At 38.2% G+C, this 576,716-nt stretch overlaps 6 protein-coding genes, 1 long non-coding RNA gene, 1 other non-coding gene and 2 pseudogenes across 12 annotated transcripts; 5 read left to right on the top strand and 5 right to left on the bottom strand.

The window, feature by feature from the left end:
* Positions 1 to 4,407: 4,407 nt before the first annotated feature.
* On the bottom strand, positions 4,408 to 87,125 carry TBC1D15 (TBC1 domain family member 15). Of its 2 annotated transcripts, XM_028110908.2 has the most exons (18): positions 87,042 to 87,091; positions 85,177 to 85,283; positions 59,778 to 59,876; positions 59,178 to 59,252; positions 55,052 to 55,190; positions 49,385 to 49,595; positions 41,483 to 41,585; positions 39,965 to 40,162; positions 38,783 to 38,911; positions 38,136 to 38,239; positions 36,788 to 36,882; positions 20,924 to 21,040; positions 15,556 to 15,656; positions 11,400 to 11,499; positions 10,700 to 10,797; positions 7,830 to 7,946; positions 7,227 to 7,313; positions 4,408 to 6,033 (listed from the first exon to the last, which is right to left on the bottom strand). In XM_028110908.2, the coding sequence occupies exons 2-18, from the start codon at positions 85,270 to 85,272 to the stop codon at positions 5,812 to 5,814; spliced, it is 2,091 nt and encodes a 696-aa protein (XP_027966709.1). In that variant the 5' UTR covers positions 85,273 to 85,283; positions 87,042 to 87,091; the 3' UTR covers positions 4,408 to 5,811. The 2 variants fall into 2 exon arrangements, with proteins under 2 accessions (XP_027966709.1, XP_027966710.1); XM_028110909.2 differs by lacking the exon at positions 85,177 to 85,283 and having other exon boundaries at positions 87,042 to 87,125.
* On the top strand, positions 50,354 to 50,456 carry LOC114215112 (U6 spliceosomal RNA). The gene has a single exon (XR_003610538.1). It is a non-coding gene; the product is annotated as a U6 spliceosomal RNA (small nuclear RNA).
* On the top strand, positions 70,380 to 70,927 carry LOC114215012 (prorelaxin pseudogene; annotated as a pseudogene).
* LOC148163789 (U6 spliceosomal RNA) lies at positions 71,245 to 71,337 on the top strand (annotated as a pseudogene).
* A 174-nt stretch (positions 87,126 to 87,299) lies between the features above and the next one.
* Positions 87,300 to 98,965, top strand: LOC114214996 (uncharacterized). The gene is made up of 4 exons (XR_003610524.2): positions 87,300 to 87,448; positions 91,804 to 91,916; positions 97,905 to 97,981; positions 98,704 to 98,965. It is a non-coding gene; the product is annotated as an uncharacterized LOC114214996 (long non-coding RNA).
* A 21,381-nt stretch (positions 98,966 to 120,346) lies between these two features.
* Positions 120,347 to 158,241, bottom strand: RAB21 (RAB21, member RAS oncogene family). The gene is made up of 7 exons (XM_028110881.2): positions 157,814 to 158,241; positions 146,374 to 146,433; positions 145,290 to 145,397; positions 141,731 to 141,794; positions 134,998 to 135,052; positions 134,428 to 134,516; positions 120,347 to 125,112 (listed from the first exon to the last, which is right to left on the bottom strand). The coding sequence occupies exons 1-7, from the start codon at positions 157,964 to 157,966 to the stop codon at positions 124,970 to 124,972; spliced, it is 672 nt and encodes a 223-aa protein (XP_027966682.1). The 5' UTR covers positions 157,967 to 158,241; the 3' UTR covers positions 120,347 to 124,969.
* Positions 158,242 to 191,906: 33,665 nt separating this feature from the next.
* On the bottom strand, positions 191,907 to 215,684 carry TMEM19 (transmembrane protein 19). The gene is made up of 6 exons (XM_028110950.2): positions 214,944 to 215,684; positions 213,174 to 213,287; positions 198,614 to 198,751; positions 197,997 to 198,251; positions 196,600 to 196,809; positions 191,907 to 195,184 (listed from the first exon to the last, which is right to left on the bottom strand). The coding sequence occupies exons 1-6, from the start codon at positions 215,071 to 215,073 to the stop codon at positions 195,021 to 195,023; spliced, it is 1,011 nt and encodes a 336-aa protein (XP_027966751.1). The 5' UTR covers positions 215,074 to 215,684; the 3' UTR covers positions 191,907 to 195,020.
* Positions 215,685 to 221,758: 6,074 nt separating this feature from the next.
* On the bottom strand, positions 221,759 to 231,792 carry THAP2 (THAP domain containing 2). Its single transcript, XM_028110790.2, has 3 exons — positions 230,245 to 231,792; positions 224,288 to 224,483; positions 221,759 to 222,580 (listed from the first exon to the last, which is right to left on the bottom strand). The coding sequence occupies exons 1-3, from the start codon at positions 230,313 to 230,315 to the stop codon at positions 222,191 to 222,193; spliced, it is 657 nt and encodes a 218-aa protein (XP_027966591.1). The 5' UTR covers positions 230,316 to 231,792; the 3' UTR covers positions 221,759 to 222,190.
* ZFC3H1 (zinc finger C3H1-type containing) lies at positions 230,947 to 296,063 on the top strand. Of its 2 annotated transcripts, XR_003610513.2 has the most exons (36): positions 230,947 to 231,794; positions 236,411 to 236,827; positions 244,352 to 244,416; positions 247,402 to 247,600; positions 247,846 to 248,069; positions 249,406 to 249,529; positions 251,422 to 251,519; positions 252,877 to 253,086; positions 253,276 to 253,440; positions 254,564 to 254,701; positions 255,299 to 255,420; positions 255,999 to 256,148; positions 259,205 to 259,379; positions 259,631 to 259,762; positions 260,134 to 260,676; positions 260,762 to 260,871; positions 262,077 to 262,208; positions 262,315 to 262,436; positions 263,423 to 263,524; positions 264,038 to 264,157; positions 264,969 to 265,152; positions 266,702 to 266,888; positions 268,326 to 268,514; positions 269,142 to 269,379; positions 271,591 to 271,696; positions 271,781 to 271,979; positions 272,738 to 272,832; positions 276,655 to 276,765; positions 277,050 to 277,154; positions 277,287 to 277,452; positions 278,529 to 278,629; positions 280,462 to 280,563; positions 281,192 to 281,231; positions 281,478 to 281,540; positions 281,670 to 282,051; positions 295,925 to 296,063. XR_003610513.2 is itself a non-coding variant. In XM_028110789.2 (35 exons), exons 1-35 carry the CDS (start codon positions 231,197 to 231,199, stop codon positions 281,805 to 281,807), a joined length of 5,970 nt encoding a protein of 1,989 aa, XP_027966590.1. In that variant the 5' UTR covers positions 230,947 to 231,196; the 3' UTR covers positions 281,808 to 282,550. The 2 variants fall into 2 exon arrangements, 1 of the variants encoding a protein (XP_027966590.1); XM_028110789.2 differs by lacking the exon at positions 295,925 to 296,063 and having other exon boundaries at positions 281,670 to 282,550.
* A 7,015-nt stretch (positions 296,064 to 303,078) lies between these two features.
* LGR5 (leucine rich repeat containing G protein-coupled receptor 5) lies at positions 303,079 to 426,884 on the bottom strand. 3 transcript variants are annotated; one of them, XM_028111034.2, is made up of 18 exons: positions 426,673 to 426,884; positions 371,063 to 371,134; positions 351,949 to 352,020; positions 344,530 to 344,601; positions 329,077 to 329,292; positions 326,993 to 327,064; positions 324,113 to 324,181; positions 322,669 to 322,740; positions 319,021 to 319,092; positions 318,802 to 318,870; positions 318,589 to 318,660; positions 315,159 to 315,224; positions 313,933 to 314,004; positions 310,123 to 310,194; positions 309,254 to 309,379; positions 308,149 to 308,294; positions 306,512 to 306,595; positions 303,079 to 305,333 (listed from the first exon to the last, which is right to left on the bottom strand). In XM_028111034.2, exons 1-18 carry the CDS (start codon positions 426,882 to 426,884, stop codon positions 304,246 to 304,248), a joined length of 2,724 nt encoding a protein of 907 aa, XP_027966835.1. In that variant the 3' UTR covers positions 303,079 to 304,245. The 3 variants fall into 3 exon arrangements, with proteins under 3 accessions (XP_027966835.1, XP_087881764.1, XP_087881766.1); XM_088025638.1 differs by lacking the exon at positions 322,669 to 322,740; XM_088025640.1 differs by lacking the exon at positions 329,077 to 329,292.
* Positions 426,885 to 576,716: the final 149,832 nt, after the last annotated feature.

Genomic DNA, 576,716 nt, shown 5'->3' with positions numbered 1-576,716 from the left:
ACTGGGAATTTACCCAAAAAATACAAAAACACTAATTTAAAAGGATACATGCACCCCTACATTTATTGCAGCATTATTTACAATAGCCAAAATATGGAAGCAGCCCAAGTGTCCATCAACTGATGAATGAATAAGAAGATACGGTATAGGGGCGCCTGGGTGGCTCAGTTAGTTAAGCACGTCCAACTCTTGATTTTGGCTCAGGTTATGATTTTGTCATCCTGGGATCCTGCCCTGCATCTGGCTTCCCACTCTTCGAGGAGTCTGCTTTGCACTCGCTTGCTCTCTCTAAAATAAATAAATCAATCTTTAAAAGAGAAGACATGGCATATATAGTCAATGGAATATTACTCAGCCATAAAAAGAATGAAATCTTACCATTTACAACAACATGGATGGAGCTAGAGCATAATGCTAAGGAAAATAAGTCAGAGAAAGACAAATACCGTATGATCTTACTCGTATGTGGAATTTAAGAAACAAAACAAAATGGAATACTAGTCAGCCATCAAAAAAATGAAATCCTGCCATTTGCAACAACGTGGATGGAACTAGAGGGTATTATGCTGAGCGAAATAAGTCTATCAGAGAAAGACAATTATCATATGATCTCACTCATATGTGGAATTTAAGAAACAAAAAACAGAGGATCATAGGAGAAGGGAGGAAAAAATAAAACAAGATGAAACCAGAGAGGGAGACAAACCATAAGAGACTCTCTTAATCTTAGGAAACAAACTGAGGGTTGCTGGAGAGGAGGGAGCTGGGGGGGATGGGGTCACTGGGTGATGGACATTAAGGAGGGCACGTCATGTAATGAGCACTGGGTTTTATAGAAGACTGATGAATCACTGACCTCTACCTCTGAAACCAATAATACAGTATATGTTAATTGAATTTAAATTTTTAAAAATGAAAAGAAAAAAAAAGGAGCAAAGGTTAAAAAAGAGAGAGGCAAACCAAAACAGACTCTTAACTACAGAGAATAAACTGATGGTTACCAGAGGGGAGGTGGAGGGGAGATGGGGGAAATAAGTGTTGGGGATTAAAGAGTACACTCATCATGATGAAATAAAGTAATTTAAAAAGTAAATAAAATAAAATGAACTTTAAAAAAACAACTCCTTTTCCACAAGTTCTTTAAAAAGAGAAGGGGACTAGGTTCTCACGTCTGGTATGAGTCCATTGTAGACCTGTTAGGACCAAGGGATTAGGGAAAGGATCCTACTGAGACTGTGATGGCCCCAAGATCCCATCACCTGCATTCAATCTGTTGGCCATCAGCTCAGGCATTTCTTAAGATGCGCCTATGCCAAGGCTAACCGACCATTCTGTAAGTTGTAGTTTATGAAGCTAGGGTTTCTTTTGTCATCCTCCTTAGGTATGAAATGTCTAGGAAAAGGATTCTGTTCCCCTCTAGCCTCACCCGACATTAAAACTTTGGCACGAGTCATACTAAACACAAAGTTTAAAGGCTAGTTTGGAAAACCAGGTAACAGGACGTGAAGGAAGCTAGAGAGAACCATTAAGACTGGGTTTCCCCTCCTTTGGGAAGTCCATTAACCTTTACATAGAATCCTTAACAGCTCTGTAAATGAAAAGAGAATATGGATTTGTCCCAGAGTTATTCAGAAGTTGAATTTAAATTGAGCAATTTAACAAAATTCAGTTTTTAGACTTAACTTCTTTACACCCTGATAGGTGCAAAAGAATGTATCTCCAATTTTTTCCTTTTTTTGTGAGGGAGAGTGTATAGGAGCATCCATGGGTTTATAATAGCAAGTCTTAATATTAACAGTATAAAGTAAAAGTACTTTAACAATTTCACTCAGAAAACTTAACAATTTGGTTTTTACATTGTCTATTTGGGTTAGATGCTGTTAACTGCTAATGACTTTCTAGTCAGCAAATACTCCATTTGGCTCATTTAACACTTGACTCAGCTAACAAAAAGCATGTGGCCCAAATTTCCTTTGGGTGCATCCTGCATAGTTGTGCCCAACAGTGACAGCAGCACGCAGTGTAATTGCTAAGCACCCAGAAGTACCTTGATGGCTTCTCCACTGGAGAGCAATTTGCTTTACAAAGTGAGCCTGTGACACTCATGCAAGAGATTCTAGTCCCTTGTACAATCAGGCCATACAACATCTAAAGCAATCTACAAACAGCCCTATTTGTGTTTTTAAAGCAGTCTACTAACCCACTGGGTCTTATACCCCCAATCAGACTAGTGCGGTGTCGGAAACATCTATTTATTGACTGTCACAGCAAAAGCCCATCTCTGAGGCTAATAAGTCTTCTTAATTAAAAAAAGCTGAACCACAAATGGACTGCTCATTGATCACAGCTAAGCTTATTGGAATGTTCTTTTCATTGTCTTCTTTTGCACATAGATATATAAGAAGCAATATACCATACAGATATTTGAGAAGGAATAATAGCTGGCTCCCTATTATTCTAACATTCCAATTCTTAATTTAGGCAAATACGGTATTTCTGATTCCTGGTAGTTGTTAGAAAAAGAAATTCTGATTATAATCAACTTTTCTTTACAGTGAATTTGTAAACAGTGTAATATTTCCCATGGGCTAAAAGTGCTTTGGATATCTAAAACGAGTTATTGAAGTATGTCCAGTCTAATTGCCCCACACCACCCACCTTTGCCTCTAAGAGCAACACAATGTTTTTCCCTATGGCAGGATGGATAACCTAAAAAACAGGGCTCTATTTATAAGACAGTGAGAAAAATATCTGTAATCAGAACAATACTCAAAAATCTACAAGTTAAAATCCCCATATTATAAGAACCCAAAAGGAGACGAGGCCACATACATTGTATTATTCAAATGGCAATGTATTCACATTAAACGTACAGGTAAGTACACATGTTCGGTATCAGGTAATGACACTAGATTCTGATGGAAACCTTTCAGATTCATTTTAAATTTAATCCTGTTTCATGTTTAGAAATAAAGTAACACTGGAAGTTTATCTTCAAAATGTACAATAGAGAAGGAAGTCTACATAAAATAGGCCATGACAACTGTCATCACTTTATACTAAAAATGGTGGCCCAAATAGGGCAAATCACCTTAGAAAATTAAGAAACTGCTTTTTTAAAACTCAGGGACTTGTCTACCTGACCATAAGTCAAAATGTTACCCTATGAAATACAATATATAATGGCGGTTCTCTAACTTCAGGGAGGCTCAGGAACCACCTGGATGCTTGGAGAAAATTAGAGAAACTATGTGACCTGTCCCCAAAAACACGCACACAAAACTTCAAATATAGTAAGAGGTTCATACATCTTCTGAAAGTAAAGAAATCCAAGCTAGATGGACGTTACCTGGTTACACAGTGACACACAAGTCAGGTAAAGTTCTAAGTTCTTCAATAAACATTTTAGGTTACTTTATACAAACTACCTTTAATGATGGACATAATTATATGAATTTCCCATAAGAATTAGTCGGCATCCATAAAAATCCTTGGAAAGGTCAGGTTCAGCAAGAATAACTAAGTATCCCAAAATGCTCTTTTCCTAACTCAAAAAAGCTCTAGTCACCACCAAGACTAAAGTTCCTAACATACAAAGAGATGAAGAATCCTAGGCATATGAGACATTCAAAATAGGGATGTTCTTAAATGCGAAAAGGCTTCCCACAGACTCTTATATCAGAAATGAAAATACTTTTTACAGTTAAATTAGGAATTACTTAAATTTTTAACATTAAATATCACATAATATAGCACATAATATTTTACATGTCATCAGGGTACAAACAACATCTTGTGAAAACTGAAATAAACAAATCTTTAAGAAGTTAAGACTAGCCAATTTACCTGAACTATCTATTTTAGCAATCTCAATAGCTCAAGTTTATATAGCATTTGCTAACTGGATCTTGTAGACTCTCGTTAAGACTTTATCTAGCACTATGCTGTATTGTTACTTCCCCATCAAAAATAAACTAGATAGAAATTCAGACTCTTCAGTATGTTTTAACAAGTAGTTTTATAATAAAACTTGACAAAAGTTCAAGATACTAAATGTGTTAAGATTTTTTTAAACTCTGAAGTAGATATGGTATTACATAGTGGGAGAAAAAAACTCCCCCAAAGCCCCTGTCCAGGAAGAACAAGAAGGACATCAAGATGTTCTAAGCAATTTCCTGAACAGCAGGAAATGAAAGGCTGGAGATGCCCAGTGTCTGATCAGTTTACTTTTTTTTGTCTAAATAGGCTTACTCATTATTAACTGATTAAAGATAACACACATATGATATTAAAAACTAAAATCTAATGGTTCTACTGTCATGATTGTCAGTTAATACTCAAGTAGGAAGAAAGTTCATTTAGTTCCCTAGTTTTCTGGAGGGAAAAAAAAATCTACCTCCTGGACCATTTCAGAACTGCATAGCTTTTATTTTACATTATTAACATCAATTGTAGAAGTTGCTTTCCCAAGTCAGACAATTATATCCTCCAAGACAACACTATGCCCAAGTCCGTGCTGATGAAAATTTATTTTCGGTTATAAAAGGTCACGTTTCTTTCTCATGTCCATAACTCATTCCAATGATTGTTTCAATCACATTAAATAGAAAATGTGCTGGGGGCCATCTTGGATTTTTTCTTCCAATGAAGAACTAGCAGACTATGTCTAAGTGTAATTTAACTAAAAACACTACTTCAACTTCAAATTTATTTTAATGATATGTACAGGAGTTAACAAATTACAGTTAAAACGGAATCAGTTATGTTAATTCCACATAACTTAAAATCATGCAACACTGCATGGTAAAAACAGCTTCATTCATATACAAAAAAGTACTATTTTGAGACTCGTAATAGTATATTGAAATTTTTGACATGAGCTTTTTGCAAAGAGCATTTTATAAAAATTTAAAGACCTGATTAATCAGTTAATGCATTATTAGGAAAGATAATAAACACATTATTAGTAAAGTGAGATTACAAGCAATTAATTTTAAAATTACACCAGGTACAGGGTTGAATGTAGTCCCATGAAATAAATGTTTGGTTAAGAAAATAGTTTTGAAAAAGATCTCATACTGAAGCTATGTATTACTTTTGTCAAATCAGGTTATATAAATCAATAGTCAAGTTTATTCAGTTAAAGAAAATATGCCTATCCTTTCTTATACTCATAAATAAGTACTTATATAGTTTTTATATACAAGTGAAGAAAGTTTCAATGTAAAAAATATGCTGCCAATCCACTTATTATGGTTGAAATAGCTCTTTCTATCTACACATTAAATTGCATTGATGAAATCCCAATTTAAATCACATTCAGCCAGCATAAATATTTAAGCTGAGTATTATTGTAAACAATAGAGAAAAAACAAATTTTTTATCTCATCACTTGGGTACACAATCTACTTCTCAGCTTAGCATGCTATAGAAAGGCCCAACATTTAATTTAATCAAATCCAAAACCCACTAAACGTAGAGTAAACAAAGTGAATGTTTTTCAAAGTGCATAATTTCCAACTCTTCCACTTGTAATATTTATCCAATTCCAGTTCATCAGCAAGAAAATAAAATGTACTTGGCTATAAAAATACTAAGGAATGTTATTGAAAAGGAAAGGCTATTTGGTAGAAGTAACTACAAAAATAATTAGTTTAAATCTTTGTAAAGCTTTAATGCAAGAACATCAGTACACTTTCTTTCCATAAACCTTAAAGCATGATCAATACCAAGATTTTAAATTTCCACCTTTCAAGTACTTGAAAAAGGTTGCAACAAAGTGTCTCTTCAAAAATTAAGCAAGAAGAATGATCATGCAGGTGTTAATCTGCTAACATTTGGGGACACTGATATCTGTGTTGGGTCGTCATCTCTGGCTCCACTGGTAGCAAGTACAGGCAAGGAGTCACTCTGAAATGTAGATGTAGGACAACTAGTCATGCCAACATTTTCATCTTCACCGGTGTCTGAATCTGGTGTTGTAACTTCACTGTCCTGAAGTCCCAGGATCTCACAAACTGCTTGTGGCAATTCCTGAATATGCAAAATTAAACACACAACCATCCTTCACTATACAGGAAAAGTAATCCAAAGTAACACTTCTACTTAAGACTACATTGATTCCAGAATCTGAACATTTACTCTAACAGTGTGATTGTTATGTATCTTCTCACACCTTCCTTCTCCACTCCAAATAAAATCCTAACCACTTTTTTCATAAGCGGTTCCATGATCTTCTATTCTAAATTAGTCACTCTCCACCCCACCCTACCACTCCCACAAACGTAAGTTTTCTTTCTTTCTTTTTTAAGATTTAATTTATTTGACAGAGATAGACACAGCGAGAGACAGAACACAAGCAGGGGGAGTGGGAGAGGGAAAACAGGCTTCCCGCTGAGCAGGGAGCCCGATGCAGGGCTCAATCCCAGGACCCTGGGATCATGACCTGAACTGAAGGCAGACGCTTAACTGTCTGAGCCACCCAGGCACCCCAAACATACGTTTTCTAATATTTAGCATTTATTTCATTCTACCTGTTACTACAGAATCTTAGGTATTAAATGAGATCTTATTTACACCATCTTTCTCCCTTAATGCACACGGTTCCTTTAAGAAAGAAGTGTCTGACATATTTTGAACAGAAGAGCTATCAAATAAATGTTTGTAGAAGTGAACCAAAATAAGTACTTGGAACCATGAACAAATGACACAAAGACCAAATAGGAACTCTCATAAAATACATCAGAAGAATGATTTGGTTGGAATTCAGATAATACATTAAATTTGCCTTGTTTTTAGAAAGAACTAAGAGCCTGACTGATAGAGTTGTAAAGACACAGACTAAATACTATTCATTTAATTATTTCTGATTAGCATCTGTGTTTGGGGATACCACATTTAACATAAGATCCTAGGCTCTATTCAGACTGGATAATACATCAATACTTAAATTCTACAGCCTCTTTAGTTGTTGCAGAAACGTTTTCATTATTTTTGCCATTTTGCTGTCCTACGTTTCTTATCTAGCATAATTAATTGACTGTTTTCAATTAAGTGCTATAAAATCCATAATGGTAAACAAAATCCTAGCTAATGCTTGGTGCCTGCCTTCAACTTGCTAAAATTGCTATTTATCTTACTTCTACAAAGAAAAATTCTTTCTTGACCTCAATCCACCCAATTGCATACAAATAAAAAATCTTACAATTATTTAAAACACTGTATACCTTGCATTTTACCATCTGTAGAGAAATTGCTTCTGCCTTGCATAGTACATCTTCCACATCAATTTTCATGGACAATTCATTGATATGCTAAAATGAATCCATAAAATAAAATAATTGAAACTAAAAGCACTATTATATTCTACTATATAAACAATTTATTACCAGTTATATTTCACTGTGGATAAAATCCTTAAAATAAAAGTATTCACATACTACAAATAAGCAGGAAATTCAATATATCTTTCAGTTTTAAAGTTAAAGAATAACTAATAAGTTTATGGAACATTAAATCCAGCATCTGTCCCAAGTCTATTATCTGAAAGTTATAAGCAAAAGACAATTATTTTTTTTAGAAAACTAAACTACATAAAAGAGCATTTGCTGAATTTCCTTTTCTTCCTAATTAGCCAGGTAAAAATAACTGGCCAGTATGTACTCATTGAACTGTCATTCTCAGAGTCAGTTTAGTATTAAGTGTTATTGATATAATTTAAGTTTTACTCAAGGGATTCAATAAAGCTCTAAGGAAATGTTTTGTGTATTGGTACCACCAAACAAAGGAAAGAGCCAAAATATTAAAATCTAAATTAAAGGAATAACTACCTTTAGTATTTCATTAAAGCCATAATGCTTTTCCATTATTTGCTGCTTTTCTGATTCCAGAATAGCACAACAGAGAAGAAGATGGAAATTTTTACATGGCAGTTCAGTCCACATTACCTATAAAAAATAGAACTATTTAGTAAACTGTATCAATTCTAAAATATTTTCCTCACAGAAACAATGCTGAACTCTGAATGACTTTTATGCAAAGCAGAAGTTGTCTAGATGGGGTAGACCACTGTTTTTCTAGTTAGGAAATGAGGAGTGGAGAAGTCTTACCTTTACCTACATAGTAACTAACATCAAGTTTACATTATGCGAATATGATGAATTCCAAATGTGGCCCTTTAGGTAACTACTAAGCAAATCACTGAGCCTAATTTATATGATAAATGATATTAATTAAGAAGCTTACATCCATGAGTTTAAGGTATAAGGTTAGAGGCATTTTCAGTATTTTCCTGACCCTTCAGTTTCTCACTTTTAAATCACCTTCAATCTCTGGAGAAATAAAAAAAAAAAAGCTAAATCATGGATATAAAAGAAAAAAAATTCAGTTAATAGTGCATGGGATCAAAACTACCCAGAGATAGCTCTTCACTATATTACATAACACAGAGTATCCCTGATTGTGACAAAAACTGAATCAACTACCCAAAATTTATATCCAAATGTATAAAACATCTGATCAATAGCTGCACTTCTTAAATAAAGATAATGACCTCAAATAATAACGTACATAACAATATCTTATCTGGAAAGTGAAAAAGACCCACATAAATAATACTATTAAAGCACACCTGAAATGTTTTTACTTCTTTCATCAAGAGTAAATCAAACTGAATAATTTTCAGACTAAGTCCAATTTTTAATTACAATGCAATTAAGCTCAAAATTTTCATTAGAAGTTCAATTTATTTGGTAAACAGATTGAGGATTATTCTAGCTATACAGTAATAATATTCTCAGTTCACTCTTTAAAAAAGAAGTTGAGATACTTACTCAACCAAACTGATAAAAACTTTAAACTGTGATTCCATACAGAGAACAAAATGGTGGTTGTCAAAGGGAGAAGGGAGATGGGAATGTGGGCAAAACTGAAGGGGATTAAGAGGTACAAAATCCCAGTTATAAAATAAACAAGTCATGGGCATGTAAAATACAACACAGGGAATGTGGTCAATAGTATTGTCATAACTTTGTATGGTGACAGATGGTAACTACATGGAGAGCATTTCATGATGTATATAAATGCTGAATCACTATGTTGTACATCAAACTAATAATACTATATGTCAACTATACTCCAATTTATAAATAAATAAATTCTTTTAAAAAAATACAATGTTGTCAGCAACATATTTACTAGAAAATCAGGATGTGATAATTATTGTTTTTTTGCTTATTAAACCACTAAGATTAAATTTCATAATGACCCCAAAAAATAAATTAATTACATTAAATGAAATAGGATTCCAGCTCAAGAACATATGAGTTTTACTTCTAATTTCAAACAGAAGAAATCATCCCACAGAAAGCAATGATCCTTCAATTAGCACATCACCTTCTCTAATGGTAGCATGGTTGCCAGAAGCGTAGGAACCAATTTCCAGCTGTAAAAGCTTCAAAGGACACATGGGTTCCACTATGTGTGTCTATTTATTATCCAAATGGATTATTCCCCCCATTCCTTCCTTGGGAGAATTTCTGTAACCCCTTTCCTTTATAAAGATAAGGTAGCAATCAGCAATTACACCAACATTCTCTTTTAAAAGAATACTGATCTGTTAACAATTAACATATTTCAGAAGAAAATAATAATTTTCTGCTTTAATCAAGTTACCCTGGGTCCAAAATGAATAAAAGGATATACATTCATGAATATCCTCTAGAGTTGGGGACAGGGAAATGGGACTTGGGGTGGAGATTAAAGAAGATGTTAGCTACATCTTTAATTCTTTTTCTTGGAAAAGAGAAAAACTAGAAGTAAATATTTACCTATGTTAAATATGGATGGTGGGATGTTTGTTTTTTAAATCCACAATTATGTTCCATCTCCTCAACCCCAAGTAATTAGCTAAGGTAATCAGGTCAGAGTCCAAGCTGACTACAAGTGATTAAATGTGGCCTTTCCTACCTTTGGTGTGCCCATTCTGAAAAATAATCATCTCTCACCTCTTCTTGGGAGTAATTTGGCAAAATCTATCAACACACTTAAAAAGTGACTAGTCTTTGATTCAGAGATATCTAGAAATTTATTCTAAGAACATATTCAGAGGTATACATGAAAATTGGAATATTAAGATACTTGCCTTAGTGTTAAATATGACGTTCATTTCAACATTGTTGGTGCAAATAAGCAAAATATCAGATAGAAACTAATTAAATGGTTATATATTCACAAGATGTTTGCTGTATTATTCTTAGTCTTTTTCTCTACCTCAAAGTTCTTTAAAAAAGCAAAACACAAATCAGCTCCCTCCCAATACTTCAGACTACAAAGTGCCATCTCAACTGACTGTGTGTCAAAACTTCCTTGAACTCTATACAAATCTATACCAGAATGTGGAAGAGCCTCACATAAAGTCAAGCCTCCCAAGGAAAGAAAACAATTATGAATCATCTAGAGAAGTGGTTCTAGGAAACCTAGTGGCCCCAAATCTCATGAGGATTGAGATTTATAAAAAATGCTCCAAAGACCAAATATTCAATTCAAGATCATTAAGGAAAGACCATAAAACCATCAGAATTTCATAACATACATGCTTTAGAAATTTCAGTTAGGCTATTATAATCCATTTATACTCTACACAATAAAGTGTTTCTTTCCATAATAAATATTACATTTGTATAATAATTTAAGAACTTACCTCCCATAACCGAAGAATATCTAGAAAACTAAATTCCCTTTTAAATCTAATTAAAAGCCATCTGAAGCAAAAATAAAGGTATCCAGAGTCCTGAGATTCTATACAAAAAGGAAAAAAAAAAAATATATATGGCTTACTCTTATGCTAATTATCTCAGAATACAGTAACCTATTTCAAACTCAAATTTTTCCATGCAGCTTAAGCTATTAGAAGTCCTAGAAATTTAATTGCCTTCTACTAATTCAAGGAAACAATTCAAATTTGTTTAAAAGAAAACCATAAAAAAAACAACAAATAATTCATTTTATGAATAAACTGTTTTAAGGCATTATACAAAGAAAGTTTGGTCCCACACTTTGATTCCTCAAAGGAATTCAGGCAACAATGATAGGGTATATGTATCTTTAAGACAGTTCTTTACATTTTTTCTCTTTGTATATATTACCCTACAATTTGTTGGGTATATAATTTTTTTTTTTTAAAGATTTTATTTATTTGACAGAGAGAGAGATAGCAAGAGCAGGAACACAAGCAGGGGGAGTGGGAGAGGGAAAAGCAGGCTTCCCGCTGAGCAGGAAGCCCCGATGTGGGGCTCGATCCCAGGACCCCGGGATCCTGACCTGAGCCGAAGGCAGACGCTCAACGACTGAGCCACCCAGGCGCCCAATCAAATCAATATAATTTGATTCACTAAACTTACCTAAGTAACTGCAAAATCCACTATCCAACAATCGAAGTAAGGTACTTAGTTGAATTAGCTGGGTCTTCATGCCTTGCATTTGTTCTTCAAAATTTTGATGCTTTAAAGGGAAATAAATGTCACCACATAAATAATACTTAATAAATATTTTACATTACAAAATCACTGATAACTAAACCATGAGTTTAAGGACAAATGCTGGACTTATACCACACTGGTTATATTCTTAAAAATCACAACAAATTAAAAAGCTAAAGCAACATTAAAAAGGAGGGAAAAGAGAATCCTTGGTCTCAAACTAAGGATTATTTTTTTCCTCTATTCATTTCACTTAAAGAAGGATGCAGAGCTATAGACTGATATACTGATTTCTTACATGAAATAAGAAAGTTGGTGAAAGAAACACACATCTGGGCAATAAACTTTTATTAAATCACTTCCATTGTTAAATATTTCTTCAAATTGTCATATAAAATAAATTTTAGCTGTAACATAATCTTATTTTGAAGAACTAATTTTAATTATTTCTTAAATTTGATGACATTAGGGAATCTATGAAGTCAAAACCATTTTCATGACAATTCTAAAATACTATATGCATTCTGCACTTTAAACTCTCCCACAAGGGTAAAGGCTGAATGAGGAGTGCTACTGCAGTAGACTGAATACAGGGGCAGATATGAAAATCCAGCTGTCTTCCATTAAACTAGACATCAAAGAAAATGGAAAATGGAAAACAATCCCTCTTCTCAGTAAATTGTTTCTGTTTTGGAAAAGTTACTTTTCATTAAAATATAGTATTATGTATGTTAAAGTATAAAAGGTTTATTGTTATTTTTTAAATAATAAATGTTTATACACTTCTCAGTATTAATTTTTCATATACATAAACATCAAAAGATATAACCTACATAAACAAATGTTCTCAGAGTCCTCAATAGTATCTAAGAGTGTGAAGGGGTCCTGAGATCACAAAGTATGACAACTGCTATGGTTTATATAATTTGAAATATTCTGCAAAGTTGAGTAGACTCCCTACCAAAACTTTAGTCAAGGGTTGTGAGATGGGTGGGGAGACCAAAATAATTTAAAGTCTCCTTAGATCATTCCAATCCCTTTTATCCATGTGCCCCAACCCCTCTATGGTAACCTACTGTCCTAATGCTTATAAAAAGCCTAAAGACAACATCTCTTCCCTCAAACTTCTATTTAAGTTTTGGAGACAAAGCATCATTCTTGGTAAAAATAAAGTAAAGTAACATTTTTAAAGCTAGTGATTGTCAAATAACTGATTTCTTGGGGTGCCTGGGTGGCTTAGTCGGTTAAGCGTCTGACTCTTGATTTTGGCTCAGGTCATGGTCTCAGGGTCATGGGATCCAGCCCTGCATAGCGGGGCATATGCTTGAGATTTGCTTTCCCTCTCCCTCTGCCCCTCCCCCTGCACACTCTCTCTCTAAAATAAATAAACAAATCTTTTTAAAAAACCTGATTTCTCCTTTATGCCTTAAAGAACTAGTTTACTAGATTGACACAAGCCTTTGGGATATTGTTTCTTCACATTTACCACATAGACCTGTAAGGGAAAGACAGAATCAACTCTTCGATTAACACCATCATTTTTATTATGACAGCCAAAGGTTAAAGTTGGTTTGGCAGTACCAACATGGCATGATCTGCTATAAAAAGAAGCACTCCCAAAATGACAGCTACTTTGGAAAAGTAGCTACTCTGGGAGAAGGGAAAATGAGATCAACAATGGATATACAAATGGCTTCAACTGTATTTGTAAAATAAATACATGTGTGCATACAAATACATACGTATGTGTGCATGTACACAGATACATGTATATATATATACATTTATGTGTATATGTGTATATATGTATATATATATACACACATATATATGGGGGAGGGAGGTGAGGAGAAGGAAGGGAAGAACTAAATTACATGGCGAAATAAATAGTGGGTATAAGAAAGTTCATTAGATCATTTTGCTAATCGTTCTATAATATTTCTATAATAGACACATAGCCTATGCCTACACCTACATTAGATACGAGTAAATATAAAAAAAGTAAATCTATGGACATTAGATTCAGTCATCACAAAAGAAATAAAAACTTACATGAAATAAAGCTGTGAAACAAAAAGGAGTCAAATAGCAGTGTAGATTTAAGGACACCAAGCCAATAGCAATGCAGTAAAAAATAATCATGCAGATTATTTTGATTGCAAAATACTGCCCTTTTATTCAAATCGAAAAAAAATGTTAGTAGACAATATATTGAGATTTTTTTAGAATAAAGACTAGAAAAATCCCCAGACTGTCCTCAATGGAAAAGGCAAACACAGAACATTTACGAAGAAAAAGAAGAAAGAATTTGAACCTTCATACACAAAAATGACAAACAGACCGTAAAGTATATATTACAGATGTTCAGAAAAGTCTTTACATTTGAGACCTAAATACATGCACAAGTATGTATGTACATATGCATGTAGGTGTACATATATGGCATCACAAGCCAATTTTTTGAACATGCCAATACTGGCTCAATTTTATGAAAATTATTATTGTAAAAATCTAAATGCAGCATGTTCATGTTAATTTTTTTGGAATACTTACTATAAGTAAAGGTCTAAACTAAGCACTGGGGAAATATTCATGTGTTTATTCTACAAAAATCTGTTGCACAAAAACCTCATGTTGGCATTAGGAAAATTCTGGAAGCATACCGGAAAACTAGTTAAACAAAGACATGACCTATCAAGGAACATACTAGCTCTAGTGAAAAGAGGATAAACAACAAAAACACAAGAAAGGCAGACAACAGTTTTTATACAATTAGTATCAGTTGTACAGACCTTTATAACAAATGCCTCAGGTTTCTAGAGCACTTGGGAATAATTGGAACTAAGAAGGCAGGTAAAATCAATCAATCAAAAAGGTAAGGAAGACAAACTATGATATTAGCAGATTACTGCAATTAATAATCTTTCCAAATAATCTAAAACATTAATTCATGTTCAGGACTATGTACTCTGAATACTTATTAATAGTAAAAGATATTTTCAAACTTATCAAATCTTATCAAATATGCATTTGGAAAAGAAGTAGGAGAAGTGAGGATGAGTTGGTACCATGGATATGACAGACTTGAAGAAATAGATAAAAGTGGGAAAAACTAGGAGGGAAAAGAAAAATTGGAAAGCAAGAGGGGAAGAACAGAAGTATGGAAAAAAGAGAAAGGTACTTCTTCTAAACTCCACATTTATATCCCAGAAAATGAATTAAACCCTGTATTACAGGGAAACGTTGCATATGATTACATATTCAAAATCTTTATCCCCTTGCAATGAATACCCAACATCAAAGTCCAGCATCAAGTGTATTAGTTTTTCTCTCAAACAGTACTGTGACCTATGTATTCAGGTCTTTGGATTTCATATGCTTTTATCTACTCTTAGTCCTCTGCTGTTTTTTTCTTTCTAACAGATTACTTGAGAAGACTATTCTATTTTGTTTCCCTGTTAATACTCTGTGCTATTGTCCCAGAATTCTGTCTCCAAGCTATTATCAATAGATAAAATGTTCTTTGTAATAATATGTATATATAAACATAGTTCAACTCTAATAATCACACGCTCCTGAGAAAATAACAATGAATTACTAAGAAAGTGTCACTGTTACAAATAGTTCAAACAGATTTAGAAGAAAAATCAGTTACTATAATGACAAAATCCAAAATGTTCACAAAAAGTAAGGATATTACTTGGCATGACTAAGCTTTATCTCCAAAGAAGATATGAAAGTTCAACTACTTCATAAGCACTGAATTCATCTATTCCATCAATATTCTATGACTCACAGCTCTTCTGCAGAACACAAGCATTTACTGAACACAAGCATTTACTGATATTAAATCCTGATTATTCCTGTGCTACAGGCACTTACTATCTACATTTTGTATTAAAAATGATGTCCATATTTTCAAGCCCCTTGAAAAGGCTATTTTAAAAAGAAACAAACAACATGGAGCAATTTTAAATTCCAGCATAACTGTCTAAATATAAATACCAATATATAATAAGATTATACAACTAAAATTTTCAAAATTAGTTTGATTAAAGGAAGGAGCCCCTGTTCTTACCATTTGGTCCATATAGGAGGCAAAGCACCAAAAGGCATCCACTTCATTTTCCATCACATATAAAAGAGGGGAAAGTAAGTCACTCATTCCCTGAACATACCCTAAGAATAGAAAAAAAAAAAAAAACATGTCTCTGAAAACCTAAGCTTTATGTATCCTTCTGTGCATATCACCATGGTTTCACTTAAAATTTCATCTTTTGTTTGCTTTCAGAAACTGGTAGATAATGACGTTTACCAAGAAAAGAGAATAAACAAGGAGGAAGTCTAGCAATCAGTAAGAAAAATGAATTGTTTTAGACTGAAATGTCAAGCAGATAGCTGCTATTATGTGTCTTAGTGTAGATATCATTACCAAGAGAGGATAATATTACTAAAAAATAATATGCAAAATTTTTATGATAAAGAGGAGGGGTAAAGAGAAAACCCAGAGGAACATCAAAGGTAAGAGTATATACTCAAAGGACATTTGAGAAGGAGTAGTCAGAAGTAAGGAGGGGGGGAAAATCAAGGGAGAAAATTGTTATAAAAGTCAAGGGGAAAAAAAATTTCAGGACCCAAGCAGCCAACAGCACCTAACTGCCATGAACAAGCCAAATAAAGTAAGAATGAAAAAGGGTCCAACTGCTTTAGCCTGCGGCTATAATTTCTCAGTCATGACAATTATAGCCTATGATTAAAAAGAAAAACTGGAAAGTTAAAGAATCAGGCCCCTCACTTAAACAAAAAGTCTTGGTTTTGCTTTCCACCTGAATATGTCAAGCTTCTTATTTTTTAGTTCTACTTTTTGAAACTCTCAATTTTCTTAACTGTTCAACAATTGATTTCAGATTTAAGACAAACATTCTTGAACCAAAAAAGGGGCAAAAGTTCAAACTATGCCTTCTTGCATACATATTATCATTCAACTTTGGTAACTTTTATACATGTGTTAAAGTTACACAGAGGTTTTGTTTTTTTTTCCCAAGGTAGCTTGAAGTCATGGAAAATACAGTCTTTCATGTGTAAGTCCAAAGCTTACATTCTTATCATTCACAAAAATCAATGTGCACTGAAGCCATTAAGAGTATATATTTTAAAGGGGAAGAGGATATTTCTGCTAGAAATGATACACAATTCCACATCTCTCTTCCTATTTTGGAATAAAGCTACATACAGGAAGCATGTAGGCCAGAGTCTCTTGAGAAACCTCAGATTAGAGGTATAACACAGAGACAATTCAGATCACCTCAGGATCTCCCTACAAATAAAAGTTCATCTCTATCTGTTCTGAGCCTCTGCCCCATCATCTACTGCTGTGTTCCTATCAACCTATGTCTACATGACACCCTGTGGAAAAGTATGGCTCTACTCATATTAACACGGAAGAACACGTGGGTTGCCATGGTGGGTATCCAATTATTACAGTACCAGGAATAACATTTGGAGACAAGTGCCAGAAAAAAATGGCATATGACATGATATCTAAATGTAATATTTCTACAAATTTATCACAGACGTTTTTTAAAACCATGCACACTTGTGATGATTAATTTGTCAACTTGAGTAGGCCTCAGGATGCTCAAAGCCTGATTAAGCATTCTTTCTGTGAGTGCCCTGAAGGTGTTTCTAGAAGAGATTAGCATTTGAATTGAACTGATGAAAGTAGATGGCCCTCCCCAATGTGGTGGGCACCACCCAGTCCATGGAGGGCTTGAACAGAATAAAAAGATGGAGGAAGGTTGAATGATGTGCTCTCTGCCTGGCTTTCTGAACCGGGACATTGATCTTCTTCTGCCTTTAGAGCTCATGATTCTCATGCCTCCAGATCTGAACTGGCGTCTACACCACTGGCTCTCCTGCTCTCAGGCTTTCCTGGGTCTCCAACTTGGAGACAACAGATTGTGAGACTTCTCATTCTCAGTCTCCATAATCGTGTGAGCCAACCAACACCTTAAAAGAATCTTTTTCTTTCTCTGTGTATCCATGTTAAAATATATAAAATATATATATATATATAAACAAATAAAAATATATAACCATACATAACCTTAATGGTTCTGTTCCCCTGGAGAACGCTAATAAACACTTTTTAAAAAAAGAATAGGGGCGCCTGGGTGGCTCAGTCAGTTAAGTGTCTGCCTTCCGCTCAGGTCATGATCCCAGGGTCCTAGGATGGAGACCTACATTGGGGTCCCTGCTCAGCAGGGAGTTGGCTTCTCCCTCGCCCTCTGTGATCTGTCTCACTCTCTCTCTCTCTCAAATATATAAATAAAATCCTTAAAAAAAGAATAAATAGGTTGGAAGGAAGACTAAATTGTTATCAGCACTTTTCTACATGACACTGACACAGTGAAAGCAATGACAAATATAAAGCATGAAAGAAATTTGATCTGAATTCAACAAAGTGCAAAAGATTACTACTTTACTGGGTCTGACTGCATATAGTCTATAACAAAAGTATTTCATAGTGTGCTATTCAAAAGATTTACAAAGCACCTTTCGTCTGGAAAAAAAGTGCTTTATTATAAAGTTATAATGAATAAAAATTTCTAAGAAACTAATTTAATCATTTAAGTCTTCAGCTTTCACTTAGGATCACTACCACATTTCTTATACAAGTCTTAGCTGAAGTAAGTAGTCAAATTAATCTTCATACTCTAGTTGCTTTTTAATCTTATTTTATACATGATGTTCTTTGGGGTATGTCATGAGTTGTGGGGGTGGAATTAATGTACAAATTCCTTTTAATTAAAGAAAGATTAAAGCTGTTTAAATTAGCATTCAGTGACACTAAGATCCTGCAGCAGTGCTGACTGATGCACATCTTAATCAGCACTACTACAATTTCTCAAGTAGTTCCCTAAAATTATTTTCATAGCAAATTTCTTTCAAGGGGGAGGTATGAGAAATGAACTCCTTATCATCCTAGTGTACACGTTCTTCCATTGAAAAGAAAAATTTCACCTACATCTAGGTCAATTTCCAGGTTAACTGAAGCTTAACCCTTAGAGTATCAAATAAAAAATAGTAATCTTAGGAGTTGGAAATCAATTTTTTTTAAATTAGACACTGCCTTCTTACATAATTTTCAGTATGATTTAATGTTTTATTGGTTATTTAGGATCATTATTATGTACATACACCACTTAAAAAGATTACCTCCCATAGAAACATCCTAAGTGTAAAGTCTTTTCACTAACTAAAAATTATTCTTCCTGGAGTTCTTCTTTCTGCTTTTGGTAATTTCTGTCTCCTTCCTCACTATTAATGAGATTGTATTAAATGTAAATATACCTATACCTCATCTATATGGGCTATGAGGCCAAACAACTCAATATGATATAGAATTACCTACAGGAGTAAATTTACAGGCCAGGTTACTTTGCCATGGTTAAAGACAAGAAATTTGGTGCACTGCTTTAGGAAAAATACCTTGGCTCCTCACAAGGCCAGAGTTCAGGAACCTTGGCTATGTTTCAGATAACTTAAGTATTTGACTAGAAAGAATGAGGGATTAATACGGACAAATGAAGATAGCAATTTACCCAGTTAGCTGGTCTGGGACTATGCCCTGAAAAAACTGAGCATTTAGGAACTCCAAAAAATATGCATGAATTCCTATCTCAAAATTATCACCTGAGAGTACAAGACAATGCCTCTTGTTCCCTAAGACAAGGGTCCTAGTCCCTGTAGTAAAATGGCAATGGGTCAGCGTGGTGGATGTGTAGAGGTAAAAATGCCAGCCTAAAATAAAGACCTGGGTCTCTACCCCAGTCCAATATTTACTACTTGTGCAACCTTGAGTCACTCTCTAAAACAATAAAACCTTACTCATAAAATTGGGATTTCCCCACTTCTTCAAAAGGCTGCTATTAGTAATGAGTCAAAATCAAGTATGACAGTGCTTTAACCTGTTTTCTTTTTTTTTTTTAAGATTTTATTTATTTATTTGACAGAGAAAGAGACTGCGAGAGAGGGAACACAAGCAGGGGGAGCGGGAGAGGGAGAAGCAGGCTTCCCGCGGGGCAGGGAGCCCAATGCGGGGCTCAATCCCAGGACCCTGGGATCATGACCTGAGCCGAAGGCAGACGCTTAACGACTGAGCCACCCAGGCACCCCTAACCTATTTTCAATGATCCAATCTGAGGTGTGATAGATAGGACTGGCTAAATTTTACATTTTAAAGAGAGATGTGTGGTTTTCAATTTACTGTCACCAAAGAGGCTGATGACTCAAGATCCACAAAAGAGTTTATATCTTCCCCCTAACATACAAAAGAGGAATTCACAAAGATACAAACGGTGAGGAAAATGTACCATAATTCAAGGTTCAATTAGGTTTAATATGCTAAATATCCCGTTACCTTCTCCAAAAGCTGTCTCAAGCTTTATTAAAATAATCTGGAAAAGATCTATTTCCATTATTCTCTACTTGGGAATCACTCACGTGGTAGATAACTCAGAAACTTTTCCATTCCTTACACTTACTTAAAGGCTGATGCATAGAGAATTTCCTTTAAAGAAACAGCTCAAGTTCCCTTATCCCTTAAAATATTAATTCCTTATATTTTCTACCCCTTAAATCTTCCTCATGCAATCCACTACTGCCCCTACCAGCCCACCCCGTCTTCCTATCCCATTTTGGTAGGAAGCACACTTACCAAGAAAAGAGAGTAAAATTCTACATGGCCTAGATAATATCTATCTGCATGGCTTGTCCAAGATATCACCACATCAGTATCTTCCTTCACAAGGGAGGAAAGCATTTAAAACAAAGTTTCTCAAACTTTCTCAGTTCAGACTCCATAATGTCTTAGTAATTTTTTCTAAGGCACCCCTAGGCTCAAAGAAATAAACTAACAGTTCCATTTATTAAGTACTTAGATACAAACAATTTAACAACAATTTATGTTCTATGAACTTAGCACATGTTGGGCACTGCACTACTTCTCAAACCTTGGAATCCAACTGGATGCCACCAGCCTCATTTCCTGTCCTTCATCTATTTTCACACAGTACTTGCTTATCACGACAAAGCCAAAAGCCCTGCTTTGCAAAACTATAAATTCATCAGGAGGAATTTGGAGATCTAATGTTGAAACTCTGAACTACTTCAGCGAGGACTCAGAGCAGTATCCTTACAGATGTCACTATCTTTCTCAAAAATTTAAAATATCCCACATTGCCCCATAAGTATGCTGTGGCAACCCAGTGCTCTTCAGTGCACAATCTGGGAATCACAGCCTTCCAAGTTTCCTGTCCAACAGAAAAATACCTATAGAAACTAGCCCAGAGAGCTGCTACATATGCCTAACAGGTTAATAAATTTAAATTCTAAAATAAATATATATAAATCTTATAAAATTAGGATATTAGAATAGAACTTACCTAAGTCAAAATCATACATACAATAGGTCATCAAAATGTCATGAAGCAAGATCAACCCTGGATTATCTTGGCCTTCATAAAACTTGTTTGTTCGATCTGTTCTGTTAACATCTTTTTCTGAGGAGGAAAATCATCATATATTTGAAAACTTTTCAAAAAAATTCATCAAGTTCCATTTCAGATATGCAATAAAGTCAGATTTTAGAATATTTTTCAAAAATCAGTCCACTTCTTCATGGGTATATTTTCAAATATTTTTCAATTCTTATCTAAACATAGAAATTTTTCAATAGTAGAAAACACTTTTAATTAAAAGCAATGCCAATAATTCACATTAGTTAGCAATAAAAATGCTAGTCATGAATGCATGTGATAGGCAGTATTACTTGAAAATAGTAGTAAAAAAAAGCTACTACGCAATCAAGTGTAATCAATGAGATTTGTTTCAATCTCATTTGCTTCATTCATTATCAACTTCTTTGTCATGTCCACAATCATATTCAGGACAAATTACTTCCTTATTCTCATACATAAATTATTCAGTTTACATATCAGCATAAATAATTTATTTTAATTTTGAAAAAATGAAAACCCACACTGTGCTAGAAATGATTTCATGATATTAAAAACAGGTTTGGAAACATCACCATGAGTGTATCCCAAGTTGTACTGACAATTCAATTCACAAATACTAATACCTATTAAATGCAGCAATTTATTGTGGAAGTCTTTACAACTAAAAAGGTATTCCCCAAACGAATCCCTCAGTAAATGAGGAAGAAATAATTTAAAGAAACTCAAAACTGTTTAATCAACTCTATAATCAGTTCTGTTTAAAAAAGTTATAACTGACCTCTCCCTCCACTTCACCTCATTAAAATGAATAAATTGAAAACATTCTCAATACAGGTACTCCCGCTTTTCAAAAGTTTGCATTACACCACTTTATCTTTACAAAAGACCTATATTAGAACCTGTTTTCATTAACCAAAAGAAATCCAAAGATTTTCACTTTTACAAAAAAAAGACAAAAAGTGAAAAGAGCATTCAGGGTTTGTTTTGCACTGAATGGTTACAGAGGCAGCACTAGTCCTGGGCAGCTAAAGGTGCCCCACCACGCTCCTTCCTCAGGACCTACACTCAACACCTCAGCATCAAGCCACCACAGCTTCGAACTGTGTCTGTGGGCATCTGTGCTGTATTTTGATTGATTTTGTGTATCTGTTAGCAAAAAGCCTAAAAGAGGTTATTTTTTGGGTCTGGGAATGCTTAAAAAATCTTCCATATAACAGTAATTATTTCTTTGCTTAACGCCATTCAGACTTATGAAAGGTCTCATAGGAATATCTACTTTCAGATAGCAGGGTAAGCCTGTACTTGTGAACAGATGGGGAGGTATTTTACAACAGAGGAGAATCTAACAATAGAAAATGACATGAGTTTAGATTCTGTAAGGGCATTTAAAAGAAAATATGAGGACAATATTACAGCTTTCTATTAAAATACACTATATTGGAGGAGCAAGATGGCGGAGGAGTAGGAGACCTAGATTTCGTCTGGGCCCAGGAATTCAGCTAGATATGGATCAAACCATTCTGAACACCTACAAACTCAACAGGAGCTCAAAGAAAAGAATAGCAGCAACTCTCTGAACAGAAAAGCGACCACTTTCTGGAAGGTAGGACGTGCGAAGAAGTGAATCCGAGGTGATGATATTCGGGAAGATAGATGGCAGGGAAGGGGGACTCCGTCAGCCGCTACCGGCAAGTGACAGAGCAGCAGAGCACAAAATCGGGACCTTGCAGAAGTCTGCTCCACTGAGGGATGTCGCTCCAATGGCTAAGTGGAGGGTGGAACCCTCGCTGGGACAGTGTGATCTCAGGACCCTCGGGGTCACAGAAAGACTGGGGGTGCCTGAGTGCGGCAGAGCTCCCAGGTATCAGAGCGGGGAAGCCCGCTGCAGAGATGGAGCCGAGGAGCGGGCTCTCAGCTCGGGGTTGCCATAAACCGTGATCTGCGGCACAGTCGGGCCACTGCTCTTCCAGCAGGGATCCAACAAGCAGCAGATCCAGGGAGACTCCCCTTCCTCTCCCTGGGAGGAGTGGCGCGGGAGTGCACCCCAGGACTCTGCTGAGTTTGGAGACTCCACATGGGGTCAGGGGCCAGAGATAGAAACGCTTGGTCACAGGCCAGGTGAGCACGGAGTGCGGCTGAAGACCGGGGAGACGGAAGTGATTGACTGCTTTTCTCTGGGGGCTCACTGAGCAGTGGGGCCCCAGTTCTCGGTTGGGGGGGGTAGGGGGTAGAGACTGGGAGGCCGCCATTTTCACTCTCGTCCTCCAAAGCTGTACAGAAAGCTTGCAGGGAACAAAAGCTACCAAGAGCAAACCGGATTAGATTACTTAGCCGGACCGGCAAGCACGGAGCAATTCTGCCCCCGGCAAAGACATTTGGGAATCACCGCAACAGGCCCCTCCCCCAGAAAATCAGCAAGAATAGCCAGCCAAGACCAAGTTTACCCATCGATGAGAACAGAACTCCAGCACTAGGGGAATACAGCACATAGAACTCATGGCTTTTTTCCCCCTGATTCTTTAGTCTTTAAAGTTAATTTTTTAAATTTACTTTTTTTTCTTCTTTTTTCTTTTGAATTTTTCTTTTTCCCTTTTTCAACCAATATCTTATCAATCCCTTTAAAAATCTTTTATTTTTCATTTTTAGAGTCATATTCTATCCCTTCATAGTAGTTAACCTTATTTTTGGTATATATATATAAGCTGTTCTCTCTTTAAAATTTTGGGATGCAGTGTCTTCTAACAGACCAAAATATACCCTTAATCTCTAGTGTATGGCTTTGTTCTAGTCTCCTGTCTGATCACATTCTCCCCCTTTTTCTTCCTCTTCTTTTTTTCAACCAACTTCTTATCAATTCTTTTTATAAAATCTTTTATAATTTTCATCTTTATAGTCATATTCCATCCCTTCATTGTATCAACCCTTATTTTTGTACATATATTAAGTTTTTCTTTAAAATTTTGGGAGGCACTTTCTTCTAACAGACCAAAATACACCCAAAATCTAGTGTGTGGCACTGATCTATGCACCAGCCTGATCATATTTGATCATATTCTTTTTTTTTTAAATATTTTTTTTCTTTCTTTTCCCCCAGTTTCAGGTCTCTTCTGAGTTGTTTAGTGTATATTTTCATGTCTCTTCTGAGTTGTTTAGTGTATATTTACCCCATTAGCATTTTGTTCTCTCATTCATCTATTGTCCTCTGGACAAAATGACAAGACAGAAAAAAAATCACCTCAAAAAACAGAACAAGAGGCAGTACCAACTACCAGGGACCTAATCAATACGGACATTGTTAGTAAGATGTTGGAACTAGAGTTCATAAGGACGATTTCAAAGATACTAGCTGGGCTTGAAAAAAGCATGGAAGATATCAGAGAAACCCTCTCTAGAGAAATAAAAGAACTAAAATCTAACCAAGTCGAAATCAAAAAGGCTCTTAATGAGGTGCAATCAAAAATGGAGGCTCTAACTGCTCAGATAAATGAGGCAGAAGAGAGACTTAGTGATATAGAAGACCAAATGATGGAAAATAAAGAAGCTGAGAAAAACAGATAAACAACTACTGGATCATGAGGGCAGAATTCGAGAGATACGTGATACCAAAAGATGAAACAATATTAGAATAATTGGGATCCCAGAAGAAGAAGAAAGAGAGGGGCAGAAGGTATACTGGAGCAAATTATAGCAGAGAACTTCCCTAATGTGGGGAAGGAAACAGGCATCAAAATCCAGGAGGCACAGAGAACCCCTCTCAAAATCAATAAAAATAGGTCAACACCCCAACATCTAATAGTAAAACTTACGAGTCTCAGAGAAAAAGAGAAAATCCTGAAAGCAGCTCGGGACAAGATCTGTAACCTACAATGGTAGAAACATTAGATTGGTAACAGACCTATTCACAGAGACCTGGCAGGCCAGAAAGGACTGGCATGATATATTCAGAGCACTACATGAGAAAAATATGCAGCCAAGAATACTATATCCAGCTAGGCTGTCATTGAAAATAGAAGGAGAGATAAAAAGCTTCCAGGACAAACAAAAACTAAAGGAATTTGCAAACACAAAACCAGCCCTACCAGAAATACTGAAAGGGGTCCTCTAAGCAAAGAGAGAGCCTAAAAGTAACATACACCAGAAAGGAACAGAGACAGTACACAGTAAGAGTCACCTTACAGGCAATACAATGGCACTAAATTCATATCTTTCAATAGTTACCCTGAATGTAAATGGGCTAAATGCCCCAATCAAAAGACATAGGCTATCAGATTGGATTAAAAAACAAGACCCACTGATATGCTGTCTGCAAGAGACTCATTTTAGACCCAGAGATACCTCCAGATTGAAAGTGAGGGGGTGGAAAACCATTTACCATGCTAACGGACACCAAAAGAAAGCTGGGGTGGCAATCCTTTTATCAGACAAATTAGATTTTAAACCAAAGACTATAATAAGAGATGAGGAAGGACACTATATCCTCCTTAAAGGGTCTATCCAACAAGAAGATCTAACAATTGTAAATATCTATGCCCCGAACATGGGAGCAGCCAATTATATAAGGCAATTAATAACAAAAGCAAAGAAACACATTGACAACAATACAATAATAGTGGGGGACTTTAACACCCCCCTGACTGAAATGGACAGATCATCTAAGCAAAAGATCAACGAGGAAATAAAGACTTTAAATGACACACTGGACCAAATGGACTTCACAGACATATTCAGAACATTCCATCCCAAAGCAACGGAATACACATTCTTCTCTAGTGCCCATGGAACATTCTCCAGAATTGATCACATCCTAGGTCACAAATCAGGTCTCAATCGGTACCAAAAGATTGGGATCATTCCCTGCATATTTTCAGACCACAATGCTTTGAAACTAGAACTCAACCACAAGAGGAAAGTCGGAAAGAACTCAAATACATGGAGGCTAAAGAGCATCCTACTAAAGAATGAATGGGTCAACCAAGAAATTAAAGAAGAATTAAAAAAATTCATGGAAACCAATGAAAATGAAAACACAACTGTTCAAAATCTTTGGGATACAGCAAAGGCAGTCCTGAGAGGAAAGTATATAGCAATACAAGCCTTTCTCAAGAAACAAGAAAGGTCTCAAATACACAACCTAACCCTACACCTAAAGGAGCTGGAGAAAGAACAGCAAAGAAAGCCTAAACCCAGCAGGAGAAGAGAAATCATAAAGATCAGAGCAGAAATCAATGAACTAGAAACCAAAAGAACAGTAGAACAGATCAACGAAACTAGGAGCTGGTTCTTTGAAAGAATTAACAAGATTGATAAACCCCTGGCCAGACTGATCAAAAAGAAAAGAGAAATGACCCAAATCAACAAAATCATGAATGAAAGAGGAGAGATCACAAGCAACACCAAAGAAATACAAACAATTATAAGAACATATTATGAGCAACTCTATGCCAGCAAATTAGATAACCTGGAAGAAATGGGTGCATTCCTAGAGATGTATCAACTACCAAAATTGAACCAGGAAGAAATAGAAAACCTGAACAGACCTAGAACCACTAAGGAAATTGAAGCAGTCATCTAAAATCTCCCAACAAACAAGAGCCCAGGGCCAGATGGCTTCCCAGGGGAATTCTATCAGACATTTCAAGAAGAATTAATACCTATTCTCCTGAAACTGTTCCAAAAAATAGAAATGGAAGGAAAACTTCCAAACTCATTTTATGAGGCCAGCATTACCTTGATCCCAAAACCAGACAAAGACCCCATCAAAAAAGAGAATTACAGACCAATATCCTTGATGAACATGGATGCAAAAATTCTCACCAAAATACTAGCCAATAGGATCCAACAGTACATTAAAAGGATTGTTCACCACGACCAAGTGGGATTTATTCCTGGGCTGCAAGGCTGGTTCAACATCCGCAAATCAATCAACGTGATACAATACATTAACAAAAGAAAGAACAAGAATCATATGATCCTCTCAATAGATGCAGAAAAAGCATTTGACAAAGTACAACATCCTTTCTTGATCAAAACTCTTCAGAGTATAGGGATAGAGGGTACATACCTCAATATCATAAAAGCCATCTATGAAAAACCTACAGCGAATATCATTCTCAATGGGGAAAGGCTGAGAGCTTTTCCCCTAAGGTCAGGAACGCGGCAGGGATGTCCACTCTCACCACTGCTATTCAACATAGTATTAGAAGTCCTAGCCACAGCAATCAGACAACAAAAAGAAATCAAAGGCATCCAAATCGGCAAAGAGGAAGTCAAACTCTCACTCTTTGCAGATGATATGATACTTTATGTGGAAAACCCAAAAGACTCCACCCCAAAACTGCTAGAACTCATACAGGAATTCAGTAAAGTAGCAGGATATAAAATCAATGCACAGAAATCAGTGGCATTCCTATACACCAACAACAAGACAGAAGAGAGACAAATCAAGGAGTCTATCCCATTTACAATTGCACCCAAAACCATAAGATACCTAGGAATAAATCTAACCAAAGAGGCAAAGGATCTGTACTCAGAAAACTATAAAATACTCAGGAAAGAAATTGAAGACGACACAAAGAAATGGAAAAACGTTCCATGCTCATGGATTGGGAGAATCAACATTGTGAAGATGTCAATGCTACCTAGAGCAATCTACACATTCAATGCAATCCCCATCAAAATACCATCCACTTTTTTCAAAGAAATGGAACAAATAATCCTAAAATTTGTATGGAACCAGAAGAGACCCAGAATAGCCAGAGGAATACTGAAAAAGAAAAGCAAAGCTGGCGGCATCACAATTCCGGACTTCCAGCTCTATTACAAAGCTGTCATCATCAAGACAGTATGGTACTGGCACAAAAACAGACACATAGATCAATGGAACAGAATTGAGAGCCCAGAAATGGACCCTCAACTCTATGGTCAACTTATTTTTGACAAAGCAGGAAAGAATGTCCAATGGCAAAAAGACAGTCTCTTCAACAAATGGTGTTGGGAAAATTGGACAGCCACATGCAGAAGAATGAAACTGGACCATTTCCTTACACCACACACAAAAATAGACTCCAAATGGTTGAAAGACCTAAACGTGAGACAGGAGTCCATCCAAATCCTAAAGGAGAACACAGGTAGCAACCTTTTCGACCTTAGCCGCAGCAACTTCTTCCTAGAAACATCGCCAAAGGCACGGGAAGCCAGGGCAAAAATGAACTATTGGGATTTCATCAAGATAAAAAGCTTCTGCACAGCAAAAGAAACAGTCCACAAAACCAAAAGACAACCGACAGAATGGGAGAAAATATTTGCAAATGACATATCAGATAAAGGGCTAGTATCCAAAATCTATAAAGAACTTATCAAACTCAACACCCAAAGAACAAATAATCCAATCAAGAAATGGGCAGAAGACATGAACAGACATTTCTCCAAAGAAGACATCCAAATGGCCAACAGGCACATGAAAAAGTGCTCAACATCGCTTGGCATCAGGGAAATCCAAATCAAAACCTCAATGAGATACCACCTCACACCCGTCAGAATGGCTAAAATTAACAAGTCAGGGAACGACAGATGTTGGCGGGGATGTGGAGAAAGGGGAACCCTCCTACACTGTTGGTGGGAATGCAAGCTGGTGCAACCCCTCTGGAAAACAGTATGGAGGTTCCTCAAACAGTTGAAATTAGAGCTACCGTTCGATCCAGCAATTGCACTACTGGGTATTGACCACAAAGATACAAATGTAGGGACCCGAAGGGGTACGTGTACCCCAATGTTTATAGCAGCAATGTCCACCATAGCCAAACTGTGGAAAGAGCCAAGATGCCCATCGACAGATGAATGGATAAAGAAGATGTGGTATGTATACACAATGGAATATTATGCAGCCATCAAAAGGAATGAGATCTTGCCATTTGCAACGACGTGGATGGAACTGGAGGGTGTTATGCTGAGTGAAATAAGTCAATCAGAGAAAGACATGTATCACATGACCTCACTGATATGAGGAATTCTTAATCTCAGGAAAGAAACTGAGTGTTACTGGAGTGGTTGGGGGTGGGAGGGATGGGGTGGCTGGGTGATAGATATTGGGGAGGGTATGTGCTACGGTGAGCGCTGTGAATTGTGCAAGACTGTTGAATCACAGATCTGTACTTCTGAAACAAATAATGCAACATATTTTAAGAAAAAAGAAAAAGAAGAAGATAACAGGAGAGGAAGAAAAGGGGAGTATGTCAGAGGGGGAGACGAACCATGAGAGATGATGGACTCTGAAAAACAAACTGAGGGTTCTAGAGGGGAGGGGGGTAGAGGGATGGGTTAGCCTGGTGATGGGTATTGAGGAGGGCACGTTCTGCATGGAGCACTGGGTGTTATGAACAAACAATGAATCATGGAACACTGCACCAAAAACTAATGATGTAATATATGGTGATTAACATAACAATAAAAAATTAAAAAAAAAAAAAAAGAAATGGGCAGAAGACATGAATAGACATTTTTCCAAAGAGGACATCCAAATGGCCGACACATGAAAAAGTGCTCAACATCACTCGGCCTCAGGGAAATCCAAATCAAAACCTCAATGAGATACCACCTCACACCAGTCAGAATGGCTAAAATTAGCAAGGCAGGAAATGACAGATGTCGGCGGGGATGTGGAGAAAGGGGAACCCTCCTACACTGTTAGTGGGAATGCAAGCTGGTGCAGCCACTCTGGAAAACAGTATGGAGGTTCCTCAAAAAGTTGAAAATAGAGCTACCCTATGACCCAGCAATTGCACTACTGGGTATTTACCCCAAAGATACAAATGTAGGGACCCGAAGGGGTATGTGCACCCCGATGTTTATAGCAGCAATGTCCACAATAGCCAAACTATGGAAAGAGCCCAGATGTCCATCGACAGATGAATGGATAAAGAAGATGTGGTATATATATACAATGGAATATTATGTAGCCATCAAAAGGAATGAAATGTTTCCATTTGCAACGACGTGGATAGAACTGGAGAGTACTATGCTGAGTGAAATAAGTCAATCAGAGAAAGACATGTATCATATGATCTCACTGATATGAAGAATTCTTAATCTCAGGAAACAAACTGAGGGTTGCTGGAGTGGTGGGAGGTGGGAGGGATGGGGTGGCTGGGTGATAGACACTGGGGAGCGTATGTGCTATGGTGAGTGCTGTGAATTGTGTAAGACTGTTGAATGACAGACCTGTACCTCTGAAACAAATAATACATTATATGTTAAAAGAAAAAAAAGAAGATAGCAGGAGGGGAAGAATGAAGGTGGGGAATCGGAGGGGGAGACGAACCATGAGAGACCATGGACTCCGAGAAACAAACTGAGGGTTCTAGAGGGGAGGGGTGTGGGGAGATGGGTTAGCCTGGTGATGGGTATTAAAGAGGGCACGTATTGAATCGAACACTGGGTGTTATATGCAAACAGTGAATCATGGAACACTACATCAAAAACTAATGATGTAATGTATGGTGATTAACATGATAAAATAAAATAAAATAAATAATAAAATAAAAATAAATAAAATACACTATATTAGGTTTAATAAAAGCAAGTATATATCTATAAAATTGTGGATATGTTTTTCAAAGAAATAAAGAAAAACTTTATCAAAAAAACTATAATAAATGTAAAATTTAAAAAACAGCATTTAAAAACATCAAAACATCAAAACCTGGGTGGCTCAGGTAATTAATCATCTGCCTTCAGCTCAGGTCATGATTTTAGGGTCCTAGGATAGAGCCCTGCGTTGGGCTCCCTGCTCAGTGGGGAGTCTGCTTCTCCCTCTCCCTCTGCCCCTTCCCCCCTTGCTCGTGCTCTCTCTCAAATAAGATATTTAAAACATAAAAACAAAAAAAATAAAAAACATGAGACTGTTTCATTCTCAAATTAGTCTTGATAGGCGGGTACATAAGTTTATTTTTTTAATTAACTCAAGCACAATTTACATAGTCATAGTGAAATATAGAATATCTGCCTTAACAGGGGATTTAAACATGGTAAAAATTATTTTTACCTCATGAACTATCTGCATTTCTTTCCTCTTATATATTTAGAAGTGATGCCAGGCAGAAAACAAAAATGATATATAAAAATATTTTATAAGGAAAGTACTTCTAGAAACTATTTCTAGAAAGAAAATTAGTACTTAAGTTTAGAAAACAAAAAGCCCTCATTAAATCCAACTCTCCATCTAACTTGATATAGCTAAAGATGGAAGAAAACACAACCATGCTAACAGACCCCATTTTATTTACGCCATCACTAACCTCAAGTGGGCCCCTAATGTCTGGCAATCATGCTTTATTTTGTTCATCCATTCCTTTTCCCCATTCATATAACTATTTTATATCTTTTCCTTTGTCCTCAAGCCTCCAACATGTTATCTCCTCCCAACTCTAGCTCTCAGATGAGGACCTTGCTTCCTATTTCTGAGTAAACGGAAGTTATCCAAAGAGAACTTCCACAGGATCCTGCTATTTTAACCACATAACCACACTGGTATTCACACAGTCTCCTTCTGTCCTATCACTCTAAAGGAACTTCCATGATGGTGGTTAAGTCTAACCCCTCCTCTAGCGCATGAAATCCACAAAGGATACTGCCCTACTTAATTCTTGTCTCCCTCTCTACTTTCATGAGTTTTTCTTCCTACTCGATCCATTCTCACCTAGCTTTCAACCATACTGTTGTTTCTCTCATCTTCATAAAAATCTTACTTAACCTCTTTCCCAAATAACAGCAGCCCATTTTGTCTCCATCTGTTTAGAGTAAAACTTCAGAAAAGAGCCGTATATATTGTCTCCAAGTCCTCTCCTCCTGCTTCCCTCCTGAACTCACTCCAATCAGGTTGTCACTTCCACCACTCTACCAAAACGCCTCTCTAATCAAAATCTCCAGTGATCTCCTTATTACCTTGTGCAATGGTGAATCCAAGACCTCGGCTCACCTGACATCCTAGTCACTCCTTGAAATACTTTCTTCACTCGACTTCCAGGACAAACTCTCAGGATTTCCTCTTTTTTTCTCTGGCTCTCTTCTGAGTCTCTTTTGTGGATTTCTCCTAATTGTTCCTACTTATAAGTTAAAAGTACCTCAGGGCTCAATTCTTGGACCCATACTTTTCTAAATAGATCACTCCTTTGGAAATGTCATCTAGTCTCCCACCATCTATATGCTTAAGACCTCTAAATTTCATCTCCAGCCCCTATCTCTCCCCTGAATTCCAGTCCTATATACCTACCTCCTACTGTACATATTAATATAAGGACATCCATTAGGCATTCTCACACTTAAACATGTCCAAAACCAAGTTCCAAATATTCCCTTCCAAACTTGCTTCTCAGTTTTCCATGTCTTAATAAAAAACCCACAACTCCATTCCTCCAGTTACTCACCTTAAAAACTCTGGGAGTCACTCTTGAGTCTTTGCTTCTCTTGTCTGACACTGATACACACACACACACAGGTTAAACTTTCAAAATACATATAGAAACCAACACCGAACTCTCCCAATCATTCACTCCATGCCCCACCCCTCCCATTCACTTGACTCTAGCCACACGTCTCCTCCTTGCTCTTCTTCAAACATACGGAGGCCATGAGGCAGAAACAAGTCTAGACCATGCTGTTTCCCTCTGCTCAGAATGTCCTTCGTCCAGATAGCTGCATGGCATACACTGTTTCTTCAAGTTTCTATTCAAATCTCATCCACTCAACTGCTAGCTCTCTGTATCAAGCAACCATCATCTCTCGCCTGAATCTCACAATAACCTTACATGATCTTTATATTTCCTCCCTTGCCCCCCACAGCTATTCCCCAGACAGGAGCCAGAGTGATTTGTTTAAAAGTCAGATTATATCACTCTCCTGCTGAAAACCCTCCAGTGGCTTCCCATCACACTCAGAGGAGAAGCTCAAGTCTTTATAACGAATTACAAGGCTCTATGTGATCTGTACCTATTCCTTCACTGTTTCTTTGACCTCATTAGTTTCTATATTCTACTCTCTAACCATATTTACCTCCCTGCTATACTTCAAACATGCAGAGACCCTGGGGTGAAAACAAGTCTAACATATGCTATTCCTTTCTACTTGGAATGCCCTTCACCTAGATATCAGCACAGCTCACCCTTCCCCCTTCAAGTTTCTACTCGAATATCATCTTTTCAGTAAAAGCCTTCTCGGGTCACCCAAGTTAAAACTACAACATCACATAAACTTCCTAACCATCTTGGCTGCCTTATTTTTCTATTTAGTACTTATCACTAACCTACTACATATGTTACTTATCTTGTTTACTGTCTGTTCTTCCCTACAAGAATATAAGCTTCTTGAGGGTACTTTGTCTGTTTTGTTCACTAATAAATTGCCGGAGCCTAGGGGAGAGCCTAGTACATAAGAGGCACTAAGTAAATATTTATTGAATGAATGCATGAATGTTTAAAATAATGAACATGATTTTCAAAAAGATTCCTGGTGATTCTAGCATACAGCCAAAGTTAGGAACCACTGCTCTAAAGACTGCGATTCCTGGGCCTTCTTATCTGCCTCTTATTCCCCCCAGGTGACATTATCTATTCCTGTGGATATTTATACTGATAATACCCAAATTTATATCTCCTAACTAGACTGCTCCAGATTATTCAACTAGCCAATGGACTTTCCATTTGTAGGTCTCACCTTAAGGAATATATAAGTAACACCTAATTCAATTTCACCATACCCCATTCTCCTCCTCTTCATAAGTGGAACCACCAATTGGCCAATTTCTCAAGGCAAGAAACATAGTCCCATCCTAAATTCTCTCTTTCCTCTTCATATCCTACATTCCATACATCAGAAAGTCTTATCAATTCTATCACCAAAATATAAGTTGAATGCATTTATTTCTCTACATCTCCACTACTACCATCTGTTGCTTATAGTTGTTCCCACTTATTGGTCTCCTTGTTCCTACTTTACCTTGATTCAACACATTTTCCATACAGCAGAAATACTGATTTTAAAATATAAATAAAACGGTCTTACTTAAAATGCTTGAATAGTTTCTTTTCACAAAATCCAACTTCTTGGCACTAACAGCAAGATCTACAGTCTACCTGTGTATTTTCTAATAAAGCAAATTTATATCAAAGAAAACAAAAAAAAAAGCTTTTGGTAATCTTTCCAAAAAAATACTTCTGAGAAAAACTACTATAGAAAAAGAATGCTTTAAAACCAACTTATTATATATACTTCTACTGGTAGACAGCATGGTACAGTTGAAAGGCTACTGAATTAGGAATTAGACCTGATTATGAATGAGTCTGGGCTGACTAAAGACAATTTACTAACCTTTTCTGGGCTTCAATTTTGTTATCTGCTAAAAATGAAAAAAAAAAATGGACTAAAGTATGGCTCAATTCAAATTATATTATGGTGATTTAAAACATCTACATTTTTCCTCCAAATTCCTGGCAAAGTGAGAATAGGACACAAGACAGATTGAGAATATCAGAGCCATTATCACTGCTGCCTGATAAAAAAGGGAAGATGATATGGCATGTGGAAAGAAAAGGCTTGAGGGATGCCAGGCTGGCTCAGTCAGGCGGAGCATGCAATTTTTGATCTCCGGGTCATGAGTTTGAGCCCCACATTGGGTGTAGAGATTACTTAAATGAATAAATAAAACAAAAAAAAGAAAAGGCTTAAAATACTGAATTACTTAATCTGTAAGATCCCTTCCAGTTCAAATATTTTATATCCAAGCAGGAAAAAACAGTCCATTACCATTTTCCCTACCGAAAGTGAAAACAGCAGGAGACTTCCAACTGGAAACCTCATTTAACCACATGCCTCAAGATTCCCAACGTTTTGCTTTAACCTGAGGAAAGACACAGTTTATTCTGGTATAATTTATTTTTCAGAAAAAAAAAAAAAGGTTCTTTTACAGTCAAAAGTACAGGGGCACCTGGAAGGCTCAGTCAGAGGACCATCCAACTCTTGATCTTAAGATTATGAGTTCAAGCCTCACACTGGGTATAGAGATTACTTACATGAATAAATAAAAACTTTATAATCAAAAGTACTATCACCAAAAAGATCGCATTGGGAGGGAAAAAAAACAAGACAACATCGGAGAGGGAGACAAACCATCAGAGACTCTTATTAATCATAGGAAACAAACTGAGGGTTGCTGGAGGGGAGGCAGTCCGGGGGATGGGGTAACTGGTTGATGGGCATTAAGGAGGGCAAGAGCACTGGGTGTTATATAAGACTAATGAATCACTGAACTCTACCTCTGAAACTAATATACTGTATGTTAATGAACTGAATTGAAATTAAAAAAAAAACTCATCATTTGTCTTTATGTCTACAAATGCTACCAAATTGGGGCACCTGGGTGACTTAGGGGGTTAAGCAGCTGACTCTCTGATTTTGGCTCAGGTCATGATCTCAGGGTCCTGGGATCAAGCCCCACAATGGCCCTGAGCTCAGCAGGGAGTCTGCTTCAGGATTCTCTCTCTCCCCCCTGCCCCTCCCCTCACTTGCTCACGCTCTCTCTAAAATAATCTTTTAAAAGGGGCAGGGGCACCTGGGTGGCTCAGTTGGTTAAGTGTCTGCCTTCAGCTCAGGTCCTGATCCCAGGGTCCTGGGATGGAGCCCCTCACTGGGCTCCCTGCTCAGTGGGGAGTCTGCTTCTCCCTATCCCTCTGCCTCCTCCCCACCCCCCCACTTGTGCTCTTTCTCTCAAATAAATAAAATCTTTTAAAAAAGAAAAAAAAAAAGCTACCAAACTGGTTATGTTGCACTTTCTAACTATAATTTAGAGATTTTCTTCTTCCATGGGAAGGTAGTATTGACCATGGTGGTAAAAACATCCCCCATCTTTATTTATGAAGCTATAGATAAATCCAAAAGCAATTATCAGAATTTTAAAAATAAGTTCCACTACTATCCAAAGCTATCCTAAAATTATATAGAGGCTAACTAACAAGATAGTTAAGAGTATTAAAACTGGGTACTGCCCTTAACCATGTGATCTTGGACAAGTCATTTATGCTTTCAATGGTTCAGTTTTCTTTTGTAAAATGGAGATTATCAACAAAAACTTAGAGACATGTACAGCAGTAAATATGCATTCTCTCAATAACTTATACCAACCTGGCCTTTATCATAAGAGCTAGATAACCCAGTACTCACTCTTTGGAAATAAGTCTAATTCTTTTAATGTAAAATTTTGTCAAGCATCTCTTTATGAAATAGTTATTCCTAGATAATAGTTATTCAATTCTCAAACACTGACAAAAATTTATTATCTGAAGTCATTTATTAAAAAAATGAAATTATGCACATTTAGAGACGGTCTGGAGGGATATAAACCAACATCTATTAACTATAGTTATCTCTGGATGAAAGAAACAAAACTAAACTTTATTTTCTTCTTTTTGCTGATCTACAGTTCCTAATTTTTCTATTAATAAACAAATTTTTTGTAATAGGGAGACAATAATTTTTTAATGAAATTAATTCCATAAGCAAATAAACCTTTTTTAAATTCACATTTTGGAACTGGAAATGAAATACATCTGTACTTATACTGACTGACCTCATATTCCTATTGGAAAAGGAACAACCAAGAACATCAAACACACATTCTAATGTACTCTCCAATTCTGATTTCTCTTTTGAGCCCTATCTCTGCATATATCTTCACTTCTTAAATCTTATCAAGACTTCATTGTAGACCCCTCTCACGCATTTCCAAAATTAGGAAAAAATTACCAATAAGACTTCTATAATCTCTTAACCTCGAATTTCTCTTCTCTTGTTCTTCGCTGACAGATTTCCACTGTAGTTTCATCCTGAAGTATTCGTCACTACAGAAAACAATTTTATACCAAAAAAAGCTATGAACACGGTATTTTTAAAAATTCTGATTGGGTTTTCCTATTAACAATGTATCAAAGCATTTATGATGCCAGTGAAATGTGAGGTTATAAATATGATAGTGAAATGTTTAAAGTTACGATTCATAAGTGAAAATAAAGGAAAAATTAAATAACCTTATACATACCATAAACTTTGCTTAAACAAGTAATGTAGGTATGATTTTAAGAAAACATTCACCTCAATCCTTAATATACCTAAAATTATTCTAGTTATTAAATATTTTAACTACTAAAGTTTCTGAATAATTATAAATACAAAGCTACAAATTGCTGTTTGTTTTTTTTTAATGTGACATAAGACTTCCATTTTCTAGCCAGTTTTTTCACAAACTTGTTAATGTGAAATGTCTTAGAAGAACTGGCAATTGGGGCACCTGGGTGGCTCAGTTAAGCGTCTGCCTTAGGCTCAGGTCATGTTCCCAGGGTCCTGGGATCGAGCCCCGCATCGTGCTCCCTGCTCAGCGGGGAGTCTGCTTCTCCCTCTGCCTCTACCCTCTGGCTTGTGCTCTCTCTCTCTCGCTCACTCTCTGTCTCTCAAATAAATAAATAAAATAAAATAAAAAAGAACTGGCAAATGTGTTGAAAGAGAAAGGACTGTCTGAACGTTTAAATATGCACATAATGATTCAGACTGAATTTAAATCATAGGCTAGACTGATGAACTGGGAATAAGAAGGGTACCTGGAAAATTGGTCTAAGTTTTCAAGTCTGAGAAATTACTTAAAAATAGAACCAGTCTTCCAAAAAAAAAATGAAAGACTAGTTTATGTTACAAGAGCACCAGGAAAATAATTTAAAGGTAATTAACTTAAATAGTAAATATACTTCTTATGGGACATTTTTATAATTTCATAATTACAAAAACAAATAAATATGAAAGATATATTTAAAAATCCCTATCTAATTAGTTATTTTTCAAGTATGGAAAATGTTTTTACAAGGGAAGTGGAATTTTTTTTTTCCATCTTTCTATATATATTCACCAACACAACTGCAGTGAGTGTTTGAAATGTCTAGTTTGAGTAAGTACAGAGCTCATGATTTTTCAATTAAAAAGATAAAAATAAAATTATTTTCCCATACTCTCATCTATTTAAAATAATCATCTAGAAGCTCTATACTAATCTGTATGGGTGAGTTATCTGAATTTCTTTAATGAACACACAAAAGATCTTACTTACGTTTTTTGTTTTTGTAATTGAGTTCTTTCCTCCTTGGTACTGTCCCAAGGAAAATAACCCAAAAGAAATTTCCATGCTTGCTTTCTCAACACATGACTAAGTCCCTAAAGAAAATATGCATATTAAACATTAAACACATTTGTAAAAAAGAATGCAATACTTTAAGTTCATAAAACTTGCATATAGATACACAGGGAAACTAATATTTAAGAGATAGTTTTATACATAAAATAGCTCAATTCAGTGAATACTAACTTGTTTTTTTACCTCTAGACTCTGAAAATGCCAGAAAGCTTAAACAATGCAGAGTATACAGATTTATAGAAGGCAGCAGGACTGATTAGTCTTTCTAAGTCCAATCCTTCTTAGATAAGGCAACTACCACTGGGGTACATACATGCCTCCTTCACATTACCCACAGAACTTTAGGTAAGGAAGACTATTCTTCCCTAGGCTTAATGGTATTCAGTCCCCACCTCCCCAACGAACCTAATGGGACATCACAAGGATCTCACACTGTCCTACAGGGATTTTAAGGCATCATTCATCAAAAAGGAGTACATTCCATGACTACCTCCACACCTCCCATAAAAAAAGAAAATTTAAATATCAGCAGTTTCAAATATCCTCCATATTAAGGTATTTACCCCTCTAAATATCATCTGCTTCATATTATCTACATTTAAAATTCTTCCTTCAGAATCAATGTTCTTAGTCCATTCTTCCAGTGATACTGGCTCTCTCCTTTGAACGATAGGTCGTTCTCCCAAATCAATCTAAAAGAAGATAAGCAATAAGGAGTACACTTTTAACCAGTGAAATTAAATCAAGGTACATGGAAACCATAACTAAAATACTATGTATTACTCAGGCACGAGTTCTAACATTTCTAATATCTTCCCTTATTTTCCAATGTTTAGTTTATGAACTTGAACAGCATTCCATACATTTTCCTTCCTACTAAACATACAAATAACAGGGTTACAAATTCAGAGACAGGAATACATTTGCTATTTTGAGTTTCAATTACGTCAGTACAAAACATTCGACATGTAAATTACATAAAAGACCCTTCAAATTAAATGGTATGCTGTATTTAAAAAGACAGTATTACTCCACTAATCATATTCTAAAATTAGCTTTTCTTCCAAACTACAATTTGTAGCTCTCAGAATTGATTCATGATCCACTAGCTCCACTTGGTATTTTCTACAGTTTTTTATTCAATTAACAGATGTTGGTAATTTAAAATGCCATTTGTAAGATAAACCCTTTAAATATTACAATTCAGATATTTATAATGTTCTATGTACAGCTTAGAATTGCAGCAAATTCAAAAGTCTTGCTGAGCACATACAAAGATTTGCCATAATTCAGGGCCAAGATCCATCTTACTTAAAAAAGAAAAGACTCACATGAGCATAAAAGCCCTAGAGTAGTGTCCTGACTAGCTGCCTCTGGTCCTTACTGAGAAAACATATAAATTAGGAACAGAACTAAGAACAATATGTAAGGTTCACTATTTACTGACTGCTGTGCACTCAATGAAACAAACAACCTGCTCATTATTATCAAAAAGTAATCAAAGAAAAGAGATCCAACTTATTAAACAGAAAGTATAAGTAGTAATCGATGAAGAACAACCCAAGAATTTTGTGGCAGAACAAGTATTAGTTGTTAGATATATTAGTTAGTAAAAAAGTTATAAGGATTATAAGAGGCAGATATAACCAAAATTGAGTTTCTATTTCCATAGCATTCAGTACATGTTTAAAAAGCATTTCTCCTGTTAAAATATAAAAGATATATTAATATAAATCTTCACTCACTCTTGTGATGACTTCAAATCCTGGTTCTTCTTGTTGATTTATCTTTAAACCTGGAATAGCATCACTAAGAAAATCTGCCATTTCTGAAGGCGGTCGTTGATGTGTAGAGGTATCACTGCCTCTCAAACTATCAAAAATGTAGTTTGTGACTTTGGAAAATCCTACCATGGTTGCTGTATAAGGATCCTTTTTAATTTTCTATGTAGTAAGAAGAAAAATATTAGCATTATTAATTCAAATGAAGAATAAAAATACCTTATGATGGGCAAAAGGGCCACGTTTTTTAAAGGGGGGAAATCAGAACTAAAACAGAGTGTTCTAAGATTATTTTAAAATTTTATTTTTTTTCTGGGCAGAAAAATTTATATTTTCTAAGCCAATCTTTTCATTTGGTTAAAACAGAATATTACACAGCAAGGTAATGCTACTGATTGAATTGCAGATAAACCAATGATTCGCAGGCTTTATTCAATCTGCATACATCACAAATATATGCAGTGCTTACTTTCCATTGATGAATGGCCCACAACAGCTTTCTTCTGTCTAGCAGTCCTGCCTTTATGAAAAAAATATTTCTTGAAGTGTTCAGAACCACACTAGTCTAACAGAAAATATTCAAAGGCTAAGCTTTAAAGCTCACAATATTTAAATATTAGCTGACATTTTAATCTATATGATTAATAAATCATGCCAATGAATGTAATTTGTTCTGGATGGTGCTACCCTGGAAAAAGGTTTTTCTATTGCTAGGGTTACTTCTAAATCCCCAACTGCCTACTTATTCATATTTAGCAAAAACAGTTACTTTTTAAAGGTCTTTTAATGATTATTTTCACAATAAAAACTGCTGTCTAATTTTTTACTTTAATCAGTATCTAGCTATCTTGTCCTGCTTCCTCAAAAGTTCCCCTTTTATCTTGTTATCTTCAGAACCAAGAAGAGGATACTTGGAACAGAGTAAGCACTCAAACATTTGTTGAGTGAATAAGTGAATCAATAAACAACGATTTCGTTACTTTACATAAACATTTGAGTGAAAAATAACTTAATTTCTGCCTGTGTTAAGTGCATATTTTTAGCCAAATATAAGAATATACTCGAATACTTTAGGGGGAATTAGATTATCACGCCCCAAATGAACCTACTTAAAATGGAAAATAAAAATTCAAACATTTTTGACTAAGTTTATCATTAATAAATTCAAAGTGGCTTACCCAGTGACCTTGCAACTAATCAGTAAAAGCTATGATAAAAATCTACTAATGTCCAATTTCAGTATTACAATAAAGGGAAACATTGCTTTAAGAGTAACTAAGAACCAAGGAAGCTTCTGAGTCTTACAAATAATATGAAACACATTATTTCTAAAAAATTAGAGAATTACAGTCCCATAAACTTTACAGAGACACTTGCCTTATTCTGTATAATCTCTGAGAAAGTGAGAGAGAGGTAGGAGGTGTATGAAATAATGGTGTCAGATTAATAACAGATAAATACAAAATGGACTAAGAAACATACTTGTATTAAACCATATGCAGGTTCATCAAGAAGATTTTCAAAAGACTGTGAAAGACTCTTATTCTGACAATTCACAAGAAGTGTTCTTTTATCCTGTGGAGATCTGTAATAAAAGAAAGGATCCGTAGAAAATAACTAGCACACTGCATCAATTATTACCTGAACAATTACTAATGCCTACTTTTCCTTAACAACAATAACAATGAAAATCCCAAAACTCAAATGTCCAGTTCTAGAACTGTTTCCCCTTAATACAATATTAGCAAGTACTTAGTAACTATCTTAAAGGAGCTCCAAAACTACATGAAACATGAAATACTAAATTGACAAATATAAAAGGGTTGAAGAATATTTTTACTCTAGGTAAAGCCAAGAGGACTAAATTGTAATTAACCAAGTTTTTGTTTATAATTATAGTAGAAAAACCTTACAAATGTATCTGTCTTTATCATCATAAAAATTAAAGAAAGTTAAAGCACACTTTGGATTCATCAGTATATATAATATGTACAATACAGGAAAATGTCCTATTTTGAAAGAGTTTCCAACTTCATTCCATAGCTTGGTAGTATTGCAATATAAGATATTAAAAACACAAGATAAAATAGATTATTTGTTAAAGATCATAATTATGCTAACCATAATTATAAACACACATACATGAATATATTTAACAAGGTTATAATATACCATTAAGGTAACAGTATGTTTTTAGTTCTTGCTTATTAAGCTCTAGAAGCAAGTTTTTCTTTACATTTCTTAATAACTGCAGAATAAATGCTTTCCAAATGGACATTTAATTTCAAATAATCAGATAAATTATCCAGTCTTTTTTCTATTCAATAAGTTCTATAACTTAGTAAGTTCGCTATAATAAATCCACAACTTTTCTGTGTTTAAAATAAAACTTAAATGTGTTATGTTGTGGCTATCTACTTCTAGTTTATTATAAATGTTTGAGATAAGAACTTTAATAACAGTTATCTCTTCTCAATTCTAACATAACAGGATGCAACAGCAATGCTGGAGGGGATATGAACTCCAAAGCAGGATCTTATTTTTACACATTCAGAAACAACGCTTGATCTTCAGAGACAACAGTAACTTAATAAGCCCCTTGGCTTTTTAAAAGATGAGGTTGAGTCATTTGAGGTAAGAAAAACATTATGACTTTTAAAAACGTTCAATTTTCATTAAATGTCATTTTTCTGAACACTTACTGGGGTTATGCTTAATATGAAGACTTATATGGTCCCACAAGGCATTTTTAATAAGTCTTTTAAATATAGCACCAGAAAAAGTAACTAATATAGCAATATACACTGTCCTAGCACAGTAGAGCTGGCACTGTGGTTATTATTTGATTTCTAACAAATTAAGTCAAATTATTTATTTAAAATCCAAATAAAGGGGCGCCTGGGTGGCTCAGTCATTAAGCATCTGCCTTCGGGCTCAGGTCATGGTCCCAGGGTCCTGGGATCGAGCCCCGCATCGGGCTCCCTGCTCTGCGGGAAGCCTGCTTCTCCCTCTCCCACTCCCCCTGCTTGTGTTCCTGCTCTCGCTGTGTCTCTCTCTGTCAAATAAATAAATAAAATCTTAAAAAAAAAATAAATAAAATCCAAATAAAAATTGGTCATCAAAGTCAAAACACTGGTTATGCATGTAGAAAGGGAATAAATTTGTAACCTTTAGCTATCTGAGCTCAGATAATTATTATGGCTCCAGATTTAAAACTGTAGTCAATAAACTAGCAATGGGAAGAAGAAATGACTGCCCAACCAGTAAGCAACCACGGATATTCTTTTAAGAAGAAAGGATTTAGGGGCGCCTGGGTGGCTCAGTTGATTAAGTGTCCAACTTCAGCTCAGGTCATGGTCCCAGGGTCCTGGGATCGAGCCCCGCATCGGGCTCCGTGCTTAGTTGGAGGCTGTTTGTCCTTCTCCCCCATTTCCTTCTGTCCCTCCCCTGCTCATGCTCTGTCTCTCAAAAATAAAAAATATCTTTTCAAAAATAAAAATTTTTTTAAGGATTTCACTTTTTATATCCAATGCTCTGTGATGAGGAGCTGGGGAAAGCTCTAGGAGAAAGAGAGATATAAGAAATTTAAGACTTGGGGCACCTGGGTGGCTCAGTCGTTAAGTGTCTGCCTTCGGCTCAGGTCATGGTCCCAGAGTCCTGGGATCGAGTCCCGCATCGGGCTCCCTGCTCCGCGGGAAGCCTGCTTCTCCCTCTCCCACTCCCCCTGCTTGTGTTCCCTCTCTAGCTGTGTCTCTCTCTGTCAAATAAATAAATAAAATCTTAATAAATAAATAAATAAAATCTTTAAAAAAAATTTGAGACTTAGTTGCCCTTAGCTAAGGAAATCAACAAAAACATTTTTAAAAGGTTTATGAATCAAAGGACAAGTTGTGTATTTCTAGGTAACTGCAGAGCTCATCAAAAGGAGGGTGGGAATTCCAGAATATTGTTACATTTCCACCTGCCAGGTTATCACAATGATTTAATTTGGAAAGATGAAATATTATGGATTTATATGTATATATTCTGGAAATAAAATGGATTTTGGAAGTTGATCCCCTATAACAACATTATTCAAGACTTTCAAAGCAGCAAGACAGAACTTTTAATGATGTAACATCAGCAATTCTATTAGAGCCTAATGAAGGGCTTAAAGAAAACTACTGTCTAATATCACAACTATACAAGTATATCTACTGAAAAATCAGAAGTATTTCCCAGGCTTTGGAGTAAGCCTCTCCCAAAACCTCAGAATAAATTCAGAAATGATAACAGTTGAAGAATGTTTTGTGTGCTGAGATGTAGTGGTAACTATTTTCCATTGCTACTGAGAAGGACCAATATGGAAAGCTAAAGAAATAAAAATATCACTGCAAAGGCTATATCAAAAAAGGTTGATAAAATAAAAAAGTACAAAATATTCACAAAACTATATATATAATATATTATTTTATACATATAACTCAAAGGGAATGAGGGTTTATAACCTAATCTTATAAATGGTGTTATATAATACGAAATATCTTACTGCTTATTTATATATTAATGTAAAAATGGCCCAATATACAAAATAATTTTAATGGAACCTTTCTATCACAACCTTCATTCATATCCTAGCAACCAACTTGGTTCCAGAAAGGTGACATAAATGCATTTGTGATTCATTCTTTACCCAAGTATCATGTTTTAAATGGTGATAAATCAAAGAACACTAACAAACATGAATGAAAAGGACAATTTGTTTTTCCCAGAAGATAATAAAACCATTTGAGAAATAACAAGTCTCAAGAAGCTAGCCTATTTTGCACTGCCTGATCCAGCTGGTGAGAATGAAAGACGGAACTGTGTGTGCACAGCTGGCCCAGCCTCATTCTGAGTCTTATAAGGCTGCACATCCCCAGGACATTCATGATTTCTGTTCATCTGTACGGTAAGGCCTTTAATTCGTTAGGGCAGTATTAGGAAGAGAAGATGGCCACAAACACAAGCCACATCATTCAATTTAAGTTAATCAGAAAAAAAAGAGAATGTGGTCTCTCTCTGTTGGTTCTGAATTGAAAAGAAGAAGGGTGACGCTGGCATAGACTGCCTGGCACCCCAGTGAGGCTGCAGAAACCATGGTTTTCTGGAACTATTCTTCTTCCTTCTAGTCTCTACAACAATCTCTGACCAAAGGAACATGACTCTGGAAACATCATTTTGCTTAAGATAACTGCTCTGAGGACAGGAAATGAGATTGCCATGGCTGACATCTAGTAGACTGAAAAACCAAGAATATTTGGTAATTTTCATTTCTTTGGAGTTCAAATTGAGAATTCCATTTATTTAGATCATAACTAATGAAATAAGGAACAAGGATCTTTACTATCTCCCTAAGAATCTGAAAGAGATGGCTTATACAAATATGGAATTTCTTTAATGTCAGTGACAGTTTCTTTGGAGTATCTATATTCTACCACTGAGGCTCAACATATAATCTCTAGTGAGCTCTATAGTGCAATATAACTGGGTATAATTTATGATGTAAAGAGAACAGGAAGTGTTTATTTTCAGCTTAGGGTACACAGGGGCCTTGGAGATAAAAAATCTGATGTATTATTCTTACATATTTCAGACCATCTAGGGGGCAAAGATTAAATCAGCCCCCAGTATCACAGAAGAACACACAGTGGAGAAGTGGCTGGTATTAGCAGTGGTTTTTGAAGGACTCACTTTAGGCTATCTCTCCCTACCACCACCTTCCCCGCCTCCCCCCCAGAATGGCCACATCCCTGGTTGACCATAAATTGAAAGATAAAGCCCAAAAGGAAGAGAGGAAAGTATAGGGAGGGAGGTCAGTCCCTCTGTTAGGTTCTTCTCTTTGACCAGGTCATTAAAGGTTGCAATTAATCACTGATGCTCATATCACGTCCCATTTTATCCTCCCCTTAATTTCATTCTCTCTCAGAGCTAAAATTACTGACACACAAAAAACTTAAAAAATATCCTATTATATGCTGTGACAGTGCTACACATCTCTTATCTGGAGTACTTATTACAGCTAAATGCTACATTTATTTGTATAAATAATGTTTGTTTCTCCCACAATAGTACAAACTTCATGAAGGCAGGGCCCATATCTTTTCTGATTATTGCTTTTTCCAGCAAGTTAGCACAGAGTGTCTAGGACATAAGTGGCCCTCAAAAATAAACTTGTTGAATGAAAAATTAAAAAAAAATATATATATATATGGAGGAACACCATTCCCATGGCTTCGTGTTTTAAAATGGAAATTTGCACTTCTATTAAACTCTCCTTCACTAGGACGTATCTGATTACTGAGATCAGGAAAGAGTTAAGGTGCATGTTTGGCATAAATAACCCCTTCCAGGCTCGCTCGCTCTCTCTCTCGGATTTGCCTATCAACCCATAGAAGGGGCTTTCTAGTCTGCTTTCATTCACATTGTAAATAGTCTGTCCTCAATAGGAAGACCTGTGGTTGTTCGAAAATAATAACTGGGTGACTTCAAAACTACTTTGGGGTGAATTATGATGCTGCTGCACATCTAAGCCTCACTAATAATATTTTTACCATCATCTGATTCCTATATTTACTCCTTACTCTGTTACCTTTTCTGTATTTGTAAAGAGGTTTCATTTACAACCTCATTAAAACATCACCAACACACATTCAAGGTACACATACTCTTATAAGCACCTAAGTGATTGTTGAGTCTATCCTTGAACCCACCCAAGATAGAAAATTCTACAACCCTTTTCTTCTAATTGCTCTTTGGAGCCATACAAAACAAATCTATGATATATTTCTTATAACAACTCTTTCAAAATTATTTGTAGAACTGGTTAAGTACTATGCCATTTATTCATTCAACTGAAATTTATTGTACAAATACAGTGCCAGGCATTGTGCTTAGGAACTTAAGTGAAAATGTAAACAAAATAGATGCAATCTCTGCTTTTGTGTGCATATATTCTAGAGTAGAATATTAAAAAAGTAAAGAGATAACATTATTCTATTAAGAGTTGTGAAGGAAGCAAACAAGGGAATGAGACAATGAAAAAGAATGGGGGTGGGAACCTACATTACTTGGGAGAGGGGGCATCCAGAAAAGCCACTCTGAGGAAGTGACATTAAACTGAGACGTTAGGGCGCCTGGGTGGCTCAGTCGTTAAGCGTCTGCCCTCGGCTCAGGTCATGATCCCAGGGTCCTGGGATCGAGCCCCACATCGGGCTCCCTGCTCGGCGGGAAGCTTGCTTCTCCCTCTCCCACTCCCCCTGCTTGTGTTCCCTCTCTCGCTGTCTCTCTCTCTCTGTCAAATAAATAAAATCTTAAAAAAAAATAAAATAAAATAAACTGAGACGTTAGGATCAGAAAGGGAGAAGAATATTCCAGGCAAAAGAAACGGCATACATATAGGACTCTAACTCAAGAGTCTGGGGCATTTCAGGAACTGAAAGAAAACTATACAGCTAGAATATAAAAGAGAATGGCATGAGGCAAGGCTTAAGAGATAAACAATTAATAAGGCAATGCAGGACTTCAATGACCATAGTAAGTTTGGATTTTATTTAATGTTGCACCAAAACTCCTCTTCAAGTTAAATCCCTATACCCTTCTAATGCTTTTCATGATACCACTCTGATCTCTCTCATTACACTGGTCATCTTTTCTATGTAGTATAGTTTAGCACATTTAAAATGCAATGTTTAACACCAACCCTAGTTCTCCAAAGTAAAGACCAGTAAAGGGTAGAGAGGAACTACCACTTCATCCTAAATACTATGCTTTAATCAGTGGTCTCAAATTGAATGAACTCTTTTCTGACAGTTACATCACAACACTGACAGATACAGAACTTGCTATGATACTAAAACCCCCAAGTCTTTAACACCTGCTATTCAACAGCCAAAACTTTTGCTCTAATCATGCCCCTCCTGAAATCTTCTTAAACCCCCTACCCCCACCCCCGGGAGGTAACCTATTCAAAGCTTCCACTTCAAGATCCAAGACCCACATACTGCCAATGAGGCCTGACTTTCTCATGGATATTGATACTGATTTATGCCTAGTGCCAGCCAGAGATGGTCAACATGGTAGGAAGGAGAATTTCATATCAGAAAACACAGCCAAAATTTTCCAACTTTTGGATCACTACTAGATTTATATAATCTAAATTCAGATATTATGTTACTCTATTATAAAGTGACATTATTAACAAGGTTAACACTCATCCCTACAGCTCCCCAAACTAAAAATCTCAACTTCTCCCTTCTTCTCACCTCCACATACCCACTCAATCACAAAATCAAACCCTAAATATTTTTCTCCAATACTCTCTCTTTCCTGTCACTCTCCTAATTCATGCCACTATAATCTCATCTACATGACTGGAACAAACAGCTAAAACGATTTACAAGATCCTCATGCTCTGGCATTTACTCAGCTCTCTGGCCTCATCTTTAAATTTGGTACCCTCTGTCTCCCAGTATGCAGACCTCTGATATTCAACTACTCTGTTCTGTGATTTCATCATGTTTTATATTCTTCCCTCTATCTAAAACATCTCTCCCTCAAATATGTCCTTCTCTTTCATGCTAATGTTCACTCATTTGTCAAGTTTAACACACATACTACTTCCTCCAGAAAGTCTTCCCTGAACCCTAACCAACCCCTAGTCTGAATGAGGGACCCTTCTTCCCTTCCTGGGATCTCTCAAAGCACCTTGTGCTTCATTTTAGTTCTTGAGTTTTATTGCCATTTACTGGTTGGCACCCTTCACAAGAACTCTCAGATACCCAGGAATAGCCTGTTGTGTTCACTACTTATCAAGCAACTAGCACAATGCTCAGAACTCTGATACCCAAAGTATATTTGTAGGGAGTGAAAGCAAGGAAGAGTATGTGTGTTCAAATGCACATAGGTGAATAAATATAAGACACCAGATTTTTGGAACGTGAGAAAGCCCTGTCTTCCACACCTATAATAATTTTATCAAGGCCTTGGATTTGCTGGGTTTAAATATGCAAGAGTACAAATAAAATTCTATCTTTAACAGACAATATGTAATTAAAGGTCAATTACATAAATATATAATCCGTAAGTTACTGATGTATCATCATTCATTTAAATGTGTATAAAAAATATTGGACCACTCTTTTCTTTAGAACAGTAATAAGGTGGTAAGTTGCAGATCCAAAGTACTAAAATGGAAAATTTTATTCAATCATTCATCCAAAGCAGTCAATATCCTAGAAAGAACAAAGTTGCTTGCACCCTCATCTGCACACAGGTCACTGATGCCCAATGACAAGTAAAAATTGTTTGCCTTGGGACCAATACAATAATCCAGTTTCAGTAAGTAGAAAATAATTTGATACTTACTCACACAATACCACATATTTTTCAAGAGAGTCAATCAGTAGTTTGCTATCTCCTTGATGAAAGTGCAGAGCAGGGAGAACGACGTCATCCTTTAGACAGAATACCAAATACGACCAGCCCATACCCTCTTTGTTTTGCTTGATTGATTTCAGGTCTGTCAAACTGAACAGGAATGACCATTTGCTTTTCCCATTTCTATGACTTGGAGCATCTTAAAAACAAGAAAGTGGGGCAAAATATTTTTGTTCACCTTTTTAAAAGGTACTGATAGTGCTCTTCATGACTGCCTAATACTTGTTGAACCTAGGGAATGACTATAGCATTCATATTACTATGGTTTCTACCTATATTAGAGATGGCAACATGCATTTTCTTAAAAGAACAGTTTTGAAAATAATCATCTTACTGCATACAGAGTGAAAAAATATTACCCCAATTTCAAATAAAAGCTTGCCCAAAAATGACTATGGCTTTGGAAGCAGGCAGGCTGGATTCAAATTACAGCATCACCATCTTACTAAGTGAATGATCTAGGGCAAATAACTGAATCTCTCTGAGCCTTGGTTTCTTCATCTGTAAAAATGGAGATAATTATACTTACCTCCCAATGTTATTCTAAGAATTAAGAGATAATACTTGTCACCTAACTAGTATAGTGTCAATTATATAGCAAATACTCAAAAAATGTTAATCTTTTCCACTGCCCACTCCCCACCCCCGCCAAATACGGATGGCATGATGCTCTTGGAGAGTCATTAAAAATAAAACAAAAAACCTTTACTTCCTCACTTCCTTTTGCAATTATTTTTACTAGACTATACTGAGTGAAGGTAAATAACACTGGTATAAAAAATTAACACCGGAGTAAATATACCAACAGACATTTTATTTACAAAAACCCAGAGAGCAGTGAGGAGTTGCGGATGAAAATATAACAAAGTTGTGAGTGCTTCAAAGAGAATGAATACAGTGCTTGCTTCAGCAGCACATACACAAAATTGGAATGATACAGAGATTAGCCTGGCTCCTGTGCAAGGGTGACACGCGCATTTGTCAAGAGGTCTGTGTTTTTTTAAAAACAGAATGAATACATTCAATCTTCCTACTAAATCCATCTACTAAAGTAAGACCTCAGTTCAACCCAAACTACAGTAACATAAAATAAAGTATTTTCTGAGGTTGTGGTCTATTTATGTAAGCTTAAAAATCCTAGGCTTGTAAACAATATCATACCTGATAACAAGCAGCTTAAAAAATATATTAAAAAAATGTAAAGAACAAAGGGAAAAATGTTACTTTCCCACTACTACTTACAATTTCTACCCAAAAATGCCATTTTGACCTGTTTTAACTTGGGACATAAGCATGTCATGTCTCTGAAATTTTAAAAATCCATTTCTCTAATGTTATTTCCTAAGAAGTATTGCACTATTCTATTATTCAAGATCTCGGTTCCATTCCACGCTATCAACTCCACAAACATAAACTGCATAGAAGATATGTGCTTATAGAACTTGATCAAAGAGGAGATTAGTGTTGACCTGCATATATGTCACCTTCCTATATAGTCAGGAAACCATAGCTCCATCAGCTCCAACAAGATCTCCTAAATTGACACAAAGAAATCTACAGCTTACAGAACTTCTACCTACAAGGAATACAGGCACCATCTACTATTTCATGGACACTTAAGTATCATTTGAAAGAAGTCCAGAAAGGCTAAAAAGTAATTTATCTCTACAGTGACCTGCCTAGGTTCCACACCAGTTCAGATGGTGAACTCATACCTAAGGCTGATCCTAGATTAAGCGCCATGTGCCAACTTGACTACCATACATCAAATTTCACTAGAATTTATATCATAGAGCTCATAACACCACTACAAGCTAATATCAAAATGAAAACAATTCTAGAATTTCAATGTCTTCCTGAATCATTTACATATTAATGTATTTAGGACTACTAGATCATTTGCAAAGACCAAAAATATTTTCAAAGCAACGAAAAACTAGATATAGACTATTTTTAAAATTAAATTCTTAAATTACATAGAAAGACAATTTAAATTAATGCATGAAAATCATATGGAGAATATAAATACATGCAAGCTATATGAATTTTCAGGAGTTTGTACACATTCAAAAGTAAAATTTTTACACAGATTTTCCCATGTTAATGGAAGAAACACATCACATATGGAATAGAAAATGCCTTACACATTTCCTCACTTGAAGCTCTGATAAACAATGAAAGAAACATTACAAGTCAATTCTGGAAGCCCCTTTACTTGAATATAGTAAGCTTCATGAGAACAAGAACTTTATTTTGTTCATAATTATATCCCCAATGTCTAGAAGAGTAAATAACACATAGTAGGTACTCAAAGTTGCATTGAATAAATGAATAACCTAATACCAAGTCAACATAAAAGAAATCTGCAATTTAGTCTACCACCGATAGCCAACCAGAAATAGAAAGGCTTACACAAAGGAAACCTAATGAATCCAAGAGTTAACTCAGAATTTCCTTTTCTCTCTTAAAGAAAGGTAAATAAAACTAACTAGTTCTGGGACGCCTGGGTGGCTCAGTCGGTTGAGCATCTGCCTTTGGCTCAGGTCATAATCCCAGGGTCCTGGGATCAAGCCCCACATCAGGCTCCCTGCTTAGTGGGAAGTCTGCTTCTCCCTCTCATTCTCCCTCTGTGCCCACACGCTCTCTTGCTCTCTCTCTCTCTCAAATAAAAATCTTAAAAACAAAACAAAAACACATTAGTTTTGATGAATGATGTTACCAAACACACGTAAGACGTATCCCCAACACAATGACATGGGAAAACTAACCATAATAGCGTAAGAGTAAAACTAAAACAGTTCAGTAAGTCCCTGTATGTCTTGAATAGAATTAACACCGAGGACATGACATTTTATTTGGATGGGTGTACAGAACATGATGGGAGTCTATTGTTCTGGTAAGAAACATTTTCAAAACATTTGATCTGCTATATAAAAACAAAGACTTCATAATAGAAACTCTTAAAAAGTATAAAGAAAGTTAAGTCTTTGATAGTCAATTTTTTAAGTTTTGTCCCAATTTCCTTTGTCACACAAAAAAGTAAGAAGTAGGGGCGCCTGGGTGGCTCAGTCGTTAAGCATCTGCCTTCGGCTCAGGTCATGATCCCAAGGGTCCTGGGATTGAGCCCCACATCGGACTCCCTGCTCCGCGGGAAGCCTGCTTCTCCCTCTCCCACTCCCCCTGCCTGTGTTCCCTCTCTCACTCTCTGTCAAAAAAAAAAAAAAGTAAAAGGTATAAAATGTGAGAACTATAAAATGAATAAAACTAGAAAAAAATACTTTTTAAATATATAAAAATGTTTCATAATGGCATAAATTTGAGTTTTGAAACATCAAGCTTAGAAAGTGTCCCCCTTGGATAAAGAAGATGTGGTATATATACACAATGGAATATTATGCAGCCATAAAAAGGAATGAGATCTTGCCATTTGCAACGACGTCTGGAGACGACATCTGGAGGGTGTTATGCTGAGTGAAATAAGTCAATCAGAAAAAGACATGTATCATATGACCTCACTGATATGAGGAATTCTTAATCTCAGGAAACAAACTGAGGGTTGCTGGAATGGTGGGGGGTGGGAGGGATAGGGTGGCTGGGTGACAGATATTGGGGAGGGTATCTGCTATGGTGAGCACTGTGAATTGTGCAAGACTGTTGAATCACAGATCTGTACTTCTGAAACTGAAACAAATAATGCAACATATGTTAAGAAAAAAGAAAAAGAAGAAGATAGCAGGAGGGGAAGAATGAAGGGGAGTAAGTCGGAGGGGGAGACGAACCATGAGAGATGATGGACTCTGAAAAACAAACTGAGGGTTCTAGAGGGGAGGGGGGTGGGGGGATGGGTTAGCCTGGTGATGGGTATTAAAGAGGGCACATTCTGCGTGGAGCACTGGATGTTATGCAAACAATGAATCATGGAACACTACATCAAAAACTAATGATGTAATGTATGGTGATTAACATAACAATAAAAAATTAAAAAAAAAAAGTGTCCCCTTTAGGAAGAATTTTTGATGAAATGTAATTGGATGAGACAGTCTGGGAGAAGAAGGGATGGGATGAGGTGGAATGGAATGCACTACACTTCATAACTCCTGTTCTGTCAAATATGTGCATGTGTATGCATACTAGGCCATACTATGTTCAATATTGTTTTCTACTGCTATACATTCATAAAATTTTTTAAATACAGAGAAAAAAAGAAAATGTCTTTTTTTTTTTTTTTAAAGATTTTATTTATTTGACAGAGAGAGAGACAGCAAGAGAGGGAACACAAGCAGGGGGAGTGGGAGAGGGAGAAGCAGGCTTCCCGCTGAGCAGGAAGCCTGATGTAGGGCTCAAGCCCAGGACCCTGAGATCATGACCTGAGCCGAAGGCAGATGCTTAACGACTGAGCCACCCAGGCACCCCAAGAAAATGTCTCGTTAACTTTCAATAATTGCTAAATAAAGACTCTATAAGTCACAGCGCATGGCCAAGTCATATAAGCAGTATTTACATCTGTGGTTTTTTGCTAAACTACACAGCTACACACAGGTCCTCAGTTCTGTACATTAAAATCAACAGGACAGCATTTAAAAAACACAAATATCCAGTTTCCATCCCCAGAGTCTGATTTAATTCATTGGGATGAAACACAGGCATTAGTATTTTTTAAAAAGCCTAACCTACCCAGGTTATTTCAATGTGCAGCCAAAGTTGAAAACCACTAATCTAAGAAGACGTTTATTGTCAGATTATGCTCTTCTCATACACGTAATGCTTCTTTCTTTTATGAAATTCTGAAAATTCATTCCTTTGTTCTTTCCTATAGCCTGTCACTTTCATTTTCAAGGATTCAGTGATATTAGGCAACAACAAACAAAAAACATATTCCAGCCAATTGTGGCCAGCTTTTCTGAATCTGGGAAATGAGGATAAATCATAAACTGAGACTAGAATGAGTAAGACATTAAATGTCTTTTTAGTTATAAAACACTAATCAATAAGGAAAAAAATTTTAACTCTGTACAAGTATTTATTATTTTTAAAAGAATCACAAATAACACATCATTAGTATATGTGTTCTTTCAGGCTGTTAGCTTGGCTCTTTTTTGTATCTACATGTAGATAATCATCACACAGAAACACAGATTTAAATATATACATGTAGTATATAAAGGAGAACAGTCACTGAATATATATTGTAATGAGCTGTGAAGATATCAGTAAGCACTGAAATTAGAACAGTATGGTTTAGTGGTATACTCCATCTCCCCCTGGTGCTTTAGGACGAAACAACATTTTTTTTTTTTAATGCTAGAAGAATGTGCATGAGAGACATCTAAAGCAATTTTTTAAAGTGTTTCTATTTTCTGCCATGAATAACTACAAAACAGAACACGTATTTTTAAAACCTTTTTTTTTAAATAAAGTCACAACCAACAAAACAAAAAGAGAGACGAAGAGGGAATATAACTAAAATATGAGTTCTATGTATTAAAGCACCAAATCATCCTTGTGACAGAGAAACACTAAAGAATTTTATTTGCACTTTTATTTTTATTATATTGTAGCATATCAGTTTAAGATTTCAAAAGATTTAATTCATACCTCCATTGGTATGTGGCTTCTTTTTAGACGGAACTGTATTGACCATGTCCCACTCTGCTTCATAATTGTTCAGATGTTCCGATCCCCGATGACCTCTTTCCTTTGGGGCCTGCGTCCACTCTACAACTGAACTGGAGTCCTAAAAAAAGTGTAACATATGAAATATTTAGGGACTAAAACTAGAATTTAATTTCAATTAACAATATATTCTCAACTTCTACATAAATTAAGTTTGGAGATTGTGACAGACATCACTGGTGGAAAAACCAACCACTATTTCCTATCCTTTACTTTCTTGTTTATCTTTACCTGCCACCCACCCCATCCCTGCCCCCACTTCTCCACCTACCCCCACATGCTCCCCTCCACAAAAAAAAAAGAAAAAAAGAAAAGCCTGCCCAGATTCCCTTGCAGTTAGGGTTGCCAATGAAATAAAAGCAGAGGTCAACTGCAGGGCTTTTGGAAATGCTTTTGCTTTCCTAATAAAAAAGCCTCATCCCTTTCCCCTTTCTGCTGCTTTGAGTGTAGCTATGACACCTAAAAATACGGCAGCCATGTTATGACTGTAAGAGAAAAAACAGGAGAATCACTCCAAACCTGTAGATTTGTAGTTATTTGAGGAAAATAACCAATGGTGGCTATTTTATTTAAGCCACCACTGGTTGCATATTTCTCAGTCAAAATTAGCTAAGAGCTACAAATAACATATCTACATGTATAATTCTAAAGAACTTAATATTTTAAAAGAGAATAAAACCAAATGTCTAAAATTCAATATTAATAATTTAAATCAAAATATTAAATTCCTATACTATAAAAAGTAGCACACCTAAGTTAAAGAGAAGCAAGACTGGATGAAAGTGTTTTCAAAATATATGGCAGACAAAAGAAACATCCAGAATACAAAAACAACACCTACCAAATTATTTAGAAACTGGCAAATATCAAAACAGAAAAACAAGCAAATGGTATGCACAAGCAAGTCAAAGAAGAAATATGAAGCAACAAACATAGGAAGATGTCCAACTTCAGAAACAATCAAAGAAAAGTAAGTTAAGGGGCACCTGGGTGGCTTAGTTGGTTGTGTCTGACTCTTTGTTTTGGCTCAGATCAGGATCTCAGGATCCTGAGGTCGAGCCCCACATTGGGCTCACACTCAGCATGGAGTCTGTCCAAGATTCTCTCTCTCCTTCTCCCTTCTCCTTCCTCCTCTGCCACTCCCCTTGCACATGCATGCTCTCTTTCTCTCAAATAAAATCTTCAAAAAAAAAAAAAAGGAGGCATGCCTGTGTGGCTCAGTTGGTTAAGCATCTGCCTTCGGCTCAGGAGGTGATCCCAGGGTCCTGGGACTGAGCCCTGCAACAGGCTCTCTGCTTGGCAGGGAGTCTGCTTCTCCTTTTCCCTCTGCCCCTTCCCCCCGCTCATTCTCTCTCTCAAATAAATAAAATCTTAAAAAAAAAAGAAGAAGAAGAAGAAGAAGAAAAGGCAGTTAAGATGAATTTCAATTTTTTGACCCATTCAAGTAAAACATAAAATAGGAAAGACAGTGTAAAGACATAGTATCTCACGCTACTGATGACAGTGCTAATTACTACTGACTCCAAAATGTCAATATAGCCATTACTTATTAAAATTCAAACTATGGGGGTGCTTGGGTGGCTCAGTTGGTTAAGTGTCTGCCTTTGGCTCAGTCATGATCCCAGGGTCCTGGGATCAAGACCCGCATCGGGTTCCCTGCTCAGAAGGAAGCCTGCCTCTCCCTCTGCCTGCCACTCCCCCTGCTTGATCTCTCTCTCTCTCTCTCTCTCTGTCAAATAAATAAAATCTTAAAAAAAAAGATTCAAGCTATACATGTGTGTCATTACAATAATTCTCTTTATATTATCCACTCTAGAGAAATACTCACACATGTACACAAAGAGGCATATGTAACAATTTTCATTGCAACACTGTAAAAATGAAAAACTGAAAATATCTTAATACCCATCAGTGAAGGAATGAATAAACAAACTAGAAGGTAGCCAAGGAAATACTAAGCCATAGTTCAAAAACTGATATATGTTAATATTTATTTACTCTTAAATAATAGTAAATTAAACAAAGAAGCTGCAAAACAATGTTTGCAGTATAACCACAGGTAGCATATGCAATTACAAACAGAGGAAAAAACTAGGTCTAGATAGATCGATAATAAAATATGTACAGATTAAAGTCTGGAAAGATACAAACTAAACAGGGACAGTTAAAGGACAAGATTCTAGTCAAGCAAGACTTCAATTTCTATTGTTTCTATTATTTGAATATTTTTACAAGAATGTATTCATATATTGCTACTGTAATTCTTTTTAAAAATGGAAAAAGGAAAATTTGTAGGAACAGAAACATATTATAAAGGCACAAGAAAAATTAAGAAATAGAAACAGACTGAAAAATAGAGAGGAAAACTGAATGAATGAAATCAATGTGGAGAGCTAAGCAGCATCTACAGAGCCCCACCAGCACAAAGGCTTGGAACTGGTTGATCAAATACTTCTGGAAATTAGAATAGAGGTCAAGCTAAAAAGAAGAGTACTAACAAAAGTCCAGAAGGGTGGAGGGTTATTCATTAGAAAAAATAAAACAGATTATTTCTGGATTAGGAGAAACCAAGCACAGTGAACAAAGGGATAACACATTGAAAACAAGAATTAATTAAAAGTTCATCTACAGGGGCGCCTGGGTGGCTCAGTCGGTTAAGCATCTGCCTTTGGCTCGGGTCATGATCTCAGGGTCCTGGGACTAAGTCCCACATTGGGCTCCATGCTCAGCGGGGAGCCTGCTTCTCCCTCTGCCTGCAGCTCCCCCTGCTTGTGCTCTTTCTCTCTCTGACAAATAAATACATAAAATCTTTTAAAAAATAAATAGATGATAGAAAGATAGACATAGATATTTTGAGAAGAAATGTAGAGAACTGAGTCTGAGTTTCAGGGTGAATTAGAGATAAAAAAGAAATCTCTACCTTCCATAGTGAGTCAACACACAATACAAATGGCAAATACATAGTTATCATCCCAATCATCATCCACAATCCCACTCTTGGGTTTTTAAGAGAAAAATATATATCCACACAGAAACTTGTGTATGAATGTTCATGTCAGCATTATTTATATTAACCTAAAAATGAAAACAACCCAAATGTCCACCAACTGATGAATAAACAAAATGTGGTACAGTAGTTCCCCCACCCCTGACTCCATATCCATGGTTTTTCTCTTCCACAGTGTGTTACCCAAAGTCTGTTACCCTCAGTCAACAATGGTCCATCCAGAAGCAGATGATCCATCTTCTGACAGTACTTACATACAGTTAGTAGCCTAATATTACTTCACAATGCCTACGTCATTCAACTGCCTAATTTATAAATTAAACTTTATCATAAGTACGTATAGGAAAAAACATAGTATGTATAGGATTCAATAGTATCTGTGGTTTCAGGCATCCACTGGGGGTTGGTCTTAGAATGCATCCCCCATGCACAGGGAGAGACTACTGTATTTCCATAAATGCAATGTTGTTCAGCAGGCAGGCAAGAAGAAAGGCAAGAAAGAAAGCAAGAGAGAGAGAGAGAAAAAGAAAAGAAAGAAAGAAAAAGAAAAGAAAAAGGAGAAAGAAAGAAAAAGGACAAACGAACTGAGAGGTGTTATAACATGGATAAACCCTGGAAACAACAGGCTAAGAGAAAGAAGCCAGTCATGAAAGATCACATATTGTATGATTCCATTTAGATGAAATGACCACAAGGCAAATTCTCAGAGATGAAAAGTAAATTAGTGGTTGCAAGAAGCTGAAGTTAAGTGGGAATGAGGGGTGTACTACGAAGAGGTAGTTTCTTTTTTAGGAGTAATGAAAATGTTCTAAAATTAGATATTGGTGATGGTTACACAACTCAATATACTAACACCACTGAATTTATACACTTTAAAAGAGTAAATTTTATGGCATATGAATTATAGCTCAAAGATGTTGCTTTAAAAATGCCATTCCTTACACTGGAATGAATAAATGAATACAAGAATGATGAATGAACAACAAAAACAAAAAAATAAAAATGGCATTCCTTTAACCACACCCTTTCTTTCTTAAGTACCTTTCCAGCATAGAGAATACTAGAAGAATCTAAAGCATCATCCAATGGTCTCCAGTCCACTATTACTTCAGCATCCTAGAGAAAGAAATTATGGACTATATTTACTAGTCAGCAATATCTTACATTCTTAGTTACCTATTTTTAATTCCCTGAATGCAAAATGAAATTTTTAAACCCTTAAATATTAGCATTTTAAATGTGCAGTATCACAAGTAAACCACCATTTGACAATAAATGTTACGTACATTTTTAAATTCTGCTTATTTTTCATGACAAAAAATTTGTAATACTGAAACTTTTACATAAGTTTTTAATATTCCATGCCATTTTATGGGCTTATCTAAAGTATTTTTTTCCTGGGGTGCCTGGCTGGCTCAGTCACTGGAGTATGGGACTCTTGATATCAAGCTTGTGAGTTTGAGGCCCATACTGAGTGTAGAGATTACATATTTTTCAACATCATTTTCATGTTAAATTTATAACCACTGTTCAATTACATAATTTCACCTTACACATGAAATTCAAACTTACTGATAATGCCCCAAAGATAAACCACTGCCATAAACAATTATTAAATAAAATCACTTACTAAAAACATACCTTTTCTAACACACGTAATATTCCTGAAATCAAGCTGTCTTGATCATTGGTCTTTCCACAAGATGAGTGAATATAGACCCCTTCCTGTTCATATATAATCTGGAACAACAAAAAAAGAATCACAGCATTATTATTCAGTTAGATTTCAACATTTGTTAAAAAAATTATGTATTTTCATATAATGCCTGAACCACATTTCTGATTATTTCATATATAAACGTATTATTTTAAAAATACCATTTAGGCTTAAGAGCACTTCAAATTAAGATAAACTGGAAGGTAGTTTGCTGTATGGAAGTTTGCTGGTTTAGTGATAATCACAATCTTGATCTTCTCTATAAACAAAGACGTCACACTAATTGCTAATGTGTCTCAAGTGAATTCCACTTAAAATACATTTTTAACAAACGTTAAGCAAAATACTGGATTCAAACTGAAAAAGGCCACGAAAACATTCAATAAGAACAGATGAAATACAATAAGGAATCAATGCTAACTATTCCTAGAACAGCACATGTTTTACAGTAAGATCATTTCAGTGTGTTTTTGTAGCACAGCAGCACAGAAATTCAGGGAATAATATGGGAATTTTAAGGAGTAATGATAAGGACTTCTAGGAACGATTAAAGTAGTTCATGCACACAAATATTTACTGAGTGCTTCTATATGTAAAAGCATGCAAAAGACTATAGTTAAATAGATATGATTAAGACATTGTCCTGAAAAATATCCTGTGGGAATATAAGGGAGACTGAATCTAATTCCTGAGTAAACTGAACCATGTAAAGTCTTATCTTCTATTAGCATAATGTTATAAATTTAAGATTCCATTCCTGGGGCCCATTTCAAACAATTAATTTTTTTTTTCATTATGAAAATAAGAGAAATAAAATAATCACTTTGAGACCTAAGTACTTTTCACATACAGAAGTTTGGAATAGAGTGTAAGTTTCTATTTATGTAGACCTCTTTTTTTTTTAACTCCAGGATAATTAACAGTTAATTCAACAATTAACATAGTGATTCAACAATTCTATACATTACTCAGTGCTCATCATAAGTGTACTTTTTTCTTTTTTAATTTAAATTCAATTAATTAACATATGATCTATTATTTGTTTCAGGGGTACAGGTCTGTGATTCATCAGTCGTATATAATACCCAGTGCTCATTACAACACATACCCTCTTTTAACCGTCTTCCCCTCTTTCACCCACCCCTCACCCACTGGTTCTCTGGTACTCACCAGTTTGTTCTCTATATTTAAGAGCCTTGTTTCTTTGTCTCTTTTTCTTTGTTCATTTGTTTTGTTTCTTAAATTCCACATATAAGTGAAATCATATGGTGTCTTTCTCTGACTGGCTTATTTCACTTAGCATTACACCCTCTAGATCCATCCATGTTGTTGCAAATGCCAAAACTTCATCTTTTTATAGCTCAGTAATATTGCATTGTGTGTGTGGGAGGGTGTATATCACATTTTTTTAAAGATTTATTTATTTATTTATTTGACAGAGAGAGACAGAGCAAGAGCATAAACAGGGGGAGCAGCAGACGGAGAGGGAGAAGTAGGCTCTCTGCTGAGCAGGGAGCCCAATGTGTGGCTCAATCCCAGGACCCTGGGATCATGATCTGAGCCAAAGGCAGACGCTTAACCGCTGAGCCACCCAGGTGCCCCCACATCATCTTTATCCATTCATCTATCAATGGATACTTGGGATGCTTCCATATTTTAGCTATTGTAAATAATGCTGCTATAAACATGGGGATGCATGTATCCCTTTGAATTAGTGTTTTCATATTCTTTGGGCAAATACCCAGTAGTGGAATTACTGGATCTTATGGTAATTCTATTAATGTTTTGAGGAATCTCCATACTGTTTTCTACAGTGGCTGCACTAGTTTGCATTCCCACCAACAGTGCACAAGGGATCCTTTTTCTCCACATCCTCGCAAACACTTGTTGTTTCTTGTGTTGTTGATTTTAGCCATTCTGACAGGCGTGAGATGCTATCTCATTGTGATTTTGATTTACATTTCCCTGATACGTGATGATGAGCATCTTTTCATGTGTCTCCTGGCCATCTGTATGTCTTCTGGAGAAATGTCTATTTGTGTCTTCTGCCCATTTAACTGGATTATTTGGTTTCTTTGGTGTTGAGCTGCATAAGTTCTTTATATATTTTGGATACTAAGCCTTTATCAGATATGTCATTTGCAAATATCTTCTCCCATTCCATAGGCTGCCTTTAAGTTTTACTGATTGTTTCCTTTGCTGTGCAGAGCTTTTTATCTTGAGGTAGCCCCAACAGTTTATTTTTGCTTTTGTTTTCCTTGCCTGAGGAGACATGTCTAGAAAAATGTTTTTACAAATGATGTCTAAGAAATTACTACTATGTTTTCTTCTAGGATTTATATGGTTTTAGGTCTCATATTTAGATCTTTAATCCATTTTGGTTTTATTTTTGTGTAGATTTTAAGAAAATGTGTCCAGTTTCATTCTTTTACATGTTGCTGTTCAGTTTTCCCAACACCACTTGTTGAAGACACTGCCTTTTTCCCAATGCATATTCTTGCCTCCTCTGGTGAAGCTTAATTGACATGGGTTTATTGCTGGGCTTTCTGTTCTGTTCCACCCAACTGTGTGTCTATTTCTGTACTAGTACCATCCTGTTTTGATTACAACAGCTTTGCAGTATATCTTGAAATCTGAGACTGTGCTATCTCCAATTTTGTTCTTTTTCAAGACTGCTTTGGCTATTCGGGGTCTTCTGCGGTTCCATACAAATTTTAGGATTATTTACTTTAGTTTTATGAAAAATGCTGTTGGTATTTTGATAGGGATTGCATTAAATCCGTAGACTGCTTTGAGTAGTACGGACATTTTATATTTACCATCTCACTATTCAGAATATCATGGGGACCAACATGCAAGAGAAGCACCTTCACAACCCATCACCATCATACCCTAGTTACGAATGTAAATGGGTATGCATCTTCCTGTTTTTAACTAACATTTATGGAATACTTATGCACCAGGAACTCCACATGTTATAGCTTAATCCCCCTAACCCTAGACCACAGGCTCTATAACTGTATCCTACTACATCATTAGAATGGAAAGTCCATTTGTGTTAATGAGAAAACTGAAAGAGAGATTAAATAACTTGCCTAAGATCGTTGATGCAAATAGTAAGGGATGGTTAAGAAGCAGTGTGGAGATTAAAATCCAGGGAGTCTGATACCAGAGAACTGTGCTCTTGGCTACTATGTTATAAAGTACATTACTTGTACTGTTATTCCCGTGTTACGTTAGTCACTAGTGATATGAAGTTATATGTCAGGAAAAGAGTCCTTCTAGTAATCAAGATCACCAGAGAAATTCTGATCTCAAAAACCCAAGATGGCCTTCATTGAAATAGTCGTTAAGCACCAGACCAGCATTAAGCAGAAGGCAAAGACTCGGGACAGCACAAGTTGGGGAGCAGTAGAAGACAATTCTATATTGTTTGCATAAAGATAAAAACTTTTAAAGTACACAGATTTATTCACACATGTGCATAAAGATATACTTAAGACTATTCACAGCACTGTTATTTATAACATCAGGTGGGGTAAGGGACGAAGGAAAAAAGGAAAGGGAAGTTATGAATCTAGATATCCACACAGGGGAAATGATCAAATACCTCCTGGGATAGTCATTCTATGGGGAATACTATTCAGGAATTAAGAAAGGATGTGATAGATTAAATGAACAAACAAACATGGAAAAAACTGCCAATTATATGTAGTATGATGACATTTATATATTTTTTTTAAAGCTTCTATAAATTGCTGTAAAATACCCAGAACAAGTTCTGGAAGGACACACTTTACGCTGTTAACAGAGGTTACTTGTGAAAGAGAATGGGATATGGAAAGGCTGAAAGAAAACTGTAACTGTCTATGTTGATGCCTCTAACGTACTCGAATATTTCAAAGCTAAAATACAGTTACACATTGCTTAGTAATAAAAAATAATTTTAATAAGTAAAAAAGGAAACTGCAGAAGTATAAACTATAACCTTTCCAGACTTCAATTTATCAATTTTCAAAACAAGGGGTTAAACTAGATAATTGTATCTGGGGCCACAATACAAAGTACTGAAAGGTTAAGGGAAAGAAATCCGTTAAAATCTCAAGCTTTAGTGAAAGAGAGATCAGAGACATGTCTGGAAACTACATGTTAGCATACTTTCACCTAAGTCTCAGCTAAAACAATAATCAAGAGCTTCATAGTTCTCCCATCACCTGGGTGGCTCAGTTGGTTAAGTCTCCAATTCTTGGTTTCAGCTCAGATCATGATCTCATGGATCAAGGATCAAGCCCCACATCAGGCTCCCTGCTCAGTAGGGAGTCTGCTTGAAATTCTCTCCCTCTGCCCCTCCCCCCAATAGAAAAAAAAGAGCCCCATAGTTCTTATAGTAGAAAAAAGGACACTCATTTGCCCAGAAAAGTTTCGTATCATTAACAATGCAATCTAAAATTCTGTGATACTATTAACACTAAACAGACTCTGGAACCTTAATAAAGTAAGTGAATCCTAAAGAACCAAATAAAACACTTTACCTAACTGAAGCACATAAGAAGAGTTCCTTAGTCTTTCTTACCCATGCATATATTGGTCAAATGTTGCCTATTCTCTTTTTCATTTAAGAAAAAGTTGGGTTTCCTAAGTAATTTCACTGAGAAAATATTTAAAAAGCATTAAAGTACCAGGCACCTTACAAAAAAATCCAAGCTGCATTCATTCTGGGTTCTGTCCTGAACTCTTTAGCACTTTTTGAGGAACAAATTACACGTCCAAAAATCCACAACTCCAAACCCAGACTTGTACTGTCTTTAGAAAGCAGTCATGTTCAGCTTTCTAATTTGAAAGGTGTGATGTTAACCAATACAAATTACTAATCCTGCCAGAAATAGAATGAAATTAATAAACTTACCTTCCCTGAGCTCCTAAACCTTATGAAGTCTTATGAGACTTAAAGGGACTAAACTAGTTGCATCAGTACATAATTTACTTCAAACAGTAAACAACTAAATGATAAGTTTTAACTATTTATTGTTTTCAAAGCACTCCGATCTTATTTAATTCTTAGAGCCAAATTGAATGTCTCAGAAACAGACTTTATTTCCATCTCCATCTTACAGAAGAATAAACTGAGACACAAAGCTGTTCAGTGACTTTACTCAAGACCACATGCACACCAAAGAAAGGAGTGGATTTCAGATTTCCCAATACCTTCATCCATTAAATTCCAACTGTTACTGCCTGAAGAAACTACCAGAAAAATTTCACATGCCTTCCCTAGAGGAAAGCAGTTTCTGAAATTGCTTAGATGTAGAAAATAATGCTGCTTAGGACTAAAAACAATTTTTAAATGTCTTTCATTTATAAATCAATGCAGCAGCTAACTACTTAATAATGTGGCCTTTAAACAAAAATCTTTGGTTTTCACCCATCTGTAATTCTAAATATTATACACAAAAAGCTAGTACTCTCTTTTATATCATCTTGGTTTGAATCATTCATTTTAATATAGTCCTTCACTCTATTTTTGCGGGAATGATTTTACTTATTTTTTTATTTACAGCATATGTCAGTTCATCACTCCAGCTTCTGAGTACACGTGCCTAATAAAATACAACTTTACAGGTATCAACTACCTTCAATAGCTCAAAACACAGAAATAAAAGTCCAACTAAAATTCTGATCTTACACAATATAAAAATGGTATTTCTTCTTCATTAGACTCTATAAGTGAATTGATTCCTGAAGAGTATCTTTCTGCCATAGGACGTTTTGCTTCCTATCTTCATCAATAGTAATAATTAGAATTTGAAAAGCTATCTCCAAGCTTGTTTGATATGAAAAATTATTTCGCTACAGGGAATAATTATATCAGGAATTTCATCTGAGGCAATACATTTAGTAAAACAAGTTTCCAATTTCTTTACTCTGGTGTTGTTCATAATTTCTAACGCAAAATAAAAAGAAAACTTAAATGTTATTATCAGCATGTAATATTCTATTACGCATTACTTTACACGGCATTTGTATGTTATCACATTTGATCCTCATAACACAATTACATATGTGTTATCATTCCCGCTTTGTAACTGAGAAAAAATGCAAGGGAAGTTAAGTGATTTGATCAAGGTTGGGGTTGAGATCCAGAAATCTGCTCTGACAAGTGTTATTTGTCCAAAGGGTACACAATGACAAGCCAATCAACATAAGGTACAGTATATAAAAATACTAGCAAAACTATTCCAGTATACTATAGCCCATGTTCCAATCTGAAGAAGTCAGCAATTACCAATGCTGTGAACATGAGTAGGTCCTCTGTGCTACAGGAAGGAAAGAAAGGACACCAGCAATGCCTCTCTTTCTACTACCTGAGATTTGAGACAAGATGAGTTCATATGCATAATAGGAAAAAAATGTAAGGCAGAAAGAAAAACAAGAAAAAATCATATTCCAATGAGGTAAAGGGGAATGAAAACTAATGTCAGGAAATTGGCAAATGGTATATTTGCTGCTGAAGCAAGCACAGGAAGCTGGGAATGTAAAGCTAGGAGAAGAAAAAGACTGGGACAAAAGTCTGCACTACTAGAGATGGACAGCATGTTCGAGACTCTTGAGTTATCCACACCAAGCATCCCAAATAGGAACACAATGTACAGGCAGTAAACACATCCCATGACTGCTACCCTAAGGACACAGGCACTGACTGTAAAAATTTAACAGCCTAATCATTTCTCTAGCATGCATATCTGAGATACTGTAAAAAGTCTATGTCAGATTCTCCAAGCCTAATAACTTACAAATTTGATATTCTACAACAGAACAAATTATATGGCAAAAACACATCTGTGATACATCTCTAATGAAGATACAAATGGTGCTTTCACTTCATCTTCCAGTTTATTTGGCAGGGAAAATAAAGTATGAAAACTGTACACAACAGGATATACAGTTGTCAAAATCAGGATTTGGGTGGTTTGGGGTAGTTTTGGGTTTTGGTTTTGGGACCATGACTCCTGTATGGTTCAATTTCTCAAAATCAAGAAATACCGTGTTTGCTGAGGAATTTAAAATGAAACAGGAGAATAAACAAACTATCTAAGGAAAAATAAATATCAAATACCATAAAAGACAAAAGGTGCAAGACTGAGGAAAAAAAAGAACTGAAAGAAGTATCCAGTAAAACTAAGTAGAGAACATAAAAGAAGAATTTAAATACAAACAAAAAAAGACAGGACAGCAGTGTTTAAAAAATGCTAGTACCAATAACGAAATGCAAGAAAGTACTACAAAAGTTAGGACAGTGGTTACTTGGGGGAAAAGGGTACATGGAAGATCTTCTGGAGTGGCTGTAAAGGTCCATTTCTTGACTGAAGTGGTGGTTACAAGGATGTCTGCCTTATGAAGTTATAGAAGTAACATTTCTCTGTAAATAAGTTTTGTTTTACAACCAAAATGCTAAAAATCACTGGTAAAAAAAGCAAAATGTGCAGTTTTACAAACAATTTAAACCAAATCTCATAGGTAGTGGAGGAATACTGTCAGACGGAAATCATGACATGAATTCAACAATGAAATGACATACACTGAGAAAACTAAACAGAAGGACACATCAAGCAGATCTGAGGGAATAGCACCACCTATCACTACACATACCAACAAAATAAAAGGAAGAGGAGGAGAAAGAATGTTATCTTTACAGAAATTATACACAGACTACCAATGAAATGGGGAAAAAAGATACTTTAATATCAATTACAAACTGGCATAAACCCACTCTAGAGGTGATGATGACCTTCAGCTACCCAAATATCTACTGACATTCTCTAAACACTTAGCACCTGATAAAATTCTTGAATGTCTTGTTGACAACATCACCTCTCAGAAAACACAGAGCAAAAGAAAACCAATACGGATAACAAGAATGAAATGGTTATTACAAAAATGCTGGAAGAGGGGCATCTGGGTGGCTCAGTCAGTTAAGTGTCTGCCTTCGGCTTGGGTCATGATCTCAGGGTCCTGGGATAAAGCCCCACGTCGGGCTCCCTGCTCAGAAAGGAGTCTGCTTCTCCCTCTTCCTCTGCCCCTCTCCGCTGCTCATGTGTGCGCATGTGTGCACATGAGCTCTCTCTCTCTCTCTCTAAGTCTTTAAAACAAAACAAAAACAAACAAAAAAAAACCTCTGGAAGAAAAAGATCATCTCAGAGTTCCTAACAACCAAGGAAACAAATTTGGAACACAGTCAAATACTCAGCCTGAGCTTGAGAAAAAAAGATATATAGCAAAAGTAAATATTAATCCCACCAAAAACAGAGGGGAAAAAACCCTATATTATACATGCAGCCAAGACAGAGCGAAAGAGACTGGATTTACCCTCTCACCAGAAAACAAAAACAAAAACAAAAAAGCAAGCAAGCCAACCAAACCTTTGAAACAGTGTTTTTTTTTGTTTTTGTTTTTTTTGTTTTTTTTAATCAGGTAATGAAAGACAGTGATTGCTCAAAGGAAACAAATGAGGTGAGCCATACAACTGCGGGAGCTTACTGTCTTGAGAGAGTTTCTAGCTGGCAAAGGGAGAGAAAACCCAGACAATACCTAGTAGTCTCCTGGAGTTGAGGACACAGAGCTGGGAATTGGGGGAGGCCAAGACAGAGAGTTCACAGGACAGAGTCCCAGGGAAGAGAGAAGGGCACAGAGAACTCAAAAGAGATCTGCAGAGGTCCCTCCTTGAGTAGTCAGCAGAGTACTGGTCAGTGCAGGTGTATCAGTAATTTACATTAAATTAACTAAACCTAGGGGGGAAAGTCACTTGAAATTATTAGAAGAAACAGTATGCAAGCTCACACAGAACTATTTCCACCAGAGTGGGAAACCTCGTAATTCCCAGGGCACTGGATAAAGTACTCAGAACAGCCTAGCCTCAGCAGGGGGAAAAATTAGTTCCACATTAAATGCTGTGCTGTACCCATCTAACAAAGTTTAAAAACAAGACTCAAAAGTGTTGGTTTCCACATAACAGGGTAATACATAAATACATAAATATCTACAACCAACAAGATAAAATTCACAAGAGCTAACATCTAGTAAAAAAAATTTACCAGGCACACTAACAGGAAAATTTGATCCTAATGAGCTGGAAAATCAACGAATTAAATATGCCCCCAAATGACACAAATAATAGAACTAGTAGAGAAGAATATTAAAGCATTATTATAACTGAATTGGATATAGTCAAGATTCTAGAAAAAGTTAGACATCACTAAGAAGACATCAAAAATATAAAAAACACCCAGTGAACTTCTAGAGATGAAAACTTCAATGTAAGATGAAAAATACACTAAAGGGATAATGGCAGAGTAGACATCGCAGAAGAATAATGAACCTCAAGTTACAGCAATAGAAACTATACACACACACACAGGAAAAAAAGACTGAGAAAAGGTGAAGAGAGCATCAATGAGCTGCAGGAAAACTTCAAGTGGTCTAATATACATATAATTGAAGTACTTGAAGATGATGAAAGGGAGAAACAGAAAAAGATCTCTTTTGAAAAAATAACTGCAGACATTTCTCCAAATTTGATGAAGACTATAAACCCACAGATCTAAACAGCCCAATGAACTCAAAATTGCAAGAATCACAACAAAGAGAACTATATATAGATACATAATAATCAAATTGTACAAAATCAGTAATATACAGAAAATCTTAAAATCAGCCAGAGGAAAAAAAACGTTAAATATAACGAGTTCAGATTTCTTTTTAGAAACAAGACTAGAAGACAATGAAGAAACACTTTTTTCTTTTTAACCATGTTACTAAGATATGATTGACATGAATTTAATGTATACGATTTTTTTTAAAAAGATCTAATTTATTTATTTGACAGAGAGAGAGTATAAGCAGGGGGAGTGGCATGGAGAGAGAGAAGGAGGCTCCCGCTGAGCAGAGAGCCCGATGTGGGGCTCAGTCCCAGAACGCTGGGATCATGGCCTGAGCCGAAGGCAGACACTTAGCCAACTGAGCCACCCAGGCACCTCTAATGTGTATGATATTTAAAAAGATTTTATTTATTTGAGATAGAGAAAGAGCACACGCACACACACACATGCAGGAGGAGGGATGGGGTGGAGGGAGAGGGAGAAACAGACTCCCTGGGAGCATGGACGTGGGGCTCAGTCCCAGGACCCTGAGATCATGACCAGAGCCGAAGGCAGATGTTTAACACTGAGCCACCCAGGCGCCCCTTTAATGTGTATGATTTGGTAATATGTCTGGGGATAAGTATACACCCATGAAACCATCATCATCAAGTCATAAACATATCCATCACCTCTTGATGTTTCTTCCTATCTCCTTGGAACATCTTTAAAAGTATTGAAAGGAAAACATTGTTAACCTATAATTCTACATGCAGAGAAAATATCTTTCAAAAAAAGAAGATAAGACGATTGGAACACAGGCAGAGACCGGTGGGCGACAGCGGCTGCAGTCCTAGAGGAAAAACACCCAGAGCAGAAGCGATGTGGTCCAAGATGCCACTCCTGTACTTGTCCCACCTGCTAAGGTTATGGCTGCTACTGAGCCAACTTCCCAGAGAGATCCCCGCTCAGAATGACAACGACATAATTAAGGCATGCAGACGCGAGTTAGTCCGCCTATGTATCTGGATCTGCGGCTCGGTCTCCTGGGGAGGAAAGGCTCTCCAGAAAGGTCGGGAACCTCGGCAGGCATCTGAACCACTTGCAGAAGTCGAGCCATCCTCCATCAATACAAAAACCTTAAATACAGTGTTGGAATATATTCCTAATTTGTCACAGGAGCTGAAGGCAACGCTGTCTGCGAGGCAGCCATCATTACAAGAGCTACAACTTGCACTGGAAAGTTCAAATCTTAACTTGGAAGAATTGAAGAAAATTGTTTTTAGTGGACAATATGAAGCTGAAGACAAAAGTCTTTCAGAATTAGAAACCTCAGGCTTAGATAAATAAACATTCCTGAAAAAAGACAGGCCTATGTAAACTTAAGTGATAAGTGTTGTAATGTAGGTTGTACCAGAAAAGAGCTTGCTATACTATGCTGAAAGTATTGTGTATTCCATCTACTGTTCACATGATTCTTGATGACACATTCACTGATGGCTCTGTCACCCCACTGATTATTAAAATATGAGAAATCATCAAAAAAAGAAGATAAAATAGTTTTCAGACATATAAAAGCTAAAAAGAATTCCCTCACCATCAGATCCATTACAAAAAATGTTAAAGGAAGTCTTTCAGGCAGAACAAATTATACTAGAAGGAAATCTGAATCTACACACAGAAATGAAAGCCACCCAAAATGGTTAACTATGTGGATAAACACATTTTATTCCTTGTTAATCAAATCTCTTTGTTTAAAGCGTAAGTAGAATGAAGCACATAAACTAAAATTGGAACAATACACAGAGAAGAATAGCATGACATGGAAATTCGTGAAGTGTTCCATATTTTTTCACTATATTGTACACCTGAAACTAATATAACACTTTATGTTAACCATACCACAATTTTTTTTCTTTTTTTTATGTTCAGTTAGCCGATATATAGTATATCTTTACTTTTTGATGTAGTGTTCAATGATTCATTATTTGCGTATAACACCCAGTGCTAATTACAACATGTGCCCTCCTCAATACCCATCACCCAATTACTCCATTCTGCCCCACTCCCCTCCTTTCTGTAACCCTCAGTTTGGTTCCCGGAGTCCAGAGTCTCTCATGGTTCGTCTCCCTCCCTGATTTCTTCCCGTTCACTTTTCCCTCCCTTCCCCTGTGGCCCTCTGCACTATTCCTTATGTTCCACGTATAAGTGAAACCATATGATAATTGTCTTTCTCTGACTGACTTATTTCACTTAGCAAAATACTCTCCAGTTCCATCCACGTCGATGCAAATGGTAGGTATTCATCCTTTCTGATGGCTGAGTAATATTCCATAACCACACCAGAATTTAAAATAAAAGAGAAAAAAAGAAAGCACAACTAGATAAATGTATGTATATCTTTGTTTTGTGGGTTTGTAACACACGCAAAGTAAAATAAAAATAACACAAAGGTCAGGAGAAGAGAAATGGAAGTATATTATTCTAAGTTCTTATACTTTACGCCAAGTAGTATAACTCTCGGAGATAAATGTTAAATGTTAAAAATGTAGAAGTTAAGGTAAGTTAAAGTAAAGTAGTAAAGATGTATACTATAAGCCCTAAAGCAATCTCTAAAACAAGAGATACAGCTAATAAGTCAACAAAGGAAGTAAACATGGAATAATTAAAACTACTCTGTTAATCACAAAGAAGGCAGAAATAGAAAATGAAACAAAGAAAAAATGGGACAAATAGACAACAAATAGCAAAATGACAGATTTAAATTTAACCACATCAGTAATTGCATTAAATGTAAATCATCTAAAGACTCCAACTAAAAAGAGGCTGTCAGACTGGATAGTCTGACAAACCAAACTCTATGCTACCTAAAAATATTTTAAATATAGAGACAAACAGGTTTAAAAAAAAAAAGGAAGATATATCACACTAACAAAATCAAAAGAAAGCTAGAATGGCTATATTAGTATCAGACAAAAGTAAATTTCATAGCAAAAGAAACATTAGCAGGTACAAGGATAATTTCAAAATGATAAAGTAGTCAATACATCAATACAATCTAACAACCCTAAATGTTGATGCACCTACTAAAAGAATTCCAAAAATTTTAAACATAAACTGATAGAACTGCACAAATAAACAAATCCACAGTTAGGAGTCAGATTTCAATACACCTCTTTCAGTAACTCCTAAAACAGCTGACAAAATATCAGTCACAATGTAACAATTTGACCTGACTGCCACTTATAGAACACTCTACCCAACAACAGAATACACTTTCTTTTCAACTGTATACAAAACACCTACCAAGACAGATCATATTTTGGACCATAAAATAAATCTCAATATATTTAAGAGTTCAAATATATTATGTGACAACAATAGAATTAAATTATAAATCAGTGAATGAAATATCTTCAGAACATCCCCACATACTAGAAATTAGTAACATACTTCTAAATAATCCAAGGGTCAAAGAAAAAATCAAAAGGGAAATTAGGAAAAATGTGAACTGAATGAAAACACAAACACAGGGGTACCTGGGTGGCTCAGCTGGTTAGGCGTCTGCCTTTGGCTCAGGTCATGATCTCAGGGTTCTGGGATGGAGCCCATGTCAGGCTCCCTGCTTAGTGGGGAGCCTATTTCTTCCTCTCCCACTGTGCCTCCCTCTCCCTCTGTGCCTCCCCCCACCTTGTGCCTCCCCCCCCCACTCACGCTCTCTCTACCTCAAAAAAATAAAAGCTTAAAAAAAAAATGCAAACACATATCAAAATTTATGCAGTGTCAGGATACCTGGGTGGCTCAGTTGATTGGGCGTCTGTCTTCAACTCAGGTCATGATCTCAGGGTCCTGGGATCGAGCCCCGCATCGGGCACCCTGCTCAGCAGGGAGTCTGCTTCTCCCTCTTTCCCCTGCCCCCCACCCCGCTCATGCTCTCTCTCTCCCAAATAAATAAATGAATCATCTTTAAAAAAAAAAATTTGCGCAGTGTCACTAAGCAGTGCATAGTGAGTGGGAAATAGATAGTACTACATGCCTTTATTAGAAAAGAAAAAAGGCCTCAAATTAATGACCTCAGCCTCTACCTTAAGATACTAGAAAAAGAATTGCAAATGAAACCCAAAGCAAGCAGAAAGAAAGAAAGATCAGAGTAGAAATCAATAAAAAGAGAAAAAAGAGAAATGGGGGAGGGGGAAATCAATGAAACCAAATACTACTTCTTTAAGAATAAAACTGGTAAAACTCTAGCCAGACTGATAAGGAAAAAACAAAAGACAAACTAACCAATATTAAGAATTAGAGCATTAACATCACTACAGATTTACACACAGAAAAAAGATACTAAGGAAAAAAGGGAAAAAAGATACTAAGAAATTTCTTGACCTTAGATTAATAAATTTGACATCTCAGACAAAACAGATAAATTCCTTAAGAGACAAAGCTATCAAAGCTCACTCAAGATGAAACAGATAACCTGAGTAGCCCAGTATCAATAAAGGAAATTGAATTTGTAGTTAAAAACCTTAAGACAAAGAAAATTCCAGGCCCAGATGCTTCTACTGATGAGTTTTGCCAAATATTTAAGAATACCAACCCAACACAAACTCTTTCAGGAAATTGAAGAGTAACTTCCCAACCATTCTATGAGGCCAGAATTATTACCCTGACACCAAAATGAAACTAAAACATTACAAGAATATAAAACTATAGGCCAATATATCTCATGAACTTAGATGTAAAAATTCTAAACAAAATTTAGCAAATTGAATCCAACAATATGCAAAAATGAAAATACTTCATGACCAAGTGGGGTTTATCTCACTTGCAGTTGGTTTAATATTCAAAACTCAATCCCTGTAAATTCGCCATAGTGAAAAAAATTTTAAAGAATAACCATATGATCTTGGGGCGCCTGGGTGGCTCAGATGGTTAAGCATCTGCCTTCGGCTCGGGTCACAATCCCAGGGTCCTGGGATCGAGCCCCATGTCCGGCTCCTGGCTCAGTGGGGAGCCTGCTTCTCCCTCTGCCTCTCCCCCTGCTCGTGCTCTCTCTCTATCTCTGTCTCGAATGAATAAATAAAACCTTTTTTTTTGAAAAAATAAAATCTTAAAAAAAATTTTAAAAAAAGAATAACCATATGATCTTAAAAGGTGCAGAAAAAGCATTCAACAAAATCCAACATCCATTTCTGACAAAAACTCAGCAAATTAAGAATAGAAGGAAGCTTTCTCAGTCTGATAAAGGGCACCTATGAAACACTACAGCTGATACCATATATCATATAAAGACTGAATGTTTTTTTCCTAAGATCAAGAACAAGATAAGGGTGTCCAGTCTTACTACTCTGTTCAACACTGTACTTGAGGTTTTAAATATCACAATAAAGAAAAAAATAAAAGACATCTATATTGGAACAAAGAAGTAATACAACTTATTTGCAGATGACATGATTGTCTATGTAGAAAATCCAGTAGAATCTACAAAAAAGCTACTAAAACTAAGTGAATTTATTTTTTTTTTTAAAGATTTTATTTATTTGACAGAGAGAGAGACACAGCGAGAGAGGGAACACAAGCAGGGGGAGTGGGAGAGAGAGAAGCAGGCTTCCCACCGAGCAGAGAACCCGATGCGGGGTTCGATCCCAGGACCCTGGGATCATGACCTGAGCCGAAGGCAGAAGCTTAATGACTGAGCCACCCAGGCGCCCCCTAAGTGAATTTATTTACAAGAATCCAGGACTCAAGATCAATATACAAAAATCAACTATATATTAATATATATATAAATAAATATATATTAAATACAGCATTTACAATAACATCAAAAACTATCAAGTACTCAGATATAAATCTTTTTATTTAAATACAATTAGCCAACATATACTACATCATTAGTTTCAGATGTAGTATTCAATAATTTATCAGTTTCATAAACACCCAGTGCTCATCACATCACATGCCCTCCTTAATGCCTTGATATCATCCAATTACCCCAACCCCCCACCTACCTCCCCTCCAGCAACCCTGTTTGTTTCCTATGTTTCCTCATGGTTTGTCTCCCTCTCTGATTTCTTTCCATTCCATTTTCCCTCCCTTCCCCTATGATCCTCTACGCTGTTTCTTATACTCCACATATAAGTGAAACCATATGACAACTATCTTTCTCTGCTCAGTTGTAAGTCTAATAGATGTGTAAGACTCCTAAACTGAAGATTATATTTGAGAGAAATGAAAGAGGACCTAAATTAAATACAAAATACACCATGTTCATGGCTCAGGAGAATCAAATTGCTAAGATGTCCATTCTCCCCCAGACTGACCTCTAGATTGATTGCAATGCCAGTCAAAATCCCAGCAGGCTCTTTTGGAGATATTAACAAGCTGATTCTAAGTTTGGTGGAAATTCAAAGGACCTAGAATAATCAAATCAGCCTTGAAAGAGAATAAAGGTGGAGCACTGACATACCTCACTATAAGACTCAATATAAATCTATAGTAATGTATTATTGATGTAAAGAGAAATAAACAGACTGACAGTACAGAATAAAGAGTTCAAAAATCAACATATATATATATATATATATGGTAAATTTATTTTTGACAAAAGTACAAAAGCAATTCAGCAAAGAATAGTCTTTTCAATAGCACTTGAAAAACTGCTCATCCGTGTGCAATAAATAAACTTCAATCCATACACTGCACCACATACACAAATTAAATTGAAATGGGTCACAGATTTAAATGTAAAAAGTAAATCTACAAGAGCTTTTGGGTAGCACAGTCAGTTAAGCATCTGACTCTTGGTTTAGGCTCGGGTCGTGATCTCAAGCTCCATGTCGGGCACCACACTCAGCAGGAGTCTGCTTCAGATTCTCTCTCTCCCTCTGCCCCTTCCAAAACTGTGCTGGTGTGCATGTGGTCTCTCAAATAAATAAAATAAAAAAACAAAACAAAAACTACAAAATTGAGGAAGAAAACATAGGAGATAATCTTATGGCCTTGGTTCAGCAAAAATTTTTTAGAAATGACACCAAAAGCATAAAAGAAAAAAACTGACACATCAACAAAATTGAATACTTCTGCTCTTTAAAAGACATTATCAAGCAAATGAAAAGCCAAGGCTCAGGCAGGGAAAAGACATTTGCAAATCACATAACATATCTAATAAAGGACCTATATCCAGAACATAAGAACTCTCAAAACTCAGTAACAAGAAAATGAGTAACACAGTTTAAAATAAAATGGGGAAAAGATATGAACAGACACTTCACCAAGGAAGATATAGGGATGGCATATAACCATATGAAAAGATGCTCAACATTATTAATCATTAGGGAAATGCAAATTGAAACCATAATGAAATACTGCACATCTATTACAATGGCTATAATTAAAAAGACTAACATGCCAAATGTTGACAAGATGTGGAACAGTTGGGACTTTCATACACCACAGTGAGAATGTAAAAATGGTACATCTACTTGGGAAAACAGCTTTGCAGTTTCTTAAAATGCTAAGCGTGCAACTAACATGATCCAGCCATTCTACTCCGTGGTATTTGCCCAAGAAAACAGAAAGCATCTGTTCATACAAAGACTATACCAATTTTCGTAGCAGCTCTATTTGTAACAGCCAAAAGTAGAAAAAAATCCAAATGTCTATCAACAGGTTAATGAATGAACAAATCTTGGTATACCCATACAATAGAATACTATTTGGCAATAAAAATTAATAAACTAATGATACATGCAATTATTAATGAATCTCAAAATAATTACGCTGAATTTATATAAAATTCTAGAAAATGTGAACTAATCTATAGTGATAAAAAGAAGCTCAGTGGTTGCCTATGGACAAGGTAAAAGTAGTGATAGATTACTGTGAGTCAAGAGGAAACTTTGGCAGAAATATCATCATCTTGATTGTGTTGATGGGTTCACAGTATGTACATGCATCATAAGTTATCAAATTACACACCGTATGTGTAACTTATGACAGTAAGTTGTAACTTATTGTCAATTGTACCTCAAACTGTATGAAAAATAAGTTACATGAAAGGTCTATTGTTTTAAACTGTAAAACCCCATATAAAGGTAAATATGTAAATAGACACAGTTCCCTTAAAAAAAAAAAAGAAAGAAAGAAAAGGGAAGTTGATCCTGCCTCAAAAAAAAAAAAAAATTAGATTACACCCTGTTTTCATTGCAGATTAGATGTCCATAGGGAGCAAACGACTATCAACAAAGACTTGCCACTTAGTGGTATTGAGCTAATTATATAAAATTGATTCAAATTGAAACTATTATTAGGCACTTATTACATGCCAGACATCATGAAGAACAGAAAAATAAACAAGATAAAGTTCCTTGCATGTACCTGGCAATGTTATAAAAAAGGTAAAATCTTTACACAAGCTAGAATATTCTAAGTGCTACCCACCCTCTTGGGACAGGGAGAAAAAGAACAATATATTAAAGTACTAAAAAAAGGAGAAAAGTTGTTCATTTGGAATAAAACTGCCTCATGCCCTCCAGGATCTTATCTATTCTTAAATATCTGCTAAGATGCCTAAGCAGGTAAGTATATTTATAAAACTCTCAGTGATGATGGCCTGCTGATGGCAAAACAAACTGCAGATTTTTTTCCTTTAGCAAAGGAACTCCGCCAGATAGAACTTATTAAAAGAACTCTAGACAACAGCAAATGTTTTAGAATCAACTTGATGACCTCTAATTTAGCAAAAGTTAAAATTAAAAGGCAAAAATGAGGCAGGCAAACAGATAAATTCAACTTTCTAGATAAACAGGAATGTACTTGGCATTATCCAACTCAAGACCATGCTACTTTCCTACAAAAAAAGCTGGAAAAGATAAGTTGCACAACACAGCAGCAAGTAATTTTTTATATTGTTCCTACACCTGAGTGGGATGGGACTGGATTTTTATTTGTATTATGATTATCATAATCTTTATTTTCAAAATTTTACAATTCAACCCAGCTTTTTCAAATTTACTATTAAGCTTAGGGGTAAAATTCTTGCCCTAAGTATCTGTTTAAACATGTTAATCCAACACCTACTATGCATAACATACATTCTTGAACTGTAGTAGCTATGTTAATTTTATAAGCTAAATTTAATAACAAAAAAAGTTTTAAAAATTCAGTTTCTTTAAAACCATTAAGCAGGGGGTGCCTGGGTGGCTCGGTCGTTAAGCGTCTGCCTTCGGCTCAGGTCATGGTCCCAGGGTCCTGGGATCGAGCACCACATCGGGCTCCCTGCTCAGCGGGAAGCCTGCTTCTCCCTCTCCCACTCCCCCTGCTTGTGTTCCCTCTCTCGCTGTGTCTCTCTCTGTCAGATAAATAAAAAAATCTTTAAAACCATTAAGCATATTGAAAACTTAAACTTTGGTTAGAGAAGGTTATCCCCACAAAATACCAGAGTGAACCTAGAAATTCTAATGAACTCCACACCCAAATATCTAAGCACCTACTTGATATTTCATTTGAATAACCACAGGCATCTTAAGCTCAGTATGTTTTACCCTAAATCTGCTCTCCTGATATCCCCAGCTGTCAAAGACATCCCATCCACCCCGTTAAACCTTTTTCTCATCATCCCCATCCTATCTCCTAAATCCCTCAAACCTTCACCTCTGACTTTGACCCCTCATCATTTCTATCCTGAGTTGCCAAAATAACATTCTGGTCTCTCTTCTCCCAATCTAGTCACCTTTCAATAATTTGTGTAAAGTGAGTAACGTGTAAACCACTGCCAAAATTGATCTTTATAAAATGTACATGACTATGCCATGCCTGAGCTTAAAAATCCTTCTGACTGCACCCTCTATATTTTACCTCCGCAGCTAATCAACACCTGACACTCCCCAATACATACCAACTTCCTGCCTTGGGCCACTTTGAACTCACCTGTTCCCTCAAAGCGTTGTGCCTTTTTATGTGTGCACTCTTATTCTCTCTTCATTACACATTCTCTCTGCAGATAACTTCTAAATCCCTCAAAAGACCAATAGCCCATCCAAACTCTTCCCACTGCCCCCACTCCACCTAATCTGATTCAGAAGTTTCTTTACTCATACACTCAACACGTTTATGAAGCTTCAACGAAATGCTGGGAATAAAAGATTTTGGTGGAAAAACACACACCAAAAAAAAATTATCTGCCTAAACCAGTAATGTCATGTAAACCAGTAAATAAACTGTCATAGCAGAGTGTGACGGAAGTATGCACTGGCTCCTGAATGAGATGTCATTTTCAGCTATTTCTCCAAAAAATAAAAATGAATGCATACAATGTGCCAGGCACAGAGCATGTTTCTAGGTATAAATACGTAAGAGTCAGTCACTGCCTTCATAGCATTTACAATCTAAGAGGGGATTAGGACAAGAAAACAGCATGAATAGGATACCACAGTAGGAGCTACTAAATGATACCTAATCTAGACCTAAGGACTCGGCAGGACGAGAAATCAGAAAGACTTAATTAGAGGGATATGGAAACTGAGACCTGGAGAATGACAATTTTAACTACAAAAGGGCTTATGCTCTTGGCAAAAAGTTTGTTTTACACAGGAAGCCGGAGTTCAGTGCATGGCCGCAATCCAGACCAGACAGTAGAGGTAAAAGAGTTCAGAGACAAGAGTAGAGGCCATATCAGATCACAAAAGAGTTATACAAACCATGCTCAAGAATTTGGGAGTTTGGAATTTGTCCTGAAGAAAACTCTTTGCCACTAGAAAGCCATTAAAAAGTTCTAGCAGGGGAATGCCATGGTCAGACTTGCCTTTTCTAAGCACACACACCGGCTGCAGAGCCAAGAATGAACAGCTGCAGTAATCCAGGGAGGGAGAGATTCATGGTGGCTTGAAGTACAGCAGTGGCGGTGGGGATGAAGAAAGGCAGATGGCTTAGAAATATAATTAGAAGGTCGAAATGATAGGAAGGACTTCATGACTGATTAGATGTGGGAGAGGAAGAGAAGAGAAATCAGGGACAAAACTGAGTGGATGAGGTTATTCATGGAGATAGGGAATACAGAAGGAAAAAAGTAAACAGTGAGTTTTTATTTGGGACAAGTTAATCAGTAATGACTGTGGAACAAAAGAAATGTAGCACATAAACGGTTTTAAGAATAACAAGTCACAGAAATTCTGGGAGTGAAGATATAGAGATGTTGAGATATTAAGGATGTTACAATTCTCAAATGGCAGGCAGCAGAACCATTATTGCTTCTTAAGGGCAACAGTGTGCCAAACGATGTCAGACAGGAGGACAGGAATAATTTAGCAGTCTGGGGAGGTACAATGAGGACTAAATGAATGACTTCTCTTATACCAAGGACTACAAATACATTACAGTATTCCACATTAAGAGACAGTAAATAGATTTCATAAGGATTTCCTTCCACCAAAAAGTAAAAATAAAAAAGTTGGGTTATTTTTCATTTAGTCCCAGCAGCTATGTCCCATCAAAGACCTAACATTTTAATTCTTTCCCCCCAAAAGCCATGTTTTTATTAACTCATAAACTAACTTGTTAAATTTGCAAACTACTGTACTGTATCAAAAATAAAGTCTATGTTTAACCACTCAGCATCCAAAGAACTCAACATACAAAAGGTACTAAAATGTTTGCTAAAGAATGCCAGAAAAAGGGATGCCTGGGTGGCTCAGTCAGTTAAGCGTCTGCCTTTGGCTCAGGTCATGATCCCAGAGCCCTGGGAGCAACTCCTGCATCAGGCTCCTTGCTATGTGGGGAGCCTGCTTCTCCCTCTGCCTGCAGCTGTCCACTTGTGCACTCTCTCCCTCTCTAACAAATAAATAAAATCTTAAAAAAAAATAATAAAGAATACCAGGAAAAAAAAAAGACATATTGTATTTTACACCAGGAAGGTATTACCATAAGATCCAGTCTAGGCAAAGAAAAGTTCTCCAGGAAAATCTAGATACTAGAATATTCTTTCCATTTCTTACGCACAAGGGTTTTACAGGACTATAAGCATATCTAAAGGGAATTAGAAGGGGCCAATTTCAAGTTACATGAATTCCTACTAAGAGTGCCATCAAAGCAAACTCTTAAAAAATAACAGCTGATTTCCCAATTGTTTCGTGTTTTTTTCCAATAGAACTAAATTCTAAAACAATCAGGGTAAAAACAGAGTGAAACCCAAGTGTACTAAAATAGAACTTTTTAACTCCAAAACAAGAGGACTCAGTGATTCCATCTCTCCCCACTCATTTTCTCTATCTTCTTGCTCATTCCTAATCACTGAATACCTACTATGTGCCAGAATCTTGGCTAGATGCAGGTGAAACACTTCAGGCCCTGCCCTCATAATGAGTCAGTTTACTGGTCTTCAGAATACAAACATTCACTAAAAACAGCACCTACTTCAAGGACGTGAAATTTATTTTGCATATTTAGACAAGACAAAGAGGTGGGTGTTACTGAGTATTTTCCCTCTAAAGAACTTAAGTCTTTAAGATAGAAGGTAAGGGGCTATCTGATACACACCCAATGCCTAATATAGTGCTTGGAACAAATCAGATGCTTAATATTTGTTGGATAAATGAATGAAAGTAAACTAACAATCAGAGCAGTGGGTCTAAGGCCAAAACCTATTTCAGGCTATCTCCTTTCTCCTGCCTTTTCTGTGATAGGTAAATTCAACTCATTCCATTAATTCAATTCTGTCCACCAGTTATTGAAGACACAAGATGGTCTTTACAGGCAGTGTCCCTATTTCTCCCCTCAATATTCACAAGAGAACGTCACTTTCTGTTTGGCTGACTGTTAAAACATATTGTTCTACAGACAGACAGTTAAAAAAAAAAAAAAAGCTGAACTCTAAGAACTAATCAGGGTTTCTAATCAAACTCAAACCTATTTTCAAAAGCTCAGCTAAAAATTACATTCATGCAAAATTGAATTCATCCGCATGCTGACAAAAACCTACGCTTGATTTAGTCAAATCATCAGAGACCTGAAGATGTCAAATTGGTACCCTGTATTTAGTAACTACTGAACTACCCACTGGCATAAAACTATCAGCATCCTAGAGGCATTACAGGGTCCTTTTTAATTACCAAAAAGATACAGAGGCACCTGATGGTGCAGTCGGTTGAGTGTCCGACTTTTGGTTTTGGCTCAGGTCATGATTTCAGGGGTCATGGGATGGAGCCCCACATCAGGCTCCACATTCAGTGTAGAGTCCGCTTGAGTTTCTCTCTCCCTCTGCCCCTCCCCCCACAGACTCTCACACTATCCTCCTCCCTCACATAATCTCTAAAAAAAAAAAAAAAAAAAAAGATGCAATACACCATATAAGTACATACATTATATTACATAGTACAAAAAGCTACAGGAGACTTTATTCTCTGGTCTACCCTTCAGAAACTTGTTTTTTGGGGTTTTGCTTTTGGTTTTATTTGACTGTGGATCCTATCATCCTTATAATGGATCAGGTTCCCCTCTTTACTTTAGCTGCTAAAAAACTTGAGAGCTAAACTGTGGCCCACTAAAGCATACAGTTTATTTAATAAATATACTTCCAGTACCATTTACCTTTTTTACCCTTACTTTCCTTTTACCTTTTTTTCTAATGTATTTTACATAACTATATTGCTTTTATATTTGTGAGCAGCTTAAATCTTTGTGGAAAATGGCAGCAAAAATAAATATTCAACTATTTCCTAACCAATAATAATTTTATAATGTTTAAGAAATCTGAAAGATTTTCCTTAACAATAGTAGCAGCTAACATTTATTGAGCACTTACTTGACACCAGGCACTGTTCTGAATGCTTTGCAAATATTAACTCATTTAATCCTCTTTACAATTCCATGATGGAAATATAATTATTCCTCATTTACAAATGGGAACACTGGGCACAAGGAAGTTAAGAAATTTGCCCAAAGTATAGAGCCATAAAGCAGTGGAGCCAGAGTCTGAACCCAGACAATCAAGCTCCATCTCCTTAACCACTGCCCAACTGGGATGATTTTTCATTCATCAAAACTACATGATTTCTAAAACAAGGTATTTTTCAATTCCTAAAGTAAAAATGAGAATTAGAGGTAGAGCTAACTTCAAAAATGAAGTTTATACCCATACCAAAACCATATTGTAAATCTTTAAAATTCTGCTATACCCAATGACTTACAGAGAAATTGAGATTACGAATTAACACCTACACAGCATCTACCACGTGCTAGGATTTGTTCTAATATATTTACTTATTGATTCTCTTCACCGCCCCATAAAGTAGGTACTATATCATCCCCATATTACAAACGAGGAGACTGAAGCACAGAAAGGTTATGTAATTTGACTGACGTCCCTAGTAAGTGTGAAGTTAGTTTTTTGAAACTGGTTTGGATCCAGAATCCAAACTCTTAACTGTTATCTTACACTGCTTCTCCATATGACAGAGATTAACTTCCTTGATTACTTCCTACACTCAAAGTTCAAAGCAAGCAAAACTGTTAGAAAAATTACTCTACATCCTAGATCTCAACACTGATTCTATCCACCAGCATCTATATTTTTGAAAAGTACCACATGTGGTTCTTGTGAGCCTTGATTAATATCCACTGCCCTAGGTTTCTAAGCTAGATAGGTCTTAGCTGAGCCTTTGGGTGGGAGGGGTATGGGGATAAAGAAATACACATATATACACATATACACACTCACTCTCTCACATCTATATATATATATATATATGTATGTATATATATAAGAACAAAGCCCTTGTTCCCAAAGGAACAAGACTGGAAAGGAGGGAAGCATAAGATAAAGCCAGAAAGGGAACACGGCTTTTTATACCATGTTAAGCAGCCTTTAGTATTATTTTAATGGTGACAGTAACAAAATAAAGATTTTTTTTTTAAGATTTTATTTATTTTGAGGGAGAGGAGAAAACGTGTATGTGCATGCCTGCGCACAGGCTGGGTAGGGGCAGAGGGAAAAAAAGAATCTCAAGCAGACTGCGTGCTGAGTGCAGAGCTGATGCAGGGCTCCATGTCATGACCCTGAGATCACCACCGGAGCCAAAATTAAGAATCAGATGCTTAATGGACCAAGCTACTCAGGCACCCCAGATTTTGTTTTTTTAAAGCAAGAGACAATCAGATTTGTACATTACCAAAAAAAACACAAAAAACAAAAAACCTTCCAGTGGTGGTGTAGAGAGGGGACTGTGGGCAAAGAAACTGCAACAAGGAGAAAAATCAGCTAAGAACTCGAGACTAGAGGCGGACTAAATGGACTAAAAACAGAGAATGAAGAGTATGCAGAAATTTAAGAAACTTCTTTAAGGTAAACTGGTAGGACTTGGTTCTTGATAAATTTTTATTGAAATGGACGTCTCCAAGTTTGTTTTACATGCAACCACTGAATGATGATACCATTAAACTAGATCTGAACTTACTGAGGGAAGAATAACTGGGTTTTGCTCGTCATGATGGTATTATTTGGGAGAGGAGGAGCTTTTGGCACAGAAACGTAATTTAGGTGGTATGATGGTAATGGGTGTCAAATTATGAGTAAGAATAAATGAGATGATGAAGCACAGTTATGACATAAAAGACTAATTTTAAGAAATCAGATTATGGGGGCACCTGGGTGGCTCAGTCAGCTGAGTGCACAACTCTTGATTCCAGCTCAGGTCCTTACCTCTGAGTCATGGCATTGAGCCCTATGTGGGGGCTCCATGCTCAGCTGGGAGTCTGCTTGAGATTCTCTCTCTTCCTCTGCCCCTGCCCCGCTCATGCTCTCTCTCTCTAAAATAAATAAATAAATAAAATCTTTATAAAAATGTCAGATTATGGGGCGCCTGGGTGGCTCAGTTGGTTGAGCGACTGCCTTCGGCTCAGGTCATGGTCCTGGAGTCCTGGGATTGAGTCCTGCATCCGGGACTGCTTCTCCCTCTGACCTTCCCCTTTCTTGTGCTCATTCTCTCTCTCTCATTCTCTCTCTCAAATAAATAAAATCTTAAAAAAAAAAGGTCAGATTATGAAAGAGAGTGACTGGAAGGAAAGGATGAAAAAAGTCTTATATTTCACAACTGGGCTTCATCATCTCAAGGATTCTCTCAAAAACAATCCATGCCTGAAAGAGGGAAGCAGAGTTCAAATGGAAAGGATCCCTTCTTGGAAAGACCTAAATTGAATCGGTCCAGACAGAAAATCAAGCAGGATAACTTTGAAGTATGTAATGAGTCAAATAGAAAATCAGCATCTGCTATGAAGACTTAAAAACTAACAAGACAATCAAAGAGCATGAATAATCAAAAAAAACTATGACCAATCTATCATTTAAAATAGCCAATATGTAGAAGTATGAAATCTTTCTTAATGTTTTTATTATTTCACGTAATCCCAACAACTCCAATACAAATAACAATTGGCACCACCACTATTCTGGAGAAAAAATTTACGAAGGACAGAAAAGTCACACTTGCTCAGTTTCCCAAGGTCACACTTCAAAGTAACAGCAAAACCAAGACCATATGTGTTATTCTGCGGCCAAGTCTAGTGGTCCATACACCAAACCACAAAAGTTGTCAAATAATTCAAAATGGGATAAGGAGAGCAGCATAGAGAAAATGACTCAAACTCGATGACCAGAGGAAGCTATCGGTGACAAGTAAATACGTAGTCATTAGTTTTCCATGAGTCATCACCAGACCCAACTGTTTACGAAATACTCCCGCAATAGGAAATACTGCCTGTGGCATGTCATGACAGTCCTAAATAACAGGCATTAAGATGTGCCCTCGGAACGTATATAGGCAATATACAACGAAATCTCCTCCGCACTAATTCTAGCTCCTAACGAACTAGGAGGGAGTTAAGACAGGATTACAGATACTCCCCACGAGAACATCATAGAGACCTCTAAGAAATACAGTAACTAACGCCTTCCTAGACAAGAGTGAGATGGTGTAAATCTCCTGCTCCCTGAGTGGAAACATGCCCTGCTGCTCACAAGCACCAGCCAACTCGGCAGTCTGGTAAAATGAATCCAATACACTCTTTTCTTCTCAGTGCACAGCTGCACAACACCTGTTTTCAGCTCCTCCCCATGGGGGCAAAGACGCCTTCACCGGAGTGAAGCAGAGAAAGACGGGAAAGTTAGATTAACGCCGCAAAGGAAAAGAAAAAAAAGACGCTGGAGTCAGAAGAGTAGATCTAAAGAACTAGAGTCAGGAAAAAGTGAACCACAAAAGAAAGGAACTAGGCAACTACCTGTCTCTTAGAAAAAGCAATACAAATTAAAGCCCCCTGCTGCGGGGCAGTGCAGAGCGGAACAGCGCCCGAGGCCTAGCTGGCCTTGAAGCAGGAGCCGGTCTCTAATTCCCGGACTGAGCCGGCAATCTCGAGAAAACAGCTGACACGACCAAGTCCTCTTCTCTTACATCCGCCACAAGCTGTTCCTGATACAGAATGGCCTTCACGTCCCTCCCCGACCGGCCTCCAAACAACAAAAGCACATCGTCCCAGAGAAAAGTAGGGACTTTCGCCGGGGCCGTTACTTACCTTCCCGCTCACAACACCCGCCGCCGCCATGTTTCCTTCGCGTGCCTGTGATGACGTAGCAGCGCCTCACGTGTCTCTCGGATTCACAACATCCGTCAAAACTAGGCTGATATCCGGGCGGGAAAGGGGCGGGGAGTGGAGGGAACAGCACAGAGCGAAGGGGCGGGTAGAAGAAAAGCCTGGCGCATGCGTACTCAGTGGATCACGGGCCGCTAGGGTGGGGTCTCTGGTGCATACTGCGCATGCGCCAATTTTCCCCCAAGGAGGGAAGCTAATTTAAAGTGTGTTTGGCTTTTCGTTTTCTTGGGGACGAGACTTTGAGCCACTCACAGGCCATTTCTGTTTGGTATGATGGCAAGAACATATATTAGGAGCCAGTAAACGTGGTCCTGGCTTTGTGGCCATAGGTAAGTCACACCTTCAGCCTCTGTTTCTCATCTGAAAATCGGGATAGTAAGACTGTGGCGAAGATTAAAGGAATCCCAGCCCTCTATCCGAGCACCCACACAGAGACTTTCCCCTTCTGTTTGTGAAGTTTCTGAATTTGAGTCTGATTACTGCAACTCACACATGACCTTGAGTAAGGTATTTTGATAGGAATGCGATAATACCACGCCCTCGTTGCTCCGGAGTCCAGAGCACATAGCTCATAGCTCCTACACAGTTACTTAATAGCTGTGTGACTTGAAACAAGTTTCTGAATTCATCCAAGCTTCAGTATGTAAAATGATTACCCATGGAGTGGTTGTAGGGATCTCATGGGTCAGTGCATGTGTGTCAAGATGATTTGTTGAGATATTAAGATACTGTTTTGTTCTCAGGGCTGCAAAAGAATGCGGGGGGTGGGGGGGTAGAGAGGAGTAGAATGCCAGAGGGTGACCCCAAAGATCTGGGACTTTCCTTGCCCCAGGGCGGAATAAATGGCCCCTTTGTGTCAAAACATCTGTACCCACTGAGGTGATTTTCTCTCCGAACAATGGCGAGAGGCTGGAGACTTTACAGGTTGGTTAAGTGGCAACCAAAGGGAGTAACAAAAAAGGAGGATTGAAAGTTCTGTGAATATCAGGAACCAAATGTGTAAGGGAAGTGGCAAGACCTTCCAAGGGAATAGATTTGTAGTATCCATTAGGGAGGCTGCACACTAGGCATCAGAGATTCCAATCACGGCCAAGACCCCATGTCCAAGCTTGGCATTGAATTAGCAAAGCAAGTCACCATCAAAGGATAAATGAGCTGGGGAAGTGAGCGTATTAGTTACCAGCCCTGAGTGAAGACGAGGCCTTCCCAAAAGAACTGGATTGAGTAAGACCCCTAGAACCTTCATACAATCCTAGGTATGGTGTGTAGATCCTTAATAGTGACCCACATTAAACTTTCCACCAGCTCAAAGTAATTGGGTGTGGTTAGAGGAATTTTTTAACAGACATTTCTTACACCCTGTGTTTTGGAGAAAAGTTGAAGCCCTAGTACACTGCCTGGAATAGAACACTCAATAAATGGCAGCTATTATTTATATAATAAGTTTGGGAACTAAAGCTTTCTCACTGTAAACTTGGCATCCTAGTTTCACCTGCTGCCTCCATGTTTTAAAGCCTCATCCTTCAGATGCCCCTTAAATGCTGGCATTGACTACCCATGGGCTATCCTTGGGCTTCTTTTACTTTTTTCCAAGCACATTCCTAGACCATTATCTTTATATATTCTGACATCATCACCTCCTATGTGCTAATGACTGAAATATCTCCAGCCCAAGTCTCTCCTAAAATTTAGGGCCTACACCTGTTGCCTGCTGGACCTTTTTACTTGAATGACCCATCACACCTCAAAAAATCCTAAATCTTTGCTCCTCAAAATATAGTCTGCAGACCAGCAGCATCTGGAAGCTTGTTAGAAATGCAGAATCTCACATTGGGGAGGGTATGTGTTGTAATGAGCACTGGGTATTATAAACGATTAATGAATCACAGACCTGTACCCCTGAAACAAATAATACATTATATGTTAATTAATTTAAAAAGAGATAAAAAAAGAAATGCAGAATCTCAGGTCCCACCCCAGAACTACTGAATCAAAAGTTGCATTTTAACAAGATCTCCAGGTGATTTTTGTGCATGTTAAACTTTGAGAAGCAGTCTTAAATTTTGCTTTTGTTCTCTGAAATTTACTACCATTTGCTGAATTAGAGATGCAGACAGAGCACAATTTCTCCAGGAAAGTGTTGCTATCATGTTACCCAGTTCTGGGTAACTCATGGCATGAGTTTTCTGGAGAACTCATGGCAAACATCCCCACTGTGTCTCTCCTTCCTATCCCTACTACCACTCTTACAGTTGAGGTCTCTGGTTACCCCTGGTTTGCATCTTAATTCATTCCCTTGCTTTCTGCTTCATCTTCCCCCTAATAATTCATAACCCCACCAAATTTGTCTTCCCAAAGCATAAATGTGATCATGTGAACTCCCTGCTTAAAATCCCTTAATGGCTTTACATCTCTTCAAGGAAAGAGTCCAAATTCTCCAGCATAACATATAAGGCCCTTCATAAACTGTTCTTGCCTATTATTTTAGCTTTATCTCCCAACCTTACCCACTCAGACCCAAGTTGCCAACCATAGCCAAATACCTGCTGTTCCCTGAATATACCATGCTGTGTCCCAAGATCCCTTGAACTGCAGCAGATTGGCTTGGCTTGGATCCCTAAACCAATCACTGTGTCCCAAAATATATAGATGTTCTAATTGGCCAGATTTGACTCATATGCCTACAGCTCCAGTCAAGTACAGAGAATGACAGGAAGGGTAATTCCCAGAGAAAAATCAGGAACCATTCTAGAAAAAAGGGGAGTGGTTGCTGGGCAGGCCAAAGCAGACATTAATTACAGAGGATCCATCTTTGCACTCCCATGGTATCACACTGTAAAATACCTGGTTTACTGACCTGCCTTCCTTTCCCTGCTAGGTTGTGAACTAATGGAAGGTAGGAACTACACTTTTCATTGCTATGATCATCACTCTTGGCACAAATGCCTGACCCATAGCAGATACTAAATAAAGGTTTGTTTAACAAATTAAATCAGTTCTTTACAAATGGCACAGTTAGGCTTTACATTCAAAAGGAAAGAGACCATTTTCCTTTTTCAGTGATATCCTCTATATGCAAAGGGAAGAAACAAGGTCAGGATTTCAGTGTAGTTTGTTTCATGTTTTAGTTTTTTACTATATTAGAAGAGAAAATCATAGTACACTTACACGAAACAAATGGACAGGTTTTTAAAAGCATGCATATAAATGTAAATAAAGTAATGGGGCTCCCTGTAACTTAAAATAATTACTGTTTTCATGGGAGTAAGTAATTTTATAGTTCCTGAGTTCACTCCTGTGAACTATATAGTCATTCGCTAATTATAACTTATCACTCAAAAAGTTACCTGATGTAAAAGAATCTGAGTATCCTAAAGCAACTTTAGACCTGGGCAGAACTTTAGCATTCGTCTCCCCATGTTTTTCATTTGAAGAAATTGAGTCTCTTAAGAGATTAATGATTTGCCAAATCACAAGCTGCTTTATAGCTGAATTAGACTTCATTACTGATACATGTCTTAGTCAGCTGTGCCACACTATCAGCTGAAAGTGATTACTCCCCTCTGTGAACTACATTTAATTACCCATTCAGTTTGATTCCCTCTCACCTCAGTTTCTGACCAAACTATTTGTCTTTCAGAGCTTATCCCATGTCACACATCATCTGTTAAGTTAAGACTTCTCAACTTTGCCACTACTTATTGACCTCTACGTTTCCTGAATTCTTAGAACAGTCAGACTAAAGAGGCGCCTGGGTGGCTCAGTTGGTTAAGCGACTACCTCCGGCTCAGGTCCTAGGATCGAACCCCACATCGGGCTCCCCCTGCTCTGCGGGGAGCCTGCTTCTCCCTCTGCCTCTGCCTGCCACTCCCCCTGCTTGTGCTCTCTCTGTCAAATAAGTAAATAAAATCTTTAAAAATAAATAAATAAATACCACTGAATTGTACACTTAAACAGTGGCTGAAATGGTAAATTTTATCGCAATTTTTAAATAATTGGAAAAAATAGAGGAAAATATTCAGAATGTAGGGTTAGGCAGAATTCTTAGACTTGACATCAAAATCATAATCCATAAAGGAAAAGTGGATAGATAAGACTTTATCAAAGTTAAAAACTTTTGCTCTCCAGGTTGAAAAGGATGAAAAAAACAAGCTATAGACTAGGGTAAAACATTTGCAAACCACAAACCCAACAAAGGACTAGTACCTAACTTTTATAAGCAACTCCCAAAACTCAACATTTAAAAAATCCAATTAGAAAATGGGTAAAAGAAATTGCATTAATTTTCCATTGCTTTTTTTTTTTTAAGATTTTATTTATTTACTCATGAAAGACAGAGAGAGAGAGAGAGAGAGAGAGGCAGAGGGAGACGCAGGTTCCCAAGGAGCAGGGAGCCCGACGCGGGACTTGATCCCAGGACCCCGGGATCATGACCCGAGCCGAAGGCAGACACCCAACCATCTGAGCCACCCAGGCGCCCCATTGCTGCTCTAAAAAATTATTAGAGATTTAGTTCCTGGAAAAAACACATCAGATGTCAACCACAGGTCTCACTGGCTTAAGATCAGGGTGTCAACAGGACTGTATTCCTTTCTAGAGGCTTTAGAGGAGATTCTATTTCTATGGTGTAAACCCTGACAGTTGGGTTGTTTTTTCTTTTCTCTTTCTTCTTTTTGTAATGCAGGTGCTTGACTTAAGCTTTGACTGCAGAGGCATCCACTGCAAAGAAACATCCTCTTCAGTGATGACTATTTCAAAGAAACACATTGCCAGCCACAGGACTAGATGAAGACCCAGGTTACCTCCCTGCACTGAGTTTCCTTTGTTTTAGAGATCTTGGTTGATTTTAATAAGTGACCATTTGGGCCACTTGGTTTTTTTTTTGTCTTCCTGCACTTTAAATTCCTACTGTTACGTTTTATTTATTTATTTTTAATATTTATTTGACAGAGAAACACAGCGAGAGAGGGAACACAAGCAGGGGGAGCGGGAGAGGGAGAGGGAGAAGCAGGCTTCCCGCCCAGCAGGGAGCCCGATGTGGGGCTTGATCCCAGGACCCTGGGATCATGACCTGAGCCGAAAGGCAGACGCTTAACGACTCAGCCACCCAGGTGCCCCATACTGTTATGTTTTAAATTTACTACTAAGGAGTGTGCCTGGAAAACCCTAGACCCTCACCCTTGATACCAGGGTATCAAAGACCAAACTTCTTGCCATATTTCTGCTCTTTCATTTGCAGAATGTTGTCTTTTGTCTTAAAAATTTTCACTCAGTCTCAGGATGGCTACAGCAGCCCCGTTAATACATCCTTCTACAAAAACATGCAAAGGCCAGAAGAGATAAATTTCCTTTCATGGGTTCCTTTTGTAAGACTAATGAAAAGTCCTCAGGATTCATTTTCTCAAATCTTATTGGCCAAAATTGCATCTCATTCTCATTCCTAAATTAGTATGGCTCTGGGAATGTAGTAGGGCCCTGAAGTATATTTACTCAATACTAGAGAGCAGTTAGCAAAGAAGAAGGGAAAGATGCTTATCGGGTAGACAGCCTCTATGTATGCAACACCATTGTAGAGTTGGAATTGGAAAAGTTTGTTTCATCCTTAATGCAATTGAAAAGTAATAGCTTTAGTTATCTTTAAGGCTACTATCATTTGCCCATGAATGACTATACCAACTTCCTTGTACTTCCTGCCTAAAGTATTGTTCTCTTCTAGTCATTTCTTCACAGTGAAGCACAGTGATATCTTTTTCTTTTCCAAATAACAATGTAATTATCCCATTAAAATCATTCACTAATTTTTCATCCACATCGATGAGGTGAAAGCCAGGCCCCTTCCTTAACTCCTCAGCCTATTTTCTATCACTTCCTGCAGAACTTTATACTCTAATGACCCCAAACTATGGTTCTCTGAACTCCTTGCTATTTCTTCCTTTGCTTATGAAGCCCTTGTAGCCTGGCATGCCCTTGCTTTCCATTTCCAAACCTACCCATTTCAACCAGGAAATGTCTCCTCATCCTTTTAAGAATCAGCCAGGACATCAAATCTGGAAGACTTCTCCACGATTCTTCATAGTAGTGATAGTCAGGAGTCTCTATGAATAGAATTATAGGAGTGAGGTTGAAAAGCAAAGAGCTACTGAAACACAAACAAAAACTCCAAATCTGAGGCATGGCTATATGGAGAGAGTTTTTGAATAATCGTCAATTGTTTGTATCTCAGTGACAGCCTATTTATACCATATTTCTTCTCTGGTGCTATGATGCTTTGGAAATGAAAGATTTACTAGGCAAATAATAACAAATAGCTTCCCAAACTGCTGATCATTCATAAAATGTTACCATTTATCTCTGAATCATAACAGAGCTAACTATTGAAATGCAGTTATTGTTGAAGCCTGAGGAAGTATTCTTGTTTTCTTCTATCAAGGCACATATTACCCAATATCAAGTATTTCCTTCTCAGTTTCATTGCTTACCCAGTCACATTTTTCTCTACTTTAGTATGTCATGAAACTATGTTAAATGCTTTTTTTTTTTTTTTTTACTATTTATAAAATGAAGAAAGAAAACAGGAAATTTATAAGCTACTTGGGAAGAAAAAGGATTATCAATGTAACAATCATTTAAAATTATATTAGCATGAATCTGCAACATTTCTCTTTCATACTCTGATAAGGCTAATGGAAAACAAAACTAGCAAATTCAAATATTTGCATAAACTGAAAACTTGAAAATAACAGTTGTTGCCATCTAACTACTCCATCCAAAATTTGAGAGGTATGTTTCTGTATAAAAGCTATTTAAGCATCGTATGTGAACATTTCCTACATAACAGCATATGCATGTATAGTAAGTGCACTTTCCCTTACTTCATGCCCCCAACCTTGAGTCAGTATTAAATATTAAGACATATGGTATACATGGGACCTAATTCAGTTAGCCAATAGATTCAAGAATCATACCTTCTAATCCTGTTACTAAAATTTAAGAATGTTTTGGAGTGAATTTTTTTTTTTTAATTTGACAGAGAGAGAGACAGCGAGAGAGGGAACACAAGCAGAGGAGAGTGGGAGAGGGAGAAGCAGGCTTCCCGCTGAGCAGGGAGCCTAATACGGGGCTCCATCCCAGGACCCCGGGGTCATGACTTGAGCTGAAGGCAGAAGTTTAACGACTGAGCCACCCAGGCGCCCCTGGAGTGAATGTTTTAAGTGAACTATTTGATTTCCTTATTTGTAAGGGCATAAAGAATACAAGAGAAAAAACAAAAAGCCCTAAGGATCTACAGTATAGATTCTACACTAAATGCCAATGTCCTAAGACTGTATAAAGAATTCCATTCTCTACATTGGGCAATTTGTACTGTCTGAAATTTTATATTGCTTTTCTTCCCTCTTGCTAGAAACGTTTTTACTGAAATTGGATTCCCTTTTGGCAATGGAGGGTGGTAAAGAATATGGTATCTGGAGACAGTTTTGGGTCAATCCTTACCCACAATACGACAGGGCAAGTGGTTTAATCTGAAATTTGTTTCCTCAACCCGTCAGTGGTTTAATCTTTAAATGTTATGGCATACAAGTTCCTGAACTTGTGTTCCTATGGGTCAGAAGCTTGGCAACTTAACTGGGAGAGCCACCAGACACCACACAAACCAGCAGGAAGTCCAAACTAGAAATCTGTATGAATTGCTGGAGGCCAACCATAGACCAACTCCAGAGTATGAAGCTCCTAAGGCTATAGCCCTGGGGCCAGGGAATAGGGGGAGTTCCTACCTTCCACTGAATTTTCCCCCTGGAAACCCTGCCAGATTGCCATAATGTCAGATGATGAGAAGAATCCAGAGAAAGCACCCCCTCTCCACAACACTAGCTCTATATCACTTTCAAAATCATCAAATAATCAGAATATATATATATTTTTATAATCAGAATATTTTAAAGAGGCATCTGGGTGGCTCAGTTGGTTAAGCGTCTGCCTTTGGCTCGGGTCATGATCCCAGCATCCTGGGATGCAGCTCACTTTGGGCTCCCTGATCAGCAGAGAGTCCGCTTCTCCCCCGACCCTGCTCTCCCCGCCCCTCTCCCTGCTAGTGTTGTCTCTCTCTCTCTCAAGTAAATAAAACCTTTTTTTAAAAAACAATATTTTAAAGACATGCCTGGTAATTCTGTCTAATCTTTTATGAGGAAAATCAAGAAATTCAAGCCACAAACCTTTACTCCATTTATTCTATACAAATAAAGATAAATATTTTACTTGAAGGGTGGGATATCAGTAAGAATTTTTAAATTGACTTTGTTCTCTTCCTTTAAAATGTAGATATTCAAAATGTAGATCATTTGGTTAAGCATCTGCCTTCGGCTCAGGTCATGATCCCAGGGTCCTGGGATCGAGTCCCTCATCAGGCTCCTTGCTCAGCAGGGAGCCTGCTTCTCTCTCTCCCTCTGCCTGTCGCTCCCACGCTTGTGCTCTCACTCTCGCTCTCTCTCTGAAAAATAAATAAATGAAATCTTTAAAAAAATGTAGATATTCACTAATTCTACATTTTCAAGATTTTATTTTTATTTGAGAGCGAGAATGAGCAAAAGAGAGAGAGCATGAGCGGGGAGGAGGAGAGGGAGGGGGAGAAGTAGACTCCCTGCTGAGCAGGGAGCCTGGTACTGGACTCCAGGATCATGATCTGAGCCAAAGGCAGATGCTTAATCAACTGAACCACCCAGGCGCCCCTCACTAATTCTACATTTTCTTAGTGCTTACTGTGTCAGTACACTGTACTAAGAACTATGGGAATCAAGAACACATGGGAGAAGCTCTAAAGAGGAACATCTAGGAATGGACTCAAGAAAAGTTCTACCACGTAACTGTTGTTTAACCGTTGACAAATCAACCAATCTCTAAATTAGGGATTTCAGTAAAATCCAGGGATGGAGGTAAATGATTTCTCCATCATTGTGGTAGATTGCAAAAATGGCCACACTTATCCATCCCTTCCTATATGCCTACCTCTTTGCAAGGTGATTTTATATTTCCTTAAATCAAGAGGTGAAATAAAGTTCCTTACCCCTTGGACCTGAGCTATCCTTGTGGCTTTGGCAAAGAATGAAGAGCACCATAATTTTTTTGTATATAGAGAGAGACTTTTTAAAAAGAAGGAATTAGGGGTGCCTGGGTGGCTCAGTCCTTAAGTGTCTGCCTTCGGCTCAGGTCATGATCCCAGGGTCCTGGGATCCAGCCCCACATCGGGCTCCCTGCTTTGCAGGAAGCCTGCTTCTCCCTCTCCCACTCTCCCCGCCCCTTGCTTGTGTTCCCTCTCTTGCTGTCTCTCTGTCAAATAAATAAAATCTTTAAAAAAAATTAAAAATTAAAATAAAAAGAAGGAATTAATCCTTCTGAACGCCCCAAAACATCACAGACCTGTTACTAAAGCAAAGCTATTAATTAGAAGTTATTTCAGTAAGAGATGAATGGATAAATAAGATGTGGTACACACACACACACACACACACACACACACACACACACACACACACACACACACACACACACACTGGAATATTATGCAGCCATCAAAAAAACCAAAATCTTGCCATTTGCAACGATGTGGATGGAACTAGAAGGTATTATGCTAACTGAAATAAGTCAATCAGAGAAAGACAAGTATCATACGATCTCACTGATATGAGGAATTTGAGAAACAAGACAGACGAGCATAGGGGAAAGGAGGGAAAAATTAAACAAGATGAAACCAGAGAGGGAGACAAACCATAAGAGACTCTTCATCTCAGGAAACAGGGTTGCTGCAGTGGTGGGGGGAGGGAGGGATGGGGTGGCTGGGTGAAGGACATTGGGGAGGGTGTGTGCTATGGTGAGTGCTGTGAATTATGTAAGACTGATGAATCACAGACCTGTACCCCTGAAACAAATAATACATTATATGTTAATAAAAAAGTAAACAACAACAAAAAAGATGTTATTTCAGTAAGAGAGAACACTACCTGGCTGAATCTTAGCAATGTATCAGAAAGGGGAAGTCAGAAATGGAATACTGATTGAGTTTTGGATTCTGAGTTCAAGTGGTTTAAGATGGGTCTTTCAAGGCAAGGAGATGACTGGGATCAGGCAAATATGTGTTATAATTATTTAAAATTTGGTGACAAAGAAAGAGGATCTTGAAGTGACTTTTGTTGTCATTTGTTGCAAGTGTAAATTGTTGTGGATACCTGCAAGCTAATTATGGAAGTGAATAGTCTACTGTCTCAGATAAATCGATCTGTGGGAATTTTCTAAAGAACTGAAATTAATTACTGTTTATAGTAACATCCATTCCAGGCAAAATTTCCGTGAACAACCATCTAAGTCAAGTTGACCTAGGTGGTCTACAGTCTTACCTAAATCATATTGTCACACATATTCTCAATTTTTAGTGCATTTCAATTTTATGGGCATAAAATTATTGATAATATTTTTCTTTCAATTTTATGGGCATAAAATTATTGATAATATTTTTCTTATCTTTTACATTTCTAATGTAACTATAGTTATGCTTTCTTTCTCATTCATGATATTGCTTAGGTGTGCTTTCCTCTTGAAAATTTTTCACATGTTTTCTATTTTAAGATTTTCATAGAATCAATTTCTGAACTTATTTTTTTCTCTTTATTGTATCTTAGCTTTCTCTTTCATTGAATTCTGCTCTTATTATTTCCTTCCTTCTGCCTTCTGTTTTCTTGGAATTTTATTCTATTGTTCCTTTTCTAATTTAAGTGAAATCTTTATCTTATTTTTCAGCCTTCCTTCTTCTCTAATACAAACTTTAAATGTATAAAATGCCAAAAGGACCACTTCTCTGCATCCCACAGGTTTTGGTATGTAGCATTTTCACTTATCATTCAATTCTAAGTATTTTTTAGTTTTCAATATGATTTCTTCTTTGACCCATAAGCTATTTTACATGTGTTTTTAAGTGTTTTATATTCTTGGGGGTTTTATTTATATTTTTACTTCCTTCTAGCATTAGTGACATATAATTGACATATAACATTGTGTATGTTTAAGATGTACAACATACTGATTTGATACAATATATATTGCAAAATGATTACCGCAGTAGCATTAGATAATACTTCCATCACCTCACAGAATTACCATTTCTATTTGTAGTGAGAACATTCAAGATCTACCCTCTTAGCCACCTTTTTAAGTATATAACATTGTATTATTAACTATAACTACCATGTTATACATTAGATTCACAGAACTTACTCATTATAAGTCATAATTGGAAGTTTGTACCCTTTGACCAACATCCCATTTCCCCCAACATCCAGTCCTTGGCAACCACCGTCCATCTACAGGTTAATGGATAAATAAAATGTAGCATATACGTATATTTACATATGTAACACACACACAATATAAAATTGTTCAGCCATGATAAAGAAGGAAATGTTGCCATTTGTGATAACATGGATGGAACTTGAGGACATTATGCTAAGTGAAATAAGCCAGAGAAAGACAAATACTGTATGATTATCACTTATATGTGGAATCTAGCTGAACTCTTAGAGACATTTTTTTTTTTTTACAGTAATAGAAGAAAATTCTAAAATTCATATGGAAGCACAGAAGACCACATGTAACCAAATCAATCTTGAGAAAGAACAACAAAACTGGAGGCTTGGGGCACCTGGGTGGCTCAGTAGGTTAAGCATCTGCCCTCGGCTCAGGCCATGATCCCAGGGTCCTGGGATGGAGCCCCACGTTGGGCTCCCTGTTCAGCGGGAGAGTCTGCTTCTCCCCTTCCTTCTGCCCCTTACCCCCATTCATACTTTCTCTCTCTCTCTCTTGCTCACTGTCTCAAATAAATAAAATTAAAAAAAAAAACTGGAGGCTTTATACTCTGATTTCAAAATATATTATAAAGCTACAGTAATCAAAACAGTATAGTACTATTAACATAAAGATAGTCATATAGACCAGTAGAACAGAATAGAGAGTTCAGAAACAAATCACCACATATAAGGTCAACTCATCTTCAACAAGGGCCCCCAAGAAAACACAATTGAGAAAGTGTAGTTTCTTAAACATACAGTGATGGAAAACTGGATATCCACATGCAAAAGAATGACATTGGACTCTTACCTTACACCATACACAAAAATCAATTCAAAATGAATTAAAGACTTTAGATGTAAGACCCCAAACTAAAATTTCTAGAAGAACACATAGGGGAAGAGCTTCATGGCATTGATCTTGGCAATGGCTTTTATGGATATGACATCAAAAGCATAGGCAATATAAACAAAAATAAGTGGGACTACATCAAAGTAAAAGGCTTGTGAACAGCAATAGCAATAACAGAGTGAAAAGGCAGCCTATGAAATGGAAGAAAATATTTGCAAGTCATATATCTGAAAAGGGGTTAATCTCCAAAATCTCCAAGGAAGTACTAGAACGCAATAGTGAAAGAACTATTAACTATTAATTAAAAATGGTCTAAGAACTTGACCACAACTATATGGCCAATTAATCTTAGACAAGGCAGGAAAGAATATCCAATGGGAAAAAGACAGTCTCTTCAACATATGGTGTTGGGAAAACTAGACCACTTTCTTACACCATATACAAAAATCAATTCAAAATGGATTAAAGACCTAAATATGAAACCTAAAACCATAAAAATCTTAGAAGAGAACACAGGCAGTAACCTCTTTGATATCAGCCATAGCAGCTTTTTTCTAGATATGTCTCTTGAGGCAAGGAAAACAAAAGCAAAACTAAACTATTGAGACTACGTCAAAATAAAAAGCTTCTGCACAGCAAAGGAAACAATCAACAAAACTAAAAGGCAACCTATGGAATGGGAGAAGATATTTTCAAATGACATATCTGATAAAGGGTTAATATTCAAAATATATAAAGAACTTATGCAACACCAAAAAAAATTAAATAAACCAATTAAAAAATGGACAGAAGGCATGAACAGACATTTCTCCAAAGAAGACATTGAGATGGCCAACAGACACAAAAAATGCTCATCATCACCTAGACCATCAGGGAAATGCAAATCAAAACTACAATGAGATATCACCTCACACCTGTTAGAATGGCTAAAATCAACAACACAAGAAACAAGTGTTTGGGGTAGATGTGGAGAAAAAGGAATCCTATGTACTACTGGTGGAAATGGAAATAGGTGCAGCCACTGTAGAAAACAGTGTGGGGGTTCCTAAAGAAGTTAAAAAGATCTACACTATGATCCAGCAAATGCATTACTGGGTATTTACCCAAAGAATATAAAAACACTAATTCAAAGGGATACATGCATCCCTATGTTTATAGCAACATTATTTACAATAGCCAAGATATAGAAGCAGCCTAAGTGTCCATCTATTGATGAGTGGATAAAGAAGATGTGGGGGGTGTGTGTGTGTGTGTGTGTGTGTGTGTGTGTGTGTGTGTGTGTGTGTGTGTGTGTGTGTGTGTGTGTGTGTGTGTGTGTGTGTATGCGCAATGGAATATTATTCAGCCATAAAAAATGAAATCTTGCCATTTGCAACAACATGAATGGAGCTAGAGAGGATAATGCTAAGTGAAATAAGTCAAAGACGAATACTATGATTTCACTCATATATGGAATTTAAGAAATCAAAAGAGTAGAAGGAAAAGAGAGAAAGTGAGAAATCAAGAAACAGACCCTATCATAGAGAACAAAATGATGGTTACCAGAGGGGAAGTGGGTGGGGGAATGGGTTAAATAAGTGATAGGGACTAAGGAGTACACTTGTCATGATCAGTGATGTATAGAATTGTTGAATCACTATATTGTACAACTGAAACTAATATAAGACTATGTTAATTGGAATAAAAGTAAAAACCTAAAAAGCCAAAAAAAATGGGATAAGAACTGGAATAGACATTTTTCCAAAGAAAACATACAAAAGGCTAACAGGCATATGAAAAAATGCTCATTGTTACTAATCATCAGGGAAATGCAAATCAAAACTATAATGAGTTATCACCTCATACCTGTCAGGATGGCTATTATCAGAAAGACAAAACACAACAAACAAAGGTTGGCGAGGTTGTGGAGAAACGAACTCTTGCACAGTGTTGGTGGGAATGCAAACGATGCATGGGAAACTATATGGAGATCCCTCAAAATACTAAAAATAGAACTATCATATGATCCAACAATCCTACTCTGGGAATTTATCCAAAGAAATTCAATCAGAATCTTATGTAGGTATTAGCACTCTTATGTTCACTGCAGCATTAGTCACAATAACCAAGATGTGGAAACAAGCTAAATATACATTGATAGATAAAGAATGTGTGGCATATACATATAAGAATACTATTCAGCCTTAAAAAAGAAGGAAATCTGAAACGTGACAACATGGGTGAACCTTTAAGAACAGAGAAATAAGTGAAGTGAAGCTAAGTGAAATAAGCTAGTCACAGAAAAATTCTACATGATTCTACTCATATGAGGTATCTAAAATAGTCAAACTCATAGAATCAAAGAGTGAAACAGTGGTTACCAGGGAATGGGAGGAAGGGTAAATGGGGAGTTGCTAATCAACATACATATTCAGCTGAACAAGATGAATAAGCTCTAGAGATCTGGTTGTACAATATTGTACTTCTAGTCAATAATAATGTGTACTTAAAAATTTGTCAAGGAGCACCTGGGTGGCACAGTCAGTTAAGCGTCTGACTCTTGGTTTTGGCTCAGGTAGAGATCTCAGGGTTGTGAGATCAAGCCCCAAGTCAGGCTCCGCGCTCAGTGCGGAGTGCGCTTAAGATTCTCTCTCCCTCTACTCAGTGTTATATGCAACTGATGAATCACTAAATTCTACCCCTGAAACTGATAATACACTACATGTTAAGTAAATTGAATTTATTTATTTTTATTTTTTATTGTTAATCACCATGTTACATCATTAGTTTTTGGTGTAGTGTTCCATGATTCATTGTTTACGTATAACACCCAGTGCTCCATGCAGTACATGCCCTTTTTAATACCCATCACCAGGTTAACGCATCCCCCCACCCCTCTCCCCTCTAGAACCCTGTTTGTTTCTCAGAGTCCATAGTCTCTCATGGTTCATCTCCCCCCTCCAATTTTCCCCCTTCATTCTTCCCTTCCTGCTATCATCATCTTCCTCTTTCTTTTTTTTTTTAACATATAATGTATTATTTGTTTCAGAGGTACAGGTCTCTGATTCAACAGTCTTAAACAATTCACAGCACTCACCATAGCACATACCCTCCCCAATGTCTATCATCGAGCCACCCCACCCCTTCCACCCCCACCCCTCCCACCCCCCACCACTTTAAATTCAATTTAAATTAAAAATTTTTTTAAAGAGAGAGGGGAAAAAAAGATTCTCTCGCCCTCTCAAATAAATAAAACTTTTTTAAAAAATTGTCAAGAGAGTAGATCTCATGTTAAGTGTTGTTACCAGAATTTTAAAAAGATTTTATGTATGTATGTATGTTAAAGAGAGTGTGACTGGGGGGAAGGGGCAGAGGGGGAGGGAGAGAGAATCTCAAGCAGACTCCCCGCTAGTCCAACAAGGGACTTGATCTCACGACCCTGAGGTTATGACCTTTGCTAAAATCAAGAGTTGGATGCTTAATCGACTGAACCACCCAGGCACCCCTTACCAGAAATTTTTTTAAGTGAAATAGAAGATAGGCATACTCTGCAACCCAGAGATCCCACTACTAAATATATTCCCTAGTGAATCTTCCCCATGTTATGAAGAGTCATATATAAGAATGTTCACTGCAGCATTATTTGTAAATAGTAAAAACAATGTGAATGATCACCAAGGAAAGAATGTTGTATATGCTGTGGAATACTATACGCCAATTCAAATCAATAAACTAATTAGTATGGGTAGATTTCAAAACTTTTAAAAATATTTTTGTAATGTGTAGATTAAAAGTGTTTTTCAAAAAATCTATGGCTCACTTATTTTTATGCACTGCTAGAAAATTGAAGTCTTTTTGTGTCTTTTTCATCCTTAAATGAATTCTCTTTACTGTCTTACCATCTCCTTCTCTTTTCATTTGTTAAGAAATAATTTTCTAGCTGTTCTAATAGGAAGAACAATACTTGTTTCCTGGCTTGTTACAAGATTGTATTTCCATTTGCAAATTCGTCATGGTATATTAAAACACAAATGAGGTAGCTATAATCAATGGCAGTGGAACTCTAAAATACAATTACAGTGCTTCACAATTTGACTGGAAATGACAGATTGTAATTTGGATTACAGCATATTACAATTAATGCTAAATTGCCAATAGCGAATACATTTAACCCTCCTTCACACTTGTAATCAGTCAAGCATGAGATAAAGCATATCAGAGAACACAAATCATTACAGAATAAAAAGTACTGGCACTTGTGGAAGAAATAATGCAATATCCATTTCTGTTAAAGTCAACATTTTTAATGCTTTTGTTTTGGAATTTAAAAGGCAATTCTCGTGGTAAACCATCTCATCCAGTTCACTCAAAAGAACCTGTTAATTTGAAAGGAAAAAAAGTCCAATATATTTCATGAAAATATTCTTTACAAAGAACTGGATTATAACATGTCCTTCTTTACATGGAAAGTTCTTCTACTATTGAAATGTGTTTTCATAAAGAGGATAATAAAAACAAGGCACCTGTGACCAATATTATGTAACCTTTGATTAATAATACTTATCTGCTAATAAATCAAATGTGGTTGTTAGAATGCCTCAGGTAGTTCATTAGGATATGTTTATCCTGAGTCTATACTGAATCACAGAATATTGGAAATTTCCCTTGAGAGTAATAATACTACGCCATTAAACTCATATACCCTCTTTCTAAGATGGTAAATTTCACTTTATGAATTTGAAATTGCATTCCAAGAATGAATTTTTCTCTGTATTGGATTGTGCCTGTTATAAAGGTTATCATTCTACATGCAATTACCCAGAATTGTTCAATGTGCAAGCTCAAAACAAGGATTAAGTTAGCCTCTTCATGGTGACAAATGAACAACAGAGTACCATTTAATAAGAAGAATTAATCTATGGTAATACCACAATCTCCTAATAGAATTCATGCTCCTCTCTCTAATTCACTTTCAGAAAGTAATTTAAGGGTTGAAAGAACTGGTTGATAATTAACCTTTTAGAAAGCTTCAAGGAAGAAGGATGGCTTTTTTGATTTTTTAGTTCTTATTAGTGTCCCATAAAATAACCATTAAGTACTTACTTGGTTTTGCTCTTATGTTCCTTCGAGTGTCTGGATCCAATTACTAGTCATGCCTATAAAATACCAGTAACAGGGACTGTCAATGGCCCAGTATTACTAAAGAGGACTTTAAGCAACCACTGGGGACATTTTGCCTCTCTCAACAGACTAACCTTCATCTTCCCTTATAGCCTTGCCCCATTTCTCAAGGGTGACCTATTCCATTGGTTCTCAAACCTGGCTGTTAATTAGAACCACCTGAAGAATTTTTAAACTGTCTATGCTCAATCCTTAGCCCTAATTAACATTTCTGGGAACGGGGCCCAGGTATCAGTATGGAAATTCCCCAAGTGATTGGAATCTGCACTCAGTGTTCTATGTCCTCTGTTCTTTCTTTATACTTTCTTCCTTCCTCTTTTTTTTTTTGCTTTTTTTTAGAGAGAGAGAGAGAGCGGGGGTAGGGGCAGAGGGAGAGGGAGAGAGAATCTTAAGCAGGCTCCATGCTCAATATGGAGCTGGTTGTGGGGCTCCATCTTACGACCCTGAGATCATGACCCAAGTGGAAATCAAGAGTTGGAAGCCCAACTGACTGAGCCACCCAGGTGCCCCTCCTTCCTCTGTCTTTCGTTTAAACTTATCATTTTCAAACTTACTTTAGCAGGAGAACTATTTTTTTTTATTAGTTAATATACAATGTTATATTAGTTTCAGGTATACCACATAGTGATTCAACAGTTCCATGTAATACTCTGTGCTCATCATAGTAAGTGCACTCTTAATCCCTTCACCTATCTCACCCATTCCTCCCACCCACCTCTCCTCTGGTAACCATCTGTTTGTTCTCTATAGCGTCAGGGTTTTGGTTTGTGTCCTCCAGCTTGTGAGCCTTCTCAGTTTCTATAATCACATGAGCCAATTCCTCTTAATAAATCTACTGATAGATGGATATTGGTCCTGTTTTTTTGGAGACCACTGACTAATACAGTTTCTTTCTTTTTTTTTTAAGATTTTATTTATTTATTTGACAGAGAGAGACATAGCGAGAGCAGGAACACAAGCAGGGGGAGTGGGAGAGGGAGAAGCAGGCTTCCCGCAGAGCAGGGAGCCCAATGTGGGACTTGATCCCAGGATCCTGGGATCATGACCCGAGCCGAAGGCAGATGCTTAACAACTGAGCCACCCAGGCGCCCACTAATACAGTTTCTTTAGGCAACTTAAATCTCCATTGTTTGCAAAATCATACTAGCTCATTGGAGCTCTAGGACTGCAGAATAGAATTTAAAATCTGCTTTCTCAGGCCTTGGAGTATCTCCAGAAGCATTTGCCGAAAATACAGGAACCATAGTGACTCCCCATGAACCCATGATATTCACACTCCCATTTGGGCCAGGCTCTGAGCTAACAGGGCTAGTAAAGAGATAGGAGGAACAGTTCCAGTCTTCAAAGTAGCTCCTGGTCTAAAATAGAAGACAGAAAAATAAATAATCACAATTCAGTGTTCATTCATTCAATGCATATTTAGTGAGTGCCTATGATGTTCCAGCATTTTTTTTAGGTGATCAGGATATAGCAATAAACAAAGGAGACAAATTCCTGTTCTCCCTGATTTTACATTCTAACCAGGGAAAACAGATATAAACAAAATAAATAAGTAAAAATTATACTATGTTAGAGGGGATATGAAGTGTTGAAAAAGTTATGATTTTAAGGTAGTCAAGAGGCTTTGGGATACAATGGAAAAACATAGGAGAGGCATTTTGAAAACAGTTGAACTTGGTAAAAACAATTTTGTGACATGATGTGGTCAAGTAGAAGATTGCGATAGTTTGAGGAATGAAGGGAAAATAGAAGAACATGGAGGTTCCAGTGTGGACTTTTAAAAAATTTGATTATAAAATAAGAAAGAAAAAGAGATGCTCACAATAAGGGTAGATTTTAAGTGGGAGGTTCTTGATCATGTTTATAATTCTAGAAGAAGGGCCAGTAGAGAGAATGCTGTTCAATATGCTGGTGGGAAAAATGAGATCATCTATTAAAAGATCACCAGATGGAAGGAGGTGGGATAGAGTTGGTGGGAAATATTAGCCTTGGGTGAAATGACACAAGCAAAATCTGCTGCTAATAGTAATAACTGCTAATATTTATTAAGAATTTACCATCGTGGGGGTGTTCTAAGCACTTTATATGTAATAACTCATTTAATATTCTCAGCAACCTTGTAAGGTACATACTAGTATTATCTCTATTCTATAAATGAAAAAGCTCGGCCAAGAAAGTTAAGTAAATTGCCCAAGTCTCACCAGGAAATGCAACATAAACTTTCTAATCCAGGCATCTGGCTTCAGTCTTCAGTCTTCAATCTCAATCCTTATCCTATACTGATAAGTGTAAAAAGAAAGGAGGAGGGAGGGTCAAGCAGTTTGAGTGATGACTTGAATTGTTACAGAGATGGACATGTCTAAGGATGGACAAAGGGTTAGGTGTGTTTAGAGAGTGTCAGACTAAATACATAGCCAGAATTTTGAAACAAAGGGGACCATGGAGGTTGTGCACTCTGTTGAGGCCCAGAGGTGCACTAGACTAAGCTCTATCAGAATAGGGATCATGTCCATGCAATACCTAGCACTGGACCCGGTGAATAGCAGGCACTTATTAAAATTTCTGTTAGCTTAAATAAGATAATTGGAGTTAAATATGTGCCTTAGTTAGGTTGGTACTGGGTTGAATGTTACAAAATTACCATTTATATTAGTCTTAATTCTTCTGCAAAGCATTTACCTCTTCCTTATTTCTTCTACCAGGCCCAGTGCCCCCCACTACCCCCAGTCAAGTCAATTTGTTTGCTAAAATTTGCCACTTCCCATTTTCATGTCATTGCATATATCTTCCTCTTAAAATGTCTATTTCACCCTCTTTCAAAGTCCACTATTAATATTATCTACTCTCAAGTATTCTTTTTTTTAATTTTTTTTAAAGATTTTATTTATTTATTTGAGAGAGAAAGAATGAGAGATAGAGAGCACGAGAGGGGGAGGGTCAGAGGGAGAAGCAGACCCCCTGCTGAGCAAGGATGCGGGACTCCATCCCAGGACTCCAGGATCATGACCTGAGCCGAAGGCAGTTGCTTAACCAACTGAGCCACCCAGGCGCCCTACTCTCAAGTATTCTTAAATGATTAAATCTACCTGTTAATTTTTAACTTTGTGATCCCTTGTGTCATTCTTAAGATGTTTCTTTGCAAAAATGTTCAGTTTTTTAGCAAATTCTCTGTTTATACACTACATTTTTCTTTCTTAAGCTTTATTTATTTTCTGGAATAGGCAATATATTTGCATGGCTCCTACTTAAATAAAATACACAAAAAGGTATCCAGTAAGAAGTATGCTTCTCAGGGGTGCCTGGGTGGCTCAGTCAGTTAAGCACCTGCCTTTAACTCAGGTCATGATCCCAGGGTCCTGGGATGGAGCCCCGCATCAGGCTCCCAGCTCCCTGCTCTTAAAATAAAAAGAAAAAGTATGCTGCTCATCCTTTTTCCAATCCAACCCAATTTCTCTCTTCAGAGACAACCAATATTGTTAGTTTCATATGTATCTTTTTGGAGATATTCAAGGTCTATGGAGACAAATATGCATATGGTTACTCTTTTTTTCTTTATCTTTTTCTTTAAAGATTTTATCCATTTATTTGACAGAGAGAGAGAGCACAAGCAGGGGGAGCAGCAGAAGCAGACTCCCCGCCGAGCAGGGAGCCCAATACAGGGCTCAATCCCAGGACCCCCAGGTATCATGACCTGAGCCGAAGGCAGACGCTTAACTGACTGAGCCACCCAGGCGCCCCTCTTTTTTTTCTTTTCAACAACAAAAAAGATCAAGAACAAGGCAAGGATGTCAATTCTAACCACTTCTATTCAACATTGTACTGGGGGTTATAGCCAGTGCAGGAAGGCAAGAAAAAGAAAAACACATGCAAATTAGAAAGAAAGAAATCTCTTTGTCTTTACTGACTGATGACATAATAATGTAAAAAAAATATGTCGGGGCACCTGGATGGTTCAGTAGTTAAGCGTCTGCCTTCGGCTCAGGTCATGATCCCAGGGTCCTGGGATCAAGCCCCACATTGGGCTCCCTGCTTGGCAGGAAGCCTGCTTCTCCCTCCCCCACTCCCCCTGCTTGTGTTCCTGCTCTCACTATCTCTTTCTGTCAAATAAATAAAATCTTTAAAAAAAAAAGTCATCTACAAAGAAGTTATTAGAACTAATAAGTGAGTTCAGCAAAGTTATAGGATGCAAGATCAAGAGACAAATAATTTATTTCTATATGCTAGCAATAAATAATTAGAAATTGAAATTTAAAATACCATTTACGATAACATCAAAACCCATGAAATACTTAGAAGAACATCTGGCAAAAGACCTGTACACTAAACACTAAAACATTGCTGAAAGAAAGAAGACCTAAGTAAATGGACAGCTATACTATCTTTATTGGTTGAAAGATTCAATAGTTTGGTCAACTCTTCCCAAATTGATCTATAGATTCAATGCAATTGCAATCAGCATTCTAGCAAGGTTTTTAAAAATTATTTTTATAGACATTAACAAGCTGATTCTAAAATTCATATACAAATGAGTCTAAAATAGCCAAAAACAATTTTGGAAAAAAACAGAGGTGAAGGACCAGTACAACATCAAGACCAACTATGAAGCTGCACTAATCGGTACAGTGTGTTATTGGCATCAGGGTAGACAAATCAATGGAATAGAATGATGTTCAGAAATAGAACCACTCATCTGAGCCTCCTGGGTGGCTCAGTCGGTTAAGCATCTGTCTTCGGCTCAGGTCATGATCCCAGGGTCCTGGGATTGAGCCACATGTTGGGCTCCCTGCTCAGCGGAGAGCCTGCTTCTCCCTCTCCCTCTGCTCCCCTGCTCCTGCTCTCTCGCTATCTCAAATAAATAAAATCTTAAAAAAAAAAACAGAAAGAAATAGAACCACTTATCTGTGGACAACTGACCTTCAACAAAGACGCAAACACAAAGCAATAAAGGAAGTCTTTTCAACAAATAGTGCTGCAGCAAAAAAAAAATAAAATAAATAATTTCAGTATTTACCTTGTATCATATTTAAAAAAATAACTCCAAATGAGTCATGGACCTAAAACTATAAAACTTTTAGTAGAATGCATAGGAGAAAATTGTTGTGACCATGAGCTAAGCAAAGAGCTCTTAGAAACAACAGCAAAACACAATCCATAAAGGAAAAGTTGTCAGATTTCATCAGAATTTAACATTTCTCTTTGAAAGACATTAGAGAATGAAAAGATAAGTCAGACCAGGAGGAAATATTTCCAAATCGTATATCTGATAAAGAACCGGTATCCAAAATATATAAAGAAGTCTCAAAACTAAGTAACAACAACAACAAAAAATCAACAAATATGGGCAAATGATTTAAACACAAAAGTTATACAAAAGTCAAATAAGCACATGAAAAATGCTCAACATCATTTGTCATTAAGGAAATGCAAATTAAAACCACAATGATAAATACATCTATTAGAACGGTTATAACTTTAAAAAATGCCCGTATCAAATGTTGGCCAGAATGTGGAAGAACTGAAACTCTCATACTACTGGTGGGAATATAAAATGGTACAACTAGTTTGGAAAACACCTTGGCAGTTTCTTAAAAAGTTAAACATACACCTACCAAATAATCCAACCATTTTACTCCTAGGTAGTTTATCTAATGGGGGAGAAATAAAAGCATCTGTCTTTACAAAAACTTATATACAAATGTTTCCAAAAGCTTTATTTGTTTATTTGTTTTTAAAGATTTTATTTTTAGGGGCGCCTGGGTGGCTCAGTCGTTAAGCATCTGCCTTCAGCTCAGGTCATGGTCCCAGGGTCCTGGGATCGAGCCCCACATCGGGCTCCCTGCTCCGCGGGAAGCCTGCTTCTCCCTCTCCCACTCCCCCTGCTTGTGTTCCTTCACTCACTGTGTCTCTCTGTCAAATAAATAAATAAAATATTTAAAAAAAAGATTTTTAAGTAATCCCCACACCCAACGTGAGGCTCAAACTCACAACCCTAAGTTCAAGAGTCGCACACTCCACCTACTGAATCAGTCAGCCACCCTTATAGAAGCTTTATTTGTAATAGCCACAAAGGGAAAACAACCCAAATGTCTACCAACAAGTGAATGAATAAACAAAAAGAAGTATATCCATACAAAGGGATAGCAATAAAAAGGAATGAGCTATTAATAAACACAACAACGTGGATGAATCTTAACATAATTATGTAGAGTGAAAGAAGTCAGAGTCAAAAGTATACACACTCTGATTCCATTTATATAAAATTCTAGAAAATTCAAAGTACTATAAAGGGGGGATAGGAGGAAGGGATTACAAAGAAGCATAAGAAGACTTTTTTGGGGTGATGGATATATTCATTATTTTGACTGTGATGATGGTTTCATGGGTCAAACTTGTCAAACTGCACACTTTAAATATGTGTGCTTTATTTTATGTCTGTTATACTTCAACAAAGCTAATTAATTTCTTTTAAAGCAGTATATACAGTTCTGCTCCCTGGCCTTTTTTTTTTTTTAAACTTAATATGCCTTTTAATTGTTTCTTTTAAATATACAAAGCTTTCTCATTCTTTTTTATCTACCTAGGATTCTATTATATACATGCACTATATTTGATTTTATGATTCTACTGATGTCAGTTGACAATACATTGAAAAACCTTGTACAAACTCATTACTTTCAGATACAAGCATATCTATAGAATATATTCTTCGAAGTAAAACTGAGAGGTCAAAAGAAAATACATTTACAGTTCTGATTGCCATTGCCAAATTGATCAGTTTTCAATTCAGGAAACAGAAGCCATTCTAGAGATCTTAAACAGGAAGGTACTTGTTATAGGGACTCTGGAACTTAAAAGGTCATTGAAAGGGCTGAAAGAGCAGAGTTTAGGAATATAGGTTGAGCCTCCCAGAATGAATCCCACCATGATACAGAACTGAGCTACTGGGGTCTACGACCTCTGGAGTCATGGAGCCATGCTAGAAGCCAGAGACCACCACCACCTTCCCTCACTGCTGGGAAACTGGAGAAAGAAGATCTGATTCCACAATCCAGGGATTAAAATGTCATTTTAAGAAGCTGGTGCCACCATCACTACTTCTCCATATTCAGGAAGTCGGAGGATAGACCTTTGATCACTGCTGCATGGAAACATGTTTCCCACAATCTTGCAACATTCAAGAACCTCAAAAAGATGGCCTCTGCCTCATTTCTCTTTTCAAATCATGCAGGGAACAAATAATTGGGAAAATCTAATCAGCTTCCAGAACAGTAGCTGCACAAACAAATCTGGGAAATGTATGTATTTTCCAACCTCTCTGACTAGGAAGAAAACTTGGTGGTTGAAAGAATAAATCTAGAATAGATAGCACACCATTTTTAGTGGTTGTTCTAATTTACACCTCTACAAGCAAAAATACTTGTTCCCCAATTCTTATCAATATCTAGGATTTAACACAATGTCTTACAAAATTTAAAAAAATTCTCCTTGATCAAAAAAAAATAGGTTAAAAACTTGTATTTCAGTATAGTTTTTATTTTGTACTTCTCTTAACAGTGAAGCTGAACTTTTACTTTCAATTCGTGTCATTTATATCCTTTTTTGTGAAAACTTTATAGTTTTGGATCTTTTTCCTTTTGGATTAAATTTTTTCCTTATTAAATTCTAGGACTTCTTCATATATTAAGCAATGCATGATGTGATTTGCAAAATTTTTTTCCAAATCTGTAATTTCTCTTTGCTCCTGGTGCTTTCTGAGATGAAGAATTTATATTATCATTATATATTATACATCATTATAAATTTATACTGAATACCTTTTTTATTGTTTCTGGATTTTATACCACATTTAGAAAAGTCTTCACCACACTAAAATCTTTTAAGGTTCTCCTATGATTTCTTTAAGTACTTTAAACATTTCAGTTTAAAACTGGATTTTATTTTGGTATGAGGTATGACTCCAACTTTTATTTTTTCCTGCAAATAGCTACCCAGGTGTCCTAATACCTTTCAATGAACAAGTCATATTTTCCTCACTGAATTAAATGTCATCTTTATCTTGTGCTAAATTCCCATATTTGAGTCTATTTTAGACCTATTTTATTCTAATGATCTGTCTAGTCATATGCCAGTACCAAAGTGTTTTAGTTTCTGCAGTTTTCTATTTTTAAAATTTTGTAAGACTAGTCTGTCCTCACTGCTTTTTTAAGAGCTTTCCTAGCTAGTCTTATTTCTTTTTCATTGGAACTTTGGAGTCAGCTTTCTAGTTTTAGAAAATCCTGATATTTTCGGAGGGGGAGATGAACCATGAGAGACGATGGACTCTGAAAAACAAACTGAGGGTTCTAGAGGGGAGGGGGGTGGGGGATGGGTTAGCCTGGTGATGGGTATTAAAGAGGGCACGTTCTGCATGGAGCACTGAGTGTTATATGCAAACAATGAATCATGGAATACTACATCAAAAACTAATGATGTAATGTATGGTGATTAACATAATAAAAATATGAAAAAAAAGAAAATCCTGATATTTTTATTGAGATTGCATGAAATTTATAGATTAACTTACAAAGAACTGGCATGTAGATATTGGTAAGTCTTCCTATCCAAGAATATGATATACCTCTCCATGTGTTTGTGCTTTCTTTTCAGGAGAAACAAAGCTTTCTTTCTGTGGTCTTGCATACTGTTTATTCCTAGTTATTCTTTTCTCCTTTGTTCTTTATTTTTTTTAAAGATCTTATTTATTTATTTTATTTGAGAGCGAGAAAGGAGAGAGCAAGCAGGGGGAGGGGCAGAGGGAGAGAGAATCTCAAAAGGGCTCTGCACAGAGCCTGGAGCCCCATGCTGGGCTTGATCCCATGACCCTGATTATCACCGACCTGAGCTGAAACCAAGAGTGGACGCTTAACCACCTAAGCCACCCAGGTGCCCCTCCTTTGTTCTTACTTTATTTTTTTTAAAGATTTTATTTATTTATTTGTCAGAAAGATCACAAACAGGGGGAGCGGCAGATGGAGAAGCAGGCTCCCCAGTAAGCAAGGAGCTCGATATGGGACTCCATCCCAGAACCCTGAGATCATGACCTGAGCTGAAAGCAGACTCTTAACCGACTGAGCCATCCAGGTGTCCCCTTTGTTCTTACTTTAAAAGGAGCTTTTTCTTCCATTATATCTTCTAATTGACTGTTGTTTATATAAATAAAAGCTTTTAATTTCTATGACTAATTTTGTACCCAGTGACTTTATTAATTTTAAGATACATTCAGTTGACTCTTAAGCTTTGCACTATCTTCTACAAATACTAACTTTACTTCCTCCATTTTTAATGTCTCTAAATTCTCTTGCATCTGTTAGATAATTCTCCCCTAGGTTTTTAAGTTCCTTGAGGACATGAATTATAGTAGTACATTTTGTATATCTTTCAGAGACCAGTAAGATGCTCTACATAGAATGTTAGGAAAACAGAAACACAAAGTGCCTGCTAAATTCCGAATCTGCTTATTTATTCATATCCTTTTGTCAAGTCCCCACTCATAAAAGAACCCAAAACTGAAAACCTTTTGAAGTGTCACATATATATTTTGCAACAAAGTAGGCCTTTTGGCTACAAGTTTTTTCTTGGATTTACATATGAAATCGCAGGCAAAATCTAAAATTTTTAGGTTCAGTTTTGCTTAAACATTATTGGTGAAATTCATACATTGTCTATAGCACTTTTCCTAAACCCATGTATAATTTCACTTAAAAACTACATATATTAGGGGCGCTTGGGTGGCTCAGTTGGTTAAGCATCCCACTCTTGGTTTCGACTCAGATCGTCTCAGGGTGGTGGGATCAAGCCCTATATGGACTCCATGCTCAGTGGGAGTTTGCTTGAGATTCTCTCCCTCTTCCTCCTCCCTGCCCCTCCCCCTGCTCCCACTCTCAATCTCTCTAAAATTAATAAAGAAATAAAATCTTAAAAAAAAAACTACATATGTTAGGTGAAATGTGAGGGGGGGGATAGAATGGCCATTAAGGCTTAAAATCAAATGCATGAAACAGAAGACTGAATTCTATACACTATACAAGAAAATCAGTCTTCAGGTGCCTGGGTGGCTCAGTCAGTAAAGCAGCTGACTCTTGGCTTAGGGTCAGGTCATGATCTCAGGGTTCTGAGATCAAGCCCTGCATTGGGCTCCATACTCAGCACAGAGCCTGCTTGTCCATCTCCCTCTGCTCCTCACCACGGTCTCTGTCTCTGTCTCTGTCTCTCTCTCTCTCGAATAAATAATCTTAAAAAAAGAAAAATCAGTCTTCTTACTTCATAGGTAAGAATCTTATGTTAAAATATTTCCAAACCATACCAGTTACCCACATAGAAAGGATCAATCAGTCATGTGTGTATCTTAAAAATACTACATCAGAACCGAAGTTCCTGAGGCTCCTGAGTGGCTCAGTTGGTTAAGCACCCAACCCTAGATTTTGGCTCAGGTTGTGATCTCAGGGGCGTGAGATTGAGCCCTGCATCGGGCTATGACCTCAGTGTGGAGTCTACTTGTCCCTCTCCCTCTGCTCCTCACCCTGCTCTCTCTCTCTCTGTCAAATAAATAAATAAATAAAATCTTTAAAAAGTAAAAAAAAAGAACAGAAATTCCACTTGATAAAGCAAATGTTTCTTCCCCAGGCCATTTTCAAGTGTGGTAAAAAGAATTCTAAGTTCTAAATTAAACTATTATAAGGTGCAGAAAACAACAGTGTGATACAGTGAAATAAGATAAAAATTCAGGAAGTACAGATAAATAGCAGCTCTTAAAACTGCCCAGCCAAATGGATAAATATTTGTAGACTTTCCTCACAGAGCCATGATACACTCTCCCCCAGCCTAACTCTAAAGCTTTTCTCAAACATCATAAGGTTCTTTCTCTAATAACTAAATCTTCCTTGTACCTTATATTGGACCTCATATCCCTTGGATCTTATATTGACTGTATCCGCCACACCCCAATTTTCAAAAACTGAGGCATAAATTTTCAAATGTGCTAGTTTTTAAGATTACCATTACCATCAAAGACCATCAAAGGCAGATACAGAGATTAAAGATCTAACCAATGACTTTGTAACACCAGCACGTGAATCTTAACCATAATACTTACGTAAGTGCAATTAGTTTAATTATTTATTATTCAGATAAATAAATGTCTACCTACAAGGCTAATCAGTCTCAGTGACAACCTGAGATCATGACTCAAGGTTAGTTTACATTTTGTCTCTTTTCCTGTCCATTCACTGCTTAGTTCTCACCTGGGGTGCCCCATTAAGCACATGCAGAGGCTCCATTTAGCATTTCTTGGTGAGTATATACCTAAAGATGGCATAAAAATTCATGTGAGTTAATATGGTAAGTGTAATGATTTGCTTTGAATATCCCATCAAATGTATTGAATTAATAAGTAAACTGGCACATGCGATTTTTAATTGCAAAGTAGCCAGAAAACAAAAACAGCCAAAATCATCTTGAAAAACTGAAGCTAAAAACTTAATATATATATATTTAAAAATTTCTATTAGAGGTTATGAATTTGGGGACACTAACTTATATTGTTTTCAACACTAAGGCAAAAAGGGTGGTGAACAGCTCAAGTTTTCTAGTTCAAGTTTTTCCAAAAGATAACAGGCAGTGCCCGAGTCAGCTTCAAAAAAACAGAGCAAAGATGGTAAGGGAATTCAAGAACAGCTTTAGCAAAAATTGTGGCATATGAAAAATTTAGAATTCACCATACAAATGCCAAGTATCTGGGAGATTCTGTGTAATTTACTAATCACAAAGAAAGGCAGAATTTAGGGTGAGGGCTACTGACTGAAAAAGATATTAGTTAAACTTAGTGAATACAGGTTGTACAACCTATCTATCTCAATCTTCCCTAGTGATGTTAAAACCGACCTTAAATACCAATATCGTATGTCAAGTACGTTCAATTAAAAATGAATTGATTTTAAAAAACCCTGACTTAAAATAATGTCAGCATAAATCATTATTAGGCTAAGGATATCCCCAAATTTCCCTATAATCATTAAATACATTTTTTTTAAAGCCATGCTTAGCTTAAAGCTTTTTTCCTTCCTTCCTCACTTCCTTTCCTCCTTCCTTCCTTCTTTTTAAGCACCACTACAGATACTGTGTTCCTTTGACAATATATATTTTCTAGAATATCTTTTGAAAAGATTATTTATCTGAGAGATGGGGGGCAGAGGGAGAGAGAGAATCTCAAGCAGACTCCATGCTGAGTACAGAGCCCCACACGTCCTTGATCCCACACCCTGAGATCAAAAATCAAGTCAGATGCTCAACTGGCTGAGCCACCCAGGCGCCCCCCGACAATATGTTTTTAAAAGGCTGTTTTTGGATTCTTGGCTTTTAATATTCTGAATCACAAATCTTGCCAATTTTTCTTTCTCTAATTAAAGCCACCCATATCCCTATGATTCACTGTCGATAAAAAGGGACAAATAATTTACTTACCAGATTGAATGAAGCTCTCAATCAACACCACTCTTAAGATTTAGCTTTTCATTCTGCATTTAAGGAAATGCCTAAGTTTTTAGAATCATATCCTTGGCAAACATTCCATAGATGAGAATTTCTTATACATGGTGATTATTTTGCAAATCATTCTATATCCAGTTAATAATCTTTTAAATGTTTGATTGGAAGAGGCAGCAGCACAGCTTTGGTTCTGGCAAGGCAGTGGACTAATTGTTGGGGAATTAGGACTGCCAAATGTCAGCCTCAAAGCGACACACCAAAGAGAAATAATCAGTAAGTTAACAGTGCCCCATCTGACCATCTTCAATAAAGTTCCTCCAAAATTAAGTCCTTCATAAATAAATTCCCTGTGCCACTAATGTTGGCCTTAAAATCTTTGAAGGGGAGAAACTACCACGCCAATTCTTCTTAAACATTTTCAGGTTTTAAAATACTAATATGGGATTAGGTTGTGGCAGGGGGGAGCTATTATTGGAAAGCTTTGAACAAGATGAATAATTTTGTCACCCAGGAAATAGCAAAAAGTCCTCAAAGTATCTTGTCCTTGCTATACAGTTTTTCTTTCACAGGGCTTTACATTTTGAGGAACTGTCACTAGATCATTAAAATTGTTCACCTTTTGGGGCACCTGGGTGGCTCAGTCATTAAGCACCTGTCTTCAGTTCAGGTCATGTTCCCAGGGTCCTGGAATTGTCTCCCGCATCAGAATTCTTGCTCAGAAGGGAACCTGCTGCTCCCCCTGCTTCTGCTGACAAATGAATAAATAAAATCTTAAAAAAAAAAGAATTCACCTTTTGTGAATGAGCGCAGATGAATTAATACAGATGAATGTTGGGGCGCCTGGCTGGCTCAGTTGGTTAAGCGACTGCCTTCGGCTCAGGTCATGATCCTGGAGTCCCGGGATCGAGTCCCGCATCGGGCTCCCTGCTCAGCAGGGAGTCTGCTTCTCCCTCTGACCCTCTTCCCTCTCGTGCTGTCTCTCATTCTCTCTCTCTCAAATAAATAAACTCTTAAAAAAAAAATACAGATGAATGTTACTTTTTTTTTATTTGAGAGAGAGAGTGACAGAGAACATGAGAGTGGGGAGGGTCAGAGGGAGAAACAGGCTCCCCGCTGAGCAGAGAGCCTGATGCAGAACTTGACCCCGGGCCTCTGGGATCATGACCTGAGCCGAACGCAGTCGCTTAACCAACTGAGCCACTCAGGCGCCCCCTGAATGTTACTTCTTGACAACTGGTTTATGAAATAGTTATTTAAAAACTGATTTCACTCTATTTTCTCCCAAAAAGGGCCCTGATAATTTGAGTTAACAATATACTGTAATATCAAAAATATCCTTAAAGTGCATTGGAAAGTAATCAGAAAATTCAGATATTCATTAAGCTTTCTGGCTTAATCTTTCTGGTCAATGTCTTCAATTTCAGGTAGGAAAAAGAGGACTCACTTCCCATTTGAAAAGTGTATTTAGAAATACATAAATTAGGGACCCTGGCTGGCCCAGTTGGTAGAACATGTGACTCTTGATCCTAGAGTTGAGTTCAAGCCCCATGTAGAGCCTACATAAAAAAAAAAATTAACTATACAAATTATACTATGATACACTCTCCAAATGGGCCTACTATGATTTAGGAATGGATTGTATCCTGGGTTATTATCTGATGACAAGACATCTGTCAAAAACAAAGAAAATAATACCATTGCTTTTTAAAATGTATTTTTTTCCTAGGTTAAAAAAAGCAGCTAAGCAAAAAGCATGTTTCTTCACTGCTACTACAAAAATCTGGAGAAGCAATTTGGCTTAAGGATCACTTAATTGTCCCCTTGAAGCTAGAAAACAAGTTATTCTATTTTAACTTGGTTTGAAAATGTATTATTTGCAAGACTCAAAATCATTCTGTCCGGCTTTACCTCAAATTCATGATCAGTTCCAACTACTGTCATTCTAATTACCTCACCTCAAAAATTTACGTGTATATATTTGATCAAATATACAATGTGAACACCTGTGCTCAGTCAACCTCATATATACAGATAAACTACTTACATCCTGGACTATAGGCAACGGTCATCTGTTCCCCATCTCTAAGCTCTAACTACAAAGGAAGCTGGTTCCCCTGCTGTATGTGCACTGGGCACAGAGCAGGTACTCAATAAATGAGTGAAACAGATAAATAGTCATGATGAGCAGAATGTTTTAAATTTCTTAAAAGACCACCCAGAAACAATTAACAAAATCATGTAAACTTGTGCTTAACTTCCCCTCTGAATTATTTTCATTAAAAGTCAAATATGAACAAATTTGTTGTTCTGGGGCATGCACAGCTAACTTTGTGTCAAGGCACTCACATGCTAAGCTATAGCCTTAACAGTGAGAAATATCTATAAAGTAACTGTGGGGGACAACTGCAATGTAGAAGTAGATGAGGCCACTCAGAATTATGTCACAGGTAGTAGAGCACACTACCCTATTTCCATATGGTATAGAAACCAATGATTTGACTTTCCCAGAATGCTAGTTACTCTTTAAGCTTAATTTATGATAAACATAAAACATATTAAGAATCAAGTAATTTCCAGTTCAAGAACTGTCACCACTGATATAACTTTCTTTAAAGAAGTATGATTCTGGTTTGTTCTTGGTAAATTGGTCAGTTGACTGAAGATGGAATCTGAATAGGGTTGAAGTTGATTTCAGGGAACTGAAAATTCATAAAGGACAAATATAAATAAAAACATTTATATATGAGAGATACAGACACACACCATTAACAATGGTTATACCTTAAGAAGGATAGGGATGTGGGATGTTGGGGGACGGGAAACCTGAAAAGGGACTTTTTATTTTTTCATTAAAGGCACCGACCAACTACAAGTTTTAATTTTTGGCAACATGAAATCCTGTTATGTAACGACTCCGGAATTGTATAAAGACTTTAGTTTACCCTGTATACTTTCCCTATCAGCTATTCCTCCCCTTTTTCCTTCTCCCCTCAAATAAAAACCTATTCTGAATAAAGAATCTGCTAAATTCTTGAATTGTATATATTAATCAGTCAATAGTAGGCCAAAAGTAATGTACTTCAAATGAATTATAAGCAGATGTCTTTCTAATATCCTGATTTACATGCTTAAGGGAGACCCTGATTCTTTCTAAGCACTGGCTTGCACTTAAATTCTATGATTCTAATGAAATCCACCTAAATGACAAGATTCCTTTTGGGAAGGTTTCATGGAGAGTCAGAAGTTATTTTGAAAGGCAACCACCCCAAAGAGATGTGGGAGAAAATAAAAAAGAAAGTCTGCATATACTGACATAACAGTTTCCTAGACATGATGGTAAGAGAAAAAAGCAGTTGCAAAACATATGCATAGTAAGACAGAATTTATGTATATAAAAATTTAAAACCCATAAAACTATGTATTTCTATAGGTAAATATATGTATATAAATGCACAGCAAAAAGGTAATTGAAGAGTATATACTACAGAGCAATATTTTCCATCTGGGAGGGGAGTACTTTTTATTCTTTTTCCTAGAATATATTCTCAGATAATTAAATACAAAGTGAAGAACTTTTACATTTCTAGGAAGTACTACATATGATGATTCCTTAAAATAGTTTGCTACCGAAGATTCAGTTTAGCAAATACCACTGTTGCCTATATTTCAACATTACCATATTTTATCCCTGCTGTCCCTCACCTTTCTCTCATTGGTCTACACAGGCTCAAATTTAAGAAAGTCATTTTAGCTTTTTCTTGAGTATTTGATAATGAAGAGCTGATAACAGTTGTCAGAAGTATCAAAATCAAGGTGAGAACTGATACAATGGGAATGAAGGTAGGCAGGTTCATCTTTTGGCTTTAATGTGATGCATTTGGTATGAGCAGGCCTCTGAAGAGGAGAAGATGCTTTAAGAGTACAATTCTTACTGGGTGTGCTGTGTAACATCAACTTGCCATGTTCATTTATGTACTGCAGAGAAAAAGTTGTGGCAGCAAGGTTAACATATCAAAGCACACTCAGCTTCTCAGAAGAGAGATGGTATCTAAGTCCCAGAGAGCACAAGCAGTGCTAAAAGTCTATCAAATTAAAGTGATATTTGTTTAGAAGCAAAGCATTGTTGCTTGAAATTGGAAACTCTTAAGAGTATTCTAAATTGTTTTCATTACATATGATTAATGCTGAAATACTTGCATTTAGAAAAATTTGCTCAGAATTCTAATTTGTTTCCTTTGAAAAGGGAAAAGCCATCAAAGTCAAACATTTGTATAACATAAACTTTGGTCCACAACACCAAATATATTATTGTTTTTGTTAACTGAAAATTACAGAACAGCAACATACTAGAATCAATGCCTATTATGAAATCAAGTAAATGTATGTATTCAATGAATCCCAGCTTTTAGTTATTAAAATCTAGGTAACACATTTTGTAATTTAGAAAAGAAAAAAGATCTACTTAGTCTCTGTATCTCCAGACATTATTATAAGGCTCCTGCTGGTTGCAACCATCTATACCCTTTCATAGAACTCAACATCTTCAATAGTCACAGTATGTAGTCCCTCTCTGCCAAACTGCATCTATAAAGAAAACTATAATGGCAAACAGAAGTCAAAAGATGAAGTTCAAAAGTTAAAGGCACAGATCAAACCACTTCTGGAGATAATGTAAGTGGTAATTATAAGGGTAAATTCTATTTGGAGATAACATCAATGATCTAGACTCCTTGTAGCATTTATAATATAGAAAATTGCAAATTACATTAAAAGACATAGTATCACAATTCATTTTTTATATGTTGCAAATATTTGGCACAATGCATAAATTGCCTTATTTAGAAATGATTTGATAATGTATTTTCAAAACAATTATAAAAATGTCAGGTTGTAGAGTTTCATAACTACCTGATTTCCATTCCCTCCTCACTAGCCTCCTTTCACGTGTCCCAAATTTTATCTTTTCTTACTGAAAACCTGTATCATTATTTCTTAATTTAATGCCAAATAAAAAGTAATCACTAATAATATACGGCTAGTACTAAACAAACAAACAAACAAAACAAACAAACCCCATCAATTTAGCTGTAACAGCCATAGCTTTAGGGTATTTTCAGGAGCTATCCCCAGAACAAAACAAGTTCAAACACTCATATTTCATACAATAACGTGATGCTTTTTTTCAGACTGCTGTTTACCCCAAAACTGTTGCAATATACATTTTTAAAAACAGTATTTTCCTCTATAATCACAAAGCAAAACAAGATGCAGAATACCCATCACCATTACAGAAACAATGATTGTGTACTTTTAACATAATATTCAGGTATTTTTAATGACTATCTTATACCAATTTTTAATTATATAGACTAAACGTATACACTTACTAGTTGAAAAATATATTGGTTCTACCTACCTACTACTTTTAATACACAATACAGTAACTTGTGTCTTCCTCCTAATAGCACAATTTATAAGGACAGGAACACAAAAGATATGTTAGAGAGGTGAAGAAAGTATCAGAGAAGTTTCCTCAGCCTTAGTTTACCCCCTCTTGACCTCTCCTTTATGCACATACGGCAACTGGCTGGTCCTCTTTCATTCCTCTTTTATCCTATTCCTACCTAAAGGCCTCTCAGGCCTCAGGACAAGGACAAATATGCTATTTTATTTATTGTTGCTAATGAATTAGCTTAAATTATAGGTCAAAAAAAGAAGAAATGCTTGAGGTTAGGAAAGATACACAGAAACCAAGGGAGAGTAAAGGAAAAAATGTATGGAGAGTGGTTTTATCCCATCAATAATTACCTGGCGACTCCGGAGCAGAGGTTCCTGTCTGGACTTAGTATCACTAATATAGGGTCAAAAATCAAGAGTACAACTCTCCAATTATCAGGCTTTAAGACTTCACTTTTTGGAATAAAGCTCAATTTCATCTCTAATTAGTATAAAAAATATTTCACTCCAAAGAACAGCTTATTTCCCATGTGCATGTATACTAGTAGAAATGGCAAGGCTTTCTTTACTACGTGTTAGAACCAAGGGGACAGAAACAATCTTTCCTGTATTTGTAACTCATGATTCCCCTTGTCTCCCCTGCTGCCCTGCATAAACACAAACTTCACAGGACACTGAGAGATTATACAGATTAAAAACAAAACAAAACAATTTTAGCTTATCTCCCTGATTTTTCCCACCCTACCCTCCCCAAACACACACAACGGAGATCAGTGCGTTGAGTTTAGCAAGGAGAGTAACTAAAGAAGGTAAAGTGAGGGCTCACAGAACACTTAATACTAAAAGTTAAAATTCTAGCATCGTAACATCTAGGTGTCAATTCAACTTTAAACCCATTTGGGAAAGTTTAAGCTATTAACTTAAAAATATGGTAGTACTTCTTTAGTAACTGTAACCTCTTTATATCCTCTTAATTGCTCATGCTAACAACTTTATTGCATACTACTGCCTCTTATAAGAAGTAAATCCAGGGACCATTCCATTTTATCTTAGACATAACATTTACTAGTTTTCCAAGCATGACAGAAATGGAAAAATATATATATATTAGAACAAGAACAATTTATGTTAATCTCCACAATTTGTGATCCTTCTGTGAGCAGTGTCTGATTCTATTAAAATTAACAAATTTAAGTTCAGTCCTATGCTTAAGGAAAAAAAAACCCTCTAATGAGACTAATTTACAAAGTATACAAGAATAAAATTTTATAATAAATCTTTCCAGTGTTCGCTATAACCACATTACATGAAATGTTTCCCTTCACAGAAACTCAGAAGGACAACTCATAAAATGGAACAAACTTTTCTGTGTTCGTCTCCGGCAAGCAATGAACAAATACAATTTGCTCACAAAGGGTTTAACAGTGCTGCCCCAGGAGAATAAACTACCTACTAACATGCTGTATGAATGAGTCTTGGCGAGTGGCAACTCTCTGGGACCTCCTCCTCTCTTCTCATGCCAGTGAACCCACCTTACATAAAGTCTGAGAGAAAACTAAAACCATTGCAGAAGTGAAACTCAGCATGCTCCACTCAAATACTTCTAAGGTAACCACTCCAAAGCAAAATCAGCAGAATTCATCTCTTTTACCCAAAAAAATCCCCCCCAAACAACAAAAAAACAAAAAAAACCCCAACAAACCAAAAGGCAAATGCTGTTGTTCAATCATCAGAAAGACTTACAGAGGCAAAAAATATGACAACAGCAATAATTCAAGTAAAGTATATGTGAAAATTTAAACACGCCACTTTCAAGTTAAGACAAAAGTGAAGGGGAGCTATGATCTTTATATCAGAGTCAAAAAGCTTAGGCATTATCACCAAATGTTAATTCACTTTACAGTCATCAATGAGACTATTGTATATATTTTTGCACCTTGCGCTTGTAAAAGCAGATAAAATATTTAATATGTAATTTTACAATGTATTTTACCAGCTCAGCATACAGGTTGTATATAGATTATATCAAAGTAGTAGACAGTTAAGGGGCCTGTGCAAACCCTGCAAAAATAGTACTTCAGGTATCTGCTAATGAAGAAAAAAAGAAACAAAAACAGTTTGCTATTTTCTGGAAGTGATACAATTCAAACTACCACAAAATACAAAGGGCTGCAAAAATGTATACCATTCCAACAACATATATAAGTTATTAAATAAAGATCTGATTTAAAAGAATATAAATGAAGCCTTTAAGTAGGTCTTTTCTACATGCATATTATTCCCTATTAAAGAAAAAAAATATGTAAAAAGGCCATTGGTAATTGCTTTGTTAACATTTGTAGAAAAATGCCAATTCTCTGGTCACAAACTCCACTAAGTTTAGCACTTAAGGTCTCTGCAGTGTTATAAACATAATTTAAAATACTGTTAATTCTATAATTCCATTGGTAAAATAATGTGACTTGGAATATGGCAGTCTTCATGTTGAGGGCAATGATCCACAGTTTGTTTAACTTCTTAAGTGTGAACAATTATCCAGAAGAACAGCACCCTCCACCACCGCTCTGGGCTTGAGGTTCATCATCAATAATCTGTACACCTCGCCTTGCAGATCCTGGTTGACTGGAGCCATTGCCTTTTGCTCTCTCATCCACTTGTGCTGTTTCTATCATCCCTAAGAGAGGGAGAAAACAGAAATTATTTAGGACTACAACCTATGAATTTTCTCTATAATTTCAGTATACCACCATGATAGCCATTTCTGACTTTCAACAAATAAGTTAACAAAATATAATAAACATTTTGTCAGCTAAGTAGCTTTTCCTGCAAGTTATAAATAGTTAATAGCAACTGTATTTGTCCAGTTGCATCATGGCCACAGTGACATCAACAGAGAAAAAAGTTTTTGCTTTGAACGAATGACTGTATACAGGTATAATCCTTAAGATTTTCCAAATATACTTAGCAACATGTCAAAGAAGTTCAAATTACTCCATGTGCAACTAATATTTAGGGAATAAGATTTATTCTACAATAGTAATGTAATACTTTTAAGCAAATACTATTTGAAAGATTGAAAGAGTTTAAGATGAGGGAGGAAGAACAAAGCTGGAGGACTCATGCTATTTGACTTAAAGATACAGCAGAAAGTCACTCCAATAAAGAGTGAGATACTGGTGAAAGGAGAGCTCTAAAGATCAATGAAAGTAATAATACACAATATATGTTAATTAATTGAATTTAAATAAAAAATAAAGATCAATGGAACATTGTCCAGAAACAGACCCCCCATATATGGTCACTTGATTTTTGATGTATGCACCAAGATTATTTAATGAAAAAAGAATAACCTTTTCAAGAAACACTATTAGAACTGGACATTTACATGTAAAAAATAAACCTTGATCTATCTATATCTCTCACCATATATAAAAATTAAAAAATGAATTATGGACCTAACCAGAAATTTCTAGAAGAAAACATAGGAGGAAATCTCTGTAGGAAAAAAATCTTTGTGACTCTGAATTAGGCAAAGATTTCTCATATAAGACACAAAAAATGAATCATAAAGAAAAACTGACAAAATCAGACCTTATTAAAATTTAGAACTTCTGCTCTGAAAGACACAGTTAAAAAATGAAAATAGAAGACACAGATTAGGAGTAAATAGTCACAAAATACATATCTAAAAAGATGAAGAAAGAAAAGAGGGAGTCCTTAGAACAATAATTTCTTAAACTTGGGTTCAGAGACCCAATGAACAATGGTTTCCAAATTTAGGTGTACAGGAAAATCCAGTATAAGAAAACACCACAAATTCTAATTTCTACTTATTGTTCCTTAATCTTTCAAAATGTCTAGTTTTTCATGTTTTATAAAAATGTACAAAATATATTAGTATTTGTATATGTTCTATACTTTTTAAATATACATGGGAAATACTCAAATTATTTTCTATAAAGATGTGAGATTTAGGGGCATCTGGGTGGCTTAGTCAGTTAAGTGTCCCCTTCTTGATTTTGGCTAAGGTCATGATCTCAGGGCTGTAAGACTGAGCCCTGTATTGGGCTCCATGCTCAGTGCAGAGTCTGCTTGGGATTCTCTCTCCCCCTCTCCCTTCGCCCCTCCCCACCGCTCGTGGGTTCATGCACCCTCTCTCTCGCTCTCTCTCCAGTAATAAATAAAATCTTAAAAAAAAAAAGTGAGATTTATAACATTTCTAAGCTACAGATCTAGAACCTTGGTACTCAAAGTATGGTCTGAGGACCAGAAGTATCACCACATGGGTGCCTGTTAGAAATGAAAAGCTGAGGCCCACACCAGACCCACTCTATCAAATATACATTTTAACAAGATCTCCAAGTGACTGATAGGTATGTACAAGCAGTGAAAATAGAAATAAATTCTCAAATTTCAGTGTGCATCACAATCATATGGAAGGACTGTTAAAACAGATTCTAGGCACTACCTCCAGAGGTTTTGATTCAGTTGGTTTGGGTTGGGCACAAGAATCTGCATTTCTAATACATTCTCAAGTGATGCTGATGCTGCTGATCAGGGGACCTCACTTGGAGAATTAAAGCTCTACAAGAATTATGAATGATCTTCAGGTTTTTGTAAAACTGAAATTTACTCCAAAGTTTGTGTATATGTACATTTTCCTAGAGACAAAATACACAGTTTCATCAAATTCTCAGAAGAGTGTGAGGTCCATAAATTCAAGGAATATAATTTGACAAAATCGTTTCAATCTATTATTCCATAGACTAGGGTTTTCCTAAGTATGGTATACATTCTATTGGTGATAAACATTTTCCTCTCTTTTAAAAAACTTTCTACTATGAAAAACTTCAAATATATATAAAAGTAGAAAAAACAGCATAATGAAAATCCATTATGTCCATCACACAATTTCATCTATACTAAGCAAGCATCCTTAGCATTATTTTGAATCAAATTCTAGACATATATGATCTCAAAAATATAAGGACTTTTTTTAAAAAATAAGAACTTTTTTTACAAAAGTATAGCCACAACACCATAATCATACCTTAAAAAATTTACAATTTTTAAAATGAAGAATAATTCAATTTATTTAAACTAAAAAACAAAACATTTCAACCATTTTTCCCACCCCCAAATCCCTTCCTCTGGCAACCACCAATCTGTTCTGTTATCTATGAGATTGGTTTTATTTATTCATTTTTAGATTTCACATATAAGAGGGATCATATGTTATTTATCTTTCTCTGATTTATTTCACTTAGGATAATGCCCTCAGGGGCACCTGGGTGGCTCAGTCGTTAAGCGTCTGCCTTCAGCTCAGGTCATGATCCTAGGGTCCTGGGATTAAGCTCCGCATTGGGCTCCCTGCTCGGCGAGAAGTCTGCTTCTCCCTCTCTCACTCCCCCTGCTTGTGTTCCCTCTCTTGCTGTGTCTCTGTCAAATAAATAAATAAAATCTTAAAAAAAAAAAAAGGATAATGCCCTCAAGGTCCATCCATGTTGTCACAAATGGCAAAATCTTATGTTTTTTTGGCTGCATAGTTTGATGTAGTCCACTTGTTTATTTTTGCTTTTGTTGCTTTTGCTCTCACTGTCAGATTAAAAAAATCATGGCTAAGACCTATGTCAAGGAGCTTATTGCCTATATTTTCTTTTAGGAGTTTTATGGTTTCAGGTCTTAGGTTCAAGTTTTCGATCCATTTAATTTTTGTGTATGGTGTAAGATAGTGATCCAGGTTCATTCTTTTGCATGTGGCTGTCCAATTTCCCCAACACCATTTATGGAAGAGACTGTCCTTTCCCCGTTGTATATTCTTGACTTCTTTGTCATAAGTTAATTCACCATATATGCATGGGTTTATTTCTGGGCTCTGTATTCTGTTCCATTGATCTGTGTCCCTGTTTTTATGCCAATACCATACTGTTTCACTATAGCTCTGTAATATAGTTTGAAATCAGGGAATGTGATGCCTCTAGGTTTGTTCTTCATCTCAACATTGTTTTGGCTATTCAGGGTCTTTTATGGTTCTATACAAATTTTAGGATTCTGTTCTCTTTCTGTGAAAAATGCCACTGGAATTTTTTTAAAAAGATTTTATTTATTTGACAGAGAGAGACACAGAGAGAGAGGGAACACAGCAGGGGGAGTAGGAGAGGGAGGGGGAGAAGCAGGCTTCCCGCTGAGCAGGGACCCTGATGTGGGGGATCATGACCTGACCTGAAGGCAGACGTTTAACAACTGAGCCACCCAGGCATCCCTGCCACTGGAATTCTGATAAGGACTATGCTGAATCTGCTTTGGGTAGTATGGACATTTTAACAATACTGATTCTCCCAATATATGAGCATGGATTATCTTTCCATTTATTTGTATCTTCTTCAGTTTCTTTCTTGAATTGTCTTATAGTTTTCAATACACAGGTCTTTCACCTCTTTTTCTTGAAATTCATTCATAGGTACTTTATCATTTTTGATGTAAATGTAAATGGGACTGTTTTCCTAATTTATCTTTCATTATTAGTGCATGATTTTGCATGTTGATTTCCTATATCCTTCAATGAACCAATTTTATTTATTAGTTCTAACAAGTTCTTCTGATGGGAGTCTTTAGGATTTTCTTTGGGGTTCTGACATATAACGTCATCTGCAAGTACTGACAGTTTTGCTTCTTCCTTTCTAATTTGTATGCCTTTTGTTTCTTTTCCTTGCCTAATTGCTCTGACTAGGACTTCCAATACTATGTTGAATAAAAATGGCAAGAGTGAGCCTCCTTGTCTTATTCCTGATCTTAAAGGAAAAGCTTTCAGCTTTTCTCCATTGAATATGATGCTAGCTATGGGCTTTCTGTATATAGCCTTTATGTTGAGGTACATTCCCTCTATATCCACTTGGTTGAGAGTTTTTGTCATAAATGGATGTTGAATTCTGTCAAATGCTTTTTCAGTATCTATTGAGATGATCAGATGATTTTATCCTTCATTTTGTCAACATGGTGTATCACAATGATGATGTGATTTTGAATCATCCTTGCATCCCTGGAATAAATCCCACTTGATCTTGGTGTCTTTTTGATGTATTCTTGAGTTCAGTTTGCTAATATTTTGTTGAGAATTTTTGCCTCTATGTTCATCAAGGATACCAGCCTGTAATTATTTTTCTTGTGGTGTCCTTGTCTGGCATTGGTATCAGGGTCATGCTAGTCTTGTAAAATGAGTTTGGGAGAGTTCCCTCTTCTACTTTTTGGAAGCGTTTGAGAAGGACTGGTATTTTAATTCTTCTTTGAATGTTTAGCAGAATTCACTGGTGAAGCCAGCTGGTCCTGAATTTCTGTTTGCTGGGAAGTTTTTGATTACTGATTCAATCATCTTATTAGTAATCAGTCTGTTCAGAGTTTGTATTTGATTATGATTATTAGTAGGTTATATATTTCTAGGAATTTATCCATTTCTTCTAGGTTGTCTAATTTGTTGGTGTATAATTGTTCACAGTAGTGTCTTATGATCCTTTGTATTTCTGTGGTATTAGTTGTATCCCATAAATGTTGGTATGTTGTATTTACATTTTTGTTTGTCTCAAGGTATATTTTGATTTCTCTTTTGATTTCTTCTTTGACTTGTTGTTCAGTAACATGTTATTTAATTTCCACATATTTGTGAAATTCTCAGTTTTGTGTAATTTCTAGTTTTATGCCATTGTGGTTGGAAAGGATGCTTGATATGATTTGAATCCTCCTGAATTATTAAGACTTGTTTTGTGGCTTAACATATAACCTTGGAAAATGTTTCATGTGCACTTGGGAAAAATGTGTATTCTGTTGTTTTTGGATAGAAATGTTCTGTAAATATCTGTTAAGTCCATCTGATTTAACACATCATTTAAAGCCAATGTTTCTTTACTGAAGAAAAATTTCTGCATAATCCATCCATTAAGTAGGGTATTAAAGTCCCCTACCGTTATTTGTATTGCTATTTCTTCCTTTAGGTCTGTTAATATTGCTTCATATCTTTAGGTGCTCCTGTGTTGGGTGCACAAGTACTACAAATATCTTCTTGTTGGCTTGACCCCTTTATTATTATGTAATACAGTTGTTTGTTATTACAATCTATGTTTTAAAGTCTATTTTTGTCTGATATAAGAATAGCTACTCCAACTTTCTTTTGGTTTCCATTTGCATGGAATTATCTTCTTCCTTCCCTTCACTTTCAGTCTCTATGTGTCCTTACATCTAACCTGAGTCTCTTATAGGCATATAAATAGGTCTTGTTTTTTTATTCATTCAGTCACTCTTTCTTTTGGAGAATTTAGTCCACTTATACCTAAAGTAATTATAGGTATGTGTTTATTGCCATTTTGTTTTCTAGCTGCTTTTGTAATTCCTTTCAGTTTTCTTCTCTTGCTCTCTTCCTTTGAAGTTTGATGATTTACTTCACTGGTATGCTTATATTCCTTTCTCTTTATCTTTTGCATATTTACTACACGTTTTTGCTTTGTAGTTACAATGAGGCTTACATATATCAACTTACAACATCTTAAGTTGATCCCATTGTAAAGTTCAACATTATTACTCCCCCACCAATGTTTTATGTTTTTGATGTCACATTTTACATCTTTTCATCTTATGTATCCCTCAACTAATTATTGTAATTATGGTTATTTTTACTACTTTTGTCTTTTAACTTTCATACTAGCTTTATAATCAATAATATACTACCTTTACTAAATATTTACTTTCCAGTGAGATTTCTTCTCTCAAGTGTGTTCTTGTTACCAATTAGCACCCTTTCTTTTCAGGTAAAAGAAGTCCCTTTAACATATCTTTAGGGCAAGTTTGGTGATGGTGAACTTTAGCTTTTCCTTGTCTGGAAAATTCTTTATTTTTTTTCTTCCCTTCTGAATGATAATTTTGCCAAGTACAGAATTCTTGGTTCGAAGTTTTTTTCTTTCAGCACTTTGAATATATCTTGCTATTCCCTCTGGTCTGCAAAACTGCTGCTGAAAGATCTGCTGATAATCATAAGGCGGGGGGGGGAGGGAGAATCCCTTGTATGTAACAAGATGTTTTTCGCTTGCTGCTTTTAATATTCTCTCCTTATCTTTCACTTTTGACATTTTGCTTATAATGTATCTTTGGTGTGGATCTCTTTAGGTTCCTCTTATTTGGAACTCTCTAGGCTTCCTGGACTTGGATGTCTGTTTCCTTACCCAGGCTGGGGAAGTTTTTAGCCATTATTTCTTCAAATAAGATTTCTCCCTCTTTTTCTCTCTCTTCTCCTTCTGGAATTCCTCAGATGCAAATGTTAGGCTATCTGATGTTGTCTTCTAAGTCCCTTAAACGATCTTCAATTTTTTCACTTTCTTTCTTTTTGCTTTATCCCTTTCACTTTTTCCTTTTTGCTGCTCTGATTGGGTGAGTGCCACTGCCTTGTCTTTGAGTTGACTGATCATTTCTTCTGATTCATCTAGTGTGATGTTGAATATCACCAGTGTATTTTTCAGTTCATTTATTGTTTTCTTCAGCTTTGTGATTTCTACCTGGTACTTTCTTGTATTTTCCATCTCCTGCTAGAAGTTCTCACTGTGTTCATCTGTTCTTCTCCCCAATTCAGTGATCATCTTTATAACCATTACCTTGAACTCCTTATCAGGTAAATTACTTATCTGTTTCATTAAGGTTTTTTCCCGAGGTTTTATCCTGTTCTTTCATTTGGAACATACTCCTGTTTCTTCATTTTGTGTGACTCTCCTTGTTGTTTTCTATACAGTAAATGGAACAAACAGCCTATTATATTTTTAATAGCTCCCAATAGTTGAGGATGTCCCAAGACCTATCAGTTCCCAAAGGGGAGGATCTCAGCACCTAGATTCAGTGACTGGAAGCCCAATCTTTAGGCATCAGCTTTTAAAAGTATGCAGATATAGGGATGCCTGGGTGGCGCAGTTGGATGAGCCTCCAACTCCCGGTTTCAGCTCAGGTTGTGATCTCAAGATCTTGGGATCAAGCCTTGTGTGGGGCTCCATGCTCAGGGGCAGAGTCTGCTTGGGATTCTCTCTCCTTTCCCTCTGCTCCCTCCTTTCTCCTGCTTGTGCTTTCCCTCTCAAATCTTAAAAAAACAAAACAGAACAAAAAAATCCAAAAGTATGCAAATATATAGTCCTATAGGACTGCAATCATAAGCCCCACTGGCCACCAGGGCTAAGTGATCTGGAGGTATCCCCTGGACAGCAGTCACAAAAATTAGGGCTCCACACAAATGGATAAGCTCTTCCTATGAGCAAGCTAGAACAAGGTAGAAGAAGAGCACCAAGATGGTGCTCACCGCCTACTGTCTTCAAAAGCAGCTCCAGAGGCCACTAAATGTGTCCCAAACCTGAAACTTGCCCCTCAGGCCACAGTCATGATGACTAGCTAACAGGCCTCCTTCACAGAAAAATTGAGCTTGTGGGTCTGTTGCTTCTTGCTGTGCCCTATGGGTGGTAGTTGTTTTAAGAACTTTTTCTCTGTTGCTTACAGTCCCATGGGACCCATTACCATAAGCCCCACTGGCCACCAGAGCCAGGTAATGCAGAGGTGTCCCCTGGCAGCAGTCCTAAGAATTGGGTACCAGACAGGGGTATGAGCTCTTTTCTGAGTAACATCAATTATTACAGTCCAACAGGACCAAGAATACAAGCTCCCCTGGCCTCTAGGCCAGGTGATCAAGACAGATTTCCTAGGTGGCAGCCGCAAAAATTGGGGTACCAGATGTGTGTAAAAGCTCTCCTCTGGGAGATAATGGTGCTCTGGAGCACAGCAGAGGGAGAGCATGAAGATTGTGCCTGCCAGTCTCTGTCCTGGGAGAGTATTCTATCAGCAGGCTCCTAATGTGTGTGTTAAACTATATGCCTTTAATATAAGCAGGTGAGACTCCCTCACTTTAAGTTGGTGTGATCAGCTGCCTCTGAGCTGGGACCTGGGGCAAGTGAGTCTAAGCGCAAGCCCTTCAAGAGCAGTTTTTCAGACTGCTTCAGTCTTGTAGGTCTTGGGATGTGAGCCATGCTGGTTTTCAAAGTTAGATGGGGGAATCATCTCTCATTTATATCTTAGAAGTTGAGATGCCCACTCTGGGGTTCAAACTCTTCACTCCTTAGGGAGAAGCTATAGGTTTTCGGTTCCCTTCTGGTTGTGGGTCACCACACCAGGGATAAGGTTTATGGCAAGATTGTGTTACAGCCTCTTCTACCCTCTTAGATGTGGTTTTCTTCTTGTTTGTCCAATGTACAGCTGTCATTCAACCAGCCTTTAGGTTTTTGTTTTTTTTTTTAAGAGGAAGTTGTTCCATAGCTTTAGACTCAGTGTGTCTAGAGAAGATAAGCTGGAGATCTTCTGATGTGACCACCTTGAACCAGAACCTCAATATTTTTTTTTTTAAAGATTGACTCTACTGTTTTTATTTATTTATATTTTCTTCAAGTAGGCTCTACACTCAATGTGGGCCTTGAACTCAGGACCCTGAGATCAAGAGTCACATGCTCTACTGACCGAGCTAGCGAGGTGCCCCTCAATACTTTCTTAATATCATCAAATATCCAGTGAGTATTCATATACTCTGCACTGTCTGACAAATATTCTTTTTCACTACGTTGTCAAATCAAGACCCAAATAAGATCCATCTATCACAGCAGGTTGTTACGTCTCTTAAATCTGTGTATTCTCCTATTTTTATTTTTGATAGTTATGCATTTATTTTAATGTGCAGTTGGCACATACCATCTCCAATGATTTCATGATTTCATTATCTGTTAACTACTTCTTGAAATAGGGCTAAAGTAGATATTTAAGCTTTAAAAAATGAGTTTAAGAAAAAATATTAAGTAAATAATAGTACTGGCAGATTTGAGAAATCATTAATGTGGTCATTAATGGAGACTATAAAACATCACTTAAAAATATTACCAATATTTTTAGAAGAACAATTTTTAAATATACAAAATCTGAGTATACCTACTTTTACAAAGGTCAAGAAAGAGTTCCTCAATTCCTTTGTTCTGTTTGGCTGAAGTATGATAATGTTTTGCTCCCACAGATTCTGCATACCTTAAAAAAAAAGTAACGTCGGTGACTGATACAAAAAAATTTTATTTTTATCATAACTGCTATTTGAATTTTTTTAAGTAGCAATTTTAGTGACTTATTACTAATTAACCTACATTTAGTGAAATTAAGATACACTGAACCAAATTTTAAATAAGAACATAAGGATAACAGACTTGAAATTTTTAAGTTAATTTGGAACCCAAATACTTTAATAAAAGTTTTTGTGACTCACTATTTGATTATGATAGGTTTTTTGTGGCATCACTCTTTACATTTTTTACTAAAACCAAAAAGAGAAGTGAGAATGGAATTATTTTTAGATGTTGTCAAAAGTCCAGAATTTACCAGTGCTTCACTGAATCCAATAGCTCACTTTATATTAAGAGGTTTGAATAATACCTAAATGGTAAAGCACACTGTGCAAAGAGAAAGACTTCTACTAGGGCGTAACTGGAGGGAGGGGGAAAGGGAAAACACTTACGATTCTGCTTCTTGAATGGAAACGTGTCTCTCCTTTTCCAGGTCTATTTTATTACCTAGTTTGAAAAAGCAAAAATGCTATTCTTAATATTGATTTTTATAACAAAACAAAGCCAATTCTAAATACACAATTGCCATTTTAATTACCTGGAAAAATAATACAAATCCCCCTCAGATTTCTACATTTCCTTAAACCCTATGATAGGAGGGTTGATCATGACTGCAAGGTAAATGCCTCAACATCCTTCAAATGGCTCAATGCATATCCCTCCCGAAGCTGCAGCCTCTGTCAGAAAAAATAACTTTTCCAAAGAGATGGGCACTTTTCCTTGATTTAGGATATAATGGAGACTAACAGTCACTTGGGAACCGAGGAATAAACTATGATTCTCAGCCAAATGTAAATGGTTCCCAATCAACATACAGCCAGTTAATAAGTAAGCAAGGCTACCTTACTATTCACGAAATACATTAGAATAGACTCTTGGACCCGAAGGGTATTTTGGTTTCCTGATATGAACCGGTTAAACATAGCATTTAAACGTATGGCCTTTTAAGCACTTCACTACCACAGGAGAGGAAGCTGTACTGTTTAACAACATGAGAGAACTTAATACATGCACATCATACAAATTTAAAAATTACTGAAAATAAGTTTAGTTCTTCTTAAACAATGGGACAAAACTGAGATTATGCTAAAAAGCCACTAGAATAAAAGTGAAGAAACTGCAAAATGCAGATTCCTTATTAAATACAGGGTAGAGGTTAGGTGAGTTTGCTGGACACAATATTAAAGGTAATGGAAATAACAGAAAAAGGAGAAAATATCCTAAGAAAGGATATTTCTTTTTATTTTATTTTATTTATTTATTTGAGAGAGAAAGAGAAAGCACAAACAGGGGTAGCAGCAAGCAGAGGGAGAGGAAAAAGGAGAAGCAGGCTCCCCGCTGAGCAGGGAGCCCAATGCGGGGCTCGATCCCATCAGGACCTGAGCCGAAGGCAGACACTTAACGACTAAGCCACCCAGATGCCCCAGAAAGGATATTTCAAACAAATATTTTCATTTCTATTATGACTTATAAGGGGAGAAAAAGGAAACCTTTGTAAATAAGGTCATCTTTTCTTGGGACCTTAGAGAATCTAGAAGACAATTTCAGATAAGGACTGAAGTAAGCACCCACTGAAAGATCCAATGTTTATAACTGAGAAGTACAAGCCCAGAGGTTCTGTATATGGAGGACCTCAAATAATCTGAGCACCAATTGCGGGCAGCTGCAAGTAACTTTATGACACCATAGCCAAAGCATGAGAAGGAAACAGACTATATACTAAAGCTCAGTGATTACCAACAAATTCAGTAATGAAATGTTCCTTCTTTGAACAGTTATCTGTTTAACTCAGCAAGAAGAACATTTTAGTTCTGATTTCCTACATTATATTTGTCAATAAAATTTTAAATTTGCTAAATATTACAGCCAATACATCTGACAGTCACCTGAAGAAAAACAAGTTGTTTTATGCTATGAAGAATGCAAAAAGCACCACCTAGTGGCCACTGGTTCCAATAAACAGAGGCACAAGAATTCTGCCACTCAAGGCAAAACGGGAGACTTTTGTTCCAATTAACTAAAACCTTATGAGTTGTTTTTCTCAATCTCTAATTCCTCTGGTTTCAAATTCTACCAGAATTATCAACATCCATTTTTTAAAAAATGAAGATAAAGATAATTTAAGTAATGCCTCAAATGAATATCTGAGGAAAATTATCCATTTATCATTAAAATAGCTAGTTTTAGTAAGCTAATTATTGTTTTAAACAAAAAAAAATTTTTTACCACTATTTCTTTCAACAATCAGTGTCCATAAAGGGATTAATAACACAGATTAAGTCATAAAAAACTGCATTTTGGTGACTAACATCTTTCCAAACTCAAAACCTTGTTAGTGCCTATAGTTCTTTTAAAGGCAAGACATCTAAAGGATTAAGGCTTTGCGGCTCATCTATTTCAATGCTACTATGCAGCTGTATAGGGAACTTTCTAATAGGCTTGAAACACCTGAAAACAAGGATTACCACCAACTAAAGTATAGTACTATAAAAATTGGGGGAAAAATTGGCTGAAGCTATTGGAGAGGAAAGGGAAAAGCCACCCTGCTAAGAATAGTAAAAACTTTATCTTCTTTATAAATACAGTTTTGAATTAAGAACATGAAAGGGCAGATGGCCTAATGGCAGTAAAGGGCTGGAACCCTATTTTGCTTAGACTGTATGGTGGCGTATGGGCCGGTCAAAAGAAGCTTTCAAAGGCTTTAAACCTGATAAAGCTTATTTTTATGTCCTGGATCACTTCATAACTATATAATTTTGGGGAAAATTACTAACCTCTCTTAGTATCACTCCATACAAATGTAGCTAACAAACTTAGCATGGTTGATATGAAAATATGATAATATGAAAGACCTAGCATATAGTACATGCTCAATAAAGAGCAGTTATTAATATCAGCTTTATTCATCACAGTCAATGATCAAATGGAAAATCAGTATTATTATGAGAAAATTAAAGCCCATGATAGGCAACACACTTTTTACTACCACCCTGCTAGCTTCATCTAGCTAATACAGTTAATCCAACACTCTAGGAAGTCTTCCTTTAACTTCCCTCCCCCCAAATATAGTTTGGTTTGCTTTAGTGCTATCACAGCACTCTGTACTTCCCCCTTCATAGCATTTATTGTAATATATAATAACAGCTTGTTCTTCTCCCTCTCTCTACACAATAAGCTCTGGGAAGACAAGGACCATATCTATTTTGTTCACTTATTCTTACACTACACTATTCCCAAAGCTGGTACATAGTAAGCAATATATAGTGTTGGTTAAGAATATGGGCTTGATATAGCAGACAGACCTAAGTTAAAATCCTAGGTCTACCTTAACTAGCTATGTACTTTGGGAAGTATCAAGCTCTTAGCCCACTTCTCATGTGTGAAATGGAAATGGTAACAATACCTTTTTTTTTTTAAGATTTTATTTATTTATTTGAGAGAGAGAGAGACAGCGAGAGAGGGAACACAAGCAAGGGGAGTGGGAGAGGGTTATTTGATAATATTTTGCTTCTAGTCCGTCCTTAACATTTGTATGTTTGTTTTTAATAATACGTTCAGTTCTTAGAACAGTACCTAGCACTCAATAAATGGTAACTATTATTAAAAACAACTATTTGTTTAACAAACATACAAATGGACGGACTAGAAGCAAAATATTATCAAATAAAGCGACCACAGCTAAGAGTGCTAATCTGAGAGGGAAAAATCTCTGCTAGCAAAGAATGGGGTTCTCCATTACTGGTTAACACATTGCAAGTGGTTTAGATAAGGACCTAGAAGGTTAAGTATTTAATCGACATGAAAAAGCCAGGAGGTGATACCATCAAACATATTCAGAAACATGATGAGTTGAAATTCCTACACTTAAGTTTAAATAACTTAATTATATAAGAAAAAGATGGGAAAAGCTTGACAGAAAAGCAATACTTATAAAAAAGTGATTCAGATTTTTGTTAACTATAATCTATGTAAAAGAGACACTGTGACATGGATGCTAAAAAATGTATGCAATCTTGGGCAGTGTTGGCAGAATGATAATGGGAGAATTTTAAAAAGAGAGTCATTTAAGTATGCATTGGCTCAACAATGTTTGGATTCTAGTGTTCAAGTGTAGAAGACAATTTATACACTGAAATAAACCTAGGAAAAAATAATCAGGATGGTAAGAATGTCCACAAGTTAAACCAAATGAAAAACAATTGAAGACTACAGAATATAAGATTTCAGGTGAACCATCCAAATGTTTGAAAGGGTGTCTTATTTAGAGGAAAAGGAACAAATATTTGTCAAATGCCATCTCCAGGCCAAGTGTTTTCCAAATTATTATTTAATTTTCATTAAATTACATAGAATCCTGGGAAGCCAGGAGATGATACCATCAAACATAAAGATTCAGAAACATAATGAGTTAACACTGTAAAGCAGTGTTATTATCTTGAATTTAGTAATAAAACAGAAGAATGAATAAACACTGAACTACTATAAAAAAATAGAATGAAAGTCAGTATGTGGAAAAAATGTAAATGCCTATCAATAACAAAAGGATAAACTATGGAATATTTATAGAATAAAGTATTAGAGAGCAAAGAGAATAAAATGAACTACAACTATATACAAAAACACAGGAAAATCCTGCAAACATAATGTAAAGTCAAAAAAAAAAACCCAGATAATATAAGAGTTCATACTATATAATTTCATTTATATAAAATTCAAAACAAAACTAGTTCATGCAGAGAAAGACATGTATCATATGATCTCACTGATATGAAGAATTCTTAATCTCAGGAAACAAACTGAGGGTTGCTGGAGTGGTGGGGCGTGGGAGGGATGGGGGGGCTGGGTGATAGACATTGGGGACGGTATGTGCTATGGTGAGCGCTGTGAATTGTGTAAGACTGTTGTATCATAGACCTGTACCTCTGAAACAAATAATACATTATATGTTAAAAAAAAGAAGATAGTAGGAAGGGAGAAATGAAGGGGGAGAAATCGGTGGGGGAGATGAATCATGAGAGACTATGGACTCTGAGAAACAAACTGAGGGTTCTAGAGGGGAGGGGGGTGGGGGGATGGGTTAGCCTGGTGATGGGTATTAAAGAGAGCACGTACTGCATGGAGCACTGGGTGTTATATGTAAACAATGAATCATGGAACACTACATCAAAAACTAATGATGTAATGTATGGTGATTAACATAACATAATAAAAAAACTAGTTCATGCAGTAAAAAGACAAGACAGTTTCTGGAGGTGGGCAATGGTGAGGGGAAGGCAGCTGAGGTAGTGCTGGGATGAAAAAGAAACACAGGTGAGACCTCTACGTTACTGGTTACACAGGTATGTTAACTTTGTGAAATTTTCCTTTTGTGGTAAATGGGCTCTCAAACTTCTTCAACAATGAATTGCAACTAAAATTCCATGTCACACTTGCCAATAGAAAAGGAATGAGAGCTTTTTTAGACTTTATACCAATCATTAATAAACATTATATAACATTAAATGAGGATTATCTGACCCTATTTGGGGCAGTAAGTTACCAGCAATATTCCTAAAACTTCTTATAACATGAACATGAAGAATATACAGTTCAAATTAATTATTCATAAGCTTTATTTATCCAGCTGGTTTTTTTAAAAAATGTTACTTTGTAACCTGGGTCAAGTAACAAACTCTTGAAGCTTCTTTGACTTTAAGTATATTTAGTCATTTCTTTCCCTCTTCTGAGAGATAACCAGAATCCCAAATAATCAAATCTATAGTCATTCACCTATTGTGACTACTTCCATTCCCATTAAGTCCCAGATACCAGACAAAGCCAGGCCAAACTCACTAATGAGTAGCTACAGCTTTGGCCCAAACTCCCATGTGGCCTACTACTCCAGTGTTCCATTCTGAAATACTCTTGCCATCTAGCCTGACATCTAGTATCTAGACTTAAAAAGTAGGTCAGATAATCTCCTTGGCATCTTCCCCCAGACATGCGCCCTGATCTGGAACTGCAGAGTTTGCCTATCTAATGGTGAGACAATATAAGAAATGTAAACTCTAATTTAAAAAAAAAATTCTTAAAAGTCAAATGTGCCCACATTGACCATTCCATTCTAGGTCCTCCACTAAAACTACCCTGGTTTCTTCTAGGCCATTGCTATTCTACCAGTCATGCAGAAAGAAAGAAAAGAGCATGAGGCTATTCATCATAAGGATTAATAACAAAGCAGAGGAATCAGAATGACTTCAATTCATATCCCATCTCCAACAGCTGCTTGATACTGCGCAAGTTATCAAGTATCTCCAGGGCTCAGCTTCCTCTATAAAGCCCTCCTAAAATTATGAGAATTACATGAAATAATGTCTACAAAGACACAGCATAGGGGCGCCTGGCTGGCTCAGTCATTAGGCATCTGCCTTTGGCTTGGGTCATGATCCCAGGGTCCTGGGATCAAGCCCCACATCGGGCTCCTTGCTCGGTGGGAAGCCTGCTTCTCCCTCTGCCTACTTCTCCTCTGCTTGTGTTCCTGCTCTCCCTGTCTCTCTCTCTCTGTCAAATAAATAAATAAATAATCTTTAAAAAAATATCATAGAAATGATAAAGAAAAAGGGAACCAAAGAGAAATTCCAGTAGTCCAAGAGTGAGTTCTAGAGTTCCTTTATTTTACCCATTAAGAATATTCCTCCACCCTAGTATCATGATTTGCTCATATCCTCGAGTCAAATTTGTCCTTAACTCAAAAATGTGTATAGTTAAATGTATAAAACAAGAAGACTAGCCTAAGTTGTTAGTTTTAATTTTATTTTAAAGTAGTTCCTAAATTCTTTTTTTCTAAAGAAAATCTTATGATGAAAAACTAAAGATCAAATTGAAGCAAGTCTGGGAGTTGAAAGTTTACATGGTTAGTTTCCCACTTGTTCCCCAAGGTCTTCCCTGAAGTCTGAATCTCCTGAAAGATCACTTCCAAATCATAAATTACTCTAAAATATTAAATATTAAAATATCATTCTTCTTCCTTCCTCATATTACTTTAAAAATGAGAATTACTTATTTGCTATTCTCTAATAACATTAAGGAAACAGAGCATTTTTTTTGAAACAGAGGATATTTTTTTAAAAAAGTAATAATACTTACCAACTATACATAAACAGATTTCATTTCCCAACATTTTCCGTAATTCTTTGACCCAGTTTTTTACCTATGTATACAAAAGAGTAAATATTAAATCCTGTTGCCACGACTATCATTACAACACCCCAAACTCCACATTGTCAAAATATCTCAGAATTTGTCTAAGAGCCCATATATTTAGTTACTAGAAATGATTAAGTGTAGGATCAGTTACTGACAAACGATATTGCAAACTACAACATACAAACATCCAATGGAATGATTTCTCTCTATATCTACTCAGAGGTATAAAGAGAAGCACCTCTAATTATAAATTTTCGTAAATCTTCCACAGATCCAAGCAAAACTATTCACTAGAGCAAAAGCATGTCAACTCCAGCCTCTAATAACAGATGCTTGTAGAGTCACTTTGGGCTTAAGAACATCTTAAAATTAAAAGTCTTTTGTATTCTAATTGATTCTAAATTAGAGGGCATAGAAGCTTCTGTGTCACACACTTGAAAGGGGGAAAACTGTATATGGGCACCAAAAAGAGTACCAAAATAAATTCTCATCCTTTAGTGTATGATAGGTTTTTTTCAACGTCAGTACTACTGATATTTTGGCTCAGAATAACTCTGTTGTGAGGGACTGCCCTATGCAATGTATGATATTGAGCAGCATCCCTGGCCTCCTACCCACTAGATATCAGTACCACCCTCCAGCTGTGATAACCAAAGATGTCTCCAAACATTGCCACCTCCTGTGGAGAACCACTGGTATACAATGACTCCAGTAACAAACAGATTCTTTACTATGGATGAAGCACAGCAGTAGGCACAGTTAAGTACATTCAAATTAAGTAAATTAATCTTTTGAACTCATGATTTTAAATATCCTGATTACAATAAAATAGGATAAAGAATAAACTTGAATACCTCCTTCATTTTTTGTAATGGAATTTAATTTCCATGTAATCAAATCACACAGAACTTATAAATCTTCCTAAAAAAATGCACACACATCTTGAAATTATAAAAGTTACAATAAATACGTGGTAAGTAAGCATTTACTGTACATCTGGTCCTACAATACAAATATAACAGTTCCACACTCCTGTTTTCTGCAAGAATGCAGAGGAACTGTCTTTAATAAACCCCAAACTTATAAAAGGAAAGGTAATCAATATCACCACCTTATCCTTCTCAGAGCACTGAACCATAGTTTTCTCAGTACAGCCCCATTTTTTTTCATTCACATGCATGCAGAAAGTTTTTAGAGAAGCACTGAACTTCTATCCCTAGTTGATGTCACATAAGAAAAATGTGACAATTTGGTATGAAATGTACATCCTCATCATTTCAAAGGAAACATGCCAGAATCCAATTACATATTACTCTACTCCCTGTATAGATAGTATCATAACCTACCAAATCTAACCAACTTTTTAAAAAAAATGTGTTATTCATCTGCAAATAGATCCCCTTCTGCAGGCATCCTACTCATTATCTCCATACATTCTGTGGTGAGTTAGAGATGGTTATATATTTTTTACCAATCCTCTCATCAAGAGGTAGAGTATTAGGCGGGGGGGTGGGGGGGAGTCCCTGCTCAGTGGGGAGCCTGCCTCTCCCTCTCCCCCTGCTTGTGCTCTCTCTCGCTTTCTAATAAATATTTAAAATCTTAAAAAAAAAAAAAAAGAGGTAGAGTCTATTTCCCCTCCCTTTGAAGCTGGGCTAGCCTTGTAACTTGCTTTGACCAAGAGAATGTGGCAGAAGTAATGCTATGCCACCTCCAGACTTAAGCCTTAAGAAAGCATGGCTGCTACTCCTAGAATCCAGTTGTCAATGTAAACAGTTTAGGCTAGAATATGGAATAATGAGGGAGCATGTGGAGAGAGTCCCAGAGGATGAGACACCAGATGGAGTGAGAGGCCATAAGGAGGAGAACAGGCCTTCCTAGATGGTCCTGGCCCCACGAAACTCAAAGTTCAATGCAGCTGCATGAGTGACTCCAATGACACCACAGGACCTGGCCAGTCAACCCACAAAATCATGAGAAATAATACAACACTGTTTTAAGCCACCAAGTTTTGGGGGTTTTGTTATGCAGCAAGAGATAAATGGTCACTTTTCAACCTAAAAGACTCAACCTTCTGTTAATAAAACACTCAAACCATTTCCATTTATGTCAAAAGGCAGGAAGGGACAACAAACAGGAGCCCCCAAATAAATTTTTCAAGTATCATTAAACCTGCAAGTTATTTTATCATTCCCTTTTTCTATACCTCGGATTGAATTTTTCCACATGTAATAATCCGAGGACTAACGTGCATAGTTGCTTCATCAATTAAATACTGAAAAACAAATGGAAAAAAAAAAAACCTACTTAAAACTAAAACTAAAAAGGCAAGCAATTTCAACAGGAACAAACCTGTAACTCAAGGCAAGTAAACTTTCTGCCATGGAAACTACCCCTTTTAGTTACATACCCTTGACAAATTTATTCCAAGAGGGACTTTCAGAGGATGGGTGAAATAAGTAATTAATCACCATCCTGACTGTGATGAGAATTCAGAGGTAAGTTTAATGGAAACTTATCTTTGGTTCCAAACAACTTTAAAAATTCTACATTTGTGGTTTATGTTTAAAAGAGGGGTGAAAGGCAACTGGGTGGCTCAGTCAAGCATCTGCCTTCAGCTCAGGTCATGATCCAGGGGTCCTGGGATGGAGCCCTGCTTTGGGCTCCATGCTCAGCAGCAAGTCTGCTTCTCCCTCTGCCCTCCCTCTGCCCTCCCCCTGCTCATGCTAATAAATTAATAAAATCTTAAAAAAAAAAAAGATGGGTGAAAAATAATGAAGAAGGTTTAAAATAAATACATAAATAAATAAAATAAATAAATAACTAGACTGTCATTTAAAATTTATATTATATCCTTCAGGACATTTAGTGAGAAGAAAGAGTTTAAACTTGATTTAGGTCTTCCTTTTCCTCTTTACAATTAGGGAGCCCATGCAGCCATACCAAGTATTCACATGCCTAGTATATACGGAATCAAGAAATACATGTGATTTTTCTTTTATAGGGAGAAAAAAGCTCTTTGATTTTTATAAAGTTTTATTTCAAATTATTTCCCTTTCCTAATATCTGAGAAAGCCATGTAATAAACTTATTAATAACTGTTATTCAAAATGTAAACATGAATACTGCATTAACAAATATGAGTGCTAACCATTTATGCACAAGTTTTACTTTTATTTATTATTTTTTTAAAAGATTTTATTTATTTATTTGACAGAGAGATAGAGAGCACAAGTAGGCAGAGCGGCAGGCAGAGGGAGAGGGAGAGGGAGAAGCAGGCTCTCCACTGAGCAGGGAGCCTGATGTGGGCCTCGATCCCAGGACCCTGGGGTCATGACCTGAGCCGAAGGTAGACGCTTAACGACTGAGCCACCCAGATGCCCCTATTTTACTTTTAAAACCAAGACTAATCACATTAGTAAATAAAGGCATGTGAATGGAGACTTGAAAAATTAGTGTGGTTACTCTGTTTAAGTCATCTACCCATAAGTAAATAGAATACCTTCTGAAAGGAATCTTCATCTGTTATATCATAAACTAAAATAGCTCCATTTGAATCTCTGTAGTAAATTGGACCCAATGCATGGAATCTCTCTTGACCTGCTGTATCCTAAATAAAGCAACAAACACTTATTAGATCAGAAGAAAAAAATACACCTGCTATTGCAACTACAGTAAACTTTTGATTAATTGGAAAGTGGGACATGAAGTTATGGATAACCTCAAAACACTTTTTTTAAATTTTTATTGTTATGTTAATCACCATACATTACATCATTAGTTCTTCATGTAGTGTTCCATGATTCATTCTTTGTGCATAACACCCAGTGCTCCACGCAGAATGTGCCCTCTTTAATACCCATCACCAGGCTAACCCATCCCCCCACCCTCCTCCCCTCTAGAACCCTCAGTTTGTTTTTCAGAGTACATCGTCTCTCATGGTTCGTCTCCCCCAACCTCAAAATACTTTTAAAAGAAAAAACAGATTACAAAAAATGTTTAAAAGTTACAAACAATATTTAATGTTTTACCATTATACAAAAGTTACTTCTCCCCTCCCAGCCCTCTTACTCCTCAGCAAACTTCCCACCCCCACTAAAAAAACAGTTCAGAATACCCAAGACGGCATTATAAGCCAGGAATAGGCCTTGCCCTCAATTTAGGTTCCCCACAGCGGGTAAAGACAAGGAAAGAGAGCATGCACCAGGACTACTGGCCAAAAGGTACTCTGATGCATTACCCTTGCCCTACTCTCTACTGGCCATTCCCTTGAAAGTGGGAACATGGAAACATAGAGCGGGAAAAGGCCAATCAGGCTGTCCACCTACCCTGTTCTTTCTCTGACATGGAATCCCTCGAGTTTACCCTTCCCCAGCTCAAAGGTTATGATAAGCAATATTCATGTACACAACTGTATAATTCTTAGCCTGACTTTAGAAAAAATGTTTATTAAAAAACAGCTTTGGCTAAACTTAAACTTACAAAAAAATCCAGAAATTCAAACTCCTATTCCTTGAGCCAATTAGTTATTAGAGTACAAAGAACTGCAGAAGCCTCCACTCACTCAATTGAAAAGGTTAACTTACCCATATAGCAAGGTTTACTCTTTTCCCACCAATATTTAACTTCTTCGTTAAGAATGATGCCTAAGGAAAAGAGATATACATTAAACAATATTTCATATAAAGTAATGTTTCTTATCCTAAGAACTATAGATGGAAGAATAATCTCAGTATGAAACTCAATCTGGGAGAAAAAGTAATCACTGAGTTCTTATTAATGACCAAACATTATTTTCACTGAAGACAGAACATTATTTATATTCTAATCTAAAAAAATGGTATTTTGCTTTATGAACACAAGTTATGAAAAATAGAAAGAAAAGCATGGCTCCTGGCTGGCTCAGTTGGTAGAGCATGTGACTTTTGATCTCAGGGCCATGAGTTTGAGCTCCATGTTGGGCACATGGCAGGTGCCTACTTAGAATAAACAAACAAAACGATTTAAAAAAGAAAAAGAAAGAAAAAATGGTAATTAAGTATTTTCTTAGATTTTCCCCATAAAATTTTTCTTAGAGCATTTAATTTGATGTCACCCTACCCACCCATTATAGAAAGAGCTAAGAGATTTCTAAATGAGATAAAAGATTTACTGGTAGTTTACTTAACTGTATGAATACCAATATTATTTGAAATATTCCTGCAATTATTTTATAATTCAATTATTTAACTTATATCTAATAATTATCCCAGGTACTAATGTTACAGAAATGAAAGGAAATGTTCCAGCCTTCAAGGAGTTTTTAGTCTACAGGAGAAATAAACATGTGAAGAAAAATACAGTATCATGTGACAACTGTTAAAACGGGAGGGTCTTGCCAAGTAGACTCTAAAGACAGTGCTGAGAAATGAAGTGAAAAGCCTTCCTGGATGAGTCAAAGAAGGCTTTAGAAAGAAGGTGATGATCTCCCTCCCTTCAGGAATAATAGGGGCTTTTCCAACAGATGGATAAAGCTACTGAAGCCTGATAACACATTAACTCCCTCTCCATGGAGAACTCCAACAAGTTAGTATGGTCAATGCCAGAGATGAGACTACAAAGATAGGCAAAGGCTGAATATATCAAAAAAAGTACTAGGGTTCCATGTCTAGATGTATGGACTTTACTTTGTGGGTCTTAATAAAACCTGTTCCAGGACACAGGAATGTATAAATGTATACTACAGTTAGATGTATTTGAGAAATGCAGCATATTGCTTTGTATTCCCTTTGTACATTCTTAATACACATTAGCACACTAAGGTTCTGCCAAAAGAAAAGCTAACTGCATCTATACAACCATTTCCCAAATTTATTTGACCTCTTTTTCCCTAGAGAAATGCCTAATTCATCCTAAGGAATAAATGTTAAGAAAAATAATACTGTTGATGATGGAGAATCACTGAAGGATTTTAAAGCAGTGGGAAGTATAAGATATATATTTTAAGAGAATTACTCTGGGATAGGAAGGGAGGTTAGACTGAAAAGGACAGGACTAGACCTGGAGACAGAAAGCTGGAGAGAAAAACAAAAAGGGCCTGAACCAAGTCCACAAAGACAGAAAAAAGAAAAGAAAATCCAGAGTATTTCAAGAGGAAATATCAGAATACAGAGTCAGTTGACATATTTAAAAAAAGGAATAGAGAGCCAAGTCCAAAGCTATGCAGAGACAGTCACAGTTAGGTGTCTCTACATAAAAGAAAGTACAGAGAAGTAAGGTAAAACAGATAAAAAGGTACAGAGAAGTAAGGTAAAACAGATAAAAAGCTAGGATGGTGAATTACTACTGATGGAGAGTGAGCCTAGATTTCAGGAAGGACTTTCTGCTGAATGTACACCAAGGAAATTTATAATTAAGAAAAAGCCAATGAATTTAGTAATTAACTAAGGAATCCACAGATAGACACAAATGGCAGAGCTGAAATCAAATCCAGGAATGCCTTCCTTCAAAACCCAAACTACATTAAAGATATTTTAGATATTTTATTAAATGAAACAAAGATTACATAGAAAAGGGTATAAAATAAATGGCAAAACAACAAAAGAAAACTTTGAAAATGAGAAGACCAAATACATGTTTTGACAATAAATGTGAACAAAGGACTTCTCCCACTCATCATAGCACAGGAGCTAAGAACATGAACGTTGAGGGGTACTTGGGTGGCTCAGTCTGTTGGGTGTCTGACTCTTGATTTCAGCTTAGGTCATGATCTCAGGGTTGTGAGGAGGCTTTGGGCTCCTCGCTATGTGTGGAGCCTGTTTAAGATTCTCTCTCTCTCCCTTTCCCTCTCCCCGCCCTTGCACACTCTCTCAAAAAAATAAAAATAAAATACATACATACATATATATATATATATATATATCAACTTTGATTCAGAACTTTGGATTTGAATCTCAGCTTTGCCCCTTATTAGTTGTATAATCTATTTGAACTCAACCATTTTCATGGTTTCAAAATCAATGCTATACAAAGAAACTCAAAATCTGAATCCTATCCAAATATTTAATAGGTAGGTCAACTTAAATGCCTCTCCTCTCTCAAATATATTTAAAATTAAACTGATTTTCCTTCCAAAATTGGCCTTCCATTCCAACTTTAGTATTTTGATCACATTCTCCAAGTCACTGAGGTTTAGAATCTTAGAAATATCATCACTGAATATTCTTCCTCCCCTGACATTCCATATTCCAAAAAATCCTACCAAGACTTGTCTTCACATTTCTTCTGGAATTCTCTGAGGACCAATCTTATATTTTTATAATACCTTTGGTCTCACTTCACACTCTAGTCGACATGCCGAATTATCTTCCTAAAGCCTCTATGATTAAAAAAAAAACTTACCACAACTCATTGAAGGATTCTAATAAGATACCATTTTTAATAAGTTTACTTGAACTACATCCCTGCTGGTAGCTAGATAACCTTTTTGTCATGAGATTTGTGGGGATTTCTCAGTAGAGAGGAATGAATTAGAGCTGATAAAGCTCCATCATTTCCTTTTCCTCCATCATCTCCTTGGAAACTTACCACCACTTTCCCACGGTGAGTTTAAGGGACAGTGTTAAGTCTCCTACCGAATCATGAATATACAATTTTATGGAAAGATGCTCATCAGTGTTGATTATAAAAGGAAAAAGAAATAACCTAAGTGTACCTCAATAGGCAATTTTTAAAAGGTACACAAATATAAGCCATCCATACAGTGAAACTCTATACTTTCATTTCTACTACTATTGCTATACTAGCTAACAGTTACTGAATGCTTACCTTCCATCAAGTACCGTGCTGAGCACTTTTTATATCATTCACAAGTTTCTCCTTTATAAAAGTTAGGGAACCCTAATCTACAAGCAAAAATCTCTGTTATCTTTGTATGCAAGGACCTAAACAATTGTCCCCATCTATCCTCCTAAAATAGCTTCCAGTATTTCTCCACTTACTCTCCAACTTGTATTGCTTATATACATACCTCCAGTTCTGCTTGTGCTTAAAATTCCCCTCTAATTTGGATGTATTCTTTTCTCTATTTGGATCCCATCTACCCAAGTTCAGTTCATGACCCATAATCTTCTTCCTTGAATTTTTAAGCTTTCTCATACCACCCATACAACCCACACTGACTTTCTCTATCCTGAAGAATTACAGGGAACCTAATCTTTAATATACAGCATATACTTCCTTTCTTATATCCTAAGTTATCTTTTTGTGAGTATAAGTCTTCTGTGAACTAGATTACCTATTTTTATTTAACATGTTCATGATGCTTACAATGAAATGGGCAGTATTCTAAAAGCTTTTCAGTATTAACTCCTTCAATTGTCATAGTACTCGGAGTAAGATATAATTATCCAAATATTACAGATGTGGAAACTTAAGACACAGAAAGGGTATCTTGCCCAGGGTCACACAGTAAATGACATAGTGGGATTTGAAATCCAAGCAGTCTGGCTCCAGACACAACTCATAACCGCTATGCTATGATATCTCCCACACTGAGATCTGAAATAATTCTTCTCTTGTGGAGAAAGCAGGAGTGCTGACACACAAATATTGTTATTGTAGATAAATATATCCATAAACATATCTACAATAACAGGTAAATTGGTGCAGGTAAAACTCAATTTATGTAAGAGATGTGCTCCTAAAAGTTTCCTTATACACCAAATTATTTTAACTCAAATATCTGATATATTATCCAAGGACCCCCACGGAATCTTTTTTTTTCTCCTTCATAATGAAATCCTTAAGTCCCACTATATGGAAAGATTCCTAGTATAATATAAATTGTCCCATTTTATATGTATTCTAAGACTTTAATATGTTACAGTATCTTCTTAAAGAATATCACGTTTTAAAAACAAATATAGGGCACCTGGGTGGCTCAGTTGGTTAAGCGACTGCCTTCAGCTCAGGTCATGATCCTGGAGTCCTGGGATCGAGTCCCGCATCGGGCTCCCTGCTCAGTAGGGAGTCTGCTTCTCCCTCTGACCCTCTTCCCTCTCGTGCTATCTCTCATTCTCTCTCTCTCAAATAAATAAATAAAATCTTTAAAAATATATAATTATATGTGAGAATAAAGCTGAAAGATTTTATGTATTATCAAGACAGTAGTAAACAATCAAAAGGCTGGCATTTGTCTTATCTTTTTTAACCACCTCTATGAGGCATACTTAATTTGGATAGACTACTGAGATACCACTTGTAGTTACCCGTAATCTGGGGCAGGGGCTCTTAATTGTTACAGGGGAGTGAGAGGGAGAGGGAGGAGTGATCACTGACTTCACTGAGAATCTGATGAGAGCCATGAACTGATTTATTCCCAAGAAAACTGCTCATATGCACATACCAAAAACAGTTTCACACACTTACCCCCAAGAGATTTATAAATCCCTGACAACTCTCAATGAAGAATTCCCAGTCTAGAAAGGGGAGGGGAAAGTGGCATGACAATATCAATTTAAAAGGTTCTAGAAACATAGGAAGAAAAAAAATAGTACATCCTGTGTGTCAACACCGTGCTGGACTTTCTCATTTAATCTTTGGAACAACCCTGTGAAGTAGCTAATTAGTCCCTTTTTACAGTTGTGAACCTGAGATTTAAAGAAATACAGTGACTCACTCAAGGTCACACAACTCCGTTAGGTTCTGCAGTGGGTAGAAGATTGTTTGACTCCACAGTGCTTTTTCCATTGTACAAAGGTGTTTATTCTAGAATACATTCTTAACCTGGCACTCCTCCACATGGACACCAAGTGTTCCTGGATACCAACTCAACTCCCAAAAATATATTCTCAGGGTAGGCACAAAGTAATGAAGATCAGAGCAATGGTAGATCTCCCACCTTATTCCTCTGAACCCTGAGTTACAGCACCACTACTTATAATTCCATTGACTTCATCTTCCAAACTTTAGAGATAGCAACAAATCAATAATCTCATTAGCTGAGGCCAACATCTGTCATTTGCACATGATGCTTATTTGCCCAATATCTTATCCAAAAGCATAGTGGATACTTTTTAAAAATATCTATTAAAAAATAATTATAGGAAAGAATAAGAAAAAATATATCTGCCAAATGAAAGTCTTTTTCATAACTTGTTTAATCAATTTTTTTGTATTTGTTGTTAGCCAGATCCACTTGCTGTGCTTGCTAACCACTGGCAAAGCAATATACCTAAAGCAGCAAAGTAAATGAATTATAGACAAAAACTTTTCTGTTTTTATCTAGTATCTTTTAAGTTTAACAGACTTTCATTAATAAGTGTGTGTCTGGGTGTATACCTAAAAAATAAACACTGACTGATTATTTTTGCTATAATCACTAACATTTTTTCACACTTAAGTATTTAAAGTATCTATTACTACTTCATTAAGACAGGAAAGGAGTTAGGTAATTTATAAATTAGTCCTCTGTAGAAAGGCAATAAAAATTAGCTATTGGAAAACTAGATTGTTACAATGGCTATCATATCACAGTATACAAATATAACAAATTTACGTATTATATACCTTAAATTTACACAATGTTGTATGTCAAATATATTTCAATTAAAAAAAGAAAGAAAACTGAGTGCTTGACTACTGCAACATTTCTTTTCCTTAGTTTCCATAAAGTACAGGATTATCATCAGAGTTCAAATAAATACTTTGAAAATAAGAGTCAAAAAGCTACTTTTGAGGAGTAGCTCAAAACTCAAAGCAGAAAATGGCAATCAGACATGGAATACTTATATATTAAGAATTTAAAACAATTCAGAAAAACTGTTTTCTTAAAAAAAAAAAAACCTCCATCGTTCCATACGAGGGGGGTGTGGAGATTTCAATTATTGTATTTTATAATGATGTGAATGAATGGACTGTTCAACACTGATGTGACTTCAGGAACTACTTGGAAGATATTTCAGACATTCAAAACACTAATCTTACAAATAAGGAAACCAAGATTCCTAGACCAGAGACTATGATGCCAAGTATAAAAGCAACTGCTAGAACCTGAATGCCAACTGTTGCTCAGGTTAAGGTGCATGGGGGGGGAAAGTAGTAGACTTAGCTTAAGAAAAAATGGTACACCATTATATTTATGGGACCTTGGAAATTTAATACAACTCTTAATTTCCTCATTTGCCAAACTATCAGGATATTATCTGCCCAGCCAATCTTAGAACACTGCTTTGCTAATCAAATGACAGCCACCTACCCCAGACTACAGAATGCATATAGGTGGAATTCCAGTTAGAAATCTAAAAGATGACTGATGGTTCTGATTATAAACAATGTTACTTTCTATATAAGAGACTAGTGGAAAGTGAGAGAGAACACTTAGAGTGCATGATCTTAGAACACCTTCATATGAGGTGGAAAAATGGCATACAACTGAAGAAAATGAAATGATCAAGAGCACAGACATAAAGAGACATAAAGATAAAAGACGGTTACAATCAAAATGGCACAAACATTTCAGAATAAAATCAAGAAAGCTAATTGATGGTTAAAGTACTTTACTCATCTTTATATTCCCCAACTATCATAATGTTTGGTATTTAACAGGTATGAAATAAACAATCATTGAATTTAATTGCTTATGTAATCATGTAAGAGAGCGTGGGGACTCCATATAAGATTAAGTTTCCTGGGCTAGGTAAAGGATCTTGAGTTTTTAGAGAGCTCACCTACAAGATTACTTCATAATTATTAGTAACCTAGGAGAAGCTCTGCAAAAAGAGAGCAGTACTAAAACACCAAAGCATGGCTAATGTCACAATTTTCAAGAGGGAAGTTAATTTCCTACAATGTCAATCCCAGTCAAAACTCAAAAATGAATAAACACATATATGTGTACAGTAATAAATTTATATTTATATGCAAATGCATTTACAAAATTTACATGTGTATGTATAATTATATATAAAATTATAAGCAATTTTAAAATTGGACAGCATGGGTTCTCAAAATAATCCATGTGAAATTAATCCCATTACCTTTTTGACTGAGTTACCATGAAGGAAACCAACACAGACTAAGCACCATCTATTCATTCAACAGCAAACATTTATTGAAAAACATGTGCCAGGCACTGTGATAGGAGGTTTACCTATGATGGCTCTCTATTTAACCAACATAAAAATCCTGTAACTAAAGGGGTACCTCACTGGCTCATTCAGTAAGCACACGACTCTTGATCCCTGGGGTTTCTAAGTTTGAGCCACATGTTGGGTGTAGAGATTACTTAAAAATAAAATCTTAAAAAAAAAATTCTGTAAGATCCTCCCATTTTATAGATCAAGAGCCAGCTTACAAACATTAGAATAACCTGCCAAGATCATGATGGCTATGAAGTAGAAGCCAAAATGCAAAACCAAGTCTAACTTCAAAGTCCTGTCTCTTTTTACCACATCATATGGCCTCCTAATGCAGAAACACAGTGTATCTTGTCTTCTGCAAGCATTTGACAAAGCATCTTATGATATCCCCTGTGGGCAAGACTGATGTAGTTAGAGCTAGATTTATAATGCTGGAATAACCATTTTCATTAAAGGCTTTGTGTCCATAGCAATTTCAAGCTGTCTTCTGTTTTCATTATCATTAATATGTACAACACTCCATTGTTTCTCACTCAAGAAGACAGACTGTGGCCCATGCATAATCTGAAAAAGCCCCACCCTAAGATTCTGGACATCTAAAGAAAAATATACCTCGGGTCATGCATCACTGGACAATAATGAGACCTGCTGCAGAGCTTTGTACTTGGCCGTCTGTCTCCCTTTTCAGTCTTTATTAATGCCTGATGAGAACACTGAAGACAATCTTAGCAAATTTTCAGGTGACAAAGTTAAAATGAGTAGCTAATCTGGACAGTAAGGAACATACCTTCTTCTTCTTTGCATGTCCAGAACCCAACCAAGTGCCTGACCCACAGGTCATCTTTCTTGAATTATAAAATCAAACTTAAAAGGACATCAACAGGCTTTAACCACTGGAGTAAATCTATCAAAGTCAATTTTAATGGGTCAAATATATTAGGGACAAAAATACAACTATAAAATCAAAGAAAAAAGAATTTGAGGGATGTAACGCCTTTTTTTTTTTTTTGGAAGCAAGACTAAGACAGTAAGCCCAATATTAATCAATGTAACAGCTGTCCACAAGCTCATAGAATCTTTTCTATTTCAGTGTTGGAAAAGGATTCTCAATAGGGAAGGGAACTGTACTTTGCTCAGTTCAAACCACACTTGGAATCATTTCTACAGTTCAAAGAATCACATTTTAAAGAAAGAGGACAATGATTAAATGGTAAGTGTCTAGAAAAGATGTCAAAATAGTGAAATGATTTAGAATGATGTCATAGGAGATTCCTTTTGAGGAACCAGAGCTGTTTACCCAATAGACAAGACCAAGAGGTGTGATAGCTATCTTCAACTCTCAGAAGGGATGTCCTGTGTGACCAAAATTCAGAAGACAGAACTGGAAACAAGGAAACAGATTTTGGCTTTATACACAGAAAAACTTATTGGAAATTAAAACTGTCCAAAATGAAGTGGGCCATCTGAAGACACAGTGAGTTCTCCACTTTCTATACCAGTTCATCCTACCTCTAAGAGGAGATGAGACAAAAGTGGACAATCACTTGACCGAAACATTAAACAAAAGACTGAAACAGTGAACCATAAACTACTTTAGGTTCTGCTCAGTCTTACAACTCTTTGAAATAAGATTGCAAGAAAGTGTACTTTGCAAAACACAAAGTATGTTACAAAGATAGGTAGTAGGTAGTTTTGTTGACAGAAAAGAGACTCTTCATGTCTTCTTATCTTCTAATCCATAATCTCCTCCCCATTTGGAAATTAAAAGCATACGTGGTTATGTTTTATGGGTCACAATTCTCTAAAAAAAATTAAAATGAGATAAACTGATATGTAAGGGAGAATAGATACAATGTTGCTTCCATACATTGGTATGCAAGAAAATCCTCAATTCTGTAATACAATCCAGACACTATTTGTGATGATAGTCATATAAATATTAAAATCAGGACTGCTATGTTTTCGATACTGAAAATCTACCATAACTTCATCCTCTCCAGTGTAAGTTGCAGTAGTTTCTCTCTAATATTTAAAAATCTCTAGCCTGCTTTTAGCTTCAATTAATGAAGGTGTAATTTTTAGGCTGAAGGACTAAATTATCTTAAAAGGGGGGGCTCAATTACAATGATTTTCTCTTTTATATTAAATCTGTAGCACAAAGGTAACCATTGGGTAGTTTACCAATATCCAGAGGCAGTGTGATTTACTTGCTCAAAACCTTAAGTCAGACCTGCGTTCAAATTTCAGCTTGGGCACCATGCATGACTTGTGGCAATGTGACTGCCAACAAATTACTCAACTTAACCACGCCTGTTTCCTTGCGGGCAACATGGGGCTAATAAAACTATCTACCTCATAGGCTGTTGTAAGAATTAAATGACAGAAGAAAAATAAAGTACTCAGCACGGTAAGAACTCACTAAAGGCTAGCTATTATTCCTTCACCTAAATGAATTTCTAAATTCCAAATAATCATAGGTATTTACCCTACAAATTTCCCTGATTCACTAGCAAAACTCAACAATAACAACTATTAAAATTGTGTAAGTGCTCTTATTCAAGGATGTAAGAAAAAAAGGAGTTTCCTCATATTCATTTTTTCAGATATTATGCTTTACCTAAGAGAAGTAAAAACAGGAATAAAAATAGAATATGGAATTAGAGCATCTTTGTGAATTCTAGACTCAGTAGTTTAATATGTCACAACAATTAGAGGAAATTATGCATTCTATTAAATAGTGTCAATGTTCATACACACTACACAGTCACTAAGATCTATTGTGCAATTTGGGCCAGCAATAAAGATGGAGAGCTTCCGACAGACCAAGTCTTAAGTGATTTTATGTATGCTTTCCTGACAACCCTGTAAGCTAGATACTATCATTATGGCCATTTCAACAAAGAAACCTAGGCACAGAAAGGTTAATTAACTTGCCCAAGATCACACAGCTAGTTAAATAGATGGAGATGGGATATGAACGTCAACAATCAGGCTCAAAAGTGCACTCGATTTTACTACCTGTAACTAAATTGATCAAGTCAGTTTAGTTGGATATTTTTCTTCTAACACGTGCAAACTGATTTCTTTGGGAGAGGGAGACTACATCTGCCTCAAAGGGCTGAGTTCACTCCCAATCAATGATTACACTTCAACACTTTTCCAGCTAACCATAAGATAACTGCAGAAGAAAGCCGGCCCTACACTACAAGCAAAGAAAATAAGTAGCAGCAGCAACTAAACTGTTAGTTTGGGAGACCAACTGTTGGCTAGTAGTCACATGACGTTTCCATGGGCATGTGGATCGACCGACCTCACAGAATGATCGTCCCATAAGTTAGACCCACGCAGGCAGCAATGAAACTGCGTAACCCATAACCGGCAAGCGGTCATTTCAAAAACCCTCCACAAATGACTGTTTTGCCAATCAGCACGTTACTCGAAGACAGGACAAAATGGAACTTGCATAAACACTTAGTCATCAGTAAGCGCTGAAGTTACAAATCACCTAGTTCGCAAAATCAAATCCGCAGCTAAGTTCCTAATTCCGAAAGAAAGAAAAAGGGCTGACAGTCGGTGACTGTAGTAGGGTGAAAGCACCTAGGGCCCAAGCGGAACTGAATCAAAGGGGAAAACTAGCCAAGCGATACGGGGGACTCCACGATATGCGCAGCCACACGGGGGACTTTTGAGGGCCCTTCCACTCCCTTCCCAAAAGCCTGCCCTAATGTCTACAGGATGCCCCGACCCCGCGTGTCCCTAGGGCGAATTCAGAAAGGCAATTCGAAGACGGAGGTGACAGGCCTGAGATTTGTAAGCCCAGATCCAGAGGACCATGGTAGCAAAGTCCTCACAGCCCCAGAGGAGTAGGGGCCCCAAGGCTCCACCTTCCGCTCCCTGGGGCCCGCACCTGCAGAGTGGTGATGTGCTTGTCGTTGAACTTGTTCTCGCAGTAGCGCAGCACCAGCGACGTCTTCCCCACGCAGCCTTCCCCCAGCAGTACCACCTTGAATGAGTAGGCTCTGCCCGCCGCCGCCCCGCCGCTGCTGCCGGCCGCAGCCATCCCGCTTCCCGGCCGCCCGAGCCCTAGAGCTGCGCCGAGCACCCCACAGCCGCCGCAGCGCCTTCACAGCCGCGGCCGGCGCAGGCCCCTCCGCACCGACCCGCCAACCCCAGGCACTGTCTCTACTCCCGCCTCCGGGCGAAGCCTGGAAGGGCAGAGGGAAGTCCGAGAATGAAAGGCCCCCGCCACCACGTCAGGCACCCGAGGAAAGACGAAGAGCACTCCCTCTCCGCCTCCCTCTAATGGCGTCTCCTTCCTCCTACGTCACACTTCGGGTCACGTGACCGCCGCGGTCGCGGGCTGCCCCTGGGACTCGGCCTAGGAGAACGTGTCTGGACGTGGGTGGGGCTTCTGGGGTCTCTTCCTGGGGTGGAGTTGGCTGTGAGTGGACTCCTCCGCGCAGTCTCCGGCGGACCTTGGCTGTTTGCGGGCCGCCGCCAGTCTGCAGTTGGTGGAAACCTGGGGGATTAAGGAATGGATAATTTGAGGTAAACCCAGTTCTGGTGGAAGGTGGAAGGGCAGAACGTTACGTTCTTGTCCAGGGAATGTTCACCAGGCTAATGACCTCTCACACCCGGGGTCGCTGTAAGGCAAATCTGCCAAGGTGCCCTTCAATCTCTCGACATTCTCTGTGGGATCCCAAATCATAGCTATTGAACTTCTTTAAGTTCCCCAGACCGTCAGGTCTCCTCCTCATCTTTCAGGTCTCAGCTTAAACCAGAAACGCTTGCCTCACCACCCATCCATCTTCTCTTTGTCTCTCCCTCTCGTCCCCTACCCCTCAAGTTAAGTATTTCATGATACTGGTATACATACCTTCCTTAGCAGCACTTCACGGAAATTACTACGCTGAATACAGTCTCTCAGTACGCTATAGATTTAAGGACAAGAACTGTGTAAGACTTGCCCAGCTTTGAATTTCTAAGTCCCAAGTTCCAAGCTCGTAATAGGCATTCTATAAATATTTGGGAATGAATGAATGAACGATACATCTTAAGGCATTATGTCTTTGCTCCCCTGTTTTTCTGTCTTCCATGAAGCTTCTGACATTCCTTGTTGATTCCACCATGAGAGGCCTGGCTTGTTTGATGATTGTTTATCTTTCTTGATCTGATTCCCCTTCTTTTATGAAATAACACTCTTCCAAGAAACCATAGTGGTGTTTCTGAAATTTTACAACTAGAAATCTGGTGTCAGTCAAGCAAACATATTCTTTTTCTTCAGACTCCTTTACCACTTCAAACCCGATAGTTCATTCATTCATTCAACAAATATTTGAAAGTGCCAACCACCTGCCAGTCACTGTTCTGAACAACATACAATGTCTCTGTCATCAAGAGCTTACACTTCAGGGGCACCTGGCTGGCTCAGTTGGTAGAGAATGCAAATCTTGATCTTGGGGTTGTGGGTTCAAGCCCTACGTTGAGCATAGAGATGGCTTAAAAATAAAATCTTTAAATTTTTTATTTTATTTATTTGACACAGAAAGAGCACAAGCAGGGGGAGCAGTAGGCAGAGGGAAAGGGAGAAGCAGACTGCCTGCTGAGCAGAGAGCATGATGTGGGACTCGATTCCAGGACCCTGGGATCATGACCTGAGTCGAAGGGAGATGCTTAACTGACTGAGCCACCCAGGCACCCCTTAAAAAAAAAATCTTAAAAAAAAAAGCTTACATTTTAGCAGGAGAAGACAGAAACAGTCAATTACACAATGAATGCTTTCATCTTGATAAAGCAGTTCAGAGTATTTTGCAAAGGTATATCAGGACCCAACTGGTTTTGCATGCCAGAGAAGCTGTCCCAGAGATTGTTGCCTTTGGTAGGAGTAACCTAGGCCAGAAGGGAGAAGCCCTTTGCAAGTAGAACAGTATGTCCAACAGCCTTGACGTAGGAAGGAACATCTAAGGTTGAGCAACTGAAAGTGTGATAAGAATGCAGAGAGGAAAACAGCTCTAAATGAGACTGGCAAGGAAGCCAGGAGCCAATACTGAAAGGGCCTTTCAGCAAATGATGCGTTTTAATCAAGGGGCTGACATAATCAGATTTAACTTGTAAAGAAAATTACTCTGCCTATAATTTGAAAAATGGATTGGACGAGGATAACACTGTAATCTGATGTGGGGGCTAGAACTGTGTCTGTCACATTTTTTAAATCTCTAGACCTTGGAATGTAGTGCCTAACTAACATTTATTAATTACAACAAGTAAACAAAGCTAAGCCTATAAAATACTGAGGTTTTGAGAAATGCTCTTGGACATATGGGGCTTTGTTAAATAGAATTATCAAAGCATTTTCCATTTTAAGCATCTAATAAGAGTAATTAACAATAGAAAGAAAAATGGTTATCTGTGAGCTTCCTATAAACTAAACCCATTTGTGGGCACGTGGGTGGCTCATTAAATTAAGTGTGGAACTCTTGATTTGGGCTCAGATTATAATCTCACGGTGGTGAGATTGAGCCCCCTGTTGGGCTCAGCACTCAGCGGGGTGTCTGCTTGATATTGTCTCCCTCTCCCTCTGACCTCTGCCCCCCACCTTGCGCTCTCTTAAATAAATAAATAAATCTTAAACACACACACACATACACACTAAACCCATTTGTTCCTTTATTTGCTCATTCAGCAACCTTTGTGGAGTGCCAGGCAAGATGTCTCTGCCTTCATGGGGCTTGTATTTTAGTGTGGGAGGCAACACAGAAACAATTACAATAATGTGTAGTGGCCATGTTTGATGCTAACCTGGCATCCGCACCTCCTCCTTTTTTCCATCAGAATCTGGTCCTTGCTCAGGTATCCACTACTCCTGTGCAGCCCATGTATCCCTAGCTTGTAGTTGGCTTTCTCTGTGGTTCTTTCCAGCTTTTAGAGGCAACCATTCACACATCTGAAGCAACTGTTCAGATGCTTCTGGCTGGCAAACAATACTGAGCTGTAATTTTAAGCACCAGCCACAAAGGGGCACAAGCAGCTCAATGAAATTTACCAGGTTGATCAGAGTACACTCAACACTGTAACTCTCGAGTGCCTCCACCTGAAAAAGTAGGAAACCATTGGGAGATTTTCTTCTAAGTTATAGAAAACACAAGAATATTCTGAGAGATATGTGGTCTAGAGGAAGGGATAGTTTTCAAGCTGTTTAACCTTAAGATGACAATAATAATTAAAAGTGTCTCCAAAAAAAGTGTCTCAAGAAACAACATATTTTTGTCAAAGAAGGAATTTAAGCCAAACTTTGAGGTTCTCAGAACTTACCAATTTCTACTTAAAATATATAATCTCTACAGTTAAAAAGTGAGGACAAGAAAAGAAGCCACTTTGTTTACTTGTGATGTGTATTTATATTTACATTTATAAATTGTATTTTGTTTTTTTAAAATATTTTATTTATTTATTTATTCATTTGAGAGAGCAAGAATGAAAGAGAGAGAGAGCACATGAGAGGGGGGAGGGTCAGAGGGAGAAGCAGACTCCCTGCTGAACAGGGAGCCCGAAGCGGGACTCATCCCGGTACTCCAGGATCATGACCTGAGCCGAAGGCAGTCGCTTAACCAACTGAGCCACCCAGGTGCCCCTATAAATTGTATTTTGAAATAACCAGAGCATGAATTTGTATCGGATGGAAGTATATGTTTGACATGATTGGCAATAGAATTGTGTACCAGCAATTTCTAAATTACTGAAAAGGTTCAGTTCAGAATATTAGCAGTTTCATTGAGTCAGGCCAGTATGCTTGCTTCTTTTTAAATGATTTTATTTATTTATTTGACAGAGAGAAACACAGCAAGAGAGGGGACACAAGCAAGGGGAGTGAGAGCGGGAGAAGCAGGCTTCCCATGGAGCAGGGAGCCCAATGCGGGCCTCGATCCCAGGACCCTGAGATCATGACCTGAGCCAAAGGCAGACACTTAACGACTGAGCCACCCAGGTGCCCCGGTATGCTTGCTTCTTAAAACTAGATGTCAGTAGTGATATGGAGCTGGAAATTCTAGTTACTTGTCCACTTAAACTAGGCTTGAATGACTACATGTTTCCATTTTCTTGAGAAATAAATCAGTATAGTGATGGAAAAGGCTCTTAACAGAGAAATTGTTTTGTTCTGGTGAAATAATTTGGTTGAGAACTCTTATGGGATATAAGATCTGTGATTTTGGAGAGCTTTTCGATAGCTATGGATGCTCCAATGGGAAGTTTGTGAGGACATAGATACTGAGGATTATAGCATTCCGTACCACTTGCTTGAGTGCTTTCTCCTATTGGCCACCCACTCCAGCTTGGTAAGGTGTCATTTTAAATATTACCATTCCTCTATACAACTTTCTAAGTACTTCCTACATGCATCATTAACTATTACAATTACATATTTATTTATCATTATTAAAGCTGTCAGCCCTAGGGTAGTAAAGATCTATCTGCCTTGCTCACCCTTCATTATATTCTGTGTCCAGAATAATACCTAGAACATGGTGGATATAAAATAAATGACCAACCCTCCAAATGCCAGCTCTCTTATGCCTTCATTTTCAATAAATCTTTTTTTTTTCTTTTGTACACACCTCCAATTCTTTGAACCTCCATCTGCTGCCAACTTCCCAACTCCATTTGCATAAGTGTCCCTCCCTTGAATCATTTAGACTAAATTCTAATCTTGTCTGTAAGGGTGAAACTCCATGAGGCTGGATAAAGAAGAGCTGCTGAGGAAAGAACATTTACAGAGGAGCTGTAATGGAGAAAATTCACCGCCATCCTGGGTCCATCTATCAGGCCTCTCTTGGTCTCTCCATCCCCCCTACTTCTAGCTCCCTCATACCCCTACCTTCCATCATCACCAGCTTTGGACTCCATATTGAGCATCTAAACTCTTCTTTTACCAGCATCTATTTTATTGTCTTATATCCTTATATTTCCACAGCATCATCACAGAACACCAACCTTCAAGTAAACTTCTGGAAAACTTCTCTGAGCCATCTAGATTTTGTGCAAATTCATAGTCATCAACTTCATTCTCAGGACTACCTGTCAGTTCCTTTTCTTTTCTGGCTTCAGCTTCCTCCCTTATCTTTTTATCACTATAAATAAACTTTCCTCAGTCTACGTCTGGTTCTAGTTTGAGTTGTTCATAGTATTTCCTTATTAGTCTTTAGTGTGTGTAGCTCTGTACTGATCTTCCTCTTATTCCTGATATGGGTTATTATGTATTCTCTTTTTTTCTTCATCAGTCTCGCTAGAGATTTATCAATTTTATTTATATTTTTTCTAAGAATCAGCTTTGGTTGATTTTTCTCAATTATTTTTCACTGCTCAATTTCATTGATTTCTACTCTTTATTATTTCCTGCCTTCTGCTTGTTTGGGTTTAATTTGTTCTTCAGTTTCTTAATATGGAAATTTAGATTGCTGATTTAAGATCTTTAATCTTTTCTAAGTATTTATAATAGCTGCATCCACAAATTTTAACACAACATATTTTCATCATATATATATATATATATATATTTTTTTTTTCCCTTGAGACTTCCTCTTCTTTGACCCAACAGTTATTGTGGAAGGCAGAATAATGTCCCTCTTCTTCCTCTCCTGGCCTGTCATTACTGGAAACTGTGAATGTGTTAGGTTACATGACAAAGGGGAATTAAGGTTGCAGATGGCATTAAAGTTGCTAATCATCTGACCTTAAAATAGTGAGATTATGCTGGATTATCCAGGTGGGCCCAGTGTAATCACAATGATCCTTATAAGTGGGACCCAGAAGCAGAAAAGGAGATGTGATAACAAAAACAAGGTGAGAGTGATGTGCTCCAGCATTGCCAGTTTTAAAGATATAGGAAGGGAATCATGAACTAAGGTATGCAGATGGCCGCTGGAAGCTGGAAAAGGCAAGTGGGGTTATATGTTATATGTCTTACCTATGGAACTGTAAGATAATAAATGTATTTTCTTTTAAGCCATTAAAATTGTGGCAACTTGTTATAGCAGCAGTATAAAACTAATAGTTACTTATAAATGTTTCATTTAATTTCCAAATATTTGAAGATTTGCCATATGTCTTTCTGCTTTGGATTTATAATTTCTTATAGCTTGTATGATGTTTATTTAAATTTGTTTAATTTGTCTCATGGTCAAGAATCTGGTCTTAGTGAACATTCTATGTGTATTTGAAAACAATGTGCATTCTGTTGTTGGGACAAGTTTTTTTTATAAATGTCAGTTAGGTCAAGTGAATTGATAGCGTTATTCAGATCTTCTCCATATTGATTTTCTATCTAATACTTCTGTGATGAAGTCTCCAACTCCAGTTGTAGATTTGTGTATTTCTCTTTTCAGCTCTATCAGTTTTTGTTTCATCTATTTTGAAGCTCTGTTATTAGATGCATATACATTGACAACTATTACATCTTCTTGGAGAAATGACCCCTCTACTATTATGTAATACTCATCATTATTCCCGATATTCCTTGTTTTGAAGTTTATTTTGTCTGATATTAATATAGTTGCTGTAGGGGTGCCTGACTGGCTCAGTTGGTAGAGCGTGCAACTCTTGATCTGAGATTTTGAGTTTGAGCCCCACATTGGGTGTAAAGAATAATTAAAAAATAAAATCTTATATCTATTTATATATATAGCTGTTTTAACACTTTTTTAACACTCTTGATTATTGTTTGTATGGTATATCTTTTTCTTTCTACTTTTATTTTCTTTTTTAAGATTTTATTTATTTATTTGACAGAGAGAGAGAGAGCACAAGCAGGGGAGTAGCAGGCAGAGGGAGAGGAAGAAGCAGACTCCCTAGTGAGCAGAGAGCTCTATCCCAGGACCCTGGATCACGACCTGAGCCAAAGGCAGAAGCTTAACAGACTGAGCCACACAGGCGTCCTTATCTTTCTACTTTTAATCTATGTTTTTGGGTTTCTTAGAAATGGTATAAAGTTGAATTTTGTTTTGTTTTGTTTTAAATCTAGTCTGACAACCTCTGGCTTTTAATTGGTATTCTTGTCTTAATTAAACCCACAACAGGTATTCTCAGTAAATGACTCTGCTGAAATCACTAAAAGCTAGGTTAACAGGTATATTCTTGCTCAACTTCCAACTCTCTCACCTAATAATAAAAGGAATAGCTACAATTATTCAGTCTTTTTCATGTACCACACTTTTGTTTACATGTATTTACTAATTTAATTCCAGTAACAGTGCTATGAGGTGGGTACTATTAGTTTCAGCCCCAGTTTACAGAGAAGAAAAACCAAGGTAGAGAGAGGTTAAATAACTTGACTAAATCACATTAGGAAACGTTAGAGCCAACTTCCAAATGCAAACAGTATGGCTCCAGATATTAATCTCACATTATATAACCTATCTTTATTTTTTTAAGATTTTATTTATTTATTTGACACAGAGAAAGCATAAGCAGGGGGAGGGGCAGTGGGAGAGGGAAAAGTAGACTCCCTGCTGAGCAGGGAGCCCAACACAGGGCTCAATCCCAGGACGGATCAGGACCTGAGCCAAAGGCAGACACTTAACTGACTGAGTCACCCACGCGCCCCATGACCTGTCTATCTTTAAAGTTGAGTCTTCCATTTCAAATTCATGTTTTAAATAAGATGTCTTCATGCATTGTCTCCACTTTTTCAGTAAAAAAAAAAAAAAAAAACACTACATCTGTTTCCAAAGCACTCTTCATGTATGATTAAAAATGATCTTTATCTTGCAAAATCCAGTAGAAATGTCTTAATTTATCTGTCTGGCTTCTTCTACTGCATTTGACTTTATTAACCACTCCTATCTAAACTGTATTAGGTATCTCTTTTCTGTGCTCCCATAATGCCCTATATATATTCTTTTTCTTTTTTTTTAATTATTAAGGACTTTTTCTTGTTGTTTTTAACATATAATGTAATATTGGTTTCAGGAATAGAATTTAGTGATTCATCACTTACATATAACACCCAGGGCTCATCATAACAATTGCTCTCCTTAATACCCATCACCCATTTAGCCCACCCCCCACCCACCTCCCTCCATCAACCCTCAGTTTCTTCTCTATCCGTAAGAGCCTCTTAGGGTTAGAAAAAAAGAAAAAAGAGTCTCTTATGGTTTGCCTCCCCCTCTCTCCTCTCTCTTTTTTTTTTTCTTTTCCACATGTTCTGTTTTGTTCCTGAATTCCACATATGGATGAAATTATATGGTATTTGTCTTTCTCTGACTGACTTATTTTGCTTACATAATACTCTGTAGCTCCAGCCATGTCATTGCAAAATGGCAAGATTTCTTTTTTTATGGCTGAGTAATATTCCAGTGTGTATATATACCACATCCTCCTTATCTATTCATCAGCTGATGGACACTTGGGTTCTTTCCATAGTTAGGCTATTGTTGATAATTTTGCTGTAAACATTGGAGTGCATATACCCCTTCAAATCTGTATTTTTTGTATCCTTTGGGTAAATGCCTAGTAGTGCAATTGCTGGATCATAGGGTAGTTCTAGTTTTATCTTTCTGAGGAACCTCCATACTGTTTTCCAGACTGGCTGCACCAGTTTGCATTGACACCAACAATATAAGAGGGTTCCCCTTTCTCTCCATTCTCACCAACATCTGTTGTTTCCTATGTTGTTAATTTTATCCATTCTGACAGGTGTAAGGTGGTATCTCATCATAGTTTTGATTTGTATTTCTGTGATGATTAGTGATGTTGAGCATCTTTCCACGTGTCTTGTTAACCATCTGGATGTCTTCTTTGGAAAAATGTGTCTATTGTATCTTCTGCCCCTTTCTTTCTTTTCTTTCTTTCTTTCTTTCTTTCTTTCTTTCTTTCTTTCTTTCTTTCTTTCTTCCTTCCTTCCTTCCTTCCTTCCTTCCTTCCTTCCTTCCTTCCTTCCTTTTCTTTTTTCTTTCTTTCTCTTTCTTTCTTTCTCTTTCTTTCTCTTCTTTCTTTCTCTTCTTTCTTTCTTTCTTTCTTTCTTCTTTTTTTTAAAGATTTTATTTATTTATTTGACAGAGAGAGACACAGTGAGAGCAGGAACACAAGCAGGGGGTGTGGGAGGGGGAAAAGCAGGCTTCCCGCTGAGCAGGGAGCCCGATGCGGGGCTCGATCCCAGGACCCTAGGATCATGACCTGAGCTGAAGGCAAACACTTAATGACTGAGCCACCCAGGTGCCCCCTTTCTGCCTGTTTCTTAACTAGATTATTTTTTTTGGTGCTGAGTTGCATAAGTTCTTTATATAAGTGGATACTAACCCTTTATTGGGTATGTCATTTGCAAATATCTTCTCCCATTCTGTAGGCTGCCTTTTAGTTTTATTTTATTTTTATTTATTTATTTGACAGAGAGAGATACAGCGAGAGAGGGAACACAAGCAGGGGAAGTGGGAGAGGGAGAAACAGGCTTCCTGCCGAGCAGGGAGCCCGATGGAGGGCTCGATCCCAGGCCAAATGCAGACGCCCAACAACTGAGCCAGCCAGGCGCCCCTGCCTTTTAGTTTTATTGATTGTTCCCTCACTGTGCAGAAGCTTCTAATCTTGATGAAGTCCCAATAGTTCATTTTTGTTTTTGTTCCCCTTGCCTCCAGTGATGTGTCTAGTAAGAAGTTGCTATAGCTGAGGTCAAAGAGGTTGCTGACTATGTTCTCTAGGATTTTGATGGTTTCCTGTCTCACATTTAGGTCTTTCAACCATTTTGAATTTATTTTTGTGTGTGGTATAAGAAAGTGGTCCAGTTTCATTCTTCTGCATGTTGCGGTCCAGTTTTCTCAATACCATTTATTGAAGAAACTGTCTTTTTTCCCACTGGATATTCTGTCCTGCTTTATCAAAGATTAGTTGACCATATAGTTGTTGGTCCATTTCTGGGTTCCCTATTCTGTTCCATTGATCTGTGTGTCCGTTTTTGTGCCAGTACCATACTGTCTTGATGACTACAGCTTGAAGTCTGGAATCGTGATGCCTCCTGCTTTGCATTTCTTTTTCAGGATTGCTTTGGCTATTCATGGTCTTTTGTGGTACCATACAAATTTTAGGATTGTTTATTCTAGCTCTGTGAAAAATGCTGGTGGTATTTTGAGAGGGATTGCATTAAATGTGTAGATTGCTTTGGGTAGTATAGACATTTTAACAATGTTTGTTCTTCCAATCCGTGAGTATGGAATTTTTTCACATTTCTTTGTGTCCACATCTTCAATTTCTTTCATACGTGTTCTATAGTTTTCAGAGTACAGATCTTTTATTTCTTTGGTTAGGTTTATTACTGGGTATCATATTGTTTTCGGTGCAGTTGTAAATGGGATAGATTACTTGATTTCTTTTTCTGCTGCTTCATTATTGGTGTATAGAATGCAACAGATTTCTTTACATTGATTTTATATCCTGTGACTTTGCTGAATTCATGTATTAGTTCTAGCAATTTTTGGTGGAGTCTTTTGGGTTTTCTACATAGAGTACCATGTTGTCTGCAAATAGTGAAAATTTGACTTCTTCCTTATTGATTCGGATGCCTTTTATTTCTTTTTGTTGTCTGATTGCTGAGGCTAAGACTTCCAGTACTATGTTAAATAGTAATGGTGAGAGTGGATATCCCTATCTTGTTCCTGATTGTAAAAGAAAAGCTCTCAGTTTTTCCCCATTGAGAATGGTATTAGCCGTGCGTCTTTCATATATGGCTTTTATGATGTTGAGGTATGTTCCATCTATACCTACTTTGTTGAGGGTTTTTATCAAGAAAGGATGCTGTATTTTGTCAAATGCTTTTTCTGCATCTATCGAGAGGATCATATGGTTCTTATCCTTTCTTTTATTAATGTGGTGTATCAGATTGGTTGATATCACATCTGAAGCCCAGGAATAAATCCCACTTGATCATGGTGAATATTTCTTTTATTGTACTGTTGGATTCATTCTGTTAGTCTCTTGTTGATAAATTTTTGCATACATGTTCATCAGGGATTTTGGCCTGTAATTCTCTTTTTTAATGGGGTCTTTGATTTTGGAGTCAAGGTGATGCCGGCCTCATAGAATGAGTTTGGAAGATTTTCTTCCATTTCTATTTTTTGGAACAGTTTTAGAAGAATAGGTATTAACTCTTCTTTATACGTCTGGTAGAATTCCCCTGGGAAACCACCTGACCCTGGACTTTTGTTTGTTGGGAGATTTTTGATATACTGATTCAATTTCTTTGCTGGTTGTGGGTCTGTTCAAATTTTCTATTTCTTCCTATTTCAGTTTTGGTAGTTTGTATGTTTCTATGAATTTGTCCAATTCTTCCAGATTGCCCAGTTTGTTGACATATAATTTTTCATAATATTCTCTTATAATTGTTTGTATTTCTGTGGTGTTGGTTGTGATCTCCCCTCTTTCATTCGTGATTTTATTTATTTGGGTCCTTTCTCTTTTCTTTTCAATATGTCTGTCTAGGGGTTTATCAATTTTATTAATTCTTTCAAAAAACTAGCTCTTAGTTTTGTTGATCTGCTCTACTGTTTTTTTTTGTTTATTTGTTTCTGTATCATTTATTTATGCTCTAATCTTTATTATTTCCCTTCATCTGCTGGCTTTAAGCATTATTTGCTCTTCCTTTTCTAGCTCCTGTAGGCGTAAGGTTAGGTTGTGTATTTGAGACTTTGGCTTCTTGAGGAGGCCTGTATTGCTATGTATTTCCCTCTTATGACCAATTTTGCTGCACCCCAAAGGTTTTGGACTGTCGTGTTTTCATTTTCAGTTGCTTCCATGTATTTTTTTTAATTTCTTCCTTAATTTCCTGGTTAACCTATCATTCTTTAGTAGGATGTTCTTTAATCTCCATGTATTTGCAGTCTTTTCAAAATTTTTCTTACAGTTGACTTCGAGGTTCATAGTGGTCTGAAAATATGATGATATGATCTCAATCTTTTTGTACTTGCTGAGGGCTGATTTGTGACCCAATATGTGATCTAGAATGTTCCATGTGCACTCAAAAAGAATGTATATTCTGCTGCTTTAGAATGAAATGGTCTGAATATATCTGTTAAGTCCATCTGGTCCAGTGTGTCATTCAAAGCCATTGTTTCCTTGTTGATTTTCTGCTTAGATGATCTGTCCATTGCTGTAAGTGGGGTATTAAAGTTCCTTACTATTATTGCATTATTCTTAATGAGTTTCTTTATATTTGTTATTCATTGATTTATATATTTGGGTGCTCCCAAGTTGGGGGCATAAACATTTACAATTGTTAGACCTTGATGGATAGACCCCTTAATAATGATATAATGCCCTTCTTCATCTCTTGTTACAGTCTTTGTTTTAAAATATAGCTACTCCAGGTTTCTTTTGGCATTCATTAACATGATAAATGGTTCTCCATCTCCTCACTTTCAATCTGCAATGTCTTTAGGTCTAAAATGAGTCTCTTATAGGTAGCATATAGATGGGTCTTGTTTTTCTTTTTTATGCATTCTGATACCCTATGTCTTTTGATTGGAGCATTTAGTCCATTTACATTCCAAGTGATTATTAAAAGATAGGAATTTAGTGCCATTGTGTTACCTGTAAAGTTGGTGTTTCTGATGATGCTCTCTGTTCCTTTCTAGTCTTTATTGCTTTTGGTCTTTCTCTCCCACTCAAGGAGTCCCCTTTAATATTTCTTGCAGGACTGGTTTAGTGGTCATGAATTCCTTTAGTTTTTGTTTGTCTGGGAAACTCTTTATCTCTCCTTCTATTCTGAATGATAGCCTTGTTGGATAAAGTATTCTTGGCTATGTATTTTTCCCATTCAGCACGTTGAATATATCATGCCACTCACTTCTGGCCTGGAATGTTTCTGTAGACATATCTGCTGTGAACATGATCTGTCTTCCCTTGTAGGTTAAGGACTTTTTTTCCCTTGCTGCTTTCAGGATTCTTTCCTTATCCTTTTATTTATGTTCCTTGTATTTTGTGAATTTGACTATGATATGTCTTGGTGATGTCAGCTTTTATTGAATTTAATGGGAGTTCTCTGTGCTTCCTGGATTTCTGTCTTTTCCATCCCCAGATTAGGGATGGCTTCAGCTATAATTTGTTCAAATAATCCTGCTCCTTTTTCTTTCTTTTCTTCTTCTGGGACTCCTATGATACAAATGTTATTTCACTTTAAGGAGTCGCTGAGTCCCTAAGTCTACAGTCATGATCTGATACCTTTCTTTCCGTCTTTTTTTCAGCTTCATTATTTTCTATATCACTGATTCATTCCTCTGATTCATCTGTTCTCATTGTCATTGCATCCATTTGGTTTTGCATCTTGGTTATAGCATTTTTCATTTCGGCCTGACTAGTTTTTATTTCTTTTATCTCTGCAGTAAGGCACGCAGCTGGTTTTCAGAACTCCAAATTTTAGAAATCTGCTTGGTGCAGACCAGTGCTGGTCCTCTGGAGGAGAGTCTTGCTGCACCGTTGTCAGTGCTGGCTTGTCCCAGAAATTGGTTGTGTGACTGTGCAGCAGTTCAGAGTTTATGGTAAAGCAGAGCTAAAAGCTGGCACTGAGGTTTGCTGCCCTCAGCCTGTGTCTTTGTTCCTGTGCTAGGGAATGGGGCAGCTCAATGGTGCCTGCGGGTCTTTTGTCCCGACACTGCCACTCCCAGATGCACTCCAAGCAGGGGAACTGCTTCTCTCCGTGCAACCCAGGGAATCATAAGACCATGCTGCCAGTGTCTCTACCCTCCTTCCCCATTGGAGCACCAACAGGCGTGACCCTATCGATGGTGTAGACCATCAAACTTCAGACTCTGCGCTCCACTGTTTATAAAAACTTGTATTCAGTCCCGTTCCCAGTCAATGGTTTTGAAGAAAGAGTTTTTCTTGTGCAACTCCCTGCATGCGCTTTCACTCTCTCTCTCTTTCTCTCTTTCTCCTCTGTGATCAGGTCTTCATCCCATTTGCAGCACCTGCAGCTCTTCTCTCCCCCAAATCAACTTTCTGCAGCTCCTACCTTCTACGATGTGGCAGTTTTTTCAGTCTAGTTGTGCGGTTTTGCTCTCTCAGTCCTCAGATCAATTCCTGGGTTTTCAAAATGATTTGATATTTATCTAGCTGTTTTCAAGGGATGAGGCAAGCCTAGGGTCCCCTTACTCCTCCACCAACTTAACTCTCCACCCTATATATATCCTATTTTTGCAATTATATAATGCATCATAATTAAATGTTCAGGAGCTTGTCTTCTCACTATCTCATAAGCCCCCTGATATTAGAGATTTGTTTCTTATTTTTGTATGTGCAGTGCCTACTATAGTGCCTGGCACATTGTACGCATTTAAAAATATTTTGTTAAATCAGTGAACAATTGAAAACCATTTACTGATAATGAGTATATTATTTGTTGTCACTACTATGCAAGCAAACAGAAAAACCTCTCAAAGGCACAGATATTATGAGCTACATTATTTATTAAGATTGAATGGAAAGGAGGTGAAGCTTGGCTGAAACTCAACCATTCTTCTCTTTCCCAATGGAGTCCCTTAGGATGCTCTGTAGAAAAAAGAAATTAATGAGATTTGTCTTCTTTATGTTCCTATAATACTCCCCTAGTGTGGTTTTCATTTAAAAAAAAAAAACAAAAAAACAAAAACAAAAAAAACAAGTTCCAGTGAACTATGGACTTGACAGCATTAATAACAGCTTTACTGCTTCCACCCTCATGTGTTTTCCCTGCATTTAGGAACGAAGACACTTTTATCAACCATTTTCAGATGCTGTATCTGTTACGTTCAAGAACATCAGGGACTGCTTTGAAGAATCAGTTTGATTAAGTTAGGGCTAGAATTCTGCAGCTCTGAGATTCCTCCTCCCTAACTATGAACAACTAGAAAAGGAGGGGGAGGAATGAAACAAATGGACACAGGAAGCACAGGACTGTGATCTTTGAGCAAAGGAGAAACAAACTAGGTAAGCATTAGGATTGCCCTGGCTTTCTGCCTATGGAAAATTTTTGGTCACAATGCAGGAATTCACATTAAGATGAGAAGATAGAGATTGAAGTTCAGGGATGCCAGACAGCTAAAATTGGTGGGACAGGGAATCAGAGAGAAAGATGCTAGAAAAAGAATTCTAGAAATTTGCATAGCTGTCCTTCTTTTGAAGTTTTGAGACTAAATTCCATCTTGTGAGTGAAGGGTGAAACCCCATGAGGCCAGGCAAAGATCAGTTGCCGAGGAAGGAACATTTACAGAGGAGCTATAATGCAGACAATTCCTAGAGCTCACACAAGTCTTGGAATTATTCTAGTGCCCATCAGACAGAATGCAGAGATCTCATTGAATAAATGGGTCATTCAGTGGAGATCTGAGAGGTCCCACCTTAGTGGTGGAGCTAAACTGGTTCTATAGGAAAGACGACCTATTCACACACACCTAAAACACTTCAAATCAAACCTTGAAAAGATGAATTTGATCCAAAAGTAAGTTAACTACCTGCCAGAACAAAGTTCAACACTCTTTAATGAAACACAGTACAAGTTTTAAAAGGAATATTACCAAGAAAGCTGGAAAGGCAGAAATCAGAGTTCAGGGATGTTGAGGCTGCTAGAAATTCTGAGACAGAGAACTGGAGAGTAGGGCGCTGCACAGATAGACTTCTGGAGAACTGTACAGGAGTCCCCTCAAATATATGACTAAGAAGTGATATACACATAAGTGAGAGGAATCTTGGAAATAGCCAGTGGAAAGGAGTAAGCAGAACAATTCCTGGAGTTCCCACAGGACAGGGAATAGTTTGTATTCTCACCAGTCATGGTAGAGAGACCTCATCCTACACAGGGCATTGGGTACAGCCCTCAGAAGAGCCAGGCCTTAATAGTAGGGATAAAAAGCACAGAGTAAAGTCTTTGCTGGACCTGATCTACCATAATAAATTTTAATAATAAGCCTGAAATGGATCAAGGTGACCCTCGAGTAGATTTAACAAAATCAAAACTCCCTTTTTTTTTTTAAGATTTTATTTATTTGACAGAGACAGAAAGAGCACAAGCAGGGGGAGTGGCAGGCAGAGGGAAAGGGAGAATCAGGCTTCCCGCTCAGCGGGGAGCCCAATGCGGGGCTCTATCCCAGGACCCTGGGATCATGACCTGAGCCAAAGGCAGATGCTTAACCAACTGAGCCAGCCAGGTGCCCCCAAAATCAGTACTCTTTAAAAGGAAAACCGTTGTGTACTCTTGGTGGGAATGCCAAATGGTACAACCACTATGGAAAACAGTATGGAGTTTCCTCAAAAAAAAAAAAAAAATGTCATGTGATCCAGCAATCCCACTCATAGGTACATATCCAAACTAATTCAAAGCCAGATCTCAAAGAGATATTTGTACACCCGTGTTCATTGCAGCATTATTCACAATAGCCAAGAAATGGAAGTAACCTGAGTATCCACTGACAAATTAATAAAGAAAATGTAGTATATACCTACAATGGAATATTATTCAGCTTTAAAAAAAGGATATCCTGTCACATGCTACAGCATGGATGAACCCTGAAGGCATGCTAAATAAGCTAGTCACAAAAGGACAAATACTGTGTGATTCCACTCATATAAAGTTTCTAAAGTAGTCAAAATCATAGAGACAAAGTAGGAAGGTGGTTGTTAAGGGTTGCAAGGAGAGGATGAGGGGAGGGGAAAAGTGTATAGTTTCAGTTTTGCCAGGTGAAAGGTTCTAGAGATCTATTACCCAACAATGTGAATATACTTAATGCTACTGAACTGTACACTTAAAAATAGTTAAGATGGTAAATTTAACGTTATATGCCTTTTAACACACAAAATCCATCCTCTCTCCAGTTAATCTGTCACCTTTGTAGTATCATATATTCACATATGTATAGGTATAAAAGTTTTTTTCTCTATTCTAATCCATCGAATATTTGTCTTTTTAGAATATCATATTGATTTGATAGAATATTTGTATTAAATGCTCAAGATGTAATAAGACAAATCTCACTCACTGTACTCATTTTATTTTTAAGATTTTATTTATTTATTTGACAGAGACAGACACAGTGAGAGAGGGAACAAAAGCAGGGGGAGCGGGAGAGGGAGAAGCAGGCTTCCCGCAGAGCAGGGAGCCCGATGCAGGGCTTGATCCCAGGACCCTGGGATCATGACCTGAGCCGAAGGCAGATGCTTAACAACTGAGCCACCCAGGCACCCCTCTTTTTTTTTTTAAGCAGCATTTTCAGTAGTCTTTTTAATCTCTACCTTTTTTTTTTAAAGATTTTATTTATTTATTTGACAGAGAGAAAGAGAGCACAAATAGGGGGTAGTGGCCGAGGGAGAGGGAGAAGCAGACTCCCCACTGAGCAGGGAGCCCGATATGGGGCTCGATCCCAGGATCCTGGGATCGTGACCTGAGCCAAATGCAGACATTTAACCAACTGAGCCACCCAGGTGCCCTCTCTCATAATTTTCTTGACTCTTCTGTAGAATTTAACCTTCCACATAAATGCTAGGCATATTTTATTCAATTCTATGATACACATAATTGGGGTAACAACTAATTAATAGGAGCCCCAGGCAGACTCAGTTGGTATAGCATGCAACTCTTGATCTTGGGGTCATGATTTCAAGCCCCATGTTGGGCATAGAGCTTACTTAAAAAAATTAGTATATTACTTTTGGGAGAAATATTATTTTTATGCTAAATTTGCATCCAAGAATATAGTGCATTTTCCCATTTCTTCAGGTCTAATGTTTTTATATTATACTTATCAATAAAATTTTAGAGATTTCTCTTCAACTTATTCCTAAGCATTTTATAGTTTTTCCACTGTTATGAATAAAATATGGAATATTTTTCTCATTTTTTTATTTCTAGGTGCTTGCTGTCAGAATACTGAAACTGAGAAACCTAATGAATTTAGTATATTGCTTTGATACACAGACACATTACTAATCTCTTATTAATTCTGTTAGTATTTTATTGAATAACTTAGGTATATGTCATCGGCAGAAAGAGAATATTTAAACTGTTCTTTTAAAATTTTTATCTTAAATAAATAATAAATAGGTTGATTCTATGCCTAGTTTCTGATTTTAATTTAAATTATTTACCTGCCTTGCCATTTAGAATACTAGCTGTGCTGTTTCTAGAGGGGTTTTTGTTGTTGTTGTTGTTTGTTTGTTTGTTTTTAAGATTTTATTTAAGTAATCTTCAGTGTGGGGCTTGAACTCACAACCCTGAGATCAAGAGTTGCATGCTTTACCAGCTGAGCCAGTAGGTTCCCCTTTTTTAAATAAATGGTCTTTGTTATATTTAGGTAGTTTCCTTCTATTTTCTATTATACTTTGAGTTTTTATTAAGATGGCTGTTAATTTATACACCAAAACAAATTATGTCATATACGGTGATTAACATAACAATAAAAAAATTAAAAAAAAAGATGGCTGTTAATTTCATCAAATAACTTTTTGGCATTTATTGATGTCAATGTATGCTTTTACTCTTTATTGTTATGGTAATAGATTATGTTGATAGATTTCCTGTTATACAAATACCATTGCATTCCTGAAACAACAAATCTTGCTTGAACCTAATTTTTAATTTTTCAATATATGTATATACACACATATATGTATTCTTTTTGCTGAATTTTGGAAGAGAATTGTGTACCTATATTAGTGAGATAGGACTATAGTTTTTGCCTTTATAAAAAATATATAGGCACCTGGGTGGCTTAGTTGGTTAAGCATCTGCCTTCGGCTCTGGTCATGATCCCAGAGTCCTGGGATCGAGCCCCACGTGGGGCTCCCTGCTCAGTGGGGAGTCTGCTTGTCCCTCTCCCTCTGCCCCACCCCCTGCTCATTTTCTCTCTCTCTCTAATAAATAAAATCTTTTTTAAAAATGATTTAAAACATATATATATTTTTTAAATTTATTCTGATTTCTTAAAATAAGTGAAGAAGCTTTCTAATCTAAACAGTAACTTTCTTAAAAAGGAACAGAATTATCTGTTCTTTAAAAGTTGTGAATCCCATCTGGTACTGGAGCCTTTTATCAAGTAGTAAATTAAAAAAAAAATCTTTACTATATCTTTTATAAAGATGGCAATTTTATACAGAGTACACATATTTGGTAATTTATATTTTGCTAGAAAATTATCCATTTCATCAAAGGCTTTCAAATTTGTTGTTATAAAATTGCTAGTCATATTCTCATAATTCTTTTAATATCTGCTGAATATGTTGTATGTCTTCTTTCTCATGCCCAATTTTGTCTGTTTTTTTTCTTTTCACTTAATCAGACCCATGAGTTTATCTGTTTGTTATCTTTTCCTTAATATTTTTCTAGATGAGGCATGTGAATGATCTATTCTCTGAATTACTGCACATTTTCAAAGACTGTTCTTTCATGCGACAGGCTAATAACTATGTAAAGAATCTTCCCTTTTTTCATTCTAAAGATGCTATTCTACTGCCTTCAAGCTTCTAGGGTTACCATTAAGTCCAATGCAAATGTGGCTCTTTTTTTCCTTTCTCAGCAATTTGTTCTTTCTAAATGGTAGCAAATAGTATTTGCTCTTTATTCTTAGAGTTCAGGAATTTTTATCAGGTTGTGTATGTGTGTTTTCTCATCAATTCAGTCTACCCTGGATTCTGGGAGCCTTTTTAATTTACAAAATTAGATCTTTTGGGCACCTGGGTGGCTCAGTTGGTTAAGCCACTGCCTTCGGCTCAGGTCATGATCCTGGAGTCCCGGGATTGAGTCCCACATCGGGCTCCCTGCTCAGCAGGGAGTCTCCTTCTCCCTCTGACCCTCTTCCCTCTCGTGCTATCTCTCTCATTCTCTCTCTCTCAAATAAATAAATAAAATCTTTAAAAAAAAACAAAACAAACAAAATTAGATCTTTTAGCTCTCTTGAATGTTTCTTTTTGTCTGTCCAGAGTGCGTATTGTTTATATGTTAGGTCTCTTGCCTTTCTGCTCTAGCGGCTTGTTTTCCTTCTTGATTTCCATGTCTGCTTTTATTTCGCATTTTGAAAAAGTTCTTGAACTTTACCTTTTAGGCCACTACGGTGACCAATCTTTTTTTCAATTTATCTACCAACATATTTAGTTGGAGATTTCTATTTTTTATATTTCTAGTAATTTTACTGCACTTGAATTTCATTAAGTAGTTTTTAAAAAAAAACCACCTGAGTTGTTCTCTTTGGGGGAAGAGATTATTTTCTGTTTATGACTTTTTTCCTGGTCTTACCTATATAGGATTCTTTTCTTTTCTTTTCTTTCTCCTTTCCTTTCTTTCCCTCCCTGCTTCTTTCTTTCTTTCTTTCTTTCTTTCTTTCTTTCTTTCTTTCTTTCTTTCTTTCTTTCTTTCTTTCTTTCTTTCTTTCTTTCGTTTGTTCGTTCTTTCTTCCTTCCTTCTTCCTTCTCCCTTCTCCCTTCTCCCTTCTCCTTTTCCTAGCTCTATGCCCAATGTGGGGCTTGAATTCACAGCCCTGAGAGCAAGAGTCACATGCTCTACCAACTGAGCTAGCCAGGCACCCATAGGGTGCTTTTCTTTTTCTTTCTTTTTTTCTTATTAAGGATCAGGTCTAGTTTTTTGGAGGACCTGGAGTCTACCAAGCAGTTATTAAACTTGTACTGGCAATGCGGGAAGCAGGCAGGTTATCACTTCCCTTCTGATTCCCAAAATAGAGATCTTAGAATGTTCTAAGCAGATAAGAATGAAGACTTTGGAGCCAGATTGCCTCAGTTCAAATACCAGCTCTGCTGTTTACTAGTGATGTGGCCTTGGGCAAATTATTCGAACTCTGTGTCTCAATTTCTTTATCCAGTGGGGGAAATAATCAGAGTATTCTTGTGGGGTTATTGTGAGAATTTTAAGAGTCTACTTTTGTGAAATACTGAGAACAGTTCCTGGCAAGCATATTGGCTGTTTTTAAAAATTCCTTCTGAAAACGGATGCATATGTGGTGGAACAAAAACTGTTAAAACTTTGAGCTTTCTAGCTTTCTCTCCCAATTGTTCTCAATTTTGGCTGCACATTTGAATCACTGAGAAGCTTTTAGAAATTCTCTTGCTGTACCCCAGACTAATTAGATGAAATTTCTCAAAAGGGGAACAAAGCAGTGGGAGTTTTTAAAACTTCCCATGGACTTCCACTCTGTATCCCAACACAGAACTCTTGCCTTAAACCCTATACCAAAGAAAATTTCACTGTTTGCCTATTGATCTACTCTTGTATTAGTCATGATAGATATGAGTTTTTTCAGATAGGTTCTTTTGCTTTGCAGAATGCAGATTTTAAAAAGAGGTTTACAGAGTGAGGCTAAATCTCAGATTCAAGGAACTTTGGAAAAATGTTGCAGTTATTTTGCACTACACTAAGAGAGAATCCAAAACCTAGAAGGCAAGGCTCTTTGGGGATCCAGTCCCTGTCTGCTTGCTCCTCCAGCCTCCTCACATCATTTCCCCACTACTCACTAGGCTCCAACCTAGCCAGCTACCTTTGTGTCAAACTCTTTCTATCTCCAGGCTTTTCTGCTGGCTATTTCTTGTTCCAGGAATGCTCTCTACTCCCTACCCTTTCTTTACCTGGCCATTGCTTAATGTCACTTGCTCAGAAAAATATTTCTTGAACTTCCAATAAAATCAGTCCCTCTAGGGCTCACTATTCACCAACACTGCAGTTTCCTTCACAGAACCTACCACAATGTGTAATTATTCACTTTTGTGATTACTGGTATAATGCCTAACTCCTAGCTAGACTATAAGCTCTATGTTTATTTTGTTCTATTTATCTTAATGCCTTATGGCTAATACTGTGCAATATACCAAGAGCTCATGAATAAATATTTAATAAGTCAATAAATGAAAAGTGTTCCTAATTTTGATCAGTGATTAAAAGATTGAAATTTATGGGCACCTGGGTGGCTCAGTTGGAAGAGTGTGTGACTCTTGACCTTGGGGTCATAAATTGGAGTCTGACGTTAGATTAGCGATTACTAAAAAAGAGAGAGAGAGAGATTGAAATTTAGTCCTGAAAGGGATTTTTGATTGTCTATTTCAAATAGTTTGTGGTTTGAAGAAACTGATACTCAAGTATGTAAATTACTTGCCCCAAATCATTCAGCTAATTAGTGATGGATTAGGACTCAGTCTCATTTCTTCCATTTCTAAGTCAGTGAAATTTTCTGGTATTAAGGGATTTGCTACTGCAGATATAAAACAAGAGGATCAATAAAGTAATTTATATATATGGAATGAAGATTTAATACACTCATCATTTAGAAAAACGATTTTTACTGAATGATAATATAAAGTGTTAGAAGATACTGAAAACTGAACTGAGTTTCAGTTTTCAAGTGAAAGCATAAGTCAATAAATAAAGGCTTTGTTTAATCATTGTGAAAGTTTGCTAATCCTTAGTCCAGATTAGATTACTATTTGGAATGTGCCGTTCCTCAGAAAAGTGTGCCATCTACCAAGTAATAAAGCAACCACTCATTAAATTCCTGTACCATGCTAAGTGATTTGCATGCATAAACCCCAAATCTCTGCAACTTTGCAAAGTAGGTATTATTCACAGATGAGAAAATGAGACTGATTATCACACAGTTCATAAATGGTTAACATTGAAACCACATTGGTGACTTCTGATTCTCATCTGACACATAAAGAGCTTGGAAGTTGTCACTTCCAACCTCACAACAAGAAAAAAGCTTAACAAATTGAAATCAACAACTCTTCTTAGATGTAGCAGAGAACTGAAGTCACAGGGCACACTGCTGCCCTGAAAACTGAGAGATGGGGCGGCTGGGTGGCTCAGTCGTTAAGCATCTGCCTTCAGCTCAGGTCATGATCCCAGGGTCCTGGGATTGAGCCCCACATCGGGCTCCGTGCTCGGCAGGAAGCCTGCTTCTCCCTCTCCCACTCCCTCTGCTTGTGTTCCCTCTCTCGCTGTGTCTCTCTGTCAAATAAATAAATAAAATCTTAAAACAACAACAACAACAAAAAACCTGAGAGACAGAGAATCACAGTTTACAGGGAGCAAAAGCCCAGGAGCAAAAGCCAGCAGCTGGAGCCAATATTAGTAGGAAAACTTTAAACTGTAACTAACAAATTGTTGGAAAACTCATTGCAGACTAGCTTGAGAGTTAAAATCTCCTAAGGGCCCCAGGATTGGAAGGCCCCTACACTTTCCTGAATTTTACCTCTAAGAGCTATACCAAGTTTTCACTGTAAGGATCAAAGAAAAATCCCTCCAGGGGAGGGGGAAAGTATTCATTTTTTAAAGTGCTAAAGAGCTCTCAGTTCTCCTTAACAAAGTTCTCCCTCAAGGAAAACTGTTTTACCAGAGCCTAACTGACTGGAGTTTTACCAAAGCCAAACCTACCTGGGGGAAGGGAAATACCCAACTCCAGCCTCCTCTAGCCTTTGACATGGAGGAAAAGAAGTACCCAACTCAGGCTCACTAAAACACTGAGACTCAATTAAAGGATTATAGAACACTTCTCCTCCCACACTTTGCCACCTCATCAATAGGGCTACTGTATAATAACGGGAGATTAAAGCTAAAAGAACTGCAAGCCTCAGACTCTTTTCTTACATTCCTCTTCTAGGAATACCCAAAAACAATAGGGGAGACAAAAACAAGGACCCTAGAGGAAATTTTAGCCTCTGACACCACAGCAAAGCAAACATTAAATATAGTCCAACTCCTAGTAGGTAAACATAAAACCTCACACTAAGGCCTATACCTGGTATATCATATCCAGCTTTCAACAAAAAATTAGAAGGCATGCTAACAGGCAAAAACCAGTCTTAAGAGACAAAGCAAGCATCAGAACCAGATTCATATATGGTAAAGATTTTGGAATTATGAGACAAGGCAGTTAAAATAACTAATTAGTATATTAAGGATGCTAAAGAAAGAAGTGGACAATATGGAAAAATAGATGAGTAATGTAAGCAGAGAGATGGATATCCTAAGAAAGAATCAAAAGGAAATGCTAGAAATAAAAAACAAAGTAACAGAAATGAAGAATGCTTTTGATGGGCTCATCAGTAGACTAGACCTGGCTGAAGGAAGAATTAGTGAGCCTGAAGATATGTGAGGCAAAGACTGACAGAACTGCAAGGAGAAATAGATTTATCCACTATTAGAGTTTGAGACTTCAATACCTATCAGTAATTGACAGATCCAACAAACAAAAAATCAGTAAGGATAGAGTAGAACTGAAGAGCACCATCAATCAACTGAATATGATTAACATTTATAGAATACTTCATCCAACAAAAGCTAAACACATATTCTTATCAAGTTCACATGAAACATTCACCAAGACAGACCACATTCTGGGCCATAAAACACACCTTAACAAATTTAAAAGAATAGACATCGTACAAAGTTTGTCCTTAGACCACGAGGTAATTAAACTAGAAATCAATAACAAAGATAGCTGGAAAATCCCAACATATTTGGAGATTAAACAATATACTTCTAAATTGTACATGGGTCAAAAAATAAGTTTCAACAGGAATTAAGAAATATTTTATGGGGCACCTGGCTGGCTCAGTTGGTAGAGCATGCAACTCTTGATCTCAGGGTCATGATTTCAAGCCCCACATTGGGTGTAGAGTTTACTTCATAATAAAAAATAATATTTTAGGGGCACCTGGGTGGCTCAGTCATTGAGCGTCTGCCTTCGGCTCAGGTCGTGATCCCGGGGTCCTGGGATCGAGCCCCGCATCGGGCTCCCTGCTCGGCCAGGAGCCTGCTTCTCCCTCTTCCGCTCCCCCTGCTTGTGTTCCCTCTCTTGCTGTGTCTCTCTGTCAAATAAATAAATAAATAAATCTTTTAAAAAAAATGTTTTTAAATGTCTTATAATAAGTAAAAATTAAAATATAACCTATCAAAACTTGTGGGTTGCAGTGAAATAATGGTTAGATGGAAATTTATAGCATTGAAATGCATTTTATTTTATTTTATATTATTTATTTATTTTTAAAGATTTTATTTATTTGACAGAGAGAGAGAGCACATAAGCAGGGGGAGTGGGAGAGGGAGAATCAGGCTCCCCACTGAACAGGGAGCCTGATGCAGGGCTTGATCCCAGGACCATGGGATCATGACCTGAGCCGAAGGCAGATGCTTAACTGACTTAGCCACCCAGGTGCCCCTGAAATGCATTTTAGAAAAAAAGAAAAAGATCAATAGTCTGAGCTTTCAATTTAGGAGAGCTAGAAAAATAAGAACAAATTAAATTCAAAGCAAATTAAAGCAGAAGAAAGGAAATAATAAAAATTAGAACAGAAATTAATGAAATTGAAAACAGAAAAACAAAAAGTTGGTTCTTTGAAAGATTAATAAAATTGGAAAACCCCTAGTCAGGCTAACCAAAAATAAAGGGCAGAAATTAAAAAGAGAAAAGATAAGATACAAATTACTAGTATCAGGAAGGAAAGAGGTGTCACCACTACCAATCTCATGGACACTAAAAGGATAATAAGGGAATATTATAAACAACCATTCCCACAAATTTGAAAACTTAGATAAAATCAACCAATTCCTTGAAAGACACAATATACTAAAACTCACACAAAAAGAAATATCTGAAAAGGCCTATCTATTAAAGAAACTGAATTAGTAATTAATAACTTTCCAAGATAGAAAGCACCAGGCACAGATGGTTTCACTCGTGAATTTTACCAACCATCTAAGTAAAAAAGATACCAGTTCTCTACAATGGTATAAAAAATAGAAGCAAAGGTAACACTGCCTAACTTACTCTTTAAGGCCAGCATTACCTTAACATCAAATCAGACAAAAATATTATCAAGAAAGGAAAACTACAGAGGGGCATCTCTCATGAACACAGTTACTGTGGGTCAGGAATTCAGGAGCATCTTAGTTGGGTGGTTCTGACTTAGAATCCCTCATAAAATTGCAGTCAAGAATTTGGCCAGGTAGAAGACTTGACAAGAGGATTTGTTTCACATGGTGCTAGTTGTTGACAGGTGGCCTCAGTTTCTCCCCACGTGGGCTTCTACACTGGTTGCTTAAGTGTTTTCATGACATGGAGACTGGCTTTCCCCAGAATCTTAAAATAATAATAATAATAATAAAATAGCTTGATATGAAAAAAAAAATCTTACCTCTTTTTTTTTTTAAGATTTTATTTATTTATTTGACAGAGAGACACAGTGAGAGAGGGAACAAAAGCAGGGGGAGTGGGAGAGGGAGAAGCAGGCTTCCCACCGAGCAGGGAGCCTGATGTGGGGCTCAATCCCAGGACCCTGGGATCATGACCTGAGCTGAAGGCAGATGCTTAACCGACTGAGCCACCCAGGCGCCCCTCTTTCTTACCTCTTGCAAAGTGAATTACATGAGCAAAATTCACTCATATAATATTGGGAGTTATCTTTTTCATAGAATAAGAGTAATAACAATAAATATAAAAGAGCAGAAAGTACCTTGCAGTTGCATGGCACTGTAGACATGTCCCTATGGACATGAGAACACTGACTGCTTAATATATACTAGAGACTGTGCTAAATATGTTAGATGACTTATTCGATTCTCACAATAACTTCATGAGCTAGGTGCTATTAATAGCCTCATTTTATGGATGAGGAACCTGAGATATGGAGAGGTTAAGTAAACACGGTCATGCAGCTAGTGAATGGTAGAACTAGGATTTGAACCCAGGCAATTGTTTTGGCTCCAGAGCCTGTTGCTGCATTATGCTGCCTCTCAAAGCTGATATGGTCAAATTAGTTTTCTGTGGGTGCTGAAACAAATTATCACAAACTTAATGGCTTAAAACAACACAGATATATTACCTTAGTACTTTTTTGGGCAGCAGTCCTAAAATTAAGGTGTCAGCAGGACTGCATTCTTTTCTGGAGGCTCTGGGAAAGAATATGTTTCCTTGCCTTTTCCAGCTTCTACAGGCTGCCCATATTCTTTGGCTTAACAGCCTCCTTCCCTTTCCTCCATGTTAAAAACCGGCATCTCTCTGACTCTTCTTTGACTGTTGGCGCATCTTTCTTTCACCACAGCCAGGAAGGGGTCTCCACTTTTAAGGGTTCATGTGATTAAATTGGATCCACTTAGACAATCCAGGATAATTTCCCCATCTCAAGGTTCTTAACCTTAAACACATCTGCAAGTCCCCTTTGTCATGTAAGGTAAATAGTCACAGGTTCTAGGGATTGGAACATGGACATCTTCTGGGGACTACTATTCTGCCTCCCACACATTTCCTCTAAAGGCTTTTCACCTGTACTGACTCAATTGATATCAACAATATGGTGGAATAGAAAATATGCATATGAACCCCATTTTCCATACAGAGAGATGAGTATTGTTTTTTGCGCCAAGATCATACAACTAGTATTAGAGTTCTTTACGAATGGATCTCAACCTACCTCTCTGGCTTCATTTTATACAACTGCCTTCCACCTAATCTCTAGTCACAGTGACCTTTTTTTTCCCCTCAGAAGTCATACCCCTTCAAAACTCAGTCTTTGGATGTGTTATACCTTCTAGAAGGGAGTACCTTAACTTGGCAAACTTTTTTATTTTTTATCTTTTTTTTCAAAGGTTTTATTTATTCATTTGCGAGACAGAGAGAGAACAAGCAGGGGGAGAGGCAGAGGGAGAGGGAGAAGCAGACTCCCTGCTGAGCAAGGAGCCCAATGCGGGACTCAATCCCAGGACCCTGGGATCATGACCTGAGCCGAAGGCAGACGCTTAACCATCTGAGCCACCCAGGCGCCCAACTTGGCAAACTTTTACTCATCTTTTTTATCTTTTTATGTCCCACTTAAATTAATATTTTCTGCCAGGTCTTCCTAGATCACCCAAGCAGCTAGTGGCAGAGTTCTCACTGTGTTAGGTTGGGAATGACTCAAACTGCTATTTTGCTAGAGATGCTAGTATGATAGACATAAGGAGACTGAAGCGAGGTTACCACACACGGCCTTCCATGGAGAACTTGACAACTTGTTGCACATCTCTTGGTCTCCTCAGCCAGACCAGAGTGGTAAAGTGAGGCCAGAGGAGAAAGCTTCAGTAAGGAGAGTAATGAAGGATTTCTTTAAAGTGGGCTGAATTCCCCAGTTGGGGAGGGGACTTCAAGTATATCTTTAGAAAGTGTTTCCTTTGGTTGATAGGAGAGAGGACTAGTGTCTGACTCATGCCTAAGAAAGTTAAGAATCCCCTACCAGGGATTCCCAAGGGCAAGCAAATGCCTGACTCTCTCTTTGATGCTAAAGCCAGAGAGGGACTGCTGCACTGAAGTTGGCCAGCACTTGCAGGGGTGGTGAAAGCAAGAGATTTTTCCCATGGAGCTTATGTAGGTCACCTGGTGAAACCTTATCACAAGTTGTCTTCAGTCCTGCCCAGTAGGGCTGCCTGAGAGGTGAGAATATCTCAGCAGAAAGAGGCTATATGGCCAGGAACTGAGGAAGTAAGAGTGGTAGATTGTTAGAATAATGGCCCCCAGTGCATCACACCTCTCAATCACCTTTCTCCTCTACAATGTAACTAACCTTCCATGGAGAGGTGGAGTACATTTCCCCACCCCTTGAATTGTACTGGCCTTTTGACTTTTTTGACTAATGACTAGCAGAAATGACATCATGAGGCTCTTTTTTTTTTTTAAAGATTTATTTATTTATGTATTTGACAGAGACACAGCGAGAGAGGGAACACAAGCAGGGGGCGTGGGAGAGGGAGAAGCAGGCTTCCTGAGGAGCAGGGAGCCCAATGCGGGGCTCGATCCCGGGACCCTGGGATCATGACCTGAGCCGAAGGTAGACGCTTAACAGCTGAGCCACCCAGGTGCCACCACATCATGAGACTCTTGAGGCCAGGCTTTAAGAGAACATGCAGCTGCTACAGTTGCTTTCTTGGAACATTTGTGTCATCACGTAAAGAAACGCACACTGGAGGATGCCAGGCAGGTCATGTACAGAAGCCCAACCAAGAGTCAGCATCAAGTGCCAGACATATGAGACCTTCCTGACTAGTCCCCCAGCTGGCCTGTCAACTCACTGCAAACCTGAGTGTGCCCAGCTGACATCATGTGGAATAGAATTTCCCAGCTGATCCCATGCCAAATTGCCAGCCATAAAACTATACGCAAATAAAATGGTTTTTGCTTTAACCCACTAAGTTTGGGATGGTTTGCATTAATGGATAGCTGATGCAGGCAGCCACTTGAACCAGAGATGCATCTACTGGTGTTAAGAACTGTAAAAGAGGGGCTCAGCAGGAAACCTCCAAAGAGCCCACAAAAGCACCCCAATAAGCTAACACCGGCCTTAACCTTCTACCTACCAGACTCATCTAATAACACCAGCTTTAGCCATCTGCCATGCCTAGACAACCAAAACTACCTTTACATACCTCTCTTCTTCCTGCCTCTGTCACCCTCCCCACTCCTACACCAGTGTCTTAATCTGTTCAGACTCCTGTGAGAAAGTACCACAGACTGGGTGACTTATAAACAGAAACTTCTCACAGTTCTAGAGGCTGGAAGTCTGCAGTCAGGGTATCAGCAAAGTCTGGTTCTGGGGAGGGCCCTCTTCTGTGTTGCAGATAGCCATTTTCTTGTTTCTTACGTGGCAGAGGGCAGAGAGCTCTCTGGGGTCTCTTTTATAAGGGCACTAATTCCATTCATGCTGGCACCCTTCCCATGAGCTAATCACCTCCCCAAATCCCCATCTCCTAATGCCATTACATTGGGGGTTCGAATTTTAAGATATGAATTTTGGGGGCATACAAACATTCAGTCCGTAACAACCAGTATCAGCAAAACTTCAGTTTAACAACAGTCTCAATTCAGCGTTTAGAATAGCGAAACCTGGGTTAAAAAACAAAAGCAAAAAAAAAAAAAAAATTCAAATTTGACTTTGTTTTCTCCCCACCCTCAGCTTGAATCTGCTTCAGGCTGGAAGTCTGCAGTGGGAAAGGGGAACACGGTTCTCTTTTCTCTCACAGTTCACCAACCTACTCTCCCTCTAGTTTCTAAGAACAAGAGAAATGTCAAGGTCTTATTGGAGTTTTTATATAAGGTTATGCGAAGTTTAAAGGGGCAACTGAAAGCAAAACTAAAGTCACTTAAAATCACAGTAGACACATCATATTTATTCATGGTAGTTACACACATTTGTCTCCCCCACATTTATCAGAAGTGCATGGTCCTTGTCTTACTCATGTTTGATTCACCAATTTCAGAACACAGTGCCTAAAGCATAGAAGCACCAAATGAATGTTTTTGGGTGACTAGAAGCTAAAACTCAGGTTTCCTTACCTCAAAATTAAACCCTTTTTTTTTTTAAAGATTTTATTTATTTATTTTACAGAGAAAGAGAAAGCACAAGCAGGGGGAGCAGCAGAGGGAGGGGGAGAAGCAGGCTCCCCACTGAGCAGGGAGCCCACCGTGAGGCTCAATCCCAGGACCCCAGGACCCCAGGATCATGACCTGAGCTCAAGGCAGATGCTTAACCGACTAAGCCATGCAGGTGCCCCTTAATCTCTATCATTACTATTTCACTGCTCAGGTGTGAGACAGGGCATCAAATAGAAACAAAACAGAACGTTATGACTGGGACCAGACCCCCTCAACAATCATGGTTTCTTTTGCACTAGGACACACAAAAGGATTTAGATATTTTCTTTCCTTCCTAAAATACTAAATATAATAAAATAATAATCCTGTCTTTGAGCAGGATTATGAAATCTTTTTTCCCTTCTACACCTTTTTATTTTTTTAAATTTTATGTAATGAATATACTACTTGAGAATTGAGAAAAAAATGGTTATTTCAAAATATATTTCAGTATATGCCAGGGTACAAGTTGTGTAACTGAAAGAGAAGCTGCTTGTTAATCAATCTCTGAGGAAACACACTTGAGAATGGTTAGTGTTTGGACATAATTTAGTGCCCCACTTTATGGAAAAAATTGAGGAATTAATTTTGTTCAATAATATATTAGTCCATTATAAAGATCAACTTTAGGATCAAATTTTATTAGAATTATAATTGAGTTATTACATGCAACATTACACAGATGATCACAACAGAAATATGGGGACCTTTATCTACCACATCCAGTTCCAATGAGTTTATTCTCTGGTAATCCTATATGGTACCACTATTTAGTTATTTTTTTTTTCATTTTTATTTTTTTAAAGATATATTTATTTGAGAGAGAGAGAGAGAGCATGCAAGCAGGGGGAGGGGCAAAGGGAGAGGAAGACAAGCAGACTCCCCACTGAGTGGGGACCCTGACACAGGGTTCAATCCCAGGACCCTGAGATCATGACCTGAGCCGAAATCAAGAGTCAGATGCTTAACCGCCTGAGCCACCCAGGTGCCCCTAATCCTATATGGTATCGCTATTTAAAACATTGATTGTAGCCTAATGAGATTAAGAGAAAATAATAGAATCCCTATTATTCTAGCCCCACAAATGCACTTAAAAACTCTATTTAGTCCCAAAGAAATGTTTAGAGCCCTTTCTACATGTGCATTTCTAAGAACACGTACACAGTTCTTAGCAATGGGGAGACCAGTAGTTTGAAGAAAAAGGTTAAGTATTAATATGCTGAATCAATAAATGTTGTGTGGTAACTGCTGTAGTTAAAGTGTAGAATGTGTATGGGGATACCTAATTCAGCCTGAGATTCTTGGAGGAAGTCCCACTAAGCCAGTGTTTGAAGTATCAATGAGGGAAGAGAGGGGAAGGAATTCCAGGCAGAAAGGACAATGTATGCAAAGGTAGGGAGGCATTCTTGTTAGAAAACAATACACTCACTCATGAGATGGTATACATATTTTTTAGCTTCAAGTCTAAGCAATGAGCTGAGACTGTTCCTTAAGCTTCTTTGTTCTAGAACTCCACGACAACGTGTTGAGAATTTTGTCAAAGGTGTTTGCCATGTATAATTCCAAATGCAAACAGCTAAGATCAGAATTTGAAAACTTTGCAAAAAAAAAAAAAATCACACTCAAAATATACCACACAGGTACAGAGATATGTGATACTTATATTAATTTTTGCAACAATCCAAAAGTGAAGGTATTAAAGTATTGCTTTGCGTATCCAGTTATTTTTCATATTATACTCCCATTTTATTTTTTAAGATTTTATTTATTTGAGAGCAAGACAGCATACAAAAGCAGGAGTGACAGGCAGAGGGAGAAGGAGAAGCAGGCTCCCTTCTGAGCAGAGAGCCAGATGTAGAGCTCGATCCCAGGACCCTGGGATCATGACCTGAGCTGAAGGCAGACCCTTAACCTACTGAGCCACCCACGGGCCCCTAAAGTTAAAGCCTTTAACGACTAGATTACACTGTTGCCTCAGGCTTCACGATTGGGAATCTAAAAAAAAGTTATTTTTTAAAAGATTTTATTCATTTACTTGAGAGAGAGAGAGCGCGCGAGCGAGCACACACAAGCAGGGGGAGGGACAAATGGAGAGGGAGAAGCAGGCTCCCCATTGAGCAGGGAGCCTGATGAGGACTCAATCCCAGAACCCTGGGATCATGACCTGAGCTGAAGGCAAACACTTAACCTACTGAGCCACCCAGGTGCCCCCATTTTATTCTTTTGATTGCTAATAAGATAGTTAATAAGGAATACCATTTAAGACAATGATGGGGGGCGCCAGAGTTCTGGGATCGAGTCCCACATCGGGCTCCCTCCTCCTTGGAAGCCTGCTTCTCCTTCTGCCTCTCTGTCTTTCATGAATAAATAAATAAAATCTTTAAAAATAAATCAATAAAACAAAGATGGGGAGGGGTAGATGGGGAAGAAGGGTAATTTCCAGAGATTATTTTGAGTATTTTCTTGACTGGTAGAAGAAACACATTTGGATTGTAGAAATTTTAGGAAGAACATATTAATATTTTGGTATATTCCAACCTTTATTCCTTAATAGATTTTTCTTGAATGTAGGCATCCAACTTAAAGCAGCAAAATGGTATTAATTATAACAAAATTTCATTAATTAAAAAGAATCAATATGTTAAAATACACCCAAAACAGACATGCCCGGGTGGCTCAGTCGGTTGAGCATCTGCCTTCAGCTCAGGTCATGATCCCAGGGTCCTGGAATCAAGGCCCACGTCGGGCTCCCTGCTCATCAGGGAGTCTGTTTCTCCCTCTGCTGGCCACTCCCCCTGCTTGTGCGCGTGCTCTCTCTCTGGCAAATAAATAAAATCTTAAAAAAAAAAAATTAAAAAATATACTCAAAACAATTATTGTGTAGAAAATATCTCAAATTTCTAACAGTAGTTACTTTGGGGAAGGTGGAAGGTTTGGTTTATTGAGTTGTGGAGGCAAAAGGATATTTTAGCTTTATCTCTAATATTCTAATATTTTAAGAAGAATAGATTCAGCATGGGGCACCTGGGTGGCTCACTTGGTTAAGTGTCTGATTTTGGCTCAGGTCATGATCCCCGGGTCCTGGGATTGAGCCCGTGTCTGGCTCCCCACTCAGCAGGGAGTCGGCTTCTCCCTCTCCCTCTGCCCCTCCCCCCACTTGTGTGCGCTCACGCTCTCTCAATCTTTCTCTCAAATAAAAATTTAAAAAATCTGTAAAAAAATTAAAAGATTAGATTCAGTGTGTTACATAATCAAATATTAATTAAAAAAGAAAATAAATCTAGGGCACATGGCTGGCTCAATCAGTGGAGCATGCAATTCTTGATCTTGGGGTCGTGAGTGAGTTCAAGCCCAACACCGGGAGTAGAGATGCCTTAAAAAAATAAAAAAGAAATGCAAAAACAAAAAGAAAAAAAAAAACCCAAACATAAAAAGAGTTGCCACATGCATAAAATACATTTTGAAAGGGGTGATGAATGAGAGTTAACATGTCTAGTCTTAGCAAAGAAAACAATTTTAGGAGCCTTGCCCTTACTATCATTTCCTGACTCATTAGTTCCCAAACCATTAATAGCACATCACATGATTGAGAAATGTTGGAATCATCACAGTCCTCAGAAATTCAGGTAGCCAGACTAGTTTTATTTTTGATTTTCCTCCAGAAAAATGTTCTGATTATCAACTTTCAGTGACTCTTAAAGGAAACACTAATTACAAACAACTTAATTTAACAAACATATATTGAACATCTATATATTTTTAAAATATTCAGGACCATTTGGAATTACAGCAACAGATACTCCATTAGGAGATTAAATCATTTAACTCATAATTGTGTTTTCATCTTTAAAGCATGTACAGTTCACCTGAAATTTGATGGCTACAACACTTTTTTTCTCATTTGGTGACATCAGAACAGCAGATGAAACACCAGGGACATCAGATGATTGGGCTCCAAAATACCGACTGTGTATAACAGGGAGCAACTGTTAACACTACAGGCATAGGCAAAGTTTATGATATCTCACCTTGCATGATTTTTCTCTATAATAGGTCTTTATCTAATTGGGATGGGGTTGGCATTTCTGAAGGCAGCATCCTACATATATAGGAGTTAGAAACAAGAAAGAGATATATGCACCTTGGCTGAGGCATACATAACCCAAGTAATGAGAAAAACTAAGAATGGAATGACCAATTGTATCAATTCATTGTTCTCCTGGTACCTCCAATTGATGAGTCCTCAAATGCCACTCCTTTAAGTCTTCAGATCTCTTTCAAAAGCTTCAAAAGCCTTGAGCCACATACACCTTCCTCTCCTCTATTGCATAACTGTTTTAAGAAATGGTATGTACACCTTTAGGCTGCCTAGGTAGGCAGTACATACTGTTTTATTATACTGTTAGATGGAATTCTATGAAAGTGTTTTTAAAATAAATTGTTCACTCAGTAAAGAGGAAGAACAGATGGAACTAGTTAAATATCCAATTACAAAGGATGTTATAATAAAGTACAGCTAAGATTAAAGCAAAAAGAGCCACAATTCCTTACCTATAATTCTCATATCCAAAAAATGCTCTGAAAACAAAAAGTTTCTTCCTAAATTTGCTGACAAAACTGACCTGACCTGAGGCTCTTTATAGTCTTCAGTTACCACACTTAGTGGTGCTATTCATACATTCACCATAGAAATATTAGTGTATTTAAGAATGGTTGCTATCTTAAGACTCTTTTGAGAGTTTGAGTAAAATATATGTACTCTATTTAGTTTTCTAAAATCTGAAAATTTTGATTTTAAAACACAACTAGCCCTAGGTTTTCAAATAAAGGCTTGTCAAGCAGTATTTCCCTAACCTGTTAATGATACGGAGATACTATCAAACCCAAAGATGGTTGCAATAAATATTTTTATCCCATGGTATGTCATGAGGATGGGTCACCAGGAAAAGAGAAAAGGCATGTTGGAACAGCTATAGGAATAAACAGGCTGCATCAAAAACTGACACAGGAATGATATAGTAAGTGATGTAACTATAAGACACGGTATAATTACTAGAAACTATTATTGCATAAAGACAGCATACAGCACTGCTACTAATAGTTGTCTGCATAAAAATGAAGTCCCACTCTTTTGAAGCTTCTTTTATGTATTGTGCTTTAGGACATTCTGACTTAGTTCTGTTTAAAATTAGAATCTCCTAGAGAGCTTTCTATAAATACCCTATGCATGAGCCTCACCTTCAGATATTCTGATTTACTTGGTCTAGAGAGGGGCCTTGGCACGTGTTTTTAAAAATGGCCTACCCCTGGCTGGCTCAGTTGGTAGAGCATGCAACTCTTGATCTTGGGGTTGTAAATTTGGGCCCCATATTCGCTGTAGAGATTACTTAAAAAAAAAAAAAATCTTGAAAAACCAAAAAATGCCCTATATAATTCTCACGTGCAGCAAGAGCTCTTAAAAAGTCCTAATACCCAGGCTCTACCCCAGAACAGGTAAATTGGAATCCTTGAAAGTGAAGCCCAGACACAAGTATTTCTTTTAAAAGATGCTCAGGTGATTCCAATGTATAACCAAAGGCGAAAACCAATGATAGAGACTCCCTCTGTTGCTTGGATTAAGGATTAAGGGTGTCAACTGTTTTTTTGTTTTTCTTTTTTCCAGAATCAACTCAGTTCTCAATTATCACTGTAGTAGAGTCACCAGTAAAGAAGTCTAAGCTTTATCCACTCTAATAATGGTGGCTTATTCATGGAATCTCTCTTCAATTTAAATTTAAATTCAAAAGAAGGGGGGGGAATGTATGGAAATCACATGAGAAGTATTTTTAAATACTTTCAGCAAAATAATCCATACCATATCAAACTCCTTTAGCATACAATAAATCACACTGAAGAACAAACAGAAAAGTAGAATTCATTTTAGTTGAGTCTATATTTTACAGGAGAGCATAACTTAAGCACAGAATAGGAAATCAGCATCTTCCAATGAATTCTAGGTAGCAAACAAAGAAATAATTACAATAGTTTTCCAGTGACTAACTGTTCAGGGTGCCAAAGTAAAACAGATTCCTACACAAATTTCAAAGAAAGCTAGAAAATACATTAAAAAATATTAAATTCAAGATAATTTCTGCTCAAAAATCAACTGAAATATAAGGTGCACATTTTTTCGATAGAAATCTCTTGTTTTTACTTAAAAATATTTTTTTCATGCAGTCTAATGGTCATATGAAAAAGACATTTACTTTTTTTTCATTACTAACCCTGAGGAAGGAAGAACACATGTGGAGTAGCTCACTAAGAACCATACGCCATACTTTTCACAAGTGGAAATGGCAAGTAATGGAAGAAGTGAGGACTACACTTATTCAGGCTTCCACACACATCAGTTTAAACCACCCAAAACTAAAATTTCAGTAACTGGCACAAGTGGTATTACACTTTTAGTCCAACATACAGCAATATTTAGGGATAGTATGGCTTCATTGCTCACGAAGCTCTATTCAGCAGAAGAAAAATACGAATAAATTCTATGTACACTTCCCTTTCACTACAAAGACGTTAGCTGTTACAAGGGATTTAGTGAGAGGAACAATGTGGAATTTCATTACAATGAATAGGGAAAGAGCTGGTATTTCCTCTTTGCCAATTACAATGATTCTTCTTAGGATGAAATTTGGAATTGCAAAATTAGCTAAATTTACTGCAGTTTCAACCTTTGTAAATGAAAAAAGTTCACTCCCTGGGCCAAAAGCCCCAAGCAGCAGTTGGAAGTAAGAGAGCAATGAGGGCAGAAGAAAACAGATTCACTGCGTTGTTATCAAGAATCGGTTCTCCTGCTATGTGCTTCACCTCATTCGCCGGGCTGCTGACCACCATGCCAGTTCTTTCATCTAAACCTGGAGTGGAAAAGAAGCAAGTGAGGTGGAAGATCCAAATGACTTGATCTAAAACAAATTAGCTTTTCTCCTCCAAAGAATACAATCTTTGAAAGAGTCTCAACCACTTATAAATTGCCTTCAGTAGATAATTATATGGTGAGAGATATGGAACCCTTGATTACTAAGGATTTTTTTGAAATGGGAGTTTTAGTACACCTCAATACTGTTCTCTCAACACTGCTGGAGTTCCTTCACAGGATGAAGGAAGAACATTAACAGCAGAGAGAGCATGAAACTAGAAGATTAGGCCTCCAAGACCAACCTGTGAGGTCTCTGAGAATAGGGATCATGTCTTCAGCCTCTGCGATGGAAACCCAGGACCCAGCATGGTGCCACCACAGAGAAGGCACACAAAGAATTTACCGAAGGAATTAATCTTTCCCACAGCCTACATTAATTTTTTCAACCCACTCAACGTGGTCAGAAACTTCCCCAGTTAGAGCCCAGTGTGTAGAATAAAACCTACGTTCCTAAACAAACAAAAAACCCCAAAAACACAGGAAGGGAGGGGAAGAGACAGAGTGTGTGTGTGTGTGTGTGTGTGTGTGTGTGTGTGTGTGTGTGTGTGTGTGTGTGTGTAGAGTTAGTGACCTTTAGCTTGAACTAAAATCAGAGTGCTTCCTCCTTAGTATTTAGGTAAGAGAAATGAATCTGAGAGAACAAACATTGTGACATTGTGATAGGTGGGGAGCAAAGCAGAAGGGCAAGAACAGTATCTTGGCACATGAAGAGAACTGGAAGGACTGTACACAAGGAAACTCCCCCAAATCCCAGCCTCTTAACTGTATGAATCAAAGGAGAAAACATGGTCAGAATGTGGAGGAAATACAGACCTAACAGAATATCTCAGTAGACTGAAATGACGAGAGAGCCTCAGAAGCAAAGCATAGAAAATTCTGGGGAAAACCAACTCCCATATATCTTGAGTGGGGCTAAAAATTCAGTGGGGACAGAAAGCATTATGTCACAGTAAAAAATAGGTCATATTTGTACAGAGTAGTCCAATAATTCTCTCTCAAATGGACTTTGAAAACAGATGGAAGGTGCAGCATTAAAATGATCTGATCCCAAATGTTCTGCTTGCCCTGGGATTAGGTGAAGTCCCCAAAGCAAAAGCATCTGTTTCCTGCACTATCACTATGTTTCCTCCCCACACAGCTTCTACTCATTCGCTCTGTGGGACTAGTTCTCTTTCAATTAATTTAACAAAAAAAATTTTTTTTAAATCAAAATTGTAGAAAAGACTGTCCGTCATTCCTGGCCTCTTGATTTCCTCTGTCTTTGGGATTGTTTTCATTGCCATGTTTTTCTCCCCCACATTTCTTTCCCATTTAATACACCAATAAGTTGCAATAATAAAGTGATGTTCTTACCAGTAAATTGCATTGTAGCTCCTAAATATGAGTCTACAACTGATCCCAGTAATCCAGCCAGACCCCCAAATGCAATAATTGGCCACTGGGGAGCAGAAATGTCTAAATCATTAACAAAAACCAACTGTGTGAGGAAGTACGTGATGCCCACAAAGGTACCACCAAGTAGACTGGAGGCAAGGCCCACCATTGTGACCCCCCCATTGGTCCCTGAAGAAAAAACACAGATAAAATAATCTGGTTAACAATCAACAAACACATAAAATCAAGGAAAGCAAAAAAAAAAATTTGGTACCCATCTTATCAAGACTAATTCAAAGAAAAGGTTCTCTTTCATACAATCCAAAGACCATAGTCTAGTTAAAAAGGAGTCTTTTCTGAGCGCTGTGAATTGTGCAAGACTGTTGAATCACAGATCTGTACTTCTGAAACAAATAACGCAACATATTTTAAGAAAAAAGAAAAAGAAGAAGATAGCAGGAGAGGAAGAATGAAGGGGAGTAAGTCAGAGGGGGAGACGAACCAGGAGAGATGATGGACTCTGAAAAACAAACTGAGGGTTCTAGAGGGGAGGGGGGTAGGGGGATGGGTTAGCCTGGTGATGGGTATTAAAGAGGGCACATTCTGCATGGAGCACTGGGTGTTATGAACAAACAATGAATCATGGAACACTACACCAAAACAAATGATGTAATATATGGTGATTAACATAACAATAAAAAAATTAAAAAAAAAACAAAAAAAAGGAGTCTTTTCTCCTCATTAACTCATGACATGCTAAGCAATGCAGGGGAATGGTTCAATGGAACCAAACTGCCTGGTTTCAATCTTAGTTCTGCCATTTCTAAGTTACTTAACTTCTCTTAATTTCCTTGTTAGTAAGGTGGAAATAATAAAAGAACCAATTCACATGAATATTAAGGGTTTTAAGGATAATGACAATAATGATGAAGAGAAAAAATGAAAAGGACATGAGGAAGAAAAAAGGAGGAGAAAGTGGCGGGGGAAGACAAGGAGGAGAAGGGAATAAGAAGGGAAGGGTAGGGGATGACAAAGACAAAAATGTATTTAGTAGTTGTTGATAATGGTAACAGGGAACTGAGATCTATGTTAAAGCACTAACCACATAGTAGGTCCTCAAGAAACACTCTATTATTCTCTTCATTTTCCTCTCCTCCTGATATATCTCTGTGTTTCTGTACTGTTTATCTAGGACTTGCTAACATTTCCTGCAAATATTATTTCTTATCATCAATTTAATAGCCGACAACAACTTTCCCGTTAAGGAGACTAACTAAAATTCTTAAAAGTCTCTTAAGTAAGAAACGCAATAAGTCATATTTTTTTGGTTCATTTCGTTTTTTTTTTTTTTTAAAGAAACTTAAATAAAGACTCACCAACTGGAACTTTTTCCCAGGTTGTTATTAGCCTTGGCGGGCTTTTACTCAGAACGGGGCCAACTTCTGAAGCCCACGTGTCTCCAGCAGAGCAGGCCAGTGCAGCCAGGAGAGACAAACACATCCAGGAAGCAGTGTACTGCTTGGAAAAATCTACTGGGATTTCGCCGGGGCCATTTTCTATCATGTACAACAGGGCCAGCTCTGTAGGCACAGCTCCATTACAGAACACCTGAACCCAATTCCTCTGCCCGCCTACAAACGAACAAGTAGATACAAGGGACAAGAAATGCTTTCTCCTCAGAAGGAAAATCGTGCAGTTACAGGAACTTAAAGTTTAAGGAAAGAAAAATGACTACAATTTTAAAAATGACTAAAAGTCAGATGGTACCTTTACCTACATTCTATATTGTTTTAGAATAATTAATGATAGATTTTAGTGCTTCTAAAATTCTGTTGTTACTATTGTGGTGAAGTAATGATAAACTAAATTAGGCCACTACTTAAAAGTTCTTCTCATAAAAAATTTATCTGTTTCAACAGTCTAAACATGTTCTGATTATAAGCTTATAATATCTTAGGATGAAATAAGTGATGTCAAACATAATTCATTTTACCTTCTTTGTATTCTGAATCTAGACGCTTCTTTATTTCTCCCTTCCATTTAGTGAGTTTTGAAGAAGAAAGGAAAAACATCAGCAAAGAGGTAAAAAAGCTGAAATTTGCAATGGTTAGGATAAATCCAACCACAAGCCCTGAAAGAAACACATATATACACAGAATTATACTCAGTCCATACGTTAACGTTATAAAAAAAAGAATGGAATTTTTTTCAGTTATTTTTTACATTATAACCTGAAATGTACATTTCTTTTTTTTTTTAAAGATTTTATTTATTTGAGAGAGAGAGAATGAGAGACGGAGAGCATGAGAGGGAAGATGGTCAGAGGGAGAAGCAGACTCCCTGCCGAGCAGGGAGCCCGATGCGGGACTTGATCCCGGGACTCCAGGATCATGACCTGAGCCGAAGGCAGTCGCTGAACCAACTGAGCCACCCAGGCGCCTAAAACATTTTCATTTTTACCAATTCAGGTATTACCAAATAGTAAACTAAGTGTTGGTTTGATTAAACTGAGATACATTTTTTACCATATTTTGACCTCCTTTCAAACTATGAATATATGAATGTTATTATAGACATACCTTTTATAATCAAATTGTAGAACACAATAAATAGTAGTTATTTATTATTAAACTGTGTATTACATATGTTATATATAACATTTGGATAGATAGCTTACTTTTCAAATTAACTGTGGATCTTCCCAGGGAGGTTAAGATTGTAGGATCTTTCTAGCTCCTAATTTTTATATTTCCCTCTCATAGCCTGGATCTTTTTTTTCTACCTGCAGGCTAGCTTTTAAACTTTCACATGCTCTTTTGCTAAGCCTTATAAACTATGTGAGAAAATGGAGACAGTGTTTCTTAGCTATGTTTTACTATGTAAATCTAGGAACATAATCCTAGATTTTATGTGGAATTAAAATTGGAATACTTTCTATAAATGTGATTTCAGAATTTTAGACTTTTTTTTGTTTCTTTTATTTGGGCAAAGAAGAAAGAGAACGTCCTTCATTTTTCCATGAGTGACCAATTTCAAGGAAGGCTTATAATTCCTACAGTCTAATCAGGAGAATAAACAAGGGTGCACACATGCATGACCACATGTGCAAGCTGGGGGAGGGGCAGAGGGAGAGGGTGAAGGAGAGAAGCAGACTCCCAGCTGAGTGAGGAGCCTGACACAGGGCTTGATCTCACAACTCTGAGATCATGACCTGAACCAAAATCAAGAGTTGGATGCTCAACCGACTGAGCCACCCATGTGCTTCCCTCTAGGTAATTCCATTGAGAAAAATGCACACCTGCTGGAATTAGCTTCTTAAATTACTCAGATAGGGGCACCTGAGTGGCTCAGTTGGTTAAGTGTCAGACTCTTGATGTGGGCTCAGGTCATGATCTCAGGGTTGTTAGATCGAGCCCCGGATGTCAGGCTCTGGGCATGGAGCCTGCTTGGGATTCTTTCCCTCTCCCTCTGCGCCTCCCTACCCCTCACCCAAATGACTTAGATAATCCTTAAAGGCCTTTGTTACAAATTTTGAAAATGTTCTTAGGAGTAAAATTGGTGGTTGAGGTAGCAGAGTACCCTTGTTTCTATTACCACAGTGGTCAGTTAATACTACAAAAATGAAACAGGATTTGGGGAAGATGAAAGAGTAGGAAGCACCAGGAAATCTGTCTTCCCACCTAGACAACAACTGCACTGGCAGAATCTGACAAAACTATTTTGGAACTCTGGAGTCTACTGAAGGCTTGTAACTTTCAAGGGAAGGCTTGGAAGGGAAACTACAGTTAATTTTGGTCAATTTCAGTTCTTAACAATGCAGCAGCTATCCATCTATCACTCCCAGCCCCAGGGCAGGCAGGGCAGGAACTACAGGTGCAGCCTGCACACAGCTTGTGAGAGCTGGGTTGGGCAATAAGGACTTGTCTTCCACATATCAGGATTTGTATTCTGATCAACGACTGTGGCTTCTGATTATGGAGGTATAGACATAGAGGCTGGAAGCCATTGTTACACGCCACTCCCCACTGTTGCAAGCCCTTTCTTGTCTGGCTAAAGGGACTTCCAAAGGATTTAAAGGAGCAACGCCAACCCCCGTTCATTCTTCTGTTTTTCCTCCTTTGGAGAGCCAGACATCAAAGACTAGGACATTCAAAAGAAATTGCATTTACGGGGAAAATTAGAAAGTCATATACCAGGGAAAGGTATGGGCTCAGAAAAGACTGGGATGATCTTAGGTTTACACCTCAAGCTGATGCCTGGCAAGAGACAGCTGCAACAATCAAAAACAAGACAAAACAAAACAAAAAAGAGCAAAACCTGGGGACAGAGGAAATTCTGATTTCCAGAGTTAACACATTATTAGATTTAAATGTCCAGTTTTCAACAAAAATACCACAAAGCATACGAAGAAACAGACAAGTATGGCCCATTCAAAGGAAAAAAAAAATCAATGGAGGCTGTCACTGGAAGGGCCAGATGGTGGACCTACTAAGCAAAGACTTCAAAACAACTGTTTTAAAGATGCTCAGAGAACTAAAAGAAGACATGAAGAAAGTCAAGAGAACAATATGGAACAATATGGAAATATTAATAAAGAGACAGAAATCTAAAGAGAAACTGAAAGGAAATACTGGAGTTGAAAACAAGTCAGTAGAAACTCAAAGGCACATTTGAGCAAGCAAAAGAAAGAATCAATGAATTTGAAGACAGGCAATGGAAATTATCCAGTCTGAAAAACAAAGAAAAAAGAATGAAGAAAAGTGAACAGAGCCTGAGGGACATATAGGACACCATCAAGGAGAACAACATACCCATGTGGGAAATCCCAGGAGAAAAGACAGGGAAAAGGGGGCAGAGAAATTATTTGAAGAAATAATGGCTGAAACCTTCCCAAGTTTTATTTTTTTTAAACTTTCCAAGTTTGATGAAAGACATACATATAAACATGCAAGAAAGAAGCTTAGCAAACTCCAAGTAGAATGAATTCAAAGACAGCCACATTGAGACACATTACAATCAAACTGTTCAAAGACAAAGACAATCTTGAAAACAGAAAGAGGTAAGCAAGTCATCACATATGAGGGATCCTCAATAAGATTATCAACAGATTTCTTATCAGAAACTTTGGAGGCCAGAAGGCATTGGGCTGACATACTCAAGGTGTGAAAAGAAAAGAAAAAAACCTGTCAAACAAGAAGCTTACATCCAGCCAAACTATTTTTCAAAAGTAAAGGAGAGGGGCACCTGGGTGGCGCAGTCAGTTAAGCATCCAACTCTTGGTTTCAGCTCTCAGGTCATGATCTCAGGGTCCTGGGATTGAGCCCCATATTGGGCTCCACACTCAGCATGGAGTCTGCTTGAGATTCTCTCTCTCCCTCTCCCCCTGCCCCTCCCACTCATGCTGTCTCTCTCTCTCTCAAATAAAAAAATAAAATCTTTAAAAAAAAAAGTATAGGAAAAATTAGGAGAGTTTGTTATTGATGTTATGCTGGCAAAAATTCAAATTAGAATGTTATAACTTTAGGATGTTAAATATAATTGTCATGGTAACCAAAAAGAAAATAGTTATAAAATATACACAAAAGGAAATGAAAAAAGAATTCAAACATTTCACTACAAAAAATTAAACACAAAAGAAGACAGTAATACAATAAATGAGGAACAAAAGAACTATGAGAAACAGAAACAAATAGCAAAATGATAAAAATAAGTTGTTTCTCCTTAGTAATTACTTTAATTCTAAGGGAATAGGGGTGCCTGGCTGGCTCAGTTGGTAGAGCACGTGACTCTTCATCTCAGGGTTGTAAATTCAAGGCCCATGTTGGGTGCAGAGATTACTTTAAAAAAAAAATCTTAAAAAACAAAGTAGGGGCACCTGGGTGGCTCAGATGGTTAAGCAACTGCCTTCAGCTCAGGTCGTGATCCCAGGGTCCTGGGATCGAGCCCCACGTCTGGCTCTTGGCTCAGCGGGGAGCCTGCTTCTCCCTCTCCCTCTGCCTCTCCCCCTGCTCATGCTCTCTCTCTCTCTATCTCCGTGTCTCGAATGAATAAATAAAATCTTTAAAAAAAAAAAAAGTAAATGTAAGAGGATGAAACCCTCCAATCAAAAGACAGAGATTGTGAAAATAAAAACACATAGTCCAATGCCGTCTATAAAGAACTCACTTTAAACCTAAAGACACAAACGGGCTTAAATTAAAGTAAAAGGACTGAAAAAGATATTCCATGCAAACCGTAACTAAAAGAGAGCAGAGGTGGCTATACTAATACCAGACAAAACAGATAAGCTCACTTCTCATGTGACATAATCCCATATTTTTTCTTCCTTTTCACACTTCCTTTCTTTCTGGTGTAACAAGACGCTCTAAGCTCTTCCCAAACCTAGTTTTCCCCAGTCCTGGAACCAGTCATTTATTTCTCTGAGGAGCTTTGGTTCATTTTAGTGGGGAAGGAAACTGAAGGTCAAGATCTAGGCTCTCAGTATGCTCATTGCTATTGGGGTATATTTGCTTTTTGTGGACAGGGCAAGTGAATACATACACACACACATATATATGAGCATACAAATATACACACATGCATATGCATGTGCATATATACATGTAAATATACACACACGTATTCTAGAAATCACAAGATCACACCAATAACTGCAATTACAATCCATCTCTATAGGTTTTCTCTTGCTTTTCCCCATTCACATTTGTATGGCTCTTTCCATGTTAAGAACCTGGCTTCAAACAACAATGATAATTTCACTCATTTTTTTCAATCCCCTATCACATCTAAAACTTTTAGAACCACACTAAAATAGTTTAGATTTGTTTGCCATTCTCCCCTTCCCTTAACCCAAGACTGAAGGAATATAATTAAATGCTATGTTCACAAGTTTTCTTTTTTCCCTGCAGTGTGCTTATAGTATTGATTTAAAATACAACTGGGTTCATATACTCTCTCTCTCTCATATTCTCGTTCTCTCAAATTTGCTTTCAATTTTAGATTTTCCCTTTTCCCATCCTTACCATTTTATTTCTTAAATATGTAGAACACTAGCATGCTTTCAAAAGTCAAACTTATACAAAAAGGTACTCAGAGAAGGGTCACTTTCTCCCAGGTCCCTTTGCCCCTCTCTTCATATTTTGCTCTCCCTCCATTCTTTGTAAATATTGTTTCTTAGTTTATCATTCCTGTGTTTCTCTTTATAAAATATACATAATGAATGTTTTCTTATCTTCCTTTCTTCTTTATATAAAAGGTAGCATTCTCTATGTGTTCTTTCCAACTTATAAGCACATTTTTTTTTTTTAAGTTAAGTTCTACGTCCAACATGGGGCTTGAACTCACAACCCCAAGAGCAAGAGTCACATGCTCTACCTACTGGGCCAGCCAGGCACCCCTATAAGCATTTTTTTTAAAAAAAGATTTTATTTATTTGACACACACACAGAGAGAGGGAGAGTGAACACAAGCAGGGGGAAGGGCAGAGGGAGGGAGAAGCAGGCTCTCCAGAGCAGGGAGCCTGACATGGGGCCTGACCCCAGGATTCCAGAATCATGACTTGAGCTGAAGGCAGACACTTAACCGACTGAGCCACCCAGGTACCCCTTTATAAGCATGTTTTAAATAATAATTTTATAGTCCTTTTGGGGAGAGAATGTGCTAACTCTGGTATTGAGGGCTCCGGTCAGTGGCACTCAAGAAATTTACATTCTTTGTTAATTAGTCTCTTAGGAGTTTGGCTGCTTTAAGTCTAAACTTCCTGTTTGGGGTAGGGGTTCTGAAGAGAATCCATCTCTGTCCCTGCAGGGCTGGGGACTGGTTTCCCAGAATGTGATAACCACATTAAGGCACTGTTATCTTGTGTGGCCCTATCCAGGCTGCCTGCTTGTATTTCTAAGTACAGGTATTTCCATCCCTGACTAACTTTATCATTAACAATTTCCCTTCTCAGGGCACCCGGCTGGCTCAGTCGGTAGAGCATGCAACTCTTAATCTTAGGTGAGTTCAAGCCATGTGTTGAAAGTGAAGCCTGGTTAAAATTAAAACAAACAAAACAAAACCAATTTCCGTTTTCTGTAACTCTTAAGATAAATATATCCAGTTTTGTTATATAAAGATTTTTGTTAACACATTAGACAAAATTATTAATAGAACATATATTAAACAGACGTTAGTATTAAATAGTATTTTCTTAAACAATGGAACAGGGAACCAGGTTTCTATTTCTGTAAAACCTCTTTCTGTTGGGATGCCTGGGTGGCACAGTCGGTTAAGCATCTGCCTTGGGCTCAGGTCATGATCCCAGGGTCCTGGGACTGAGTCCCACATCAGGCTCCCTGCTCAGCGGGGGTCTGCTTCTCCCTCTGCCTGCAGCTCTCCCTGCTTGTGCTCTCTCTGACAAACGAATAAAATCTTAAAAAAAAAAAAAAAGAAAGAAAGGAAGAAACTCTTTCTGGTGGTTAGTTCAACATTCAGGTACCACAACTACTGACACATTTACTGACTTATCTATCCAGAGATACTCAAATATTGGCATTTTACTCAAGTTTAGCACATTTTAATTGAAAGTGCAAGAAATAGGGTAATGCTGTGTAAAGTACTAATAAAGTGCTTCAGCTCTGGAAATGAACAGTCTGGAGTTCAAACCTTGGCTCCTCTCTTTACCTCACTTTGACTAAATGTTACCTAAGCATAAACCTCAATTTCTTATTGGTGAAATAAGAATAACAATTCCTTCCTCATTGGCTTGCTGTGAAACGTTAAATGAGATAATTTTTTTTTAAGATTTTATTTATTTATTTGACAGAGAGAGAGCACAAGCAGGGGGAGCGACAGGCAGAAGGAGAGGGAGAAGCAGGCCTCCCGCCAAACAGGGAGCTGGATGCGGGGCTCGATCCCAGGACCCTGGGATCATGACCTGAGCCGAACGCAGATGCCTAACGACTAAGCCACCCAGGTGCCCCTAAATGAGATAATTTTTTACAGTATGCTTATTATATTACCGAGATGTAGAAGGCTTTTCATAAACATTCACTAATATCACTGGTAATAATAGCAGCTACAGTGTTGTAAAACCTCAGTAACATTACTTTTGTAATTAATTATTATTGTAACAAAATTAATGGTGAATATTATTTTTGTTATCCAACCTTTAAGTTTTTTTTCAATTGGTGTTAAAGTATTACAAAAGTAGTACATGACTACTGGAGGGGAAAGCCAAAAAATATGGAAGTATACAAAGTAAAAATTAAAACATCTCTGTGCGCCCCCATACTCCCATCCCTTTTCTATAGTCACTATTAAAAATTTGTTCCACTGTTGGGACGCCTGGGTGGCTCAGTCGGTTAAGCGACTGCCTTCGGCTCAGGTCATGATCCTGGAGTCCCGGGATCGAGTCCCACATTGGGCTCCCTGCTCAGCGGGGAGTCTGCTTCTCCCTCTGACCCTCCCCCCTCTCATATACTCTCTCTCTCTCATATTCTCGTTCTCTCAAATAAATAAATAAATCTTAAAAAAAAAATTTGTTCCACTTTTTTTTTTTTTTTTAAGATTTTATTTATAGAGAGACACAGTGAGAGAGGGAACACAAGCAGGGGGAGTGGGAGAGGGAGAAGCAGGCCTCCCGCAGAGCAGGGAGCCCAATGCGGGGCTCGATCCCAGGACCCTGGGATCATGACCTGAGCCTAAGGCAGACACTTAACGACTGAGCCACCCAGGCGCCCCTATTCCACTGTCTTTAAACAAACTCAGAGTAAGGTGGCCCTAAAACACCCTACACTGAAATGCTACAAATCATCAACATCCTTTTTACTTCAATGACCTTAAAATACCACATGAAGTGATCAATGTTCATGTTGATGACAGGTTCAGAATGAGGAAATAAATTGAAGGCACTGTACTTTGAAAGAATGATTTCTTTTGTGTAGTCTAAACATATCTTGGTATTTTTTGCAACTCCTAGCTATGTCTGAACTCTTAATCAGTAACTGCTGTCTCCAGTTCCTGTCTATTACATCTCCCCCAAACCACCTCTGGAATCTAATTGTGACTGATAAGAGTTGATACGCATAACAAAAGGGTGCTCTCAAAGCACTTCAAGATTCAAGAATTATTACTGCCTACTGAATTTTAAATATGTAAATTCTGCACTTAACAGAGTCTTTTGGGGAAGTAAAACAACACTGTCTACAAACATCTCTGACAGCAAGAGTAGACTTATACCAAAAATTTCAACTAAGGTGACCTGGGTATAATAACCCTGAGAGGCAGAAAAGGGAAAGGCAGGACTAAAATTTTATAATTTAATAAACTGAAATCTAATCAATTCTATCACAGGTAATCTACCTACAGAAAGACTGTGGGAATCAATTAACCCAAAATACAGAACATGAAGGCCAAAGAACCAGAAGTTGGCAGACTTGTTGAATCCTGTACAAGGGATGGGACCCTTTGACCTAAGTACCTGCAATATCTGATAGGGAAACTGAAGGACTCCATAAAATTCTGCTTTTTGCTCTTTTTCCTTCTGTTCTTGCTAGGACCTGAGCCCCCACTTTATTAATGCCTCATAATGCAAATACTGTATGTCCTCTTTGTAAGGGACAAGGAGTTAATGATTCCTTTAGACTAGGCAACTTCTAAGGAAGAACCAGGTGAGAATGAACCGAGGAAGCTATCACATGCATATTCCAGACCACTGGCACTAAACATCTGGATGCCAAGGAATAACATCTGGGCCCTTGTCTTTGTTCTTACCGATTCCTGAATGCCTAAGAGGGCACACACACCGAACCACAATCTTCAATAAAACCCCAGACCCCAAACAAAGCTGGGACTCTCTCTCCTTTCCTTTCTGAGTCTCCCAGACACTATCTCTATCTGCACTCTCTCTATATCTTCAATAAACACTGCTTTCCCTTCCTGCTGGCTTATGTTTGATTTCTATCCTGCACACAGCCAGGGACTCTGTTGGCCAATCCTGTGGGACCCCCTCTGGGTCCTAGACCTGGCCTGCTGGTATCATATCGACTGTTTCTCAGACTTAGTACTCACCAAAGAAATTTTCTAGTTATACTCTAACTTCTCAAATGGCCTGACTACAACAGAGCATGCCTGAACAGTGATGTTTGTATTTCAGTCTGCAACTGACTAGTTGTATAGATATTTTTAAAAGACACACTTTATTATTATTATCCTTTTTTAAGTAGGCCCCGACGCCTGAGTGGCTCAGTCCATTAAGTGTCTGCCTTCGGCCCAGGTCATGATCCCAGGGTCCTGGGATTGAGCCCTGCACTGGGCTCCTTGCTCAGCAGGAAGCCTGCTTCTCCCCCTCCTGCCTGCCGCTCCCCCCTGCTTGTGCTCGATCTCTCTCTCTCAAATAAATAAATAAAATATTTAAAAATAAATAAATAAATAAATAAATAAATAAAGTAGGCCCTGAGCCCAATGTGGGGGACTTGAACTCATAACCCTGAGATCAACAGTCACATGCTCTACTGAGTCAGCTAGGTACCCCAACTAGTCTGTATTTTATCAGATTAATAAAGTGGCATTCTGACTCCTGTACCAGTCCCATGTGACGACAGTGAGCAACATAAACTGGTTTTCTTAGGTCTGATCAACTCTGGGTACCTGACAAAACAAAGCTTCTATTTCAGAAAGACTGAACACCAGACCTAACTATGGTAACCCAAAGAGGCAAGGCCACTCTTGTGAGACTACATGAAGCACAACCACTGGCCTTTCTAGAAAATTCTCCATTTGCATGCATTTCCACTACACTTACAGCACAGAGTTCTGGGAATGAAATGCCTCAAACCCATCTCTTTTATCATCTGTATCCCATGACTAAAACTGTAAGCTCTCTGACAATGGGATAAATTCTAAGTGCCCAGAACAGTGCGTGGCATATAGGAGACCCTAACTATACATTTGTTAAATGCATGATGGAAAAAAAAAATAGTAAGCAACTAAGCTGAATAGTCTTGGTAAGTGAAATTAAATTTATTTATTTATTTGTGAAATTAAATTTAAACTTGTCAAGTCAAGGGATGCCTGGTGGCTCAGTTAAGCATCTGCCTTCAGCTCAGGGTGTAATCCCAGGGTTCTGGGATCAAGTCCCACATGGGGCTCCTTGCTCAGCAGGGAGCCTACTTCTCCCTCTGCTTGTGCTCTCTCCCTCTGACAAGTAAATAAAATCTTTAAAAAAAAAATAAATAACTTGTCAAGTCAAAAATCCGATGACAGATTGTCCATACTAAGTTCAAAGAAACACAATGAACAACTGGACTATATAAGACCTCCTTGGAGCAAATCCTCTACACAGTGCTTTACAGTTTATAGTCACTTTCCCATATATCCCTTCATGTGATCCTCCTCATTCTAGAAATAATCTCTCTCTCAATCTCTCCCAAATAATCTCTCTCAAAAAAATCAAACAGAGCAGATGCCTTCACTTCAGTGTCCATTTTAAGCACTGCCTCAAACCCTCCCCTCTTCTATCAACACTGAGGTATGTGTTCCTGTGTCATGGCGGACTCTTTTAACACCCAGATCCTGAGGAAGTTCTGAAACTCTTCTCAATCCCAAGCACACTGAAGGCATGATATGGCAAACCACATTAAAATTCCTAGGACTGTGAACAGTAATAGTGGAAGGAGAACAGTAACAACTAACACTTATCAAATACTTATTATGTGTGCCAGGTACTGTGCTAAGCTTCTCACACAGATGACTCTTCATGGTAAGTCAATGTTGTAGATAAGATCACTCCTTCTCGTTTTACAGATAGGAAAAGTACAACGCTGAGAGTTTAAGTGATTTGTAGTCATACTCCAGGACAGTATTCCCAAGTACTGTATAATTTGAACTAGCATTAGTTTTTTGTCCTTAAGGGAAAAAAACCTCTAAACAAAAGATACCAATATTCATGGAATGAAATGATTAGAAAAAGAAAAACAGAGGTTTTAAAATCAGTGTACATATATTTCCTAAGCACATATTCAAAGCATGGGACACAGGAGCATATGATGCACTCCCTGTCTTCAGGAAATTTATAATATGGTTAAAAGCAGATAATAAATCACTAACGGTGAATGTTTATATAATGCTTTGTAGCTTTAAAAAATGTACTGTCCCATACATTATTTTGTATGAGCCTCACCAAAAAGCCCTAAGGAACTATTTCATAAGAGATGAAGAAATTGAGGCTTCAAGGAGTTAGGTAATGTGGTAAAGTTCACAGAGACAGCCAAGTGGCAGTCCTAGAATTCAAATATACACCTTCTAATTCTAAATCAAGCTAGGTAGGAGAGGAGTAGAGGCCCAAGGGCTAGAAGGCAGAAAAGGAAATGGTAGCAGGAAAGAAACCTAAGTAGAGGGATGCCTGGGTGGCTCAGTCAGTTAAGTGGCTGCCTTCGGCTCAGGTCATGATCCTGGAGTCCTGGGATTGAGCCCCACATTGAGTTCCCTGCTCAGCGGGGAGTCTGCTTCCTCCTCTCCCTCTGCCCCCAAGCTTGTGCCCACGCATGCACTCTCTCTTGCTCACTCTCTGTCTTTCAAATAAATAAATAAATTCTTTAAAGAAACATAAGAAGAGATCAGAAAAGGAAGAGAAGCAGGGCAATATACAACAGGGAAACCAGAGGAAGACAGGATTTCAAGAAGGACTTGACTCTTCTTTTGATAGGTCAAGAACAATAAAAACCAAGGCAAGACTACCTGAGAAAAGACATTTTTAACAAAGCATAACTCTGTGTGATTATATTCAAACAGAGGCAGCTCAAATTACTTGCTATAAATGAGTTAATACTTCCAAAGAGCCGACAGCAGTGCCTGGTACATGGTATGCACAACATAAGCATTTGCTAAATAGATAAATCATAACCATTCCTAATGTCCATTATATGGTACGATAAAATATAAAAATGTCAATATGTCAGTTAACTGCAATTCTCAACTACCCCAAAGAAGGAAAAAAGTCCTTGAACAATGTTTCTCAAATATGAAGAAAGAGAATTAGCATGATTCTTAAGAACTAGGCATAATAATGGGCGCCCGATAAATGTTGGCTATATCTATGCATGAGCTAAGAATTTTTTTAAGATATTTATTTATTTATGTATGTATGTATGTATGTGGGAGAGAGCGAGCAAGCGCACACCCGAGTCGGGGGGAGGAGGAGAGGGAGAGGGACAAGCAGACTCTGTGAGAAGCCTGACTCAGGGCTCGATCCCACTACCTCGAGATTATGACCTAAGCTGAAATCAGGAATCAGACGTTCAACCCACTGAGCCACCCAGGTACTCCTGAACTAAGAACTTCATAGTGATTATCTGATTTAATTCTTACTGCAACCTGTAAGAATGAAATCAGAGGTAGATCAAGGTTTTGTAGGGCCTGAAGCTTATAAATTAAAAAAAAAATACAAAAATATCTTTTAGCTTTGTAAAATTTACAAATCCATAGGACCCCGAGAGCACACTGCTAGGGCTCTTCTCAAGGCCTTGGAGCGTACATTGCAAGTGAAGATGCCATGAAGTTTAAGGTGTTATAACTTCATTGTATATCTTTCTTTAGGTTGGATATTAAAAATCTCATTTCAGGGGTGCCTGGGTGGCTCAGTTGTTAAGCATCTGCCTTCAGCTCAGGTCACAATCCCAGGGTCCTGGGATCGGGCTCCGCATCGGGCTCCCTGCTCGGCAAGTGAATACAGTGGCAGCAGAGTGTGTTTACAGTGCTAAATTAGGGCTGATGACCAGCAGTATTTTGAAGGTTGGGTAGATGGCTTCAACACCTGCCAGTTCTAGGAGGGGCACCTGGGTGGCTCAGTCAGTTAAGTGACCAACCCTTGATTTAGGCTCAAGTCAAGATTTCAGGGTCGTGAGATGGATCCCTGTGTTGGGCTCCACGCACTCAGCATAGAGTCTGCTTAAGATTCTCTCTCTCCGGGGTGCCTGGGTGGCTCAGTCGTTAACCATCTGCCTTCGGCTCAGGTCATGATCCCAGGGTTGTAGGATCGAGCCCCACATTGGGCTCCCTGCTCAGCAGGAAGCCTGCTTCTCCCTCTCCCACTCCCCCTGCTTGTGTTCCCTCTCTGTGTCTCTGTCAAATAAATAAATAAATAAATCTTTAAAAAAAAAAAGTTCTCTCTCTCCCTCTGACCCTCCTTCTCCACACGCATGCTCTTTCTAAATAAATAAAATCTTAAAAAAAAAAAAAAGATCTGCCAGTTTTAAATAATCATCATTCTGTAGTGATCTCATCCTACATGTATTATTTGGAGGGAATCCTCATGTCTTGGGGCTTATAACACTGGCAGTATATGTAAATCCCAATGTCACACCAGATCATATCACCCCTTTGATTTGAGGCAAGGGAGATTCCACCTAGTTTGAAATAAAATCTTTACTGTGGGGAGGCTGGGTGGTTCAGTCGGATGAGCATTGGTTTCAGCTCAGGTCATGATCCCAGAGTCCTGGGATCGAGCCCTGCATCAAGCTCTGCGCTCAGTGGGGAATCTGCCTGGGATTCTCTCTCTCCTTCTGCCCCTCCCTCGCATGAGCTCTTGCTCAGACGCACATGCTCCCTCTGCTAAAATAAAAAAATCTTAAAAAAAAAAAATCTTTACTGTATCCCATAATTATGCCTCCTTATTACCTGGTCCTTGCCTATTTCTTTAATTTTCTATGTTCCTTTTTTTTTTTTTTTTTTTACTATTTTCCAGTCAAATGAGCCTTATTCTCACACCCAAATAAGCCAGGGTGTATGTCAGGGTCTTTACACATGTTATTCTGTCAGCTTGGAACTTGCTTCTCTCAGACCTTGTCATTGCTGGCTTCTTCACGTCTTGGTTCAAAACTACATCCTTAGAGAAAAGGGTTATGCTTGACCCTATCTACAAAAGAATGCACACATCCCCCACATACACACTTTACTATCTTAATTTTTCTCATAAATTTTATCATTATATAAAAAGTTTTATGTATTTTGTAATCTAACTGTTCTAAAGAATGAAAATTCCGTAAGAACTTGAACCCTTGTTCTTGTTCACAGCCATACCCCTAGTTTCTAGAAGAGTGGCATATAGTAAGTGCTAAATAAATATGTCCTAAAAGAACAAAAATTTGGCATATCCCTAACCCAGTTCTGAAAAATAAGTCTAGGATACTTAGTTTGGACTGCTTTGCTTGAGGCTACTAATAGCAATTTCCAAGAGTGATTCTTTCCAACAGCTCCTCCACTGTACACCTAGCAGGAGTGCTCCAATGTTTGTGCTAGCAGATAATACAACTAAGAGAGCAGAATCATCAAGGAACTCAAAAATCTATCCTATTAATCTACTTGATATCAATTACAAAGTTAAATTTGTACATTGCACTGCGTATGTCAGTATCTGAAATTTTGACAGAATAGGAATGCTAAGCATTATATAACTATTATTATCTAAAAAACATAATGGGATTTATAGTTTCATATGTTCAGAATTTAGAAAACATGAGTTTAAATTATATAAGCAAGCACTTATTATGTAAACTTTTAAAAGAAAGACATACCTCCTAAAGCCCCACTGTGGTCTAGACTTTTCTTTTTAAAGCCATTAGAGACGATCAAAACAGGAACAACAACAGAAAACAGCCAACGCCAAGGAGAAATAGGCTGTAAATTACCTAAAAAATTAAATTCACAGGTTAGTCTTGGCTATAAGCTTTGATAACTGCATTCTGGATAAAAATATTGTCATAAGTAGAGAAACTGAGATGAAGTCACCAAAGTAAATTAACTATGTTGAGACTTATGTATTTCCAGAGAGACAGTCCTTTTGGAGAATGACCAAGTAAGTCCTGTCCAAGTTTTGATATTTCATACATATTTGGAGATTTGAAATGACTCTCTAGTTCCCCATTGTTTTGGAAAGGAGGCACATATTAAATCTCAAGAATTGTATAGAACAAACTATTTTCTTAGCAGGATCCAATTATTCTTCTTTCTGCCTTTCAGAGAGATTTATTTTTTAAAGTAACATTCTTACAGGCTACACACCTCCATTTCAGCAATTAGCAACTGATTTTTCCAAAGGTTGCATCCACCTCACAGATGTTTCTTTTTGTTTGGCTAGCATAATGTTTTCAAACCATTGGGAGTCAATATTTAAAGATTAGGAGGTTTCATATAAAAATCCAGAACCCTGGCTTCTGTTTTAAAACTGGATGCTCAGGCCCACATGGCATAATTGACCACAGTGGAGAGAGGCCACCCCCTTTAGACAAGTCAGCTTTCTCATTTAAAGCTCCCACCATTCCTGACTCCTAGACACCAAGACTAAGTGAGCATAGTGAAGAAAAATGTGAACTATTGCTAGAGCCCATGCTTCTATCAAAAATGGGAAAATGGAAGATAAAGCGTGCCAAATGTTCAACAAAAATTCTATTTCTGAAAATGACAACTTCTCAAGTGTTTAAGGTGCAAAGATCAGGGGCCTGGTTCCAGAGGGGCACTTTGGTTTACAAATCCTGGTTTATTCCATTGAGTTCAAGTCATAGTAATTTATTACTAGCACAAAAGAGAATCTTCTCTCATACTTCTCCTCAAACCCTCATCCCCTACTGTGAATCATTATGAATGAACCTGAAGACCACCCATTCAGATTATTCCCATGTCTCTGCAAAAGGCTAAGGTCTGAAATGGCAATCCTTTCTCACTTGACTTTTCACTTTTTCTTTTCAGCTGAACAGTACTCCATTTTTATAGGAGTACCAAGGAAATTTCTGTAAAGTCATACTTATGTTCTAAGGAGTCTTCAAAACTGTAAAGGTTTGAGTCCAGAGTATCTTATATATGTGCGGTGGGGCTTCAGATTTTAAAAGAAGTCTGTTCTTTTGAAGTGACCAAAGAGCAGACAAATCCTCCAAATCTCCAAATGTAAACATTACACCACCTTTTATTTTTACTGCTGTTTTTACAGGATACAAAAAACTGATAAACTAGTTACAAATATTCTTACTAAAAGCATCACTGCAATTGCTTTACAAAATTGTATTTCATTTCACTTAATTTCTCATGAAGATAGATGTAATAACTACATACAACATAAAAATGTATTTTGAAATATGCTTAATCAGTATTATCAGAGGCGGTGTTTCTTAAATGTTCAAAGTAGTGCTTATATTTTAATGTTGGTAAATTAAATTCAGGCTGTGGAAGTTAGGTAAACACAACAATTTACAACCACTCAGAAGATACAAGTTTTGGGATTTCATTAATGATACAATTTTCAATTCCACCAATTAGATTATAGAAAAACAACTCAGAACACTCATACTTACCATAATAGGTGCTTGCAGTCATAGACATAATCCAGAAAGCTAAAGAAATGCAAATGATCAGGCTCAATATAACTATATTAGTTATCATCTTTATATATTTTTTGCAAATATTGTCGTCAAGATCGGTCATGGAAAATAACGATATGAGCCCCTGAGGGGGAAGACAGTGTGTCTAAGGAAAAATAAGTCATTTAAGTTGCCAGCAAAAAACTCGCGCAGGGGCCAATATAAATGCCAACATCTTACACCGACCGCAAAAATAACATAAACCCCAACTAGTTCCGGAAACTGCGGCTGATGGAGATCTCAAACTCCCGTGAGCGAGGTTAAGACCTCACTGGAAAAGCAAAGCTCATTCTCTCTGAGCGCCGGGTCCTACGCCGGCGGTCACTTCACACCTGAGCTCCACAGACAGGAAAACGAAAAGAAAGCAGAATCAGCCAAACGCCAGTCCTGGGACCGCGGGCTCCGCCTCCACCGCCCGCCCACGCGCTGACGCCGGGGTTGGGGGGGTGGGAGTGGTGGGAGAGGTGGGGAAGTGACTCTCGGCCGCAAAGAGGGTGCGCAGCCAGAACCAGGGTGAGTTCCGAGGGTGAGCCCTGCGCGGTGGGGCGCGGTCACATCGCGACAGCCGCTGGCGCCGCCCCACAGTTCAGGTCCAGCTCGCCAGGGCCAAAGCCCCTTGGAGCTCAGCCGCGCACCGAGTCGCGTCTTCGCTTCCTGTGCGCAAACGCGGCGGCCATCTGAGGGCGTGGCTTCGCTCACGTGAACTTTTTAAAGGGCGGTTCCAAGGACAGGCGGCTTGGCAGAAGCAGCCAGGGCCTTTTAGGGATTGTAATTCTCGTCGGAATCCGGATCTGGAGCCTTAGTTCCTTGCGTTTGAGAACATACTCAAACACGGGAGGATGAAACCACCACCAGGGTAGGAATAGAAGACAGGAGTGCGAATGAACTTAAACCCAGTAAGTCCATTTCAAGCATAATCGAATGCTTTTTCATCTATAAAGAGTTCATGCCATATACAATATGGATTTTTTAAAAACACTTAATTTATTTATTTTAGAGAGAGAGCACAGGTTAGGGGAGGGACAGAGAGAATCTCAAACCGACTCCCGCTGAACCCGGAGCCAGTGGTTCAGCTTACTCCTAGGATCCTGAGATCATGACCTGAGCGGAAATCAAGTCAGAGGCTTAACCCAGTGAGCCTCCCAGGGGCCCCTAATATTATGGATTTTTTTTTTTTAAGGGTAAGGGGGATATATTGTGTTGTAGGAGCAATTTTATGACAGAAAATTATTTAAAATGACACTGTTTAGTACCTATAATCTGCGGGACACTGCTGGTTGCTAGAGAGGTAAACATAACGCCGGGCATAGTTCTGCTATTGAGCTCAAATTTACTGTCATGACACCACTTACATTGTGGAAATCTGTTCCTACACCTCTCATTTTAAGTGTGTGCAGTCAATTCATTTAGAAGAACGTCTTGTTAACATTAAGTCTGAATCTTGTGGCTTATGCCATGTTTTATTTGAAATTAACTTGTGTGCCTGGGTTAAAATTAAGTGATAATTACAGCATATCTGAACTTTTTCGGAAAGTTGGCTGCTGACAACGTAGAGGCAAGAGTTTCAGATATAGTACCCAAATGTTTTAACCCAGAGTACTTTTTCTTTGAAAAGTCGTTTTTTTTTTTTTTAACTACTGAGTCCTTTTTAAAAACACACAATTCTAAATTTAAGTAACATGCCAAGACAACATCCTTTTCTTTGGTACATCTAATTAACTGTGAAGTAGGATTAAATACTAGCGTCCATCTTATTTGACTACCTGTATATATGGTCTTCCTGCACAAATTATGTGCTCACTTTATTTTTGTCTCACTCTGTTCAGTACAGGCAAATAATGGGATTACCTCAGCAAGCTGACTGGCATCAGTCACACCAGATCATTGGGTAGAGTTAATGTCACTTCAGTATGTTAAGGGAAGTGTCATAGAAAGAGGGATTGTCAGAGCTAAGACATGAAAGATGACAAAGTTTGTTAATTAACCAAGCTAAGGGAAGGGCACTTTGTAGTTGGTTAAGGAGAGCATGAAAATAGAAGTCCAAGGGAGTGGAGAAGAGTTAGAGATAAGGTTTGAAATAATTTATCTAAACAAGCTGAAAGTTCACCTAAGAGATAGGAATGTATCTGCTTTCTTTCCTTTTTTTTTTTTTTAAAGGATTTTATCCATTTGAGAGAGAGAGCGTGTAAGCAAGCACGAATTGGGGGTAGCGGCAGGAGAGAGAAGCAGACTCTCCACTGAGCAGGGAGTCCAGGGAGCCCAGGACCCTGAGATCATGACCAGAGGTGAAGGCAGTTGCTTAACCGACAGAGCCACCCAGGCATCATACATCTCTTTCTAGATATTAAACTAAAGTTTTTATTTTTCAGCTTTTGGAGCACAAATTTTAAAAGCCTAAGCAGCAATCTGAAGACTAATTTCTTATATTAGATTCAACTCATTCTAAAGGACATTAGGAAGAGAGTAGGGAGCAGGAATAAACAAATGGAATATTTACTTCCAGTAGTTTTGAGGGCAGGGACCTTGTCTGGTTCATCCTAGTTTGCTCAGTGTCTTTTAGTGAATATTAATATAGTATTTTTTGGATTAAAGTATCAAATAAAAAATGAATTTAAAAAAAATCACATCTTTTGGGGCACCTGGGCCCCAGGTGCCTCAGTCGTTAAGTGTCTGCTTTCAGCTGGGGTCATGATCCCACGATTTTAGGGTGGAGCCCTGCGTTAGGCTCCCAGCTCAGCCCAGAACCTGCTTCTCCCTCTCCCTCTACTGCTCCCTCTGCTTGTTTCTGCTTATTTCCTTTTTTGTTATTAAAATCATACTTTGGTAATCATATTTACAAATAAATCTTTGTGTGAGCCTCTAATTATTGTCAGGATAGAGAATCTGAATAGCCCTTTATGTATTTGGTTTAGATCGCATAACCAGTATAAAACAGTGCAGTGGCACCTGGGTGGCTCAGTTAGTCATCCAACTCCTGATTTCAGTTCAGGTCATGACCTCTGGGTCCTCTGTGCTCAGCACGCCGGGCTCTGTGCTCAGTGCTTGGCCTTCTCCCTCTGCTCTTCATCCCCCCACCCCAGCTCATGCTCTTGTGCTCTCAAATAAATAAATAAATAAAATCCTAAAAAACAGCAAAAAAACCCCAGTGCAAATAAACTATAACGTATGCTTAGATATAACTTGAGCAATGAAAATAAAAATGATAATTCCTCTTCTAGGCTTTACATATCTTTGTTTACAGTTTGCTTCAATTTAGGGTCAAGGACTTCTACAGAAATATTTTAGGGGGTCCAGGTAGGGGAAAGACTTCCACAGAGATATTCATGTACATTTTGTAAAATAATAGTCATGACAGTAATTTCCTTGTAAAAAAGTTTTTAATAACATACTCAGAATACAATATTTAATTGTTTAATATACATTATAAAATCATTAATTTTAGAAAGTTTCCTACTGTCTAAATACCTACAGAATCCCGTATTCTGGCATAAAGATGAACTATTTTCCCTGTTATACCAAAATTAAAATTTACCCGTATTCTAACATTGAGAAATGAGATAAAATACCAGTATTATATAAAGTCTACCTAGAAAAGATCTACAGTGACTTCATAGATTATCTTAACTATACACATATATAAAATTTTTTATTTTAGTTTTTTGAGACACATGACTTGTCCTACTTTAATAACATGATTCATATGTTGCATAACGGATGACAATGTGGATAGCAGAGCAGAGGATTTGAAGGCTGAAGACCACTGTTCAATCTAGGATTGAACTTCCTAGATTGCTGGCATTTCTGTCCTTTGTGCCACTTGGCACATATCAAACATTTAAATAAATAAATAACAGCAAGGATCTCTTCATCTGTAAATTGGAGATAATGCCACCTACCACACAGAATATTTGTAAAGAACAAGAGATCAAATGGATGCCATAGTGCTTTGTTAATCTTAAGATTCTGAGCTAAATTATTTGTAAAAATCTGTTAGAAGAATTTGTTATTTTATAATAATATCAAATGTCAAATAAACTTGAGTACTTGGCTTTGATACAGTAGTTTAGTTATGTTTTCCTGTTAAAATGATACTATTAACAACTAATTTGTTCAGTGTTCATTTTCAAGGGGAAAAATGTCTTACAACTCATTAAAAGAACACTGTATATAATTCAAGTTAATTCTGATGTCCTTCTGTCTCTTTTGGTAAGTCATAAGAAGAAATCTGTTTTTTTCAAGGGAAAAGTTTTTTGGAAAAAGGTCTAAAGTTTTTATGCTTATTAAATTCCAATTCAACAGCATTTACCAAAGCACGTCACATAGATTTCTTTTATAGCATTTATCATATTGTATTACAAATATATTTTTTTCTCTCAGAAGACTTTTGAGGAACTTAAGGGCAGATAATCATGTCATCTTTTTATCGTCATTAGCCTTTGGCTGGTTCTTCATAGAGGTTAGTGCCTAGCAGGCATAGAATGAATAATAGACATAGAATGAATAGAGGATATGTGTTGGGTCCAGCAGAAGAAAAAGAGCTATTCTAATTTTGATTATTTTTTTTTAAAGATTTATTTATTTATTTGAGAGAGAGAGAGCATGGGAGGGTCAGAGGGAGCAGCAGACTCCCTGCTGAGCAGGGAGCCCGATGTGGGCCTCCATCCTGGGACTCCAGGATCATGACCTGAGCTGAAGGCAGTCGCTTAACCAACTGAGCCACCCAGGCGCCCAATTCTAATTCTGGTTATTTTTATGGTAGATGGTCAAAGTGATAAGTTTATCAACAACTGAAAACAGGACTTAAAAAGATTTAGGTTTTTCTCTATGAATGAGACTAGTTTTAAGGTAGACAGATGTATGTATGTTAATCCAACAACCTGATACAGGGAGAATTTGGAGCATGTTATCAGGACGGTAACATGAAAATGACATGGAGAAAACACCAAAAACAAACGTACTTTAAAATTACTGAGTGGTATGGGTGCCTGGGTGGCTCAGTTGGTTAAGCGACTGCCTTCGGCTCAGGTCATGATCCTGGAGTCCTGGGATCGAGTCCCACATCAGGCTCCCTGCTCAGCAGGGAGTCTGCTTCTCCCTCTGACCCTCCCCCTTCTCATGTGCTCTCTCTCCGTCTCTCATTCTCGCTCTCTCAAGTAAATAAATAAAATCTTTAAAAAAAAAAATAAATAAAAATAAAATAAAATAAAATAAAATTACTGAGTGGTAGTTTATTCAGTAGTCTCAAATAATAATGAAGTCTAGTTAACTTTGCCAAAAGCTTGTATTTTATGTTTTATTTTTGTGATTTTTAAAATGTTATATTGATATCAAAATAAAATTGTAGATGGGAACTAGCCTGCATTAATTAGTATTTTGTTTTATATTGGGGAGGGGTGATGAACCACATGAGAGTTTATACTTGGAATACAGTTTATGTTTAGATGATTATTTGCCCAGCTTATTTTGAGGTATAAAGCTATGGTCAGTAAGTGAAGAGATATTTGAAACCATATTAGAAAAAAAACATGGAATGACAATTTCAAGGAGCTGTGTCCAATATTTAAGATAAAATGACTAACAAGGTTTATAATATTCACAAAAGGATTTTCATAGATTTTTAAGTGCCTCATGATAACGAACATAGACTTTTCTTACCTTTGCCTTTGTAAATCTAGTTGTTGGGAGCCATTCCTTACTGAAAGAAAGGGTGCTAATACTGTAAAAAGACTATTGCTACGAGCCAAGCAAATGTCATCAAAACCAAACCGAAACAAAACAAAACCCAACCCAACCCCCCCCCGAAATTACTTTATAAAATAAAATAGCCATTACCTACAGGAAAAATGTATAACAATTATGGTTAGCTACATGCATGCTACTTTCATATGGTAGTGTCAGAAGCTTGAACTAAGATTGAATAACTTGATTACACATTAATAAATTTAATGTGATTTGCCCAAAGTTGTTTGAAGGAAAGGATTCTTACTAAAATTAAAAATTTATCTGGTGATATTTATTTCAAGTGGCAACTATCATAGTTCTCATATTCTATTTTGTAAAATAAATAGCATTTTCATAGCTTTATCAGACACATGTATTTTTATAGAAAATACATTTCACATCCCTTATGCAGTTGCTAAAAAAGGAGATAAAAGCAAGCTGATATGTACAATAAATTGATTCCATTTTAAGTTATAAGTTGTGAAGATATAATATGGTAGGTACTTTTCTGTGATTAAATCCTAATGTGGGCTTATGGGAGAAAAAAGAGCTTACAAGTTTTGGTATCAACATACATGGGGGGGTAGAGGAGGTATTCCTAACATGGAACTTTGTATCACATTGCCTAATTAACACATCAATTTTGGAATTGAAAATGTAATATTTTTATTATGAAAAAAATTAGTATAAATTTATCTTTTTGTTTAAGGTAAAAGCTAGGTCACAATGTCTACGTTATTTCACAACATATAACTGGCTACCAGTTTTTCTAGTCTGAGAAACTTGAGACCTTACCTTGTTTGGATGATTCAAGAGTACTTCACATTCAAAATATTATTTTCAAAATATTTTATAATCTATCTTAAAAGCTAATATTTTCATGAAGGATGCCTTGACTTTTGTCACATTTGGTGAGCAGATACAGAAAGTTTAAATAACACAACTTGCCCTGTACACCTCAGATTTTTTTCCTATAATAATTTCCAAATCACAGTGCCAATAATAATTCAATTAACACAAACCCCAGCAGTTTTAAAGTCATATTTAATGTTGGCTAATTCTTACTTAGCATCCTATTTAGAATGTAATGTCCCAACATTGGTACATGAAAAACAAATTTCCTTCTAATAGAACTTAAACATATTGTCATAGACAGTTCTTTAAAAGTAGTTTTAAAAGACAAAAATGCAAAACACCTTGCAAACATACAACTTTCTAACAAAATTTTTAAGTACGTAATTCTCATGTAAGGCACTTCCATTCTTTTTCAAATAAAAGTTTCATAGAAAGTTTCCATTTTTTTATAATCTAGTCTTCATAAGTTATACAGTAATAATGTTACTTCATGTAGAACTTTATTAAATACCCAATTTTGGCATAATTTCCTTAAATATCTTTACCTTTGAATAGAATGAAGGATGGGCATCAAGTTCTGTGTGGGCTAATCTTAAAGGAATGTTTTATAGAATTGGTAATGTTTTATCTTGTTGATCAGGTTCAAGAATCTTGAAATCTTCCAAAGGAAGACTGCTTAAGGCAGTTGGTAAAATGTGTTCTGATGTGCCTTTAGGTAATATGTTATTTGCTTCCAGATTCTTCACCAAGCAAGTGGCTTTGATCCATCTTCGTGTTGCTCTGCGTTCTTTTTGTAAGCAAGTTTTCATTTTCTTTCTTAAGCTTGCTATTTCTTTTTCCAGTTTAATTATCCTCTTTTTTGCCTCCATAGGATTCCTAAAAGCATAACTATGTTCAAGTAGTACTTGCTGACTACTAATGTTTGATTTTAAATTAGATGGTCCTGTTGGGGTACAATTGTTGTTTTTCTTCAAAAGATTCCTTGACTTGAGTTTCTAAGCCAAATAAAATTAGAGGGTTGAACATAAATTATGGAATATCACAAATAAGTAAATTTTGCCCAGTTTTGTATAAAAGTAATTAAGCTGCTCTTTTAAAAACTGATTTTAAAAGTTTGAAAGGAAACATCAGCTGCCCATCTCATGTAATCGTGGATTCAAGTTTCTCAACTTGTTGAATTAGCTCCAGCCACCTTATTTCGATTTGTCTTTTCTCTTCAGAGGGATACAAACATTGTTTGAAAATAGACAATGGACTTCCAAGGTCTCTTTCAAGTTATTGAGTATGATTTTAGTATAAAAATCTTTTGCAATTTTCTCACTAAGGCCAATATAATGTATTTTTAGACATTTGGCTTATCTCAGATACTGATTTAATCTCTTTTTTAGGTAAACACTATTCTTTCAATTTGATAATATTTCAAACCTGGGGTTCTACTTAATAAAAAATTATTCCCAAGTATCAAGCTCCTGAATAGATTTACTTATTAAATGTTCACAGTTACATCTTCCATTCAAGGATTTAAAATCTGGCCAGGAACATTATACCTAAATCTGAAGACCCTGAGGACTTTTTTTCCCCCTTTATCTCTTTTATTCAATTAGTCATCAAGTCCAATTAATTCTACCTCCTAAATATCTCTGTCATGAATCCTTTCCTTTCCATCATTCTTAATGCTACTGCCCACATCAGGCCTGTTATCATATCTGGCTTGAATATACTAAAAAATTCTTTAATCATGTCCACCTCATTCTGAGCCTCACTAATTCATATTCAGAATAATTTTTCTAACAGATTTGATGTTTCTGTAACTGGCTAACTTCCTCTTTGCCTCATTATCCAAAGACAAAAAATTTTTACATAGCAAACTTAACAATTTAGGATCTCACACCATTTTGCCATTCACCATCTTAATTTATACTCCCATAATATTAAATCACTTCCAGTTCCCAGATTATGTCATAACTTCATAAGTTTGTTTCTTTTATTGAGTCAACATTTATTAAAAGCACAGGAATTCATTTGTGGACAAATAAATTTTCCTCTCTGATCAGATTTTTCCCAACTAGATAAAATATTGTTTTAATACATTCATCATGTACCTTAATTCTCTCCTTTCTTTTACATATCACTTGCTAACATTTGATTATTTTCTACTTAACCCTCAACCCATTGGCTTTTGTTCTCCTCATGTTATCGTAATTGTCCTGTGCAAGGTTAAGAACCCGCTCCTAAGTTCCAAACTCCAAGCTCAAACTCCAGCCTAAATGCCTGAGCTCTATGAAGTTTTCTGTGATGCCCTCCTCTGAACTTATATTCTTTGGTGTAACTCTGGTATTCTTAAAGCTCTTCACACACATTTTGAATGTTATCTTAAAATCAAAAGCAGAATGATGCTAGAGGTTTCATTACTCATGATTTCTCAGTTTTACCATTGGTTCAATTATTGATAATAACTGGAAGTAATGTAAAATTCCAATATATAAAATCAGTTTGGATTGGGGAAAGAATACTGGAGTCAGGAGACCTGAGCTCTAATTGTAGTCTATACCTTTACTGCACAAAAGGAAGTTTTGTGACTTTCTTGAGGCACATCATTATATATGAATTTTGATATATTCTGAATTGTTCTAATTTGTAAACAAAAAAGAATAGGTACCAAAAATGGTAAAAATGGGTAAAAGAAAAGTAATGTTACCTACCATAGACTTTAAATGGGTACAAAAATCAAAAATGGTTGGAACAGCATCCATTTTAAGTCGTCGAGTTTGTCCCGTTAAGTCAAAACAGGAGGCTTCAAAGTGCTTTGAACAAAGAAAAGTGTGTTTTCCTGGCACAAAATTTTTGCGCCTAAGCAGGCGAACCCATTCTTTTCTTCTTTTAGGATCCAAAGGAAACCTTTAAAAAAAAAGAAAAAAAGGCAACTCATATTCCAGCAATCACACTTCTGGTTGCACCTTAATGGTTAAAAGAAATTTTAAAAGATGATGATTTAAAGTGTCTTCCATCTACATACAAAATTTTAATATCCAGACACTGGAACAAAAACCAATTGATGCTATTTTTTATAAGTTGCAAAAACATTAATGAAAAACTGACTTAAGTGCTTTTAATTTTCAGGGTTTTAAAGAGACCTTTCTTCCCAACGTAGTTCTTAACATGGGCAGTAAAAATAAACAAGACTATACTGATCTAGATCAAGGTTACGTAGAACCATTATAAGTCCGAGTAATTCACAATGCTATGATCTGCTGATGTATGTACATGGTCAAGACAAATCAAAAATCTGCAGATTAAATTTTATCAGGGAAAACCTAGACAGATTCTGGTATTCCTTCCTCTGTGTTCCTTCACTGTGACAATTAACACATTCTTTTGTAGTTTTTCCACTTTAATAAATTTCCAGTGAAATAAAAGATTTTAAGTTTCTTAAGGTGAGGGATCATTATATCATCTATTTTAGCACAGTGCCTTGCAAACAGTAGGGGCTCAACAAATATTTGCTTAATTGATATGAAACAATATATAAATTAACAATTCACTGTATTAATTCCATGTAAACTGCACATATTTTTAAAAATGAACTCAAGCTATGTAGTGTAGTAGATAGCATAATTATTACAAAAAGTAAAATGCTGCTGACAAGCCCAGCAGGAATGTTTTTCCTTTCATATTTATTTTAAATACAAAATATGTACCAGTGTATACCTGTTAAGGAAGAGAAAAATATAAGGGACTGCCCCAAAATTCTAGGGGTAAGTATGCTGACTTGAAAACATAAGAAATCAACATTCACATGTATTAAGTTTGAGTTGAGCTCTTCTTTAGTTTGATTACCTTATCCTTTAAGTATTAATTATGAACTAACTCATGTTTAAAAAGAACCATTAAAATCATGTTAAAAGATCATATGGCTCAGAAACCCCCAAGTGAAGCTTTACTAGGTAACAACAGCTTTGGCTAGATCAGATATAGTAGGTTTGCTCAAATTACCAGCAGTGAGGGGCACAAAAAAATGAAAAACCAGATTAACTGGTAGGCACCCTCCCATCTCCTGTCCCTATCACACCACCTAAACATACCCTAATCTGAAAATATTAACATTTGTATGTCACTCTACAATTCAGGTTTTCATATATGTAAGTTTTTTCTATTTGATTAGAAACCTCTGATGGGAGGATTTGTCTACTCTGCTTAGCCCTTACCTGTTAATAATAATGTATTCTCATTTCAAAGATCTCTTTCCAGTATTTAATGGTTTGGATGTTTCCTATGGTCTCAGCTAAAAGTCAAGCTTTGGTTTACAAGCACATTTCTTGTTTGGGCCTCAATAAAGGTGCAGACAAATAAGTATCATTGTATTATCATTGCTCTAAGAATCTTCAGATATATGAAGACTGTCAGATATTGTTTTTCAACCTTTTATTTTTTTTAGCTTTGTAGAAAACTTTGCAGAAACTCTTTTAGATTTAAAAAAATTTTTTTAATTAATTAATTTGACAGAGAGAGACACAGTAAGGGAGGGAACAAACACAAGCAGGGGGAGTGGGAGAGGGAGAAGTAGGCTTCCCGTGGAGCAGGGAGCCTGATATGAGGCTAGATCCCAGGACCCTGGGATCATGACCTGAGCCGAAGGCAGATGCTTAACGACTGAGCCACCCAGGCGCCCCTATTTTTTATTTTTTTAATTAACATGTAATATATTATTTGTTTCAGGGGTACAGGTCTGTGATTTATCAGTCTTACAAAACACCCAGCGCTCGCCACAACACATCGAGATGTCCTCAATGTCCATCGAAAACTATGTTTTTTAAACTAGGCTCCACGCCCAACGTGGGGCTTGAACTCAAGACCCCGAGATCAAGAGTCGCATGCTCTAGTAATTGAGCCAGCCAGGCGTCCTAGCTCTTTTTAAAACTAGCTCCCTAATCATGAAACCAATGCCTAATTGAACCTTAACTTGAGCCAATTTTCCTTCTTTAAGATTCAATTTAGGAATCCCATATACCTAAGGAAATTCCATGGACTGGGCTAGATGTTTGTATATTATATATAATATCATTGTATTCTAATTGTTTACTTTTCTATTCCTACCCCTAGATCTTGTTTTTCCTCGTTAGGAGCTTTGTTTTTCACTGCTTCATCCTGTGAAGTATTAGCTCAATGAACTTTCTCAGTGAATCAATGAATGAACAAATTAATGGGATTAGTTCGGCATTATTGTTTAATTATCTGTATTGAAATAGAATAAAAACCATTTTATATTTGATTTTAGACAGTTCTTTTATACAGCATTAACCTTATGTTTTTCATGAGTTTGGATTTTTCTCAGCATATTCAAAGGGTGGGAGATGTAGCCCATAAGCTGAATTTAAGTAATAATAAGTCCTCCTGTAAATATTAAAAAATTAACATGGCGGTAAACTGATGGATATATCTTGTCTACCAGTAATAGAACCAAGGTTTCAGAAACATTAGATGTTTTGGAAAATCAGTGTTTTAAATAATGCTATTTTGCTTGAGTCTTTATTAATAGCTGAATGCCTTTTATATTACGAGACTGTCCTTGGGATCATGACCTGAGCCGAAGGCAGACGCTTAACGACTGAGCCATCCAGGCGCCCAACATAAAATGTTTTAACTAGCTGTTAAACACAGCCATTATTAAAAATTATGTACATTTGAATTTAAATGAAGAACAAAGGTAATAAATACTGAAACCCATCATTTCTTAATTACTATTATCTATATTCTTAAAATTATGTCTGTTCTGTGTGTGGTACTGCACATTTCTTCCCGACTCTATGATTAGTGATGTCATATCGGTAACTTGAAACCAGCCATGGTAGAGTATTTATATCATGGAAATTGGGCAAATGCTACAAATCGGTGCTTTCCCCTTTCCCTGGAGATCCTGTTATTAAACCTTTAGCAACACACCACTGATTATAGAAGAGAGGTTAGGAGTGCATGAATGGAAGCAGTGAACCATTTAAGAGGCTGTTGTAATAATCCAATCAAGAGGGAATAGGGGAGAAGTCAAGGGAGGATGACCTCCCACTTTTGGGATGGATGGTGTTTTTATTTACTGAGAAAGGGAAAGGGGAGGGGTGGTAAGAGCAAGTTGATTAATACAAAATTTTGATATGTTGAACCTGAGCAACCGAAGAGAGACAAGGGAAATACTGAGACACCAACAAGTTAACTGAGACCACAGGAACAGCTGAAATCATTTTGGTAAGAGTGGGAAGACCTAAGCCAGAGGGTAGAGAAAGGAAGAGGCTGTCAAGATCAACTGGTCAAAGATGAAAAGCACAAAATTAGTGTCAAATAATTCAAAAGTAGAGAGTGTTTCAAGGAGGAAGTGAAGACATGCCATGAAAAAGAAATACAAGAGTGATAACTCAGCGTAGCAAGAGCAGTTTCAGAAGATTATTGGGGGATTTAGACTGGAGTCAGCTAAGAGATAAGAAAAATGGAGATAGTTGAGTTTAGGGAACATAAGTTGTACACGGGGATAAAGTCTATCCACATCCTAGATAAGAAGTTAGTCAAACGTATTTATGAAATAGGAATGTAATTTATTATAATGTTAAGATCTAAATTTCCATGAAAAGGTTAATTTGATAGGAGGCAAATGGTGGTCAAGTATGCATGTTACTGTATCACTGTGTATCTCTTAAACATTCAAGATTATCGGTGCCTTTGACTCCTCCCTCTCCCTCATCTTCCACATCAAATTACCATACAGTAGTTTCTACTCAAACATTTCTTAAATCTGTTCACTTCTTTCCATCTCTGTTAGTATCACTTTAGTCTAGGTTACTGGTGGACTCTCCCTTGTTTTACTCCAAGTTTCTGTTTTTTCCCTACTAACTCTCACCTCTTCTAATCTAGTGCTGATTGTGCCAGCAATGAAGTACATTGTTAAGCTCAGTTCACACTGCAGGAGAATTTCCCTGTGAAAGAAATAGTAGGTAAATTAATATTATGTAATAAGCTCGTTTCTCATCAAATTCATCTCTTGATGCTTGACCAAAACTTTAAGTAACGCCATAATTCTCCACACAGCAGCCAGAGGGCTTTTTTTTTAAAGATTTTATTTATTTGAGAGTGAGAATGAGATAGAGCATGAGAGGGGGGAGGATCAGAGGGAGAAGCAGACTCCCTGTTGAGCAGGGAGCCCGATGCGGGACAGGGCTTTTTAATATGCAAATCTAATCATGCCGTTCTTTTAAAAACCTTCATGTCTTCTCAAATACTCATTGGATAAAAGAGAAAATCTGTAAAGTAGCAAACAGGACTAAATCGATATCATCCTTTGGTATCATCTGAAATTTTACATCCTTTGAGAAATGTTCTTTGACTTTACAAGGCTAAGTTAGGTATCCCGAGTGTCTCTTCTGTGATACTTAACCGTAATTACCTATGTCTTTCTCACTACCTACTAAATTCAAGGAATATAGGAATTTTCCAGGGGTGGAGGTGGGAGGGCCCCTGCGTGGCTCAGCAGGTTAAGCCTCGGACTCTAGATTTTGACTCAGGTCATGATCTCAGGGAAGTGAGATCCAACACAGAGTGGCGCTCCCGACGTGGCGGGGGAGTCAGCTCAGTCTTCTTCTCCCTGCCCCTCCCCCGTTCACGCGTGCTAGAGCGCTCTCTCTCTCAAATAAATAAATCTTAAAAAAAAAAAAAGTCCTGGACCGCTAGCACAATGTCAGGCAAATAATTTGATGGATCAATGAACGAAGCACTACGTTTCCATGAAATATCTGAAAAACGAACATCACAAGGATTTTTTTTTTTAAGTAGCAGTTTTTAATAAGGGGTCATTTAGTCATTAATTAGTAAGGAAAGGGTCAAGGATATAATTTTCCACATTCTAAGTTCGTACTAAGTTGTGAGACATATAAAATCAGAACTATTTGCACATAACTTTTTTTTTCAATGCTTTTCTTCAGGCACATGGCAGGCACTTGCCCAAAAGGTAAACATTTACCGAGTACTTAACTATATTTCATACAGTGTTCACAATGTTTTCAAGAGTTCTGATTTGACAGAACTAAAGACTTTTGATAGCTCTTCCAGCAAACGGAGGGAAAACAAAACCTAAGTTCTTTTCATTACTCTATTCCGGTAAGAATAGAAAGCTTATCTTTTGCACTTTCATTAACATCTCTAAATTCCACGGATATCAATGATGACTCAACTCCTCCGCAGTAACTGTATGTGACTATTAGAAATCTAAATGCTTCCCATGTCAATTTATCTAGTGAGAATTTCCTAAATTTGATGGGAGCACAGCAGGTTTTTAAGGGATTGCTGACTTGAACAGGAAGGTTTCGCTTCCTTTTAAGGGATCATTCATGTCAAGAGCCGGTCTAACATTAAAAAAAATTAAAATATTCTTTTACTTTTTCTCTAAGGAGGAACCACCATACAGAACTTGGATTTCTTTTACAAAGTGAGTTAATCTTCCCCGAAGAAAAAAACTGGACAGATTTGAGAAACACACACAAAGGGCAGAACTGATGCTTCCCTGCTACTAGCTAGGTAGTGAAGTCATTAGAATTAGCAGAAACCTCTTGTTCCTTCCACACACGCGACACTCAACCTAGGAGCTCCTGTTTACGTCACCCCCACTCCCTGCCCATGTTACCTGTGGAAGCTGATGTTAATGTGCTTGTTGTAGGTAGTAGCACAGCCCGCCGCGGCGCAATTGGTCGGCATTTCCCTTTCCCCCTCATTCGGTGCTGTCTTAAGCCTGTTCTGAGGCGCTGGTTGCTACGCTTCCTCCGGGCAAAGGCTAGGCAATCGAGGCAGGGGACGGGCCCACCGAGAAGAGTCGTGGAAGCGGAGTGGGAAAAACGGGTTTGTGTATTGGGGGGTGGGGGTGGTGGCGTCAACCTTCCCTGTCTCTTTATTAATATGGCGGACTTGAGCCAGCAAAGCCGACAGTCCTGGAGCTCCAGTCGCCTACGTTTACCTTCACCAACATGGCGGACATAAACCGCCTCCTCCCGGCCCCCAAAAGGGAATGGGACTACTGCGTCTCTTTGGCAGCAGTCCTCGGAGCAATTAAAAAGGTGTCTCCCCCCCTCCCCCTATCACTATGAAACTCCTGCGGCCAAGATTAAGAATGGGCCCGCCCACCCCGCCAGGCACCCAGATATCCCAATCCGGAGTCCGGGGTTGGTGTGAGATAGAGGTTGGAAAGACAAACCCGAAGACAGTGGAAAGAAAGACTACAACTCCCACCAGGAATCTCGTTGTCCTAATTATTATCGCGTGAACTGGACGCCTTGTTTCCTGCGTGCCGCAGGAAGTGACGTCACGAGCAGAGCCACTTCCAGAGCCCCTTTCTCGCGAGGCGGAAGAGCCCCGATCGCGGAGGAGCAAGGGGGCGCTAGGGAAGGGAACTGGGTTGCGACGGTCCGGCGAGAAAGAGCTGGGGTGCGGGAAGTTGGGGAGCAAAGCCCGCTAGGTGTCCGAGTAGGGCAAGGCCGCACCGACCGGGTCCGTTAGAAAAGAAGGGAATCGAGGAGGAAGGCAATTGTCGGGCGGATCCCCGGACGGAGGGCTAAGGTTGTGTGGAAGGTGCTGCTCCCGGGATGGCGACCGCAGATATTCCGGCCCCGGCCTCCAGTGGCCTCTCGCCCAAGGAAGAAGGGGAGCTAGAAGATGGGGAAATCAGCGACGACGATAACAACAGCCAGATACGGAGCCGGAGCAGCAGCAGCAGCAGTGGCGGAGGGCTGTTGCCGTATCCGCGGCGAAGGCCTCCTCACCCGGCCCGGGGCGGTGGATCTGGCGGAGGCGGTGGCTCCTCGTCGTCGTCGTCCTCTTCTCAGCAGCAGTTGAGGAATTTCTCACGCTCGCGGCACGCGTCGGAGCGGGGCCACCTCAGGGGACACAGCAGCTACCGACCCAAAGAGCCGTTCCGGTCTCACCCGCCCTCCGTACGGATGCCTTCGAGCTCACTGTCCGAAAGCAGCCCCCGGCCGTCCTTTTGGGAACGGAGCCACATCGCCTTGGACCGTTTCCGCTTTCGAGGCAGGCCTTACCGGGGTGGAAGTCGCTGGAGTCGGGGGCGAGGAGGGGGTGAGCGAGGAGGCAAGCCGGGGGGCAGACCTCCTCTGGGAGGAGGAGCAGGATCCGGGTTCAGCAGCAGTCAGAGCTGGCGAGAGCCCTCTCCACCTCGGAAGAGTTGTATCCTTAACGTGGCGGTCCGCCCTGGGTGTGTCACTTACTAAAGTTCCTTTTAGCGTCATTATTAGGTCTTTGAGATGAGTAACTTTTCTGAACTATCAGAACCGCTTATTTGTCACTGTGTCAGTATACTTAAAGTAAGTTGTTCTTCGGTAGTCTCAGTGTGTCACACTATATAGACCTGTTTCTTAAGGTTGCTTTATTGGGTATATTGCTTTTTACCATTAACGTATTATGGATTGGGGCCAAGTTCGTGAAATCAGATTTGGAATAGTACATCAGATTTGTAGTAGTACATAAGAAACCCAGGTTTCATTAGCATTTACTTTCGCTGGTACAAGAACTTTGTTTTTATGCGAGGTTGATTTAGATTGTTAGAAGCAGAAAAAAGAGTCATAAACGATTTGGGGAATACCGTTGCTTATATAGTATTGAACTTTGACATTGAAAATTGTGAAGTTCCATTCTGCATAATGCTATAGTTCTTATTTGTGATTCTGCTTTTACCTTTCCTGATTTATTTTTACACAAGCTGCCTTTTAAAGTGTGGGGGAAGACCCGTATCTTTACCAAGTCTATTAATTTAGAGGTTTTGAATTCATACAACTTTCTGCAAAACTTTACCTCCTTCTCTATTTGTTATGTTCAGTTTTTGGACATTTCGAACTCAGTGCTGACAAATGTAAGAGAGAACGATAAACAGTATTTTAATTTTAATATATTGAAAGCCGTGGGGTGTATGGGAGGGTGGAGATGATGGGGAGGTTGAAAAGGAAAATAGCAAAATACTTGATTTTTGTTCCTTCTAATTCCATTATCTGTAACATTCTTAGGTTTACTTAAGATTTATAAGGGGGAATCAGTCATCTGAAGGTTTGCTAGTTTATGATGGGTTTGTAGACCTAGGTTTTATTTCATGGTAACTGCATAAAAACCGTTTACTAATTACAATTATTACTGGTTGTAATTTCTATGGTATAATGATTTTTTTAACCTATTATATATGAAACTTACATGAAATGACATTTGTTTGTAAGACAGTCAACATTATTTTTATAGAATACTTAGGATCCACGGGTCTTTCCCAGATGTCTGAAAATAAAGGGGCAAAAAATGTTAAGTTTAGGTACAAAGTAGCAGCTTCCGGTGCTGATGCCCTGAAAAAACTTATTTCTGCAACCAGAAGTTGGGTTAGGAGCACCTAGGATTGTTTCAAAGAAAATCATGTAGGGATTTAACTTTTAAAAAGACAAAGGATGTTCTTTCAAGAAAAAAACAAAACAAAACTCTGCCCTAGATATTTTTTTTAACGAAGGAATTGTTGATTCTAAATCTAAAAACAGGCTGCTTCAGCACATGTATGTTTTTTAAGAATATAAAAGAGGAAACTTAGAATTTGTTTTGGAGAGACATATGTGAATAAATACAGTTTAATGTAAAAAGTTCATATTGAGGTATGTAAAAAGTACTGTGGGAGCACAGAATTTTTTCATTTAATCTGTATTAGAGAAGGTGGTGATGAGGGGACTTGCCCAGCTCCTGCCTTTGCCTTCTTTCTGTCCATTCATTCAATACCAATTTGGCCTTTGCCATATATACCTTTATTAATTGTTAAGCTTATATGTTTCTATTAATAAACAGGCATATGATGTGAAGAAAGTACAGGAATATATCCAGTTTGATTTCTGTAGTAACTTAGCAGAAATGAGGTGTCTTGCTGTTTTTCTTTTTTTCACAGATGCTGCACTTAAGAAAAGGAACTTGTTTTGATCCTCTCTGCTCATTGTTTTCCTCATGAAGTATCATTAATCCATCCTAGAGGTGGTATTCTTTTTAAGAATTTGTGAAGGAAAACATAGTTTTCCGCTACTCTTATATAATGTGAGCAAACAATTTATAATACAAATTTTTATTAATTCAGATTTCTTAATACCAAGACTGTATTCAGGCTTATTCACATACCCACTGTGCACTAATAATAATGACTTATATTTTATAAATAATTACCCTAAGAAAGAATAAGGGTTATGAGACACCTGGCTGGCTCAGTCAGTAGGGCATGTGACTCTTGATCTTGGGGTTGTGAGTTTGAGCCTCATGTTGGGGTAGAGTTTCCCAAAAAAAAGGAAAGAAAGAATAAGGGATATAATGTGGCTCATTTCCATAATCTAGAAGTGAAGTAGCATGAGTACAAGTGTTTTTTTTTTTTTGACTTATTTTTCTGTAATGATTAAGGTATGCTAGGTGCAGCTTTAAAGAAATAAAATGAACCAGATTCCAGTGTGGCACGTATTTTCATTCTCATTCATTTTAAATTTTTCTTAGTGATAGACACTTTGTCAGTCCCTCTTAGTGTATGTTTCCTTTGGTTGACTACTGTTTTAAACTTTCAAATCTGATGAGAGCTAACATAATTAGGCCAGTGTCTCTCATCAGTAGAAAGTCATTTCATTTTCACCTGCAGTTGAAAAGCAGTTCTTTTTTTAAACCAGATTTCAGTTTGGGATTGCATCTTAACTAGTGTAAAATTAAGTCTTTCAAGTGTTGGTTTCATCCTAGTTGTCCTGTATTAGACAGAAATAGGAGATTTCATTTAGCCTTGACAGAGATTAGTTAACAGTTGTAACTCAATTGCTTTTCCTCATTTTTCTGTCTTTTTTGTTAGTGTTTTGAATCTTTTCCCTCTACAGATCTTTCCAAGGTCTTCAGTTTTATTTATTTATTTTTAATCACTGTGGTTGTGCCTTTGGATGGCTCCATTGAAAAATGAGGTATAGATGAGGATCATTACAGAATTTATGTACAAAGAGTATATAATGGGGGGAGCAAGTAATGTTCTGGCTTCAAAAAGGAGGTTCATTTGAATTTTGGATTGGGGTCAATTTGAAGAACAGAAAAACCTAAATACAAAGCTATGCATAAATTGTGATGACAGGAGAAATGTGAGATTGGAAAGGAGGTACCGGTCAAATCATGAAGGCATTATGTGCCATTGTAAGTATTTTGGACTCTATTCTTAATGAGATTTAAACAAGGGGACAGATCTGATCAGATTTGTCTTCTAGATAGATTAGTCCAGCAGCAGAACAGGGAATGGCTTGTGGAAGATAAAACCCCAAATATCATGAGGCTAAACTTCTCTCTTGTATTACATAGACATATGGGAGTGCATTAGAATGGCTCAAAAGGAAAAGTGGAAGAGGCTAAATAGAGCTCACTAGAGAACACCATTATTGCAGGAGTTGGAAAGGAGTCATGAAGACTTAAAGGAGGAAAAAAGGGAAATCAGGAGAGTGGAGTTAGAGAAGCCAAGAGAGAAGTGGTGTGCAGTGTCCAAACCAGGTAAAAATTTGAAAACATGGTGGATAAATAAACAAACTCAGCCAGCATAAGCCAGATTCTGTTTGGTTGAAGAGTAAGACAGGTTATGAGAAACTAATATCGTTTGAAGAAACTTGGCTCTGAAGAGCTTGGATCACAGAACCAAAGATTTACTAAAACAGTTTTGTTGCAGAACTGTTAAGATTTTCAGTTGTAATGCTGGTTTAGTTTCTAAAATTACTGGTGGTGAAAAAAAAAATTTGGTGGTGATTCCCATTCTTGTATTGGTCATTAGGGAAATTTTAAGATATCTGGAGGTTGACTGTACATTAAGTTGTTAGAGGAACCATCTTTAGAGATCTAATGTTACATCCTCGCCAATTTAAATAATCCATAAATGACATATTGTATTAAAACCACATAAGGTACTTACTCGTCTTTAAATCTTGTTAATTTCTAGGCTGGAGAAGTGAGGTGTAACAATTTTTACCTCTGTGAATTATTTTGAGTAAAAATTATAGTTTGGAATTTTGTAGCCATTTCCAAGGAAAAAGTTATATTCTATGTGTCACTGTGTTAGAGAAGAAAAAAAATTTTTGGTAGAGTTATCCTTATCTTCAGAGACAAATTAGTTTATAAGATACATTTTGAATACCATGGAAGGTTTTTATTTTTTAAATGTAATTCCCTCATTTTAGTTGTGCATATGTTGGATATTAATATACTTGAGCTTTAAGATTGTTATATATTAGGTTTTTAAGAAAATGCTTCCTCTTTATAAACTAGTTTTAACTATTAGTTGTCAATGTTCTTTTTTATCTCCTTTTTTTAATTTGAGACATGAGAAGAAACTAATTAAAAAGAAGAAATGTTTCCTCCTGACTTTCTGAAGTGTAAATTATCCATATCTGTGACAAACCATTATGTTTCTCCTCTCTTCCTTTAGAAAGGAATCTTTAACATACACCTTATTATGGGCTTTTCTGATAACGACAGAAGGAATGCTGCCATAACCTAAGTAGGTGGAATACCTGTAGGTACTATGGGTAATAACTGACACCAGTGATTTTCTAAGTGGACTGTTTTACATGGTTACTTATTAAATTTGAAATATGGGCAGATTGTGGAATTGGGCATTAGCGCATATGTTAAATGTAATTTAGTAATAAAAAATACTAACTCATCTTTTTTGAAAAACAAGTTAAAAAGGGAGACAATTCATCTTTAACTTAATGTGTTTTTGTTAAATTTACTGGAAAAATTTTGGAAACTGGTTTCCTTAATATGCTGTTCAGCCAAAAGTTTTGGAAGATCTCCATCAAGAAAACAAAATTATTCATCAAAAAGTGAAAACTGTGGAGAAGAAACTTTTGAAGACTTACTTTTGAAGTATAAGCAGATTCAGTTGGAACTAGAATGCATCAATAAGGATGAAAAGCTAGCTTTGAGTAGCAAAGAAGAGAATGTGCAGGAAGATCCTAAAACATTGAACTTTGAGGACCAAACAAGCACTGATAATGTCAGTATTACTAAGGACCCAAGTAAAGAAGTAGCTCCTGAGGAGAAAGCACAGGTCAAAACGTTTCAGGCATTTGAATTAAAACCACTCAGGCAAAAATTGACTTTACCAGGGGATAAGAACCGGTTGAAAAAAGTTAAGGATGGAACAAAACAGCTTTCCCTGAAACCTGACACTACTGAACCTAGTCAAGGTAATGAAATTAAAAATTTCAATTAGTACTAAGATTCTTCTCTTTGTATGGGGGTAACTAGTTATTTTGGTAGTGTGCTTCATTGAAATGATTTTAATACTTTATCTGTGAATTCTTTTTGCATTTTTCTACATAGTCATATTATTCAGCATTGATAGGTTTAGTTTCATTCTCTTTCTTTTTTGGCCTTCTAATACAATTTTTAACATAAGTGTATCAGTGGACCTTTGTTTCCTAACTTAAAGGAATGCTTTGGATATTTACTTTTAACATGATGTTAGGCTTTTTGAAGGTATCCTTTATTGGGTAAAAAGTTTTTCCACCCTATTCCTTGTTTGAGATTTTCAGCATTAACGGATGTTGAAGTTTATCACATCTTTTTTCTTCATTATTGAGAAAAACATCTTATTTTAACTCTTTTAATTTATTAGTGTAATAGATTATATTAATTTTGTAGTGTTAAACCACCCTTGTATATTTGGGATAAATCCAGGTAGTTCATGATATGCCATTTTTGTACATCATGGATTTGTTAAATTTTTCTTTTTCTCTTTTTATGATTTATATGCAGTAAAACTTACCCTTTTTAGTGTATAGTTCTTTACGTTTTGACAGATACAGGCAGTTGGGTAACCATTGCCAGACACCACAATTAGATAAGAGTTTTGTCATCTCTCACAGATTCTCCCATGCCCCTTTGCAATCAATTCCTTCTTCCCCCAACCCTCAGCCCACCAGGTAACTACTGATTGTTTCCTTTCCCTATAGTTTTTGCCTTTTCCAAAATGTCATATAAATGGAATTATGCAGCTTATTGTCTTTTGATTCTAGCTTCTTTCTTTTAGTTAGCATAGTATTTGAGATTCATCCATGTGGTTGTATATATCACTAGTTCATTCTTATTGCTGAATGTGCCATTGTATAGTTATGGTACAGTTGGTTTATCCATTTCCATTTGAGAGATATTTGGATTCTCCCAGTTTGGGGCAATTATAAAGGCTTCATAAATAAAGGTTTGCTAATGTTTTATTTACAATTTTCATCTAGATTTATAGCCTCTAATTTTTACCCCTTTTTCCTTGCTAAGTTCTAGTATAAGGTTATGATATGCTCAAAATGAGTTGGGGAGTGATTTCTTCTTTATTCTCGGGAATAAATTAAGATTAGAATTGTACTTGGGGTATTTGGTAGGTCTTATCGATAGAAGTGTTTGGGCCTGGATGGAATTTTTTCTGGGAAGGTTTTACACTGTTGACTGTTCATGATTTCTGTTTCTGGTTAAGGCAGTTTAGGTAAACTATATTTTTCTAATAATGTGTCCATTTCCTGTAAATTGTGAAGTTTATAAAAAATTATTCTTAAGAATGTCACTTTTTGGGGTGCCTGGGTGGCTCAGTTGGTTAAGCATCTGCTTTTGGCTCAAGTCATGATCTCGGTCCTGGGATTGAGCCCCACATCAGGCTCCCTGCTCAGTGGGGCATGTTTCTCCCTCTCCCTCTGCCCTCTCCACTGTCCCCCATCTTTTTCTCTCTCTCTCAAATAAATAAAATAAAAAAAACTCACTTTTCTATTACTTGTAGCATTTATCAGTTAATATCCCCCTGTTTTTAAATTTCCCTAGAAATAAGCCCATAGCTTTTAAAACTTGTTAGTTTTGGGGTGCCTGGGTGGCTCAGTCGTTATGCATCTGCCTTCCATTCAGGTCATGATCCCAGGGTCTTGGGATTGAGCCCGCATCTGGCTCCCCATTCAGCGGGAGGCCTGCTTCTCCCTCTCCTACTCTCCCTGCTTGTGTTCCCTCTCTCACTGTCTCTCTCTCTGTCAAATAAATAAATAAAATCTTAAAAAACTTGTTAGTTTTCAGCCTCTCTTCTATTAAGATCAATTTGGTTATGAAATTTCTACTTTAGCTGTTTGTGATAATATAATTTTTTCCCACTCATTTCTAAATATTTTCTAATTTTTGTTTTTCTTTGACGTGTAGGCTTTTTATTTGGAAGTGCTTACCTTTCAAACATGGTTCTTTATATTTTTGTTACTGATTTCTAAGTCAACCATATTGTCAGAGAATGAGATATTAGAGAAAAAATGAGAATGTAGATATGGTTGTATTTATTTGTAGAGATGTGCTTTATTGTATGCGATTAATTTTTTATAACTATTCTATGTGTGTTTGAAAGGAATATATGGATTGTTAGAGCAAGCTTTTTATGTTCACATCTTTCTTCATTTTTTGATCTGTTTGATTAATTACTGAAAGGTTTGTTTGTTAACATCAGCCACTGTGATGGTGGATTTATGGTTTTCAGTTTCTGTTTTAAATACTTGAGGCTGAGGAATTGACCCATTATTCTCGTTAGTATGTCGTGGCTTTCTTTATCTTTAGTAATGTTTCTCCCTGAAAGATTTATGCCAAGAGTCACACCATCTTTCTTTTGATAAGTATATATGCCTTGTATATCATTTTCCATTCTTTCAGTCTTTCCATATTCTCATGTTTCAAATATCCATTGTACATAGTATAGAACTAGATTTCTTTTGTAACTTAGTCTGACAATCTTTGTCCTTTACTAGAATATATAGTCCATTTGCATTTTCATTATTATTGATATTTGGATTTTTGTTCTCTTTTTCTTTCTTGCTTCTTTTGTGACCCCCCCATACAATTTTTTTCCCCCTTTTACTGGTTTGGAAGTTAGATATTAAGTTTCTTGTCTCATATTGGTTCCTTTCAGAATTGTAACATGAATTCTTATCAACGTTTAAAATTAATCAAGGTCTTTACCCTCTCCATATACAAAGGCCAGTAATTTGCCTAGCTTTGCTCATATATTTAACACTTTCTTGGCTCACTTTTCTATGTCTAGAATCATTTATGCTTAAAATACATTTTTTAGAATTTGGATGTGTCTGCTGGATAGAAAACTTATTTCTGTTTGCCCTTTTTTAAAGATGATTTTCTAGGTTTGGAATTCTAGATTGGCTAATTATATTCTCAACATATTGAAGATATTTTCTGGCTTCCATTATTGATTTTGAAAAGTCAGCTATCAGTCTTAATAGTTTCTAATTTGAAGGTAATTTATCTTCTTTCTCTGCTTGCTTTAAAAATCCTATTTTTGTCTCTGATATTCTGTAGTTTATGATGTGTTGATTGTGATTTCTTTTTATTCATCTTGGGATTTGTTGTGCTTCTTGTTCTCATTGATTCTGAAAAATTGTCATTCTCTCTTAAATATTTTCCCGTTTTCTTTCTTTTCTGGAATTCTGTATATCTGTATGTATATCAAATCATCTTTATCTTCCATTTCTCAATTTCTTTGAAGTTTCCATCTCTTTGTAGATTTGTGCTGTGTTCTGGAAAATTTCTTCTGATGCATCTCTCAGTTCATGGATTCTCTCTTTAGCTGTGTCTGATTTGCCTTAAGCTCAGCTATTGAATTTTAAATTTCAGCTACAGTTTTTATTTTAGTATTTCTTTTTTTTTTTTCAAATTACTTTGGTCATTCTTTTTAGATTTTTCTGCTTATTTTTTCAAATTTATCTTTAAGTATGTTAACTATAGGTTTGCTTTAGTTTGTTTCTTTCCTTTGTCTGCTAATTTGCAGTATCTAAGTTTTTTATGGGTCTCATTTCTGGTTCCCATTTTTTGTACCTTCTTTTCTTGAATGCTTAGTGATTTTTTTTTTCTTTTTCTCGTCTTTCTTTTTTGTTTCTTAAGGTGGTCATTTTTGTTTCCGTTTTTTTGGTAGGAATTTTTTGAGGCCTGGGACAAAGGTGGACTTCCAGGGTTTGCTTTTGCCAGTGCCCAGGCACCTGAGTAGACTTTTGTTCTGGGACCACTTTATATTCGAAGTTTTCAAAGCCACCCATGTGTAAATTGGGTTGCAAACCTGAGTGGTGACTGATTTTGGTTACATATTCTCAGGGACATGTTTTTTTCTTCTTCAGTTTAACACCATGATTCCAGGCAGGCAGTTTCAAAATGTATAACTCAGTGGGATAGAAAAAACACACAAATAACTATTACAGAGTATAGTAAGAGTTATGTATGAAAGCCTGCAGTGATACAGGGGAAGGATCAAATATGTCTACTTGGGTTTAGAAAGTTTTCATAGTGATGGAAATGTTTGATAGGTGTCTCAAAAAATGAGTCTTTCAACTTGGGAAGTAAGAAGGAACCAAATGAACAGATAAAAAGCACAGAGAACTTTTAAAGGATAATGAGATTGATCTAAAATGGGTGCCGTCTGAAAAACAAACAGGGTTCTAGAGGAGAGGGGGGTGGGAGGATGGGTTAGCCTGGTGATGGGTATTAAAGAGGGCACGTTCTGCATGGAGCACTGGGTGTTATACGCAAACAATGAATCATGGAACACTACATCAACAACTAATGTATGGTGATTAACATAACAATAAAAAAAATAAAATGAGTGCAGTGTGGGATATATGGTATGTTTCTTGGAGCAGTTGGATATAAATTTATAAAAGAATAGATTGAAATCAGATTGCAGAGAGCCTTGAATGTCTTGACTAAGGAATTTAGATTTTTCTTAAACGTCAGGTGGGCCGTCAGATGTTTTTAAATAGGAAAATGATGTTATCAGATGTCTGTTTTAGAAAAGTAACTGACAGCAGTGTGGAAGAGGAATTGGAGGAAAACCAGAAAAGCTAAAATTTATCTGAATAAATTATATTGATTAGTTTCTTCATATGCATCCTCTCTACCCCCCACTGTCCCACCTTCCCCAGTCTTCAGCAAGACTCTCAGCTCTGCCATCAAGCTTTTAAGTTGTTAGTGATCAACTGGTTTTCCATTTCTCTCAACAGCTCTTCTAAACCTTTATTATTTTTTTCAGGCTTTTTACTCAACTTTGTTCCTATTGTTCAGAACAGCCTATGGGTGTGCTTCCTATTTCAGGTGATCTCACTCACCTTTCAACTTCTCACTTTCTGACTGTAAAATTATATCCATATTGATTTTCACTTCATTTCATTTTTGTTTATGGCCACTTTGTTTTAACCTGTATTCCTGGCTCTAACTTCTACCTTCTCTGGGACCTTGCTCCATCTGTTTTTTATTTTGATTCATCTTTAACCACTTTCTCTTAAGGGATTCTTAGTATAAACATATTTGCATTTTCCTCCCCAAAATGTAATCACTCTTTTCCCCATTATGTATTCTCCTTTATCTTCCATCTTTTCAACCAGACTCCTTGAAAGGCTAGCCTCCTTCACTTTACCTCTCAATCCAATGCAGTCTGCTTTTCTACTCTTTACTGAAACTAGTTGGGGCAGTTACTTTGATGTAATTACAAAATTAATTTTAATTTTCCTTCATTTTTTTATTTCATTCTTCCATTCATTCAAAATTTGAGCACTTTATTCCAGGCCCCTGGAAATCTCTCCATGAACAAAATAGTCATTTATGCCTTCATGGGCTTGCATTTTAGAAAGGGGGAAGAATAAATATGATTCGTAAGTAACAGTTATGGAAAAAGTATAGCAGGGTAAGTAGGGGGATGGCAGGTATAGATTGCAGTATTAATGAGTGATCAGGAGAGGCCTGAGTTTGAAGGTGAGATTTAAACAAGGGCTTTGAAGACCATGAGGGGATAGCCAAATGGATATCTGAGGGAAGAGCTTTCTAGGCGGATAATAAATAACTAGAGCAGTGATTTTCTAACTTTGGTCCTTGGACCGGCATTACCTGGGAACTTCTATGCAAATGCTGGGGTGCCTAGGTGGCTCAGTCCCTTAAGCAGCTGCCTTGGGCTCACATCATGATCCCAGAGTCCGGGGATCAAGCCTTGCATCCCTCTCCCTGCTCGGTGGGAAGTCTGTTTCTCCCTCTGCGCATCACCCCACTTGTGCTCTCTCGCTCTCTCAAATAAATATCTTTTATTTATTTATTTTTATTTTTTTTTAAGATTTTATTTATTCATTTGAGACACAGAGATAGAGAGAGAGAGAGCATGATCAGGGGGAGAGGCAGAGGGAGAGGGAGAAGCAGACTCCCCGCTGAGCCAAGAGCCCCATGTGGGGCTCTATCCCAGGACCCTGGGATCATGACCTGAGTCAAAGGCAGACACTTAACCGTCTGAGTCACCCAGGCGCCCTAAATAAAAATCTTTTAAAAAATTTAAAAATAAAAAGGGGGCGCCTGGGTGGCTCAGTTGTTAAGCGTCTCTCTGCCTTCGGCTCAGGTCTTGATCATAGGATCCTGGGATCCAGCTCTGCATCGGGCTCCCTGCTCCACGGGGAGCCTGCTTCTCCCTCCCACTCCTGCTGCTTGTGTTCCCTCTCTTGCTGTGTCTCTCTCTGTCAAATGAATAAATAAAGTCTTTAAAAAAAAAAAAAAGAAATGCAAATGCCCAGACCCTGTCTTAGATCTGCTGAATTGTAAACTCTGGAGATGGGGCCCAACAATCTATATTTAACAAAGCTTCTTGTTGATTCTAATACCTGGTAAAGTTTGAGAATCAATGAACTAGAATAACTACTGTTAAGGCAAGAAGGGTACCTGGCATATTTGGGTAATAACAGGGAGGCCTTTGCCACTAAAGAAAAGAGAGTGGGGGTGCTGAATAGTGGGAGAGAAGAATAGATCATGGTAGAGCCTCATAAGAATTTTGTTTTTTATTCTCAATGAAATGTGAGCTACTACAGGGTCTCGAGCAAAGGACTAGTATAATTTATTTTATATTCTCAAAGGACCATTCAGCCCATGATGTTGAGAATATTCTATAGGGAGTAGACATATCTACTGTACTCAGAAATGTTTTTCTTGATAAATGTGAAATTTTGGGGTTTCAGTAATGCCATACACATCTGGAATTTCTTATAACCTGATTTTCTTCTTAATAGTTTTCCTTTGTAATTTCTTAACTGTTGTCCTCTGTGTTCCATTCTCCAAGGGTGTTCTTAATTATATGGTTTTAACTACCACCTATGTCCTGATGATTGTCTTTAGCTCAGTTTAGAATTCTGGATAATAATTTTAAAAGTACTGCATGACTGCACAAAACCAATTTTCATCTTGGAAGTATTGGGTCAGAATTGAAATAATTGTATTGTAGAGACCCATAACAGTGGTAGCACAGTGCCTAACTACCTGTTTGGTGAGTTAAACAATTACCTGCTTTTATAAACTTTGTGTAAAGTTAGATTTATAGTTTGAAATTTATGGTTTGTACTTGTTTTTAAGGTCGCTTTGTGCTCATAAGGTACTGCCAGCTTAATGTAAATTCTGTTATTGAACTAATTACTTTTAGTTCATAAGTCATTTTATCAGGGTACGGTTTTATTTAATATTTTGAATCATATTGCCTGATAATTTTCGGAATGAGGCTGATATGAAAGGTTTGGTCAGATTTTCATTCAAATAGCATTCTTTCCTTCTTGGTCAGAGATTGTGAAAATGAGAGACCCCTTAAAATAATTAATGAATATCATACACATTTTATTTTAAATTGATGGTAGCTGTTTTTCAGAGTATTCAAAATATGCTGTTTTATTTTAAAGGATTAGAAGATAAAGAACAAAATTTAACAAGAAGAATTAGTGCCTCAGACATTCTATCTGAAAAGGTAAGATCCTGCTTTTTGGAACTGGGTGTCTCTGTAAGACTGATTCTATACTGCTTTGCTCTGTTCCTTGGAAGGGAGATTCTGTCTTGCTTTCCACTCATTTCCTTTACATCATTTCTTTCATCATTACCTCCATTTGGACATAAGCTTTAAAGATAAGAAAATCTGGAGAGAGGGGCGCCTGGGTGGCTCAGTCGGTTAAGCATCTGCCTTTGGCTCAGGTCATGATCCCAGGGTCCTGGGATCGAGCCCCGCATCGGGCTCTGTTCAGCAGGGAGCCTGCTTTTCCCTCTCCCTCTGCCTGCCGCTCTGCCCACTTGTGCTCTCTCTCTCTCTCTCCCCCTGTCAAATAAATAAATAAATAAAATCTTTAAAAAAGAAAAAACGAAACAGGTGAAATTAATAATAAAATCTGGAGCGATGTCCTTCAGTATCTTTGTGCTGGGTTCAGTTAAATTGAATTTAACTGAAGTGTTTTTTATATATATCCATAGATGATTTTTTTGTTTGTTGGTTTTTTGAAACCTTTAATTTTGACCCAGAGATTTTGTTTTCCTGCTCGTGGGGGATTATCCTCTGTGGGAAATCTTTGGAGTTAGACCTTGACCTGCTATTCAATTCTAGTTTCTCCTCTTATTAACTGAATGATCATGTGTAAGCTCTTTGCCTTTACTTGCCTCTATTTACTTTCCTACAAAATGAGTTTGATGTCATCTGTTCTCTGGATTGTGGTGAGGTTCAGCAGGATAAAGTACAGAAGCACCAAGCACTGTGTTTGACATGTAATAGCTCTTAGTAGCCCTAGCCTTTTCTTTGTTGAATTAGGGATCTGAAATACCTTCAGTTTCTTCTTTTAAGATTTCAGTTAATTTTTACGAGTAAATTAAAATGATGCAAAGAGCCCAGAAGCTTTAGGAAAGAGATGATTCTGAATTTAAGATTGATAATATAGCAGATAAATATGTGTACACGCACACATGCATGTGTATATATTTTTTAACGTCCTTACAATAACTTCATAAATTAAGTTGACATTATTTGGTTTACAGATGAGATAAGATTCATATGGGTAGATTAAGTGACTTGCCTAAAGTTATGTAGGACTTAAGTGTCAGAGCAAGGAGTTAAATGGGGTTCAGTACTCTTGCTGATCAGGTAGCTACTTTAAGTAGCATATAGTTGTATGACAGAATCAGTAACTTCTTTTTTTATTTCAAAAGGAGTGGTTGCAAAAAGTAATCAAAGACTTTTAAGTCTCAATGGAACAGTGATGATAGCTTTATTTTAAACACTCTAGATCAAGACTGACCAATAGAATTTTCTATGATAATGGAAATGTTCTTTATTTGCACTTTCCAGTATGGTAGCTATTAACCACATGTGGCTTTTAAGCACTTGAAATGTGATTAGTGTGGCTGAGGAACTAAATTTCTTATTCAGTTTTAGTTAATTTAAATTTAAATAGCCACATGGGGCTCATTGCCACCATATTGGGTAGCACAGCTCTAGAACTGCAGGACCAAGTAGTAGAATTTGGTATGTTTAAGTGACTTAGAGTTAAAAAAAGATAATTTTTTCAGCTGATTTGTTACATATATTTCCCAACAGTGGAAAGGGTATCTGTCCTGGTTTGGATAAACTGAAGTAGTGAGATACATGGTGGCAATTCAGTTAGGCATTTATAATAGTTCATAGTAAAGTGAAACCAGTAGGAAGGACCCACTGTTTTCCTTATGCTTAGGAGTTAAGTAATTTAATTGAATATTAGACAAAATGTGATTATAATTCACGTATAAGCAAAAGTTAATAGGTAAGTGGGCCTTAACCTTTTTTGAGTCTTAGTCTCTTTTGATTCCCTCCTTCTTTATACTATAAATACACATAAAAGAAAAACAGTTTTGCATTTAATTTCAAAGGATGGGGAGGCCAGAGGACTCCCAATACGTCTCTCCCCACCATATCCATGTATTCCAATTAAGAATCTGTGCTTAGTTTGCCTGACATTTTCAATTATATTTTAGCTAAAAAGTAGAGAATAGATTTTTAAAATTATCTTAAAAAGGTAGAGTGAAAAAATTAAGAGGATATTTCAATTGGAAAAAAGCTTTCTAACATGCACTCTTTTTTTTTTTTTAAGATTTTATTTATTTCAGAGAGAGAGAGAGAGAGAGAGAGCACAAGCAGGGGGAATGGCAGAAGGAGAGGGAGAAGCAGACTCCCTGCTCAGCAGGGAGCCCGATGTGGGGGTGGGGGCTCAATCCCAGGACCCTGAGATCATGACCTGAGCTGAAGGCAGATGCTTAACCGACTGAGCCACCCAGGCGCCCCTCAAACATTCACTCTTAACCTATTTTCCTGTCTTAGCTTCCCTGAAGAAAAATCTTGGGTGTTCAAGATATTTTAAATATTCAGATAAGTATCTGTAGTTTTAGGTCATGTAATGTTCATTTAAATATAAGTAAATCTAAAGAATTATAAAATGTGTATTTTTTTTTAAAGTTTGCAAATTTCAGTCTTGACATTCAGTGTACCTGTTCTCTGTGTTACTTGTAAAACTAGTAAATCACATGTTTATGGAACCGCTTCATTCTTCATTTTTGATCTCCTGGGTCGAATTTTTCTTGCATTTGCTGTCATCAGATTTTTACTTTCTTGTTCGGGAAGCTCAGTTAAATGCTGATCTCTGACCCTTAGCTTCCCTTTTGGATCATCCTGTTCCATCAGTTACACTCATCCCCTCTAACCCTTCAATTTACATATGCACACACACCCTCCACAGGTTGATCTTCTGTCTATATCATAGGGGTTGGATTAGGGTGTAGGGCTGTGGTAAGTAGTTTAGTTTCCTTATTTTACTTATATTGCCATTTAAATATTTGCATTAGAACTAACTCTCAATTCTGATCCCTGGAAGGGTTTGACTTGGTGAAATGTTTAAGGTCAAATAACAGAACTAAAAAGTTACAACTATTTCTTTTTTTAAAGAAACTTGGTGAAGATGAAGAGGAACTGTCTGAACTACAGCTTCGTCTTTTGGCTCTTCAGTCAGCTAGTAAAAAATGGCAACAAAAAGAACAGCAGGTGATGAAAGAAAGCAAAGAAAAGTTGACTAAGACAAAAACTGTACAGCAAAAAGCTAAAACCAGTACAAAAACACATTCAGCCAAAAAAGTTAGCACTACAGGTGATCATTTCTGTTAAATTTTTTTATCTCCTATATCAATATAGTTTTAAGATTTTAATTCAGAAAGGTTTGAGTTTGGGAATTATAGGGCCCTGAATGGGGGACAGCCCTATATAAACAAAACTTGGAAGAACAGCTGTATGTTTGATTTAATGATAATGAAAATAAATTGTAAAGCTCTTGTTTTCTTTTATCTAGAAAATTCTAGCTAATAGTTACTGATGTTTCTGTATTTTTATTTAAAGCTAAGCAGGCATTAAGGAAGCAGCAAACAAAAGCATGGAAGAAACTACAACAACAAAAAGAACAGGAAAGACAGAAAGAAGAGGATCAGCGGAAACAAGCTGAAGAAGAAGAGAGAAGGAAAAGAGAAGAAGAAATTAGAAAAATTCGAGATCTCTCAAATCAGGAAGAGCAGTACAATCGATTCATGAAACTGGTTGGTGGAAAGAGGAGATCAAGAAGTAAGGTAAAGAGTGTAAAAATATAAAATCAAAACATTATTCAAATTTAAGGGTCCTTATTGTCTTATTTCATAAATATAGTCCGCTAAGAAAAAGTACAGAGTGCTTGTGTTTGATAGAACTTGTTGTAACGTTTTGGGGGAGAAGGGAAGGTTGGTTATAATTGAAAATGAGTTTTCTATTGTAGATATTAGAAATAGAAAAAATGAAAGATAAAAGTTATGGTTAGCAAAGTCTGCTTATGGCTTTTTCATCTTTATCTATTTAGAAAAAAGTAGGATTACTAAATTATAGTGAGGACTTACCGTAAAAATGGCCATACCCTAAGTATAAGGGCAGAATTTCATTAGTTTTTTTTTTTTTAACATTTGTTTAGTGTTGTAGAATTAAAAGTGTGTCATGACTAATTGGCCTGGACTATTTTAAAGAAAATTAAATCATTATAGCCTTAGTGCTTGTGGCTCTTTTGGTTAGTTATTTAGCATTTGTGAACCTTTACTAAGTGAAGTCTTGATAATGATTGTCAATTGTTTTTTATGGGTGGTGTCAGGCAGTAAACTGGAGATTTAATATTGATCTAGTGATATATTATCAGTGACAAATTTCAGAATTTTGAGATTTGAAATTATACTTGTGAATGAACTATCGAAGAAGAGGGATGTTAAAGAGTAAGAGCTCATTAATTGTAGGGAGTCAGGAACTAGGTTTGCTTAAGCAAGGAATTTATAAATATACTTTGAACTTCTAAAAAGTACTTTGTTAGAATCTTTTTTAAGAGAAAAGTATTGAATTTGCACATTACTCATCAATCTGGATAGGTGTTATTAGCAGTGAACTGTCTGTGAGTGAAGCATTGTAAGAAATACAAAAAAACTACACACAAACATATCACCTAAGAATTTCTAGTTTTCAGCTGTCATCAGTATATTCATAACTAAGATGTTACTGGATTTTTTCAAAATGCTCTAAAATATTGTCTTTTTTTTAAAGATTTTTATTCATTTGAGAGAGAGAGTGAGTAAGGGAAAGGGAGAGGGAGAGAGAATATGAAGCAGACTCTGCACTGAGCACAGAGCCCAACGTGGGGCTCGATCCCACAACCAGGAAATCATGACTTGAGCTGAAACCAAGAGTCAGATACTCAGCCAGCTGAGGCACCTAGGTGCCCCTAAAATATAATCTTGATGACATAAAACTTGAATTTGGTGTCATCTTACTTTACAGAGGAATATGATTTTTGATACTCCTTAGAGGATAACTATCAATTGTTTCGTAATTTCTAGTCTAAGATAGACTAAGACAGAAAATGCTTTGAAACTGAAAAATATCTTGTGTTATTAGTCTTCAGATCCTGACCTAAGACGATCCTTAGATAAGCAACCTACTGATAGTGGAGGAGGCATTTATCAATATGATAACTATGAAGAAGTTGCTATGGATACAGATAGTGAAACCAATTCTCCAGGTATGAGCCAAAACTTGAAACATTCACATATTCACAAATTTTCGTAAATGGAAAATGATCGTAAAGCGACCCAAAAGCTTGAAAGAAATGTGTAATGAAAGTGATGTTTGCTGGTAAATTGTGTAACCATAGACATTTAATGGAGTACTTTGACAGCAAACCTCAAATATATAATATTAACCTTTCTTTCAGGTCTTTCTTTCTAGATAACATTTAAATAAAAAGGCAGTGTTTAAACTCTGCTATTAACTGATCTAAAAAATGATTGTGGGGAAGGTGAGAACACTGCTTTTAAATTAAAAAATAAACTTTTGATATCTTATGCTTTAGTTAAAAAAAAATCTTTCTTGTTTTTGGGCTTTCTTTCTCCTTCCGGTGATGTTACTCTGTAGGAATTTGGAGATGGTAAGTGGTACTACTAGTGGCATTCAGTAGAGGCTCAACTGGTCAGGGCAGTACTTCAGTTAGATTGCATACTCTAGGATGTGACTCTTCTTGAGGGCTAGAGCCTTGCTTTAGTTGATATTCAGGGGTGATTTTGTGGGAAACCTATTTTCTCACTAATTAAAACATAAGTTTTAATTATAACTGAGGCAGATAATTGAATGCATTTAGCATTCTAGGAACTGGAACACTTACTTGAAAGATCGTATCATCAATGTTTTTCTCCCTATGGTCATATTGTCAGAACAGATAAAAATGAGAATCTTAACTTTAGTGTGTCTAGACAGAAACAAAGAAAAATCTATATGATTTGGGTAATGTTTACCAAAAGTGCTTATTTTTTAATTACTGTTTTTAGGCTTATGTTTGATAATTTCATATTATGTTTTGATTTCAAAATTTAACTCTCTTTGGTCAGTATTAAGTTTTCTTACTTCCAGGTTCTTCAAGATAACTCATTGCCATTTCCAACTACTGACAGTATTAATACTTTTTATTTCTAAAAAATAATTTTATGAACTATGCTTTCAGAAGAATTTTGTAAAAAATTAATGGAGAATGTACTCTTTATTCAGCTTTGTCAAATTGTATCTTTTTGCTATATTTACTACAGGTATTTATTTTTAAGAAGTAAAATGTTCTAAAGGCAATGTATTTTCAAATGGTATCACTTGGGCACAAGTCAACCGTATAAATCATGTGGGTAAGAGCCATATTGACTTGTGAGACAGCTGGGATAAAGAAGAAGCATTAGTTTTTCCCTGAGGTTATATAGTTACTGGGTAGCAAGAGTAGTCTTTGAATCTGCCATACTTCACTGACTCGTAAGAAACCACTGAAGGTAAAATGCACAATTATTTTTATCTGCTACCAGGAAAGAAAAAAATGCTAACAATTTAATTCCGATGCATTGATTGTAACTATTTCAGAATTATTAAATGTGACAAAGTGTACATTTAATTGATTAAATACGGCAGTAGGTAGTTCTTTTCATTCCTACTGTTCGCTTTCTATACAACTTAAGTAGTTCATTTTTTCATTCCACATAAAGGGAGGAATGGAATTACTACATTACTGGTTTGTTTTTTGTTTGTCTTTTGGTTAGGACACGTTAGCAGATTCAGGGGAATTTTTTGTTTTATTATTCCTTAAAAAATATGTTTGTAAAAAAAAAAAAAAGTGTGTTTCTTGTCTTTCCTGCTCTGTTTCCTGTTAGATGAGTGAAGAGTGAACAAAGAGTTTTAAGGCACTAATTGTCAACTGAAGTTGGAAGGCTGACTTTACAATGAATAAGGACAATATTGAATAGGTGGGGAGGTCTTATGGAGGTTAACTATATTTGTACTCTGCTTAGATGTATTTGTATTTCTTCAAACATATCATAATCTTAATTTATTCCTTTCAAAGTATATTCATTTGTAAACTCTTAACAAAAAAATTTTTTACAGCCCCTTCACCGGTGCAACCACCATTCTTCTCTGAATGTTCACTGGGGTATTTTTCTCCAGCACCATCTATTTCTTTGCCTCCGCCACCTCAGGTTTCTGTAAGTGAGATTTGATGTGATTTTTAAGAAAATTACTCTGTTGTTTTGTGTCTTTTCTAATTTGTTTTGAAAAACTAGCATGTAACTAAAAGTAGTTAATGTTTGAAGAGAGCTTAAATTAGAATTGTTTACCAAAATCGATAGCTATGAAACCTGTAGAACAAATGGTTAATTATGTACTGGTAGGGTGTCCATTTGGGAGATTTTTTTCATAGCTAATTTTTAATCTCATGTGTACTTTCTTTCAATACTTAGCATGTTTCCTTTTTCCTTCTCAGCTAGTAGCTACTCCAAGAATTTATTCCAAAGCAGAATAAGATTATCTACTGTTTTGCATTATCTTCTTTGGCAGTTGGGATTTAAGTGTATTACGATACTTCCAGAAATGAATTCTTTCCTTTCTCCTCTTTTGATGAATACAGTTATTTTTAATTTGAAATTTCAGCTAGAGAACGTTGTATGTAGAATTTAGTTTCTTTTTTTCCAGCTTCCTTTTAAAAGAACTGCCAGGCCCTCATTTAAAAAAAAAAAAAGAAAAAGAAAAAGGAAGTGGGGGAATCATAAAGTAAAAGTTCTGAAGTTATTTCTAGATTGTGAAAGAACCTACAGACCACGTTGGATCTCAGCCATTTCACACTTCCTAGGTGGACATCTGATGTCCTCCTTGGAAGCTTAAGTAAGGTGAGGGAAATATTAGGGCACAGAGTGAGAGGAAACTTTTTTTTTCTTCTTCTTCCTTGAAATGTTTCCTTTTGGGAAATGGAGAATGGATGAACTAAATGCCAAGGGAAATTCTGGCAGTTCTTCGAAACAAAAATATATCCAAACTCAGAGATTTATATAAATTTAGTTTTCTTTATAAATAATCTCTAAGAAGCCATCACACAAGCATTTAAGAGATTCTTCTTGATAGTTCTTGAGATACTCTGGACTATTTCCAGAATCCCTTTAGTGCCTAATTTTTGTTTTTAAATATCTATCATATGTTCTTGGTTTTCAATATCTTCACTTGTTTTCAGGTAGTCATCTAGAGGAGGGACCCCGTAAACTTTGATTTCTGTCTTTTGGAATACTGAATGAAAATAAGAAAGGGAATGGAGAAGTTTATATAATTACCTTAAAGTTCACAAATTAGATGTTTCAAATATTGTTGATTTTTTAATTGCAAAAATTATATTTTTTTCATGGTTGAATATTTGGTTTAGTTTTAAGATGTACAGGACACTTAGTTCACTTATGCTTACAACTAAAGTAATAACCTAAAGTTTACCTTTTTAAATTTAATGTTGCTCCAGAGATAATTTGAAATTTGTAAAATTTGTGCTGTAATTATTTCTTCTCTTTTAAAAATAACTAGTCTTTACCACCTTTGAGCCAGCCTTATGTGGAAGGCTTGTGTGTTTCTCTTGAACCTCTACCTCCTCTACCACCTTTACCGCCTCTCCCACCTGAAGATCCAGAACAGCCTCCAAAACCACCTTTTGCAGATGAGGAAGAGGAGGAAGAAATGCTGCTTCGAGAAGAGCTACTTAAATCCCTTGCAAATAAAAGAGCTTTTAAGCCAGAGGTAATTTAGGTGCCTGAACCTCTAGGTGGTGCTCTTGACCCTAGTATTAGCTTTGCTTTTCTCTGGGACTCATTGGGCTTTTCAGTAAAGTTGTGATTAAGTCTGAAGTTAATTTACCCCAGATTTTTCAAGATGACAGAAATTTCTTTTTATTTAAAAATGTTTCATATTTCTCTTTTCCTTATTTAGGAAACGTCCAGTAATAGTGACCCACCTTCACCTCCAGTTCTGAACAATTCACAGCCTGTGCCAAGAAGCAATCTGTCGATAGTCAGTATTAATACAGTATCTCAGCCTAGGATACAGAACCCAAAGTTTCACAGAGGACCTCGTCTTCCACGAACTGTGATCTCGGTAAAAATAAGCAATATATTTAATCCTACTGTTAAACAGTTTGTGAGAAATTTTTATGAAATTTTGCTGTCTTATTCCCTAACTCCTGGTTTATTTATATATATACATATATTCATATATAAGTAAAAATTTATTACTTTTTATTATAGCGAAATGGGAGCAGTTTCTACACTTGAAAACTAGTAGAGTTCAGTGATAATGTTTTTGGAGAAGCAATATTTTCATTATTTCCTTTGCCATTTTTTTTTTCAGTTTTTTTCTATATAAATTGGTCCATTCAGATTTTCCTTGTTCTAGAGTTACTTTTAGCAAATTGTATGTATATTTTTTATTTCTCCCATCATTGTTTATGTTTTGCTCATATTTTTCCAGTTATTGACTATACTGTAATGGCAGAATTTATTTATGATGTTTACTGATGTCCATTAAAGAGATTGCAATGACAATTTCTTTTTACCTTGTTTTCCAATGGCTTTGAAGTAAAGTAACTGGAGGAAAGCCAAGTTGAAATCTTGCCTCTGTTAGGTGAACCCATTTTGGCCACTTACCCTCTGTATATTAACCACAAAAGCCAAAATGTTTTGTCAATAACTATGTAGAATTATTAATTTTTTGTTTGGTTGTAAGATAGCTAATTTAGGTGACATTATGGTTCTTACAGAAGGTTGGAGAAAATGGGGTGCCTGGGTGGCTCAGTCGATTAGGCATCCGACTCCTGGTGTCGGGTCAGGTTGTAGTCTCGGGGTTGTGGGATAGAGCGCCTGCTTAAGAGTCTTTCTCCCTCTCCCTCTGCCCTCCCCTCCTCTCTAAAATAAAGAAAAAAAAGAAAGTTGGAGAAAATAAAACAATGAGAAAGGTGATCATAGTAGTGTCTACAAAGACTGAAAACGTAGAATATTTTATGTGGTGGGCAAATAACCAGTATTGGTGAAGTGGGACAAAGTTAGTTATGCAGCATAACCATAAGAAAGCATAGACTATCTACTTGGAGTCCATTATTTTTAGGAATTGAAATTCAAGAGGTTAAAATGACTTATCCAAGGCCACACAAGTCTAATTGAGGTAGAGCCAAGAAAAGAATAGTTGCTTTTGTCATCAAAAGTAACATATATTATCTTTTCAGCTCCCAAAGCATAAGTCAGTGGTTGTAACACTGAATGATTCAGATGACAGTGAGTCTGATGGAGAGGCTTCCAAGTCAACAAATAGTGTTTTCGGTGGATTGGAGTCCATGATTAAAGAAGCAAGACGAACTGCTGAGGTAAGTGCAATAATGAAAAATGAAAAGAAAGATTTATTGATAGTCATTAAAGCTTTTTTTTTCTTCCTGAAAATTAGACCTTAGAGGTCTAGATTTTTAACATATTGAATTGTGGAAATATTTTAAGTATTTGTGTTATTTATTACTTTACATAATGAAGAATGTATAAATTTAATTAGATTTAACCATTAAAAATCTGTTTTTTTCCAATTGACTAGTCCTTTTTTCAAAATAGTAAAAATTGAGTGGATAATTGTCCTCTGTACTAAGGAAATTTATTGCTTTGAAAATTCTATCATTATTAGAAAACAGTTTTTATTAAACTACATAACCTAAATACAACTTTTACCCCTATTTTTACTGTACATAATGTTGGTTACATATGATTTAGTTTGATTATTTTAAAACTGTAGAGCTCAGTGGATCGTACAGTTAAGTTGTGGTTAACAGGCTGCATTGTTTTAAGAAAAGAAATAGAAAATAATTATGAAGTTATTTCTAAATACATAAATGTGCACTGGGTTGCGAAGTAAAGTGTAAATCTCGGTGTGGGACTATTGGAAGCTGTTGATCTGGTTGACTTCAACTGTTTTCTAGCAAGCTTCAAAACCGAAAGTACCTCCAAAATCTGAAAAAGAAAATGATCCCATGCGAACACCTGAAGCTTTGCCTGAAGAAAAGAAGATTGAATATAGATTGTTAAAGGAAGAGATAGCCAAGTAAGTGGCATTTTTTGTAACTAACTTTAAAGGTATGTGCTATTTCAATACTTAACTTAGTCTTTATACAGTTTATTGGCATTGGGAAATGAGTGGTGCTGATTTTACCCAAGATGCAGAGTTCATGTTTTTATAACTCACAGTAGGGGGAGCCAAATGATCATGTATAGACTTGAATACAGTGATGCACTGAGATATAAACAGCTTGGAAAAAGATGAAAGCTGTTATAAAGGAGAACTACACTGTCAACTTTTTTACACTTTTAAACATATAATTTTGTCAACTATACTTCTAAAGCTGAAAAAATACTTCGTAGAATCAGCAGTATTCTTTTTTTAAATTAAAGTGTAGTTGACACACAATGTTGCACTAGTTTCAGGTGTAAAACAGTGATTTGACAACTCTATACTTAGTCTGTGCAGACCATCAACTTTGAATGCCAGCTTGGTCATGCATATTGGTCATCATTATTAGTATAATTAATATTTTTATTTTATGAAATAGGATAGATCTTTAAAGATAAATAATTTTAGTTTATTCTTTGGTATAATTCATCTACTTTTATTGATTATTTTAGTCGAGAGAAACAGCGTTTGATTAAATCAGATCAGCTGAAGACCAGTTCATCATCCCCAGCAAACTCTGATGTGGAAATTGATGGGATTGGCAGAATAGCAATGGTTACTAAGCAGGTTACAGATGCAGAAGCAAAACTTAAAAAACATAGGTGAGCCTTTTTTTCTGGTTAAATACTGATACGTGTTTAAATGTTCCTATATTAAGATGATACATTTTTGTGGTTGTATGTCAATAACAGGTATACTGTATGATTACAGATCTTTCATACTTGGTAAAACTATAGAAGGCTATCATTTTATTGAATTGCACATTTACATAAAGTAATAGTATTAATGTTTAAATAAAAATATCAAGGGCGCCTAGGTGGCTCAGTCGTTAGGCGTCTGCCTTTGGCTCAGGTCATGTGGGACCGAGCTCCATCCACATCGGGCTCCCTGCTCAGTGGGAAGCCTGCTTCTCCCTCTCCCACTCCCCCTGCTTGTTGTTCCCTCTCTTGCTGTGTCTCTCTCTCTCAAATAAATAAATAAAAATCTTAAATAAATATATCAAGACTTCAGAGGAGATTTGTTTCCCTTCAGATATATACATGGCTTATTCATTGCTAAAAACATTTATGAAACTCCTTGTTTTGGAATTTTCTTTAAAACTTGGACATCTTTTTGAAATACCTTTATTGAAAGCATATTGTTGTTGTTAAAGGTGGGCTTGATTGGGGTGCCTGGGTGGCTCAGTCGTTAAGTGTCTGCCTTTGGCTCAGGTCATGATCCCAGGGTCCTGGGATCGAGCCCCACATCGAGCTCCCTGCCCCGCGGGAAGCCTGCTTCTCCCTCTCCCACTCCCCCTGCTTGTGTTCCCTTTCTCGCTGTGTCTCTCTCTATCAAATAAATAAATAACATCTTAAAAAAAAAAAAGGTGGGCCTAATTGTTGGAAATAGTCATTACCCAGTCTGTTCAATAAGACACATAGTCAAATATGGTGCTTTATGAATGTGTGAATATTAAAGTTACAATTCTAAACTTACATGTTCTGTGAAATTACTGTGTTGTTTTTGAGTGGTGCTTTAAAATTTTGAAAATATATAACTTCAAAATGAACATCATAGAATTCATTAGCATATTTGGGGAAGTTATTTTATTGAGGTATAATTGACATATATTAGTTTCAGGTGTATAACATTATGATACGGTATTTATGTATATTATGAAATGACTGCCACAGTAAGTTTAGTAACATCTGTCCACCTATATAGTTATAGATTTTTTTCTTGTGGTGAGGACCATTAGCATATATTTGATAGAAATGGTTATATTTGATTATGGCTATACATCTTTTCCACTCCACACACCTTGAAATCATTGATGAAGAACAAAATAGCTTTGGTTAACATCAACACTTGTGAGTTTTGTTCTGATAGTCCCCCTGTGATTTTACATGTGTAAGGGGGAGGTTCTGTTCAAGGATGGTAAGACTTTCCTTATTCTGTTTTTAATAACTAACTGTCTAATTCTTAAACCTCAAAGCTTGATTGTGAAAATTGATTGCAATGATGAATTAACTCTTAATGTTAAAAATCATTAGCAATATATAAATAATTTAATGGTTTTTAAAACAGGCTTCAAAAGTTCATCCACCCATAGTTAATTAACGAAGGGAAAAAGGTAGAAATTTACAACCACCTTGGTACTCTTTATTTTTTTAAATTATGAAAAACAATGTAATTTGGAGTGTTTTGGTAAGGCACCATAGATAGCTCAAGGACTTAGCGATTATGTAAATTTTTTATAAGTAAACAGAAGTATGTTCTCTCCATTTCTGAACAAGACGTTGGAGATATTAAGTATTCTGAACAAAATAAAATACCTTTAAAAATAGTCTTTATAGGGCGCCTGGGTGGCTCAGTTGGTTAAGCGACTGCCTTCGGCTCAGGTCATGATCCTGGAGTCCCGGGATCGAGTCCCACATCGGGCTCCCTGCTTGGCGGGGAGTCTCCTCCCTCTGACCCGCTTCCCTCTCGTGCTATCTCTCATTCTCTCTCTCTCTGAAATAAATAAAATTTAAAAAAAAATTTTTTTTAAATAGTTTTTATAAATGTCTTCAGCATTTTATTATTTCTAAAGTATGCCATTATTTTATGCACTAAGAAAGAAAACCTGCTGCTATCCAAACTATATGATACACAGTAATGTTAAGACATTACTGATATTAAAGATTTGAAAAATGTGCTTTATAAATGAAATGCTATGGTGACCGTGAATCTCCAGAATTATCAATAAGAAATGGTATGGTATATGTTTTAAAAGAGATTAAAATAAATTCATTTAGGTTCCATTTATTTAGTAGCTTCAATAAAAAATGAAAAGGTTTTAAAAATTCTTTGTCTTTCTCTTCCTCATTCCGTCACATATTCTGTCTTTATGATTCCTTCTAGATGTCAGTTGTTGTGACTGTTGAAATATGATAGCTTCTGGGAAAGAGCCTTCATTTTTTTTAACCATAATATTCAGTAGTTGAGAAAATGAAAATCTCTGCCCATAAATTTATGTTTTTGTCCTGTTTTTATTCTCATTTCCAAACTTTACTTCTGTATATTGTTTAAAAATTTAGACTTCCTTTTCCCCTTGCTTGACTTGCTTTAGATAAAATGAGTTAGAGTTTTGTAAGTGTGCTTGATTATGTTATCAGATGTTTATTTGTGTGTATATTAAGAGCATTATAAATGATGTTAAACATAGCAGTTTTCCGTCCTGAGTCCTCATCTTTCAGGAGTCCTTATGGTCAGAGTCAGTCATATCTAGTAGTGGTTTTTCAACCGTAATTCACATTACTCAGACTTAAATGATTTTTTAAGAAAACAGTCAGACCCATAGTTGCTTTTGCAAAATGTAATAATGTCTATTTGAATACCTGTATGATTAGTGAATATGAAAATAGTCATCCTTTTAAATTCTTATCTGTATGTTATCAGTATATGTATTTTTAAGATTATTTATTTGAGAGAGTGCACGCATGCAGTGGGGTAGAGGCAGAGGGAGAGAGGAAGAGAAAGTCTTAAGCAGACTTCCTGCTGAGCACAGAGTCCGTCCACCCAGGCACCCTGTCAGTATATTTTGTAAAACAAGCTACTGCTTTGTAAATTTTTTATTCTGATGGTGTTAGTCTGCTAGTTTAGAAAAACATAAGAATTTTTGTTATTTCTCAATTAGGATTCTCTTGATGAAAGATGAATCTGTTTTAAAGAATCTCGTACAGCAAGAAGCTAAGAAGAAAGAATCTGTTCGAAATGCTGAAACAAAGATTACAAAACTTACAGAACAGCTTCAGGCAACAGAGAAAATTCTCAGTGTCAACAGAATGTTTTTAAAAAAGCTTCAGGAACAAGTAATGTTCTTTTTTTACATTAAGATATTGTAGTCTCATGTTTACTGCACATTTTTATGGTCCACATTTTTGTAAAACAAAACCATAAACCAAAGCCATCAAAATGTATAACCTTTGTACTGTTTTCCATTGTGACATAATATTGGAATATTTTTATTTTCAGGTGAATACCCTAAAGCTGCTGTGTTTAAGAAAGTATTTCCTCTCCTAAGGGTTACATTTACATTTCCAGAATTATCCTGTATTTTCAGATTCACAAAGTTCAACAACGTGTTACCATTAAGAAAGCTTTGACTCTAAAGTATGGGGAAGAGCTTGCTCGGGCAAAGGCAGTGGCTAGTAAAGAAATAGGAAAACGTAAACTGGAACAGGATCGCCTTGGAGTAAGTTGTTTGTAGGAATATTTCATTTTTGGAAAGGAGAAAGTTTTCATGATACTTTTGAGAGCAAGAGATGTGTAAAACAACTCAAGTTTTTTCCTGCATATTCAGAAAGATTAAAGCTTTGTTTTTAAATGACATCCACAATTTTGGAAGCTTTATTTTATAGTTATTGTTTTGGCTTTGGCTTTTGTTTTTTATAGATTATAGATTAACTGGCATAACTGTTGGGGGCTTCTGTAAAACTATTTTATTCTCATCAGTGATTTAGTTTCATAATGTTGGCATTGTATTGTAGAGATAACATTTATCTTACCAAAAATTATTTCTGAAATCATAGTGATGTAAAATTTGTATATCATTTTTTCCCCCAGCCAAACAAAATGATGAGACTAGACAATTCTCCAATATCAAGTCCCAGGAAGCATTCAGCAGAACTGATTGCTATGGAAAAAAGACGATTACAAAAGCTAGAATATGAATATGCCCTGAAAATTCAGAAGCTAAAAGAAGCCCGGGCCCTTAAAGCAAAGGAACAACTAAATATTGCTCCAGTTGTGGAAGAGGAACCCGAATTTTCTTTACCTCAACCATCACTTCATGATCTGACCCAAGATAAATTAAGTCTGGACACTGAGGAAAATGATGTTGATGATGAGATTTTGTCTGGTTCAAACAGAGAACGAAGAAGATCATTTTTAGAGTCTAATTCTTTTACTAAACCTAACCTTAAGCACACTGATACACCTAACAAAGAATGTATCAACAAACCTACTAAGAATACGGTGGAAAAACCAGAACTTTTCCTAGGGTTAAAAATCGGTGAATTACAAAAATTATATTCAAAAGCTGACAGCTTAAAACAGTTGATTTTGAAAACCACCACAGGCATTACAGAAAAGGCTTTGCATGGTCAGGTAACTGAACATTTCATATGCTTTATAAAATCTGGGATTCACCCTAGCCTTATTTGTTTTATGTAATTATTGTTTTCTTTTGCAGGAGATTTCTGTGGATGTGGATTTTGTGACAGCACAGAGTAAAACAACAGAAGTGAAGCCGTGTCCTTTTAAACCCTACCATAGTCCTCTTCTAGTTTTTAAGTCCTACAGGTATAAAAGAAAGATTCAATAAGCTTGAATTTCAGGACTGCTCCTTGATCGTAATGACAGTATAACCTTGGATATTTCATGATAATGAAAAAAAATAATTGTGTCATGGTGACTAAGAAATGAACTTGTCCTTTTAGGGAAAATAAAATTGTCTTGTCAGATTTGAACCATATCAGGAAGTAAGGTTTAGCTAATACTGGGTTTATTCTTACCAAATCCTAATTTCTGGTCACTGGGGGAATTGTGGAGAATTCTGGATTATGGTCTGTTAGGGATTTTAGGAAACATAATTAGAGTCAAATGAGAATTTTTAAGTTTTAATTTTTAAGTAATGCATTGGCCAGCTTTCATGAAATTGATTTAGACATTCTCAGATGATTAACTGTGGAGGTTGTCACTTCTGGAAGTTCTGAGACTTAAGCGGGTAGGATTTAATCATAAAATTGTAAAGCACCTATCAGGTAGTATAGGCTTTTCCCCTAGTTTTTTTTGTTGGCTGGTAACATGTGCAAGAAATACCAATGTTGGGGCACCTGGGTGGCTCGGTTGAGCGTCTGCCTTCAGCTCAGGTTGTGATCTCAGCGTCCTGGGATCGAGCCCCGCATCGGGCTCCCTGCTCGGCAGGAAGCCTGCTTCTCCCTCTCCTGTTGCTCCCCCTGCTTGTGCTCTTTCTCTCTGTCAAGTGAATAAGTAAAATCTTAAAAAGAAATACCAATGTTATATAACATTTTATTGTGTGATAAGAAAACACTACTTTCAAGGATTTTATTAAAGAGAGAAAGAGAGCACGAGGAGGGGGAGGGCAAAGGGAGAGGGAGAGAATCTTAAGCAGACTCCCTACCGAGCAGGGAGCCTGCTGCAGGGCTCGATCCCACAACCGTGAGATCATGACCTAAGCTGAAATCAAGAGCTTAACCAACTGAGCCACCCAGGCACCCAGAAAACACTACTTTTAAAATACAGGGTTTTTTGTTGTTTTCTGTTTTAGATCTTTTGTGTTCTAGATATAAAAAAGTTGTCCCTGTCATTGATAACTGTTTCTTTAGAGTTGATAATTATTTTTTTAGAGTTCATTTTGATTAAGTTTTTAGATAAATAGTAAGCTCAAGGCATAGAAATTCTAATTAAGAAAAATGAAAAATTTCGTAATTTTCTGGGGAATGTTTATGGTGCATAATGTGCCTGTCCACCTTTCTTCTCTTTAGGTTTAGTCCATACTATCGAACCAAGGAAAAACTTCCCTTAAGCTCGGTATCATATAGTAATATGATAGAACCGGATCAGTGTTTCTGCCGTTTTGATTTAACAGGAACATGTAATGATGATGATTGTCAGTGGTGAGTAGTTTTTATTTGTGAATATTTTATAATCTAAAAGGCAGTCTTGGTTATTTAACTTTGGTATGTACATGATTATCTTTTCTGTGTTGTCATTTTATTTTAGGCAGCATACACAAGACTATACACTTAGCCGAAAACAGCTATTCCAGGACATTCTGTCATATAATCTGTCTCTGATTGGTTGTTCAGAGACAAGCACGGATGAAGAAATTGCTGCTGCAGCAGGTATTTAAAGACCTCTTATTGTTCTCCAGGTGAAAATTTGAATGTAGGCAATTAAAAATTTTTATGTTAAGTTGTTGATGTATTTAAGTAGTTGTAATAATTCAGTACATTCCGTATGGCATTTTATCCACATTTGCTCTAATATAGTAGTCACTAGTCATATCTTGCTATTCAAATATAAATTAATTAAAATTTCTTCTTAGTTGCATTAGCCATATTTCAGGTGCTTGGTAGCTGCTTTTGAGCTCAATAGCTTATTAGTGGTAAGTGCTTACCAATAGGATAGTGCAGATATGACATTCCATCATTGTGGGAAGTTCTTTGGACAAAGCTCATCTAAATAGTTCAGTTTATTTAGAAGAATATTTTAACATATTTGTATGGCAATTTTATTAATGATTTTTAAACAGACCCCTATTTTTATTTATTATTGTTTTAAAAAATAGAGAAGGATTGGAAATTAAGATGAATGTGGTTTCAAATTCTACAAAGAAATAAAAAGGACTTTATACACTTTGATATTATGGAAAGCATAGATTTCTGTGACATTGTGAGTAAATACTGTTAAAGTTTTCTCCAGATCTATTGCCAAATAATAAATCTTAAACTGCAAGTATTTTGGAAGTAAAGGAATTGGTGTGTATTAAATTTAGTGTTAACCATAACCCAGAGTGGTTGTAAAGTCACTGAATCTATGTGATCATTCTTAGTTTGGGACTTTAATTTTCACTTAACTTGTTTAGTTTCAGGAAATTTTTTTTTTTTTTATTTTTTTGAGCCCAATTTGTGTGCATGATGTAAGATTTGCCATAGTAGGTAAGGTAATGGAGGCCTTGCCTTCTAGGAGGCATATGTGCTTATGACTAGTAACATACACTTCCTTTTAATTTTTAAATTACTCTTCGCTTTGTACTCTTTAGCCTTGTATCTGTAATCCATGTTTTTTATGCTTTTTATAAATGAAGATAACATTCTTCTAATTACAGAAAAATATGTTGAGAAACTTTTTGGAGTAAATAAAGATCGAATGTCAATGGACCAGATGGCTGTTCTCCTTGTTAGCAATATCAACGAAAGTAAAGGCCATAGTGAGTATCTCTTTCCCTCTCTCACACACACACACACACACACACACACACACACACACACACACACAAAAGGACATTGTAGTTTCTTTATGATAGCAAAGTTTCTGGCGTTATGTTCTCCAAGATATATATGTATGTCTATATGTATGTATGTATATATGTATGTAACATGCTGACAGGGTAGAATAAACATCTCTTTCTCTAGGGCAGAAAATATATATGTATGTCATTTCTGACTAACAGAATCATTTTAGCTCTTTTTGAGTATTGTTTGGGTAGCCTTTAAAACTATAAAAACTAGTTATAGGGGAGGGGGGAGGGGGAATGGGTTAGCCTGGTGATGGGTATTAAAGAGGGCACGTTCTGCGTGGAGCACTGGGTGTTATGCACAAACAATGAATCATGGAACACTACATCAAAAACTAATGATGTAATGTATGGTGATGAACATAACAATAAAAAATTTAAAAAAACTAGTTATATCAGATACTAATCTTCTCCTGTCTACTTTAGCACCTCCATTTACAACCTACAAAGATAAAAGAAAGTGGAAGCCAAAATTTTGGAGGAAACCTATTTCAGAGAATAGTTTCAGTAGTGATGAGGAACAGTCTACGGGACCAATTAAGTATGGTAAGAAGTAATTTTAGACCCTGAATCATTAAATTGTGGTGTTCTATCTTTGTCTAACACTTTACTAATTTTTTAGTGTATCTACTAGCTTGGGCTTTTGGGGTTTTTTTTGTTTTGTGTTTTTCTTTTTTTTTTTTTTTTTAGAACAGTGATGCCTTTTGGCATTTAATGCTGTTCCTCATTGTGGAGGATTGCCCATTGCCTGGCTTGTGTCCTTGAGGGCAGGTGTAGTAGTTTATTTTGTTTTTGAGTCTGCTTTCTGACATGCAGTAGGCTCACAGAATGAATAAATAAATGAATGAACAAAGTAAATATGAATGAGTGCTGTATTGTCGAACACGTTATTGTAAGTTTGCATTATTTATTAAAGTTTGAATAATTTGTTTACTATTTGTGGATTAGATATCTAATAGATACATGCTCCCATGTGTTTATTTACATTAATGTAGTACTTTTTCTCTAAATGTAGGAGAATAAATAACTTTTTTCTTTTTTTTTTTTTTTACCTATTTAGTGAATGTGAATTATTAAGTGATACTACTTACCTTTAAAGTAGAGAGACCATACTTCTGGTTTGCCCAGCAGAATCCTAGTTTATACCTGTTATCCTGGTGTAGTTTTTTAATAATGCTCCTTTCACTTTTAGAAGTGTCCTGGTTTGTAAATTATGTGACACTCTACCTTAAAGCTATGAACTGTGTATATTTTGAATCTTTAGATTTTTAGAATATTTTAAAGATGAGGCCAATTGTTTTTTTTCTTGGTCTGTGGATAAGAGAAAGTATAAAGCTAATGATACTTTTTCTTCTAGCCTTCCAGCCAGAGAACCGAATAAATGTTCCAGCTTTAGATACAGTTGTCACTCCAGATGATGTCAGATACTTTACAAATGAGACTGATGACATTGCTAATTTAGAAGCAAGTGTGCTTGAAAATCCTTCTCATGTACAACTTTGGCTCAAGCTTGCGTACAAGTACTTGAATCAAAATGAGGGGTAGGTCCACTTCTAATCTTTGAGTCATCTGTTGCACATTTATGTTTTTATGTTTGAAGTTTGTTTCGTCTATGGTAATCATGTTTCCATCATGGTATCAATGAAGCCTTTGTTTTTGACCAAAGCCAAAAGCACTTTATTGTTTAAAAGCTATTAGAAAAACTTTAAGATTAGTTCTTGGCCTGTGTGCGTGGCTCAGTGTGTGGGTAATAAATTAGCCCCAGTTTTTAACTCTAGTAGGCTCTTATTTCAAAGTAGGATTAGTTAAAACAGTAAATTCTGAGTAGTATAAGGATTGAATATTGGTTTTTCTTTTTAAAAGGCAGGTAGTGATAGTATCTTTTTTTTTTTTAAGATTTATTTATTCTTGGAGAGAGAGAGAGAGCGCGCGCGCATGTGTGTGAGCGCACCTGGGAGAGGAGCAGAGGGAGAGACAGAGAATCCCAGGCAGACTCTGAGCTGAGCACAGAGCCCCACACAGGGCTTGATCTCATGACCCCAAGATCACAACCTGAGCTGAAACCAGGAGTCAGCCACTCAACCGACTGTGCCACCCAGGCACCCCCAGTAGTGATAGTCTCTTAAAATAATAAAATCACAATAGAACAACTTATTAAATATTATGTTAATTTTTATTTAGAGATTTAAAGCTTGTGTAAGAACATTAAATTCTGATGAACTGACTTTTTTCCGTGGGTGGTGTTATATTATGTGTCTTCAAATAAGGTAAATAGTAATTTTTCTCACCTATTGCATTTTCTAACTCCTATTTTTTGATAGTATTAGCAGGAATAATCTTTTATTACTAGGAATAGCCTTTTATTACTGTATTTAAAATGATTTAATCTTTTAAAAAAATCTTAATGTCTGTCTTAAAACTTGGTATAAAGGCTTTTTTATCATAAGGCAGCATTACAGAATGCTAATATATCACACATACCTGAATACAGTGCTTATTTAACTTGTCTTATGTGTCATTTCCATGTTAATGGGATAAGTTAACAGTGTTTTCTTTTCTGACTCATTTACTGAGTGAAGGCCAAAAGAACTGTATTATTTTATGAATAGGATCATGAGAGACAATTATCTTCTTCAAGAGATAGCAAGCTTTTGACCGTTGAAAAGAACTGTTACATTGAAAGCTTTGATATTTTGTGCTGGCAGTAGCTGGCCTTGAGGAGGAATTGTTTAACTTTTCCCATTCCCAGACGAGTGTAACTCATAAAAAGTATTGCTGAATATGGACATACATAAAGTACATTTGAAGTTGATAATCTAGGGGTTTTATAACATTATGTTTTTATCTGGTAAATGCTCACTAAATATCAACTTAAAAAGGAATTGTTAGGTCTGTGGGAAATCAGGACCTTTTTTGGACTGATGTGACTCAAAATCCTAATCTACTTCTCTTTGTCATGGGTGATTCTAGCTTCTCAGTAGGTTCAGTAGAAAATGGAACTTCAAAATGGACTCATTAGATCAGCCTGATTTAAGAGTATTTTGAAGCATTAAAAAAAAAAAGTTCTTGTTTCTTGTTTTAAACATGTAGGCTATGTTCAGAGTCCTTGGATTCTGCTTTAAATGTTCTGGCTCGAGCTTTGGAAAACAACAAAGACAATCCAGAAATTTGGTGCCATTACCTCAGATTGTTCTCAAAAAGAGGAACCAAGGAAGAAGTGCAGGAAATGTGTGAAACAGCTGTTGAATATGCTCCTGATTATCAAAGTTTTTGGACTGTGAGTAGAAAAGATAACATAGTTCTGTGTGTGTGTATGTGTATGTTTAAAATTCTTTGGATCATCTTAATTATTGGTATGTAGCTTAAGTTATATACTTTATCTGCACATAGATATAATAACTTTTCATTGTCCCGTAACCTCAAAACCACTCCTGGGTCAGGGTTAAATTTAAAATAAACGAGAAGAAAATATTTAGTGAAAAAGTAAATTTTCTTGTTGTTGTTAACTATTGGTAAGGAAAAAATATGAACATTCTAAAACATTTTACGCTTACCTACTCATAGGCAGTTTTAGTTTGGACAAAAGTTAAATGAATTTTTTTTTTTTTTTGCAAAGCACATGAAAAAAACTTTTTTTTAATTTATTATGTTTATGTAACATTTTCATGGATGTCAAGAAGCATTTTGTTATTTTTATTATCTGTCCTCATTACTTAGGAAAATAATCTTAATCTATAATTCATACTAATATTGAACTTTGCCAAGATACAAAGATTTGGTGAAAGAATGGTTTCTTTTTATTTTCTGAGACAATGGGATGTTTCCTACCCATGCTTAAACTTAAAATTATAATTAATCCACTTGTAAAATAAATATTCATTAATATCTGAACTTTTGCTAGCTGAACTCAACAACCATAAGATTTAGCTTATCTGTTGCTGTCAGATCTGTCATTTACTTGCTAACTGAAATTCAGAACAGATAGATTTGTATAACATGGTATCCCTTGTTGAATGAACTTGCCACTCTCTTATTCTCCCAACTCAGGTATCGAAGTGAAAGATGTTTGATTTTTGACCTGGAGCCTTGTGCCAAAGTTAATGCTATTGATCATCATAAGACTTTATAGGGTTTAATGTTTTTCCTTAAAGTAGTTTGGTCTTTAAAGGACCTCTTAATTTCTTAGGCCCTTTTGTTTTGCCACATATATCTAATATGAATGCTACTCTCAAAAATTGTATATGGTCATACGCTTAAGCAATGCAAATTGTACGTGACCATAAACCCAAACTTTCGAAAATCTACCGTGATCTTACTGCCATTTATCTGTTGATTCAAGGAAAGGAGAGATGAAATTGCTTCAGGGTTATTCTAAGAGTATACCTGTATTATTTTAGTTTTCATTTGAGTCCACTTTCCAACTTGTAGAAAGGGAAATATAGGATATAGTACTGGAAGATGGGTTATTTTTGTTTTTGTTGTTTTAAGTGAGCTCTGCACCCAACGTGGGGTTTGAACTCATGACCCCAAGATCAAGAGTCACATGCTGTACTGACTGAGCCAGCCAGGTGCCCCAGGAAGATGGGTTTATACATATATTTATAATTATCCTTTTTGCAAAAATTGAAGATTTAATAAAATAATGAAATGTGGAAAATCGTAGCTTTACAGTTTATTTTTATGAAATATAATTATATGAAACCTTTTTGGGCAGTTTCTGCACCTAGAAAGCACCTTTGAAGAAAAGGATTACGTATGTGAAAGAATGGTGGAGTTTCTGATGGGAGCAGCTAAGCGGGAAGCATCAGATATTCTGTCCTTTCAGCTCTTAGAGGCTCTCTTGTTTAGAGTTCAGCTCCACATCTTTACTGGAAGATGCCAGAGTGCACTTGCAGTTTTACAGGTAAACAACTATTATAGCATTTAATTACACTTTATAGAGAGTTTTTTAAAGGTCTAAAATATTATAGGTTAGCATTGTTTAATAAGAACACAGACTTTAGATTTGAATCCTTGTTTTGCCACTTAGTAAGTTGAATCAGTTTATGACTTTTTTCATTTGCTTAGTGGGGATAATGCGTTTTTAAGAGTGTTTGTGAGGTTCAAATGAAAATAATGTATGTTAAGTACCCACCAGAATAAACTTCAATATTTAGACAATAAGGGAAAAAAACTAATCCAAACTGAGAATCTCCTCTATGGGTTTGGTGGGTTTTTTTGTTTGTTTTACTGTTTTCTTTTTATCTTACTAGATTTTGAATGTCAGGACACTTAAAATGTACAAATAAGTTGAATCTTTTTTCATAAATTATATCATAAACCTTAGCAGAGTAAAAATTAACGTGATACTGACATCTCAAGTTTTTTTCATTAAAAAAGTTGTTGACTATCAATATTTTGACTTAGGTATTTAAGAACCACTCCAAAGAAATATGACATTTGGGTTCTTCTTTGCCTTTACATTTGAATCTTGTGAGGAATAGGAGTCATTATTTTTTAAAAACAAAGATTATTTTTTTATTTTACCTAGAATGCTTTGAAATCAGCTAATAGTGGAATAGTAGCTGAGTACCTTAAAACAAGTGATCGATGTTTGGCATGGCTGGCCTACATACATCTTATTGAATTCAATGTTCTCCCTTCAAAATTTTATGATCCATCTAATGCCAATCCTTCAAGAATTGTTAACACAGAATCATTTGTAATGCCATGGCAAGCGGTTCAAGATGTAAAGACTAATCCTGACATGTTGTTAGCAGTCTTTGAAGGTAAGTATGTTTATAAGTTATTTAGAACATCCACTTATCCCTTATTTTGAGTCTTCATAATTAATTGGAACAAATATGTATGTATATATTGCAAGTTGTTTCACACTTTATTATACAAATGCTTAGAAGATTAAGGATTGAAAAAAGATGATTAGGGATTGAATCACATAAGATAGACATTTGGCATATATGAAAGCCAGGAACTGTACTACATTACATAGTTTTTCTGATTATGGCAAAAGATATCAGCTAAATATGTAGATAATAGAGATTATGTAGGTTTAATGAGTTGATTGAAGTAGAGAACCAGGTAATTTTTTTAAAGCAGTTTGTCAAGGTAAAAGTTAAAAGATTATAACTTATCTCTTAAGAAATTGGAAAACAGTAAGGTATAAAGCCTATTTCCTCCTAGTAGGAAGTATATAGCTTAGTCAGAAGATAAAATCTGTACATTTGATATATAGTCTAAATTCTGTGCTTACAGAAGAGACAAAGATCTGTGATTTATAAAATTACATTGTACAGGTCATAAACCCAAAGGAAAGAGATTATTGTAGGTTGGGATGATGAGGGAATTCTTCATAGAAGAATTAAGACTTGGAGCTGGACTTTGAATCTTGACTCTGATGTGACATAGTTGGCTTGCTCAAAGATGGGATCCTTGTCTTTTCTCTATATTTCCCAAGGACTTACTCTGTCTGGCAACATACTAAGTGCTTAGTAAATATTTATTGAATAAACCAGCAAAGAAAGGAAGGAAAAGAAGGATAATCCTGTTAGGGAAGCTAAGTAAACAAAAAGCAACATAGGAGTTGGTGCTATGGATTTGAAGGGAGATTAGGAGAAGGGAGAGTCCGTATCAAAGCGAGAGTTTATGCTGTAGAATAGTAGGAATTAAGCTTGATAAGTAGAATGATACCAGATTTTCAAGAACTTTGTAAGTGTGGTAGACTTGATGACAGTGGTTCTTGAAGAAAGGAAAAATGTGCTGAAGAGGAATGATCCCAAAGGTATGAAAACAACCAGAATCTGATGGCCAAAAGTGAATCACAAAAAAAAGTAACCTGGGAAAGAGGAAATATTTATTGGAGACATTTGAGATGTGGGGGACTGATTAAGTGTCAGGGAAGAAGAGAAGAAATAGTCAAAATAATTTCAGGGTTTTGAGACTGGGAAAAAGAAAGTGTACGGATAGAAAACAGGTAAATTTGGGAAGACTGATTTTGGTAGTAGGAGTAGTATTTGTGAATGGTAGATAATTGGTCATTCAAGTGGAAGTGCTTGTTGGCAGAAGGAAATAAGTGAACTTAAGTGGACGATTATGGACAGAGAAATGATTTGAAAGTTATTAACATAGGAGTTACTATACTATAAAGTGCTTTATAGTTTTTAATGTGCTTTTGCAATAAATTATCCCATAGTTGAAGCAGTGAGATATTTTCTCTGAGGAAATGGAGATTTAAGAGAATAGCAGTAAGGAGTGAGAGAAGAGTCAATGAATGAGACCAAGAGGACATGTAAATAAGAAGAACATTATCAAATGCTAATCAAATAAAACAAATGGAGAGATTGGCTTTTAGGTTTATTTAGATGATTTTTATAAGTGAACTTCAGAAGTGCAATTTCAGAATGAGATTCACTTTTAAACTCTGTAAATCTGGGAAATCTTGCTACCACTGAGCAAGGAGGAAATGGTGACGACAGCTGTGCAAAGTGCAACAGTGACCCACTCTGAGATGCAGAGTGGGGACTCTACAAGGGGAAAAGAGTGTTTTGAAGGAGTAGAAGGATCTAGTTTAGGGGGAGACATTTAAATGGCTATAGAACAGAGAACAGGGCCTCTTGAATTGGGTCAAAGAAAGATGAAAAGAGAATTCATTCTCGGATTTTTTTTTTCCCAAGATCAATTTTAAGGCATTTAGGTAAATGCAGAGACACTTTCTAAGTGAAAATGTTGGTATGTGCGAGAGCTCATATAGAATGGTTTTATTACCAAGAATGTGAAGGTAAGAGATTGAGTTTTAGGGAGTTTGGAGATACCTGAAAATACCTCCTTTGGGTAATAAGCCAGGAAGGAGTTCAGTAAAGATGGTACGATGATGGTCAAGCAAAAGGCTAGGCCAGCATGTTTCATTGGTGTCTCAGAGTTTAAATAACAGTCAAATAATTCATTTCATGTTTGATTTGTGTTACTGTGATCTTTTTGGATAGATGCGGTGAAAGCTTGCACAGATGAGAGCCTTACTGTTGAGGAAAGAGTAGAGGTCTGTGTTCCACTTTACACAAACATGATTGCTCTGCACCAGCTTCTAGAGAGGTAAAACTTAATTGACAAGCAGTTAACCTTGTGTTAAAAATTGATTTTTTTTCATGTGTTTAGACATGTTTTTTTCTTATTAAGGTATGAGGCTGCAGTGGAGCTTTGTAAATGTTTATTGGAAACGTGTCCCATGAACTGCCAATTGTTGGAAGCCCTTGTTGCTTTATATTTGCAAACAAATCAGCACGACAAAGCCAGGGCAGTGTGGCTTACTGCATTTGAAAAAAATCCTCAGAATGCAGAGGTTTTTTATCATACATGCAAATTCTTCATCTTACAGGTAAAAAAAAAAAACCTCATAATTCTTAAATATTTTTTTGTGTTTCACGTTTCCTTATTCATTCTTTACGATGTTTCAGGCATCAATCTCTTTAGGAAGCTTTTCCTAGTATTTTTCCCTTTGCAAATTGTGTTAGGTATTCCTTCTCTCTTTGCTAAAAATACTCTGTGTGTAGTTCTATCATTGCACTTGTGTTGCTTTGTAGTTTTGTTTCTAGCTGCTTTATATACTATACTAAGAACTTTATAAGGGCAAGGACCATGTCTTAATCAGATTTAGAGCCTCCAACACACCTAGCACCAGTGCTAAACATGCAGTAGAAGCTTATTAGACAGGGGGCGCCTGGATGGCTCAGTCATAAAGCATCTGCCTTCAGCTCAGGTCATGGTCCCAGGGTCCTGGGATCAAATCCCACATCAGGCTCCCTGCTTGGCAGGCAGCCTGCTTCTCCCTCTCCCACTTCCCCTGCTTGTGTTCCCTCTCTCGCTGTGTCTTTCTCTGTCAAATAAGTAAAATCTTAAAAAACAAAAAAAAAAGCTTATTAGACAGTTGGTGGATGTGGTATATTGGGTGTTAAGCTGTTTAATGGTTGGTTGGATTTAATTGGCGATCAGAATATAGAGTTATCTCTACCCCCATCTAGTCAAAAAACTTAATCTTATCAATAGGGGGTGATTAAGGGCTTTTTCCTCCCTTGAAAGATTTAATTAAACATTGTAAGTGTAATGTGTATCCTTCCTCTCTTCTTTTTGAAATAGAATCAAGGAGATAATCTTCTTCCATTTTTGCGGAAATTTATTGCATCCTTCTTTAAACCTGGGTTTGAGAAGTATAGTAACTTGGATCTATTTCGGTAAGTTTGTTGAACTCTTGATTTTATAGAAGAAAGGGACAATATAGTTTAGTAGAAAGATTACAGATTTTTTTGTGGGTTGATTACATTTTAGACTGATGTAAAAAAAAATACTTGAACGCTCTTACAGAACTATTATGAGGGCAGTAGAACTGAATAAAAACAGAAAAGATGTAATATGCTTTGCATTCTTTGGATTAAAGACACTAAGAAAGGAAGGCTTATATTAACATCATGGTGACTCATTCTGCTTTTAATTCATTGTTATTGTTAATTTTAGCACTTAATACCATAGCAGTGAATTATCTGAGACAATCTCAAGGGAGTTTTGAAAAAATGAATTTTAATTTATTTGATTGGTGATCTCAAATGGATGTAATACACCTTTTACTTTTTTTAAGTCTAAAGAGATCCCACTCTAGCCTCTGAAATACAGAGTGAGAAGTTTTTGAGCAGTCTTTTCTCAAGCATCATTTTCTCAGTAACTTATGTAAAGCTGTTTATTTATTGCCTTTGCTTGCTTGGTTGTGAGTTCTTACTCTAACAAGAGAACAACAATTAAGAGGCCAACAGGAAATCGTAAAGAATTATTTGGGGGGAAGGCTTTTCTTCCCTTCTTTCTCCCCATCTGTCTGTAGGCATCAGCAAACTTTTTCACTTAAGGGCCAGATAGTAAATCTTTTAGGCTTGCAAGCCATATAGTCTACCACTACTCATCACCTATGCTGTTCTAGGAAGAAAGTAGGCAGAGACAACGTATAAATGAATGAGCATGGCTATGTTCTAATAAAACCTTATTTACAAAAATAGGCATAGCCTGCTGATTCCAAGTAAAACAGCATCAAAAGGAAAATACTTTATCATCACATACTCTATTTTATGTTAGGAAGAACTGAGAGAAGGAAGGCCCTGAGGCACCTGGGTGGCTCAGTCAGTTAAGTGTCTGCCTTTGGTTGAGGTTCTCAGGATCAAGCCCCACATCAGGTTCCCTGCTCAGTGGACTGCCTGCCTCTCCCTCTCCCTCTGCTCCTCCCCCAGCTTGTGCTTGTTTTCTCTCTTTCTCTCTCTCTCGCTTGTTCGTTCTCTCAAATAAGTAAAATATTTTCTAAAAAATTAAAGAGGAAGGCCTAAACTGACTATCTCCTAAAAATTTTTATTGTAGAAAATAGTACAGATAACATTTTGGTTTTATATAGGCAAGTCTAATGCTTAGAAATATTTTTCTTTATTTAGGTGCTCCCTCTGCCTACCCCACAGTGTAGCAGTGTTCTATAAAAACATATTTTAAAAAAGTAGCTCAATGTTTTGTTAATTTGGTGATCCATCTACCCTAGAATATTTTGTGAACATTCCAGTTTTAGTTGAGATTTGGCAAAAGTTGGTGTCACTATTCTTTCCTAGACTTGAGTCTTTATGTCTGTCCTTTCTGATAGCCAGTTTATTGACATGGTGATTTTAGTACTGTTTCTGAAATTCTTTCTGCTGTTACATCTAGATTAGTACCTTACAGTTAATTATAAAAGAATAATTTAAAATACAAATTAATGGAGAATTCAACTATTTTATAAGAAACTTAGAGATTGTTCAGCTTCCCCATGCTGACTTTGTCCCTGTTTAAATTAGAGTGCTTTAATGTCTCAAACTTAGGCACAGGACAGATCCAAAGCTCACCTTTTTACAGACTTGCTGGTTCTGATCTTCCCTTGGGCATGGAGGTAATTGGTTTAGCTTAAAAGAAGATGCTGCCAGTTTCTACTGTGGTAACTAATCAAAGATCTGAAGATCTTCTTGATGTCAGTTTAATGAAGCAGACTAAATAACTGTCAATAAAAATTTGGAAATGGGTTGCCTCCAGATAATCTTCTCATTGTTTACTAAGTCACCTTGCTTTATTAAATTTTTCATGGGAAAAGTCATAATTCACAGTACACTAAGAGTTGACAAGAAAAGAGTATCTTGTGCTTAGTTTATTTAGACAATACTGAAGACCTTATTTACACAGAGTGTGCGTTTTCTGTTAATTTAGGAAATATTTTTTGTATCAGTTATTAGAAGAATGGCAGTAGGTGAGAGTATTTTTTAGCATTGTCATACTTCTTATTGATATTGATATAAATTTTTTAAATTTACAAATATAGCCAAAGTTTATTAATGGGGTAAGTCAGTGCTCTTACTGGGTTCAAAATATTTTTTTCTTACTTCATGAGTTAGAAACTGTAAAGCAAAATACTTAGAATGTAGTATGTATTTTAATATTTACCTAGAGTTGGGTTCTGTCATTTCCCATGTGACACTTACTGCAAAGACAGAGGGAGGGCGTGTGGGTGGCTCAGTCGGTAGAGCGTCTGACTCTTGATTTTGGCTTAGGTCAAAATCTCAGGGTCGTGAGATTGAGCCCTGTGTCAGGCTCCACTCTCAGCGAAGAGTCTGCTTCTCTTCCTCTCCCTCTGCTCCTCCTCCCTGCCTGCCTCCCCCCTGCATTCTCTCTCTCTCTTTCTCAAATAAAGAAAGAAAGAAAGAACTAGATAAGGTAATTTTCATGCATTTCAAGTCAATGTGAAGATTAGTAGATAGCCACAAAAGTTAACTTGGGGACTTTATTCATTTTACTGAAGTTAGCCTAGGGATGGAGTCTTACATAGATTAGATTTGAAGTCATCTCTTACGTCAGTTTTCAGTTGACAAATCTAGTATCTAGAAGTTAAGTGATTAACTCATGGTAATATAGCTAGTTATGGCCAAGTTCACAAGATGATAATAACCTGACTTCTAGATGTCCCACTTCTTTGCTTATGGTTCCTCTTGTCCTCTGCCACCATACAACTTCTCTAATCCATTAAAACCTACTTCCTTGAAATAATTTTTAAATCCAAGAGATCACTGTATTTCCTTCAAAAACATTACTCTTGGGGCGCCTGGGTGGCTGAGTCGTTGAGAGTTTGCCTTCAGCTCAGGTCATGATCCTGGGGTCCTGGGATCAAGCCCCACATCGGGCTCCCTGCTCAGCGGGGAGCCTGCTTCTCCCTCTTCCTCTCCCCCTGCTTGTGTTCCCTCTCTTGCTGTGTCTCTGTCAAATAAATAAAATCTTAAAAAAAATAAAAACATTACTCTTGCAGATGTTGGTAAATGTTGTACAAACATTCAGATATATTGGGGAGAAACCTAAATTAGTGAGTCAAATAGATTTCTTTACTGATTGAGTTTTATAGAGTCTTTAATATCCTATTAAATATCCTACTGTGGCTTTTTAAGAGAGGGCTGTAATTTTCAGTATTTCCCAATCTTATTTGATCATGGACCTCTTTTGACAAGTGCCTTATGGACCAGTATGTTACAGAATATATTTTGATATCATATCTAAAATAAAACCTATAATTCTATGTATGTGTATGTATGTATATGAGAAAGAGATTGTTTTCAGATGTCAAGTTTTATAACTCTTAAAGAACTTTTTTTTACAAGAAAGTATAGATTTTGTGGGAAAATGTCTTTTAGAGACATGGTAATTCCATTTGTTGTTCTCTGTTTTTAATTAGATTTAATTAGATTATGGGGTTTGTTTAATTTGGGAGATAGAATAAATTCATTTTTGAAGAGGAGTTACTCATGTAGGTATAAAAGAATAGACTGTGTGATGCTAGAGACGTGACCAAAGCAGTATGGTTATACATGTGAACACAGTCTCAAGACTCAAAGTATTTCAAAGACATTTAAGTTGAAGCAGAGGTGTTTTTTGTTTTGTTTTGTTTTTGTTTTTCTTAAGTATTAGTAATCCATGTGTGCATAGGCATAATTTCAAACAGAGGTTTTGTTTTGTTTCAGGTATCTTTTAAATATACCAGGACCACTTGACATTCCAGCCCGTTTATGTAAAGGGAATTTTGATGATGAGATGTTTAACTACCAAGTTCCTTATTTGTGGCTGATTTACTGGTGAGACATTATGTACTGTGGAAAGAAGTACTGCATATTAGACTTGCATTTGTTACTTGTTACTGAATTATACTGTATTAAAACTAATTTGATGTTAAAGTCATTGAAGCAAAATTGAAGGGATGCTAAGGTTATTATAGAAGAATACATTATTATAGAAGAAACCTCAAAAGAAGGATTCCATTGTAATAATATCTGTAATGTTTAAAATAATACTTTGTCATTCCTTTACCTAATTGAATTGAGCTGTAGACATACAATGTTTTCCTTCATTTTTTAAACAGCCTTTGTCATCCTCTTCAATCAAGTATTAAAGAGACAGTGGAGGCATATGAGGCAGCATTAGGGGTGGCCATGAGATCTGATATAGTGCAGAAGATTTGGATGGAGTAAGTTTAGTTCCTCTTAATAAGAATGGGATTTGGAATAAAGGGATATGGTGGGGAAAGGGGTGATCACCTTTCTGAGTGAGAAAAACACTGCCTTAATTATTCTAAATTATAATATTTTTCTTTTGGCAGTTATCTTGTCTTTGCCAATAATAGAGCTGCTGGATCCAGAAACAAAGTCCAAGAATTCAAATTTTTTACTGATTTAGTGAATAGATGTTTGGTTACAGTCCCTGCCCGATACCCCATTCCTTTTAGCAGTGCTGATTACTGGTCCAACTATGAATTCCATAATAGGGTAAGAACTTAAAACTTTTCTTCTTTAGATATTTGCAAAAGAAGGGGACTTAAAAAATGACAGCAAAACTCTTGTTTTATATCAAGAGAGCTTTTCTTAGGTCCACTTTTGTAGCATTTACTGTTCCTCACCATGTTTCCTACTATGACTTAAATCTAGGAACAGAGCCCTTTTAAGTTAAAGTAAAATGTGCATATTGATTATTTAAGAAAATTTAGCATTGAAGTACAATTGAAGTGATGTTATGGTTTAAGACATATTAAAGAAGAACGATCGAAAAAAGTAATTATAATAATATCTGTAATGCTTTGCATGATAAGTTGGAAATTTTACTCAATGAAAAATTCCATAATGTACATTGTAGATACTTTTTTTGGTTACTATTTTGTCAAGTGAATATTAGCTATACATAGGGCATAAGAAAGCTGAAATTACATGCTGTTTAGAATTTTAATAGTAGAATATGACTAATGATATGTTTATAAGGTTATTTTCTTACAGGAAAGGAAGCACAGGTTTGGTTTAGTTTATTTTCAGAGACCCCTTTCGTTTAGTGCAATGTAGGCTAAAAGCTCCTGTTAAAGCTCCATGTAGACTAAAACATATATGTATTTTATTTTATTTTTTGGTGGGATGGTTTTGTTGCTAATCAGGATAACCAATTACTATGCTTTGTACTTCTATGCCATTCTTTATCCCAGGATCTCAAACCACTTTATGGACATTAAGTCATTTACACACGGGCATTCCATGAGCAAGATGTGGCAGGTATTATTAGTCCTATGACTTGCCCAGCTATACAGCAAGTAAAGGTAGACTCAGGAATGTAAACCCGGACTCCTGGCTCCTTGTCAGTGTTCTCAGTCCATGGCTGTCATCACTAGATCATATTTCCTAATTCATATTTGGAAAATCACTAATATAATTAATGGTAGGAACTGTAACTCACAGCATCATACATTATTATAATTTATACATTCATGTCTTAAAGACCATTTTGGTTTTCTCATTAAAACACATAGGTAATTGGATTTCACATTTTGTTGCATTCATTTTCCCCCCCTCAACCTTTACAGGTTATTTTCTTTTATTTGAGCTGTGTTCCAAAGACTCAGCATTCCAAAACCTTGGAACGGTTTTGCTCAATTATGCCAACTAATTCTGGACTTGCACTGAGGTAAGAAAAAATAAAATTATTTTTGGTCTCAGCCCAATAGCTCTTCATATAAAATTATTCTTTAAAAACTTGATAAGAGTTGTCTGTTCTTTAGCATTTTCTCATTGATACATACTACTTCAGTTTCAGAGTTGTTAAGCAATATACAGCTAATTCATGTAAAAGTCAGTATAAAAATCTGGTTATTTCAGAAAACTACAGGTTATAAGGGGCCTATGATTCAAGTAAAGTTATCTGCATTCCCTAAGCACACACCATCTGTCCTTAGCACATGCATTATAAGCAGTAAGCATGTTTTACATAGCAAAGGACTATTACTTAAAAGGTTTGTAAAGTGTTAATGGAGATAGCAGCTAACTATATATATTTTGGTTACTATGATTTGTTTTCATGTAGGTCAGTCATTCTCAAGTATTATCATGCATCAGAGTCTCCTGGGATGCTCATTTAAAATACAGATTCCTGGGGGCATCTGGTTGGCTCAGTTGGTAGAGCTTGTGACTCTTGATCCTCAGAGGTCAAGAGTTCAGGCCCTACATTGGGCGTGGAGCCTGCTTTAAAAATCAGTTAACTAAATAAAATATAGATTCCTGAGCTTGAGCCCTCAAATACATTTGAGAAACACTTATCTAGGGATTTCATACATTGAATTAGAGGGAGACTTTTGAGCATTTCTTTGTAGTTTCTCTGCTCTGACAGAGTAAACTTATTCTCACCCTCAAGAATTGTGCATTTTAATTCAAAATGGTACCCTCCATGCTAATGCTTTGGCTTCTGCTTGTGCAGTCACTCCCACTGCATCAGTTGTGTCTTAGGTTTCTAAGTTTGTTTTGTGGATCATAAGGTACCTAAAATATTTATCAAATACTTCCTTGTGTTTTAAATTATTTCCATTCCATTTAGCATGTATGTGGGAAAATGGTATGAGATTGAAAAAAATTTAAAGGCTTAAGGTTATGATAAAAATCATGTTTCATAATAAAAATTCTTAGCATTCCAGTCTGCAGAAGCTAATACAGAAATTTCTATTATAAAGCATCACCTTTGGGGAGCCTGAGTGGCTCAGTCAGTTAAGCATCTACCTTTGGCTCAGGTCATGATCCCAGGGTCCTGGGATTGAACCCTATGTCGGGGGCTCCCTGCTCAGCAGGGAGTCTGCTTCTCCCTCTCCCTCTGCCCTTCTCCCGGCTCGTGCTCTCACGTGCTCTCTCTCTCTCTCAAATAAATAAAATCTTTTAAAAAAAATAAAGCATCACCTTTGGTAAAACATGAAAAACAGAAAATGTCATATTTTGACTAGTATCTGTTAGGCTAGGCATTTAGGAATACAGGTAGTTTGATTGTTGGTTTTGATGGTAGAGTTCCACTTCTGTGTTTTGATAGTTATTTCCTTGTGGTCATTCTTTTTTTTTTTTTCCAGAATAGAGAACTTAATAATTAGTGACTGTACTTACATTTTAACCCAAGAAACATTCATATTTCATCTACTCTGTTTAATAAAGAAAAATACAAGGAAATTATATTAATATATCAAGTTATTTTCTAAAATTTGGGAGAGGGAGCTCATGGAGTGAGTGCTTTAATAAGAATACGTAGACCTATTTTAGTCTGTTGAATGTGGCATGGGCCTTGACTGGGGGGCATCTTACTAGTTTGCCTATTCCTGTCCCAGGGCAGTTTTTGTAAGAGGCATTTACAATCACTTGCTGAATAGCCTTGAGGGAATTTAACTGATCAAAAATTATACCTCATCAAACATTCTGCTCATAGAGCACATTTGGTGTTCCCTACACTTGCAGTGCTTTGTTCATTTTCCTGAATGTACTTTGCAGGCTACTTCAACATGAATGGGAAGAAAGCAATGTTCAGATTCTGAAACTTCAAGCCAAGATGTTTACATATAATATTCCAACATGCCTGGCCACCTGGAAAATGTAATGCAGCAATCATGTACATGTTTTTATAGCTATTGCTTTTATTTGTAAGGTTTGCTCCAGACAGGTAAATCTGAAATGACATCTTTTTTTTTTTTCTTGGACAGAGCTCTAATTTAGATTTATTTTTGGCACTTGCTGAGCTTTTCTACTGAGAGTAAGGGCGTGCTCATTAACAATTGCTTCTAAAACTAAGAATGGATGGAGTTTTAATTTTTTTTGAAGCAGCACATTTAGATAATAGTACTGTTATCAAACAAATCTGTTATACACATTTTAAGCCCATTTTTTTTTAATGTGGGGTTTTCCCCCTCTTAGAGTCTTATGTCTTCTTTCTTTTAAAGGTATTATTAGTGCCAGGTGTTTTTACTAGTAATTATGAGTATTTTTCACGAACGTTATTTGTGTTCAAAACACTGGTCTGTTTAATTCTTGTAAAGTTGATAAAAATTGTTGAATTTTTCTTTTCACTATAGGTTACCCTCCTTGGAAGTTTAGCCTGTTACTTTCAGGAAGTTTTGTACTCAGATTCCCACAGTCAGTATTCTGCCAGTGGTAGTATCTCATTTCGTTCAAAGATATATAAATTTTTCTTCTCCCTTTTCTATATTCCTTTTTTTTTTCTTAGAGCCATTGCTGCTGAGATTGTTCTAAAGGGACAAAGAGAGGTAAGTTATGATTGATTTATCAGTTGGGTCACTTTGTTTTTAAGCTGTTCAGCCCCTTTTGTTGACTTCTCAGTTTAAAAGGATTAAAACATAAATGTTTACGTGCTAAGAGCTCTGAATGTTTGGAAACTTGAAAACCCAGTGTAACCATTTTGTATATTATGAGGTCCCAGTGAAATAATTAGGATTATAAATGTGTTTTTCATCATGTTTCCTGATGGAATTGTGTGTATATCTATCTTATAGGTCCACCGTTTATATCAGAGAGCCTTACAGAAGTTACCTCTTTGTGCATCACTGTGGAAAGATGTAATGCTTTTTATCTTTTATTTCATCTTGAAGTTTTCCTATAAATTTTCTGCATGTGCCATATCCATTGATGTGGTGATGCTCAAAATCTAGCTAAGTCTTACTTCTGTGCTTCCCTGTCTTTTACAGCAACTCTTGTTTGAAGCATCAGAAGGAGGTAAAACTGATAACCTGAGAAAACTAGTTTCCAAGTGCCAAGAGATTGGAGTCAGCCTAAATGAGCTCTTAAATTTAAACAGTTACAAAACAGAAAGCAAGAATCACTGAACACTGGGTGCAGTCAGTTCTAAGTCCTTATAATAATTGCCAAAATTATTTGAATGATCCTTCAAGATTAGGCTGATCCCTGGCTAAGGTCTGCGTAAGGCAGACAAGCATTACTGATCATATCAAGTCCCCTACAATATCCTATCCTCAAAACCGGAAGCAATGAACATGACCCTCTTCGGTTGGATAAATGAACTTCCTGTTTGGCCTACTTCTGGGCCCTGCCAGATACTCATAACATCATGTACGTAAGTATAGTTCCTCAAAGTGACTGACATTTATTTTAATTTTGCTTTGTTTTTGTTTTTATTTTTTACTTTTCCCCCTTTCTTTACGTTGTGCTATTCCTGATTCACTTGACACTCTCTGATGCCTGAGAGATTCTTGTTTGGGATTTAATTTCCAGGGCTGTGTTTACAAGTAAAATGCAGGCAGTCCCTTTTAGTTCTTCTTCTTTAAACCTTTTGAGATTCTTCATTTCAGGATTTAAAACTTAAGCAGTCCATCTTAAGGAAAGTGTAACTGCCATGGCCACAAGTCTGCTAGTTGCACTTGAATGCTCTAACAGGGTTGTTTATTGCCCTTTCTACGTTCTGGACTCCTTGCCGAGACTGTTTAACTTGAAGATTAAAGAAACTATTGCAAATGCCAGTGCATCAGAACCTAAGAGTGGTCAAATATTATGTGCAATTTTTTTGTAAAGAAATTTTAATTTATAATAAAGTTTAACAGTTTAAAGAACAGTTAATATTCGAACTGCTTTGTATTGAAATACTACTTTGTAGTATTAAAATTGTTTATAAACAAAATATTTTTAATATAAGTTAACTTTTTAAAAAATGTTGCTGTCTTTATTCACTTTTCACACTGTGGTGGGAAAGGGTTGAAGTAGGAGATACGGATTTTCCCCGTAACTATATCCTAACCTGCTTTCCTATAAAAACAGTTTAGTGACTTTTTGATTCACAAAATAGGTTCCCCTTCTGTTTTGAGGACAGTGAACACATAGGTTTGCATTACCATTAAATTCCTCATTCTCAAGACCCAGTGTTTAGAAAGTATCTCCCAACTGTAGTTTGAATGATTTGCTTAGTGACAGGCTGTCTTGTGTTGAATATCAGTATGACCAAATATAAAGAAGACCTTGCATTTTTTTTTCCAGTCTATAGTCGGTGGTTTGCACCTGGTAGAAAATTGGTTAATGACACACACACACACACACACACACACACACACACACACACACACACGCACACACACACACACACACACCACACACTTTCACAAATCTGGTTTTATAGGCACAATTCAGTCTAACTGTTGGAGACAGAGCAGTAGCCCCCATGAAATAGTAGGCAAATTTGTACATCTGTACATTTGTATAAAGCTTAGTATACAAAGCTTATATAATGCTTACTCAAAACCATGTTTTGAGGCCCCACTATGGGCCTACCAGATGATGCATATTTGGCTAGTAGGTGCTGTTGGGTGAGGTCAGGAATGAAACCCACTTGTGTAGTGTTTTTCATTAAATCAAAAAGAGGCTGATTGATTTTTCTCTAAAACCAAAGAAATTTGGGTAGAAGATCATATTCTTCCATTTTTATGCATTTAGCTATTTAACCTTGAAAGCTTTTCTTGCTCTATTATTTGAAAACCATTGTTAGGTGCTTAGAAAAATTTTTCCAGTCTGTTACCTCATAGTGTAACAGTTTCGATGTTAATAGCTTAAGTGTCTCAATAGTGTTTTTTGAGACAGTGCTAAGTTTTGAACTTCTGTATATTCTTTCTTTTTTTAAGATTTTATTTATTTATTTGACAGACACAGTGAGAGAGGGAGCACAAGCAGGGGGAGTGGGAGAGGGAGAAGCAGGCTTCCCACGGAGCAGGGAGCCCGAGGCGGGGCTCCATCCCAGGACCCTGGAATCATGACCTGAGCCGAAGGCAGACGCTTAACGACTGAGCCACCCAGATGCCCTGAACTTCTGTATATTCTTAAACTTACCATTTGTTGTATTAACAATTGATCGGCAGTAACTTTTACATCTTTTTTAAAAAAGAATACTTTGGGCACCTGGGTGGCTTAGTCGGTTAAGCGTCTGCCTTCAGCTCAGGTCATGATCCCAGGGTCCTGGGATTGAGCCTTGTGTTGGGCTCCCTGCTTAATGGGGAGTCTGCTTCTCCCTCTCCCTCTGTTCCTACCCCCTGCTTGTGGTCTCTCTCTCTCTGTCTCTCTCTCTCTAAAAAAGAAAAAGAAAAGTATACTTTGGGGTGCCTGGGTGGCTCAGTCAGTTGAGTGACCAAGACTCTTGATTTTGGCTCGGGTCATGATCTCAAGGTCATGAGATCAAACTCCCCCAGTGTCAGGCTCTGCACTGGGCTAAGAGCCTGCTTACTGTTTTCTCTCCCTCTCCCTTTGCCCCTCTCCCCCTAACTCTCTCTCCCTGAGGGGGGAAAAATGTTTTGATGCATCAGCTCCAAGGTCCAGCCGTGCAGGCTATACACTATAACAACTCCAGGGGTCACCATCATATATTGTGCTTAGTTAGTCATGCAGGCAGAGGACCTAGCATATGTAGCTGTTTCCTTTTTGATCAGTTGTCATACTGCTATTTAAAATCAAGAAACTTGGGGCGCCTGACTGGCTGTCAGTAGAGCATGTGACTCTTGATCGCAGGTTTGTGAGTTCAAGCCCCACATTGGGGGTGGAGTTTACTTAAGAAAAATAAAAAAATAAAGTATTTTAAATAAAATCAAGAAGCTATTTTATAGAAATTTTATTGCTTTTATTTTTTTTTAAGATTTTATTTATTTTTTGATGGAGACACAGCGAGAGAGGGAACACAAGCAGGGGGAGTGGGAGAGGGAGAAGAAGGCTTCCCGCCAAGCAGGGAGCCCAATGCAGGGCTCGATCCCAGGACCCTGGGATCATGACCTGAGCCAAAGGCAGACGCTTAACCACTGAGCCACTCAGGCGCCCCAGAAATTTTATTGCTTTTAAGATACCCTTTTAGTCACCCTTCCTGTCATTTTACAAATTTAACCTCAAAAAAAAAAAAGTAAGCACTGCTTACAGGTGAGGTATATGTTTTGGTCACCCTTCCATATTCATTTTTACCTGTTTTTTTTAATTAGGTGCTTTCAGCATAAAATAATTAGAATATTAAAACTTGGGGTTAAAGTTGATAAAGTTACTGTGGTAGGGTAAATACGCTATTTCACATGCTGTATGACTTAAAGTCTTTGGGCAGAGAAGTGGCACATAGCGAGGCAAGGTCAGTCATTGGGAACTGCAGTTCTTTGTACTCCTTTACTCCCACCAGGGGGTGGAATACAAAAGAGGCATTTTTAGGCTTTGGGGTTTTATCTCTGATAAAGGAAGTGGTGTGGCAGATTGCGGTGTATTTTTATGTGTTTTCCTTCATTTTAGAGAACAGCCTAATATTTCTATTTGCCTTTTAACGGAAAATGGACCTTGTAACATTGTTGTCACTGGATTATCTAAGGCGGTTTGCTTTCAATTAAAGGGCATATAAACCTACATCATAAAGCAAGCAAGAATCTCCAGGTGCAACATCTAAGAGCTAAAGGCTCTAAGCAGACAAGCAAAAGGTGATTAAGACTGACAACAAATGTGGAGAGACTTTATTGAAGATTGTAGTTCAAATATTTATTTTTCAAGGTTGAAAAAGTAGGAACATGTGGCTGTAATACAAAGCAGGGCCAATATTCTTGCTTACAGCTGTCATGTGTTCGCAGATAAGTCAATTTCCTTAGTCTGTTTTCAGATCTGTGCCTTAACATTAGTGTGAGGGAAGAATGGGGAAATACAATTTTAGTAACCTTTTAGGTTTGGGTATTATGCCTGCAAAAGTATCATTGCCCCTCAGTACAAATTAACAGTAATTATACAGAGCATTTTGGAATAAGAAGTGTTCAAGTAAAGGCAGACTTCCAAGGAACATTCTTGACATTGTTTCTTTTTTTGTCCACCTCACAGTTTCACAGTTGGGTCTATATCTTTGTCTTTCCGAGCTGTGGTACTTAACGTAGGTGGTAGAGCTGAGCTGGAAAAGAGGTTTTTTTTTTTAGGGCTGTATTCCATTTACCACCAAAAAGCCCCCTCACTTTCTGCAGGTATTCTTCAGTTGTGCATTTATTATTTTGGGGGCCAGTGGACAGCCATGTAAGGACATGCTGGCCTGCCTTCATTACCATGGCCCACCCCCATTCACATAGCCTTCTCTAATAGTTATGCTATACATTGTAAGTACTACTTGATTGAGGTGTCTGCAATAAATGTGAAAAGAGTTTTTCATTTTTTTTTTCTCTGACATCTTTGAGGTAAATAATAGGAAGCTGTGTCTGTCCTTCATGATAGTAAAATGGATGTAGAATTTGTCTCCTCTCTTCATTTGATCTTCACAAGAGGGACCACACAAGTTTTCAGAGACCCCACAGAACAGAATCACATTTTTTTTCATTTCAGAATCAATTTGAGGGGCCCCTGGGTGGCTCAGTTGGTTAAGTGTCTGCCTTCTGCTCAGGCCATGATCTCAGTGTCCTGGGATCGAGCCTCACATCGGGCTCTTTGCTCAGCGGCGAGTTTGCTTCTCCCTCTCACTCTACCTCTGTGTTCTCCTCCTGCCCCCCCCAAAATAAATAAAATCTTAAAATCAATTTGAGCTTTGTGCTAGATATACAAAGATGAAAAAAGGCCACTGAACCTAACAGAAGAGTATGCCAAGGGGACTTTTTTTTTTTTTTAAGATTTTAACATGAGAGCATGGTGGAGGAGGCGGAGCAGAGGGAGAAGCAGGCTCCCCCTGAGCAGGGAGCCCGACATGGGACTCAGTCCCAGGACCCTGAGATCATGACCTGAGACCGACTGAGCCACCCAGGTGCCCCCCTGCCCAAGGAAGTATTTCAAAAGGGCACCAAGTTTGGGCTGGGAAAGTTTGGGAAAGTCTTCCTGGATGGAAGTGAATTATCGTCAAAGTCATAAAATAGGAAAAGTTAAGGCCAATATTTTTTGAAAATTACATGCTACTTATACCTGAGTATTCTAGAAGGGTTTGCACGTTTAGAAACGTGCATTTTTTAAAGATTTTATTTATTTATTTGAAGAGTACTAGCAGGGGGAGCAGCAGAGGGAGAGGGAGAAGCCGACTCCCTGCTGAGCAAGGAGCCCGATGTGGGGCTCCATCCCAGGACCCTGGGATCGTGACCTGAGCCAAAGGCAGATGCTTAACTGAGCCACCCAGGTGCCCCAAAACCTGTGCATTTTTTTAAAAACTTCCTAAAAAGCTGCTTTGACTTTGTACTAATTTATTCACAACTGGCTTTTAGACATGACAACAGGTAGGACGTGTAAAACTGCATACCAGCCGCATCTGTCCATCTTGGGGCGTGTTGTGCTTCCAAATCCACATGAACATGCTGAATAGAAGTCAGTTTTATCAGGCCCAATCTAAACAGGCTTGATGCGGAGAGTCTGATTGGAATTAGAACTGCTGCAACTGGTTTCCTTTTTTCTTTTTTTTCCCCTAACTCCTTCGGTAATGCATGAATGAAATGCCACTCTGAACATTTACTATTATCTGTAGATGCTGCAGAGCCCTGTTTCAATCCCAGTCAAGGCTACAAAGTTCTGTTCCGTGACTTTCTTTAAGACTTACGGCTAATAACTACCTGGAGATAGCCAAGCTTTCAATATTTTAAACTGATTTTTCCAAATGACACATTTTAGCCCGACAAATATTTCCGTCAATGTGGAACTCAATAATGCCAGGAACGAAATAGTTCAGCTGGGGAGCAAAAAATTTTACATGAGCTTAGAAGGAATATGTGCTTCCAGGTTTTCATCAAGAAAGCAGAAGATCCGCGATATCTGAGGCAAATTTGATCTTAAGTGATGTGACTTTGCTGTGAGTGCTGGTGGGCCGGAATTTTTTCCTCAGTTTAAAAGTACAACTTACTGCATAGAAGACAGCAAATAGAATATTAAGAATGTGTGAGTCAGTTGTATCACAAACACCATAGAATAAAATATTTTATGGAAGATGTTAATAAATTTGGGGGGCCACCCAAAATAGAAATGAATGGGACTCTTCAAAGGGCCATCTTCTATGAATTAAGTAAAAGCCTAAATCGAACAAGAAAATTGCACATCTGTTCTAAAAGAAAATACTGCACTTGCCCTTAACTTGGTAATTTAAAAACTTCAAGATTATCAACTTTAGCCAAAATCAAAGGTGGGTTTACAATATTGTTTAGTCAGTCAAGCAAATTAAATCTTGCAAATGTTCCTACCTAGTGATGTAAGTATTACGAAAGAGAATGATAGCCAGTAGCCTAAGGGAGCTGAACCAATTAGGAAGAGTGATAGAGGACTGGTGAGCTGTCTGTGTTAATGGAGGTAATCAGGACATCTGTTGCCAAGGCCAAAACAAACACTCAACTTAGCACATCATACACTCAAAATTATGAGACTGCCTGTGGATAGATTTGGCATTTCATGCTGGTCGAAATGGAGCTACAAAGAAATAGTTTCAGGAGTATGAACCAATGTGAGTAATGAAAAAAGCATGTATCTAAAAGATCTGGATGTGATTTAGCTCCACCATTAACTAGCTGTGTAATCATGACAGCTTATTTCATTGCTTCTTGTCTGTTTCCACATATACAAAATATGGAAATATGTGCATTTACCTCAGGAGTGTTGAGAGATCATATAGTAGAGCTTATCTTTTAAAAATAAGTAGTATTTTGAGTTTGGGATCATTATCCAAAATTTTGAAGGCAAAGAGATACTACAAAATAAATTTGCTTTTGGGGGGGAATAATTTCATTACTGTCTGTTGGAGCAATGACCATACAAATATTCAAGCATGAGTTAGCTGCTATCTCTAAGAAACACAATAGAAAGCACTACCATTTAAATTCAGTGGTGTTACTGCCCGAAATAACAGGTAAAACTATCCATTAGCAGATAGTCTTCAGGTTAAGTCAGAAGAGATCAATATAAAGATCCTGTCTGTTATCCGTTCTGAGGTTTCTCAGCATGCTAGGTTGGCTTTTTTTGGTGGTGTAATGGAAGATAGACTACTTAATTCAGGATCCTGTTTTCACTTCTTGATGGGCGTAGAAAGACTATTCTTTGCTAATTTAAGTATAGAGAGTTAGCCGATAATCCTAGCCACCTTCCACTTTTTATTGGAGTTACCTATGAAGGGCATGGCACTAGTGACCAATTTCAGCTTACTTGCAGGCCAGGAGTGATAAAATGATCTAATCAGGCAAGAGTCTGCATGATCCCCAAGTTGGAAGACAGCCCTCCAGGAACATACTTTAAAGAGAAGGGAATTGTTTTTTTTCTTTAACCATAATTTTACTCTCTACTGTACTGAACCCAATCCTGGTGGAAGCTCTGGTCCCAGTGGTAGAAAGAGAAAAAAATCAGAGACTGTATAACAGAGGGTAATTGGTAGCATTCACTTCTGGCTATTGGTTAATGTGGTACTAAATAAAAGCAGTGTGATGTAGTAAGGGGGGAATAAAAAGTATGAGTCAAAGTAGCCAAGAATAAAATCCAGGCTTTCACTATGTTGCAAACGAGTCTTTTATGTCAGGACTGACAAAAATGAAAATAGCAGTGGCTTAAACAAGGTAGAAGTTTCTTAAGTAAAAATCCAAGTAAGGAGACAGGCTGACTGGTATGGCACTCCATGGCTATAGAGTCTTAGGCACCTTCCGTCTTGTTGCTCTGTCCTGTGTGACTTCCGTTCTCAAGAGGGCTGCCGCATATAATTCTGCTGTTCATTTCCTGCACGTGGCCAAAAGGCTGAAATACTAAGCGTTGGAGTTAAGCCCATGATCAGCTTACCAAGCATCCTAGGGCACTGGCAGAGTGAGCCTGGAGGAAGGAGGACCTTCTTCTAATTCACACAAAGGGACCAGCTGGACCCCAAGTTCTATGTCAAGGTGGTCCTTTTTCTAAACTCTGCAGCAGCACTCTGGGTGGTGGTCTTCATCAAGATGGCTTTTCCAGTCCCAGCCCTTTTGTTCACATTACATTTAGCAGGGAAGAAGAATAAGGAAAACAAACTTCCTCTCTTAAGAGTACTTCCCAGAAGCTGAACGTAACCACATCTGCTTCTGTCTCATTGTTTAGAACACAGACTCTTGGCCACTTCAAGGGAGGCTGGGATACATATTTGGGGACAGCTGAGTATCTCTGCCACACCACCATGAAAGAGTAAACAGACTATAGGATGAGGTTAGTGACTTTCTAATGGCAAAAACTGTCTAGTGGCAAACCACTAAAACCCCTTCCAGTTCTATAGTCCTACTCTATAAATCTCTATAGTTTGGTATAGAAAAGCAGAAAATGCATCTCCCCAAGTTGGCTGGTCAATGTAGGTTCAGGGATGGGCATTCAATAAGCACTAACGCTTAACTGAGGCCTTACTCTGTTAAGTGCTTGAGGTTTATGAACTTATTTAAATTCTCACAACAACCCTATGAAATATTGTTATAATCCCCATTTTGCAGATGATAGAGTCAAGAGAAGCTAAGTAAGTCACCAACACAGTAAATGACAAACCCAGGAAGTTAGCTCCTGAGTGCATGCCCTTAACTGGCAACTGAAAGTGTAATGTGAATTTAGTTGGTCCACTGAGAAGCAGTCTTGGAGCCTTTGAGGGAATTATTGAGAAGATCTTTCTTTTTTTACCAAGCTAGTAGAATGTAAGCCCGGAGCTATGATAGCTACCTCACCACAGCACTTTGAAGGCCCACTGGGAGTGAGGCCCAAGAGGAAGTCAGAGCTGAGGGTGGAAAGAGCTATTCGTGGTGGCTTCAGGATTCACTGTGCCTGAAACCAGATACCCCTGGACTTTTCAGGTATTTTAAAATATTCATTCTCATCAACCACCAAACTTCCTTCCCCCCATTCCCCACACCTTTTTAAAATGAGCTTCTGAGATTCAGTAGAAGTTCTTGTCCTCTGACAACACAGTAGGTTAACCGAATTCAGCTGAGCACCTGTGGACCTGTGCCTGAAGAACATAAGTAGCATCACTAAGACACTGAACACAGAAAATAGAATAAGTTCACAGCCACATGAATAAAGCAACTTAAGTAGTAACTTTATGTTGAAGTTGAGGGGTCTGGAAGAATGGATAGCCAGAGAGGCATAGAGATGTAGGGACTAAGGCTGAGAAGAGAGACTCTTCAGAGAGAAAAGTATGGCTTAGTGCTTAAAATCTCGGTACTCTGAATTCAACACCGGGCTATGTGACCTTGGGAAAGTTCACTTAACTCCTCTAGGCTGACATTTCTTCATTTGTGAGATGAGATTAATACTAGTATTGATCTTACTTGGCTCATAAGGATAATAAGATCATACATAATAAGATCATACAGGTTAAGAGCTTAGAACAGTGCCTAGAACACGAAATACTCAATAGTATTTGCTAGCCAGGGCAGATATGAGGTTACAGAGGCAGTTTGAGGAAGAAGTTTCAGCAATGCGGGGTAGGGCAGCGGTTCAGCATAATGAGAAGGATTGTGTGTGTGGTGGGGGGGGGGTCCTAATTACTTGATAAAACTTCCCGAGAGTAAGGAAGACGTGAAGAACAAAACTGGGACAAAGAAAGGGGAATAACCAAGTAAATTACTATTATCTATATTATTATTGTCAAGTTAGTTTGGACCTATATTTATTTGGCAAAATGAAGTTCTAATGAAGGCTTGGAAACAAAATGGTGCTGATGGATGGGGATGCCACTTGCAAAGGGATGAAAAGAAAGCATGGCTTTTTTCAGTTGAGGATTCCCTAGCATGGGGAATGTACTAAAGAGATTACAATAATCCTTAGTGTGCTTTTAGATCTTCAGCATCAGGAACATCTGGGAACTTGTTAGAAATGCAGGATCTCAGGCCCCACCCCAGAGATACTGAACTAGAATCTGTATTTTAATAAGATCCCAGGGTGATTTTATGTACATTAACATTTGAGAAGCACTGCTCTAGGGTAGAGAGAAATTCATGGGTTTTTATTTTTTGAAATACAAAAGAATAAGAAATGTAGTCCAAAATCATTGGAGAATCTATTTAAATATCTGGAATATAGTGGCCACGAGTTGCATAGTTTCCTTCAGGCTCTGTCTCATTATGAGGTGTGTACCTACCAGGTTTCAGAAAACAGTACTAACCACGGATGCGGATCGTCATCATTACTCTTTTCTAAAACGTGCTAAGGAATAATTATGGCTCCTCAAATTTTAAATCTTTAAGTGCTCTGGAAGTTTAAGTGAATGTTAGATAATTCCTAGTTTATTCACAGGAACATTGTACTCGTGATGTGTTGCTGTGGAACAAACTACCCCCAAACTAAGCAGTTTATAACAACAAACTTTTGTATCATGGTGTCTCTGGGTCAGGAATCCATCAGGGCTTAGCTGGGTGGTTAGGTGGTTTGGCTCAGGGTCTTGTAAGAAGTTGAATCGAGCTGTTGGCTAGGGCTTCAGTCAGTCATCTGAGGCCTAACTAGAGCTGAAGGATCTACTTCCAAGCTTGTTCACATAGTTGTTTGTGAGCCTAGGTTTCTCACCACTTGAAAGTCTCCACAGACTGCATGAGTGGCTTCATGGCATGGCAGCTGGCTTCCCCAGCGTGAGTGAGCCAGGGGAGAGAGAGAGATGCACAGAGACAGAGACACAGAGAGACGGCACCAAAACATGGAAGATGCAGTCTTTTATAACCTAACATTGGAGATGACATGCCATCACTTCTGCCATATGCTATTGGTCCCACAGACCAACCTTGGTACAGTACGGGAGGGGATTACCCAAGGGTGTGAATATCAGTAGGTGAAGATCATTGAGGGGCCATCTTGGAGCCTGGCTACTACAGTGGTGGAGGAAGTTCTTCCCGATGAGCAGTGAAACCCATCACTAGCTCCAGGTATGGCTTGTACATCCTCTTCAGTCTTCATGGAGAGGAGGCAGCCCAGATGATAGATGACTTACAGCTCTCACACCCATGTTTGAACTACTTCAAGAGCTACTGATCCAAGCACAAATGGATTTTAGTCCCAAATGGATGGGGAAAATGGGAATATGGAAGCAAAGAACACCTATTCAGTCGAGACAGCCTTCACATTCCAAAAAATCTGGACGCAGAGTGGTCCCAGCAGTTCTTTAATTCATAATTGTATCAAAAACTGGGGAGGGATGTTTTATCTGAAAATAGTCAAACTGATTGCTCCAAAGAGGCCATACTCGTCATGCATAATGACCTTCCCACATCGAAGGTTGGCCTTTTTGATCTAGAGCCAAAGAAGCAGTGAACGATGAGTATAACCAAATGGAGAAACTTCTACAACTCCTCTTATCAGCAGGCCAGCAGATAAGAAAAAAAATTCTATCACTTTGGTATCATTTCCCTTAAAATGAGACTGCATCCTTTTGCTTCAGGTGATGCCACCTGTGTGTTAATCAGATCTGTGCATCTTTCTGCAATCTACATTGGACCAAACTTATGATCAACCCAACTTACTTTACATCCCATCGTCCACAAACTATTAAAATTGAAAAAAAAATTGTATAGAGGAGCTATTGTCCATCTCCAGTAAATTTTGGCGAGGATACATGCCTCTAGCCACACGAGACAAATATTTAAACTTTATTTCTCATTACAAAGGTATTCAGAAGAAAAATGGGATATTCCAGAGATTGTAGCAGGCAAAATCAGCTACACAATCTTTTTCTAATTATTAAACAAAGCAACACATCAAGAATTCTCATTTTTCCATTGGAAAATAAAAGTTATGTTAATCAGAAACAATGACATTTGGTCTACTTTAGATCAAAGTCCCCTCCAAACCCCAGAGGGCCAATTCTGCTCTTGTTAAGACAAAAGCATTGAGTAAAAAAAAAAAAAAATGAGAGTATTTTTTTTCTTCTTCTTTGTGGACCATTTCCTTATTGTGGCTTCCAATAAACCTCTCAATGGTTAGCAAGTTTTGACCAAAATGTCAAGCAAGATCTTTTTCTACTGTGGAATGGAGATTTAAACTTTGAGGACTTAATCAGGTATCAGATAAACATGAACTGCAAATCCCTCCAATGAAAACAACTTTTCCAATAATTAATATAGCTTTGTGCCCCATTTTACTCTTGATTTTTACGGTTAATTAGAAAATAAACTTTATTGACAGATGCAGTATACTGTGGGTATTTTATTAACCCCATTATATAGTGAGTAGTCTGAAAAGGGAAGTGAAGAAACTTGCCCACTCTTAAGCATTAGAGCTGGGATTTGTACCCAGGCCACCTGGCTTCAGAATCTGAATGCTCAATCACTTTGTTATATTACTCCTCTACGTGACCACTCAGTGCATGTTTACTAAATAATTAACTTAAGTTCATGTGTACTATACAAATTCTTTGTAGACAAATGTTAAACAAAGGATGAAGATGTTTATAGAATTTTATAAATATTTCTCTTAGTGCTTTAGCCAACATTTTCACTCATTTTTCTTTAATTTGAAATAAATTTTCTCCTGTCTGCCTCTATACTCCCCCTTTCTCTACACTTGGGGTAGCTACGTTTCTTTCCCTTTTGTCTCCTGTTCTCCATTGCCCTAGCAGTGATAGTTCAATTCCCGCTAAAGACCTAGCTCCTGTGGGCAGCAGAGTGTGGTAGTTCTCACACGTGAGCCTGTGCGCCTGCATCAGAATCACCTGGAAAGCCAGTTAAAACACAGATTGACGGACTCCAGAGTTTCTCGTTCCCTAGGTCTGGAGTGAGGCCTGAGAATACTAATTTCTAAGTTCCTAGCGACCACACTTTGAAAATTACTAGTGCAGCTATTCAAAGAAATACCTCTGAGACCCACCTTTACTATTTATTAGGCAAGTGATCAAACCTTTGTTTGGTTAAAACTTTGTGGGGCGCCTGGCTGGCTCAGCCGGTAGAAGCATGTGACTCTGGATCTCAGGGTTGTAGGTTCAAGCCCCACATTGAGTGTTGATTACTTATAAAATTAAAAAAAACAAAACCAACAATTTTGTACTACAGCTTCCTCATCTATAAAATGGGGATGACAAGGCCCATCTCATAGGCTTATCTCCTAATTAAATGAGGTACGTAAAAGTATGTAACACTTTACCTAACACTAAAGAATAAAGCTTTATTCTTTAGTGTTAGGAATATATCTAACAACTAGCCTCATTAGTAAAACAATGTATTAAAACAATGTTTTATTATCTTCAACACTAAATACCTATCTAAATATATCAATTACTATTTATAAAAAGAGCTTTCAAACACTCCCCAGAATATTCTTTTAAGTATGTCAGTGAAGTAACTTGTTATTTGAACATTGTTTTAATCATTATAAAACACTGATTACTATAAGTCTTCTTGATCCTGTTGTGGTATTGATAAGAACCGGTAGGTTTGTATCAAATAAAGGCATATTCACTAAGGACTGGGCAGACACAATTAACAAGGTCATTTTAAGTTAATAAAAATCTCCCAATGTGAAAAAAAAAAAGTACCTAACACTGCCTGGCATAATCAAGCCTCCAAAAACAGTTAACTATTATTACAAGCTGGCTTTTCCAGACATACTTACCCTTAAAATACATTTAATACTCAAATAATAGCTATTAGAAATTTTTAAAAAAGGTATTTCTTGATAATTACTTCTCAGTAGGGAAGTTTTTTCTTCTGTCATGATCCTGGCCTCCCAGCCTACTTTTCTCAGGGGGCTAGGAGAGAGAAATCTTACTGGAAAGTCCAGGAGAGGCATCGGGCCGGCTTGTGTAATCTTCTTCCTCTCTTCTTTAAAATTCGGAACTAGCCTGTCCACAGGAACCATCAGTTCTGCTGCTCCGTGAAGTAACAACAGAAAACCTGATCTCCCTGTGGGGAGAGGGTGGTCGCGCAGCGCTGCCCGTGTCTGGGAAAAGAATACGGCTAATTCTAGAAAGCTCACTTGCTGAGATTTTTAAGACACATTCTGCAATGTTAAGTTTATTATTTAAAAAAAAGTGACAGATTGATCCATATCTGCTTTATTTTTTTCTTATTTCTCACTTCCTTAGAACTCAGGCGAGAGAAAGGATGCCACTCCTTGGAGCTCTTCGAATGCAGTATGAGGGCTGAGGCTTTAGCTACGTAGTGTTTTGACCTCGGCAGATTACTGAGGTTCATCGAGTCTGCGTCGACAGACGAGTACATGTTTTTTACGCAGGCTCCACGGATGTTCAGCAAGTGTGGGGCATTTGAAGGCTGAGAAAAGACGGGGCTTTTCGGAGATCATGGCGTCGCAGAGCCTTCTGGAGATCTCGTATCCGGTTCCCAGCGGCCCAGGCAGTATTTCCAGAAGCTGTGCTTCGCGAAGGTGGAACAAAACTGCCCGGATACGCAGCTGATACCCTCTCCTGAGGGGACAGCCACACACAGGCTTGTGGATCACAGCCCTACTGGTGAAGCTGAAAGTACTGAGTTAAAAGAAGAGAAATGGTGAAGGCTGGGGCTGGGGCTGGGGTTTAGTTGGGGAGAGCTTGTTTGTGAGGGACAGTATCAATAAAAAAAACCCCTTCAGACTAGCTCAATGAAAAAGAAGGTTAATTGAGAGGATACTACAACTTCATGGACATCTAATAACAGGACAAAAAGCACAGCCAGGCCACCCAGGGAATGGAACTTTCTAGAAAGTCAATCTTTCATGGGGCTGCGGGCCACTCTAGTCCTTTCTGCTTTCCAAAATTTTAACCTTACACATCGTTTTGGCTTCTTGGGGTGTCAATGCTAGCCAAAATTCTGTTTTGTTTTTTTTTTTAAGATTTTATTTATTTGACAGAGAGAGAGCCCAAGTAGGGAGAGCAACATGCAGAAGGAGAAGCAGACTCCCCACTGAGCAGGGAGCCCTGTGCGGTGCTCTATCCCAGGACCCTGGGATCATGACCTGAGCCGAAGGCAGTTGCTTAACTGACTGAGCCACGCAGGTGCCCCCAAAATTCTGTTTGCTCTTTCAGTTCAAGCACCCATCCCATCATCATCTGACTTAGTTAGTCTTAATGTCCTAATTCCAAATCCTTTGGAAAGAGCATCTGATTGATCTGTCTTTGAGTCAAGGAAATGTGATAGGGGTGGTGGCTGGGAAGCAATTACAAACACGACGCAGGCATGAGCTGGACAAGTACCTCCAATCTGTCTCCCTTACTAAGGAAAATCAAAATTAGTCACATCTACAGAACAGGCCAATCAAGAGCCCCCAGACTCTTCTAAAAGATCCATGCCCATGACTGCCTGAGAGGGAGGTAACTCTGGCTGGTTCCTTAAGCACTGATGGTCAGGGTTTTGAACATGTGACCCTGACTTCTCCTTATCCCTACCACGATTAATTGGATCAGAAAGGGTTATACGACCCAGAGGCAGCCTGTCCATCATCTGGGTAGTGATCTCTGAGATTGACTAGCCTCCAAAGCTCTGCTGCACAGGGACAATAGTGATCAATCAACTTCCTTCCCTTCTAGAATTGGAGTGGAAAACACAGAGTGAGCCAAGGCAAGGATAGCAAGTGAGAGTCGCTCTCAAAGTGAGTTCTAAAGTGAGACCTGGGGGGGATGGTGGGGTCCTCTTGGGAGATACTAGGCTAAAGTCATGAATGATCCCAAGTTATAAATAACCAAAACTGCAAGTTAAAGAGAAGTTACAGAATAGAGATGGTCAATTGGTAGCAATAGAAGTAGTTGAAGCACAAAGACTGGGTCACTTTAAAGGTGAGAGATCCATAAATTTAAGGAGTAACAAGAATTTCCATTCCTAGAGCTGGGTTGAAGACTTCTAGACTTCAAGCAGACTCCCTGCTGAGCGTGGAGCCCAATGCAAGCCTCAGATTCCACAATCCTGAGATTATGACCCAAGCTGAAATCGAGAGTCAGACACTCAACTGACTGAGCCACTCATGTGCCCTGAGACTCCTGTTTTTCTTACTGTCATGGGTGTCCTCTCAACGACTCTCTACTCTCCCTCATTACTTATGATCAAAAGAGCCTAATTAACCACAATCACTATGTCACCTCAGTACTTTAATATACAGCTTAGGGTTAAAAATACAGGGAAGGAAGAAGAAAGACAAAAAGAGGAGTATAAGGATTTGAAACAACTAAAGAGAGAATTTGGTATGTGATGCATCAACTTGGCTACCCATGATGTTTGTGCTGGTACATTCTGGGACTTTGTGCTATGACTCTCAGCTTACTTGGCTTTTAACCTACCCTTCTCACTACCTGTGGAGAGCCAGCAGCAGAAAGACCAGGCTTCAAACCTACTATAACCTTAGAGAGTTTATGTTGTTTCATCAGTAGTTTGAGGAAGAATGAGAGACAGTGAAGAGCTGGAGAAATTAAGAGACTTGCCCAGGATTCCACAGCAGGTTTCTAAGAAGGGGGTTTAAATCCCAAGTCTTTACTCTTCATCATCACTAAATGAACGGTCTGAATATCCAGCACTCATGACATATGGCTATGTACTCTAGCTTTCAGGTTGTTGATTTAAGATCTCATGGCCTTCCCCAGCAAATTCCTAAATCTCTAAAATTTCCTCTATAGTCCTGACACCAAGTCCCATGTGTGGGTTTCCTTCCCACAACCACAATTCAACCTTCCCCCCACCCACTGCCCCCTTGGTTCAGATGCCAGTTGCAAATCCCAGGTTGTTATCTGTGCTTCTGACAAACTGTCTACAGATGGGATGTTTCAAAGACCTGCGATGGGATGAAGACGCGTTCCTAGAGTTCAATTAATTTGCGAGAGCAGGGCATGGAACATAGAGAAACATTTTACCTACTAGATTGCCAATTTATTATAAAAGGATATAACATGGTAACAGCCAGATAGAAGAGACGCATACAGCAAAGTATGGGGAAAGGTGCTTCTTCCATGCCTTCTCCAAGGGAGCCACTCTCCCCAAATCTCCACGTGTTCACCAACCTGGAAGCTCTCTGAACCCCATCCTTTTGGATTTTTATGGAGGCTTCATTACATAGGCATGATTGATTAAATCATTGGCCATTGGTGACTGAACTCAATCTCCAGTCCCCTCCCCACCCAGGAGATCAAGGGCAGGGTCAGGGCTTGGGGGGTTGGGGGGCAGAAAGTTCCAACCCTCTAATCACAGGATTGGCTCCCCTGGCAACCAGCTTCCATCCTTAGGTGACCTAGGGATCTTCCCAAAGTCATTCATTAACATAACAAAATACACCTTCGTGGTTTTCATCACTTAGAAAATTCCAAGGGTTTTAGGAACTCTGTGCCAGGAATGGGGAACAAGACTAAATACATATTTCTTATTATAAATCACAATACCACACTTCCCAAGAATTCATCTAAAACACTGAGAATTAAGAAGTTAACCATTATTTGATCTAGCTTCTCATTCAATATAATAGACTTTCTTTGGGATCCAAGACATGTAATGAAGTGAATCTTGCTTAGGTTAAGCCCAACTCTGTCTCCCTGAATTATCCACCAGTTGGTTTTTGTTCTCTAAAAGAGTAATTTGGCTCATCCTGTGATTGCCTTTCAAGTGCTATTAAGTAAAACCCAAGTTTTAATAATAGCTTCTCATTTTTGGTCTCAGGGAGTCACTTCTTACTCTGATTCTCAGTTTCTTTATCTACAAAGTGGCAAGTCCTGCTTTGCTTATGTCATAGGGCTATTAGGAAAGGGGAAAAAGACAGCAATCATTTATTAAACATCTGCTCCATTCCAGCTTTATACACACTGAGCTAATAATACTCCCAGTCCTATAAGGCTGGTGGTATTTGCCCATTTGAGCGAGGACGAAGTTGAGGCTAAGAAAAATTAAGTATTTTGCCCAATTACTACACAGGTAGTAACAGAACCAGGATTTGAATGCAGGTTTGACTGGTGGCAAATCCCTGGGTTTAATCATTTTACCATTTGGCCTGCTGTGAGCTGGTACTTAAGAAAGCACTTAATAAATTTCAATTATTCAAATATTTCAAGTGTTCTTCTTCAGCTTTCTATTCTCTGAGGGAGACATTCTCAATCTTTTCTTTTTAAAGATTTTATTTTTAAGTGATCTGTATACACAATGTAGGGCTCGAATTTACAACCCCAAGATCAAGAGTTGCATGCATGGTCTACCTACTGAACCGGCCAGGAACCCCTGTTTTTAATTTGATGAGCTATCGTTTTCCTATCCCATATCATTAGATTCCCTATCCTCATGGATTAGCATGTGTTTTGTTGTTGTTGTTGTTGTTGTTTGTTTGTTTGAGAACAAGAGGCAGTACTGACTGCCAGGGACCTACCTAATCAGCATGGACGTAAGAAAGCATGTTTTTAACGGTCCATTTAAAATGTAGTAACCAGAATGGGAAGTCATGTCTTACTGTGTGGCTAGAGTTGGAAAACCCAGGTTGCACAATGCTTCTCCAGCATATCACATTCATTTTCTTCTAGTTTCTTCATCCAGACAAGCTAAAGCTTTGTTATCATCCTACCCAATAAGCTTCAAGGGTCAGACATGCTGAAACTTGGGTTGGAAATGAATGAGTCAGTGTTGAATCTGATTCCAGCATCTTTAGAAATGTTCCTAAGGAGGTCATTGAAGTGGGGGTACAGTTACAGAAGTGTGACCACTTCACTTGCAAGGAAAACTACCCAAACCTAACTGTATTTTAGGGCCTCTGAGGCCTAAGAAAGAAGGTAGTCTGTGTTTAGTGGCATGGAGGGGGATAGTCTCTTTTATCTACATAGTTGAATTGTAAAATAAAATTTCCAAATGCTGAAGAGCATGAATGGGGCTACTGTGATCGCAGTGAGCCCCATCTATTTATCCGGGACTTAGTCTCATGTTGGCTAATGGGCCTCTGAGCTAATGTAGTGATAAGATTAAGAAAAATAGCAAAACACTGTTATTTTTTCAGATGTTGATGCTTTTCAGCTTCTAAATAAGCATGATGTTGCTAATTTTATTACCTTTTTCTACCTTGTTTTTCCACTTTTGGCCAAAACGAAATGAAAAGATGTTTCCTATTTTGTACAAGAATGATTTTCTCTAGTAACAGTTGTAAGAACAAATTACGTGCAATAACAGCCACCTAATATATTTCTATATTAAAATGTCATCTAAAATGATTGGTTGTGGGTGACATAGGAATGGGGAGACTAAAAACAATGAGTTTTACTGATGTAAGTGGTTGAATGCTAAAGCAAAGGTAGCTCCTCTTTGAATAATATCTTAGTTTAAAAGTTGCCTTTCCAGAGAGACCTTTCTTAAGCTCTGCCTCTGAAGTAACATGCTGGTCACTCTTGCCACGCTCTTCAAGCTTCCTTTCCTTCATTCATGTTTCTATCACGTATTTCCTAGTTTGTATTTGCTTGTTGTCTATCTCTCCTCCTCTGAAGTACAAATTCCAGACTGTGTTCTGCATAGAAACCCCCAAATATAGAACACTGCCTATATTAGGCACACAAGTGTTTTTGAATGAATAAATCCATTTTGAAAACGTCAAGTTAACCACTTACTCCAGGCTAGTCACCGGTTTACCATCTTTTGGTTTTTGTTTTTGCTGTTGTTCTGTCTGTCGAGTTTATTATATCTTTTCTTCTTCTCCCTGTAGGTCTATTTATTTGTGGATGTAATTCCAGCCAATCCGATTTACTGTAATACAGTGGAGAGCATTTATCAGACACTTAATAGAGCAGTGTTTGGTGGGAGGTGTATTATAACCAGGTTTTGCTAATACAGTGATAGAGTTTGTGGATTTTTAAAAATGCGTTAGAGTGGATTTTTTTCCCCTTTTAAAAAAGTTACATCCCTGATTTGTGTTTTCTTGAGTGGGACAGAAAGAGGTGGGCTGCCAGGACTTGTTCCTAACTTTAGGTACCCAAAAACAAGTCTGTTGAGGAGGACTGAGATCCATTTTTCTAGAAGCAACTTTTGTATCCGCTGTTTGGGGTCGGAGGAGTGAGATCATGTTGGCGCCTTTGTTTCAGCTGAAGACAAACCAAGTATGGGCCGCACAGTAGACACCATTGGATGCCTGTTAACTCAGTTAGGTTGAAGCATATGGTTCTAGCTGATGGATGGGTGGCGAACTCAGTGCCAGCTACCCTGAGGGTGCTCAGTAAACATGGGTCATCTTAGCAATAATGCTGGGCCTCCAGCCAGACTTGACAGTTTCGTTTTGCGACCTGTATAGGGACAGCAGGAATCACTACTGCAGCTGGGAGAGTTTGGCACAAGATGTTGGGAAAATCATTTCATTTCTTATGTTTTGGGGGTTGGGAGCTGAAGGGAACAGTGCATTTCTTTGTGCCCTGAGAATTGCATGTCCTTAGAAAACGTTTTGGCCTTGACGTGGTCATGAAATATGTTTTTTTTAAGGGAAGAATTTATAGAAAACTCATGTTCATGTTAAATAATTTTAAGATTGATTTGTTATTTATATATTTCTTTCTAGTTGTGGAGTTTTTTTTTTTTTTCTTTTTACATTGCAAAAGAAATGGGTTCTGGCTATGAAATCCAAACCCTCACTGGGGACAATAAAGTTTACCAAGTCATTTGCCATGACAAAATGGTTTATTAGCCCTACTTAACACAATCCAGGAGTTGGTAAAGATATCTTGATTTGTCCTTGTGAAGGGTTTACTTCTTAAGATAAGTCTAAAATACCTAAAATATTAAGGTGCAAATACTTCAATAGCAAATGTACTACTTACACATCAGAAATAAAAAACATTTAGGAGACCATAGATTTGCCTGTGGGCTCAATAAAAGAGCTGAAGATCTTTTGTTTTATAGTCACACATTTTATTACAAATTTCTTTTATTTTGTACCCAATAGAAAAGCAAGTTTGGAATCTATTTACAAGTACTATACATTTACACATATTATATACAGTTAATGAATTTAAAGAAAATGGGCAGAGAAACACAATATATACGGAAGAATATGCCACTGTACATGGTTTATTATCATCATGGTCCTTAGTGTTACTGAATCTTTATTGTAGTAATAAATACAGTTCTATATTTACACATCTTATAAAACATCTCATAAATGTATTTTTTTTTCAATTCCAAGTTAAAACATCTGATCAAAATAAACATGCTTATATAAAAATAAATCTACCTAGCAGTCTTTTGGTTTGGATGTATTGAAGCTAATGTAGTATAATAGAAGTTACAAATTAATCCTTTGACCTTTAGTATTTAATAATTCTGCTTCTTAAAATACTTAACACATGTATTACATATGGAATAAGCAGAGAAGTCATGTTCCTGACATCAGGTGGGTTGGTCCAGAGACAACACAGCTAAAACCAAGCTAAATAAACAGGATATGTTACAAGTCCCTGTTGAGTCCAAAGTGGTTTCAGACAGTTGCTAGAGCTACTAGAGATACACGTGTGAGAAGTTATTATGCCAGTGGATTTCATTTATGTCAGTCTCCATTTGATTATTTCCTTAAGATGCACATTAGTTTGAATCAAATGATAAAACCACCTGCAAAAAGTGTGCACTCACCTGAAAACAAACAAACAAAAAACATCAAAATCCTCCCAGGTTGCTCACCATCTTTTCTAGGTATATCCATTGCCAGCAATGGACTTTTATTCTGAGTGCTGGACAGCAAGGAATTAACAAGGAATTAGACAAGGCAAACCTCACTTTTACATGATCGCCTTCATGGCAATTTAAGAATTTAAGTTTATTTTCCTTTCAAAATATTTGTAGACAGTTTTACTTCACTGAGGTGGAACCATCTCATGCTGATACACAAATTCTGGCATCTCTAAAAATGACATGACTATAACTAAGAAGGCCCCACATTATCCATTCAGGAGGGGACTGGTGACCTGGAAAGATCCTTTGTGAGGAAAGGCAAAGGAGGACTAAAACATCCACATGGTCATTAAAATGCAATCCTACTGGCCACAGCCTTTACTTAGTAATGTAGGCCATTTAAAACCCTATTTTCCAAACACCTCTAACCATCTTTTAAGGGTTTTCAGGTTTAAAACCTCTTTTGTAAGCAAGTAGTTCTGCCCCTCTCCCCAAATAATTAGATTGGTGAGTTTAAAAAGAATTCAGTTGAAATCATGGAGAATCTTTTTTGAACATTGCAAATCTGCTTTTTAAAATCTGGGCATACCTAAATAGTGTGACTGATCTATCTCTTATATCTGAATGAATTATACAAGCAGCATTTAGACTTATTTTTCACTTTCCAGTATCAACAGGTTTTCCAGCTTTTTCCACGCTGAGAGATATCAAAAACAAACAAAGTTTCCACTCGGCTATTTTTAGTTACTGCTCTGATGTACCCAATCTCATATTTTTGGTTTTTCAATGTTTGCAAACATTTTCTCCCACAGGTGAATTAGAGACATGGGACAAATGCCACAGATGAAAGGTGACAGCTTTCGGTCACCGGGTAAGCTGGTGGTGACACAGAATTGGAAGGCAGGTCATAGCCGATGCTGGTGCTGGTGAAGGTTACCAAGGCTTGGGTTGAATCACAGGACTGCTTCTCGACATCATCAGAGTTAATAGACATCAGGCTTGGGTTTCTCGATCTCGTCCAGAAGTGGGTTTGCTTTCCCAGGCTCCCCAGATCTTCCTTAAAATGGGGATTGAAGAGGATGTACAGAAGGGGATTGAGGCATGCAGGAAGCGGGACAATCACCAGAAGGATAAACTTAATTACTTCGGGACTGATAAAGGTGAGGTTTAGTAAGGAGGAGAAGGACAAGAAAGCCACGGGGCAGTAAAGGATACAGTTGGTGAAGAGCAACAGAGCGATGTGCTTCACCATAGAACAGTCCCACATATTCTCCAGGTCTCCCTTTTCCAAATTGCAGTAGAGCTTGGTGTAGGCAATGGTCATCACCAGGAAGCAAAGGGAGTTGAGCAAGACGAGTGCGACCATGTAGCCTGTGGTGCTGGGATCGCCAAAGGGCAGGGGCAGGCAGAGCGGGGAGGCGCTGAACTCACTGCCCCCCAGCAGCGGAACTGTGGCGATGGTCAAGGCCAGCACCGCGCAGAGCAGAATGATTGCTTTCAGACTGGAGAAAGGAGTTTTCCTTTCAAATTTTGCAGAACATTTCACAGAGAACCCACGCTCCAGGGCTGCCAGGGTAAGCAGGAAAACAGATGATTCCGAAGCAAAAATGGACAAAAAGCCGACAACCTGACACCCGACCCCCTGCTCCCACCACGCCCCATGCTGTGCAAAGCTGCCAAAAGTGAACGCATCCACACCAGCCAGCACAGCACTGGAGACCCCCATGAGCATGTTTACTGCTGCTATTAACCCAATTAACAGTTTTATGGAGGAAATGTACAGAGGGGCTCTGAACACCGTTGAGGTCACCAAGGCATTGCAAGTAAGCGCCAAGACGGCTATGGTCCACACTCCAATTCTGATCAGCCAGCTACCAAACAGGTATTCGCAGAGTTTGAAGGGCCCTAGAAGTCCAAGGAAGAAAGAGACTGGGTATCAAACTAAGGTTTATGACTTCTGCCACATTACCTTTATGTTTCTCTTATTAGGACACCAAGAGAGAGGCCAATAACAGCCAGAGTAACACACAGTTCCCCTGTGGCATGCTCTACTTTCTTTAACTACTGTGAAAACACGAATACCAGGTGCTCATGTTTTGAAGCTAAACACAGAGAAATGGAGATGGGGAATTTCAATCACTTGATTAAGGTCTCCCAAATACAGCCAGATCTCCTGGGCTTTTCATTATACTTTTTTCAGGATGCTTCAAAAATGTTCAGGAAGCAGAGAAAGAGAATCCCAGGGAAATACTCCATAATATTAGAAGGGAAAGTATGGGTAGTATGAGAGTGCATTTCATGAAAATTTCATCTTAGGTTTATAATGACATTTGACATTTGAAAGCAAGAGAGCTTTTTTTTTCCCCCCCAACTGGCCTATCCTGTTCCTGGGATTGGGACAAACACATGACGTCAATATACAGTTTTTTTACTTCTCTGTATAAATTATTATTTGCTTTAACCAAATAGCTATTTAGGGAAGATGAAATTTTAAAAAATAAGTGATTACATGAAGCAAGACTGCTGTGTACTAGTTCAGGCTAGATTGCTGATAACACTTAAACAATTGCCTATGAGGGGGGGCTGGGTAGCCCAGTTGGTTAAGTGGACTCTTGGTTTTGGCTCAGGTAATGATATCAGGGCTCCGAGTTATCAACATTGCTCGGCAGGGAGTCTGCTTGAGATTCTTTCCCTCCCAATCTGTTCCTCAAGGACCCCCACCGCCCTCCTCGTGCAGCCCATGCACGCTCCCTACCCTGCTCAAGTAAATAATAAATAAATAAATAAATAAATAAATAAATAAATAAATAAATAAAATCTTAAAAAAATTGCATATGCTTCTAACTACATGATTGATTCTTCAGTTTTCATTAATCTGAATCAAGTCTTTCACAGAAATCTTATCTATGAATGGGGACCAACTCTAGGGAATGGACACTTCTATTTTAAAAGTCCCCATGGGGAGGGATATAAGAGCCTCAAAGGTGGCACAGATTTTGCTTTGAAGTGTCACCAATACGTCATTGATGGCCTCAGAGTCAGTGGTGGGTCTGGTGCTGAGGCAGTGCTGAGAGCTTTCTCACCTGGGGAAGGTGAGCACTGCGCCGAATGAAGGGCTTTCAGGTCTTCCTCAAAGTCCAGCAGGAAATCTTCAAGATCACGCTCATCTGCAGGAATGAGAAGCCCTGGAATGATGGGTTCTGTCTCTTTCCTGGGGACCACATCCCAGGACCACATCCTCGAGACATGAAAGGTCACAAAGGGAACTGAAGGCCAGACGTCCCACTTTTCCCTGGGCTCCGGCTTTTGGCCTTTGGATGTTCTACTCGAGCTACTATATGACGTAGTATTCCAGATGAACTGGGGGTGAGAGAGGGTAACCCCAGGCTCCAGACCATAACACCTTAGCTCTCTCCTTCTGTCCTTGTTCCCTGCAGCTCATGATGGCCCCAAATTGCACTGACCTAAATTAGAGAAAGGCTGTGGGCCTGTCTCCACTTTTCCAATGCTTAGATAGCTAGAGTGCAAAGGTTCTGGGCTGTGTTCTCTGAGCACAAGAAGGAGAATCAGGTATAGTAAGTTTCTATCTTTCCTGGGGAATTCTGCTTAACAAAGGACAAATCAAGTTACAGCTTGGTGCTTAGTTTAGCACCTACTTATGAAATAGGAGTTTTGTGATCTAACATATAGAACAACTGCCCTTAAACATAAACTCCTTGAGGAACTTTTTCTTGTCCATTGTGTTCCTCCTGGCTCATAGGAGGCACTCTTAATTTTTTTCTTTTACTGAGTGAATAAATATGATAGAAATTAGCGTGGTTGAAGCAGGAAGAGCAAAAACTAAGGGAAAAACAAGAGCCAGATCCATGTTGTGGCCTCAAACAAAAAAGCCAAGGGCTAAAATATCAGCTCCTTAACCCGATGTGTGTGCATGAAGAGAAGGTAAGGCGGGAACATGCAGACAGACGGAATCACACTTGCTTGGGAATCAACAAATCATCAGGGCCCAAAGGGAGAGAAGCCAGTCTGTTTAGACACTGTGCAAACTCGCAAGGTTGGCAGGAAAGGAAAGCGAGGGCCGCCCGGGCACCTCCTCATTACCACAGGTGTGGTTTCAGGTGCATTGCTGCCTGTTTAAGTAAGGTCTTACTTCAAGGAAAGCCAAGCGCTTTACAGACATTATCTCATTTCGCCTTCCTGACAGATACCTCCATGGGGGGTGGGAGGGGAGAAGGTTTGAGAATTAGTTGGATGAGAAGTGGGATTCTTGAGTCCTTCTGCTGACATATGGAGGTATCTAAATGCCTATACTGTCCGCTCATCTCAGGCCCTAAGAATAAAAATGGATTTTATCTTCTGGAGGAAACCACTCAGAAACATGTTTTTTTAAAAAAAGGTAGCCGTAAGGATGAGGTCCTTTTTAAAAAGCTTATGGAAATATTAACATCAATATTAAGAATTACCCCTGAGGATAGTCTATGCTAAAGGGGATCGAATTATAAATAAAAGTAGGAAGAAATCACTTACGGAAAAGATGAACTTTTAGAATGAATCCTAAGGGATATTTCTGTTTCTCTGGGAGTCTCTAAGTAGTGGGATTGAATGCCACCTTGCTGGGGCTGGTTACATAGGGACTTATCTGGAGTTCAGATGACCTGTTTGATGACCTTTCAAGACCCTTCTAGATACAATTTCATCAGGGTGACATAGCAGGTCTTACCTTGAACTTGAAACATTCCAGCATCTTTCTTATAAAGGTCATCTGTGCTGCTGTTGTCCTCTTTATTCCATTGATTAGATATTTTATAGACATTCTCACACACTCCAAATGCACAACACTGGTAAGCATAAGGCATTTCTATAACCCTTTAAATGAACAAAACCAAACAAAACACATGCTTAAAGACACAGGTTATTAAATATAGTGTTCATCTTCTTTCACTCAATAATTCTGTCTTTGGATCTTAGCCTTAATTAACTAAAATATTAACTGTGTACAAAGATGTTCATTACTGTGCTATTTATAACAATGGAGTTATTAAAAATTATTGCTATGAAATGTTGATAACTGTTGAGGTTGAGTGATGCATATATTATATTATTTTCTCTACTTTGGTGCTCGAAAATTTCCATAATAAAGAAGTTAAAAAATGACTGCTAGGGAAATTGTAGCACCATTAAAAAGTGCTTATAGTATGACATAATGTAAAGTAAAGAAAACATGATGTAAATTTGTATATGTACAGTGGTTCTTCTACTTTCCAAACTCCCGTTTGGGGTTATGGTTTTAAAAGTATGTAAGATGTACTGTGGTTTAAAAATATGTATATATATGTATATATACACACACACATACCTACATGTATGTAGGTATATATAGTCTTTCAAGGGATTTTTTTTTAACAGTAATAAGCATAACAGGTTTTAAAGAGCATTACTTCCTCAAAGAAATACAAATTTAGCACATTTTATTAGAACATATAACAAGCTAGATTAATTTAAAAACGTAAGCAGGACTACAATAATGTTATGTTATTTAATTACGTGTCCTAGTTTACACCCCATGGATCAGTGGTTTTCAAACTCTTCCCGTGAACGCTAGGATTCTGGGAGTCATCTTTGAGAAAGAAAGGAAATGTGATCAGGAAGACGCAGTCTCCCACTTCAGGGTTTGTCCTAACAACGCCCCAGGGGTGGGGGACTTGACGGCATGAAATGCAATTCAAAAGAGTCCCATGACCTCATAAATTTCGAAAACTACTATAACACGTCTATTACTTTGCACGACCACAAATGTATCTTATTAGTTTTAATGACAAACTCACTTGAGTTCTGGAAAGTTTTCAGATGATATCAAACTCTGTAAGGCATGATTTCCTGTTAATTTTAAGTGAGTTAAACCATGTAACCCTGTTACAGGAAGAGACGACAGGCGGTTGGAGGATAGGTCCCTGCAAAACATCAAACAACAATTGGCTTTTGGTCTGTGTTAGCAGAAAGCATCGGTATTAAAAAAAAAGCTCAACCTAAAGATTATTAAACTGCTTCATAAGAACTTCTAAGCAGGGTCCATACCCTTCATGGTAAAAATAAACATTTTGGGTTTAGCTCCTGATAATTTTTCGATTTAAAATCAGACATGTTTCAATCACATCCAAATTGTAGTTTCTACATTCAGCTTCATTTTGCCAGGTGGGGACATCACAAATCAGTGGAAGGTGCTATACCTAATTTGAAAAGTGATGTTGAGTGGATTAAGTTGCTGGTGGGGGGTGGGGGAGAGGAGGAAGACATAAGAAGCGGAGAGGGGGTTGGGAAGTGGCACAGGAAAGTTTTCTGTTAGGATGGCAAATATGAAATGAAAAGGCTTTGGAACTGAAATGACATCTTATTCCACCCCACCTGATTGCTCAGCGAAAATGGAAAATTTCACCTCAATAACCAGAACCAGCTGTCACCCAGATCTTCCATTAAACACGTCAGGGCCCCCCTGGCCTTGGAGGGGCAGGATGGGGGAGGGTAGGCGGGGTGAGGGGGCTCGTCTCTGTTCTGACTCAGCTGGAGTGTGGAGAGCACTGAGGGCCGGGCAGTCTGTGCACGGCGGCCTCTTTCGCAAAACCGGTATTTTTGATGAATTTAGGTGGCCCCCCCCAATTATTTAAAATATGCCATAAACAAGTCACAAAATACTCACAGCTTTCTTAGAGATGGCAAAGTGGAAAATGCATTGGGATGAATGATGGCAATTTTGTTCCAAGCTAAATTCCTATTAAAAAAAGTGAGAGGCAAGTGAGAGGATTATATACTTTAAAAAGATTGTGTGAAGTTTTACCTTATATATTCATTCTTCTGCCAAAATTTAACTTCATTCAGGACAAAATAATGAGCTTATCAAATCAGCCTTCAGGTAAAGATATTAGTAGTATAAAATGACTAAAGAGGGAACTTTAAATCAACCTTGTTTTAAATCAATCCAGGAAGAATCATGGAAGTGAATACTTTAGATTTTACTGTTCGCTAAAAAGTTTACTGAAACATGGTTGTGAAATTTTATGAGGGCATTTCTGAGATGAGTGGGGGTGGAGGAGGAATAAGAGACAGGACCTTCTGAGGGTCTTCCTCTGACAAGCCAGTAAATTCGAAGTGGATAAAATGTCCTAGATATGTAATGAAACTCAGCAGTGCTTTGTGTACATTGTCAGGTATGTCAGCCCACAAGAGAAACACCGAGAAGTATATAAAAAAATTCCCAGTAAAGGAGATGCACATTGGAATTCTTAACTGCAAAATAAATAAAAAAGGGGCTAATATGTAGGAAATAAAATCCTTTAATAACAAAAAAACCCTACAATTTATGGAGAAATAAAATTCACTCAACACGTACACACGCACAATGAAATGTAGATGATTCAGCAGGAATAAGAACTTCCACATTTCAAAAAAGGAAAAATGAACTTCTAATTTGTCTTTTTAAAATGCCTAACAAGTATAACAAAAGTGTAGACATCTGAGGAAAGTGAAAGTGATCACAGTCAACTTTTCTCTAGCACAGATGAGTGATTTATTTATGATACTGGGCCTCTTGAGTTACCTTGGATAAATGGTCTTCACAGAACATTTATATTCTCATTTGAAAGGCTCCCTAAACTGGATGAAACTGGAAGGCTTTTTATTTTGATCCATCACGGATCCCAGAACAGAAAACAATTTTGGTGAACAAGGGGAGGAAATGGCAGGGAAGGGGTGGGGAAGCTCCAAATGGGGGTTGGGGAATTAATCAAGGAGACTGTCTTCTGCTGAGCTGCTCCTAAAGTCTCCGTCCAGTGAGGGGAGCGGGTCCTACCATCTGTCAAAGTCTCTCGTGGCTTTAGGGAGAACATGGGTGCCCCCGGTGAGCTTCACAGAGCGGAATATCAGGAATGTAGGCCAAGTCTTGCCATGGGGCTTTATAGCAATTTGACCGGTTTTTGAGTAAATATGGGAGAATTTGTATGTTCAAAGGACTGTAATTCCTCTCCTGTTTGTACACCTGTTTGCTGGAATCCTCCCAGCAGCCCCCCTAGGAGCCATTTCTGCTCTCCGGCCATTTTCAGTGCCTGGGGCTGACCTTGCAGGTGGCATACCCATGGCTCCCTACTGTTCGCAGTTGGATTCCTGGTGGAAGCCCAGGAGAGAGAACTTGGGCACTGGTGCTCCTTCTCTGCTTTGGAATCTTGTCTCTGGTGGCAACTGCACACTTTCTCAACCCCGGCCTCCCTTCTCTGTGCCTGTGTCTCTGTAGCCTCAGCCTCGGCCATGTTGTTGGTTTCTGCACACCCATCCCTCACTTGCTCTCATAACCGTCAGCACAACTCTGAGAGGTAGGTATTATCAGTAGCCCCATTTTACTGGTGAGGAGTGAAGCACAGAGTACTAAGTGACTTGCTCCAAGTCACAGAATAATCTCAGGAACTGGGATTCAAACTTGAGCTGACTGACATCAGCGTCCCTGATCTTTTGCTCAGAACATGTTTGAAATTCCTAAGTAAATAATGAGAGAGCCACTGCAGTAGACCCTGGTGGGGGGGTAAGACGATGAAAAAGTTCTTGTCATTTTTGGGTAGGGCACAGTGTACACATGGCAGTGCTGGGTGCTGAGTCCTGTGTCAGAGTGTGCAAAGGGCATCAGAGTGGCGTGGGCTCATGGCAGGAGATCTTGTTCTTACAAGGGCACAGGCAGGGGGCAAGTCAAGAATGGGGAGGAATCCGATGGGCAGCGGGAACAGGGGAGCTAGCCACCATGTGTCAGAGGCCTGGGAACGTGTGGGTGAAAGTCAGGAGGTTGTACTAGGAGGTTGGAGTCAGATTTTGAAAGGCGGTGCTGGGAAGTCTAGTCTCTATCTTGAAGACATTAGGGGACTGATGAGATTCTTGCAGCAGGGAAGCACCATAATTAGATTTCTATTTGAGAAAGATTCTCTTCAGAGAATGAGTGGAGACCGATGGCGGAAAGGCTGGTTAGGAGGATGATGGTGGAGATCCAGGGGAGCCATTCTGTGGGCCTGTGGCAGAAGAGTGGATGAACTGGAGGTGGCAGAGTTTAGTGGGGTCTAAGGGGCAGGAGGAATTCAAGGGGACTTGGACATGTAGCCTTCAGGGTCTGCGTCCCATTCTTCTGGTGTCATTAGAGGTCAACCTTTTATTTCGTGTGTAAATGAAAAAAATATATATGTATTTTTGGTGAGAACATTTAAGTGCTACTATATTAGCAAATTTCAACGACATAATAGAGTATTATCAACTATATCAGCCTTTTAAAATGGAACTGACTTTTGGAAACAGCCAGAACTCTAACTGGGTGAAAAAGGCAGGTAATGAAATAGGTAATGTATTTTTGTTTGACATTTATTAAAAAGAGTAGAAGAACTTCACAAGCTGATACCAAAAGTAAGGAAAGGGCAACATACTTAAATTCAGAACAAGATAGTTTTCAAGGTAAATTTTTAGGAGAAGATGATTCTTAAGGGTAAATTTAAAATGTTTTGAGGAATGGTATTATTTTACAAGGATATAGTCTCTTAAGTATTAAGAAAAACTTTAGGGGGGGCACCTGCATGGCTCAGTCAGTTAAGCACCGATGCTTGATTTTGGCTGAGGTCATGATCTCAGGGTCGTGACATTGAGCCCTGTGTCGGGCTCCATGCTCAGTGGGGAGTCTGCTTGAGACTCTTTCTCCCTCTCCCTCTGCCCCTCCCTCCCCTCTCTTTCACAAATAAATAAATAAATCTTAAAAAAAAAAAGAAAAATTTGGGGGAAAAAAAGGGTTTTTAACAAAATATACCAGAGTTTAAACATTACATATTGTCATTATTCATCAAAATTACATTGAAATTCAGTTTCAAGATGAAAAAGATCTGTCACAGAAAACAATCTGTTACCGAGTTTTTTTTTTAAATTTATGGTTAAAATATGGTGTTTTCACTTATAAAATGGAATTAGATACCATATTTACATTTTGACAAGCATTTTCCAGAGCATCTGTGCTCAAACCTTAGTGTACTTGTTAAAGTGCAGATTGTTATTGTACCTCAGAGCTTCTAACTCATGAGGCAGGTGAGGACCTGAAGCCAGCATTCTTTACAGTGGCCCCCAGATGATTCGCAAGTACTTTGAGACACATACTGAGAACTGTTTACCCACGAGAAATGAACAGGCAGGAAGAATTGTGTGGTCATCCCATTTCTGTGTGGGAAACGATCCCTACCAATTCCAGGCTGCTGACAGAAACGCGTTTCGTAGGCAAGGCAACAGCTTGGCCTCCTTCTTCTTTATCCAAGTTCCATGTCAGAGAGCAGACTGCCAATTTACTACTTTTGAATACATTCCCAAAAATTATCATGAGCAAGAGATTTGCCTTTTCATAGCAAAAGTAGGCACAAAGGTCCAACAATTACCCGTATACAGCGGAAAGAAAATATTAGAGAAGTAGTGGTGTGTTGGGGAAGGTGCTGGAGGCAGTACTCACAGAGCTCGGAGACCAAGCAGCTGCTGGAACGTGTCAACTTTAATTTCATAGATTTCATTATGTCGCAGGTCTCTGAAATGACAGAGTTCCAAAGATTGATTTCAAAGTCACTGGTTTCAAAGATTAGTCTTCAGAGAACTTGCACAGAGGGATGACCTGTCCCCAATCAAAGGAACACATGAAGTGTGACTATCAAGTGACTGATTTAAAATTTTTTGTTTTGCTTAAAGAAGAACATTCCAGTTTATACACGTAGGTGTTGCCTCTTTTACAAAGCAATGAGTTCTTTCGGGTGGGCAAAAAATGCCAGCCTCGTTCAATCACTTGGTGCCTGGCTCTGCCTTCTGAGCCCTTCTAGAATTCTTGGAGGGTCTTCAAGAGCATCAAACCATTACCTTTTATTTTTTTATTTTATTTTTTTAAGATTTTATTTATTTATTTGACAGAGACAGACACAGCGGGAGAGGGAACACAAGCAGGGGGAGTGGGAGAGGGAGAAGCAGGCTTCCCGCGGAGCAGGGAGCCCGATGCGGGGCTCGATCCCAGGACCCTGGGATCATGACCTGAGCCAAAGGCAGACGCTTAATGACTGAGCCACCCAGGCGCCCCAAACCATTACCTTTTAAAGACAGATTTGCCTTTCTTTTTCTCCCTTAATCGCCCAAAGGCATTCAGAGAAAAACGAAATGGGAGAAGATAGATGGTTAATTTTGATCAAAACCTAAGTATGACTTTAGAGCAATAAGGCTCATGTTTTGTGGAGGCAATTTTAAGAAAGGAATGTTAAAATGTTTCCTGCCTAAGTAGCATCAATGGCATCTCGAATATGACCAATAGGACACCTCCTCTAAAGATGGCTGTTGTGAAACAAACACCCAATGAACCCAAGTCCCTCCCATGTTTACAGATAATACCGCTCATTGGATATGTAAGCTTAGAAAAATCCCAAAGCTCCAATAGCACCAAAGTTCTATTATAACACCAAGTTTGGGGTGGAAAGAGCATAACAAATGCTTTACTTACAGTACAACGCATGGTAAAATAATATTATGTATGTTTCCCAACTTAATAGCCATCTTACACAGTCACACCTTGTGTGTATGAGAAGGGAAAGCACCAAATGTCTCCCTAGTGAATCACGGGGGCAAGCAAACCAAGGACCCCTGGAAATGTGAGTTTTGGCCCTTGTTTTTTGTTGAGTGACTTAGAGACTCTTACAGACATACATTTTCTGAAGCTTTTGGCAGACTGAGAAACTGGGTAAATCTTCTAGCAGGTTGTAAGATAGATCTCTGGAAAACAGAAGGTACAAAAGGGAAAATCTGTTACATATTAATCCTAAGGAAACATGCTTTGCTCTCCTTTCCCCTCCAAGATGATATATCTCCCAAAGGCAGACTCTGAATGTTTCCCCAGCCCTGACATGGAGCAGGTAGTCATAGCCATTATTGGATTAAGCATAGATCCAAACGTTTACTGAAATGTAGCTGTTGTACTTCTTTAATTGATTTAAATAATTTACTTAACGAATTTATTTATATTTTGTTAGTGATGATCTACAATGTTCTAGCTATTATCTTACTGAAATGAGTACAAATTAAATTAAATAATTGTGCCTCTCTAAGAGCTGCTATATCTCTGCAGCTAAGAGAGTCATTGTTGGTTCTTTTCTAATCAACTAAAAAAAAAAAATACCAACAACAATTCAAAACATAGCACTAACTTTGAAATCAATCACTGCAAGGGGGGAAAAAATCTAAGAAAGTCTTCAGCCAAAACTCAACAAATTACAGAATAACAAAAACATCTGGACATATTTATAGTATAATATAACTAATCTAAAACAAGCCATGGTAATTTGCAGAAAGCTTAAAAAAAGAAAGCTGGTAGATAAAGTAACATAGATACCTAAAAAAAATCTTGTCTCATGTTTAAAAAGTTATCAGTTAATCAACTAACACACTTTCATGCCTGATTCTAATTCTTAAAACCAGATCACCACTACGCAACTGAAAAATCCATACTGTTTTCCAAGAGGCTTTTAAATTATTTTGTTCTTGTAATTGAGCACTCCATTCTACATTTATTGAATGAATGGAATTTATATAGAAAGACAGTTCATTTACTACACATAAATAATGCAGATGAAGCTGTTTGCAAACACAAATTTGTAGTTCAAACTAGAGGTTTGAAAGACCAAACCAAACAAAAAATGAAAAGACCCCAACCATACCCCACACCAAGTACTTACTAAATACACCCGGTCAACAAAATGGTGTATATTTAAAAAAAAATAGTGACTGTGATAAAATCGACATACATATCATCACAGCTGATAGTAATTTGGTTCACTCATTTTCACAGACTGCAAGGGGACAAATCCTTCCTGTGTACCAAGTAGAGGATACAGAAAACTTTCTTCGACATAAAGACACAGTGTCACTTTCTGCCTACTTTCTACCTAATGATTTTCATGGCTAACACTCATCAAGCACTTCTTAAATATAGTCACCATGTTTACAGCTTTACCTAAATTATTTCATTTAATCCTTGTGGTCATCCTTATGAGGAAGACACTGATTATCACCATATAATGTGAAATAATTTGCCTAAGATCACCAGCTACTTAGTGGGGAAAGCCCCATACAGTCAAGTAATTCCCAGGCAGGTGAAGAGACTTGGGGACAATTTCAACAGTGACGTTTCCTCATGAAACAGGCACTCAGTGGATGATTCAGTCAAAGGAGGGGAGCTCGCAGATCTGTGCTTCCAGAACGTAAAGTAGATTGTAGTAGAGGTCAGGACCCTGAGTTCTACTCTCAACTTCAACCGATTCTTCAACTTGATCGATACACTGGCCAAAGCATTAGGCCTTTTTTCAGTTCTCTCCTTAAAGGAGGAGATACCCGTTCAGCTGACCTTGCAGGGTGTTGTGAAGAACAAATCGAAATTATAGGTTGAAGTGCTTTGAAACTGACAAGCTCCTGTGGTTAATGTATTTGTGTTCTTTCAGACCTTTCAAGTTTCAAATGGAGGAAAGAAGAGCTTGAAGAAAGAATAATGGTCTAAGGGAAGTGAGAAAGAAGTTGGTAAGAGCTAACACTGCCTCAGAGTTTACAATGTTCCAGGTGCGGGTATAAGCGTTTGACATGTAGTAACTCACTTAATCCTCATGAGGATCCTCTGGAGGAAGTGGCTGTTTCTCTATTTTATAGATTGGGAGATGGAGCCCCAGAAGGGATAAATAACTTGCTCAAGAAATCTTGCTGGTATATAGGGAGACTGGATTTGAACCAGAAAAACAGACCCAGAGCCTTTGCTCTTAACCGATTTGCCAGTCAACCTCCATTTATGCAGTTCTAGCCCTGGGTGGTTTGCCATTTGTGATGTGACATAGTGGAGACAGATGTAGTTTTAAATACCGGCTTCTTACGTACTAGTTACAGCATCCTAGGCATGTCATCAGGCCAGTTTCGTCAAGAAATGAAGATAATTACACCTGGGTGTGGTAGGCGGAATTCTAAGATGTCCCCTAAGATTTCCACCACCTGGTATACACGCACTTTCTCCTGGTTATCCAATCAAACTGCCTGTATTTGAATGTGGACTCTGCTACTTTCCTCCAGTGTGACTTCAACAAATGTACTTCACTTCCCTAGTTCTCAGTTTCCTTGTCTGTTTCTACACCTCAGAGGGTGATGTGGGGTGAAGAAGCAGACTTACTCCATATTCCCTCCCTCTATACATGAATGACTGACTCCAAGCCTGTCCCATGGTGTTCGTACAACCCCATATCACTGAACAATGGAAGTCTGAAGTGGTTAGGGGGCCGGGGATGGGGGAAGGCAGAATCATTGTGGCAGACATTCCCATTCTTCTACTTAACATTTGTAGTGCTGCTTGTAGTTCTGCTATGAGGTGAAGCCTGTGGTGGAATGACAGGCATTCAACTGACACAGATGTCTCCCGTGTGAGAACAGAGCCAGGACAGAAGACTAAGGGTCCATTCATTAAGTCTCCACAATGCATGAGAGGACGATAATAGGGGTGGGAGTTGAGGGAGAAGGTTGAAAATGGAAGGTCAAAACAAGGCTCTTCAAATTCCTATAAACTACTTTTCAGTAAGGGAAAGGCAGAGAAAAAAAAAGCTCCAAATCACCAGAAATCACATATGCAAGCTGTTTAACCACTTGTTGGAAACATTACAACGCGGCACCCACAACTATACCGGAAGAATGTTTGGTCGCCTTTATCAAGGTTTGTATGGGTCTGATAACTTAATTTTTAATTTTGGCATCCATATTGGGTTTTTGATCTATTATGTAATTTTTTTCTGCTCTGCACAGCCTCGAGAGGGGGAAATGAAGTTAGGTAGGCTTGTTCATAGCCTTTTTCTTGACAGGAAACGTGTGCCAGTTGAAACTCTAATGGGAGACCGATGGGACCTTGGGAACAAAGGGTGAGCCACCACCATTACCGGGGTCACATCAGAGAGCCACTTCCCCAGCCCATAGGGGCGAGGGAGGACCGACCTCCTGGTGCCCTCAAGGAAAGAACTTTCTCCCCTTTTCAAGGATTATTGAAAGAACGCCTGCCATTTCGCTCCTAAATGGAAGTTGCCTGTTTACACAACGTCACTGCCTTCCTGATACGCACAGCACTTGCAGATTAGGTAACTGATCACAGGCGGTTTGAGGAAGAGATGAGATCTGGGCTCCAGTTAAAGTCCTGTTGAAACACAAACCAGACATAATTCTCTTATTCAGGCATCGCACAGTGACATATTTTTATTCACTGACTTTAAGATTGGTCAGGCTTCAAGGGCAGTGCACATTCTGGGCAAAGTCAAGAGCCTATTCAAGTACTTACAGACTTTCCAGGCTTGCAGTTCCAGTTAAATCAGGAAATTCAGTTATTTGTGAGGCGCCATTCAGAGTCCTAGAAGGAGGGGTACATGAGTACTATTGGAAGAAGATTCCAGAAAGGGGTAATTTTAGTGCCATTTTCAAAGCACTTTAACTTAAAATATTCACTTGGTTTTTACAGTACCCCTGCAAGGGGAAAGTGATCTGTAAGAGAAAAACCTACAGTGTTCTTAGTTCAGGTAAATGTTGAAAAGCGGATCTTCCAACAAGCTGGATGGGGTTGTCATAGAAATGTCTGAAAAAAATCCAAATACCAATATCTTAGTATAAAAGTTGAACGACAAAAGAATACCTGTTCAAAATTTCGACAGATATATTAAATGTATGTAATCTTGATTGTACTATATTGTATAACATTCCTGGTTACTTGGTAAAACACAAAGTGTTTTAACTCACGAGGAGACTTTTTTTGTTTTTAAGAATTTATTTCTTTATTTGACAGAGAGAGTGAGAGAGCACAAGCAGGCAGGGAGCGGCAGGCAGAGGGAGAAGCAGGCTCCCCACTGAGCAGGGAGCCCGACGTGGGACTTTGTCCCAGGGACTCCAGGATCATGATCTGAGCCGAAGGCAGACACCTAACCAACTGAGCCACCCAGGCATCCCATGAGGAGACTTTTGGTAAGAAATCCATACTATATAAAAATGAAAGTTTCTGACAGCAAGGCAGATATAAGTGATAGATACTAAGGAGAAAAGCAAGTGAACAGACTGTAGGCATACCTAAAAATCTTCCTCTGCCTCCAACATCTGTGGCATATCCGTTAGGTGGCAAAAAGGTAATTCAAGGTGCTGGCAATTGTATCATTAAATAAAGAAAGATGAAGTTCTACAGATTCACACGAAGGTTAGATCCTCGGGTCAAATCTTATAGTAACATACACGAAGGACTCTTCAAAGTATTTGAGAGGAAATTTGCTCTTCTGCTTTTTTGGCAACATTAGATTTCTAAAAACTTAATTACTGCTTTAAAAGGTGAGGCATTATTAGAACTTAAATATTTTGTTTTACAGATTTTTCAGTAACGGTATTTGAACTGTCTGGTCAATGAAGCCCTACAAATAGGTCTTAGTGGAGAAGACATCCTAGTTCAATGAAATTCAACAAATATTTATTGGTGTCTACTGTGCTCAACGTATGAGGGAATTTACAGACTGAGTCATTAAGGAAAGCCATCATTAAGTATCTACCACGTGCCTGACATTATGCTAGATTCTGGGAGTTTGAAGATGGCTAAAATGTCCCTTCCCTAAAGAAGCTTGGAATCGGTTGGGATAGAACAAATAAGTAAAAGCATAACACTTTCTGGTTGATAAAGCACTTTCACGTATATAGTTCAATTGATCCACTCAACAACTTTATAAGATCCAGAGCACAGATGCTTAGATACTATTTATTTCATTTATGGAGGAGGAAACTAAGGCTCAGATACTTTGGCAAGTTCAGTACCTCCCACAGCTTTACTTTTCTCATTTGTTACACTGGGATAATAAATCTGAGTTGTAGGGTTTGTGTACAGATTAAAAGAGCTCATGCTTGTGTAACCTCTGGTGGACCTGGGTTAGAGTTGTCACCCAACAAACCTAAGTCCCCTTCTGTCCTCCTGCCCTCTGCCCTCTTCCCTTGGATTAGGTCATTGATAAGAGAAAAAGCTAGAGCCAGAATATAGGTCTTATGATTAAAAAATGGAATTTTTCTCATAATATCACACTGTCCCTTATCTATATCATATGCTTGTATGTATATCATTGTGTTCACATACATATATTTACATATGTACACTGGGCAGATATGAATGAATACCCCTGCTTGTGCGTAAGTTTCACAAATAAGGAGTTATAGGGTTCTCAGGAAGGAGTTTTCTTGTGAGATCAAGAAAAACTTCATGTAATGTCATTTGAAACGGGCCCTGGGAGACAGAATTTCAACAAGCATTGTGAGGGGATGGACTCATAGGAGCAAGGACATAAAGGGTTTTTTTCTATGGATACAGCTTTGTCAATCTGAGTTATGGCATCGGGTAATTGAGGAGACTGTGGAGAACTGGTCGGGCGATGAGACAAGAGACGATCCTGAATCTCCGGATGTTCCACAGTAAGAGGGTGACAAGATGGATGCTGTGCCTCTACCCTCCCGTGATGGAGGCAGGGGGATGAGCCTTAGATCGGCAAGAATGTGGAGGAAGTGGCTAGCAGAGGCTGGTGGCAGTGGGCCTGAGAAGTTACGCAGAAGATGGGGACCACAGAGGGAGAAATGGAGACCGGGTAGCCAATGGGACAGGGGAAGCATTCACAGAAACTGGGAACTGGGGATCTGCCAGGGGGTGGCAGTGACTGACGAGAGAGAAACAGGCAGAAGCAAGATGAGGAGAGTTTCAGGGAGAAAATAGTGAACGCCATAAAATACTGGATAGAAGCACTAATAAATTTTGGGGGCTGTTAGTCCTTTCTCAAGTGGTATTAGCATATCAAAAGAGTGATTAAAAAAACCCCAAACAAACCCAGTCTTGTGGCTCTAAGGAAAAAGAAGCAAAGGCAATGCAATTTGCCAACTTTTAATATGTAAATACTCTCTAATGAGGCCTAATGTTTATTGGCAATAAACTTTAAAACCCTTAGTTTGCCAACATACTGTCAGACTATTTCAGAAACGATGAATGGTTTTTTTTTTTTTTCACTTGTCAGGGCTAATTGGGATTCCAGCTCATTTGTGACAGATACTACATGGTTCCAGAAAGCCTCTTAATCAAATTGGCACAGGATGAATAACTGCCAAGAAATGCCCCCAGAGTCATGTTCAACAGTTGTCCTTACTCCCCTCCTGCTGTTTCGAGACACCTCCTGCATGATCTCAGGCCAGTACTATGCCCCCAGTTTGCCAGGTCTTTGAACGAAGAACCATCCTAACACCTGTTTTCATCTTCCCGCGCGTCTACACGTGATCGACCTTCTGTCTGTGCTAAATGTGAAACATATAACTAATTAATTATATGCTGTAGTTGTAACTCTGTTTTGTGCTTTTATGGTAGATAAACGCTCATATACATCTTTTTAGAATATATGCACCTTTCTAGAATTACAACCGAGCTTGTAATTGTATAAATGTGACTCAATGCTTGGGCTTGATAACAAATAGATACAGAAACCTCGCATAAAACAGTATCCCCCCAATGCCCACAATCAACTGAGTCTATTGCTGTAAAGGACTCCTGTTATAATAATTTATAGGGGCACCTGGGTGGCACAGTCAGTGCAGCATCCGACTCTTAGATTCAGCTCAGGTTGTGATCTCAGGGCCTTGAGATCGAGCCCTTTATCAGGCTCTGCACTCAGCACGGAGTCTGCTTGAGTTCCTCTCTCCCTCTTCCTTTGCCCCCCCCCCCCGCACGAGCGCTCTGTCTCTCACTGAAATAAATAAATCTTTAAAAAAATTTGTATTTTTAATATACCTGGGTTCAAGTTCTGAATGACTAGGTGACCTTGATAGTGATTCTCTAAAAATCAGTTTTATTCCTTAGAAAATAGAGATAAGCAAAAGTATGTCACAAGATTACTGTGAAGTGAGTCAAGGCCTCTGAAGATATGAAGCATAATGTAATGCACACCTGTAGGTTCTAGAAAAAAAGAATCTTTTATGTTATTTCAGCATTCAGCTGAAACCTGGCAAAACATCTCTATAGATACTTCTCTGTAAAGAATCATATTGACAAAGACAAAACTTGGGAATATATAGGACATTCATTTTATTATATTTAAAAGTGCAATATGTATTATATCTCAGGATGGAAAAATCAAAAAGAACTACGGCCACTTACATTGTAATAAGAGAAGGATTGCCTACAAATGCTTTCTCGGGTATTGACTTGATATTGTTGCTGTGAAATCCTCTAGAAAGAGAGGGAAACATTTCTTTAAGAAAATAACCTGTAGGGTAACATTATATAATAGCACTCCCTTCCTGTGGCAATGATCAGCGTCTTTGGTAGCTAGAGGACAAGGTTACATTCCTCTATGCATTTTGAAGCTTATGTGCTCTCCAGGAGAAAAAGAAATCACAAGCTGTCCTCTTGAAAGAGGAATAAAGAAACTGAAAAGAACAGTTGTGCTTTAAGGAGGCTTACAATCTAATGTTATAAAAAGAAAATCCATCTGTTAATATCCAGTAGAACACCACTGTATGACAACCAGATACAGAGGGAACCATCTTCGGAGAGAGGATTATGATCACTTCTCCTGACCCCGTTTGAAGTGAGGAGAAGAGAAAATTGACTTAAGCTGCTGTGAAGTAGAGATTTAAGTAAGCTCCTTATGAGGACAAGATTTCCTGAGCTGAAGGGAGGTACTCAGTGAGTCTGTAATAACAAACCGATTCTCCTCTGCCGGGTGCTAATGTTGTCTGAATGGCAGAGGGGCAGAGTCAATGCTCTTTGGGTCCCATGTGGCCGGGCCTGGCTGAGGCGCCTTTGGGCTGCCTGACCATAGACCATGAGGATTTCCCAGTTGAACCACACGTGGGGGCTCCTGAGGGAGAACCCTCCTAAAGTCTTCCGCTTCCAAACAAGCCCTGTTGTCTGCCTCCTTTAGGGGTGTCTCTCATTCCTCTTGGCCAAGAGAATAGGCTCTACGTTTATTTTCCTTTCCAAGCCTTGGAACATTCCTTACATACGTCATTCATATTTTTAGGTACAAAGAAAAGCTAATTGAATTATAGCATATAAAAGACAATGGATGCAACCTAAGAGCTGGAAGTCAGCTTTACTTTAGTAAAATTGTGGGTTTTTAAAAATTAAATATGATTCATAAAGTCTTTGAAGAATATGAGATGATGTATGTGAAAACATCTAGCACGATACTAGGCACACGCATTTTATTTCTCTAATCCTAGACTTAAAAGACCTAGAAAAGTTTGTTCTTCAAAATGCTCAGCAAATAACTGAATTCCGTGACAATTCTTTATAAATGTATGAAGTGTGTAGATGTTGGGGGAATATAGCTTAGGAAAAGGGTATGATTTAGAGAACTATGTATATTTTTTCTAATATACATATTTTAAAGAAATCCATTCTAAATTTAAAAAAGATTATCTAATGTTTGCTGGAGATAGAATAAATTAAAATATATTTCAAGTGTACTTAGCCATTATTTATACAAATTTTTAAAATTTTCTAGTCAGTCATACTAGGTACAATAGTCAAATATATTTTAAAGTGAATTCACAAAGAAGAGAGTTCTCCCATTAAATTTGTCCTAAATACTTACAGTTCTTTAAGGTTGGAGAGTGTCCTGATGGCAGTGGGGAATTCATCAAGATTATTATAATTTAAATCTCTGAAAAGAAGTAAACAGTACTTTCAGTTTTTTGTTTGAAAATTCCTATATACATTTACAGAGAAAGTGAATATCCTATTGCAATGGGCCAGGATCACCGATCAAAATCCTCCTTCCTTCTCTTCATGGAGATATTCTTGGCTTGCTGACCACCATCATTCCACCAGTATCTGCGTTAACGTGGTCATTACACTGCTCATGAGAAATGTCAGAGTCAAGTCTCAATGGCACTGAGGTATTTAAAAACGGAGGGAATGGGGGTACATACAGCCGTGTTAATGTCCAAGTAGGAGGGACACTTGGTTAGGTTGTTGGTAGCTTGACCATGTAGCTCTTCACCTGAACCTGGCTCACCATGCTGTCAGCTGGTGTGTGTGTTCCTCCTGGCTCCTGAATCACATCTCCTCTCTTGTTCCCGCCTTCACACTCTGATGTTTCCCCCTGCTTTTCAGTCTCGCCTGAGAGGACATCTTGGAGAGCTGCTTCATCCCTGACTCCTGTAGAGTGCCTGTGAGTCTCCCAGCCTGAGGTCCAGGATGACAGTCTGCTTCTGGAGAGGTGTATGTGGTACAGGGTACTCTCAGGAAGGGCCTCAGGTCTAGAATTTCTTCAGGGTCACAAATAAAGATTCAGACCAGAAGTATGTTTTCCTCGGTCTGTGAGGCAAAGCTCTACATTATCCTTCATGCCCAGAGATGGCATGGCCAAACAATTTCAACTCATTAATTTCTCTATCTGTTATGACACAAATGGCTTTTCAATTCCATTACGCAGACTAACTCCACCTTTTATCTACAACTTCGTATGAAAAAGTAATTGCCTCCTAGTCTCGGGGAATGGCAGATTTCCCAGATGACGCAGAAAAAACTCTTTTGGTCAGGCAATCAGATGTGGTTAGATCTTCCTCTATGGAGAAGAATTGCTTTTTAATTTTGAGAGAGATAATTTGACCGAGTTAAACATGAATCAAGATTCCTACTTGTCTGGCACAAACCATCCTTAAGCTACACTGCAGGCAGGAAACTCATGTCTTTTGTGGACATAAATTTTCTTCCTATTTGTAAATCTCTCCAGATGCTCTGTTTTGATTAAATGGAGGACTGGATCCTTATAAATTACTTGGGTTTCTAGTGAGGCAGAGGAAGAGGTTGGGAGTAACCAATTTACTGATCCTCTGTAGCCCCGGGCAAGGCGAAAGGAGGGTGGGGGACAATGAGACTCATATGAATTTGCCCTGAAATGTTTGACTCTATGGTATTTACATGAAATCCTGGGTTCTCATCTCAAACATGGGGTGGGGGGAAGACTATTTACGGAAATACCCTTCAAAGCCAATATTGTTTTTTGTTCCTCTTGTGTTGGAAAGGACTGGAAGGTGCTTTCCATTACTAAGATCCCAAGCCCAGTCCTGTGTAGATAAGGGAGAAGTTCTAATTTTTCCAAGCACCTCATAAGAATGGTTTGCCTATGCCATTAAGTTGACTGCAAAGTTGTGCCTGGAGAAGTTCATCTTTGGCATCTCCTTATGAGGATGATGCCTCCCTTCTACGAGGAAACACAGAGTGATGTAAGTAACCCGGGAAGGAGAGCTGGGAGCGCTCACTGACCTGAGCCACCAACAACAGATGGCCCGTCAGGAAACTGTCAAGCCCAGACCTGATTAGAAGCTAAACTGACCAAGTGCAAATGCTAAGCTCTGGATGCAGATGAATAATGGGCTCCAAGGCCACAAGAGAGGTGGTCTTTGGTCTCTCCTTCTGCAGGCCGGGTCACCTCTGTAGATGTAGTGGCCCTGGGTGGTTTACTGTACCTGAGTATTAGAAATATGGGGGTGAGGGGGGCACAACTGGAATCACCCCCCCTCCAGAACACTCAGGACCCCCACGACCTGTCACCTAACCCTCATGATATCTCTCTCACTCAGCTAGGGCAGTGAAGAGCAGCTCCTCCCCTGAAACGGCTGGGGCCTGGGGAGGCCCACGAGAACATGAGAATTTTTCCTGTCGTGGCTCTGGGAAAGACTTTGGGCAGTCAGCTGGCTGGACTCTATTTTTATTATAGGTACCAATTCAGATCTGAGCTTTTGACCTATTCTTTGGAAGCAGTGTATGCTGGTAAACATGGATTTTAGAGTCAAACCTGAGAAGAAGCAAAGCCCAGCTATGCTACTGCCTAGATATGTCATGTTGGTAAAACAACTTAAACCTGACTAGAGCTTACAGTGGGATGGTGATAGCCGCTCTCACAGGACGGGTGTGGGATCAACTGAAACCACGTATGCCGAATGGTGCAGTGTTTGGATAGAGATAAACGCAATAAATGGTAACTATTATTACTTTTTAGTTTTTCGAATCACTTTGTTGTTTGCTAATGGAACTCCTGTTCATCTCAGATTGGAAAGTGCAGCATTTGTCTAGTCGGTATCCTCTCACTGGGCGGGGGCCAAGAAGGGGGGCACGCCTGGACTAGACTCATGAATAGTGAGCCTGAGCGACAGATTAGAATTGATCCTTGACACAGAGTACACATTCTTAGGCAAACCGTCGCTGCTCAGTAGAGAACATCTCATTTAGCTTATAATGATTCTAATTTACCACTCTTATTAGATTAAAATAAAATCTCAGTTTTACTAGCTCTGTGTGTGTGTGTGTGTGTGTGTGTGTGTGTAAGATAAAGCCACCGTAAATATCTGTTTAAAGCTCAGGCAATTAACCAAACCAAACAGCAAGTTTGACTTTAAGGCTATTTTGATTCCTTCAGAATACTCATGAAAACACTGAAAAAAGGGAAACAAACAAAAGGTCAACTCACAAAGTCTCTAGGCTGTGGAGCCCATCAAAGCATTTCTTTCCCAGGGAGTGAATTCTATTGTTATGGAGATGCCTGCAGGAGAACATTATGGACACAGTCAGGAAGGCACACTGCTCATGGAAACTTCGGCACAGACTTCTGATAGCTTAAATCCAAAGAAACTTAGAGTAAAGAATGCACTAGTTATATATAAGAAATGCTTTGTTTTACTTTTTTTCTTCAAGGCTATATGACCCATCCACTCTTACCATAGATGATTCTATACTACAGAATTTAATAGGCAGTGATAGTTTTACCTTTTGGGTTTGAGATATCAGGGAGTATATAATAATACGGGCAATATGACTGATAAAAGTAAATTCAGGTTGTTAACCTAGCTTTCGGATGTAGGATATTAAAGCAGAGATTCTGGCCATCGTTGACAAATGAAGGATGGAGGGAAGGTCCTGGTGTACACGCATATTTTCTATTAAAGCTGCTGGCTTATAAATGGCTATGTTCCCAGGGTGGGACCACAGGTTAACAGGCAACAACAATTTTAGCCACAGAGAATGGTGATCAGATTTTTTTTTGGCTGCCCCAGGAGATTAGTTATCTTGACATAGTATTAACATGTATAATTATCATCTTTGGCTCAGTGGTAAGTCAGTTAAGTCAGGGCCAATGAGAACAGCTGTGTATATAACTGAAAATTGGACCAAGTCCCAAGGGATTTTTGGAAAATGGGCTTAAGGAGAAGAGGGTGAAGAAAAATAGTTGGGCCTCTGTAAATCCATTCCCTCAGGTGGAGGAAAAAATTAAAGCACACACCCAGCTTCTGGTGGGTCAATGGCATCATCTTTATATGCATGAGTCAGTATAGAAATTTGTCAATATCACCCGAAATTTCTTATCCTTTAGACTAGGGTTTTGTTTGTTTGTTTTTTCAAAGATTTTATTTATTTATTTATTTATTTATTTATTTATTTATTTATTTAATTTGAGAGAGAGAGTGAGAGAGTGAAAGTGAGTAGTGGGGGGAGGAGAAGAAGGGGGAGGGCAGGGACGGCGGTGGGTGGGGAAAGAATCTCAAGCAGACTCTATGCAGAGCGCTGAGCGTAGAGCGGGACCTGGGGCTTGATCCCACGACCCTGAGATCATGACCTGAGCTGAAACCAAGAGTTGGTCACCCAACCGACTGAGCCACCCAGGCGCCCCAACTAAGGTGTTTATTCTAATACATCTATGTTGGTTTCATGTGAGATCTTTGTGACATTTATTGAAGACCTTGTACATGCAACACACGGGGGGAAGCGGATTGAGGGGAACCTAAAAAGATGGATAAGATGCTGGCCAGCCCTCAAAAGAAGATAATACAAGAGAGACACGGGTAATCAAGAAAACTGGAGTAATTGAAGGCAGTGGTGGACCCGTGGGCAGGCACGGAGCAAAGGGAGAAAGAGGGCAGAAGAAGCCTTCCTCAAGGTTCCTCGGCAAACTGACCTTCCAGCCTTTCAAGCAGCTGCTATTTTCCTTTATCAGCCTTGATCGACCATTATATTATACACGTGGGGCATACAGCTACACCCTTAAAGGAGACTGATTATTTTTCAAACCATTACTTGAGAATCATTTTGGTTTACTTAAAATAATGAAATCTAGACCCCTCCGGGAAAAAAAGCCACACAAACACACAGCTCCCTGTTAATGATTTGTCCTTACTTCTCTTCCCTTGGTAGGGGTTCAAAAAATATTTATTAAATAATAAGAAGGGCATATTTCAATTTGACCTGAATTAGAAATTATTACCAGAAATAAGGAATTTTTATTCGCTTCCATCCCTGGACTAACTTTGTACAGTGTGACGATTGTCTGAACAATATACATGGGCTTCCCTAAGACACAGGTTGTAGTTTATCTTTGAATACCTCAAAGTGCTTGGCACTTAGCAGGTGCTTGGTTGAATTCTTTAATATTCTCAAGTCATTTCGGGGAGTCCCTATTCAAGGCGTGAAGGGCCAGCACTTGAAGACCAACAATGTCCTGCGGTGAAAATTTAGAAAGTATGAAAAGAGAGAGAGAGAAAGAAAATCATTAAAACTTACAGAACTACCAAGCTGGAGAGGTTTCCAAAGGCATAGTCTGGTATGTGGTGTATTTTGTTCAGGGCCAAGGTCATGGCCTGCAGTGCTGATAAACTTCTGAAAGCCTGGACGGGGATTTCTGTCAAGGCGTTGTCATCCAGCCACAAGTGCCTCAGGGAATGCAGGCCACTGAAACAGCTCGGGGGGACGTAGCTGATGTGGTTGGCATCCAGACGCCTGGGAAAGCAAGCAAGCAAGGACGGTGAAGAGGGCAAAGCCCAGGCAGGAGATCAGCCTTGCAGGAACACTCTCAGTATGCTGAGGAACAGGTGTGAAACAGGGCTCAGGGCCCTCAGGATGCCCAGGCATCTGGAACAGTTTGCTTTCCCGGGAGGCTTTCCTCACTTGCGAGTAGAACCATGGCTTCATAGGGCCCCTCGGCTATTAAAATTCCACGGAGCTATGATTCCCTTCCAGGCTTGTGGGTAACATGCCTCCATGCACAGAAGTGGCCTCCCCTGAGGTATGAAGTCTCAGTGTGATGATCTTTCAGTTTTTCTCTCTGACACCCTTTCTCTTCCCCCTTACCCCAAGGCAAATACATGCCTTTGCTTTCTTTTCCTTTTTTTTTTTTTAAGATTTTATTTATTTATTCATTTATTTGAGAGAGGGACAGAGAGGGAGCACGAGTAGGGGGAGGGGCAGAGGAAGAGGGATAACCAGCCCCCCCCACCCCCCACCGCCTGCTGGGTGCAGAGTCAGTCTCAGGACTCGATCCCCAGACCCGAGATCATGACCTGAGCCAAAGTCAGATGCTTAACATACTGAGCCACCCAGGCACCCCGCATGCCTTTGCTTTCTCTGGACTGTTCTGAACCTACAAAACCTACTATTCTACCAATTTGTTCCCTGAACTCTGGGAAAAGATCTTGGTATTTAAAGAAACGGAGTCATTTCTGAAGGCTGTTAGAGACACGCCTCGGGGAGAGGAGAGGTGGTCCCTCTGGTTTTTTCAGTACAGTGCTGATAAAAAGCCTAAGAACTGCAGGCTTTCTTGCTCATCTGACCATTTGCATTGGGCAGGTATTTGTTTGTCTTGACGTTTTAAACAAATAACAAAATGAGCAGCTTTCCCAGCTTTTGCTTCTTTCTTCCACATACCATTTAAAAAATATATTTTATTTATTTATTTTGACAGAGAGACACAGCGAGAGAGGGAACACAAGCAGGGGGGAGTGGGAGAGGGAGAAGCAGGCCTCCCGTGGAGCAGGGAGCCTGATGCGGGGCTCGATCCCAGGACCCTGGGATCATGACCTGAGCCAAGGCAGACACTCAATGACTGAGCCACCCAGGCGCCCCGTTTTTTTTTTGTTTTTTTTTTTTAAGTGGGGAAATACATCTAAACATAGGTCTGGGTAATGAGCTGTTGCAGCTTCAGAACCAGCAGAGGGAGTGCAATGCACTTCTCTAGCTCCATCCAACAGGAACAGCGACTGCAATGACAATGCCGAACTTTTCTAAGTGGAAATTGCAATTTTCTGTAAGGTGTATCAATGACAGAGCCCCCAGCACCCGGCTGTACTTCCAATGGCCCTCGCTCACTTTTCCAATCTGTTCTTAAGGCTCACGCATTTGTTTGCATTTTCAAAGCTAGGATTAAAAAAAGAAGAAGAAGGAGAGTTGCATTTTAAGCAGTCCGTGTCTTAGGAAGGATTAGAAAATCACGAGTGGAGTTTGAAAAATGTTTTAGGAAGCATTGAAGACTAAACAGATACAGGAAGCGCAGCAGGGTCATGGAATAATCCCTTTCCAACCAAATTTAAACAATTTAGAAATAGAATTCTCTGTGGTAGGGAGCTAATTTCTTTGGAAAGCAGCCTCCTCACTTTTGGTCACAATATGTCACTTCACTTGTCCTCTGGCTTCTGCTTCTATTGACTGAATGGGGACAAGTGATGCCTTCAAGGCCCCGGACCAGGTTTTGATATTAACTGAGATAAGGTCACTTGGAATGAATTTTAAGAGTTTGGTGTCCAGGGGCGCCCACTCACAATTAAATTTCCAGTATGGTGACGATTACTGTAGGCAGCAGAAACACAGATTCCAAGTATCTCAAGGTTCTGTCAATAAACGGAACCGGAAATGTTTAGGAAAACTCAACACTGCCCTTCCCCCTTGATGCAGTGACAACATGCTCAGCTCAGGTTCAAATAAGGTATAACTTCATCCAGGGTGAGGAGGTGATGGTTTTCTTTTGACCAGAAGTGAAGCACGTACGTAAACTCTCCTTAACGATTAAACAATGAAGACTTTATTCAAATAATATGAACTTCCCCGTTTGAGGTGACATCTTGTCTGATGATTGCCAGTTGCTTATGTAATAAAACAACAAGTGGCTTCTAAGAGTCCTGAAGATGACTCATCTTAAAGTTCGGTACACACGTTGGGGTACATTTACAGAAAAGGCTCTCTCAGCCCTGAGTCAGAGGCTTGTCTTCTTCGGGACTTAAGTTCCCGCTAATGTCACCGCTGGGTCTTGAAATGACCTTGGTCTCAGTTTTTAATGTTAATAAACCCATTTCTCTGGATAAGTGAATTTATGAAAAAAAGTAATTTATGATTTATGATTTCGGAATCACTCCCGGCACCCCGCAGGAAACAAAGAATGTAATCTGCCCTCCACAATGTAATCTTAGGGCAATTTGCTGTCTGAAATGAAATGAGTACGACAGGGCAATTCTGCACAGTCCTATCCCTTCCTGCCTAATACTTCTCGACCCCGTACTCGGGTATCCTGAATGCGGCACTAAAACGTGTCCCTGCCTCACTAGTTTCTTCATCTAAGAAGCTCCCAATAAACCATACTTCTACTAAATGCAGTGTTTTGAAGTCCATGTCCAAAATATGATCCAGCCAGCCACTCATATGCGTGGAAAATGCAATATTTAAGTAGTGGTGTATAGGAAAAACATCACTACAGAGTACCCAAAACCATACATAAAAATGCAGTTCTAGAATATTATCAGGGACAACAAAAATAACTGTGTTATATAGTTCCACTTTTTAAGTGTTTCTTTGTTATCATTTCTATTTCATGCCAAGTCACAAAGGGTGTGTGTGTGTGTGTGTGTGTGTGTGTGTGTGTGCGTGCGTGCCTGCAGCTTAGAATCTGAATTAGAGCAGAGATTTGGGATGAGAAATCTCAGGTCCAAGTCAGTATACAGTAGCTGTGTGACCATGGCCAAATCAATAGACCTCAGCCTTCACACCTGTAAAATGGGGGTAACACCCCTCTATTTTATAAGATTGCTTTACGATTTAATTAAAGGAATGAATACAGCACACTATAAATCACCTTCATGATTTTACATTATTATTACTTGAGGCTGGTTAACGGTTTGTATTTTTGTTTCTTTTGACCACGGAAACCATTCAGAAAAAAAAGAGGTAAACTAAACTTTGCCTGAGTCAAAGGTTGGTTAAAAGGAGTACTATATTGTCGGTGAATTTCAGCTCTGAAAAACGCTACTTCCTTCATCCCTCACGACGGAAATATGAGGTGTCTGCAATTAGACTGACTAGAAGTTACCCTTACTTTTCAGCCTTCAGCATCACAATTATAGAGTGTGCATGCATGTGCACGTGCGTGTCTATAATCCCAAAGGGCAAAGAGTTTTGTTCCCGATACATTACTGAATAGAACGTCTTCATTCCAAAGGCAAAGGAGAAGCAGTGACATGGAATAGACAGCACAATCTCAGAGACAATTCCTACTGGTGATCTTGGCATGTAACTATCTAACCCTAATGTTACAGAGGTAGCGCAAAGCCTGCACGCTGTTAGGGGTAACAAAATAAAACAATAACAATGGGAGTGGCCCCATCATCTTTTAGACAAATAAAACCTCTTAATTATGATCTTGAAAGGCATTCTAAAAAGTAAGGCATTCTAAAAAGTAATCACCAAATGGAACATGGTACCCATTTTATGCTCCTTCTGTTACTTATAACTTCTAGCACACTGGTAGATACAGATTTTACCCTACTTTCTATGTTGTACAACCACTTACATCATGGGCCTAGGGTAACTGAAAAGTGCACTGAATTAGAAAAATCAAGACACATTAAGTCAAGACCCTGTCGGTTATTAATTCTGAGATTTAGAGGCACGTGGATTAATTTCTCTGAGGGTCCATTTTCATATCGGTAAAGCAGAATTGTAACAGGTCACAGAATTGCTATGGGAATTAAATGAGAAAACATACGTTCAAGTGTTTTGTAAACAGTAAAGCATTCCACAAATGATAGGTGTTATTACCTGAGAAAAATCTTCACATTTAGGAAGTGATATCATTCCTCCCCCCTCCCCCACAAAAGTTTCTTTAATTTTTCCTGAAGGTTCTTTACTCTTTGTCATTTCAAATCTCTCTAACGGAGACTGACATTTTTTGAGGGGGTCATATGGGCTGGCAGGACTGCTGATTTTCTACTCACCGTAATCCTTCGTATGTAAGTTCAGTAGCTACCCTGCATGTTTTGATTAGAGTTCTAATCAAAGGAAGCCTCCCATCACAGAGAAAAGAAGAAGCACACATCTTTGAGATTAGGCCAGCAGAAGTCCAAAAGGGCCCCAAAGACTAACATGGCTGAGAAAAACTATGACATCACCTGGTGCTGTCTATTCTCATAGGAAGAGAATTTTCATCAAGTAGAAGTCTGGGCCGTGTTACTTAGAGGACTACCACTGGTGAGAAAGGGTTCTGTCATGACTTTGGGGCATATGTTGGAATAACTCCCTCTCCGGAGGGAGGACTTGGAGGGCTCCATAGTTACCAAAGGGATTCTGCTGCACAAACTGCTTGGGCAACGGGACTGTCCCTCATGGACCTGAGGATGTGTCTCCTCATCACTGGGAACTTGTCAGGGCCATCCAGGTCACCCTGACAGGCTTTAATACTTTTGAGTATCCAAGGTAAGCATCTGGAGTCTGGATAACTGTGTTCAGAAGATTTCTGGGTTATCTACCTATGAGCAATGTCCCATTCTCCTCCAAATCATCTTCAAAATCTGCATAAAATTGTTTCTCTGGGGGGGAGGGTTGTACAACCTCCTGACTGGGTACCCTGATAATAGCTGTGCTGTAGAAAAGATCTCTTTGATTGCAACGTGCAGAGGGACTGGTGGGAAAGTAAGTGACCAGGGCAGTTGCAGTCAGGAGGGTGAGAAAAGACAGGAGCCCGGAAGAAGTGTGGAAATGGACAGGAAGGTCCGAGATGAGGATTGCTAAATAAGTGGGCCCGGCAGAATGGGGTGAGTTGTCAGCTGTGGCCACAGGGGGAGGCAAGTGACTCCATGTTCCATCCTGGGCGACTGGGCAGACGGGGACTGTGCAAGAGCAGGGATGAATGTTACCCAGTATTCTGTAAACTAAAAACAAAATAAAACTGCATGTTTGGGGCGCCTGGGTGGCTCAGTTGGTTAAGCGACTGCCTTCGGCTCAGGTCATGATCCTGGAGTCCCGGGATCGAGTCCCATATCGGGCTCCCTGCTCGGCGGAGAGTCTGCTTCTCCCTCTGACCCTCTTCCCTCTTGTGCTCTGTCTCCCATTTTCTCTCTCTCAAATAAATAAATAAAATCTTAAAAAAAAAAATAAAACTGCATGTTCACTGTGACTGCAGTTCTGCAATATCAGTGTGTCCTGTGTGATGAAGACCTAGAAGGTAACAGGCAAAAAAAAAAAAAAAAAATCAATCTTTTATGTCAGGAAATGGTAAAAAAAACCCCACACACAGAACCCCCCCAAAACCCAAAAAAACAAACTTCAAAAGCTCATTTTCTTACCTCCTGTCTAAAGATTTTTGCATAATATTTTCATGTGTAAAAGCTTAATTTTACAAGTTTTCTCTTTCTAAAGAAACATTTTGCCAATCTGTTCCATACTCCTGAAAGGAATTTTTGATTTATAAGTGGCATTATTGCAGGGATTAGAGAAGCTATGAGATCATTCTTGCTATTGTTTTTCCAGAAAAAGGCCCTTTACATATATCTCATATATGATACCTTGCCAATGTATCACACAGACTTATATCTTTGTTTGAGAATGTCTTTGATAAGCCATTAACTACAAGGAAGAAAGCGTTAGTCAAAAGATAAGCCATAGATCTTGGCTAATTCCATATCTGAGATGACTGTAATGTTGTCAATTATTAACACAGATGACATGAGGGAAAAAAAAGTCAAAGGTGTGAAGAATGTTGCAGCTGCAGGTATAATACAGTTTATGGGGATTCTTTCAATAAACAGAATTATGAAGCATAGCATTTTCATCACTGACATTTCTAGTTTATATTTGGATGAGCATTTTTCCTTTGTAAGTTTTAAAGAAACGACCAACTCACTTGTACATGCATTTGTACATCTTGTAAGACCGTTTTGAACCATTCACGAATAGTCAAAAGAGCACAATCATTCAGTTTTTGATAAATGAAAGCATGTTCAGTTATTATCTTGCTTTGGTGCTGAAATGAAAACTACATACTTCCAAGCTTGTATGTAATACAGTTTGACAAGGTATCTGAAGCACTTGTTACGGTGAAATTTTAATGCACTGGACAACCAGGGGATCACTGGAAATTGAATTTGTCAGATCGTTATAATAACACTATTGGGATAGAATTTTCTCTCCATAAACCCTTATAGATTGGATTCCTGTTGATTTATATGAATTCTTCATAATCATAGGAGTCATTTTTATTGTTACTGTTGTTATTTAACATTTATGGAGTGACCACAGTGTGGGATTCTACCTTTTAATGAAACTTCCCATCCATATCCTAGGAAGACATGAAGCGTATGAATTCATATAAGAAGCGTGATTGTTTATATAAGGATTGCTGCTTCTAGCTTTCTGTTCTCCATCTTATTCATTTGGAAAACTTAATGTAAACCAGGAAGAAAAATTATTGCTTTAAACTTACCTCTGAAAAGGTAAAGAAGTTTTCTCATCTCTGCAGCGTGGAGAGAGATGAAGCCTATATAGGCTCACCAAAGAACGGTAATTTAGAGCCTAGTCAGTTGGTTTGATGAACAGCTACCTGAACCAAACCTCTGTCTCTCCAGCATCATTGGAGAGAGCAAGCTTCAGTGAGAAATATATTTTAAAATCAATTTGTATGAGGTTGCTCAGTTTCTCAGAGGTTATTGTTGCTGTGAATTTTGTAACAGGGAGATGAGTAACAGAAGCATTGACTTCTTCAGTTTCATTTTTCTCCATAGAAAACAAGGCTTTTTTTTGGCCAAGGGCACCATTTGTCTCCCAGGTACCATCAGGGTTTGAAATCTAGGGGTCATTTTTTGAATCTTCCATAACTTCCAGTCAACCATTCACCAAGTCTTCCGGATTTATTTTTATCTCCAAAACTCTCCATTTCCACTGTCTAGTTAAGTCTCTTATCTCTTAACACCTGCATGACTGCAACAGTCTCTGAGCTGGTCCTTTTGCCTTTGATCTCTTATCTCGTCGATTAATCCTGTAGACTGCTACCAGATTAATCTCCCTCAAACTGCACCCTATGTCCTTCCCCTGTTAGGAATCCATGGTTCTGCTACCATCCCTTCAAACTCAAACTTCCCATCTGATATTCAAAGCTCACCATCCACCTTATCTAGCCACACTTTTCTCTTATTTCTCTGTCCCAGGCAAGCTGTCCCTTTTTAGCTCCTTCCCACAGTACTTCTGAGTCTTGTATTCATGAGCATCTCCTACTTCCTGCCCATCTGAATCTCACCAACCCTATAAGACTTAGCATTATGGTTCTTCCCCAAACCCTACTCCTTTTTTTTTTTTTAAATTATGATTGCAGTATAGTTGGCATATTATATTAGTTTCAGGTGTACGACCTAGTGATTCAACAGTTCTACACATTACTCAATGCTCACCACGGTAAGTTGTAGTCACCATCTGTCACCACACCATGTTACTACAAGATTACTGATTACATTCCCTATACTGTACTTTTCACCTCTCTGACTTATTTATTTTATAACTGGAAATTTGTCCCTCTTAATCCCTTTTACCTATTTTACCCATCCCTGCCCCCACCAACCCCTCCCTCCCCACCCCTCCACCCCCACCCCCGGCCCTCTGGCAACCACCAGTTTGCCCTGAACCCTTGAATTCTTAGAGCAGAGAGTCCTCAGCTGAGACAGTGGAAAGCTAAATCTTGCAGACAGATCGACTCCAAAATCCCTGAAGAAACGACTAGGGACCAACTCTCAACTCAGGAAGGGCAGGTAGAAAAAGCCAGGCACAGAGACAGAGTTTGGAGCCAGGGAGATCAGTGAATGTGGGCAACAAATTGGGGGAGATGTGCTGATCCCGAGCAAATGTTTAGAACATCACTTACGGTTTGAGGCTTTAGTTCAATAAATTCATTAAATGTTTCTTGAGTGTGTTTTCTGCAGGTCCTGCTCCTGGTGCTTGGAGAGCTAACAGCAAACCAGGCAGACATGGAGCATGTTTTCTAAACATGTTGATCCAACATTTACGGAGCATGTTTTCTAAAGTGTTGTCAGACAATCAAATCATTACAATGAGGTGTTAGGTGGAGGGTAATGTATGGTAGGAGGACCTGACCTAAATTTCACTTTTCTTTGAGATCCAGACCTGGATTTCAAGCTGTTTATGTGACATTTCTACTTAGTCATTCCTCCACAAACATACACGTTCAAGACCAAACTCATTATTTCCCACCTTATTTTCCCCAAATGTAGCCTTCTATGGGTGTTTCTTGTCTCAGTGATGGGCCTCATTAAGCACATGGATATATAAACCAGAAATGTAGGAATCATCCTTGACACCTCTTCCTCCTTCATTCTTCATCGCCAATTCATTACCAAATACCAGTAATTTCATCTAAAGATTTCTCAAATCCATTTCCCTTTCGCCATCTCCACTGTCCCAATCCTGAGAAAGTTCTCCTTTCTCTCCTAGACTGTTTCAGTAACACAGATCAGATCATGCCCCTTTCTGCCTAAACTCCTCCAGTGGATTCCCATTGCTTTCACAATGAAGACTCAAATCCTTGGCATGTCCCAAGTGGCTTTCAAGGTGTCTGATCCCACCTGCCTAACCAACTCTTCTTGTACTTCCACCTCCCTCTCTCTTCCTGCTTCAGCCACATGGACCTTGTTTCTGTTCCCTGATGTACTAGCCCCCTGCCTCTCTCCCCCCGCCCCGCATCCACGACAAGGTAGTGCAGCATACTTCCCTGTCTGGAATGTTCTTCCCTCTTGTCTTTGTCTAATCAACTTTCACCTTTGCAATAGGGACAAGATACCATGTACTTACTTATCAAGAGAGTGGAAACAAATTCTACCTCACAGGTAATGAGGGAACAGACAACCGAATGTATAGGGAACACTACAAAAGGCAGATTGACCCACTCTTCAATAATATTGTTCTCTTCCCTTCTTCAACTTATTTACTTCTGTCCTGCAGCATTACCAGTTTCTTTCTTTTGGTAAACCTTCACAACATAGGTCTAGAGGGAAGATGTGATTCTGTCAAGCCCTTTTCCCTCAGATTAGTGCATCTGCTGTGTGCCCATTCTCGGCAGTGGATTTTGGAGGGGGGCAAGATAGCGTGGTGGTAAAATGGGCAGATTTTGGAGCTAAAGAGACCAGAGTTCTTATCCCAGACTCACCGCTAGCCTGACTCCATTACGAGCCATATGACCTTGAGGAGGTCATTGAACCTCTTTGAGCTCTTTGCCTCCTCCTCACAAAGGAAAGGATCATCTCTGCTCCTTCCTCCGGGGGGCTGCTTCGAGGATGAGGGGAACGTTGCAGGTAAAAGCACTTCATAACTAGCAGGGGCTGATGCTTTTATAACCAAGAGGGTTTAAACACCCTGGGTGTTTCTGATTTTGTCCTGGCAGTGTTCCCATGCTTTACTGCTTCTTCATGTGCCTTTTTACAACTTACAGACTTCACCTACTGCAAAGAGGGGGAAACATTTTGTCCCCTTCACAATGCACCTTCCCATTGGTGTCATCCCTTTAGCTTCTCCGAAGAGTTTAACCTGCTTTCCAAAGGGAACCTTCATTTCTCATCACAAGACTGCAAAAAGTGGTATTTGACTTCTCATGGATAATGTCTATGTTCTCTCTTATTTATCTATCTGATAGGACTGTCCTAGATGGGATTTGATCAGGGCATTGGCGGGTAACCTGATGTAAGAAAGCCTCAGGCATGGGGTCTTGCATTAAGTATTCACATTTTTTTCGTATATGATTCTGAAGACTGTGCTCCGACTTGCTGTAAACATTGCGTGGGAAGGGTTTTACCTTTGAAAATAGTTTGCATGGGGGCATCTGGATGGTTCAGTCGTTAAGCAACTGCCTTTGGCTCAGGTCATGATCCCAGGGTCCTGGGATCGAGCCCCGCATGGGGCTCCCTGCTCAGTGGGAAGCCTGCTTCTCCCTCTCCCGCTCCCCCTGCTTGTGTTCCCTCTCTCGCTGTGTCTCTCTCTGTCAAATAAATAAATAAAATCCTTAAAAAAAAATAGTTTTCTTCTCCTGTTTAAATGGGGGGAGGGAAACAAGGAAAACTTCTCCTCATAACAATTCATTGGGTGCTGGTTTGCACGTAGTTCTGTGAAGTGAACACCCAACAGTGCAATAGACAAAACGCCTGGCCTCTAGAATGTCTGAGTCCCCCCCATCCCAAGACGTATCTGATAAGTTGGCACTTGGTGAAAAAACAAACTAAACCAAATTTTTACTTATTGAACATGCATTTTTATTGTGTAAGCTTGTAATTTCTCTTTCTGGAGACTATTTTGGTGGAAGGAATAATGTCACTAATACTAAAACCATTGTTGTTGTTGTTGTTGTTTTAACCCCTTTGATCTTTTAAACTTATCCTCTTGATTACCTCACTCTGCTTTCTTTTTGTCTGGTTACACCACCGTGTCTTTTGTTACTTCCTTCCCATTCTTTATCCAGGGTCTGAAACCCAATAGGCTCCTGGATATTAGTGGGAGAAAACTGGCTGGTTCTAGGCTTGCCTGACTTTCTGCTCAGCACCCTGCCTCTTCCTCCTCGTCTCTTCCGCTCGCTTACTCTCTTTTAGGACTGTTATCAGCAAAACCCCATCACAATGAGTGGGTGAAGTTATTAACATTTCACAGGGTTCGGGGGTGGAGTCCGCAGCCCTGAAGGTGTAATCACAAGATGCACGGGCAGATCATGTTCCAGGCAGGAGTTTTATGTTCTTCGGTTTTAAAGCAATATGTTATCCTCTGAAGATGAACACCAGCCAATTGGAGAACAGAGACAATACTAAAGATATGTCTAATCCCCTCATTTTCTATGTATCAACCCAATTACTTTCTCTATTGACAATGAAACTTGGAATGAAAACTAACATGTAATAAATAATACTGGATAAACACGAAGATGTCATTGTCTTTGATCATCTTCACTGATGACAAGGAAATGACTGAACGTCATTAATGACTGTCCACAAATGAAGCAGTTGATTTTTTTCAGAGACAGATTTCTTAACTACAAACACAAAGGTGTGAGGGCATGGGAGGGTTAAGGTTTGAGTTTCTATGAAATCACTGTAATCTGAACCTGGTCCTCAAATGACTATTATGCCAAACGTTTCTTGGTGAAATACAACTCATTGTGAATTCTGATTACATTTCCTATTCCCTTCCAAAGAAACAGAAAGGAAATTAAGTTATATTTGATTACATTACAAAAAAGCCAACTGGTGTCTGGGCAATCATTACCATGTCAGAAGCAAATGGCCATATCGTTTGGGGGCAGGCTCTGGGCTACTGGGCTCCGGCACATGGACTTGACCTCTTGTTCTTTATGAAAACAACTTGCAAGCATCAGGAGAGAGTTACAAGAACACAAATGTACCTATGTGTTCTCATTATGAACAAAGCCAAATAACGTTTGTTTATGTAAAATAAATGAAAATTACATCTCTTGAAACATGAGTCCAATTTGTTATTTGCTCACAGCAATATTACCAATTTTAGCCTATCAGGTTTCGTAAACTATCTTCAATGCCGTCAAGTCCATACGGTGGAGCAAAGTATACCAAAGATCTATTTCAGTAGTTATCAGCCACTTTTGGTTTGTAGACCACTTGTTAGTGTCATAGAACAATAAAAATGTTCATTTCTCAAAGGCAGCGGCCATATCAATCCCCTGAGGATTCTGTTAAAATGAAGTTTTGAGTAGGTAAGACAGAGATGAGGCCCACTGCTCCGTAGATCTCGGAGGTGCCCGCGCTGGGGTGAACACATTCGGATAGCCGGGTAATACACAGCATGTGGCCTCCTATCTTTATCGGCCCCAGACTGTCAGTAGAATTAATAGGCAGATGTGAGCTATTTCAATTAAACACAAACAACGCAACCCCTGACTTTTATTTCATATTCTAAGGACATCATGAGTTCATCCTGGAATGCAAAGTATGGCTGAGGTTATGATTTCAGGTTTCAAAATGGTTCAGGAAGAGTATCTGCCGTACGCCTGCAGGAATGCCGTGGGACACCAGTCTTCCCAATCCTCCTTTAAAAAGCACTTCATGTTATAATTGCACCAGTTAGAAAACACTCGGGAGAGTGCAGCCTCAGGCTTTGGGCCTCTCTGGAATGATTCTTCTTTGCAGCCAGCGTTGAGGAGCCCCCGTTGGAGATGACAGGGCTGGGCACGCACAGGGCTGATGTGCTCACAGCTCCTGTGGAGTGCCCCGTGCGGCTTAGAGCGCGAACATATACCACAAGGCAAATAATCAAGTGAAGAGAAAAAGAGCGACTTCCAGAGAGAGAAAGAAGAGGAACCATGACCAGAAGGGCTGAGGGGCAGGCTAAGGGCTTGACTGCGGTGCAACAAGAGCTGGGGGACTGAGTGGAGGCCTCCCGGGTGCGGGTGCGGGCGGCAGGGAGGAGACAGGTGTCATCCTCTTTGTTACTTGTATTGATACAGAAGCATCTTGAAGGGAAATGAATGGAGGGCGGATAGGGAATGTATGTATGTAATGACCACTCTTCTCAAAACTAATGCTTTCATTTTCGGATCTGCTTAAAGGAAACGGGAGAGGGACTATTAAACACCCTGAATCTGGGACAACAGTAAAACTTTAAAAGGGCTCGCTGTGGCCCCTACCTGCAAACCCAGCCGGGGGGCTCCTTCAGCTGGTACAATACAGTGTCTGTGTGGTTGGTGGCTCAGTCTATGTTTATGATACTCTTTGCCAAATCTTAATTCTTGTATCCAAGCAGCACAAAGAATGTGAGAAGATGTGGCGTGATAGCGCGCACTGCCAACATTCAGCACCTCCCACGGGTCCGTCTGCGCTCCGGGCAAAGGGACGGCTGCACAAACATTACACAGCCCGCCGATAAAATTCAGCGAGCACGGGGGGCCGAGGGTCTATCTAGATGCGATAACCATCATAATAGAAAGTTAACCCTTGGCTTTTTCACAGGGAACACATACTTCTAAGGTTTCAGACACCATTGTTTTTTGTGAATCAGAAACCATAATGCAAGAGACACCTGGTGAACAGTAAATATCGAGACGGTAAGAAACCAAATCTGAACACCTTTATCAGAGAGGCACCACCCAGTTTGGGTGAACAAAAGATTCATGGTTTTCTCTTTCTCAAAGAGTTCACTTCTGTGTGCGTTCTGTTTGTGATCTTCTTTCAGCTGATAGTGGCTTTTGGTTACAAACTCTTATCCTTGTATCTTCTGCCTCACAGCTGTTTAAAGTTCCCATTGGCCACTGCCATTAAGCAGCGCCTGGACCCTGTGCCCTTACGCATACAGCCCCACTTGAGAGCCTTTGGCCTCTCTGACTGCTCCGTCCCTTTAGGAAAACGTTGGTGCAACAAAGGAGGAGTGATACTCTGATGGCTTTAGGGAGCCCCTAAAAAGGCAGCAGACCTGTCCCAGGCCACAAAGGGGCCCTTGTGGGCTTGTTTATCTATAGGCCCATGAAAACCTAGGAAGTCACTTTGTTTGACTGGACGAAAAAGCTTAAAATTGTCTCAAGCACAGATCTGCTTTCATTAAGGAAAAAAAAAATCAAAGGAGGAAGGTATCATCTTCAATCTCACATTCCTCCTTCTCTTGTATCACCTCAGTAAAAGGCATTAAGCAAACTATATGTAATTATTAACTGATGGATTCCTTTTCTTTCTTTCTTTTTTTTTTTTTTTTGGAGAGGGGGAGGGGCAGAGGGAGAAGGAGAGAGAGAATCTCAAGCAGACTCCCCTCTATAAGGGGAGTGAGCTCACAACCCTGAGATCATGACCTGAGCCGAAATCAAGAGTTGGATGCTCAACTGACTGAGCCACCCAGGTACCCCCATTATTAACCGATGGATTCTTTATAATACTCTTCAGCTAGAGCCTGCAATATTTATTTGGCTTTTTTTCATGCATTTATCTCCCTCAGCATTCTAGACCAGAAACCAGTATTTTGTTTGACAGGTGTTAAGTAAGATAAAAGGGGACATTACACATGCATATATTGGAAATTGTGCAATAGATTGTAAACACTGATAACATTCTGATGAGATGATTTACTAACCAACTGCTCATGGCTTAGTCTTGCCAAATAATCACCGTGAATAATTGCCTACACCCCAAGCTCTAAAACATCCTGCTTGTAAGAAAGTTCTTTTTGTGAGAAATAACTAATTTTTATTTACTCAGAGATTCTAAATCAATGAAGAGTGGAAACTCCTGACAGAAAACCTGTGTGTTTGGAATAAGGAACAGTAACACCACTGCCGTGTTATGTTTGTGGATGTGTCTGTGCGTGAAGCTGAGGTGTGTGTGAGTCTCTCTGTGGGACTGTTTGTATGCCTGTATGTGTGTGTGTGGCGATGGGGAAGTTGGGCAGTAAGGCTTCAAGACATACCATTAGATCTCAGTTTACGGCTATGAGGACCCCTGATGTACATACAGGACTTGAAAAATTAAATCTGTATTGGACTCAGCAAACATTTTACTACAAAGCAGCTCAGATCACCTGAAAACAGAATAAACTGAAGATGCCAAGCTGTCTAGATTGTGACACTCCTTTTTCTAGATAAAGGGAGAAAGCATTCTCTCTGATTTGAACTCCGGAACTAAAATATTACAGGGGAAGGCAGGACAAGATCCTGGACGTTCTGTCCCTTGATGCCAGCGTATCCAAGAGGCTTTTCACGGTGGGTGCTGTGACTGAGTATCTGACCTGAAACTCCAAACTCCAGCACTGGTCCCTCCCACACGTATTGTTTAATGAGGATTTGAAGGATTGTTGCTCTAATGAAAAGTCTCATTCACAACTTCTTTAGGTATGGTCCCCAACCAAGGAATTTATGAAAATGGTCATTTGGACATTTCAGTGCTCCTTCCCATATTGATCCTGAAAACACTGGCAATTGATACTTACAGGGACTGAAGGCTTCGCAAATTCTGCAGAGCTTCCGTCGGTACCTGTCTTAGGTGATTATTCTGCAGCATACTGCATATGAAAACAAATGAAGAAAAACATTAAAGAAGGTTCACAATAATTAATAATAATTGGCCGTAGCAGTGCCAGGCACTGTTCTAGGCGTCAGGGAAACAGCAGAGCATCAGACCAAGTCTTGGCCCTTGGGGAGCTTACATTCCTGTGTGGAGTAAAAGATAATTAAAAATTAATGGATGTGTCCATAACATCAGACAAGGGATAGGTACTATGAACAAAAAACAAAACACGGTTTTGGGATGGATGGCTATGAGGGGTGAGATTTTTTTTCTTTTTAAGATTTTATTTATTTATTTGACAGAGAGAAAGCGAGAGCGGGAACACAAGCAGGGGGAGTGGGAGAGGGAGAAGCAGGCTTCCCGCGGAGCAGGGAGCCTGATGCGGGGCTCGATCCCAGGACCCTGGGATCATGACCTGAGCCAAAGGCAGACGCTTAAAGACTGAGCCACCCAGGCGCCCCAAGGGGTGAGATTTTTATCTTAAAGGTGGTCAGGGAAGATCTTTCTTAGGAGGTGATACTTGAGTGGAAACTAGGATGGAGTCATGGAGCAAATTCTGGGAACATCTGGGAAGAATTTCTGAGAAGAGGGAGGAGTAAGTGCAAAGGCCCAGAGGCGGGAGCTTGTTTGACTCATTCAAGGAGCAGCAAAGGAGGAGTGAGTGAAAGCAAGAGGCTGGGAGAAACTGAGCCATCTCAGGGAGGACTTGTAGGCCACAATGAGTCTTTTAAGTGTGATGAGAAACTCTTGTTGAAGGGTTTATGTAGGGAAATGATATGCTCTAATTTATGTTTTTTTCCTTTTTAAAAATTTGATTATAGTTGACATATACTGTAACATTAGTTTCAGGTGTACAACTTACTGATGTATCAGTTTCTACATCATGCTATGTTCATCACATGTGTAGCAACCATCTGTCTCCATACATCACTATTACAATACCACTGACTCTACTCCTTATGCTCTGCTTTTTATTCCTGTGACTTTTTCATCCCATAACTGGAAGCCTGTACCTCCTACTTCCTTTCACTGATTTTGCTCACCATCTCCACCCTCCATCCCCCAGCAACCATCAGTTTGTCCTCTGTATTTATACGCCTGATTCTGCTTTTTGTTTGTGTATTCATTTTTTCAGATTCCACTGATGAGTGGAATCATGTGGTATTTGTCTTTCTCAGTCTGATTTATTTCACTTAGCATAATACTCTCTAAGTCTATCCATGTGGTCTCAAATGGCATGATCTCATCTTTTTCGTGGCTGCATAATATTTTCTCTCTCTCTCTTTCTCTCACACACACATTTCCTTATCCATTCATCTATTGATGGACACAGGTTGCTTTCATAACTTGGCTATCATAAATAACATTGCAGTAAAGACAGGGGTGCATACATCTTTTCAAATTAGTGTTTTTGTTTTCCTTGGGTAAATACCCAATACTGGAATTACTGGAACATATGGTATTTCTATTTTTAATTTTTTGAGGAAGCTCCCTACTGTCTTCCCCAGAGGCTATTCCGATTGACATTCCCAACAACAGCGTTCGAGGATTCCCCTTTCTCCACATCCTCGCCAACACTTGTTTTATTTATGCTTTTAAAGGATCACTCTGATGACTATATAAATTAGACAAATGGAAATATGGATACAGTAGGAAGCTATTAAAAATATCCCCTCTTCTTGTGTGTGTGGTCATATTTTAATAGAAACTAAATACTTTTTGTGAAGTTTTGTGCTTTTGTTCGCCTGGATTCAACAGTTTCAGAATGTGAGGACTATAGAACAGAAACACCTGGTAACAATGAAATAAAAATATATCATTGCTAGTAGGGAAATAGCAAGGAAAAAAATTTCCCATTAGATTCCTTGTATTTTGCTATCTTATTCATAAATGTTTGTAACACCATAATTTCACAGCCATTCCCTCTGTATTTCATAGTCTCTGTAAGCCAGAGGCAGAAGACTATTTTAGGAAAGCAGACATTTTACAGAAATATTTCTGCTGAGGAGGCTACTACTTACATTTGGATCTCTGAAACAGTGTGCCTGGTTCTCTTCTCTCCACAATGGAAGTTTCTTTTCATAAGATGCCTAGTTGGGATCCAACCCCAAGTATGTCTAACTCTGAACTTGATGTACGTTCCACTGCACCTTGCAGCATTCTCTTGAGGCATATTTGCTGAATGTCCAGAGTCTCAGGTTGTATGGTGTATGGTCTGATTAAGGTATGGGTAAGACAATGGGTTCTTGAATCTGTCCACCTCTTCCTTGCCACTAGCAGAGTGGCCTCAGGGAAATCATCCAGTTTCTCCACATCTCAGTGACCAATGATAATACCCACCCGAGGGCTTCCTGCGATGATCTGATGAGTGAATGTACACAGAACAATCCCTGCTGTATGGTAAGCATTCCATAAAGGTCGGCCCTTTCTGGATGAATTGACAAGACTCCTTGTCAAAACTAACAATGTAATGAGATCATACTGGATATGACATTTTAATTAGCCAGAAAAAAAAATGGGCAGGAAAAAAAATCTGTGCCAGTGGTTCTCAGACTTCGGGGTTCATCAGACTCCACTGGAAGACTTGTTAAAACCCAGCGTGCTGGGCCCCACCCTCAAAGTTTCTGGTCCAGTACGTCTGGGTAAGAGCCAGAGAATGTGCATTTCTAACCAACTTGCAGGTGATACTGGTGCTGAAGGGCAAGGTGCTACACACTGAGAACCACCCTATGCTAGACTAAGTGATTTCTGGTAGAGTATTTACACCTAAACTTGAGGCTATATTGACCTTGAAGATAAGGCCTAAGTTTTGAGTCTTAGGGAGCAAACCATTTAATCTCTCTGATCTTTGGTCACTTATCTGTGTAATGGGAATAGAATAAGATCATCTGATTGATAAGGTGTTTGAGGATTAAAATATGAAGGTATTTATAACACTCATATATACAAATGTGAATTTGTATACAAATAAGACATGAAAAATACTTAAAGGTCATAAAATTTATACTTTTCTTATCATGTCTGAGATTCTGTTTAATAAAGAATAGAATTATGTCGCTTGTATTCCAATAGTTCGCTGAAATAATTTCATAATTAAACTTGAATTCAACTAACATTTTATAAATCAAGAATGTCAAATGTATCGGTTCCTTATGAACAAAGTCAAGTGTTAGGAAGATCTCATGCTTCACATGCCTGTTAGGGAATTGGGAAAATTGTAGCTTGAATTCTGTATTTTGCATAATTTACCTGAATATTAACATTTTACATTTCTAGGTTATTTTACATTTTTCCAAGTAGTTTTAATATATTGTATAATTTTTAACTCCACAGAATGTTTTCTAAGTCACTCATGAATTGAGTGATAAGTTTAAATGATGGTACGACACAGATAATGGACTGAATTGATGTCTAAACTTTGTAGGTAATATATTACTCTATAAAGTATTTATTGAATAGTCTTTCTATGCTTTGCTAACCAAACAGTGAAACTATTAAAATGTGGACTTCCTAAAAAATTGGAAAATTGGAGTAGAGGATAAGAGATATTCAGATGGTTTTCCTTCATTAAGTAGTTGCAAACTGTCTCCGAAGTTTTATATATCTGGTTTCAGAAAACAGAACTTAAGTGAGCTTTGCTAATGATAATTTTTAAACTACCCATGAACTACCACTCAGCAATTTAATTTTTGAACTACTTCTACCAGTAAAATACCAAAAATACAATTTAAAAAAATCACTTAAGTCCTGAGCTCTTCCTAAAATAACTTCTGTTTAATTACTTTTAAATAACAAAACAAGAGCAAGTTATCTCCATTATATCCTTATAAGTCTCCAGTGAGTTAATTAGAAAATTCTGTTTTTGTTTAAGATATCCTAGTGTGAGACAAAACAATTAAAGGGTTTACAGTACTATGGAGTGCAGTTAGAACAGAAAGCATTCACAACATGGTTGCTGATTTCTTTTGCAAATATTCCTTTATTCAGTGCATTGAATATAAGCAGAAAGCACCGGTAAACTGAATATGCGTTTAGGCACTTTTAGCTTTGTTTTTTATCATTCGCATACGGGTGACAAAAGAAAATAAAGCACTTTCTCTAGAGACAAAGGATGGTTGCATATTTTCTTAATTTCTTTCTCTGATTTTAAAATATTAAAAATTTAAAAATGTTTTTATTTTTAAAATTTATTTTAAAATGTATTAAAAATCTACATATATTTAAATTATTAAAAATTTGAAATATTCACTATTTCCTACAGCATCCCATACTTCCTAATAACACAATGTTTGGTTATCTTTTTTGCCAACAGGACTAACTGAGAACAGGTACAGTGCAGCAGAGGGAGATGAAATCATATGTTATAAGGGGACTTCATCACATCCATAGCTTGATCCTTTGGTATCCCTTCTGCCTAAATGTTCTGTGTTCAGATAGCAAGTAACTGCTGAGACTCTGTTGTAAGTCTATGTGGGAATGAGAATTTTGGCTACTTGTACTTTTCCCCGGTTAGTTTTACCCATCACCTCCACATGGCTTTGGTTCTTGTGCTGGGGGGCAGAACGAGAAGCCGTTCCCTGACTGAATGGCTTACACGAGAAAATGAACCTTGGTTGAAGAGAGCCTGGTTCAGAATTCCATTGCACTGGGTATTTTGCAATGCAGAACCAATAACTTCTTTTTTTTTTTTTTTTATGAGGCCAATATACAGGGGTAATCTTAAATATTAGTGATCTTCCAGAGTTCACAGTAGCAAGATTTCAGATATAACAGAGTCCTAGTCAAGGAGGGCTATTGCTGTCTTTATTTTCTCAGTGGACTGGATTACTATTCTCTCTCTCTTTTTTTCATCTTCTCTCTGCTGGTCAGAGACCCGGATGAATATAACTTGGATATTACCTTTCTTACCATGCTAATACTGTAATCAGTTCTTTCTTTCTTCCAATGACTTTTGGACTTTATAAAACATGTGGAAGAGTTGTCATGAGCATAGAAACAGGCTTGTCTTCTTCTGCATTTTACCTCTAGTTTGGTCTTAACCCTATTGGACCCAATTCTCCCTTTAATACCAAATATTTTATAATGCCTCATCTCTTATATTTAGATAAAATTCATTAAAATATAGCCTATTTACATACATCATTTTGAAGAAAAAAATCAATATAATGTACTGCCCTAACTATATTATGAAGGACAAATAAAAGAGATTTATAATAAAGTGATACATGTGTCATTACACACATGATGTTCAGATAGGAGACATATTTATGAACGAGTCAGACGTTTGCCTCTCCTTTTGATGAATAAGGTTGGGCATGAGAGAAACACCATGATCAGAAGCTATTCAGGACAAGAACAGGGAAATGAGATTAGAGGTCTAGATGGATACTGAGTGGCACATCACAGGACAGTTTACTTCATGCCAATCATCTGGAAAACCAAAGACATCCCCACAAGTTTCCAAAACACTCTGTGGCAGGCAGAATGACCATGGTTGAGAACCACTGTTCTCCTACCAAAATACTTTCAAAATATTTGACGATTGAATTTGCCCATTGAATATTAGTGTTTAACTCAGCAAAGTAAAAGGAAGAGTGAATTCAATTCCTGGCAGGGGTCTTGCTCCTCTAGGTTCCTCTTCACATGGACAGCGATCTGCAAAGTCTGAAACTGACATTCCTGCGCTTACAACTTTTCCCTGGTTCCTCAACACGCCTAGAACATGATCATGCCCATGCTTATTTGACATGACACACAGGATCTCTGGGACCAGAACGCTTTCTATCTCTTACAGGAAGCCAGTCTGAACCATCAGACCAGACTAAATGCTTCCCAACCTCTGGAGTTCCACAGTGCCCTGCATATATCTCTAGACACACTTTTCAGATGAATCAGAGATCTGTTTGTTTGTGTTTGTCCTACTATCCTGATCCCACAACCTATCACTACATTATAAACCCTTCAAGGGCATGGACCATACTTACTGATCTTCGTATTTTTAGTAATAATCTGTTCAATGCCACACACACACACACACACACACACACTTTCTCTCTCTCTCTCTCTAGCTCAGTATACCCAAAATACATTTTGTTAAGCGAATTAAAATAATTGCTTGTAGTATAACTTATTTAACAAGTATAATAACAAGTATTAACAAATGCTTTGTGGTATATATCTCAACATTGAAAAAACATCACTTTTCTTTGTCTTACCTAAACTCGATTTATTTATGATGCATTTTGAATGGTTTGCTGAGTTCATGGAGATATAGGTGCATTAAAGAGTTGGTGCTACAGCTCAGAATTTTACCACATAATGAATTAACATTAGGATTTGGTAATAGGACAACTTAAAAATATTTCTGCCTAATAGAAAAAACAAGTTAACAGTAGGGGGGACCAAACTCAACCACCTAAGCAGACCAAACAATGGTTCTGCTGTTAAATTTGATTTTTAACAAAATGTTGAATTTAAATAAAAGTGCTTTTCTAATAGCCTCTCTATCCCTCAGGTCAATGAAATACATTTTCCATTAAGGAGAAATATATCAAATGCCTTCTTAGAGTTCATAACTTTTATCTCAAAGAAAGGAAGTAAATTCAGGATATTCTCTGAGATAAAATTTTCGTGGTATGACTTTCAACTTAGGCTACCTATTTTCTCTACCTAGGTGATTCTTTTTCCTACACAGAATAAAGTGAAAGAAATTAAGCAATGAGTACTAGAAGGAGGTATTCAATAATAATGAGTTTTCTGATGAACAAACTGGGAAGTTGGGTATTAAATAATAAGAAAACCATTTTACAAGTCTCAATGAATGAACAATTCTCAATTAAATACTCAGTGTATCTGTTACGGACTCGGCTTTTCTCTATTCATAAGTGGAATATAAACTTGGTCGTGTTTTAGCTAATCCTTATTCGGTGCATTATAAGGAAACAAGCCTGACAAATTGTTTGAGGCTGTGGTCTCATTATGTCAGCATCATAATGATTTATTCACTTGGTGATCACAATGATTCAAGAAACTGTCCCCAACTTCATTACACAAAAGGAAAGGGAATGGCTTCTTAAAAGTCCAATTTGATAAGTTGCTTCTTTAGAGGCAATTTTAGAAATTAAATTAGAACAGGAGGGATGGACTTTTTTTTCACACACAAATCCAGCCGGTCCTATGGTACCAATGAGGTAGACTTGAATTTAAGTGAATTAGCCTATGGTTCTAAATAGCTTATTAGAGGGATTCAGTCTTTACAAGTTAATTACCATCTACTTGACACTAAAATCAGAAATATAACAAATAAAAAAGAAATATAACAAATAAGACCCTGTTTACTTACAGAACTTTAAGACTGTAAAGGCCAGCGAATGCTCCCTTGGGAATGTATGTCAAAGAATTTCCGGCAAGACGTCTGTGGGTTTCAAGGGAGAGGAGAGACAGTGAGCATAGTTTTCTTCATGTGGAATTCATTTAGTTGTTAAGAAACGCAACAGAATTTTGTTCAAACCACAAATGTCAAAAACAACTGTAGAGAACCTTGTCTTGTTATATTTTGTGAAAAGCTTCTGTAAATTTCTAATCAAAAGGCTGGCAAAAGAAGTGCCTACAAAGAAATATAATAAGTTATCTATTTTTACACTAAATCATTTAATAGCTTAGACTATATATGTAGCTCTCCTTTCTAAAAAATTTTATATGAAAGTTAGTGCCATATAATAATCTTCAAAAATTGTAATGTCAAACTGTGATTGTCACATGATTTTTACAATTTTTCTGTAGAAGTCTAAATAAATCAGATAATCAAACATAAGAATTTTTCTGTTGCAATTATCCCACAAAATACCCAACTTTCTTGCTAAATCTGGCAAATAAGATGCAGACTATCACAGTTAGTTTTTTCTTTTTCTTTTTCTTTTTTTTAATTAACATATAATGTATTATTTGTTTCAGTGGTACAGGTCTGTGATTCAACAGTCTTACACAATTTACAGCACTCACCATAGCAGTTACCGTCCCCAATGTCCATCACCCAGTCACCCCATCCCTCCCACCCCCCTCCACTCTAGCAACCCTCAGTTTGTTTCCTGAGATTAAGAGTCTCTTATGGTTTGTCTCCCTCTCTGGTTTCGTCTTGTTTCATTTTTTTCCTCTCTTCCCTTATGATCCTCTGCCTTGTTTCTCAAATTCCACATATCAGTGAGATCATATGATAATTGTCTTATTTTGCTTCGCATAATACCCTCTAGTTCCACCCACATCATTGCAAATGTCAAGATTTCATTTTTTTTGATGGCTGCATAATAGTCCATTGTGTATATATACCACATCTTCTTTATCCATTCATCTGTTGATGGACATCTAGGCTCCTTCCATAGTTTGGCTATTGTGGACATTGCTGCCATAAACATCGCGATGCACGTGCTCTTTCGGATCACTACATTCACAGTCAGTTTTTTCTAAACTCTATCGGGAAAGGGTATTTTAATCAACGGTTCAATTGGAATTGTATTTCAAAATGGTATTATGCTTAAAAAATTGAAAACAATAAAGAGTGTTTAGTATGAAAGACATGAATAAGGTTTATTTAGTGGAAAGTTTTGACATCATTAACTGGTAAAATTTAAAGAGTGTATAATATTTTTCTAAGTGGGAAACAGCCAAGGTGAGAACATATGCAAAAAGATGGACAAGGTGTGGTACCGGAAGCACCTGGTTCAGTACTTTTCTGGCAATCACATCAAAGCCATAACCTCAGGTGTTAGATGGTTCCACAAAATGGAAAATCCAAGAACAACACAGTGACTCAGAAGAGCACAGAACCTTTTAAGGAGCTGATCACATTGTAGAAGGGTGGGTAAAGCCGGCAATCAAGACACCCGCATGTTTTCTTGACGGAGGTGGAGGTTGGAGTAAAAGGGTGGAGGGGCCCACTTGAACTAGTGCTTATTCCTGAAGGGCCGAACAGCTTCAAATTTGTATTTTGATATTATCTACAAATGAGAGATAATTCAGTTCCACTGAGCTCCACTGATGGGACTGAAAAAAGCCATTCAGCATACAACTTCAAATATGTGTCCCCGGGCTAGTCTGCATCACCAACAAGCTGGGAGTATTGAAATAAATATTATCTCATAAGCAGCACCTCTGAATAGCATGTTTGGTATGTGTATTAGAAAGCGTAATTTGCTCGATCCAAATTAAATTGACTTAAAATCAAAATGTATCACAATTTTTGTAATCTTGCTTTTATTTTTTTAATTTTAAAATATATAACAAGAGACTTGAATCTGAGAAGAAGGTCTGCCTATTTCGGGTCTGCAGCACCAACTTGCTGTGAGCTGTTAAGTAAGTTTATATTGCTGAGATTCATTTTCTCACTAATTACATGAAACAGTAAGATAAGGTAGCTACTCAGGTCCCTTCTATCTCCTACACTCTAGCACTTCTCTCTCTCGTCTTATGTTTATTTGTATTTGTGCCTATTTTCCCTCTCTTAACAAATATAATTTTGTTAAGATTCAGATAGCTCTTATATGGTACTCTTCCCGCATTCCTCATGGTGCCTAAAGACGTCTTTTTCAAACTGTAAATAAATCTAGTGGCTTGGAATAGAATTAAGAAAAAGAGAGTAGAAAAACAACAGATTGCATTTTCTACTCTAGTAGAAAAGTATCTTTTTATGAAAGCTTTGTTTTGAAACATGTTTGTGAAACTGGATTGAGGGGAAGAAATGGATTTCTTCCTGTATATGGTCAGAAAAGTTTGAAGGCCACTAGCCTAGAGCATAGTATGTATGCCATTAACATGTAATTCAGCTAATATTTAACCAGGGTGGTTTCAGAGGTGTTTTGTTTATTTCCTATAAAGTCTTACTAGAAAACCCTCTTTAGACTATCACAACTGGCTTTCCACCAGTCTCCCACACTGAATCCCTCCCTATGCCCACTTATTCTGTGTCCGCCACCATCTTTGTAAAGCCAACTCTGATTATATCACTCACCTGTTCAAAACCCTTCACCAGTTCGCATGCCAAATGAAAAGAAATGCAAAGTCCTCAGCTTCCTCTCCATAATTCCCTGATCTGTGTTCTATGATGTAGCTCCACGAAACCGTGAGACTGGCTTTTCCTAACTGTGCCGTCCACCATCTCCCTTCTGGTCCTTTGCTCTATCTAAAATGTTCTTCCTCCTCTCCCTTCCTGTCTCTCAAAGCAATTTCATTTCTTAGTTTTCCAAATGGATGGGCCGGCTCTCTATTTTGAACCACTTTGGTAGCACTTTGTGCCTCTCTATGGGTTTGCTGGCTACCTTGTGTGACAGTGCGTACCTGTCTTGTCACACACATTCCCCTGAAAGTGGGAATTCTTTCTGTATCCATTATAGGGCCTTGCATAGTGTCCGAAACAGAATAGGCTGCCCCAGTAGTGTCCAACTAATCATTTGAGTAGAGACGACTAAATGTCCCCGGCATCCATTGCCCCCTCCTTCTAGAATAGTACCCGTTACCCAGAGTTCTAGCCCAGTATGTGGTCACCCAGCTAGAGACTACACTTCCCAGCCTTCCTTGCATCTAAACATGGTAATGTAACCAAGTTTGGGTGTGAGTGAAAGTGAGGTGTGAAAACTCCCGTGTCACCTCCTTAGAAGGAATCTGCTTACCCCCAGTGTTGTCTATTACAGGAAATTCCTGCAGAAGTGGTACTGGCAAGACAGCACTAATGATTCTGGTGTGGAGAACACTCCACCCAAGGCAAAACAAGGGCAGCGAAAGAGCCAGAAGGAACCCGAGCCCCTGGATGACTTTAGGGAGCAGAGCGGTCCCCTCGCCCTGGCGTCCTCTTCTGATGAGTAACAGAATCAGTGTGATCCCTTGTTGCCCTCGGCAAACAAGTCCGTGATTGAAGGATTATGAAGCTGGCAAGGCTAGTAAACCTCCGCTGTTAGAGACCTTACTAGATGCCAGGCTTGAGGAGCCATGTTTGCAAAACCGTTCCAAACTGCAGCATCCACTCTCCTCTCCTTATCTCCCTTTTGTCCTTGTATCATGAACTTGCACTTGGCACCCCTGAACGCTCACAGCCATTGCATGTTGCTGTTTCGAACAGTCACGCTAAAGTCGGAAGACGTTTACTTTATCATTCCTTCAAGCAATCTTTGCAGATCCGACAAGTATTGACAGAGGGCCTGCCCTGTGCGGTCGCTGTGGTCCGTGCAGAGATGCAGCAGTGATCCCCAGATGGGTAGAGCCGCTGACCGCACGGAGTTCCCTTTCTAATGTGGAGAGATGGTCATTAACGGAAACACAAAGGAAGACCACCACACAAAACAGACTCTGAAAAAAAATATCCAAGGCGAGGGGATGAGAGCAATGCGGAGGACAGTGGGCGATTCTTTCAGATCCGATGTGCGGGGAAGCCTGTCTGCTGAGTGGGCATTTCAGCAGAGGCCTGAGACATGCAGGTATGTATGTGAAGGGAAAGTCGTGCAAGAGCCCCACGCTGGGAGTGGGCCTGGGGGGGGGGCGGTCCCGAAGCTGTGAGGTGGCCAACAGGGCTGGGGTGGAATGACACAGGGAGCGAGTGCCGGCGCGGGGAGTGTGGAGAGGCGTCCAGGGCCACTTCATGCAGGGCTCCAGAGGCCACGGGAAGGACTCTGGCCAGGAGAGGGGATGCGATCAGACTTGTGTTTTAAAGTGGCCCTTCTGGGGGCGCCTGGGTGGCTCAGTTGGTTAAGCGTCTGCCCTCGGCTCAGGTCATGATTCCAGCGTCCTAGGATCGAGTCCCGCATCGGGCTTCTTGCTCAGTGTGAAGTCTGCTTCTCCCTCTGCCTGCCGTTCCCCCTGCTTGTGCTCTCTCTCTCTCTGACAAATAAATAAATAAAATCTTAAAAAAAAATAAAGTGGTCCTTCTGATGGGAGCTCTTAAAGGGGAGAGTGGAGTGGAGTGGAAGCACAGGGGTGACCAGAGCAGTTCAGGTGGGAGATGCTGCTGCAGCCCCCCAGGGCAAAGGTGGCCAGAAGTGGTGGGATCTGGTGCAGAAGAAAGAAAACTCCAACCAGGCAATCCACTAGGGGCAGGGCGACATGTAGGCAGCCAAAAAAGAGCAACATTTTACATTTATGGTTATATTATCTATAACTCACGGTCATTTGCCTAGTTACCCAAAGTACTACGTGTAACACTGAAGTAATGAACTATGTGTGACTAAGAGCTACTTAGTGAATTAAGACAGACTCAGGCTTGGTAGATGACCACATACGACTTAACTAATCAGACTGGGCTGACTAAGAACGGTTATTTTCGCCAAAAAGTCCCTAACTATCCCTGTTCACGGTCCTAACTTCAACAGTACATTTCGAAGTTCTAGGGCACAGCTTTCTTTCTTTCTCTCCTTCTTCTTTTTTTTTTTTTACTATGTTAATCACCATACTAGGGCATAGCTTTCAAATGAATGCTTAACTCCTACTGCTGCTCATGTGTCATCACGCAGCTTCGAGGGTTCCTGAGACGTTGACTTTGGAAATGAAAACGAGGGAGTAAAAACTTTATTTACTTTATTAGTTGAAATTATTGTTAGGGCAGATACTTTTCTGTTACATTTCCTGAAGTCTAGCTTACTTCTTTCACATTTTCTTTTCTGGGCAAAGACTTTCAGAGCCCTTGAGTCTGTATTCAGAGCTAACCTGTGGAACCATGAACCTGTGTTATGAGGGGAGTTTGTCTTAAAGGAATTTTTGATGTGCTCTTAGCTATTTGCGAGGCCGGTGGAAGATCTATCTCATTGACAAAAAACAATAGTTTAAGGAAATCCCTGGATCCTTCTCATTTCTTTACCATGTGGGATGGTTTTAGTAATTCTAAAATTAAATACATATAAACTATAGGGGGGAAAAGGCTCTCAAATAAATACATGAATAATTAGAACTGCACACAAATCTTTCCTGTGACGATCTGAACTAACAAAATCTCTGGCAACTATGTTCCAACCCCAGAGACCCACATACCATTTGTCTGAGAGTTGGATTTTTTTTTCCTGTTTCTAAAATTATTTCATGAGAATATCTCTTCCAACATCTTCATTTCTATAATAAGATACAACTTATTAAGAAAAACTTTTATATATTTTATATGATCTAAAAAACGTTTTCATTCTTAAAGATATTGCTCCACATGTAAGACTCATATTGTCCCGCTGTTGTTAGTGTTACTGACTCAGCTACCATAAAAAGAAAAAAAAAATCAAATTATAGTAGACACATGCCTCTTCAACTAAATCAAATAAGTAGATGTTTTGGTGTTTAACAACCAATTAAAATATCTTTGAGAGTCTATGTTTCTTTTAATCTCTATGATAGTTTGAATCTCTAAAGAAATCTAAAGGATTTTTTTTTTTTTTTGGTAGCTTCATTTTGTAAAAAATGGAGAGACGAGAGCAAAGCAATCAGATGCGACCTCTAATTTCTGATTTCTCTTCTCTGGATGTTGGCCTGGAGAGGGAGAAGCATGTGGGTAAAATGGAGTGTGCACGGTGAGTGGAAGGGGTGCTTGACCCTGTGCTCTGGCGAGGGCCTCAGGAAAATTACTGTGCGGGGAACCATGCTCCAACGTGGGTTTCCCTGGCGGAGTTCCAAAGGCAGAAGAGCATTTGCAGAGCTAAGTGAGAGGGCCTTGCTAGTTCTACCAGGCCTCCTGGGTCAGTTCTTGTGAGAAATTTTGCCTTGTAATTCTTAGGAATTCCCCCCCCCGCCGCCTTTCCCTTTTTGGTTTTCTTCCTTCTCACCATTAGTGTACAGTAAAGCATAATAAAAGTCCCTTAACTTCCCTGGGCCTTATCTCACTTATTCTTTTAAAATGATAGGGTTCTGGGGTGCCTGGGTGGCTCAGTCATTAAGCATCTGCCTTCGGCTCAGGTCATGATCTCAGGGTCCTGGGATCGAGCCCCGCATCGGGCTCCCTGCTGGGCCGCAGCCTGCTTCTCCCTCTCCCGCTCCCCCTGCTTGTGTTCCCTCTCTTGCTGTGTCTCTCTCTGTCAGATAAATAAATAAAATCTTAAAAAAAATGATAGGATTCATTCACAGAAGTTTTCTCTGCCCTCAAATTGTTTTTCTGCTACACGTGCATTTCCTACTTACCTTCATTCTTTTCCCCCTCATCCTCCCTCTAACCTGCTGTTTTCTTCTTGTTTATTATAAGATTTCTTTATTACACATTACTAACATTTTATTTTATTATTATTTTTTACATAACTTTTTTTTAAAGATTTATTTTTTGGGGGGGAGTGGAGGGGCAGAAGGAGAGGGAGAGAGAGAATCTCAGGCAGGCTCCCTTCTGAGCATGGAGCCTGACATGGAGCTCCATCTCACAACCCTGAGATCATGAAATGAGCCAGAATCAAGAGTCAAATGCTTAACTGACTGAGCCACCCAGGTGCCCCTATGTAACATTTTTTAAAGACTTATTTATTTATTTATTTTGGAGGGGGGAGTGAGTGTGTGTTGGGGGAGGGCAGAGGGAAAGAATCTTCAAGCAGACTCCCCATTGAGCATGGAGCCCAATGTGGGGCTCAATCCTATGACCCTGAGATCATGACCTGAGCTGAAACCAAGAGTCTGACACTTAATCGACTGAGCCACCTAGGTGCCCCCCAGCCCCCATGTAACATTTTAAAAGCATTTTCCCATACTTCATATCAGGAGGTAGATCAGAGATTATTACACTCCATATTTTGTAGGTAAAGATACCAAAGCTCAGAAAGGTTTTATGTAAAATGAAAAACATCGTCGCTTTCCTAGTTTTATTTAAATGTAATCTAGTCTTAGGGAGCATATAAGTTATGTAACAGCAGGGCTGCTTAAATAATCAGAGAGAATGAACTTGAATGTGATAACCCTTATGATTTAAAAGAAGACATTTCTGGGGCACTTGGGTGGCTCAGTCTGTTAGGCGTCAGACTCCTGATTTTCGGCTCAGGTCATGATCTTGGGGTTGTGAGATGGAGCTCTGAGTCGGGCTCCGTGAGGGGAGTCTGCTTGAGATTTTCTCTCTACCTCTTCCTCTGCTACCCCCACTCTCTCTAAAAAATAAATAAATAAGTAAATAAATAAATAAGTAAATAAAATAAAATAAAATAAAAGACACTTCTGGCTACTTAGCAAATTCAGGTTGGCTCCTAGAAATTACTGCTTTATTTTCCAACTTTTTTTACCAAGTACATGAGACCTGGACAGCACACATTCTATACTTGCAAAATTAATTTGTTCTAGAAATTTGGTGAGGGCTAACATCAGGCTTGATGGTAGAGTAGTTTCCCTCCCTCTTCCAATTCTGAAGCTCTGGATGACACTTGCTGATTTCCAGTTTTCTGGGACTATTTTCCTTCTCTGTGATTTTCTGATATTTATTTTCAGTGACTCTGTTACTATTTTTAAACTTCTTTTTCACTCTTCTGAGTTGAGATTCACCTGAATAGTTGTAAACTATCACTTAAACATAAAATCTCTAAAGTCTCCTATTTCTGTACGATGTGTCAAAATATTCTCATATGAAAAAACAACATCATAGTCAATTCAGATTGGCTATTCATGACTCAACTCTATTGATTAAGTGTTCTTATTGCTTTTGGGGCCACCCCACTGATGAGTGTGGCTTTGGGTTATACTCTTAAAGGAGCCAAGAGTCTGGATGATGAAGACTTAGACATAAACAGGATGAAACTCACAGTCCGATGTACTCTACTAATCTTAACTCTGCAGACAATAATGCATCATCGTTGTACTTGACCAAGCTTACCATGGTGGCTTTTCTTTTATAAGATGCCCATGCTAGTCAGAAGGGCCCAGATGCTTAGAGTTTAACCCGCTGGTATTCATCTTTGGTAAGGTTTGCTGAAGCCTATTTAGCAGTTTTGGATGCAAGGATTATGAAATTCTATCAGCTGTTTTCCTTCCCATCAGAGGAAATAAGTGTCTTTCCTAATATGCCTCAAGAAATTGTGATTTTCAAAAAAATGTGGTTTCCACCCCTCCTCCAAAAGTTAAGCATATCCAATTGGTCAAATCCAGTCAGGAATCTTTCTCTCTTTTCTTTTTTTTTTTTTGTGGATTTATGAACTGTCCATTTTGTTTTCATTATTAGGATAAAAATATTCAGATCTCAATGTTCAAAGACTAAGTCCATTGGAGCAAATAAATGAATTCTTCAGGGTAACAGAGAATAATACTTCAGTGGGCATAAAGTCCTATGGTTTCTTTAACCACAATATTAACTCCTTTGTGAAGCTTCCCTTAATTACTTCAGTCCAGAGTCAACTTTCCTGTAGGACATATTTTATACAATGCTGTTCATTTCCTACCTTTTTCTTTGTAGTCTACCTGATTTGATTATAGATTCCTAAGGTAAAGACTCTTATTGCCTGCCCAGAGCAGGTAGCTGAATCAATAGGTACCGGTCTTGTTTCTAAAGACAGTTGGCCATAGTGCTACAGGTCTGTCATAACTATTCCAAGACGGCTGGCTAGTCACATAACCAGATCAGGAACAGCTAAAGAATATGCCTCCGTTATGCATCAAATTTAAATTCAGCAATTTCTTTGAGTACTTTTTTTTTTTAAGATTACATTTATTTGAGAGAGAGGGAGAGAGAGCATGAGCAGGGGGAGGGGAAGAGGGAGAAGCAGACTCCCTGCTGATCAGGGAGACTGATGTGGGGCTCGATCTCAGGAACCTGAGATCATGAGCTGAGCCAAAGGCAGACACTTAACCCACTGAGCCACCCAGGCAGCCCCTTCTTTGAGTGCTTTCAATATGCCACGGAGAGTACTTTGCAGCATACAAGTAATAGCCACCTTTTATTAAACATCTTGTAAGTGCCCGGCACAATGTTAAGTAGTTTACATACATCGTGCTATTTAATTATTGTAAAATCATATTAAACAACATGATTATCCCCCTCTTACAGAGGGGAAAATGAATCTTAAGAGAGGTTATTTGCTCACACTTACATAGAAAAGTTTACACAAGAGAATTTGATACAATATAGCATTTTGGCTCAAAAATTTGAGTTTGTAACCATTACTTCAGTTAAAAGTAGGTTGACCTGGAGCTTAGGTTGGTCAGGAAAAATTACTCTAAAACAGGAAAAACATAAGGACACACATGCCTGCATCACTGGGGTTAAGGCCGTAAGAAAACTGTACTCACTGCTTCCTACTCAGATTCTTCCATTGCCCTCCAGATCCTGTACAACCTTATTGCTCTCACCACTATGACTGGTGGTCTCTCTTTCTTCCTGCTAGCCCCTCTTTTAATTCTCATCCTCTAAACAGAGATGTTACTTAGGTTTCTGTCCTCACACTTTTTCTTTTTTCTCTGGTGGTGCTCAAACTTGAGTGTGCATTGTCATCGCCTGAGAAGCCACAAAAATTCAGATTCCTAGGCCCCAACTCAGATTCAGTGACTCAGAGTTTCTAGGGGGAAGGATTCAGGAATCTGTATTTTAAAATAAGCAGCCCAGGTGATTTTAACATGGGTAGAGAGTCACACTGGGAAACATAGAGCCTATACCTTCTCTCAAGGTCCTCATCTGCCCCAGCACCTTCAAAAATCACCTCTTTGGTTTTTTGTTGGTTTTGTTTTGTTTTTTAGAGGGAGAGAGAGAGGGGTGGGCAGGGGCAGAGGGAGAGAGAATCCCAAGCAGGCTCCATGCCCAGCGTGGGGCTTGATCTCATACCCCTGAGATCATGATCTGAGCTGAAATCAAGAGTCGGATGCTTAACTGATTGAGCCACCCAGGTGCTCCAAAAATCACCTCTTTGTAGACAACTCTGTAGTCATTATTTCTAGAACAGACTCATCATACTCCAGACTCACATTCCAACTGTGTTAACAACATCTCCATTTGGATGTCCTACTGGCACCTTACACCTAGTATGTCCAGAACCAGACAACTTCTGCCTACAAAATACCAGTTGTTCCCCTTGAATTCCCTGTTTCACTGACTGCACCTCACGAGTCTCCTGCACCTAATCTCATAATCTTCCTCACAGTCATCTCTCACCTTCGGACTTCCCTTCTGGTCCCCACATTCCATCAACTGCTGAGTCCCTGATTGTCTTCCTGCACTGTGATGCTTCCATATATCCCAGTGGGTCTCAGCCCACCTGTAGGGCTTTAAAAAATATTGTCAGGGTCCCCACTGAGACCCATTAAATCAGAATCTCTGGGCATAAGCCCCAGTAAAGTAGTTTTAAAGAATGGTCCAGGGGATACTAATGCATATGCAAGGATTTTAAACTCTGGAATAGTTCTCTCAGTATAGTATTGATAAGATCAACTAGAGACCTTCAAGGTTTCCATCCCCAGAAATGATGATTCATTCATTACTTGTTGGGGGAAGTAGGAGAGGTCATTAGTTAATGGGTTTTAACAGTTATCCAGAAGAGGCAATAAGAACCTGACCTACGTAGTAATAAAATAGGGTAAACGAATGGGAAAGACAGTGTGGAATTATGAGCTCTGGATCTTGGAAACTGGCTGATACCAGGGGGTGAGAGAGAAAGAATTGCAGAACACAAGAAGTGAGGGACAGACACAGTGATCACAAGTTTGGATGATAAGAATGCTGATGGCAAGCAGGAAAGGCAAGAGAAAAAGCTTGTTGGGGGGCTGGACAAGTCAGTCTGGTTCTGCACTCGTTAAGTTTTCAAGTATTGGTGGGGTAGGTGGAAGTGTCACTTGGCAGATGATTCTCAAAGTGTGGTCCCTAGACTAGCAGTGTCAGCATCCCTGAGAATGTGATATAAAGGCAAATTCTTGACATCTCCCCCCCGCCCCACTTCCAGCCCACTGAAGAAACGCTATGGTGGGGCTAAGCAATGTATGGTTTAGCAAGCACTCCAGATGATTCTGATCTCACTAGAATTCGAGAACCACTTGCCTAGAGTAGTGACCCTCAGATTTATCATGCATCGAAATCACCTGAAGAGCTCATTAAAGGCAGCTTCCCGGGCACAATCCCCGGAATTTCTGACTCACTAGGTTGGAACGGGGCATAGAATTTGCATTTCTAACAAGTTCATAGGTGGTGCCAATACTGCAGGTCCGGGGACCACACTTTGAGAATCACTGGTCTATCAGTCAAAGACAAAATAAATCTGAACTAGGAATATTGATTTGGTGGTCATCTATCTTAACAAAAATAGTTTAACTGTTGGGTTTTTTTCCCCAGACGACCACAGTCATTTCCTAATGGGTCTGTAGCCTCCTATCAGGTCCCTCTGCTTCTGTAAGTCCCCAGTCTCTTTGGCATACAGAAATCAGAGAAATCTTTTAAAATCATAAACCCTATGATTTCATTAGCTGTACACAATCCTCCAGTGGCTTTCCATTGCTCTTATTTGAATTCTGTAGGTAGCCTGATTGGTCCTGCACAGTCGGGTCTTTGCCTTCCTTTCTAACCTCACCCCATGTCAGTCTCTCTTCCTCTTACTCAGTTTCAGCCACAGTGATCTTCTTCCACGTCCAGAAAACGTGTCACGTTCTTTCCTACTTCTGGACGTCCACTCACACTATTCTTTTGCCAGAAACATTCTACCCCAGCTTTTCAGACTGCCAACTTCCCTTCATTCTCCTGATCTCAGTTTAGATGTCATCCTCTTAGAGAGACTTTCCCTCCTTGTCCTCCCTTGTTATTTATTCTCTACCTGTGTTTGTGTTCTTCAACACTCTTGTTACAATCATCGAATATCATCGGTGCTAGTTTCCTCACTTACTGTGTCGCTCCAGTAGAATGTGAGCTCCCCTAGGGCGGGGACCTGTTGAATGAGTGAGTGAACCATAGCAGGTCCCATTCTCTCTTACGTTCCCAGCGGCTCAGTAAATATGTATTCAGTGAATGAACTGAAAAGTACCCGAGAAAGGAGACAATAAAACGAAGTGCAATAATCTGGGGGAATGTCTACATATTATAGGAGTTGGGAGCGGAGGAGGAAGGATGCTAAAGAGAAAAAGAAGAGGAGCCTGGAGATAGGGCACTTTCAGAACACTGCCCAAAATGTCGTAACGAAAGATACATACACGTGTGCACACACACACACAAAGACAGATATTTAAATGTCTATCTCCAGCTATATGGAAAGACATTCGGAAGAGAACTAAAATAACTGCCATGGAATAACATTGGAGAAAAAGAGCTTCCAAGAGGCAGCATTTTTCATCATTTGCCAGATCTACGAAGACAAGAGACCGAACACTGTGACAAAGCCCAAGGGTAGGAAGAGCATTCATGGGCATGAAGGTGTTTTCACTTTACTAACAAATCCAATATGTGAATTACAGTTTACCAAAGTTCTTTCATCATCATTTCATTTGATCCTCAGAAAAAAATCTCAAAAGGCAGGCAGGACAGCTCTCACCATTTTCAGCAACATGATGAGGAAGTAGAAGTAACAAGCGTAGATTCTGCTTTCAGGAAGTTTGGTGGTATTTCTCATTACAAATCTCATCTGCAATAATCGGTATCTACTATTTATATAGAGATTTATATAGAGATTCCTCAAGGCCAACCACAATATGAGCAAACAGTTCCAGGGAACAAGAGTAACTTAAAAACAGACCTCCCTAGAGCTTCTCGTGTTTCCTTGATGGCTAAATCGAGTATTTGATTCCAATAGCATTCGAATCCGGAAAGATTTTAAACTACTACTCGGAAACAAAGGCCTTCAACTCACACTGTTTAAAATGGTAACAGTTCATTTCCCCCTCTGGTTTAATCAGACTACGAATCTAAGTTTAATGGGACCTGTAGATGTCAGCATTAGGCATGCTCTGCCATTAGCTCCTAACATCTGAACACACTCTGAGGGACCAAATGTAGGCTCTTCTATTCGTCCAAATAGCAAACATTAACATAAGTCCCTGGTAGAACTGAATCAACAGAACTGAGAGAGCACTGTTGGAGAGAAATGCAATTAGCGCTCAGGATGTTTAAAAACTCGGTAAAGAACTATTCTGCACTGATCATGTATATCCATTAAAGCTCACAGCTCAAAACAGCTTTTCCTTCCCAAGTCCTGGATCCCTGGGTTACTGCAAAATCAGGCTCAGGAAATAGGGAAGAAAGAGCTTAGAATCTTCTCGAAGGTGCTTTCATTTTACTAATACAGCTCGGTAGGTCAATCAGAATTTAGCAAAGTTTTCTCATCACCCTTTCTTTCGATTCTCAGAAACATCTCAAAAGGCAGGCAGGGCAGCTCTCACCATATCCCCTGAGGCCCAGGGAGGTCAAGTGGATTATCAGCTAGTAAATGGCAGAGATGAGACAAGAGTCCCGGGCTTTGCCTTTAGATACTGCGCTTTTCTCTCTACACAGCGCAGCCTCGCCACACTCAGATATAGTTTTTGTTTTTTTTCCAAAAGGAAAAGGCTCTCCTTCCTCTTGCAATAATAGGACATTTGGCCTGTGCACGTCTGGTCACCATGTAGATTAAAAAAAAAAAAAGTAACAGAGGATAAACAAGACTTGAATGTGCCAATACATGTGGCCCAGGTAGTAAGCATTCCAGAATGGTGTGAGGGAGGGGAGACCATTAACGGTGATGGCTTTTATTCTTCTTAAATATTTGCCTCAGGCAGTCACTTTCTCCAGGGTTATAATATACATATATTTCTAAACACCGACTCAGTGAGTACCTTTAGGGCTTTATGGATTCTTAGAGGATTTTAAACCTCGACACCTTTGTCTAGCTCCAGGGATGGAGGAGGGATGAATCATGGCTGTCCACACAGTTTGTTTTTTTATTGTTTTTTAAAAATATTGTTTTTTTTAAACAAAATTTTTTTGTTTAAAAACAAAATTTTTAAACAAAAAATTTTTTTTAATTCATTTAACGTAGTTAAATGAATTAAACTAGGGAAATGATTAACTGGGGGGTAATTAGTGCGAATGGGAAGAGCGGTAACTTGCCTTTATTAATAGTGATTTTTAAAAACTGAGTTTTGTGCTGGGAGTTTTATTAATATCATTAATAGTATCAGTAGCACTTTCCTATTTAATGGCTGAAGAGATAAAGCATAGAGATGAGCTGAATAAACTGAATGAAGTACTTTTAGAACAGTGCTCTATTGTCATAACAAAAGACACACACACAAATGACAGATATCTAAATGTCTGTATCTAGAACATATAGGAAGGGGGAAAAAAAGAGAGAGAAGGAAACAAACCAGGAAACAGACTCTTAACTGAGGGTTGCTGGAGGGGAGGTGGGTAAGGGGGATGGGTTAAATGGCCATTAAGGAGGGCCCTTGTTGTGATGAGCACTGGGCGTTGTATTTAAGTGACTAATCACTGAATTCTACTCCTGAAACCAATTTTACACTCTATGTTAACTAACCAGAATTTATATAAAAATTTGGGGAAAAAAATGCCTGTCTCTAGCTGTATGGTTGTCATTTGCTAGTTCAGGTAATATACTATATAAAACAAGCTGCTTAAGTATATGCATGCACTTGTAAAAATATTCACTAAGGTTTTGTACCTGTTGAGCAATGCTAAATTGGTGGTAGTCTACACCTGAAAATTCTGGTGATACTTCTCCATAGCCAATAAAAGGTGATGGTAGGAAATTAATAACCTGAATATCCAATTTCACCCTGCCTGGTAGACAGCTCTCTTTCTTTTTCATTCCTCCACATATGCACAGACAGACACAGATATATGGCAGAACTATCATTACAAAACTTGGTTTAAACAACACTGTCAAGGATTCAACTGTGCAAACCACTGTTCCAGGTACTATTAGAGAAAAGAAATGCACAGACAAAAACTACGCACAATTCCTAACACTCCCTCTACTTTCTGAAGGCGGGTTTGACCATGCATGCTTGCCCACTGCATGATCTTGAACCAATTCCTTATTTCCTCTGTACTTCATCTTTTTTTTTTTAACCTATGAAATGGGAACAATAAGAATATCTACTTTTATGGGATTGTTAGGAGGATTTGTGGGAAAATGTGTATAAAGCATTTTGAACAGTGCCCGTACAGAGTAAATGACTATTGTAGTCATTATAATGATAATATATTATTATCTTGAAGATCTTATACTCTAGAAGAGAATATAGACTTACACATAGCTAAGTCTAATAGAAATTATCAGCAACATAACAGAGGCATAATCACAATGCTCTGCAAAACAGGTGCTTTTTTGTTATGGTTTGTTTTGTTTTAAATGCAACACCCTAAAATTAGCCTTGGGAACAAAAGAATAAACCAGGCAGAGTTGATTATTTTTCCAGGTTCTATAAATACTATCCCCTTTTGCCACAAAATGAGTAATGATGTCTTCGAAACATCAGTCAGATGCAACACAGAATTACATATGAGAAAGTGGTCTAGCTTTTGAATTCTGCAAGTTGGCCTGCTCAGCAGAGGGAATTCCAGAACAGAATGAAAAACTAGAATGAATAGCCCTTTAAGGGTCCCCTCGATTTCTGAAATTCCATGATTCCAAGGTCAAGACACTTAATGGAGTTTCCAGATATAAAAATAAGACAATACAGAAAAATATCTTTTTGAAATGGTAGTTCCCTCCCTCTTTTTTTTTTTTTTTCTTGACTTTTCTCAATGATCTTTTGAAAAACTGGCCTTGGAACAGAATTAACATTTACCTCATGAAGAAAGAGTAGTTATTTTCAATGAGCTGGGTCACCGAGGGAGGAATTCTATTAAACAAAGTCCTTGGGGAAGTGAATTCTTTATTGATTCCATTTGTGGTCCAAAGTGGAGGTGCATTGCTGCTATAAACATTGGGGTGCACGTACCCCTTCAGATCCCTACATTTGTATCTTTGGGGTAAATACCCAGTAGTGCAATTGCTGGATCGTATCATAGCTCTATTTTCAACTTTTTGAGGAACCTCCATACTGTTTTCCAGAGTGGTTGCACCAGCTTGCATTCCCACCAACAGTGTAGGAGGGTTCCCCTTTCTCTGCATCCCTGCCAACATCTGTCGTTCCCTGACTTGTTAATTTTAGCCATTCTGACTGGTGTGAGGTGGTATCTCATTGAGGTTTTGATTTGGATTTCCCTGATGCCAAGTGGTGTTGAGCACTTTTTCATGTGTCTGTTGGCCATTTGGATGTCTTCTTTGGAAAAATGTCTGTTCATGTCTTCTGCCCATTTCTTGATTGGATTATTTGTTCTTTGGGTGTTGAGTTTGATAAGTTCTTTATAGATTTGGATACTAGCCCTGATATGTCATTTGCAAATATCTTCTCCCATTCTGAGATCTTGCCATTTGCAATGATGTGGATGGAACTGGAGGGTGTTATGCTGAATGAAATAAGTTAATCAGAGAAAGACATGTATCATATGACCTCACTGATATGAGGAATTCTTAATCTCAGGAAACAAACTGAGGGTTGCTGGAGCAGTGAGGGGTGGGAGGGATGGGGTGGCTGGGTGATAGACATTGGGGAGGGTATGTGCTATGGTGAGCGCTGTGAATTGTGCAATACTGTTGAATCACAGATCTGTACCTCTGAAACAAATAATGCAATATATGTTAAGAAAAAAAAAAGAAGAAGATAGCAGGAGGGGAAGAATGCAGGGGGGGAAATCGGAGGGGGAGATGAACCATGAGACACGATGGAGTCGGAAAAACAAACTGAGGGTTCTAGAGGGGAGGGGGGTGGGAGGATGGGTTAGCCTGGTGATGGGTATTAAAGAGGGCACATTCTGCGTGGAGCACTGGGTGTTATACACAAACAATGAATCATGGAACACTACAGCAAAAACTAATGATGTAATGTATGGTGATTAACATAAAAATAAAAAATAAAAAAAATAAGGTGAGGGGCATGTTGACACAGAATGGAAGCTTTGTGCCATTGGTTAGTGTAAGGAAATGACAGAGGAAAGCATAGCAAATACATACCTTCAAGATATGGGGTGGGGATGTACATAGGACTAAGTGTCATGTTTTAATTATGGTGAGGAGGGGAGGATGAGAAGGATGGAAATCAGGAAAAAACCTTAACTGAAATTTGCTAAAGGTAATCTTTAGAAATATTGGCTAATGTCTACCACGTCTGTTGCTTTTTTCTAAGGCAGCCAACTTGGATGAGAAGCTCCTTTTACATATTTTGCTTTCTCAGGATGCATTCATTCATCAAAAATGTATTGATTACTTATTATATATAAGCCATGACTAAGATAGACAAGGACTCAGCCCTGACCAAAATTACTTTTTAGCTGTGGAAATGGCAAGAGAGAAAAGAGAAGAGGGGAAAAGAGGAGCGTGGACAACCCAGAGTGAAAACACATGAATGATAAAAACTTGCTGTGCAGCCTCGTATTCTGAGCTTCCCCACCGTATTCCTGGATAAAAACCTGGGCATATATTCAACTGATTTCAGTAGTAAGACAATAACATTTGCTAAAAATATAAGGCCATCAAAAATATAGATAAAACCCTAAAGGGAGAAATTTGAGAAAGGGAAAAGATCGATGCAGTGTAATTTGGTTATGATGGAACATTCTTCCCACTTCCCATGGTGGATCACGCAGTGCATCAACCATTTAAATTTTTGAAATTTTGACCTCTTTTGAAAATAGAGGTCATTGCCTACACAATCTCTTTAATCAACAGTCAGAGGATGTACTCAAGGGATGGTGCCAAACTTTCTTCATGAGGACTGTGAGGGCACATGGCTCCCCTAGTCTCCATCACTCCAAAGGGTAAGAGGATCAAATGAATTTTTAAATGCAGATTTTTGGATTATACAATTCTTTTTCATCTTCTGGAAAGTGATTACGAGACTTAATCAAGATTCCTCTGTGTATCATTAGCTAATTTTAGCTTCATCCTTTTTTATTTTTTTATTTTTTTTTATGGTGAGTTTAGGAGAGCCCAGTTTTAAGTCCTCTGTGGATTTCATGTTTTTCTGTTCAAGCCTCGAGGGAAGCTAAAGTAAGAAGTAGGAAAATAGTAATTAAAAGTGATTAGGACAAGAAGTTTTGGTGCTACGGAATGTGGACTCCACTCTCCCTGTCACAACCTGAACCAAGCGGCAGTTTTTGGTTTTGATTATGGCTTTACTTGCTATTTTAATAAACATGAACCGGTATTCAAACTTTCAATATCCTGCTGCTTAACTATTTCCAAAGAGACATCCAGCACTCTTAAACAGCCTTTGTTTTAAAATTTTAATTTGTTTGGCTCAAGGCTCACCTTAGAAAGTTGTAGCCTCATGGTCAACTCTTTCATAAGTTGATTTCCAGAATCTTAGGCAATTCCTTTTTTCTCCCCTCCCAACTAAGTGTTTCCTCATGTGCCAAAATTGTTGGTGCTGACAGCTTTTTTGCCTTGTTTTATCTGGTTCCCAGAGTAAGTATGAGGGGCAAACCCAGGAATGTGCTCCGTGTTGACTGGACGCATCACTACTACGGGGATACTTACAACTCCTCTAGGAAGCGGAGACTGTACAGGGGATTCGGGAGCAGCTGACTGATGTTGTTCATACTGAGGTCTCTGGAGAGGAAAACAGACAGCACGTGAGGAGCGGTATATGCCACCACAAGGGAATCCAGCTGTTCCCTTCGCACATTTTCAAGCAATACAGCCCAAGGAACTCATTCTTTTGCTTGACAAATGAATCGCTATTTTGCATCTTAAACATATTCCTTACCAGCACCCCCCACCCCATCTTGGGCTCTCTATCAAATTAGAGACCTTAAGAGGAGATTTTTTGAATTCAAAATGATTTAGACCATTCATGGGCATGGTGGTAATCCTTCACGTTTAAAATTATGTGAGTAGGACGGCAAAGGAAACAGACATAACTCAACCCTAGACATAACCCAACTTCATGTCTTGCTTTGAATTTTGTGACAAAGAGAAATGTCTTCCCCATGCAACTCTGCAAGTCCTGCTTCTGTGGGGCTATAAGCACTTTGTAAAAACAAATGTTTTGATTCAAAGAAACTCCAAAAAAACAAAACAAACAAGACAAAAAGCCCATTCCCTCCTTCTAACGTGTTCCCTTTGCAGGTTCTCAGATTGCATTAAATAAGTGAAATGAACCATAAAACAAGGGTGTAATGTGATCCTGCTCCAGAGCACACTTCCTGCTGGGCCTGCACAGTAGTTCCTGGCACAGGAAACAACAAGCCACTTTGGGCAGAACTCAATCAATTTTTGTTTTAAGGGAAACTCCGTGTAATTAGATTTTATTCTGTTTTTACTTTTCTATTTCTTGACTGTCTCCCACATAACCCTACAGCATCACTGATATATGCCATCTGTATCTCAGAGGACAAAAGACCGGCAGCGGGATAGACTGCAATCAAGACCAGCTAAGACTTTAGGTGATAGTCAGCTGAAAGTTGACTTAAAACATGACTCATTGCTCAAACCTGTAGGTTCAGATTCTATTCAAAATTCATTATAATCTCAGATCAGGTGTACACACTTAAAATTTATCTCAAGATAAGACAATGAGCTTCTTTTTATTTATTATTTTTAAAAATTGACTTAATAGGCATATGACATTGTAGTAATTTTAGGTGTACAACATAATGATGTGATATATGTATATATTGCAAAATGATTAGTTTAGCTAACATTCATCACATTTACTTTTTTTTCTTGTGATGAGAACTCTTAAGATTTACTCTTAGCAGTTTTTAAATAAGCAATACAGATTTGTTAACTATATTCGCCCTCCTGTACATTACATACCCAGGACTTATTTATCATATAATTTTAAGTTTGTATCTTTTGACCACCTTCACCTATTTCACCCATGAGCTGTTTAAAAAATCCAGATTACCCCTGTTATTTAAGTGGCCACACCCATAGCATCTAACCAGCTGATGTCAGTATAGATTGCTTGGTTCCTTTATCAAATATTAACTTTTAATCACTGATGGTAAGAATGGAGGGATTGATCATTTACTCTTTAAAAAGTGACTAAAAAGTCACTAGCATGTACAGGAAGATAAAATATTCAGTTAAATGTTTCAGAGTACGTAAAAAAACAATTATAAATTTTAATATCCGCTACTGAACAATGATACAGCTGAGTAACATGCTATATATATTCTTTTTTTTTTTAAAGATTTATTTATTTATTTGAGAGAGTGAGAATGAGAGAGAGAGTACACGAGAGGGGTGAGGGCCAGAGGGAGAAGCAGGCTCCTCGCCGAGCAGGGAGCCCAATGTGGGACTCGGCAGGGTGCCCGATGTGGGACTCGATCCCGGGACTCCGGGATCATGACCTGAGCCGAAGGCAGTTGCTTAACCAACTGAGCCACCCAGGCGCCCGCTATATATATTCTTAAGCTAAAACTAAACGATGTCAAAAATATACACGCAAAATTTTGTATTTCCATATATTAAAAATCTGAGTTGTTTTCTGGCATTGTCTAGGTAAGAGTGCCAAATAAATGATTAGCAATTTAAATTTGTTGTGCAGATATTTCTCTGAAATAGCAAAGTTGTTTAGTTCACTGGATAGACATGTATTAAATGAATCAATCAAGTTTTTGAATTCCTCACTGGGACTATATAATCCCTGCAAAGACTTGATATTTCTCGGGTACTCACTTATTTCTCATGATTTCCCACTTATTTCCTAAAAGAATCAAGTTGGTTTGCTTTTGGAGCATGTTTAATAGCAACCCAGATCAAACCAGTTTCAACATCAAGACAACTGGTATGGATAGCACTAAGTTTCCTCTCCTCTTACACTTTTCTGTGTGATGTGCAGATCAGTTTGGGACAAACAGCACTCTTGTCTATAATGCAGAAAGCTCTAAATAGAATGAGGAAATTTACATATTAAGGAGATTCATAAACATTCCACATGATTTTAATACTTATTATCCTATTTCAGGTTCCTGGAAGTGAAGCTTATATAAGCCTCTCAGGGTCCCCACCGGAACACTTTCTATGCCAGAATGGTGGAAAGAGCAAGGCACTGTCAGGGTATAGGGTCTTGGGTTTGATTCCTGACCTCCCCATTCACTAGCCGCATGATCTTGGGAGAACTAATCTCCGTGTGGCAGGCTTCCTTGTATTTAAACTAGGGTGTCTCTACATTAATAGTTTATGCTATTGAACTCTTGCTAGCTGTTTCCAATCAAAAGAGAGTGACTTAACTTATTTCTTAAAAAGAGGAGTATCTCCCTTTCCCAAAAGGAATTAATAACTTCTCTGTGTTACCTGATGCTGGGTTCCTCTTAGAAAATGAGCAAATACTGGGTGGAGGGATGGGTTAGCCTGGTGATGGGTATTAAGGAGGGCACGTATTGCAATGAGCACTGGGTGTTATACCCAAATAATGAGTCATGGAACACTACATCAAAAACTAATGAAGTACGGTATGGTGACTGACATAACATAATAAAAAAAAATAAAAATAAAACCGTAATAGGGAAATTGCAAAAAAAAAAAATAGAATGATAAACAGCAGAATGCTCATTATGCTCGACCTATGTATTAGTGATTTTCAAACCTGGATATATTAAAGTCAAACTTGGGGAAAAAAAAAGAAAATGCACAAATACTGCTAAACCATTCTTTTACCACCTGTTTTCTAATAAGTCTGTTTCCTTGTTTATTTGAGAGAAAGAGAAAGAGTGAATGGGAGGGAGAGGGACAGAATATGAAGCAAACTCCACACTGAGTGCAGAGTCTGATGCAGGGCTCGATCCCACAACCTCGAGAGCATGACCTGAGCTGAAACCAAGAGCTGGATGCTTAACCAACTGAGCGACCCAGGCACCCCAAGTCTGTTTTCTTTTAAAGAGCTTCTAAGCAATGCATATAAGCCTATAGCAGAAAATAACTTTCCATATCAACAATATAAGGTAAAATGAAATAGGCCTCTAAAATATAAATTCAAAACAGATAAGCTAAAAAGGAATTTGTCTGCATTTACTTTATTCATTCTGTGTTCACCTTTGCACTGATGTTCAAATGGAATAGTGGTCCTCTAGCTTCCCAAACTAAACTATCCATGGTGAAAGACCAATTTTTTAAAATTTTGAATTTGCTGAGTGTTTATAATTAAAAAAATAAAATTAATTACTAGGAAAGGGAAATAAAAACACTAAAATGCATAAAATAGGAGCTCAATATTTTGTTATGTGATTCAATATAGATTATTCAATTACTATAAAAGCTTCTATACCTTTACTCTCAAATTCTTATCTATTGTGGATTAGTAAAAAACAGCCACATCCTGGGAAGGACACTTCCCCGGACCACTCTTTGATTAACAATGCTCTTCTTGCCTTTATGTCAATTTTGAGTTAAAAATGATAGAATTAGAACAACATTAAAACTCTGTACTAAAATATTCTCTTTCTTACTTAAATTATTTGTGAACTTTTCTTTTTAGTGTTTGGTCTTTCTGATACCTGGAACACATATAACCTTAGCAGCAAATCAGGAGGTCATAAAATAATTTCCAAACATGCAAATTAAACTATGATTTTAAAAGGGGCCCCATATTGCACCACATTTTTGTCTATGATTCAGTTTCCTAACATTTGTGAAACAATGTAATGGATTTCTTTAATTTTTTCATCTTTTGCCAAGGTGTTGGAATTAATTTTGAACAAGTGGTCACTATGTACAAAGATTTCATAAGACATGGAGGAATCATTGTGACAAGATGGTCAAATATGTTCAACTATTCTGCCCTGTCTCTGACCCTGCTCTTGCCGATGCTGTGTTAATGACCGTGTCTGGGAACCTAGAACAGGGGCTGCAAAGCTCTATGGGAGCAGTTGACTCTGTGGAGTCATCTCAGGAGCTTTATGGAATATTGATGTCTGGGTCTCATCTTCAGAGTGCCTGAGTTGATTGGTCCAGTATGGACACTGGGATGTTTAAAACCTTCTCTGGTGATTTGAATGATCAGGCAAGGCTTAGAACCATGGCACAGGAGCAACCCTGAATTCCCAGGTGAGGGCTCTGAACTCTACAACTCACTCAGTGTTTAGGAGGCCTAACTGTTTTCTAGAAATAGAGTTCCGTCCAAGTGAACAGTATCTCTGTCTTGCGAATATCTTTGTTGCTTGCAGCTTTATTGTTTTTCTTCATTTGACAAATGTGAGTTGAGCGTTAATGGTGGGCAGGTCTAGGGACACAGTGGAGAACCAATCCAAGTCATCTCCAACTTTTCCCTTTTCTGCTGTCCCTACGTCCATAAAGACACTCAGTATTAAGTCTCTAGAGCTTTCTTCTGGATCTGGCCTCCCTTCCTTCTTTTTGGCTGCTTGCTACCTTTGGTCAGGTCCTTGTTATGTGGATAACCATTCTGCTCTCCCTGCTTACTGTGTCTCCTCATACTGTGTCTAGGTCATCTTCTACCATGGCCAGAGAGGTTACCCTGAAAAGCCTATCTGTCTGATCGTCACTCCACTCAGAGTGACTGTTAGCCAATAAAAAAAGCAACCCCTCAGGTGCATCCACAGGAAAAGGGGCATGATGAATTACAGAAAAGATCTTTGCACTCAAGCAGCAGAACAAGGTGAATGGTTTGCAAGCAGAGCTTGGCCTGGAGTTCAGCTCCCAGTGAGGAGTCCCTGTGCAGGGCAAACCTCACAGATGTAGCCATATGGACCCCCTCCATCTGAGAACTTCTGCTGGCTCCAGGCTTCTTAGAGGAATGAATGTCTAAACTATTTAGACTCTTAACGATCTGGCCTAATGTATGTTTCCACCTTGATTTTATGTCACTTTCCTCTATGCAATGTGTGGTCCACTTATACACTTGAAATTCTTGCTGTTCCCCTTTGCATCTGTCTTTACCTATGTGATTCTCTTTCCTTAGAATGCATTAGCCTCTCTATTTCCAAATTCCTACTCCTGTGCTCCCCCACCCTTCCCTCACCCCAATTCAAGATCTAGCTTTACAGACCCTTTTGTTTCTGACACAGTCTTTTGTCTTTCCAGCTTAGTCTTCTATTTCGATCTCTAGTCCTTTGATATTTCCAGTATTAAAGCTTTGTCTTAGCCTAAGAACCTAGCTTAGATCACGCATTGGTCCCTGGATCACTACCTCACCAACACCCTCAACCCCCTGGTCCCTTGTCTTTTGTTTCATTCTCCTGGCAAAATCCCAGCTCTGGAAAAACACCATAATTCATTTTCTCTGTTCCTATCCCAGGGTACTGAGTGCTACTAGAAAAGAGAAACTCACAAATATGCAGACTAGTGACTATAAATTCATGGTCTTTGTGGGTTCTCAACACTGCTGCACAATCTTGTTATTTGTGATTGCTCAATTTTCTCCCACGGGAACTGTGGCCAATCTTTACTACTTGCCTCAAACCTCTTAATCAACAACGACTCCCATTATGGGACACCTTCCTTTTAACTTCATGGAAACAACTGAGATTCTTTAGACCACCAAACGTGAAATAAACCAAATTCTTGTTCCTTTTTGTCCCCTGCTTATGATACCCATACTTTCTGCTTGCTTAGCCTTGCTTATGGGTCCCATCCCCTGTAGGATGCTATAGCTCATTACTCATGAATAATTCCTTCTACTTCCTCTATTTTTTTTCCCTATTCTTCTTCCCTTTCAATGTATAAACAGAGTCAAGTCTTTTCCTCTACTAAAACAGATGGGAAGCAGGATCTTTCAATCCAATGTCTTCCTTCACCTGCTGTTCAGTCTTTCTCATTCCCTTTGAGGTTGTTTAGAGTCTACAATTGTAGTCTCCACTTCCCATTCCCTTTCCAACCCACAATACCCAGACTTCCATCCCTACACTCCAGTGAAATTGCTCTTGCCAAAGAAGCAGTGATCTCCATATTGTCAAATTTAATGAACACAGGACTTACTGGGCCTCTCTCTTGCATTAGATTTGCTCTTTCTGGAAACTCTATACTCCATTGGTTTCCAAGTCATCATTCTCTCAGGATTCTTTCCATACTTTCCAAACTTTCTACTTTATAGGCTCCTTTGTGGGATTTTATTCTATTTTTCCCTTAAATGTCAGTGTTCTCTGGAGTTCTGCCCTTGGCCTAGCGCTCTTCAATCTGCCTTTTCTTCTTGGAGACTGTTACTTACTTTCATGGGTTTGAGTGTCTCTTAGATGCCCATAACTCCCCACATGCTAGCCTTAATCCCCTCTCTCCTAAATTTCAGAACCATAGTTTTAATCCCTCTCTCCTAAATTTCAGAACCATATATCTAATTTCCTTCTGCATATGTCCAGTTAGCAATCTTGTAGGAATGCACCATGCATGAACATGCACCATGTTCAAAATGGAAATAATTATTTCCTATTCCAAATTTGTTTCTTTTTCTGTAGTACCAGTTTCTAGTTAGTGCCATTACCATCTTCCTGCCAGAAAAGCCCAAATCTTAGATACTATTCTTCTTTTTTTTCATCTTCTCTACCTATCTCTTTTCCTCTTTCTTTACTCTTCCCTGCTGCAGGTGCTCACCATCTCTGCCCCAGTCATCTGAAATTGCCTTCCCACTCTGTGCTTGCCTGCCATCAGTCTTATCCCTTTAGGCCCACCCTCTAATGGCTACAGAGAGCCATTAAAAAATGCAGAATTAGCCAAATCAGCACCCTACCTAAAACCTTTCAATTATCATTTTCCAAATGAAATTCACATTTGTTAGTATTGCACATAAGCTCCATTATGCAGCACACCAATGCTTTACTACTCTGGCATATTGATTTTCATTCATTGTTCAAGACTTAGGTAGGGTGTCATCTCCTCCAGGAAGCCTTAGCCCAACTGTAAGGTTAGGGTAAGTGATTTGTTCTCTGTCCTCCCAGATCACTGCACACATTTAATGGCATCATATTGAAGTCATATGTTTATGTGTCTATCTCCTACAGTAGGCTGTGACTCCTCATGGTTTTTTTTTTTTTTTTTTTTATAGTATACTTCTAGTGTCTAGCTGAGTCTTGCCATAGAGAAGATACTCAGTGAATGCTGAATTGAACTCTCTTCTACTGCAGCCTTACTATAAGTGAGCAGATGATCTTACCCGATCCATTTTTTTTTTTTTTTAAATCATGTTTCTCATCAAATGGCTACATTGCTTCTAAGTGTGAGGCATAAAACACTTCTAGTATGAAACCCTACTGGGAACAAAACCCACTTTGTGTATACCCACATTCCACAGTGATTTCTGCTCAGAATTAGAGTTATGGCTTCTCTCTTCGGTCAGCCTTATTTGCTTTCTGTCCTAGAGATTCCTCAAAGATTCTCGTCCATTGAAAGTCCCCCTTCTACCGCCACACTCAAGTATCTCTACGCTGCTGCTATTGCTTCTCCTTTGCCCCCTTCCCCTCCTACCTTTTTTCTTCCTCCCCTTCCTTCCCTCTTCTTTCCTTCTACTTTTCCTTTTCTCCTCTTTGTCCTGCTAAGACATCTTTCCTATCGTTTCTATGGACTTGTTGTGGGAGGAATGTTTGCATTAGGCGCTTAGTCCACCATCTTAAAATCCAGCTCGACTGTTTATCTTTGAGATTCAGGACAGAAATCAGTGAACAAAGAGGCCATTCCTTATAGTGTGACTATTAAACAAATTAAGAAAACAATTCCCCAAAATGGTTCTTTAATCTCGGCCACATTTGAAGACAAATATTTTCTTCTTTAGCAGCACAGTGCAATTCCCATTTCTTCTAAGTACAATCATTTTAAATTTGTCTTGGGAGATCCAGTAGCATTTAGCTTTCTGCCAGATACCTTTGTTAACAATGGATCCAGGCTGGAGCCACTCCAACTCTTTTTAATTGATCACTTTTCAAATATGCTTCTAGAGATAAGCCGTCCTGTGAACTTCAAAAGGAAAGGTGCAGGCTTAAGTAGCATTTTATGATAGTATGAATAATGTTATTTCCACATACTTTTCTCATGTTATTAACTGCAAAACAACATATCTTTGAAAAACATTTTTTATTAAAGTGTAACATATATAGGAAAATGAACAAATCTTAAGTGTCCAGCCCAATGAATTTTCAGTGTGAACATACCTTCATAAATGAGCACAAATCCAGAAATAGGACATAATCATTGTCTCAGAAGCTCCCTTATGTTCCCTTCCACCCACTTATCCCCCAAAGGGAACCAGTCTGCTGACTTCCAACACTTTTATATTAGTTTTGCTTAGTTTCAATCTTTCTGTAAATGGAATCATACAGTGCATAGTTTTTTTTTAAAACACATTTTATTATTTAGAGTGGTTTTAGATTCGCAGCAAAATTAAGAGGAAGCTAGAGAGATTTCCCATATACCTCTTGCCCCCCACCCCCATGTGCACAGCCTCCCCTGTTATCAACATTCCCCTCCAGAGTGGTATTTTTGTTACAACTGATGAACCTATTGACACTTCATGGTCACCCAAACTCTGTAGTTTACATGAGGGTTCACTCTTGCTGTTGTACATTCTATGGGTTTGGACAAAGGTGTCCACCATTATAGCATCAGACAGAGCATTTTCACTACTTAAAAATCCTCTGTGCTCCATCTATGCATCCTTCCATTCCCCATCCCAAACGCTGGCAATCCTGAACCTTCTATTGTCTCCATAGTTTTGCCTTTTCCAGAATGTTATATAGTTGAAATCATACAGTATGTAGCCTTTTCAGATTGGCTTCTTTCACTTAGTAATACAGAGCAGAGTTTTTTTGTGTTTTCCTAGCTTCTTTCACTCATTATGTTTATGAAACTTATCCATGTGTTGCATGTAGCAATAGTTTATTCCTTCTCAATTCAATATAGTATCTTGTTTTATTATTATACCACAACTCAACTGTTGATGGACATTTGGGTCAGTTTGTGTCTATGATGAGTAGTGCTGCCATAAACATTCTTAAATATGTCTTTTGTTGAGCATATACGCAACGTGTGTATTTCTGTTGGGTATATACCTAGGAGTAGAATTGCTGGGTCTTGGGCTATGCCTATATTCAGCTTTAATAGATCCTGCCAAGCAGTCTTCTAAAGTGGTTGTGCTGAGTTATACGTCCGCCAGCAGTGTATGAGAATTCCAGTTGTTTCACACCTGTTTTTCTCCATTTGTTATCATCAAAATTGGCATTATTTCTCTATTAAATTTTAGTCATTTTCGCTAAATGTACAATGGTATTTCATTGTGGTTTTAATTTGCATTTCCCTCATGTCTAGGAGAGTTGAATACCTTTTCATATGACTTTTGGCCATCAGAATACCCTTTTGTGCAAAGTGCTAGAAGAATATTTTATTTTATTTGATGACCTTTAAGTTAAAAAATAAAACTTACAGGTTGTAAGTGAAACAATCCGTTTATATGTAAAGAAAGACTAATAATCTTTTCATTTCCTTTCTAATATTATTATTTTTCCTGAGGTTCCAACGGTATTAGGAGCTTGTATTCTGGAGCCATCCTGCCTTAGGTTGAGTTGGCAGGATATTTGCTGTTTCTGAGCTGAATAACCTTGAGCAAGTTATTTAACATCTCTGTGCCTCAGTTACCTAATCTCTGAAATAGCGATAGTAATAGTATCTGCTTTATAGAATTGTTGTGAGAAATAATGGAGCGAATACATGTAAAGTACTTAAGTAGTACCTGGCAATAAGCGAACAGACAACAACATAGCACTGCATAGTTTGCTATGATGATGATGATGATGATGATTTATTTTTTTAAAAAAGATTTTATTTATTTATTTGACAGAGAAAGAGAAAGAGAGAGCACAAGCAGGGGGAGTGGCAGGGAGAGGGAGAAGCAGGCTCCCCAAAGAGCAGGGGGAGCCCGATGTGGGGCTTGATCCCAGGACCCCGGGATCATGACCTGACCTGAAGGCAGTCGCTTAACCAACTGAGCCACCCAGGCGCCCTGCTATGATTATTATTATAACATAGACTCTCTTAGTGTTTTTACACATGAAAACTCTTACCTGCACAGATGTATCAGGAGTGAAGAAATATTAGCTTATTGATACCTGGTTATCTTGAAAAATCTTTTTAAAATTACAGTATAATCTTAAAAATGTTTAGAGATAGCTGGCTTATGTACTTACGTATGGGTCCCTTTGCTTTATTGAATTTTTTTTTTAAAGATCTTATTTATTCATTTGACAGAGAGATACACAATGAGAGGGAACACAAGCAGGGGGAGCAGGAGAGGGAGAAGCAGGCCTCCCACCGAACAGGGAGCCCGACGTGGGGCTCCATCCCAGGACCCCAAGATCACGACCCGAGACGAAGGTAGACGCTCAACAACTGAGCCACCCAGGCGCCGTGCTTTATTAAAATTTTAATGGAAAATTTGAAAAGACAGAGCCTCAAAGCAAAGCTCATTTGAAAATTTTACATTATCACCCTGATCTAATAGATAGACATAGTTAATGTGACCGGGTATTCACATACCTTATTTGTATTTTGTGAATAACAAGAGAAGAGAGATGTAGAGGCCACTTTTAGGCACACAGTCTTGAGCGATGGAATGTAGAAAGGACCCAGAGCGCCCCTCGCCCCCGGCTGAGTACAGACAGGCCCATTAGGGGACCCACCTCAAAATATCCAGAGGCCCTCACTGACCAATGGGCTACTTACAACCAGGCACAGTCACCAAAAAAAGGGAGAATTCCATACATTGCCATACCTCCTCGCTTTCCCCCTTTAAAAACAGCCCCCTCCCACTGCCTCCCGGCAGATGGCCTCTCTCTGCTGTCCTGCCCGCAGCGCCCTTGCGGTGTATTCAATACACTTCTATCTCCTTTGTCCTGCCTCAGGTAGAACCTTTCACCCCAGAGTCAGTCATACCACATTTGGGGCCCCCATCTGATCGGAAAGACACCCCATTTAGACACCACAATAGATATAGTTATCTGTGAGTGGACCACTTATCTAAAAACTCATGTACTCGGAACACATCCCAAATAGAGAAATGAGCAAGCAGACAACAAAATGAAACAAAAACAAATGGACAAAGAAAGAGAAATTACAACAAACCAAACCCTTTTACAACTGTCAGAATTAGAAGCCCACAAAGTCAGTCATGAATGTTCATGCACTTTTCTCAGAGGAAAAGGTCTCCATCAGAAGGGAAGTATTCTTTATTTGGGCATTCTTGGTGGGGTTTTTGTTTTGTTTTGTTTTGAAATCCACTGTAGCAAATTACCCATGGGAAGCAAACGTGACAAGTTTGGCAATGAGGTGGGAAAGCAGATTTAAGAAGTCAAATGTCGGGACACCTGGGTGGCTCAGATGGTTAAGCGTTTGCCTTCGGCTCAGGTCATGATCTCTGGGTCCTGGGATTGAGCCCCATGTCGAGCCCCACATGGAGCGCCCAGCTCAGCGGGAAGTCTGTTTCTCCCTCTCCCTTTGCCTCTCCCCACCGCTGGTGCTCTCTCTAACAGTTGTCTGTGCCCAATCGTAATAACTAGCATTTTTCTCTCTTTCTCTCTCTCACATACACACATGCACACACACACGCACAACCTAATGAATCTTCAGATAACAACCCGTTTTATAGATGAAGAGACAGGAGGCACACAGAACTTGAGCTTTCCTAGGATGACACTAGCAGTAAAGTGGCAGAGCCAAGCAAGGTCTGAACCCGGTCCGTCTGACTCTAAAGCTTGTGGGATCAGCCCTTTGCAGCTACACTGTACACTGGAATCCATGATCTATTTCCTGCCGTAGCTTAAGTTCAGGTCTTAATATTTGCTTGACCTTTTTGACTCTTAAGGACCACGCATGTAAGAAGGGGCCTCCGGGAAAGTCTCTTCTCTACTGTTCACACCTTTGTGTGGCATGTCTGGCTGCTTTTACGTCTTAGCCAGCCCCTGGGAATGATTCTACTTGAGAACACCTCTCTGGCCCATCGACTCTGCTTCCTTCCACTTAGCCTTTGGACATCATCTTTTGGGTCCTTCTTGGCTCCATGGTGTGCAGCCCCTGGTCCATTTCCCTCCCAGCCCCAGAATCTCAGAATTCCAGTCGGAACTCTGGGCCTTTCATTTATCTGGCAGGAGAGGTCGAGCAATTGCAATGAGATCTTAATGGTCCTCTCTGCCTTCATTCTTGCCCCCTTCCCAATCCATCTGGAGTTATCTTGATTTTTTTTTCCCTGAAGGAGAAAAGAGCTCATATCTTACATTGTGCTTCTGTTTTTTCTTCTAACAATAACTCCATTTTTTGTCTAAACAGTTTACGAAGCTCATTTATGCCACAAATTGGTCTCTGTGAGAGATAGCCGAATAGGGATATTAGTAGAACCCTAATTAAGACTGCTATAATTCACAATAGTAATGTTCATGTGAGTAATATATTCTGTTTTTCTTTATGCTTAGAAAAAGAAATCAAACAATCGACTTTGGAATTAGAACAGGGTTTTTCAATCTTGACGCTACTGACATTTGGGGCTTGATGATTCTTTTTGCTGTGGGGGGCTCTCCTGTGCATTGTAAGGTGTTGAGCAGTATTCCTGGCTCTACCCACTAGATGCCAGGAGCACCTCCACTCCTCCAGCTGTAGCAACCAAGAACTTGTATAGACTGTTTTGGGTTGAACTATATTCTGCCCCCCCCATTTGTATGGACGTTCTAACGCTCCATAACTCAGAATGTGATTGATTTGGAGACAGAGTCTTTAAAGAGGCAATTAAGTTAAAATAAAGTCATTAAAGTGGATCCTGTTCTGCTATGACTGGTGTCCTGATGAGAAGAGGACATTTGGACATAGGGACAGAGGGAAGACCATGTGAAGACAGAGGGAAAAGATAGCCAACCACAAGCCAAGGAGAAAGGCCTCAGAAGAAAACAACACTGCTGACACCTTGATCTCAGATTTCCCGGCCTCCAGAAGTGTGAGAACATAAATTTCTGTTCTTTAAGCCACCCGGTCAGTGGTGCTTTGTTATGGCGGCCCTGAAAAACGAATGTATAGACATTGCCAAATAAATGTTCCCTAGGGTCAAATCGCCCCTGGCTTAGAATCACTGAACTACCACACATGAATTACACACAGGAGACTCTTCGTTTTGCCTTCTTGCGATGACAGCAAAAGTAATGTAATGACTTTTTTCTTCAAAAGAGGAAATTTAGAAAAACCTTCCCTCCCTACTCGTCTTTCACACCATAAATGCCTTTTAGCAGATAATTTCATTACTTAATTATTGGACAACAAAAATATACAAGAAAAAGTAGAGTAAAAAGCTATGAGATATAGTGTGTGTGTATGTGTGTGTGTGTGTGTGTATACACACACATATATAATAATTTTGGGCCTGTGACTATGCCTAATGTTTCCGTAATAATTACATTAAAAAGACTCCCAAGGCAATGTTTCAAAGAAAATCTTTCAAAAGCTTTGATTAAAGGAACTAGATCTATTTTATTCCACCCAGGCAGAAATTCCCATTGTTTTTCCTGCTCTGTGCAGAAAGCAAGAGGCTGAAATATCTTGCAGTTAACATGGTGTGGCTAAGGGATCCTTTCTTGCCAATAGGATGAAATCTTTCTCTTCCACCCATATTCCATCTCATATCCTGGAGCACATGCAAAGAATCTGGGTTATTATTTAAAAAGGCAGATCTGAGCCATCATCCAACCCTATCCCCTGGGTTCAAAAAGCCTTTGTTGGTTGTCTACCAGCTGCAAAATGGAGCCTAAATACTGTTACCTAGCTGTGGCATGTGGAAAGTAAAATGGGTTACAGATTTACAAAAGAGGTCAGGGTCTCAAGTGATGGTTCTGCCACCTTGCTGTTAGAGTCTGTCACTTGTTTTGTTTTTGTGGCCTGAACTTTTAATGTTGTATTGTAACACCTCTTTCATGCTGCCGTGGTGGGGATTAAATGAGATAAGTTAGGTGCGTGCCCTTGGCTCAGTGTCGAGCACTGGAAAGGGTTTCCCTAGTTGTGGGTGGAAGTCTCCATGGTCCAGTCCTAATCCGCTGGATTACATTTACCTCTCTAAACCTTTCCAAATACAGATCTTCCTTCCCTTATGATGGAATTACATCCTGATAAACCCATCATAAGTTGAAAATACTGTAAGTCAAATGCATTTAATACACCTAACCTACTGCACATCACAGCTTAGCCTCGCCTACCTTAATTGTGCTCAGAACACTTACATTAGCCTCCGGTTGGGCAAAAATCATCTCACACGAACCCTATATTACAACCAAATGTTGACCATCTCATGCGATTTACTGAATACTGCACTGAAAGGGAGAAACAGAATGGCTGTTGAGTGTATGGGTTGCCGACCCTTGTGATCACAGGACTGACTGGGTGGCTGCCACTGCCCAGCATCACGATAGAGGACAGTACCGCATGTTGCCAGCACAGAAAGGAGCAAAGTTCAAAATTCCAAGTGTGGTTTCTACCAAATGTGTGTTGCTTTTGTACCGCATAAAGTTGAAAAATCGCTAAGTCCAACCATTGTAAATTGGGGATCAACTGTCAACTCTATTCCAGTCACACCAGACTATTTTTTATTCTCCTGTTGCGTCTTGGGGTTTTGCTTTTTAGATCGACACAGGCAGTATATTTCCAGTAAACTTTCTGTTCAGGGGAAGGGCTTTGGAGGAATCTTGTCCTGGGGTTTCCTGAGCCCAGGCTTTGCTAGAGTTGTGCAGACTAGAGAGTCTCCATGGCAAGCGCCTGGCACAAGGCTGGTCCAGGGGAAGCAGCTGTCACCTCCCAGTCACATCCCAGCCTGCCGAGGTCCCACTCAGTCCTCTTTCCTAAGCGCTCTTCCCCTTCTTGCTTCTATTCCTGGCCCCCTCCACAGATGCTCCACACAGAGGCCAAATTAGCTTTCCAAAACAGAATTAGATAATTTCCTGGCACTGCCTGAAATCTTCCAATGGATTCCTGCTTGCTCTTAGAGTAAACCCAAATGCCTTAGCACGGTGGACAGGCCCCGAGCGCCTCACCCTTCATGCTCGTCCTGACTCACTGCGCTCAGGGCACAGCTGCCACAGTGTGGCTCCCCCAAATCCCAAGGGCTTTCTCCCTCAGCCCTGACCTGTCCATTCACCTGCACCCACAATGCTCATTTGCACCTCACCCTCCCTTCCAAAGGCTGGCTCCTCTTCATTCTTAAATCATCACTTTTTCAGATGATCCTCTTGGTCTTCCAATCCAGGATAGGTCCTTTCCCACCTTTCCCTGCTCGTCTTCCTGCCTACCCCTGCCGTCCTACCCCCTCTCTCTACCTCCCACCACCATCCTTTCCACTTAGAAAAGTTTGTGGTCACATCTTTATTTACTTTCTTGTCTTCCTTTCTTGAATGCCATGAAGGCAGGGTGTGTTAGATCACCAGCTTTTAGCACAGCGTCTGGCACATGGTTGACAATCAATAAATACTCTCGTTGAGTGACTGACCAGCTGAATGAATGCTGCATTCTCTGGCATTATTCCCCTCCTGTCTTATTTCTGGGAGGATTATTTTTACTAAGTATGTTTTTGTGGGTCTCCGAGGAGAGTACAGCAAGCAGATAAAAGAATACTGGGTCTACTTTGCGTTTCCTATAAACAGTTGGCCACAGTGTTTTAAAAATAACTTTTAAAAATAACATTACTATAAATGCTAATCTACTTATCAGAAAGATATTAATGAACAATGGGTAGGAAAAAATAAGAAGGAACTCAATAAGTCTCGCTGACTAATTTTTGAGTTAGTTTCTAGCTGAGTATGGAAGATGTAGAAACATCTAATTGCATTTTAAGTAGGGCACAGATTGTATTTTTATTTTGCTATTGAACAGTATGTGAGCCTGCGTAGACAAGCTTCTCCCTAAATTGAATTTTTCCTCCCACTAAATGGAAAAATCTTTACCGTTCTTACTTCAGTGATGTGGGGAATGTGAATGAAATATTCATAAAGCATATTCTGAGATCCTTTGAAGTGCCTACTTAATACTTAATGAGCTCCTGTTATTTTTGCAATGCTTTTAAACATTTTAAACTCAAAACAAGGTAGTAAAAACAGAAATGTAATTCTCCAAAAGAACAAATGCGACAAGATAGACTCTCAATCGAATTCAACTACTCAAGAGTTTGATTTAAGCATTCCTTTTCTTTAAACTAAAATAACCTTCTGAACACCACATCAGACGGCTGCTTGCATTCAAAAGATGAAAGACAAGACATATCTTCATGAGGTGGTGGCACTTTTCAGTTATTCGATGGGAATAATCTTCTAGCTTAATGTTTGTCTTCATTTCTCTCTGGGATGGCTAGGCCAACTCTAAAGAGACATTCTTCCATTTCAGGGAAACTGTTTTCCCTCTCAACTTAACCAAGATTCCAGGAGTGGAAGCAGACTCAATGATTAGAGAAGAGAGATTTTAAAACCTCATACACTCAACAGTAAATAGATCAAGTGCTCAATCAATTTGAGAAAACTGGAAGACTTCATTTTTGCTACCAGTCACGTAGTTTAGCTATTTACCTTCCCAAGGACCTGTCATAAAGGCAACTGTCTGCCTTTCTTAAACATTTGCTGCAGAACATTCATTTATATGCTTGGAGTCACTTGAGAGCCAATAAGTCACCAATGAACTTTTAAGAACAACCAAAGGCATAATTATTCGTTGTTATTGGTTAATGAGTTACAAAGCTTAAGAAAATGTAAAAAATAAGTATAACGTTTTAGACCCGGAGTGACTACATATATCATTAGAGATCCAAATTGTCAGATTAAGCCACATCAAAGGTATAATTATTAACTGAGAAAAGACGGAAGAGGAAAAAATGGGGAAACTTCAAAAAGAGAAAAATCCAAACTTGTGTTTTTACAATGAGTTTTGTTAAAGGCACTGAATCCTATGTGGGAATTCAACAAGTGCCAATTGATGATTAAGCTAAACATGCCATGCAAAAAGGCAAGGAGGTATACCAACCCTAAGGAAGTAAGTTTGCAGATCTTACTACAGACTCAACAGTAAGAAAGCGAGCTCTGACACTCACAGACACTTGCCATTACTTGCCACACTGCCCAGGCCCGCTGACCCGGAGTTGGGGCATGCACAACTGTGTGGCTTTATGTGGCGGTCCTACTTACTATGGCCCTGGCAGTTCAATGTTAAGAGAGGAGGCCATCATTAAGTAGAAGAATTCCCAGGGCAGCTAGTGGAATAAAGTATTGGTGACCAGATAAGAATTTTCTTCATTGATACAATACTGTGTAGTTTTAATTGTGTTTTCATGAAGGTGAAACCTTTTATTTATTTTATTTCTTTAAATTAAAATTAAATTTAAATTTTATTTTAGGTCAAAGTGATTATATATTTGCACCTAGATACATAGGCATTATATTGTATTATCCATGTTATATATATATAGTTTAAACAACTACAAGCCTTAGAATGAAAAAACAAATACAAAAACAAAGTCACCAGACCCCTTCCATCCCTGATTCCCACTTTCTAAAGGCAACCATTTGTATGTCTTAGTCCAGAGTCTCTCAGGGCTCACTCTCTTCAGACTGGAACTTTCCAGTCTTCGACCAGGCTTATTGTCTGTGCTGGAAGTTTGGGTGGTGAGGAAATAGGTGTCTGGCTGTGTGAGCTAAGGGAGATGTTTAGCTGCTTATTATTAAGAATTTCAATGAATCTCCCTATTTTTAATAATAGGTAGACCTTCAAAAGTACTTTTTTAGGAATTGGGTTGCTTCTTGACTAACCCTATGCCATTTCTCTGCTAAGTCACGTCACAGATTTTTAACACCTCTCCTCTATTATAATTTTCTCTCCTCTTTTCTTTGTCTTTGTGGGTTTATGCTTTCTAAATTAATTTGCTGCCCCTCGACATAAACATATGTTTAATCTGCTATGTGTTTCTGATGTTTTTTTTTTTTCTGACGTTTTTCTTAAGCTGAAACCACATGCCAATTATTCAAATATCTACTTGTTTTAGGTATAGTGTTTCATTACTCCAACCCATGCCAGCCTGATTAAAAATAGCCATAATATATCATTTACAGGGTGTTGCTCCCAGTCACGCTTAGGAACTTTAGTCTCCAACAGATTTCCTTCCCCAATCATTCTAGAAGTTCCAGCCTTGGGTGGGATGACTCATCTGCAATGCAAGAACTAGTGTTTGTGACTACAGTATGGTATCTGCTGTTGACCCGTCCTTCTGACCTGAGTTGCCACCATGATGTGTCAAAATGCTATCAATGATCAGTTCACTGTGCCATAGATACTCATCCCAGGCGTTTTCCACCTGAGACTAAAAAGTACCCAGGGCTCTGTTGGTACCACCATCACCAGTGCCCTGCTCCTGACCCAAACTTCTGCAGTTAGGCACCATTTCTTTTTGATACTTCCTAGAAGATTCCCCCATGTAAATAAACCCTTTCTCTGTCATGCTTGAATCCCAAAGTAGAGACAGCTTGGGTTCAAGTTAAGTAATTTACCCAGACTGATTCCATGTAGAAGTCTGTATGCCTCCAAGAACATGTCCTTGATTACCACAGGTCCAGAAAGCTGTCAGTACATTTTCCATTAGTTAGGGAGACAGGTTCTTGAAGGAGCTGAGATTTCAGCAGTGTTTTTTGTGTCAAAAGAATAGTAAGGTAAAGTGGGTGTTCAAAGGGAGTAGCCACTGGAGCACCTGGGTGGCTCAGTCAGTTGAGTGTCTGACTCTTGATTTCAGCTCAGGTCATGATCTCAGGGTTGTGGGATCGAGCCCCGCATGAGGCTCCGTGCTCAGTGCAGAGTCTGCTTGAGATTCTCTCTCTCCCTCTGCCCTTCCCTTTGCTCTCTCTCTCTCTCAAATAAATAAGTAAGTAAGTAAGTAAGTAAATAAATAAATAAATAAAATCTTTAAAAACAGACAATGAAGGGAGTGGCTGGAGTTCCAACTGGCAGGTTTGGGTAACTTTGCTGTCCACCTACTAATCTGGCTGGGAAACAGTACCCTAATATTCACATTAATATGTGACTCCCATCTGACCTGTTCAAAGAGAACAACCCTCCTAAACAAAGGAAACCTATGTTTCAATCATTGACATATTGGTGATTTTTCTATCCTATTAGTATCTCCAAATTAACTCTCAAGATCCCAACATGGGAGTAAAATGACCAAAAAGGAAATGAAATGTACAGAATAAAAGTCTTCATTTTCTAATAAGTGAGATAAAAAATGGTAAAAGTTTCTTAGTCCTTTAAATTCCAATACAAGACCAATCTCCCCATAAAATCCCTCCCAGATCTTAGCTGGTTAGGAATTAATCTCTTCTGCTACCAAACTCTTAAAGAACTTTCTTTTTACTTATGTTAAACAGTTAATCTCAATATTCCTTATATCACAGTTCTAAGAGGCACCAACCCTTAAATGGAGGCTTTGAGAGATGTCCTGTCTCAGACAAAGGGAGGGGTGAAAGACGGCAAAGCATTTCTGATAGGAGAAGAGCATGCGCAGAAGCATCAGGGCATTAGAAAGTAGGCTGTTCTCCAGAAGCTACAAATGGGTCGTCAGGGTTGAATGGAAGTGCTTATGTTGCAATATGACCCAACACAAGGCCCGAGTAGCGTCAAGGGCCAGAGCCAAACCAAGCTCGCCTCATATGGAATGCACAGAAGCTCGGACCATCCTGGAGGCTCTGAGAGCCACTGTAGGACTGAGTGGAAACAGAGAAATCATCTTTGGATTCAGTAAATCTCTTGGGTAGTAGTTCTTTTTCTTTTATTTAAAGACATAAAAAGGGAGTGATGTTTATTTGGGGGGGGATCATGTAGTATATTTTACTTTCTCTCTTGAGAGCAAGCATTGAACCTTTCGTTGCTTTTGTGCATATTACATATTAATTTTGAATTAGACACACCAAGAGGCTTAAATTAGAACAGTTCTTCACACGTTCTTTCTTTTGTGGTCAGGCCATCTTTCTAGATGCATTTTTAAGGGACTTTACATGTCTGCTAGCCTCAGACTGGCTGCAAGAATCTTCCAAACCCTACTTGCAATTCCAATTAGTCATAGATCAAAACACGACTGTGGACAGATTAAAGCAGAAGTCCTCATGCCTTATTTCCTAATATCATCTGTCTTTGCTTTGAAAAGCACACCAATGGAATCTTCTGCATCTGTACACCCCAAAGGCAATTTAATCTCCCTTGGCCAACATTACGGCTTTAAAGTAACTCTATGCTATGATGTATTTTTCCTTCTTTCCCAAGTTGAAGCATTATATAATTCCCTTTTTTATCAGCTTTTTTTCTTGTGAATGGTCAGTCGCCACATTGTTTATAGCTTTTAAAATCACCTAAAAGAAACCTTACAAGCTTAAAGTTAAGTAAATTATTTTCCACATATTGTCACGTGAAACTGAACATAGGCAAGGACATAATCTAGAGTGTATTAATCCATGTTGCTTTAAAATATTTTTACTAATCTAGGATTTTCAAAGATTTTGGAAGTAAAGAACACTCATCTGTAAACTTTATTTATTTATTTTTTTAAAAGATTTTATTTATTTATTTGAGAGAGAGAGAGAGAATGAGAGATAGAAAGCACGAGAGGGAAGAGGGTCAGAGGGAGAAGCAGACTCCCTGCCGAGCAGGAAGCCCGATGTGGGACTCGATCCCGGGACTCCAGGATCATGACCTGAGCTGAAGGCAGTCGCTTAACCAACTGAGCCACCCAGGCGCCCTCATCTGTAAACTTTAAATGTGAAAACAATTTCTCCTCATTTACTGGATCTATCTTAGAATAGATATTCCATACATGTGGGTTTCCCACTTAAATTGAACCTTATCCTTTAAAATGTCCAATTTTTTCAATGTTAAAATTACATATAGAAAACTTTAAAAATTTTGATTCTGTACTTTAATGCCATCTTAAACAAATTAAGACTTTTAATTGTTCATGGTTCCCATCGTAAAAACACCAGTTACCTGTGCTGAAACTTCTTTTGAAACTATTCAATGAGGGCTGTAGGATTCCTCAACTGTACACCAAATGATGGCAAATAGGGTTGTTTTATTTGGAGCGCTAGTTCAGGAATTCTTCTTCCTTTGCTATTGATTAGGTTATCAGTTGATAAATCTCAGTTATCAATGAAAAGTGAAAGACTCCTTAGTGTTCAGCTTCTTATGTAGTTGCTGTTTATACTCAACATGCATTCAGAAGTAAAATAATCAACTTTATCAAGATTATATGTAAAAAACCCCAAATGGAGTGTGAAAGAGAGTCAAATCCTCCTTTTCAAAGAGGCTTAAGTGTATGGGATTTGTACAGTAATATTTGATGCTCAGGGTCTTATTACATTTCCTGGCTCTGTGTAAAGAGGCGAAAATTGCTGGAAAACTGACCTCTGGGAAAGTGAGGTGTTACTCATCTGCCCTGTATGACCCTGATTCTAATGGTTCCTGATGAACACAAAGTGTATAAAAGATATGTATATATACACACACAGAAGATATATATATATATATAACTGTTTCACAATTTTACTGAATGCCATATTCTGTAATCATATTTCAATTTCATTGAAAATCATATTCTCAAAATTAAGGATGACTTAGGTTAGCACCCCAAATTTACCTTTCTTTTTAAAGCAAATCTTTTTTTTTAAAGATTTTATTTATTTATTTGAGAGAGAGAGAGAGAGAGAGCACGTGAGGGGGGGAGGGTCAGAGGCAGAAGCAGACTCCCTGCTGAGCAGGGAGCCCGATGTGGGACTCGATCCCTGGACTCCAGGACCATGACCCGAGCCGGAGGCAGTCGCTTAACCAACTGAGCCACCCAGGCGCCCCAAAGCAAATCTTAAAAACATTTTTAAATGAATTAAACAGACAGGACAGTGGAAATGAATGAAAACCTTATTCATCTTTCGGCCTCCTTTTGAACAACTCACCTTGTCATATTAATTCATTTAAAGTCCATTCATTCATCATTCAACATATTATTTATTTAATTTTTAAAAACTGTAGTTTCAGGTGTACAACATAGTGATTTGACAATTACATACATTATGAAATGAATTATAAAATGCATTTAAAGTCCATTCATTCATCATTCAACAAACTAATAATGAGCATTCTTTTTTTTAAGATTTTTTTTTTTTTTTTTTGACAGAGAGAGATACAGCGAGAGAGGGAACACAAGCAGGGAGAGTGGGAGAGGGAGAAGCAGGCTTCCCGCCGAGCAGGGAGCCCAACGAGGGGCTCGATCCCAGGACCCTGGGATCACGACCTGAGCCAAAGGCAGATGCTTAACAACTGAACCACCCAGACACCCCAATAGTGAACATTCTTAAAAGTGTTGAGTAGATGTTAATTTATAAATACCCTACACAATTTCCCCCCAAGTTGTAATTCACTCACTCACTCACTCATTTATTGACTCCACCAATATTTAGTGAGAGCCTCCTCTGTGCCAGATCCATGGAAAACGCTGGGAATGCAAAATCCAACAAGACATGGACACTGTTAAAAATCTGTCAGACTAGATTGTAATCTCTTTGACAGCAGAGATTTAGTGAGAATTGAATACTAAAATATGGCTCTGCTCACATATGAATTATTTATAATCTAGTATATATGGGCTGAAGCTCTGACCTATGGATTCATTGAATACTCTTGGAGAGAGAGAATTTAGTCTGAAGCCCCATAAACTGTGTTCCCAGATGTCCCAAGTGCATTCTGCTCTCCACTCGGGATTAGTTTTGCATTGTCCTTTTTGATCACGGGATGTGCTTCATACAATCCACTTGTGCTGCCGTATGCACATGCCATGTGTAACACATTCTTTGCTACTGACTACAGTGATTGAAGTCAGATGTTATAAGCACAATTCTTCATGGTGTCATAATGTTGGTGTTGAGAGAAAAGGATCACACTCTTCTGCTACAGACCCCCCAGGCCTATCCTTTCCTGAGGTTATATTTATTTAACAGCGTTCTCGAGACAAAGCCTCTGCCTATTTTCCATTTCGAAAGAATATTTCTTTTTGTACAATCTCAGATGGGACAGGAGGGCCTGTTGTGGCAGTTTCACGTGGCAGATGTGTTTAAATAAGGAAAGCACGGTGGAGCCATTAACATCCATTGAGACAGTTCTCTCGATGGGCAGGTGCGCTATTTGTTGGGTATGTGTATGTGAACACATTGGCACACGGGACAGCCTCGGGTACCAGAAAGGGTACCGACCGAGGGGTCGGAGGCCTTCCATTCTCCACTGACAAGGCACGGGGAGTTGAACAAGTTACCCTCTCTGTGCACCACTTCACTTGTCTATAAGTTGGGGATAATAATAGTTATCTCACGGGTTGCTCTGCAGCTTAAACCATAATATAATGTGTGTATATGCATGTATTTTATTATGAGTTGCCCATGGTGTATACAGGATGGCTTATTAACCACGAATATTATATATGCTATACACATGTCATCATTCGTGAAAGAACTAAGACAGTTTGTGTTATGAGTATGTTAAAATATGTCACATTTCCCCTCATGATTCAGAATACATTGCATAATCTTTTTTTAAAATGTTTTTTTTTATTATTTTTTTATTTATTTGACAGAGAGCAAGCACAAGCAGGGGGAGTGGCACGCAGAGGGAGAGGGAGAAGCAGGCTCCCTGCCAAGCATGAAGCCTGATGCAGTGCTCGATCCCAGGACCCTGGGATCACGACCTGAGCCAAAGGCAGACGCTTAATGACTGAGCCACCCAGGCGCCCCCCTCCTACACTGCATAATCTTTTAGCAATCATGATACATGATATTTTTTGAGTGCTACTATTTTGCAGGCACTGTGCGAGGTATATTCAGTGTTCATTATGATCGTCTGTTATGGGTACTATTATTACTTCTGTTTTATGGAAGAGAAACTGAGTCACAGAGAAGCTAACTACCTTGCCCATGATCACTACCTGGTAAATTGTGGAGGATCTGACAATCTGACTTACAGCCTTCACTCTAAGAGCTTTATTGAGATATAATTCACACACCATACAATTCATCCATCAAAAGTGCACAATTCAGGGGCGCCTGGGTGGCTCAGTCGTTAAGCGGCTGCCTTCGGCTCAGGTCATGATCCCAGGGTCCTGGAATCGAACCCCGCATCGGGCTCCCTGCTCTGCGGGAAGTCTGCTTCTCCCTCTCCCACTCCCCCTGCTTGTGTTCCCTCTCTCGCTGTGTCTCCCTCTGTCAAATAAATAAATAACATCTTTAAAAAAATATATTAGCTATAAAAAAAGTGCACAATTCAATGATTTTTTTTTTAGTATATCCACAGAGTTGGGCAACCATCACTAAAATCTAATTTTAGAACATTTTTCTCAGCCCCAAAAGAAATCAGCAGTCACTAACCAATACCCTCCTCCCCTCTTAACCCTGGGCAACCACCAGTCTACTTTCTTTCTACATATTTGCTATGCTGGACACTTCCTACACAAGGCTTATTTGTGCTGTATCACGTATCAGCACTGTTTCTTTTTATTGCCAAATAATATTCCATTGTGTGGATATACCACACTGTATTTCTCCATCTGTTAGTTGATGGACCTTTGGGTTGTTTCCATATTTTGGTAGAGCCCTCATTCTCACCAGTTAAGGTAGGCTACATTATTTATAAATCATTTATTGTACTATTATTAAGGTTTATTTATTGGATATCCTGTTCATATGCCTTCCAGATAAAAATAACATGTTAATTGATCAAATATTTATTGACCAAACATTATATTTCAGACAGGTGTGTCAGAGACCTGAAGGCAATTCCTGTCCTCATGGGGTTTATTGAATAGGAGGACAGAAAAACAATTTAAGAATTACAAAAGTGATAAGTGCTTTAATAAAGATGTAACCAAGATGTTGTGGGAGCTCAATGGAGGGGACCCTAATTCAGCCAAGGGAAGCATGGAAAGGGTGGGTAAAATAATGGGACAGAAAGCTTTCTTGAGGGCTGCCCTAGTGCCCAAACTGGAGGGATGAGTAGGGATTTTCTAAGTAGAGAAGAATGAGAAATACAGTCTAGAAACTGGGACAGCCCATGCTCTAAAAGGGAGCCCAGCAGGTACTATGCATGGTACATAGTACATGGTACATGGTACATGGTACATGCATAGTTAGGCCATGCAGGATTTGTAACGATTTGTTACAAGATATACATGAGGCGGTGGAGGGAGTTGAGTCTGCCCGGAGACAGGAGTGAGTGAAAGATTACAGTGGGATTTATAGGCCATGTAAGGAGTTTGGGCTGTATTTCATAGCTCTGTGTTTCCCAAACTACTCAGTCATTATTCCGCCATATAAGGACAGTAGCTGAACTCTTATTTTATATATCTGCATACATATATATCTACATATACACACATATGTACACGTGTATACATATAATTTATATATGTGTATACATATATACACGTGTGTATGCATATGCACATATCTATATACATGTGTCTATATGTAGCTATATATGCGTAGATGTACCTATAGGTATGTAGATATATATTAATTGACTGAAATTGCCTAGGTAAGTTTAATAAGAACAGAAAATTTCTATCACCACCTGTAAGTAGAAAACCAGTATCACTTCTCAAAAATAGAAGGAAACTGTTCAAGTATATACAATGAAAACCAAATGATGTTATTAAATTCTAGTTAGATTCCTAGTTATATTTGCCAAGTCAAACTGAGCCTGAAACCTGTATTCCCTTTGATAAGAATGGAATGTGGTGGGTTTAAGAGAGATGTTGAAGACAAACCGCCCTTGAAGAGACTTTCACATTGATGAAGCCAGGATGGTGAAAGAGAATCGAAAAGGGAGTAACTTTCCCACTATGTGATGCATTGTTTTAGATTCCGTGACCAAGTGCCAATACTCAGATCCTGCTGGGTATGGGTACCCAAGGAGTCACTGAAGGTTTTTTGGGAGAAACACATATGATATTAGGATGACATTCCTAGAAAGATCGTCCAGGTGTGGTGTGGAGAATGAATTGGAGCCGATCAGCCCAGAGGGGGTCATTCCAATAATCCAGGTGAGAAAAGAGAAACAGAAAGAAGTGGGTTGTCTTTACTGTACGTGTATGTGTGATGCTACTCTGGTTATGGGTGAGCCTTTATTGGGTGCTAGCTTTTATTTTTTTTTAAAGATTTTATTTATTTGAGAGAGAGAGAATGAGAGACAGAGAGCACGAGAGGGAAAAGGGTCAGAGGGAGAAGCAGACTCCCTGCTGAGCAGGGAGCCCGATGTGGGACTCGATCCCGGGACTTCGGGATCATGACCTGAGCCGAAGGCAGTCGCTTAACCAACTGAGCCACCCAGGCGCCCGGGTGCTAGCTTTTAAAAGAGCAGGAAACCAGGGGCACCTGGGTGGCTCAGTGGTTAAGCGTCTGCCTTCGGCTCAGGTCATGATCCCAGGGTCCTGGGATCGAGCCCTGCATCGGGCTCCCTGCTCAGCGGGAAGCCTGCTTCTCCCTCTCCCACTCCCCCTGCTTGTGTTCCCTCTCTCGCTGTGTCTCTCTCTGTCAAATAAATAAATAAAATCTTAAAAAAAAAAAAAAAGAGCAGGAAACTGACTACTAGGCTTTCTAGCTGTTGTGGGGAGGGATTGGAGGCTCCTGTGCACAAATCCTTCCTTCATGCACTGGGCCTTTAATCGTTACCAAGGCAGTGAAGTGGGAGCATTTCTTCCTTGGTTTGGGCCAAGTGATGTGAGCCCAGAAACCTGCCCTAAGCCCTCAAGTGTTTATCCTTTCTGCTTCCACTTCACTGGATTTTCTCAGTTCCTCCGCTTTGACCTCATCCCCATCTCCTGCCCCTTTCAGCTTCTTTGTATCAGTGTCGCTTTCTGTCAGATCACTGTCAGCGACCCAGGGAAATGGGCAAACAAGGCCAGAGCGTGCTGCTCCCGAACCCACTGGCGCCTGGGACAGCAAGAGGGCAGGTGGAGTCTGACGGGCCGACGGGCCGCACCCAGCACAAAGTGATTCATCCAGCTCTCCGAGGATCAGTCAAGAAGATAGGAGGTGTCATCTTGTTTATGAAATCCCCTTCAGATTTCACTGAAGTGAGCAGAAGAAGGTGATGACAAAGTTTAAAGTGGGGCCAATTCTAATCCAAATTGTGCTGGGTATTTTATAATTGCATAATACTCGAAAATTGCACTCAGATTTTTATCCAATGAAGAAACGTTTTGAATATAATCTCTTTGGAAATGTTCCTCTTCAGGCTGAATAAATTTTCCTTGCGCCAAAAACCAATGGCAAGATGCACACAAGACTGACTGGCAAGAAAATGATGCCAGTATTCATTAAAATCTGATTTATAATGTATAGGTGGCCGTGACATTCTAGAAGTCTAAAGTAATATACATATTGACAAAAAAAAACTAAAAAGAAAACCCAAACACCTTTAAAAAGCTTTAATTGTATACTTGAACCATGTTATTCTAAACTTTCAATACTGGGGGGCTTTTTATAGCTTCTATATTGGTAGAAAGGTATTTGAGAAAGACACTCCATATGCACAATTGTCTGGCAAGGGTTTATCTAATTCTCCCTGATAGAAATATATGAACATGGAAATACATTAGAGCAAGGCTCACCATCTTCTTTTTCTGAACCACATATTTTAGGAATTCAGCAAAGATGTGGGGAAAAAAAAAAGGCAGGAAAGAGAAAACTCAATGATACATCCACACACCTAAAAACCAGAGGCTACCACAGAGATTCTTCAAAGTCATCTTCTATAGTGGGAGGATTTCCTTTAAATCCTTTTCAAAAGCATATGGCTGGCTTTGAAAGCTTAAATGGCATTTGTCAACCATCAGTAAATCTTTAAAATTGTTTCTGCAAATAGGCCAACTCAGTTTCGGCTTTTCCCATTAATCTTTAGGTAGGACCACTGAAGACTTTTTCAGAGCCTAGAGAATGCCTTGATTAAAAGGCTCATTCAAGAGGGAAGGCTTTAGCATTCACCTTGGGTACATAGTCATTTCTCCAGGGTATTCATGGGCTGCTATTTCAACTCTGCAATTGTACCCCAAACAAGACATTTTTTCCCCCGCAAAGCTTTGAGTAGAGACATTCTTTAGTGAATTACTGAAATCTTGCCCTTTCTATTTGTCACAGCTTGTTATTTTTTTTTTTTAATCGAGTGTAATCAGTTCAAATAAGACCCTTAGGTTTGACAACTTTACAACTGTTACTATTTAAAAGAGACAACATTTTATTTTATTTCTCCAAGTGCACCAGTAGTCCTGCTCAAACTACACGTACCTGTCTTGGGTGCTGTCTTGCTTACCAGTTCATTATTCATAGCGCAGCTTCTAGCGATCGAACACAGAAACAAAGCAGATGAAGTCTAACGCACGCACACTATTCAATTATAATTTTTAACTTTCACAATGTCTAGGGAAAACTAACCTGCTTCTCACACAATAATATTACATAATGTTCCTTGCTCTCTTTAAAAATAAAGATATTTTTAAAAGCATTTGTTGTCAACCTTATAGAAATATTTTGAGAATTAATAAGAATTCAGATAAGACCCTGGGACCTTTTTGGATGTAGCAATGCTATGCAAGTTTCAACAATACAATACTTAGGATTTTCATGAGGTTAAAGCATACCTATCTAGAGATTTCACCTGAGGTTTCTCCTTAGAACTTTCAGCATTTTCATGGAAATGACATGAACAGAAGTAGTTTCTAGGCACAATATTCAGAATCATGGCAACTAAAATTACTATCCATGTTGTTTTCATGCCACCTGCCAATTTGGCCTCAATTATTCCAGTCTTTCAGGTCCAACAGAAAGTATCAACTGTGATCTCTACCATCCTTCCAGGATAGTTTTTGAAGGTACTCATGATCACTGAAGTTATGTGCAGATAACATCATCCTTAGGAAATAACACTATTAACTGGCCAGCAAACAAACAAACCAAGCCACTTTGATTACTCCAAGAAAGACAAAGATCATCAGAGACACAGTTGGAATGACAGCCAGCCAGTCCTGAGGCAGATGTTATCAATGACAACAACGGAGACTCCATAGTATCCTCAGTCCTGAGTCCCCTGGCATTTATCATGCCCCCCATCTCTTCAGGCCAAATTCACCCTAAAGCTACTTCCACACCAGCAAAACCTTGAACAATTTTCTCACAATTGTATGATTACTTTTACCACCTTTTAAAGTAACTTTTTATTAATGAAAACTTCAACCTTCTAGAAGCAAGTTAAAATAGTCATCACAGTTGGCATTAAGGCAAAGTTCATATTTGGAAATTCTTTGTGTAGTCCTGGAGAAAGCATAGGGATCAGGCAGACCTCTTTTCAAATCCTCTCTCTCCACTATTTATTAGGTTTGTGACCTTGGAAAATTCTTCAACTACTTTGATTTCTTTATTTATAGACTGGAAATAACAAATCTCACTGGCTTGGCATCAGTGGTGAATAAGATAACATATGGGAAGTCTGGCGCATCACAAACAGGTGGCTATTTTGGTTAAAAAAAATATCTGGTCTACACTATTTTCTTTTTTACCTTCCTCATTCTCCAAGTATTCAGACCCTGCCTCACGTAACTATTTTGGTAACTCTCATTATCACTTAGGATCCACTGCAATGTTAAAATCAGTTGCATTCTCCTTATTTCCAATGAAGCCCCAATTTCATTTAATAATAGCTCCCAAAAGAACCATAGTTATGTTCCTATTTCCTCAGTTGCCTTAAATTTGGAAAATCTGAAAATGACAACCAAACCTTACCCAAAAAAAGCCTTTTAATTTTTTAATTTCTTGTAATCTGCCAGATTTCCTTAGATACTACTCATGAAAGGCCAAGACAGCCAGAGGCAATATGAATCACATATAGATTCTATTTTGGTTTTTTTGGGGCAGGTAACTTAAATGCAAAATAGTGTCATCATTACTGTATCATTTTCTTTTTATCCCTCAAATAAATGGATGACTTTTATTTAATCTACTACACTTACATTGCATTTCTTCATCATCTTCCCAGTTTAAAGGTATGGATGCAAGATGATTTTTCTCTGTATGATGCTCTCAATTCCATATCCTCTGGCATTTTATCAAGCAAGAAGTCCTGACTTACTGCAAGCTTAGTAAGAGCACCTCACATTTTTTGAACTCTTTTTAATAAAAGGGAACCTTTGCTAAACTGAAATGAAGCAATGTTAAGCCCTTTCAGGATTGATATTACAGAAGTAACATAATTTCATAATCCTCCTAGCTCCTTTAATTCTCCTCTTGATTCATAAAGAAAGATTATACCAGTATATTTCATCACCATTAAAAAAATACAAGCAAAAAACTGTTCTATTCAATGGATAATCCTCATAGCAGTCTGTCTTTAATTCATGACTTTCTACATAAAGGCACAGGCATCACTCCGGCACACCAACCATCCCGTTGGTGGCAGCCTGCCAGTCTTCCCAGGTGCAGTGTTGGATAAAAAATTATCTCATTCTATTGAGTTCTAACAGTGTGCTAGACATTGTGCAGTGAAAAGGCGCACAGAACAGGTGCAACAATTACTGCCTTTCAGGAGTTAATGGTTGAAGACCAACAAAACATCTTTCCTGCTGCTGTTTCCCAGCATTATTTTTACTGAAGGTTTTTCTGAGTGGTCAGGAAGTGGCATTTGATAATCTCTGTGCTGTGCGAATTACCAGGGACCACTTGTTTTCTCGTTTCCAGTTAATCAGTTTATGTTACCTAAAAAGGGAGTTTTGAGGTGAGTTTCTACTAGAGGAATTGAGAAACATACTTTTGCCAGGTGTTAAAAGGCAGGAGGTGTACCCAATGGACCAGGAGAATATAAATATAGGAAGGGAGGAAGTTTAGGAAGCTGTTTGGGAGATGGAGTTGCACTAGTATGGTAGCCTTTTGATGCTCTTCTGTAACTCCCTGAGGAGTCCTAGGAGACAGAGTTTTGTTTGAAAGACAGTGGAGGAAAGCCAAAGAGCATAAACATTCTTTGGGACAGTAGAAATGCCCAAACATATATACATATGATTAAGACGAGAAAGAAACGAGCTAGAACCTATGGAACAGAAGACAAAGAAAATGGAGGAGGAGAATTAAAATCTGAAATAACTTTCAGGATCCTGTGGAGGGTTGGCTGTCCTCAAAGTAGCATTGCTTCAATGTGCTAAGTCAAGTCCTGTTACTCTCCTAAGAAACGTGGCATCCTTGCCTGTTCCTTCCCTCTTCCAGACTACATTTTTCTTGGTCAGTTCTAGGAATGTTATGGTATGCTGTCCAGATGCCCCACCTTCAGGACTGAATCACTCATCCCCTCAGCGAGGGGTCCAGCTGAGTCACTCTGCTGAGCAATTAAAGGGTGCCTCCTTGCCCGAGGTCACACTCAGGAAGGAGGCTGGGAGGGGAAGACCCACAACCAGTAAGTGATCAGTTTGAGGTATGAAGGGATGCTTCCGGAGGGCTGCCCCAATGTTAAAGCTTCCTGTAGGATTGCCTGAGGACTTTGGTGCAATCTCATCTCAGCCCTACTTCTCCCTCTGGGCAATCCTGCCCCCTCCACTCCTCTCTCCCCCTACAGGTGTCATCTTGAGGGCACGCCCCAGGAAACGTTCGGTACTCAACTCTCCAACTCTGAGCCTGCTTCCCAGGAAAACTTTTCTTTTTTAAACTCCAATCCTGTTTTTTGAACAAAGAAATCTCATGCCAATTTTTAATGTTCAAAGAATTTCACATGAAGTATCATTACTAGAATAAATCAAAGTAATAATGATATCGAATGTACCTTATTCAAACAACATACGTATCCTCACAGAGCCTAGCTTGTTGAAACTCACTTTAATATGGACTTGGGACTATTTCCCTTATATCTATTTGAGGGCTATAATTGTAGCTTCTGTGATATAATTCTGATTTTTCTTAACTGGTTGTTCATTTTTCTGTCTCTTTCGCCCCTCCTTCAGCATCAGTCTGGAGTCTTACCTCTCCTCTATTTGTTAACCCCTCTGGACAGTCATCATCTTCCTAAAAACATTTATTAAGTGTACTGGATGGTACATATCCCTGAATATGTCAGGTACCACTAGCTACACTGTAAACTTCGGTGAGATGAGGCTGTCATAGTCTTCTTTATATTTCACACGTAGTTCCAAGTTTATTTTGTGCACTGCTCCTGGTTCTGGGATAAATATGTGGGAGTACTGTCCTCCCACTTCCTTTTTCTCATCTTCCTTTCTTGTTCTCACTCAACAAGTATTTTCTTGGTATGGACTATATGGCAGACACTGTGCTAGGTTCAGGGGATTCTATGGTAAACAACACACACATAGTTCCTGTCTTTCTAGAGTCCCACATTGAGATACTTGTCATGGAAACAGACATTAATCTAATTGTAAGGAAATGATTATTTAATTATAATTGTAAGTGTTGGGAAGAAAGATATTTTGATACAAAAATGATTTAAGCAATCTTATTAAACTAACATATCAGTCCACTATATAATAATATATTCTGGCAGAGGCTTCTATATCACTTTGACCAAAGGTGGACACATCAAAGGGCTATCAAGTAACCTCTGAGGATGGGGTGCCTGGGTGGCTCAGTTGATTAAGCATCTGCCTTCAGCTCAGGTCAGATCCTGGGGTCCTGGGATTGAGCCCCACGTCAGGCTCCCTGCTCAGCAGGGAGTCTGCTTCTCCCTCTCTCTCTCTGCCCCTCACCCTGCTCATGCTTTCGCATGCTCTCTCTCTCTTTCTCTATCAAATAAATAAATAAAATCTTAAAAAAAAAAAAAACCTCTGAAGCAGTGCTTTGTTTTTACCTATGGCAGAAAAGGCATCCAAACACATTTGGCTTAAAAGCCAGACAAGGTCAAGGACTTTTATATGGCCACTTGAAATATTAGAGATTACATACACATACACTGACACACACACACGGACATATATTACATATACAAAATATAATTCATTTTTGTTAAAACTTATTCTAATAACCTTCAGGGACAAAAATAAGAAATGTAAGAGAGATATTATCTTTACCAGTAGAGTGATAACTTAACTTATATTAGTATTTCCTTCAGTACTATGTAAATTGGTCTTGAAGCTACCTGGCCAATTCGAGATTTAAAAAGAGGAAGTTCAATAATCATTACTGTCATCATTACAGTTAACATTTATTGATTATTTGCTACATGTTAGGTGCTGTCTTGAATACTACGTCGAATTCGATATGATTTTTATCTTCCTGTACAGTAAGTACTATCATTGTCCCATTTTGCAAAGGGGTAACCAAGGTTTAGAGAGATAAAGTAATTTTCTCCAAGTCACACAACTAGTAAGTGATGAAGCTAAGATTCTAACGCAAATGTTTCTGGTGATAAAGTTCAGATAAAGCTCTTAACTGAGGCTGAGAGACCGTGCCATCAGAATCTGTGCCAGGATGCTGCCCAGAGCTGTGCACTGCACAATTCCTAGAGTTGTGTGATCTGGCGAGCTTGATCACTGTGGCACTGTTCAAAAACAGACGCCCAGGGGCGCCTGGGTGGCTCAGTCGTTAAGCATCTGCCTTCGGTTCAGGTCATGATCCCAGGGTCCTAGGATTGAGCCCCACATCGGGCTCCCTGCTCTGCGGGAAGCCTGCTTCTCCCTCTCCCGCTCCCCCTGCTTGTGTTCCCTCTCTGGCTGTCTCTCTGTCAAATAAATAAAAATAAAATCTTTAAAACAAACAAACAAACAAACAAACAAACAAACAAAACCCCAGATGCCCAGGTTCACGTCCAGATCTACCAAGTTAGAATCAGGAATGTGGACTTTTAAAAAATCTCCATAAGCGATTCTGACTTTTGCCCCAGTTATGAGCTCTTGAACTAGAGTATAAATACATTCAAATGTTTATGGATTTTACCTAAAATCTACTGTTAAGTGCCTAAATGTGCTACAACCATAATACTGTCACCAAATTTTTAATAAAACATAATCACAGTTGAAGTCTTTAAGCACATTTTTTATTTGCTGATTTTATACTAACTTGTAAATGCATTATCCTAGTCATGATACAATTAAGTATTAAAAATCCAGGCTCCTTACAGCTCCTTGCTCTCCTTATATGACTTCAGCTACATGGGCTCAAGTTTGCTCTGAAGAGTGGCTGACAGATGAGAGAACAAAGGTTATTTGGGACATTTCAGTGAAGTTTTCTGAAGCTTTGGGTAAGAAGTGTTGGATTTGAGGCACTGGGCAATGTTAAGTCATGGTGGATCTTTCAGTAAGGGTTGGCGTAGCCAAAGCTGGCCAGAGGAAGACAGAATTGACCAACGTGCAAAGGTAAAGCCAGCGGGGCAGGGAGAAGAGTGAGGAGAAAACTGCTATGGTCCAAACGGACTTCCCTGATGGGAATCCACCACAGAGGAGGATGACTGACATCCCTCAGGTGGGACAATGACTCTTGGCCATGGAAGAGGAGATGACATTTGAGAAGAGCCTGAAGGAAGAATTTTTACACGTGGAGATGGGAAAGCAGCCAGTCCAGCCAGAGAGATGGGTAAGAGCAGAAGTATCAAGGCAGGAGAGCAGGAATATTTTAGGAAAATTGGGTGAAGAACAGATATTTGAAGGGCAAATATGGAAACAGGAGGCCAAAATCACAGAACTTTACAGCCAAGTAGAGCGTCAGCTCTGACTGAATCTAATACTTCAATTTGTTAATGGAGACACTAGCGATAAAGAGATACTAAATGGCAAGCAGAAGCCAAGTCGAACTGTCTCTGGGATTCCTGTTGTTGGAGCACAGCTGCACAGGATTTGAGCTGACTGTGGGGACCAATGGTAGGTCAGATCTCAGATTTGGAGTTTGCCCGTGCCCGGCTGTCGCTGGGGCTTTCTGAACAGGGAAGTGACATGATCATTATGAAGTTTAGGAAGGTCAATTAGGCAGCAGTGCACGTGAGAGATGAGAGCGAGGGAAGGAGAACGATTAGGAGGCCGAGTAGTGTGCCAAACACAGATAATAGGCTTTATTAGCCCCATTTCACAGATAAGGAAACTGAGCTTTGGACTGTGGCCAAACTCAGGCCTGGCGGATTCCAAAACGTGTGCATTTTAAGGCTGCAAGGGTGGCGCACTCACCTGGCTTACGGTGGGCGGAGGGGCTAGTGGGCAGAGGCTGATGCTGCAGCGTGGGCTGGGGAAGACTGAGGGCTGAGAACGGATCTCTTGGATTTGGCAGTAGGAGGTCAGGGGCAGTGTGTTGAGGAGAGAGTGATTTCAATTGAATGATGGGAGTGGTAGGCTGATCGCAGGAGGCATGAAAAGAGTGAGGGGGTGGTAATGGAATGGCAGCAGGGAATACAGCCTCGTCTTTCAAGAATTCTGGCAGTTGAGAGGAAGGAGAAAGAGGGGCAACAGTTTGGGGAAATCACGGAACAGAGGGAGGAAGCCCTCATTCCACCCCCAGAAAACATTTGTACAGCATGCATGTGTGCCGGGTACTATGCTAGGTAGTGGGGGACACGATGATAAATAGAGGAAGGAGGGAGAAATAGAGGATGTCTTGGTAACAGCTATCTCTAAACGGAAATCCCTTTATCAGGTGACCAAATTTAATACATAAAATGATAACCAATCTTTTAGATTTCAAACTTCTAGAAGACAATGAATGGATATGTCCTCCCATAGAACCTTGCATAGCGCACTCTCATTCAAAGTTCACTGAAGGAATAAACCATGGGTCCCAGGAGAGAAAAGGGAAATCCAAAATGAGGGGCAGCTTTGGCAAAGAGGTGGGAGATATGCCTTTTGAGACATGAGTCCTTGCAGCCATTCAGATGTTTTCCGGGTTCTTTGTCTTCCAAGCTCTCTCATTTCCAGTCACTGTTGCCCCATGTTCAGCAAATCTGAGAATTTCCTTCCATGTGCTTTCCTGCTCTGCTGCCCCTGCTGATGGGCTTCTATAGGACATGCCCCAACCATGTGGTGAAATGCTCCCCCATCCTTTAAAAGCAGGGCAAACCAAACCCTCTCTGGCAAGTATTTGCAACCCCAGGTGGAGTGAATGGTGTCCTTCTCTATGCCTCCACAGGACTTCATACTGACCTCTAGCAATAATCACAGCTAACCTTGCCTTGTATTTACTACCTGTCAGGCACTGTTGTACGTGCTTTGCAAATAATATCCCTCATGAACAACCCTATGAGAAATGTTCTGTTTTAGAGATGGGGAAACTGAAGCCAGAGAGGAGTTAAATAATTTGCCCAAGGTAATAAGTGCATGCCAGGATTCCAACAGAGAGTGATTGATTCCAGAATGAGGCTCTTCACTACTATACTGCTTTGGTTTACTTGTCTGTCTTCCTTAACTAAATAGTGAACTCCAGAGAGGAGGCTGTTGCTTGATTCATCTTTGTTTCTTGGGCTCAGTCTAGATAGTAAGTGCCAAGTAAGTGTTAGGTGAATAATTTAAAGAATTAATAAATGTGCGCACTTAGGTCCGACCAGCTCCCCCTTGTGAACAGAAATTGGAAGAGTTTACTGCGAATGAGAGGAGGACAAGCTTGCCTTCTGCTTCTTGGCTCCCCATCTAATGCAGGGAAAACACACAGGTCCATACAACACAATTACCACTTCTTCTTTTCAGGTTATGATTGGGGGGTGCAAATAAATGTTCGTAATTATGCTTCAGAGAAAATGAAGTCAGTATGCCCACTAAAACTATAAGCTAGACTTTGGAGACCAGAACACAGCTGCAGAGACCCTTGCCACACAGATCTTTTACTATATTCCTATGAGAAGTTTCCTAGTAATGGTAGGTCAGATCTCAGAGGTGGATCCTGCCCCCTACGGGTAACCATGTTCAGACCTGCAATAGGAGGTACTTGGAGGTCCCTGGCATCACGCTGGACGTTACAGTCGCAAAATGAATAGAGGAGAATCCAGCCAGTGCTTAGACTGAAATGGGGAAGTTTGTCTAGAATGTTCTTTCCCTCTCCTTCTGGCCAATGCCAACTCGTCCTCCAAGATTCCAGATTAAATGTCAATGGAAGTCTTCCCTGACCACCGAGACTAGGCAGGTTCTCTTGTAGTGCACTTCCATTCTCCATCAGAGTCTTTGCATAATTCTAATAACATAAATGTAACTAAGCAGTTACTTAATGTCTGTCTCCCCTGCAAAGGCTATACTGCTATGCCCTTAGCATCCAGAACAGAGTGGGCAATAGATAAGCATGAATTTTGTGAAAGAATTAATGCATATGCAGGAACATGATGTTAACACTACTGAGGATTTGCTCCCCAGCCACAGACTGAATTCTTATTCCTAAGTGTTGTCCTCTTTTCTAGACCTTGTGACAGTTAGCAACAAAGTGAAATAGACTTATTTGTATTTTTTTAAACAGTTTTTTCAGAGCTTTTTTTTTTAAAGATTTTATTTATTTGAGAGAGAGAGAATGAGAGAGAAAGAAAGCACATGGGGGGGGAGGGTCAGAGGGAGAAGCAGACTCCCTGCCGAGCAGGAAGCCCGATGCGGGACTTGATCCAGGCACTCCAGGATCATGACCTGAGCCGAAGGCAGTCGCTTAACCAACTGAGCCGTATTTTTTTTTTTTAAAGATTTTTATTTATTCATGAGAGACAGAGAGAGAGAGAGAGAGAGAGAGAGAGAGAGAGGCAGAGGGAGAAGCAGGCTCCCAAGGAGCAGGGAGCCCGATGCGGGACTCGATCCCAGGACTCTGGGATCATGACCTGAGCCGAAGGCAGACGCTTAACCATCTGAGCCACCCAGGCACCTGAACTGAGCCGTATTTTTAAACACTTAACAGCCAAGAACGTTTAAAACATTAAGGAGTTAAAATGTTTGTTGACTGTGGCTTCCTGAAAAGAGGAGAAAAACATGAGAAAAAGTAAGTCAAATGATTTTGAGTAATTCTAAAGACAGGGTGGAGGAGTGGTTTTATTTTCTAGTTTCCTTTGGAATTATTCTGTAGCAACAGTTCCTATAGAACCCTGAAGCTTGGCGAGCTCCGACCCCACAGAGAGATCCTTTGAAAAGATCCACTTATTTTATAAGACACATTGAGTTTGACATGAAATGTACCCTTTCATATCTAAGAACCCTAGCAAAGGAGATTAGTAGCCAAAAAAGCAATTAAGGTTACAGTAGGGTAACAGATACCATATCTAGTACAACAGCTTGGGAAAGGAAGTAAAGCAAAGGTCATATTAACAAGAAAAAAAGTAACACTAAATAGCAGATTTTTTTTTTTTTTTTTAGAAACAAAATCCCATATTCCAAAATCTTTCCTTCTCATCTAATAACTTGCATGTGTTTGGGTGTTTGGAAAAAGACAAGAGACGAGGACGCGGCATTACTGAAGCTGGTAACTGGCCCAAACCCTCGTGAACCAGGCTGTGAAATTCAAGCATCTGGAGCATCGGGTTCCTGATCAGCTTTTCCAGTTTAATCTCAGATCCCACTCTAGTAGATGCAGGATTGTAGAATCCCAAGCTGGCTGTGTCTGTGTGCTTTAGAGGAGCAGCGGCTTAGGGTTCGAACAAACACATCCAACTACCCCAGCTTAAATAATTTAACAACGCCAATGCAAAGGTGCTGGAAAAACCAACCATGTTTTAGGACTAGGTAATAATCAAGTCCTTTCACGTCAAGGTAAAGGTGTCCCCACAAAAGAACGGGGCTCTGTGACACAGACACCAATTATAAATCACCCCTTGGTGATTCTGTTTAGTTACATAGCATTGTAGATCCCAGGATTTACAATGGTTGTGCAGCCCATGAAACTATCTTTAGCCAGAGTTCCTCTTCTGTGTCAGTATCCTATTTTGAACTAACAATGCTCTCAGATGAGCCGAAAAGATGTATTTAGCTCCCACCATTACAATTTCTGATCCTCTTTACTTTAGCTCTTTTGAAATAACATGAAAGCTTTGGCTTGCTAATTACTTTTATCCAGCCCATAGAAAAATTAGTTTATCTTCCTGATCAAAGCAAATTAGGCAGATCGTGGCTGATTAGAATGCAACAGTAAAATTGCCATACTTTCCCTTCCAGTCCCCTTTCTCTCAGAAATAGGGCCTGTGTCAAATATGTAGGTATTTCCCACGGCCAGGCCGGACTCTGTTTCCAACAGGGACCGCGGCTTGGACAATGGTTCTTACACAGACACCAAAGTTCTTTAGTTCAGTCATTGTGTTCGAGAAGAACTAGTAACCCCTTAGCTAGCATTTGATGAAACATCTAGATTTACATATTTCCTTAATTGCATTTTTTTGAATGTGAGTGAGATTTATCTGACCAGAGTTAAATGCCTCTTTTATTCCCCTACCCAAGGCAAAATTCAACTCCCTGCTCTTAAAAAAAAAAAAAAAAAGTGAGGTGGGAGGGTGTATGGAATCTTACTTAATTCCAATCTGAATAAATCTGAAGGTTTCAGTAAAGTGGGAGGAGGGAGATACATTAGCAAACACAGGAAAGGTACACCTTTACCTTTCAAAGAGGAAATGTCAATTGCCAAAGCTTTTGCTTACTCAGCTCATTCGAAAACGCTATTTTGATTTTGATAATGAATGTTATTCCCGGTTGCCAGATTCCCCAAATCAGTTGCTAAGAGGCTCCAAAACTGTTGTCCTTAATAATTTCTCGCTAAAATTTCTTTGTGACTGTAAAAACTTGAAAGTTAGGTTTACTCTTCCTTATTTATTTACTATAAATTAACAGTAAGTCTTGTATTTAGCTCCATTTAAACCCCCCTCCGCAGCTGCCCATTTGAAAAATAAAATGGTTGCCTTCTTTCACTTCAGTGGGTACGATACAAAACACCCATTGAGCTTTCCCTTTACTGCAGCTGCCAGTACCCAGCCGACTTTTAACAAACCAGCCAAGCGGAATCACAATGCAGCTGCAACATTTTATGGTATTTCTGTTGGTTCTCTTTTGAGACTGGAGGTGTTAATTAGGAATCAAAGAACACAACCCTGCCAGCTTTCTTTCACAAACCATACCCTGGTCACTGCAGTTTGCAGAAGAAAATAAATCTAATAAAGGGATAAAAATGTTGTTTGTCACACCAGTAAAGTGTACTTAAGACCCTTTGATCAAAAGCTTTTTATGTCATCTTGTCAGATGGGCTGGAAATATTGTATTTTCCCCCTTTCTCTCCCTTCTTCGTGCAGACTTCTCTGATTTTGAATTTCAAGACTGTCTGGAAGAAAAAAAATATAAGCATAGTCATATGCGGGATTATTACTTAGAGGTGAAAGCTGTTCTCATAGAGCAGAGTCATTTTGTTTCTTAGAAAATTGTTCCTATTCAACGGAGCGTCCTGTTATGGGTTCACACAAAACTGGGCCTTCTATTAGCGTATTTACCGTATTCTAACCACAGGTTCTCGCGCTTACACTTTACACATACACCTGTCAATACTCTATTTGGGGTAGATTATTTGTTGCATAAATCTTTTTCAGTGTTATAAGAGGATCTTTTTTTACATACACAGAATTGAGTATTCTCATAAGCGTAACATCCAGATATATATACACACACACGCAAACATATATATAAATAATGTTAATTAATCAAATAGTGTGCCATTTTTATATAGTTTTTATGCATCTCGAGTATCACGCATTCAGATGTAACAGTGTGAAGTCATTACCTTTAATCTTCAGTCAAAGTTAAAAGCTTATAGTAAGTTTATGAAGTTAGCACTGCTGGGAATTAGTCAAGCCTGCTAGCTCTCTCAGCAAGAGGTTTTGCGGCTAGATGCACAAATCATGCCAAAATCCATTAATCCTGCTTGAGAGAGGCAGAAAGAAGGTCTGCTTGTTGATTTAATGTTAATGAAATGAATGGGCTCCTGAGGCTACCTACAGAGGCCCTCTAAACTGCAAAACAAATAAAGTCATTTTAAGTAATGCTCACTGCAGGAGAGTAAACAATGCTCCCAGATTTGCTGTACAAAATGGATGTGGGTGTGGATGCCTAGAAACCTCCCATTTTCTACAATCTCACTACACCTGTCCTGGTGTACGATACACACAAATCTCAAGCTGACAGATTCATAGATAACTGGAGAGACCTCAGAGCATATGCTCACCACTCTGACTTTACAGATGTGAAAACTGAGGCCAGGAGGGTATGCATATCCTGCCAGAGATTCTACGGCTGATTTAGCGGGGGAGCTAGATCTAGTTCAGTGGTTCTCAAAACTTGACCACGCATTGAATTTGCCTTGGGGAGTAAAAAATCATTCTGATGCCTCGCTTCTTCCCCCAGAGATTCTGATTGAGTTGGTTTGGTGTGGGATCTAGGCCTCAAGATGGTTAAGGTTAGGTTCCAAATGGAGCTCACGTGCAGACAATTCGAGAACCATGGACTAGACCTCTAACCGGGAACACTGCTCCTCTGTGCGTCGGGGTCTGTTTTGTCCCACTGCACCACAGTGTTAACTATTTCCCAGCTCCTAGGAGTATGCCAGGTGCCTTAGCATCCTATGGAGAGAGTAGATAAATGGGTTTAGAGATTTTCAGGTTGTTTGCAAAATGAGTTTCCGTTTCTTCTATGTGTAAATGCAGCGATGTGCCCCCGCTGTGGGTGTGTAAATGTGTGAGTGTGCGTGTAGATTCCTTGAAGGACAGACAACTACCCGTTGGGTGACCCCACCCCACAGCTGAGACGGTCGCCAGGGTCTGTGCCATCTTGGCAGCCTGAGTTTGTGCCTCACTTTTCTCTCTGTCCTGCCGTTGACCTCACCTTTGGGTCTTCCTTGACGCTTTTTTATTCTTTTCTTATTTGCCCCAGTCTCCTTTGGGTTGTGGCTTTTCTCTTACCCCCTTGCCACCTGGAGAACTGTGCTTTGCCTGAGCCAGATCCTTCTGACTCTTCATTTGAAATTGTTTGACTTTTGCTGCCTTCAGATTCAGTCTGGTTTGGTGATTGTTTAAACTGCCTAATAGAACTAGGCTGATAGATCCCACTTGTCCAATCTAAGCTGCTGGGTAACACAGAGTAGACGTCTGCCGGAACGTTCCTTCAGTTTTGGCTTTAGTGCTGTAAAATAAATCAGCTTCCTACTTTAGTGATTCAGTGGGCACTTGAGAATTCCAGAATCAACCTTTCACACGTAGTAAGATATGAAAGTGTTCCTAGAGAGTTCCCTTGTCCTTTCCGGACCTGCTCTCTTGATTTCATTGGTCATGGGTGAAGCAGCTTGCCTCTTCTGCAGGGGGCTGTTGAGAATCTGTGAAGATGGTGACACAGGGCTCATCCAGCAGAATTAAAAGGCTGTCTGGTCCAATAACCGCCCACCCATCTCTCCTCTCTGCTGGGGATCACTGGCCCTAAATCCAAGGTCCCCAGCTCAAAGACAAGCCTGAGTGGTGCTTTGACCCTCTATTTAACTTTGAATCCCTTCCCCTTCACAGAGTCAAGTCACTGGTATCTATTATTCTCCAGGAAATATTTTCAGCCTCGTTGTCATCACTGACTGCAAAGATCCTTCCTGCAATTGCATTGAACTAACGGCTTCTTTTTCAAAGACAGCTACCGTAATTCCTCATGAGAATTAAACTCTTTTGAAGCTATTTTCAGATAGACATAAACCTATTCCTTATATTTTTTTCCCCCTAGAGTTATTTTTTCTGCCATTAATACATTGAAAAAAATCAAACACATTTTAGTTGTGTTGAAAACATAGTTTTCCTGGGTGCATCTCTGGCTCTGAGAAAAAGCTGGGTTCCCTATATCCTCTCTGCCCCCCACTAAATCCATCATCTCTCACCTGCTGCTACAGTAAGTCAACTGCTGAGATTGGGCTTCTGAGAGCCCAAGAAGTGACCAAACTGATTTTTTTCCTACATACTCAGGAAAAATCGTGGGGATGGGTGAGATGAAAATGAGAGGAGAAAATCAATGTCAGCCCAAGACCGCAAACTGTGAGCCATTCATTGAATCCTGTCTGAAGAGTGGGCTTTTACCATGAGGCCACTGGCCCAGAATCGGTGACAAAGTGTCTGCTCAGTCATCAGCCACCCTGGAGGTCTGTGCAGTGTCTACACAACATTATGCACCCACGTGAAAATATGAGACTTCATTCAATACACGGAATCTTTTATCTATTTGATACCAAGGATCAAAGATGAAAGAATCTTTTAAACTTAAACAGGTGTTGGGTGATACACTATTCATGTGAAGCTGCCCCTTTTTGCTTCCCCTATTCTTTTACCTAAAAAATCTTGTTTAATGAAAATTATAAAGTTTTAGGGCAATGGCTTTAACTATTTTGGGGAACAGCAATAAGAGGCAACACTGTATTTGAAAAGCATGGGTTTAGGGGCACCTGAATGGTTCAGTCAGTTAAGCGTCGGACTGTTGATTTCGGCTCAGGTCACAGTCTCAGTGTTTTAAAATGTCGGTTTTAATGTTGTTTAGGTATGGTATGGCCCATAGATCGGGAGACAACTGTTAGTGAAAAGATAGTTTGTTACTCACAGTGCCCAAGAGTCAGGGGTACATTCGGCCATGCAGGGTCACATGGGCGAGCACCAGAGTCAGGAAGAAGAAGGAGAGGGAGGAAAGCATGGGCATGAGCGTTCATTGTGGTTTCCATGTGAAGGAATAGACAAGGTAAGCAGGCTAGGAATTGGCTAGTTGGAATAATTTCAGCAGGCTCGGGGGTGCAGGGGCTGCCCACAGTCGTCTGGTACCTGGCCCTGGGGTCATCAGAATAGGCAATATAGACCTGGAGTGTAAGAGCCTTGTAAGAGCCCAATAGAGCCCAATAATGAAGGTGGTGGGGGTGTGGGCCTTGGATCGGCTGGTTTGCATATGAAAGGCACACTTGCGGAGGAATTTTAGATAGCCCTGAGAGAGGCCATCTCTCCTGGGTCAGCAAGTCCACAAGAGAGCAAAGCATCACAAAATGCAGAAAATGAAAAGCATATTAATACACAGGGATTCTGAAAACAAAACAAAACAACGCAGGGTTTGTGTGTTCTGATCTCAATCCCAGGCGGAGTCTTCTTTGGTCCAAGAAAATCCGTAATTCAAGGGGTATACATAGTCTAGTAATGAAAACAGACAAGCAGATCAGACAAGCAGACAAATATGGTGGTCAAGTGTGGTGAGTTCTATGACAGAGGTGGGCTCAGCATGATATGGAAGCATCAGAGACCAGTTTCTAGAATGGTGGGTTACAGAAGGCTTTCCGGAAGAGCCAGTGGATGTTTGAACTGAGTATGGAAAGACTCATAGAAGTGAGCAAAATGAAAAAGAAGACAGGCATTCCAAGCAGACACCAACACACGTGAACACCTGGAGGAAGGAAACATGGAAATTGTAGGTGGAGTTGCACAGGGCTGGAGTGAAGAGAGCAGGAGGGGCTAGGCTGTGGAGTGGCCGCAGGGTTTGCAGGTGAGGAATGAAGCAAGAGAAGCTTACTTTGTGGGTCAGACTGAGAATTTAAACTTTATCATGAAAGCCACAGGAAACCCCTGAAGGACTGTATATGAGAGAGACATGGCCACGGTTGCATCTTAGACAAACTAGCGTGAGGGTAGGGAATGTGTGTGTCCAGAGGGTCTGTGGAAACCAAGACAGGAGGCTGCCATGGTGATCCGGGCAAAAATCGAGGAGAGACTGAATTAATGCAGTTTCAGTGCTAGATGAGAAAGGGAGCACATTCAAGAGACACGAAGACAATCTAAATTTGGTCAAGTTAAGGTCACAAATGAAATTCAAATTATAATAAACACATGTTTAACTACTATGAACAGACATTTGGGAAATTATTTATTCCTCAAACTAAATCTGATTGTTTCCTTCTGTTTTGCAGATTTTTAGGTGATACAGAGACACTTTATCTGCATCTACAATGGGCCAAAAAAGGACAATACAGTTAAGATTCAGGCACATATATTTACGTATATAGCATGCATAAGCAACAGGATTATTTGGCAACATCTAGAAAGATAACTGGGATTTTTAGAATTCACCTGAGTATCTGGCATTGGAACAAAAAAGTGAAGAGAAGGGACACTCAGCTGGGGTTCTCAGGAGAGCTGGGTTCCAACTCCATCTTTGCCAGCCATGTGCTTTTTGGGAATGTCATTTACCTCTTAGGAGCATGAATTTCATCATCTGTGGAATGAAGGTGTTGGATTAGGTGACCTCCAAGGTGCTTCACATTCTACATCCCATGGGTGGACACAGCGTCTGACTCATCAGAAACCTCGGCAACCCATCTAAGTGATTTTCATTCTGTTTATTTGGGCAATTAGGGTAATGCTCTAGCAATCACGATTAAATTTCAATTTTGCACTCTGTAATGTGACCTTAGGTATACAGCTTAGTCCTGCTGGTGATTTGTGGATAAAGATTATCTTTAGTTCTTTACGGTAGAACCATACTCTACATGTGGTTAGCTACTAACATAAGCTGTGAATTGGTATTATCATTAACATCAACCTACCAAAATTAGCCTTTCCTTTCCCAATATACAATTAACTATGTTTTGAGGCGTTTCTATAGCTAAGGCAAAGGGGGCCTCAAATTACTACCTACTAGTCATTCGGGACCAGACGATATCCACCTAACACTTGTCAGGATTATAAGACCATGGTAAGACCCGTGGGGAAGTGGACTCTACGCTGGATGACCAGCAGCTGTAAGGTGGAAAGTGCATACTCGCTGTCAGTGAATCATGTTGCTCAAACTTCTGAGATCTTCAAATGAGATATTTTTACACCCTGGGAGAAGCTGGGTTAAGGAGGATTTCCTTTTGCTACCCGAAGTGAAAAGAAGACTCAGTGAAAAAAGATCTTGAACTTCCTCCGTTGCCCTGAGCCCCAGCGTAAGACAGCTGCTGAGGGAAGGGGCTGCTGTGACTGCGGGCCTCCCACCGCAGGGAGAGTGATGTGGCTTCTCCAGGTTAAAATCAAAGACCCCAATTTCGGTGCACTTAGGGTTGATACTTTAAAGTATCAAAGTATACAAAGTATACAAAGTATACAAAGACTCTTCTCTCTAAACTTCCCTTCATCTCCTAGTTTGAAGCCCTGGGGGACGTGTCTGAGATAAGGAAAGTGCATGTTTCCAGTCTTCTGATACTATCTGGAAGCCAGGGATGGAGAAGGATCGAGAGACACAGGAGAAGTGTACCATCTGCATCAGGGGGCCTAGTAGAGGTCTCACCATCTCTCAGTCCTGCCCGCACGGTTTCTTGGGTAGCAGATTTCCTTGCTTCGTCTTTCCACCTCTCTTGGCATTTTTTTCTAGGCTTTACTTTATGCGGCAGTTGACACTCCAATGGTCATAGAGTAGTAGGTCTACCATCCAAACGTAGGCATGACTTTCTGCTAAGGGTCCCTTCAGGGCAGGAAGTTTGAAGGGAAAATAAGGAAGAAGATGTCTTATTTCGGTCTTCACTAGAAGACGCCAAACTCATTCTGTAGATTCATTCAACAAACACTGAAATAAATGTTTATTACCAAAGTCTCAATATATATACAAAAAATAGATGATCCTTCCATGGAAAATTTTATTTGTTTTTTATAACCAAATAATCTTCACTGTATATGTATACAAAAAGGGAAAGGTTATTTCGTGCTGATAGATTGAAAGACCAGTTGATTATGTAACAGAGTTCCTTCAAGTAAGTGCCTCCCAAGAAAATTTATAACCTGAAAACTTCGAGTACCACGTGGTGTTTTGTGTGTTGAACCAATAAACTCATTAAAATAACATTGGGTAAACCCAAACACAACACAATGAAATTTCTAACACAGCCCACATTAACCAACCAACTTTAAAATAATATCTTTGTTATGTACTAAGGTTAAAAATTCAGCAAATTCTTTATATTTTTTCCACTTGAGATCATGTGTGGTTTTCTACTTCCCTGAGAAGTACACTTTTGCGGCTTTTTTGATCAAAGGCAGGTTATTTTTGCAAATAGACATCTTTTGTAGAGTCCCTGTTCTACTTCTTCAGAGTTTCAAGAAAAAAGAAGCACAAAAATATTTACCAGTTTTTTAGTGAAACATAAAAATTCTTAGGTTCTTTTCTTTTCTGAGTGTCAACTTTGTAAAGGAAGGGAAGGCACGAATGTTAAGGTTAGCCATCACTCTGTGTGTGTGTGTGTGTGTGTGTGTGTGTGAGAGGGAGAAAAGGAGGAGGAAGGAGGAAATAAAGGAATTTGGCTGCAGAATTGAGTAACAGTTTGAAACACTTGGCTTCCAGTTGTGAAAGATGAGCAACACTGGGGAAAAGGCTGGGCTAACAAGGGACCACTTGAAGAAAGCTTAATCTCAGCTTCCTCAGCTGAGATGAGGAAGGTCAGCTTGGTGCAAGCGTTCTCGGCGGGAGGTGGGCTCCCTTCGCCAGGACAATGGTCTTTGCATTTCAGCTTCTGAACTAAACTGAAGGTGCCTTCACACAGCCAGCTCCTCAGCCTCTCGCCTTGAAAGAGTTGGCTCTCCGCGGCCACGCCATGTCAATGTTATGTGTCATTTCCACAGAGCATGTGACAGAAAGGAAACCATTTCTTACTGGTATGTTGGTGCCATGGGTGTTCGTGTGTGTGCAGGAAAGGGATTGCTTTCCTCCCCACCCCCGACAACCACAGTCCTTGTTAGAAGACGAAACCAAACTCCTTCTGAAGGCAAGGAGGATAAAACGAATGCAGAAAAAATGTGTATACCTCACAAATGAGACCCCTGAAAGTGACTGCTGCATAATTTTAAATTATTAATGTTTAGGGGCGCCTGGGTGGCTCAGTCGTTAAGCATTTGCCTTCGGCTCAGGTCATGATCCCAGGATCCTGGGATCGAGCCCCGCATCAGGCACCCTGCTCAGCGGGAAGCCTGCTTCTCCCTCTCCCACTCCCCCTGCTTGTGTTCCCTCTCTCGCTGTGTCTCTCTCTGTCAAATAAATAAATAAAATCTTTAAAAAAAATTATTAATGTTAAAACAAAACTGGAGTTGGGAGTGGTGTTTTAGGAGATTTTAGAGATTATATCCATACGTGTCCTACATTTTCTAAACATCAATTCTTACTTGATGAGGTGCTCTTTATACAGAATATAATTTATAATTAATTGGCCCGCTATTGGTTTTTCATATTGTTGACTTTGTAATGCAATAAATGGTTAACACGCATGAGATTTCCAGCAGCAAATGAAATGAAAGACTGATGAAACAGGATGGATAGCTTAGGAAGAGTTTTTCTTTGTTCAAAGGGGGGAACTTTTCTCTGATTTATCCAGATTGCTAATTTACACAGATGTCTATATCACCGGCCTAATTGTTAAACCAGGCACAATTTACAGGTAGATAAGCAGACAAAACTTTGAAATAATTTCCATTCTGAATCAAATGATAGTATGGCAACCTTCATGACATCGATTCATCTTATCTGTTTTAAAGGTGAATACAAACTCAAAATTTGCCTAGTAAGAAAGTTCATGTCTCTCTGAATTGAGAACTAGTTCTAAAGAATTCAGCTGCTTTATTTGACACATGGATATGGTCATAGAAAAAAAAGTTTTATTCTTGACTTGGAAGTTATTAGTCAACTGATCACTCTTTAGGATACTCGGGCAGCTACCACAATTTATCTTTGACTTGGGGATAAGAAAAATTGTTTCTGTGGTAGTAAGAAAATGGATATATGAAAAGATATCTACTAAACTTAAAATATTAGCCCTCAGCTATATAATGTTATTCTCACTTTACTGAAAATTAAAAACTGCATTTCCCAGTTAGTTGAAGAAATATTTCTGGTATTAGAGCTTCGTAAATTGTGTTCCTGAAAAAAAAAATGTGCTGAAATATTTCATCACCAGTTACAATTACTGTGAGGCATAACTATAAATTAGAAGGCTGGTTTTCTTGTATTTCTGGTAAACTGGCTCTGAAGATAATTTCAGAGAGGTCCCAAAACACGTTGAGCAATGTAAATATCCTTGAATAAGCAGACAGGCCTGCAAGTTTGGGATGATGATAGTATCTGCGTCACAGGGTGTTTGTGGGGCCTATGAATGAGTAAAGTACTTAGCATAATGCCTAGTACTCAGGGGGAACAATATAAATGTCAGCTGTTATTACAATAAAATGACTTAGATATGTAAATTATGGCGTGTTTGTTAAAATAAGCAACTCATTGCATCCTTTAAGCTGAATACAATTTAATTGTATTTCAAGTGGGGCTGGTCCATACACAACTGCAGAGAGCCTTGTGTGGTTCTGTTACATGCAGACGGGCCTCTTTTAGCCACTGGGATTTCAGCAGCTGGCTCAGCCAACTCTATTCACTCCCACACCGTCAATGTTTACTGAACGTCCCTTAAGTGTCAGGCACTGGTGTGGACACTTGGGTTATAAAGTGGAAAATTTCCTCCCCTGGAGGAGCTCAAAGTCTAGTGAGGAGGATAAACCCTGAAGGAAAGAGAGCTCATCATCACATCCTGGAGTGTTACTCCACTTGACCTTGAAAGGAAGACCGTTTCAGGGACATGGTCAATCCCTCTGCGTCCTCTCAAAGCAAATTTCTGCTTCTCCAATCCCAGACTTACACATTGAGAACAGGGGTAATAAATATATGAAGGTATGAGGAAGGAGTCCAGCTTGTGAAGTATCTTTTAAACAGCTCTTCTCTTATGGCGGACACCCTGTTAACAGTCTTTTAGTATTACGACTAGATAATGTAATTCCATTGCGTGAAATCAAATGGCTAACGTTGTTCTGCCTCCCAGTTTCAAATAAGGCATTTCCATTGGGCTCGATCAACGTAATAAAAAAAATTCACTGGGAGAGGTAGGGGAACATGCCAGGGATTTCAAGAATGGGCCCGCCTCTTAACCTCTAAAGAACAAAATTAATTTTGAATTATGAAAAATTTTATGAAAAAATTCCACCCTACAGCCTATGAAATATCTCCCTTTTCCATAGAAAAGGAGTTCCCTGGGTGAAACTGAGTGTTGTAGTTGGCGTCTATAATGAGTGGATAAAAATGTGGATTGAAGCTGAAAGATCCGGGAATAAAAAAGTTGCAGGAGGTTAGAACTCATGGATACAGTTAACAAGTGAAATTCTGCTAAGAGACATCAAAAATAGCAATAGGACTAGATAATCAGCTTGTTTTCTTTGGTATGTAATATATCAGTTGTGGCTCTGATGCAAGTCTGATTCATCTTTGTGCTATAAAATGAGACTCTGTAAAGGAAAGCATTGCAACAGGAGTGAAGAGGTTGAATCTCATAGGAAGGAATCTGCCTTCTCAAGAAGAATTCAATTTGCCAGAAATATCCACTTGTGGGGTATTTATGAGGAAATGTACCATTTAGCATTATTCTAAATTTATATAAATAACTGAACAAAAACAAAAAATTACTCCACAGAATTGCTCAATGCAGAGCTCACTACTGTTTTTCATTTCTATCATATGGCATATGATTTGGATTAATTGGAAACATACTTCAGTTTATAGCTAAAACGACTTACATGTATGAGTTTAATAGAAAAAACATAAAAAATGGTTTACTAAGGTCAGTAGTTATTAGGTATCAGTTATAAAACTACAAATATTCTGCAATGTCTTTAATTATATGACAGCTTTTTGGGGTTAATTGCTTACATGGGTACTATTTCTATGCCTTTGACAGATGCCTTGGAAATTAAAAAAAAAAATCAAACAGTTCAGTTAAAAAATTTAACTCTGAGAAATCATAGACCAGCTTAGTGTTTTTGAACTTCTTCAAACACATCCAAGTGGGAATGGTTCCATTATCGAAATACATTTTATTTAACTACAAATGGGTTCTTCTTTTTAATTCCAATCTTCTAATTTGTGATTGTTATCAAAGCTCCTTTACTTTGAAGAAAACACATAAGGACAAGAAAGGATTGAAGATCTGATTGAAGATCATATTTCTTATATGTAAAACTTCATTCTTCTCACACAAACTCTGTCATGCACATGTTGATCATATTCAATAAAATATTTACTTTAAATCTATGCCACAAAATTGTTTGAATCAGAACCACTGCTTAAAAAAAAAAAAATCACTCGGAATAATTTAGTCAATGAGTTTCAGTAATTGCCCCCATATCAAAAACACTACTAAAACAACCCTGGGAATCCTGGAGAAAAAGAAAGAACTTCTTTAAAATGAAGAAAAGTCATTGAATCATTCTATTTTCAACAAATTTTGAGAGCAGTCTGTGGAGCAAACTGCATACATTTAGCAATTGATTTAAATTTTAAGACTGTTATAACAGCTAAAGGCTTTTGTAACCATTTCTAAACTACAAACATTTTCCTTGATTTAAAATACTTTTCTTTGCTTGCAGGGAAGCAGAAATATATTAAACCATTTCAAAGAAGATTCTAAAAATATTCTTTAATTTTGAAACTGCATCTTAAATGCTTAAAACATATGTATGACACCAGGGCCATACTTAATTAGTTATAATTGAGGGTTTTGATCAGTTTTTATTAATACCAGTTTTGCTAACTATGTGTAAAATTAAATTTTGTTATAAAGTTACATATGGAAAAGTAAGCAAGCTACACAAAAATTTAAAAAAAAAATTCATTCTCCTGGTTCCTTTGGTTCATGAATTTGCTTGTGGATGAAATGTTTATGTCTTCAAGCAATAGCAGGGAAAAACTCAGTGTTCATTTAAAAATAAAATGGCTGTTCTAGATCAATAAAGAAAAGTATATTTTCTATACTAAAACTATATTAGGATGTTCATAAGGATTTAGTTTTTCTATCTGGATGCCACACTAACTGGATGAAAGGCACATCTAAGTAGCATGGGGAAATTATTTTTAAGACCCAATTAGCAAAAAATGTCCACATTTCATGCATTAAAATAATTTACCTAGAATAAGATTATCTGCTAGAGCTACTTTATTTCTGACAGATCATTACTGGTAGATTGAGATGTATTAAACATTGCAAACAATTACTGCCTGCTTTTATGTCTCAACTTTAGTGTTTTCCTTATTTTAATGCAAAGGGAGCTTTGTTAGCCTATTTATTGTTTTGTGAAATCAGAGCCCAAAACGACTGGAAGAGAGAGAGAGAGAGAAAGAGAAGATTAAGATTGAGATTTTCCAGTGTTTCCACCATGTTCAGTGGTCCAATTACAGATCTACTGGGGAATGCAGTTCAGTAAGAAAAGAGAATTAATATTAATATTTAGACTGGCTTAAGATTCAGCTTTTCTGGGGGAACAAAGATTATAAAACTTCCCATAAATAGCTCTTGCCTTATATGAAGAGGTTCAGGAAACCTTTACCTATCAGTCTGACTAGCCAGCTATCAGATGATGGCAAATCCATTTGCCAAATGTGTCCAGCTGCAACTTGCCATCATCAATCTGTTTGAAGAAAATTAAATGCTTGTTCTTTTGTGGGTAGGGGAGGAAGATTAAGAGATAATATTTTGATTCAAATAAATGGTGATAACCTACTACAAACAATAAAAGATAGTAGTCTGGCTTTTTACCCACGTCAGTCCTTGGCACAGTTTGATGTTCTCGCCAAAGCTTAATTACGACGGGGCCCCAGCGGTACGGGGCTATAATTTCGTGGTTTCTTTCAAGAGCAAAGGGAAGTTATTTCTTAAAATAAGGAAACCTGTACAATACATTTATTTGAATATGAGTAAATAAAAATTTCTCTTTTAGGTTAGGAGTGCACAAGTGAAGGCAGAAATGGCCAGATAATTCTAGGTGTAACCAAAAGAGGGCACCATCTACCCTTAATGTCTGCACAGAGTTCCTGTGGTTGTAAAAACAAAACCCAAAAAACTCCAAGCCCCTCAACTCCTCAAACTCTGATCCCGCCCCAAGAAAGGGCATCCCGTGGCTCCTGACATTTTGTACTCTATAAGGAGACCAAATTCTGAAACTACACCTCATGAGGAATATCAGTTTGGTTATTTACTTCAGGACTGATTTCAGCAACTCATGGCGCCTGACATGTTAGCCACAAGAAGCAAGTATTTAACATTCACTGTGACACTTTTCAGACACTTCGAGATTAAAATTTTATAGGGCACTGAGAAAATTTCCCCCTAGGCCAGAGTAAGGCTGTCATTAAACAGCATGAGAAAAAGATGACAATTAACTTCCTAATGCTATCTTAACTCCGAGGGGTTATCTATAATGATAGATAGATAAGGACCCCCGGCAGTAAGATCTCCTCACACAGGGAGGACACAGTTAAATGCATTTGAGGTATGTGGGAAATAATCTGAAACAGCATTTGATGCCAACTTTTAGTAACAGAAGCCTAACAAATGTTCATTCTTTCAAGTGGGAAAAAAAAAGCATTCTGACACTACTCATAAGTTTATTTTCTGTATTCTTAAACATGTCTTATGACAAGTGCATGATTAAAATTGATCAGTGTTTGGGGGGATTGCACACCTCCCTTGTATCTAATCAATTTCTTCAGGGTGATGGGGAAGAATAGTTCCAGGCTCTTAAGTGCAGTTGCCAAACTGCTCTCAAAAATTCACTATAGAGAAGACCACATGATTCTTGAAACAATGAGTTTAGCATTTAAACCAGAGGCTGGGGATGAGCATTTCACTTTGTAGTACAGACAGCTGTTGAGGAAGAAGAAATGTGAATTCTTAGAGAATGGTCATTTCCACCACTGTAAACATGCAATGAGTGTAACTGGAGGAAAACCTGGTGGGGAAAAAATAATTCTATAATCTTTTCAAGTAAAGAAAAGCACCCAAAATAGTTTTATGGTAGATGAGAAGGGGACTGCCATCTATGAACACTAAAATCTAGCAGGATGGTGCCCTCTGAATTTCAACGCAATATTAAAGCAAATAAAATTTTTTTTTTGTCTTACTCTGTCTCTAGAAAAAGAATCACTATCTAGTGGAAGGCGTTGTACAAGCCTCTTCATGTTTCTTTTCTCCAGAAAACAACGAAACAGAGGAAAGAACGAGTTCACACAAACATCTTAACTCGCTCCTGCCAAGGTACACCAGAGAAGCCGAAACTGGCATTGCGTGGGCTTGGGGTGGGCTCACGGCAGTGGCTCGAATTAAAACCTAAACGTGTCACCTTGTGACCACCTCGTGACCCCTTTTTCAGAGTGGCTCTGACACTGGTCTCTCTCTGCCCGAAGGAACCGAGCCGTAGACACTCCATGGGTTTGGGGGAAGTAGTCGCCTTGGTCCCGGAGAATCGGGTTCCCCCTGGGTCACCTCATCCACCCAACCACCTGTTATCCTTCGGGCCTCCGTTTTCCAGAGACAAAATTATGAAATGAGCCGCGACCTGGTCTTCGCGGTTGGGGCTTTGGAGGCTGTGGTGGGGGAGGAGGATCCCCGAGGGATGACAGAGAGCTTCGGGGCTCCTCTGGGTAGTCGGCGTGGCTGTTTACCAGCCCCGCCGCCTTCAGCCCACTTCCCTTTTCCTCCCAGGGAGGAGGAGATGGTTAAAGATTACACCGTGGCCGCGGGCACTTCAAAGGGCGGCTCGGGCAGCCAAAGGTAAAGATAACGTTCTGGCAGCTCTAATCAGGGTTTGTGGTTGCTACATTTTAATCACTTCATTGAAAGAAAAAAAGAAAGAAAAAGAAAGAAAGAAAGATCAAGAAAAGAAGAAAAGAAAAAGTTTACATCACACGTCCGTGCAAGGGATGCAGAGTAAGTTCCTTTGGGGCTGGGCAAGTTGGAGTTCTCTTTTGGGAAAACTTTGTACAGCCAGTGTCTTCGTGGAACGCGGCTGGACGCGGAGGGGAGGTTGGCGCAAGGATCAATTGGGCAGCCCGCCCTTAGGTTCCAGGCTCAGGGGCGCAAATGCCCACACTGGAAGCAAATGGTTACAACCGGGAGCCCCGCGACCAGCCTCGAGCTGCACTGGAAGGCTGCGACGCACTAGCGCTTTCTGGGGCTTGCACTTGAAGCCTTTTCTCTGCGGGCCGGAAAAGTGCGCTTGTTCTCCCCCTGAGACACGTGCATTCCTCTGGGGCCCAAACACGTCGGTCCAAGATGCCCTCTGCAAACTCGCCCGGTCCCTTCCAGACCCCCAGGCTGGTCTCCCCCGATTTGCCCCCTTCCCGGAGCCGAGCGGCGCGCACTTACAGGTAGGAGGTGAAGACGCTGAGGTTGGCGGGCAGCTCCGAGAGCCCCAGGTCCGAGCAGTCCACCCTGAGCAGCATCCTGCCGTCGGGCTCGCACTGACAGTGCGCGGGGCACCCCCGCAGCAGCGCGCCGGGCCTCGGCGAACCGTCCACGGCCGCCAGCTGCAGCAGGACGGGCAAGGACAGGAGCACGCCGACCGGGGAGGTGTCCATGGTGCCCTGGCAGGGTGCCTGGAGCAAGCCGCGGTCGGAGGGCAGCGTCCTGGGTGCCGCGGGCCTCGGCCGCTTAGCGCTTGCCTGCAGCGCTGGGCGCCGCGCTCCTGCCCCACGGCGGGGGCACAGAGGAGAAGCGCCGCGGGGCCGGGCCGTGCCCGTTGCAGCCACGCGGGCCTCGGGAGCGGCCCTGGCTGCAGCCGCCGCAGGGGCAGAGAGCGTTGCTGCTGCAGGCCGCCTGCTCGGTATGGAGCAGCATCTCCGCTCGCACGCTTGTTTTTTAAAGCGCTCCAGCCCGAATTGCGCGCCCAGTGACGTCAGCGCAGCCCGGCTTCCCAGGCACCCCCCGCCCGGCCGCACTTTCCCTCCTCCGGCCCCCTCCCTCCTTTCCCGATCGCGGGCTGGGAGGCTGCTGGCGGCGGGAGGTGCCGGCGAGCTCTTGGCCCTCGGGCTGGGCCGCCGCCGGGCGGATTCCGGCGCTCAGCACCGTGTGAGGGCCGGGCGACCCCCCACCCTCATTCCCCTTTGCGTCGTGGCGACCCAGAGCCGAGAGCCGAAAGGGACCTGCCAGAGGGACACACACGGCTGCGCAGAGACCGAAGGACGCAGCACGCTTCCTCCAAGCCCACTTCAAATAATGGATGGAATACATGGAGTGATTAAAAAAAAAAAAGACTAAAATTCAACCCAGAAAAATAGTTAAAGTTATCAGGGTAAGGAGGCAGGCTTTCCCGGGCGAACGATGGGTGGCCTTTTTGATCTTTACCTCACAGCACACTGTCTAGCTCGCTTTTGCCTTAAAATCAAAGTGCCAGGTTAATGGCTAAATAAATACGGCTCGTGAGCAAGTACTGCAATTCTGCCTTCCTAACTTTTGGGGTGAGAAGTCGAAGTCTATTTTTTTGAAGTGTTTCAGGATCCCCTGGAAAGTCACCTTTAGTTAGAACAATACCGGACGGACAGACAGATGGCTGTTTGCTTTTGTTCAGGGAGGGGCCTTTTCTTGCCAAGCGCCCCTAGGGTTCTCTAGTGCAGCCCCCCCCACCCCCGTCCCCCCAGGCAAGAGGCACCGGGCTCTGGGAGAACCTTTGCCGAGTACCAGTGCAGAATGTGTCTTCTCACACTCTTCAGCAAGTGCCCTAGGGTGAAACTAGGGGAGAAAGGAGGAGAAGGACGTAGGGCTTTCTTGGAGAGACAGCCTCAGTGGGAACAAGTCAAACGTCTCCAGACCCGAGACAGAGTGGCTGAAAGAGGTGACAGCCCAAGCCTGTCACATCAACTCACAAAAATGCACAGTTTTCTCTCTGGGGTACAATGCCTCCTTGTTTCATGAAGGTGGAGAACCCCTTTGGCTCCCAAGGCCTCTCTTAGTCTTCTTCCACTTAGCCTTTCCCACCGAATTTCCCGTATAAACTTCAGAATTTCACCATTGGGGAGTTCTTTTTCTTTTTTGTTAGGTATATTTCATTGAAGGAGTGATCCCCACAACTGGCTGATCACCTGTGGGGCTTTTATGATTAATATAGGTACCTGGACCTAAATGAGTATTCTGAACATGTCCTTTTCTTGGGTGAATCCCATCATTCACAAGTTTGTGATTCTCTGGCTTAGATGGAGGGGTAGAGTGGCAAAGAATTAGAAACTCCATCCTCCTCGTTTTGCAAATAAAGGAACTGTGTGGCCCAGAGATACTGGAAAATTTGACAGAGGCTGCTGAAAACTGTGAGTTAAGCCTGGTTTCTGGACATTAGTGCAGTGCCTGGTTCTGGACTGTTTCTTCACTTATCCCTATGCACACCACATCCCCTACCATCACTTTGCTCATTCCCACATTATTGTTTCTCCCAGCCATTCCTTCCACATGTATAGAATGCCTACTAATTGCCTATTTTCATTCCCACTTTTTCTTTCCCCAGATTACTTATTTTGTAAGTGCAACTCAAGATTTATTCTTTTTATGAAACCTCCCATGACCGCAGTCTGCATTAATCATCAAGCAACCACTGTTTGTAGAACAACGATGATCATGATGCAGCAGTGACCTGAGGGGCAAGTTAGCTCTCTGCATGGAGCTTGTAGTCTAAAGGGGAATCCCACGGAAGATGAATCTCACTGAACGGTATGTTGTAAATACCACAAAATTTAGTTCTGAGGTTTTCTGGAAAGCATATTTGTTTTGTTTTGCCAACTTTATTGTGACAACTTTGGAGACAGGGACTTGTCTTATCTTTACCTGTAGGACTGAAGCTCACGGTAGTGACCCCAAACCTAACAAATATTTACTGACTGATTGATTTATCAACACAGGCATCCAAATATGGTCGTGTCCACCGCCTGCCTAAAAACTTTTGGCAATACTTTCTTGACTTCAGGGTTGTTGAAAAGAGCATAACACTTTAGTTGTAGAATGAATCGGGCAGAACCAGATTTGAATGTAGGTTCTGCCAGTTTCAGGCAATTTGATCAGAGGCACAGAATGAGCCCACCTGTCTCAGCTACCTTCTCTGTAAAGGGCGGGTAATTATTCACCTACGTTGTTCTACATGTGGAAATGTCTGGAACTCGGCCTAGAGCAGAATAGATTTTCAAATCTGTGTTAGTGCCTTTCCTCCTCTTCTCAGGACTTAAAGCTTGTTAATAAATTCATGTAGAGTAGAGGGATTTCCGATTCAGTTAAATGGGGGTAGACAGCTGTGTTGAATGAAGCCAGGTATATTGAGCATCTGTTATCTATCTGTCTGTCTATCTACCTGTCTATCTGCATGCCAACGTTTCTCCTGTCTCCTTGTGGTGGGAACACTCCACACTTCTTGGGAACCTTTAACTGATTCTGGGGGGGCTATCGTGTGGTTCTACCTACCTGCCCCTGGGCAGGTATATGACCCAAGCAATGAAATCTGAATCTGTTTGAGGGATTGTCATAGACCCTGGGGTGAGAAGATCTTCTCTGGCTTCTTGAGTTGTAAGCACAAGGAAAATTAGGGTCAGGGGTGCTGTTATTCTGCTGTAGAGAAAACTTACCGGACATTATTAGCATTAGTAAAGAGAGAAGCAAAGTCCTAGGGTCATCTTTTAAACACCTGGATCTAAGACTATTTCTACCCATCACCTCCAAATTGGTGAACCAATCAATTTTGTTTTGTTTTGTTTGAGGTAGTGAGTGAGGATTTAGTTGTGATCAACTACAGTCAAGAATGCTCTGTAAAAACCTGAAAGGTCAGGAAGTGTGGACATTTAAGAGTGACCAGATGAACCCCCAAGGTCTTGTAGACCTTAAAAGATAGAAATCATATAGGTTGAGAATAGGAATGATTTGGCTAATGGTAATTGTATTGCCTGAATGCATGTATGTTAGTCATTTTATCTGAACTAATAAAGATGAGAATATGGCAAATCAGATTCCTTGCACACTAAAAAAAAAAAAATTCTAGTAAGGACACTGAGGAGTAGTCTGTCTGTTATGTGGCAAATACCATTTAATTTATAAGATCAGGTTCTCAAATTGCATTATAATGACCATCAGCATCGACTCAGCTCTTTATACATTCATATCCTCACTGGGTCCTCTTAACAACTTTAAGAGATAGATATTATTCTTACCCCAATTTTAAGAATAGGAAATGCAAGTGGTTTTCCTAATGGAGACCAGCAAGTCAGTGATAGAACTAAAATTCTAACTTGAGTCTTAAGACTTTAAGTTCTTTCCCAAATCCCTTGAGAATTCTAAGCACTACCACTCCCACCCTCAACACACACACACACACACACACACACACACACACACACACACACACACACAGACTTAAACTGGATAAGATCTTGGGTTTACTGTCAGTCATTTCATTGAGAAAGAAATTCACATTTTTAAAAAATTTTAATTTTTTAAAGATTTTATTTTTAAGTAATCTCTACATTCAGTGTGGGGCTTGAACTTACAACCCCAAGATCAAGAGTTGCATGCTCTACCAACTGAGGCTAGCCAGGGACCCCATCACATTTTTTTTAAAAAAAGAAAAGTATAGTCTTTTGGACTGCAGTGGAACCAGTTGGAACAGAGAATGGTGGCTTTTTGTGTGAAGAGTAGGGGCAAGTATATATTCAAGCTTTTCCTCTTAAATATATGCATTTCTGTTTTCTCTTGATAACTCACAGGAATACATTCTGGTGAGATGTCAGAGCAAAACAACAATACTTTTACTTGTGATAGTAAGGCTAGTAGGCTAAAGCAGATTCATTTAGTATTTTGTCTGGGTGAAATGTTCTTATTTATGATTTTGGAAGGTATCTCAGTGTTAACGAGCCGGTATGTAATGGAAGATCTCATGCCAGAGTTTAAATCACTTATTGCTTCTCAGACTCTGATTGCAAGTGCCTAAAATTGATTCTGGTAAAGTGCAATCTGGTACGTGTCTACTTTCTGGGCTTGCTAAATGGATGATTTCCTAATTCTTTAATCTTTGATAAAAGTCCACCACTAAAAACATTCATGTACACCACAAGAATTACTAATAAGCTTAGTTGAATCATGCCAGGATAATTTTAGTTAACAGGTAAGTCAATATTTCTTTTACAAGTATAGTGAAATAGTGTTTACACAACTGGTGGGCTATTATGGACTTATTTAACTTGTTTGAAAGAGTATAGAGCCCATTATTTGCCCTGCTCATTTTACATTCATGATTTAATCAGGCTTATGCTGAATTTCTTAACTTCCTTTCACCAACAAAATCTAATTAATTGAGAAGGGAGGAGGATTTAAGAATAAAGATCTATTTTCTTTCAGAATTATTTATTTTGCAAGAAAGCATTAGTTCAGCTAGTTCATTACTTTGAAATAGCCTGTTATACAAAATCAAGTGGATCTGTCTTTGATATTATCCAACATAAAGAAACCTTTAAATATATCCACATGTTCACAACATGCTAAAAAGAAAGGACAGTGCTATATTATCGATTCTTTAGCTCATTTTGATTCTCTTGTCTTATTTCATGTATGATAATGAACATGGTTCTACTGGTATGTGGTGGGCTTCCTGAGAACATATGTCCAATCAAACTCACATGTGAAACAGGGGGAGGTTTTCTTTTCAAACGAAGAGTAAAATAAATGAGAAAAAGATAACAAAATACTTCAAATTAAATGATCTTACTGCTTATTCACACACTTTATTTAATTCTGCCAAATATTACCTTAACATCTGGACAAACTTTTCCATATGCCCAATATGATGGATCCTTTCCTGGTCTTTTTAGAAGTATACTTTTTGGATTTTTAACCATCTACCGTGTCCACATGCTCATATTTAAATGGCAGGGCTCAGACAGAGCATAGGCCTTACTCCAAAATGATGAGGTGCTAATAGGTTCCTATTCCCAGAACTGCTTCCCCCAAGGCCTGTTGCTGGAGTATATACAGATCTACAACTCCTCATCTGCAATTCTGAAATCCCAAGAGCTCTGCAAAGAGAAAGGTTTTCTGAAACAAATTTGGTGGCACAATCTGAACCTAATGGATGCAAGTCTCTCTTTCTTACATTTCCTGTTAATCTTCACTCAGTTTGCCCAGAAATATTGATGTCCTTGATTGCAGGGTGCTAACCGGGCTTCCACTGGGAGTTTTATGTACTATATGGGGTTTAGTTTTTAAATCTTCCAAAATTCTGCATTTGGCGACCTCTCTGACCCTGACGTTTTTGGCAAAGGGATTATGGACCTATATGTATTTATATTTGGAATATTTATTTCATAAACAATTTTCAGAGGAAAAAGAAAGACAAAAAAGGCATGTGAGAACCCGTACCATCAAGAACAAGACTCAGAGGAGAAAGGAAGTCGCTCAGGGGAGTGAGTGGCCCTCACTGACCACATTGCCCTTTGCAGAGTACCGGGCAGAACCTCCTGTCTCTGCTCTGGGCGAGTATTTGGGAAATGGCTGGTAGAAAACATTCTATATATTAGGAGTTAGCTCTCTCAAACACTGGAGAATAAATAACGGTTGGTAAGCATATTTCAGGAAAGCAAAACCAGAGATGTTAGAAATAGTAAAAGGAGAAGAAATTGTAGAGCTTACCTAGAAGAACAAATTTATGGATTTGCAGGATTTGTAAAGTAAAATAAATACAGAGAACGCCGTTTCCCCAAAATGCTTTATTTTGATAAGTCTGGTGTATTTTAATTGAGTATGCATAGTAGCATTTCACTGCAATTACAATCTCATAAAGCAGGGCAAAATATATTGCACAAACATTGTGGTTCAACTAAATGAGTCATAATAAAACATTGTCCAGATTGCTGCAATTAAAATTTACAGAAACCTTTTGTTGAGTGTTGTTAGGTTTGTGGATTAATAAAATGAGCCTGTTTGTTTTAATTTTTCTTTAACGAGGACTAACATTTTGATTTTAAGTTTCATAGATTTTTCTTCTTTTGCATAGATTTTAGATTGGTACTTGGCAGAAAGAAGTCTCACTGCACTTTCAAGAAATATATATTTTCTAAAAGACGATCCCCTTCATTTCCTTATTAACCTTCACTCTCCTTTGTTTACAGTCTCTCTGTTTTTCCCACTCCCATTTTCTCCCTAACTGCTAGCCAGGATTGCTGGGAGTGGGCAGAATAGCATGAGGGTCATTGGTTGGGTCACCTACGAGAAGGGCAGCGGCACAGTGTGGGTTTTGGATTCTCAGAGACCAGGGTTCAAATCTCTGTTCTGTCATTTACAACCTGTGGGACTTGGAGCAAGTTCATCTCTGAGGACCAGTTTCTTTATCTGCAAGGTGAGGACAAATAAATAGTATCTACCAAATTTGTACAACTGTTAGTAGAACGAGGGCTAATGCATTACAGAGCTTTGCATGCAGTGAGCACTTAATATATTGTAACAATAAGGGACTTTCCATGGTTGGAAAGTAAGAGTTTCTGAACTCTTAGGAGTTTTCTCCTCACGAAAGTCTGTTCAACTCTGTAGAGATGGTAGGATAGAAAGTGGCAAATAGGTCTTTCACTTTTTTTTTCTTTTGCTAATGACATGAGTACTTTGAATGTGGTTTCACATGAGAGTAGAACATATCGTGAAATTTTGAGTTCACCTTGGTTAGGAATATTTGCTAGTGAAACTGTCTGAATTACATTTAGTGTACCTGTTTTCAGTTTTAGTAAAGCCTCAGTTCCTAGTTTTAATTAGAATCTATTTAATCAAAAGCAACTCTTGCATATGGGATAGATGCCCAGCACTGGGAATGGGGGATAAATACATATGGCACCTGCTTTCAAATAATTTACCATTAAGTTGAGAAGACAGACATGGAAAACAGATCATTAAAATGCAGGATGTAATATCCAGGGACAAAAAAAAATGCAGTTAGGGTAAAAAGGAGGGGCAACTAAGTTTGCCTCGGAGAAAGGCTTCACAGACAAGGGCACCAGGAATTTGTTAAGTGAAGAGGAGCAGAAGGATATCCTTGGGAGTTGGATGGGGATAAAATGTAATCTTTAGATGATGGTTAGGGTGGTCTAGCTTAGGGTGAACACATGTGAGGCTTGGGAGACTGGCATAAGGTAAAGCTGGAGAGATCCACCAACGCAGGGGGTTTGTGAGAGGAGGGTGCTAAATGCCATCTTAGTAAGCTCGGGCTTGATCCTGGTGCAACCAGGGGCCCAGGCAGCTTACTGCAGGGGAATGACATCGTCATATTTCATCTTTGGGAAAAGAGAATGTTAGTGTCTACACAGGGCACTGTTGGAGAAGTCAGAGATGAGTGGTAGAAGCAGGCATTGGGAGTTACCACTGATTGGAGTATGCAGATTTGAGCAGGAGGCAACAGTCAGTATATAGTAGTAGACATGGGAGGAGGCAGGGGTTAGATTTCTGGGATATTTCTGGGGCAGAATTGGTAGAACTTGATGATTGTGGTAACTCCAGGGAACAGAACAGCCGTAACATCTCTGTTGTCACTAACCTGGGAGATTGGGTAGATGGTGATTGTTTACTGCAAAATACTGTTACCATTCTTGAGTCCTTATTTGTGCTGGGTGCTGGGCTAAGTGACTTAAACACATTCTTTTTCTCATTTATTCCTCTCAACCTGTAGGGTAAATATTATTACCCTCTTAAACAAATAAAGAAAATGAGGCTCAGAGAAACTAAATAACTTTCCAGAGTCACTCTGCCAATAAGTGGCAGAGTTGACATTGAATTTGTGGTCTACTGGACTCTGGAGCCATGCTTCTGAGCCCTGGAAAGGGAGTGGGCTTTGAAAAGAAGATCGTAAATTTAACTCTGGATATGTTGAGTTTGCAGTTGAGAAAAGTTCCCAAAATCATGCCAGGGTCTATAACGTGTACTTTTGCAGCTTCAAATCTTTCTTGATGTGGACTCTTTGATTTGAGCCGGACATAAATTCTTGATCACAGGCTTGATGCAATGGCCTCTCTATATTGCTTTCTCCCAGTGATAGACTGGATGCAGGGCTCTAAAAACCAAAAACTCAGGAACTGTGTATCCTAATCAATTACAGTGGCAAATATTTTTGGTAAATTTTTTCTGAAGTTCTTTATTGTACTTAAGCTTTTCCAGTCACACTGTGACTGAAATTTGATGCATTTTGAAGGTATAATGTACCCCCCCTGGATTTTTTTGGTGGTACTGAGCTTCATATATTACCGTAGTAATCTGTTTTAATATTTATTTTTATAAAATGTCTTTCTTCTTAATCCTTTTTATATTGTGGGTCATAATATAGTTTCCTAAGGCATTCTATAAATGTTTGGTGAGTCAGTTACAAGAGGAGTACAAGAAGTGTAGTGAAGGACCTATTCTTTAGGAGGTTTACCTGGGCAGCCAGGCGGGGGGCTCACTGAGGGGAGAAGGTGGCAGAAGGACCACTGGCTCAGTGTATATTCACTGAGCACTCTTCTGTGCCAGTATACCAACTAGAATGCAAAAATAGAGAAGTTTCCAAGCTGACCGGGAGAAAGGTGGTGCTATTTGAAAATGAGCAGATTTGGGGAAGAGTCCAGATTTGGATGTGTTGAGCTTGAGTGGCCCAAGCCTCAGTTGGGTATTCAGGCTGGTGCTTCAGAGAGAAGGCAGGGGTAGATGTCTTACGTTTGGGAATTCAGTTCGTGAGGTGGTCGTGGTTGATACTGTCATTGAAAGATGATGGATATAAGTGTGGGAACTGATGAAATGATGGACAAAGAGACTGTAGATAAACATCTAAACTTTGTTGAGCACTAACTACTCATCAGGAACTGTTCTAAGCATTTTTAGATATTATCTCATTTAATCCTCCTAACAACCCAACGAGAGAGGTACTGTTAACATCCCCACTTTATAGAAACCCCCATTTCATAGTTGAAGGAACTGAGGCCCAAGATCACACAGTAGAAAGTGTTAGATCTGGGATTTGACCGCAAGCAGGCTATTGTTAGGCCCTACTTTATGCTGCTTCCCAGACGGAAGGAAAAGAGAAAACAAATCTGAGGACTAGCAACACTTAGAGGTGAAGTCAGGAAGAGGAGTTGGCAGAAACCAAGAAGGAGTGGTTAAAAGAAGACATGGGAAGGAAGCCCAGAGAGGCTGTGGCTGGAATGGTGGGGAGGCGCATCGTCAGATACTATGGGCATTTTTGTCTGTTGAAAGGTACATCATAGTTGGCATGAGCAGGCGTCAGTGGAACACTAAGGCTTCATCTACATGGTTTGAAACAAGGTTTTCTTCAGTTACTTAATCAGGAAGAATATTCAGAGTAAATATAGCTATAAAGCAACTAGTACCTGGTTGGTTGATAATAGTCTGTAGCTACATTTAAATTCTCCTAGTTTTTCAACATCAAGACTAATTACTAATCAATGGAAATTGGATATAAGTACACCCTCTAATAATTTTGAAAACTTGGAGGGATAATTTATTTGAGGGAAAGAAAAGTATGAGTCATGTGTTTTGCTGAAAAGAAAAAGAGATGCATTTAATAATTTAGGGCACGAATAGAAAAGAAAACTGCAACAGGAATTGGGTTTAACAAAATTATGTCAAATTAAGCATATGCCTGAGGGAAAGTTACAAATGACTTCCAATTATTATTTCAGTATTTTAATGAATAAATTTGTAATTCCAAAACCACCTCCCTCAAGACTATCCTCTTAATGCAATTCAGTAAGAATTTATTAGCCACTATTAGGGACTCAAGTATGCTAGGCACGGAGTGCTATAAAAGGGACAATTATTTATTTGTTGAATAAATATTTATTGAGAACTTACTCTGGGCTTGGCACTGTGTTTGGCACTGAACATACAATGCAGAGTAGAACAGAAATCTGGCCTCCTGAAGCTAGTGGTCTAGTGGGAGTCACAGACAATGATTAAAAACAGACACACACAAATATTTGTTTACAAACTGACCTGAGTGTCATGAATGATCTTTTTGAGAAACAAGATTTACCAGTGAAAGAATAAAATAAAATCTCATGCAAAAATGAGCTACATTCCTTAGAATGATTTTTATACCATTAATTTGCTTAGCAGTCCTTCTCATGGACAGATGAAGTGAACACCAAACATTAACACAATTATTATGTTTCTCAATTAGTGGGGGTACAGTTTTACTTTTTATCTGCCTTTTTTATTAGGCATGTTTTTTCTCTTTCTTTTTATTTTTCCATTGCTCATGAAGCTGTAAAATTGTGGTGGTGGCTTGTTGGTTGCAAGTTTATTCTAGCAGCAAGTGGACAAAGAAAATGGAGCAAGGAATCATATTGATAAATGGGGTTTTTACACCTTAATTTTGAGGCTGCTTTGAGCGTTGTAAAAGGTGGGTGTGTTGTCTTCAGCATGGAGACAGGTAGCTATGTTGAGTAGCTGAATTTCCTTAGATACTTACTAAGTTGAAATCTTTCAAGAATAAGAACAGTGTTTTCTACAGAGTGTTAAAAAATCTTGAGTGACCACTCTAGTGCCCCTTCACCTCAGGCAGTCAATTTTTTTTTTAAAGATTTTATTTATTTATTTGACAGAGATAGACACAGTGAGAGAGGGAACACAAGCAGGGGGAGTGGGAGAGGGAGAAGCAGGCTTCCTGCCGAGCAGGGAGCCTGATGTGGGGCTCGATCCCAGGACCCTGGGATCGTGACCTGAGCCGAAGGCAGACGCTTAACGGCCGAGCCACCCAGGCGCCCCTCAGACAATTTTTAATTGACACAAATGTTGACTTCTAATGTTTTGTACTGTGATTTGTCTATATATAAGATGTCGAAAAGGTTGTATTTTTCCATGAAATTCAAAACATTTGACAACATGCTTTTATTCCATTTCCAAATGCTTTTCAACCTTCACACCGAGAGCCTGTGCTCGTAACCCAAAACAGAACATGTGGCAAAAATCTGGCAAGTCTTCTTTCAGAGGAATAGGTGTATTAGTTACAAAGAAAAAAAAAGTGAATATCACAGACCTTGGAAATGGAGAGAAATCCAAAAGAAGGGACCACTTTGAAAAGAAAAAAAAGAAACAATTTAGTTTATTATAAAGTGTAAATGGAAAATGGAATTAATATAATTTTTAAAATTAATTTGTCTTTCCTTAGAAACTGTTGAAGTAGGTAAAATTTTTCACCAAAAGCCATTTAAAATGTAAAATTTTTGTTTATTTTACATAATGTGGGTAAGACAACAGAAATAATTTAAAAGGTGTATGCAGAAGAGTATTAGAAAGAGCATGTCCTTAATTGGTAAATTTAGAATAGTGAAAGAAAACATTTATTCTAATAATAATATTTAGTTAATACTTCTGGCTAGTAGAACAGAGGAATCTTATGCCAGTTTATTGGCCAGAGCTCTAGGATAGCATTTTTTATAAGGATCAGAATTTTTTGAAGTACTAGAGGATAATAAAAACAAAAACCAAATATGAAAATCCAAAATAAATGTCGTTAATAAAGAACTTGTGAGGGAATTTCACATATTCTGTGACTTCTTTCCCTCTTGGCTATTTTGCCGAGGTTCTAGGAAGAAGAAATAGATTGTTTCATTCTGTTGAAAACTCTACTGAAAGAAGGGAAGCTGCTCCCTGACTTTTAACTTAAATTCTTGTACATATTAATTATCATTCCAAAAAGGGGCTGCTTTGCGAAGAATCACTGTTACCCCCAAAAAGAAGCAAGAATGGTAATGCTTGGAAGAAAAAGAGTAGCAGCATATTGCTAAGGCTTAAATTCTAGTTTGATGTATAAACTAAACTTAGTGAGGTACTATAAAAGGAATGTGTTTGCCTCGTGGGTTATATATATTTATGTATGTATATGTATACACAGACACAAATACAGACCCAGACACACACACACACGCACACACACACCCACACCCCACACACAGACTATTGGATGCTAAAGGACCAACTGTTACGTGTGCTGTAATAGATTTTGTTTCATAAGCAAGTTTTTAAAATTTAAAATTGATCTACGTAAGTGCCAAAAGCCTTAAGGCTTTCATTATATTTAGGAGGTTAATTACCATCTTTTCTTGGCCTAGGAAAACTACCCCTTCATCATTTTCACTTATTCACCCAATAGTTATTGAGTGCCTGCTAGGGCGAGATGTTGTTCTTGGTTGTCGAGACATAACAAACAAACACAACAGACAAACATTCTCGCCCTTTACATTCCAGAGCGTTTACATTCTAGAGAGATAGACAACTGACAAATAAGATAACTAAAATATATAGGCTAGCAGGAGGTAATTAGCTAAAATGAAGCAGGGATGGGGAGCTAGGAAGTGTGTGAGCAAGGAGGGTGAATGCAGTTTTAAGGTAGAATGACCAGGGCAGGGCTCGCGGAGAGGTGACATCTGAGCAACATGCTGAAGGAAGTAGAAGAGTGGGTACTCGCAGACATCTGCACGGAGGACCTCTCCAGGCAGAAGTAACAAAGGCCAAGGCCCATGAGCCAGCAGGAGCAGGCCTGCCATGATTGAGGGGCAGCAGGTGACCAGAGCAGGGAGAGTGCACCGAGAAGGGAAGGGCCATTGCAAGGACCCTGGATTTTACTCGAAGTGAGGTGCGAGCCGCTGGAGGGTTTGAGCAGAGAAGCACGTTGGTGTCATTTCCATTTAGAAGAATGATTCCGTCGGCTAGGTGGGGAATAGATGATTTATGAAGAGGGCTAAGTGAAAAGGACAGGCTGTTGTAATCCAAGTGATGGCTTGGGCCAGTGTGGTAGCAGGGAGGTGATGACAAGTGACTGGATTAGGGGTTGGATTCTGGATATGTTCTGAGACTAGAGCTGACAGAACTTACTGATGGATTGGATGTGGGGTTTGTGAGAAGGAGGGAGGAATCAAGGAAGAATGTAAGGTTTTTGACCTGAGCAACTGGACGGATTGAAGTTGCCATTGATTGAGATGGGGAGGCTGTGGGAAGAAAAGGTTTGGGGGGACGGAGAAGGTTGGAATTGAACATGTTAATTTTGAGAGCATATTATATGTCTAAATGGAAATACTGAATATGTAGCTGAATATATTATGTCTGGCATTCAGAGACTCTAGGCTGGAAACTTAAAATTGATAGTAGTCAGAATATAGGAGGTATTACAAGCCACAAGAATTTTTGAGATCATTAAGGGGGTGAGTGCAGATAGAAAAGAGAAGGAGATCCATGGCCTGAGCCTGAAATACTCTGAAGTCTACCCTATAACAGGTCAACTGTCAAGGTTGGGGCACAGAAACATTCCCAGTGAAGTCTAGGAAAAGTGGTCAGCGAGGGAGGAGGAAAATCAGGAGAAAGATGTGTGCTGGGAGCCAAGAGAAAACATTTCAGGAGGGAATGCGTGATTAACAGTAAAATATGTCCTAGTAGACTTACAAAGAAGGAGAACTGTCTGTTGGGTTCAGCATGGTGCAGGTCATTAATAATTTTAATAAGAGCAATCTTGATGGAGTGATAGGAACAGAGTCTACTTGGCATGATTCATTTAACCTTTTTGAAATAACAATAGAAGTAATTTAATCTGCTTGAAAATATCTGAGATAAATAGCACACTCAAAAAATATTCTCTTTGCAACAGACCAAAAACACACTTTTAGATACCGAGACAAAAAACAAGTGACTTTTATTTAACACCTATTGCTGCCAGGCAGTGTGCAGAAGTGCTCGACAGGCCTGAATTTATCTGACTTTCACAATAGATCTGTGAATTCAGTGCCATTATCTCCATTTTATGGGAGGAAATTGAAGTTTGCAAAGGTTAAGGGGCTTTTTCTAAAGTCATACGACGAGTAAGTGATGGAGCCGGGGTGTTGAAAGTATTTTCATATTTCTTTTAAGGTGAACAATTATTTGTTTCCAAAACTTGTTTTTAGAAATTAATGGCTTCATTCTTTAAAAGCTGTCATTCCTTCATTTTGTTCATTGCATGTATTTTATATGTCTTTATTTTCCAAATATGCAGCACTTCTACAATATTGAAAATTTATAGCCAGTTGCTTTAATAGTTGTTTGCTTTTTTTTTTTTTTTTTGGTGCAGAAAATTACCCCAAAATGTTCCAACTTAATGAATTAGATTTACATGGTCAATCATGTTAAAATGTTATTAAAGAGAATGAAGCTCTCTAGAATGATTTCTATAGAAGTGTGCTGTGTAGAAGTTTGTTTGGAGGAACTTGATTAAATTTTGAAAGTACATTCTTAAAATAATGATATGGAGAATCATCGAGCTTTTTTAACATGCTATTTCATGTTCACAAGCGCTCTGTGAGGTGGATGTTGTCATCATATACATTTTACAGATGGGGAACCAGAGGTTTGGAGAAGTGGAGTAAATTGCCCAGTCACAGGGTTAGTAAGTGGTGGAGAAAGGACTGACCCCACGTCCTCTGAAATTACATTCCATGCTCTTTCCACTACAACATGCATACAAATTTAGTTAATTCCAAAGAACGGCTTGAAATATTATCTTTCCTCATCTGTGTAAAATTGATTACCCTCATCTGATGCACCATTGTAACTCTAACAGCTGGTGCAACCGGGGCCCGAAATTTTAGGAAGCACGTATACATTTTTTAATTAGACAAATTTTCTCTGGGAAATACGTCATTGGGTTTTTTTTTTTTCTCTATTAGGATTGGTTCTACCCAACCCTACAGAAGAAACAAACAGTATTACTGTTTACTTGGTTATCCTTTTCATAGTTGCTGATCTTTTTTGAGGATGTAGCTGGGATTGGAGTTGGTAGAGAACTGCCTTGGACACAGAATTATGCCATGGATTCTGGAGCCTGCCTTGAAATGGGCCAGAGAGTACGTACTGTTTTTCTAGAATGAGTCTTACAACTTCGCATTGCCCCTGCCGCCTCAACCTCACATTGCATTCACAACAAAAGTGTTGGTTTCTTTCAATGAGCACACTCTTCCCACTTCTACTTTTGAGCTTCCTTAGTCAAGCTTCTAGACCAGAATGGTGTATTAAAAAGGCAACTCTGATAACCCACTTGTGTGCTTACAGTTCTTCAATGACTCTCCCTTATATTTAATATAAAATACACACCCGTTTCTATAGCCTACAGGGCCTGACATGACTTGGCCCTTGTCCTACTCTCCAGCCTCAGACAGCACCATCTCCCCCCAGCCCATTGTGCTCCAGCCCCGAGGCTTTCTTGAAGCTCCTTCAAGTTTTTTCTAAACTCAAGACTCGCATAATACTATTTAATAATACTACTAGATAATAATCTAATAGTACTAGAACATTCTCTCCTTTATTGTCAGTGTAGGTGCTACCACTTTAGAGATCCTCTTTGACCACCCAATCAAAGTTTGACCCCTTGTTATCATTTCTCTAATTACCTTGTGCTTTTCCTTTGAAGTACTTATAACAATTTAGGGTTACATTGTGTTTGTATGTTTGTCTAATATCACGTTTCCCCCACGTGGACGTAAGCCTCATGAGCACAGTTTCTGTACCTGCTTTTTTTCACTATTGCCTGGCTTATCGTAGTTATGCAATATAATTTCTTGAATAAATGAATGCTCTTTCACAAACTTCTTGGCCTGGAGTGCCACAAAAAATGGTAAAATTTCTTTTGCACCGATAGCCTGAGCACAACGACGATATTATCCCTGGAGCGCAGATAGGAGGTACGTGTATGTAGTCAATAATGGTAACGACGTTTTAGGGACAGTTATGCTCACTCCATTTTCCTGCTGGATCTCATTGACTGCCTTAAAAGCAAGTGATAGGGAAAGAGCTCAGAAGGATTGGGTTAGACATCATAACCTACTCTATATCTAGTCTTCTCCTTTGGAGAACATCATACAATCAAGAAGCTGGGGTGTGTATCAGTGTGGGTTTCTTTTAAAGAGGATGAATATTCATATCAAATTTTATATCACTTTGATGGGGGTAGGTAAAGATAAAAGTCAACTATCCTCTATTTTCTCTAAATTCAGAAATACTCTTTTTCTGTCCTCCCAGGAAACAGGACTGGGAGCGGAGAGTGGGTAAAACTATTGTTTTAGCTCCCTCTGCTGGTGGTGAGTGATGCTTTTAGTGGAAGGCGTGTAGAGAGTGCAAGTATTGCTAGAAGACAGGGATGGAACTCCTTTACCAATTGCTGCTGCGCTCCCTGTGGAATAGGGAGGAAGCACACGTGCTCTTTTTAAAAACAATTTTAATAGCCATGTTGAGATACAGTTTGCATGTCGCAAAGCTCACCTGTTAAAAGTGTGTCATTCAATAGTTTTTTAGCATATTTGTGCAACTGCACAACCATCGTCATAATCTAATTTTAAAACATTTTCACCTCCCCCTAAGTAAACCTTCCATCCATTATCCATCATTCCTCGTTTCTCGCTCCACTCCCTCCTGCCCCTAGCATCCTGGCAACCACTAACCTTCTTTGTGTCTCTACGAATTTACCTATTTTGGACATTTTGTATAGATGGGATCGTATTATTATGTGGTCTTTTGCAATTGCCTTATTTCACTTAGCATACTGTTTTTGAGGTTCATCATATTATAGCATGCACGGATCAATACCTCATTGCTTTTTATTGCTAAACTATATTCCATTTTATAGACATACCACATTTTGTTGATCTTTTCATTAATTGATGGACATTTGGGTTGTTGTCTACACTTTTTTTGCAATTGTAAACGATGCTACTACGAACATTAGTGTACAAGTAGTTTTTATGTGGGCATGTGCTTTCAGTTCTATTGTGTGTATACTTAAGAGGAGAATTGCTGGATCATATCTGTATTCAACATTTGAGGAACTGCCAAATTACTTTCCAAAGTGGGTGCTCTGTTTTACATTCTCACATGCATGCTCTTTCAGATAGATTTGAAAAGTAGTACTTTAGAGAAAGAGAACTGAAATTTAATAAATATGACTTATCACTTATTCTTCTGTTTTACTTAAGTATTTTTACTTTGCCTTCATTTGCTTTTTTATTGTTGCTCCCTTTATCTCTTTTTCTCCATTACTACTATGAAATCCCTTTAATTTTCTCTCCTATAAAGATGGGTGATGAAATGATTCCTAAGCTTCCACTCAGCTCAAAAATATTAGGTGACAATGAAAAACCAAAATATTGTCTTGATCGCTAGCTTCCTCAATGACATTGCTGTAAGACTCTTTCTGGGAAGTGGCTTCGAGTGTTGACTCTAGAGTCAGCCTATCTGAGTTTAGATCCTTGGTCCACCTCTTTCTCATTGGGCAAAGACCTAATTTTCTTTTTCGTCTTTTTTTTTTTTAAGATTTTATTTCTTTGAGAGAGAGAGAGCGTGTATGAGCAGGGGGAGGGGCAGAGGGAGAAGGACAAACAGAACCCCCCCCCCCGCCCACCCCCCGAGCAGGGAGCCCGCCGCCGCCGTGGGGCTAAATCCCAGGACCCTGAGATCATGATCTGAACTGAAGTCAGATGCTTAACTCACTGAACCACCCATGTGCCCCAAAGGCTTAATTTTCTAAGTCTTATGTGCAAAATGAAAATAATAATAGTGGTAATCTAATGGGATTGTTATGGAGACTAAATGAGACAAAGTGCTTCACACAGTGCCAGGTTTATATGCAAGGAGCTCTCAGTAAATAAAGATAAAGAAAGATACTCAGAGAACAATGTCATAGCTCCCAAGTATGTAAAGATTCTTGAGTGTAACTGAGGAGACAAGGCCTGTGTTTATGAAAGCCTTGAATGTTTTGTATGCAAAGGTAGGAGAGGAGAATGGAGAACCTGCTGGCCTTTTCTCTAGGCAGGAATGGGGGGGTGGGAGTGGGAGGCAGCACTAAGGGAGGACCATGGTCCCTTCTGATATTTCCAGGAGGCTCAAAATCTGTGAATAGTCCATAATCTTCTAGATTTTGAGCTCTGCCAGCTTCTCCGAGACTATGAAGACAGAGGAGGTAGAAAGTGGCTCGTGCTTTGAGGTTCATGCCCTACTCGCTGAGAAATTCCCACTTGATCTCTAGAACTTGCAAGATAGAGTTGGGATCAGATGTGAAATGAGGGCGCTTCTGTCATTTTTACGTGGATGCTCATAATTGAGGATGATGCCTCAAGATTTCCCCTCAGTTCTGCCCTCTTCTCCGGCTACATTCTCTTACCCCTCAATTCCTCTCTGCTTGCTTCCCACCTCCCCAAATACCCAGCCCCGTATGTATGATGTGAGATATACTCTTCCTATGCCTATGAGCTCTGGTTGGATTCATTATCTAGTGTCGTACTACAGAGTTGAGGTCAAATTTTAGCTCTTCATTCTTACCCATACATTTAAATTGAAACTCTGAATTCTAAATCAAGAAGCTGAATCTCCAATATGGGAGCCAATTGAAAAAATTGTATGGGCATTTATAAATTGGACTATTTTTATGGCTTCAAATATGTTACATTTACTCTTAGGAACTTGAAAGTTATAAACTGCAACTCCAGTTTGCTACTGTGAATAAGATGATAAAGAATTTTTTACAGTTGCACCCAAAACCATAAGATACCTAGGAATAAATCTAACCAAAGAGGCAAAGGCTCTGTACTCAGAAAACTCTAAAATACCCATGAAAGAAATTGAGGAAGACACAAAGAAATGGAAAAACGTTCCATGCTCATGGATTGGAAGAACAGATACTGTGAAGATGTCAATGCTACCTAGAGCAATCTACACATTCAATGCAATCCCCATCAAAATACCATCCACTTTTTTCAAAGAAATGGAACAAATAATCCTAAAATTTGTTTGGAACCAGAAAAGACCCGGAATAGCTGGAGGAATGTTGAAAAAGAAAAGCAAAGCTGGCGGCATCACAATTCTGGACTTCCAGCTCTATTACAAAGCTGTCATCATCACGACAGTATGGTACTGGCACAAAAACAGACACATCGATCAATGGAACAGAATAGAGAGCCTAGAAATGGACCCTCAACTCTATGGTCAACTAATCTTTGACAAAGCAGGAAAGAATGTCCAATGGAAAAAAGACAGTCTCTTCAACAAATGGTATTGGGAAAATTGGACAGCCACATGCAGAAGCATGAAATTGGACCATTTCCTTACACCACACACAAAAATAGACTCAAAATGGTTGAAAGACCTAAATGTGAGACAGGAGTCCATCAAAATCCTAAAGGAGAACACAGGCAGCAACCTCTTCGACCTCAGCCACAGCAACTTCTTCCTAGAAACATTGCCAAAGGCAAGGGAAGCAAGGGCAAAAATGAACTATTGGGATTTCATCAAGATAAAAAACTTCTGGACAGCAAAAGAAACAGTCAACAAAACCAAAAGACAACGACAGAATGGGAGAAGATATTTGCAAATGACACATCAGATAAAGGGCTAGTATCCAAAATCTATAAAGAACTTATCAAACTCAACACCCAAAGAACAAATGATCCAATCAAGAAATGGGCAAAAGACATGAACAGACATTTTTCCAAAGAAGACATCCAAATGGCCAACAGACACATGAAAAAGTGCTCAACATCGCTCGGCATCGGGGAAATCCAAATCAAAACCTCAATGAGATACCACCTCACACCAGTCAGAATGGCTAAAATTAACGAGTCAGGAAGCGACAGATGTTGGCAGGGATGCGGAGAAAGGGGAACCCTCCTACACTGTTGGTGGGAATGCAAGCTGGTGCTTGCACCAGCTGTTTATAGCAGCAATGTCCACAATAGCCAAACTGTGGAAAGAGCCAAGATGTCCATCGACAGATGAATGGATAAAGAAGATGTGGTATATATATACAATGGAATATTATGCAGCCATCAAAAGGAATGAGATCTTGCCATTTGCAACAACATGGATGGAACTGGAGGGTGTTATGCTGGGTGAAATAAGTCAATCAGAGAAAGACATGTATCATATGACCTCGCTGATATGAGGAATTCTTAATCTCAGGAAACAAACTGAGGATTGCTGGAGTGGGGGTGGGGTGGGAGGGATGGGGTGGCTGGGTGATAGACATTGGGGAGGGTATGTGCTATGGTGAGCACTGTGAATTGTGCAATACTGTTGAATTACAGATCTGTACCTCTGAAACAAATAATGCAATATATGTTCAGAAAAAAAAAGAAGAAGATAGCAGGAGGGGAAGAATGAAGGGGGGGAATCGGAGGGGGAGACGAACCATGAGAGACGATGGACTCTGAAAAACAAACTGAAGGTTCTAGAGGGGAGGGGGTGGGGGGATGGGTTAGCCTGGTGATGGGTATTAAAGAGGGCACGTTCTGCGTGGGCACTGGGTGTTATGCACAAAGAATGAATCATGGAACACTACATCAAAAACTAATGATGTAATGTATGGTGATTAACATAACAATAAAAAATTTAAAGAAAAAAGATGATAATCAAAGAGTTTATTGTTTTTTTTTTTTTCTTTCATGAGGGCTCTTTGGACCTGTAATGCAAGAGGCATTTCAAATTTTGGATTGCCCTTAAAAAGAAAACGCCAAGTATGTTAAATTGTGCACTTAGTTTTTAATGTGGAAGAACACAGTCCAGATTCAATGAATTAACAAAATTCCTCAGCGCTCTAAAGTGTATTTGCAATTAAGACACTGTACTTGCTGTACGCTGGCTGATTCTTTCTCCTGGAAAGCTTTGTTTCTCTGTGAAACCAAAAATCCTGCCATTGATCTGTACTCACAAAACCCTGTTGATTTAAACAGGACTCCCAGAGGTCGAACAACAGCAAAACCAAGAGACTCAATTTACTGCGCTTGGGTTACAGGAAACATATTTAATAGCAGACAGTTCCTGTTTTCATTGTTTTCCATCTAAGTTCCTACAAAATCAGATTGTCTTTAAATAGATGTTGCTGCCATTGGGACAAGGTTCAGTTTCACATCCCTAAAGAAATAAAGAGTTTTGTAAAAATCCACTGTACCTTGGCCTCACATATAATGAGCCTAAGTCAAGCCAGAAGGATCAAGATGGATATCACGCTAAAACAGTGATAGAATAACAACACCAAAGATGTGAAACATATACTTTTTTAGACTTTTTAATGTAGCCCTCAGTAACCAAGAAATGCTTTGCTGGTGGATGGAAGTTAACAGGATTTTCAATTGAGAGTAATCCGTTTTGTCTGTTTTAGAAGAATAACACAGGTTGGTCTCAACGATTTCTGAGGAGAAAAAGGAGGGGAAATAGTTTGAGAAAACTATCAGCTATGATCGTTCCCACTGTTTGGAAAGATCCTGGGTTTGGCAGGATTCTTGGAATTTTGCCTTGACAGAGATGAACTCTGGCCAAACAGCACTAATGCTGATGCTAATATTAATGATGATGGCTAATATTTATTGAGCACAGAGTGTATGTCACAAGTCCTTTGCTAAGCAGCATGTATGTGTACAATACCAAACATCATAATGTTGGGATTAAGACCTCCATGCTGAATGGCTGCACAGTATGATGGTTAAGAGAAGGTATAGGGTGTTTGTTGTTCTTCTACCACTAATTTAGTGACCTTAAGTAAATTACTCTCTGAGTCTTAGTTTCTTAATCTGTGAAATAGCACATTAAGGCTCACCTCCTTGGTTTTTGTGGGGATTAAATAATACAGTCCAGCCACAGAGACAGACAGACAACCCTGCAGTTCGAATACAGTGAGATCTGTGGGAGGTAGGTGCAGAGCACTGGGAACAACTTGCAGGAGGATTTTCTGCTCTCCCAGGTCTTTGGGATTGCAGGACTCCCTCCAGGAGCTGCCCTCTCAGTGGAGGCTTGGGTTATGGATGGGGACATATCAGGAGAAACTCAGGGATGGGTGTGCTAGGTTGGAGGATTTGCGTGTCCTTGGGGAGTTGCCTGTGGCTGCCCAGCTGCAAGGGTGGGGAGGAGGCAGGTTGGGAAACAAGCCCGAAAAGTGAGCACACCCTTTTCCTAAAGGAGTTTGGGGGGCTTTCTAGGGAGTTTGAACTTTCTCCTGAGGTCAGAGGGGAGCCAGTGAAGAGTTTTAAGTGGGAGAGTGACATAATTAGATTTGCTTTCAGTGGTATTCACTCTCATTGAGATTAAAGATACTGTGTGAGCAGAGACCCTTTCTTGACCCCACAGTAGGGCAAATCTATGACCTTGACCTTTTTGGTTTTAGGACTGTTGTCAAGTGACAACAAGTATCATCAAGCAAGAATTTGACTCCCGCTGCTTTGATTTCTGTTATACCTCTTATGACTCTGAATAATTTCCTTCTCAAAGTGGGGTGGTTCAGAGGATGGGAAAGGGGCATTTCTGCTCACAGATAAGGCTGTGGCCCATCGTGTGGGCCACACAAGTACATTTTACTTGAGTTGCTTTATTGCCTATACTTAATATTTTAAATATAGCTAAAATTTAGTCTTCAGGTTGAGTTTCAACTGCTTTCTTCTCGATTGCAACCATTTACTGAGAGTTGGTTAGGCAGAGGAAACCATTTTCTAACGTTAATCTAAATAAAACAACAGTAAGGAACATTTGTAGACACTTTGTCTTTTCTTGCTCCCAACCTGGCTGCTTGTTATTTGAGTGAAACACGCAATAAAATCCAATTGCATAGGGGTACCTGGGTGGCTCGGTCGTTAAGCGTCTGCCTTTGGCTCAGGTCATGGTCCCAGGGTGCTGGGATCCAGCCCCGCATCAGGCTCCCTGCTCCGCGGGAAGCCTGCTTCTCCCTCTCCCACTCCCCCTGCTTGTGTTCCCTCTCTCGCTGTGTCTCTCCCTGTCAAATAAATAAATAAACTCTTAAAAAAAATCCAATTGCACACACAATTTTTTGTGGAGGGGGCCGATGGAAGTCTGTACCTCTGCTCACTCTGAATAGAAAATCGATTTCTGTTTTATTATCACAATCTTACATTCCCCCAAAAGTCTAAGAAAATCATGTTTAAAACAAAATTAGATAACAATGGCTTTCTAGGGCATATTTTATTAAATGATTAGCAATTACTACTTTATAAAATATGTATTAAAATACTAATACCTGAATAGTTATAAGGTTAAAGTTAGGTAGGACAAAAAATAAAAAAGTCACATTGGGCTGTTTGGATTTCTGGGGAAACAAGCATTTAACATATTGAAATCAAGTAAATACTTATTTAGAACTCCATATGTTCTAGACTTGTGGCAAAATTAGAAAGTTTTAATGTACCCACAAATAATAACCTATGCCTAGTACCCAAAGGGTAAATAATTATAATTTCATTTCAAGAGAAATTAAATGTTAGAGGATTATGATAAAACTTTTATTGGAAAATTTTAGAATTTCTTAAGAAAGAAAAATATGTATAATGGAAATCAAATATATTTGCTTTGAGTTGTTCATGAAGTGACTTAGCACTCTTGGAGCATTTTATGTTTTACTAACGTTGTTGTTAAATCCCATCTGGTGTTTGTGAAGTCTTTTACTATCCCCTGCTGGGACAGGCAGACATTGGTTTGCATGACTGTGTGTTCCCAAAATATTTTCAAAAAGTATCTAGTGGATTTTTACCAACTGTAGCAGGATGATAGAAGACCACATTTCCATCATGATGCCTTTAGGAATGGAGACAGATGTCATCAGGTCACAAAAGATCCATCAGTTTTACACTGTGTGACATTTGGGGGAGAATGTACATGATTAGTGGTTTTCAAAAGTTGTTTAGAATTCAACATTCTGTGTAGATATTACTTGAAAAATATTTATAGGTTCTGAGTCAGTGAGATGCAATTTATCCCTCCACGGAATTCATTCGACAATGTGTGGAATATTGCCTTGAACCCCTTAGTCATTCCAACATATTCCCTGGAAGTATCATTATTGTCAATAAACAGGTTGTTCTGCCTCCTTGAGTGATTTTTATTGTATGGCGATCACCCTATATTTCTGGAAATCAACAGGATCTTTGTAGGGAGAGAAAATAATTCAGCAAGAATTTATTGAATCATCTCTATGTTCGAGGCAGTCTTATAGGCATTGGGAGAAATGAAAAACAATCAGACACAATTCCTAATCTCAAACAACTTAGGTAGTTTAGGTGGGGAGACAAAAAACAAGGTAAGCTGTTGCAAAAATGGAATATAATAAAGATGTTTTACTAATACTGAGAAGGAAATATGAAACTTGATTGGGGATGAATACAAGCACCATGGTGAAAATAAAATGGGCCTTGAAGGATAAGCATAATTTTAATTTTAAGGAGGTGGTAAAGGTCATATATGTAAAATAAGTAATAAAATTTATAAATAAACTCATGTAGGAATCAGAATGTAGTAAAAGAATTTGTGGATGGACACCTGAATTTTACTCTTGGCTCTGGAACTAACAGTGTAAGCTTGGGCACTGCTCAACTAACATTTACTGAGTCCTTATAGTATCTTGGGCAGTGTTTTAGGGGCTGGAGTTACAAGGCTAAATGTGACAGGCAGGGCATCTAATAACGTGCATTTTAGTGGGAAGGGATGGGAAGAAATAAGTGCAAAAAATAATAAAAAAAGAAGACAGCAAGGAGTAATTAGTACTGTGATAAAATAAAAATGGGTAGCATGATAGGAAGATGAGAATGGGCTGCTTTAGGTTGTCAGGAGAAAAGACCCATCTGAAGAGATGATATTCATCTCTGTCATTCAGCTGCAATCTGAATGACAATGAACTTTTCCTGTGAAGAGCTGTGTGGAGACAGTTGCAGAGCAAGGACCCTAGAGTAGGAGCAAGCTTAGAGTGTTCTAGGAGTAGAAATGGGTCTTTATGGCTGGAGAGAAGGCAGGAAGTTAGAATTCTTGGTAGATTATCCAGGGTTTTGTGTACAGGATGAAATAACTTGGCTTCTATTTTAAGTATGGTGGGGAATCACTGAAGTGTCTAAGCCAGTTTGTTTTATGGGTTATGTTTTACCAAGATCACTCTGGCTGGTGGGTTGGAATATGGAGTAGACAAGTGTGGAAATAGGGACACGAGTTAAGAGGCTTTTGCTGTAGTTCAAGTAATAAATGATGGTTATTTTGACTGATGGGACTAGTGGACATGATGACATGCTTAAACTTCAAGGATGTTACGTAGGTTTTTTTTTTTTCCTCTGGGCAACTGGAAGGGTGGTGGCGACATTTACTGAGATGGGAAAGACTGGAAACTATGGAGGTTTAGAGGACATGGCTCTTGATATCCCTAAGTCCCTCTTCCCAATTGTAAAATGTCAGTGATAATACCAATCTTACTGGATTGTTGTTGTAAGAATTAAATCAAATGAAGGAGCCTATATAAAATATTTTGCAGGGCTCAGCAATTGCCAGTTACCCTTTCTATATCCAATGACAAGTTCATTGTTTTTATTTTTTAAAGATTTTATTTATTTATTTGTCAGAGAAAGAGAGAGCACCAGCAGGTGGAGGGGCAGGCAGAGGGAGAAGCAGGCTCCCTGCTGAGCAAGGAGCCCAACTGGGACTCCATCCCAGGGTCCTGGGATCATGACCTGAGCTGAAGGCAGACGCTTAACCAATGAGCCACCCCCAGACATGTCTCCAATAGGAAGTTTAAATAAACAGTTCCAAAAAAGGAGAGGTGGGAATCAATCACACATTTTTCATGACTCTGGACTTCAAAATTTAGTGTTTAAAAAATTCTCATTTCATATGTTTTATACTAACCTGATCATTTGAGATCTTGTGTAGGATGTGCTTGCAACCAGGATATGTTATACTGAGGCAATGACTCCTGGAAGGAGATAGAAGTGGAGCCATGAGTGGGACATGGGAGATTCTACATGATGGAGCCAGACAGAGTGGGATGTGAGTTGTTTTCTGTGCACCTGTAAGGATATTCCCATCTGAAGATATGCCAGTGATGGTTGAATTGGATTGTGTTGTGGTGCCCACAGGCCTTAATTTAACCTTAAATTACAGTGGGATACTCATGTCAATCTATTAGATAGCTTCGAGGCTTGGACCTGCAGTAGAACCATTTCTTTATTGCTTCCTTTTGGCCACTAAATCAGTATGCTTTTGATTACATGGTCTGCTTTGTCTCTTATATCAAGATCAAGTGGAAAACATGTGGAAACTTGAAAAATAAGAATCACCAGGTTGATTACCGAGTATCAGGCCGTGGTGAGAGAGTGCTGATCCTTGATTTTAGGAACGGAGAAAGGTTTCTAGTTTTGACATGCAATGAAAGCTTTTGGACACTAGAGGACACTTTGCAGAATACATCCTCAGGACAAAGCAACAGCCTTCCCTATGCTTATGTCTTCCGGCGGTACTGTTTTACCGTCTCAGAAAAGAAGGTTCATCTAGCTGTTGCTAAAGCTCTGTCTCACATCATAGACTCCTATTGCCTATGTTGGGGTTCTACATTTGTCTTAGGGTGACTCAATGTTGGTGTTGTCTTCCAAAACTCAGTACGGGCTTCCTCAGCCCTTTAGGACCTTCCCCTTTTCCCCCAAGATACCTGTTTTGTGGGGAATGCTCCAGATACTATACTTTTCTAGTTAAGCTAAATGTACCCCAACTCTTTATTGGCCCATCAGGTAACTGCCTATGTTCTAAATTTAGATAACTGAATTATTATTTGAATTCATTCCTCAAATCCTGCTCTTGAGTAATCATAATCATGTAATTATTAGAAAAAATTTTAGGATTAGCTGGTGGGTTTTTTTTTTTTCTGTTTTTTTTTTTTTTTTTTACAGTCTCCAACACGTACAAGTGCTTAAAATACCATTTAATGATGAAGCTGATTAACATTCATACTTGAAATTCAACAAGACAAGTTATAAATAAGAAATACAAAAATTTTCTGGGCAACAGACTTAATTCCATTTATAGGTTCACAAATATACCTGCCTTTATTCATAGGGTAGAGAAAAGCAGAATGACCATAGAACTCTTGGTGGTTCACTTCAGTGGGTGCCCTGAGGGCAGGGTGCGGAACAGTCAAGCATTTCTCAGCCTGGCACGTGGGTCAACCTCGAGGAAAGAAATTCACAGGTATTTATGTCAATACTAACCCAAATTTTAAAAATAAATTACCTTCCTTTTGTTAAAAATTTTAACATAGTTTTGTAGTTAGTTTGATTGAAGATATGGTGTCTATGAAATTAATAACTGTGAAGATAAAAGTATAGATTTTAAAAATATTTATAATTTATGAGATCTTATTACAGTATATCTTATATAGCTTTTCTTTTAAAATAAGGTCTTAAATAGGACATTATTATTCCTTAATTCTTAATTCCATTTGTTTTTTAAAGAGGCCTGAACCTTCTATTACACCTGTTTACCATCTCTTATCAGTGACTTTGCAAATCGACTTTTCTCTTCCCTCCACCGTTGTTGTTTATAGTATACCTGAGGATCTTGAGAATCTTCTTGTTGTAGACTTCTCACTTATGTAGTTGGTTGGTGGGAGAGTTAATTTGCTATTGGTGTAAATAGCACATCCATGCACAATAGAGAGCAATGTATTGTTTCCCCAAGATGAGGGGCAGATACCATGAAGGAATAGTAAATGATTTCTCAGTCAGTTTGGCATGATAGCCTTTAAAGAACATTCAATTAGATAGTGGGTGAAATCACTGCTTTTGAATTTTCTTTTCAATTCCTCTGATGAATTGAAAAGAAAATCTTAGTTCAGTGTTAATTACATTTATAATATCTTTCGAACACTTTGAATCTTTCATTTTAAAGAGGAGCGGGATTCATACTCAGAGTCTTGGTAGGTATTTATGTATCATTAGAGACTTTTTTTCTTGTTCTTTTTTGTACCTTTAAAAAGAAAGTTTTTTTTTTTAAAGAAGTTGATTTTAAAGAAAAATTTAAGTAAGTAATAACAGAAATACATTTTGTAAACAAATATTTCAAACAAGTGAAAATTGTACTTGACTGATTAAAGCTTGCAACGTATTGGTACTGGTAAGGGCACAGACTTTGGACTTAAAGACTGTCTCTTCCATTTAGTCCATCACTTGGGTGAACGTAAAATCCTTTCTAAGCTTCAGTCTCCTCAACTCTAAAATGTGATAATAGCAGGACCTATCTCATATGGTTATTTTGAGGATTAAATGAAATTTAATATTAAGTCCTTAGCACATTGTAAGCTCAATGAATGTTAGCTTCCTCTACTTCTACTGTTTCTATTACCACTATTACTTTTGTCTGTGTTTTTGGTTAATCACATACAAACGTTGAGTAGAGACTAAAAATCACAAATAATACAGATCTAGTTTCATTACCATAGCTTTATTTTTATGAGTACTATAAGGCCCTCTACTTCCTTTTAGATAACCTAGTGACTAAAATGTATTGAATCATGATTGCTAAGGTTGATGAGATCTCTGAGAATAATAAAAGTATGGGGGTGAATGGTGGAGCAAAGGAAATTTAAGAAGGAAAACACAAAATCAGTATACTCTTGGGTTGAACCTTGAAGAACTAAGAGTCTGACTAATCTAGGAATTCAGAACCATTGACTTAACACTCTTCATTTTCCCCATTCTAGGTAGATTTTATTTCTTCTGTATTCTACTTTATTATATTCTAGGTTTTCTGTATCTGTTAGGTATAAGTGATATGTAATGAAATGTACTGCACTTTTTAGAGTCAAATAATTTTATTTTATTTACTTTTTAAAGATTTTATTTTTAAGTAACCTCTACACCCAATGTGGGGCTCGAACTCACAATCCCAAGGTCAAGAGTCACATGTTCTACTGACTGAGCCAGCCAGGAACCCCAAGAGTCAAATAATTTTAGAAGTAGGTGTATGAGGCAGCAAGTGTAGTGATTTTCTGCTTTGTTCCCAGAAGTGTACTGCTTGTATTCATTCAAAACAAGAAATGAATTTATTATTTGTGTAATAAATTTCATTAGACAATACTTATAGCAGAATTCATTATAAAGAGACTTAATGAAAATGCCCTAAGTAGAGTACCAAGACAAGTCAATGGGTAAAGGGCAGTCTTTTCAACAAATGGTGCTGGGAAAACTGGATATCCACATGCAAAAGAATGAAGTTTGGACCCTTCCATTACACCATATATAAAAATTAACTTGAAGTGGATCAAAGACCCAAGCAGAAAGCTAAAACTATAAAACTCAGAGAAGAAAACATAGGGCAAAGACCTCATGACATTGGATTTGGCAGAGATTTCTTGAATATGACACCAAAGCCCCAGGAGACCAAAAAAAAAAAAAAAAACAAAAAAAAAGGAAGTCAGATTTCATCAAAATTAAAAACTTTTGTGTGTCAAAGGATAGTATCAAGATCATGAAAAGGAAATCCATGGAATGGGAGGAAATTTCTGCAAATCACATATCTGACAAGGGATTGATATCCAGAATCTGTGAAGAACTCTTACAACTGAACAACACCAGAACAGCCTAATTAAAAAGTGGTCCAAGGACTCGAACAGATATTTCTCCAAAGAAGGTATATAAATGACCAATAAGCACATGAGAAGATGTTCAATATCAATAATCATTAGGAAAATGCAAATCAAAACCACAGTGAGATAGATTTTCACACACATTAGGATGGCTACTATTTTTTTTAAGACTTTATTTATTTGAGAGAGAGAATGAGATAGAGAGAGAGAGAGAGAGCACGAGAGGGGGGAGTCAGAGGGAGGAGCAGACTCCCCGCTGAGCAGGGAGCCCGATGCGGGACTCGATCCCGGGACTCCAGGATCATGACCTGAGCCGAAGGCAGTCGCCTAACCAACTGAGCCACCCAGCCTCCCTAGGATGGCTACTATTAAAAAATCCAAAGAAACAGAAATAATAAGTATTGAAAAGGATGTAGAGAAATTGGAACCTTATGCACTGTGGGTGGAAATGTAAAATGGCACAGTCACGGTAGAAAACAGTGTGGTACTTCCTCAAATAGTTAAACATAAAATTATAATGTGATCCAGCAATTCCACTTCTGTGTATACACCCAAAAGAAATGAAAACAGGGACTGGTACAGATATTTGTACATCCATGTTAATAGCAATATTATTCACAATAACCAAAAGGTAGAAGCAAACCAAGTGGTCATCAATAGATGAATGAAGAAACAAGATGTGGTGTATACATAACGATGGAATATTATTCAGCCTTAAGAAGGAAGGAAACTCTGACACATGCTTCAACATGGATGGACCTTGAAGACATTATGCTAGGTGAAATAAGCTAGTCACAAAGGACAAACATGGTTTGATTCCACTTATATGAGGTACCTAGAACAGTCAAATTCAGAGAGACAGAAAGTAAAATGACAGTCACCAGGGACTGGGGGAAGAGGCTTATGGGAATTACTGTTTAATGGGTACACAGTTTCAGTTCAGGAAGATGAAAGAATTCTGGATATGGATAGTGGTGACAGTTGTACATAATGTGAATGTACTAATTCCATAGAACTATACACTTAAAAATGGTTAAGATGGTAAATTTTATGTTATGTGTATTTTATCACAAAAAAATAATAAAAGCTCTAAGTATGTATTTAAAGTCTGCTCCATGTTCAGTCCTGAGCCGGGAGAAGAGACATTTCCATAAGCAATGGAAGACCTGGCTTTTATTCACTAGGAGCTTAGAAAGTTTCTCTGGAAATTCTGTCACATTTTCTAAGATAATGCTTTGATTCATTAATGTCACAATCATGTATTGAGTGCTTGCTATGTGCCAGGTGCCGTTTGGTTCTGAAGGAGCTTTAATTCTTGTGGAGAGAGAGAGAGAGAGAGAACAAAACAAGTAAAATAGAGTATGCAGTTGGGAGGGGGGATTAGTACTCTGAAAAAAAAAGAAGTAAAGTAGGGGTTGGGGTAGAGAATGTCTACTCCTAAATAAGATGGCAAGGAAAAGCCTACGTAGAGGTGACATCTGAGTAAAGACCTGAAGGAGCTGAGAAGAAAAGACATGAGAATATCCGGGGGTGGGGAAGACGTATTCCAAACAGATGGGCTCTGTTGGGCCTAGAAGTGAGAAGGAGCCTCCCGTGCATATGATGGAGGGCAGTGAGGAAGGGGAAAAGTGGAGCATAGGAGAAGACGAATCAGGAGATTATGGCAGGTAGGTAAAGGAGTAGATTGTTTAATCTGGAAGGTGGGTCTAAAGTCTCCGGCTTTTTGCTCTGTGTGAGACAGAAGGCAGCTACTGGACTGGAGGGTTTTAAGAGAGAAGTGATATGATCTGACTTAGGTTTTAATAGGATCACTCTGTCAGATTAAAAATAAACTATAGGTGGGTATATTAGTTTCCTATTTGTGCTATATGAATGTCTACAGATTTACTAGTTTAAACAAACACAAATTTATTATCTTACGGTTGTGGAGGTCAGAGGTCCCACTGGGCTAAAATCAAGGGGTCAGCAGGATTGCATTCCTTTTGGAGGCTCTAGGGAATAATCTATTTCCTTGCTTTTTCCAGCTTCCATAGGCCCCCTGTATTGCTTGGTTCCTTTCTCCATCTTCAAATCCTTCTCTCTCTTACTCTCTCTCATCTCCTTCCTCCACTTATAAGGACCCTCATAGTTACATTGGGCCCACATGGATAATCCAGGATAATCTTTCTGTCTGAAGGTCTTTAACTTAATCATACCTGCAAGGTCTCTTTTATCATATAAGGTAACATAGTCACAGATTTTGGGTTAGGACACGAACATTTTTGGAGGGCCATGATTTTGCCTACCACAGTCCACTCTCTGGCCCCCAAAGATTCAGATCTGTCCTACATACAAAATGCATTCTTCCAGTCCCAATATCCCTCGAAGTCTCAACTAATTACAGCGGCCACTCTCGAAGTCCAGACAACCTCATCTAAACCTCACTAGCTCAAAAGTCGCAGATCTCATCACCTAACCAGATACAGTAGAGGCCCTGTGTGTAATCCATCCTAAGGCACAATCCCTCTCCATCTGTGAACCTATGAAACTCAAGAAACAAGTGAGGTGCTCCAAAAGTACAGTGCTGGAATTCACATAGGATAAAAGTTATAGACATTCCCGTTCAAAAAGAGAGAAAATGGAAGGAAAAAGAAGTCACCAGTCCCAAGGAATTTTGCATCTAGGTGAGCAAACAACAACACAGTTTGTTTCCGGGCCTTTGGTTTTACGGCTCCACCTTTGAAGCTGTCCTTCCTGTCCTGTGAAGAGTAGCACGGGCTTGCAACTGAGTAGCTTTCTCAGTCTGTTTTCTGCTTGTAGAATTCTGGAGGTCTGGCAGCCTTTTTCATTTGTCCTCTGTCTTTTTCAGTCCAAACTGGTTCCGCTTTTATAGAATTTTTGAGTCTTGTACGTCTCTTGTGTATGTTTTGGTATTTATTTCATTAGACAAGAGGCTTTTCCATAGGTCTTTCCTAGATCATCCCATCCCAATTTTTTGTTGAGATGGTCCAGGGGGCATCTACGAGTAACATGTTTAATCTTCTCAGAGCCCTTTTTGTGCTCACTCTAGTCCTTTTGACCCTTCCAAGGTGCTAGCAATATATATCACAAGCATCTGACTAATTATTTGAGGTATGATCTGTGTACAGTAAAATTCATGATTTAAATAAACAGTTTGATGGATTTTAACATGTTTATGCATCCTTGTAACCACCACCCAGCTCAAACTATAGAACATTTCACTTCTCCTAACGTGTGTGTGTGTGTGTGTGTGTGACTTTTTAGTCACTACCCTCAGCAACTTCCCAGGAGTAATGACTACTCTGATCTCTATCACTGTAGATTAGGCTGGTCAGTTTATGGAGCTAACATTTTCTGATGGTTTGGATGTGGGGTGTGAGGCAAAGAGGAGAATCAAAGATGACCCCAAGGTTTTTGGCTTGAACTACTAGATGTTGCTATTAATGGAGGTGGGGGAGGTTGTGAGGGGAATAGGTTGCGAGGCGGGGAGGTTAGACTCTCAGGCACTCAATTTTGGACATATCAATCTTGAGATATATACTAGATGTCCAAGTGGAAGTACTGAGTAATCAATTGTTTATGTGCATTTGAAGTTTAGAACTATTGACATAAATTTGGGCATCTTGAACATTTTTGATGGTCTAATTTTAAGCCCTGAAAGTTGAAGTATCAATGTATATAGAAGAGTCTGAAGACGGAGTACTGCAATACTCTATGTAAGGGTTAAGAGATCCCGAAGTTGAGAGGAACCAGCAGAGCAGACCAAATAGGAGCAGTCTGAGAAGGGGAAAACCAGTAGCATTGCTACTCTGAAAGCCACCTCAAAGTCCTTTTAGCATTATGACAGTGCTGAATAGTCACCATAAAAATAATTTTTATGGTTCTTAAAAAGTATATGAACAGTTGCATTAGTAATATTTTCCAGAAATACAAGTAATGAATGGGTGGCTATTACAAAAGTGGACAACAAATTGTTTCAGTAGTACTTTTGAAATGACTAAGCATCGATTAATCGATATTCTTTTATGACGATTGCTTACTTTGGACTTCACTTTGATACTTGGGCTTTGTTGTCCCCTAAAACTGAGCTTCCCTCATAAGAAAATTTGCCTTGGTATGGGGCGCCTGGGTGGTTCAGTCAGTTAAGCGTCTGATTCTTGATTTCGGCTCAGGGCATGATCTCAGGGTTGTGAGATTGAGTCCTCAGTCAGGCTCTGCCCTGGAGATTCCCTCTGTCTCTCTCTGCCCCTCCCCCTGCTTGCATGCTTCTCTCTCTAAATAGATAAATAAATTCTTTAAAAACAAAGAAAAAGAAAATTGGCCTTGGTAAACTTCACAGGAAACAGATTATAGCAAAAGAGACCAAGAAAAATATCTCAAATCCATACAACATCACATAGAGGTTGTTAAAAAGCCTTGTAAGTCCACACAAATTCCAACTTTTAGAGAGAGTAGGGAGTTTCTCCTTAAATATCACCCTAAAAATTGGGCTTTAGCTGGAATAAACTCAAAAGATGCACTTGGATAAGCCAGGTCTAGGCTAATTTCCACCTGGATATGCACTAACAGTCAGTCAAGTGATACTCCAGTCATTCAGAGTTTCTTCCAAGCAGTGACTGTCAACTCTGCTCAGATCATTGCTAACTTTGGTTTTCTAATGAGAATGAATGACTCCTGGAACTAGGGAGCTACCATGAAATTCTTTTTGATGGGACTGTAAGCAAATTGCAGCCATAGACCCTTATATTACTTATGATAACATTTATGGAACTTCTGAGGGTAATGATGAGAATAGCATGTGTGCTAGTCTGATAGTATAAAACTGCAAGTGGGAAATTACACACCATGTCATAGTCTCCATCTTAAACATTTTTCAGATTTCCCAGAGCTGCTTAACACAGTGATGCTATGTGATCCTCGTGCCTTCAGGGAGGAAATTATATAGAAAATTATTCTCAGCAGATTGATTGATGACTTGTTAATGATGGCAATGTAACCTGTTCTAATGGAGGATTTGTCAGCACCATTTCAGATGGCTGATCATGTGCTGTTGTGGTCTTAGTTACAGTTCTTGGTCGAGGTGGTTGGCAAATGCTTGCTATTTTATTCCATTTATTATTATTTTTAAATATTTTATTTTATTTTTTGAGAGAGAGAGAGAAAGAGAGAGTGCATGCATGGGCAGGGGCATGGAGCAGAGGGAGAGGGAGAGCATCTTAAGCAGACTCTGTGCTGAGTACAGAACCATAGTGAGGCTCGATCTCATGACCCTGAGATCATGACCTGAGCTGAAATCAAGAGTTGGGTGCTTAACCAACTGAGCCACCCAGGCGTTCCTATTGTTATTTATTTTTTATTTTTTTAAGATTTTTATTTATTTGACAGAGACACAGCGAGAGAGGGAACACAAGCAGGGGGAGTGGGAGAAGGAGAAGCAGGCTTCCCGCTGAGCAGGGAGCCCAGTGTGGGGCTTGATATCAGAACCCAGGGATCATGACCTGAGCCAAGGCAGACACTTAACGACTGAGCCACCCAGGCGCCCCTATTGTTATTATTGTTTTTTTTAATGCTTGCTATTTTAAAAATGGTTTTTGGAGGTAGGTGAAAGAGGGCATTAAATTCTCTGAAAGAGCTTTCCCTTCTGTTTTTAAATTGATAGGAAACTATCGTTTATTTATTGAGGAGAGTGAAGTGTGGCCAGATTTACAAAGATCGGAGCAGTAAACTAATCAGCATAAAATTTAGGTATAATTAACCAATAGGTGCCTTTTGTTTTGTACCTTTCTTCCCCCTTAGTTTTCAGTGTGTGTGTGTGCGCTATGTATGTGTGTTTCCTAAAGAGTGGCTCTGGAAATGTAGAAAGTTGCTTTCTTTTATGGAAATATTGAATAAGGAACTAACAAGGATATGTTTTTCCACTTCAAAGATGTGGGAACTCAAAATGCATTAAAAAAAACCAACTCACAGTGAATGCTGATTAGATGATCTGGTATTATATTAGTATTATATTTGGTATTGTAGTTCTTGTACTTTTATAATGTTAAAGTGCCTGACTCAAAGTAAATGATCAATAAATATTTTTTGAATTTAATTGGGGAATGAAGTTGGGCTGGCCTAGAAATCTCATCATTGTTCAGTTTCTTTGCTAGTTTGTTTATTAATACATCTATTCATTTATTTTTTAGTTAATACCTGCCATCTATAATGGATTATGCATTATAATAGATTATTCATAAAGAAATATGAGGAATATGATGTTGGCTTTGATTTCAAAGGATTTACAATTTCAGGTGGGAGATGATATATATGCAAGGAACTAGAAAATAAAGTAAAAAATTATTACAATAGGAAAAGATACTCTGAGTTCTAAGTTTGTAAGTTCCAAGGTCTGGAATTTTGGAACTCAAAATTGTGGGAGTTCAGGGATGCCTGTGAATATTTACTTGTTTATCTTTATTTACCTGTTATAAACACTTTAAAATTATGTAATAGGAATTTTTATTTAATGAGACAACTTAGTTTTAAATTTCACTTCCATAATACAGAGGCTAGAATGCCTAATGAAATTGACATGAAACTCAGAAGAGGTTGGCCTATGCTGCCTATTGTCTTGTAGTAACTGAGGGTCTCTGAATGAGTTCTGCCTACTTTCTCTTACAGGTAATTTATATTTTAAAACTTTTTAATATTGGAAATTTTAAAGAAAGCAATATGTTTTTTTCCCCAATTCCAGAATTTCTCTTAAATTTCATGTGGAAAACGAAACACTTTTCAAAATTAAGATGTACAACTGAACTAGTGGTTGTGACCATGATCCTCACTGCCTTTGTAGGATGTTGCCAAGGCTTTGATATAACAGCAACTGAAAAAGCAATAATAGCTTCATATTTTATTGTAAAACATTTAATTCTATTAAAAAACATAAAAAGAATCTTAAATATGGCATATGTATACTTCTATTAATGTTCAGCTTTTGCTATATTGTACTTTAAAACATGAATTTGGTTGATTTAATTCATCAGTAGGAAGGCACTACTGACGTTCTTTCCCTTCTTCAGGATTTTTTTAAACATTTTTTACTTATAAGAAGCTTATGCACTGAAACTGTGGTCCGTTGTTTACCTCCTTATTTAGTCCATTATGTTTATTAGAACTTGGTGTCACAAAGACCTGGGTTTGAATCTTAGGTTTGACATTTACAATAAACAAAGAAGGTATTAAAAATATTTAATAATCTGGAGCTCATTGTTACCAAGCAGTCTGTCTTCAAGTCCTTTGGCTAGCCTTACAGTTGCTGGATCATGGAGAGGTCCATGGGTCTGAGGGGAGAAGATGGAGAGCAGTGAGGAGGGTGGTTAGTGGAACGTGGGGTACTTCCGTAGTGAATCTGTGGAAGTATTTTAACATTTTAATACCTGACAAGAATGTACCATTGTGTGCTCACTGAATATTAGCTCTGTCTATAAATTTACTTTCACTTTCCTTATCTGTAAAATAAATAAAAAATACATACTTATAGAGGTTGTGCCTATTCATAGAGCTTTTGTGAGATTCAAATCAAGTGTTTGTAAAATAGTAACAATAGCTTTATGTCAAGGGCCATTGAAAGTGCTGTAATCTCTAGAATATACAGTTCTCACAAGAATCTTACAAGGTAAGCATTATTCCCGTTAGAACTACTCTATGAGCCAACATGTTTATAATCCACATTTTATAGAAGGAGAGGGTGAATTCAGAGATTGAGTAATGTGCCTGAAATCATATAGCTAGTTAGTTCCTGGTTAGAGATAGGATTCAAACACTGATCCTCATTAAAGATATGAAAGTAAAACTTAATATATGTTAGTAAAAATCAGTTTCATTGATCACACACCTCATATACAGTGGGACAGAACTTGTCTATCTGGATTCCAACCATAAATTACTTTAGTCCCTTTCAGATGGCTGACTAATACTTACACTCTATCGCCCTGGTCAAAATTTAGTGAAGGGAAATGAGAGAACGTAGGAGCTAAAAGCACAATTAAAACTATGTGAAGTTGGGAAAATGTGTTCAAACATTGAGTTTAGTTTGGAGCTCAGTGTTATATTGGCAAGAAATTCCGTCTCTCAAAATGAGGTTTTCAGTTTCTTTATTAATAAACACACCGTGAGACACTATGTTGCCTAAATGGGAGATATGGTAAAATTGTTCAAACATCATACTTAATGGAGAAACCTTAGAAGCCTTCCCTTTAAGGTCAGTAACAAACAGGGATTTCTGCTATGACCTTTTCTGTTCAACAAAGAACTGGATGTCCTGGCCAATGAAATATGAGAAATAAAAGAAATAAGGGATAAGACCATAAGGGAAGAGACAAAACTGTCAGTATGTGTAGATGATTTAATTATTTACACAGGAAACCTAAGAGAATCAACAGACAAGCTTTTAAGGCTGAAAAGAAAAAAAGTTCAGTGTGGTTGTTTGAGCACAAATCAGTAAGTAACAATCAATGGAATTCTTTTACACCAATACACATTAGAAAATGTAACAGAAGATAATATGATCTTTACAATAGCCAGAAGGAAATCTATAGGTATCTAGAAATTGACTTGAAAATGCGAAAGTTATTATGGAGAACACTTTAAAACATTATTGAAGACACAAAAGCAGACCTGACTAGGAAGAGATATCATACTTGTGGAGGGAAGATTTAACATTGTAAAGATGCAAATTCTTCCCCAGTTAAAACGTAAATTTAACGAGGCTAAAATAAGGAACCCAACAGAAGTAAAATGCGCATGTACAAATCCACACATAGCTAAAACAATTTTTAAAAAGAAAAGTGATATGGGGAAATATATTACCAAATACTAAGATATGTTAGCAAGCTATAGTAATACTATGATACTGATATTAAAGATTCCAAGTAGATATAGAATAGAATAGACTCTAAAATAAATCCATGTGTATATGGGAACTTGGTGAATTTTTGGTAGATAATTGAGGAAATGGTTTATCTGATAAACAAATAAGATTATTTGATAAACAATATTGTGAAAATTGGCAAAATATTTGAAGAAAAAACAGTCCCAAAACTTATACCACAAAATAATACAAAAATAATCTCCCATTGGAATAGAGATCTGAAACTAAAAAGACAAAACTATAAAGCTTTTATTAAAAATGTTGGAGAATATCTTTGTAACAATGGAATGGGAAAGTATTTCTTAAATTAGGTGAATGAAAGCACAAGACCATAAAGAAAAAAATTGCCATCATTGATGACATCAAAAAAGATTTCTGCTCTGTGGAGGATACAGTAGACAGAATGGGAGAAGATATTTAGGATGTGAACATCCAATAAAGGATTAAACTGTAAGAAATTCCTATAAACTAACAACAAAAAGCTAGGTCATCCAATGGAAGAAAGAGTAAAGATTCTACAGAGACAAATTACAGTGGGGCAAACTAAAATAACTAAAAAGCATATAAAAAGAAGTTCAACTTGGATAACTGAAAATTGAAACTTTACACATGAGAATGGCAACAATTAGAAAGTTAGATAATAGGTAGTACTGCCAAAGTGTCTGAGGTGCTTCATGCTCCTCTATGTGGCTTCTCTCCAGGAGGACCGCTAGTCTTTCCAACATGCCGCTCGGAGCTTGGAGAGAAGGAAGCAGAAGCTGCAGGGTCAGCTAAGGGCTATGTCGTAACTAGCAGAGTGTTGTGTTTGCTGTATTCCATGGGTCCAAGCCATCACAGGTCCAACCCAAATGCAAGTGGGTGGAGAAATAGATTCTACTTCTTCATTGCAGAGCAGTGAATCTGCATCACTGAAGAGTTTGGGAGAAGGGAGATAATGTTGCATATTTGAAAACCTGTTCCTCGTTCATTTTTTTTTTTTTTTACTATGCTTTTTCCATTTAAAAAGTACTTTCATGCAAGTCTCCGGAGGGGTATACTTCCTGAATCTGTATCAGATCCTTAGATGTAAGTGATCATTTGAATGCGTACAGAAATCCTGGATCACAATCTTTGTCTTTAAAAGCATCTGGAGCACTTAGTGTTGTAGAGATGTCTGTTTCTAAAGATTTTCTCTTTGTACATTTTCTCCTGTTTCCCTCCTCCCTTCCCCTATTCTGGTTTGGATATATGTGGTTTTCCTTTCCTAAAGCCTTCAAATTCAGGAATTTCATCAGTGAATGTCCAGGTTTGTTTCTTTCCACATAAATTTGACCGGGCCCTCATGAATCCATTTAAGCTGAAGAAACAAGCCTTCTCAGGTAAAGGAAAACTTATTCTATAATTATTAATGATTTTTGCTTTATCTTTATATGTTCTGTTTCTCTATAGAGTCCCTATTATAAGTAAATTGTATCTCTTGGATTTGTTCCCCATATCTCTTTATTTTTTGCACTTTTCAAACAAATTCACTGATTCGATTTTTCTATAGTAATTTCTTATAAAATGTGCTTTTATGATAATAATGATTTTGAATAAATCCCTCTTTCAGAGATATAGTAGATTTTCAATTCTTGCTTAGAATACAGATAAAAGATTTTTGTAATGCTTTCTTCTATTTCTTTCAGTAAGTCTGCTTAAAGGGAAATTTTTATCTAGTGCTTCAGATTCCTAGCCCTCTTTAAAACTACTAAATAATGCCATAAGTTGAGTGATCTTTTTCTTTTTGCAAATTCCCACACTGGGGTACATGAGTTGATGCTTCCCCAGCATTTGGAGTTACACATTTTATAGATAATGTAGATTGTCATTAAAATCTTTCAGATCCTAAAAACATTTGTTTGTTGTCCTGGGCCAAGGAAGGTAGGTGTGGCTCCTTCTCTCTTTCAGGTCTCAGTTTAAGTGCTGTCTCTTCAGAGAGGCTTTTCTTGGTTGACCCTTAAATCTAAAGCAATCGACCCTGATTTTCTTCTTTCAAGGGTTGGCAACAAAACTACGGCCCACAGGCTAACACTGGCCTCCTGCCTATTTTTATGAGTGAAATTTTACTGAAACACAGCCACACCCATTCTCTTATGTATTGCCTATATCCGTTTTTGTGCGGGAGTATCAGAGTGGAGGAGAAGTTTCAACAGGGGCCATACGGCCTGCAAAGCCATTCACTGTGTGGCCCTTAACAGAAAGAATTTGCTGACTCCTGCTCTATCTCATCATCCTATTTGTTTCCTTTGTGCCATGTATCATACTTATAATTGTCTCATGTATTTCTTTGGCTATTTATTTCACATGTCCACAAGGATGAGAGCTCCATGAGGTCCTTAGTCTGCCTTGTTCATCTCTGTACCTCCAGTAACCAGTACAGTGTTTGGAATGTAATAGACTATATATATAGAATATATAAATGAATTAGATAAATATCAAAATGTTATATTATTTTACTTATTTCACTGGGAATTTGGGAGCAGGGTGGGGAGAATTAAGTGTATTTTGGCTCAGTTAACATATCAAATTGGAAGTAGGTGACGAGAATAAATATTCTAAGTAGGGTCTGAAACACAGATTTAGAAAGGAAGGTTGGGATAGAGTAGCCTGAAAGATAGGAGGAAACCAGTAGAGAGTAGTGCCCAAAGGTCAAGGGCAGGAGGATTTCAAGAGCAGGGAGTAAATAATTTCATCAAATGCCATAGAGAGATATCAAATAAACAAGACTTGAAAATTGTCCTCTGGGTTTAGCAACAGAGACCTTTTGACATTGGCAAGGGCTGTTTCCGTGGAGTGGTTGGGGCTGTATTAGTTTGCTAGGGTTGCTATAACCAAGTACCACAAACTTGGTGGCTCCCAGTGACAGAAATTTATCCTCTCACTGAAAAGAAAAAATCAGAAGTCTAGAGGCTAGAAGTCTGAAATCGAGGTGTCGGCAGGGCCATGTAGACTCTAGGTCCTTCCTTGCCTCTTTCTAGCTTTTGGTCCTTGCCAGCAATCCTTGGTGCTCCTTGGCTTGTTGTTGCATGACTCCAGTCTCTGCTTCCATCCTCATAAGGTGGTGTTCTTCAGATGTGTCTCAGTTTCATTGTGTCTTCACATGACTTTCTTATAAGGGTGCCAGTTATTGGGCTTAGGTCTCACTCTAATCCAGTGTGACCTTTGTATTATCTTGATTTCATCCTCAAAGACCTGATTTCCCAATGAGGTCACATTCACAGGTCCTGGGGTTAGGATTTCAACATATTTGGGGAAGACTATTAACCGACAACAGGAGCAGAAGTCAGATTGCAGTGTGTTGAGAAGTGAATGCTGCAAGAAAGTAAAGACAACGAGTAAAATCTTCAAAACACTTGGTGGTGAAGAGAAGAGAAGCAGAGCAGTAGTTAGAGAGACAAAAGTTTTAGGAAGATGTTTGAATGGCCAAGGGAAAGATTCAGTAGAGAAGGGAAACTAAAAGATATGGGGGAGAGAAAATGTGAACATAATGAGGAAGATGCGCAGGTAGGAGAGGTAGAGACTGTTACTTCTGCCTCAGTATCCATTCTTCCTCACTCTGCTTCCCTTCAATTTTAGCTGGGTTCATAATTGTCCCTATTAAGAATACATTTCCTAACTTCCTTTGCATCTGGGTGGGCCTTGTGATTAGATTCTGGCCAGTGGTAGGAAAGTTGGTTCCTTGTGTGTTGACTGGAGTGTATACACGTTGGCTGGAGCTTCAGTAGTTATCTTGGACCATGAGGTGGAAGCCAGATGTTGAGAATAATGAAGACATGTGTTAAAAAAGGAGCCACATCTCTGATGAGTGTGGAAGTATTATAATAGCCCTGATTTGCTTATATAGGGTTTGAAATTTTGCAAAAAAGAAATAAATTTCTATTCTGCTTAAGCCACTATCGTTTTGTGTTTTCCTTCACGTTCTGCTGAACTTAATTGTGACTGAACATAGATGGATCTAGGGTGTGATGTGTAGATTAGGTTCTGTTCGGGCAGAGGGTAACCTAATTCATTGAGGCAGGAGGGGAGGATGGTATAATGATTGTGGATATAGATGCACTGGTAAGTAGATGGTGGGAAGTTTAGAGAGTTGGTGTCTGAAGGCATTGGTTTTCTCTAAAATAAAAGTAGAATTAGTTTGTTGAGAATAAAAGAAGAGATTTTAGTAGAGCAGGTTTGATGGTGATAATTTAAAAGAAATTATTGTGAGGCATGAGAGAGCTGACAAGTAAGGGGGCATTGAGGACAAGAGAGACTACGTAATTATAAAGGTCAAGTGAATTCCTCTTGTAGTGTTCAGTGGGATTAAAGAAGGTTCATAACAGGTATCCATGATTAGACTTTTGCTTTATGGGAATAAAGAAGGGACAAGGGGGCTTTGCAGAAACACTTTAACCACCTTCTATTCGACACTTCCCACATAGTAGACGGACTGCATGAACGTGCCAAAATGAACAATACAGACTTCACTCCAACTATAAAAGGAGCCAGTTTGGAAGGTTTGGCCCATGAGGAAAGCTCCTGAACATAATGGCGCAGCGTGTGGGGAAGTAGGTAGATGCCATTTCTGAACATGTTGAGAAGTGAAGAAATGTTCTAACATTTCACAGGGCATACCATAAGCACCATCTTGAAGACAAAGGGAAATAAACCTATCTGGGCAGCTGACTCACTGCTGCTCCAAGTTCTACTGACTCTACTAAGAGTGATGAGGACTGTTGTATGATAGCATGACACAGGGAGAGCGTGCAGCAAGCCCTGCTTTTTAACTTAAAGAAGGCTTTGTTAGACCAATATTTTGTCTTGGATCTATCACTGTGTGAAAAAGTTTATTGGTGAAAAAGTTTATCATTCAGAGAGAAAAGACAGCATCTCAACAAACAGTGATGATCGTAATGAAATTTTGTTACAGGTTTTAGAACTTGACAATTTCCAAGATACATTCTAAATATATATGTTACCTCATTTAATCTATAAACAAGACTGTAAAGTGGTTTTAATTGTGATTACTTAACCTACAAATGAGGACGTTGAGGCTCAGAGAGGTTGATAATTTTTCCTGGACAGGTAACCAGCAAACATTAGAATCGAGTTTTGACTCCAGGGCCCCAAAAGTTGCATTTCACCGTGTTCGTCCTCAATTTGATGATTACTTGCAATAAGTAATTAGTCTGGACAGCTCCACTGTGAAATAGGCAAGGTTTTCATTTTCCATAAAGGTTCTCCAGGAGTCTGAGGCTTTTTCAAATTATTATTTAAAACTTCAATTTGTGGTTTGTGGTTGTTAGGTCAAGGCAACATATCCACCTAAAATGGAACCTCTCTTCTCTTGAATTTGCTGTATTTTCTAAAGCCTATAAATCTCAAACTCTTGAAGACTGTACTTGGAGGCACTGTTGAATGAATAAAATATATCACGTTCATGTTGGCCTCTAGAGGTCACAAATGCAACAGAATCTTGTTGCCTTCTCTTCTCTCCAAGAGTGTTTTTGACAGCCCACAAACCGCTATGGTTTTGATGCATGTGTGTGGTCACCATAATTCTTATGATTCTAATGATTGCATTACAAGAATAAGTTTGCTTACAAATATGTCCAGAACTTTACTTTTTATACCAGCATTTTCTGAGTATTCATAGCTTTGGAGAACAGGAAAAAAACAATAGAAAGATTTTTATTTTTTTTTGGAACCTCTGCAAACTATTTTTTTTTAAATGCAGAAAGTGAGGTCATATTTTTCTGAGAAGACCCATTGGAATTATTTGCTATCACTTTTGGAATCTGTGTAAATCGATGTACCAATGACAAATAAAACACTTATTTTAGAGATACAGGCAATGAAAATATTTGAAAAATAATTCATTTGTGTATAAAAATAAATGAGAAAGTATTGTTAGTTTACCATTTACACGAAATAGTTAAAACTTAAAATTTAAGTTGGCTTAAATATTATGACAATATTTTAAGAAGCAATGAAGTTGGTGGTCAGTAATGCTTTGAATTTTTTAGTATTTGAATTTTATGGTGTTCCTAATAAAAATCTCTGCCACTTATTGGTCATTTATAACCTGCTGGGCATCGTGCTAAATATTCTTTAAACATATGATCCCATTTATTTTCACAACAACCCTATGAAGACCTTTTGTTAAATTTAAAAATTGATGCCTTTTATTTGCTTGTTTTTTTCTTAGAAAATGTTTCAAACTCTTTCTCACTATATGTTAATTTGGAAAAAATAAACACAGCTATTTAAAATTTCAAGTAACTACATAAAATGAAAATATTTGTCAGTAAAGTACACAGGTTCACATTGAGAGACAATTAAAAAAAAACAAAAAGGACTCTAGGCAGCTATTATTGCTATATCACTACCTAGTTTTTGTTGGTGTTCCTTAGAGATGACTTCATAAAGCCACTTCTCAATATATGGCATGCTATGAACTACAATAATGAACAGTATTTAGCTGTAACACCAACTAGGAAACAATATTGAAAATTACTCATGATGTCATTTTTACAAAGGAAAAGGTAAGACTCAATGGGATGGACAGATAGCATCAGGAGAACCTTCCTCTCCCTTCTGAGCTTGGTTCTGCAGTGTGGAAAGAGCATGCCTGGGCTTCAGGGTTCAGCCTGAGTTCAACAGGGCTGGGTTTAAATTCTGACTCCATTATTTTGGGCGAGTTATTTATCCTCTCTTAGCCAGATTTCTCTCTGTGAAAGGGGATAGTAATATATCTTTAGAATGAAACTACCAGCATGTTGACCGCATGGCCGTCCTTCATCCTCTTCACATTTCTCTGACAGGCCGTCATTAGCTCCTTAGCGTTATAGGAAAGAAGGAAGGAAGCAGTGATGAGGTGGAGTCTTCCCTACTCTCCATTATCTTCAGCACTTCCTCTCCAGCAGGTGGGTTCTATCAGTGCTCGGCAGTCCCTATTGTTTAATTAGGTGATTGGAAGAGGAAGAGGAGCACGGGGACTGCTGGCTGGCATCTGGATCAGTTGGCAAGAGCAGTTGGAATAACATACCCTGGGAATCAAGGGTTTTGTACAGTATGCCCTAGGGGTCTCAGGGCAATTCTTCAAATACAAAGGACAGCAAAAGAGAAATACTGTTTGTAAAGTGGACAGGGAATACAGGATACAGGTTGGGAGATCAGGTTCCACTTGGCAGCTCTGGAACCCTTTGCACCTTACTTAACCTTTCTGTGCCTCAGTTTCTTCATCTTCAACATGATGATTATTAGAGTCCTTACCTCCTGGGCTGTTGTGAAGTTTCCATGAGTTAATATGTGTAAAGCTTTAGAAGGGAGCCTAAAATGTTGTAAGTGCTACAAGGTGTTTACTGCTGTTATTAATGCTTACAAAATAAAACAATGCCAACGTGGCTGCCTAAGTTAAGAAAGTGTAAATTAGGCTCGTTAAAAAATATTAATATTGGTTGTTTCCCCCAGCACCTTAAATTTTGATCCTGGTGTGTGGGTGTGAGAAACTGAAAACAATGCACAGTTGAAACCAAAGTGTAAATTCCAGGAGATGAAATAGAGCAAGACCACCATATTTATGGTTTTCACACCAAACCTAAATGAATCCAAGGTTTGCTTTATAATGGCACCTGTTTTGTTTGGTTTGGTTTTAAAGAGTAGGTGGTCCCTAAAAGCCAGTATGTCCTTTGTTAAGTGTTTCAAAATGATGAAGATTCAACATTTGAACATAAGACCAGGCCAGGTGATTTTGTAGGCTTGATTTGTAAAATGCAGTTAGAACCTTTGAAAAAGAGCACTAAATCTTGCCAAATCTAGTATCTAATATTTGCATCTGGGTGGGCCTTGTGATTAGATTCTGGCCAATGGTAGGAAAGTTGGTTCCTTGTGTGTTGACTGGAGTGTATACATGTTGTCTGGAGCTTCAGTAGTTATCTTGGACCATGAGGTGGAAGCCAGATGTTGAGAATAATGAAGGCATGTGTTAAAAAAGGAGCCACATCTCTGATGAGTGTGGAAGTATTATAATAGCCCTGATTTGCTTATATAGGGTTTGAAATTTAATTTAAGCATAAAAACTTGAAAAGTAGAGTAAGACCTGAATTTAGACTGCCTTTAATTGTGTGTGGGTAGATAATTTTCCTTATCTAGATGAATTTTCTTTTTGTTTTCTTTTCTCGTCTTTTCTCTTCTCTTCTCTTTTCTTCCTTCCTTCCTTCCTTCTTTGAGACAGAGAGAGAGAGAGAGAGCACATGCAAGGGGGGAGCAGAGGAAGAGGGAGAGAGAGTATATGCTCAGAGCAGAGCCCGATGAGAGGCTCAGTCTCATGACCCTGACATCATGACCTGAGCTGAGATCATGACCTGAGCCGAAATCAAGAGCTGGACACTTAACCGACTGAGCCACCCAGGTGCCCCTACGTGAGTTTTCATATAGATATCTATAGTTACCTCAACTCAATGCAATAATGAAACATTCTCTCTTAAAACTCTCATTTGTGGGGCTCCTCTAGTTCCACTAAGAGCACCATCACTCACCCAGTTTTCCATCTTGGATACCTTTGAGTCATTGTTTCGATCACAGACTCTTGTTAAATCTACTTCAGGAAAAACTCTGAAGTCTCTTTCATTCCCAGAGCCAGCTTCACCCTCTGCCACTCTTTGCCCTACAGCTTATGCTTGGCCATGTTGGATACTCTAGGCACTTTCATGGTTTTGGGTCTCAAATCTAAAATTCTGCAATAAGATTGCTGTAATGTATTCTTTTAGTTACTTCTAGAATTTCAGTTTAGATTAATTACAGAAATCAGTATTTCTTTCTAGCGACGCAGGAGATCCTCCCTTCGTTTCCTGAGGTTGTGTGTGTCCTGGAACATGGGAAATGCTCCATGAATGTTTGTTGATTGAATGAATGAATCCCCGAAAGGGTGCTAATTTACTCATGTGCCAAAATGGCTTCACACAAGGTGGTTTCTTTCTTTCTTTCTTTTTTTTTTTGAAAATCAATTTTTATACAAGGTGGTTTCAATTATGAAGTAGTTCTGAGAAACAAAATACAAACATAATTTAATTGAATTAATGGCTAGGAGGGATTCTAGTTTCAAAAGCATGCATATCTTAGGAAATCTAAGATTTGAAGAGAAATATTAGTGAAGACTAAGTTTTTCTAACACCCAGAGAGAGTAATCAATTATATCTGCAATCAGGTATTTTTTTCTAATGCGATAAAAGTAAGAGCCAATTCCCCTCCAATATCCCCACTCCCCCAAGTCTAAGGCAGGAATGGCCAGCTGTCCACCGGAGATTTTTGCTCCACTCTCCATAGTGTCGAGCGGTTTCTAGGAGCTAGCTGTGCAGACAGTCCTTCCAGGTGTTGGTGGTGCGATGTCATTAGTTCCTGCCAGTGCATAATAGGGGTCGTGAGTTACTTTACCTCTGGACTAAGAAGGTGACGAAGTGGTATGCCTTCTCTATTCTGTCTTTCTCCATCTACCAGCTGACATCAGAGGACTACAAGACTTCTAGCAGGGGACAGAGAAACAAGGTGGAAAGAGGCTTTGTTAAATTAACGTTTGTTCAGTAGAGGCTAGGCTGTTTAAGAGTGAGCCCAGAGTCAACAGAAGACCCCAAAGGAATTGAAATAGAGAAGTTTGTTACGCCTAGGTCCTGAGGAGGTGCACAGCACGCACAGCACGCACAGCCTGCACGGCCTACACGGCACGCACGGCACGCACAGCACGCACAGCCTGCACGGCACGCACAGCATGCCTCAAGGGCCTTGAGGAGACGTAAAGGCAGGTACTGGAAGACGGAGCAGCTGCACTTGAAGCACATGTCTCTGCTAGACTCTGGGTGGTTTCTAGGTGGTTCCCTGGGGTTCCCAGGCTAGGGCCAGATTGGTCGTTTCAAGCGAAAAGTACGCATATCCTAAGGTGGTTGGGGGAATCACATTAGGAGCTTACAGTTACTTGTGACTCTGTGGGCTGTTACCTGGGGCGTGCGCTCGAGGGAGAGGCTAACATCAGCCCAAGTTCTCTGCAGGCCGCTTAGCCACACAAAATGGATGCTGAGGCACCTGTGTTAGGGAGTAGCTTAGCCAAACTTTGAATAATCATCAGATGGAGGAAAGCCACCTTCATACCAGTAATATGTGCAATGGACTCTTACTTGAACATGAAATAGACTTACTATATTAGACCACCGGAATTGTGGGGTGTATTTGTTATAGCTGCTAATGTTCCTCTAATACACTGTCCTAGTCCTCTGTGTGCATATATTGACTCTACAGTAATATTGCATGTCCTACAGGCTGGGACTGTGTCTCATAAATTTTTGTACCCACCATAATACTTAATATAGGGCTGAACACATTCCTTTCAATTCATAACCACCTATGTTTATAAAACCATGGATATCAGATGATTGAAACCATCTTCTATGAAATAGCTCTTGCTGTCTTCTTAATACCTAGAACAGTAGTTTGGATGGTAAATCATCAGACTTGATTGCTAGTTGTTGTTGTTGTTTTTTTAATAACAAACTTTATTGAAGAATTTTTCAGCCCAAGCTTTGACTTTACAAGTTTCCTGACAGTCTTACCTCATACTCCCCAAAGCAGAAATGACTAGCCCTTCTTTCAAGCTTATAAAAACATTTTCTGGGGCGCCTGGGTGGCTCAGTCAGTTAGGCATCTGCTTTTGGCTCGGGTCATGATCCTCGGGTCCTGGAATCGAGTCCCGCATCAGGCTCCCTGCTCAGCGGGGAGTCTGCTTCTCCCTCTGCCTGACGCTCCCCCTGCTTGTGCTCTCTCTCTCTCTCTGTGTCAAATAAATAAATAAATAAAATCTTAAAATAAAATAAAATAAAAACATTTTCTGTGGTAACTACAATGCGGTATTGCTCTAAGTTGCTTTATATCTGTTTCTTTCTACCATAAACTCTTTGAAATAGGCACCATATCAAATGCACCTTTTTATCTCAACAGCCTAGATGTTCAGCATTGGTAAGACTTGACATCTGCTTTCAAGGTGCTGTCTCACCTACTAGTAAGTGAGGAATAGATGTTTCAATTCTTAGCTGTGTGTTTTACTTTCTCTCCCTAAACTAAGACTGCTGAAACAGACTGTGATTTGTTATCAATAGGAAAAATGTCTGAAATGAGATCAGGATAATAAAATGATAAAAATGTTAAAATGTATCAAAATCTTGCCAATATGCAAATCTGGGCAAAAAAAATTGTGTTTTAAAATAGAATGGCTACTACTGTTTCTAAAGATGGATTCATAAATGAGAGAAGGTGAGCAGGACACTCACATATTTGAAAAACCTGGTATTACACCATGTGTTAACTAACTAAAAGAGAACATTTTTAGAGAGGCAGAATGATAAAATAGAACATGGCTAGACCGTGAGTCTTTATTCTAAAATGGACTGCCTATATATCATTGGTAAGTTACTGGTCATTTAACTTTTCTGAGCATGAAACTTTCTTATCTGTGAATTGGGATTGTTGATCACTCATTCTAATATCATGGCTTAATGACTCATTTTGAATGCAGGAGGATTAAATAATATGTTCATTTAAAATGTTTTGTCTAGTCATTATTTTACTCAAATATATTATTTTTTAAAAGATTTGTGGTATTTTAAGTATTTGCAATCACATTAATCTTGGGGCTTACTTTTTTATCTTGTTTTTCAATTACCTTTTAAATAATGTAATTTATTTATTTTGACTTAAAATCACTTATTTTGATTTGATTTAAGTATATGCAAAAGTATAAAGAAGAAAGCTTAAATTACTATAGTCGTTCACCAAAAGAAAGTAGCCACTGTTCATATTTTGTTATAGATTCTTTCAATATTTTAATTATATATATCCAATTGTACTGCATATAAGTATATTCTCTCTTTTTTCCCTTCCTTCCTTCCTTCTTTCCTTCTCTCTCTTTTTTTTTTTAAGATTTTATTTATTTGACAGAGAGAGACACAGCGAGAGAGGGAACACAAGCAGGGGGAGTGGCAGAGGGAGAAGCAGGCTTCCTGCTGAGCAGGGAGCCCGATGTGGGACTCGATCCCAGGACCCTGGGATCAAGACCTGAGCTGAAGGCAGACACTTAATGACTGAGCCACCCAGGCGCCCTTCCTTCTTTCTTTTTGATTTTAACATTATTTATCTTTAGAACATTTTTCTTTGTCATCGATTTGATATTCCTTTGTATGGAAGATCCAGAGTTTATTTAACTCTTTCACTGAGATTAGTTTAGTTATTTAGTTATTTTCACATTTTTAGTTGGAAAAAAGCTACTCTAAATAGATATCATTCCCCTCAGGCTCTGTTTGTGAAAGCTGATCATGAAATATTTTAAAGTGCACTTCAAGTAGAAAAGAGTAAAATTCCATATTCCTAAGTTAGTTTTCTACATATGACAAGTCAGGTTGACATTTACCATCATCTATAACTTACATTTTACTCTTAATGAAAAATGCCTTAATTACTAGTAAAGCAAAATAAACTGGAAAAGTCAAATAGAAAGAGAGCACCTTTAATGAGTCTGAAAGTATTTCTAGAAACGTTCTTAAATAAGTGATTAGAAGAATTTATGTTTTATTCTTTTAAGAAATTATTAATTGAGGGGTGCCTTGGTGGCTCAGCGGGTTAATGTCTGCCTTTCAGCACAGGTCGTGATTTTGGTTTCCTGGGACCAAGCCCCATGTCCATGGGCTCTCTGCTTAGCGGGGAGTCTGCTTCTCCCTCTCCCTCTGCCCTCCTGCTCACACTCCCTCTCTCAAATAAATAAAAAAAATCTTTTTTAAAAAAAGAAATTCTTAATTGAAAAAAATTATTAATTGAAGTGGCATTGAGTTACATAAAGTAACAAATGCGTTTCTAAACTTTTCTTTCAAAGGCGTATTTAGTCACTATTATCTTTTTATTTCTCACTAAATAATGATGGATAATGATGGGTAGAAAGAACCATTTGTAAAAAGTTGCTTTGCATTCACAGTATTTCCTACAAATGAAGATTTCATTATTTGGATTAAAAAAACTACACATTTCCAAATATTGTTCTGAAAAAGATTCATCCTGAGTAAAAAGTTATTACTACACATTATTTAAAGAGGTTGAGCACTCTGTGGTGCCAGTGGCATGGTGTGCTGGAAGGGCACAGTTCCAGAACTGGGAAAATCTTTTTATCTTGGTTTTGTGACTGCTTAGCTGTTTGTGAGCTCCTTGAGCTTCAGGTTCCATATTGGTAAATGAAAGGATTTGAGAGCATAACCACTCAATTCACTTTCAGCTCTAAAATTTTATGGATCTCTGCTTCTCTTTTTCTAAGATGAGGAAACAGAAACAGGCTGTATCGGGGAAGAATAGATTATGATTTGTGGTATGATACACTGATTGCAGAAATGGCCCTAATTCTCCAGTATCCATACCCATTACAATGTGACCTTGAATTTCTCTTCATCAAAAGATAGAGTTTAGTTCCCTGCTCTTTAAATCTGTGCTGGTCTTATAACTTGTTTTGGCTGGTAGAATTTGCAGAAGTGAAGCTGTACACAGTTCTGAGCCAGGCTTCACTAAGCCTTGTGAGTTTTCACTCTCCCTCACTAAACCTTACCACTGCCTTGAGAATGAGCCTGTTGAAGGATGTAGAGATCATGAGTCAGCCCAGTTGTCACAGCCTAGGACCTCACTTCAAAAGCAGGAGTGAGTCTAGCTGTGACCAAAAGAACCACCCAATCACCAGCAGAATCCTGAACTAAATAATTGCTTATCATTTAAAACCATTGAGTGATGTAGATGTTTGTTATGCAGCATCATTGTGGCAGATAGATAGCTGGTACATAATCCTCTAGAGCTTTTTCACATATCTTGCCATTTGCCCTTATTCTTGAGATTTCAAGCATGGGGATCATTTTCTCCTACCCCTCCAGCATCTCACCCAAAGGCATTTGGTCCTGGAGGCATTTTGCATGATTTTTATGGTTGAAGTCATCATTTCTCCCCTCTCTGTCACACCAAAGCTGCTCCTTACCTATTTTTTATCTTGATAAACATAGTATTAAAACTCTCTCAGGTTTCTTCCAACCAGAAACAATTTTGGAGACACACCTAATACTTCTTTTTCTTCTCCATTGCCTCCTTTCCCCCTTTTCATTGCTGCTGTCTTAGTTTTAGCTTTAGCCTCTTGCTTCAGAACCGTTGCATCAGCTTTCTAACTGATTGCTCTTTGCATATGAACTCTCCCATGAGCTAAGCCTGGGAGCCTGGGAAAAAAAAGGGCACATGCTAAACTTTCCATAGAGAAATGTATCATTGTTGGAAACCTGACTGAACTCTCAAAAGTACACAAATCAGCTATATACAATATAGAACCCAGGTCAATGGTTTTGTTGAATCTGCTATAATAATAATAAAAAATCTTTAAAATCTCAGCAATACAGAAAAGAAAAAGCAACCATGACTGTATCTAAATAATTTGCTTTGCTAAAATATTATTTCTTCAGGGGAACTTAAATACTTGCTGGGAAATTTAATGAACAAATTCATTAATCATGGCACTGAAATTACTGACTAAGATGCTATTTTTTTAAAAATAAAAGTTTTTGTTTATCTTTCCACTCCCAGGCACATACAGACATACTCAGCAGATATTTGTTGTTGTTGTTTTGTTTCTTTTTAATCATTAGTGCTTATCTGTTTAAATTTCACAAGGGTGGGGGATTTCACATTGTTGCATTAATGCCATACTTAGATTCCGTAAATATTTTCACATACCGGTGTGTGTAATCAAGGCAGAAGATATTTAAACTGACACATGGTTTTTCTTCAATCAGAACTAAAAACACTTTATTTTGTGGCTTTTTGAAAAGTACACTTCTGTGTGTGAATATCAGCCTCTGTTTTCAAAGATTGGAACAGCTACAAAATGAAAACAGTGTCTGTGGTTGTTAAGACAGATGCTGGGCTTACAGTAAAAGTAAATAGGATTTTGTGGCCCGCACCTGATTTTTGGTGAAGATCAAAAGGATGGAAAGAAAATCTACTCACTGCTAAGAAAAGGAATCTGGGGTCTTTTGAATCATCATTAAAGCGTTGGCCAGATGCAGCAGATTTCTGGGAAAGAGTCCTCTAGTGCAGGGGTTCCCAAATCTGAATTGCCATTAGGGCCACCTGGAGAGTGTCTCAATAAAAGCAACAGATTCCTCAGCTTGACCCTGTAGTATGGCTCAGTCATCTGCATGCTCTGAAAGCTGACCAGGTGATTTCAATTGTCAGGCATATTTGGGCTTGAATGTAGGATAGGAAGCTATATCCTCTTTTTTGAAGGGCAGTGGTGGTTTTCCCAGTGCTAATTTTCTGAAGTCTCCAGATAAATTTTTTTTTGAAGAAAAAGAAGACATTATAGTCTTTTTTTTTATAAAGATACATAAGAAAAAGGAATTTTTTCTCCCCTGAAACTGACTTTTTTCTTGGGTGGGGGTAGTTTTTAAGAAATTATATAGACCTCTGTTGTGAAATCTAAAAATGTCAAAGTCATAGAAACAAAGAGTGGGATGGTGGCTCCTAAAGGGCTGGCAGTGAGGGAAATAGGGAGAAGTTAATCGAGAGTACAAACTTCCAGTTATAAGATGAGAAAGTTCTGGAGAGCTAATGTATAGCATGATGGCTATAGTTAATAATGTATACTTGAATTTTGCTAAGAGAGTAGATTCTAAATGTCTTTACCACACACACAAAAAGACTAACTATGTGAGGTGATGGATATGTTAATTAGCTTGACGATATATACCTCTATCAAATTATTATGTTGTACACCTTAAATATGTACAATTTTTATTTGTCAGTCGTACCTCAGTGAAGGTGGGAAAAAAAATTAAAAAAAAACTAAGCTGGGGGCCCCTGGGTGGCTCAGTCATTAAGCGACTGCCTTCGGCTCAGGTCGTGATCACAGGGTTCCTGGATTGAGTCCCACATTGGGCTCCCTGTTCAGTGAGGAGTCTGCTTCCCCTTCTCTGGCTCATGCTTTCTCCCTCCCCTCTCTCCTCTCTCTCTGTGTCAAATAAATAAATAAAATATTTTTTTTTTTTAAAGCTAAGTTAAAAAAAAGAAACTATGTAGGTCATGTCTGCTTATGACAAGTTTTGGTTCTAAACCTTTAAAACCAAATTTCTTTATTTGACCAGAGGAGAAAATCATTTATTTTGCATGATTATAATCCTTACTTCCTTTATTTTGCCATCTGGGCATCTTATGACAGGGAATATTATGAAAATACCTTTAAAATGTTAAAAAACATTATACTTATCGTTTCATAAGGCTTATTTGCAATGCCATGTTGTTTATTTTGTACAGGAAGTTAAAAGCTCCCTTTAAGCCAGTAGGTTATCAGCTGTGACAGTTGACTGCAAAAAAGGGAATTCCTGAAAAAGAAAGGAAGATATGCATCCTTTCTGTGAAGAGTTGGTCTGAAAACGAGTTCTAAAAACTCAAGAATTTCCCTAGGGACGATGGGTTGACGATGGGTTGAATTTTGTCAAAACATTGGCTGCCTTCATTAAAAAAAAAATCAACTGCCAAAGTTTTAGCTAAAACCACTGAACTGTCAAGAATCAACTAGATGGCAGTCTACCTGTCCTGATAAAGCTGAAATATTAAAACACATGTGAGTGGGAGCACACAAAGCAGCAACAGTTCTTCAATATGCCTGTTTCTACTTGGAGCACTTTTTAAAGGAGCCAATATATACACGGCCACGGCCTAGGTTTACTGCACCTTTTAATGATGTTTTGAACCAAGAATAAATTCCTAAAAGACAATCCAGTGGGTGAGTCAAGAATAAAGGCCAGAGATTGATGTTGGGTATGAAATAAAGTTGAGTTTTAGTTATTCAGCAAATGCTTCTCTACTAGCAAGTTTCTTTAGTCCACACCAACAGTTGTGAAATGCTACATATTTGCTATTATGACTGATGCAGAATCGTTTCTTGGTCCTTTGAAATTCATTTTTATTCATTTAGTTGACAGATGTGAATATCCAGTGTGTGCTATGTGGTAGGGATACAGGAGGAGATAGTTTCTTGCCATCAGCAACCTTTTGGTTTAGATAAACTAGTGGCTAAGTCTGGCCCGTCTCCTGTTTTGTGAATAAAGTTTTATTGGGAGACAGCCACAGCTCATTTGTTTACGAATTGATCAGGGCTGTTTTCACAGTTACAACGACGGAGTGAGCAGTTGTGACAGACTGTGTGGCTTTACAGAAAAAGATTGCTCACCCTGGCCTGCGTTCTTTCTGAAGCAGTAAATCTAGGATAGAGAAGGTAAAGACACAAAAACATCAATCCCATATATTAAAAAAAAACACAATGCCATACTATAGTAGATACTGAAAAATCTTTTAACTGGATAGAAAATATCTTTTGTTGGCTAGCTCAAACTGTTATAACACCACATTAACAAACCCAAGACCACGTACTTGATCCTCACATGAGAGAGTATCCTCACGATCTAGTGTGTGAACACAGACTTAAAATATCAATGCCAGTGGACTATGGTGCAGAATCCCCCATGGTGTTGGTTAGAAGGGTGACAGGTTGAAAACATGTGATTTAATCAATGCAATTTTAACATGACAAAATAACTTAAAACGTAGCCATTTTTGATGCTGGGCTCATAGTGCCTTTGTGGGTTAAGCTGAGAAAGAAGTGTTGGGGAGGAGTAATGGCAGAGAGGAAAGAGACAGCAAGGAGGTGGCAGCCCCTCTAGTCTTTCTGCTCAGTGGGAGTGGCTGATGTCACAGCCAGATCACTATCCACTTGGAAGATGTTTTCGTTGAAAAAAGTCAAGAGTCTCATCTTGTCAGACAAAATTAAGGGACGGGGCATAGTGCCACTGCTGTGTCACTAAAATGCTAGTTTAAGTATCTCCAGTATTGCCCCTGAGTGAGAAAATGAACAACTCTTAATTTCATTGAGTCATCAAAGAATACAAGATCTCATTTTTTAAAAATTAAATTAGCTTTACTTGTTCATAATTTGATTTATGATGTCAGACTTGTTGAAACATAAAAATTGTCTGGTTTTCAATAAATAGGGGTGACTAATTCAAGCAAATGACTTCACTTGATCCAGGAAAAATCAAGTCAAATCTCAGTAAAAGGTCTAGAGAAGAGAAATACCATCTTAGGAGAGTAAATTCACTTAAAATGATGAAGCTTTGTGAATTAGGCAAAGTATTTGGTTTCAGGACTTTGGCCTTCAATCTGGGTATCATGGGCTCATTGCTATTTCCCTGTGAGTTAGCTTCCTGCCTTTGCTTTGTCTTGAAAAAAATTTTTTTAACATAATCAAACATCCCAATTGACTAACTATATAGCTCTCTTCATTTTCTTCTTCTACTTAAAAAAGGAACTGTGATTTTAGGAAATTCAATTTTTTTCTTAGAAAAAAATCTCCATAATAAAATGGTAAATTAATGGTAAAATTAATAAGAATTGAGAAGTCCAAATATATGCTGATGTATATAAATACAAGAAGGGTTCCCGCCCTCTTCTTCTTACAAGATTATTCTTATTGGTGGTTCTTTCTAGTTCTTATGTCTTTCAACTCTCTGTTCAATATGGTTGGGTTGACAGCTAGAGTTGCCCCAACTTTCCATCCCTCCTGGAATCAGGGGAAGTACATTTTCTCTGATACTGTTTTCCTTCTTTTATAAAGTCTGGATTATTATAATACCTAACTAGGTTTCTCATGGGGATTAACAACACAGTATATGTAAAACACTTACCAAAGCACCTAGCATATAGTAAATGTTAAATAAATATTAATTATTATAATTCAAATTCCAAAATAAAGCATGGGAAGTAGGGAAACATTTCCCTACTCAAGCAGTGATTGTGAATTTGAGGGCATGTGCCCTTTGCCAGAAATCAGAACTTGTGGGTTTAAATCTCAGTATGGGATTCTAAATGTTTAATTCAGGGGAATCCAGCCTATTTTTCTTTCTTTTTTTTCCCTTTGGTATAAATTTTATTTTATTTTATTTTAAATTCAATTAATTAACATATAGTATATTATTAGTTTCAGAGGTAGAGTTTAGTGATTCATCAGTTGCATATAACACCTAGTGCTCATTACATCAAGTGCCCTCAATGCCCATCACCCAGTTACCCCATCCTCCCACCCACCTCCCCTCCAGCGACCGACCCTCAGTTTGTTTCCTATAGTTAAGAATCTCTAATGGTTTGCCTCCCTCTCTGATTTCATCTTATTTTATTTTTCCTTCCCTTCCCCTATGATCATCTGTTTTGTTTCTTTTATTCCACACATGAGTGAAATCATATAATTGGCTTTCTCTGATTGACTTATTTTGCTTCACATAATACCCTCTACTTCCATCCACCTCATTGCAAATGGTAAGATCTCATTTTTTTCATGGCTAATATTCCATTGTGTGTGTGTGTGTGTGTGTGTGTGTGTGTATACATATATGCATATATGTATATATATATAGACACACACATCTTCTTTGTCCATTCATGTTGCTGGACATCTGGGCTCCTTCCATAGTTTGGCTGTTGTGGACATTGCTGCTATAAACATTGGGGTGCAGGTGCCCCTTGGGATCACTATGTATCCTTTGGATAAATAGTAGCGCAATTGCTGGGTCATAGGGTACCTCTATTTTTAACTTTTTGAGGAACCTCCATACTGTTTTCCAGGGTCAGCCTATTTTTCTGAGCAGGAATAATTTCTTCTGAAGTCCCAGAATCCCTTGGGTGTGGTGGGATATGGGTTGTCTTGTCAGGGCTGAGCAGAGAGGAAGTAGAGAGGCCTCATCTTCTCAGGAAAGGAGACGGTGGTTTATGGGTTCTAACCATTCCAGGTAGGTTTTGAATTAAGTCTAGGACCCAGGTAACAGACATGATGATAAAGACCTGGAGAGGCTAAGGATGGTTCTTGCAATGAGTATGTGTATTGTCAATCAGAATGGGTATGTTGTAAAGGGGATATGACACAATCTGGGAAGGCAGCTTTTCACTTCCTATAATTTGATTCGTTGACAACGGAGTGAGTGGTTGGATGAGTGGTACCACCAGGGAGCTCCTTAGAAAAGAATGAGGATGTATGGCTGCAGGTGTCTGGAAGGCCCACTGTGCTGCGTGCTTTAGGTAGGTCATCCCAGTGAGTATCGCAACAGCCGTACCAGAAGGTTATTATTCCTTCCGTTCACAGATGATTAAATAGAGGCCACGAGAGTTTAAGCAGTTCTCTTGAGACCTCATAGCAAGTAAATGGCAGGGTTGGGATGAGAATTCAGTTCTCAGACTCTACAGTTCATGTCCTTGTATTTTATTTTTTAGTTATAAAACACTGCCTTCTTTTAAAATAGGATGTGCAGACAAAAAGAAGCAAACACACAGAGAGAAAATTCATAGGCTCAATACCTGGGATTATGGGATTGAGGAAGAACCTCAAAGAAAAACCCTAAAGCTCAGGGCACAAGAAACTGAAAGTGGAGCCTGAGCCATATTAACCCAAATTGGGATTTGTGATTGGGAAGTCAGCCAGAGCCACTGTGCTTTTCACCCTTCTTCCTACTGCCTCGGGCACGCCTCTCACGTACAGTGACGTGGTTGGGAGACAACGTGATGTCATGGAAAAAGCCCAGACTTCAGTGCTGGATAAACTCCGGCTGGAATCTCGGCTATACAGGTGCTGGCTCTGTGACGTTAGGCAAATCACTTAGCCTCTCTTAATCTGTTGAATGGGGATAATCTCACATGTAATTGAAAAGAAAAACTGCAAACAACCTAGTATAATTATAACAGTAATCATTTGTAATCTCCAAAAACCCCTGCTTTTTCACCATGAAACTAATCCTTTCCCCTCCCTGAATGATCTTATGTCCTAGGGAAATAGACTCTGAAGTGGAAATTTGCATGTAGGAGATTTATTTGGAAGTGATGTCAGGAACATCACCTGTAAAGGAAAGAGGGAAGCCGGACAGGGCAGTGGGACAAGTTGATCTGTGATACATTTGCAACATGTCTCCACTGATCCCTTTCCTCACTCAAAAGCTGAGATGACGCTTCAGAAGTGCCCCGCATCACGCCTTTGTACCTTTGTCCTCCAGTCATTGAGTGCACCTGCCCCCAGGGACAGGGCATGACTTTCGGGCAGACACCTCTCTTTAGCAAGGGGCCATTCTTTGAAAGGGACTCAGCTGTGAATGTCATCTGGCAACATCCTTGGCAGCTAGGGGAAGTGCCCCCAACCTCCTTCATTGCTTCCTTCTCCTAGCTCAGCCCTTCTTGTGGGGGATGGAGCATTCACAATTACTGAGTATCTTTTGTGTGCCTAGCACTGTGGTAGGCATGTCACATATATCATCCTATTTAACCCCCAACAGTTCTCAGTAGTAAGAGGAAACTTAATAGAGTAACTTGGCCAAAGTAGCAAGAGCCAGAGCCACGTCTTCAATGCAAAGCAGTTCATGGCCAAAGGCCATGTTCCTTCTGTAACATTACTACTTCTTCCTTGCCCATCACCCCCACTTGACCTATGGTTTCCAATATTGCTATTTTTAGTAGTCCTTCAGCAGATATCTCAAATATATGCCTTACCACATAGCTTTCTGGAAATGTGTATATTTTATTTAAAAATACCTGCATCATCCTTTTTAATACACTGTATTTAATTTGCAGGGAGTTTTACAGTTTAAAATCTAGTAATCATCAAGGATCTATAAATATCAAGGTGAAGACAAAATAATTTCGTTATGTTCATCAGGACCTTGCTAATTTAATTTTGAATCTTTTCATCCAAAATCCTTGCAATATGATAAAAATATATCTTTAGATTGGGATTAGTTTCTTAGGCCCGACATGAGTCACTAAATTCTGGCCTCCTTCATTTTCGGTAAGGACTTGGGAAAGCAGTCATGTAACCGAAGAAATTTATCAGACTAGTCAATTGGAGAGTTTATTATTTTATATTTTTAATTTTTTAAAGTTAATTATTATTTTTTTTAAATGAGGATAGTGAAGTGATGTCAACTTAGTAACAGATAAAAGGTAATTTTCTCTTCTTGATATCTTTTCCCTGTGAATTCTTACAGGAGTTTCTAGCCTAAAACAGATCATAGTTGTTTTTTTTTTTCTTTTAAAAAGAAGTGCCAAAAGGAGAACATGTTTCTTGGTCCAATTTATGCCCTCCAGCACTATTGACAGTTCAATGAATTTTAAACCAATTTCTGGTTCTTTCCTTACTTTAACTGAAATATTTTAAGTTATCTTTGAAAAGCTCTTGTGAGTTAGTCCTATAAATTATCTCTAAAATATATTGCTGTGAATCCAATTTTCATACTGGCGTTTTTCGTTTTTTTTTTTCCTACCGTAAAATGTAATGTAATTCTCTAGTATTCCTTGGCCACTAAATTTCCAAGTCCCAGAAGCTTCTGGTTTTCTACACCCATCTACCACCCCAACAAATCCTGCATATTACAGAGATGCCTCCATAGAATGTTGAAAAGATCTTACTGTTTCTTTGCCTTCATGGATGGAGCTATTTTCTTGTTTTGTACACTTCTCTACAAAGAATGGATTTAAGAAACAAAACCCACCTTTTCAAAGTCAAGGTCATGGTGCTCAACGGAGAAATGTGACAAAATCCTTAGGCAAAGTCCATAGCCATATGCCACCTTTCCTAACATTTAGGACAATGGCAGCAGTGAGGATTGGTTTCTGACCCAGCATGTGATTTTCTTTATCAGGTAGTTCACTCTTATTCCGCACACTTGGAGCTAGTCTCCTGGTCAGTCCTTCCCAAAGATTCTTCTCTGCTAGAGTCCCTTAAAAATTCAGTCCATACAGACTAGCCCTCCAGCATTAGAGCAATATAACTTCTGCAAGGCTTTCTTTGTTTCTCTAATGCCATCTCTTTCGCTGTTCTTTTATGTAATTTAAAGCCAATAGGATTTTTTCAGTACCTTACTAGTTAAGCATTTTCCATCAGTTCCTCAAAAAAAGAGAGTTTTTGAGTTTTGACCACCCTGATTAGTAAAAACGTTGAAGCACAAGATGATTTAAAGTTTGTATGCTTTAAAGATCAAGTAATTAAAAAATACCCTTTGTTCTTAGTTTTATGTGTAGGAAAATGTTGAGGTTAATTCGCTGACCATGTGGGATAATTTGACTTTCAATCAGTAAATTTAGAAGATCTTTCATAACATAAAAAAGATCCAGCCCTGCCAAGGACAAATGACTGGCACTGAAATTCCTTTGTTAGCTTAAGTCACTGACATGTAAAACAAAAGAAAATTCTTTGGCAGAAAACACAGGAATGTCCAGATGGTTTCTATCTATTTTCTCATTGATTGTATAATTAAAATCCCCTTTAATCATCAGAAAAATTGAGATAGAATGTTTGTAATAGAACAGTACTGTGTTTTGAAGAAATTCTTCTGTGGTAGGTTCACTAGTAATGAAGTACTGGCAGCAACTATTTTGTGAATTTGCCCTATGGAGAAAAAATATCCAGATAGTTCATGAGGGGATAGATTGCCTATTTGTAGCGCTGTTGGTTGTGCCAGATAAGATCACAACACTGAGCCACCAAAATGAATATGAATTAGTGGCTATCACCTGCCTTTTAGGCGGTATTTCCCTTTACCTGCCGCAGAATTCACATCTTTGATGAATTGAGAGGTGACTAGTTCATTGTGAGGTTAGTTACTAATGAAAGCACCAATAAACTAGTCAGTGAACTACTTATAATGCATGTCATCAGCAGTTATGGGGTGTTATTTATTTACCCAGGAAACCCTGACCTAATCTTGCTAAACTATATTCTGTGAAATTATGTGCCTATTGATCTACCTAAATGATACTGGTCAGCAGAACTACATTCCCATGTGTTCCTTCCTTCTACATTCCGTCTACTGATCACTCGGTTATATATTATTACTCTCTACATATAGAATGTACATGGATATGCATGGTTTTACACTTGATCTTGGCCAAAAGGCCAAGACGTGTTTATACGAATGGTTTTAGTTGGTGGATGGCTTTATCTTTTTAGGCTGAGTGACTACTTAGAACTTTATGGGGAACTTACACGACATTCTATCTATATGTTTATGTCTATGTCTGTAGCATCTGCATCGCAATCCATCTTCTGGTTCAGAAATGGTGTCAGTAATGATTTTAAAATGGAAAACAAACAAAAATGAAAAATTCTAGTGATTGGCCAGCAATTTCTGGGATTTTTTTTTAACTTGTTATTTTCAAGGACTTTACTTTGGTTTAAGTAATGAGACAATATTGTCATGTTTTTCAGGATGCTGATGAGACAAAATACAGGAACATAAGATCTCTTTCCTAGCGGTTCTGGGAAAAGTTTATGGAGTAAAGTATTGTAGAGAAAGCAGTACTGTTGTTATAGCTGCTGAGTTCAAAGAGAAAGGGTAGGGAAGAATATGGTGAGGGTTTAGTTTTCTATGGCTCCTTGCAAGCCTGTGTGATTCCTGATGGATAATGACTCACAGCCAAGAAGCCTAAAGGCATAGGTGCCTAGGGCAGGAAGCAAAGGTCCAAATAACTGCTATGCTTATTAGGTACTTGCTATAAACCATGAATTTATAAGTGCTAAGGACTTCACACAGATTATCCCATTTAACATCACCTATCCCCATTCCATGCATGAAGCTAGCAGAGGTTTAGGGAAGTTAGGTCATTTGAAGGATCAGTGATTCAAATCTGGGTATTTTGACTTGAGAGGCAGCCTTTTTTGGGCCATTACATTGTTCTCTCTTGAAGTCTAAACACTATCCTCATTGCATAAGCAAGCAAAGGTGTTCATCACCATTTTAATTAGGACCTTGAAAGATCCATTATCAATGTCAGGGAACATTCCTGCAGCAAACATTAGGAGAAGGGAAACCACTCTCTGCTGCAGTCTGCTATTCCTTTCCTCTCCCAGCACCTTGGTTGTTCAAAAGGAAGTGATGGTTGTAGGAAAGATTGGTAAGGGGGTAGGTGGTACTCAGGATTTGACCTGTAGTGATTCTGCTCGATAGTTGCAAGAATGTTTCAATACCTGTTCTGTATTTCCAAGTCAAAGTTTGTTTTTGTGTAGGGTTTTTTTTTTTTTTAAGATTTTATTTATTCATTTGAGAGAGAGAGAGAGCACAAGCAAGAGAGGCAGAGGCAGAGGGAGAGGGAGAGGGAGAAGCAGGCTCCCCACTGAGCTGGGAGCCTGACACAGGGCTTGATCCCAGGACTCTGGGATCATGACCTGAGCCGAAGGCAGACGCTTAACCATCTGAGCCACCTAGGTGTCCCTGTGTGTAGGTTTTATATGGCTTTTGTTGGTATGTGACTATAATTTTAGTTGACTGATGACTTCAAGCCCTGTGGTGACCCTGCAACATGACCTGTTATTTATGGCTTTGCTTTATTTAATTTTCCAGTAATATAAGGAGGCAGCTATTATTATTCTATGTCATGAATTCGAAGTCATACATTCTGGCCCCCCTCCTGCCTATATTTTAACAGTTAGGTCACGATGTCTCTTACAATTGATGGTATGTGTGTATCTAGTTTAATTGGCAGTACTTTTTTTTTTTTTACTGGCACATAAAATAATAGTGCAGTTTTAAAAAATGATGGTGTTTTGGTTGTAACAAGATACAGTATCTCTGGTTTATGGAGGCAACTATGGAGGTTAAATGATTTACTCTGGGTTACCCAACTAGGGATTGGTAGTGATGTGTGATGGCAAATTGTTGAGAGAATCAGTTTCTCCTTCACCCTGTACACAGTTGGTCTACATTTTCCAACCTCTCTTGCCATTATGTTTGGCATGAGACACAGTGATAGACGCATAACCAGAACCACAAAAACACATGTTTTTCTCCACTTTTTCTTTTCCCAGTCAGGTAGCTGGGTGTCCATGTCCAGAGTAACCCTGGGAGCCACCTGTTGAAGGTGGCTGAACTTCTACCGATCTGATTCATGAAGGACTATGTGGAGCAGAGCTGTTTCCCTTCCCCACTTTCTCTAATCTACTGATTGACTTTCCATGAGTGAAAGTTAAACTTACATTGTGTTAGCCATTGAAATTTTAGGATTCATATGTTGCAAATAGATTCTCTTACCTTAACAAATATATCGGTAGAGCTGGGATTCAAACCTTGTCATTCAAATTCCAAAACCTGTCTTCTTAACTAACATTTCTTCAAGTTAACTGGTATTATATTGAATAAAAGTTTTCATGATGAAAGAAGTTTGGGAAACACTTATTTGAGTAAGTTTTGTGATGTAAGACTTTTTAGAGCCATGCGGGTATGCATTGTGAATCTTTAAAAAGTGTCATATGCAGTTTTGATAGCTCTCTATGACACTGACACTGACTATACGTCAGACTTCTAACGACATTGAATCATGTCTCTATAAAAATGTGTTACTTTGTATAGGGCCATATTCTTACTGGAGGCTGGTGAATACATTTCAAATTATACTTATAAAGAAACTATTCTTAATGATTTTCTGGTGTTATATTTTCCAGCCTAATCAGTAAATTTTGTATCCATTCAACTTATTTTGTATGTTATTAAATGATAATTTTTATTAAAACTGTTTTGAGGACAGGGTCTGAGGTTTTCTTGTTCACCACTGTATCCACAGCTCCTTGGCACATGGCCTAGTACACGGTTAGGCACTCAGAAAATATATGCTAATGTAGTTAAAGAGGGGGCATGGTGTGGTACAGTGAATGTTGAATTAGGTGTTGAAAAGTGTCCTTAGTATGGGATCTGTGAGCCTCAATGTCCTCATTTATAAAATAGGGATAATGATATTACTCCATTGGCTTAAAAGGATTCTGTGATGATCAAATGGAATAACCTAAGTATGAGCACTTTGTAAAGCTGTAATGCAACATATTAGTATGACTATTAGAATTAAATACTTAGTGTTTAGTAGACTTTATTTAAAGCTTATATTTTCCCACGATTATTAGGCTTTGGTACAGACTTTATATTACATGTAGTTGATAAAGTAGAATCATATGTCTCTTCCTCATGGAATATGAGGGAAGTTGAAAATCAGTAAAACTTATGTGAGCATCCTTGCTCAGCAACTAGAGCTATCCTGTCTTTTGGGCACACCAGATAGTCACATGGAAATGCATTCAGCAAGGATTTGAAAGAAGGCTATAAAGAACTCCAGAAGAACCAAAAATAAAAAAGTTAGTTAAAAATCACATAATGAATAATCTTTTAGAATTAATCTGGGAAAACTAATTCCAGTTTGGAAATCTTTTTTCTTCCTCTGAATTTTGCCATGTTTGTTTGTCTTAGAATGAGCAACACATTAAAAATCAAAAACAGCTAAGTGTTTGAGCAAGTGTCCTTCACATCAACCCCTGATTTCCTTTTGCTTCTATATAAGAAAGGTTCATACTTTCACTGGCGTAGGCTTCTCATTTTGAAAGTACTTGGATGAAATATGTCCTGTGGTACTGAGTATTCTCCCTGTTAATGTACTCTGTATATTGGATGTGTTGTCAAGTTTATTTGGACCCTCTCTAAGTTAGCAGTGAAATTATCTTAGATTGCTTTCTTTCAAACATTGACCTTTCGTCACTGTTGGATCAGATGTTTTTATTGCCAAATGACAGGGCCACGTGTGTGGACTATTTTCAGGCAGCAATATATGGTACGGCAGCAAGGGAAGGGAAGAAAGCCATTAGGTTTTGGTAATGTACTGAATGACCTACTCCCTTTTCCAAGAAACAATTCCAGAAACAAAATGTTTTCTCCTGAGCTTAAATGAAAACAGATACAACAAAGACTTTAACTGAGAAATAATAGATTCACTGGCATCAGGTACTGAAGGAATTGCACACTATTTAGACTTCTCAAAAAATTGGCTATACTTGTTAGCTGGGGGTCCAAAAATTCTCTGGAAATTATTGTCTATGTTAACCATAAAACTACTAAACAGTTTATTATTGTCAAATTCACTTAAAATGGATAACCTTGATCTCTGAGTAATTCCCTTTAGGGAATCGCCTGTGGTGAGAATATATTTTAGAAGTCCATTGTGAAGCATTTCAATAAATCAGTATGATTGAAGAAAATTTGATGTTCCTATGGAAATTTCCATGCTTTCATCCCCCCTTATTATTAAGACTAGTGATTCCTATGCTAAAGAATCTTTAGATTCTTTAGCATAGACTGACGTTCTTTAGCAAAAGACTGACATTTTCTCAGTTTAAAGTATATTTTACGAATACTGATGGAAAGAATGTTACTGCGGAAATTCATTTGTTTCTCTTAGTCTGCATTATCTATCTCCTTACTCTTCAAGTTTACCTTTAACTTCTGTCAACCTAAATTAGTTCTGTTATCCAATCCAGATATAGTCTATATATTTACCCTGAGGGAGATGTAAGCCCTAAATATTTGGTTAACTTATTTTTCTGATGGGGCCTTATAAAAGTTGTTGAAATCATGTAGAGATTCTAAGGTATGGATTTTAGTTGTAGGTAAACAACCACCCCTGTTTGTCCAGCACTGAGGGGTTTCCTGGGACACAGCACAGCTCTCCACAGAATGGAACAGTTAGTCATCCCAGTGCATCAATAATATATACATTAAACATTATATGAAAAATACCTAACCCAATAGCCCAACATTAATTATGAAATATATATCCCCAACAGGTCTTCATTTTTCTAGGAATTGCATTGGCATTGAACTCATTCTTTGAAATATTGCTTACTGAACATTTTAATGAAGAGATCATTGGATGCTTCTGACTTTTAGATAATATAATTTACTTATTTTTGCATTTAGATCAACTTTATTATGTTCAAAATATAGAATTTGTTGTAACTTTCCTATACTCTTTCTTAGTTTTAATTTAATAAGACATAAGAAATTACAGGCCAAGAACTTCATTTAAGAAATATTTTTTATTTTAAAAGATTTTATTTATTTATTTGACAGAGAGAGACACAGCGAGAGAGGGAACACAAGCAGGGGGTGTGAGAGAGGGAGAAGCAGGCTTCCCACTGAGCAGGGAGCCCGATGCGGGGCTCGATCCCAGGACCCTGGGATCATGATCTGAGCTGATGGCAGACGCTTAACGACTGAGCCACCCAGGTGCCCCTAAAAAATATTTTTTAATGGCTTATTTTCCAGTTGCTTATTTTTTATGCCGAGATATTTACTTTTGGAGGTCATTAAACATATTTCTACTTCTTTGTGAATTTGAGCAGAATAATTACAAAGTTCCCCATGTATTGTTTTTGCTGAAAATCAGACAGTCAAGTTTTACATGTCTGCAAAATAAATATCTTGTCAACACTCCTTACTTCTTTTTATTTTCCCAGAGCTTTGGTTTGTAAAACAAGCCTGATATGTGTTGGCATTCTTTTATAAGATGACCTCATTCCTTTTCATGAAATATTGTAATCCAAAGCTCCAAAGAGCTTGAATTATCCCAATATTCGGTGTCTTAAGATTTGTACTAGTGAGACATAGCACAGAGGACAAAGAATACCTACTAGATTTCTGAAGAATTTGAGCTTGAAGGAACAATCTTAGAAAGACTCTCCCCCACCTTTTTTTTTAAGATTTTATTTATTTATTTGAGAGAGAGAGAGAGAGGGTGAGCGAGAGAGAGCAGGGAGAGGGGTGAGGAGCAGACGGAGAAGGACAAACAGACTCCACACTGAGCGTGGAGCCACATGCAGGACTTGATCCCATGACCCTGAGATCATGACCTGAACCGAAACCAAGAGTTGGATGCTTTAACTGACTGAGCCACCCAGCTGCCCCAAAAGACTCTCCTTTCTTAAACTTGAATAAGAGTTGCAAAGAGTGAATTTCATTTTAGAAGAGTAAAGTGGGTCATAATATTGAACAAGCTAACAAAAGCACATCAATTCACTCTGGTGGCAGCTAATAGTTGCATTGTAGACATACCTACCTGGTCCATTTACTCTTTCTGAGGGAACATAGAATGACAAATGTGTTGAATGCCCATTTCATTTTTGAAGGAAGCGAGAGGAAATAGAAGGTCAGTTTGATTCCACTGTCTGGGAACTTTTGGAAATGGATGTTCTAATATTACATGGCAGGAGATGGTAATCGGTGGCCATATTAAGTGATAGAATTTGTTTTACCTATTTTTCCTTTCTTGGTGTACTTTATGGACTGTTTTGCCATATTGCACATTATCAGGACCTCAGATGCTGTCTGTGGTCTTCTACTCCTTTTCATTCTTTAGCAGTGAACAGACCCTTATATAAAAAAAGGTCAAGAGTTAAACTGCATGTCATGTCTAGTATCAGGTGAATCCTGCTTCCTGGAAGAACTATTACCATTTCTTTGTAGGTATTTTGTAGTATCTATCTATGTATATTTAATTATATTTATATGTTATTTAATTATTATTTGATTATATTGAAGTATTTTAGTATTTTTAGTACTTAGTATATGTAGCATTTTAAATATTCATATGTAGAATGTGAAGATTTAATTCATATATACATTTTTTTCATTGGGAAAAGACAGATTTCAATTATATCACAAATAGCTTTTCATGACATTAATTTATATTTATAGATCTTCTGGCTATACAGCTATTCCTTGAGTATGAAATACATCTATCTGTCTATAGATAGATACATAGATAACCTTCTATGAGGGAGTAAAGCTGGGTACTAACTCTTAGCAGTATTGCATACTGTCTTTCTGTACTCAAAATAATTCAGTTGTCTATCTAAGATCCATAGCTGACAGTTGCACAAGAAATGTTATTTGTTTTTGACTTTTGAAGACTTTTGAATTTGTTTTTCTCTTTGAAAGGTAACCAGAAAATCAGGGAATGTGAATTTTCGTCCCTAATGACCATCCTTAAGATTTCCCTTCTAGGCCATTTTTTTTTTTAATAGTTGATGGTCTTCCCTACCATCCTAAACAATGTATAGCAAGTCATCTACACCCTAAGAAATGTAAATCACATGTTATGTTTATTTGGAATTAGAACATCTTCTGGGCTTCTCTCTCTATAGTGAATTATGCCTTAACCATATGTGCTAAATTATTCGTTCCCACCTGTCAGCAGGTTTGCAAATGGAACTATGGAGGAACCCTCACGTGGTCAATGGTTGTTCTCTGGGCAGACATGAATATGAATGTGTGGACCTGAGTACATAGTGCCAGAAGAAATTAGGTGTCAGGGCTGTGCAAACGTGGGCTGAGGGTCTAAAAAGGCAATAAATAAACATTACCTGTCCTTCCAAAGGCATCTTTTTTTCAGGCATACCATTTCAAAGGGAAGTGTTAAGGTTAGGGTTAGGATTACAGACTTTAATACCAAAGCAAATGAACCATCTTTTATTTGTACAGCCTAAAGAAAAGGATTCTGAATCTTAACCCCTTATTTTATTCAGATAAATGAATTAGACATGAGAGTCTTCTAAGAATTCCAGTTGTTCATAATTTTAATTGGTGAAGAAAATCTGAGGAATTTGACATTTGTGAAAGGAAAGCTAGCAAAGGATGTGAAGCAAAGCTGCGGGAAGTGGTACAGATATTGTGCTTTGTGATCAAATACGTTCTCAGTCCTTCAGGTCATCTCAACTTCTCTTTGCGGTTGTGGAAGAATTTGCTGTACTTCAATCCTCATCCCCCCCCAGCTTTATTGGGGTATGAATGACAAATAAAAACTATATATTTAGGTTGTACAACATGGTTTTTTAGAAAGTGTAGAATGTGAAGATTTAATTCATATATACATTGTGAAATATTGCCACAATCAAATTAATGAACACATCCATTACCTCACAGTTACCTTTTCTTTCTTTCTTTCTTTCTTTCTTTCTTTCTTTCTTTCTTTCTTTCTTTCTTTCTTTCTTTCTTTCTTTCTTCTTTTCTTTTTTGGTGTGTATGTGGCAAGAATACTTAAGATCTACTCTCTTAACAAATTTCAAGTATATCATAGTCACCTATGGAATGAGAGAGAATATTTGCAAAACATATATCTGACAAAATATATAGGGAACTCATACAACTCAATAGCAACAAAACTTCCAAATAAACCAATTAAAAAATGGTCAAGGACATGAATAGATATTTTTCTAAAAAAGATATAAAAATGGCCTATAGGTATATGAAAAAGGTGCTCAACATCACTAATCATCGGGAAAATGCAAATCAAACCCACAATGAGACATCACCTCACACCTGTTAAGGTGGCTATTATCAAAAAGAGAAAAAATAATGAGTGTTGAAGAGAATGTGGAGAAATGGAAACCCTTGTACACTATTGGTGGCAATGTAAATTGGTGCAGCCACTATGGAAAACAATATGGCAGTTCCTCAAAATATGAAAAATAGAAATGCCATTTGATCCAGCAATTCCATTTCTGGGTATATAGCCAAAGGAAATGAACTTGCTATTCTTTGATTGTGCCAAGATCCTGTGCTAAGCTTTCGGGACTTTGTGTTTGCTGTCCTTTCTGCCAGGAATGCTTTCCCCAAATGCAGACTAGGTCTGTCACTCTCTTCATTCCAGTCTCAGCTCAAATGTCTTCTCAGAGAGGCCTTGCCTAACGGGTCACACTGTCTGCTTTAATGTTTTCACTAGAGCCTTAGAGACTCCAGAGACTAGAGTCTGAGGTTGCACATCTATTAATTAATTCATTCATTCATTATTTGTCTCTGCTACTGAATGTGAGTTCCATATAGGCAGGGGCTTTGTCCAACTTATGGCCACACACCCAGCCTTGTCCACATCAGGTGCTTGATAAATGCTTATTGGTAAATGAATGGTGGAATTTACAGTAAAGCCAAAAATGTTACATAGCTCTTTTACTATAAGAAGGAGATGTTTATTTTTCAAGTTAGAAACACAAAGAATCTACTTCTGGCTTTAATATATGCTAAGATCAGGTGAGAAATGCAAATTGCTTATAATAGACACCTCATGGGGAAGTAGTATCTGAATAAAGGCTCAAGTGGGGGAAAAAATGAATCTCTTCCTAAACTCCTAAAATCTAAATCAGAAGCATACCCCGGACCTGAGGCTTCCTAGGCAGGCAGTCAACATCATCATCACCACATGAACACATGCTTATTGAACAGTGAAAGTGTACCTCTCTTCTAAGGATACTTACGGGCAACAAGGAAGAAACAGGTGGTGCCTGCAAATGAAAATGAGCATGAGAAACTGCATGAAGATTATGAGGACTTCTTGGCTCTAAGTCTCTGCTCAGTCTCATGTTAATCTCCTGAGGATACGACACTGATCACTCATTACCTCTTGAAAATACTCCTTCCACTTGACTTCTATTAAAATACTGAAGTTTCCTGTCATTTGTCTACTGACCTCTCTTTTTAAACTAGCTCCTCTTGCTCTGTCTTCCCCGTAAAAATTGATATTCACTAGAATACTACCCTTTATCCTCTTCTCATTCACTGTCTACCTAGGGGAGGTTACTCATGATGCTGCTGCTGATTCCTTACCATAATGCTCGTAACATTGACCTTTCTTTCAATTCCCAGGCCTAAATTTCCCACAGTTACAGGGTATCTTTGTGTGGATTTTCCTTTAGGCACCTCAAAATTAGTATGTTTCAAACCAAATCTGTTATATCATTTTTTTCTCCTGCTTTTCTCATTTTAGTTTCTAGTCCTCTAAGGAGCTATCTTCTTGTTATTCTCCTCCTACCTTTTTTTCTCAGTCACTGCTCAGTTCAGACTTTCATCTTTTCCCACACTGGGTAGTGCAGTAACTAGCATGGCTTCTCTCCTCATGTCTCTGATGCCATCATTTCATTTCCTTCTGTAAAACTCCTCTGTTTATTCCCCCGGAAGTAATGTCCAATTTCTTTATAAAGCCATAGAAATACTCTAAAAATTTGGCCCCCAAATAGCTTTCTAGCCTCATCTGCCTCTACAGTCTCCATACAGCCAACCCCATTAGATGGTTTGGGTCCCTTGAACACTCCCCATGCCTATTTCCTCTGTGCCTTTAATCGTGCCCCACTCTCAGTCTATGTGCCTTTCCTTGATTCTTCACATTAAGAAATCCCATTCACTGTTTGAGACGCCACTTAAAAATCTACTCTGAAGCTTCTGTCTACCCTTTGAGAGCCCATGCCTCTTTCTCCATTTCATTCTTTCTCCCTCTTTAGACTATAAACCCATTGAGATCAGCTGCCTTACTTGTCTCTCTTTATAGCCCTCCTTAGCATCTTCTAGTGTAGTGTCTTGACTATAGAGGACACTCAGTAAATCTTTCTTAAGTGACATATGTTGTATGTCTTAGGTTGAGAGTAAAGTGCCCATTCTAAGTGATAGATGATAAACAATGGAAGATTCACCCTTCTTGTGTTTGTAGCATGCCATTTATAAGCTCTTCATGTTTATCAAAGTGGTTAAGATCTGGGCTATGGAATTTAGCAGATACAGGTTAGGGTACTAGTTATGAAGGATAGACAAGTTACTAACCTTATCTAAGCCTCAACTTATTTATATATAAATTGGGCATAATATTCTTTATCTAATGTAAGGTGGTTGTGAAGATTGATGAAATATGAATGTAAAGTGCTTAGCACAATGTCTCACACATAGTAAGTTTTAAGTAAAAGCTATTTATTGTTGTTGTTATTCCAAGCCTCTAAGCAGTCATGTCCAGTCCTAAAATATCTTTATATTAAATATTAGCTGCAGAGCAAGCTTTCCATGTAACTCCTTTATGTGTTTGAAAATAGATTAGACATGTGTCATGATACAAAGTCTTTGGTTATATAATTCCTCAATGTACCTATTATCACTCTTGCCTTTTGTTTTCAGTCTTTTGAAAAATCAAGACAATAAGTATAAACATTAATTGTGGCACAAACATTCTTGCTAATGATATGAAAACAAAACAATTGTAACCTGATGTGGATTACAAAGATAACCCACTAAAGTCACCAATGTTGTCCTCTTCACTTTCATTTCGAACAACCATTTAAAGCTAAATTAATTTAGATGGCTGAAATATAATCTTGGCTACAGTTTTTGGCATCTTAAAGCCAAAAATAAAATCACAGTTTAATTGGCTTCCCTGACTTTGGCAATAAATAATATGATAGATTTTACTCAGGAAATTTTGATATTTTCAAAAGAATCATGATTTGTTTCATAGCAGTCTCTCAAAGACAAAATTTAAACCTAGGAAAGGGTGAGAGAGTGTGAGGGGGAGGAATAATGAGAGAAGTATATATTTGGGCTTAGGACAAGTATAATTTCTGGATAAGAATTTGGACTGAGATGATGTTTGTGAGGCAATTTAAACTTCATGAAAGAAAACTGGCATTACAAGCACAGTGTTATTATCTGCATATGTGTTTATGTGGTATCAATCAATATGCTATAAAAATTAGGAAGATATATTAAATGGATGTTATTGAACAGGAGGGGTATCAGGTGAACATGCTGGAGGTTCTAAGGAACTCACAGAATTGTCTAGCCAAGTCCTCCCCTCTGCCCAGAAGTACACCTAAGGTCTGTGAGGAGATTGCTTATTTTGGCTTATTTAAAGGCTTTCCACAGGTAAAATCCATTGCTTGATTTCAGTGTGTAATAGTCTTTGTGGGGAAAATTGCTTCCATTTTGTGAAAATTCCAGCTCTCTTTTAGTCTTCATCTGTGCATAGCTGCTATTTTTGTACCTCTCTCATCAGAACACCACTGTCTTTTTGTGGACGCATTTAACAATTGCTTTTAAAAAGTAACTAGACTTGGGGCGCCTGGGTGGCTCAGTTGGTTGGGCGACTGCCTTCGGCTCAGGTCATGGTCCTGGAGTCCCGGGATCGAGTCCCGCATCGGGCTCCGTGCTCGGCAGGGAGTCTGCTTCTCCCTCTGACCCTCCCCCCTCTCATGTGCTCTCTCTGTCTCTGTCTCTCTCTCTCTCATTCTCACTCTCTCAAAATAAATAAATAAATCTTTAAAAAAAAAAAGTAACTAGACTTGGGGCGCCTGGGTGGCTCAGTCGTTAAGCATCTGCCTTTGGCTCAGGTCATGATCCCAGGGTCCTGGGATGGAGCCCTGCATCAGGCTCCCTGTTCAGCAGGAAGCCTGCTTCTCCCTCTCACACTCCCCTTGCTTATGTTCCCTCTCTCACTGTCTCTCTCTCTGTCAAATAAATAAATAAAATCTTTTAAAAAAAAGGTAACTAGACTTATTGTGGTAATCATTTCACAATATACACATATTGAATCATTATGTGGTATACCCAAAATAATGTAATATGTCAATCATATCTCAATAAAAATTGATGTATGCAAATGCGAATACTTAAAACAGTATGGAGATGCACACAAGGGAAAGGGAAGTGTTTCCTTTCCTTATCTTCATCAGACACCTCAAAGAAAACTTTTTGGTCTTAGGACCCTTTTAGATTCTTAAAAGTTTATGAAGAACCCAAAGAGTATTTGCCAATCTATCAATATTCATCATATTAGAAACTTAAACTAAGAAAATTATAAAATATTTGTCAGTTCATTTAAAACAGCAGACATATAGACCAATGGAACAGAATAGACAGCCCAGATATGGACTCTCAACTCTATGGTCAAATAATCTTCGACAAAGCAGGAAAAAAATATGCAATGGAAAAAAAAGTCTCTTCAATAAATGGTGCTGGGAAAATTGGACAGCTATATACAGAAGAATGAAACTCGATCTTTCTCTAACACCATACACAAAGATAAACTCAAAATGGATGAAAGACCTCAATGTGAGACAGGAAACCATCAAAATCCTAGAGGAGAACATTGGCTACAACAACTTCTTTCAGGATACATCTCCAAAGGCTAGTGAAACAAAAGCAAAAATGAACTTTTGGGACTTCATCAAGATAAAAAGCTTCTGCACAGCAAAGGAAACAGTCAACAGAACAAAGAGGCAACCCACGGAATGGGAGAAGATATTTGCAAATGACACTACAGATAAAGGGCTGGTATCCAAGATCTATAAAGAACTTCCCAAACGTAACACCCAAAAAACAAATAATCAAGTCAAAAGGTCAGAAGACATGAACAGACACTTCTCCAAAGAAGACATATAAATGGCTAACAGACACATGAAAAAATGTTCATCATCATTAGCCATCAGGGAAATTCAAATCAAAACCACATTGAGATACCACCTTACACCGGTTAGAATGGCAAAAATTGACAAGGCAAGAAACAACAAATGTTGGGGAGGTTGTGGAGAAAGGGGAACCCTCTTACACTGTTGGTGGGAATGCAAGTTGGTACAGCCACTTTGGAAAACAGTGTGGAGGTTCCTCAAAAAATTAAAAATAGAGCTACCCTATGTCCCAGCAATTGCACTCCTGGGTATTTACCCCAAAGACACAGATGTAGTGAAAAGAAAGGCCATATGCACCCCAATGTTCATAGTAGCAATGTCTGCAATAGCCAAACTGTGGAAAGAACCAGATGCCCTTCAACAGATGAATGGATAAAGAAGATGTGGTCCACATATACAATGGAATATTACTTAGCCATCAGAAAGGATGAATACCCAACTTTTACATCAACATGGATGGGACTGGAGGAGATTATGCTAAGTGAAATAAGTCAAGCAGAGAAAGTCAATTATCATATGGTTTCACTTATTTGTGGAACATAAGGAATACCATGGAGGACATTAGGAGAAGGAAGGGAAAAATGAAGGGGAGGAAATCAGAGGGAGAGATGAACCATGAGAGACTATGGACTCTGAGAAACAAACTGAGGGTGTTAGAGGGGAGGGGGGTTGGGGGATGGGTTAGCCTGGTGATGGGTATTAAGGAGAGCATGTACTGCATGGAGCACTGGGTGTCATGAAAACAATGAAGCTTGGATCACTACATCAAAATCTAATGATGTATTGTATGGTGACTAACATAACATAATAAAATAAAATTAAAAAAACAAAACAAAAAAACCAGCAACAATAAACCCATCGCATATTCACATTTAAAAAATGCCATTTACCAGCAGATGTGTCCACAGAGCCTAGCACTGTGCCTACAACCAAGTAATTATTCAATAATTCTTGACAATAAATGTATGACCTAAAAGATTTTATTCCAAAGCCTAAGAAGATAATCAAATACAGATCTGCCCAAGAAGAGTATATTTCAAATGACTGTCAGGCCGGAATATGTCTTCCACATCTTGACTCTTCCTTCAACACATAGCTATAACTCCTCTGGTCTCTATCCAGACCTTCATGTTACTCTCACTCAGTTAAGCCAATAGCAGCCTTCAAACCAAAAATATGAATGCTAATTGTGAAAAGCTAATATTCTTTCATTCAACAAATATGCATCATGTGCTTCATACATGAGGCATGGTACTAAACTCTGGAGGTACACAAATGGACAAAACTGACACTACTATTCCACTCCTATCCTAGTGGAACAAAACCAATGAATAAATATCTAAAATACTAAAAAATAAATTAAAATGCCATTTAATGAAAAATGTTGAAAGAGATTTTCCATGGTAGTGAGAAGAGTGGCTTTGTTCTATGTTTTTTGTAAATCTCTTTAATGCCCGGATTAACACACAACAAGAGGATGCTCATCTCTCATTCTGTGTTCAAACTGTGGCACTATTATACATCACGTAGCCTCTAGAAAACTTCACTGTACAGTGATGACAAGGTGAGACTGAAAAAGGCCAATAACATTTTGGTATTATTATGAAAAAAATTTTGACCTTGTAGCTCCCCTAAAAGCGTGGACTCACCTGGGTCCTGGGACATATTTGGAGCCTCACTGCCTCAGACAAAATAATTTTGGACCATTTCTGGGTTTGTCTTTTCTGATTATTACAACCATAATGTTAAATGTTATGCTTATACCTCTTGCCTACTTTCTGCTTAAATTCCTATCTAATTGCTCCCTATTCTGTAAGCTGTCTCCTAATAAATGTTGGACTTTCCTCTTTCCTTCCAGCTACGTGAATGAACACTTTGGTGTGCTTCCATGTCCCGCACCTCCATCTCTTCTTCTTCCTTTCTCTTTTCAAAACCTGCCAACTCTACCAGCGCTTTACACGATTAAGTTTTCCAGCATTTGGATTCTTTGCCATTGCTATAAATAGAGCTTCCATGCTGTAAATGAAGGCTTTCCATTTCTGTAAGTTGGATTTAAAATGGAAAATAAAATGTGATAATTGTGTAAATATTTCTATGTGTAAAAATCCATAGAAAAAGAAATAGAATCTTACATCTCTAAATCTGTAATGTTTAGAAGAAGATGTTCCAGCATAAAAGTCAAATAAGTTCTTTTCTCAGATGCCTATTGCCCAAAACAATGACATTGCAGTATGCTTCTTATTTGGACCATATATTTCTTGTACAGTTTTTTTATTCTTCTTAGAGTTTCTAATTACCTTTTGTGTTTTTTGTTCTCCAGAAAGAACTTGTGTGCCTTAAAAAAAAAACAAAAACAAAAAAATTATGTTCCTAAGATAATTCAGTTTCTTAATTATACTACTTGCCAGATGCATCAGTATGTGTCATAGGTCTGCTACCGAGGCATAATTCTGGGTTCTCTTGGATCTTATGTCTTTCTTTTTGTTGTTTCCTTTTTAATTTAACTGTAGTGCATCTTCAAGTAATTTTTTTTTTCACAGAAAGGGAGATAAATACACTGATTATCTGTATGTACAAAAAATATCTTTATAATTTCTACACATTTTGACTGAAAATTTGGCTAAGTCCAGAATTCTGAGTTGAAATAATTTCCTGTGCTATCTATGAAGGCATTGTTTCTTTAGTTTCTAACATTCGGTGTGGCTGATAAGAAATGTGATACTAACCTGATTTTTCTTATTTGTGGATAACCTCTTTGTTCCCGTGAATACTTTCTGGTAGTTTTCTTTGTCTTCAATTCTGAAGTTTTGTGAGTATGTGCTCAAGTATGGGTGTGATTTTGTTTATCCTGCTTTGACGTTTTAATTTGAAGACTTCTGTTTTCTGTTCTGATAAATATTATTCTGTTTTGGGGTGCCTGGGTGGCTCAGTCGGTTAAGCGTCTGCCTTCAGCTCAGGTCATGATCCTGGAGTCCCGGGATCGAGCCCCACATTGGGCTTCCTGCTCATCAGGGAGTCTGCTTCTCCCCCCTCTGCTCCCCCCAACCCCTTACCATTCATGGTCGCTCTCTCACTCTCTCTCTCACTCCCTCTCTCAAATAAATAAATATAATCTTTAAAAGAATATTATTCTGTTTTTATTATTATTATTGTTATTATTATTATTTCCCTTCTCAATTTTACTTTTTCTCTGTTTCTGGAGCTTTTAACAGGAAATTGGATATCCTTGATTGATTCTTTATTTTTTGTCATTTTTCTCCCATATTTTCAAAACTATAACTTTTTACTAGTACATTATGCCAACTTTTTCTTACAACTTTCTATTGGGAACATTTATTTTGGCTTTCCTTTTTTTTTTAAGATTTTATTTATTTGAGAGAGAGTGAGAGAGAGAGTACAAGGGGGGTGAGGGGCAGAGGGAGAGGAAGAAGCAGGCTCCCCGCTGAGCAGGGAGCCCGATGCGGGACTCTGACACCAGGACTCTGGGATCATGACCTGAACCGAAGGCAGACGCTTAACTGACTAAGCCACCCAGGCGCCCCTTATTTTGGCTTTTTGATTGTTATTTTCCAAGAGCTCTTTCTTCCTTCTTATTCTTTTTTGAGATTTTCTTTATGTATTATGAAAATCTTCCTTAATATCTTTGATGATATTAATTAAAATTTCTCTTGATTGGATCAGAATTATTTTTGTTTCTTCTGGGGTCAGTTCTGTTTGTTCAGCTTGTTCCTTCTCGTTGATGTTGCCGGTCTTCCTCAAATGTCTGATGACCTTGGTTTACTATACATATTTGTGAATGAAGAATGAGGTTGATTCATACAGATAAGTGCTTTGTTGTTCACCTGACTTTACCAGCCTGTGTCCTGAATGAGAGTTGACTGTGTTCTGTGCAACGTGGACAGCTTATTGGCTGCTCTGTCTCACTCTAGGCTGTATAGGCTTGGGACAGGAAGGCAGAATTCTTCCTCCTCCAGCTTCACACAAGACTTGCCAAAACAATGAAGGCCCTACTATGTGGCTCCAGTCCCTTTCTTGGAAGCCCTAATCCTTCAAGGCAGATAGCTCACTTTCTTCACAACATAATTTCCTGCTTTAGTTTGGGTGCATATGACCCTCCTGCACATGAAGGCATGGGAAAGTCAGCCAATGTAGGTATTCAGCAAACAGATCTTCAACCAAGTGGCCTGTTTTCTCTCTTTCTTTCTTCTTATTCTCTCTGTTTATTCTTACTTCTGCTCTCTCTTATTCTGCTGCCTGGATTGGGATAGGGCTGGGAGAGCTCAGCAATGATGTCTTCTCTTGTGGATCTCCAGGGTTGTACGACCAATGTTCATCAGTACACTTCTGGCCCCGGTTAAATGAGGTGGTCATTAGGTTATCTTTTAGCTTGGTTCAAATAACAGGTCTGGTCAATTCTCATTCTCTACTTATACCTGGAGAAGATAGGTTTGGGGTCTCATGACACCCAGATGGGAATGGAGGCAAGCACATCTAACTGACAAATGAATTGGTGAAACATCCTGCTGAGGAATTCTTAAATGGCCTGCTTTTTTATGTTTCAAACATTATCTGAGGAAACCTGACACACAGACTTTCAACCTTGGCTCAGTTAGAGGGTGTTGTGAAGTCACCTAGAGGCACAGGGAAGGAACAACTTGACTCAATGAATGCACGTGTTACATTTTTATAGCAACCTTTTAAAATGACCCTCCCACTGATGTACACAAGTCTTTATGAACAAAATATGAATAGTTGCCCAATGATATTTTTAGGAAGCATTTAGTGAGTGCCAGAATGCCTACAGGACACTGAGGGGAGAATAACATATGCTGCATTTTATTGATGTCAGCAATAGCTTGTAAACCTCAGACATGACTTCACACCCAGATATTGCTTCACTGCCCAGAATGAAAAGCCATTTTCAAGGGAACTCCTGGCATCACTTTTAAGAGCACTTTGTGCCTGGCCATACCACTAGGCTTCATGTGAAGGGCAGCGGAGCTGCAGCTGGCGAGTACATAAGCCTCTCACTTCTGGAGGTCTGAGTCCATAACTTAGCCTTGCTTTGGCCACAAGAAAACATTTACTTGGTTCATTCTCTCCCTGCTTAGCCTCATTAGAAAACAACTGCACCATGTGGCTCGGTTTGTTCCAGCTGGCAGTGTCTAGCGAAGACGAGGCCAGGGGTTGGGTAAACAGGGCCTGGTGAGGTGTGCTGGTTCTTCTGAGTGGAATTCTGCCTGCCACCTGCCTGGGCTTGAGCTTTCTTCAGGCCACATGCTATTAATTCTTCTCGGTCATGAACATTACATCCATGTCAGACTTCTGTTTTATCTTAAAACGAATGCATTAGGTGTTTGCTCTTCTGAAGCTGGAATGAGTAAAGGTTTGAAACACGAGATGGATTGGTAAGAACTAACTGATAATACTAGTGACTGGGACAGGGTTCTATTTTTGAAAACATTTTGTTTTCATCTCACCAGGATACTCAGGGACTCCGTAGTGCTACTGTAATTCTTTTTCTGGTGGACTGGAAGTAAGCTGTGCATGTTTCAGGTTTTCCATCTGAGATTTTAGAAATATTGGGAAAAGTACAAGTGTTTTGCAATAGCTTTAAGGGAAACGGGTTATCAGTTCTATAGCATGGAGAGATAGTAACAAGTTCTGTCCTTTCTGCACCATGAATCCCAAGGAACTTCTTGATCCAATAACAGTATGAATCTAGCAAAGTTTCAGATTCGAACAGAAAGTTCCTGAATGGGCTTTTCTGCTGCTCTATGGCAGAGCCCCTCTCAAGTGCAAGCAGTTCTTCACTTTCTGTCCTCTCGTGGCCACCATCGGACACACCATCCGCTCTTGCCTCTGCCCAACTTGCCTGCTGTTCTCAGGCATAAGCACACTGGCCCTTTCCGTTTTAAAAGGGTCTTCAAATTAGCCTCAAACTTCCACATGCTTTATAGGAATTTAAAATCTTTTTCTGAACATGGTGTAGTAAATTATACATTGTCATGAAATCAGACCAAAGAGCCAGTGATGAGGAAACCTTTTTAAATTTTAGGAAAAATTAATTTCAGCATTTTAAAGTAATACCACTTGATTGTCCCTAGACAGACAGGTTTTTAAGGTGAGAGGTAATTGACCTGTCATTCACTGTGCTGCTCCAATTCTGCCATTTGGAAGGGAGAGTGAAAATATTTAAGAAGCCAAGAGAAAAGAGGAGAAAACACACACATTCTAACTCATAGGATACAGAATCTCTGAGGCTATATTCTGTGATCTACTAGAAGCAAAGAAGTAAAGATATAAAGTGTGTTTCTACTAGAAATCTAAAACATGAAAGTGCTTTTGGAGAGGCTTGGTCTCTAAATGATATTTTCAAATTCTTATAGCAGAGGGGAGACTGGAGAAGGGGCACAATCAGAGTTCACCTTAAATCTCACTTCTTTCCTTGAAACTCTTGTCACCAGAGAGGCCCCAGGGATTGCCACACTTCCATTTTTGAATTTAGAACTCTACCTCACGCTTATTAAAACAAATATTTATTGAGCACCATCTATTTACCAGCTACTGGTCTAAGTGTTGGAGACACTTAGTGATAAATAAAGCAGCTTTGGTGTCAGCTTGCAAGAAGCTTGTATACTAGTGGAAGAGACAGTCTGTGTATTCTGAGTTTCACCCTACATGCCACAGTTTCACAAATGTTAGAAGAGATGAGATGCTAGAGTCTGAGATGAAGGATGGTTTATTACTCATAATAACAGCAGTAATAGCAGTTGCCAGAGAGTTAGCATTTATGTGCTAGTTCTCCAAGCCCCAATTCCCACAGGGTGAATGTGAAGAGAGTCAGATGATACCTGCCTATGCAGAAGAGGAATGCTCCTATTTAGGAGTTTAGGAACCTGAATCCATAATAATGGGCAGCAAGCCTGCCTGCGCTTTGTTTTGGAGAGAGACATTATTTTTATTATGCTGGACAGTAAACATACCTGTCCTTTCCTGCAGAGGGAGACCCTATCTCTGTCTTTCAAGACTGTTCATTATACAAACATCCTTGAGAAGGTGGTCTGGAACAAAGAGCAGCCCGTACCTCATTTGCAAGACATGCAGAAACAGGAGAGATCCGTGGAAAATTCTTTTCCAACAGTTCAAAGCAATGGCTTGTTTTGTCGAGTAGAGACAGCTCTGCCTACAGGAGTGAGAAGTAATTTATTTCACATGCTGCCTTCTGGGGCTTATGGATGTGACCACAATACTAAAAAGGGCATGTCTTCGGGTGGGATAGAGGAGGAGCCGAGCTGAGCCAAGGAAATCTCTGATGTGACAATTCAGTTGGCAGCTCCTAGAAACCTTCACAGTTCTATGACAACATGAAACATTAGCTACGTATCTCACGGTTAGAAGTGTTGCGCTGCAGGTGTTAGCCAGGCTGGCTACCAGGGTGACCAGGCATCCACCTGGGGGTGGGTGGTGGGGGCACGGGGTGGGGGGAGGTGAGCCCCTTGGAGAAGAAATGAGAGCCAGTCATGGAATAATTGTATTTAAAAAAAAAACTCCTGTTTTTGAAGTGAATTAGCCTAAATAAGTGTCTCATGTTGGCCAGGATTTATTTTATTTAAGCCTGATATACAGGAATTTAGAAACAACCATATGGATTTTCTTGAAGGTTGGTAAAAACAAAATGTGCTTCTAAGCAGTCTGCCAAGTTTCAGCCTTAGTTAATTTTTATGGATGAGTTTTAAACTCCTAAAAAATAAATGTATAATAGAAATGCTGACATAGAAACAGATTTAACTATAAAAATATGCAGTGGAAGCTGAAATATATATCATAGAATTTTTGCAGGAAAAATTTGATAAAGGTGTATTTGATATAATAATAAATTCGAAGCAGTCGCAAGTTGTAGTAAAAATAAGAAAATAATTATTGTTGGTGAGAAGAATGTATAAAATGGATTAAAAACTCTCTTAACCAGAAATTCAAGAATACATGGCGTATATTTCCTGAAATGCTCAGTGCATATCTGTCTGGACTAATTGACCTAATGCAAACTGTCTTTGAATTTTTGGACCTCCTGTCTGAATTCTTCCTTACTAATAGTGTTAAAATAGTAGCTGGAAAACTAATTCTCTAGACTGCCTAGGAGAAAAGCTCTTGTGCATTTAATTAGTCTTATTTAAATTTAAATTTTAATCCCTCTTCTCTACACTCCCTGTGCCAATGCTTGCCATATGTATGCTGGAAAAGAGTATTGGTATTAATTTTTTTTTTAAGTTTTACCATGTTCTTTTGTATACATTGTTCTTTGACCCCATTTAGTCCTAACAATTATGCTTTGCATAGAGGAATTATTATACTTTTTACAGATGAAGAAACTGAGACAGTGAAAAGTCAGTGATTGTCTAGAGCCAGATAGCCAGTGAGAGCACAGAACAATGGATTGTCAAAAAATACTGATTTGGTTCTTCCTGAAACAACAAAGTTATATAAACAACTATTTACTTGGTGGGATGGGAATTTCTAGTTTAGATTACCATGATAATGGAACTACCTCTATTAAAAAATAATAAAAATATATAGGTACACAACAACAACAACAACAACAACAACACACGCACGTGCATGCACACACACACACAATGTTTTCTGTGGTTCAGTTTTGAATTAGACCATTTTCGCCAATGCTTCAGAAATGAAGGAAGAAAGAAAATTAAAGGAAAGAAAAGGATGCCAGGCAATGCCTGAGATTCTTTTTGGACCTTACCTTCTGGCTAATGATAACCTCAGGAGTAGGATCAGAACTGCTGGAAGATTTAGGATTCAAACAGTAACTTTATTTTAAGAAATTACACGTTCTATTTTGTTGAAAAATTATGGAGTAAACTTTAAGAATTCATTTACTTAATAAATGTAGTTTAAAAAAGAAAATGTTTTTAATGAGGAGATCAATTTTAACTACTCAGGAGACAGTAGATACATGAAAACAAATTTAATTCTAGTCCGTACAATTTTGAATTACTTCACTTTCCACTTTAAATATAAACAAACTTTAGGGCTGGTATAGTACTAAATATAATGGCAACTGACATTTTCATGGTGAAGAAAACTTCACCATCAAATGGGTATTAAGTTCAGCAATAACTTAACAAATAGAATTAGAAAACCGTGTCTGTATTAACATAATCGTGAAGTTTTTGATCTTTATGCAAAAAAAGTTGAAATCAAAAGGAATATGATATAACTGCTCTCTTTTTATGCACAGAGAATAATGACAGTCATAAAACACAAAATAATGAAACCACGGAGATCCATTCAGCCTATGTTTCTATTTCTGATAGTGACCAACGGATATATTCACAAAATCCATTGTTTTCTGCAATGACTGTGGTAAACTTTTAAATGAAAGCCCCCCACTCCCCACCACTTCCTTAACCCCTCCCTCCATATACAGATGTAGATAGATAAGTTTAAAAGGAATCATTTGCCTTATCCTGAAAACTTGTTCTGCAAAAAAGTAGAAGGAAGTTGAAATTTAATAAGGCTTATGGGATTTTTCCAAAGTTCAAAATACTATTGTGACTACTTGTGTGGTTCTCTGCCCCCAAAGACATGCTTTACCAGATACCCGAGTGCTTAAAATTTCACAATGGATTTATCACTTTGGGCTTTAAGATGTCTTTGGGTCATTGAGAATCTCTCTGGGAGTGATAACACCCAGTAAGACACATAGTGAGTGTCCAATAAATGTTTTTAAATGGAAACTTTATTATTTTCTTATGGGGCTTAGTTGACAGCCAAGTGAGGTTAAATTAGGTCCTCAGTTAAGAGAAGGGGAGCAAATAGTGAGTACTTCAGAGGCCAGGAGTGAGGAAAAGGAAAATGAAAAGAGAGCACACAAAAAACTTTGTTCAGTTTATGGATTCATTGAGGCTTTATCTTTCCCATAAATAATTTGCCAGAACTTACCTTCTCTTCCTTTTATTCTTCCTCATTTACCGGTTTTTTCCTTTCGGATCCTCCTTTTCCTTTCCTTTTCTTCCTCATCTGTCTACTCCCAAAATGGATTTAAAGGTATACTAAAAACATTATTAGAATCATAGTTATTGTGAAGAATGAGTAATTTGTGCATATGATAAATTAGAATTATTTCATTGGGCTATGCATCAAGTCAGAAATTTTTCTTCTACATATTTCTGTATCTTTATTATGCTTATTTTCACTGCTCTTCAGGATATTTAGGGACATTAAACACATTTGAAAACAGTGTGCATTTTACTCTGTGGAATTCATAAATGAGCAGCGAACTTGCCTTACTACTTTTAAAAAACACCAAGAGTTAGCATAGTTAACATGAGATAAATATTTATTGAATGTCAAAGGGTGGTGAGATCACTACTTAATATCTTAAATAAAAATACAATACTAAGTTTATTTCTTATAATAAAGGAAGTCTATACCAATTGCACATAGTCTCTCTGAAAAGAGTAGACTGCTGATCTTGTGTAGGGTTTTTGAACACCACGGGGTTCAGGGATTGGCATACTTTGAGAGGCATAAGTGGGTTGACCTATCTGTTTCAGCATGATTATTTAGGTGAGATTGTTGTTGATTGGTTGGCATTCAAGGGCATGTTTCTTGGAGCAGATCTGTGTCTCACTGGCTGACTTTCAGAAATGAGGAACCGTTATTGAGGCAAAATTGTCAGTGATCAATTGAGTAGATTTAAAAGTGGCTCTGACGGCTATTTGCTACTATGGCGACAATAGCTAAAGAACAATCATTCTTTTCCTTAGGATCATGTGAACATTTTTATTTGCACTCCCACATTTTGGTCCTTATCCAGATAAAGCTGCAGGAAGATTGCCAAGATACTCACTACTGTTGCTTATTCTCATGAAGGTGAGATTTCATCATTGATCAGTGTGTTTTCATCCTGTTTTCAATTTTGAATCATTTGTTAAATCATCTGTTTGGATGACGGCTGTGCAGAATCATTCAAGACAATGGACGACAAATATTGAATAACTGTGACACAAACGAGTATAATTGGAAGTGTTATAAAAAAGGCCTAGAAGACACCATGGAACCATGACATAAGATTTCTTAGAGCTGGTCAGGAAGACTAACTTCCTGAGTCTAATTTAGAAAATCAGGATACCTTTTCTTTTAGCTTAGATACAGATTGTTCCATCTCATCTGTAGCATTAATCCAGGTATAACAGGAAGTAGAAACAATAGTGTAGAATTTCCCCAGTTGACCAAAATAAATAAGTAAATAAATCAATAAATACACACATGCACATTAATAAATAAAATCCAGGGCTGTTGTATTGAGTTAAGGAATCAAATAGGTTTATTGTGTCCTCCTTGTCTGGGCTTATTTGTCACTATGAAAGTGAGGAAACAAATAGTTTTGGTGACTACACCAAGTTGCCTAGCTGCTATTGATGGAGTTATTATCAGGAGAGTTATTTTTTTCTCTGTTATTACTTGCTATATGTTTATTAAAAATACAGTAGAGTCTAAATAGATATACTAATCTGATTTAAAACAAAAAGAGAAAATTATATAATGTGAGGTATGATAAAAGAAAATAACTATAGATGATACTGAGATTAATAAAATTTTAAGAATGTTATGTACAACTGTCTGTTTATAAATTAGAAATTTTTAAAATTTGAGTATAGTTGATGCACAATGTTACATTAGTTTCAAGTATACAGCATAATGACTCAACAACTCTATGCATTATGCTATGCTTAAATTAGAAATTTTATTATATAATTTGTTAGATAATTTATCAAGCAAAATATAAATACCAGATTTTACTCCAGAAAAGATAGAAATCCTAAAAAGACCAATTGCTGTAGAAGAAATTAGAAATGTTGTTATAAAAATGTTGTTGCAGAACACTCAGTATTTTAAAACACATGAGACCCAGATGGTTTTGCATCTGTGTTCTAGGTAACATTCAGGATCTTCTGAGGTAATATTCAAAAAGAGGTAATCCACACATAATACAATTATTCAAGATTTTGGGAAAACTACACACACAATTTACAAAGCTAGCATAACCTTAGTATCAAACTCAATACTGAAAGTATAAAAAATTATAGACCTAGACCTATATAGGCAAATCAAATTTATCAGTGTATTAAAAGAATAATATGTGAAGTAAGTTTTGTTCCAGGAATGCAAGGATAGTTCAACTAAAAAATGCCATTTCATTATCAAATGAAAGAAGGAAAAAGCATTATCATTCTATCAATTCTGTCTAAAAAGAGAAAATTAAATCAAAGTTAAAGTTAACTCCATTCCTAATAAAAATGCTAAGAAAAATAGTGACAGAGAAAACTATCACAACACAATAAAGACCCCTTATCAAAAAGTTCAATAGCATGCTTCTTAGTAAAGTATTAGAGTTATTCCCATTAAAAGTAACTAACACTATAGGATACTCACAACTTTCCTCCTTATTAAATGCTCTTTTGGAGGTTCTAGATTAAGCCATGAGACAAGAAAACAAATAAATGGCATAAATATTAAGAGAGGGAAATATGTTTATTTGCATGTAATCCAAGTGATTCTACTAAAGATATTAAGATTTGGTAAAGTAGCTGAATATAAGATTAGCATAAAAACAGATCAATTGCTCTTCTTTATATTAGTAATCAGAATGAAAGGGATGCATTTAAAAGAAAGTTTCAGATTATGTGTGGACAAAATGTTATTGAAGTTTCTAAAATGAAGAGACATGCTCTGTTCTTGATTTGAAAGAGTTAGTATTATGGAAAAATCAGTCATTCAAAAATGAATATATAAAACCAATTTATATATATTCAATCGGAATTTCCACATGTGCTTTTTAAAATTAGACAAAACAATTTTAAAGTTTATCTGGAAGAATATATGTTGTAGAATTACCAACAATTCTAGGAACAATGATAGTGATGGGATTCTTGCATTACTGGATATCAAAACTTACCATAAAGTTGCTATAATCAAACCTGTACTGTTTGGCACAGAAATAGATGAATAGAAGAGCACCAAATAGATAGTCCACACATATAGTAGAGCCTAATATAAGCATGAAGATGACATTTTAATTCAGTGGGAAGAGCATGGTATATTTAAAAATGGTGCTGGCAGAATTGACAATTTTGTTGGGAAACAGAAACCTAGATTCTTTTTTTTTTTAGATATATTAGAAGTTTAAGCTATAAATAAGTGAACAAAGAAAAGGAAAAAGAAAATTAAGAAGGAAGGAACACCAGAGACCTTAAAGAAATAAATAGACGTATGACTACAGAAAACAATTACATTTCTCCATATGTTGAGCTATATTGCAAAAAAGTCAAATGACAAATTCAGAGAAAATTTTTTCAATACTAATGACAAAGGGTTATTACTGCAAACATTTAAAATATTGCTAGACACTGATTAACAAAAAGACAAAACTTAATAGAAAAAGAATAGTAAAGTTAAATGTCCAATAAATTTTTGAAAGTCTGATCAACTTCACTAGTACTCAAGGAAATATGTTCTAAAGCAATAATAGAATATAATTTTTCACCCATCGTATTGGAAAACACTGAAGAGCTTCATAGCATCAACACTCAGATACCTGGAGTGAGCTCATTTACCCCTTCAGGAAAGTTATTTGACAGCAAACACCTCTTTTGGAACTGTGTCCTAGAAAAATACTTGCACAAATGCATAAGAAAATATGTATATGTATGATTGTAGCTGTGTTTCCACTACAATCACACATATACATATTTTCTTATGCATTTGTGCAAGTATTTTTCTAGACCAGCTGGAAGAAAAATCTGAATGCCTATCAATTCAGAGAAGTATTGAAAATATTTATTTAATAAACCTGCAAAATATTATGCAGGTATCAAAACATGTTTAGAAACATGAATTCATATATATATATATATATATATATCCAGCTACAAGCATTTCCAAGATACATTTTTAAGTGAAATAAAACAAGCTGTGAGAAATGTATAATGAATAACCCGAATTTTTTATGAAAAATCTGAATTTTTTAAAAAATGAAGTGAGCAAAAATCAATATATGGATATATATGTTGGTATGTGCCTTGGTGAGTATAGAAACAGGTGTGGGAGATTAGATACCACACAGGTTACATTGGTAATTTCTTGATGTGGGATTGTTTGGGGATTAGAGGAGATTATTAACTTTTTTTTTCCTACCTATTATTTAAGTTTTACAAGGAGCACATACTACTTCAAACAATTATGATAGTAAAAACCAAAATAGATATTTATTCATAGACAAGTAGATCATGAAAGCATTTTAAGATGTTAGACCTCTTAGAGAGTTAGGAATTCTCGATAAAAGAATAAATGCTATAAACCAAACAGGTGCTTAAACCAAGGGAACTAAGGGAAAGAAGAGAGATAAATAAAAATCTTATGAATTTTTGGAGTTCCTCTAAATCATAGCTCTAAAATTATTGCAACGTGGGGGCGCCTGGGTGGCTCAGTCGTTGAGCGTCTGCTTTCGGCTCGGGTCATGGTCCCAGGGTCCTGGGATCGAGCCCCGCGTCAGGCTCCCCGCTCGGCAGGAAGCCTGCTTCTCCCTCTCCCACTCCCCCTGCCGGTGTTTCCTCTCTTGCTGTGTCTCTCTCTGTCAAATAAATAAATACAATCTTAAAAAAAATAAAATAAAATTATTTCAACACGATAACTAGTGCTATCAGATGTTAGTTATTATATCCTACATCTATCTAGTCATGGCCAACTTGAATTAATATAAAGAAACAAACATTAACAGGCAAACAAGAACCTTGAAGACTGACTCTTTGAGATTTACCTACCGGTGGGGATCTGGAACTATCAATACTGACTCTTACATCAAAAGCACAACCGCTGGTTCTCTTGGTTCTCATCCAGCTTTGCTGTCTGTATACAGACGTGGCATTCAAGTATTCTCTGGATCACCAGAACTTGACCAAAATGATCATGACGAGAAGCCAGCAGCAGGCAATGTGTGACTCAGAGGGTTCCAACTTGCCCAGGTTCGGGTGAGTCAGTGGTGAAATTGAGGTGGGCCCTGGACAATCATTTTAAATAGAAGTCTCCCCCTCCTTCTAAATTTTGGGCACTAAGATTATGTCTTGTAAGATAATAGCTTTTCCCCCGGCAAACCATAAATAATGCTGTTTAAAATAAAAATGAACGCATGTGATACGACTGTACTTGTTTGATTTTTTAAATATCTAAAGACGGTCTCATTATTCATCGTTTTGGTTTTCAGCTTGCTTCCTACAGCCAGTGTATAAACCGACTCGATCAGCCGAGATTTAAATCTCCCAGATACCCTGTTCCTGTTTTCTCCTGCGTTGACATTTTACAGGAGACAGACCCAGAGATAACAGAAATGCAGTATAAATAACAATGTGGATGCTTATCTGAACTCTGTAAACATATATAGTTCATCCGTTTAGATTCCGTACGTGAGTTCAACATGCACACACACACATACATCAGGAAGTTTAGGCTCCCGCAGGAAGATCCCGATGGGTACCTGATTACTCTTATATTCACGGAATAATCACTGATTTTTCCAGTAAGTGATCCCTTAGAAACAGAAATGTGTATATCTGAGAGAATACATATCTTAACAGAACATATTTTTCTACTCATGTTCACAATCGAGACCCTCATGTGTCTATGTCATAATGCAGGTATATTAGGTCATCCACCGAAGGTTGAAAACTAGAGTAAATTTACCGTTTGTATGTATTTTGAGTCTGGTCCCATGTAAAAAAAAAAAAAAATATTTAGGAGCTTTGAAGAAATCACTTTAGATTCACTCCTACTGGAAATAATTGGAAACAGCTTTTCATGGAAACATTCACTGGTGCTTGTTGCCTGGACTAGAGTCTAGGACAGCTCACTTGTTTTTCTATGGCCCATGAGCTAAGAGCGCTCTTCACATTTTTTAAACGGTTGGAAAAAAAACAATATTTTATGACACATGAGAATGATAGAATTTCAGATTTCAGTGTCTGTAAATCACACAGACGTTCATTCATTTTTTGCATTGTCTATGGCTTATGTTCTGGCTACATGTAATGGCAAAGTTGAACATAAGGACAGAGACTATACGTCCCTCAAAGTTGAAAATATTTACTGCATGGCCCTTTACAGAAAAAGTTTGCTGACCCTTGGATTAGAAAAATCCCTGAGTATATTTGCTGTGAGGAGTTAATATGTAATGTTTCTTCTGTGGTGGGCTGAATGATTATGAGGTGATTCATTTATTCAGCCTTTTATTCTTTCACTCAGTAAAAGCTTACTTTGAATATTAACACTGAACCAGCATTAGGAGTAGGGGGAAATGCAGGACAATTTTTTGTCCTAAAGATTATACTGAAACAATTGCATATTAATATGACAGTTGTACTAAGAATTTCTACAGATAAATGCTTTATTGGGCAGAGGACATAGTAATTTTGGGTCTTCTTCTTTCCTAAGAAGAGCTCAATCCCAAGATTTGGTGCAATACATGCAGATTATGAACTTTTCTTTGTATCTTCTACTGTAGCATGCTGAACTTCCTTTTCCCTGCCCTCAGGGTTACACGAGGAGTGCCCTGCTCTCTGGAGATGAGCACTGGGCCTCCGGACAGTTTCAGAGGTCCAGATTAGCAGCCACTATCATTGAGCATTTTCCATGTGACGAGTACTGTGCTAGGAGCTTGACTTGAAATAACTTCACTAAAACCTGACACTTAGCAAGGTAGACACAATCATCCTCATTTTTGTAAATGAGAAAACAGAGGGGCGCCTGGGTGGCTCAGTCGTTAGGCGTCTGCCTTCGGCTCAGGTCATGATCCCAGGGTCCTGGGATCGAGCCCCGCATCGGCCTCCTTGCTCCACGGGAGGCCTGCTTCTCCCTCTCCCACTCCCCCTGCTTGTGTTCCCTCTCTCGCTGTGTCTCTCTCTGTCAAATACATAAAATCTTAAAAAAAAAACTAAAAAAATGAGAAAACAGAATTTAAGAAAAGTCAAGTAAAGTAAGTGACAGAAGCAATGCTTCAAACATAAGGTTGTCTGTTTCCAAAGCTAACCCTTTTAATGACAATTTACTAAGTTGGCCTGTTCTTAAGACTCAAATTCTCGGGGCGCCTGGGTGACTCAGTTGTTTAAGTGTCTGCCTTCGGCTCAGGTCATGATCTCAGGGTCCTGGGACTGAGCCCCTCATTGGGCTCCCTGCTCAGTGGGGAGCCTGCTTTTCCCTTTCCTGCTCCCCCTGCTTGTGCTCTCTCTTTCTGTCAAATAAATAAATAAAATCTTAAAAAACAAAAGAGTCTCAAATTCTCTCCACACTGTGCTGTCTTTGGTTACTTCTGAAATGTCAATTGTTAGCTAAGTCTTTCAGACTATGGCTATGTGATAGAAAATAAATATTTTTGAGTAAATATACTGTTTCCATGTTTGTGGGTGGCAGTGTCTTTATACAAGAACGAGTTCACCCTGAATTCCACTTTTGTTTCCCACCTTTGTTTCTAAAACATTTGTGTTTACTTGAATGAGAAGAATTTTCCAGGCAGTTGTGACCTACCCTAGGTTAGAGCCACAGGGTAGGTGGCAAAAGAAACACGGGTTCAAATTCATACTTTTTTCTTGATGCAAACCCTTGTCAATATTACTTCATTTTCTGAGTCTCAGTTTCTTCGTTTGTGAAATTATTCATGGTGGAATTTGAGATAGGTGTCTGTCTATTCCCTATATGCATATGACCATCTTTAGAATTAGTTTCCCACTCAATCCTGTTGGTGGCGATCTCTGGCTACCGGATCATAGAATTTTAGAGCTGGGATGAGTAGTACAATGTATAATCTTTTTTTTTTTTTAAGGATTTCTTTATTTATTTGTGAGAGAGAGAGAGGGAGAGGGAGAGAGAGAAGAGGAGCAGAGAGAGAGGGAGAGAGAGAATCTCAAGCAGACTTGGTGCTGAGTGTGGAGCCTGACACGGGGCTCGATCTCATGACCCTGAGATCGTGACCTAAGCTGAAATCAAGAGTTGGACCCTTAACCGACTAAGCCACCCAGGTGCTCCTACAATGTATAATCTTTGAAGACAGATAGACTGGAGTTATTACTAGTTGAAGGATCTGAGGCAAACTGACTTCTTTTCCTTGAGTCTCAATTTCCTTATGTGGAAATGAGGGAATGATAGTACTACCTCATAGTACTTAGTGATTAGTACTCAATAGTACAAGTTCTTAATGATTATGTCACAGCTCCCACAGAACTGTGTTAAGGTTTAATTAAAAAACAAAAGGAAAAAATATATATAAAGCCCTCAACATAGGGTGGGTTTTCAGTAAATATTGATTACTTTCAGTCATTAAAGTGTTTTAAAAAGTGTGACTCACATTCGCTTGCATTGGAATCACGTGTTGTGAGGGATGTATTTGTCTGAAATGCTGATTCTTGGACTCCAACCAGGACTTACTGGATTCTGGGAATTCTACATTATTAAAACATGCTTCCTGGCTGATTTTTGATACACCAAAGCTTGGGGCAGTACCTTAGAATCAACCCAGCCCAACTCGCTAACAATGCAGCAATCCTTTCCTGGCATTGCTCCAATTACTCCTAGGCTTCTTTGAGAGTTTCTGGTGATGGTGAACTTGCTTTCTCACAAGGCAGCTCATCTTGTTTTGTTTTGTTTTTTTAAACTTGTATTATTAGAAACATCTTTCTTGTAATTGAATGAAAAAAATGGCCTCCACCTTATTTACTCTCCGTATGACCTGTTCAGCCTTCTGAGTCACACAGATTACTATCGTAGGGAGGCAACGGGAAAGCCGTTGTGGGAATGTATGGGACTGGAGATGTGTTTATGAGCCTAGCAGGTGAAACAGTTTTCAGCAATTACCTAAGGTCCTCAAGGTGATGACTGTCCCAGTATGGTGACAGGGAGCCTGTGAGTGGATCAAATACAGAAATCCAGGTAGGGAGGCAGACAGGTGAGAACATCATCAGGAAGATGATCAAAGCATGAAGAACAAACAAGGACTCAAATGCTGACATGGGGAATGGGGCTGCAGTTTGGCTATGGGGATAGGAGTCCATGAGGTTATCGTGAGGTCACTGACAACTTCACTTGACACTGAGACAACTGAGTTACTAAATCAGGGTTCTTTTAAGTTTTCCCTTAGGAGGGACAGGATTCATGTTTCTACCTAGTGCACATTAGAGATATTTACTGAGTGAATAAAAATAGCTGCCAGGTGGCCCCAGCCATGGAGATTGCAAGGCAGGGATCAGAACACATTTTCCAAGTTCAATCATCAAAATATTCAAGGAAAACCTTTCCTTCTCCAGCTTAAAACTTTCTGAGTTTTTTTCCCGCTGTCCAGCATAGGAGCATAAGATCTGGTTTTTGGAGCTTTTTCCAATTGGCAGGCATCTTCAGACACTTGGGTTTGTCAATATCCCTCTTAAAATGTGGTACTCAGAACTGAATACAGCGTCCTGATGTGGCATGACCATACCGAGTGCTGCAGGTCCTCCACCTCTCTTGATCAATGTGTTATATCGCCACTAATGGCCACACCAAACTATTTCCTAATTAAATGGGCTATATGTATATCATAAATAACTCACTTCTGCTAAGGCAGCCTAAGATCACACTAGCTTTTCTAGCAGCCAAATCACGCACTTGGCTCATATTAAAATTTCTGTCAGTGAAATCCCTGAAGTTCTTTGTCACATAAAACACTACTCAACTAAGACAAAATTGGTTTGTGTTTGTGCAATTGCGTGTTTGAACCTAAGTTCAGGATTTTACATCTATCTCTGTTAAATTGCATCTTGTTGGTTTTGGCCTGACTGTCATGCCCAGAGATAATTTAAAACTCTGTTTCTACCATTCAATATATTTAGCTAACTCTTCCATCCTTGTGCCATTTAAAATCTTACCAAGCCTTCTATACCCTCATGTAAGTCACTAATAAAAAGTATTTCACAGTAAGGACTTGTGTTTTCCTAGGATCTCCCTTTAGGATGACATTTTCTTTCATTTGTCAATATTCTCTTAGGCACGTATTATGTGCCAAATGCCGTGTTATAACCTAGGGATAAATGTATGAACATGGCCCAGACCTTGGTCTCCAGAGATTCACAATCTAACGAAGAAGATTAACAAGTTAGAATACAAATGCAATACTATGTGATGAGAGGTCTAACAGAGGGATACATAAGGGATAATGGTGAAATCAGGACTTTGGTAGAATAATCATAGAATGATGGAAATCCATTTGGGATTGAGTAGACCTCCATAATTTAGAAACACTCTTCTCATGTAGTGTTATGAACCCTTTCTATCACTCTTATGCAACACTTTAAAAATTACCACTGCCTTTTCTTTGGGTAAATACCCAGTACTGGAATTATTGGATCATATGGTAGTTCTTTTTTTTTAATTTTTTGAGGAACCTCCATACTGTCTTCCACAGTGGCTGCATTCCCACCTACAGTATATGAGAGTTCTTTTTTCTCCACATCGTCGTGTAGAAACTTGTTATTTATTGTCTTTTTGATTCCAGCCATTCTGACAGGTGTAAGGTAATGTCACATTATGGTTTTGATTTGCATTTTCCTGATGATGAGTGATGTTGAACATCTTTGCATATGTCTTGTTGGTCATCTGTATGTTTTCTTTGGAAAAAAATCTCTACTTTGGTCTTCTGGTCTTGTAAAAATTGGATCATTTGGATTCTTGTTGTTGTTGAGTTGTGTAAGTTCTTTATATATTTTGGATATTAACCCTTTATTGGATATGTCATTTACAAATATCTTCTCTCATTCAGTAGGTTCTACTGCTGGGTATTTACCCAAAGAAAACAAAAACATTAAATTGGAAAAGATATATGCCCCTCTATGTTTATTGCAGCATTATTTACAATAGCCAAGATATGGAAGGAACCTAAGTGTCCATCAATAAATGAATGGATAAAGAAGATGTGATATATATAGACAATGGAATATTATGCAGCCATAAAAACGGATGAGCTCTTGCCATTTGCAACAACATGGATGGACCTAGAGGGTATTATGCTAAGCGAAATACATCGGACAGAGAAAGACAAACACCATATGATTTTACTCTGTGTGGAATCTAAAAGGCAAAATAAATGAATAAACAAACAAAAAGCAGAATCAGATTAATAAATACAGAGACCAAACTGAGGATGGTTGGGGAGGGGGCAAAATGGGTGTAGGGAATTGGGAGGTACAGGCTTCCAGTTATGGAATGAATAAGTCATGGGAATAAAAGGTACAGTATAGAGAATATAGTCAATGGTATTAAAATAGTGTTGTATGGTGACAGATGCTAGCAACATTTGTGATGATCATAGTGTAACCTATAGAGTTATTGAATCACTATGTTGTACACCTGAAACTAATGTAACATTGTGTGTCAACTACACTCAAAAGATAAAAAACTATCACCACTGTGTTTTTATTAACCATTAAATTGAAGGCCCAGCTCTGGTATGGTACTGTTAACTGTATTCTTTATCTTGTCTGGATGCTCTTATCGGCTAGATGAGAACAACCACTTACTACCCTCCTGCAAAGAATATTTTTTACCCTTTTCCTTTTACGTAACTTATCTATGCTCCCCCCACCACGCCAGTGCTGCCCCATACCCAGTGATTAATGAGACTTCACTTAGTCACAGATGGCAACATTTAGCTGTGTTTCCATTTCAAATTACAGTGTTTGTATGTGTATTCTTTAAATGCAAGCGGCTCTAGGATCCCACCCTACAGGCTTGTTTAGCTTAAGTTGGGTACAATGCCAAAGTGAGTTTAGAGGAGTTCTCATCAGATCTCCCACACAAGGCAAAATAGTTGGAGGAACGGTTACCCTGCTGCTCCTCTCCCACTTAAATCAGTTAGGCCAAGAATGTGGCTTCAAGTTTCCACGGAAAATATTAGTTATTTTTATATATACAAGTCAGTTCTGAATTAGTTTAGAAACAGAATTTTCTTTTTTTTTTTTTTAACCATAAAATGAGGGTAGGGAAATTTGGAGAACCACCAGCTGAAAATTGAGCTAATTCAGTATGTACACCTTGGGCCATTTTTTAGTCATTCTCGTGTGTTAAAAAAAGAGGCTGGGCTCCTCAGGATTGAGCATTGGTACTGGGGGTGGTGGTGAGAGCTGGTTAAGTATAATTGAGTCTCATACAGCAACTTATTAAATCTTATTCTTTCCTTTTTGGGGAATTGCTTTTAAGTTTTCTCCTCTGGTTTCTAATTTCTTGCTATTGTGGAGGACGCCGGGGGTTTAAGGGTTTGCTTCTGGAGTCAGAAGCAACCTGGGTTTGTATCCCATTCCTCTGTAGCTATGTGACCTGGGTGGGTCATGACCTCCCTTTGCCTCAAATTTCTTTACTGTAGAATGGTGACAATCAACGGTTTATTCCTCACTGGGCTGCTAGGAGGATTAAACAGTATATGAAAATGCTTAGGATAACACACTGTAGAGGGAAACTGCTCAATAAATGTGAGCTGTTTTGTTGTTGATGTTAAGATAATGCTTTGAGGATTTGGATGGTGAAGCTGACAGAAACCAAAGTGAAACCACTGAATTCCCATAATTGCCGTACAATAGCTCTAGAATATTTCTAACAGTGTCTCAAGGACATTGTGCTCTGAACTATGGATACCAGATAATTTTTGTTTTGCTTTGTTTTTTCCCCGTTTGGTGGGCGGGGGTGCTGTGCTGTGCATTGTAGAATGATTAGTAGCATTCCTGGTCTCTGCCCGCTAGATGCCAGTTGCACTCCCTCTCCTCTCGGTTGTTACAACCAACACTGTTTTCAGACATTGCCAAATGTCCCCTGGGGGACAAATAGCCCCTGGTAGGCCAAAAAGAATCATAAGTCACTTTCTTCAGCCCTAGGGTTCACACAGTTCCCCTTACCTTTCCTGAAAGCTATGAAATTGAGTTTAAAGGAATCCCCTTGGCTTTGATGGAATGGATCCTTGTAAAATTTAAGTAGGTGTGTTCTTTAGAAATGAGATGAATGCTTTCTTATTGCTGACAGTGCAACATTCTAGTGGGCTCTCTGGTATAATTCTGGAATGGAGAATAATGGTGCATTGTATTTGCATGCTATTTCACTTGCTACTTTCCATCCAGCACTGAATTCTGAAGGAGGAAAGAAGGTATTCTCATTAACAATAAACACCATTTTCAATAAATATCCTTAGGGCTCATTAAAGACAAAAAAAATTGAACTAGGGAAAATAAATGGCAGAAAAATATTATTCATATAAAATAAATGTGCTAACTGGCAAGAGTGGTTCAAAAGGACTTCTCCACTCTCCAGACACTTTGAGCTTTGCCCATTTTCTCCTTGGCAGTGCAGTGTAAAAATGGAAATGGGTTCTTTGAGCCTCTTGATGACATTTTGTTGGAATATAAGACATATTGCGTTTAGATTTGTGATTGGCAAGAATTCCATCTGCACCATTCACTGGAGACCGTGCCACTGATGATGATTCCACACGGTCTATTCTTATTATTTATTTACCTGCTTAATAGTAGCAAATTAAACTGAAATGACAATTTGATTAGGAGACTTCAGTCGATTATTTTATTTCTTAGAATGGCTTGTGTGGAACAAAGAGTAGTCCACGTTTTGGATAGAGGCAGTTAATTTTTTTTCTTCCTGAATACACTTCAGGGATTTGTAAAGAAACCACTATCCAAGGACCATCTTACCAGGTGAGTGCTAGAGGAAAACAGCATAATAAAATCCACAATTATTTAAAAACAATTTTTTTTTTTTTGGCTTTCATCCCAACCCAAGTGAATAATGTCAATGAACTGAATGAGTCGACATTTTACCATTTCCTAGATTCTTTCAGGAACAACCCTCATGGGAATGAAACATGAGTTGCGGGTTCAACCTTGGGGGACCAATTATGCAGCTTCAGTTGGCAGCTATTGTCATGGCCACTTAAGTGTCAAGGCTTTTGATATCCATTTGTAACCATAACCTTTCATTTAAAAATACTATTACTTTCTTTGGCAGTCATCCTAACTTAATTAGGAACTAACGCAGACTTGTACATTTCTTATAAACACATCAGCCGACCAGAGGATCTGGCCAGGGCTAGAGCATGATTTGAGCCTGATTGAGGGGTTTTTCTTTTCCTCCTTCCTATAACGCACATATAGGTCTGGATTATATTCAGCAGAGCTGCTTTTCCTTTTATTTTCCGGTTTTGACATTTTGAATTGATTTACTCTCGTGCTCTCATTCTCCTGCTTTTACTCCTCTCTGGCATTGTTTTTTTTCTCTCCTAAAACTTTGTTTTGCACCCTTCCCCCCCACCTTTTTATTATTATTACAACTTTATCATTTAAACATTTACCAAAGAACTATTTTGACAGCCTCTGGACAGTAAGGAACAAGATTTAATGATGACATCAGAGATGATCATTATTTTTCTTAGTGAATGGTATATTACAAATATGATTTTTTTTAAAAAAAACTTCTTTTGAGAGGAGGGCTGCTTTTTTCTTGCATGGCTCTAGTGGTAGCCTGCCATCAGTGAACATGCAGAATAAGACACAAGGCTTGATGGAAACTGTGGTGAAGTGGGTACTTACAAGTGGCCTGGGGCATCCAGTTCTACCCTAGACATGAGTTGTGTGGGACCATGTAGTTTAGATTTTGCAGATCACCAGTAATAAGGACATAATCATCAATTGGGGCTATAAAAGGAAGTGATTATATGCTAGCGAATTTTAAGTGTCTATTATGTGCTAGGTTCTACGCCAAGTACTTGACCTATTCTTCATATAATCTTCGCAACACTACTGAGATAAAAATCATTTTCCTCACCATTTTAAGATGAACTTAATCTCAAGGAAGTTAAGTAGCTTTCATACAATCTTGCAGCTACTAAGTCTGATTCTAAAACCTGTATTTTCAGCCACCACATTTGATATTCGTTTCCTACTAATTTGAAGACAATCTTTTTATAATCCTCTAGAATGAGGATATGAAAAATTGTATCGCATAAGATAAAGATGAGCAAACCCTGTTCCTGGCAACTGTCCCCTGGGCCAAGAAAAATCTGGTTGAGTGGTATTTTCTGTGCTTCATATTACTCTGTGGGTATGCTAATAGGTTTTAGCAAATGCAGGGGCTGGTACGGCTTTTCTTTTAATCTTTGGTCCATTTCATCTGTAAAATTTGTTCTTTCAAACTAGTTGTTCTACTGGCTTCGGAGACAGAAAATTCTGTTCAGCACAGAAATGAGCATAACATGCAGATGAGACCCTTTCCTGTGGTCCCTTGTCTTGGGAGTGACTTTTCAGCTAATGAGAAGTGAGAAGTAATGAAGCTGGAATAAGAACACAGTTACTGAACTTCAGATGGTTGACAAGATGGTATTGCTGTTGGCCAACACATCCTCCAGATTTTGGCTTTTAATATAAAAATGTTTCATGACCAAATAGTTGTTTAGAGACTTGATGTGAAAGCAATAAAGTAGAAAGTTAAAACCAGGGTTTTGTTGTTGTTGTGATATTTACAGGATGATATGCTCTCGTACAGGGATCTGGTCCTCATTGTCAGCTAGGACATGAGTTGGGAATGCTTGTGGGTCCACGGGACAAGTGGGGACAAAGCAAAAAGCAAGAGAATAATAAGAAGATTGAGAGAACAGAGCAGAAGAGGGGAGAATGGAAAGAGGAAGAGAGACCAGGGAGGACGTAAGATGTGGAATAAAAGGGGATCAATAGAAGAAAGCTGTCTCCCTGGTGGGAATAACCTACTGTTGTCTCAGGCAGATTCCAGTGCTATAGTTTAAAGTACGGGTGTCATAAAATCTAATTGATCATTGAATGGTAGACATGATGGGATAACACACCATTTGAGAAACCATTTAAAAATTTCCTTTTTCTTCCATTAAACAAAAATGTAGCACATAATATACATTATCTGCCCCTATCTTATTACACATCATGATATATCTTGGCGGTCTTCTATGTCAGAACACTGAAGTCGTCCTCAGTTTTTTATTAAGTGGCATGATATTCCTTTGGTGATAGAAACTGGGGTATATAATTCATCCCCTGTGTTGTTTCTACTCTTTATAGATTTCAAACAATGCTGCCATTACCAATATTATGCACACCTTATTGTACATGAGTAGGTTTATCTGTGGGACAAATTCCCAAACATAGGACAACTGAGTGAACAAGAGAATGCCAAAGTGAACTCCACTGAGCGCTACCATTCTGGGGCTTCCAATTGTATGACTATTCTTTAATCCATTGTATTAATACTGATGACAATAAACATTTATTGATTTCTTCCTATTTGCCATATATTGTTCGAAGAGCTTTAAATGCATTATTGTGTTTACTCTGTAGTATGAGATAGGTATAATTATCTCTATTGTACACTTAAGGAAAATGAGACTCAGAGAAATAAATCACTTGCACGGTGTCAAAGATAGCGTAAGTAGTAGAGCTAAGATTCAAATCCTGATGGCCTGACCTCAGAATTCCTATCAACCAGCTGCTCCACCCAAACTGGGAAGGTCACCAATGGCCTTCTTATCTCCAAATCTAACAATTCCCAGCCTTCATTCTCATTTTTCTTTTTTTCAACCTCATGCCTCCTGCAGTCAATATAAGGGACTACAGGCTTTGGAGAGCCACACCTAAATTACCCCCCATTATGTGTATTTTAGACTTTTTTTTTTTTTTTTGACAGAGAGAGACACAGCGAGAGAGGGAACACAAGCAGGGGGAGTGGGAGCGGGAGAAGAAGGCTTCCCGCCGAACAGGGAGCCTGATGTGGGGCTCGATGCGGGGCTGGATCCCAGGATCCTAGGATCATGACCTGAGCTGAAGGCAGACGCTTAACGACTGAGCCACCCAGGCGCCCCTGTATTTTAGACTTTTAAATAAAAACAGAAGAGAGAAAAGAAAATGTGTCATTTCCAAAATTATTTAGGAAAAGAAATCGTTCAGACTTGACAAAAAAGCCCTTGAATAAAAGGTTAAAGTGTCAGCAAAAGTTCTTGAAAATGTTCTACCATTTAATAATAATGTTAAAAATTTGAAGAGTCTCTATTAAAGCTAAGGATTTTAAAATTTGGAAATATATTATTTTTAAGATTTATTTAGAGGGAGAAAATTTTTATGGCATTCTTAAATATTTATACTTTATTATTCACATAATTACTTAAGAAATAATTATTTGTTAGAGTAAAATTTTTGACACTATACATCAACTTTTTGGCCTGGTCTTGAGAATTCAGGTAATAAATAGGAAAATAAATTACACTACTTCTGGCTCTGATTTAATTTGAACAGATAGAGGAGACTATATGAATAAATATAACATATACTGATATTTTTAAAATTTCCATCATTAGGTAGAAGGTAGAGGAAAGAATGAAATATGGTTATCAATGAAACCATATGTTAACTAGTAATTAAAAATTGTTCAACATCACAAATCATCACAGAAATGCAAATCAAAACCACAATGAGATATAATCTTACACCAGGTAGAATGGCTATCATCAAAAAGACAAAAGCGATAACAACTATTGGTGAGGATGTGGAGAAAAGGAAACTTTCATGCACTGTTGGGGAATGTAAATTGGTGTGGCTACCTTGGAAAACAGTATGGAGGTTCCTCAAAAAATTAAAAATAGGACTACCATATGATCCAGCAATCCCACTTCTGGGTATGTATCTAAAGAAATTGAAATCAGGATCCCATGGAGATATCTGCACTCCCATGTTCCTTGCAGCATTTCTCACAATAGCCAACATGCAGAAACAACTTAAGTGTCCATCAACAGAGGAGTGGATAAAGGAGATACGGTATATATAAGCAATGGAATACTATTCAGCCATGAGAAATAAGGATATCTTGCCATTTGTAACAACATGAATGGACTTTGTGGCCATTATGCTAAGTGAAGTGTCAGAGAAAGACAGATACTGTATGATATCACTTATAGGTGGAATCTAAAAAAAAAGGCCAACTCAGAGAAACAGAAGAGTGGTAATTACTAGGGGTTAGGGGTAGGAGAAATAGGGAGATACTGGTCAAAGGGTATAAACTTCCAGCTATAAGATGAACAAGTTTGGGGATCCAACATACAACATGGTGATTAGAGCTAATAATACTGTACACTTAAATGTTCTCAAGAAATGGTAACTATGTGACAGGATGGAAGTGCTAGCTAATACTATGGTGCTAATCACATTGAAATTTATAAATGTATCCAATCAACACACTGTACACCTTAAACATATAATGTTAGGCACCAATTATATCCTATAAAGCTAGAAATATATATCTATTTCTATGTAGAAAATGTGTATCTATAAATATCTATCTATCTATCTATAGGTATATATTTCTATATAGATATAAAGTTATCCATATATAGATAGAAATATAGATATACAGATATTTCTAGGAGAAAAAGCCTCAAAAAATTGACTGGAGTTTTGAAGTAATTGTTCCATTTCTTTGTTTCTAAGAAGGCGAATGGACTCCTCTTGAAAGTATAAAAGATGCTTTAGTGAATTGCTGAGGGTATCTGAGCCCTATCCCTCCTCTTCTCTATACTCCTCTCCACATTTGGGGCTGAAAGCCTGCAAGCTATTTTCCGCAGGTTCCCTCACCAGTTGCCTTCCTGTTAAGTTCTATTAATGGGAGACATTGGCAGGTAATTGGGACCTGAAAGAGGGAAGAAACCTTTTTTTTTCTTTTTTTCCCTCGTGGCTCCTGGCAGGTACTTTTGGTAGGAGAGGCCACTGGCCAGTGTGAGCTCTGGGTTCTTTCAGTTGGTGCAGCTCCAAAGGCAGTGTGTGTGTGTGGGGGGGGGGGGGGGCGGTGTTTAAGCAGGCACTGGCGCCAGGGGCCCCAACAGAGGCATTGGCAGTAGGGGGTTCTCAGCAGCCTCAGAAGCTCACACTCTGGGTTCTGGGTCTGCCGTTTCCCCTTTCACTTCTCTGGTTCGAAGCACGGTAGTGATTCTCTGCAGTTCCTGAACTTTGGATGAGCTTATCTCTTCTGGCTCATGGAGTTCTTCCAATATCTTTGTAACGAGTTTCCTGTATTAAATTCTCTCTGTTTGATATGACCAGAGTGGTCTCTGTTTTCCTGGCTGGACATTGACTGATACAGTTTATGGAAGTTTCTCTCTTGTCCATAAACTAGAGCTTATGATCTTTAAGATGGTGGTACCCAGATAGGGTGGTGTCACATTTTTATGGCGATGGAGATATTTATGCTATAACTGACAAGCCAAAGCAAGTGACTATAAACCTGAAGGGAAAAGAATCACAGTCTTCCTGTGCCGTCTCTGTATGAATGCCAGTGTCCCACTCTGTCAGCATGTTCTTGGATTGAACCTCCAGCAACTGGGAAAATCTTTGATACTGCACAAACATGGACTTCTTTTTCTCCTTATCTGAAGGGCAATAAAGTTGAGGGGGAAAGAGACCATAGAGAACAAGACTAATTTCTATCTTTTGTGGCCACCTGTCTTATTATAGGAACTCATCAAAATTACCGTGTAAAAAGATTGTCAACTACTTTGTAAAATCTATGTGTACATAGGAAGTTATTGATAAAATTTTAAGGCAGATGTTTATTTCACATTTTTCATTTTTGTCGTGCTTTATGAGATAAATGGTTCATTCCTGGTCTAAAAAGTGTTACGGGTCTACTAGAGGATAAGACACCTATGTCAGAATGTAGATCAACTACATCATTAAGCACACAGACTTAGTTCATCAGCTTTTGGATTGTGCATATGTCCAAACTCATTAAAATGTATACATTAAGTTTTACCTCAATAAACCTGTTAAAAAAGCTTATATAAGTGATTTCATGTATCATTCTGCAACTTGATATTTTTCATGCAACATTTTTGGTTTGGGGCATCTACTCAGGTTGATATATTTAGCACTATTTCTTTTTGATTCACTTTCATTGTCCTGTTCTATTCTATGGCTTAGTGATGTAAGATCACTTATTGTTTTTTTCATTAGAACCCTATGATTTTAAAAATCAAGATCTTCATTGTAGCTGTGGTTCTCTTTATACTAGTTTCCTGATCAGATTGCATGCTGTAGTAGTGGAGATTAGCGAATCCTAATTATTTTCTTTTATTAAAAAGCTACCCCCTAGCTTTTTAGAAACAGAGGAAACAGAGAAAAAGGAAACCCTAGGTAAATTTCATTTTCCTCTATCCTTACCTGTACTTTTCAACCTTTAATGTCCTAACCTATGCAAATACTTGGAAGGGAATGTGGCACAGAGTCAGTGCTAGAGAAGCATCGTCTGAAGGACGTGGGGGCATTTGGGTAAGGAGCCAGAGTGTTTGGGTTGGAAGCTCAGCTATGCTTTTTAATACCTGTGTGATTTTGGGCAAATTTCTCAGCCTTTTGTGTCTCAGGTTCCTCATCTGTAAAATGAGGGCATAACAACAGTCCCTACCTCATAAGGCTGTTTTTTGAGGATTAAATGAGTAAATGAAAATATGCAAGGAACTCCTGTTACCCAGCCAATAGTAAGTTGTTGTGTGTGTTATTTCAGGTTCCTTGGGCTCTTGCTCCAGGCCTCACCCTCTTTGGACCCTGCATTCTCTGCAGTCTTGGAACTTGGATGCACCGACTCTTGCCAAGGTACCAGTGAGTTGATGAGTCATTCCTTTCCATGATATTTCCCTTTAACCCACTCCCGCTGAATGAGCCTGAAATATGTCCTAAGGGTGAGCGTGTCTTCCTGGCACAGCTTGCGTGGCACCACACGTCTATTTCCCATCTAGGGGAGACCATCTGCCTCCCTCCTGCTTCACTCCTAAGTGTCATGACATGGAGACTTTCCAACATGTTGTTTTCTTTTGACAGGAGGATACATTTCTGTTGAAAAAGCCGCTAGCAGCTGACCTGGTGACATGACTTGAATTTTTAAAGATTTGTTTCTTTCCTTTCTGCTTAATGCTTCTCCCTGATGCGACTTGTATTTTCCCTAGCTGGAGGTGGTGGGTGGGAACCCATGTTCTGAGCATTGTTTGGTAGGGGAGGCAGCCCTTCCTACCTTATTGAATTTTCACCAAATCCAGGAAGGTCTCACACATAATTCGAGCCGCTGCCGCTCCATCTGACACTTTCTGCTCTTGTATCTACTTTCCGTGATTCCTTTGTTCCAGTGAGCAGCACTGATCTGCTGCCACCCTTATTGGCCACTTGCTGGTGGCCCAGTGTCTGTCCCTGGCTCCCCTCTACCCGTGCTCCCACCAGGCACAGAGCCAGCAATCGGACCCAGTTCCTGGATTCTTGGCTATCATGAAGCTCACTCTGCCCACGTGGCCAGGCTTTGTCTCCACTTGGGCAGTTTTTCTTTCGATGCTCCACCTTCCTTTCCTCCAGTCTGCTCTCTTAGGAAGCCTCAGTCCCGTGTAATGGGAGCATATCCAAGCCACATTTGCTGACCAGGTTTAAGTTCTTTCCTACAGAGCTCCTGAACCCCATCTGGATTAGGGGCCCTGGACATGCCATGTCAGGAAACAGTCTAGACTTCTCAGAGTGCCCGGGAAACCTCCGGGGTGCAGTAGCTTGACTCTTGAAGTTCTCCCAATGGAGTGGCAGGCAAAGGGAGAAGCAGGTTCCCTGCTGTGCAAGGATGTCATATTGTTGCATATTAACAAAGTATTCTTTTGTATCATAAACATGATTGAGACTAGCACTGACTCTTGCCAGGCACTGTTCTATAAACTGGGATGCATCATAGACCTCATGTTCTAGTAGTTTTAGGATTTGATTAGACTACACTCTAGAGTATTTGGGAATCTAGTCATTTCACATCCAGAAAAGATGGATATTCCTAGTGTGAAAGCATATACCATGAGAGACAACTGTCCAATTGAGGACAAAGAGCAAAAATATGTTCACAATCTATTGGGGAAGTCAGGAGTGAGTATAGCTAAAATATAATATGTAAAATGCTGTGATAGCATATAAACAAAGTATAGCTTAGAACAGTGGGTATTAATCAGATTTTACAAGAGGATAAACTTAGGCTTTAGTAACAAGCTAATAAAAGAGCTTCAAAAAGCACAAGACTGGACCAGACTATAGTCTTCCAAGGGCTGGGAATCAGGAATCAAGGGGTAATTATAGGATAGTTTAGGACATCTGAAACATAGGAGAACTTTCTCAGATACCAGACATGAGAGGACCTTCTTCCCTCAGGGTGAGAGATAAAGGTGGGTCATCCAAGGGTCATAATATCAAGGCAGAGAGTGGAGCCACCAATAATGGCCATTATTATTTATCTAAAATAATAAAAATAGCCAGAAGCTCAGTTTCATAGGTTGAGAAGCTCTGCTTTCTGGTTAGGCTTTGTGTCATTACAAAACAGAAAGAAAAAGTTGTGGAAATAATTCAAATTCTTGGTAAAAGTAAGCATTATCAATAACAGAAACCTCTTGCAATTCAAAGTTTATTAAATGAAAATTACCCAATAATTGGTAGGTTTAGAGGGATGATTCCTATATGGTTCCTTTTCCAGTTTCCACTTAAGAAAAGGAAAAGACTTTGGTCAAGGTGGTTGGGGTCAGAAGAGGGCAGGCAAACTTCACTCAGCTCCAGACTACTCTTGATTTAGTTGTAATAGTAACACTGGCATTCATATTGGAGGTGAAACTACTGAATGACAATAAGGGGTGAATCATCTTTTGAGGGTTCCTCTCAAAGTTGAGGCAGTCGGGTGAGTGCTCTGTCTGCCAAATACAAGTGTGCAGGGTACTAGGAACATGAAGAGTCATAAGGTGTAGTGTCTGGTCCCAACGTTCATAGAACTTAGAATCTTGAAAGAAAGACATCAGGAAAAGTAATACTAGGTAGGATACGGTTAAGGTACAGACGAAGGCCTTGGATCAGAGACCGGCTATCATGTCCATACACAAACCCAAAACTTTGATAGAAGAATGTGTAAGCAATTGAGGCTAGATATTTATCCAAACTAGAATCAGGACAATTCACTGAAAATCAATTTCCAGAAAGTCAATTTGTCAAGACTGATGAATTATGGAGGATTTTTTCAAAATTACAGTTTTGCTATAGCCTTTACACCTCAGCTATTTTAGTAAGGATTTATCTGCTCAACTTAGCTCGGGGCTGATTTCATGCATATTTTATAATTCAGATGCCTGGTGTTGCTCAATGCTTAATGCTTTATCTGTGAACGGGCAGTCTTTTTCTTAAACCCAGTTTATAGCCTTTTCTATTTTGGTGGGCTCATGTCCCACCCCTGAAACTACCCTCAAATGGTTGCAACCAAGCTTCCTGTAACCTCAGGATATGAAGCTGACAGTTTCCTCCAGATGGTCTTTTGGTGGGTTTGCCATGTGCTGAAATGGCTTTAAATCAATTGACTTTCAACAAATTAACCCAAAACAGTTCAAATGAACCCAGAGCACTCCAAACTACCTCTTAACTTTCTATCTCTGTAAGTGAAGTCTTCATGTTCCTGAATTATAAAATTAGAAGCCCCTAGCTTATTTTTTTAGTGATTTAACAACTTTCCCATTATGTTTTTCTCCCAGCACCGATGATAAACAGTAGTAAAAGTAACCCTTAACATATTTTTTAAAGCTTCCCTTTTAATCCCTTCCAGGAAAGGAATCCTGGATCTAGCATTATCTAAACAAACGCTGAGTAGGTGTCAGGAACTAAGATTCCGGTCCCCAAACACTTAAACTTCTTAAATTCTTAACATCCAAATATTTTTTTCTATAAGATAGAGATAAAACATCAGCCTCTACCTTCCTTGTAAATAACATAATAAAAGGAGTTGAGGTGATAAAGTAACTACTGTGATCACTGAGGAGGAGAAAAGTAAATTGATTGAGCTTCGCTAACAGTCATCAGTTTAATATGTCCCAATTTAATATTTGCCTAGCATCTCTGCTCAAGAAATGGTGTTATGTACTATTAAGAATTAAAAAAAGGTGACCAAGACACAGTTCTGACCCTCAAGGAGCAATTGTTTTAGTCAGATGAATAAAATGAATACATAGACCTACGGGGCACAGTACAATAAGCGCTAAAAGACAGTAGAAATGCAGTTCATTATTGATTCCAAGGAGACCAATTACCTTGGACACGTGTCTGGAAGACTGGAAAGGCTTGAGCAGATGAAAAACAGAAAGGACATTTCGAGGAAGGGCATAGAGTTGGGAAACCATAGCACCCACGTGGAAAAGGTGTATTTACAGGGGAAATGGGAAATGGTAGTGGAGACTCATGGGGAGTCATGCTGTGTAGGGGTTTCTGTTGCGTTTGATATGCAATGAAACACTGAAAGATTTTGTACGTAAGAGATAAAATACAGCAATGGCGTTTGGGATAGTTTGGAGAGCTAGATCATGAGATTGGGAGTACAGCCTGGAATTAAAGGAGTTTCAAGTCCTGAGCAGCAGAAATCAGACAGCAGACAGAGCCCAGAACCTCTTTCCCGGAGCTAGTCAGCAGTCTGGTGAGTAGAGCCACACATAAGTAATGGGCTGAGACAGAGGGCAAACTCTTCAGCATGCCCTACAAAGTCCCTTCGAAACTGGCTCTTACTGCTTTGTTAGCTTCATCTCCCACCACCTTCCCGAGCTCGTCTCTGTACCTGAACGGCACCATGCACATCAGCCCAACCATTCCATAAAAACCTCAGTACCCCACCTTCTTTGCTTTGCCTTCTGCCTGGGGCACTCTGCCCCGCCTTTTCCTCTGCCCAGGGAACTTCCACTGGTCCTTCTCTTTCCATTCCTTCCTCCACCCTCTTCTTACACTGATTTAGGGGTTTTCTTTGTCAATTCCATATCCTCCTGTAGATTTTATACTCTGTTGTCACTACCTATTTTCTTGTTTTTCTTTTTTCTCCAGACTATGAGCTGTTGGAAGCTGGGACCACTTGATTGAGCCGTTAGTATGGTGAGTGACACTGAATAGATGCTCAATAAATGCTAGATGAGGGAATAATGGCCAAATTAATACACTACCTCAAGCATCTATTCACAGTTACATTTCCAGCATTTGTATAGACAGAAATCATGCTGCAAAAGAAGAAAGAGACCTTTGGCTGATGAGTCCAGGCAATTATCTGCACCAGCATGTGCACATGCTCATACACACACACACACACACACACACACACACACACACATCTAGCAATATGTCTACAACAAATACACAGTGATTGATTCCATTTTTTTGATGTAAATGCTAGGGCGCTTCAAAACAGAGGGATGGCTCATGGTGCCATTAGTCAGGAAAGGCTTCGGATCCCCTGGAACAATCCAGGAGAGGGGGAATTCATGCTTGAAAAAAAAAAAAGAGAACAAAGGAAGCAGTAAGGTCAGTGATGTGCAAAGAGGACTGTTTAAGGTTTATCTGTTATTGAGATATGAGGGTGTATTTTCTTTCAGATCTCTCCTGTTCTTCCCGAGATCTAAGTAAACAAAGCGAAGGCCAAAATGGGAGAGGGAAAATCTATTCAAAGCCATGAAACACAGACATCACAGAATCGTTTCAGCAACATTTTATTGTCAGAAAGATTCAAAAGATAAATCAGCCTGGGCTGCCTGGGGATTATGTTATGGGGTTTGGACAATCAAATTACTAAGAGTTACTCCAAGAGACATATTTGTAGTCATTCCTTGTGAGGGATAAAAGAGGATGATGTAAGCTTCAAGAGTAAAGTAACGTGTGATAAATTTTGGAAGAAATAACTGGAAAAAATAAGAACTTCTGGCTTGATGTTCCAGGAATACAGCTAAGCAGGCCAAGATTTTATTACAAGAAAAAAAATGCATATTACAGAAATGAGAAGACAATGTTATATGGATAAAGAAGCACTGTGATATTTTAAGCTGGTTGAATAAAATAGAACATGGCAATGGAAATATGAATAAAAGGCACAGAAATGGGGACTAGAAAAAAGCAGATGTAGAAATTTTCTTTTTTCTGGGAGCAGACAGAAGTTAATGTTGGTTGATAAAGGCAACTACTGTGAACCTACTTATATTATAAGCGACTTTGTGAATATTGAGGAATTGGTTGGCTTGTGCTCACATGGTTGGCATATTGGGAAAATTGCATCTAATATGGGCTTAAAAATCTTCAGCTTGAGGAGGAACATATTCATTCTAGGCCTTTCACAGATTTGAAAAGAAAACATAAGATAAAGAGAAAATGGAAAAATCAGAGGTAACAAAATTTGATCCTGCCTGTATTTTGTAGAGGCAGCTGAAGGATCTCTTAAAGGGAAAAATAAAAATAAAAAAAATTTTTTTTATCAGTTTAAAGAGAGAACACGTATTCAGAGGGGTTGGAGGACATAATTCCCCAGTCTGATACAGCAACCTGATTCTTCTTCTGTAACTACTAGCGTGCTAGAAGGTACTATCTGTTTTAATATGGTTTTTATTTTTTATTTTATAAGAACCGAAAGGACATTGCTATGACTCAGTTTGGATGGCAACATTACGTTGGGACATAGATTCCAAGAGCTGTATTATATATAGCAAGGGCAAGACTCCATAAGAATAAGATAAGATATAAAAAGAGAGTAATAGGGATAATGGACACCTTAACTATCTCCTGAAGGGGACAGTAAAAGTTAAAATGGAGCACTAGGGAAGGCAGTCTGGCTGAGGCCCAAACTGTCAGAGAAAGGCTTTAGAAAACTAAGGGGTTCAGATAGAATGATGGGTCAAGTCTTATTTGATATCCAGATGTGTAGTCCAGTGGGCAATAGAAAGTTAAAGCATCTTTATATTTAGACAGAAGATCCCATAATCAGGTGCTAACTTCCTTTGCTTTTAAGTGGGTCCTTTTGTACCCTGCAATGCTATGGGGGATGCCAAGTCAGTAGGTCATACATTCTGTAAGCACTTGGATAATGGTGCCGGCTGAGGTCCTGCAGGCAAAGAAGCCAAACCCATATTGGGAATATGTGTTGATTTTAGTCAAGATACATGGCTGCATTTTTCAGGATGAAAGAGTCTAATGTAATCAATATGGCACCAAGTTAGTCTGGAGAGTTGGTGCCGTACCGGGAGGCTCAGTATTGGGCTTGATTGCTGGCAGGTTTGGACTTTCGGCAGAAGCAATATTTAATCAGCGTTGGTGACAGGGAACCCATGCGGTCAGGTCCATGCTTCCAGTCCTGCCTCCATGGCTATTCTGTTCATGGGGCCACTGTGCCAAGAATAGGGTGGTCTAGGATGCAGGTTGCTGATGTTCATTGTCTGCTTCTTTATTTATTATTTTCTCGGTGGTGGAAGCTTCTGTTGGATACCATGCTGTACTTTCACCACTCCCCTTCCCAGATCTCTTTGCCTTTGACCTTATTATTTATTCTTCATGCCATATTTATTCTTGCCTTAAGCTTCTTGTCTTTCCATGCAAAGTGGGTGAGCGGGTGGACAATCTGAAGCCCTATTTATTGGGAGGCTTTCCTTCCCCACTTGCATTCGGGGCCACCCTGTGTGAGGCTGTGGAGTGGCAGCCACCCATTTTTGGCTTACACTCACTTATTGAACTGATCAGTCTGTAGAAACAAGCTTGGTCATTTCCCTCCTCCACTACCTGATCATAATGGACTTCTCAGGAGGCCACTGGTAGGAGCTTGGGAGAGGTGCTGGCGGGACCGTGGCAGATAACACGAGGGCACCTCTTGCATAGCTTGCTTGCAGCCCCACCAGCTGCTGATCCCAGATGTACCATTTCCATCTAACGGGATGCTGCAGGCCCATCCAGCCTTATGATTTGGTGGATCTGGGAGAACTCAGCTTGCGATGGACATACAAGTCCCGTATACTCTCTCACATCTTTTCCATGAGAGAAGAATCCCCTAATTCACTTGTAGTTGGGTCTCTGCTATTAGCAATTGAATATAATTTCTAGTTGACAAAGACTGGATGTTGTACAGCACTGCTATTCAAACTGTATTGTGTAAGCTACTGTCAGTCCACAAACTTTGCTATCAGTTGCAATTAAATCAGAAGCTAGCACCAGAATCTAGACCAATTTCTTTACTACACACAATCTAATTCAACTGGACATTTTTCTTCTTTTTGGGGGGTTGTGAGATGTTCTCAGCAAAGGGAGCGGTGTGTTGATTACATTGCAGTATAAACTCTTTTTCTCATAATGGACCAGTATTGACCATAATGGACCAGTAGGGAGTAGTTTGGACACTGACACCTCATATAAGACTCATCGAAGACTAACGTCTCCCCAAGTGTGCTTTTGAGACAGATGCACTGGGATATAAACAACAATTCCTTCCTTTAATTTTTGATTCTGTTCTGAAATTTAAACCTGTGATTATTGACTGGAGCTACTGCTAAGTCCTTTAAGTCATCTCTTAACTACTTTACTCTCCTGGTCTTGGATTCAGGATAGTGAAAAATTATTACACAAGACTTGGCTTCATAGACTTTTGTAATCACAGCAGCGCCTGACATGTTGTTCACTTCAAAGCAGAATAAAAACCTTTCATTATGTGCTTCTTTTTATATGCCATTTGTCTATCAAACTTTGCTGTACTGCAAAGCAACTGTTTTACACATAGATTCTGCTTCAGCTTCAGAGTGGATGTGGAGTTAAATGGTTTACCGATACATGTAGTAAGTGCTGAATGTATGCTAGCTATTATCATTAGTTGAACAAACTTGGGTTTGTTCACTATTATTCAACTCCCCAACAGCACCCCACACCCCACCCTAGATCCCACTGTGTTTTTCAGAAGATGTTTTGTATGGGTAGCAACAAATAGACAAAGATGAGTAAACCTCTAAGGACAGTCTTTATAAATGCTAGAATTTCATAGTTAAGCCCCAACTGGACCACAACAGCTCTAACTTAATCTGTAGGAAATCGTGGAATAAAAACCAATAGCCACTCACTGCTCTAGATCCCATCACTCCAAACTTCCTAGTGAAGTTAAAAAATGCTGTACTCCAAGATCATGTTATCGTTGGGAAGCATTTTATTCTGACTGTATGCACAGCTTTTATTATCATGTAAATTCAATTGGCATTAATTCCATTAGAAATTCTGGGGTAAAAAACCTTTCCTCCTTGCAAATGATTGAAGGGTATAATTCTCAGTATCCTTGTAGTCTAAGGAGGACAGCCTGACAATAATGGCAAGGATAATGCTTTTTTTAAAGATTTTATTTCTTTATTTGAGGGAGAGAGAACAGAGAGAGATAGAGAGCACAGGAGAGGTGGGGGAGAGGCAGACTACCCTGCTGAGCGGGGAGCCCGATGTGGGACTCAATCCCAGGACCCTGAGATCATGACCTGAGCTGAAGGCAGACGCTTAACCAACTGAGCCACCCAGGCACCCCAAGGATAATGCTTTTTATTTATTTTTTTTTTTTAAAAAGATTATTTATTTATTTATTTATTTGAGAGAGAGAGAATGAGAGATAGCACGAGAGGGAAGAGGGTCAGAGGGAGAAGCAGACTCCCTGCCGAGCAGGGAGCCCGATGCGGGACTCGATCCCGGGACTCCAGGATCATGACCTGAGCCGAAGGCAGTCACTTAACCAACTGAGCCACCCAGGCGCCGCATGGATAATGCTTTTTAACTAGAGAACTTTATTTCCTTAGCCTAACTTTCAAGGAAATGTATTCTTTGAAGGAACTCTATGGCTGATCAAGTAGAAGACATTTCTGCTAAATCATCTGCAAATCAGTGGAGGATGCTAATGTAAAGAGGGATAATAGCTAGAATTTTTCCACTTTTGAACAAAAACGGTGACAACTGGGCATGACTAGGTTAGGAATAATGGGAATTTAGATGAGAAGGTACTCTCTTGTAAAACGATCCACTACCACCTTCTTTCCTTCCAAAGCACTAAGGTCATAAGAGTGAAAAGAGCAGAAGAACAAGAATGGCACCCTAAGGAACTAGGTTATTAGGTGCGAGAGACAGCTTGGAAGTTTCAAAGGAGCCAAGGAGATCAAGAATTTGGAAGATGAGAGAAAGGAAGGGAGGGAAATAGGGAAAAAGAGTGGAAGGGTTGGCAAGAAAGAGAGAGGGGGAGGCGAAGGAGGGAGAGAGGGAGATCCCATCTTTGATCTATCTTTTGTTTTCTTTGCCCAGTTGTCTGCCCCTGCAACCATTCTCAATATTTTCCCCTTTGCTTCCTTCTCTCCTTTCACATGGTAAATGCAATTACCTCAATTTATCTGTACTCTTAAAAAGGGAAGCAAGACAAGATCAAACCAGTAAAGTCTCCACGGAGTTGTGGACTTGTTGACAACTTCTTTTTATCTCCTCTACTCCTGAGGTTTGGCATCCTACTTGTCTTTGAGAAGGGTGATAAGTGAAATTGAGGGAGGGGAAGGAAAGACGCATTTCATTTGGTGAGTGCTCAATGACTAATTATTCATGTAAATCCATTAACTTGTAACTGATTCAATGTCATGTATATGAAGGATTCACATTGAATCCAGCTGAAACCAATTTTGCTCTTCACTATGCTTCTTGAATAATCTTCTTTCTTGCCTTCTCAGCATTGCTAGTTAAATTTTCTTCTCTGACTCTCATTGCTTAAGATTTTATCTTTCTGTCATGTTCTTACCTTAGCACTCTGTTTATTGTAACAAAAGCTGCCACTTTTTTCTTTAGCTGTTTTCTTTAGCAGAGGAAGGGAAAGAATCCATTTTTTTTTTTTAAGACAACAAGTGTTTACTATAGATGTAGTGAAAATGCAATGCTTCTATTTAGGTTGAAGTTAAAAGGTGCCTGGAAAAAGATCAGCAACTGAAAACATTCACTGTATTTAATGTGTCTTTGTGTGTGAGTGGTGGGGGGCTGGGTGCTAAAAAACAATGCTTAATGCTGTCATCAGGGAGACAAACATACAGAATTAGATTTTTAGAGCTAGAGAAACATAGAAAAAAATTTTTTACTTGATCTCTTTGTTCAAATAGATAAAAAAGCTGAAGGAAAGAAAAGGTAAGTGAATTGCTATGCATCTGAGAAAATTACTCTTTCAGATGCACTAGAAAATGTGAAATTTTATATTATCCTACTACATTTCATATAGTGGATGTTATGAATGGTGTCTTAAAAGGTAACTTTCAGTTAAAAATATGTAACTTGCGGGCACCTGTGTGGCTCATTCGTTAAGCGTCTGCCTTGGGCTCAGGTCCTGATCCCAGAGTCGCAGGATCAATCCTTCATTTCCCTCATCGGGCTCCCTGCTCAGCGGGGAGTCTGCTTCTTCCTCTAACCCTCCCCCTTCTCGTGCTCTCTCTCACTCTCTCTCTCTCAAATAAATAAATAAAGGCTTCAAAAAAAAAAAGTGTAACTTGCAAAGATTTGTTATCTTAAACTCGATTTTTGAATGTTACTGGAATTAGTTTGTTAGAGCTGCCATAAGAAAGTACAGACTAGGTGACTCAAACTATAGTAATTTATGTTCTCCAAGTCCTGGAGGCTAGAAGCCCAAGATCAAGGTGCTGGCAGGGTTGGTTTCTTCTGAGGCCTCTCTCCTTGGCTTGTAGAAGGCCATCTTCTTTTATGTCCTCACATGGTCTTGCTTCTGTATCTGTGTCCTAATCTCTTATAAAGATAGGTCATATTGGATTAGGATCCACCCTAATGATCTCATTTAACCTCAATTACCTCTTTAAAAACCTTATGTCCAAATATTACCTTCTGAGATACTGGGGGTTAGGGCTTCAACATATTAATTTGATGGTGGTGGTGGGGGGGGACCCGAGTCAGCACACAAGAATACTTATGCCATGTTTGGCAGGGGGGTCTGGAGACACATTTATAAAAGCATCAGGCAAATCTACAAGAAGATAGACTGTATATATAATAGATAACAAGATTTATAAGTAATTTACACCAATCTTTTTAGACATGCAGCGACAAAATGAAGCAGGACTGGATAGACTGTTGAGGAAAGTTAAAAGAAGAAACAAGTGAACTGTGATGGAAATAAATAGGAGAGAGAGAGAGAGAGAGAGAGAATGAATAGTAAAGAAAAACAGATTAAAAAAAGGTAAGACTATAGAAAGTGACCAGGAAATAGAGCAGGTTTGTTTGTCCATTCATGTCTCTGTTTTTCTAACAGTGATGCTGGAAGTGTTCCATGTGGTTCAATTTATTCTATTAACAAAATCTGATGATTTAAGACATAAGAAATAGGGGATGGAAAAATATTGTATTTTTCCAGCCAAACCAAATCCACCCCTTGACTCTTATTTTCGGAGGTGGGCCCCCCATAGACGTTACTTTTGCCAACTGCTAGTATCATAGAAACCACCAGAACCTCAGATTATAAAAAAAAAAAGCTCTAATGATTTTAAATTAGAAAAAATTCGTTTGAGAACTAAATATCTTTTTGAATTACTCTATGGGTGTAGACTACTTACATTTCCAGCCTTACTATATATTTAGGATAACATTCACTGGACCAAAAATTTTTTTAATTTAAGTAGTAGAAAGATTGATCAAAGCAAACGTTCTAAGGTATAAAAAGCACAAAATAAGCATATCCCTTCATCTAAATTTTGGACTGAAAATACCCCACCATAATGTAGAAATAATGTGTGAGGTACTTTTTCATGTTTGACACACACTTTCAGTATAAGATTCTCCTACGAGGAACTTCTAAAGAATAGAAATAGTCACAAAGCAGCTTATGCAAGTACTATATCACTACTCCGTGAACAATTTAGTTCCGCTCAGGCATTTAGAAGATAAATGTTATCCATGTCCATATATTTAAAATTTTCAGCCAAAAATATTTTAACCATATAGATTTACAGCACACAGAAAAAAAATACACATAAAAGTGAAAAATGTGTTTTGCTATAAATCTGCCACTGATATGCTATGAGTGTGCAATTAAATGGGCCGTGCTGGAGAGAGGCAACATTGGCTACTAGGTGGGTGCCAGTGATATCCTTTGACCCTTCCCAGCCTCATGTGTTCCTGATCAGGCAGCCAGGGCTCTGGCAGATCCAGCCCAGGCAAGCAGAAAACAGACAGCTCTTACTTTCAATGACGGGGTTCAGAGAGAATGGGGCATAGGACACATACTTGATCTGCTGCTAAATATTTCATTTCGAAGCTGAACACTAAATTGTAGCATAGAATTAGATGACTTTTAGGGAATTATTTTCCAGTGTTTTTCCTTCTCGTTTATTCTGACATTCACAGCGGCATTTTATGATGGTGTAGTGTAGTAAGGAGTACTAAATTGAAAAACAAAAAAACCTAACCAGGTGTGGCTAGCTGGGTGACCTTGGCTAATCAATTAGTCACTCTAGGCCTCAGTTTTCCTTGTCTAGAAAATTAAATGATTGGTTTGGATGAGTAGAGATTGTATTGAGTGACCCTTAAGTAAATCTGGTTTGCAAATGTGTTTTTGGCCTTCACAGTATCATAAGATGTGTTGACTAGTAACCAATATCAAAAAAGCAGGAGATTTCACTAACATACAGATTTCTGGTTTCTCTTCAAAACTTCGAATGTCTGGTAACTTAGGGCCCACAGCTTTATGTTGGTGTGGAGTGCAGCAGACCCTTTTTGTTATAATTGGGAATGTTCTCTTGAGGTTGCTCTGGCTGCCAGCCAGAGGACCCAGTCGACTTGCTACATTTATTTACTTTAGCTGCCTGACCTTTTCAGACATTTTAGTTTTTCATCCTTTGTCTACAGCAGTGGTTTCTAAATGTGTCTTACAAAGCCCTAGTTCTTAGAGGAAACTCGTGAGGAATGAAGAGTACATGGATGGGGGACCAGCTTCTCTCTTCAGTCAGAGTTCAGTTTTTATTTGTGTCATATATTAGGATCTAAAGTGACCTCCGGGGCCCAGACTTTTAATCTTCTAAAATTTCTTCTGTTCTTGCATCATAATTGAATATCAGTTGGGCACATGTGGGTTTAGAATAAACACTCTACTCCCAGCCTCCTTTGCATCTAGGTGTGGCTAATTCCCAGCCTCCTTTGTGTCTAGGAATGGCCACGTGACTGACTTCTGCCCAGTGGTACAGGGCCAGAAGTGATGTGTGCAATATTCAGGTTGTACCTGAAGTAAGAATTTGGTGATGATCAATTTTGATCATGTGGACAAAGTATCACACTAGTGATGGCAGGACAACATGATAGATGGATCCTCAGTCCCTAGATGACTTCATAGACCAGAGTAATCCTACTAGCAATGTTTGCCTAACTCTGCAGTGTTACATGAGAGAAAAATTAACTTTCATCCTGGATAAGCCAATGTTAATTTGGGTCTCTATTACATAGTTCTAAAACTGTATCTCAGTTAAAACAACCTCTGAGATTCTTTCAAGCTCCAAGATTCTCTGATTATTTTGCCCCTGGTTGATTTTGAATTTAAATATGTTTGAGTAATTTTAACTGAAAAAAGACAAATCATTGTTCTTAAATTTTTGAATTACTTCCTCGAATGCTTTTTTTTTTTTTTTTACTGAGTGGAATTTAAATAAATTTATTTTCAGTCATGCACATGGTTATATTTTTATGAAATCATTATGCAAAAATGTCAGTGACCTAATGTATGTTGAATAGGGAGTGTACTATTTCCTCCTAAATGATCAAATGTTATGGACACCCTTTGTAGTTCCGTTTCATCCAGAAAATGATTTTATCCCAAAGGAGTGGAGTCAAATGTGCAAAATAAATGATGTGAGTTTGTTCTGTTTAGCTATGTAGATGGCTTGAGAAGAAAAAGATAAAGTTACTTAACTGCCCGAGAGAGGTCTTTGAGGTAGGCTGTTTCAGGCTCAATTTAAAATCTGGTGATCGTGGTCCCTAAAACTTGTACTGCTATAACTGTTGTTATAAAGAAACAGAGAATTTCATTCTTTGAAGTCTGAGGAAACAAATTTTCAATGGCAATGAATTTAATCTTATTTTGTTTTAAGTATAATGTACCTTAATGGGTATGACTAATGTAGCTCATCATTTTGAATACATGTCCTGCCTAAGAAAATTCACGCATTTTTCTCAAGATCAGAAAAGAAATCCAAGAAAAACCAACCTTGGATGTCATTCAAAGGGTGCCTTGGAAATGATGTTTTTAGTAAGTTTAGCATCCATCCCCCTCCCTGCCCAAAAACCTGTTACATAATATTCATAAGATCCTGGAAAAATTTTAAATCCTAAAATTTGGAACTAAGAGCACCCACCCATAGAGACGACAAGGTTAGAGGTGGTTTTGATGTTAGGACAGACATGTGCTTCATCTTTGGAAAATCAAATCCATCGTGATGTTTACAGGAACTGAAGTGATATAAGTATCTCATGACAATAAACTACTCCTTGAGCATAAACAATTTTTTTTTAGATCAATAGGTCATCATAAATAAAATTATAGCTATTTTGTCTTAAGGACTTAATTAAGTTTTCAAATGTCCCTAATTTGCTTACTTTAAAACTTGGCTTAATAAAGTATAGGAAACCAATCTCATAACAGTTGGGCAGAGCAAAACAGTTGTTTTTAAGGTGGGAATTATCTAAAAACACATCATTATATGTATAGAATTAAAGGAGGAACCTATTTTCTGTGTGGGTCAGATCAGAATATTTGGACATAAGAGTTATTTTAAAGGCATTAAATAACTTCTTTGGGGCGCCTGGGTGGCTCAGTCAGTTAAGTATCTGCCTTCAACTCAGGTCATGATCCGCGGGCCCTGGGTTTGAGCTCCCTGCTCAGCGGGGAGCCTGCTTCTCCCTCTACCTTTGCCCCTCTCCCTGTTTGTGCTCTCTTGCTTGCTTGCTCTCCCCGACCCTGCAAATAAATAAATAAAATCTTAAAAGAGAACATTTTAAAATCTTCAAAAAAAAAAAAAAAAAACAAACCAAAAAACAACTTCTTTGTGCCCAGTGGCCAGAAAGACATTAGACTTCTTTTTTTGGTTGTACTTCAAAATTGAGTATGTACTCTCAAGATTTGTTGAAGAAAACCTTAGTCAGAAAATGAAATAATTGATGAAAAATCAATGTCTCTCAGGAAAGTTTATGAATAAACAGCTGGGTCTTTTGGTTTTATTTTGAAATAAATGGATTTAACTGTGAACTCTCCTTTCTTATAATATGCAACAGTGATCTTCAGAGCCGTTTAGCCTTGGATGTTTACATGTCATCTATGCTAACATCCTGAAATTTCTATTATATTTCTACATATATGAATGTAAAAGGAAAGGAACCTTCTTATACTAAAACAACAGTGATTTGGGTTCTAGTTTGGTATTTATTTTTAACTTCAGTAGGTCCCTTAGCTACCTCAGTTTTGCCACCCAAACATTGTTTTCCTAATTATTGCCAGGGGCTGTTGTCATGAGAAACACATGGTCATCTTACATCAAAAAAATGCCATCAAATAACTGGGCGGCTCCTTTGAGCAAACATTGGAATAGATGCTCTTTTATAAAATAAGATGCTCTATTCTGAATATTAAATATTGAAGCCTGTGGCAGCCATGAGAAAGAGCCTCTTGGAGCTCCTGTTGCAGAGGGCGTAATTAACTGATGGTCCCAGCCACTGTGCTCTAAATATATCACTGCATTCACGTGGAAGCCATACTTACCATGGGCTGTTTCAAGTCTGTGATTGAACAATGCCAGAAATACTAAGGCAGGGCCATTCCTGGGAGAGAAAGGATTCCTCTGGTGGGAGACTTTTCTCAAGGACTTCCCAGCAACCTCGCTGCATTTTCTTAGAATTGCAGTCTAAGATGCTTCCTATCCAACCTTCCATTCTTCCCCCTTCCCTTCATGGGGCTCAGACTTTTATCATGGTCTGACAGGTCGTCCAGCCTCCTCTGGCTCCTTTCCTTATCTTTCCTCACGGGTATTTCCTCCAGTAGATCTCTCATGACTAATCCTATCTGGATGTCTGATTTTACACAATCCCTGTTTGAAGAAGGATCCCTTGGAGATTGAATGGTGACATTTTTCTGTGATTTTGTAATTTGGTAGCTAAGCTACCCATCAGTCTGTAGTATCCATTTACATGAGGATAAGCAATAACTTATTTTGTACCATGTTACAACACAGACATTTCCAACCATTAAATTTTTTCTTTATGAATATAGGAATGGATTGTAAGAAACACACTGGGTGCTTTTTATGATACTCTTCAAAAGAACTTGAGTAACTATCCTCTTAATAATAATGGTACCATGCAAACAAAGGAAGCATGCATACATGACATGGTTTTGAGTCATTGTGATTCTTTCTTTTATTTTTCCCAAAACACCTATCAAAATAGCAAAATCAGAGCCAATGGAAAGTATTTTTCTTTCTTCATAACAAAGATATAATTATTAGACCAGCTCTCATGAACAAAGTAAAGTGGAAATTTAAGGATAATTCAGGCACAAGTTCTGTTTTCATTGAATTAACAGAAAAATTGTGACTGCTAAACAAAACTACTTTCAGCCTTTTTGTACTCCTAGTTTTTATATACTTAATCATACTGTACTTAAAATTTTATATTATTTTTAGGTATATCGTAAGCATATTTTTCTATTGCTTCTTAAACATTCTCATAAAGATTACATAATAATCCAAAAAGAGGATGCATCATGTCTTACATAGTCTATTCTTTTGAATTTTTAGATTGCTTCTGATTTTTTACTCCTGAAAATAAGGCAGCTTTGTGTAGTTTTATAAATCTCTCACATTTAGAATTGCTTGTATAAGATCAGTTCCTAAGGGTTATACCCATTAAGATTATTCATTAATTGTTTCAAAAACAATTGGACCAATTTAAACTTAAATTACATGGCATTATTCTTTTCACCATACCTTGCTAAACTGCTAGCATTACCTTCTATTAGAAAACAAAATCTCCCAGTCATTTTACATGGAAAGAGGGTATTTTTGCTGAAGTGTGGCTAAAATTGCCTATATGTTTACTATAGAGTACTAGTACTATTTTTACACTTTTGTGAACTATTTTTTCTTGTCCTGTACACATATATATATATTGTTTTCCTTTTTTGTATCAGTCATTATCTAAAAAAGAAATTATTCTTGGTCTGTTGTATTGGCATGAATTTATTTCCCCCAATGGCTGTATCCTTCTTTTTATTTCTTTGTGATTTGCCTTATCCATCTGTTCAGCTACCATCTTTTGAGCACTTAAGTTTTGTTAGGCTCAGTGCTGGCAGCTGAGGATACAGTTTTGAACAAAGATAGACCAATCCCTACTCTCTTGTTGCCTCCAGAGTATATTAGGAAAAACACAAAATTAAACAAGCAGTTATCAAAAACATACGATACAGGAAGCTAATGGCATTCTTTGTAGGCCGTCTAACTCAGTTTTGAGGGGATCAAGGAAATGCAGTTGGGTGAAGGAATGAGAATGGGTGATGATCAGCAGATGAGATTGGAGGGGGCAGAAGGAGGCAAAGTGGGACCTAGGCCACCTTAAGGAGTTTGGCTTTTTTGGCGGGGGGAATGGTGCAGAGGGAGAGAGAGAGAGAATCTCAAGTGGTCTCCATGCTTGATCTCATGACCCTGAGATCGTGACCTGAGCTGAAAACAAAAGTCAGATGCTTAACCAACTGAGTTTGGTTTTTATCACAAGGATTAAGGGAGGTAATTTAATGGTTGTTTAGCAGAAGGAAAAAAAATGATGATATTTATTTTAGAAAGATTATTTTGGCTGCTATTTGGAGATTAGCCAAAAGGAGAACAAGCCTGGAGACAGATCTGGCAGAGTAACCCAGGTGACAGTCAATGATGTCCTGGATGGGCATTGTCTGGGGGTACATTCCAGAAATATTTAGGGGATGGAGTCCAAACGACCTGGGGATGAAATGTGGACAGCAAAGGGAGATGGCAGATTTTCAGGCTTCTAGAAGACTTGAGTAACTGAAGGGGGGTTGCCATTTTCTGGAGGAACAAGTTGAGCAGAAAGGTTTCAGCTATAGATTTTTAAAGCCATGTTTGCATGTACCATTCTTGGCAATTTGTTATTATATAAAGATTAATTAATTCCTTGTCATCTTTATTTTAAGTAAATAACATTAAATTTCTTGTGGCCTTAGTTAAATAGAGATTTTTAAGTTACTTTAGGAGAGAATTTCTGGTCAATCTAAATGATATTATAATAAATAATAATCTCATTATTCATTGGGATTCCCCAGACTGATGAGAAATTTCTGGGTCTAATTACATAATTCTAGTAAACCTAAAGTGAGGTTCAAGATTTAGTTGACAATAAACACAAAGATTTTTTTTCCATTTAAAAAAAATTTAATTCCAGTATAGTTAACATACAGTGTTGTATTGTTTCAGGTGTACAATATAGTGATTCAACAGTGCTACACATCACTCAGTGCTCATCATGTGTTCTCTTAATCTCCTTCAGCCATCCCCCACCCACCTCCCCTCTGGTAACCATCGGTTTGTTCTCTATAGTTAAGAGGCTGTTTTTGGCTTGTCTCTTTTTTTCTTTGTTCATTTGTTTTGTTCCTTAAATTCCACATATGAGTGAAATTACATATTTGTCTTTCTCTGACTGACTTATTTCACTTAGCATTACACTGTCTAGATCCACCCATGTTGTTGTAAATGGCAAGACTTCATTCTTTCTTTTTACCGCCAAGTAATACTCCAATGCGCGCGCGCGCGCGCGCGCGCGCGCGCGTGTGTGTGTGTGTGTGTGTATTTATATATATATTCATATATCAGTGGACACTCGGGGTGCTTCCATGATTTGGGTATTGTAAATAATGCTGCAATAAACATGGGATACATATATCTTTTTGAATTAGTGTAAGACAAAGATGTTTTAAAGTAACCAGCAATTACTTATTATGTCCAAAGAATACACATAAATAAAGATCCAGAGACAATTTAAAATTTCGCCAGTTTGAAACATCTTCACTGTGTTTTACACATAGTAACTCCTAGCAGGTAAATGAATTTATGGCCTATTCTTACACATCTTTAGAATTGGGTGACAGGTCTGGGGTACCTGGGTGGCTCCGATGGTTAAGCGTCTGCCTTCAGCTCAGTTCATGATCCCAGAGTCCTGGGATCGAGCCCCACATCAGACTCCTGGCTCAGCGGGGAGCCTGCTTCTCCCTCTCCAGCTGCCTCTCCCCCTGCTCATGTTCTCTCTTTCTCTCTTTCTCTCTGTGTCTCAAATGAATAAATAAAATCTTAAAAAAAAAAAAAAGAATTGGGTGAGAAGTGATATATGGATGTAGGAGATATTAGCCTCTCTCTTGGAGGGGAGAAAGCTGCCTTCCCAGAGGGGATGCTTTCCTCCATTTCCTGGAGGAGGAAAAGTAAGTGCAAACAGCAAAGAGCTTGGGTAATCCTCAAAAGTATGGCTAACAAAATAAGATATAAATGATCTTGGCAAAAGGTCCTGGGACACATAACTTTTATTATAGTTATACACTAGTGTCTTTTGGGCTCACCTACAAGCACTAAAAAATTTGTTTGCTAAACAGTAGTTGAGAACATTTCTTGTACTTTTTAACTTTCTTAATGGATCGTTTGGAAGCTAAATAAGTTCCTATTGAGAGTATCATGTTCTCAGGTATACTACTAGACTCTTGAGCATAATGTATGCTTCTGAAACTGGCTATGATAACTCTAAACCCCAACAGTGGTAAAAAAGCACACACTCCCTCTTTTTCTCTCTCTGTAATCAGGTAGTCTTGAAGAATACTGCTACAGTTTAATTTTGTGCCCTGCAAACTTCCACACCAATTAATAACCTAATGTTACTCAGTCTGTGCTTTCATAAAAGCAAACAAATGGCTTTGGAAAGGACTTAGAGCATGTCAGTGAATGTGGATGAATGGCAGGATCCTTATAACCTAACCAGAGCCCATAGTAAAACATTTCTCAAAAATATTATTTGGTCTATGCTGTCAAAACTAGAGGAGACTCACATACAGCACATTTGTTTTCCATCACATGGACAGCCCAAATGGCTGGCTGGGTAAAGTAATTATGTAACTTGCACATTCGGTTTGAAGGCTGCTTAATCAAACCAGCAATCATGCCTCTATGATAGGGAATTTAAAGTTGTATTTATTAATCTGATTTCATATGAAGTATGGAATAAATAATGAAATAAACATATGAAGAAATATGTGTGTGTGTGTGTGTGTGTGTATACACACACACACACACACACACATCAACTTATTTCTAAACCCTAAGGCTCTTTGAGCTAAAGCTCTTCTTTGCTTTTTGTTTACTGCTGAAACACAGCAACAATGGATTTTCCCTTTTTTTTTTTCAACTTCACTCGATTCAATAGGCAATAGGTAATAAGCCACAGGCAAGACATTCTGCAGGGTATAGTGAAGTCTTCCAACATGGTTCAAAATTGGTTTCCAATATTTAGAACAAAATTTGTCCCTAGTTGTTCCTTGATGATAAGGTAATTGTGAATAGTATTCCTACTTCTTTAGCCAAATGATTTGTTCAATATGTTTCAGCGGATTAGGGTGTGGTGGGGAAGAACTTTGTCTCATGTGCAATTGGCTCTTGTTAGAATTAGTTTTCAATTTAGCAATGCAACCAATTTAATCTTCCTGGAATTTTGCAACTTTATATTCCTTCAGGGCTTAAACTGAAAAAAACACTATTTTGGTGACCTCCTGGAAAGTAAATCTCACCAACTTTGCAGCTAGAATCCTGATAGTATCATTAATATTTTGAAATTTCTAAATTTAAGTATGTGCATCCAAACAATTATCCTCCCAGCCTCCATGTACATTATTTCATAATACTGTAAATTGTAAATCCTATGGAAAAGGAGCTTTCGGCATGTCAGGTAGTTCAGATAGGGAATGGACATATCGTTGAGAAATACAAGCCTGAGATCATTGTGCACTTGAGAGCTTACCAACTGAATCAAGACAAGACAAAATCTCTCTCTCTCTCTCTCTTTTTGGTGAATACTACTGAGAATTCTGGAATCCAAGAGAAAGGATATGTGAAGGGGAGTGAAGAAGAGCAAAAAGAGTTTCTTTTTCTATTTTTGGATTAGCAGAACAAAATTTTGAAATGCATGAAATTTAATTTTGGCATTGCCTCAACTTACTTTCCATACTTCACTCTTGCCATTTAGCCTCAATTCTTAGAACTGCTGTACCCCACTAAGTGGTCCACGGCAAACTCTTAACATCTGACCCTCCCTCCATGGCTCTATATGCCATGGTTACCTGCCTCCCATAATCCAGTCAAAACTCCCAAACGAGGGTGCTATTCACCTCTATCCATCATGACAAGAAAAGCAATTGGGTCAAGCAAATCATACTAAAATGTAATTGGAAAATAGTTACATAACTTACAAAATAGTATTTACACTTTAAAGATGCTTTTTTAACCTAAATGAATCTAGGATTAATGTCATTCCAAGGAGGAAACCAGATAGGGTCAGCTCCCCTAAACTGGTTTTATTTTCCAGGTATTTTTTTCTCTGCCTTATTCCTATAAGGTAGTCAAGAGTTGCAGGTGTTTCTCTTATAATGGCTCCTAAAGCAATAGGAGTGGGTGATTCTGGTTCAGAAAGTAGAATATCAGCGGGATAGTCATTTCTATGTATGGGTGGAGTATACGGTATGTGTTTTTAAGTATGAAAACTCTTTGATTATAACAGAGTAAAGAAGAAAGCTGCTTACCAAATTAGAAACCTCTACAAAGAGGTTTAAGCTTAGTTGATTTTTTACACAGATTGTTTATATATTCCAGGCTGCTTATAAATTAATAAAGCATGATACATTTGATTGGAGCTCAGACATAAAAGCCGGCTCTTTGAAACTGTGATTCTGTGTGATTCATCCATCCTGTTTGAGTGGGAAAGAGAACGAGCTATGATTCTTTCTTTTCTTTACCCCTTTTCCACTCTGTTGAAAGCTGGGTCATATATTTAATAATTTTTTAGTTATTTTGAATGACCCAGATGTAACGTCACATCATATCATGGGATCGCCAAAGTCAGAAAATATTACCTTCAGATCAAAGAATGAGTTCAGCAGTGGAATATACGGACCGTGACCCTGAATTTAGTTTATTGTAGAAGAATTCTCTTTGTGCATGGTAGCAGTAAAGCAAACTCAACATTATGTATATAAACTGGGCTCCAAGGAGAAAGACTGGAAATCAAGAGATGTGATGGATGGTTATAGAAGAATTGGCTAGCAACCACATTTCTCCCTTCCCACAATATGTAGGTTTTTCTTGGCTTAGAGAAGGAGACTTTGCATGTAGTAGCACCCAGTGCTTTTCAATAATGATAATGGGAAAATCATAAAGTTCAACTTCATTTTTAAAGAGAGATTTATTTTTTATAAAGAGAGAAAGAGAGAGAACTCAAACAGGGGGGAGGAACAGAGGGAGATACTCCACACTGAGCACAGAGCCCGTCTCAAGGCTCGATCCCAGGACCCCGAGATCATGACCCGAGCCGAAAATCAAGTCAGAGGCTTAACCGACTGCACCACCCAGGCGCCTGGTTCGACTTCATTTCATAAGCTTTCTGGGAGTGTTTAAGATTGCCAAAATTTTTTCTTCAAACGAAACACATGACAAACATTAAAGAAAATGGAATGGATGTATGTAGAGTTCTCTATATACTTGCCTTATCCATGGGTGATGTAGTAAATTAAATGTCTCCTATCAAAAATATTTTTCTTCTGGCTTCCTCAGGCCCTGAAAATCTACTATTAAAGGCTTATGGTTTGGGTTAAGCTTTTTGGTTATTCCTATTGACTTCTTTCAAAGGCTAAATGCATTTAAGTGGGAAAATTTGTAAAGGGTCATGGTTTTAAGGAGCACATCTAAATTCATTTATTCATTAAGCCAGCAAAAAGCTATGGAACATCTCCTGTGTGTCAGGTATAGCACCAGCACTGATATAGAAGAGTGAGTAAGGTAGGGATCCTATCCTCAAGGTGCAGATAGTCTTTTAATTTGTAGCTTTAGCTGCACCAGGATCATGCATGTCCAGTGTCAGTGGAATGAACTTTCTTTGATGATTTATCAGCTTCTCCAAGTCAATATATCTGTGATGAAACATATCTTTTCCTAATAATTGGCCTTACTTTCCATCTTTCTTAATTTAATCAGTGGTACCCCCATCTTCCCAGGCAATAGAACTTTTCCCAACAACTCAACTCCACACGAATCTTTCCCTTCTCAAAACGATTGCATTAAAGTCAAAATCACCCAGACTGACACTAAACTGTTCTCTATTCAATGTGTGATTGATTTGATCCCCAGGTATGTTATAAAATGCTTAAAGGCAAAGATCAGTCTTAGCTTCTTTTGTATCCTCTGGACCTGGGGTTCTGCAAATGTAGACCAGATAACAAACCACCTCAGTGATTCTGATTAAGTTGAACCACCGCTCTAGATGATTGTATCTCAAATTTTAGTGTATTTATGAATCACTTGAGGATTATGTTAAAATGCAGATTCCAGTTTAGTTAGTCTGAGAGTCTGCATTTTTAACAAGCTTACAGTTAATGCCAATGCTTTAGGGGATGGTTGGAAGGTTAAAGAAAGAAAGTTTATAGTCCCAAATACAGAGTTTGGCCCACGGGGAGATGTTCAACAAACATTTAGTGATTTCCATCAAGAAGACCTTAGTGTGAATTGGTTTATACAACTAACTGAATAAGTGTGTCTGCAGCTGAGAGAAAATGTCATTAATAAGGAGAGCAAAGGAAGATAAAATTTACCTATCTTCCTTACCTAGGTAACAATTTTAACTGAAGGCTTATCTGAACCTCCAATGTGACACATTTGTAAAGTCTCATTTTGTTTTCTAATTTTTCTTTTATCTTTCTCCTAAATATTCCTGTATGTATAAGCAAACACACTAATCTTACTTTGAAAAAAAAGTATATCTATAGTACGTATCACAATGTTAGTCACTTAACTTGATGTAAGCTTGTTAAAAGGAGTTCCTCTAAGTAGACCCCTTTAGATATACAGAAAAAAAGTATCTTTCTCTGTACAATTTTTAAAGCATAGCACCCAAAATTACAGAACTTCTACAGTTTATTTCTTGAAACAGTTGAAAAATGTTCTAAATACTGACTTGGTGGAATGTAGTAGCTGCATGGCAAATGGAAGAGAAGAAATATATATTCCAAAAGAACCAGCTGGTGCAGAGAAGTGCATAATTAATCATTAAGCCTTTTCAAGGATGCACAAATAAAATAATGAACATCAGTATCCCAGACCTAATGAATTTTGTATGAAACTATAACAGTATTATCCCTGTTTTTCTGCTATTTCAGAACTACACTCTCTTGACACAAAACACTGTCATGCCTGGTACATGGTGCACTCACCAAGCAGTCAAAAGCAATTAAATGAATGTTCTAGACAAAGCCAATTTTTATATGTTCCATGCACAAGGAAAAAACAAGTTCAAATAAACCTCAAACAAGACTAAAATTTAATAATGAATGGGTTTTATATTTCATGAGACTCTTAAGTACAAACAAGTAACACCTTGGAATAAGTCATTACTTAAATGATGCTTTTGCCAAAATCCGTAAATGTTATGACCTTCTTTGAAATTATGGCAAAAACAATGCTTTTATTAAAATTTTTTTAATCACAAAGAGGAGAAAAGGACAAAAGTAATACAATTTCCCTTCGGTGACTCAGATTTGTGGAAGCCTCTCCAATAATTTCACCTCTAACTGCTGTGGAACTTGTTCACAAGGGCATGGATGAACATGCAGTTCAGGAACCAGCTGTATAATCCAGAGAAAAAAATGAGTGGACTAATTTATACCCCAGATCAAACCAGAACTGAATGCTTTCCAGGGTTTTAAAGCATCTGGAAAAATCTTTCAACATTGTTTCTTCTTTTGGTCCTATCTTTTCACTTATTTCTATCCAAGATTGGGCTGGGGGGGCTGAAATGTCGTGAGAAAGTTATATTCAACCGAAGTTTATGTAAGTAGAACCAATGCTTTTTCCTACTTGATTTCCATTCCAATGTCGCATACTTAAGGGCTGGTCTTCTAAGGGTGCCAGGATTCCCCTGAACCAAAATAAGCAAACATCCAAGTACTTTGAATTCTCTTCCTCAAAATTATGCTTCATTATCCCGGGATCTTGACAGAATAAAAGACCACTGCTGAATCCGAAAGGTTTTCACATTTATCTGGATATGCAGTAATATGGAGGAATTTAGCCATTGGATTTACCTTTTTCCATTTGAATCTTACCCTGCAGACTTCCTGACAAATTTGAATTATCATCTGTATAAAGAAGAGGCAATCAAAAGAAAAGTTCCTCCTCTTCTCCCAGATTCTCCCAATCCACAGCTTAGTCCTGCAGTTTAACGAGGCTTAAGGGAGTTCTGCTACAAGGCATTGCTCCCACTGACATGGTCACTGTTAGAAATCACTTTGAATGAAGGCATTGAAGGCCTCTGTGAAAACAAGTTTTATAGCTTTTGTGTGTAAGAGACCCCAAGTGACTTAAGACTGGAGAATTTTCCACCGTGGCTTTCACAAATCCTTGTACCCTCAACTCTCAAATCTCTTGAATCCCCATCGCTTTTCCTTCCCATCCCCTCTTGCATATGACTTTAACCCCTAATTCTTCCTCCTCACCTCTCTCAATAAAATCCAGACTGCCCAAACAATGACTCTTATTCCGCAAGAACAAGCCCTGTATTCCCATTTCCGAAACTGGCCTGGACTGCAGCCAAACCCTGTCCTGCTAAGTCTAGCTGAATTTCGGCCAACCCTCTCCTGCTAAAGCCATGAAAAATTTTCCGTTGTCTTTCTCCAAGTTAAAATGCTCCTTTGGAGCCTTCCTTCAGAGCCTTATGGTAATGACTCTCCAGTTGATTTTATTCCATAGTTTTGCTGCTCAGATTCAGGCAGGATTGGCCCCTTTGCTGTTCAGCCCAGGCCACTTTGTTAGAGGACCAATTCCTTCTATGGACTAGACCAGTGCCTGGCTCTCTTGGTCTTGAAGCACCGTCTAAGCCTTTATTCTTCATCTTTATTGTCTTGTATACATCTTGTATACATCTCTTGGTTTGATTTTTTTCCACTTGAATGATAAAGGTGTTCATAGTCATGGTGGGGCCATAATGCCAAGGAGATTTTGTTAGTTTGTTCAAGCCACTTGAATATAGGTTTAACACTATAAAGCCAATAGCACTAAACTTTGGAAGCTCTGTGAGTATTCTAGAACTTTATTGGCCACCCTGGGGAACTTGGGATACGATTAAGACAATCCATTTGTATGGCACCTTACCATCAAAGGATTCAAAGATTCCAAATATTTAATGGTCAACAAGTTTTAGCTGATATGAAGAGGGCTCTTAAAGACAAAAATCCTCTAAAAGACAGCAAAATTGTAAAATTACTTAAGGACTCCTTAGGAAAAGCTAATAAAAATGTGGATGATCTAAAAATTCAAACTTAAATTCTATTGTCTTTTTTCTCTTCTGCCCCATCCTTGGATTGACTTTCCTCCTGGCCCCCTGTCTCTCAGCTTCCTCTTTCCTATGTTTTGTTCCTCCTCCTCATCCTCCTGCACATTCTCTCAACCCCCTTTCCTATTCTCCACTGTCCCTTCCTAAATACAGTCCTCTTACTGAAGAATATCCCTTCATGATATCTTTTAATGCAAATGGAAATGGTCCCACAGCTTTAAACCTTGGTCAAGATCAGAGTTCCATAATGTAGCTAAGAACTTTCTAATCCTTTCTTAGGAAAGACAAAAGTTAAAGAATTTAAGCATTGTCTTAGGAATTTATAGTCAGGGATACCCTGATCTCTTTCAATTTGTTCATCTCTTTGTGGTAACCAGGGGTGCTAAACTTGATTTGAAAAACATGATGGATTGATTACTAAAATGATAGAAAAAAAGTGGGATGAAATTTAATAGCAGGTGGATATAAAAAGTATAAAAATCAGACCAGCTCTCTTAGCAGCTATTCCTGAGGCCTTTCCTGTCAAAACTGATTGGTCAAAAATCCAGTTATGTAAGGAAAACTCAGATCCATCCCTAATTTCAGAGACAGCTTAACTACTACCTTCCAGAGCACTCTTTTCTCAGTGGGAGCAAAGATATCACCATCACCCTAACTACCTCCTTGTTGATGGTCTTAAAGCTGAAGTGGCAGATTTGGTTAGGAAACAGATAATAGAATGGTAGACAGCCTTCTCTCTGGACTACAAGAGCTTAATGAGCACTTTGAAGATCCTTTGGCTCAGAAAAAAAAAAAAGATTAAATTAATAACTTTACAATTAAGCAATTAGATAAACCCAAGAACAAAAACATCTCTATAGCCAATCTAAACAAAGATATGTGTGGATATTATAAGGAAAAGGGACACTGGAAAAATGCTTGCTCTGCCTTAAATTAAAAGACAGAATCTAAAATGATAAAGGACCAATTTTTTTGTGACAGAATGACTTCCTTTTGAGTAAGTAGATCCTTCAGTTTGTTCAAAATTGCCCTTAGGACAAAAGGAAGAAATTTCCATGCAATTGCAAAAAAACCCAGGATATTCCTTTTTTGTTGATACCAGACCTATACATTCTACCATAAACCCACCTTTCCATCATTCCTTCCTTGGAGTAGCCAAAACATTTCAATGGTAGGAATCTAAGATATTCCTATCACTCATCAACATGCTTTCTGCACAATGATTCCACTCTGGTGGATCTGCTGGAGTGAAATCTACTTTGCAAATGGGGTGCCGCTCAAATGTGGGCTGGTCAACCTCTTTCTGAAACTCCTGTGGAAGAGAAGATTATTTTATTTTGGTACAGATTAACTTCCCAGTACCAGAGACTTTGCCTGGGACAGACTCACCTAGTGTCTTCTATAACTTAAAAAAGTGTTCCTCAGAAGCTCTTATGCTTGTGCTCTCCAATTATCATAGACCTTTCCTTCTATTTGTATATGAAGCATCCAAAGACAAGCTTTGAGGGTTCTAACTCAATAGCACAAAGGGCTTCAGACACCCACCACTCATAAGAGCCTCTCACTTTACCCTGTAACAAAAGTCTACCCTCTTTGTCCTCAGTGGCAACAGCTGCATAGTTAATTGAGGCTTCTACTGATTTAGTTTTAGGATCTCCTCTTAACATTATGGTCCCTCATGTCATTCAGACCTTACTCTTGACAAAAGCAACACTCAATGCTTTTCTACTTCTCGACTGACCTTCAACAAAAATCCTTCTCTTCTCACTAACAATATTTCTATCCATTGCTGTAGCCCCTAGACTCTCTTCCCCCCAACTTTCTTTCTCTCCCAGAGGAGGAAGAAAACCTAATGACTGTCATACACTTATTTAGAAATTTTCCTTACCTCACTCTGATCTCTTGGAAACTCTTTGACAACCCGGATTTAGAAATGCTTATGGATGGAGCCTATTAGGGAACGGAACAAGGAAGTTGTCAAGCTTAGTATGTGATTGCAACTCACTCAAATATTATCCTTTCCCGGGGACCAAATCTGTACAAGTTGCTGAAATTATAGCACTTACTACAGCCTGCCAGTTAGGTAGAGATAAGAGAGGAACTATCTATACAGATTGTAAAATATGCTTTTGGGATAGCTCATGATTTTGGTATGCTTTGGAAGTGATGTGGCTTAACTGCATCTGGTATTTCAATTAAACATGGTAGTCACATAAAATTCCTATGAGATGCTTTGTTTTTCCAAAGGGATTGGCTATATTGAGGTTGGGCCCCATAGTAAAAAGCAGACTCAAGAAAGAGTAATGCTTTAGCAGATTACTATACTAAATGAGTCAGGCTTTCCAACAAGTCTAAGAGTCAAAGCCAAAACTAACTCCTAACCATTGGCATTAGGGCTTGAGTTAATTTTAGTATCAAGCATTTGATTATAAAGAAGTGTATTGGAAAAGATTAAGTTTTTTCTCCTCCCAGGTAGCTATGGTGGCACCAAGATAGTCTCTTGGTCTGCCTCAAGATACTGAAATGGATTTTCTCAAAAAGTGTTACAAGCTGTGACCCATTATGGAAAGGAAATTTTAAAAACCACCATAAATAAGCATAAGATTTTAGAGGATATCTCTGGTGCATTTCCCATCTGTCAAATCTACTGTCTTGAGAAAATTGTAAAGCTGGGACATAAACACAACCCAAAAACCTTTGAATCTTTTGAACATCTATTTACAGATGGATTTCATTCAGTCACTCACCTCATGTGGTTATAAGTATGTACTTGCTATTGTGTTTCTATTTCTTGGTCTTCTAGAAGACTTTCATTGCCATAAAGCAACTGCTTTGATAGTAGCAAAGAAACTTTAAGACTTTGTGTTTTCTACTTGGTAATACCCACCTATTTTTTGGTGATAGAGGTACCAACTGAGACTTGTGAAACTATCTGAGGAATGAACTTCAGTTGCTGAGGCCAAAGGCTTTATACTTAATCCTCATGGCCCTAATCTCCATATGAAAGGGTCACTGGATGCCCAATGCATCTAGAGATCTCACCCCCTATCCTAACTTCTCTTTTATGCTCCAACATGGCAAAATACTGTAGGGGATTAACTCAGCATACACAAGTTTATAATCAACAGGTCCAAGCAGCTTTTCCGAATGATAATCCACAGGGACTCTGGCATGACCTTCAGACTTGGGTCTTGGATTAAAGAAAAAGACAAGAACATAAGACTATTCTCAAACTTCATTAGAAAGGACCATATCAAGTGTTATTAACTACATATACTGTGGTAAAAGTCCAGGGAATCAATCCTTGGATCCCTGTCTCTCAGTTAAAAAGTTATTATACCTCTACCCCATGGACTCCTGTGTCAGTAGGAGATCTAAAACTGAGAATCCCTTGGAATCTTCCAGATGGTGACATCACAAAGGTGATAGCTTTTCCAAGACTTTTGGACTTTTGGACCAAGCAACAGGCTGCTAGATGTTGATACCTTCTATCCAAGATCTTCAGCTCAAGACCCCTGCACCCTAAGAGTAACTGACAATATACCTCTTCATCTCTTTCTCCTATTTTTCATAGCCACCTATGAGATTCTTAAGGTTTCTTTCTATAGTCTTTTTTTTTTTTAATTGAAGTATCTCTTTTTTCCCCCCTGGGTAAATGAGGAGAATGAAAAGTGTTACACTTCTTTATAGATTCAGGGTGGAGATAGGATTTTTTCTGGGATAATTCCAGATGGGTAGGATCTTGGTTAAGAGGCATTGTCCAAGGTCTTCTCATAATTCTTATGTCCGTACTTGTCTCCACAGTCATTTGCTATATTCTCTTTATTTTTTTTAAAGATTTTATTTATTTATTTGAGAGAGAGAGAATGAGAGATAGAGAGCACGAGAGGGAAGAGGGTCAGAGGGAGAAGCAGACTCCCTGCTGAGCAGGGAGCCTGATGTGGGACTCGATCCCGGGACTCCGGGGTCATGACCAGAGCCAAAGGCAGTCGCTTAACCAACTGAGCCACCCAGGCGCCCTGCTATATTCTCTTTAGAATTTTAAATGCCTCAGGCACTCACTTGATAAATGATTAAATTGAATTACAAAGGCAGAATTCCCTAGGAGGACAGAGAAAAGAGGTATAATTTTAAGAAAAGCGCTGATGGCAGTCATACCAAAGAATCTGAGACTATAATTGTCTCAAGCAGTATAGATCTAGAGCACTGAATGAGCCAAGACTAGGTTAAATGATGAGACTCAGTCTGCCCATTGACCTAGAGGAGGGACTGTGAGAATTTCCCAGTGTGGCCTTTTCATGTACTGGTCTCCTTCAGGTGTTGCTCCATACCCGTCTTGCCCATGACTTTAATTTCTGTTTATCTTCATCCTTGACAAAATCTACTTTGCCCAAACAATGGCTGCTAATCCACAAAAATAATTTCTTCCCTTCTTGCTTGAACTCTGGATGGGGGAGTGGGAAGGATGGGATCGTGTTTGGAAAAGGGAAAGAGCCCTGGAAAAATGAGTAATGACTAGTAAATGAGGAGGGCAAGAATTCAACCACTGATTTGGGGAAACCTAGAAAAATACCACAAATAAACCCAGGCACAGCTCTGCATGACATTGTAACCATCCTGGAGAATCATATTTGGGATAGAAACTATATTAGGTAGGATAGAAGCTGTAACATGGAGAACCCAAAAGGCAGTAGCTTATTGAACAAAGAAGTTCTTTTCTCTTTCTATAACAGTACTGGATTTAACAGTCCAGATTTGGACTTGTTCCTGATCCATGTGGACATTTAGAGGTGTGCTATCTTGTTGGTCCATTATCCTTTAGAGCATAGCAGAAGCTGGTCACAGGCACTAGCTTTTAGACTGTAGCAAGGGGAAGAAGATGTACAGTAACAAAGGTCTTGTGTCTTAAGGCCTAACTTCAAGGGGCACACAGCACTTCTGCTCCCATTCAGTTGTTGAGAAGATGGTCACATGTTCACGCCTAGCTGCAAGAAGGTCTGAGAAACCTGTACTAGCTGAGCAATCATGTGCTTCACTGTATATTCTCTCAAGTCTGTAAGTCTCTTTCTGGATTTGATTTCCAAAGGCCTAAGGAGTTATGAGAGCAGAGCAGATTTGTGATATAGATAAAAATGGAATGTCAGGCACAGATAGCTGCCTATGCAGTGTCTATTTCCTTTCCAGCCTTTTCTTTTCGTTAAGATTTATTTACTTATTTGAAAGAGAGAGAGAAAGGGAGAGAGAGAGTGAGAGAGCACGGATGGGGGCAGGGGCAGAGGGAGAGGGAGAGAATCTCAAGCAGACCCTGAGCTGAGCACAGAGCCTGACGTGGAGCTTGATCCCCACAACCCGGAGATCATGACCTGAGCTGAAACCAAGAGTCAGACTCTCACCTGACTGACCCACCCAGACTCAACCCACTGCCCCTCCACCCTTTTCAAGGGAACTCCAAATCTCTCAACTAACACCACTTGCTGGGCATATTCTCTTGTAGTCCAAGGTGGTCATGTGACACAATCTAGCCAATGAGGTGTAAATGATGCATTTCTGAGAGTCTTTTCCTTTATCCTTCTTTCTGCCTATTACACAGTTACATAGATGTGATGCTTGAAGGAGGAGCAGCCACCTTAGAACCATGAGACAACCAGAGTGAAGATGAAAGCCCGAATGCCAAGGATGGTAGAGCTGAAAGATGGAGAGACTCTGGGCCCTTGATGGCTCATTGGGTCATAAAATTAGTTATGTGAGCCAGATAAATCTTTTTGTATTTAAGCCAATATATGGCACACACTGTAGTATTGCAGTTGACTAGGTTCCTAAGAAATGGGGAGGCAGAGTGAGGAGAGAGAGAGAGTATATATATATATATATATATGTTTGTTTGTCTGTTTGTTATTTACCTAGCCTGGGGAGAGAAGAGAAGGGAAGAGGAGTGATAAAAGTATAATAAGAAGGAACGATAAAAGCAATGATAAAAGCCTACAGTGGTCATGATCTACCGTACCCCACAGATCCTCTTCCCACCCTTTATCCTACCTGGTGCACTGGGCAACTATCCATACGGACACTATGAACAATTTCCTTCCCCTCCATTCTTTCATTGGGTTTGACCAGTAGAAGACATTGGCAAGAGATCCGGAGAACAGGAGGAAAAGAAGAACACGGTATTTCTTCCTTCGCCTTCCTAGCTGTGCTCTTTAACTAAAGGCCACAGTTTCTATCAGATGACCGTCTCCGCACTGCTCCCTTTTTTGGTTCCTGTAGCCACTTCCTCCCCTCATTTATTCTGGCTGGGTGTAAGGTAGTCATGGCTCCCTGTCCCTTCCTTTGTTGCTTTTCCTAACCTCTGCTCACATTTTTGTAAACAGTTCCTTTATGAAATCTTAAATTACCCAGTTAGGAAGTGCATTTGATTTCTGCCAAGATCCTGGCTGGTCCATTTCTGCAGAGTGGGGCTCAGAGCCCTGCTTTCGGGATTAGAGTCACATGGGAGCAGCAAGCTCTAGAAGTAGGGACAGGCTTGTAGAACTTCCCATGCACCAAAGCAGCTCGGTTATATCATGCCATGGTAGGATGAGAAGAACCGGGAGGACAGGAAATAGAGGTATAGAACCAGACAATCTGAGTTGGAATCCTGGCTCTGACTCTTTCCAGAGAGAGGCAGATGCTATTAACCCTGTGCCTCACTTTCCTCACCTGTAAAGTGGGATAATAATAGTACCTGTGTCCTAGGATTGCAGTCAGGGTTAAATGAAATATACATGTAAAACAGGGCAGTTCTTGGGACTTTGTAATTAATCAACAAAAATAGCTATAATAACAATTATTATTAAAGACCATATATCAGTAAGATGCTGGTTGCTCAGAGGATTTCTGTGTGGACAAGTGAAATCAAAGACAAATGACTTTGTAATGGAGACTTGGACTCTGATATTTGACTGCTGACAGCTGTTAAATTTCACCTCTTCCTCTTCCCCTTCTGTACCACATCTGGGCAGGCTGATCTTGTCTAGGCCTGAGTGCTCACCGTTTTGGCACGAGCAAAACCACAAGCTCCTGCTGCAGGGGGACTCACATCCTCAGCCCCAACCCCTCAACACAGTTAAAAACCTACACCAGTCTCCTTTCCTTGCTTTTCCATTTTGGACTTGCTTGAGAGGCCTTCCCTTCCCTCCCAGACATCTCAGTTATGTAAATAATAAGTTTTTGCCTACCTGTTTGGTATATGTGTGATGGCGTCAATAGCAACATCCAAATCAAACTCTGAGTGGGGGTCCATCTGCCTCTGCAGGTGCCATAACAGGTTTCCCTTCAAAACACATTGGCACTAAAATCACCGTCCTGCCATCCTACTTCAGACCCACTTTAGGGCCAACTTTGAACTGATGGAACTTATTTTTCTTTCTATAGGGAATGGGCATCTCAAAAATAGAAAATAACTTGAATCACAGAAAATAAATTTCTATTGTTTTTCCAATTTTGAATTGTAGACTGAAATTTTTATCTGCTGTATCAGGTGACCTGATGATTTAGTTACAGAGCAAGGAACCATCTTTTCCAGCCTTAAAAGTCTACCCTGCACCAGTCAAAGTAGAACAAGGGCTGTGAAAAAGGAAAGACCCCATCGTGCCTCCAGTTTGAGCACAGAGATTCTGAACTGTGCTGCTTTGCTCCCACCTCCTTCTCTCTACCTCCAAATTGATGACCACTACCTGCTCACCTCTTACATCTTTGCTGCACCCTTCTGGTTGGTGCACCCATCCATTCTTCCTTAGCCACAAGCAGTCTCCTTTCCCCCCACCCTAATGTCCTATTTCTCTTTTTTGGTAAGTTTAAGTTATGGAAGTATTGTGACATATGCATGACCCATATGGATATCCCTTTTCTGGGTATGGCTTAGCCCAGAAGACAGCCAAACCTTTGTGGATAGCCATAAGAATCACTAAAGGAACTTTTTAAAAAATTGCAGATACTGGGAGACTATCCCAGATCTGTGAAGTGATCATTTGCTTCAGGGACAGGCAGGGATGGGAAGAGATAGGTTAGGAATCTGTATGTTTAAAGAAGTTCCCCAGCTGATTCCAATGATGAATCAGATATAGAGCATATTGAACAGATTAATTTTGTGACACTGGATTATTTTAACCCCTAGAATATCATGACACAGGAACATTTAAACCCAATGATATTCTGATCCCTTCATTTGCTGTTGCTGTGCCATCAGCATGGGTGGTTGGTACAGAATACACAAATTGATTGGAAATACATTAAAGAATTATTAGGTCGTAATACAGAGAAACTCCAGACAGCAGAATAACTTTGACATAGCTTTGAAGGGAACCTTCTTACAGTTTTCTCATGTATTAGCTAAAAAAAATCCAAAATATCAGTCCTTTATCCAGTTCATACTAAATATTACTGTTAGGAATGATCAGCACAAAACAAAGGACAATTGAAACTGCACATGGTAAAATTTGTTAGAGATGAAATCTGATGACAAATCATGCCTTGATGCTCACATTGAAACATGCAAATATTGAACAGAGAAAAATTAGACTTGGCAAAAGTAACCAACACTAAATAAAATTGCCAACAGCTAAATTGGCACATGTTGAAACTTATTATTGCCTAAAAATTGAGGTAAGAATCCAATTTTTTGACTAAGTTTGGGTGTAAATAATTTGACCTGAGACAATTGGACTTGGTACAAGTAATGACCATAAAAGAACTCATGCAATTGCAGAAACTATAATCAAGAAAAATTTGATATGAACAGCAAGGGGAAAGAAAAACCATGTTGAATAACATTTTCATTTAAACCTTATGTGGAAAATAACTGATTCCAATGAAAAGAATTTCAGTAAATTAAAAATCAAAAGGGAAAAAACTTAGAAATGTCTTAATGCCTTGGAATACAAATTTTATCAAGGAATTAAAGTAGCTTAATAGAAATTAGCTCTAAAACATACTTTCCTAATGAATGATTATTCATCCATGTAAGCATAATTTTGATGTAAAGGTTTCTACTCCTAAACACACAGAAGTTAAAAGATTCTCAGTACTGAAAGTCAACAGGATCTACTTCTAAACACAGAAGTTAAAAAATTCTCAGTACTGAAAGTCAACAGGATCTAAATAGATGGGTTAAAATAAAAGACTAAAAACTTCCTGCATCCAATTATTTATTGTGAGTGTCAAGAAAGGAGTGATTAGAAAAAGTCTGGAACTTTTTGGGTAAACCCAAGGAGGGCAAGCATTCATGGAATCCCACAACACAGCTTCAGGTTTCTGGGCATCCAAATGGCAGATTAAGGGAAGATATACCGGGGAGAAAAAGCACGGAAGACAAATCCTTTAAAATTTTTCTTATGCCTCTTTGTTCTTACTTAGCTTCTTACTGGAGGAATTGAGCCATAATTCATAATTCTTGAAGTTGACAGAAATAGTCATCCTTCAAAATGCAAACCCCACTATAATAAAAAAGATAAATAAGTGTTGGGAAGGATGTAGAGAAATTAGAACACTAACTCTACACTGGTAAGATTGTCAAATGGTGTAGCCACTTTAGAAAACAACCTGGCAGTTCTTAAAAAAAAAGATAACACACAGGTTACCATATGACCCAGCAGTTTCATTTCTAAGTATATACCCGAGAAAAATAAAAACATGTGTTCACATAAAAGCTGGTTCACAAATGTTTACAGCAGCATTATTCATAATAAGCAGAAATGGAAACTGTCCAAGTGTCTATCACTTGATGAATGGATAAACAAATTTGTGGTATATCCATACAATGGAATATTGTTGGGCTATCCAAAGAAGTAAAATACTGATGCCTGCTACAATATGGGTGAACCTTGGAAACATTATGCTAAGTGAAAGGCCCTACATAGTATGACTCCATACCGTTCAATTAGCCAAAATATAGTACATGTCCAGAAAAGGCAAATCTATAGAGAAAGGAAGTAGTTTAGTGGCTGCTTAGGGCTGAAAGGGGCTAAAGAGGAAATGAGAAGGAGATGCTAATGAGTGCACATTTCTTTTTAAATTTCTTTTTATTTTACTTTAAAAAAAGATTTATTTATTTATTTGAGAGAGAGAGGGAGAGTGGGGAGGAGGGGCAGAAGGAGAGGGAGAGAAAGTCTTAAGCAGGCTCCACACTGAGCATGGAGCCTGATGCGGGGTTCGACTTCATGACCCCAAAATCATGACCTGAGCCCAAACCAAGAGTTGGACGCTTAACCAACTGTGCCACCCAGGTGCTCCTGAGCACACATTTTTTTGGGGGAGTGATAAAATGTTCCAAAATTGACCATGGTGATGGTTGCACAACTCTGTGAATGTACTAAAAACCACTGACGTGTATATTTTAAATTGGTGAATGGTATAGTATGTAAATTATATCTCAAGAAAGCCTGTGTTAAAAATGCAAATCTCCATGACTGAAGTCACATCCCAAAGCCTTGAGAGGTCAGTTCTTAGCTCTGAGTGTGTTTCCTCCTCTGTGTAATGGAAATGATATTAATACCTGATAAAGATGTTGAAGGAATTAATGAAGTAAATGTATGTGAGAATGCCTGCACACCATACGACATATATGGTAGAAACAGCTAAGTGGGAAACAAGATCTGTGCTTTTCCTTCCATGGCATAGAATCAGCACAGGGAAACAGTTGCCCAAGCAGAAACTACAATTTCCATGGCTCTTTACATCCAGTTATATACCATGATCTAGTTCGGACCAATGGTATGTGAGCAGAAGTGATGTGTGCCATCAAGGTAGTTAAGCAGCTGATATCTATTTCACCCCGTTTCCTCTCCTGCCTGGTTGCTGAGCAATTGATAAGGCATGTGGAGCCATAACCTGGGAGATGCCTGGGCCCTTAAAAACCCCTCTTATGGAAAACCCACCAGCCAGCTGCATATAACACATTGGGTTGATAGTTTGAGTGAAGAATAGGTTCTATTTGGTTAAAATGTTTTAGTTACAGCAGCCAGTGTTTCCCTTCACTAATACAAAAATTTAAGTAGGCCCTCAATAAATTTTTGACAAAAATTAAGACATTTTTAAACATGTTAGTACCTTTGGAGTTTAAAAATGAAAGCCAGTAGAGACTGAGATGAGGAAAATACGGAAATCTGAAAAGTGAAGGACAGGAATGGGTGGGGGAAGCATGTTACTGACTCAATCCCACACAAAATCTTATTGTTTATTCCACCATTTCCACCATTTATTGCTTAATTTTTCTCAAGGGATGGATGCACTTCATTGAATCTCATGATCATGGAGCAAGGACCACATTAATTCTGAGTTCTCTACACCATTTGCCAGCCCTAGTCTTTCCAGTGAGCCTATGTTCTTAAGGAGGCAGACAGACAATAAAAGTAAGTAAATCATATGGTATGTTGGATGGTGATAATTGTCATGGAAATAAACAAGGGAGTGTGGGAGCTCAGGAGTGGTGTTTAGTTTTAAATAAGATGGTCAAGGAATATATTATACGGAAGGTGACATCAGAGCAAAGTCTCAAATATAGTGAAGGAACAAACCATGATCCCAGACAGAGAGACTAGCAGTATAAAGACCCTGAGATAGGAACATGCCAGGTGTGTTCAAGGAACAGAGAGAAGGTCAATGTGGTTGGGGAAGGGTAGGCAAGGGGAAGAATGACAGAAAAGAAGTCAGAGAAATAAAGGGGTGGGACCAGATTGTGTGGAAGACTGGGGGGACTGGACAAAGAGCATAATGGGGGATCTGAAAGAGTTCAAGACTAGAGATAATTGGCTACTGTTACTGACTTCAATAGTGAATGCCAGTACAATGCCCCAAAGACAGACAGGTTCATTTTCACCTTAGCAGGTATCAGTTCAGGCACTAGACAGCAACCTTACAGGAGGAACCAGCAAGAACTCAGATGGTGAATGGGATCCAAGATGTCCCATTCCCTACCCCCTGCTGCCATGAAGTCACATTAGTACCTGTGTACCCCAAGATGACATAGTCTGTAGGAGCAAGAGAGAAGGAGAAAGCTTTAAAGACTGAGCATTTACCAGACACAATCTGGAAGAGACTAAATTTATAAGGATAAGAAACTAAAGATGCTACATTTTCTTTGCACATCTTAGTTCTACTGGATTAGTTTTATGGTGTTCCACAGGTCTCTTAAGCTCTGTTTGCTTTCCTTCAATCTTTTTTCTTTCTGTTCGTCATACTTGATAATTTCCATTGTTCTATCTTCAGATTCACTGATACTTTCTTCTGCCTGTTCAGATCTGCCTTTGAATCCCTTTTTTTTCTCACTTCAGTTATTGTACTTTTTTTTCTCACTTCAGTTATTGTACTTTTCAGCTTCAGACTTTTTTTTTTTTGGTTCTTTTTAGACTTTATATCAATTGATATTTCCATTTTGTTCACGTATCATTTTCTTGACTTTCTCCCCATCTTTTTCTAGTTCTTTGAGCATTTTTAAGATAGGAGCTTTAAAGTCTTTGTCTAGGAGACCTGCTATTAAGTCTATAGGGAGAGTGTCTGTTGATTTATTGATTTATTTTTTTCCTTTAAATGAGCCACACTTTCCTATTTTTTGTAAGCTTTGTGCTTTTTTGTTGTACAGTGGACATACTGGGTAACTCTGGAAATCAAATCCTCACTCTTCCCCAGGGTTTTAGTATTGTCTTTGTTTTTTCTTTGTTTGTTTGTTTTTGATTGTTGTAGCGTGTCTATATGATGAGGATCAAACTGAGGTGTAAACCTAAGGTCTTCTAAAGTTTTTCTGAGCTTTTTCCTGAGCATGTGCAGTCACTTTCTAATTTTCTCCAAATATGCAGGTGTTTTTGAATGTCCTAGACTTTATTTATTTTATTTTATTTTTTTTAAAGATTTATTTATTTATTTGACAGAAAGAGACACAGCAAGAGAGGGAACACAAGCAGGGGGAGTGGGAGAGGGAGAAGCAGGCTTCCCGCCGAGCAGGGAGCCCGATTCGGGGCTTGACCCCAGGACCCTGGGACCATGACCTGAGCCGAAGGCAGATGCTTAACAACTGAACCAACCAGGCACCCCAAAAGTCCTAGACTTTAATGTCTGGCTCCTGAAAGGAGAAAAAGTGAAAAGTGAAGGCCTGGTTCTTTAAATCCCCTAGAAGTCACTTTAGCTGGCAGGGGAGGGGCTTGCAACAACAATGGCCACCCACCTCTTTGTCTGTACCTCTGTGATCAGAAGCAGCAATCAGTGAGCTGAGCACAGATTTCCAATGTTTAGAGGACAGCATCTTTTTTGCTTAGCCTGGCTGCAGCAAAGTTTGATCAGGCTGCTCCAGGAACACTGGCAGAGCTGCCTGCCATAGGACCCAGGGTGGAGGAGGGTTAGTTACTATGCTAAGAACTGAAATTGACTAAAATTAACTGCAATTTACCATCCAAGTGGAAACTGCAAGCCTTCAATAGACTCCAGAGTTCCAAAATAGTTACATCAGAGAGATTCTGCCAATGCAATTGTTATCTGGGTGGAGAGAAAGTCTCTCCCTTCTTTCTGGAGTCCTCTATTAGTGAATAGAATCTTATATGTTGAATGGTATGTTAAATCTTATGTATCGTTTTAGTCAGGATTCTTGAGAGAAGCAGAACCAATAGGATGTGTATATAAAGAGATTTATTATAAGGACTTGGCTCATGTGATTATGGAGGTTGGTAAGTTTCAAGATCTGTAGGGTGAACTGGTGAAGCTGGAGACCAAGAGAAGAAATGGATGGTGTACTTCCAGTCTGAAGGCTGGTTGACTCAAGACTCAGGAAAAGCAAATATTTAAGTTCAACTTCAAGGCAGGAAAAAGCCAAGGTATCAGTATGAAGGCCTTCAGGCAGGATGAATCCTTTCTTACTCGGAGGAGAGTCAGATATTTTGTTCTATTCAGGCCATCAACTGATTGGATGAGGCCCACTCACATTATGAAGAGCAATCTGCTTTGCTCGGTCTACCAATTTAAATGTTAATCTCGCCCAAAAACACCCTTATAGAAACAACAAATAATATTTGCCCAAATATCTGGGTATCCCATGGCCCAGTCAAGTTGACACATAAAATTAGCCTTCACACTTCTAATATAGAAATTATATCTGGAAATAACTAGATGTTGGTCCCTTTAGGGAAGGTTGATAAAAACCTAGTGGGTGCATCTTCTCAGTGTGTTACTCAAATATCTGTTGAATATGCCGAGTATACTACAATCCCAGCCCTGGACAAAAAATAGGCAGTTTATGATTTTGGTGATGATGATGATGAAGTGTAAGTCGTTTAAACACTTGACAGTTATATTTATGGAGCGAGACATTTCCTTTAATGCTATTTTATAGACAAGAGGGAAAAATCTGCAAACATATTTTGGATAACATACAAATTTGTCAGGGTCTTGAGTTACTCCATGTTTGGAGTGTGGGAGTACTTTACATTAACATGGAACATTCACACTTTATATAAGCAAGGCTAGGGGAAGATTCAAGATATCTGGAAAACAGACTTTGTATAAAGATGTTCATATTGGAATGATGAGTCTATCCCAATTTCCTCAGGGAAGAGTTTAGTAAACAAGGCTGATTCAAAGGCATCCTTTGACATAGTGAAAATTCTTTCAACTGTGGACCTTATTGTTGCAGGAAAATGGGACAGCAAAATCAAGAGTGAATGGCATCTCATATTTTTACTACCTGATTTAGAACTCAAGCACTGCTTTCAATGCCAGACCGGGTAACAAAGCCTGGACTTGAGAGGGGAGCTGTGGATAGAAATATTAATCAAATTTGCTTTGAGGAAAGCTACTCACCTGGAGCACAAAACATCTGGGAACTTGGTCATGGGCCATTCTGGTCAGTAAATTAAGGGCCAGGTGCTTGGGACATTAGCATTTTGGCAACTACTCCCTCTCCCTTTCCTCCTAATCCAACTCACAGAGTCCTATCTTAGAGTTGAAAGCATATTTGCACTGGCTAGTTTCTCTCCCTTCCAATTCAGAATGTGGGGGCTCATTAGGTCTGGTTGGGCCACATATCTCACCAGGCAGAATAGAGCTGATTTCGAAATGCTGTGAGTGAACATCTTTGGGGATCTTTCTACTTGATCTTTTGAGTAGAGCCATCCTTCTTTTCTCAGTCATACATATGCCATTGGTGCAAATGGTTTCATTCTTTCTTTTACAAGTGTCGTTTAAAAATGCAGATGACTCACTCATTTTATGGACTTCTTCATTCAACAAATATTTGTTGGTAATTAGGCACTGTGACAGGCATTGGAGATAAAGGTGATCAAAAACAAGGAAGGACCCAGTCCTTATGGAGCTTATAATATAGCGATTTTATTAGTAACTTTCATAATAGTTTAATTATTATTTAGATCTTTTATACTAATATAATCTATCAACAAAAAGAAAACATAAAAGAAATAAAATTTAAGATTCCTCCTCTGCTATCTTCTTTTGGCTTCTTCTATTTTAACAAATTCCTTTTATATTGTCCTATGCTTATTCTTTTACCTTAGTTTCAATCATGGTGTATATTTTGCATTAACTTTTAATGTGTGAATGATCTGAGCAGACTTCTCCATGAATGCTACATCACGAGCATTTTCCCTATCTCTATCTGCAAAATTATCATTTCTGTAAATACAGATAGCTTACCATATAATTTGCTTAATCTTTTATTTGAGGGCATTCAGTTGTATAAAATTTATTAATACATAACATTGTGATAGTTTCTTTTTTCTTCTCTTGAACTTTACCTCAGAAACTAAAGAGCTGAAATTCTATAAATTGGAGTGATGAGATGCTTTTCTTCTGTGTTGAACAAGATGAGAAATAGATGACATACTTTTGGGTCTCTCAGTTTATCTTAGAATTCCAGATGACTAGAAGTGGGAAGTACAAAAACCAACCAACCATTTTGTCACCAGATGCATGATGTAAAGATGTCTTTCTCTTCTTTTCATTAAAAATAAAAAAGAAAACAGGGAAACATTTCTATGTATATACATTCACAGCATTACATACATATGAGAAAAGAAACATTGAAACCACTGACAAGGTTTTAAAATGTATTTTTTTAAGCTTATATTACACCTAAGTTATCACATTTCTATGTCAGCCTACTGAATTCTGAAGTGTGGGATCATCATCAAAATGACCATAATCTCTTGTAATATAGAAAGAATTATTTTTGCCCATTCTTATGATAGAACCATCATTCCTGGTAACATTCCTTCCCTTGTCAACCATAGACTGCTTCCTTCTTGTAAAAATAAGCATGGGCTTACTGGAAGTAACGTCTGTGTCATTTTACTTTTCTTGGTTTGATTTTCCAAAAGGTTATGGATGGGGAGGAGG

This window comes from Eumetopias jubatus, unplaced genomic scaffold (assembly GCF_037043125.1).
Source record: "Eumetopias jubatus isolate StellerSeaLion01/CBP00866 unplaced genomic scaffold, mEumJub1_p1.0 scaffold_8, whole genome shotgun sequence".
In the NCBI taxonomy this organism is placed as follows: domain Eukaryota; kingdom Metazoa; phylum Chordata; class Mammalia; order Carnivora; family Otariidae; genus Eumetopias; species Eumetopias jubatus.
This window is presented reverse-complemented; position numbering and strand designations above follow the sequence as displayed.

Coding starts and splice junctions, on each gene's coding strand:
- TBC1D15 (XM_028110908.2), bottom strand. CDS start 85,272: ATGAGCGGGGCAGGGGCAGAGGAAGAGAGAGAATCTCAAGCAGACTCC. Junction 55,191..59,177: donor GTATTCTCTATGCTGGAAAG/GTACTTAAGAAA, acceptor CACTTTTTTTAG/GACTCCAGTTCAGTTGTAGA. Junction 40,163..41,482: donor CTGCATATGGTTTAATACAA/GTATGTTTCTTA, acceptor CTTACTACATAG/AAAATTAAAAAGGATCCTTA.
- RAB21 (XM_028110881.2), bottom strand. CDS start 157,966: ATGGCTGCGGCCGGCAGCAGCGGCGGGGCGGCGGCGGGCAGAGCCTAC. Junction 146,434..157,813: donor AGCACATCACCACTCTGCAG/GTGCGGGCCCCA, acceptor TCTTTTCCTTAG/GCATCATTCTTAACGAAGAA. Junction 145,398..146,373: donor GAGTAAACCTTGCTATATGG/GTAAGTTAACCT, acceptor TGCTTTATTTAG/GATACAGCAGGTCAAGAGAG.
- TMEM19 (XM_028110950.2), bottom strand. CDS start 215,073: ATGACCGATCTTGACGACAATATTTGCAAAAAATATATAAAGATGATA. Junction 196,810..197,996: donor CTGGGAAAAAGTTCCAGTTG/GTGAGTCTTTAT, acceptor TTTTTTCTTCAG/GGACCAATGGGGGGGTCACA. Junction 195,185..196,599: donor AGCTACAATGCAATTTACTG/GTAAGAACATCA, acceptor TTTCCACTCCAG/GTTTAGATGAAAGAACTGGC.
- THAP2 (XM_028110790.2), bottom strand. CDS start 230,315: ATGCCGACCAATTGCGCCGCGGCGGGCTGTGCTACTACCTACAACAAG. Junction 224,484..230,244: donor ATTAACATCAGCTTCCACAG/GTAACATGGGCA, acceptor TTTTTTTTAAAG/GTTTCCTTTGGATCCTAAAA. Junction 222,581..224,287: donor GTACCCATTTAAAGTCTATG/GTAGGTAACATT, acceptor TATTTGGCTTAG/AAACTCAAGTCAAGGAATCT.
- ZFC3H1 (XM_028110789.2), top strand. CDS start 231,197: ATGGCGACCGCAGATATTCCGGCCCCGGCCTCCAGTGGCCTCTCGCCC. Junction 264,158..264,968: donor TACGGGACCAATTAAGTATG/GTAAGAAGTAAT, acceptor TTTTTCTTCTAG/CCTTCCAGCCAGAGAACCGA. Junction 278,630..280,461: donor AATTCTGGACTTGCACTGAG/GTAAGAAAAAAT, acceptor TGTACTTTGCAG/GCTACTTCAACATGAATGGG.
- LGR5 (XM_028111034.2), bottom strand. CDS start 426,884: ATGGACACCTCCCCGGTCGGCGTGCTCCTGTCCTTGCCCGTCCTGCTG. Junction 318,871..319,020: donor TTACCTGAACTAAGAACACT/GTAGGTTTTTCT, acceptor CCCTCCTTCTAG/GACTCTGAATGGCGCCTCAC. Junction 309,380..310,122: donor TTGCCATCTCTAAGAAAGCT/GTGAGTATTTTG, acceptor GATGTTTTGCAG/GGACCTATCCTCCAACCGCC.